The 511,529-nt window shown below is 43.8% G+C and overlaps 1 protein-coding gene, 1 long non-coding RNA gene and 1 other non-coding gene across 4 annotated transcripts; 2 read left to right on the top strand and 1 right to left on the bottom strand.

Moving 5' to 3' along the window:
• The first annotated feature begins 45,771 nt into the window (after nucleotides 1–45,771).
• On the top strand, nucleotides 45,772–309,573 carry SHISA9 (shisa family member 9). 2 transcript variants are annotated; one of them, XM_032460766.1, is made up of 4 exons: nucleotides 45,772–46,693; nucleotides 58,936–59,063; nucleotides 284,355–284,510; nucleotides 309,121–309,573. In XM_032460766.1, exons 1-4 carry the CDS (start codon nucleotides 46,008–46,010, stop codon nucleotides 309,498–309,500), a joined length of 1,350 nt encoding a protein of 449 aa, XP_032316657.1. In that variant the 5' UTR covers nucleotides 45,772–46,007; the 3' UTR covers nucleotides 309,501–309,573. The 2 variants fall into 2 exon arrangements, with proteins under 2 accessions (XP_032316657.1, XP_032316656.1); XM_032460765.1 differs by having other exon boundaries at nucleotides 45,947–46,693; nucleotides 308,963–309,262.
• A 17,637-nt stretch (nucleotides 309,574–327,210) lies between these two features.
• On the bottom strand, nucleotides 327,211–334,304 carry LOC116657422. The gene is made up of 3 exons (XR_004312502.1): nucleotides 334,142–334,304; nucleotides 330,974–330,977; nucleotides 327,211–327,221 (listed from the first exon to the last, which is right to left on the bottom strand). It is a non-coding gene; the product is annotated as an uncharacterized LOC116657422 (long non-coding RNA).
• Nucleotides 334,305–428,352: 94,048 nt separating this feature from the next.
• On the top strand, nucleotides 428,353–428,424 carry TRNAV-GAC. Its single transcript has one exon. It is a non-coding gene; the product is annotated as a tRNA-Val (tRNA).
• The last annotated feature ends 83,105 nt before the right edge of the window (nucleotides 428,425–511,529 follow it).

Below are 511,529 nucleotides of genomic sequence, written 5' to 3'. Positions count from 1 at the left end.
GATTAGTGTATATTGTGAATACAGAATATTCTCAATAACATAAAATAAGAAGTAAGCTTACAAGATTCCAACTACAATGTTAAGCATTTAACTTACTGAATCCTCAGACACCCTGAGAAATAGTTGTTAGCACTCCCATTTTACAGATGAGGAACTGGGGCTCAGAGAGGTTTAGTGGCTACCTAAGATGGCACAGCCCCTGTATTAGTTATCTATTGTCACATGACAAATGACCACACACTTTGCAGCTTAAAACAAAAAATATTTATTTTTTCTCCCAGGAGTCAGGTCATAGCTTGGCTAGGAGCTCTGCTCATGGGCTCTCAGGGTCTGCAATCAAGGTGGCTGCGAGGGCTGGGTCTGAAGTCATCTGAAGACTTGACTGGGGAAGAATCTGCTTCCAATCTTCTTACATGGTTGGCTGTTGGCAGGATTTAGTTCCTCAAGGGTTGTCATCCTGAGGGCCTCAGTTCCCTCATGGGCTGTTAGCTGGAGGCTGCCCTCAGTTCCTTGGCACATGCCTTTTCCAACGCGCCAGCTCACCACATGGCAGCATGCTCCATGAAAGCCAGTATGGAAGAGCATCTTCTAGCAAGGCAGAATGCACATCTTATGTGGCCTCATCTCCAGAAGTGGCATCCCATCACTTCTCTCATGTTCCACTGGTTAGAAGCAAGCCAGCAAGTCACCAGGCCACCCCACCCTCAAAGGGAGAGGGTTACATAAGGGCATAAATACCAGGAGGTGAGAATCCTTGGGGGACATTACAGACTCTACCTGCCACGACCTTTAATAGCAGAATTGGGATTTGAAGCCAGTCATTTCAAAGTCTGCAGCTCTCCTAGGTTAATCCCTATGCTCTGCTGCCTTCCCAGGCAAACTACCCTGATTACAACTCAGACAGATTAATCTGGTTATTCTAATATGGACTTCAGTATTTTTCCAAATGGATTATCCTTTTAAATTTAATCTCCCAAGTGGGAAGCTGAAATATCCATCCAGAATGGGTGAATAAACTAGATCCATGGATTTTACTTAGGAGTAACTCTAAAAAGTGAGACTAATGACCATAAGACTTTCGATGCTAAATCCTGACCCCTAGATATTAGATTTAGCCTTTGCATATGATTTTTTAGAACATCTGACCAATTTGCATAAGGATAAATACAAGTTGGACATATGATTAGATTTAAAGCAGATAAAGCAAAGTTTCCCTGGGAGAAAGAATTTATATTATTCGTCCAATCTTTTTTTCCCCTTCCATTTGTTGTCTTGAATCTGTAACTAAATTCAGAATTGAAATGACCAGACTTAATGAACATCTTCAGGCTTAGCCATACATCTGTGTGTGATTTGGTTTGGGGGAGAACAGGAGAACTGGTTCATGGAGCATCTCTGTGGGCAGAGAAATATCTTCATTTATTGAAATGTTCCTAGCAACAGAAGTTGTTTTCTTTTTCGCCCCCGAATCCTCAGAGTAGAAACAGATAAAATGATGATAAGAAATCTAGAAAATTGTAGATACGTTTCAGTTTCTTTAGAGTGCAATTGTGTTGTAAGGCTATCTCATTGCATTTACTAAAATAAAGTCTTTTTTTAAAAATTTTAATAAGAAAGATGGATAAATGTGAATTTTTTCCCCCTAGAACTAACTTATAGAACAGCAGGTAAATGCTATCATATTAGACTGCTTTGGGATTGCTTTGGCATTTCAATTGCATTTCCCTTGCATGATGATTTGTCTTTGGCTGTTTTAATATTACTCAACCCTGCATGCATTCAGAACTTAGCCAGCTCAATTCCTCCTGGGAAGTTGCAACAACAATAATAACATTTACTTTAAAATGTTATCGATCACTGATGGTATTTCATACAATGCTCCTCATTTTCCATGCATTATTTCATTCTCTCTTTATAATAGGTCTAAAAAGTAGGCACTTATCCCAATTTCATAGATGAAGAAAATGAGGCTTCAGGCTCAGAGAACTAAAACAACGTGCCCAAGGTCATCCAGCTAGTAATTGGTGGAGCAGGATATGAGACCACGCTCTTTAGATGAAGCTGCGCGGCCACGTCAGAGTGTGGGCACGTGCAATGAGCAAATGAGTAAATGAATGACCAATGAGTGGAGTTACAGCTGACCTTACATCTAACTGTATGAGCAAATCATATTTTCTCAACTCTCCCACCTTCCCTTGGCAACAAGTGCAGTGTAATAAAACCTCAGGCTGAAGGTAAAGAATGTCAACCGTGAAGTCAAACAAAGCTTTATTCCAATGCAGGCTTGCAGCATTTTAGCTCTGTGAACTTGACCAAGCTAGATAACCTTACTAAGCCTCAGTCTGCTCCTACAAAACAAAAACAAAAGCAAAAGCAAAACCAAAGCAAAAAACGGGATAATGAGCGTATCCACTTCCTATAGTTATTATGAAGATTCTCCAAATGTATACACAGGTGAAGTGCTTAGTGCCTAACACGATGGATAAATACTTCCTCATTGGTAGTTAACATTATTAAAACGTAGGGTACACAGAGAGCTGGATTTGAGTCCTGGTTTCTGTCGCATGCTAGCTTGGTGGCTACAAGCAACGTACTTACCCGTTTGTAAAATGGGCATCATAATGTCTCCTTTGTCAAGAGGTATTTTTTTAAAAGACTGTGTGGCAGGGGTTCTCAAATGTCATCAAGCAGACATGTGGCAATGCCTGGAGACATTTTGGTTGTCATAACTGAGAGGGATGCTACTGGCATCTAGGAAGTAGAGGCCAGGAATGCTACGGAATATCCTATAATGCATAGGGCAGCCTCCACAGCAGAGAATTACCTGGCCTCAAATATCAAAGGCCCCAAGGGTGATAAATTCTGTTGTATGCGCACTTCAGAAAGAGTTAGGACCCAGTAAATGCGAGCTAGTATTATTTCCTGCCTCTTGGAGCTTCCATTTCAATCAGTGGGTTATTTCTAAGAGCCTTTTTCAGCTTTAAAATTCTCTGATTCAACATAATGTGAAACTTATCTACATACAACTATGTATATGAGACAAATAGGACATAAACGTTGTTTCTGAGTGTTCGCATCAAGCCAGTTGAAAACAATTTTGATCTATTTTGGCAAAATGGAAAATTTATCTTTTGTTGTTATACGAAGTTTTATAGAAATTTTACTTCCGAACAACAGTTGAAAGTATATAAACTTATAAAAGTTAGTTACCTCCTTCCCATTTTATATTAAAAGAACAACTTTAGAGAAGAACTGTTTGTGCTATTATCCCATTCCTATTTCTAGGGTTTTTATTAAAAAAAAACTCAAGGTTTTTTGAGACAGGAAATGTTCACTCATTACTGATTTTTTTTTTGAAAATTTATGGTTATGAGCATGTTTGTCCACTTATGTTTTAAGAGTTAAAGTTGACATATCGGGTCATCTTTTCCCTGGATATGAGCCTTTTTTTTTTTTAGTTTATATTTTTTCTTTTTATAATAGCAACACTTGATCATTGTGGAAAACTTGCAGAGTCCAAAGAAATATTAAGGAGAAGAAGGATGAGAAGAAGGAAACAGGCATAATCTTATCACCCAAATATACCCAAATAAAACACGACTAATATTTTGGCATATTTCTTCCTCGTGTTCTTTCTCTAAGCATTTCTTTAGACATTCAAAATGATACTATACAAAGATGCTTTATCTTACTTTACCCACTTAAGATCACAGCATAAAATTTTTTCCATATTATAAAATACTACCTAAACATTTCTAAGATTGTAGAATGTTTCATTATATTAATGGATACTTTAAAAATTTATACCCACTTCTAAAAATATTTTATTACAGAATAAATTATTTTCGGAATATTAAAAATACAGAAATATGCAAAATAAAAATGAAAAATTAACCCCTCGCTCCTCCTCAGAATCCTTCAGTTGTAACCACTTTGAACAATTCCATGTGTATTTTTCAGTATGGTGTCTGTGGCTGTGAATAGTGTTTACCAAATATTTTCAGTTCTAGGCACATAGCATGATTGAACTTGCTGGCTATTTAATGGTTTGGTTAGACCACGTGACTAGTTCTGGCCAATGAACTGTGAGTACTTAACTGCTGCTGTCAGATCCCTGAGGGGTTTTGTCCTCTCTGCAGTGGTAACCGGCAATGTTCCAGTTAGTAGCTGCTTCATCAGCCAAGCTCCAGAGAGGAGGTGACACAGATCAGAGCTCCCAGACAACTTGTGATGAACACACAGAGTAAGTGAGAAATGACACAGATTGTCCCTTATAAGAGTTGTCTGTTTACAGCAGTATAACCTACCCTAGCCTTACTAATAGTTAAGTATGTGTACATGCACAGTCAATTTGTGTATTTGTATATTTATACACGCATATAAACTGACTGTAGTAGACATTCTTTTGTAGCTTGTTCTTTTTTCCTTTTGCTAAGAAATGTATTTACTATTCAAAAATTGTTCATTGAGCATCCACTATGTCTTGGTTACTTTTCTAGATATTTCATTTGTTCCCTTCTCCAATTCTGTCTGGACAGAGAAGGGAACATGGCATGAGTAAAATCACTTTAGAAGCGAGCAGACCTGAGCTAGATTCTCAGTGCTGAAACTTTTCTGCTGTGAAGCGTAATTAAAATGTTCTGAATCCCCAAATCTTCATTGTAAAGTGGGAATAACACCCATCTTGGAAGGAGACTGGGGAAAATGCTGCACCGAATCTGATCCTTCGTAATCATCATTTTTGTGATTTACACCTTGCCCATAAGGTGGATGCCCAGTAAGCATTTTTATTCTTCTATAACTCCTCGCATCACCCACAGAATGCCGAGCACATAGTAAGTGTTCAGTAAACACTTAAGATTCGTGACCTAGTCTACCCTCCCCTTGGAGGGGCCCTCAATTCTCTCTCTCCCCTTCTGCTATGTATTGTTTGTTTATTTCCATGCGACTGTGTGGCCTGACATGACACATGTATCTGTTTACTCTCTGCCTCACCCATGAAATGTAAGCTCCAAGGTTTACTTTAATCCAATCCCTTTAACCCTAGTGCCTAGGACTGTGTCTGGTACACTGTTGGAATTCAACAAAGGTTTCTGGAATAAATTAGGAAATGAATGAATGGTTAAGCCAACAAACCAACTCTATTCTCTCAGATACAAAAGTGAAACTGTAAGGACCATCAACCAAACCACCTTGAAAAATCCTCTGCCTAGAAAAGGATGGACCCAAAATTATTTCCAGCAGTAAAGTTTTTTACAAATTAATTGATTTTTCTGACTCACTTAGTGTGGGTTTAAACCATTTATCTGAAATTGCCGTAATATATTCTTTGAATTACCCTAACAATAAGAGACACAAAAGCGGAAATAATGAGTTAAACACTGAGTTGAGCCATCTCTATTAGCCCCATGCATTTATTGCCTCTCAGTATCACCTCTGCAGTGCCAGCTTCCCTGCATATTCGGTTTTTCTGGGGACAGACTTGATGTGTTTTCTCCCCATTTCCCTCCTGGCTGGTTCGAGAAAACTGCAGACCTGCCTTTTGGTGACCTCACTCCCTCTCAGATCAGAAGCCTTTGTCAGAGGCTTCTGCCAGATCCTCCGAATAAGCCTCATCCCAGCCCCAGTGTGCCACCCGCCCCGGCAGCAGCAATATTTAATAACACGAAGAAACAAAGCCCAGCTGGTGAGTCACCGCTGTGAGTGACTGGCCAAATTGAAATCTCCTTTAACAAAAAGGCCTTGAAATGCAGGAATGACAAAAGAAAAACCCACATTCCTTTAATTTCCAGTTTTGTTGGGCATGCGTTTCCAGGGACGATGCCCAATACCAGCATTTTCTTCTTCCTGTTCAATGTCATCAATGCTTCCAAATCCGAGTTAAGTTCAGAGTTCTCTCTTAACCCCGTGTTCTGCAAACATCAAGCATTTGCAGATCATCTTCTCTCACTTTCTTTGCCCTGTCCGCACACCACCTGATTATAATTTACCTCCTGGCTTTCTTTACTGTCACTGACTTTTGTTACTGAAACATCTTCATTTAAAAGAAAAAATTTTCATCTGGCTCATCATGATTCTGGTAAGCTGACATTTCCCACCACAAACAGACCTGTGTAAAATTTGAGGGGAAAATAAACTAATGTCAATTCTTGTTAGACAGCTTCTGGGGTCTGCCTAGGATGAGGACGCAGGGGCTGGGGTTCATGATGTTTCTGATAAAGAGGGAAGGTGGAAAGCACCAGGTGTTAAAGATACAGTGACTGCAGATGGGGATGTTCTCCTTGAAGTCATGAAGTGAATCTTGAAGAGGGAATACAGACGAGAGAGCTCCTTTGTGGTAATCCAGTCTGAGTCAAGCTGCTGGTGGTGGTTACACAAAGCTATGCGTGGGATACAATTGCATAGAGCGATGCACGCACACACGTACAGGTAAAAACTGATGAAATCTGAATAGGTTCTGTAGTCTAGATAACAACATTGTACCACTGTCAGTGTCCTGGCTTTGATAGGGGCTTCTGTATATGTCACCATTGGAAAAAAAAAAAAAAAAGGACACAAATGAACTTATTTACAAAACAGAAACAGACTCACAGACTTAGAAAACAAATTTATGGTTACCAGAGGGGAAAGAGCATGGGAAGGGATAAATTGGGAGCTCGAGGATTCCAGATACTAACAACTATATATAAAATAAATAAACGACAAGTTTCTACTGTATAGCATAGGGAACTATACTCAATATCTTGTAGTAACCTATAATGAAGAAGATTATGAAAATGAATATATGTATGTGTATGTATGACCGAAACATTATGCTGTACACCAGAAACTGACATACTGTAAACTGATTATACTTCAATCAAAAAAAAAAGTCACCATTGGAGGAAGCTAGGTGAAGAGTTCATGGGATTCTAAGCACTGCTTTTGCAGCAACCTCCTGTGAGCCCAAAATTTTTTAAAAAGTTGCATATTTTTAAAAGGAGTACTGTTATCCCCATGTGGCCTTATGCTGTGTATCACCAAAAATCGGTAAGTGTACAACAGGTGGTAACTTGTCCCCCCTTAGGCAAAAATTGGTTTATCATTTTCTGGAGATAAACATCTAAGAAGCAGGTGCACTTATCAGACTTTGAAACCCTCAAGTGTAGCATGCGGTATTGTAAGAAGCAAGATAGCATGGTGACTAGAAGCTTAGGCTCGGGGTCCCATCAGAACTGGGCTGAATCTCAGACTCACTCTACCAGTAGAGAGATCTTAGGCCACACTCTTAATCTCTTGGAGCCTATGTTTCTTTGGTTCAAAATGAAGATAAGGGAGAGCATGGTACCTTTATTATAGGGTTTCTAAAGAGGGGATTGTACGAAATAATTCAGGTAAGGCACTTAGGATACTGCATGGCCCTTAAAAAGTGCTCAGTAATTATTTGCCTTGTCCTATCTTCTTTCTCATCTTCTTTCTCTTAGTCTCCTTCTTCCCATCAGCATCATCACCATCACCACCATCATCATCAGCATCGTCATCACCATCGTCATCATCGCCATCATCAGCTCCATCACTACCATCATCAACATATAGCAAGAGGAACAAGCATTTGAGAAACACTAACTTCATCTTATTTCACGATTCAGAAAACTAAGAACCAGTGAGAGTAGTTGACTTGTTTTAAATCACAGAGTGAAAGTAATGTCATATTTGGAATTATATCTCAGTTTTCTCTGCTATCTGTCTTAAAAACAACAAAATAATAATCATGGTGCTATGGAATTTTAACCATCAGGGCCTCAGAGCTCATCTAGTCCAAATCCTTCCTAAAGAAACTTAAGTCCAAAGAGAAGTGATTTCACAAAGTCACAAAGTCAGCTGCTGTGTTTTCCCTACACACACAAAGTGTACACCCAAATTACTCAGCAATCCAAGAAAAATACAGATGCTGCTGCCCCTAGTGGCCTAGTTCTGCAGTACAAACCATCACAGTACAGATATTTTTAAAGGTAGATTTCTTAACAAAAATAGGAAACCACAGACCATACAGCAGAGCAGAGGGAAAGTAAGCTTAATTCCTTAATATATTAGATTTAAATTTATGATTACTCTAACTTTGCTATGAAAAATTAATCATTGGTGCCAAAATATTTCTTTAAGCTGTATCTTCTTTTTTTCTGGGTTAGTACAATATTATTGCACATCTACAGCTAATAATTTTCTATTAGATTTTAACAAACAGTAAAATATACTTAAATCAACCAAAAACTAATGTGTTACTCCCAACAAAAACTACTTTAAGATCACTTTCAATACAGGTAATGAATGTAATATAGAATTAGGATATATTTTATATACCTGCATGCCTTATGTGCCAACAAAAATGGTAGTAGCAGAATAACTGAGTGTATGTATATATATGTATGTATGTATGTGTATGTATATATGTGTATGTATGTGTATATATATCTACATATATATATCAATGGGAAATATTTTGTTTTTTTCTTTAAAGTCATCTTGCCTTTAACTTTCTAGTCAAAGCTTATATGAATTTCAGCAAAAAAAAAAAAAAAAAAAAAAAGACTGCCAAACAGGGTACTTAAGGGTACTTAACCCACTACCTCAGACTCAGATGAGCAGTTGATCCAGACATCCAGGCATGTGATCCATTTTTTGAGGACCGCGGGAATAGAACGGTCTGAGGAGTTGACTTTCTGGAAAGATCAGAAAGTCCTCATTGCCTCAGGTTCCTCAATGTGGACAGGGTTAAGCAAGATTAGCTGATCATGTACTTGGCAAATAGCTTCAGAAATGAGCCCAGCCCTAACTAGGGTTCTGTCCTCTCAGGACTAGAATGATGATGCAATTAGGTCAAAGGGGGAAAAAGAACCAGATCACATTGACGCTGCCTAGAGTATCTCTCCCTAAGAACAGGAAGGCTAAAGCGAACCAAAATTTTTGTGCTCGACAAGCACTTTAAATACCTCATCTTTTAAAATCCTAGCAGTACTATGTACGCGAGATGCCAATCCCATTTTAAAAATGAGGAAACAGAAGCTCAGAGAGGCTCATTTGTCCTTGGTGTTATGCATATCAACTAGCGTTCACTGAGGACTCGCTATGAGCCAGGATGGGTGGAATTTGTTTTTGGTCTTATTTCCTTTAATCTTCAAAATCTATGTGACCTCATCCATATTTCTCAGAGGAGGAAATGGAGACTAGAAAATGTTCAGACTTTTACCGTCTTAGGGGAGCGATAGGTAAGCTTCCCTGGAACAAACTGGAGACAGGAGTCAGAAACATGGAGGTCAAAACAGCACTTGGAAACACAGAGCCTGAGTGGATGGAGGTCCCCTCCCAACATGTCACATGGCCAAGGTCACACAGCTGGTGAGCGGAGGAGGTGGAATTTGAACTCTGATCTGTGGGGCTCCAAAGCCCAGACTCTTCTCTACCACACTATCCTGTCTTTCTTCTTTTCCTTTACCAGAGAAATACGGGATAACAAAGACATCCTACAAAGACAAGTCTCATCCACATAAATCTTGGCTTCCTAAAGGGGATTCTAACTACTGTCATTAACTGGTTCACCAAGGATTAATGAATACATAAAATTTTTTTCATAACAATCATTGGAAATAAAAAATCTATTGAAAAATGTTCGTCTGCCTGACTTAGCAAATATGATCAGGTACACTTTACTGGAAGTAATAGGAGCATAATTTCCACAAACTTAAACTAAAGGGTATATTTATGAAAAGGACACTTGAGAGTCAGACAAAGAAAGAAAAGGTTCTCAGACTTGGAGAAAGCAGAGAAGCTTCTGAGTTTCCATCTGAGGGTGACAAGAAGAAGGATCTTCCAGAAAGACTGGCCTCTCCAGCAGCAAGGGATGTATTAGGGTCCTATTGCTGCTGTAACAAGTAACACAAACTTAATGGCTTAATACTACACAGATCTACTATCTTATAGTTCTGGAGGTCAGAAGTGTGACATAGGTCTCACTGGGCTGACATCAAGATGTTAACAGCTGTGCACTCCTTTCTGGAAGCTTGGGGTCGAGGTGGGAGCTCTGTTTTCTCACCTTTCCCAGTTTCTAGAGGCCACCTGCTTTCCTTGGCTCATGGACCCCTCCCTCCATCTTCAAAGTCACACAAAGCTGCATCTCTCCCTGAATGCTCTTTTTTCTCACATCTCCCTGACTCTCCTCTTCTGCCTCCCTCTTTCATTCTTAAACACCCTATAATGACACCTACCTCATCCTTATTATCCAGCACAATCTCCTTGTTTTAAGGCTGACTGATAAGCAACCTTAATTCCAACTGAAACTTTAATTCTGTTCTGCTATATGCTGTAACATACTCATGAGTTCTGAGGATTATGGATGGTATGGACATCTTTAAGGGCAATCACTATTCCACCTACCATAAGAGGGTACACACCTGGATTTACCAATCACTATTCCACCTACCATAAGAGGGAACACAATGGATGAGGGATAAACTTCCAAAAGGAAACTGGAGTATTGGAAGAGCAGGAATAATTTGTAAGTGGCCAAAAGGGACAAAAATCCTTGACTGATAGGGAGATCAGTCATTTCAGAAAATGGGAGGGCTGCTGAGTGAATGTAACTGTAACTATCAGCTACAGAGCAAAATCACAGTGAAACCTCCTGGATGATGCATGCTCTCTCAATCTAAGACCAGTCTTATGACTACCACCAACTGGATATAGTGCTCAACAGGAAATACAAGAGAAGGTGTTTTGAAGCACATTAATATTTTGAAGAACTCATGAATTATTTTTCAAGGCATCTTCACTGCTCTACGTCCCTACCCACATCCTTGCCAAACATCTGCTGTTACGTACCTATTTTTATTAGGATATTCTAATGGATGTGACTTGGTATCGTATTGTGTCTGATTTGCATCTTACGTGTTGAATAATGCTATTGAGTGTTTGTGCATATGCTTATTGGTTACATGTATAGATTCTTTGGGGAAAATGTGTGTTCAAATCCTTTGCCCATATAAAAATCTTTGTATTAATAAATTGTAAGAGTGCTTTATATATTCTGCCCCCCCCCCAAAAAAAAAGTGAAGGAGGTTTGTATTGGCTTGTAAAATACTTTGAATTAAAAAAATCCTGCCTAAGTTGTTTTGTTGTTTGTCCTCGTCTAATAAAAGTGGAAGGTAGAATTCATAAAAATGATTAGGTGAGGGCACCAGTGCATGGAAATTTTATTCTGCTGTGATTAAGACAATAAAACATCTTAAAAATAATGGTAGTAAGACCTTTTTCTCAGTTTAAGGCATACACTGGACCTAGAGATTATCATACTAAGTGAAGTAAGCCAGAAATAGAAAGACAAATATCATATGGTATCACTTACATGCAGAATCTAAAAAAAAAAAAAAGATACAAAGGAACTTATTTACAAAACAGTCACAGACATAGAAAACAAACTTATGGCTGCCAAAGGGGAAAAGGGGAGGGATAAATTAGGAGTTCAGGATTAGAAAATACAAACTACTATATATAAAACAGATAAACAACAAGGTCCTACTGTATAGCACAGGGAACTATATTCATTATCAGTTAATAACCTATAATGAAAAAGAATATGAAAAAGAATATATATATGTGTGTGTGTGTATATATATATATATAAAACTGAATCACTATGCTGTACACCAAAAACTAACACAACATTGTAAATCAACTAAACTTCAATTCTTAAAAAAGGCATAAACTTATTCTTATCTCTATTCACCCAAACTTGGTGAATTTTCACGGCCAGATAAAACACCTCATATAAATTCTGGGCTGCTGTGGAATCCCCCCATCTTACTCCATTGCCAGTACGTAACTATGATTTGTAGTTGGTGTGTGTATTCTTCTGGATCTTCTTCTATGGATTTGTATGGAGAAACGTGCTGTAAAAAGTTTTACTTGATTCTTTCTTATGTAACAATGCTCTTTAGAAAACACTGTATGTCAGGCCACATAGTTCTACCTTGTTCTTTGAAACAGATCACTGCAAGGTCTTTGAATGTTTTGAGAGAAGGTATATATTCAGATATTTATGGAAAAAATTCCAATTTTTAAAGTGTTGGCAACTAATTAAAAAATATAAAGAGTGTGAAAGCTTAACAGAATATGCCTATGGGCTTGATTCATCCCATAAATGGCTAGTCTGAGCCCTCTGAATGGACACGCTCTTCCATGCAGCCCCACATGCATGGTGTTGGTAGAGTCTGCCAAGGTTTGGGAGTAAGAGTATGAAGGAGGACAGTAGATTCCGACGGTTGTGGTTGAGATGACGACTGTCCACCAGAGCAGGGGGACTGAACTTCTCCTCTTTGACCTTGCTCAAGGCCATATGACTAGTTCTGGTGAATAGGTTGTAGGCAGAAGGGACATGCGTCATTGCCAGGCTGCTGTGAAACCCCTTTGCTCTGCTCTTCTCCCAGCAATCATGGAATACATCCTAAAAAGGAGCCTCCAGCATCCTGGGTCCCTGAGTGACTACTTTAAGAGGAGCCCTTCTAATAAAACACAACAGGTATTTGTGTGAGTGAGACATAAACTTCAGTTGTTTCATGATTCTGAAATTGTTTTCTTTTTTAAATAATTTTAAAATTGTAAAATAACTCGGTTTATCCTGACTAATATGGGGTATATTCATTTTCTATTGCTGTGTAACAAATTACCATAAGCTTTCAAGCTTAAAATAACACTCTTTTATTTGTTCAGAGTTCTGTAGGTCAGGAGTCTGACACCGTGTGGCTGGATTCCCTGCTAAAGATGCCACAAGGCTGAAATCAAGGTATCTGTTGAACTGCATCTTAATCCAGAGGTTTGACTGGGTGAAGTTTCACTCCCAGTCTCCCTTGGGTTACTGGAAGAATTCACATCCTGTGGCTGAAGGACTGAGGTTCCCACTGTCTTGCTAGTTGTTTTTCTGGGACCTTACTCAGCTTCTAGAGGCTAACCTCAGGTTCTTACCATGTGACCTACTCCTTTGACAACCAAGAATCTCCCTGAGACTGAATCCTTTTCATTCTTTGGGTCTCCCCTCCCTTCCCTTTCTATGACCAGTCAGAGAAAACTCTCTGCTTTTAAAAGGCTCATATGATTAGACTAGTGTCATTGGGATTATTTCTTTATTTAAGGTCAACTGGGCCAATTACCACAGCCTAATCATGGGAATAAAATCCATCACCTTTATAGTCCTGGGTATTATGCAGGGCAATTTACACCAGGGGGCAGAAAATCTTGGGATTCCTATTAAGATTCTGTCAAACACATGGGGATAAAGTCAGAATGAGAGCAAGTGACTAAGAAAGAGTATTTGTTGGTCTATTTCTGCCAAGGGAAGAATCTATATACCTGTCTCTTTTTTAATGACTCTCATTCATTCCTGAAAACTCTGCTGCTAAGTGAAAAGTTCATTAAATGGGAAACAATTTTTCCATTACTTTTAATGGGAAAATTATGAAGCATATATTCTTGCAATTTTCAAAAGAAAAATGCATTGCTTGAACAATGAAAACATATTTATATATAAGTAATAATTTAAAAAACAGAGAGTAAATAAACATAGTTTGTACATAAGATGTAATGTAAAGAAGCTTTATTGTACTTGCCAAAGGAGGAAGGTAAGATTTAACTGACAAGGAAATGTGCCAGGGAATCATTCTTTGGTGCGTTTTTCTTTCTGCACCATTTTCTTTGGTAATTTCTAAACCATTTGGGGGTTGATGGATTGGTTATCTTGCACTCAAACTGTACACAAGAAATCACATTAGAGCTCAGATAAACACCTTTAGGACAAAACAAGACTAAACAGGAGTGTGCTCGTGGAAAAGAGTACATGTGGAAAGCACACTGGAGTGCTATAGAAGACACTGCCTTTTTATCCTTCCCTCTTGGTGTACATTTGCAGGAAAAATCTTCTAGGTTCATCCAATCATGACTTGCAATTCAAATTTGTTCCACTTGATACTTTCTGACTTGAAACTGTTATGTTGGGTTAATTGTCTTTGCCTGAAACCATAGTGTCAAATTATCATTTCTTATAGCATATTTATTTAATGTGTTTTGGGGCAAAAGCATTAGTATTTAAAAAAAAAAAAAAAAAAAAGAGTGGTTGTCCAAAAAGTCAAATAAATTTCCAAAAGCCATTATGATTAAAACAAAAACAAAAAAAGACTGAACAGCTATAATGTGATCTAGTAATTAGATCTAGTCTTAGGGTGTATTGTTTAGGGACCTTCTGAAATACAGAGGCTCATTGTTGGTTTCTGTTTGTTAGCTATTGTTGAAAAAACCACCCTTCTTTTTCATAGTTACACTGAAAATTAACAAGTCAAGTATCATAAAGGAAAAAAATGAGATTAAATGGGGTAAAATGACCCACTTGGGGTTCATCACTAATTAGGAATTGCTGGAAGAACCATGCTTAAGAAATGAATGCAGAGCTTAAAGTAGATAATGATTGGCTTTTCTTGATCTTTCAATATTTTAAATAGGAAATTTCAAAGTTAAGTGTTCATTCCATATTTCAGGGTGCTATTTCCTGTAGCACAAAAACATGATACTGAAAATGCGATTTTAAAAAAACAGCACAAAAGCAATAATAGTGAAATTCTCTATCTTCCTTTAAAACATTTTAGTAGGAGCTGTCCGTTTATGTTCATGGTATTACATCTCTATAAATTCTAAATGCTAGGGAGGGTACTTTTTTAGGATTTTGAATGAAGTACAAAGTCTGTAAACCACAGCATTTCTCTTGCAGTTTTTTCAGGTTAGCCTTACTTAAAAAAATTCCCAGATATAAGTTTATGCTTCCCTAAAATGGACAAAAGAATATTTTCAGTAAAGTCCCTTGACTTTCTCAGGAAGAGAAAATAGAAGTCTTGAGTAAATACTATATAACCATGATACACTTAAAATAATGTGCATGTCCTCAATACATCTATAATCCAGAACTATTTACTTTGCTTCAGTTCTGATCTTTCCTAATAGGTTTATAAGATCCAGCCCAAGCACTGTGCTTATGGAGAAGCAAGGAGAGCACTTTCTCTTGACCTCTCTTCCCCACATTCTGTCTTAGTTTATTGCTTTGAGGATGAATTCTGAGCAAAGTGAAGGGGGAGTCAATGTTTGATTTCGGTGAGCATTGAATCTCAATGTTTACTGAAAACAGAGATCAACACCAATTGTTTCAGGAAGAATTCCATTATGCATTCCCTTTGAATAAGCTATGTACTTTGGGTATTGCCTTATGCCATCTGACTCCTCCAAGATTCTTTTGAGGTGAAATTGTTATTGACAGTAGTTTTAGAATTTCTTCTCCCAAGTGATGACAAATTTGAAGGCATCATGTTATAATAATATAAAAGGATTAAGTTCAGCTGCAATAAAACCCTAATGGTGGTGACTTAAACAATAGAAATGTATTTCTTTTTTATATGAATGGAGCGTAGAGGCAAGTAGTCTGAGGCTGGGATGGCAGCGCCATAGTTCTCAGGGACTCATACTCCTTTTATACTTAACACATGACTTAAAAATTTTTTTTCTCTTTCTTAAAGTTATTTTTAAAATATTTTATTTATTTTTTATTTGTTTGTTTTGGGGAAGGTAATTAGGTTTATTTATTTACTTATTTATTTTAATGGAGGTACTGAGTATTGAATCTAGGACCTCATGTATGATAAGCATGTACTTTACCACTGAGCTATACCTTCCTCCTCCCTAAAACATAACTTTTACCTCATTGTCCAAGATGGCTGCTGGTGCTCCAGCCAGCAGGAAGAAGAAAGGGAGGAAGAAAAGGTAAATTGTGCATGGTAGCCATCTCTTAGGAACATTTTCTAGAAGCCACTATAGATTCCTATAGATGACTTCCTCTCTTACCTAGGATTTAGCTACATGGTCATACCTAACTACAGGGGAGGCTGGGACAGGTAATCTTTGTTCTGGATGGATATGTGCCTAAGTAAAAACTTGGGACTTTATTACTACGACAAAAGGGGAGAAAGGATCTTGGTCTCTGCCACTGGTAGAAAGAATATGGTCTTTGAAGTCAGATACATCTAGATTCAAATCAAGCACTTATTAATTCTGTGACTTTGTGAAGGTGACACAATGAAGCCTCTATTTTAATACAAGGATGACACCATCTAGCTCTTACGGTTATTATGGGCTTCCTTCCTAACTCCCATGAAGTATACTTATAAAATAATAAAAGTCTGGGCTTTTAAAAAATTAATGTCTTTATTACAAAAGTCAGAGTTCAGAACAGAACCAATAGGAAATATACAGGTAGAGACCTCTTTTTCTCTCTGTCTCTAAATCTTTTATCTGTATCTGTATCACCTACTTCTATTTCTTTTTTTTTTTTATCTACATCTATTTCTATAGCTGTGTCTGAATCTGTATCTATATCTATATCTGTGGCTATATGTATATGTACAGCTATATCTAGAGTAAGATTTATGATAAGGAATCGGCTCATGGGATTATGGAGGGGGAACAGTCCACGATCTGTTGTCTGCAAGCTGGAGACCCAGGAAAGCCAGCGTTGCAGTTCAAAGGCCTGAGAGACCGCGGAGAGTCAGCAGTGTAGAATCCTTTCTGATCTGATGGCCTGAGATCCAGGAACCCTGAGGGCAGGAGTGGATGAGTGAGTCCCCCTCCCCTGCCTTTCTGCTCTATTTGGGTCTTGAACAGACTGGAAGACGCCCACGCACATCCACCTCACTCAGTCCCCCAGGCTAAATGTTAACCCTCTCTGGAAACACCCTCAGTTGCACTCAGAACTAATGTTTAACCACGTATCTGGATGCCACCTGTCCCTCTCAAGTTGACACATAAAACAACAACAACAAAAAATTGGTGGCACAAAATTTGGAGCACAGAAGTGTTTAAAATAAAACATCCAAGCCCATCATTGTCTTTATCTGCTAGTTTCATTCTCCAAAGATCACTGCTGCTTATAGTGGGGGCTTTTTTCTTCCTGACATTTTTTACTATATATAGATATAGACACATATATAGAGAGAACAGCAACACTAAAAATACTCTTCTTATTAGAATTCTCTTTTTATTGGGGGGAGTAATTAGGTTTACTTATTTATTTATTTTTAAATGGAGGCACTGGGGATTGAACCCAGGACCCTGTGCATGTTAAGCATACACTCTACCACTGAGCTAAACCCTCCCCTCTAAAACATACTCTTCTACAACTTACTTTTCTTTCCCTTAACAGCACATCTTGGACATTGGCCTACCTCTATGTATAAAAGCTGACCTCATCCTTTTTAACCGCTGAGTACTACTCCACCGTATGGATTTTTTGTTGTTGTTGTTGTTGTTGTTTTCCCCATATATTTCTTAAGTAGTGCCCGAATGTGGATTTTTGGGCTACAGCCGGTTTTCCTCCAGGATAAACAAGGTTGCCAGGACTATCTTTGTACAAGTATTTTTGCTTGCATCTATGGGTAAAATTCCTAGAAATGAGATCACTTGCCCAAGGATATTCTCATTTGGCACTGAAACCTAGAGTGACAAAGTGCCAGGAGAAGACACTTAGACTTCTTCTGTTTGCCATCACCTGATTGGTATCTGGGCTGAAAAGAAGGTTCTCACTGTGCAGAGACACAGATTCCTTCATATTTCTCATGCCTACACCTCCTTACCACCTCTCCCCTGCCCCCACCCCCCGCCCCACAGCCCAGTGGGTTAACCACTTACTGACCACTATCACGAGGCAAGAGAGGAAAAGGCTGTCCAAAGTTTCCCTAAAGTACTGTCAAAGCATTTTAGAAAGCAGAGATGATACTTAAATTAGATTTTTCTTTAGGTCTGGGATCAGCAAACCACAACCTGTGGGCGAAATCCAGCTACCATCTCTTTTTATACAGTCCATGCGTTAGAAATGGTTTTTACATTCTTAAATAGTTGGGAAAAATAAAAAAGACAAATAATGTTGGTGGTGTGTAAAAATGACATGAAATTCATGTCCACAGGCAAAGTTTTGTTGGAACAGTCATACCCACTTGCTCACATATCGCCTGTGGCTGCTTTTGTAGAACAAGGAGTTCAGTGGTTGCAACAGAAAGCGTATGGCCCACAAAGCTGAAAATATTTACTATCTGGCCTTTTACGGAAAATATTTCCCAACTGTTCCTTTAGGTCTTCAGTGTTATTTATTTATTTATTTATTTGTATCTGTCTTACTTTTTTCCTCCAAATTTTTCTCTATAATTCTCTGTGTTATTTTTCTCTTCAACACTTCTCCAAAGATTATACTGCAAATTAGCAAAGCCCATTTTTATAGTGAATTGTACTTTCCTACTTGCCAAGTTTCTGAAGGTAAAATATATTTTAGGGAAAATAAAGAATAATGGTTTTGACTTGGGTCTAAAATTAATTTTGGTCACAATATTAACACAAAGCTAATGAAATTCAGAATGAAGGGATTTTTTTTTTAATGAATAAAACAATATAGCTCTAAGTCCTTCTAGATTTACCTTTCCCTAGAGAGATGAAGTTAAATTTAGGGTAGGAGCCAGAGGAACTCCTACCCCTTCATATTTGGGGTCTGTTGAAACAAACAACAAAAAAAATCATTAACCCTTTCTGAACTAGAACTGGTCAGAGGCTGAACAGCTGCTAAAGTATCTCTGGAAAATTCTACTTTTTAACTGAGGGAATGCAAGGAAGGACTTGGTCTTTTTAGATTAATTCCCTGGCTGTCTGGTGATTGTTTGTAAGGTGACAGCGTAGCTTTTAGCATCGGAAAGGATGTGAGAAGGAATTCTGGTGGCCTCTTTCCAAGCTGACAGAGCTGCACAGGACAGTGAGACAGGACCACGGTGGATGGTTGGCTAACAGGGCCAGAACTTGGAAATGAGATGGTTCCCTGAGAATCCTAGTAAATAGGTGGTTCAAAGTGTGTTCCCAGACCTGTAGCACCAGCTTCTCCTGGGACTCATTACAAATGCAAGTTATCAGGGCTCTACTCTAGACCAACTGAATGAGAAACCCTGAGGGTGAGAGCCAGCACTCGGTACCAGAACAAGCCTCCAGGTGATTCTGATGCCTGCTCGAATGTAAGAGCAGCTGCGGGAGGGTTTAGTTCAGCAGCAGGGCATGTGCTTAGCAAGCATGAGGTCCTGAGTTCAATCTCCAGTACTTCATTTGAAAAAAAAACAAGCAAGAACAGCTGTATCCAATCCATGCCTAATGGTTCAGGGTAGCAGCAGCTCTCCTGGTGCTGATAAATTTAAAGTTTTCTGTTTGTTGGCTGGCTGTTTCTGCTCATGTCAGCAACTATTTATCTAGAGCTTACTAAGTCTCGGGTATCTAGCACATTAAAATAACAGTAGCTGGCACTTACTGAGTGCTTGTGAGACAGGAGGGAAGGGGCCAAGGCACAGCCATTCAAAGAATGACATCAATTAACACCAAAATGGTGGAATATTCAACTCCCAGTTGGCCTTGAGGATTGAGATGGCGGGAGGTTTGACTTCTAGTAGAACTTGAGCTTCATTATATGTTCATTGTCACATATTAACGTGATAAATAACATGCCCACAGGCGCCATGACAGGCCCAAGGCTAACGACAGAAGGTCAAAGAGTGGGCGATGGCTCAATTCCTGGGAATCCCTGCCCCTTTCCCAGGGCAGCTGGAATAGTCCTCCCACTCGTAGGTGTGAAGCTACTGAGCCCATAAAAACTGGCAACACTACCACCTTTCTTGCTCCCTCCTCTTCGGAGACGGCCCGCACTCTGTCTATGGAGTGTGTACCTACTTTTATTACTTTAACCTGAGCACCCAGTCCCCACACCTCATGGCCTTTCTCTTGCCTTTTAAAACAGCCTACACTCTATGCAGTACGTATCTCTCTAAATAAATCTACCTTTACTCAACTGTGGCTCGCTCTTGAACTCTTTCCTGCGTGAAGCCAAGGACCCACACTTGGCGGGGCACGTCCCAGGGGCTCAACCGAGACCTGGGACACAGCCCTCCTCAGGCCCCACATACTTTTTCCTGCATCACTTGCTGTGTTCCAATCACTGTTCGAAGTGATTTTCCTCCCATCTCACTTGGTCCTGAGACCCATCTAACACGGTAGGTAGTGTCATCACCTCCACAACACAGATGAGAAAACCGGGGCACAGAGAAGGCATGCCCTTGGCGAGAGGTCATAAAGGAAACCAAGGGAAGATGCAGGATGTGAGCCAGGTGGTCAGAGCCCAAAGCCCTCATTTGTGACCACTCAGCTTTGCCGTCGGTGTTCGGAGATGCATGCGGTGACTCATTTAATCCATTCGATAGTACTTAGAATGTGAAATTCATTAAAAAAAAATTTACAGTGGAAGCATCTGAGAAGTCAACTAACTTTCTTCAAATCACACAGCTCATTAAAGGCTCAGCCGGATGTAAAACCTGACCTGTGTTCTCTTACGGTGGGTACTCTTGGTTATCACACCATGCTCTCTCCTCATGCCTGTCACTGTGCGGGCCCACAGGAAGTCATCGGCACTGAGGGCCGCCGGCTGCTGATTCACAGACCATGCCCCAACCCTGTTTGGGGGCAGTCTGACCCATTCTTTGGGAACAGGTCCTGTGATTAAATAATCAGAAAGATGTGGAAAGTCCTTGCGCCTGGAGAAAGCCTGTATGCTCCATTAACGCTAATTAAGAAACACAGACTACCCTTCCAGGCTAAGTGGGGCTCAGGATTCAGGTACAGTGCAGTGGTGTAGAAAGTCTGGCCTCTTTCAAGTCTGAGAAATCTGGTCCCTTCAGGGTATCAGACTCAAATCCTGATGTGAGCTAGGGAGTGTGGATCAGTCCTCGATGTTCACTGGGGGCTATTCTGGAGGCTGGCGGCTGAAACCTAGCAGGACCTGTGGGGCCCTCCTGGGTACAAATCCTTTTCGAGTCCCTGTTTCTTGTTTGTAGGAAATAGGCTTCATTCGGACTTCTTGACCTTCCCTGAGTTCCAAAGGGCGTATTCAAGCAGATGCTAATCAGGGAAGGAACAGGAGGCAGAAAGAGGGGAGGAACAGTCCAGAAACAATAGTGCAGCCTTGGGGCAGGGTCCTGGTTCCTCCTCAAAGAATATACATAACAATACCTTCGAGTTCTTCTGCAGGAACTAAGCCCCCCACCCAGGTGGAGGGTGGTGACTTCAGGCTGAGCACAGGACTCCTGGAGCAGCGCCCCATTATCTGTCCACCAACCCATCAGAAGAAAGTCGCACCTCCTGCAGCCCTCCAGCCAAATTTTGCCTACAAAAACATCTCCCTGAAAACCACTGGGAAGTGTCAGTCTTTTGAGCATGAGCCACCTGTTCTCCTTGCTTGGCCTTTGCAATAAACCTTTCTCTGCTCCCAACTCGGATTTTTGGTTTGTTTGGCCTGCACCGTGCGTTGGGCACAGGAACAAGTTGAGTAACACTACCACAATGAGCAACTTCTCCATCTCCCATGAACTCACTTTGCTCTCATTATGAAACAGGAGGGAAGGGGGCAGGGCACAACTGTTACGGAAATGACAGGCCAGCCAAGAAACAAGCACCACTCGGAGGGTCAGAGTACTCAGATGTATTACGCCAGCCGGCTCAGAGGGGCTTCTGCTCCGAAGCTCTGAGCACCTCCAATACGTGCACATGAGGTTTTACAGGGTAAAGTACAAGTTTGGGGTATTCGGCCAATAGGCATGGAACAGCTTTAGCAGCATCATTGTCACAAAAGTGGAGGCGGGGAGGCAGCAAACCAACATTCCAAAGCCAGATATGTCTCTTTGAAAATCCAGTTGGCTAGCAAAAAACATGAACAGCAAACCAACACTAATTAACTTAGATTTACAAGTTAGTCCAGCAGAACTCAGATCAGTATTCCGATACTTAGATTTGTGAGTTATCTTGTTAGACCAGCCCAGCCTCTCCTTCACATTCCTAGACTTGTGAGTTATCTTGTTAGACCAGCCCGGCTTTTCCTTCACACAGCTATTAAAAGAATGGCACAACTATTGAGGATGGGACAAATACTGATTAGAACCAACTCAGCCCAAGATGGCAGAAGATTCGACTTTCCGTAGACACTGAGCCTCATTATAATCATTGTAATCCATTAGCATTGTAAATGACACACCTACTTGCACCATGACAGTTCCCAGGCTGACCATAAAGGGCCTAAGTTGGGTGGTGTCCCAATTCCTGGAAATCCCTGCCCCTTCCCCAAAATAGTTGGAATAATCCTCCCACTCATTAGCATATGAAATTACCAGCCCACTCTGCCAATGGACTGTGTACCTCTCTGAATAAACTTGCTTTCACTTGGCTATGGCTTGCTCTTGAATTTTTTCCTGCACAAAGCCAAGGACCCTCACTTGGCAGCCTCTCCCTTGGACTTGCCCAGGATAGACCTGGGACACGACCATCCTCTGGCGCTCCACTCTCTTGCAACAATTACACTGACCCTCTTACTGTTCTTCTAATATGCTAAGCTGGTTCCCAACTCAGGCCCTTTGCCAGCTCTTCCTTCCACTTGGATTGCCTTCCTCTGATCTTTGCTTCCTCGTAACATTCAGGTTTTAGCTCAGGGCTCTTAAGAAGCCTTTCCTAATCACTCTTAACGCTGCTCTTCCTCATGGCCTCCACTCCAGGCCAGTCCACATCGACCTATGTATTCTCTTCACTCTGAAATCATTTCAATTACTCATTGGTTGACTTAACCTCTGTGTTTCCTGCTCCAGACCTCACCATCCTGAGAGCAGGGCCTCGCCATTAGGCTCGCCACACATCCCCAGCACCTGCAAAGCACCTGGTGAGTGAACCCTGGGTATTAGCCTGCAGCCTCCCTGGGGGAAAAATTCCAGATTCCTCACGCCCTCCTGCTCTCAGGGGCCTGATCTGAAATCTGATCCCGGGTTTGTACTAAAGCATCATCCACAGTGCGACCCACTGTGAGTCTTCACAGCCCTGCTGTCCCCCTGGGGAAGGGAGGGTGAGAAGAACCTGGGTTACTGGCTGAGGAGCTGGCCTCAAACCAGCAGCCTGAGCTCACCTTTCCTGCCCAGAGGCCTTTTTTGTTTCTAATGGGGAGTATTTGAACGAGGGACTTTTAACTGCACCACCCGACAAGGGCTTCTCAGCAGGGGACCCATTAATACGGGCTTAAATGGGAATCACCTGGAGGGAGTGAAGCCCCAGGGACCACTCAGAAAGCTTTGGCAGAGCTGCAGCCTCCTCCTTCACTGCTGCTTCCCCAGGCAATTAAATGGGCAGCGACAAGATTGCTCCCTTCGCATCTCCAGCCTCTGGGTCGTCAAGGCTGCTGGTGAGTGTCTGCTCTACTCCCTGTAAATCAAACATTTGCCTACCAGGCTCCCCTGCACCCTTTCTCCATTCTTTGCTCCTCCTTTTCTCCTTCCCTCGCTCCCTTCCTTCCTTCTCCTCGCTCCCTTCCTTCCTTTCTTCCCTCCCTCCCTCCCCTCCTGGTCTAAGAAAATTAAAAAAGATCTATGAATTCTCCAGCTCTCCCCTTCTTATTCCTGGCTATTGGCTCTACCCACTCCATCCCTTTCTCCTGTATCCCGCCTGCCTCTAAAATCTAAAATATCGAGGTGACCTACTTTTGCTTTATAAGTGGAGGCCGTGGAGCTGTGGGCCAGAGGAATGAGAGAGGTGGGCAGAGGCGTCCAGCTGGCGAGAACGGTGAGGCCCCACAGGTTATCTAGCCTGGCTGGTGGTGGCTACTTGCAGGTACAGATTTTCAAAGCTTGGCATCTTGGGCAGTGTTCATGCACCTGGAGTTCTTAACCTGCAGAATTTTAGGGCTCTTTTGGTAGCAAATTGAACAGAAGCTGGGATTTCTCTAGCCAGAATGCTATGCTGGATCCAGCATTTACTGAGTGTTGCCACCACTGTGCTAAGCAAGGTGATCCAACCAAGAATAGTTGTGAGCACTTTATAAGGCAAGAACTTTGCACATACCATCTAGTTTGAATCCAACCCAAAGCTTTGTGAGATGGGGATGATAGGCACTCCTTTTTCAAATGAGGAAACTGAGGTGTAGAGAGATTAAGTTGTACTGTTTCTCAAGTTATCACCACTCTGTGAGATGAGAATTAAAATCTCCATTTCTTATATGAAAATTCTGAGTCTGGGGTCGGGAGGTAAAGGTCACATGGCCAATAAGTGTAAATTTAGCACTCATCAGCAGTCCCCTATGCATGCTATGTTGAACTGCAGTGCTCAAGTAAGTTGATACTCTTTGCAAAATTATAAAGCTCAGTTGCTAGTAGAATCATTTGCTCATTCAATGAGTACTTCCTGCATACCAATTAGGTATTAGACTCAATGGTGGTGAGATACATTGCAAACGTGGCCTCCCATGCCTCCTTTCTCTTTAGCTGCACCCCTTTGCAACATGATAGAGTGCAAGTCTAGATCTCAAAGGGCCTTGCAGCTTCTGGTCTCTTGGAACACTATGAGCTCCATGGGAATGAGACAGGAGGGAAGGGGCAGGGCACAACCATTAAAAGAATGACACAGCCATTGAGGATAAGGCATAGACTGGTTAAAACCAACTCAGCCCAAGATGGTTGAAGTTTCAACTTCCAGTAGACCTAGGCCTTATTACATGCTCACTGTAATACATTAACATGGTAAATGGCACAACCACAGGTGCCATGTCAGTTTCCAGGCTGAACAGAAAAGGCCAAAAAGTGGGTGGGGCCCAATTCCTAGAAATCCCTGCCTCTTTCCCAAAACAATTGGAATAATCCTCCCACTTGTTACCATGTGAAATTACTCAGCCCATAAAAACTAAATATACCCACACCTTGTGGCTATTTTCGCTTTCAGATATGGCCGCATCTCCCGGGGCACTCTCATCTTCTGAGATGGAATGCACTCTGTCTATGGAGTGTGTGCCTCCCTGAATAAATCTATTTTCACTTTTCTATGGATCAGTCTTGATTTCTTTCCTGGGAGAGACAAGGAACTTGTCTCCAGTAACAGTCCTGGGCTGATCAGCCAAGAGCATGAAAAACATATGGCCCAGTCATACATGTCATCTTAGCTGGCACCCAACCAACCCCCAGAGACAGAGCTTTGTGGCTGACTATTGATGCATGAGTGAGCACAGCCCAGACCAGAAGAACCATCCTGCTGAGCCCAGCCCAAATTGCCAGCCCACACAATCATGAGCTAACTCAGGGATTCTCAAAGTGTATCCTCCAGCCCAGCAGCATCAGCATCACCTGGGTACCTGTTAGAAATGCAAAATTTCAGGCTCACCTTAAAACAACTGCATCATGAACTCCAGGAGTAGGCCCAAGTGACCTTTTTAAACAAGCTATCTAGGTGACTGTGATGCATGCTAAAGTTAAAGAACCACTAAGTGCATGGTGTTATTTTAACCCACTATGTTTGGGGGGTGGTTTGTTACCTAGCAGCAGCTAACTAATACAGGTGTGGAAGAGGAATTCACCAACACCCTTGAGATGTTTAAAGTTCATTAAAGGAGATAACATATTCTGAAACATAAAAAGTCTGTAATATAAAAGGCCAGATACTAAAATTATAAACTACTATCAGATTGCATGATACTAAGGATGACTAATATTTAATTAAGTGCCTAGCTGAGGGGTATTTTGCATTCATTATTTCACTTAATCCTCATAGGAACTCCTTGAGGTCAGTGCTCTTTTTATGTCCATTTTACAGATGAAGAAACTGAGGCCTAAAGAAGATAAGAGCTTTGCTCGAGGTCACTTAACCAGTCAGTGGCAGAGCCAGGATCCTGGCCCAGGTGTCTGCCAAACTCTGAAGCCTATGCTGTCATGTGTTGTGGGATCCCAGCCCTAAGTATGGTGTAGAAAGTGTGCTGTGGGCATCTGGAGGCAGAGTCCCACCATTCCACAGGGGAGTCAGTAGAGGTGTTATAGTAGAGGTGTTATAGCAGAGGGTTGACCTCCAAGGCCAGGCAGGATCAGGACACACGCCAACAGACAAGAAATGGAATTTCAAACAACTTGAGCAAAAGTGAGGGAACAAGCTGGTGAGAAAGTAAACTGGTATAGCCACTATGGAAAATGGTACAGAGGTTCCTTACAAAACTAAAAACAGACTTATCCTATGATCCAGCAATCACACTCCTGGGCATATATCTGAAGAAAACTCTAATTCAAAAAAATACCTGCATCTCAATATTCATAGCAGCACTATTTACAACAGCCAAGACATGGAAGCAACCTAAATGTCCATCAACAGATGACTGGATAAAGATGTGGTATATACATACAATGGAATACTACTCAGCCATAAAAAGAATGAAATAATGCCATTTGCAACAACATAGATGGGCCCAGAGATTATCATACTAAGTGAATAAGTCAGACAATAAGTATCATATGATATCACTCATGTGAAATCTAAAAAAAAGTGATACAAGTGACCTTATTTACAAAACAGAAAGAGACTCACAGACAGAGAAAACAAACTTATGGTTACCAAAGGGGAAAGGTGGGGAGAGGGATAAGTTAGGAATTCGGGGTTAACAGATACAAACTACTATATACAGAATAGATAAACAACAAGGTCCTACTGTATAGCATGGGGAACTATATTCAATACCTTGTAATAACCTATAGTGAAAAAGATTATGAAAAAGAATGTATACATGTATAACTGAATCATTATGCTGTACACCAGAAACTAACACAACATTGTAAATCGACTAAACTTCAGTTTGAAAAAAAAGAGAGGGAACAAGCAAACCTCAGAAAGAGCAAGTAGCTTCACTAACAGAAGAGTGTGTTCCAGGGAAGGACTGTGGCAGAATTTTAAATTCAGAGTTACAAAGATCCAGCATTAATAATGTCATTGGACATGAGGTGTGGAAAGGTTATTTGAAATATTAAATTATTAAGCCCAGCATTAACAGAATGTCTTCTGAATGTTGGGTAGTGTAGTCTCTGAAGTGACTAGAAATACTTTGAAGATATTCGGCTTGAACGGGTAGGGGAAATATTTTGGTGTTATTTTAGTTTAATCCCTCACCTAAATTTTTTATTCAGATATTTTTTTCTTTGAAATGTATGGAGCAGAGCAGACCCTTCTCTTTCTGCTTTCCTTCCTTTATGCATCAACAGTCAAAAGAGGGACTACGTAAGTGAGCATCTAAGAATGCTGGATGTGCTCAGGATTCTGCCATGTTTACCACAAATTAAGATGCTGCCTCTGGTCCCAGGGAACTTTGCAATCTAATTGGACACTAAACTGTCTGGCACAGATTCTAAGGACCATTAACAATGAGGGAAGAGAAAAAACCAACGTAGGCTGGAGAAACCACGAAGACCTTCAGGGAGAAGTTAGCACCAGTGGGGAGAAAAACATCTCAGTTTCACACTGATATTTAGTCTGTTAGGGCCATCCTTAGTATCAACTTGGATATACTCTTATCCAATGTAGAGAAGCAAGAGATGACCCTTTGCTTAAAATTGTCTTGGCAATTTTTCAGTCTGAAATAGCAAATGTGTTTCACCTGTTGGGTCAGTTCTGCTTGGAGTGCTATCTTGGAAAGGATTTTGAGTCCCTGACACTCTCAGAGGCAATGAGTGCTGGAATCAATTAGTGATGTCTGCCACAGGTATGGGAGGAGTGAGGAAGATATTCTACAGATCTGATTTCTCTCTTTACACTTTCCTCTGCAAATTACAATACAATTTTTGTTTTCATATACCCAACTAGCTGAAATCTTTAACTGGACGTCATGTCTTGCTTTGACGTAAGAAAAATGAAACAAATATTCAAAAAGAGAATATTCCAGTACATTTCTGTTTGGCTGGTTAAACTGTAAACTGATATCCTGAACTTTGTACAGAGGATTGTAAGTTGAATCCTTCTATATTCTGAAAGATAACTCTGAGGTACAAAAAAAAAAAAAATCCTGAATAATATAAGGATAAATTATACATCTATATAAACCCCAAGATGTGTTCTGTTGAAAACATATGGTCTTCAAACACAGCAGGACCCTGTGGAGATCTTCCTGGCATAAATTCACTCCATGTCCCCCATTTCTTGTTTGTAGGAAATAGGCATCATTCAGCCTCCTTGACCTTCCCTGAGTTCCAAAGGGTGGATTCAAACAGTTGCTAATCAGGGAAGGGAGGAGAGGCAGAAACAAGGGAGGAACAGTCAAGAAACAATAGTGCAGCCTTGGGGCAGGGTCCCAGTTCTTTCTCAAGAAATATACATAACAATATCTCAATGACCTCCTCCAACAGGGACGGAGAGGTCATGATGGGGAAATGAGCTTGGGGACTCCTGGGGTGTTGGGAACATTCTATTCTTTTTTTTTTTTTTAACTTACCTTTTTTTTTTGAAGGGGGAAATAATTAGGTTTATTTATTCATTTATTTTTAGAGGAGATCCTGGGGACTGAACCCAGGACCCTGTGCATGCTAATCATGCACTGTAACACTGGCCATACCCTTCCCCTGGAAACGTTCTATTCTTGACCTTGGTGATGGTTATCTGAATATTTGCTTACTATTTATTTGTTACTATTTATTTATTTTATTTATTCATGGTTTTTGTGCTTTAAGACCATATTCAATTGACACAACATTGTAAACTGACTTTATATATGTCAATTAAAAATATATATATATATACACACACCAAAAAAAAGATCATATTGCACAATCAAAATGTAAAAATAAATGTTGATCACATTAAATGAAATAAAGTAGAAATAGGGGAAAAGGTTAGGAGCGGAAAATTCTGTGATATGTCAAGGCTTCCCTCCTCAGTTAATGGAGAAATAATTGATATAGATCACTGTGTAAGCGTAACGTGCACAGCACTGATGGTTGATTTACATCCCAGAGCACTGCTCAAAAAATTCGCATCATGCTTTTTTATAATCAGTGATTTGTTTTGCTGTTACACTTTCTTCCTCAAGAAGATTTGTTTAAAACACACACATGCGCAAACACACACACGCCAAGAAGAACTACAAGCCCTGTAATGTGACTGAAGTTTAGGTGTGTAGCAGTGTCAGGTATTTAAACTCTGCAGAAAAAGCTAGACTCCACCTGGGGGCTGGGGGAGGGCAGCTCCGTGAATTCCAAGGCATGGTGCCTAAAATCCTCTCAAAGACTGGTCCTGCAAGTTCAAACTGCCAAAGCGGTGATAGATCCAGAGCTATAAAAGGAAAGTGTGTTTACGTCTGCCCGATGTCCCTTGGGAAACAGAGTAAAATCACCCCCATTTGGGAACCACTGCTGTGAAGCAGCACTGTTCAAAAAAATGTCATGTGAGCCACCTACACGATTTTAAACTTTCTAGTAGCTGTACCACAAAAAGTAAAAAGAAACAGGTGAGATTACTTTTAATGACCTCTTACTTGGCGCAGTAATATCCAAAATATTTTCATTTCAATATGAAGAACTGATATATCTTGCACTTTTTTTTTTTAATACTAAGTCTTGGAAACCCTGTATTTTACAGTCACTGCACATCTCAAGTCAGACTGGCTGCTTTTCAAATTCTCAGTAGTTCCTGTGGCTCATGACTGCCATCTTGGACAGTGTACCCCTAGAACATAAGCTCCATGCGGGTCTATTTTTGACACTGCTGTATCTTCGGTGCCTAATACCACGCATAGCACGTAGCAGACCCTTAACAGATATTTTACAATAAATGACTAAGTGAACACCCAATTCTATTTGTAAGGGAGAGGAAGGGCATTCTTATCTGGAGGAGGGCACTTTAAAAGCAGTAAGGGCAAACCCAAGCGAGTCAGAGTAATAATCCCATCTGGTGAGGGTTTAAATCTTGCACAAGATGAAATTCATACAACTACCACTAAGGAGGCCAGTTGGCTCTTAGGTGGATGAAGTCTGTGGGTGGAGCGCGCACACACACACACACACACACACACACACACACACACACACACACCTGCTATCCCCCACACTTCCCTATAAGATACTGAGCTGTCCTCTTTTAAGCATCCTCCCCTGTCACAACCCTCCCCAAAACGTGGTTTCAATATCCAAATCATTGTTATCTTTGCTGCAACATTTTTTAACGCCTCAGATACTGTGTTAGGAACTACAGATTTCTTCCAGCTCTCTGGTCTAAAAAATATTGGTTTACTGTACCTGCATTTGAGATTAAAATTTTTAAATTGGCTAACACCACGATCTCTTGTGTATGTGTAGGCAGTTAAGTGTGTTATTAAGACAAGACAGTGTTTTGCTCTTTACGTATGACATGCTGACGCGAGCAAATTGACCACAAAAAGACACAACCAGGACCTTCTCTCAGCAACTTTTCCAACATCTTTTCCCAACGTCTTGATGTACTTTTCAAATTAGACTCCAAGTCCTTTTGGATCTTGCCTCAATTTTTTTTTTTTTTTCCTCCAGGAATAGGAGCACCATGATTCTGGGCAAGTCAGTTGCAGAAGATGGCACTGGATTTATTTCATGGACTTTTCTTTATCTGCCCTCCCTGGCATTGATATAAACAAGAATGTACAAATGGACCAGGTGTTTTTTTTTCAATCCAAGAAAAATATTCTCCTCTGTTGCCACATAGCAAGGGAGAAATCCAACTGTACTAACCGAAATATAATACTTTTGCATCAAGAAGTCATCTATATCCATTGGATTTCCCCTTTTCACCAAGTCTGCCATTTGCCCCTATTCCTGCTTGGTAGATGTTACACTAACCTGTTGTTTCCCTGGAGGAAAAGCAGACACATTTTTCTAAACTGCTTCTAATGGCAACCTTTCTACTATCTGCTAAGTGGTGACAGTCCAGGCTTATATACTCGGACTAACATGGTTTACAGAAAATTGATCCCCAGCTGAACCAGAGAACTCTCCTGTGAGGCCAGATCAGTAGTTTTCAGATTCTCTAAGTTATTCTAAGGTAAATGCATCCCTGAGGTTTACCACAATCACCCTTGTTCATTGTGGCGGGGGGTGGGTGCAGAGGAGGGAGGCTACTACCTTAAAACCAGATACTCACATAGACACATGTTCACAAGTTTAGCCCTATTAGCACTGAAAAACAAAACAGACATACATAAAATTCCCTCATTATTGCTAAGAGGCACTCTCCTGCTGACCCATGAGAACAGCCAGGCTCTGGTCCCCAAATGTGGGTGATAAGCAGAATCATTTGGAGGGCTTTCAAAGAACATAGATTTTGATGCCAGTGAACAAGCAATGTGTTTGGGCAAACAGTCCTCCCCTGCTTCTTCTGGCAACAGGGACACATTTCTTGGGGGAAATCCATTTACATGAGTTAGGTGGAGACACCAATGACATCTCTGCTACAGAAATGGACACATGACTCAGGCTTCACCTATCAGAGCACTGTATCCTTCTGGCTACTGATTGGTTAAAAGATGGGCATGTAACTCGAGCTAGACCAATCAGATATCTCCCAGAGACTTTTGCTGAACCCTCCCAGGAAAAAGATATGCTCCTACCTTTGAGCATCACTAGTATGAAGGTAAGGTGAGATAGAGCAGCTGGTAGCTATCATTTCATCACATGGGGAGCCCAGGAATGAAGTCAAATGAGATGATAAGAGAGCAGAAGATAGAGGAGAGAATCTTGAAGGCAGCATTTGATCTAGTCAGGAGTAAACCTAACCTTAGACTTTTTAGTTTTGTGACAAAATCCTCCCAATTCTTTTTTTTCTTTAGCTAAAGTTGGTTGACTTGAGTTTGTCATTTTCAAACAATTTCATACTTAATTATGACACTTGTATTCTCATGATCACTCTAGGTGGAAGCCATTGAATTAGAGAGAGAGAGATTTGTAAACTTTACAATGCATACAATTCAGACAGAAGGCTTTACAAAATGCTGATTTCTGGGTCCTTCCCAGAGATTCTGATTCAGAAGGATGGAGCCCAGAAATCTGCATTGGGTAAGCACGTCAGGTGATTCTCACATAGGACCACACTTTGGGAATCACAGATCTAGAATATCCTTCTTCGGCTACAGCTTCAGAATGTAGGAAGTTGACTAATTGGTTGGGCCGTAACTCTAGACTAGGGTCTGTACTTACCTCATTTCACCCCCAGAACAACTTAGTGAGGTCCCCTGAAAGGGAAATAAGATCTCTCCCCTTAGATTTTCAAAATGATTTTGGATTGAACTAGAACAGCAATACTACTCTTTAAACAAGATAGAGAGATGCAAGAAATAAAAGAACCCATGGTTTTCACTGACTTTCCAGATGCTGATAGTTTCAAGGAGAGCTTAATTGATTTCTTTAATGCAACCTACTGGTCTTATACATGTGGGCAAGAGAAGATAACGCATATTTTCATAGACAGAATCATGAGTAGGTTGGAGTCTAAGTAGAAAGTACTAGAGTTGAAGCTGCAAGAAACTGTTATCATATCAGCCATGATTCGAATCATCCTGTTTTGTGAAAACTTGGAACTGGATCTTTCTGAAGCTGGTCTTGGAGCAATGGTTTTTGCACTTTTTGTTTCTGGTTTTGAGTTTAAATTTATAAGAATGATTGCCCAAGACTGAGTTCTACAGAAGAAGACCCTGAGATGAGAATCCATATGTTGTCGATTTATTAAATAGCACTTGCAGGAGAACCCCACCAGGGAAGGACAAGAAGCCAAGCAAAAGTGTGACTTTGGGCAAAGCACCACAGAAGGTAACTCCAGCCTGATCCCGCAGGGGACGCTGGAGTGTAACGTATATCTCAGAGTTTGTTCTGACCCAAGGCAGGAGAGCTGGAATTTCATACTCCTGCGCTCATAAGTCCTTGACCAAATGTTCCTCAGAGGGAGCCAACCTCTGAGTACTTCTGGTTTAGAACATCCAAGCAAATCTGCTCCAATAGCCTGAGACAGTTTTCTTCCTCTAAAGATTTCCTTGCGCATGGCAACAGAAGCCAAAGCACATCAGTGCTGGCAAGGGTCACAAGACATGGTCAAAGGACTCCAAGGGGATGTGGGAGGAGCACCAATAGTTCCTGGTCCAAAATCACTGATTTGACAAATCTAGTCATTTGTATGCATTTTATGAATTCACCACTGGACAACTAGTAGATGACAGACACTGGTTTTATAACATGGCCCTAATCTAATGCAAGATTAAGAAGTATCTTTCAGGTTGCCATCTCTAAAACATGCCCAGCTTTGAGTATTTTTGTGCCTCGAATGTGCATAAAATAAAGATAGACTTCATTGTTTTATTAACGTTGTTCCGTTCAATAAAGTGAGTAAGCTAAGTTGAAGAATACACATATTTCCCATGGGACTCAATAAAGCCATTTTTGATTAAAGAAAACTTGCGGATTTATCAAAGTTACAAAAGTAAGGCATGCCACAAGAAATCAAGTAAGAAATGAAAAAATTGAATGGGAAAATCTCCCTCTTAAGTAGCACTGCCTAGAGGTAAGCAATCTAGTGGTTTACCCTGTTTACTTATTCTTCTCTTTATTTAGCCAGTCTCCTCTTGATGGAAGAGGAGACTGGAAATTTAGGTGGTTTCCAGTTTTTCATTAACACAGTGTTACAACACACTTTTTTGTCTACAGTCTTGTGTACAAGGATGCAAGCATCTGGTACAGAAATACAGACTCCTTAAAGGAGAATTGTTGATACCAAGATTCATGCAGCAAATATTTTAGATGATGAAGTGAAATGCTCACCTCCAACACACACCCTGTAAATGGTGGTACAATTGTATACTCTCACTGATGGGGACTGGTAAGAGTATTCACCACCAATCAACGGAGGGCCCATTTCTTCAGTTATTTTACTCTTAAATGGGAAAAAAATGTTGTCCATATATATCATTGTATTGATTTACTGAATTGTCCCCATGTATAAAACAACACTCACCTGCCAAGTTTCACCGCTGTCAGTATAATCTGTCTTAGAATATGACCTTCCTCAAACTCAGGCTTGAGTCCTTCCCCCCTCACCATTTTAAAGTACATAATTCTATGGACCTAGAGATTATCATACTAAGTGAAGTAAACCAGAAAGAGAAAGACAAATACTGTATGATATCACTTATATGTGGAATCTTTAAAAATGACACAAATGTGCTCATGGAAAAAAGAAAAAAAAGGAAAAAAGAAAAGAAAAGAAAAAAAATGACACAAATGAGCTTACATACAAAACAGAAACAGACTCACAGACATAGAAAACAAACTAATGGTTACCAGTAGGGTAAGGGAGTGGGGAGGGATAAATTGGGAGTTCAGGATTTGCAGATAGAAACTATTATATATAAAATAGATAAACAGAAAGATCCTACTGTAGAGCCCAGGGAACTATATTCAATATCTTGTAATAGCCTATAATGAAAAAGTATATGAAAAGGAATATATATAAATATATGTATAACTGAATCACTATGCTGTACACCAGAAACTAACACATTGTAAACCGGCTATGCTTCAATAAAAAATAAATACATAAAAAACAAACCAAAAAAAAAAAAAAATGGAAAGGAGCTAGGGTGATACCGGGGATCTGCAGCAATAAGAGTTTATGGATATTTTGTCTTTTTTCTTTCAGCTGTCATTTATTGAGCACTTACTGTGTGCCGAAATGGTGGCAGACACCAGGTATGTACAATCTCTGCCCTCATGCAACTTTCAGTCTGGTTCCTAAGCACTAATGTAACGGGCCTCTTCACCGTCATCCTCCCCCAATCTTGCTTCTTAGTTCAAGTTCCTGAGGGGGAAATCTAATTGGCTTTGAGGTAGCATTATAATTCGTTGGATCCTTCTGGGTCAGGCAGCTGGGGGCATCTCTGATCAGGCTATAAAGGACGGGAGAGCAGAGACTTCTCTGAAGAGGGGTCAAGGGCTGGTCAGGCACTCAAATGTGCCTCTTGTAAAAAATCATCCGTATTCTACATGATTTGCAAATATATTATTTATGATTCGTTTTCTATCCTTTAAGGTGCCAGTTCCCAAAGATGACTCTAATAAAGAAAAAGCCATTTCACATGATGATGGTAACATCACAGGTGGCAGTGGGGAGCCGGCACAGTCACGGCTTTAATTTGAAAGTTCTGCCTGAGCGATTAGCTGTGTCGGTGAAGTTTTGGAGTTGGGACCTTAGAGAGCATCGAATCCTGCTGACCTATTTTCCAGATGAAAAAGCCAAGGCCCAAAGAAGGGAGATGATTTGGTCAAGGTCAAGGATCTCTCATCATAGGGGCGTCAGGAACAGAACACAGGCGGTGATGGTTGTCGAGTTTTTTGAGGCTCTTTCTTTTCTTCTTTTCCTTTTCATCTACCCTCACCCATCCCTCCTCCTTTTCTTTCCTTTTAAATACTCTTTGATTACTTTTCTTGAATAGGTAAAGCATACAGATGGTTTAAAAAAAAAGTGCACAAACATATACAGAGGAAAGTAATTCTCCCTTCTTTCTAGTTCCTATGCTTAGAGGCTGCCACTTTTTCTAGTATATCTTTCCAGAAATAGTCCATATAATCTAACAACAAATGTGTTTTTATTTTTTCCTTGCTTTTTTTTTTTTATCATATCTTGAATATGTGTGTGTGCTTGTGTGTGTGTGTGTGTGTGTATCTAAATATGTAACATCCTGGGCACAAGTAAGGCATCACTATACAAACAGAAGCAGGACATAAGAGCCAGAGGAGATTAGGAGAAATACAAACCCCTATTGATGATGGGGTGGGGTGGAGATGGGGCTCAGCCCTGGATTTCCCACTACATAGAGATGATATCTGAACTATTTTGCTCAAATTTACAAAGAGCATGGTGGCCCTGGTAAGCAACAGGATTTGGAGGAGAATCTCAAGGGGTATAGGCACTGTCCCTGTTCCTTCAGACCTCCCTGTTTCGTCTCTGTCCTGAATAGGTGATTAAGCTGGTTATGGCGTCTGAAGATACTGCTGACCATCAGGGCTGGTACAGCTTATATGGATGGAGAGGATGTCTCCTTTGCCCTGGTAAACAGTTGGAGCCCAGGCAGTCCATCATCAAGTCCTACTGAGTCCACCTGTGTATTTTTTTAATTGATGTATAATTGAGTAACAACATTGTGTTATTTCAGCTGCTCAGCACAGTGATTTAGTTTTATATATATATATTCTTTTTCATATTCATTTTCATTATAGATTATTACAAGGTATTGAATATAGTTCCCTGTGTTCTACAGTAGGACCTTGCTGTTGAGTCCCCCTACGTATTGAATTAGTCCTCTGCCATGACCCTGGATTATTGCCTTTCTACTTTTCTCTATAAAGCAAATGACTGCCTTCTACCTCCAGTATTAATTCCCCTGGTCTGTTCTCCACAGAGCAGGTAGAGTCATCCTTCAACAGTGCTAATCCTGGTCAGGCCACACCTGCTTCAATGCCTCTCCAGTGCCCTAGGGTTAAAATTTAACCCTCCTCCCAAAGCCTGTTAGATCTGGACCTTGGCTACCTCCTAGCCTTAACCTCCACCCCCTACCCCATGCACCTTCCTGTCTTTGTGCCTGGCTCACTAATGAGTGATCCCTCTCTGGAACTCAGTGTTGGCATGACCGCCTGTATTAGTTTCTTCTTACTGTTGTAACAAACTACCACAAACTTAGTGTCTTAAAACAAGAAAAATGTATTCCCTTACATTTCCGGAGGCCAGAAGTCTGAGCTGGGTCTTAATGAGCTAAAATCAAGGTGTCAGCAGGGCCGATTCCTTCTGGAGGCTCCAGGGGAGAATCTGTTCCTTGCCTTTTCAGCTTCAAGTGTCCTTTTTCAGCTTCCCGGGCTTGCGGAAACTTTCTTCACCTTCAAAGAGCATCACTCCAATCTCTGCCTCTTTCATCCCATTTCCCTTTCCTCTTCTGTAGTCATATTTTCCTTTGTCTCCTTTTATAAGAATATTTCTGATTACATTTAGGGCCCACGTGGATAATCCAGGGTAATTTCTCCAACTCAAGATCCTTCACTTAATCACATCTACAAAGTCCCTTCTGCTAGGTATTTGATTCAGATTCTGGGGATAAGGACATGGATATCTTTGGGGGCCAATATTCAGCCCACCACCATACCTTCTTGAATCCCAGGATATATTAAATGTATTAAAACTGCCCCCTGGTTCCCATCGGATGCTATCCTTTCCCAACCATAACATCTATTACCTGCATTACAATCATATGTTCAGGCAAAGACTGGTTATATACTCACCAATTCTCTTTCCTCTTCTGAGCTCATAGGAAGACTACATTTCCCAGCCTCCTTTGCACTTAAGTTGGGATCATGTGATCAAGTTCGGCTAATGGAAAATGTTGGGAATGATGTAGGTCCCCTCCAGACACAGCCATAAATTGCCTCACTCAATCCTTTTGCTCTTTCATCCACATGGCCCCCAATGGTGTCCACATGGCTAGAAGTAAATGACTTCAGGATGGCAGTGCTACATGATGGGAGGGACCTGGATTCCTAAGTCATCATTTACAACGTTAAGCCCCTAAGATCTTGAATTTGTGGTTATAGCAGATGATCTATCCTGACCAATAAGTTTGTTTTCTTGTTTCTTTTCTTTACCAAATTATTAGCTCTATCTTATTTCCTCTTGTACCTTCCTCCCCCAACCCTAGCACAGTGCTTGGTACAAAGTAAATACTCAATAGCAGATTGTTAAGTGAATGGAAGGCAGTTTGATTCAAGATGAAGACACAGTGGCTGGGTGAAACTAGGGGGATGTGTCATTGTCACTGAGAAATGATGATGGCTGAACTGAAGCAGTGACAATGGGGATGAAAGGAGGGGAAGGATCTGATATTTATTTAGAAGGGAGACTTGACAGAACTTGGTGATTGATAGGAAATGGAAGTTGAGATAAAAGATGTGGCATCAAAGACCTTCTAGTTTACTGGTTTTGACATATGGAGGGACACACTGATGCACTGAACTTTCAAATGTCTGAGGGTGGTTCTGAATATGTAGGTGAAAACACAGCTCTGTGTGACTGTTGCTTCTTTGGTTGCAGCAAAATTCATGTATGTAAGTTTCTCCTTGAATACTGTTGGCTGGGCAAGCTTGGTGATATGGAGATTTTTATTCTACTTGTGGTAGTAATGACATTTGAGCTGGGCGTAGGTTGATGCTATGGTCAGAATGTTTATGTCCCTGACACATTCATATGTTGAGATCCTAATGTCCAATGTGATGTATTAGAAGATGGGGCCTGTGGGAGATGCTTAGGTCATGAGGATGGAGCCCTCATGTATGGGATTGGTGTTCCTATGAAAGAGACCCCACAGAGATCCCTTGTCCCTCCCACCATGTGAGGATGCAGTGAAAAATTGCTGGCTGTGAACCAGGAAAAAGCCCTAACCAAAATGTGACCATACTCATGCCTTGATTTTATACTCTCCAGGCACCAGACTGGGCAAGATAAAACTCTGTTGTTTATAAGCCACCCAGACCATGATATTTTGTTATAGCAGCCCAAACAGACAAAGACAGTTGACATTAAAAATGGCTGTATTGGGGGGTGGGTATAGCTCAGTGGTAGAGCACATGCTTAGCATGCCCAAGGTCCTGGGTTCAATCCCCAATACCTCCATTAAAAACAAATAAACAAACAAACAAGCCTAATTACCTCCCCCCAACAACAACAATAAATAAATGAAATGTCTGGTTAAATTGTGGAAAGCAAACAATGGCTCTTTGACCAAGATTGGATCAAGACGAATAATTTTTTTTTTAAATGGCTACAGTCAGTCATACATCCTTGTATGCATATCCCACTTCAGTGTGACTTTTTGCAGCTTTTCCCATCAAGAGACAGAAGTCTATTTCCCTATCTTTTGAATATGGACTGACTTTATGGCTTGCCTTGCACCAGTAGGATGTGGCAGAGGTGATGGTGTGACTGTTCTAACTTGGGTCTCAATAGGGCTTGCATGCTTTCTCTCAATTTCTAGGAACCCTTCCCAGGCGCCATGTGAAAATCCCTGGGCTGGCCTGATGGCATATGAGAAATTTTATAGAGCAGAGAGGAGCTGTCCTAACTGAAGGCTGTCCCAGACCAACCAGCACCCTACTGACCTGGCAGTTAATAGCAAACGCCTGAATGAGCCCAGCCAAGACCAGAAGAACCACTGAGTTCAGGTCAATCTAAGCTGCTAATTCATAGAACTGTTAGTTTAATAAACAGTTGCTGTTTTAAGCAGCTAAGTTTTAGGAGGATCTGTTACATGGTAAAAACTAACCAATACAATCTGTATTTATAGGCATTTGTCTGAGCAGGGAGACGCAGGTCTGGGGAATAACCAGCTGTGGGGTTTTCATCTAGTCTCAGTTGATTCCTAGGGATACACGTAGTTATTTTAACCAATATAGCCAGCTGGAAAAATGCATGACCCCAAACCTATTTTGGTTTCAGTAGAGTTGAAGGGATTTAAATTATTCAGATAATTGCTTCAACTTACCACTTTACTTGTGAACAGAAGCTCCTGTGATGTTTTTTAAATTAGTTGTCCGAGACCCTGGGTTTTCATCTACAATAAAATGACCAAAAATTGGGAAGGATAGGTTTGCCAGTTTTTCCTTGACAATATTTTTAAAGTCACACACACACACACACACACACACACACACACACACACTCTCTCTCTCTCTCTCTCTCTCTAAATACAAAACTAATATCAAGTAACTTTAGAAAGTAAATTGTAATACAAATAGAATATACAATAATTAAAGAGGTGTTTTTGAACACTTATTTGATCAGCTTTAAGTTTTCTCAATTTTCTATGGCCCAGTGAAAACCTCCACACATATTAGTATTGTTCTGTGGACTAACTTTTGAGAACCACCTTTAAATGGAGTCTATCAAAATTCTTCCTGCTGTGTTTCTGAGAATGCTTACATACATTTAACTTAGGACTGCCCAAGTGTCACCACCTCTGAGAAGTCCTCCTTTCCTGTGCTGCTGGAGCTAAACACCCTCCTCCAAGTTTCCATAAGTTTCACCTCTTATTTCTGCTGGAGTTGCATCACCTGTTTACAGGACCAGCTACATAACTGGTGGGACCCCTTGTTCAAAAATCATTTGGAATTTCAAGAAGGCAATTATAGAGCATTAAAACAAGAACGGGGCCCTCCTGAGCATGGGTCCCTGCCAGACTGCAGACTGTACACCCAGGAAACCAGCCCTCCCTCCAGAGCAGATATTCTATCTGGCTCTGGAGACGCTGCGATTCCGGAGAGCAAGAATCTTGTCTCAGTCATCCGTTTTCCTAGCGCTCAGTGCAGTGCCCTTCAGGTTTATGGTAACAACAGTGATTGTTTATTAAGCACTGCTTAGTGTGAAAATGAATAAAGGAAACCGCATTTTAAATGGAGTCTGGAGGTTTGAAGGAGAAGCTCTCAGGACTCCACGTAACTTCAGACAATCACAGACCCCAACAGGAAGAGACGTACCTTGCCCTCCCCTTCCCCGCTGGAAGGTGTCTCTGCCACCCGGGCAGGCAGGAGGACTTCTCCCCGCCCCGCAACAAACCCAGCCAATGGGAACTGTCCAAACGTAGCCAATGGGGAGCCGTCGCCAGCCTGAAATCGGGCTTATCTCCAGGGGGATTTTTATTCAAAGCACTCCGCTTACCAACTTTCTCCTTTTTCTCTATAAAGTAACACTCCTCTGCTATGTTTGCTGGACTTGCCTATAGCTTTGTTTGTCCCAAATTGTGATTCTGTGATATTCTCAAATAAGCCCATTTTGCTTGTTAAAAAAAAAAAAAAAACAAAAAACCTGGCCATTTTATTTTTAGGGTCTGCATAAGGTTTCATTCACTGTGCTGAGCCCTGTACAGGAGGTCTGGAGTGTCTGTAACACACCTGGGCAGAGGCACCATTCTTATCCTCATCTTATAGATGAGGAAACAGAGGCTTGGAGGGGCTAAGTGACTTTTTCAAGGTCATAAACCTCATAGGCAAGTGGATCAATTTTACCCCCAGGGGCTATTTTATCCACAGTTTTTGGTTGTCATGACCGGGAGATGCTGCTGGCATCTAATGGGTATGGGCCAGGGATGAAACATCCTACAGGATGGCCCCCACAGCAAAGAATTTACTCATCACTCCAAAACGTCAGCGAGGCTGAAGTTGAGAAACCCCGTTCTGATACCAAAGCCCAAGTTTCCTAAACTTGGGTTTTCAGTACCAGCTACTTTATATTCCTTTGTTTGTATTACATCAATAAATACTATCATGTATTTTTCTCTTCTTTTTAAATGGACTTTAAATTGATATACCTAAAAGAATTAACTACACCTTAAACATTTAAGCCATGTGTTTGACATGTCATTATTTTTTCCCCCGATACACATTGCAATAAATATAAAACTAATAAAAAAAACCTTTGTTGGGGTACTACCCAAAATCATCTCACATACCACCTCCAGTCTGTGAGAGAACTATACTGTAGACCCACGTCGCTGCTGCTGCTGCTGCTTTTTTTTTTTTTTTTTTTCACGTCGCTTCTTCTATAAGGCTTTCCTTAACTTTTTGGAACAAGGGAATAAAATATATCAAATCAGTGTGTTGCTTGAACATGGCAAGGTGTTAGTTACATTTTGGCTTCTGTTGGGGAAGGTCATCGAGAGGACATGACCACCTACCACCCACCAGCTGGATCGGGGCAGTCAGAGGCTCCTTGCTCCCTCCTCTGTCCTTGAAATATGCATACGTTCATTCCACTCACCATTCTTGCACTAGAAGCTGTTTCAAGGAAGAAAAGTCCAAACAAACTGTTAAGATCCTGGTAAATGGGTGCAGAGTTCTACTCCGCTTGCAACCATCACCCAAGACAAACTCACCTGTAAGTTCCCTTGCTTATTAATCCTGCCAATCTGAAGTGGCTGCCTTTTTCTTTCGTCTCTCTCCTGAGACGGACCAGTTTCCATTATCACCCGAGAAGCTCCCTGAGGTTATAAACCAACAGCTTCTGTTTCAACTCTTTTTTTTCCCCTCAAGGCTAACAGTTGCTTAGAAACCTCTTGGAAGCCCCAAAAGCCACCTGATGAGGACAATTAACCAAAAGCTCCTTTGGGTGAGGGCCACAGCACAAATAATCTAATTTGTTGAGCTGCTTCTGGACGTTGGTTGTAAGTCCTGGTAAGCAAACATCCTTTGTTACATCGCTCCCTCCCCTAATTGTTGGGGAGTACAATTGCATTCTCCATGCCTCGTGCACTGCAGTCTGACATAATTAAGATTAGAGCAAATGAGATTCTTCTTTAGGTATTAAAAGCCCCTGTCTTGTAAATAATAAAGTCATCATCTCTTTTATAGAAAGCACTTTCATTAAGAGCTGCATTTTAATTTCAACACATTTGCATGAATTCATTTGGATAGTGGTGGGGGGTGGCATTTGATGACAATTTTTCATCTTCCATTAACACTTGCAGGTGTTTTAATTAGGAAGTTTATAAATGTCCCCCCACCCCCAGAAGCCCCGAAAGAAATACCTTCTCAATCACATGTTCCAAATGGGAGCGTGTTCCCAATAATCACACATCTAGTAGGAAGTAGTGATTCTATTTACTGACCTCACATACCCAGAGGAAATTAGCGTTTTTCCTTTGTAGAGTAAAATGAACCAAACGCTGAATCTTTTCTCTCCTAAATGTTTTTCAAATACCTTAGACATAGGCTTATGCAGTATTTGAAGGGGCTTTGGCAGCTACTGGGAGCAGGAAGGGAGTTTGGTTTGGGCAAAGCTCACGGGGATTCAGGTTTGGAATCTGGTAAATAATCCACACAGAGTAAATCAGGTCTGCTTCTTTCCAAAGCCAGATCCCTGCACTCTCCGTGTCACAAACAGGGGGCAGTATCTGTTAATTAAAGCCGGGAGCAGCAGCTCAGAGCCAGTCTCCTCTGAGGACTCAACTCAAATGTCCTGGTGACAGGCAATATTTTACAGAGATGGGGGGCAGATTCTGAAATGGACTTTTCTGTCTAGATTTTGTCTCTTTTCACTAAAATTTTTCTTTTTTTTTTTTTTTAAATCAAATTTAGAACTGCCCCAAATCCCTCAACTCTTGCAGGAAGGTGTCTGTGACCTATCCTTCTATGGGGTCATTGCTCACAGCTCTCAGCCCTGATGCTTACTGGGAAGCGTCACACGGGGTGCAGTGGGGTAGGATGGCAGGAGACCTGAGACTAGGAGACCAGCAGTCTGCAACCGAGCTTTCCCATTTGCTGGCTGTCTGACCTTGGACAAAGCCCTGAACCTCTCTGAGCCTCAGCTTCCTGGACTGTAGCAAATTTGTTGGAGCAGCCCTTTCCAGTTCTGAAATAGTGTGTATCCCAGCCCCATCTGCACATCTGTCTCAGCCCTAAGTGTTCCTTTCCTCTCTTAGTTTAAGACAGGGTCTTGCATAAAAGACTTTAATGAGCTCATTAAAAGAGCCTGTACATATTTTTTGAGTGCTTCCCAAATCCACATTGTTTTAGGTGCTGGGACTCTGGAAGAGTCAGGGCCTTTTCTGCCCTGGAGTTTACATTTCAATATGGGAAGACAGACCAAAAACAAATACACAATATAATGTCAGGTGGATGGAGAGTCTGCAGGCCTATTTTAGGAAGGCACTACCTGCAGTGATTAGAACACAGGCTCCTGAGTCAAATTTCTTGGGTCAGATGCCAACGGCAGTACTTCGTTGCCGAGCTACCCTGGGCACCTGGCTTAATTGCTTTGGGCCTCAGTCTCTCCCTCTACTGTGTGGACTTGGTGAGATTACCTAACAGGTAGAGTTAAATGAGATTGATCACTCGATGGCTCAGCAAGTATTTCCAGATGGTCTGCTAGATGTTAGGCACTGCTCTAAGCATGCGTGAGGAGGTGATTTTAGAACAACTAAGCTTAGTGGGTATGTTACAAGCACTGAATAAATGTCAGCTAGATTCAGCCCTCACACACCAGTGCTTGTGTTTGGAGACTCACACAGTGGTGGTGGGTGTGGGTGGACAAGAATACCACACTGTCTTGTTCTGGGGATCCCATTTGATGAATCCGATGAGTTCAGCAACACAATCTCCCACCTTCTGTCGGTGGGTTTGGGACGTAATGCAGTGCATAATTCAATGAGTCTTGCAGGGCTGGTACACCCATGGACTTGCTCTGTCAATATTACCTGGTGTGTTTTTATTGGAATAGGGTCATTCTCTGCAAGTCTTTGGGGAGACAGTGGGTGACCAGTTCTTCAAAGGGAAGGCACAATTAGCCAAAATCCCTCTCATTCTGAGAAAGCTTGCCAATGAACTCCCAATAAAACTTCCCATGCGTTTTCAATTAAGCTCCCCTCCCCCAGTATGTCAGTTTATATGTGGCCCAATCTCTTGGTTCTTTGAAAATGCCCGGAGAAGCCCTTGACTGCAGCCAAATGGAGAGAAGGGTGGTGGAAACATCATTTCCCTGCAAATCCCCTAGCCGACTGCAAAGTGTATACTTGGTTAATGCAATTAAAAAACAAAACGCAGGGGCGGGTAGGGATCTAAATTTGGTGTAGCAGCTTTAGTACAAATCCTGTTTTGGGGGCTACTGGAGTCAAATTCAAGCCGAGGAGAGGAAGAAGTGGGAGAAATGGGAGCGGGCCGGAGGATGGCTGGAATCCGCTGATTTGAGAGAGGGCAGATTTGGAAACGCTGACGGGCGACGGGAGTCTGGAAGCCGAGGAAGCAAGGTCGGGCTCGGCAGCTCCGGGTGAGGATGTCTGGGGGTGCTCAGCGGGTACAGGGGCCAGCCTGCTTCGGAGACCGATGCCCGCGGACTCCAGGTACCGGAGGGCGGCTAAGGATGGGCGCCCAGGCCTTGGCGCTGCACCAGATCTGGGCGCGCAGAGGCGGCGCCGCGGTGAGCCCTCCTGTGGAGCGCAGGGAAGGAGATGAGGGCAAAGAGGGACAGAAAGTAGCAGGTCCAGTGGCCTGGGAGAGTCCCAACGAAAGGCCCTCTGGTACAGGTCATTGTCTCGTCATCCGCCTTGACCGTTGCCTCTCCTTGCCCCTGCACTTCTGTGACTTATTTCATCCCTAGCCCCTCTCCCGGGGGTGCTTACCCCGGGCCCAGGCGCTTGCCACCCCCAGCTCAACCTTGGTCCCGCCTGGGTCCAGGGAGTTGAGCCAGCAGGGTGGCGCCTCTGGCTAAAGGGCACAGTCGGGGAAAGGGCAAGGCGGGCCCGCACACCTGGGAGGGGCGATCCTGATCAGACTGCGCCCCAGTCTGCCTTGGAGTGGAAGCCACCTAGTCTGCCCCTAAACCCTCCATGTCACCCCTTCCCTGGTGGGCCGCCTGGAGCCGCAGTTCCTGCGCACGCTCCAGGGAAGAAGCCACGGGCGGAGCCGCCTCTGCGCCCTGAACAGGTCTGAGCCGCGGCTCCCGCCCAGAGAGGGCGCGGGAGGTCCCGCCGCCGTCCTCCACCTGCCGGGAAATCCGAGCTGTGCCTTCAGCCTCGGCGGCTGCCGGAGCTTCCTCCTCTCCGCCCGCCAGCCTGGTTCAGCTCTGCACGCCCCCCAACTGGCTCCCGCCCGCCCGAGTCACCTCTCCCGAGCCCCCGCCCCTCTCGAGCCCGCCCCCTCCCCCCCTCGCGCCTCCTCTGCCCGCCCTTCTCCCCCTCCCCCTTCCCTCCTGCCCTCCCTTCATTCCACAAGTGTCGCTTCGCTCTCTCCGGCGCACTTGGCGAGCTGGAGAGGTGAGAGGCATCCTGCGAGCCGGCTTAGAGCGGCGAGTCTGTAGCCGCCGGCCTTCGGGAGGCGCGAACAGACCCACTCGCCCCTGCTCTCCGGCCCCCGCCTCCCCCTGCAGCCAGCCGGACCTGCACCCGCTCCTCCTCCCCCCGCCCGGCCCCGCGCGCTCCTCCCCGGCCAGCCCCTCGGCGCGCGGCGCGCTGGAGGCGAACGCGGGCTGAGCCGAGCGCAGTGGCCGCCGACCACCGAGCGCCCCGCGCGGCTCCCTGCATGTGCGGCCCGCGGCGGCTCGCAGCCCCCGGCAGCAGCCTCGGCAGCTTCGGCCGCGCCTCGAGAGGCGGCTGCAGCGGCTCCAGCGGCGGCCGAGCGGCCGAGCCCGGGCTGGGAGACACGATGCGCCGCGTCCTCCGGCTGCTCCTCGGCTGCTTCCTCACCGAGCTGTGCGCCCGCGTGTGCCGGGCGCAGGAGCGAGCGGGGCACGGGCAGCTGGCGCAGCTGGGCGGCGTGGTGGTGCTGGCGGGGGGCAACCGCTCCGGGGCCGCCTCCGGAGAGGTTGGCGAGGGCGTGGGGGTCTCGGACGCGCCCCCGACCCGGGCGCCCACGCCGGACTTCTGCCGGGGCTACTTCGATGTCATGGGCCAGTGGGACCCGCCGTTCAACTGCAGCTCGGGCGACTTCATCTTCTGCTGCGGGACTTGTGGCTTCCGGTTCTGCTGCACGTTTAAGAAGCGACGACTGAACCAAAGCACCTGCACCAACTACGACACTCCGCTCTGGCTCAACACCGGCAAGCCCCCCGCGCGCAAGGACGACCCCCTACACGACCCCACCAAGGACAAGACCAACCTGATCGTTTACATCATCTGCGGGGTGGTGGCCGTCATGGTGCTTGTGGGCATCTTCACCAAGCTGGGGCTGGAGAAGGCGCACCGGCCCCAAAGGGAGCACATGTCCAGGTGGGCCGCCTCCCCCCTTGCCCTCTCCTCTGGGCTTCGCTCTCCCTACTCTCCCCTCTCCACCTTTCCGGAGGCAATGGCTCTCCCCCAACCCCGGCCTCTCGGCGGGGAATGTCACTTGGGGAGCCAACTTCGGTTAGGAGCGCGGAGAGGGGGCGCTGGGCTCAGCACAGGTGTGGATATACGCGTGTGTGTTGGGGTTTTCCCCCCATCCTTGCCCTCTTGCGGCCCCCTCCCACCGAGGATTGAAGCGGACTTGAGACATAGAGCCCGAGAGCCCGTGGTTCCGAAATCATGGGTTTTGGGGAGGGGGTCCAGCCCTCGCATTCCAGATACTATCCTCTAGGTAAACAGGGGCCGCCAAGCCCGAAAGAGAAGGGGGGCGTGTGTGAGCCCGCGCGCGCGTGTGTGCGGGAGGGAGGGAGGGAGGCAAGGAGTGTGTGCCGCCTGCAACTCGTACGACTCGCGAAAATGTCGCGAGGGAGGTGGAGAGTGCGGGGAGGGCGAGAACAAAAGCTTTGCTTGGAGAGGCCGCCTCGCTTTCCCTGAGCTGCCAGGTCCCTGAAAATTGGGACCTCGCTCCCCCCATCCCCTCCCTTAACCCCCTCGTCCCTCTCTCCTGTCGCCACCTCTCCCTGCCGGGGACAGCGACCTCAACTGCGCTCTGCGCCCCTCGCCCGGGCTGGCGTGGCCTCCATGGGCCAGGCCCCCCCTCCCCGCGCGCCTTCACCTCCCAGACACCCTGATTCGTCAACTTTCCCTTTTGCCTTATTCATTATGCAAGTCCCAGCACGAGCAAGTCGCAGCAGATGGGAGAAGGCATCTGGGGATTAATGGAGCTATTTGCCTTTTGCCTTTTTTGTTTTTAAGTGTCTAAATCGATTCGCACAACCCAGTAACTTGGAGGCGGAGGGCGCAGCCGCTAGGATTCAGCCCCTCGCCAGGGAGAGGCCAAGGGTTAGCGTGAGGTCCGGGCGGGTGGGGTTGAAGTGCCGCTGGCGGCCTGTGAACAACTGGATGACTGGGGCGCAGGTTTATTCTCTTTCCGAATTTGGGCAGCAGAGTTGCCATATGTCCCCACCCCCTACACACACGCGCGCACACACACACACCCCGCACCTCCGGGTGCCTGTGTGCGCGCGTGTGTCTGCACGCGCTCCGTGTGCCTGCCTAAAAAAATCTCAACAAAGAGACCCACCAAAAATAGGCGAAGGAACATCACCATCTCACTAGTAATTATTTTCTGTTTATACGCAGAGTATCCGATATATTTTTTTCCCCCAGACGGGAGCGATTGGGGGAAGAGGTGAGGAAGTTCATCTCAGTTTGGGTCAGCAGGAATGTGGGGATGGATGGTGAGGTCTGGAGGCACAGAAGTAAGCTCCCAGGGAATTCAAGAAAGCCTGACCTACTAAAAGAGTAAAGCGCGAGCCACGCCCACCTCCTGCAACCCCCAGGTGCCCCGTCGCCAACCCCACGGGCCAGGCGGGCCGCCTGGTCTCGCTTCCAACCCTTGCAGTCCTCGCCAGGGGTCTGTGTTAAGGTGAGAGTGAGATACGGAAGCAGGACTGCAGCAGCGACTGTTGCCTTGGTAGGGAAGGATTCACTCAGGGAGAGGTAGGCTGCCTTGCAGATTCGGGTTAATTCCTCTGCTAAAATCTCCCTGGAGCCTTGGCTTTGCAAACCAGCGCTTCCGGGAATCTTCCTCGTTGTTTCGGGTAGGGTTGGGGGTGGAGAGGCGGGAGGAGGGATGAGGGTATGGGGTGTGGAGCTAACCTCTGGGCATCTGTGGGAGAAGGTGATGCTAGCTTCAGGCCGGCAAGGACTCAACTTCCTGGTCCTGCCCCCTTGCAGCTCTATTTATTCCAGCCCAGCAGGCTGCAGCCACCTTCTGCAGGTACCAGGAAAGGATTGCTTGGAGGTGAAATCTAGGGGTACCCAGTCCTGGGGTAACAGAGCCTCAATGCAGGCTCTGCTTGCATACATTTTGGGAATTCCAGAATGGAATGGAAATGCTGAAGAGAAAGGATGGTTGATTTTTACTGGTTAACTCCTAGGTATGGTTTTCAACCTTGGCAAATATTTAGGATCACCTGGAATGCTTTTCTAAAAATCCTGTTGTCCGGGGCCCCACCCTAGACGGTTCACATCAGAATCTCTAGGGGTAGGGCCTGAACATCCACTCTTTCTTAAAGCTCTCCTCCAGGTTTTACAGTGTTCAGCCAATCACTGTCCAGGAAAAGGAAGTAACATTTGCTGAGTGCAGTTCCGAGTGCCAGGCACTATACTAGGGGTGTGTACGTGTGCATGTGCATGCGTGTGTGTGTGTGTGTGTGTGTAAACCTCTCAGTCTGCGCAGCTATGAGACTGGTGCTATTTTAAAGCACCCCCCTCACATAGGTGCAAATCATGGTTGAGGTTGGGTAGCTTGCTCAAGGTCACATGGAAAAATTGTACAATCCCTAATCCCCTGGTTTCAGCTATGTCTGGGACACACAGTATTCTGTTTCAATGAGTGTCAGAATTTGAGAAGCTTCCTAAAATGCACATTCTTGAGTTTGGTCCGGAGAGATTCTGCATCCACCAGTCTGGGCCTCAGAAATTTGCATTTAACCACCTCCCTGAATGGCTCATGTGAAGTGATCTACACTTGGAGAAATACTGGTCTTGATTTGGGAATATTTTACAGGGTTGAGGATGGATGAATTAAACCAGTGTGACTCTTATTTACATTCTGTTGCTGGTTTGCCCCGAGTGTGTAGCCTTTATGTGTATTTCTGTGGTGCTGGGGGCTGCCCCGAGAATTCACCAAAGGCATCATGCGCTGCTCATGCAGTTAATCATTTCAAGTCCCAGACACAGCGGTGTGCTCCTTAGCTTTTGCCTGTATGTGCTATGGGATGTTTGGGTGGGTCCAGCACACCAAGCTTGGCATCAGAGAGCCGATGCTGTGGCTTCCAGGTAAAATTAACCTGCTGGCTGCAGTCTGTTTATTTTGCCTCGGGCTGCTAAGGTCACTGGGATGGGGGATTTATTCTTAACCTCATCTAAAAGGACCTTCTCCTCAAAGACTTACAGCACGTGCTGCTCCCACGTCAAACACTAACTGTTCCTGGTGCCCAGTGTGCTTGAGTTTGGTGATGTCAATTTCCAGGCTCAGAGCCCTGGGCACATCACCGTCTTCTTTCTGGGCTGATTAGGACTGAAAAAGGGGAGAGATGGCAATTCCAGGAGGGTGTGCGGGCCTCGTCTGTGGTGTTGGGAAAACTGGACAGATGTTCATCGAGCCCCTGTAACAGCAGTCACCTTCAACCACTGTTTATTAGAAGAAGTGACCGCAAATGGTGGTCAGTTATGGGTAACAAATGGTGCAGACACGTTTTTTATTTGGTCTGCAAGGTTATTCTATTCACGTATTCTTATTTTTAATTTTTCCTCAATTTTTAAAATTGTGGAACATTTAAAACAGTTAGAAAACTTGAAAGAAGAATAAACGCAAACTCCAGTATATCCTTCATCTAGAGCTGGGCTTCTTACCCGCGGCACCCTAGACACGGGGGGGGGCTGGATAATCCTTTGCTGCGGGAGGCCATCCTGTGCGTTGCAGGATGTTTGGCAGTATCCCGGGTGCCAGTACTAGGTGCCAGTAGCACCGACCCCACACTCCAGTCGGGACAGTTAAATAGGTCCTCAGATGTTGCCCAAAGGCAGAGGCAGAATCACTCCGAGTTGAGAACTACTAATTTAGATAGAACAATTATTAGTGTTTTGTCATGTTGGCTTTATGGCTATCTCTCTTTCCATATATTCTTTCTATCCTTCCTTCTGTTTTTTTTTTTCCCTTCCTCCCTCTCTCCACCCTCCTCTCCTTTTTTCTCTTTTTCACCTGAGGCATTTGAAAATGAGTTGCAGATGGGACATTTTATCCTACACACTTCAGTGTGGGGCTCCTTAGAACAAGGGCATTCTCACACATAACACAATTCCAGTATCACACCCAAGAAAGAACAAAAATCCCTTAAGATCATCAAATGTCCAGTCATATTACAGTTTTCCCAATCATACAGCAGAAATGTCTTTCAGAGCTTGGTTTTTCAAACTGGGATCCAGTCAAGGCTCACTGCATTTGGCTGTGAAATCTCTTTAGTCTCTATTATGTACAGTGTTTTAAAACCAACTTAGAACCGATTGCCAACATTTAAAAACTGGGAGATTCCACACAGAAATCCAGATTTCGGATTTCCCTTGAGAAAGCGATAGGTCAGGTAACACTGGACCTGCATTTTCAAATGGCAGCTGTTTGGTTACTGCTGAGCGGGACTGCTCCTCTCTGCTTCCTCTCAGTTGCCACCCATTCCCCTCCCTCCATTCACTCAGTTCGGTCACCTGCAGTCCCCAGAGAGGACAGTCAGCCTGATCTTAACAGAAATGGGCTCAAGTCAGATGGCTCCAGATTCAGTCCCAGCTCAGCCACGTAATAGCTGTGTGATTTTTGGGAAAGTTACTTCACTCCTCTGAGTTTCAGGTTCTCGTCTATATGATGAGGGTCCCTATGTCATAAGCTTGTGTGAGGATTCACTGAGACTGGACGTTAGAACGCTCTTAGCGCCATATGGTCCTACCGTATGGTCACTGCTCAGTGACTGTTACTCTTTGTCGTTATCCTTATTATTGGAATTTTCTACCCCTTATCTACTGAAGGGGGGTGATGTTATAGCCTGGAACGCTGTCCAGCCCTTGCTCTGCTACATCTCTTTAGCTATGTGACATTGGCCAATTCTCGTCACCTCTCTGGGCTTGCCTTTAGCAGGAGAGGTGGCAGGTTCTGAACAGGAGAGATGTTGGATCCAGGTATGACTACATTAGATGCATGACAAAGTTTTGGCCTGGGAGACATTGAAGAACACCTGCTGGTTTTGCTATTTTGCCATAAGCTTGTATGTAAATTCTCATTTAACTTCGTGTCCCTCCCCAGTGAGGTCAGCCTTGTGACAATCTGCCTTTCACAGAGGCACAGATTGCTTTCTAAGAGGATGCACAAGGCCCTGGTGAGCGGAGGAGCTGGACTTGAAGGCCGGACAGTCTGAAGCCGTAGGACGAGTCCTTGACAATTAGGCTACACTGCCTTGGAGCACAAACACGGAGGACCTCAGTCTTCTCAGATTACAAAAGGTGCTCGATGCCCTGCAAATAACAGTGCATGCATCAGGGCCAGTCAGTTCAAGGCGCCAGAGCCACTGTCAGACAAGACTAGGAAGATTTTCTGCATCTACCCCTGACCGGGCCAGCCCTCTTGGTGGAGGCATTGGTGAGAAATGACCTTGGGGGCAGGAATGAATGTTTGAAGCTTTCCACACTTGAAGCCATTAGGGAACACGTGCTGTTGTTTTGCCCACCTTCAAACAGAATCAGGAATCCGAGCGGCAAATTACAGAGCACCTTGCCCTGTGTATTTTTCAAACATGCTTCACAAAGAGCTAGAGTCACCTGCAAAGAAATGGCACCAAGTGATAAATGTCCCTCCTTCCCTTGCCTTTTCTCCCTTATTCCAACTTTCCTCCCCTCTCTCCTTCTTCCTACACATTTGTGATTATCCTGAGCCTTCCACCTACTCCGCAGGCTGGAGAAGCCCAGGTATGCATATACCGATGGCCACGAGAAAGTCTCTATAAATTACTTTTCTTTGAAGAATATGTTTGCTTCTCTTTGGGCACTGCATCCTTACATTTTAAAAATTAACTTTTATTGAAGTATAATTTGTACAATAAAATGCACACACATTATGTAGACTGATGAGCTTTGACAAATGTCTGCATCCTTCTGACCACTACTCCAGAAAGTTACCTCATGCCCATGACCCTTAGATTCTTGTAACATAACTGATGCTTCTGGTGCAAGAAGCAATTCTCAGGAACCTTACTCAAATGTTTAAAAGCCCAGAACATAGTTTAGGCTTTGGAAGCCCTTTGAAGCAGGATGCTGGGACTCTGAGCTCTGTTCGGAAATGTTGGGGTCTTTTATGTGCTCACTGTAATTGGAAAGAAAACGGATGCAGCCTTTTCTTTCCTTTTTTTTTTTAAACTTTTTTTATTGAGTTATAGTCATTTTACAATGCTGTGTCAAATTCCAGTGTAGAGCACAATTTTTCAGTTATACATGGACATACACATATTCATTGTCACATTTTTTTTCGCTGTGAGCTACCACAAGATCTTGTATATATTTCCCTGTGCAATACAGTATAACCTTGTTTATCTGTTCTGCATATGCCTGTCAGTATCTACAAATTTTGAACTCCCAGTCTGTCCCTTCCCAGCCCCTACCCCCTTGGCAACCACAAGTTTGTATTCTATGTCTATCAGCCTTTTCTTTTTGTTCTTAAATGTGTCAGGCTTGTTGCTGCCTTGGAGTTATTGTGTTGGCTTGCCTCAAATTCTCTGGCTGGGCCCTCCTCTATATGCAAGTCTCCACTCAATGTCACCTTCTCTGAGAAGCTGTCCCTGACCACCCAGGCTTCCTTCCCAGTACCCCCCCCCCACCCTCTCCAGGCCATCACTCAGTGTCATTTGCTTCATTTCACATTACAGTCTGAAATTAACTCACTAATGTACTGGTTTACTAGTTTATTATCTGTCTCCTTCCATTACCATTCACAGTAAGGAGAGTGGGGATGCCAACCGTCTCTTCCCTGTTGTCACCTGAGTGCCCTGAACAGTACCTGTCACGTAGGAGTTCTGGTTTTTGGCATCCCGGTTTACATGACATCAGGTAGCTCCTCATCTGATCATTCCTTTGCTCATTCATATATTCACTCAGTAGGTATTTACTGAGGACCTACAGTGTGCCCAGCACTGTGCCGAGAGCTCTGAGGACACAGTGAATATGCAGGCACAGAGCTCACAGTCAGATGGCGGGAGGCAGGTAACACACAGGCCAGCCTACGAGTGAACTGACACTGAGTTGAACAGTGTGAAATTGCCAATATTCCAACATCTTTGACCTCACAAATGGCAATGTTTCAACATAATTTTTTGGAACTAGGTTAAGGGATATCAAGGAAAAGTGTAGTTTCTTCAATAAGGTGCCCGTATTAGTCAGGATTCTCCAGAGAAACAACTTATAGGAGAGACTTATTGTGTAGAATTGCCTAACCTGTCTAGCCTGCTAATGGAGGCTGGCGGGTCCAAAATCTGCAGAGTCAATGTCCCAGTTTGAATCTGAAAGCCAGTAGGTTGCTGTAGAATCATGAAGAACTGACGTCCCAGTGCAAAGGCCATTAGGCAGGAAAATTCTCTCATTCTTAGGGGAGGGTCAGCCTTTTGTTTTGCTTCTATTCAGGCCTTCAACTGATAGGATGAGGCCCACCCAAATGATGGAGGGCAATCTGCTTTCCTCAGTCTATCAAGCTAAATGTTAATCTCATCCAAAAATCTCATGCCCTTTCAGTTGCATCTAGAAGACTGTTTGACCAAATCATTGGGCAGCCTGTGGCACCCAGAAAATTTACCATCATAGTCCCTTTAGGATCTTGATCTTCAGAGTGTGGCCTGGGGACCAACAGCATCTTCATCAGTTGGGGCTTTGAGCAGAATCTCCGGCCCTGCCTCAGACGTCTTGAATCAGAATCTGCATTTTAACAAGAACCTGAGGTAATCTGAATGCACATTCAAGTTTGAGAAGCACCCAAAGTATGTGCCACAAATAAAGACCAGCTTGGGCATTTGTTTGGCTTATTGTACCTAGTCGGCTTTTCCACTGTCTAATTCACTGATTTTTCAAAACATGTCCCTATTTGGGACATAGTTTTTAGTAGCCAACCCAATATATGCACGTTTGTTTTACTGGTAAGTGTATGCACATATCAGTGAACGATAATCAGGTACCATTGTAAAGGCCAGAAAGTTTTTCTCAAAGCCTAATTTTATTCTTTATTGAAGTGTAGTTGATTTACAGTGTTAGTTTCAGGTGTACAGCAAAGCAATTCAGTTACACATATACATACCTACATGTATTTTCTTTTCAGATTCTTTAAAGCACAGGGATTTTGAACCCAAGCTGAAGGTGAAGTAAATATTTACAATTTGTTAATGGTGATGATTTCGTGCAGTGGTGAGCTCATATCGTAAAGCCTAACATGTGGTGAGGATGAAACTCATCTTTCATAATTAAATCCATATTTTGAATATTCTTCACAAGAGTTTTGATTATTTTTGGCTGACTTCATTTTGATCTGAATAGACCATCATTGGTTTAACTTTGTGAGATGCTGTCAAAGAGAAAGGGGAGAGTCAAGTCTGTCTTTTCCCTGTGCTTGCTTCATCAGTATTACCTCCAGGCTGTGGTTTTGTTATGAGGGGTGGTCTATTTTTAAGCTGCATGTCTGTGTAGTGATGGTTAGTTTAATAAAACTAGATAATTTACCTGCATGTCCCCTTTCGGGGTGCACATAGCTACAACACCACAGATACACCCTAATGATGGTGCTGCTGCCAGTCACCCTCCTTGGTCCAGGGTTCTCAGTTCTTACCAGCTGACTTGGGTGTTCCGAGTGAAGCCACCAATATCAATTCACATATTAAATCAGTTTCTCATTTTTAATGACTAAAGGCCATATATAGAAGTTCTCGTATTTCCTTCCCTATGCCAGATGATTTTAGGCAGTCCCTGAGTGAGTGACCCACACCTTGAAGACTCCTTGTCCAGGATGTGGAGGTCTCTAAGAATCTCCGTCTCCACCACATGCTCTGGGAAGGGCTGCCTTGGGAAAAAGTATCCATGGCTTTTGTGTAAATTTCATGAATTTTCACACTCAGAGGAAGCCCAGGGAATCTGCCAATGGCAAGTTCATGGATAGCCATCCTGATTACTTACTTCCCTATCCTCTTGAATATCTGAATATTTTGAAATTTGGAGAAGACTTCTTAGAGAATCTGATGAAAGCCATGGCTTCTTGTTTGGGAAAAGTGCACCAACAAAATTACCATTCAATTCCAGAGGGGTTCAGAGATCCCTTGAAACTCATATAAAGAACCTGTTTAGAAGTGAAAAAAGGAAGTGAAAGTGAAAAGAAGAACATATATTCTTTTTCAGGTTCTCTTCCATTATAGGTTGCTACAAAATATTGAATGTAGTTCCCTGTGCTGTACAGTAAATCCTTGTTGTTTATCTGTTTTATAGATAGTAGTGTGTATCTGTTAATACCATACTTCTAATTTATCCCTCCCCATCTTTTACCTTTGGTAACCCTTAAGTTTATTTTCTACATCTGTCAGTCTGTTTCTGTTTTGTAAATAAGTTGATTTGTATTATTTTTTTAGATTCCACATATAAGTGATGTCATATGACATTTGTCTTTGTCAGACTTTACTTAGTATGATAATCTCTAGGTCCATCCATGTTGCTGCAAATGGCAATGTTTCACTTTTTTATGGCTGAGTAATATACTGTTGTGTGTACACACACACACACACACACACACACTCATACAACATCTTCTTTATCCATTCTTGTTGATGACACTTATTTTTATCCTCTCCCCTAGAATGTAAGCTCCATGAAGACGATGACCTTGTCCAGCTTGCACACTGCTACATCCTTGAATAGTGCCTGGCACATAGTAAGCAGTAAATATTTGTTAAGTGAATGAGTGAATGAATGAAGGGAGCTGTGATTCTCTTAGCAACTCAGTCTTTCCTCTGATTCATGGGGGCTCTTGCTGTGTTGACCTGTGTCTCACATCTGACACTTCTTACTGGCTGTGGTTCTTGGCCCATCGCCCCAGTGTCCCATGAGCAACCATCCCCCCAAGCTTGGGGCCTCTCTTACCCTAATACAGACTCACAGGGACAGCCTGTGAAAACACAGATGTCTGGGCCCCACCCCTGGCGATCCTGAGTCAGTAGGTCTGGGTGGATCTGAAAGTTTTGCATTTTCACAAGTTCCCAGATGATGCTGTTGCTGCTGGTTGGCCGACAGCTTTGAGAATCACTGCTGCAGAGGAGTATAAATCTCAGCAGACAGCCTGGGCCCACAGAGTTCACAGGTCGGATGTGTGGGCCTCACCTGCCTTCTCTGCCTCCCTTGATGTGGACTCAGAGGGTTCCAGTCTGTTGAAAACATCGAGATATACCCTAAAACATGGCAGTATCAACTTGTGGCTACATACCCTGGAGAGACTCTCCCTGGTCCTGGAGGGGGCCTGTATGAGGATGTTGACTCTTGTGCTGTTTACAGAGGCAGGGAGCTGGTGACCGTCTAGGTGCCCAGACTCAGGGAAACGTACGAACAAGCAGGACTGATGTTCTGCTGGTTCACAGTGAAACGTCCATTCTGACTGGTTATCCAGTTGTGACATCCATTCTGATTGGTTAGTCCCTCTACCATCCTACTTGCTGTATACTGAGACAGTCAACCCTGTAGGTAAATGAAATGACGGGGGTTGCGTGTGTTGGAATACTAGAGAGCACTTGTGAGCGAGTAAAAGACACACACATATCCAATAATACCTGCAGTAGCACACAGTTGGCCCTTAAACAACACTGTTGTGAGTTGTGTGGGTCCACTTATACAGGTTATTTTTTTCCCCAATAGTAAATACTGCAGTACCGCATGATCTGTGATTGGTTGAATCCACAGATGCAGAACCAGGGATGTGGAGGAACCGAGTGTGAGGAAGAACTGAGTGTAAGGAGGGCCGACTGTAAGTTACAGGTGGATTTTTGACTGTACCCCTAGCCCCTGCATCATTCAAGGGCTGACTGTATGTCTTTTGAGGATATTTATCTAAATATCTAAATAAACACATGGAAGATAGATAAAGAGAAGAAAACACGTTAGTGAGGTCTGATCGTAGGTGCATTTCTGTGTGACAGTTATCTCTGCTCTGTTGTGTGTGCAAACACCAAGTGTCCTTCCTAAGTTGATATTTAATGGCGAAGGTCACTGTTATGGGTTGAACTGTGTCCCCCCCGCCCCTCAAAAGATATGTTGAAGTCCTCACCCGCCCTCGTCCTCAGAGTATGACCTGATTTGGAAATAAGATGGTTCTAGGCGTAGTTAGTTAAAGATGAGGTCATACTGGAGAAGGATGGGGCCCTAATCCAGTATGTCTGGTGTGTGCCCTTATAAGAAGACGTCCCTGTAAAGACAGAGACACAGGGAGAATGCTCTGTGAAGATGGAGGCAGAGACCTGAGCCATGCAGCTGCAAAGCAGTGCATACCAGAGTATTCCAGCAAGCCACCCAAAGTGGGGAAGAGGCAAGGAAGGCTTCCCCTAGAGTTTCAGAGGCAGCATGGCCCTGCTAACATCTTGATTTTGGACTTCTAGCCTCCAGACCTGTGAGACAACACATTCCTGTTGTTTGAAGCCACCTAGTTTGTGGTACTTCGTAACAGCAACCCTAGGAAGCTGACACAGTCACTTAACACTGCCCCCCCTTTTTTCCTTACTTGTAAAAATAATAGGGATAGGAATATTGACCCTTAGGTGAGCGTCTAGGGGATTAAATACGATGATAAACGGAAAGGGCTCAAAATGCAGCTGGTGTCCCAGGTTCTAGGCCTCCCCTCCCCCTACTACTGATTAAAGGGGCACCAGCATGGGATGTGACAGATCCTCCAGAGCTACAGGAAACCCAGTGCACACAGTGTGCAGGGCTGTGACTACAAACTCTGGATCAAATCCCTGTGCTACATTTTATTTGCTGTATGACCTTGAGCAGGTTAATTCACCTCTCTGAGCCTGTGTTTACTCATCTGCAAAGAAGGAGTAATAATCCTCATAAGGCGTTTGTATGCTGCTTAGTTGAATTAAGGCATGTAATGTGACTAGTGTAGTGCCTGGCTTATGGTAAGTACTCCATAAATATTAGTTATGGTTATGAATCATGGATCATTGCTGTACATATTGGTATCTAGAGTAGTTATAGGTGGGGACTAAACTTGTGGGGTATAGACACATTACATGTATTTATTATTTAATCCTTTCAACAGCTATAAAGCAGGTAACACTGCTATGACACAGCTATTGTGAGAGGCATGTGAACAGTTCTTCATGAAGCCCTTATGTAATCTCTAACGGCAGTGATCCTACTGACTGACTTCTGTCTTTTTCCTCCCTTTGCCTCTAAGAAGAATGGCAGTTCCAAGGGGACTGTTCTTTTGTTCATAAGCCCCGTGCCCAGAGCACAGTGGTGCCAGTCATTGTTTTGAATGAAGAGATTTAAATTCTCTCTTCTTCCAGGGCCCTTGCAGATGTCATGAGGCCACAGGGCCACTGCAACACTGACCACATGGAGAGAGACCTCAACATCGTGGTCCACGTACAGCATTATGAGAACATGGACACCAGAACCCCCATAAATAATCTTCGTAAGTACAGCTGTGTGATCCATTTCCAGTCTCGCGTAGTGACCCCTGCGGTGGTCACACCTCCAGATTTCACAGTGTGTGTCTGGGCTCCTCAGGAGCGTCTCTTTTTTCTCTCTCCTGGATCAAACTGTGCATGGCATCATCACAGATCACTTGATTTGTTTCTCTGGTAAAGAGTGATCCACTTGGTTGGTTTCTCATTGTTGATTCTTCTGTTAACTAATAGACCACTTGGGTGGTTCATCTTGGTTGGTCTGTTAACAAATGGCTCTCTTGGTTGCCTCATCATGGTTTGGTACTTAGTTAACTAATGGATTACTTGGTTGACTCATCTTAGGTAGTTAATCTGTTAGCCAATAACTTATTTTGTTGGTTCATCTTGATTGGGTTGTCTGTTAACCAATGGTTCATTTGCTTATCTAGCTGCCATCTGAGGTAGACCAGTTGTGACTTTTGGTTGCATGCTGCTTTCAGATGCTGATTCAGAAGAATTAGATTTATTTTTCATAAAACTAGAGTCTGATAAACATAATCCACAGACTGTGTGTGTGTGTGCTTTTGTGTGTGATGTGTTGAGTTGTGGTTCTGTTGATTTGGGGTATGTATGTGTGATTCAATAGTACAAATTCTGTTCCCTTGTTCTGCCAAAAAAAAAAAAAAAAAAGCTGCATTTACTATGGTGTTTCAATAGGTATCCTTTAGCTGAGTGGTCATACTTGGGAATCTTAATATGGTTTCAAAGATTTTCCTTTCAAAGATCTGTATGTACAACATACATTATGGAGCTCATGGCCTGACTCCTGGGAGTGGGGGAAATATAGGGTCACTTCGTTTTTGACAAAAGTGTACTACTATGGTTATTCCTAGCAATTATGTTCTCAAGTAACCCTCACATTAAAGTAATGTGGAGGGCTTGGTTTAAAATAACAAAAGCCAGATGATTTAAAGGATGCATTTAGTTGTGACTGGAGGGTCTTAAACAGAGAAGCAGTTCTGGCATTGCACATTTTGTAGTCTGAGTTGCCTTTGCTAAAACTCCACCAGGAGTTGCACTGGTGTTTTATTTGCTGAATTATAGTTTTGGGCTGTTTGGTTGCAGATTTTCATGCTGAATGGGTAGAGGAATAAGCCTGTGGAATTTGACAGAAGTGATGGGAATTCTCAGATTCTGCATGGTGATGATCATTTATGGCCTTGGAAATGTTGCAGTGTGTTTGCAAAGTCAGTGTTTACACGGTTCGAAAATGGGCTTCTAAGTAGAATGTCTTAGGTTTAATTATATTAAATAATTTGACACTATTTCTGAACTGGATCATAAAAATGATATGAGAAATAACCACATTTTAGAGCAAAATATACCAGCAACTGGAAATGTTATGGCCAAATCTCCCAGCCCTGAAAGATACGTAAGTGGTGCCCTCTTGATATGACACTTGCTGCATCCACTTCTGGCCTTGTTGGAAATGAGCACGTTCTCTTACAGAGTGAACTGGGAAATGAATTGAATCTAGCTTATGACATAACCCTATACGTTGGGGGCCCAAACATCGTAACTAAGCGAACGTGACCACGGAGTAGAGGAAGTGAAAATGGTGTTGAGTCCCTGGCTATAAAACGCGGCTGTTCAGAGTTTCTCATTTGAAGTTTCAATCTTCAGAATGATTTCGAATCAGCACTCAAATGGAATAACAAACTCATCGAAGTCACCCAAGTTTCACCATTCCACCAGGCGAAAGGTCGGGAGACATGAATGAACCTTGCTTTAGTAAGGGATTTCTGTTTAAAGTCCTACTGAAAATAAATTACTGTTCAGAGATGGGTGTCTAGACACTGATCAGTGCAGTCGTCCCTTGTGACAGGCTCCCTTGGTTTATTTATGAGTCTTGCTTTTTCAGTCTATATTTGTGTTTCAGTAATCAATGATCTTTTATACCAAGAAAAAAAAATGTGTTGTCTTGTAATATTCTACTGGGTGAAATTACACCAGAGCATTCCTGGTAAACTACAGGAGAGAATTCCAGGTGTCATGTCACAAACATTGCATTCTCATAAGAATTACCACAGACGTTAATTTCATATAACCCTGCTCCTTTGGTCCGATTCTTATTTCCTAGTGTTTTTGGGAATATCTGAAAAATAAGAAGCATATAACTTTTCCACAGATTTACTTTAATATGTTTAATTTATATAACAAATTAACTCCGTAGTTGATAGTGATAATGTTCCCTTGTAATGACTTGTGTGTCCTCTAATGAGTTACAGGAGCTATTTATATACTGTAGACACATGGGAAAAATTTGCATGTTCGGAAGAAAGAATGATTTGGGGAGTTCATCGAGAACATAGGGCTAGATGACTGAGATTTATCAGTTATTAAGGGTTCAAGAAGCCAAGCAGCCACCAGACCTCACCCTGACCAATGAAGAACTAGGAGAGAAGGAATCCAGTCTGATAAATAGAAAGTAGGACCAGTTCTTGGTGCCAGAATTGGAATACACCTATTGAATATAAAACCCTTTCCTGGACATTAGGGGAGCTCAAAGACTTAGCAATACAAAAAAATGGAAAGAAAGATGCATCTGTTTGTGATATAACCAGAAGGGGTCCATCACACCGTTTTTATGACGTTCTTCACTAAACATTCGAGTTGACTGGAAATTCAATTGTCCCAACTTAAATGCTGTTTTCATCTCTGTTCAGTGACCCACCTGACATTGCTTTAAAAGAATAACCATCCCCATCTATTTCTCTCTCCTCCTCTCGATACTAATGCCAGATCATTTTCTGATCTTTCCCTTATGCTTTGTTCAAATGATAAGAGAATCAAAAGTCAGTGTAGAAGTCTGGATATGTGGAAGGAGAAGGACTCGGGTGAAGAAAAATAGAGAGGAGAAAAGCTTCAATATGGGGAAATTTTTTTTTTTTCCAGCCTTTCTTTATCAGTTTCCTATGGTGGGTTTTTCCTGTGATATGCATACCTTGCCTTTTTATCTGAAGCTGGATTTTTTTCTTCGGTGGATGCTGTTCATGGTCTTTCCAGGCATTCAGGGATATTGCCTAAAAATAGTTAGTCTGATAATCAAAAGGGCTTCGACCCCTTTGATGAACAGGATGTGGATTCAGATGAGATAGTGATTTTCTGCGAACGCTCCTCGGCTTCTGTACATTAAAATTTGCTTTTGAAGGCGCATTTTGTCTTCCAGTGCTGTGAACATACTCTGTCTCCCCGACCCCAGCCTCCCTGCCTACCAGTGACACCCCCACCCCTGTGAGAGTCAGGCTTCCCTTAGTGTTAAGAATGGGAGATGTGAGCAAATGGCTGTGAGAATAAGATACAAACTGCATCAACGTTTCTCAGCTTGCTTGTACTAAAACACATTCTTTTTGGAAATAAAACTTTAATTTGGAAATAATTTTGTATTTACGAAAAGGTTGCAGAGATAATACACAGAGCTCTGTAGACTCCTCGCCCATTTTCCCCCTAACGTTAACATCTTGCATTACTCTGGTACACCTGTCAAAATAAAGAAATCAACATTAATACATTATTTTACATTATAGGTATTGTTGGGATTTCACTAGTTTCTTCACTGACGTCCCTTTTCTGTTCCAGGATCTAATCCAGGATAGGACATTATAGTTAGTACAGCCAACTTGATAGTAGAAGTTTGGTGGTGCAATATTGTTTAATGATGTGGTAGAGGCTGGAAACAACACTAAATAAGTCAGTGGCAATTTCAAAGCCTTTATTGCCGGCATATAAAAAGTGTCTCCCAGTGTCTATGAAAACACCCACATTAAATTAGTCACCTGATCAGTGCTGTCCTTTCTGCACTCTCACCTGTAATCATGGGACAAAGTATCCTCATGCTCCGTATAAACACACGACCTTGCTTTGGAGTTGGGTTGATGTCACACTATTTATTTCATGACATAACCTGAGCAAGTGAGAACTTATACCCAAATTGAGGAGAAATGCTGACTTTGATGTTTCAGGACACAGAATCCATCAGAAAGACCAGGTTCCTACTCCAGCCTCACTCCACTCCTTCCTCCCCCAGGACCATTCCTAAGTGGATTTACAAGGAATCAGATGAAGAGCAAATCCATGGTTTAGTTTCTGAAGAGGTTGTACAGCTCATATCTAGGGCCCAGTGGATTTCCATTCATTTATCCATATTTACCAAGGCACCTGGGATGTCCCATACTCGGCTTTTGGAGATATTGGAAGGAATATTCCCGGTTAATTTTTAAAAATTGGGAGTAATTTCATAAACAGGGCAGGTAAAAAGGTAAATATGTATGTGGGATCTAAAAAAAAAAGACACAAATGAACTTACTTACAAAACTGAAAAACACTCACAGACAGAAAATAAATATGGTTACCAAAGGGGAAAGAAAGGGGAGGGATAAATTAGGAGTTTGAGATTAGCTGGCACAAGCTACTATACATAAAATAGATAAACAACAAGGTCCTATTGTATAAGACAGGGAACTATATTTAATACCTTGTAATAGTCTACAATGAAAAAGAATATGAAAAGGAGTGTATACATATATATATGTGTATAACTGAATCACTATGCTGTACACCAGAAATTAGGACAGCATTGTAAACCAGCCATTCTTCAATAAAAAAGGTAAATATAGATGTGAGAGAAATATGTAAGATAGTGTAACAGTAACAGTAACAGGAACCTGAACAGACAACATTCTAAACCCCTAACACATTGAACCCTAGGTTGTTACTGTTATTTTCCACCACCATAAGGATGGATAAACTAAAGTCAGAAAGCTTAAGTGGCTTGTCTGAAATTCGTAAAGGTACTCAGTGATGAGGCTGGGATTTAAATGGGACCAGTCAGATCCCAAGGTCTGTGTTTTTAACCGCTATACTGCATTATCTCTTCTCCTGGTACAGGTGTTTGCCAAATGGGGAAGAAAGGATATAGTAAGTGAACCAAAGATCAGTTGGCACCCCAGGAAAGAGCTGGTTCCAAAATACACTCCAATGTTGTGTCTTGTGATCTGCCCTCCCTCAGGAGGGATAATAACTAATATTTGTTGAGCTCTTGCTATGTGCCAGGCATTGTGCTAAATGCTTTGAATATATTAGCTCATTTCATGTAGAAAATAACCGTCAAACAGCCTAACTCAGTCCTGCCTCAGGGCCTTTGCATATGCTCTGGTTTCTGCTGCTCCCAGACCTCTTCTATCTCACATATTACCCCTATTGCCTTCTCATTAGATAGGGCTTCCTTGTTCACCTCTGGCCTTCACTGTTCCCCATTTCCCCATGATTCTCTTTGTAACTTTTGCGTCTCTGAAGTTGTCTTACTCTTATTTTATTTATGCCTCTTTCACTACAATGTAAACTCCATGAGAGCAAATGCTTTCTGTTGTCACAGCTGTGCTCCCCATGGCAGGAACTGGCCTGGCTCATGGCAGCAGCTCCATAAATCTTTGTCCAATAAGTGACAAAGCCTATGGAAAGAGGTGTCATTATTCCTGCTTTATGAAGGAGAAAACTGCAATTCATAGAAATAAAAGAACTCATCTAACATGATGAGTGAGATGTACTTTTAACCGCCCCCCCCCCAAGAAAACATAAAATAGTGGGGGATGGTAGATGAAATAAAATGGGAAAAATATTGTGATTGTTGCAGGGTGACCAGATACATGGGGCTTCCTTATTCTATTCTCTCCATCGTTGTGTATTTGAAAATCCCCATAATACAATTAAAGAGCTTGCCCGTGCTATTATAGTTAATAAACAGGAGCCAGGATTCAAAGCCAGATCTGTCTGACTCTGTAGCCTGAACTTCACTGGATTCACATGGGTTATCTTCTGGTGACAATCCCGGCTCAGGAAGGGTGGGAATCAACACTGCTCAGGGACTTCAGGAGGTGGAGACCAGCCCTGTCGTTTCTGTCCTTAATGTGCTCAATCACTATGCCTTTATTTTTATTTTTTATTATTTTTAATTGAAGTATAGTCAGTCGATTTACAATGTTGTGTTAGTTTCTGGTGCATGGCACAGAATCACTGTGTTTTTTAAGTTCACATTATCCAGGGAGAGAGAAACTGTGATTGGTTTCTGACTAACCAATAGCCTGGCTTCCGGATCAGCTGTCCGACCCCGGGTCAATCAGTTGGGTGAGCTGGGGAGTATCTCAGGACTGCTTTTCAGGACTGTAGTGGGGCCAGTTCTCCAAGAAGGCTGAGCTTGAGAAGCAGGCTGGAGATTGCTGTTTTATTAAGCTTACCTGGGGCAGATGGCAGGGATTACATTTGCTTTACTCTCCTCTGTACCTCCAGTGCCTAGAAATTACATAGTGCTCAATGGATGTTTGTGGAATGAATGAATACATGCATGTATGAATGAATCCCTAGCACAGACTCACTAAGAAGTCCAGGGGAACCCACTAGCAGGACCCTTGGGATTTTAAATTTTGAAGGAACTTGGCTAATTCCAACTCTGATATTAGGCTTAAACTATCTTCTAAGAAGTGGCAGCTACCAATACTCTCATTCCTGAAACCCAAACATTCTTTTCCATAGTTGGACAGGTTAGTTGTTCCATTTGAAGATCTATGACTGTAATGGTTTTGGGTCAGTAAATTATCGAGTTAATAAGAGTTGGGGGTCGATCTATATTGGATCAGCCAGAACCATTTTTAGGTTCAGCGCTGTTGGCTGAGTTGACTTTGTGTGGTTTTAGATCAAGAACTCTGGTTTTCTCTTGTCATATTCAGTGTTGTAGATGAGATCCTGACATGAGATGATGCTCATTAAATGTGTCGAATGAGCCTTTGAGATAGTGCAGTGAGGGCGTGGGGGATACAGGCTTGGGAGGTAGACATGGCTGGAATGGGTGTCTGCTCTGTCACCTGTTAGCTGTGTAATCTTGGAACAATTAACTTAATTCTCTAAACTACAGATTTCCACCCTATGAAAAGAATAAATTAACATCTACCTTACAAGATTGTTGTGGCTGTTACAGGGGTTCACATATATAAAGAACCTAACATAATGCCTGGTAACATACATGTTGGTTGTTACCATTATTATTCGTGGAATGAGTACACATTCCTGCTAAGGTGGCCTGTTCACTAGGGGACAGGGAAACACATCAGCATGGATTCATTGCGCAGTTGTTCTCGCAGTGAAAATGTTTTCACTTCGTGTACCAGCTGATAACCCCATTTGTGTGTGTGTGCAAGTGTGTATTTGTTACTACTAATGTTTTTGATGCAAATGAGAACTGAAGAAACTGTCAATTCCTTCCCAAGGAAATAGCTCAGATGGAGCAGCTGTCCCATTCTTAGCCATTTGTTCCTGTCTTATGTTTTTCTTCTATTCCCATTAAAACACATGAGCTTTTGTTCTGTTAGGAGTGTCGACTTTAATATTTTATTTACACTGGCAGACCGGGCCAATAGGAATCTGTCTGGCCCCAAATATGTCTTGTATTTCCACCTAGAAAATGAGATTTTGTATGTGCACATGCACACACACACGTGCGCAAGCAACAGAGCCTTTAAAAGGAAAAAAAAAATCACCACTTTGTGTAAGTCATCTCCTTTTCAAAAATTGCTACTAAGGCTGGCCACGTGGCGTTGCCTAATTGGATCTCATTGCCTTTCCAAAGTGCTTCCAACCAGCTGTAGGGCTATTTGTAAAGAAAGTCTAAGTGCTTATCACAGTGTCTGGTTTAGCTTAAAAGATGCCAAGTTCTGCTCCTTCCATACTAGGAAAAGCCTATCCTTGGACACGGTTCCTTAGGAATAGCATTTCTATTTATATATTGGGATTAAAAGATGCAGCATACCTACTATGTGATTGACACTTGTGGATTAAAAAAAGAGGCACGAGTAAAACAGAACTGTGTGCCCCTACCACATGCATGCATCTTCCTTCTCACAACAAGTCTATGAAGTAATTAAAATAATTTCTGCACCCACAGTATTATAGATGAGGAAACTGTTGCACAGAGAGTTTATGTAGCCGGACCAAGGCCACCGAGATATTTGGTAAGGAATTCAGACCCTAGGCAAGGGTCCAGGCATGAACTCTATTCATGTCTTTCCCAAGGACTCACCCTGGGTGATGTACCAGATTATGTCTCTTTTTTTCCTTCTCTCCCTTATTTATTGATTCTCACTAGGAATCACTGTATTAGACAATGCTCACCTTTGAAAATGGACCAACTAGATAAAGCCACTATTTCTGTCCTGGAGGACTCAAATATTAGCCAATTGTGTGCTTTCTTGTCATTAATATTTCTGTTTCATCAACCAACACTGAGCTGATATTTATTAAAATTCTGCTATGTGTCAGACAATGTGCTAGGAGGATTGGAGCTACAAGGATGAAGGAGACAAAAATAGGAAATATCCTCGTGGAGCTTATGATACTGTCAGGGAGATGGAAGGGTAAACAGGTAATTGCAAATCAGCATGTAGGAGTAAGTATGGGAATGCTAGGGGGGGAAGGTGGGGAGCCTCCTCAAAGCCCCTGGGGCTGATGGGGAGGGAAGAGAGATGAGGATAGATTTTCTCGAGAAGTAGGTATTTTTGTTCAGAGAGAGATATGCTCCCCAACAACTTTCCAAGAATTCGAGTGGAAGAAAACAGAACATGTTTATGTACTGACTTCACTTGCCTTTGATTGAGGAGAGAATTATCAGTCCTAGAATATAGATCTCTCTTGCAGGTCTGATTAATTTCACGCAAATTATATAAAAGGAGAAGAGGATTTTGTTCGGTTAGGGTCACACTGCTTTTGGCAGGAAAATGAAAATGCCATGCTTGACATGGGGAGATCAAAACCTCAGGACCAGCTTTCAGGAGTTGAATGCAGATTCTTTTCAGAACACTTTCAGTTCAAGTCAGCTTGCTGTTCTGAGATTAGTATTAAGTATTTCCTTCTTTCAAAAAATAACAGCCAATATAAAACCAGGCAACACAGTTTAATACCATAATATATGTTAAAATAATTGATAATAAGGTTTTAGGAAACTGTCTGAAAAATCCCAGTAAGAATTCTCAGTAAAGTTAATTACAAGTTGAAAACGAAATCCCATCTGATTAGTCTGAGAATGCAGTTAATAAAACTAAGTGTAATCATAACCTGAATATTTCACTAAATGGAGACTTAAACTCATTAATTTAGGTATCAGGCCTGGAGTTGTGTGCTTGCACGAAGACTGCCATCCTCCCAGCTGAGCCTGGATTTTGCACATTTAAATCCAGCCCTTTGTTCAGGCAGACGGGCTTCTTCTCCGAGACCTGTCCACGGTGCTGAAACACGCCCTGGATGTAGTTTTCAGTTCAAACCAAGAAAAGCGGATCTTACAGAATTTCGGAGCTGGAGGGAACTTCAGGAATCATCAACTTTTGGTTTCAAAGATGACTGGAAATTTAGAAAAAGAAGAAGTGGGGGACCAACATAGTATGCTAACTTTCAATTTTGCCAGGAAAGGAAATTATGTAAAAAGTAACTACTAAATACTGTCATCATCATTTCATAAATAATATGGGCATTTTAACACCAAACATTTAGGTAAGAAATAGATATCAAGATAAAATACAGTTCCTAAATCAAATGAAATTAGGTTCATGAAAAATTCATTCTGCCATCCTTGTATTTTCTTGTTTTGGGGGGGGGGGCTCCAATCAGTTGAAAATGAGAATGGTTTGCTCGTTGGACGAGTTTGGTACTTCTATGTATTAGGTTCTGGGGCTTGGTGCTAGGGCTACAGAGATTGGCAGTGTGTGTCTGTATGTGTGTGTGCCGTATATGTATGTAGGTATATGTGTGTGTGTGTGTGTGTGTGTGTGTGTGTGTGTGTGTATAAATTCATGGAGCTTATAGTCAGTCCATTTTCTGCATTTAACAAATAAGGAAACTGAGGTCCAGGGAACTGTATGGGTTATCTTAAAGTTACACAACCATGAAACTTGTCAGGTTAACATTATTTAAAAAATATTATTGAATATGTAGGACACAATTACTGACCACAAATACATGTTCACTTGGTGGTCCTCTGAAGTGGACTTAAGGATGTGAAAGGGAGGGATAGGTTTCATAGCTGTTAGTGCAGTGCCCCTTTAGTTTGATGCTTCACCTGTTATTCAAAGGTAGCCCTTTGAAATATTTAAATATTCTCGACATTTTAACAAAATGTTGAATTGCCTAAAGCCCGTGAATTGGAAATTGTGCAAGGACAGCGTGTAATTTTTGATTTCCTCTATTGACTGGCAACAAGACATGGAGAAAGCACCTTATTCTTCAGAGGCATTGCTTAAAAATTTTAGTGCATATATTCAAAGTCAAGGAAGGCCATCGATCAGATAATTCTTTGATAATAGCTGACAAGGAGATTGTATAAGCATGTCTTTTTTTTTTTAAAGAGAGAACTTGCATGTTTAATATGTTAAAAATTAACGTTAGTGAGGATAAGAATGTACTCTTAAGACATGAGAGGCTATTGTCTTTGTCTAAAGAAAATACAAATTGAGGTAGTCTCCCCAAATCAAAAGACTAGAAAAATGATTCAAGTTAAACCCTGGTCTTTCTTCTTCTTTTTTTTTTCATTGAAGTATAATTGACCCACAACACCATGTTAATTCCAGGTACACAACATAGTGATTTGACACTTTCATACATTGCAAAATGATCACCACTGTGTAAGCATGATCTTAAAACCTGTTTCTTTTGAACATTTTTGTTCTGCTAATCAGCTTAGAGGTGCCTAGGTTCAGATCCTGGTATGGTACTTCAGAACCTGTATTTATTATTATTTTCTTTACAGGAATATTATATATAATTATGAAAATCTTCACATAATGTGGTACTGAAAACCTTGCTTTTGTCATTAATAATGGCCTCTTTATAGATACAATATAATCTCAAGTCATATAATTATTAATTCTATGTAAACTAGAGTATTTCATTTTATTTCAGCATAAATTCTGTTGTTGAACTATTGGAGAGAAAAATCACTAGGTGGATAGGATGCACATATGGAGCTGCTTGAAGCCATCGTAACAGCACAAAGGGTGAACCTTCCATGAAATAAAGCCAAGTGAAGAGAAGGGCAGAATGGAGATGGGAAGAGAGTGGCTTTAGTTCCGATATTGTTTGGCTTCCTCGATCCAGCCATACCTGAAGCCAGAGGCTTTTCAATGACGTAAGAGAATGATTATTTTTTCAAATTTAATCAGTTTGAGTTGGATTTCTGTCACATGCAATGGAATGAATGCTGACTTCTGTAAGCAAAAGCTACCACTTGCAAATTATCCACAGTTTTCAATGCATATGTTATCCAATCCAGTTCTTAGAAAAATCACCCTAGCCTCTTAGCCAGGAATACCCAAATCTCCCCAGAAACGTGCTAACTCTGTTGTGATTTTATCCTGCTGGACTGTGAGCTCTTTGAGGTCTCAGACTGAGTCCTTTTCTTTGTATCTCTATTCCCAGCATTAGACCTGAACACACAGTAGGCAGTTAGTAAATGCTTGGTGAATAGACTAATGAAGCCCTGCCACTTAACCATTCTAAGCTAACAGCACTAGTTAAGTGGCAGAACCAGGGCTAGAACCCCAGTCTCCACACTCCAGGTCTAGTGCTCTTGCTTCCCCATCTTCCATATGGCTTTGGGCAATTCGGGCTATAGTGACATGTGGGTCTTTACCTGAACTTCATTACGTCACTTCCTGCTTAAAGCTCTCCATTTGAGCTCTTCGCTGCCCACTTCTATGGCAGTAATAATAACAATTAAACTCCTCACTTTCCTATAGGGTCCCACATCACCTGGCCCAAGAACGATCTCCCCACTTGATCACAGCAGAGCTCTCTTTTTTCTCATTTAAATGAGCCAGGATTGCTTTCACCTTAGGGAGAGGCTTCCCTTTTGCTTTTCCCTCTTCCTGCATCACTCTTCCCCCACTTCTTTGTAGCCCAGGCTCCTTTCCATCATTTAGGTCTTGGCTAAACTGTTACCCCTTCAGGGAAGCCTCCCTGTAGAAAGTAGCCCGCTCTAGGTACAGAATCCCACCCCCATCCCTCCCTATTAGATCACCGTTTTCTTTTTATCATAACTCATATCACTATCTAAACATCATCTTGTTTACTTGTTTCTTTTGTATCTTCCCCCGCCCCAAAAGTCAGCTTCGTGAGACCAGGGACCTTGTCTGCCTTGTTTCCCGCTGTATTCCCCATACCTAGCACAGTGCCTGGCCCTCTCTCCCCATACAGTAGTTGCTCAAGAAAAATTTGTTGAATGAATGCTGTCAAAATACAACATGGGGCACATTTTCTCAAGTAAATGCTATTCTTAGTTTTTCTTTGTCAGTTCATCGGAGTTTTATTTCTCATGGGCTAAACCTTCAGTGTTTTTATCAAAGTTTAGCAAATGCTAAGTTACATGCCGAGAGAGGTTACATATGTTTAAAAAATCATGAATATATATTTCAGCATTATCTGGAAATTATGAAATGTCACACAAAGGCGATGTTTTCAAAGTTCCAGTTCACTGATTTGATCACAATTGAGTTTTTTCAGTAGCATTTCCCCAACATTTCATTCCTTTCGGCTTTTCTGTATCTTAGATCACCTCCTGATGTCCCTCTCCATGTTGGCTCTCAGTTTCATTAGCATGAAAGCAAACTAAGGAGGGAATTGGGTGTATTCAATATTTATGAAATAACTATGTTGTGTTGATGTGAATAATAAAAAAACTACTCTGGTGATGCAAAGTAACTTAATAATTGCCTGCTTAGGATTATAATATTGATTTCAAAGTATTGCCAAGCAGGCTATTAAATCCCCAACAGCTATGTTCCACATTTAATTATTATAGTTAAGAGGAAGTCTTAAAATCCAGAGGGAGGTGGCGGTGGGTACAAAGGGAAAAAAGCACAGCAGATCCATGGATTCATCTCATATCCTATAACTGGGCAGTTCTCCAACGGCAAACGGTAAGCCCTGGCGTATCTATGGTTAAGATCAAGTACTCACCTACCCTTTGACTCTGGACCCCAAAATGCCCCAAATATGCCACTGCATCATATAATCCTCACCCCCTGGAGCAAAATCAAATCAAGCTAAGAAAAGCACTCAAGAACGAAAGGTGTAGTCTCTGGATTTTCAATCATGAATGCTCTGAGCATCCCCTGCCTCCCAGGATACTTTTTAGTAAAAGTACGGGAAAGAAATGGGTATATCATTGTGGGGAGAGGGCACGGAGGGAGGAGATTGTTCTTGGTTCCTCTTGCCTGGTTTCCTATCTTTGTGTCCACTGTGGTTCCATTAACAGGTTACTGTTCGTGCCAGCCCATTTTATTAAACATCACTGTATGTGAAATACTCTGTGAGGCTTACTTGGGGTAAAAGTAATAACACCAATAGTGAGCATTCATTGGATACCTGCTGTGTGCCAGGTGTTTCAAATGTATTATCTCATTTAATTCTAACACATCTGCATGGTGGGTAGGATTATCTATATCTGACAGAGGAAACAGGCACAGGCTATCCATCTGATATGTGGATTCAGTTACAATGTGGTCTGACTCCAAAGCCTGGGCTCTCCCTTCTACCTAGAGAAGGCACAGAGGTTTCCTTACGGGTGCAGTCACTGATGACTGGAAATGGCTGCCTGAAGCAGAGTGTTGAAAGGGATTCTGAGGCTTAGATTCAAGCTCAGTGGGCATGAGTGCAGTGATTGATTAGCCATGTCTGCTGAGAGATGGTTAGGAAGGTAGTGCTTGTTTGCCATATACTTACAGTCCTATTTTTAAATTTTTTTTTATTGAGTTATAGTCATTTTACAATGTTGTGTTACAGTCCTATCTCCATTACACATTTGATACAAGTCCCTTAAATCAAAGAACTTATGATTTTGTAGATGAGGGGAGATAACTGTAATATAAAATGAGGGTATAAACCCTATTGGTGGATTGGGAAGTCCCCAAGTACGTAGTGCCTAACATATGGTGTTTGGATGTATATAGTAGGTGATTAGCATATCTTTGTTTAATGAATGACTGAATAGGTGAGTGGATAGTTTGAGGCATACTATAAGCCTTTATCCTCCTAGGACTTTACATATATCAAGTCATACCACCATAAAACTACATAACAGAACTGCATTCCTTTTTTTCCTATAGGGATGCCAACCCAGATCTGAATTTTAATAGTATGTATTTGATTTTTAAAAAAAATCATAGTTGATATAACAAAGGGCAGCATGAAGAATGTATCTGCATTCTGGTAAATCTGCTGTTGAAAATGGGGCATGTTATGTTCAATAGCCTTTGTACAGAGAATGACTTCTGAATTACATGTTTATTCAACAAATCTTTTTCTTTCATTATCTAGTTAGACACTGTGCTAATGGAGAAAGAAATATAATCAGATCTCTGACCTCTTGAGTCCACATTTGAGTAGGTAAGACTGTTCTCAGATCTAATAGATTAAAAAAAGTAGGAGTTATTACTTGTGGTAAGTATGAGAGGGAACAAAGGAAGGTGTGTGATAAAGGATAACAAGGAACATCCCTGAGGAAGTGACAATTCATGTGATACCCAATGATGGATAAGAAGGAATCACCCAAGTGAAGGGTGGGGGAAAGTGAAGGCAGAAAAAGCAGAATGTGCAAAGGTCCTGAGGCAGGAAATACTTCGTTTGTGGAAATAAAGGAAGCCCGGGGGGCTAGAGTCTGGTGAGGAAAGGGAAAAAGTTATATACATAAATGTGGAGAAAATGCTATTCAGAAATGTGGACAAAGTGAGATACTAATCACAGGCATGGCATACCTCATTTTATCGAGCTTTGCAGATGCTGCATTTTTTGATTGATTTAAAATCATTTTACAATGTTGTGTTAAATTCCAGTGTAGAGCACAATTTTTCAGTTATACATGAACATATATATATGCATTGTCACATTTTTTCTCTGTGAGCTACCATAAGATCTTGTGCATATTTCCCTGTGCTGTACAGTATAATCTTGTTTATCTATTCTACAATTTTGAAATCCTGTCTATCCCTTCCCACCCTCTGCCTCCTTGGCAACCACAAGTTTGTATTATATGTCTATGAGTCTGTTTCTGTTTTGTATTTATGCTTTGTTTGTTTGTTTGTTTGTTTAGATTCCACCTATGAGCGATCTCATACGGTATTTCTCTTTCTCTTTCTGGCTTACTTCACTTAGAATGACATTCTCCAGGAGCATCCATGTTGCTGCAAATGAGGTTATGTTGTCAGTTTTTATGGTTGAGTAGTATTCCATTGCATAAGTATACCACAGCTTCTTTATCCAGTCATCCGTTGATGGACATTTAGGCTGTTTCCATGTCTTGGCTGTTGTAAATAGTGCTGCTATGAACATTGGGGTCCAGGTGTCATCCTGAAGTAGGATTCCTTCTGGATAGATGCCCAGGAGCAGGATTCCTGGGTCATATGGTAAGTCTATTCCTAGTCTTTTGAGGAATCTCCATACTGCTTTCCACAGTGGCTGCACCAAACTGCATTCCCACCAGCAGTGTAGGAGGGTTCCCTTTTCTCCACAGCCTCTCCAGCATTTGTCATTTGTGCATTTTTGAATGATGGCCGTTCTGACTGGTGTGAGGTGATACCTCATTGTAGTTTTGATTTGCATTTCTCTGATAATTAGTGATACTGAGCATTTTTTTCATGTGCCTATTGATCATTTGTATTTCTTCCTTGGAGAATTGCTTGTTTAGGTCTTTTGCCCGTTTTTGGATTGGGTTGTTTGGTTGTTTTGCAGATGCTGCATTTTAAAATTTATTTATTTATTTATTTATTCATTTATTTATTTACAAATTAAAGGTTTGTGGCAACCCTATATTGAGCAAGTCAATCAGCGCCATTTTTCCAACAGCATTTGCTCACTTTGTGTCTCTGTGTCACATTTTGGTAATTCTTAAAATATTTCAAGCCCTTTGCCAGCAAAAGTTCATGATTCATTGAAGGCTCAGATGATGGTTAGCATCCTTTAGCAATAAAGTATCTTAAAATTAAGGTATGCACATTTTTTAGACCTAATGCTATTGCATACCTAATGCACTACAGGATAGTATAAACATGCCTTTTATATGCACTGGAAAACCAAAAAAGTCAGGTGACTTGTTTATTGCTATATTCACTGAGTCTGCAGGATCTCTGAGGTGTGTGGGTATAGACTATAACTACAATTTTTGGGCACCTACTATGTGCTAGGCACTGTGTTAGGTGCCTTCACACCTGTTATACTGTGTCTCAGTGATTGTCCCTCTTAAAAGTGTTTCCCAGTGGATGTTCCACTGAACACTAGTCCTTTGAGACATTCTGCAAAATTAGAGTTTCTTGGCCAAATAAATTTGGGAATAGATACCTACTCTCTCCACCTCTTGGAGGTTTTCAGTGCATATTGTCAGCACATTAAAGACAGTATGAAAGTAATAGAGCCATTTATAATTGCATTCATTTCAATGTTTTTCAAATGGGTATTTATATTAGACATCTTTTTGTGTAGCAATTATTGATATGGATAAGGAACACTATGCCGGAGAGCTAACTTTGAAGAATGTCTCTGGATTGATGTTTACTTGGCCCACTTAAGCACCTTCTATGGTGGTAAACTTATCATGACCCAAGGCAATCTGTTCTGCTTTTAGGCAGACCTCTTCGGTAGGGAGTGTGCTCATGCCCGTTCCAAAGTTATCAGCCAAGCCCCTTAGAACGGCCTAATAGAGGATGTGGAGGTCAAAGCTATTAATAATTCTCTTTCCTATCCTTTGTGCCCACTAGTCTCTGTTATCCTTCAAGGCTCAAGGCAAATAGTCCATATCAGGGTGTTTTGGTTACAAGTGATAGAAAACTAGTGCTGGGTGACTTAAGCAAAAAGCAGCTCTTTTGAAGAATATGGGATGGTTCATAGAACTGAAGGAATATTTGAAGAACAAAGCTTGGCCTAGTAAGAACCAGGGCAGCTCTAACCAGGGCTGGTGGCATGAGCTAATATGTGGTCTTATCAAAGCTCCCCTGTGGTTCTCAATCATTGTAACCATTTTTCTCTCTGTGTCCACTCCACTTAAATATGAGGTCCTGGGGAGAGTCTGGCCCACATTGAGTCACATGCTTGACCTTGGCTAGGGAGGGCAGGTACCCTCCCTTGATTGGCAGTCACCCAGATTGCACAAAGTGAGGAAGATGAAAGTCTCCCAAAGGAAACTGAGCTTCTGGGTAGAAGTTGTAGGGAATGGATGCTGGGTATTCAAAAAGAGAAACCGAGGACCAAACAGATTTCATCTTCTGCCTGATCTCTCTTCTGGATTTGTACACTTCATTAAATTTTTTTTTTTTTTTGGCAGCGGGGAGGTAATTAGGTTTGTTTGCTTGTTTGTTTGTTTGCTTGTTTGTTTGTTTGTTCAATGGAGGTACTAGGGATGTTTGTTTGTTCAATGGAGGTACTAGGGATTGAACCCAGGACCTTGTGCATGCTAAGTATGTGCTCTACCACTGAGCTATACCCTCCTCCTCCCCTCACCAAAGCATTTTGAGGGTTGCTAGGAAACTGGGGATGCTTAACAGTTGGGATCTGATTATAATAATTCTCTAAGTTTCCATGGTTGGAGGAAGAGCCAGGTCAGTCCAATGCCATGTTTTCTTACCTTACTATGGAGTAGAGTGAGGCTGAAGTGCCTTGAAGATATGTGAGTTCTGTTCTGTGATCTCAGGTCAGGGACGGGGGGAAGCGAACTGGAGAGGGGGAGTGAGAAAGAGAGAGGGAGGGAGCAACATAAATAACGTGAGTATTTCTGCCCACCCTTCCACACAATGAGCAGATGCTCAGAGTGAGACGGGAGACATGAGTCTGCTTTTGCCGCAGACAGATTCACTTCCCACGAGCTTCTCCTGAGTGTGATTCTAGCATTTAAAGATATGCATTTTTCATATAACTTGGCCCCTAAACACAAGCCAGTTACTTCGTCTGGTGCCCAACCAGAGAAACAGCCATCATGGGTAATTTTGGCTGAATGTGATTTTAGCTGCTCCCTCTGGCCTCAGATTCCTGCACAAGAGAGGACTCCAAGGTATAGTTCTGTGAAATCCCTACTTGGTGCCCATGGATAACCCCCTATAACTCTGTTCACCTGCTTGCCCACCCCTTGGCATAGTGTGGACTGGCTGGAGGGTAGTGGGGCTTATTTGTTTGTTCCTTACCCCAGTGATGTCTCTTCTGAGATCACGGTTATAACCTGGAGCAGAAAACACCGCCAGGTACCCTCATACCATCAGCCCCACCCCCTGCAAGCCCACCACTGCCCTAGCAGTGCATATTTGTTGGACTTTTAGGGGTTGATTTTTAGGTAGGTGGTGGGGCTGGGGAGTTCCCAGAAGGACAGCTTACAGAGGCCTCTTGCCATTTACTTACAGTATTTTTTTCCTTCCCGTTTTATTGAGATACAACTGACATACAGCACTGTGTCAGTTTGTGTACAGGATAATGATTTGAATTAACAAGCATCATGAAATAATTATCACAGTATGTTTAGTGAGCCTCCATCATCTCATATAGATACAAAATTAAACAAAGAGAAAAAAATTTTTCCCTTTGACGAGAACTCTTAGGATTTACTCTCTTAACAACTTTCCTATGTAATGTGCAGCAGTGTTAATTGTATTTATCATGTGCACCTTACATCCCTAGTACTTATTTACCTTGTAACTGAAAGTCTGTACCTTCTGACTGCCTTCATCTTATTCTTTCCCGCCCCTGCCTTTGGTAACCACAAATCCGATCTCTTTTTCTAATGAGTTTGTTTGTGAAGTGTAATTGACCTATAACACTGCATTAGTTCCTGGTACACAGCATAGAGATATGATACTTCTATGCATTTCAAAATGATCACCATGAAAAGTCAAGTTATGATCTGTCACCATACAATGATATTACATGGTTATTGACCATATTCCCCACACTGTACATCATACCTGTGACTCATTTATTTTGCAACTAGAATTTTGTGCCTCTTAATCTCCCTCACCTATTTCTTTCCTCCTCCTACCCCTCTGCCCTCACCCTTTTGGCAACCACCTGTTTGCTCTCTGTTTCTATAGCTCGAGCAGTGCATATTTGTTGGTCTTTTAGGGATTGATTTAGGTGATTGGTGGAGTTGGGGATTTTCCCCAGAAGGACAGCTCACCCAGCCTCTGGGCAGAGTCCTTTGTCATTTCCATTACAGTACTTTAAAAAAATTAATGTATTCATCTATTTGAATAGATCAACATGTATATGGAGAAAAAATATCAAGCGGCACAAAAGGGTGTAAACACTAGGTTAGGTGTCCCCTACCCTCCAGCCCCCAGTTCTCCTCATTGTCTGTTCTTCCACAGGTATTATATCCAAAGATATATTATAAACATTTTTGTACCTTGCTGATTTCACTTACTAGCGGATGTGTTCATCTGCTCAGGCTACCATGATAGAACACGCCCGACTATGTGGCTTAAACAACAGAAACGTGTTTTCTCATCGTTTTGGAGGCTGGGAAGTCCCGGGTCAAGATGCCGGCCAATTCGGTCCCTGGTGGGAACTCTCACCCTGGCTCGCAGTTGGCTGCCTTCTCGCTGTGTCCTCACCTCGTGGAGAGAGAGAGATCTCTGGTGCCTCTGCCTCTTCTTAAAAGGGCACTGGCCCTATCAGATTAGGACCCCACCCTTACGGCCTCATGTTGTAACACTTTATCATCTCCTCAGAAGCCCTGTCACCAAAGGACAGTCACCTCGGGGGTCAGGGCTTTAACACATGCATTTGCAGGGGACACAAACATTCAGTCCGTAAGAGTGGATATATGCCTACTTAACAGCCTCGCCCTTCGGGTGATTCTGATGTAGATGGTCCTTGGGCCATGCTTTGAGAAATACTGAGAGTCCTAATTGTCCAGCCAACTAATTCATACTCTGTGTAGGTGGAAGACGCTCAGTTAAAAGTTGACTCCTCCCAGATATCACATTTGAGTGGTGTGATTAACATGTGGGCCTGATGGGAAGGAAGGCACTTTTGGTTGGATGAACCTCCGGAGGCAGGGATTCTTCTCCTCCTCAGTGGTTCCGTGGTGTCTACCTTCCAGGGTCTGAGGCAGAGGTTAGAGCATGGGCTCAGGGGTCCTTTAGACATGAGTTCAAGTTCATGGGTTCTGCCTCTTACTAATGGTGTGACCTGGGCACCTCTCCTGGGAAATGGTGTTACTGTCTGGTTCCTTGGATCACGGTGAAGATGCAATTACATAATGCATATAAAAAAACCCTTGGCGCAGTTCCTAGGGTAGTGCAAACGATCAATCAAACAAACAGACAAGGAAACAAGTATGACAACCAAACGTTGTCTTCTTTGGTGTCCCAGTTATAATATTTTGCTGCATACCTGCCTTTGTGTATAGTATGCGAGTGAGGCACGTGGTTAGAAAAACAAAGCATCACCTCTCCAAGACGAGTTTGTGGGCACAGTGGCTTTTTCTTTTTTCTTTTTTGCTTGTAGGGACAGGGAGCCTGGGACAATCTGTTACTTGGGCTGGAGCCATTTGAAATCCTCAGTGCAGTGACAGCCCGTTGGTAACGTAAGCTCCCAACGGCTTAAATTAATCATGGAGACGGGAGGTGAGGAAGAGGGAAGCTCTCGAGGACAACCCCTACGTCTACTGGTACCTCGGTGCAGTCTTCCTTAGGGATGGAGGGCAGGAGCCTCCAATTTGTTTGAACTTCCCTCCTTGGTAGGAGAGAGTGGAACATTCAGAAGCTGGTACAAATGAGCCCATTCCTGAGAAGGAAAGGGCAGGAACGGGCTGAGAATTAGTAGTGGCTAAAATGTTCTGGAACCAGCTCTAGGGATGTTCACATGTGGGGAGAACCTTCTGGAATGTGCAGGCTCTGAGCACCCTGCCTCTTTCAATCCCACAGAATCAAGTTGACCAACCATCTAAGGGGGAGTCCCTCAGCAACCATAAAAGAGTCTGTAAAAAGCAGGTTTTAGGTCCCATTATTGCATTCGCAGAGGGTGTCAATCAAAGGAGGACACCAACTTCATATCGCAGTATTTCTGTTCACAAAGCCCAGGGTGCTTTGAGAAGTCAGTGCTGGGAAAAAGCGTTTCTTCTCCTAAGGTGTTTGAATGTTCTCACTATACTAATGAGAACGGTGTAACTGATCAGCTTTCCCTTTTCACTTTGTCTACCCAGAGGCACACAGCTGACTTCAAACCAGGCGCTGATACACCCTCATCCCCTGCTGCCTGGTATCCATTTTGCTCTCCTCTTAGCGTATGCCCTGTAATATATCAGGATCTTTTCGGTTCAAGTGACAAGAAACCTAATGCAAGCAGAAAGAGGAATTTACTGGGCCATGATCTTCAGGCATGGCTAGGTCTCAACAGATGTTCTTAGGGCTCTGTCTCTCCAGCTCTAGATTTTGTGTGCTTCCTTCAACTTAATTTTCAGACAGGCTCTTTCCCTGGGGTGGCAAAATGGCTTCTGGGAGTCTCAATCCAACATTGACCTTAACCTGTAGACCCCCAGAGAAGGAGAGAGCCTGTTTCTCTACAACTTGGGGAAAAAACTTGCAGTGGTCTGTGATTGGTCTCTCATAGGTCACATGCCCATCCCTGGACCAGTCATACTGACCAGGGGAAGTAGTGCTCTGATTGGTTAGTCTGGGATCATGTGTCCACTGTTGGACTGTGAGAGTGTGTGTGTGTGTGTGTGTGTGTGTGTGTGTGTGTGTGTGTGTACATGTGGCATATTCCAAGGGGAGTTCTTCAGAAAAGAGATTCCAAGCAGACAACAACCATAACAAAAAACCTACACAACCCTTGTTCTAATTTATATTGTCCCTGGTTTTGATGTATGATTGTTTATTTATGTTTTGCTTCCCTGCCTGAAACCCTTTGTGAAATGAGGCAGAATGAAAAAATGACAAGATGTGTAAACTGAACAGACACATCAGTGGATCCCTCCTTACAAAAGGAGGGAGGGGCTGATTAGAGGTAACAGTCAGCCCCAGGTTGAGCTCTGGAACATGCTGGGGGTGGAAAACTTGTTTCTGATTGCCCACGGTGTACTGTTACTGGCATGCCTGTTAGAAAAATGACCCTGCCTCTGTAGATGCTGCTGAGGGGCTCATATAATGTCAATAGCATTTTTCAGATTGATAACAAAAGCTAAAAGGAAGACACTCGCTCAGGGTTCACATCTTGAAATTCTTCGCTTTTTTTCTTTTCTTTTCTTTTTTTTCTTTTTTGTTTTTGTTATTCTGTCTTCTCCTACCTTTATTACAAGTTTTCTCAGTCTTGACACTTTTGACATCCTGGGCCAGATAATTCTCTGTTGGGAGGGCTGTCCTGTGAGCTATAAGATGTTTAGCAGCATCCCTGGTTTCTAGTCACTAGATGCCAGTGGTCCTTCCCTCCAGGTGTGACAACTAAAAATGTCTCCAGATGCTTCCAAAATTGTCCTGGTTGGAAACCACTGCTCTATCAGAATGTGGCTTCTGAGAAAAGAGGGACCTTGTATGACGTTGTCACTGTTTAATCCTTCTACCTAGCACTTGTCTGAAACTTCATAGATGCTCAATAAATCTTTTTTTCCCCCTAATAAATCTTTGTCGACTAAACGACCTGGCCCACTCTGAACTTTTGTCTAGGTCTTCTTGGCCTCTAAGCAGCCCCAGTTCTTCTTGTTAGGAGAGCTAAAATAGTTTGTGTAAAGTCTCACCTTGCTTAAGGTACATGACAAGCACTCAAGGAATGTTCACTCCTGGCGTTACTATTATTAATATTATTTCTTTTCTGGAATAGTGCTAAGCCCAAAGCCATGTGGTTATTTTGTCCTAAAAATCATTGCTGTCTTTTGAACCGCAGGGAGGTACTGGACTGAAATAGCTGGAAAGAGAGGGAGCAGTGGCAGGCACAAAGTGTGTGCTCCAAGGACTTTTAGGAGTAGCTCTCTGTAAGACGACCTTGCCATGGACTTTCCTTTTTTCTTTTTCTTCCTTTTTCCTTTTTTTTTTTTTTTTTTGCTCCTCTTAAGCTCTCTCTCTGTCTTTTTTTTTTTTTTTTTTCCCCACGGACTTTTCTTAGAGCCAGATCTCAGCTGTGCAGCTCAAACAAATAGTAGGTCGTCACCCCCCTGCACTTCAGTACAGGCATTTGGAAAGGTGTAGAAACTTCCTCCAGTGTCGAGATACCTGGGGAGCTGCCTTGGCTTGATTTCCTCCAGAAACTGACCCTGAGACAAGACTTGAGGGCAAGTCATGTTTTAGGGGAGGCGATCCCCAAAAAATGCTGTTAGGTGGGCAACAAAGGGTCTGTTTTCAGGCCAGTGACCACCTGGGCAACTGGGAGCCCAAGTGTGCCTTCCAGCCGGAGCTCAGGTTGGCAGACAGAGAGTCACAGGTGTTTGTAGCTGGCAGCTCTGGTCGAAGAGGAGAATGCTGAGTGGATATTGGCAAGACACACACAGTGTCTGCTACGGGGGGGACATTTGATGGCCAAGGGCAGTGATGCTAAACATCATACAGCACACAGGGCAGACCCTCCCAAGGAAGAACTACCCCACCCCGAATGCCAGTAGGCATCCCTTTGAGAAACATGAATAACAAGAATGGAGAATGAGGCCAGATTTGGGAACCGTTCTAAGACCCTAACAGGAGTTGTGTATATAAGAATGGTAAATATAGAATGTACATCTATTAAAAAAAGAATGGATATTTCCTTTCTCTTTTGGGTTCCTAGAAGAAAGAACACTTTTTGTTTTATTTTTATTTATAAAAACAATAACTGATATTTTTTTCCCGATGACACATGGCATAGATGCTCCTGTAGAAAACATGAAAAGTGCAAGAGAAAATCCATGAAAACCCCACAATTTGATGTGTTTCCTTTTTATTCTGTCTCTAGGCAGTGTGGTTAGAAAAACTGAGTTGAAAGTCAGACAGTCCTGGCTTCAAATCAAACTCCACCACTTACTGGCTATGTGACTTTGGACAAGTTAGTTAACCTTTCTGAGCCTTAGATTTCCCAACTGAAAAGTGGGAATAATAATATCTTACAGGGCTGTTTTAAGAGTCAAATGAGATAATATATGTTGAGTAAGGGCTCATCAAATATGGTATATGCAAATTCATCTATAAAAAATGAGAATAAGATTATTGGCGTGTCCTCAGGAATTACAGTTCTTCATATAATATTTTCATGTGTCCTATTTCACTTTTTTGTGTGTGTTTTGTTTAGAATTACAGTCAGCCCTCCATATCTATGGGATGTGCATCCTCAGATTCAACCAACCTAAGAATACAGTGTTTTCAGTCTGGCTGGTTGTTGTAAAACCAGCAGATAGGAAGGCTGACTGAAAGGGACTGAACATCCCTGGATTTTGGCATCTGCATGGGCTCCTGGAACCAGTCCCTGGAACCAATACCAAGGGATGTCTATATTTTGATGGCCTGTTCTCATGGCCTTAAAATATTTCATAAACATTCTTTTAAAGTGTTGTGTAATATTCCATTGAGTGCTATTTAATGCCGCATAACCCACTTAGTGGCTTAAAATAACAATAACCATTTATTATCTCACACAGTTTCTACGGGTGAGGAATTTGGGAGTAGCTTAGCTGGGTGTTTCTGGCTTAGGATCTGTCATAAGGCTGCAGTCAAGACGTTGGCTGGGACCGCCATCGTCTGAAGGTTTGAGTGGGTCAAGATGGAGCAGTCTTGGTGATGGTGTGAGTTCCAGGATGTAAGAATCACTGGAGGCTGTCTTGGAGGCTGGCTGCTACCGTTGCCTGGCAAGTATGTGCGTACTCGTAAAATCCCTTGTTGAATAAATAAATGAGTGGATATGATGCAATTCTCTTTCTGTTGCAGGATATTCGGATTATTTCTGAGAGAAAGAATCTTTGGTTCATAGGAAGGGGTCTAAGTTGGGGTGCTAGAAATGCCTTGAAGCTCATGACAAAGCTTGATCTTTTCATCTTAGAGTTTCTGGTCCCATTAAAAGGGAAATTCTGAGAGGGGGCTTGAGGTGCAAACATTTGTAGCAAGGTGCCGGAAAAAAGGAGTCAAATCAAGTGAAAAAAGATCTCCTGTGTGGATACCAGTCAACTAATACTAAGACTTGATAATAAAGGGAAATATTTTGGGGGCAGCTGTTGGTTGCTGGGTGTTTTGACCTTCGTGATAGGAATCATAGCAGCTCTTCAAGGTAGCCATCCTTGTTCTTACCTATAAAGCGGGTGACTTGGGCAGCCTCTGAGCCTAGGGATCCTCATTCACAAATGGGCTAACCATGGAACCTTCCTTACGGCAGTGCTGTGAGGATGCTGACCTACCTGGCGTGAAGGGCTTAGCACAGTGCCTGCCGCACAGCGTACTGCTCAGGACGTGAGACCCTCTGTCACTGCCGTTACTGCTGTTTTTATTGTCACTCTCCTTAAGTCACACACCGAGTCAGGGACAGAGCCAGCACTTTTAACCCAGGCCTGTTAAACTAAAAAGCCTGTGTTCTTTGTCCTGTACCACCGTGCTGAAGACATATCCCCTGTTTCATTCCCCACCCTCCAAGAATCTCATAGCCTTATTGGGAAATACAATTTAGAGCAGAAGACAGCCAAGAGAAAAAGACAATACCAGTAGGCAGCTCGGATGGGTTTTAATGCCTTTTTTTTTTTTTAATTGAAGTATAGTTGATTTACAATGTTGTGTTAGTTTTTGGTGTACAGCATAGTGATTCAGTTACATATGTATGGAGATATATATTCCTTTTCATATTATTTTTCATTGTAGGTCATTACAAGATATTGAATGTAGTTCCCTGTGCTATACAGTAGGACTTTGTTGTTTATTTTATATATAGTAGACTGTACCTGCTAATCCCAAACTCCTAATTTATCCCTCTCCCCTTTCCCTTTTGGTAACCTTGCTTGTTTTCTATGTCTGTGAGTCTGATTCTGTTTTGTAAATAAGTTCATTGTATCATTTAAAAAAAATTCCCCATATAAGTCATATCGTATGATAGTTCTCTTTCTCTGTCTGGCTTCACTCAGTATGGTGATCTCTAGGTCCATGCATGCAGTTGGGTTTTAATGTCTTATCTCAGGTTGGGTTTCCTAGAAGCAAAACCAGAGACAAAGATTCAGGAGTACTTAATTTACTGAGGGAGGCTCTAAGGAGAAGGGGGATGAGAAGCCGGATGGCGCAGAGGAATGAAGTTAAGCAAGCACTGGTCTTGACTGGAGACCGGCTTCACCTGATTGCAGAGGGAACTCTGGAGCCTGAGTTCTATCACAAAGTTGGTCCTGCCTTGAGGCAGGTGGCTAGCTTTTTGTACTTTCCCATCAGTCACCCATTCACTGGCTCTGGCTGCCCCCCTGGATGGACAGAGGGGCAAAGTAACTTTCTAGGTGAGATGTCTTGCTAGCGAAGGTGGAGGAGGGGCAGCTGTGAACCATCAGCAGCTGGGAAAGAGGATCGGAGCTGGGCTCGAAGAGCAGCCACTAGGTGTCTGGTGTGGGACTCAGCAAACTACAGCCCGCCAGTCAACTCCTGCTTGCTGCTGTTTTTGTAAATAAAGTTTTCTTAGAACACAGACATGCTCATTCATTTATGTATTGTCTATGGCAGTTTGTGCTACAAGGGCTGAGTTGAGTAGTTGTGACAGAGACCACATGACCTCCAAAGCTAAAATATTGACTGTTCCCAGCGACCAGTCCAGGGGTTCAGAGAAGAGAGAGGAGTTCAGCATAGTTCAGGGTGGCCCCGAAGTCTCCCAGAGGTCACTTTTCTCTGGGACTTGGGTTAGAGGTGAGGAATCCAAAAGACCTTCAAGGGCAGGCACATTCATGCACTTACAGGGGGAGCAAATACACCCAGAAAAAGATGGAAGACTGTACCAGGGAGCGTGACGTGGTACAGAAACTTCTCCCCAAGGACCACACGGGTATCTGGGACAGTAGCTTGTTTAAGTGAAGAAATCCACTTACGGGCTCATTTCCAGGGAAGAATTCCATTTAGAAGCCCTTAATCAGAGGACTGCATGGTCTAGGGTGTGCTAAACGCGGTGCATTCAGACGTAATTATTTGGAGTAGCTATAAACAAGCCTGGTCACTTAAGATAAAGATGTAGAGCACACACGTCACCTTCATAGGAACAGCAAAAGAAGAGGCATCTCCATTCTTGGTATTGGGGAACACTTAACAGGAATTCATTCAGCGCCGGCAGACATCACGTGCTCGCTAACAGGGACATGGGGACAGTAGCTCTTGAAACTCATGAACTATTTTTGTCAAAGGAGAATTCAGTTTTAAATATTCGATGCCTTTAGGATAACTCATCTATCATGGGGCCAATTTAAGTCTCATTAATCACATCCAGGCGAAGGGGGAAGAACTCCCTGCCCCTTGAAGCTATTAGTGTAGGGCTGTGAAATGGAGACTGAGAAATGGAACTCAAGTGGCATAATTAGGCACAGATGGAGACAAGAGTGATCCCCCCACATGGGGACTGTTCCTTGACTCAAAAATTGCCAATTGTGGGCTCTGTTGCAGAGTCTGGGGCAACTGGAACTGAGAAGACCACGAGACCATGATGGGGATCTGGGGATGACATTTAAGGAGACATGGAGTAGGGTAAAGACCATGTTTTTGGGGGCCAGGCAGCCTCCATTTATAGGTCTACCATCTGCCAAGAGCCTACTGTGTGCCAGGCAACTACCAAACACTTTAAATGCAAACCCTCCTTTAGCCCTCACAACGATCCTATGAGGGTCACCGTCCCCCTTTTACAGATGTGAAAATTGAGGTTTACGGACATTAACTCTTTTGCCAAAGGTCGGGGAACTTCGGAGTCGGGGAGCTGGGGAAAAAAAGGCAACATTAGAGATGAAGGTCACAGGATACATGATCAGCTCATGGATTTTTTTCTGACTGGTTGGTGCTGAGGTAACAAGGTGATATTTTTGGAGATTTTGACCATCAACCTTCTGGTTCCCTCCAGTCTGGGGTCTATGTGTTTCTGTCCAGTGGGGTCCTGGTTTTTTGAAAAATAGCTCAAGGACATGCATCGGCCTCTTCTCTACGTCCTTTGAGGAGGAATTTGGGATCCTGTGACTCTTTATGGCCGACCTATTATTTAAGTTATTATTACTTGCTTTGCTTGGCTGTTTTCTCCTTGTTTCTGTTTCTCTACTTCTCTAATCATTCACTGCTTGAGTCTGTTCCTTGGAACTTGGGGAAGGCCTCGGAGACTGAGAATTGCTTTTACAAACAAGAAGTAGGGGACACAGTGGGTCTGTTACTAGGGAGTCCCTTGCAAGGTCCTGCTTGGTTTTAAAATGAACAACCATTAATAAACATAGTAACACTGTGGTGTATATCCTTTTAGGATTTTTAAAAATGTTCACATTTTGTGCGGGGTGGGGAAGGGTATAGCTCAGTGATAAAGAGCATGCTTACCATGCATGAGGTCCTGGGTTCAATCCCCAGTACCTCCATTATTTAAAATAAATAAATAAATAAATTTCCTTAAGTAAATAAATCTAATTACCCCCCCAATTTTTCTAAAAAAGAAAAATAAAAAAATTAAAAAGAAAGAAAAATATGTGTATGTTAAAAAAGAAAAAAAAAATGGAAAAACCAAAAAGTAGAACAGAAAGGAAACAGTAAAAAAAGAAAATTCACATTTTAAAAACACTTGTGTTCACCTAGTACATTTTGTCTTATTTTCCCAAATCAACCTTCCATCATAAGTGTTTAAATGTTATCACATACTTTTGCAAGTATAACGTTAAATAACTCCATGATATGTTGTATGGCTGAATATACTTATCCGTGTTAGTTTCCTTATCTTTGAAATGTGGCTAATATTCCCAACCTCATAGCTTTGTGCTGAGATGCGATAATGGTTATTAAGTGTCTGACATATGAGAGATGCTCAGGAAATATTTGTATACTTCTCTCCCTGCATGTGGATGAGCTTCCTAGAATCAGAGCTTGAGATGGGGAGTCTGGCACGGGTCACTTTTTGACGGGGTGCTCTCAGGAGAAGTCTGGACGGGAGTGATGGGGGCAGGCGTGGGCAGGAGAGCAGGACATGCCCTGCTCTGAAGCCCAGCTGCAGCCTGATCCCCAGGGGGCTCTGGAGCACGACTTGCATCATCACAGAGACGGTCCCGCCTTCAGGCTGCGGGGTCAACCTTTTACGGCTGCACGTTAGTGGTCGTTGGCTGTGATGTCATGTAGGAAATGCCCACCCTTCCTCCTGTGTGGGTCTCCTTCACTCTCTCACACTTCTGACACCAGATGTGGGGGGTTATTTTCCCCACCCAAATGATTGTCTGTGACACCGGCTGGTTGTCCTGTAATTCCATTCAATTCTGATGCTAACAGGACCAAGCGCGGATCACGTCCATCTCTGATGCCCATCTCAAGTCCCAGGTGGTTACCTGTGCTTCTGATTGACCAGTTATAAAATCAGGCTTCCCATGATCCCCTCCTTGGGTTCAGCAATTTGTTAAGATCACTTATAGAACTCAGGGAAACACTTCCTTACATTTACTGGTTTATTATAAAAAGATCTGATAAGGTGCAGATGAACATCCAGATGGAAGAGATACATAGGAAAACTATAAGGGAAGGGGTTCAGAACTTCCAGCTCCTCCATGTGTTCAGCAACCTGGGAGCTCTTTGAACCCCACACTATTGGGATTTTTATAGTGTCTTCATCATACAAGCATGATTGATCCTTAACTCAATTTTTAGCCCCCTTTCCTTTCCTGGAGGACAGGGAATGGGGCTGAAAATGCCAAGCTTCCAATCACGGCTTGGTCTTTCTGGTGCCCAGCCCCCTATCCCAGGAGCCCATCAAGCATTGCCTTATTAAAACAAAAGACATTCCTCTCACCCAGGATGTTCCAAAGGATTTAGGAACTCTGTATCAGGACTTGGCTTCAAAGACCAAATACTAGAACAAAAAGATGCTTATAGTGCTTTGATAACTTAGGAAATTACAAAGGTTTCAGGAGCTGTGTGCCGGGAACCAGGGGCAGGGACCAATATATGTATTTTTTGTTGTTTCACAGGTTAAAAACCTCTGGGTCAGACTTCTCCTAGTCAACCAAGGGAGACTCTCCTTTCCAATATGGTAGCCCCTAGCCATGTGTGGCTACTAAGCACTTGAAATGTGGCTAGTCTTAATTGCAACGTATTGTAAATACAAAATACACATCAGAGTCTGAAGACTTAGGGTGAAGAAATAGACGTCTCCATCATGAGTGATTTTAAAATTGATTCCATGTTGAAATGGTAACATTTTGAGTATATCAGGTTAAGTAAAATATATTATTGGAATTAATTTCACTTGTTTCTTTTTATTTATTTATTTTCAATGTGACTGCTTGAAAATTTGAGCTTACATATGTGGCTCACATTATATTTCTGTTGGGCAGTGTTGCTCTGAAGTAGGGGTTGGCAAACTTTTTCTGTAAAAGGCCAGAGAGTTAGTATTTTAGACATGCAATCTCCATTGCAACTACTCAACTCTGCAGTTGTGGGGAAGACAGCTGTAGACAAAACATAAATAATGAATGGGCATGGCTGTGTCCCAATAAAACTTTATTGATAAAAAGCAAGTGGTGGGCTGGACTTGGCCCATAGGCTATAGTTTTCTGATCCTGGCTCTAGAAAGAAAAATCAGTTGTGAACTGTGAGCAGCCAGTGCTCACACCAGCTGGGGATGGTGGTGGTGGAGGGGTGTACCAGTCTGGTACTCCCATTTATTTTCTCCTGGTTAGAAAATAATTCTTTTCCCAAATGATTTCCCCTAGGTTTTACTGCTGACCTCTAGATATTTTGTCTCTAAAAGTGGAAGCTGGTGGTGGTGGGGCTTTATTTCAGGAAGCTTGGACTGTGAGGCTGAAGATGGAGAAATAGGCAGAAGGAAGGAAAACAAGACCAAACATTTATTTCCTTCTCAGAATTGGAGGAGAGGAACATATGCATGTCAATATGGCATTTGAAGATGCTCTTTGGTATTCTGAAGGTCTGTGCAACTGGGCTACCCTGGAAGGTGGAGGCAGTCTCATCTTGGGAATTTAAATGATTTTTTAATCCCCCACCCACACCCTCTGCCCCTCACTTTTTGCCAACATAAACATGAAGTTTTTCAATTGAGACCAATTAACATAGAATGCCTTAGGCCAGGAAATAATTAATACAAATTCTGGAGGAATGGCATTTCTGCAACTCATGCTTCCCCAAGGTGGAATTGCTCAATTACAATGATTCTTTGGACTTCAGAGACCTTTCTTTCAGAGACCTAAACTGGACCCAGATATCTCCGCTGGCTCTGTGCGTTTCCTCTGGCAGCCCCATGGCCCTGCCCCTCCTTGTAAATACTGAGAGTTTTCCAAAGGCCCCTTCAGCTAGTTTGCAGAAGATTCTTCCCATTTTTTTTTAAACCCACTGATGTATTGGGGTGGTCTCCCCAAACTTCAGTCTCCTCCAATCAGAATCCTGTTCCTTCAAGGCAGAATCGGCATCTTCCTCTTTTCTGTCCTCTTTTCCTTTCACAAATATTTATCGAACATCTGTTGTGCACCCAGCCTGTTTTAGGTACCACATAGCGTCAGGCTTAGTCTGCTAGTAGGGAAGACCCATAATCAATTTGTAAATAAATAAGTAAATGATACAACTTCACCAAGTGATAAGGGCTATGGAAAAAAAAAAAATAAAAAAGGGCGAAAGGCTTGGGAGTGATGGTGTGTGTGGGGGGTCTCAGGGTGGGCAGGAGAGGTCTTTTTGAGAAAATGCCATTTGAAAGAAGGCCTAAAATTAGGATGAAAACAGCCAGAGCTTACACAGCGCCTACTGTGGGCTAAGCACTGTTTAGCGAGCTTCTCAGACATTGACTGATTAATCTTCATGAGAGTGCAATGAGGCAGAGCTGCAATGAGCCTCGCTCGGCAGATGAGAACCTGATGTATAGAAAGGTGAAGTCTTTGGCCCAAGAATGCCAAGTTCATCAGTGGTCAGATGGGGTGGGGTTTGAACCCAGGCCTCTGGCTCCAAGTGCTCTTAACATCAGAAAGCATTGGGACGTTGATTTATTGAATATTGGATTCATGGATTTATTCTAATCTCTCGTTCATAGAGGACCTAATATGAGCCAAGCAGACAGACGTAAGACCTTTTCCTCTCTTACTGCCTCAGGGTAGAGACAGCCTGGGGGCTCAGGCTTGCTGAGAACTGTTTTACAACCGATGAGTACATGATCTTGTCTGAGCCTGGCACAGTGGAGGGATGATCACGGAAGACCGTTCAGAAGAAGTGACAAGATGCATTGAGACTTGAAGGATGAGGTTGCAGGAAGGCAGTGTTGGATGGGAACTGTGGAAAGTGGGGAAACAGAAGTCAGAAAGGGTATGGCAGGCAGAGGAAACAGTCTGTGCAAAGGCATAGGATCAGGGTGCGCTCAGGGAAGGAAAAGTCCTTAAAGGTAGCAGAGTCCACGTGGGGAAATAAAAGCTCATGAGATGGGAAATGTGGGCAGAGTTTAGATTGCTTAAGGAACTTGGGTTTTATCCTGAGGGCAATGGGGAGCTGTGGAATGATTCTAAGTAAGGAGTGACATGGATGGATTTGGAGTTGTTAGAAGACCGCATGGGCAGCATTTAGCGTGTGCACGGGATGGTTTGATGGGGTACGTGTTACCCACCCACTTCTTCTTGACACCTTCCTATCAACCCAGGGGAAATTAAACTTTCTCCTTATTTATGTTAATGAATAGTAATTGTAGCTAATTCCCTTTTTTTAAAAAAAAGTTTATTTTGTTTGTGGGTTTTTTTGTTTTTGTTTTTGGTGGGGAGGTAGGTAGGTTTATTTATTTAGTTAGCTATTTTAATGGGGGCACTAGGGATTGAACTCAGGACCTCATGCATACTAAGCGTGTACTCTAACCGCTGAGCTATACCCTCCCCACTAATTGTAGCTAATTCTTAGTGGGCACATACCAGGGGCTGAGTAGATTCTATGCTGAGTACTTTACATTTTTAATCTTATTTAATCCTAAAAAACACTCTGTATAATAGATATTGCGAACATTTCTGTTTAACGGATGAGTGTCATAGAGCTAAATGGCATATATTAAATGAGATAGCCATTAATTGGTGAAGCAGGGATTACAGCCCAGGGATTATAATTCCAGAGGCCACAATATAAGCCACGATGCTTTCATGACTCATTTTGTGACGTGCACTTGTCTTACTCCCATACTCAGAGGGCAGGGAATGAAGAAGGCACATCTGAGCACCTGCTGTGCACTTGGGGTGTGGTGGACAGCTCTGTACATATTATCACTATTCTTTTGTAACAATAGCCTGATGCAGCATGTCTTCTCTTAAAAGATGAGAAAACTGAACCGGGAGGTGGGGTTGCTGGGGTTTTTTTCCCCTGTTTAGTGCTTCTCCCTGAGGGCTTCCTAAGCTGCCTCCTCAGTCTTCTGCATCTTTAACTACTTCTCCTTCCTATGGGATTGCCCACACTTTCCCCAGCAAGCAATCTCGCCAGTGGCCACATTAGGATTGGTTCACTTAGTGGTCATTGCTTCTTGGTTTCCTTGCCAGGTGACCCCTTCCATCACCAACCTTCTCTCCAGGCCAGTGCTCATCACGCCTCTGAGAAGAACCAAGCCCTCCAGGCTTTGGACTGATGTATATCTCTGAGTGTCTATTCCCACTGGGGTGCTTGCATTCCCAGAGACCAATTCCCAGGTCCCAAAGACCCTGACTTCACTTTTCCTCATGATGGCATGACTGATTTATTATAGATAACACAAAAAAGTTATACTTGTATGTTGCTTCTTATTCCTAAAGTGGTATCTATTCATCACTAAACATTTAAAGTGTTTCAATAAGCAAAAAGAAGGAATCAATCCACACCCACTTATGATAAAAACTCTCACCAAAGTGAGTATAGAAGGAACATATCTCAACATAATAAAAGCTATGTATGACAAACTACAGCCAGCATAGCACTCAAAGGTGAAAAACTCAAAAGCTTCCCACTGGAATATGGGACAAGACAAGGCTGCCCACTATCACTACTCCTATTCAACATAGTCTTGGAAGTCCTAGCCACAGCAATCAGGCAAGAGAGAGAAATAAGAGGGATCCAAATTGGAAAAGAAGAGGTAAAAGTGTCACTATATGCCAATGACATTATACTATGCATAGAAAACCCTAAAATGTCCACACAAAAACTACTGGAACTAATCGAAGAATTCAGCAAGGTAGCAGGTTACAAGATTAACATTCAAAATCAGTTGCATTTCTTTACACTAACGATGAATCAACAGAAACAGAAAGTAAAGAAACAATCTCCTTTAAAATAGCACCCAAAGTAATAAAATACCTAGGAATAAATCTAACCAAGAAGGTGAAAGAATTATACACAGAAAACTATAAACCATTGATGAAGGAAATTAAAGAAGACTTAAAAAATGGAAAGATATCCCATGCTCCTGGATTGGAAGAATCAATATTGTTAAAATGGTCACACCGCCCAAGGCAATCAACAGGTTTAATGCAATCCCTATCAAATTACCCAGGACATATTTCACAGAACCAGAATAAATAATAATAAAATTTATTTGGAACCACAGAAGACCTAGAATTCCCAAAGCATTACTGAAGAAAAAGAAAGAGGCTGGAGGAATAACTCTCCCAGACTTCAGACAATACTATAGAGCTACAGTAATCAAGACAGCATGGTACTGGTACAAAAACAGACATATGGACCAGTGGAACAGAATAGAGAGCCCAGAAATGAACCCACAAACTTTTGGTCAACTAATCTTCGACAAAGGAGGCAAAAATATACAATGGAATAAAGACAGTCTCTTCAGCAAATGGTATTAGGAAAACTGGACAGCAGCATGTAAATCAATGAAGCTAGGACACTCCCTTACACCATACACAAAAATCAACTCAAAATGGATCAAAGACTTAAACATAAGACAAGATACAATAAACCTCCTAGAAGAAAACATAGGCAAAACATTATCTGACATACATCTCAAAAATGTTCTCCTAGGACAGTCTACCCAAGCAATAGAAATAAAAGCAAGAATAAACAAATGGGACCTAATGAAACTTACAAGCTTCTGCACAGCAAACGAAACCATAAGTAAAACAAAAAGACAACTTATGGAATGGGAGAAAATTTTAGCAAATGATGAAACTGACAAAGGATTGATCTCCAGAATATATAAGCAGCTCATATGACATAATAAGAAAAAAACAAACAACCCAATCCAAAAATGGGCAGAAGATCTAAACAAGCAATTCTCTAAAGAAGAAATACAAATGATCAATTGGCACATGAAAAAATGCTCAATATCACTAATTGTCAGAGAAATGCAAATCAAAACTACAATGAGGTATCACCTCACACCAGTCAGAATGGCCATCATTCAAAAATGCACAAATGACAAATGCTGGAGAGGCTGTGGAGAAAAGGGAACCCTCCTACACTGCTGGTGGGAATGCAGTTTGGTATAGCCACTATGGAAAACAGTATGGAGATTCATCAAAAGACTAGGAATAGACTTACCGTATGACCCAGGAATCCCGCTCCTGGGCATCTATCCAGAAGGAACCCTACTTCAGGATGACACCTGCACCCCAATGTTCATAGCAGCACTATTTACAACAGCCAAGATATGGAAACAGCCTAAATTTCCATCGACAGATGACTGGATAAAGAAGAAGTGGTATATTTATACAACGGAATAGTATTCAGCCATTAAAAATGACAACACAACCTCATTTGCAGCAACATGGATGGCCCTGGAGAATGTCATTCTAAGTGAAGTAAGCCAGAAAGAGAAAGAAAAATACCATATGAGATTGCTCATATGTGGAATCTTAAAAAAAAAAAAGAACATAAATACAAAACAGAAACAGACTCATAGACATAGAATACAAACTTGTGGTTGCCAAGGGGGCAGGGGGTGGGAAGGGACAGACTGGGATTATTACAAAATGAACTCATACTATGCATTCTTTTTGGTAATTGGTCATTCTCCTTTCACAGCTTGGCAGCTGCACCTTGACATTCTTCTCCAGCGATGGTTTTCAGACTTGTTTTAGCAGCCTCAGAACCATTTCTGCAAGCACCGTCTTTGGAAATGAAATTTATTAGACAGATTGTCTTAATCAGCCTGGGCTGCTATGATGAAAACCACAGACTGTGGGGCTTAAACAGCAGACATTTGTTTCTCACAGTACTGGAGACTGGGGAGCCCAAGATCAATGTGCCGGCCCACTTGGTTCCTGAGAGACCCTATTCCTGGTTAGCAGATGGCCACCTTCTTGCTGTGTTCTCACACACTGGGGAGAGAGAGAACACTGATGTCTCTTCCTCTTCTTATAGGGGTAATAACCCATCATGGGGTCTCCACTCTCACGACTTCATCTAAACCTAGTCACCTCCCAAAGCCCCACCTCCTAATATTATCACATAAGGAGTTAAGGCTTCAACGTATAAATTTGTGGGGGACACAGACATTCAATCCATAACACAAACAAAAGCAAAACTTTGATTGAAGCTGAAATAGAGGAACTGAAATTCTGCCTGCTTTGTTTTTCTTTTTTTTTTTCTCCTAAATTAACTCCTAAATTGGCTCCTAAATTAACTTCATGGATCTTCTGTATTTCCAAGAAGCACTGTTTTCTAAATAAAAATTAAATAAAATAAAAAAATCCTCATCTGACATTATTTTAAATGGTTGTATTGTACTTCATTGTATCTGGTTTCCTGTTGTTGGAGATCTAGGTTGCTTTCTGTTTTTCACCACTGTGAACAAAATTATAATGGGCATCTTTATACTTCCAACCTTGTGTGTACTCATGATCCTTTCTCTCAGATAGTCTTAGAAGTAAAAATGTCTTTTGGTTCCTGGCTTGTGGAAGTTTTCCTCAGAAGGCCAAATCTTTGTTTGACAGGCCAGGAGTGTGGGCCTCAGTTCAGAGGGTGTATATGCTGGACACAGTGTATATCTTCATAACAGACGGCTCGTGTTGGCCTGCTGAGTCATGCTCTGTTGTCAGGACAGCAACAGACGTTCCCCTGGGCCTGGGCTGGCAAGACCGATGCTGAGGATGCTATCTGATATTTGCAACAGCCTTTTACAGTTTTCAAAACCCTTTTCACCTGTTGTCCCACAGTCACTTCATGAGGTAAATGGCAAAGAGACGAATATACCTTTAAAAAATTTAAGGCATACCGAGGATCAAAGAGGTCAAGTGACTTTCCTAAGATCATGCATCTAGTAAGTGGTGGCATTCTGTATTAGTCAGCTGTTACTGCAATAATGCTGCATAACAAATAACTCTCCACCCTCCAAAAAATCTCCGTATCTTACATCAACCATTATTTTTACATTCTCCCATGACAGTTGAGCTTGAGGGTTGGCTGTGGTTTGGCTGATCTCAGCTGAGATGGTGTAGCTAGGCTTCGGGGACAAAGGGGACAGTGAGAACAGATGTCGTAGAGGAAGGCTTGACCATGACCTTAAAGGTCATAGTGAGGGGTCTGAATCTTACGTTTATTGCAATGGGAAGCTATGGAAGGATTTTACGTAGGAGAATAATGTGATCTGACTTATGTTTTAAAAGATTATTTGGACTTGTTTGTTCAATGTTAAATTTTCATTGCTGGTTTCATAACAGATGCTCCATAAATATTTTACTGGGTTAATAATGAACCTAGTTTCCAGAGAAAGCAGTGTAGTGCAAGACCTGAGGAACGGGGTGCAGTCCCATTCTGTGCGAGGAGGTGGTAAGCTGGTTGGCTTCTCTGACCAAGATCCATTGGTAGGATTGTTCATTTATGCATTCATTTCACGAACTCAGAGAACATTTACCGGGTGCATCCTCTGGGATGTCCACACCAGCAGAGGGAAGACTGCGACTTTGCAAATGCTCTAGAGACCTCAGATGAAATCATTCTCCGCCATGCTCTCTTCTTCTGAGGAGGAAGACCCCAGGGCAGCTGATGCATACAAGGGGCTCCGACTCTTGAGAGACAAGGTCCTCTTTACTGGGGTCAAATAACCGGGGCAGCGGGGGGCAGTCACTGTTCAGGGTGGAGAATCCTGTGTCCATCATTTCACCCAGCTCTTCGCATGGGAGAGGAAACCCAGGCCCTTAGGGGGACCCATTGCTCAAGATGGGCCCAGCAAACTAGCACCCAGCCCACGAGACCCGACTCCCAGCTGCTGCCCCTGGGGTTCTTTGCTTCACGCTGCCTGGAACACTCACCTTTAAGCCAACAATTTAAATAAACACTCTAAGTACGAGTTAGGGGGAAGAAAACAATGGTGTTTATTTTGAATTAAGACACATTTTTTTTTGATTAAAAACCAACCCCAGAAAGATCGTTTACATTGAAAGTGAAACAAAGTGCAAAGTTTTCCTTCAGGCATAGGAATTAGGATTTCTAATTACATAGCAGTTGGGACCAGGTATTTATGGAATCTTTGAAGAAATGCTTTATAAATAGACCTTCATGTGTTTATTTGCCTGGTGTGCTCATTTGACTTTTGGCCCTGATCTTATGTAGCCTTGAACTCTAGTTACATTTTCTTGTATAAATGAATCATCTCCAGGGAGACTGCAAGCAGCGTTCTTTTGGTCTTTTTATTTGTTTATTTTTTATTTATCATTCCCCTTCCCTCCATCACAGTGTCTAGCATGGTACCAGGTAAGGGAGTTTGCTGAATAAATCCATTTCACCCCCCTCCCCCTCCTCCCAACCTCCTTCCTCCATCTTTCCCTCCCTCCCTCTCTTCCCTTCCAAACCCTCCTAACCCCTTCTCTCTCCCTCCCTCTGTCTCTCACTCTCCTCGTTTCCTTCCACGAATGTTTCTACTGTAAAACGGTGCCAAGTGCTTTGCAGGCATTGGGGATTCAGTGATGAATGAGGTGAATGAGTTTCCTCTCCGACGGAGCTTTGCATCCACTTGGGGAGACCCGTCACCACACAGCTAGAAGTGCAATCACTTATAAAATCACATGGGTTCCACGCGGAGTGAAGAACGGATGCCAGGGGAGCCTGTGATGGGGGCCACTGGTCAGGGATCAGGGAACACTTTCCCAATCAATTGACCAATTGTTGCTCCAGCTGAGACCTGTAGGATGAGTGGGAGAAGGAGAGCCAAGGAAGGGAGAGGGTGGAACAGCAATCCAGGCAGAGGGAACGGCATGGTTCTGGGAAACCCTTGAGGTGGGGAGTGGCCTGGGTCTTCGGAAGAATGCACAGGAGACCTGCGTGGCCGGAGCAGAGAAAGCAGAGGGGGACATAGAGAGGCAGGTACCTGCGGGGCAGGCAAAGTCTCAGAGGCCGTGGGGGAGATTTTGGCATTTATCTTGCCAGCAATGGAAATCTGTGGAAAGGGTTTAAGCAGAAAAAAAGAATGCAGTTGGAATTCATTTCTGAAAGTCCATCATAGGCCAGAGGGGTAGGTGGCTCCACTGATAAGGGTGGGGAAGGGGAACTGTGGAACCCTTCCTCCCCACAAAGGCACATTCTGTCTCCTGATACAGACGGTCCCCAGAATGACATGTTGAATGGCAAAAACCAAGGTGCAGAACAGTGTCAAGAAGAGGAGGATATGACTGTGTATTAGGATTTACGTATATTTGATTAAGGAAATACTGGAAGGATGAAGAAAGAAGTACCACAAACGGCCATGTATGTCTTGTGTGAGAGGCGAGGCGGACAGGGACAGGGGCGGGCTTACAGATGCCCCTACTGTGTCCCTTCTGACTCTGCTGTGACTTTGGGCCCCGTGTATGGCTTATTATTCAAAGACTGAATAAAAATGAGCTGAGCTGGGCTCTAACAGCAGTGGTTGTGCGTTTGAGGGTGGGGCGAGGGTAAGGGGATGTGAGCTTTTTTCTTTCTCTTTCTTTTTTTAAAACTCCTTTTTTCCACCTTTTTTTCTTTTTTTAAATGGAGGTAGTGGGGATTGAACCCGGGACCTCACGCATGCTAAGTGTGCGCTCCACCACTGAGCTAGCCCCTCCCCTCCCCTCCCCTGTCTATTCTTGATGGGAAATTCTCAATAAACTTTCGGTCTCCTTTCAGAAGATTTTCTTTCCTTTCACTGATATTGATGTTTTAATCATTTATTGCACAAACAGCCCCTTGGTCTCGTGTTTCCTCCTCCAACCAGACTTTTGTCTTAATACCAGAAATTCATCAACATCTTACCTGCGACAGTTGTTGGAGAGTTGCCCCAGCTGCAGGGCAATGTTATCTAACTTGTACTGAGCACGTACAACATGCCAGAGGCAGAGGCTCCACCTGTAGGGTTGTATTTAATTTTCACAACAACCAGCACCACTGTTCTGTGGACACGCAGACCGAGGCATGGAAAAGTGAGGTGCTTTGTTCAAGGTCGCCCTCAGAGGTCAGCCTGCATCAGCCCAGGGTAAGATGGGGGCATGTACTAATTAGATGGCTGTTTGCAAGGTGCCCTTGAGGCGCCGGCACTGGGTTAGAGGCTAGAAATACCCTGATGATTACGAGGCAGGTTTTGCTCTCACAGATCGCACGATCCAGAGAGCCGACAGAACTTCCCCATGTAACCGTTATGTAGTCTGACAGAGGCTTCAACCCGGAGTATGTGCAAAGCCCGAAGAAATGGGGGAAGGGAATCAGGGAAGGCTTCCTGGAAGAAGAGATGCTTTAGTTAGACATAACTCTTGTGTTATGTATAGGAGCTCAATAAGAGCCTGGAGGGCATTTTGAGGGGAGGGCGTTCCAGAGAGAGGAAACAGCCTGTGCAGAGGCCTCAAGGCAGGAAGCAGTGGATCCTGATGGTGGAACTATGAATGCTCTGGAACCACCCTGGGGGAGGAGCTGGGAGGTGGGTGGGGGCCTCGATACTGTGCGTGGGCTTCATGCCATTTTTCCTCCAGGCAACCCCCTTTCTGATGTATGCCTTTCCCTGCTATCACTACGTCCCTTTGCCTTATGACGCGTCTGTGGTCAGCTCCCAAGATTCATCCCTTGCTTAGCTGAGCAGTCACTATGTGTCAGCCTTGGAGCTGGGGGTTCAATGGTAAAATGATACGGTGGTGTCATCGGTGAACCAGGCATGGAAATGAACAAACTGATATCAAGTGGACATTTAATAAGTGGCATTAGACAAGGAAGTCCAGAATGGGTGGGGTATAATTAGAGACAGGAGGTGGTCAGGGAGGGCTTCTTGGAGGAGGTGACCCTTGACCTAAGTTTTGGTGGATGAGGAGGAATTGGTTGGGAGGACTGGTGAAGGGCTGGTGTGGCCTCAGAGTAGAGGGGACAGCAGGGACAAAGGCCTGGAGGCATGATGCAATTAAGTGTGTATGTGGGGCCAGTGGCGTGATGAGAAATAAAACTGAAGAGATGATGGATGTCCTGGGAACCAGGCCCATAATGCCCAATAGGGTGTTCTCCAGGTGAAGAGGGAGGAGGGAGAGGGAGCAGGAAGAAGGGGAAGAATGGCAGCATCATCATCTTCCGAAATGCTGGTAAAACCAGAGCAGCCTGTACATGAGTCTGAAGCACATTGCACTAAAACAGTCCCCCAAGGGAGCAGCGAGTTCCTCACAGTAAGTCAGGTTTCGGCCGAGCCCTGCATGTCGAGTGACTGTCAGGTGTGATCACACGTACCTGCCAGAGCTGGCCTTTCTCTGCTGGGGAGTTACAACCTCCAGCATGGCTGAGACTGAAAACCCAGGGGCTGGCATCTCAGGCCCAGTAAGAGTAATTAAAATGGGATCAGTGGTCCCTGAGGCGACATCGACATCAACGCTCCCAGCATGGAGGCCTCTGGCCACGGCCGGACTTGCTCCCTGAGGACTGGCGCCCTGCCCACCTTGCTCGCCCTGGCCAGGCTCACCCCAACCGGACAGGAAGGAAGCGCCCTCCACTTTCTGGCCATCATGTGCCCATGCTCTGCTGTTGTCACTTCATACACATGACTTCAGATTCTCAAGACAACAGCTCTACGAGGCAGGAAGGGGAACTGAGGCCCAAGGAGGCTCCAGGACCTGCCCACAGACAGTGGGAGCCAGAGTCAGAATGCAGCCACGCATCCTGGGGCCATCGGGTTCAGCGTATTCTGACCTCCCTCACCATTACTTTTCAGTCTTTCGGTTGTGAGGATGACGCTTGCCACAGTCACTGCTGTTATGGATTGAATGTTTCTGGCCTCCCTAAGTTCCCATGTTGAAGCCCTAGCCCACAATGTGATGATGGTATTAGGAAGTGGGGCCTTTGGAGGTGTAGATGAAGCCGTGAGGGTGGAGCCCCCCACGATGGGAGTAAGTGCCCTTATAAGAAGAGACACCAGAGCTCTTTCTGCCATGTGAGCCAGGAAGCCCTCTGTCTGCAAGTCAGGAAGCCCTCATGGTGAAATGAATCACCTGGCACCTTGACCTTGGACTTCCCAGCCTCCAGAACTGTGAGAAATAAATGTGTGTTGTTTAAGCCACTGGATCTACGGCACTTGTTATTGGCATCCTGAGCTAAAACAACTTGCCTCTACCCTCCTTCCTTAAAGTACTCTGATTTCCATTTGGAGAATTTTGTTCCCCTCACTAGCTGCATCTTGTTGGCACTGACCAATGGTTGCCATGTCACCACCCTGGGCCAACCAGAATTCGCCTCCCCAGGCCTGGCCTCTGCACAGACTCTTCCAGCCCTGCATGTTCCCCCCACAGGGGAGGGAGATTGGCTTCCGTTGCTTCATCCCAATCCTGCTTCCAAACCTGGTTCTCAGCCTTTCCATCCACTCTGCAAGCTACTTAGGGTTGATCCAATCACGTCCTTTTCTGCTTAAGTTCCTCACCATCATTTCTGTTGCTTGCAGCCAGAGGTTCCCGAAGACGTGGGTAGCCTGGTTCTGGGGACTTTCAGTGCTACTTGTTTTGTTTGTTTGTTTTCGTTTTTAAAAAATAGCTTTATTGATATATAATTTGCAGATCATAAAATTACCCTTTTAATGCGTGCAATTCATTGGGTTTAGTATATTCATAGAGTTGTGTGTCTGTCACCACTGTCACGTATTAGGACATTTTCATCATCCCCAGAGGAATCCCATACCCATGAGCAGTTATCCCCCATTTCTTCCTCCCCTCGGCTCTGGCAGTTTCTAATTTACTTTCTATCATATAGATTTGCCCATTATGGGCATTTTGTATTAAAAAAAAATCACACAATATGTGGTCTTTTGGGTCTGGCTTCTTAAACTCACAGTGTTTTCAAGGCTCATTCATGTTGTAGCACCTATCAATACTTCACTGCTTTTTTTTTTTTTTTTTAATGTGGTTTAAAAAAAACACAGAATATGAAATCTACCCTCTTAGCAACTTTTTAAGTGCCCAGTCCATTATTGTGAGCTATAGACTCAATGTTGTACAGCAAATCTCTAGGACTTTTTCACCTTCCATAACTAAAAGTTCAGATGCACTAAATACCATTTGTTTTTAATCGTCAGCTAAGAGTGTGTCATGAGGAAACGCGTGCATGTGATGAGCAAGATGAGTGAGAAAGATGAGGGTTGTGGAGGATGTCTCTGCAGGATGTAGGGCTGGGGAAAGAGGGAGATATAAACAAGACAGCAGTCTGGGCCCACTCCTCCAGCATGAGCGGAGTGGAGGAGTCAAAGCTGAATGCAACATGTCCTTGGCCATCAGGGACTCAAAGTATAGCAGGGGAGATGTGACAGGGACATAAATAACCGTGTCAGGGTGCATGGAATAAGGGTGTGAGGGAGACAAGCTGGGCGGTGGGGATTCAGAGGAGAAAGAGATTGCTTAGGGTGTGGGATGATTTATAACAATAAGAGTAGCAGTGATCATAGGTAGCATTTATTGAACCCTTATTATGTGCCAGGTGCCTTATAGCATGGGTTTTTTTTTAAATTTTAAATGCAAATTCTTTTTTTTAAATTGAAGTATAGTTGATTTCCAATGCTGTGTTAGTTTCAGATGTACAGCAAAGTGATTCAGTTATACATATATAGGTATATATTTTTTTCAGATTATTTTCTATTATAGGTTATTACAAGATATTGAATATATTTCCCTGTGCTCTACAGTAGGTCCTTGTTGTTTGTCTATTTTATATATAGTCGTGTGTATCTGTCAATTCCAAACTCCTAATTTATCCCTCCCCACCTTTTCCCTTTGCTAACCATAGTATGTTTTCTATGTCTGTCAGTCTATTTTTGGTTTGTAAATAAAATTTGTATCTTTTTTTAAGATTTCACTTATAAGTGATATTTGTCCTTCTCTGATTTACTTCACTTGGTATGATAAGCTTTAGGTCCATCCATGTTGCTGGAAATGGCATTATTTCATTCTTTTATGGTGGAGTAGTATTCCAATGTATATATATATACACCACGTCTTCTTTATCCAGTCATCTGTCGATGGGCATTTAGGCTGCTTCCATGTCTTGGCTATTGTAAATAGTGCTGCTATGAACACTGGGATGCATGTGTCTTATGTATTGTTTTATATGCTTATGACATTTAATCTTCATAATAACTCTAGGAGGTAGCTACTATTATTTCTCCCATTTTCCAGATGGGGAGACTGAGGCACAAAGAGGTAATACAACTGACCCAAGGTTACAGGGCTGGGAAATTGTTGGAAACCCTCCCCGTTCTGGCTCCCTAGCCCATGGCTTCACAAGGTATCACAGGGCGGAGACTTTGGAGTTGACATGTGAAAGACGGCGGAGAAAATTTAGCCCAGTGTCAGCTGACACTCACCTCAGGCAGAAGGCATTAAAACCGGCTTTTTCACAGGTTCTGGATGTTGTAGCTGAGAAAGATCATTCATATCATCCCTTCCCTTGAGTCCTCAGAGAGGGGGCTTCCGCAGCCCTTCAAGTCACATCCTCATAATTAACTAAATGAAAAGCTCCCCGCAAACAAGGGATCTTCGATGGGCTGCTGCTTGCAGACTAATAACACTGACAAATCATAGTTTTCATTAGAACAATTTCCTCCTGAAGTTGGGCCAGGTCCCAGGACTGCCCTGGCTATGTTAAGAATCAGTCCATTTCTGAATCTGGCCTGAGATGCCAAGTTCGAAAAGAATTTGGAGCCAGGATACAGACAGAGCTGATCTTGAGGGAAGCAAGAGTGTGTTTCTTGACCTCAGGCCCAGGACCTTGGACCCAGCAGGTGTTTAATAATCATCTGTTGCCTAAACAAATAAAAATGGTTCAAAGGCAATTAATCCTATGGAAAACCATAGGTATAACCAAAAGCATGCTGGTATATCAGTCAAGACCTTAGGGTTTTCTGCTTTTTTACACATCAGAAATTCAAACTGACTTAAGTAACAGAATTTATTGGCCATGTCATGAAAATGTCCCAAGGGATAGTGGGCTTCAGGAAAGGCTTGATCTAGCAATGCCAGTGTAATGAAATTATTGTTTTTGTTGTGAAAGCTCAGACCCTGGGAAATTCAAGACAGGATGTGTTTATACTACACCTCTGTTTGAAGTCTGATACTGTAGTTTGGTCAACGGCAGTATTTTATAGACACACAATCTGGCCTGAGATGGAAAGAATTCACTAGATTGCCAAATTTTTTGTGAAGTACAGAGGAGCAGATCAACAGAATTCAAGAACATGAGAGAGAATGAAGGCAAATCCTACCTGCGTTAACCTCAGATAAGTTGTTTTAAATCTCTCTGAGCCTTGTTTCCTTGCAATAAACATAGTCATTTCTGCCTATTTAATGCTTGGCGCTGTCAAACAGCTCAGCTGAGAAAATACATCTATTAGAATTCTACACAAATGAGCAATCATAATTAGTGATCATGGGAATTAACTGGTTATTGATAATGGCATTTCTTCTACTAGGTGCTTAGGCTGATTCACTCATTTATACATTCATTCATTTATATAATGAATGTATATATACATTTAGAAAAGGTTTGATCCAGCAGTGCCATCAAATTATCATTTTTGTCTTGAAAGCTCAGCCTATAGGAAATTTATGAGGTGATGTGCTTAAATTACAGCTCTGTTTGAAGCCTGTTTGCCATATGTATACATGTGTGTATATATATCGAGATACAATTTACATACAATAAAATTTCAGCTTTTTAAGGTGTACAGTTCAGTGGTTGTTAGTACATTCACAAAAGTGTGAAAATTCACAGAACACTTTCATCACCGCAAAAGAAACCCCATTCTCATTAGCAGTCTTTCTCATTCCCCCTCACCCTAGCCCCTGTAAGACAATCTCCTTTCTGTCTGTCTTTTATTGAGCACCTACTGTGTGCAAGGCTCTCTGTCAGGTGCAAATTCTCCCAAGTGATTTGGAATCAGATGAGCAAACTCTAAATTACTCAGGCAAAAAAAAAAAAAAAAAAAAAAAAAAAAAAAAGAATGGAATTAGCTGACTGCCAGTGGGGTGACTGCTTTTTCAGGGAGAGGCAGAATCAGGTGGGGCGGAGGTCACTCGCTCTGCCACAACTTGGCAGCCATGTGGCCTTGGTCCTGTTGAGCCTCAGTTTTCTTGTTTCAAAAATGTCACCTACCTCCAAGGATTGTTCCTAGGGTAACAAGAGATGACGCCTGTAAAGGGCTTAGCACAGCATCCAGCATGTAGTTAGTGGCCGATAAATGATAACAATAGTATGCTTGAAATGAGTGATCAAAAAAAGTAGTGTTTATTGAAAAAATTACAGTAAAGGAAGGTGAGTGCTCATCTCAGGAAAATTTTGTCACCAACTACTCCATTAAAACTGGTCTGAACTTGGCACTATTATCACCTTGGGCTAGAAAATCCTCTGTTGTGGGGGCTTCCTGTCTATTGAAGGATGTTTAACAGCATCCCTGGGCTCTATCCGCCAGATGCCATTAGCATTTTCTGAGTTGTCACAACCAAAGTTGTTTCCAGGCACAGCCACATGTACCCTGGAGGGCAAAATAGCCCCTCCTTGGGCACCACTGGTCAAAACAGAACTCCCAAGTGTTGTCTGAAGAACACTTTGCTTTCCTGCATCTAGGATTCCTCGCACCTCGGGGACACCCACTTCCCCACCTCCACGATGTCCAGATCCACCACTGGCCTTCAAGGCCAAGCTCGATGCTACTTCCTTCCTGTATCATCTCTGTTGAAAGAGCTTCCTCCCCCTTGTTCCGTACGGAATCCCTAAAGCACTTTATCTCTGTGTCCCGTATGATAGCGAGTGCCGGCTACGTCCCCGGTTTGCACTTCACAGTCCTCATAGTCTTTCCACCAGGAAGACGTCATTACTCTCATTTACAGGTGAGGAAGCCACGGCTCAGGAAAGCTGTGTAAGTTGCTCGAGGTCACAGAGCTGGAAAGTGGCAGAACCAGGACCTCTTTGTGCACCTCAAAGTTTAAGCTTCTTCTCCCACCCCACACAGTCTTCGGGATGACCCGTTTCTCCTTTGCACTGTAGTGATCAGTATACAAAACGTGGTTCCTCTGAAGATGGCAGATCCCCTGTCCCGTTCATGTCCAGCACAGTGCCTGGCACCGTGAGGGCTAAGAAATGTTTGTTGAATGAATAAATGAAAAGAAGAAGTCTTAGAGGAGGCTGTCAGGTGTGGTTACGAAGCCCTTTCAATTTGGGAAGGACTCAGATCTACCCAGGATGGTTAAATATTCACCTTCCAAAAGGAAGGCAGTTGTCCACATTACCTCTTAAATTTGTGTCTGATTCTAGTCATTCAGCAGAATTTTCCTGAGCTCCTTCTGTGTGCCTCTTGTGATAATCTCTGAGGGGTCGAGAAATGAAGAAGACGTTGTCTTGCTGGTGGAAATAATTTGGAAACCAGTTTGGAAACTTTTTGGAAAGTTGAAGATGGTCATATCCTTGAAACTAGCAATCTCTCTCCCACCCACGTGGAGGTCCTAAAGGAACATGGGCACAGTGAGACCCGCCAAGAATACTTACTGCAGTGTTGTTGGTAACAGCGAAAAAATTGGAAACCACCTAATTCAGTGGTTCAAAAACATGTCTGTACATTAGAATCACCTGGAGATTTTTTAAAAATTCAGGCTGCATTCCATATCAAGTAAATCACAGCCTCTGAGGGTGAGACACAGCCATCACTATGTTTTGAAGCTTCCGAGTAATTCCAGTGTGCAGACTTGTTTGGGAACCACTGATCTAAATGACCATTATCAGCTGAATGCATAAATAAATTATTATGTACTTACAGAATGAATTACCTTGCTGTAATTATAGCAAATAAACTACACCAAAAGACATGTACAAGAATGTTTGTAGCAGCGCTATTCATAACAGGGCCAAACTGGAAACAATCCAAAAATCCATCAACAGTAGAATGGGAAATAAATCGTGGTGTGATCATAAAGGGGCTTTGATACATTGGTGAGAATGAAGAAAGCACGATTATGTGTGTGAGTCTCAAAGACTGTTGAGTGACAGAAGCCTGGCAGAATGGTGGATAGACTGCACGATTCCAAGTATGTGATGGTCTAGACAGGAGTCAGCAAACCCTTCTGTGTAAATGAGTGAGCGTGTCTGTGTTCCAATAAAACTTTATTTATAAAAGCAGGTGGTGGGCTGGCTTTGGTCCACCATTGGTAGTTTGCTTTAGTTTGCTGATCCCTATTCTAAAGCAAGCAACTTTAATCTATGGTGAAACTGCCATGAGACTTGTTAGCCAGGTAGAGGGTAGGGAATAGCAAGGCAGCTGCTGGGACTCAGGAGATGATCTTTTTTCCCTCTCATCTGGCTTCTGACGATGCTGCTGTGTTCCCTTCGTGGCAGTTGGTCATTCTGCGCACTTGTGATGTGTCCACTTTTCTAGGTGAGACTATCCTTCAGTGTGAAGTTTGCATGAGAAGCAGCCAATAAACAAATGAACTAAAGCGATCTGCATTAAATCATAATGTGCCAGAAAAAGTGATTTTTGGAAGATATATACAGAACGTAAAATAGACAAAACAATGTAATGAACTGTTTGGGGACCACACACTAGGTTAAGATTGAGAAGATGTTCGGGGGAAGAGTAACCACCCAGTTCAGGATGGTAGATACCTTGACGTGGGAAGGAGGAGGAAAATGGGCTGGGGAGGGGTCCACAGGGGGCTTTTTGTGCAATTGCAATTTTTTTATTTCTTGAACTGAGGGACAAATAAATGGGCTTTATTGTGTTATCCTTTATTTCCTTTTATGTGTACAAAAACTCAATAATAATAATAGCAAAAAGCATCGCTGATAATATTCCTATTTTCTGTACATGCTTTAAAGTTCAGAAGAATATGACCCCACGAGGGCAGTGGTTTTTCCCTGATTCTTTTATTTATCTCTAGTGCCTAGAATAGGGCCTGATACATAGTAAGCACTCCCCAAATATTTGTTGAATGAATGAATAAATGAAACACTCATCACATGAGACAGTTACTGATAGACTAAAGAGTACATTTTGCAGATGTGATGGGAATTTGGAGGGAAGGGGAACCAGAGACTCTCTAAAGCCCCCTGCCTGAGACCTGGGCAGTGAGACAAGCTCTACCAGGGGCCCCCTTTTGCCTAGTCTTCAAAGCTACTAATTTCCCAGCCAAAATGGCAAGATCAAAACTTTGAGGCAAACACTTAAAAGAGGACACCTGCTGACTTTGTCCCCTCTCCAAATCCCGAGTTTGTGCGGGAAAGGCTGTGAGGACCCCTCGGCCTGCCTGCTTTGCCAGGCTGTCCAGAAAACCCCGATGCCTTTGTCAAGAGCCAGGAAGCCCAGATCACCTCTGGTCACTGATGGGGGAAGGAGGGGACGGAAGGGTTGGAGGCTGTGCCCCGCTGTGTTGGAGAGGCAGGCAGAAAGCCGCTTGTCTCTTGGCTGGCTGCCCAGTCTTGAATGGGAAAAAGGTCTTCCCATGAAGCCTGAGTCAGCCTCTGAAGCTTGGGGAGGAGGTGGGGGGAAACTGTGGCCTAATTTGGTGCATAACTGGGGAGGCGAGCATCTTCCTTGTGCTCTGGGGATGCTGTCGTTTAAAAAATTTGTGGATCTCCTAACTCACCCTGTGCTGTTGTGTGGATCATCTCTGTTTAGGAGGATGAGCCCTGAGAGCCCTGCACTGTACCTGATTATTTTTATGATCACCATTATTATTAATGCCATCATCGTTATTCTTGGGGTGGATCTGTGAGGCAATTAATCAAAGCAGCCAAAGTAAAGAAGATCCTGTAAAAATGGAGAAAGCCAGTATCTGGCAGACTTTCCTAGCTCCTTTTCAGCTCAGCGTTCAGCTCAATTATAGTGGTACTCATGGGGTTATTCATACTAGCTTTCTCTTTACAGGATTGCCCCCACGGATCCTGGCCTGTCTTTGCATTATATTTAGTCTATTTATTCCAAAAATTTTCTCTTGAACCCTAGGCATCATCTAGACACTAGGGATGTTGTTGTAAATAAATTAGGCAAAATCTCACTGTCTTGGAGTTTATATTTTAGCGCATGTGTGCACGCATGTGTTTGTGTGTGTGTGAGAATGGGAAGCCTGGAGGAGAAACAAATAAACAAATATTCACAATAGTTGTGAGCACTAATATTAAAACTGTAGGGGCATACATTAGCTAGGGTGGTCAGGGAGGGCTCTCTGGAAAGGAAATATTTGAATTAGGACCTGAAAGATAAGAAGAAACAATAGGGCAGAGTGGAAGACTGTTCCAGCCAAAGAGAAGCATAGGTGCAAAGGTCCTGAGGCAGGACCGAGTTTGGCAAGGTCTAAAACCAAACAAAATCCAATGTAGTTTGAACCAAGTGAGCAAGTACAGGGTGATGTGTAATGGGGTTAGGGTTATTGGAAGGAGAGAAGTTGTATAGAATCTTTCAGACTCCAGTAAGACTTTCTTTTGAGTCAGCACTGTGCAACAGAACTTTCTGTGAGGATGTCCTGCATCTGCTGTGCTCAGTACAGCGGCCACGAACCATATGTAACTATTGGGCAATTGACATGTGGCTTGTGCAATTGAGGTACTGAATTCTTAATTTTAGCTAATTTTAGTTAATTCGAAGTTAAATTGGAATAGCTGCATGTAGTTCTCGGCTACCATATTAAGTGCAGTTATAAATGATCCAGGCACCAGTGAGTGGTGTTGCTCAGTGGATTGGTATGATTGGGTAATATTTTTCCGGAGAATGGATTTTTAGGGCAAGAGTAGAAGCAGGGGTCCATTTCAGAGGCTGTTACATTCCATTCACTTTCTCTGAGGAGCCTGGCAGCTGAATCCAATATTCAAAGAAAGTTTTCCTTTTGTTCTTTTCCCTTTCAAATGCCATCAGCTTTACTGGAATGGTACGAGATCAGGACTGAGCTGATTCTTTTGGAAAATAGACAGTCACAGAGAGGGTGCATTTTGTTTTAATGGACAGCACAATTCTAGTGGAAGGGATTCTCGACTTCGTAAAGATATGGTCTACAGACCAAGCTAGTTAACCACTGGGCACTCACTGGGTGAGCAGAACTTCTTGATTTCAGAGCAGAATTGTCAGACCACTGGACAAGGTAAGGCTAATTCACTCTATCGCTTTTCTTTCCTTCTGTAGACAAAATAGTCTTGATAAAATCTGCAGATGTTAATGATCATTGCCTTTTTTTTTTTTTTTTTGGTACATCTGAGCTACACAACTTATGTAACACACTGAATTTTCATAGCCACTCTGTTAGTGGTAGGTCCCTGAGAAATATTTCAAAATTTTCATATTAAGACCCATAGAGGCAAGGATGGCATCACTGATTTGGGTACAGTGAAAAGAACAGTGGTTTGGGGCTCCAGAGGCCTGTGTTCTAGTCTGAGTTTTGCACCAGTTGGCTGTGTGGCCCTGGGAAACGCTCTTCCTGTGTCCAGATATTGTCTGGACGGGATTAATGAGGGGTTCTCTAAGCTCCCTTCTGGATTCTGTAGCCTGTGGCATAAAAGTATGCTTGATTTCTTTACCATGCATAAGTGACATCAAGCTTATTTATTGGGAGTGTTGCTGAGGGAGGGGTGAGGACACAGGGTGGGGTCTTCAGCTTTGGCTCAGTCAGGATTCTGGGGTGGCAAACAACAGAAGCCAAAGCTGGCTGACGTATGAGGACTCAGAAGGACAGGAACCAGGGAGTTCCAGTATCTAGGGTATCTAGAGAATGGCCATGAAGATCTGTCTAGGGTGAGTCTTTGAATTCAAGTGGCATGGCTATCCCTAACTTCATGGATGTTGTAAAATCCCTGCCTGGAAGGAGGAGAGTGGGAAGTATCTGTGGACAGAAGGAATGACCACAAACAGAATTATAACATCGGTTTGGAATCATTTGGTTTCGCATCCTTATGTGATATGAGTCTTGTTCTGGGGTGACTGATGAGCATTATAATTACAGCTACAAATCATGGTGCACATATGACATTCCAGGCACTGGCTAATGATTTACACGCATTAGAAACTGAGTCTTCACGCATTAGAATCTGAGTCTTCACAACCTACTTTTTCTGGTAGATTTTCATCATGCCCATTTTATGTATGAAGAAACTGAGGTCCCAAAGGGCTAATCTAAATTTGCCCCAGGCTATGCATTTAGTAAATTTTTAGATTCTTGACTTGAACCCAGGCTTCTCTTACATCAAAGCTCAGGTTCTATCTTTCCAGTTGAAAGGGAGATGGGGCCCATATAGGAACATGGCAGCTCCTGTCATATGTGTGTGTGTATGTGTGTGTGTGTGATGTTCCCACTGGACAGTACGCACCATGAAGGCAGGTCACTAACCGTCTCCTTGACTGTGTTCCGCGTGCTTAGAAGAGGTCTTAGTAGATACTCATCGAAGAGCTAATGAATGAATGAAAAGGGAAGATACCATTTTGGATAATCCTACAGCAGGCGCTGGGCTTATAAAGGAAAGAAGTGGCCCCTGTCTTCAGGGATCTCATGATAGAGGGAACCACGTGGTGCTGTGGAGAACACAGTCCAACTGGAGGGACTCAGATAAGGCCTCCTGGGAACTGATACTTGAGTGAAGTTGTGAAGAATGATGGGAGATATTCACTTTCTGTGAATAAAGGTGGAGGGTAGGGAGGAAGCTTGCAGAGGGACTGCGTGGTGCAGAGACAGGGAAGAGAGAGAGAGTCCTTGGAAATAGGCTGATGACATAGCAGGAGGACGCTGTTCTCCAGGAAATAAGATGGAAGCCTGAATTTGGTCCACATCTAGATTCCTCTTTCACTAACAAATGTGGCACCACCTACCTGGTCTAGGATAATAGAGCTGCTCGCTGTTTATTCTGGAAGAAACAAGCCTGACTTCTCTTTCTCCCTGGGGAAGAATTTTCGTAAGTACAGCCCTATTTCATCAAATTACGATTGCCGATTTATAGTGAGGAGGAAGAGAACTGTGTAACCCAAGGAGTCGCTTTTGAGTGTAACTGATGTCTGAGTGTTACTTGAAGCACTCAGAATTTAATTACGCTCCATGTAGATGGTAAATAATTTGAAATATTAGGCAATGAGTGTGTTTCCAAACCCCAGACCAAATGCCAGTGATGCAGATTGCCACCTTCGTAAAACTCCCATAAAGAACAATTTAGGACAACAGCATTTGTTTTCAGAATAATCTGTTTAATATCTAATGTGAATGATGTTATAAGCAGTCCCAAAGGGTACAGCTACCTTGTGGGGGGTGGTGTTTGAGATCATTGCAGAACATTTGGTTTCTATCTTTAAGGAGGTGCGGCATTTTCTTCGAAATTTGTTTTCTTTCCACTGCGACGTGACAGATCCTGTACCAGAACCACCTCCTTAAAAAAAGAAAAAAAAAAAAAGGAAAAGAAAAAGAAAAGAAAAGACAGGTTGATGGGTGACTGCAGAGATAGATAAAAGGATAAATGTATGCGAAAGAAAATATCCCCAAGTATTAATTGTAGAATCTAAGTGTGAGTGAGGTATGTAGGTGTATGTATTCACCATACAATTCTTTCAGATTTTCTGTACACTGGAAAGTTTCCATAATAAAATGTTGAGGGAATAAAACAGCGAGACACAGTGTCTTTGAATTACAGGATGGTTCGTGATCTATTTGAGATCCTAGAACTTGGTCACCAACCTCTATTCCTTTCTGCTTTCAATCTCTGTATCTAATCACCAAGTCCTGTGGATTCTACATCCCATTCAGTCTTCAGATAGCATCCTCTCCTTACCTGTTCCCACGACTTCTACCTCCATCAGACCTTGCCTGGGTTATTCAGCCATGCCCCCTTAGCCGATCTTTATCCGATCCCTCTCTGGCAGCTCCTTCACACTGCTGTCAAAGCACTCTATTTATTCATTAAGCACCTTCTGAGTATCTGCCATATGCAAGACAATGTGCCAGGTGACTGTTGACCTCAGGTACACAGAACTGGATTGATTATAACCCTTAGTTGATAACACAATCCTGTCATTTCATGCAGGACTTGCTTTTGTTTAGTTAATTATCTTTAAAGTTATAGTTAGTTATTTTTTAATAATGTAATAAGCACCTCTGGACTCATGCCCCAGACAAAATCTAGAATATTGGTGGTACACCCAACCATGTGGTTCCCTGCCAGCCCCCTTCCTGGCCCCCTGCCTTCCTCCATCCAAGTCCACCACCATTCTCTTCTGTTTCATCATATGCTTGCTTTCCTTTTGATATATTTATTGCTTCTCTATATTCCTCACTGCTTACAGTTTTATTTTGCTTGCTTTTTAATTTTATAAAATGTGTATCACACTGTATATAATTTTTGGGACTTCCACTTTTTCCTCCCCTTCCTAAGATTCATCCATAAGGCTGTGTGTTGCTATGCCTCATTTACTTTGACTGCTGTTTATCCCTCTTAATTGATTTCAGTCTGTTTCACTTTTTTATTTTTAACCCTTCCTTTCTTTTCAAAAGTGGATATCTGTATCTCCCCTCTAACAAGATAGGAATGACATACTTTCCCACCCCTTGGTCTCTTTCCTCCTGCAACCACTACATCTTTTACACTTTGACATTATCTGGACTAAATCTTCTCAGTTTTACTGTGTATTCAAATCACCTGGGGATCTTATTAAAATGCAGAGTCTGTTTCAGGACGTTGTGGGTGGGACCTCAGCTCCTGCATTTTTAACAAGCCCAGGGGACACTCTTGCTGTTCGTCCAGGGTCTGCAATTTGAGTCGAATCTAGAGACGTCTGGCTCTCTGTTTTTCTGGATATAATTCCTCTTTTCATTTGGTGTCAGCTATTTGTTTAAAGACAGCATCAAGACATTTGATCACCTCTATCTATACACCTGTTGCCATCTCCTGACTATGCTTTTCCTCTTATTTAGGTAACGCATCCAAAATTATGTTCAATGTGGGGCTTTGTGTGGGAAACCTTTGAGGTCTTCTATGCCTGAAAATAGTTTTATTATAGTTTCATGTTTGAATGATGGCTTAACTGGATATAGTGTTTTGAGCTCTCTTTTTGTTTTTTCATTCAAGTCCTTTAAATATTCCCTCATGTATTCTTGCATTCAGTAGCGCTGATGAAATAATCCTGACGTCAATCTGATTCTTTCTTTTAAAAAATGTATCTTCCCTTTCTCCTTGGAAGCTTTTAGAATTTCCACTTTGCTTTTGATACTTTCTTAACTTTCACCATAATGTGTCTAAATGTGGGTTTTTCCTCATGTCTCCTCTTTGGAACTTTATAGAACTTTAAAAAAATTTCTGAGAACTCTGTATCCAATATTTCTTTGACTGGTTACTCCTCAGCACTTTCATTTCTCTCTCTTTCTGGGAATCTTCTTATTTTGATGTTGGTGATTCTCTTCTATCCTCCATATCACTAAGTTAAAAAAATTTTTTTTTTGTCTCCTTAAAAAACTAAAAATAGAGTTACCAGATGATCCAGCAATCCTACTCTTGATCATCTGTCTGGAGGAAACGCTGATTCAAAAAGATCCATGCACCCCAATGTTCACAGCAGCACTATTTACAATAGCCAAGACACGGAAACAACCTAAATGCCCATTGACAGATGGCTGGATAAAGAAGATGTGGTCTATTTATACAATGGAATACTACTCTGCCATAAAAAGACTAAAATAACGCCATTTGCTGCAGCATGAATGGACCTAGAGATCATCATTCTGAGTAAGCCAGAAAGGCAAAGAAAAATACCATATGATATCACTTATATGTGGAATCTAAAAAAAAAAAAGACACAAATGAACTTATTTACAAAACAGAAACAGATTCACAGACATAGAAAACAAACTTATGGTTACCAGCGGGGAGAGGAGGGATGGGAAGGGATAAATTGGGAGTTCGAGATTTGCAGTTAACTAACTACTACATATAAAATAGATAAGCAACAAGTTTCTTCTGTACAGCACAGGGGACTATATTCAATACCTTGTAGTAACATATAATGAAAAAGAATATGAAAAGGAATATGTGCATGTACATGTGTGACTGAAACATTACGCTCTACACCAGAAATCGACACCACATTGAAAACTGACTATACTTCAATTAAAAAAAAAAAAAGATAATGAGTCCGTGCTGGTTCTCGGCATTAGCGCCTGCTCATGACTCCCACGTTGGCACCCATTCTACTCTGCTGTTGGTGTTTTTTTAATGTAACTGTTTGTATTTAACATTGATTTTTGAAGCGCAAGCCCATCCTGAGCTCCCCATAGGAGACCACATTCTTGCAATCCCAGTTTTTCCAGTTGGAGCCCTTGGGCTTCCTCCCAGTTTGCCCTTGTGTCTCCACTGCCAGCACACTGATCCCCATCTCTTTAAGCTTCCTCAATATCAGAGCCTCAAGCATCCAGGAAATGAGCAGAGGTACCGAGCGGCAGAAAGAAATGAAAGGCACATTCAATATCTGCCTCAGTAAAAATTGGAGCCCCTGTAATGTATTCAATCATCTCCCTTGTAGAAGGATTTCATGTGAGAGCTCAGTGGCCTTTTATTTTGCCCCCAAATATGAGCTCAATTTGCTGAAGTTCTGTGAACAGTCAAATTTGCCTCTTATTTACTGGGTATCTGTATGAATGAAACTGAAGATCCAGGGACAAGTCACTTGATTACACGTCTATCTCTGTAGGGGTGGGAAATGGGGTACTTTCCTTAGATTAGAGCCCTGCCCAGGTAATCAGCTCTTGAAAACGGTCTTGGAGATGATGTTTAGACTATCAGGAAGGGAGATTCTTTCCTCCCAAGGCAGCAGGGAAATTGGTTCTTGGGGTTTAATGCCAAGGGTTCGGGAAAGGGCTGTGGGCCTGGACTCGAATGGTGGATGCGGGTGTGGGGTGCAGATCTCCTGTGGTTCCTTGGATGTGCCTCTATATGCCTTGCTCTCATGCTCTGCTCACACGCCTCTCTTTGAAGGACTCCCTTGGGTTACTGGAGCCACTCTGCCGGGGAGTCTGCACGCCCTGGGTGCCTAAGTGGTGCAGGCATTTGGAAGCTCAGTTCTCTGTCCTCGACTTGAAACTAACTCTGAAGCCCCAAGTACCCTCCAGAGCTCCATGTGGGATCCAGCTGAGGCTGGGACGTTCCCTGAAATCACCCATGCCCCGACTTCTTCCCCTTCCCTGTCCTGCTTCCTCTGCTCCCTTCCCAGTTTCTCCTGCAAGCTCTTCCTGCATGATGTGTTGCATGACCTGAATTGCACATGAATCCTCATCTCAGGGTCTGCTTCTGGGTCATGTCTGCATCCAAAGGAGATGTTGGGTGGGGAAGGGGGTTGGAAAGAACATAAGCTCTGCATTCCCGCAGACTTGAGAGTGATTGGAATTTCTCTTGCCACGTATTTGTCGTGAAAACTTTTAGAAGATTCTGAAACTCTCCGAGCCTCAGTTTGCCCGTCTGTAAAGTGGAAAGGTTATGACTCTCCTTGAGAAGTTGTTGTGAGGTTGGATGTGTCATCTGTGTGGTCCCAGCCCATGGTGGGCACTCTATACATTTTAGCTCTTATGACTATTTGGGATGGAAAGGGGTGAGATCGGAGGCAAGGAGTTCATTTAGAATTGAAAAACCCAGTAAGAGAAACGTTGGGCACCTGAGCAGGTAACCCGAGCTACCGTATGCTCTATAGCCATCGTTTGTACGCAAGCGTTCCTTCCTTGTCTAAGGGTTTGGGCTGACTTTCAGCTGGTGTTATGGACAATGCTGGCACTCCACCCAGATCCACTAAACCTTTTTTTTTTTTTTTTGGCCATTTTTATGGTCTCCAACCTTTGACTGTCCTGTGCTTTTGCTTCCAACAGGCGGTCCCAGTGGCTCTTGTTTGGAGGACTTCCCAGAGCTTTGCTCTGCTTTGTGTCCTGCTCCCAGGACGTCCCTTAACGCGTGACTTCTGGGTGCATGGGTACGAAAGCCGGGTTCTCTTGCCTCAGATCAGGCCGACCATGGGGCTGATTTAGGCTCCAGACTCCCCTGTGGGATCAGGTTGAGGTCACCATCTGTGGGGCTTTGATTAAAGTCCTCATCCTGGCTGGGCTTCCCTCCGTTTTTGGTTCTGCATCACTTGCTTCCTTAGTGTGTTGTTGTTTGCTTGTTTTTGTTTTCCCCTGGCGACAGCTTCTTAATAAATCACCCACGTACAAATACAAACCCTCATCTCAGCGTCCGGGTTCAGTCTAGCTGGTGTGCACAGTGTGCCCATAGTGGGCATTAAAATACTGAAGTACTTCCATGCCAGTTGGGAAACAGCCACTTCCCTGGTGCCCCTGGTGCCCGCCTGCCACCCTGACCCTCCCCTTGTATCCCCTAAGCCTTCCCGAGATTTTTTTTAAATGAAAGGATAACAGCCAGGGGCTTCTAGAACCTTCGCCAAAGCTCTGGTTAGTGTCCAATCTGATTGGTTAGTAGATGCACTGTCAGGGTTGTTAAATATTTTGTTTATCACCCTGTCAAATAGGCACACATGGGGTTACTTGGAAGTGTGTGTGTGTGTGTGTGTGTGTGTGTGTGTGTGTGTGTGTGTGTGTGTGTGTATGTGGGTATTGGGAATTAAGAATGGCAGGCAGGCAGCCCCAATTTATCATTTTGTGGTGGCGTTTCCCCCAGAGGTCACAATGCGTCCCTTGTTTAACAAAACCCTGCAGCATTTTTGTCTCTGCCCAAATGCCCAGACTCATGCCAGAAAGGAGTAAGAATGGGCTTCTGTTGGAAATCAGCGTGAGGCCATGAGTCCATTCAGCCTGAAGATCACCCAGGGTGGCCTGAGGGGGCTGCAGGGAAGCAGGTGTTCAGGTGGAATAGTCACAGAGGAGACACCTGTCGCCTGTCTGCTGTCAGGTGAGGCAGAAGAGAGTGTGTCTAGTCTCTGTTCATCCTCAGACAATCCTGCCTTGCCCACAGTTATTTCCCCATCACCCTTTCCTGTTGCTGTTAAAGGACCTCCTTCTTCCCTCCCATCCTTCCCTCACTCCCTCCCCCTCTCCCCAACTCTTCAGGGTGTGTGTGTGTGTTGGAGGGGAGGGGGCAGGGGGAAGGGAAGATGGAGACAGTAGGATATTGTGTTTAGAAGTGATCTCGAGTCTCCTTTCCATTTAGAAAACGGTTGAACAGTCTTCTGTGGTTTGGCGGGAGGAGGTTAAAACAATAAAAAGTGTATATCTTGATTCCCGAGGAAGTTTTCTCTAGATCTGTGTGGTGATGTTGAGTGGGAATTCAGGTATGGTGAGATCATGACCCCCGAGGTCTGCCCAGATTGGACATTGGAGGGCATGGGCTGAATCCCACACGCTGGGAAGATGTCATCCCTCTGCAGGTCAGAGCATCAGACAGTCTTTCTAGGATCTGCATATCTAGTCACCCAGATGTTAATAATGGTAAAAGTGAACATTTATTAAACCCTGTGTGCTGGGCATGGGGCTAAGGGCGTCTGATTATTTTGTCCTGCCACAACCCTATGAGAGAGAAGCACTGCTATTATTACCCCCATTTTACAGATGAGAAGGCTGAGACTGGAAGAGGTGAAGTAACCGGTCCAGGTTCACATGGCTCTGAGATCTGGAGATAAAACTGGGTAGCCTGGCCCCAGGGCCTGAGTGCTACCATGACCTGATATTGCATCCTCTTCTCGCTGCCAGAATGAAGTATATCTGTATCTTCCATGTCTATCTTTCTCCACTGGGTTCTGAGCAACTTGAGGCCAAGGGACTGTTTCTTGCCCATCACAGTGGCCCCCCACCCCCACCCCCCAAGGCCCTACCCAGGGCCTGGCACAGGTAGGTAAGTGATGAAAAGAAGAGAGAATTGTGGTCCGTGTTGTGATAAACCCTGGAAACACCTGAGAAGTCTTGATGGGCTGAAGAGTTGTTGCTGGTAAGTCATCCTTTGGACATCTGCCCACTGAGCTACCCCACGTTCAAAGCTCTGAAATCATGAATCCCACTTTGAGGAAAGCTCTAGTTCTCCGGAGTAGCTTTTAAAAAAATTTTTTTTTAATTAAAATAATTTTTTTGGAGCAGCTTTTTAAAAAGCAATTAGAGCTGCCATTTTATCAAGTACTTATTGGAGGCTACCCGGCTTATAGATGCAGAAATGAAGGCTTAGATCCTTGGAGTCAGCAACGTGCCCAGAGTTACAATAGCTAGGATTCACCTCTGAGTGGTTGGTCTCCGGTTTTCCTATTCTTATTAACTAAGCTAGCCTGCTTGTCTGCATACATCAATAGTGAGTGACTCAAAGAGGAAAAGGAACTTGCAGGACAAGATCAAAAGATCTTGAAGCCAAGTCTCCAGAATCCTTCAGCATGTCTCAGTGACAGTGCCCACAGTTCTCTTACATTCTCCTCCAATGACGTGGGACCTCTGACTCTTCAGGCTTTAGTGGAAATGGACCACGACATGCACAGTGACACTTCCAGACCCAATTCCCAGGGCCTCTTTGGAAGTCCTTGATTGGTAGTTTTTAACTGTTAGGCAGTTAAACTCTTTATTCCTCTTGACGCTTCAATACACTTGACTTGAAGCTCTCTCTCCATCCCATCCAATACCAGTAACGTTTTCCTGCAGGCCGTCTCCTCTGCCAGGTGGGTTTTTCTTCCCTGTCTTCATTCCACCACTAACAGAGTTCCACCCAATGCCAGATCCCCATCAGCGGTGATCACTCATTCTCAGTGTCTCTGCCCAGAGAAACTAGACGAGCTCCCGGCTTGGTGTTGTGTGTTTGCTTTCTTCTTTAGAAGAAGATTTTAATTAAGAAGGTAGCACCTGTTAATAGGAACTAAATTTTAACTGAATTACTGACGAGCCACCAGGCACCTTGCTTAGCCCTTTCTTTGCATTAACACGTGTACTCTTACACTCTTCGCAGTAGGTACACGGCCATCCCCGTTTTGTAGGTGAAGTCACGGCGCAGTGAAGAGTCAGTAAGAGTAAGAGCGAGCTAGTCGGTAGCCGTGCTGGCATTTAAAGCCAGGTTATTCAGACTAGAAACCCATTTTCTGAGCTTATAGAACCAACAGATGTTTTGAAAAAGGAAATGAAAACTACTTTGAAAAAAAATCCTGCTACCTAAAGTTAATCACAGTGGGCGTTTGTTTTATTTCCATTCAGTCCGTTTTTCTAAGAAAAACATGACTAATTACATGATTAAGTGGTTAATTAGCAATTAATTAAATACTTTTCTTCTTTGCTTTTTCTCCTGGACCATCTTATTATGATTGGGTTTCCATGTCATTAGATGCTCCTTGAAAGCAACATTGTCCGTGAATACATAACAGTCCATCACCTGAACAGACCATGACACATTGACCATCTTATTATATGTGGACATTTAGGTGGTTTAAAAGTGTTTATTCTTGGATCAGTTGTTCTCAGTGGGGGTTTTGTCACCCCAAGGGACATTTGGCAATGGATGGAGACAATTTTAATTGTCAGAACTAGGGGTGGGTGGGTGTGCTCTTGACCTCTAGGGCACAGGGACCAGGGGTGCTGCCAACATCCTGTACACCCACAGGACAGCCCCTACAACAGAGAATTAATTGTCTAGCCCCAGACGTCAACAGTGCTGCGGTTGAGAAACTCTGATCTTAGCAATACCATCATGATAGACATCTTTGTCCATTAAACCAAACATGTTTGACAGACAGATCTCCCATGGCTTCCTACGGTTGATTCCTAGAAGGGGAGTTACCCAGCCAAAAACGATAACCTTTCTGAAGGATCCCCAAACACAATATCGAATTGCTTTCCAGCAATGTAGAAATGTCATTCTTCTAACACCCGTCCCTATTAAGCCCCACTCTAGCTAGCGTGAAAAATTATTGTGTAATAATCCCTTGTTAATTTGAAACTGGTAAAAGTGCTCTCTTGTTGTTTTAATTTGCATTTCCTTTGATTATTAAGGAGTTGAGTACCTTTCCATATGCTTAGTCATTGTTTATATTTCTTCTCCTGTGAATTAGCAGCTCAGGTCCTTAGCCCACTTTTCTACTGAAGTTTTAGGGGTTTTTAATTGGTTGGTGGGAACATTTTCCTTTCTCAAACCTTTTTTGGATTTCAAAGGCACCTCGGAACATACATTTTTGCCTCATTATGCATAACTTATTAAATCTTGTTTGGTAAGAGCTGTCTGGCAGGGTGATTATGGGTTCTCTGGGAGCCTCTCCTCGTGTCAGATGTAGAGAAGCCATTGGAAGTTGATGATGTTCTTTGAAGATGAAAACGACGCCTGGGTGTAAACGAACGTCCCGTGTGACTGAAGAGAAGGAGATGAAAGTGTCTGAGGTTAGGGGTGTGAATGGGAAGCGGAGAACCAGGAAGTTCAAGCGTGTTCTCAAACTGACAGAGCCCTCATCGCTGGCTCAGAAAAAAAGATGTTCCTGTAACCGCTGAATGATGACTTAATTAACGTCACTCTGTTCATGGCTCTAGCAGAGTGGATTGGAAGAGAAGATAAACTGTGTCAGTCCCTTCAGAGGAGAGCAGAACAGCACAATTTTGAGAGTTACCCAGACTCTTAACTGTTATCCAAGCCCGTGTGTCCAAAAGCACCTGCCTTGCATCACTGGTGGCACCTAAGATCAGGGAGGACACTCCTGGACCTGTTTCCTTTAGGTATTTTTACATTGATTTTCAGGTACATTAGAAAAAAAAAAACCCTATCATTAGCTTATCAGGCCCCTGAGTTCAGGTTATTATTGCTTAGGACAAGAGTAAACAAGACATTAAGTGACAAAATAAAAAAAGTCATCTAGAACAGTGCCTCAGTATCTAGGGGATTGTCTGGCATATTGCAGGTGCTCAAAAAATATTTGTTGCATAAATGGCTATAAGTAAGAAATACTAAATAAGCAATATTATGGCTGGTAGGCAGATACTTTACAGTAAAAACTGTGAAGACCGTAGGAGAATGAAAAGTTTGAGAAATAGTGCCATTAGCATCCTTGACTGCAGACAAGAAAACTAAGAAGAAAAAAGCTGCCCAAGGTCACATGGTAAGACGCTGAATCTGGTCTAGCTCCCAGTTTTTCTGTCTCGAAGACCAGGGCCGTTTTAGTCATAAGAAAAGTTTGTTTCCAGCAATTTTATTATGGAATTCCATTCTTCACTGTTGTATCTGCTGTATCTACAGAGATCACTCTGTCATTTTTGCTTTGGAAAATGACCGGGGGTGGCTTGTGTTTTGCAAGAGGGTAGGACCTGAATACTCACCATGTTCTAGGCAAAACCAAGCATTTCAAATGCTTGGCTTCCTCCCCATACCTCTGTGAGGTAGGGATGAGCCTTGTTACCCCATTTCACAGCTGGGAAAACTGAGGCACAGCAAGAGGACATCCCACTTCTGGTCCAGTATTGCCTGTATGATCCATTTGCCCCTGACAGCACACACTGCCAGTGACGTACTCTTTGCTTTCCTCTTGGATTCTTAAGAAATTCATTTTTGTTTGTATTTGTATCTCCTTCTCTCAAAGAGATCACACATGTCATGGTGGAGATTGGGCAGAAAGGAGGATGGGACAGCTCAGTCCCTCCATGAGCCCCCACTGTGCCTCACCTCAGGCAGGTTTTCTGCAGGAGGAAAGAGTTGACTTGCTCCTTGTCTTTGAGGCTGGCTTAGATTGCCAAGAACGCGGACATGACGGGTCATCTCAAGTCTTGACAAACTACTTTTGTGTTTTCTTCTAGAGGAAGCAACATGGCGTGACAGTTACTTGTGTCCCAGACCTCAGAAATGGACACAGCTGGATTTGTGTCTGGGCTCCGATTTTTCCTAACAGTGTGACTTTAGGCACATTCCTCCTCCTTTCAGAGCTTCAGTTTCCTTGGATTCGTATACCCAGATCAGGCATGAGGATGAAACAAAACGATATGGAAGTTACCTAGGTGCTCGGTAGAAGATTGATTGCTATTCCTTTAACAATTAATTATCGAGCATCTACTATGTACACTGTGTCCAATGCTCCCGACTTGGTGATGGGCAGGGTAGATACAGCACCTGCCCATGTGGAGTTTATCCTGCAGCAGAGAGGCAGGCATCAAGCTGATGACTGCCCACTTATAATTTCAATTTGTAATAAATATAGGTTATTTAAGAAACTATATGAAAAGTCCATTTGGACTGGGCAATCCCTTGCCTTTCTGAGCCAACATAAGCTGAGATCTGCAAGGTGACTGGGAGAATCCAACGTGGCAAGGAGAATGGAAAGGATGTTCCAGGTGGAGAGAATGACTGGGGCACAGAAAGAGGGTGGTAAGTTAGGGGGACCTGAAGGAAGGCCAGTGTGGCTACAGCATGAGTGAGGGCGGAAAGTCGGGGAAATGAAGGTAGATACCCAGTGAGGCTCAATATCCCTGGGCTAGAGAGATGGTCAGGGGACGGCTTTTGTAGGGTCTCAGAGATTGGGATACAGAATTTGGATTTTTCCTGAGTGCAGTGAAAGCCATCGGTGAGCTCACCATGAGCTGATCAACCCAGTAAACAAATTGTGCCGCCTCCTTTGTGGAGAACAGATTGGAGGAGCCATGGAAGGGAGGGAGATAGTTGGAAGGCTGTGTGGACATCCAGTTGAGAGATGATGGTGGCTTGGGCCAGGGTGGGAGCCAAGGTAATGGAGAGAAGTGGATGGATCTGGGATAGATTGTGGAGGTGGACAGACACGGATGACTGTATCATCGTTCTGCAAATACTCACTTTGCTCTCTTCTGTCGGAAGGATGTACTCCCTCACTCTGCTGATTTTGGGCTTGGCCATGTGACATGCTTTGGCAAATGGACTCTGGGCAGGACCAACAGAGTACAGTCTTGAGAAGAGGCTTTAGAAGGACTTGTATGTGTCTACCAGCCTCTTGTGCTCCTGTCATTTGCCATGAGGATGGCAAGCCTCAGATTGGTAGTGGTGATTGTGGTTCTGGAGTGAGGAGACACATGGCGGAGACCTGAACTTGACCTGCATCTTGAGAATAAGCTCAGCAGAGTCGATCGGAGCTCTAGCTGACCCACTGTGGTCTTCAGCCACTAAGTTTTGGAGTTACTTGTTATTGCAGCAAAACCCAACCCTTACAGAATGGATCGTGGTCAGGGATATGATGTCATGGGTAAGGAAAATAGAGGTGTCAAGGATAGTTCCTGAATTTTTGGCATAAGCAGCTGACTGACAGAGGTGTCATTTACTAAGATTAAGAAGATCAAGAGTTCAGTTTTGTCCTTGGGAATTTGAGACACCTGTGAGGTGCTCAAGTAGCGATATCAAGTCTGTAGATGGTCTTATGTGCCTTGAGCTCACAAGAGAGTCCTGGGATAAAGGTATGTTTTTTTTTCCCTGATGGGCAAACAATATTCAAAGCATAGGAGTGGAAAAGATCTTTTGGGACAGTGTTTCTTGACCTTTGGTTTACATCTGAATCTCTTGAAGATGCTTGCTGAGAGAGCATGTGCCTTGGTCACACCCATGGAGATTCTGACTCCATAGACCCAGGTGGAACTCAGGGATTTGAATTTTTAAGAATATCCCCAGGTGATTCTATGAAGTCTGTGAACCACACTTGAGAAACACTGACCTCCTTGAGGAGGGACGTCTCAAAGCCAAACAAGAGCATTTTTTGAATGTCCGAAGGGCCTTCAGCCCGACAAAAATGATGGGCTTGGTTTCTGAATTTATGCCTGCTCTCTACTGCTCCTTCATTTGCTTCTACCTTCCATTGTTAGAGTTCCTGAGCCATGGAGGATTTCTCAAAGTGATCATATGGAAGAAGGGCTTGAAAAGAAATAAGATGTTTGCATTCAGTTTATTTATGTATATAGAAAGGTCTGCCTTTAGAAGATTTTTTTTTTTTTTGAGTTCAGGTCAGCTTTTGCTGCCAATTTAGTTTTTAAATTGAAGCATAGTTGATTTACAATGTTGTGTTAGTTTCTGGTGTACAGCACAGTGATTCAGTTATACGTATGTATTATGTCTATATTCTTTTTCATTGTAGGTTATTACAAGCTATATATAGTTCCCTGTGCTGTACAGTAGGACCTTGTTGTTTCTAATGAGCATTTTAGTTAAGCAACTTTATCTTATTTATTCACTTAGATGGTGCCTATGCTGAGCTGCTTGAGGTTGGGATCTGGGTACCACAGTCTTGTAACCTTCACCATCATGATGGTGGCCATTTGGGTGCATCATTGGCCAAGGGGTGGATGGACATGCGGGAGGCAGTACCCATAGCTCTTTCCGTGCTTCTTGAGTTGCGGTTTCTGCCTGTGACTCTGGTAATGCCTATTGCATAATTCCTTGGAAATTACAGGGAAGTGTAACTGAAGTCTCCTGACTCTCAGAAGGCAGACAGCTCCAATTCCTGAATGTATCCAAGGCACAGAGGGGGTGACACATACTATGCCTCTTTTTATTTGTTGCCAAGACCTCAGATACTTTTTGATGAAAGTATTAAACTCAAAGCTGCAAGATTGTTAACCCAGACGGTGGAGTTGTCTTGCAGATACGTTTGGTGGAGTTGTCTTGCAGATACGTTTGATTTAGGCTACATGATGCAACTTAATTCTCAGTATTTAAAAACTGGGAGGCTTCATATAAAATCCAGATTTTGGGCTTCTCTTGAAAAAAATCAGATCTGGCAGCGCTGAGCTGGTTTTCCCAAATAGCAACAATCAGTTGGAGGTGAGTAGCTGCTGTCCTTACTTTTAGCAGGGCTGTGTTTACCAGTTTGTTACAAGCCCCACCATGCTCTCTTGAGCTTGGCGCTCTGGCTAAGTTCTAGTTACCATTTCTCACCTTTTTCAGGCCTACTTTACTTGCTTGTGTTACCGGCACGGCCCCCAGGTCTGCTGCGTCACACACCTCCAACTGATGCCATTCACATCGAAGTCTGGAGATGTGCAGTGCTCAACTGTGCAACTGGACTCAGCAACCCTGCTATCTGACTTGGATCTGTGGTTCTCAATCTGAGAACCATGATCCCCTAAGGATCTCTGGATGTGTCTCAAGGGTCTTGTAGGATGGAAGGGCACACCCTGAGGGTGGGGCCTTGGAGGAACCTTCACTTGCTTATCTCCACTTCAAACAGAAAACTTCCTTTTGGTCCTCTGCTTTGGAATGCTGAATAGTATTTTGATTTTGGAAAAAAAAAAGTTAAGAAAATTTGAAAAAGAGGACTGCCAAAGTTAGTTTTATGTAAGGCGCCCAGTGCTGCGTCTTCTGGGGATAAAACCACTCAGAATGCATGTAATTGGTGTCTGCAGCCCCCAACTGCCAAATTCTTAGCCTAGAATTTGTCTTCATCAGTATAATTTACAGACAGTGAACTGCACGTAGCTTAAATGAGCGATTCAATGAGCTTTGACTGATGCATATGCCCGTGTCACAGACTCCCCTATCAAGATGAAGAACCTTTCCATCACCCCCCAAAATTCCCTTATGCCTCTTCTCAGTCAGCCTCCTCCACCCGCTAGAGGAAGCCACTGTTCTGATTTCTTTTACCATTAAATAGTTTCACCTTCTCCTAGGCATTGTCTAAACCAAGATATAGCCTGTGAAGTCCTTTGTGTTTGCTTCTTTTCCTCCTCCTCTACCTGGCTGATCCCAAGGGCTCCTTGATGAAAGGTCAGGAAGCATTTCTGCTTCTCTTTGGGTCTCCTCTCCTCTCCTGAGACTCACTAGGGTAAATGCATTTACCTAGGGTTTTGGTTCTGATTCTTGGCTTCACAAAGAATCTCCTCTAGAGCATTTAAAACTGCAATGCCCCAAACTAATATATACTAGAAAAAAAAATCAGAAGAGTGGTTGATTCTGGGGAGCACAGGCATGGACTGAGTGAGGAGTGGTATGCAGGAATGTTCTAGGGGACGGTAATGTTTTCTCTCTTGACACAGATCGAGGTAACATGGGCCTAGGCAATGTTAAACCCAGAAAGTGATGTACTTCCGATTTGTGGGTTATAGTCTAAATAGATTTTATCTCCAAAGAGAAAAATGTAAACAGAGATCGAACTTCAGTTAGTGACATGACAGTCATGCAGAAGTCTTTAGGTGGAAATGTGCTACTATCTGCAACTGACTTTGAAATGCAAAAAAAAAAAAAAAAAAAGAGGATGATTGATGGGTGGAAAGATGGATAAATATGTGATAAAGCAAGAATAGTAAAATGTTAAATGTGGAAGTTAGGTTATGGGTATATGAGTGTTCAGTGTAAAAATCCTTCATCTCTTTTGTGGGCTTGAAAATGTTCATAATAAAAACATTGGGAAAGTGCCAATGGCCAGGACACTATCCCAGATAAATGGATTTAATTGGTCTGGAATGGGCCCTGGCCATCAGTGCTTTATAAAGCTCCCTGTGATAGAAACCTAATGACCTGACTCAGAGTAATAGCATTTGGGCTTTGTAAAGTGCCTATTATATGCCAGGACCTTCACATACAAGATCTCATTTGATCCCTGACAACGTCTCTGAGTGATCAGAGAGGTGTCACATGTTCATGGTCACATGGCTACTAATTGGAAGAGTCAGATTTGGAAACACCATGTTCTATATCCCTAAACTGTGACCTTTTATGTATCCCCTTAATATGTGCCAGGCATTGATAATAAGCCTGCAGAATTTCACTGCTTCTGCCTGCAATCATCCTAGGACTTAGTCATGATTATCCTCATCGTGCAAAAGCAGAGGTTAAAGGAAGTTAAATCACTTAGCAGTCACTCATTCATTTGATAAACATCTATAAGCCAGGCACCGTGCTCAGAGCTGGCCATGCTCTGGGAGAGAGTCAGTGGTCCCTGTCTTCATACAGCTTACACTCTAGTAGGAATGGAAGCTCAAAAATGCCTTCTCTAAGTATTGAATGACAATCATGATATATGCTGCAGAAATCTAATTAGAGGGAGCTGTGAAAGTATCTAAAAAAGACATTAGACTGAGCCATGGGGATGGGGATATCTTCCAAAAAAAAAAAAGCGTCCCTAAGAGAGTAACATCGAGCTGAAATCTGAATAGTTGGTGTTGCCAAGAGGCTCACATTCCATTGGAGGGAACAGCATGTGCAGAAACCTCAAAGTGGGAAAGACTTCAGGGGCAAGAAAGTCAGTGTGGCTGAAGCAGAGAGACGGGCTGGGGTGAGGGTCCACGTGAGATCAGCAGCATGCAGCGGCCAGACCATACCGGGTCTGATACACCTTGGGATTGACCCAGGACTTTAGCCCCAGATCATCGGGGAACCATGGGAGGGCTTCAAACATGGGAAGAACACGACCCATTTGGCTCCAGGTTACGTAAATTCAAAAATGGCCAAATCCAGATTTAGACCCAGATCTCTCTGCCCTCGAAGACTTCGTCTCCCTAAGGTTGATGGATTTGAACTTTTCAAACGCTGGTGTGTTTCCAAGAACTACTTGTTTTGGCCATCTGCAAAACCCCAACCTGCTCGAATGGCAAGAAAAATTCTCATGGTTATAAGGCAGAGGGCATAAAAGCAACTTACCAATACTACTAACAACAAATAATAATAATCAGAAGTGACAGCATCCATAATATTCTGTGTGGCAGGACTAGTGAATGAATGGATGCTGGATAAGCTGTGTGATGGCCATGCATTCTTTTTTTTTTTAAATTGAAGTATAGTTGATTTACAATGTTGTGTTAATTTCTGGTGTACACCATAGTGATTCAATTATATACATATATATTCCTTTTCATATTCTTTTTCATTATAGGTTATTACAAGGTGTTGAATATAGTTCCCTGTGCTCTACAGTAGGACCTTGTTGTTTATCTATTTTATATACAGTAGTTAGTATCTACAAATCCCAAACTTCCAAATTATCCCTTCTCACTCCCTTTCCCCCCTGGTAACCATAAGTTTGTTTTCTATGTCTCTTGAGTCTGTCTCTGTTTTGTGTTCATTTTTTTTTTTTTTGATTCCACATATACGTGATATCATATGGTATTTTTCTTTCTCTTTCTCAGCCATGCATTCTTGATGACGTCTGTCATACAGGTGTTCTGGGGAAACAATATGCTGGGCCCCAGGGGGAAACAAAGCAGGATGGGGAGGTCAGGGTGGAGATGTCTCACGTGTTCTTGGTACTCCGCTTTATGTGTTCAGGAAAAGTGTCTGAGAAGAGGATTACAGGATCTCTTCTTTAAGCCTGCCTCAAAGGGGCTATAGGAAGAAGCCCAGCTTTTGACAGATCTAGAATGGTTCCTAGTGACCAATTTGTCTATTTTGAAGAGACTCAGAGAAAAGATGTTACGCCGTCAAGTCTTAACAGGGAGCCCGCGGTCTTTCAGAAGCTGGAAGCCAGGTTGCTTGATGGCCAGGTCCATGTGTTAAACATCGCCAAAGTCAGAGCCAAAGGTATGGTCAGTGGTGAGGCCAGAAGGCTGGACTGGACCTGTTCATACTCTTTTTTGAGCTAAGGTAAGGATTTTGATATTACTCTAAAAGTCCCAGGAAGCATGGGAAGGCTTTAAGCAGTGGGGGTGATTTCAACCAGATTTGTATTGTACAAAGAGATCATGGGATGCTTGGTCTAGAGTGGCAGGAGATGACAGTGACTGAGCCTAGAGCAGGATGGAAGAGGTCCTGAAAAGGAGATAGATTCAAGAAATAGATGGGGGATACAATCAACAGAACCTGGTGACGATTTAGTTCTGATGGTGGGCGAAAGAGGCTTCTAGGACGCCTCCTGGACTTCTGGTTTGGGAAATTGAGATCAATGGAGGTGTCATTCCTAAGATGGTTTGGGGAGTTGGTGGGGGGCAGGGTGGCTCACTCGCTCAGTTGGAGGCACTGTTAAGTTTGGGACACTTGGGAGCCATCCAGACAGAGATGCCAAGACAGCTGTTGGATGGATGAGTCTGGAGTTCAGGAGAGAGATCAGGGCTGGATATTTAAATTTGGGAGGTTTGGAAGATTTCTGGACAGATGAGCTCAGCTGTTAAGAAATGGAGAGGGAGAATAGGCTCGGATGTGGGTGAAGGACCCCCAATATTAATGAAGCACCTACTATGTGTCAGGTCATGATGCAACATGCAAGCACTGTGTGGATGGATGCCCATTTTGCCAAGGAGGAAAATGAGGCTCAGAGAAGTTAAGTCATTTGCCTAAGGGCATGCGGCTAGTAAGTGGTGGCAGATGTGGGTTTAAATCCAGGTCTTTCCCTCTTTTGTGTCTAGGGGAAAAAAGTCTCCCATGAAGGTCCTGGGATTGACTCTCACTGGATAAATCTGAATACTGTTTCATCCCTGCATCCGTCACTCAGGGCATTGGGACCTTCTGATTGGCTGGGTCTGAGACAGGTGCCAACCCCTGAAATTGGGCACTAGTATTAGCCCCACTGACCACGTGGCTGGGACCACATGGTAAGGGAAGGAGCTGTGACCAGAAAAGGGGGTGTGGACACTGATGGGGACCAGGGGCAGGTGCTCTTTGCAGACAAACACTTTGCCCCTTGGGCACCAGTATCCCAGGGACTGCTGCCTTTTTGGAAAATCAATGCCACCTCATGGCATCTCTTGGGTGACCTCGGCTTGTGAGCAAGGAAGGTCTCAAGCAGTGGGAGGCTCTTATTTCAGAGAGTTGAGCACAGGATGTTGGAGTCCTTTTCGATTGCAAAGTCACCCACAGAGGCATATGTCTCCCTGCAGCTCAGGCTACAGATGGGCAGTGAACACACACACACACACACATACGTACACACACACACACACACACACACACTCCAAGAGACTGATTTCAGACGAGCTTTTATTAGCTAGTATATCATCTGTGCAAAGAAGAGACTCACATTTGAGTATTTGCATCATTTGAAGGAAAGAAAAATAAGCCTGCCAGACTGTTCCCTTCCTCCCACAAAGGAAGGGGCACAGAGACTTCAGCAATCTGGGTAGGGGTGTGTGCTCTGAGCACCTGTCCCTTGGCTTGTTTCCTAAACCTGGAATGGGAGAGGGCAAACCGCAAGCCGTCAGCAGTGAGACGGGGGGGAGTGGGGGCCCACTGCCTGCTACTACATCAGCACACCAGTCAGCCCCTGACACTCGGTCAACACTCACCGAGCGCTTCCTCTGTCTCTCCGACTTGTGGCTGAGGGCAAAGAGGGTGCTAGTGAAGCATGCCTCAGAGCTCTGTCCTCAAGGACTTTGCAAGTCACTTAGGGACTTGATTCATTCATTCACACACTCGTTCGTTCATTCATCAGAATTTTTATCTGTCTTGTTCATTATCGTATTGCCAAGGCCTTGCATGCTGTCTGGCTCACAATAGATATTTAGCAAATATTTGTTGGCTGCACAAATGAGGGAGGAAATGAGAAAATGAACTGTGTTAGACCCTGTGATGAAAGGACTGGGAACCTGCTTTTGGAAGTTTACACTCATGAGGGGGACCTAGGCACCCATCACTGAACAGGTACCCATCACCGAATTGAACGTACTGTCTCCTCCAGCCTACTTGGCTACATTTGCCGATGAGCACCCCCAAGAACATTCCTTCATTCACTCAACAGATATTTACAAGGTACTATTCATGTGCCCATTCAGGGTCTATCTAGACGTTAGAGATAACACTGTGAACAACACAGACCAAGTCCTTGTCCTCAAACAACGTCAGTCTCCCACTCTCAACACTGTCTTGAGCTCCAGAGTCATGTAGCCAAATGTATACTTGACATTCTGTTAAACATCCACAAGGAGATTCTTCCTCTCTCCCCCCAGACCAGCCCCTCCTCTGGTTCATGCATCTCAGCAGATGGTTCTTTCCACCACCTGGTTCCCCAGACCAGAGAACAGGGACTCACCCTAGACTCTGCCCTCTTCCCACACCTCCCACACCCAATAGGTTCCAGTCCTGTAGTTCCCACATCTTCCGTGTTAGCCTCCTCTTCCTCCACCCTCCCGGCACAAGTGCTCTTTATCTCTTGCCTGGATTTATTGCCGTGGCCAGCCATATCAGTCTTGCTGCTTTTGTTCTTGCCTCATTTCGACTTATCGTCCCGCTGCAGCCACAGGAACCCAAGATCCCCATATCACATTGCTCCATTACGTAAACACTTGAGGGCCTTCCACTGCCCTTGGGTGACAACTCAAGCTTTTCAGCATGGCCTCCAGGGTCCATCATGACTTGCCCCTCACTGTACACCTCCCCAGCCTCCACTCACATGTGGCCCATGCAGATTTGCTCTCAGTTCCTTGAGTGTGACCCTGCAACCCTTCGCCCTTGCCTATCTTTCTTCCAATTTCCTGCCTAGAACTGGCCTCTTGCTGCCTCAGACCCGTCCTGTGCCCCAACATCTATCTCTGCCCCTACAATTCTTATTGCACGTGCATGTTTACATCTCTCTCGCTTTTAAATCCCACAATGGAAGGAGCCGTGTCTTAGGATTCCCAGTGCCTGGCACTTGTAGGCGACCATAGCAGATGTTATTGGCTCCCTGCTCTTAATTCCTTCAGCTTTCCCCTTCCCCATACAAGCAACAGGCTTCTACTTGCCAGCACATGTGACTTCCTGCCTGAGTGCTTTCCTTGACCACAGGGGCATGATGCCTGGGGTGTGAACAGAGCAGATCGGAAGTACCATGGAGTTAACGGTCTAGGGAACGTTGGTGAGTAAATAATAATTAAAATATCTGTTAAATAAGGATGGACACTGGAGGATTAATAGCCCAGCTTCCGTACTCCTTGGGTACAAGGACTATAAGATGATTTTCACACGCTCTCCTAGAGGTCCCCATCGTGAATATGCCCTAGTTGTGTCAGTGGTAACTTGCTCATTAACACACCCTCCCCTTGTAGCATGTCCCTACTCCTCTCCTGGGACCTCCTGGGATTGTCATCTGATAGAAACTATTGCATCCAAATCTTTGTCTCAGTGTCTGCCTCTGCCCAACTAAGAGAGTGCCTTAAAAAGATGTTTGATGACTGAATAACCGAATGTAATCCAATGACTATAAAATATCCATAAAACTGTAAGTGAGCAACACCAGACAGTTTATAACCAAGAATCAGCCATTTCAAAGCCTTTGTAAATCAGAAGAGAAGGACCCCAGTGAGAATGGGGACTAATACAAGTTAATACTCACCAGGCGTTGACTGTGTTCAAGGCTCTGTTCTAAGAGTGTGTGTCTGTGTATATATATATATTTTTTTTTTTTTTGAAGGGAGAGGTAATTAGGTCTATTTATTGATTTAAATTAGGTTTATTTATTTATTTTTAGAGGAGGTGCTGGGGATTGAACCCAGGGCCTCGTGCATGCTAAGCATGTGCTCTACCACTGAGCTCTACTCACCCCTGTGTGTACTTTTCCTTATGTAAACATCACAGCATCGCGCGGTAGTGCTATGATAATCCCGGTTTACAAACGCGGGAGTGCTCTGGCAGGCAGAAATGTCAAGCCCAAGCCTTCCCAGCTGCAGGTGGAGGAGCCGGGAGTTGGCTCTGGATGGTCTGGTTTTGTGCTGGGTTCTGAACCGCCGTGCCTCATTCGAGGGGGTGAGACTTGATCTGGGTCTTGGATGATTGGAAGGGGTGAGGAAGGGCATTTCAGGAAGGCAGGTCGGCAGGAGCAAAAGCAAGATGAGACAGTGCAGGCCTTGCTCAGGGTCATACGCCCTGGGGTGGTGGGGGAGTGTATTTGCAGGAAGGCCTGCATTCTGCAAACGATCTCATTTCCTCCTCCGTTTCCCCCATCCCCTCGTGTTATTTTCAGCACCAGGGGACGTGGGGAGGGCTGAAGGGCCAAAAGCTGGAATCGGAAACCTCTGAGGAGTCTTGCTGCAGATGCTGCACCAGCAGATTGTCTTCTGTAGCTTTCCTTATTTTAGTTAGAGTTTGCAAGAGTCTCAAATCTGCACTGGAACTGAAGGTTCAAAATCACTGGCTCCCAGAGCCTCATATCCAAGGTTGCAAACCCCAGTGCCTGCAAGGGCTGGGCAGCCAAGCTAAGCACAGCTATCTAGAATGGTACATGGTGGCAGCCTGCCTGGAGGAGGCAGGGAACACCCTTCCGCAGCCCCATCATTGCTTGGTGGGAGTGGGGACTCAGCCTGGCTGTCTTTTCTCTTCTAGAAAAGAAAGAGAAACCAGAAATCCACTTTTTAAAAGGCAAAACACACACACACACACACACACACACACACACACACACACAAAGATGAAATATTCCAAATCTCAAATATTGGCAATAAATTAATTTTTAAAAGACTTTTCAGGCTAACATCGAGGGGCTCAAACAAAATGTGTTAGTGAGTCAGATTCAGTTACAAGCCCCATGTTAAGACCTCTGACCTGAGACAAAAGAGGAGTATTGTGCTTAGCTTGACAGAATCCATTGTAAATAAATTATAAGAAGCTAAAAGAATCTTAGTGTCAGAATCATTCGTGTTTTAGGTTCGTAGACTTAAGATTCTCTCTTAGATACTTGGCACGTGGAATCAGTTAGGAAAACAGACACAAGAATTTCAGCTGAAATCTCAGGTGCATAAAATCATATAAGCAGAAAATCAGGATGATTAGCATTATTGGTTTTTGGAGCCTGGACCTTGACTCATTAACCTCTGAAATCTCATAATCAAGCGTTATTGGAATCAGATGCCTTCTACAGCAAGTATCTGGCCTCTAAGAAACACTAATTGAATAAATATACTTGGCAAATCTCTGCTTGAATGAACTGCCCACTGACCCCCAGATATTCTTGTTCATTTCTTCCAAAAATATTTTTATTGAGCACCTGATAAATATGGGAATCCGTGAACCAGAGAGACACAGTGCCTCCTATAATGTAGCTTACATTCTTGTGCAGGTGGGCAGGCAGAAAAACACACACGAAAGATGGTTTTAGACAGTGATCATTTCTAAGGAGAAACGAAACAGAATAATATTACGGAAAGTGACCTGGTGGGATGATCAGGGTGGCCCTCTCCTCTTTGGAGAGGAGACCTAAATGATGAGGAGGAGCCAGCCATGGGAAGAGCAGGGGGGAAGGGAGTTCCAGGCAGGGGGAACAGCAAGTGCAAAGGCCCTGAGGTGGGGGACAAGCTTGTGGGATTGAGGTGTGGCAAGAACACCGACGTGGCCAAAGCACAATGAATGGTAGGGGGAACGGGGCAGGGTGATGAGGCCAGATTTCTGGGCAGGAGCGCACGCTCTTTTCGTTTCAAATAAATAACGAGAAACTTTCAGCACATGTGTTTAACCTGCTGCCCACTACAGCATTGTATGGAAGTGCTTGCTAAGTGTTTTGGATGCAGAAACCAGGTCACAGAATGAGGTGAGGATTAAGCACCAACCTCGGCCGCCGCTTCCTACAAGGGTCCACAGCTGTATTTCCAGTGCTTTTGCAAGCATCTTCTTCTATACTTAAACCAGCTGCTCATTGCTGCTGCCTTGTGACATCCCCTCTTCTCTGGTCCTGCAGTGCTGGGGGGTCCCGTGTCTCCAACCGAGACAGCCAGACAGGAAGGAGAGACAACTTTCAGAAGTGTGTGTGAGAGCTGTCACAGCCTCTGTGCTTTCTATCTCCATGGCACCCAGGCAGGGGGACAATCTAATTAGGCTATTTTCAGCACCCCGGAGGGAGGGAGAGTGGAGGGAGACAGGGAGGAGGGGGCCTGCCTTCCCCAGTGACTGTCTCTCTCTCTCTCCCTCTCAGAGGCCACGGAGGCAGGAACTTTCCACGCTCTGCTGGGATCAGAGGGGGCTTTTTGGCCATGCGGTGGGCCTTGCTAACCGAATCAGGGATCCTAGGGCTGGCAGGCTTCCAAGCACCCGGTGCTAATGAGCTCTGAAGCCTACAGCTTTGACCAGAAACACGTCCCCTGCAGGCTGTTTGTCCTCTGCCGGGCCAGCTGCCACCAGCTTCCTCTGGAGTGACGGGCCCAGAGACAAGGATGCTGGCAGCTCTTTATTTCTTAGCCTGGGGCCTATGTTGGTCTTCAAGGCTTTTTGCCTGTGGTATTCAGAGCCTTGCAAGGACGCTGGGCTTACGTCTGCCCAGAGCACATGGCCAGTGGCCCCCTGGAAGTGACTCAGGGGCCATGGACTCCATGGAAACACATTTGACTCTAAGTTCCAAGTGGCCAACGGTTACATTCAGTTTGCTTGCCCATGCCCCAGCATACAGCACTTAGAGTTTCTAAATGCCAGGATTATTCCCCAAATATCCTGCTATGCACCTGTTAAAAAGGCTAACTTGGAAGGGCCATCATCTTTTACTATGAGGCACCTTTTTTCCTATCTCCCCATTTGCTTCTGCTTTGCCCAAGTTTGCTGGCTCTGGATGTTAATGTGGTCAAATTAGGTTGGAAAATAATGGATACCTTTAAAACTCTTGCTGCACATAAGAACTGTGCTGGGAGAGCCACCTGCGCTGTCTCGTTTCACCCTCGTGACAACTCAATGAAATGGGTCTATTTGTTATCCCCATTTCACAGATAAGGAAGCCGAGGCACAGAGCAGTTAAAGGACCATGCCCAAGCTAATACAGTGGGTATCAGATTTGAGATTAACTCTCAGGTTTGCCTGACTCCAGAGCCAGCCTCTCAGGGTGACAGATTTAAACAGGATCCTCAGCTTTAGGATTCAAAGGCGTTTAATAGATTAACAGGAGTTGTGAATCTCAAAGAAGAGGCATTTCCTACAATCATTTGACCCTTTCCTTTTTATTTTCTGGGCACACTTGTTAACATCTTCTGACAGCAGTTTGGGGATGACTGCTAGGAGGTAATTAAACAGAGCAAGAGATGATGTCCTTAATTAATCCATTTCAGTCTCTTTCATTTGTGCTTATTTCCTTATATTGGCAATAGTTCCAATAGTAGGGCTTCAACAACCATATCCTCAGTTATTCCTTCTGACTCCAGAAAGAGCACGAACACCAAAAGGGGCATTTTCAAAGAGCATCTCCTCTTGGGTTACTGCTTTGCACCGATCTGAAATGTGACGCTGTCTGTCACAGCAGAGGGCTGGTGTGAATTCTGAACCAGAGTGGAGGCTGTTACACACACACACACACACACACACACACACGCACACACACACACATACACCCTGATGAATCAGCTCTCACTGTGGGACTTTGTCTTCTTGTTTAAAATATGATGGAGTCACAGGACTTTGAAGGCAGCCCTCTGATATTTTTCCATTGCCGTATTCCTTTTCCTTTATTGTTTGCCTGTTTGGAGTGCAAAGATGCCTCGAAGGTGAGGGCATCACCTGTCTACCTGGTAGACATCCATACAATGTATACATCATTACTGAAAACTGTATACCATCATACGAAAAAAGATTTTATTTTGGGAAATCGATTCCTAGTTTATGGCAGGTTTTACTTTCAGAAAGAAAACCACAACACAACCTTCTGTGTCCAGTAGAAGGCTGGACATGCAGACGCACTCAACAAATGACTGATTGGTGGGTCTTCTGCGTCGGCATTGGTATTGGTATGCCCCTCCCCCTCCCCTCCCCCTCCTCATCAAAGCTACCATTTATTGGTTGTCTTCCATGTGTATACACTGGGCTTTATGCTTTACAGCCAGGAGATGGCACACTGCAGCCCATGAGCCAAATTCAGCTGGCTGCTTGTTTTTGTAAATAAAGTATTATTGGAAAACAGCCATGCCTATTTATGCGTGTATTGTCTGTGGCTGCTTTTGCGCTGCAATGGCAAGGTTGAGTAGTTGGGATGGAGACTACAGGACCTTGCAAAGCCCAAAATATTTACCATCTGGCCCTTGGCAGGAAAAGTTGGCTGATCCCTGCTTTATACACACATGCGATGTCTTTTTAACTCTCATGACAAACTCGAAAGGCAGTGTTCCTGTTTCACAGACGAGAAGGTCAAGGTTCAAGGAGGTTAAACAATTTTACCAGCTGCTAAGTGGTGGGTGCAGGGTTCAGACTCAGGTCTCCATCTTCAAAGCTGATACTTTTTCTCTGCTTTATGCCACCCGTTTCTCAATTCTGCAGAAAATTGAGAACAGATTGAATTTTTTCACCTTGACTTTTGAGCCAAGTCTTCTGAACATCTAGGGTTGATTCTCTTGGGCTCTGTGAGAATGCTGCCAGCCTAAAATCACCCAAGAAGGCAGACAGGATGTATGGGTAGCTTGTAGCTGGAGGGGACCATTACTCTGTGCATAGCTACACAGATTCCCTCCTGGAGATCGAAGGTGTCTGGGGCAGCTGATTCATCAGCACACTTGAAGTCTGGTGCCAGTTTCACAAAGACAGATGAATTTCTTTAGCTTCTTAGGGCTGAATGGTTTCAACCCTCCTAACACTTTCAGCTGTAAAGTCTTCCCAGTCGTTTAGAGCTGTCTAAATCTTTGGTGACTTACCTACTATGCAGGGGTGAGGGTTCTGAGTAGTAAAACTGAATACACAAGCACGGTCCACGTGGTTGGTTATATAATGGGTGGTGATGAGAGCAGAGAATATTCTTGTCTCTGGAAAGAAGACTGCAGGGAGCCAGTCTCCCCAGTTGTTGGAGTCTCCATCACTTACATTTGTGTTGGGCAGACCCTACGAGGCTAATAACCAAACCCAGACTCAGTATATTCACTCTGTTGCTTGGTTGACTGATGGATGGGACCTACGACTCTTTATATTGAAAGTATTACAGAAGCATTATATCATGTGTTAGAGGAATGGGCTTTGTGGAAAATCATGAAATGACATGAGTCAACACCATCTCGGAGGTCCAGGGACATGCTGTCTTGGTATTCTTTAGACCCTTTTCTGGGACATTTAAAAACACAGTCCCCAAGAAAGGCAATTTTGACTTAGTGAGTATACTGTGGCATTGGAGATTTCAAAGTGCATTTTGAGGTGATGAGAAAGAGTCTGTGAAGGTTTGTATGTGTCTTGGGGGCCCCTGACCCATGGGGAAACTGCTATTCTGAAAGGATGGGATCTGAGAGTTTGTGCAAGGCACTGTTTTTATACATTATCTCAATGGAGCTCCATAAACACATATCCATGTTAGAATAATTACCCCCATTTTCTAGAAAAGGGAACTGAAACTCAAAATTATTAAGTAATTTGTTGAGAGTCTCACAGCTACTGGCTAAGCTGGGATTCCCATTTAGATCTGTCTTATTGAAAGTCTTAACTCTTTGAAAATAACGATAGCATCGTAAACAGTAGTAATAGTGGATGATGCACGACTGCAAGCTTTGTGTCAGCACTGTCCGTGGATTATCTCATTGAATCCTCATGATAGCCTTATGAGGTAGGATATCCCCATTTTACAGATAAGAGAAACTGAGGTTCAAGGCAGTTAAGTCACTGGCTCAAGGCTCCCCAGCTTGTAAATGTCAGAGAAGGGACTTGAATACATCGTTGGGTGACATCAATGCTCTGCTAACTTCTGCCCTTCTCAAGTCATGGTGATTCATGAGCTCAACCTGAATGTCTTTCCTTAGGGGCCATCTCATCTAACCCCTTTATCCAACAAGTGGTCAACCGTGTCTTAAGGAAACTCCCTCATGTCCATATTCCCTTCTAAAAAGAGATTTTTGGTTACTTAAAAGAGAAAGCTCTGAGCATGAACTTCTTCTTTGTACCAACCAAGAGTATTCATTCTTCTCCAAGTCCTCTGTTGTTCCTCACTAAGGGGCTGGCTCAGAGCCCCAACCTTTGGCTGGACAGAGGTAGCCCCAGCTGGACCCCTACCCAGGCCAGCCTTTGCTCTCCAATCTTTGTACTTTCTTGAAAGCGTTCATAATCAGCAGAACTCTACTGTCGAGAGGGCTTATTGAGCTAGTGCTGGCCTGGCTTCCACTTACCATTCATGCCCTGCACTCAGAGCTTTGGCCCCAGATCTGACGAGATGGATCTGGCCTCCAATCTGAATGTAGCCTCACGCCAGTTGGCCCCACTTCCTGAGGAAGCCATTGACCACGGTCAGTTAAGACCAGTTTCTCAGCATCTCCTGTTTCTGTCCTGGCCTTTATTCTTGGTCTCTTCTCTTACCCTCAGCCTGCCTACCCTGCCTCCTAGGGTTTGCTCAGCCACACATCCTCCACTTTGTGGGTCATCCTTTACAACTTACACATTTGAGCAAGGTGGGGGAAGGAGAGTGTTTCATGGGATGAAAGCATTTTGCAGAGTAGCAGAGAAGAGTCCCAGGCAGGACATGTGCAGACTTTAAGTCTTCTCTCTGCCTCCATCACAGTCATTTCCAGTCCAGGAGAGGCACTGCAGCCTGTAACAGTTTCAAAATTTAAGTCTGCATAAAATTCTTTATGGATTCTCAGTCACTTCTTAGCTTTGGTCATACAATTTTAACATGAGCTTGTGAAAATGCAGATTCATAGGCTCCACTTGCAAGAGCACCTGACCCAGTAGACAGTGGGTTATTTGTATTCATGTGACTTTCCAGGAGATTGTGATGCAGAGGGTCTAAGAACCAAACTTTAGAGATTTTTGACCTGCAGGACAAAGTCCAGACTCCTTAGAATGCGTCTTGGTCTGCTCAGTCTGCCACAACAAAATGCCATAGACTTAGTGGCCTAAACAAACATAAGCAATCTATTTTCTCACAGTTCTGGAGGATGGAAGTCTAAGATCAAGGTTCCAGCTGATTCAATTTTTGGTGAGGGCTCTCTTCCTGGCTTGCAGATGGTGCCTTCTCAACATGTTGATGTCTTCACATGACCTTTTCTTGGTGTGTGTGCAAGACAAGAGATAGAGGTAGAGGGAGAGAAAGAGAGAGAGAGTGCAGAGAACTCTTTGGTATCTCTTCTTATAAGGACACTAATCCTATTGGATCAGGGCCCCACCCTTATGACCTCATTTAACCTTAATTACTTCCTTTAAAGGCCCATCTCCAAACATAGTCACATTGGGTGGTTAGGGCTTCAAAGTATGAGTTTTGGTGGGGGGGGGGACGACACAAACATTCAGTCTGTGTCAGTATGGCACACAAGACCATATCCATAGCATATCTTTTGTGTCTTCAATATCCCTTCCTCATTGTAGCCTGCACTCCAAACTGTACCAAATTTATACTAGGCCTCTAATATTTTGGAGGGATTGGTTCCCAGACCCCAGCAGTTATAACTGTCAGGCATTCAATGTGAGTTTGATACCTTATCAAACACCGCCCCTCCCCCTCACTTTGAGGAATTATACACTAGGGTATAGTGTGTAATTCTTGCATTTAGTCTTAGCTGCAAACACCTAGTATCTCGCAGTCCTGGGCTTCTCTAGTGATTGCTGCTGGGGCAAGAAGCTCAAGCCCAGAAGCCTAAATAGGGATTTCTCTTCTTGGTTCTCTTGAATCTGGTAAGGGCTAGGTGTGCCAGGCTGAGCCTGCCCATTCAACCTCACAGACCAAGATGATGGGGTGTTTCTGTCTTTCCTACAAGCCTCAGAGATGCTAGATGCTCCTGTAGAGCAGGGGTGGATCAACCAGGGGTGATTTTGCCCCTCTTTTCCTCCCTCCGTGGTATTTCGCAGTGTCTGTAGTCACTCTTGGACATCATCACTGGAGGAGGGTGGTGGCTCTTGGCATCTAAGTGCGTAAAGGCCAGGGATACTGCTAAATATTCTAGAATACACAAAACCCCCTCCTTTCTATAATGAAGTAATATCCAGTCCAAACAGTGGTGATGACATTGGGAAATTCTGTTCTCGAGGTCGGGTTGAAGGCATGTTTGCAAAACAGCGTTCTATGTATGAGGGCAGGAAGTGTAAAACAGAGACAGGGAGCCTGGCTTCTGATATTCAAGGCTCAGTTATCATGCCCCCTGGTACAGTGTGGCTCGATCAGTGTATCTAATTCCATACATCGAGATGAGCAACTTCTCTTCCCATGGGAAGTAAGAAGACTGGGAGGTGGGGTGAGCAGGAACTAGATGGAGACCAAGTAACTGACCATTCTGTCCTCCAAGGGTGGAGGTGGAAATGTAGGGGGAGAAGACGCAATAGCGTCCTGTGGTTGCTGTGATGAATCACTGCACACTGCATCTCTTTAAAACCACGCAAAGTTATCTTCTTACAGTTTTGGAGGCCGAAAGTCTGTGATCGAGGTGTCGGTAGGGTCACACACACTCAGAAGTCTAAAAGGAGAATGCTTCCTTGGGTTCTTGGCTCCAGGTGTTCCTTGACTCAGGTAACTCTAACCTCTGCCTTTGTCTTCATGTGGCCTTTTCCCCTCTGTGTTCGTGTATTTCAAGTCTCCCTTTGCACATCTCTTTTTAAGATTTTTAAAATTTAAAATGTTGTTTTGGTAAGGGGAGGTAATTAGGTTATTTATTTATTTATTTTAATGGAGGTACTGGGGATTGAACCTAGGACCTTGTGCATGCTAAGCACATGCCCTACCGCTGAGCTCTACCCTTGTCCCCTCTGCATTTCTCTTATAAGGACACCTGTCACTGAATTTAGAGCCCACCTGGGTGATTCAAGATGATCGCATCATGAGATCCTTAATTTGACTGTATCTGCAAAAAGTTCCTCTTTCTAAATAAGGTCACGTTCACAGGGTCTGGGAATTAGGATTTGGACACACTTTTGGGAGGATGCTCTCCAAGCTGCTACAGAATAGGATAAAACATGAAGATAAAAGGGGATAAAAGAACACTATGGAATATGATTTCCCACCTACAATTCAAGGAAAGGAGAGGCTGCAGAAGAGAGGCAGCATCTACCGTGTGCCAGGAACGGGACTAAAGTTCTCCATTTCTCGTCGTGGTTAATCTTTGCCGACACTGGGTGGATTGGATGTCTCCACTTTAAAGATGGAAACAGAAGCTCAGGGAAAGTAAGCAAGCACATGAGGAAACTGAACACAGGTCTGCTGGTTCTTGAATGTGGGCTCTTTCTAGGATAAAGGGAGCATTTGCATAGCCTCCCTCTTACTAGCAGCGGTAGGGGGAGGTCAAGTCCAGAACATCTGTTTTGCGAGAGAGAAGCTGTCATTGCTCATCCTGGGCCTCTGCCAGCCAGGCGTTCACCTGCTTGCCTCTGGCAGCCAGAACGCAGGTGCTGGACAGCCCAGCTGGCGGGATACAGACGCAGATTTTGGCTGGTTTAGAGAAAACACCCTTTTGGCACCCTTGGCCACTTGGCACTTCAGAGGAGCCAGTCCCACAGACAAATATTAAAGGGTTTGGATTGCCTTCTCCCACCGGTGCTGGAATTGGAGCAAACTGGGCAGGATTTTCTGAGAGATGCCATGTGGTAAAGCCAGAAGGAGAAGGTTGGAACAAGACAGACTCCAGTTCAAATCCCATCTTTGCCGCTTATGGGTTGTGTGACCACAGGTGTTTGATTTCAGCTCTCTGAGCCTCAGCGTCCTCAACTACGAACTTGAGGCTGGTAGTGTCCTCCTTTGCAGAGCACACCCATCAAGTGCCTTGAACGACGCCTGCCACACCGTAGGCTTAGAGTTCCTGGGTTGGGGTTGGGGTAAATCTGCAAGTTCCTGTGATATTTCCCTATGTCTGTAGGGTGAGGGCTCTGCTTGCCTGAAAGCGGCAGTGGTAGCCCTGGCATCTCATTGCCAGGTACCTTCTGCCAAATGCAAATGCGTTGAGCATCACTGCTAATGAAAGGGGGCAGATCTTGGAGAAGGGATGTCTGGGTGGAAGACTGTGGGATCCCATGTGACTTGGCCTGGGAGGGCCGTTAATGAGTGTCTACTGTGAGCCAGGCCCTGTGCTGATGCTTTAGTACCTCCTCTCATTTATGCTCAGAGTCACCTTGGGGTTGATATCCGCATTTTAGGAGGATTCTTTAAAACTCAGCACAACATCGTCTCCTCTTGAAATTTTCTCTGAGCCTCTAGGCACACATGATGTCTACCTTCTCTGAGTTTCTGGAATATCCATGCTTTTTGTATCATAATACTTAGGACATTGTGTGACAACTGCCTGTTTATTATATAGGGACACATTTAAAGGCAAGGGCTAATTATTCTTTTCCTCCATCTTCCTAGCTCAGTGGTTTTCAAAATTTGGTCCCCAGATCGTCAGCATCAGTATCACCTGGAAACTTGTTAGAAATGCACATTCTCAAGACACTCCCCACACCTACTGGATCAGAGACTGTGTGGGCATGGGCCCGACAATCTGTGTTAACAAGCCCTGCACGTGATTTGCTTGCATGTTCAAGTTGGAAAACCATGGCCCCAGACCCCTGGTTCTCAAGTTTGGTGATGCTCTGGAAGCCCTGGGGAGCTTTAGGAAGTTGTGAGGCCTTGGTTTCATTTCCAGAGATTCTGATTTAATTGTTTTGGGGTGTGCCCTGGACATTGGGGTTCTTTTAAGTCTCCAGAGGATTCTGATGTTCAGCCATGGGTGAACACCAGCAACATGGAACATCATTTCTAATAGGCACTCAACGTGCATTTGTTTAATGAGCAGAACGTGCTGGTTCAGGGCTGCTTGGGAGTCAGACACAGATGACACCCTAACATCCTTCTTCCTAACTGTGGGTCCGTTGTTTTCTTCTTCCCAGTATTTTTAAAAAATGTGGCAAGAATACTTAGCGTGAAATCTGCCCTCTTATAAAACTTTTACAATTTTTATTACAGTATCTTTAATGATAGACACTGTTTTGTACAGCAGATCTCTAGAACTTACTCATCATGCATGCATACATGACACTTTACACTCTCTGAACAGCAACTCCCCGTTCCCCGCTCCCCCCAGCTCCTGGCAGCCACCATTCTACTTTCTGCTTCTGCAAGCTTATTACTTTAGATCCCTCTTGTAAGTGGAATCATGCAGCGTTTGTCCTTCTGGGACCGGCTTATTTAACTCAGCATAATCTTGTCCTCCAGATTCATCCATGTTGTCGCATATAGCAGGATTTCCTTCTTTTTTAAGGCTGTATAATATTCCACCATATGTATATATTACACTTTATCTTCATCTATCAATGGACATTTAGATTGTTTTCCTGTCTTGGCTGCTGTGAATAAGGCTGCTATGAACATGAGAGAGCAGATGCCTCTTTGAGATCCTGATTTCAATTCTTTGGGGTATATACTTAGTGGGATTGTGGGATCCTATGGTGGTTCTATTTTAATTGGTTTTTTTTTTTTTTTGAGGAAACTCTATACTTTTTCATAGCAATTATACCATTTTACTTTCACTGTGGGTCAGTTCTTAACCTCTATAAACCATAATTTCCATACCTATAAATATGAGTAGTAATGGGAATCTTCTAGAATTGTTTTGAGGATTACCTATATAATGCATGTAAAATACTTGATACAATGAAAATCTCCCAATTAGCTCTGATAAATAGTATTATCTCCATTTTATACGAAAATAATATGAAGCTCAGAGACTTTGGCAAGGAGAGGGGAAATCAGTGCCCCTCCTGGTTCAAAGTCAAGGCTTCAGGTTTTAGGGTTCAAAACCATTAGGTCAGCCTTCAGGGTGCCATAACTTCCCTGGAGTTTTGTTTTCTAGAAGAGACTTGAAGAGCCTCCCCGCTGCTCACCTGAACCACTGCACAAAAGTCAATAGTTCATCTACTGAACAACAAAATATTTCGGGATCCCCAGGATTTCTGTTCTCAATACTGAGCTGTACTATTGGTTGTCAAGGGTTGGATGAAGAATTCCCAGGTTTCTTTGGAAACTGGCCAACACCTACAGAGATTATTACCTGGAAGATGGACTCCACCAGTATTCTTTCAGTTATAAGCAGCAATAAAACCCATCTCAAAGTTACTTAAACAATTAACATTATTAACTGGATCATGTAACAAAAAGTCCAGGAATCCAACTGGAAACAGGTGCTCAAAAGACGGTGTCAGAAGTGTACCTTTTGTGCCTTATAAAGTGAAGCATAAAATTCAACACACACTTAGCCTACCATCGAGAAATCCCACTCCTGTGTGTTTACCCAAGATAACTGAAAATTATGTCCACTCAACAGTGGAAACTTCACTGATATTCGTAGGAGCTTTATTCATAACAGCCCCAAACTGGAAACAATCCAAATGTCTATCAACAGGAGAATTAATAAACAAACTGTGGAGTAGCCACATAATGAGATAATCCTCAGCAGTAAAAAGAATGAATATTGATACACACAAAAGCAAGGTTGAATCTCAAAAGCATTATATTGAGTGAAGGAAGCCATGCATGTCTGTAGGATTCTATTTATATGAATGAGATTCTAACAAGGTAAACCTATAGTGATAGGAAATAGACCAGTGGTTGCCTAGAGTTGGGATGGAGTAATTGCAAACAGGTGTGAGAGAACTTTCTGAGGTGAAGAAAACAATCTATATCTTGATTGTCATGGTGGTTACTTGACTATATATACGTGTCAACATTTATCAAACTGTACACTCTACACAGACCCATTTTATTTTGTGTAAATTATGCCTCAAAAAGTTTTATTACAAAATCCACTTCTCTCTCTGGCTCTGCTTACCTCTGTGTGGCTTCATTTGCAGGCAGGCTCTTCCCCCTGTGGTAGCAAAGACCACTCTCAGCAATTGATGCCCCTCAGTTCAGCTACCCCAAGGGAGAAAAGAGCATCTCCCTGTATCATAGTAATGGCATAGATTGTCATGGGACTAACTGGGATCATATGACCTTTCTTGAACCAATCACTGTCTGGGGATGGTAGTGTAATTCTCTGATTGGTCAGGCTGGGTCATGTGCTGGAGCCAGGAGGTGGGATCAGCCTTTCAAAACTACAGAGTGTGAATAGGGGAGGGGTCTTTTCCCAAAGGACAGTAGAGGTGCTGTTACTAGAAGACGGAAGAATGGATCTGGATGTCGTAGAGGTCCTCTACACAGGTCTTCCCTAGACGTAACCTTCCCAGCTGGGCACCCATCTCTCTTTCAGACTCCTCATCCTCCAGAATTAGACAGATCCACCTATCTCATCATGTTTGTGGTTTTTACCGGCATGAAGGTGGTGGAAAGGCAAAGGCATTGGAGTCAGATACCTGTGGATTCAAATCTCAGCTCTTCTTGGCTTCTTCTTGACCCCTTGACCCTAGGCAATTTATTTAGGCTCTCCAGGAGTCAATTTCCTTATTTATGAGATGAAGGTAATTGTTAAGACCTACCCCATGACAGGGCTGTGAGATCATTCATATCAAGTATTTACACAGTGCTTGGCACACAGTAAGCACTGAATCAATGCCATCTATTATTACTATCTTTAATATTTCAAATGACTTTAAAAATAGAGTATTTACCTGTAACCAGGTGTAGCAGGTGTATTGGAGCCCTGCCCGTATCTCCTCGGCACTTTCACTCCCATATACAGTGATAGCATCCCCCTCCGGGAACCTCCCACTCACTGTCTGTGAAGGAGGGCTTTCCCTGCACGCTCTCCTGCCTGTGAGCTGGGCTAGAAGTGATGGAGACTTGAGGCCCCTGGGAGTAGCTCTCAGCTGGTGACAGATACCCCAGGCTTCTCATCTTTTGGGTGAGATGGCTCTGAAGCACGTTCCACAGCATCTCTCTCCCATACTGGGATTGAGACTCAGTTGCCCCTTGCCATTTAACATGGGATTGGCTTACGCTCCTTCCCCATCTAACTTCCTGGTCCCTCCTTACTTACTAAATAAACTATTTGCATTCAAATTTTATTTCAGATCCAGACCCCATGAGTGAATTCAAACATCACTTTTTTTTTTTCGGCTCTTGGCTCGAATCACACAGCATTGTGTAGTGTCATAGTGTAGAGCAGTTCTCTTCTGCAGGCCAGAGGCATTGATTGGCAGTTCTTTAAGGCGTTGGTGAATAAAATATGGTAGAAAAGAATTACTTATTCCTTAACAAATGCAGTTTGCTAGGAAGGCAAGTTGTATAAAAACATTTTTGGAGAGAGGAATGCAATGGGGAAGATGAATCCTGAAAGATTCTTTCATGAAAAAAAAAGGAGGGAGTCACTGATAGGGGAGTTCTCAGTAAATATTGGTTGGTTGATTGATTAGCCTGGCTCCAAGCATCGGGCTATTACTCAGTGTCAGAATAATGGGCTGTGGGTTTAATGTGTGGCCAAGTGACTCTGTGAAACTTGCAAAGCTTAGGAAGCTGGACACACCCCCCCTGGCCATTCCTGTAGCCCTGCTGTGTTGATGGAGGGGCTAGTTTGAGTAAACAATGACTAAACCGGGTGCCACTGGGCACCACCGTTACCATGGGTCTTATTCCAGGTGTATTGGAAATGACTTTGCTAGGGATCCACAGTCCTTGATTTTAATCCCTCTCTTGCTGCTACCTTCCTATGTGACCTTGGTGAGTCCCCTGCGCTCTCTGGCCCTCAATTTCTTCCTCTGTTTGATGGAGTGGTTTGGATGGAGAGGCTCCAGTTATTCATGCTTTATGAGGCTGTTGCCTTGTCAACACTGTATTCAGACATTGTACCTTGTCCATGAGGTGGGTGGGTAGCATACGGACTTTGCTCCACTTTACAGATGGAGTAACTGAGGGAGAGTGAAAAACATTACTGTGCCAGGTGTTAAAAATTTCAGCGCAGAGTCTTATGTAATTCCTGAGACCTGACGAGAAGACAGCCAAGAGTAAGGCAACTTATACACGTAACCTAGGAAACTGGTGTTGAGATGGAGGATGCCCGTGTCAAAAACATGTGAGCACTAGAGTCTGACAGACGTGGGTTTGAATCTTAGCTTGGCTAATCACTGGCTCCCTGACCCTCCAGGTCTTCACATTTAAAATGGGAGAAATACTGTCTGTGTCAAAAGATGATGGTTAAGCTCGTATGACATAGTTAGTTTGGCTACAATACTGGTCCCAGAAATATGACTTTTTTCCAGTGAGATTGATATATGAGGAAACAATTTGAACATAATGTGAATTTCGCATTTGCTTATGTGTAATTTCATCAGTGAGAAATAATAGGTGAAGGAAGGAAACTGCTCTCAGCTGAAACGAACCACGTAAGAATAGACAAAATATGCACACACACACACACACACACACACACACACACACACACTTAAAGCATCTACCAGATATATAAATTATGAGCCATACCCATCCATATCTGGTGTTAAAACTTCCTGTCTGACTTCAGATCACCGACACCAGTTCCACCACCTCACTACTCATAAGCTGCCGTTTTTCCAACACCCACCTTCACGAGCCAGCCTCAGGTCTTTTCCAAGGTAAAGTGTCATATTTATTGTAGTATGTGTGTATTTAAGAAACATTTAATATGTGTAAAACTGTGCTACCGTTTTTCCATGTTTTTTATGTGTTGCTGAAGTTTTTGAGGGTCGTGCCCAACCTCTTTCCCCCATAGAGCTTGTAGTTTTTATTGTACACTTTTCAGTGGTGCAGTGAATTTTAGGAATACGTATGTTGTATGGTAGCAGAAGTGACTGTATAATGAGATAAAGAGTCTGGCACAGGGCAGAGCACAGAGTAAATATTAGAGTGCCCTCAATCCTCACTCTTCATCCTCATATGATAAAAAATAGAAAGAGCTGAATTGTGACTCTTGATTCTTAGAGAAAATACTAGAGCTTCATAGGTAGAAAAGAAAGAGGGATTTGTTAGAATTCCATTGGATCTCTCGTGGACAGGAATGTAACTTGGCTTCACTCAAGTCATAGCTATGACCTATAGTTGTAAGAAACAGTAGACTCAGCTCACACTTGTTAAGATAAGAAAAAGTTTATTGGCTTGTAACTAAAAAGTTCCCTGAAGACTTCTTTCAGTCACAGCTGAATCAAGGACCTAAAGCTGTGCTGTATCACCAGGACGTAGATTTTGTGTCTCAGCCCTCCCTTCTGCTGTGTTGGCTCTATTTTCAAGTGGGCTTTATCCTAGCGGTGGCAAGATGGCGGCCAGCAGTTCCTGGCTCACATCCATACAGCTTCAAGCCTGGTGGAAAAGAGAGGGTGCTGCTTTCATCCAGTCTCATCTGCCTAAATCCTGAGATTTACTGGCTGTAACTGGGTTAGAGTCTCATCCTTGAAATTTACAACTGTGGCCAGAGAGATGGAACGCTCGTATCTGGTCAGGCGTGGATGTCATACCCTCCCCTGGAATTAGGATATAGCCAGCTCTTATGCAAAGAGACCTGGACTGAGAGTGGGAGAAGGATGGTTCTCCATGGGAAATTCGAAGTATTAGGACTTGAATAAGGAAGAATGACTATTAGATGGGCAACTCCCCCCCCCCCCCCGCAAAATTCCACTATAAGAAGTTACCCAAACCAGGGATTTGGAAGCCATTTAGATTTTCTCTACTGCTCTTTTACTGTTTTCTTTTCCTGAAACCTTTCTTTCTCTGCTTTTCTGATCCACGTGATTTTCATAGTGGGCAGAATCTGCCAACCCCACACTTCCCGAACTATTACAGAGCCAGCCACCAGAAGGAGTAACTACGTCAAATTAAAATTCTAAAGGAAGGATTCTGACCCAGTTTGGATCAGGGGCTAATTTACATTTTAAACAACCAACTCAGGCATGGGGGTGTTGCTGTTCTGTTGTGTAAATAAACTGTCAGGAGCCCACTGATGTGTCTATAGATGGGGAGGCCAACAGTAATGGTCACTGTGACTTGCTCAGACTACCTAGTAGGTGTCCATAACACAGCAGGTCTTCTCAGGTTGCTCCAGTATGCCTCCACGGCTCTCAGTATTCAAGTCCAAGGTGGCTTAGCTCATGGCTGATAAAGTGGTGGAGTCTTGTTAAATACCTCTCTCTGAGGCCAAGAGCCTTCACCTCCCCCAAGCACAGAAGTAGTCTGCTTGGCTCCTTGAAATCTAGCCCATTTAGCAGGATAGAGGGGAACACAGAGAAATGGAGTTGGTGGTGGGTAGAGGCAGTGAGTACCATGAGCATCTCCTTACAAATGACCCAACTTCTCAGTTTCTGTTTCACCTCCTGATCCTGTTAGACTTGATGATGAACAGTGACACTGACTCACATCTTTCAGAGGTCAGGTCACTGGAATGTTCTTTTTTTCTGGGATGAGGGGAATTGGATCATAGATATTCAGCCTCAGTCCAGGATTAGTGGGCTATGAGAGCAGGAAGTAATTTAAGTTCGTCTTTCGAGTCCTCTTGGAGATTGTTTTGTGTGGCAGATAGTCATGATAGACCCAATTCTTCAGCCTCCCTTGATACATACTCTTTTCCATGATGACTTTGCAGTTTCTGTCACCAAAGAGGTGGAGCTGTTTTCCCACCTCTTGAATTTGGACTGGCCTGTGATTTGCTTTGACCCATAGAATATGGTAGAAGTTACTCTGCAGTTCTGAGCCTGGAGCTGAAGTGTCCTTGTGTGTTTCTGCTTGCTCTCTTGTACCTCTGCCATTGCCCAGAGGCCATGCCCAGACTAGCCTTCTAGAGGATGAGAGATGTGTAAAACAGAGCTGGGACATCTCGTAACCCTATCTGAGATTATCTTAAATTAGTCAACAGTCAGCCAATCCTAGACATGTGAATGAGCTACCCTGAGACCAGAAGGGATGGCTGGATGGTCCTCATTTAAGTCGTTGATCACAGACTTGGGACCTAAATAAACACATTTTGAAAAAAAAAAAAAACTGCAGTATTTGGAGGGATGATTTTTTTTTACATTGAAGTATAGTTGATGTACAATATAAGTTACAGGTGTACAATATAGTGATTCATAGAGAGAATGGCTTTTAAAGCAGCATTTTTGTGGCAACCTATAACTGATACGTTTAAGATAGAACTAACAGCTTTGTATCTTGAGTATCTACTATGCAACTGACACCTTATGCATACTGGCTTCAGTCTTCCCACCACTTGTAGGGTAGGTCGCATTTTGTAGGTAACTGAGATGAGAATTATAGTGGTTAAGCGACTTACGTGGGGCCAACCAGTGAATAAGGGGTTGATTTGAGATAGCAAGACAGATCCTTCCCATCATACCAATCTACCTACCTCTCTGTGGTCTATCTACACCCAGACTCCCAAGTTGGCAATAGCTGTTAGTCCAAAGAGCTCAATAATTCAGAGTGAAAGGAGACATTCTTGTGGACCATGTTATCCTGAGGCTGATTATGTCTTCCTGTTAGTCTCAGGTTAAATAACTTCTACCATAAAGATCTTGGATTTGTTGATAGCATTAGAATCGTATTTAAAAGGGCAAAGATTTGAACAGACAACTCACCATAGAAAATATACAAATGATTGATTGCTAAGCACATGAATGGATGCTCAACATTATTAGTCATCAGGGAAATGCAAATTAAAACCATAATCAGATAGCTATCACCCAAAGGAATGGCTTAAATTAAAAAGAGTGACAATATTGAGTGATGGGGAAAATATGGAGCAACTAGAATTCTCATACATTGCAGGTATAAAAACAGGAAAGAGTTTGGCAGTTTTTTTAAAAAGTTACATCTACACTTACCACATGGCTCATCAATTTTAATCCTAGGTTTTTATTCAAGATTCATGTAAATGTGTCCATGCAAAGATTTGTACACCAGTATTCATAGTAGCTTTATTCAAAATAGCTCTAAACTGGAAACAACCCAAAAATCCATCTATAGGTAAATAAGCAAACTACTTGTGGGATGTTACATAACAACATAAATGAATAAACTGCTGATATATTCATTAATATGGATGAATTCAAAAAAATATGCTGAGAGAAAGAAGGCAGACTATAAACGAATACATACTATATATTTTTACATATAGAAAGTCTAGAATTGACAATAAAATCTCTAGTGACTAAAGGCAAATAAAGTGTTTTTCTGTGGCCGGTGGTTGGGGGATTTATTAAGATGGATCCCAAGTGATAAGGGAACTGTTCTGTATCTTGATGGTTAGTTAAACTGGTACATACATTTGTCAAAAGCCATCAAATGTACAATTAAAAAGGGTGTATTTAAGTATGTAAATCATAACCAATGAAGTTGATTTTTAAAAAAAAGACTTAAAATTATGTCTTCTGAAAGTCATATGCTTAGGAATTCCTGGGAGATGGTGGATAGGGTCTCACAATCAGCTTCCCGGGATTAGGAGGAAAAAGCCCCACCTGGCGAAGACAATTCAGGACCACGGACAGCACCTCAGTATTAAATGTTAAAATGCAGGTAAAGCCATTAGCACAGAGCCTGGCAACCGAGTAAGCCCTCACTAAAAGGCAGCTCAAAAACACCCTTTCACAAATGCCTACTATATTCCAGGTATCATGTAAGCACTATTTATATGCATTATTTCATTTTATTCTCACCAGTGACTGTTATCCTCACTTTGCAGTTGAGAAATCAAACGTTTTCCTCAGTGCAATTTTATAAGGAAAAGGAAAGCAGAGAACAATGAAACACACACACACACACACACACACACACACACACACACACACACACACAATGTTAAACTTCAAAATGTTGTTCTCAGGTCCTGAAGTGGGAAAGGGCGTTTTTACCTCTCTTGTGCGATCATGCTCTCCTTCCAGGATGTCTGAAGGCAGAGTAGTCATGAGGCAAGCAGGTGTACCTGCCAGTGTGTGCAGGAACTGCAGGTATATTTTCCCAAGCCTCTGGCAGATTGTTTTTTTACATACAAAATTACTTGTCAAGCAGACTTTTTTTTCCTTCTTAGTGCTCATAAGATAGAAACAACAGTGTTACATAACAGGCATCAGCAGTGTTGGTTTTGCAGAACATCTGACCAAGATTGGGGGGTGGGCAGCAGCAAAGGAGGATGCAAGTTATAGCTGAGTCTTGAAGGCTGAGGTTCTGGGTAGGATGCTGGTGAGAGAATGGGGCAGAGATGAAGTCTTCTCATAGGAGTTTGGGCAAAAATTTGAGCTGGGAGCTTGAACCCCAGGGTCCCTGCCTGCCAGCATCTCCTCCCATCCACAGTATTATCCTCATGGCTCCATGCCCCATCTCTTGCCTGAACTCCAGAAGCAGCCTCCTAACTTGTCTTCTCACGTCCAGCCTTTCCCTGTCTTGACCCTAGATCTTTATATGCATGTATATCTATTTCTCTCACTGACTTCTCTCAAATGTCTTAACCATTCCCTGCAAACTGAACTTCCTTATGTAGAGCCCTTCATAAGCATCAGGTGCTGTTCAGAATTTGGGCCCTGACTACATCACCAGTTTCTTTCTTTGCTCCTATGCCCTCTCCATCCTCATCCTACTGACCTATCTGCAGGCCCCTGAATGCATCACGTAGTGCTGTATTCTGCCTACTTGGTTCCCTCTACCTGAATGCCCTTTCTTGCCTCAGCTATCTCTCTAGCTCCCAAATACCCTCCAATCAAGAACTCAGGTGGCAGCCTCTCTCAGAGTCTTCCTCATCCTCTACACCCATTATAGTCCTCCCAGCTGGGTCAGAAACCCCTTCTCTGTGTCCTACAGTATCCTTATTCCAGTCCCCAGTTAGAAATTCCACGTGGTATTACACTAGTCTGTTTAATTATCTGTAATTTGCTTTCTTTTCTTCATCTCTGTCCCTTTCTTCTATTTCCTTCAAGAGCAACTAGGATATCGTACACAAGGTCCTGCATAAGATAGCCCCCTGTTCCCACTCTAGCCTCATCTTGTTGAGTCCTCTCATTCTTGTTCACTCTGTTCCAACTACCCTGTTTTTTTTTCAGGTCTTCCAATGTGCTCCATACTCCTTCTTGCCTCAGGATCTTTGCAAATGCTATTCCTTCTGACTGAAATGCTCTCATCCTTCCCCACAGTTGTCCATCTCATAGTTTATTCTGTTGCATCCTTCAGAATTCAGCTCCATCATTTTTCCTGGGACACCCTCTCTGGGGTTTAATATCACCCTGTGTGGGGTCTTTTCCTTTAACTTTATTTTTATTGAAGTATAGTCAGTTACCCTGCATGTTTCCTTAAATGCATGTACTGACAGTGTGAAATTGTATATTTGCAGCTGTGATCATTTATTAATTTTCTCCCCAACTTGACTTATAAGCTTCATGGAGTCAGAGGACCACAGGTCATGTCTAATTTACTCACCACTGAATTACTAGTGTCTGGCACACAGTAGAGGCTCCATAAATACTTACTGAATCACTCAATGGCTCTCTGTACCTCCTCTCATTTAATACTAAACAATTTATAATATTCATCATAATGGTATATATTTCAGTTCACAAATGACATACAGCATCCTATACAATTTTACTTGAACTTTCCAGGATTGACAGGACAGGGACTATTACCCCATTTTTCAGATAAGGAACTTTAAGGCTCAGAGAGGCTAAGTGACTAGGACAAGAGGACCTCCACCTCCAGCTTCCTTATTTGGAAAAAGACATGCCTGGCCACTGTGTCACTGCCATGGGTTTGTTTATTTCTATAACTCTTCGAGAAGATTGTGATACTAAGGAGGGTGGCATGTTGAGAGCCCAGGGAAAGCTACCGTATAATCCAGGCTCTTATTACATTACCCTTTGGAAGATGAATTGGAGCTGCCAGGCATTTGCCTAAATCAATAAGCAGCATGGCATTAACTAGTGCGAGGTTCATTTTTCCTCCCCAAATGAGGAGAGCTGGCACACAGGGAAAGCACAAACCCCACACACCTGTTCTTTGGCAGTGACCGCAAGGATAAAAGCTCCATAAAAGGAAAGAAGGTTGGAAAGAACGTGGGGGCCCTAGAGCCACACAGACTTGGTTTCAGATGCTGGCCCCCTGATAGTCTCCAGCCCCGTGACCTGGACCTCAGTCTCCTTATCTGAAAAGTGGGAACGAGAAGCCATTTTTCATCATCCCTTGATCTGCTTAATTCCTTTCTCCTTTGAGTCCTGTCAATTCCACTTCCCTAATGTGTCCCGAATCTCTCTGCTTCTTGGCATCATCTTGGTCCAAGTCATCTCCCTGCTGGTGGATTGCCATAGCCTCCTACCCGGCTTTCTGATTCCAGTCTGGCTCCCTTTACAGTCCGTTTGCCACACAACAGTCAGAGTTATCCTTCAAAACCAAATCAGAGCATCAAACCACCTACCTGCATAATCCTCACTGTGCTCGACTGGTCTCTGCCTCTTTTTCTTACTCATCTTCCTCTGTCTGTACTACTCAGTTCCAATCACACAGGCCTCCTTTCTATTCCTTTAACACATGACACTTGTCTTCACCCCAGGGCCTTTGCACTTGTTGTTAGTGCTGCTGCCTGGTTTGCTATTCTCTCTAATGTTTGTAATGTTTCTAATGTTGGTATCTTCTTGTCATTCCAACTTCAGCTCAAATGCCATTTCTAGAAATGGTCTCCTTTTTCTAAAAAGCTTCCTGCCCTGCTAGTCTCTTTCTTTTGAATATCCCTATTTAAATTTTTTATAGCATTGATCACATTCCAAATGATCTCATTCATTTGCATGTTTTCATGTTTATGGCCTGACTCCCTCATTAGAATATAAACTTCAAGAGAGAAGGATCTGGCCCATTTTTAGCCCCTGCTCCATCACCAGTGCCTTGCACAGTGTCTGATGCATAAAACATCGCAATAGAATTTTTGAATTAAGAATATTGAAGAGTCACTCAGTAAAGAAAAGCCTTTTTCCTCCTTCTTTTCCTTGTGCTGAGGCCTGAGGACTCCTAGAGGTAGGTTTTTGGTGAAAGTGAATAACAAACATACGATTTTTAAAGACTCATAAGCAAACATTGTCTTCAGGTGCCCTACTGAGCTTCGCAAGTCTTTTTTTTTTTTCCTAGAGAAAACCTGACTTTCCTGGCATTTGGAGTGGGGAGCAAGTGTGGGATCCTGGATCTCACCCCAGTGACCCCAGATCGCCAGAGGCGAGTAACAAGGGTCCTGTTGCAGATACAAAACCCTTCATCCATCCATCAATCCGTCCATCCGTTCATCCATCCATCCATCTATCTATCTATCCTTCCTTCCTTCCATCCACCCAGAAAACGACTGTTGTTCCGGGCAGCCTCTATGCAAGTACTGGTCTAGGTACTCGGCATGCAGCATTGAACAAACACACATCTTCTCCCAACAGCTCACAGCTGTACTTTATCAGAGTTCTGTAGCTGTCCACAAGAGCAGTCCAGGATCCCCCAAAGAAGTTCTCTTCCTCATCATTTCCTCTCTGGCCAAATGGAGCTTGCTTATTTGGCCAAACTGATCTCCTGTTAGTCTCTCTGTCTCACACCCTGTGTCCCTTTGTGCCTGGGGCTCCAGCTCTCAATCAGGGCTGATCCAGATTTAGGATCCTGGGCTTGGCCGATCCCTGGCTCTCTGCTCTGTCATCATCAGACTTTGCAACCTGCGTGGATCCTCCCATCCTCCAGCCTCAGACCCTGTGCTGTCTTTGGCTGTTCTATCCCCTGTCCGAGCCAGGCAGCCTCAGGCGTGGCTTCCGTGGCACACGCGCTCTACCTTCGCCAGCCATCCCGCGGCTTGGGCTTGCGAACAAGGGGCTCTAGGCAGCGCCACTCTGATTTGTTTTGTGTTCTGAAATCCTGATGAAGAATCTGTGTTAAGGAAGGCTCTGATCAAGTTTCCAAATCACTGATCAGATCAAATGAATGCATAACCCCGGGTCTCCTGCATTTTAGCAAAATGTCAACGCAGTGCCTAGACTAGCAGTTCTTAAGTTTTAGAGTGCATGAGGTGGGCTGAGGGAGCTTGATAAAATCCCAGTTGCTGGCCTTCACCTCCACAGATTCCAGCCCAGGATGTGTTTGGTGGGACTCAGGAATCTGCATTTTGAACAGATTCCCTGGAGATTCTGATGCAGTTCCAGGGGTAATATCAAGAATATTTAGCACAGGTTCTGACACGAACATCAGCCAATCAACAAGATGTTGGAGCTCTCTCTCAACCCCTCCCCAGATGCCTGGGTTGAGCTTCTGGCTTCTGGATTGGGAGAAGGTCTAGGGGACTCTGACAGAGTGGTTATAGCATTGGGATAATCAGGTGGATATTCAGGGATCTCAGGCCAGCTTCCATACCCAACAGGTATGGAAGCATATCTGTATTTTAATAACTGGTGTGACTACCACGCTTTTCCGTGTTATGCTGGGTGGAAGGCTTGCAGAACACAGTTTGAACTCAAGCCATAAAGAAAACTGGGAGTCTTGGACCAGTTGCCACATCCACCTCACCCTGTGACCATGTTCACATTGACCAGCATCTGAAAGGGGCTCCTACCTGCTCCTTGGAAAATTCTAATACCACCCTGGTGATTGCCTTCTGCTCATTGACAGAATCTGTTCCTTTGGGGGCTAGTATATAGGATTAACGAAATGGCAGATTTGCTTTGACTGTAATTAATGGGAAATACAATAGCAATTTATAGGACAAAACAGAGCTGAGCCAAACTCAGCTTAGAGGGCTGTAGACACTCTTTGTAAACATCTGACCAGACACCGAGTGAATGTCTTAGTTATTCTGATCAAAGTCTTACCAAGACAAGATCATTTGGCTTCCACTGAGTTGGATGCTCAATTTTTTGATGAAGGGGATCAAGAGCCACCCCTTTTTGGAAGTTCTGTGGTCCTGTAGTGTCTAGAATGCATCTGGCTGCCCAAACAGGGTTTTCTGTTTCAGAAAAAAAAAGCAGAGGGAAATGGCTGCCCAGTTTAGGGTTCAGCGCCCTGTTCTCTCCTCTCTAGTTACATCATCTTATTTTATTTTCTTTACAGCTCTTATCATGGTCTAAAACGATCTCACTTGCTTACTTACTTGCAGTCTGTCTCTTCCCACTTAATTTCATAAAAGCAGTGCCCTTCTCTGTGTTCACCACCGCATCACTAATGCCTCAAAGCATCCCTGGTGCAGAGTTGATGTTTAAAAATTATTTGTGGAGTAAACTAACTTGAGGGGTATTTTGCTTAAGGTCGTACTAACTTTCAGATCAGATGAACCCCGGGATCTCAGGGACTTAATAAAACAGAACTTCATTTTGTGTTCAAATAAAGTCCAGTTATGTGTTCCTAGACAGCAGTTGGAGATTGGAAGCAGAGATGGGATACTCTGCTCCATGCAGTTGTTCAAGGACCCAGGATGATGGAGGGAGTTCCAGCTTCATCATATGGTTTTCATTACCTGGGCATCATTATCTAGACATTATGGGACTGGGGGTGGTATAGACGGAAGAATGGAGGCTCTCTTGGGAGGATTTAATGGGTCTGACTGGGAAGTGGGTCCATCCATTGCATCCGACATAGAAAATGAACTTATGGTTACCAAAAGGGAAAGGAGGGGAGGGATAAGTTAGGAATTTGAGATTAAAAGATACACACTTATCACGGGGGCTTTTGTAGTTGCTCTGTGACTCCTGAGTTGGACTTTAAATAAGATGTGCCGTGTTTCTCTGAGCACCCCGCGTTGACATCTCTCTATTTGCAGCAGGAGGTTCAGCCTCCTTTGTCTGAACGCACCATCCCAACAGCCCCGCACCTCTCCTTGAACAGATGCTCCGTGGTCCATGCACATTACAGTTTAGGGCTTTTGCTTTTCTCTCCGCCAAGAATGCCTTATTAACTTAAACTCACTGAAATTTTACTAATTGATCCTTCAAGGTCCAGCCCCAAATCTCTCTCCTCCAGGAAGCCCCCTTGGTGTCCCTCCCAGTGGAACCCAACTCTGTCCCTCTGTGATCTAGCAGCATGAGGCTTGCTTCTCTGCTTCATTTCATCGTGCCTTCCCCCATCCTTACTCGTCTACCTAGCTTGTATCCTTCTAGACTATAAAAAGTATATATTTTTGGCATCATACTCCTGAACTTAGCCTGGCCAAAGAAATATGTGTTTGTGGTCCCCAAGCTATAGGACAGGGCCTTATTTAAATTCTGCTCGGAAACTGGCCCATGGGATTTTGCAGACTTAACCTGTGATCGGTTTCACGAGATGGAATCTAAAAATCCTGCTGAGGGCAGGGGTCCTAGAGGAAGTCTGGTTTAGTCCCCTGATTTCTGACAGGCAACAGTCAAATCAACGTCGCATTTGTGGGTATCTGTGTGGTAGAAAGAACTTGGATCCAGAAATACACAGGTTGGAATCTCAGCCCTGCTGTTCACTGGCTGTCTGACCTTGGGCAAGTTACTAAACCTCTCTGAACCTTGGTTTTCTCATGCATCAAATGATGACTTTTACAAAACATGTTTGCTGAGTGTCTATTAAGTGCTGGCCCTGAAGTAGGTGTTGCCTGTATGGGAGTGAATGAAAAGAATATAGACCTTAGACACTAGGGGCGTTGGGCCAATGGCCTTCATATAAGGCCTGTGGTTGCAATGCAAAGAGAGGACTTCAAGGGAAAATGTCCCCAGGAAGCTTTGGGGCTGAGACCGGAAGGTAAGCAAGATACAGCAGAGGAAGGGGTTACAGGAGGATTCCCTGCAGAGGCAACAGTGTGCATATATGAAGGTCCAGAAGTGAGAGGGGTCCTTGTTATGTTGTTGGGGGGATTAAATGAACTCATGCAATTTTCCAGCATGTGAAGAAAGAGTCACTGATGGTTCTCAGGATAATTCTACGATGGCAGCCTAGGGACCACTTAAAATAGTATTCTCTCCACTTTTTGTGAGTTTGAAACTTTCCACCATCTAGAGTCAAATGAAAATAAATAGTTCTGTTGAAACTTACAGTCTTTATTTGAAAGGCCATGTGAGTATTGCCCGGGGCAGAGCAGTTGGTAGTTAAGCATGTAGATTCTCCCTGTTTGAACCCTGCTCTGTGGTTTCTAACTCTGGGACCTCATGCCAGTTCCTTGTGCCTCAGTCTCCTGATCTGTAAGATGGGGCTAATAATAGTACATACCTCACAGGGTTCTTATAGAGATTCAACACGTTTGTTAAAATTAGTGGGAGAAATTTAAAGTCTGACAAATGTATTTAAGTCAAAATGGTGAGTCCATAGGAAAATAAGTTAATAGTAGCCAGTGGTGATTAGGTAGTTGCGAGGTGCTGTTGTCTGTACCTTACATCTGTTATCTCATTGAATGCTCACTCTAAGGTGAGTGTTGTTAACCCATTTTACAGGTGCAGACAGATAAGCAGTTTGCCCAGGGACAGTGTTAATGGCAGAACAAGGATTTCACTGCTGGAGTTCTGCCTCCAGATCCTGTACCACTCACCATTACACCACACTGCCTCGGTCCATAGCATGGTCCATGGATGTGAGATGAGTAATGAAAGGCCATTCACTCCCTTGTTCAACCAAGAAATATTTATTGAGCATCTGCTATGTGCCTGGCTCTGTTGAAAACGCTAGGGTCACAAATGATAAGCTGTAAATCTCCTGCAGAGCTTCGGTCTACGGATTTATCATCAGTAAACAAAGACATAAATGAGATCATTTTAGACCCAGATAAGTCCTGGGGAGAAAATAAAGCTGGATAACGGGATAGAGAGTGACTGGGGAACTTCTGTGCAGCTGCCCTGTGGGAGAGGTCCCACGGCGCCCTGGAAAGGAAGGGGTTTGTCGTTGCCCCAGCTGCGGCTTGTCTTCCCTGATCAGCCAGGCCACGTCATGGTTTTGAATTCAATCCAAATTTCAAGTCGGTCAGGCCTAGTAAGTCAGACCTTCCAACGAGTGTGCAGAGCACAGATTTATTCGATGTCAATGTTTGTTTAAATCCTGTAACTGTCTCACAGTGGAATGGAGGAGGCAAGCCCCAAATAGCCATCAAAACCCATTAATTTTCTCCAGCGTGATGGCATATTAATCAGACATCAGCAAGAAGCTGTGGTCTGGAGGTGATGCTGATGTAAGACAGAGAGCTACCTACTTACCCCCTCCCCCCACCCCTTTCCCGGGAAGAGGCAAGTTTTCTGCTGTGGCTGTGTATTGTACAAAGTCTCGTGTCCAAGACGAACATAGAATCACAGTACGTTTGAACTAGAAGGGACCTTATTGAAGGAGCCTGTGTTTTCTGAACCTAAATTCAGATCCTCTTGAGCTGACAAAGGATTCTTGAGCTGCTTGTAAGTGTGAGAGGCGTTCAGGATATGGGATTCAGGCTCCCAGAGAGTGGAGTTTCTAGACCATTTGGGGGCTACGTGACACAGAGCGTTTGTTGGGCCTGCCGTGGTGGGAGCCGGGATGGATTCTTGCTATGATTTCATATCATCAGTCCTCTTTTCTCATCTTCCAGAAAAGAGCTCAGAGAAGGTGTTAGTTAAACTAATATTCCCGATGAGGCAGCTAGGGCATACTTCATAAAAGGGAATTTCACTGCGCCTCCTCCTGCCTAAAGCCCTCCATGGCTCCCTATTGCTCTAACAAGCAAAGTTAAACTCCTTACCATAATCTCCAACACCCTATCTGATCTGGCCCTGGTCTATTTTGACTTCTCACTTCCCTCCTCCCTCACATTTTCTAATCCAGCAATCATGAACTTTTTCAGTTCCTTAGACAGTTTAGTCTTTTTTCACCTTTAAGTCTTTGATACCATCAGTTCCTCTGCCTAAAACACACACTGCTACTTCACCTGTATAATTCCCGCTCATCCTTCATGCTTCAGTTACAGCATCATTTCAGCCAGGATATCTCCCTGGACCCTCTGGGTTAGAGTAACTTCTCCTGCTCCATGTTTTCATTACACCCTGTACTCCTCCAACACACTACTGTGCCCCGAAAAGAAACCTGACAACCAGTATTAACGTTGAAGATGATGGCTCATGTGTGGTTCTCTCTCCAGTGGGTCTAGCTAGGTATTTTTCAGAAAGGTAAACTGCAGAAGGCTACAAGTTTAATCCATGGGGATCTCCCCAATTCCCAACTCTTCAGACTTGCCTTGATTTAATGCCTCTGGGAGCAGTGTTTCCCGACTTACTCTGGCATTTCCTTAAAGCTTGGATAACTCCTTCTCTGCCCCTTCTTCCCACCACGGGAAGACAGGAGCCAGCTCATTCCTTGCCGCTGGCCAGCGAGCTCCCTGGCCCTCCATCAGTCAGACCCTCAGTCCATGGTATCTCATCCATTGTGGGGGAAAATCAGAAAAACTTCTTGGAGCCTTTGGGGTCAGGGTCAGGGCCTCCAGCTGTGTCTCCCAATGCTGGGATGTATCCAGCCCCAGATTGTGGCAGGTGTGCAGTTTTTGTTTTAAAGGAACTTAGGCAACAGAGAGAGGTTTGCAGTCTGTTGGCCTACCCAGGGCCGTGGGGATTAGCTTGGTGATAGTGGCTTTCTGGAGGGTGCCTGGATGTTCACTGCATAACGGTTTTGCCCTTTTAGAAAAAGAATAAATGCAGAAGATCCCCAATAGGGCCATCTGGGAAAAGTAACAAGAAATGAACGCGTATCAAGTACCTCCTGAGTGCCAGAATCTGTGCTAGATTCTTTAGAACCTTTATCTCACCTGAGGCTCACACAATCTTATGAGTTTAACAAGACTAATATTTAATAGTAAAATTGCTAAAGCATACTGAACAATTACTATGTCCTAAACCTTATGCTGAGTGCTGGAAATGCATCACCTCATTGGATCATCACCACCTCCCTGTAAAGTGGAAGTTATCAATGTTCCTTTGTGTAAAGGGATACGGGAACCCGGAGAAGCTGAGAAAAGTGCATGGCTTTACATCATCTGGCAGTGGGATTCCAATTCTGTCCAGCAGGAGCCAAGGCTCATGTTATTGTCAGTGTCCAGCATTCCTGCTTAGTGGTTAGCCTAGAGTGCCACCAAGCCTTGTGAGTCTTTCCCAGGGCACAGTCCCCCACACCAGGAATTTCTTGAGATGGATTTAGTAGGCTCAGCTTTGAGGTAGCGTGTCTCTAACATCTGCGTGCAAAATAACTCCTTTTTAAATTTGTTTTCCCCGCACAAACCCTGTTGTTTTGATAAATGGCATATCTCAAACAAAGTGTGATGATGAAGCAACAAGCAATTTCTTTGATTTTTTTTCATTTTGCATAACTCAAAATCAGATGGGATCTTCAGAACTTCTGATCAGCATGATAAAGAGGGCAGGCATTTACATAACCCAAAGCAAATCCAGGCATCTCTAGAGTGTGCAATTTCTAATAAGCTTTTTGAGCCATTGAAAATGGCTTATAGGCTTAAAAGCATCTTTTAAAAAGTGCTTTATGGGTCTTGGAGTCTAGAAAGGAAACTCTGTTGTAAGATGAGCTTTGGACTTTAAGAGAACTCCACAGTGGATAGAGGGAGGTCATGAGGTTTAATTGGTCAAATATGTGTGGGTTTCATTGAATAGGCCAGTCAGACCTGAATTAATTATTCAATTAAATACATTCACTCATTCATTTAATATTTCATTCCTCCTATTATTTATTGAGTGATTCTGTCATTCAATTCATTAAACCCTTTAGTCATTCAACAAACGTTTCTGGTCTTATGTGGGAGGTGCTGGAATCTTCAAAAGGAGAAGTAACCTGAAAAAGAAATCTGCTTTTTGTTCCAGGCTCAGCAGGCACTATCCAGGAATTATTGGCAAATCCAAAGCTTGGAGCAGCCATTCTAATTTCCAGTTAGGAGTGTGTATGTGTGTGTGTGTTGCCTTTGCGGGTTTACTTGGTATTTTGCCAGGCATGAGTTGAAGAGTCATGAAAGTGTTTCACAGCGCAGGGGAGGAAAACAGTATTGATGGGTGGTCCCAGACTGCTCTTGCTTGGAAGTCAGCATACCTGGCTCTGGGATGGCCCTGTTCCTTAACAACTGTGTTGTTTCTGATGAGTCAAGGCGCACCTTTAAGTCTGCAGAGTAAGCAGGTTGACCAGGTGACTGAGAGGTCGGTGTGCGCTCTGCTCTCAGTAGGTAATCACTTTGTTTCTTTTGTTCCAGGTTTGCTATGAGGATTCCGCCAAGTCTGGCTTTAGTCTTTACACTCTGGGGAGGAAAACGTGCCCTCTCTGTTGTTTCCCCCACTGGATGGATCGCTGGCAGTGGCGAGGGAGCAGGAGGTAGTGGGACTAGCTGCGTGTGTTGTAACTAAAACAAGAACCACTCTTGACAGCGCCAATGTCTTCTCTATCCATAGCTTAAATCTTCCCTGTCAAGAGGGGAAAATTAGACAAAAGAAAAACTCTGGAAGGATAATGAGTCCTCTTTCCTTCCCGCTGCTTTCCTCCTGGGGCAGTGCCGTCAAAATGTCCTGGCTTCACCCTCCCACCCCTCAACTGAGTTTCTGCTGCTGGGTGAGTCTCACCGTGTGAAACGCTGATAGGAGAGGTGATGGCGTGGGGGTCAGACCTGCCCTCTCTGCGGCTTCGTTCAGCGTCTGTATCTCCACTCGTGATCCTTTCTGTTTGGTATTTGTTTTCTCGTTTGTCCCTACACATCTCTCTCCAGGGGCAGAGGTTAGGCATCTTCCTCTCAAAAAGGAGATACAACTTCTGGGAATTTATCCTAAGGAAACCAGCTTGGAGGTGTCAAGCTGAGTGTCCCACAAAAGGGGATGCTGGGTAAATGAAACACTAGGACACTGTATCATGACGATGTAGAGTCACTGTTGACATGGAGAGATGTCTGTGGTGTACAGGGAAGTTTTTCAAAAGCATGGCTAGAAGATTTATTGAATTACATGATCCTCCTTGTGAAATGGATAGAGATACGGATATAGACATATTGATATGTAACAAAATGTTAGAGTTAATCTTTGGATAGAGATACTGTGGATACATTTTATTTTTTTATACTTGCTCATAGTTTTATAATTTTCTATGTAAATGTCTATGACACTTGTGGTAAAAAATACAGTAAAACTTATCACAGAACCTAAATGGAGAAGCTAGAACATGGGGATGTCATCTGTCTTTCTTTAGTCACTTAACAAATTAGTAACAGATTAGGGTTAAGTCTTTCTGCATCTAAGTTCAAGCTCTTTTCATGTGACATCCTATCTCTTAAAGGTTCACCAAGGAGGATCCTGCTGGGAAACCTCAAATATTTTGCCACTTCTCTCCCATGAGTAAATCCCTAGGCACAGAAGCAGTATGATTTAATGTACTGTGGGGTTCTGCTTTACCACTCCTTAACTCTGTGACTTGGGTCTCAGTTTTGCCATCTGAAAAATGGGGTTAATAATAATTCCGGTCTCAGAGGATGTTTGTGTGGATTCAGTGAGATGACACTTCTAAAGACTGCTTAACACAGAGTATGTATTGAGCGCCTGCAGTAGCTACCACTGGGTGCCCAGCACACTCCAGTTTTGGGTTCAGAAAAGTTGCTCACTCTCTGTGTGATTAGTTCTTACTACCCACTTTCTTGTCTGCCTGCGATTTTCCCTCTTCTACCTTTTCTTCTTCCCCCCCTTCCCTCCCCTTTCTTTCCTTCTTCTTACTTCCCCTCCTCTTCATTCTCCTCCTTCCTTCTCCCTCTTCTGCTTCACTGGCAAGAGCAGCCATTGTGCTAAGGCAGCCCGGCTTAGACAAACAAGGGAGAAATTAAAAGTGGACCTTGGAAGCGAGTCCATATTTCCAGAGGGAGGACCACTGTACATCACAGCCCAGTTTGCCCTCCATCATGCTCCCACCCAATTTGTGTGTGTGTGATTTTTTTTTAAAGCATTTGTCAACTTTTAATACTTCTCATTGCAAGCTCTAAGTCTTTGAGGAAAGACCCATCCAACCTCAATTACTCACAGATGCTAGAAGGTCCCCCAGTCATTAAAAATAATAATAAGGATAAACCCAAGAAAAGAAAAGAAGGAACAAGCAATACTGTGTAAAACTCCAAATTACAAGCCGGTCCCCTCAGGGCTTGACGCTTCCATTGGTGATTTAGAGGTCGTTCCCCCTTTCTAAGTATACTTCTGGGCTGTGGAAATGAAATAGTTTTTCTGCAATAACTCTTGGTGAGTGTGTCATCCCCAACTGTATGGCTCTGAGGATGATTAAAGATTATGTGTGAGGAAGGGAGGAAATCAGGCCAAAGAGACCTTTTGCTGGGCTGCGTCTTCGGAGAGCTCTGAAGAAAGTCATTATTAGGAGAGATTCCTCCCTTGTCCCACCCTGCTTGTTGAGGAATGAATCAGCCACATCTCTTAAAATACCTAAGGCTGCCAATTGCACTCAAATAATCGAGTCTTGAACCTCATCAATGGCAAAATTACAACGGACCGACAGACACTGTATAAAACCCTGTTCAGACGAGTCCAGCCCAACCAAGACATCCACGTGGCTCCAAGCTGCTGGAGAGTCGTTTCTATTTTCCTGGATTAAGCTTCTTTAGCCATATATAGTTCTTTTCCAGTGGCAGCCAAACCTCAAGCACACTAATGGAGAAACAGGTTTTTAAAAAAGAGATGCTAACGTGGGCTGAGCCCTGTGTTAAGCCTGTATGGGGTCCTCCCAGCAACCCTCAGTGGGGACATGGTTATTCTCATTTATGGCTGGAGAAACTGAGGCTCAGAGGATTGAGTTGCTCAAGTTGATACAGCTGTTAGGAATCCAGAACTCTCTTAAGATCCCCTTCTCTCTCTACTCCCCGCATCCAGTCCTTCATCAATGGAGGGCTGGCATTCCACCTCCACGATGTATTTTCTAGCTGATCACTTCCTTTCTGCTCCACTGCTCCAACCCTGGTCCATGTTTCCATCACTTGTCACTTGAGCTACAACCAGAGTCTCTCTGCTACCATTCTAGTGCCTCACAATCCATTCTCCACATAGCAGTCCAAGTGTTCATTTTAAAAAGGCAAATTGATCATATGATTCCACGATGGCACCCCCCAGAGGTTTTGTTGCCTGGATTAATCTCTGAACTCCTCACCATCACCTCTGTCTTCACCTGGCCGGATCCCTCCCTCTCTCCCTGAGCTCAGCCTCCCTTATCTTTCCTCACAGATCTTACATCTGCCAAGCTCCTTCCTGCCTCAGTGACAGACATTTGCACCAGCTCTCCTTTCTGCCTGGAGTGCTCTGCCTCCAGGTACTGGGTGTGGCTTCGTGTCTGCCTCTCAGGTCAAGCGTCACCTGCCCAAGAGGCTCTAGGTGACAGTCCCAGCCAGAGACGTCTGGCCTCCTCACCCCGCCACTCCCTTTCACATCACCTACTTTCTCTTCTTTAAAGCCCATCTTGGCCCCTGGAATTGTTTAGCCTGCAGACAGGCTTGCTTAATTTGATGTCTTGCTTCTTGAGCCTGTAACTTCCACAAGAGCAGAAATTAGAGCTGCGTGTTCCTCGCACACAGAACCGCACCTGGCAATTAGTCCGAGTTCAACAGATGGCTGATGACTGAATAAATGGTTCTGTTCGTGAGTTTGGAAAACATGGTCACTCTATATGCCATCAGCTCTTAAAATTCTTTGTTTTCACCTGCTTTTGTATGTTTTAATTTGATCGGGGCTCAGGGGTGTTGGAAGCCTGCCATTCAACAAAGCACCTCCATGCCCAGTAATATTAACTCAGCTTGAAATGCGCTCAGGAGCCTGCCTTGAGAGGGTTTCCCTGGCTGCTTTGGCACCAGAGGAGGCGGGGTGAGCAACCAGGCTGGTCTGCCTAGGACTGGGGAGTGTCCTGGGATGTGGGATTTTGAGTGTTAAAATCAGTCCCAGGAAAACCAGCAAGGTTGGCCACCTTAGTGAGAGCGGACCAGCTCACATGACCACCCACTCACATGTCTTTCTTCCTTACCTTGACCACAAATCAAGGGTAGTAGAAAGACTAGAGACTCAGGCTTTGGGTTTAAATACTGGCCTTAGGCAGACCATCTAAGGAGATTCAGTTTTATCATCTGTAAAAGGGGACAGTGATGATCTTTACCTGACCAGGTTGGCGCGAGGACCACATAAGAAACACCTGTGTGGCGCCCACACTCGGCTTAGCGCTGGGGGCACAGTTGGCCTTCAATGAATGTTACTCCCTAATTCTTCCACCTTTTTGTGTAATGCTAAAGTTTCCTAAGCAGCAAATGATGACTTGTTCTATTTTAAACTCCCCGATATTTCTGGGAACCAAGGAGCCTTGTAAGTCATTTGACTACACACACAGCCACGGAAATTCTTATTGAAGAATCAAGGAGTATGCCTTTAACTTTCCATCATAACCTCCTTTTAAAAATAGCTGACAAGTTTGACTTATTTTCAGGGCAACAGTAGGATTTTTGCTAAGGGGTTCTGTGAAACTCTTCTGGAGATGGTTGTTAAAAAGGCAAATAGTGAACTGCCTGGTATGGGGGAGGGTTTAGACTTGCCTCGAGGCAAATGCTTAGAGAAAAGTCTTCAACATGGGCTGCCTCTTTCTGGTCTCTGCCTTCACCTCCAGCCCCATCTTTGACCTATGTTCCCCTTACTCTCTGTCTTCCAGTCATGCAGACCTCATTTTAGTGCTTGGAAATGTCCATGTTCCCTCCTGCCACAGGGCCTTTGCACATGCTGCTCCCGCTGGTTTGCTATTCTCTCTAGCCTAACCCAAGTTAGCTTTTACCTGTCCATTCAAATAGCTTTTCATTAGGGAATCTTTCCCTGACACCTCCAAATCGAATCCCTTTACCCTGTAGTCTCAGAGTGTCCCAGTGATCACAGATGCAAGTTCACATCATTGTGTCTCACTGTTAAATTAATTAGTTTCCCCCCCGCCAATTTGGCCCTCTTCATCATCACCATAGCTCACACTTTTAGAATTTTTTTCTCTGTGCCAGGCAGTGTTCTAAGCATTGTACTCATATTAATGTATATTATCCACACAACAATCTCATGAGGTAGGCACTACGATTATGCCCATTTTACAGATGAGGACACTGAGCCACACAGAAGGTAAGTGATTTACCTAAGATCACACTGCAAGTATATAGGACTGGGATTAGAACTCAGGCATCCTTGTTCTCGAATCTGTGTGTGTAATCCCTAGGCTGTTCTGTTTCCTTTTTTTTTTTTTTAAATTGAAGTATAGTCAGTTTGCAATGTTGTGTCAGTTTCTGGTGTACAGCATAATAGTTCAGTCATACATATATTCGTTTTCATATTTTTCATTAGAGGTTACTACAAGATATTGAATAGAGTTCCCTGTGCGATACACAAGAATCTTGTTTATCTGTTTTATATATAGTAGTTAGTATCTGCAAATCTCAAGCTCCCAATTTATCCCTTCTCCCCCTGGTAACCATAAGTTTGTTTTCTATGTCTGTGAGTCTCTTTCTATCTTGTAAATAAGTTCATTTATCTTTTTTTAAATTTATTTTCTTTTGTTTATCTTTTTTTTTTTTTAGGGAGGCGGTAATTAGGTTTATTTATTTATTTTAAAGGAGGTACTGGGAATTGAACCCAGGACCTTGTGCATGCTAAGCATGTACTTTAGCACTTGAGCTATATCCTCCCTGCCCTGTTCTGTTTCCTTTAAGCTCAGTGGAAGCAATGACCATGTTGATTTTTGCTGCTCACTGTCCAGATCTAGCATAAGGCCTAACACATAGTAGGCCCCACCTAAATATTTGGGGGATAAATGAATGAATGGCTCTCTCTCTCTCTCTCTGTTTCTGTGCCCTGGTTCCTCTGTTTCTTTAGTCTTGGTAATGGTCACAGGATGGTGCCCTGACTCCCAGCCTGAACCTCATTACAGTTTCATGAGAACTGTAATGCCGCTTTGTTGGACCCACTGAAGAATGAGGCAGCGTCCCTCTCTGATTTACAATAGCCGAGCAGATTCTAAATTCGCCCTCCATGTCCACCCACCTGCTTCCTTCACAGAGCTCCGGAGGCCATGCACCACCCAGAGGAATGCTGAAATACATTCCTGGGCAGCAGAGAAGTCACTGGAACAGCCAAGATTGCAGCAGAGTTGCTGTTCTGCTGTTCGTTACTCAACCCAGGCATTTTTAGGAAAAACCTTTTCTTTGGGCTCAGCTGAGAATGGCTAAAAAACTACCAGCTCTCCTTGGTGACAACCAGCGAGCCCTTGCTACATGGAAGGCATGGGGGCTGCTGCCTAGATCCGCAAACTCTTGCTGATGCCACAACACGCGGTTCTCAGGATGCTCGGGACACCAATGTCCTTTTTGGGCTGCAGATCTGGCTCCCTCGGAAGATCATCGCTCTAGTAGCTCTAGGGTGGGGGCCAGGACTCAGCACGGACTCCCCAGGGCACAGTTCAGGGTCTGACACAGCAGGAGCTCAAGAAGTGCCAGCAGAGTGGATGTATGAGTTTGTAGGGGTCATATGCTTAAATGGGCTGAGCTCGGGAATTCTTCAGATGAGGACAGCAGGAGATCAGGGAAATCCCGCGTGCGTTACTTAGCGCTCAGTGGCAGCAAGTGTGCTGGGGGATGTTCACTTTGTTCGAAGATGCGTTGGCAGGAGAAGGAGAGAAGTGCATTTTCCAGGGTGGAGGCAAACGAGGCTTCATCTGCAGAAGGGTCCGATCACTTAATCTGGGGGTATGAACACAAGTCAACTGTCTAAATCCACTTCCCTTGGCCAGTAGCGTCTGTGTTGGCCCATCTCTGTTGGAATCACCTATAGACATCAAAGCCCGACATGTGGACCATTGTTAGATCTGGGGAGGGACCCATACAACAGATCAGGAGAAGACTAGATCAAAATTTAATGGGTGACAAATAGCATGGCTCTGGAACCAGGTTGCCTTAGTTCAGTCCCAGGGTCTGCTCCTTAACGTGCTCTGTGGGCTTAGTTCAGTTACATCACCTCTCTGAGCCTCAGTTTCCCCATCTATGAATGGACCTTCCGCCTCATACTGTCGTGGCTGAGGATCAGATGAATCCGTATACATGGTGCACTTAGAGGACCGCTGAGCACAGCGTGAGTGCAATACAGGCATTACCTAATTAGGGTGGGAAAGGGGTAATCGAATGCAACCAAGATTTCTTTTTCTGGGCTGGTTAACCTCTAGCATTATCAGGAAGAAGTGGGAGAATGTAAGATACAGGAGGTATGGGGAGACTGTGAGTCTGGCAGGTTTGTAAGTTTAAAGTGAAGACAGGCTCTGTGGTATGTTAGCTATGAGGCTGGCAGAGGAGAATGTGGATTGGAGGGGTCGGTGCAGAAAACAGGTGGGAGAGAAAAACGTAAGCCTGAAGTCCAAGGAGTTGGCCTTGGTGCAGTGGACCTGCCAGCAGAGGGCGCTACTGAGTAGGAGTCTTGTGCTCAGCTGAGGCTCCCGGAGTGCCCATGCTGGAACATTCCTGAGCCTGAGCTGCCTGCCATGGAATAGACTCCCACTTATGGAGGGGCAGGTGGCAGGGCTCCCTGATTCCCTATGTCCTGATTAACCTGAGAGGCTTGTTAATATGCAGATTATCGGGCCTCATTACACACCCAAGAATCAGAGTTTGGGGAGTCAGAGCCCAGGAGTCTGCATTTTGAATACATTCCCAAGGGGATTAGATACATTAATTACACAGGTTTGAAGACCTACTCTGTTAGGTGATTCTCAACCAAGAGTGCACCTCAAAATCACCCGGGGAGTGGGCTGTTTCTGCATGCAGATGTGCAGGTCTGGCCCCCTAGGAGACTGATTCAGTAGGGCTGGGCTGTGGCAGAGTCCAGGCATATGACTTTTGGGAAAAAAACGAAAACTTTTCCAATGATTGAGTGAATACCACTTTGACTTGCTCATTGTCTGGTGATAATACAGAAAGCTGGTTAAAATGCAGGCTCCCAGGCCTGGTCCACAAGTGACTGAATTTTCGCCTCTACAGGAAGAGGTGATTCTTAACATCACGAAGTCTGGGACACATGGTCCTTCCCTGTGCTTGTTACTCAGCAAAGGGAACTGATGTTGACAAATACCTGCCATGTTCAGCCTTGAGCCATGAGGCACTTTATGCTTCTTCTTTTATTATTCTCACAACTATCACAATAGGTGTTCGTTATCTCCCCCATTCTGCAGGTGAGCAAAGTTGAGGCCTAGGGAGGAAGCCGTGATGTTAGGAAGTGGCGAAGCTGGGAAGAGGGTGCTAGAGCTGCAGAGGTCCTCTTCCTAGCTTTCACTCTGAGCCCAACAGAGCGGCAGGTATAAGCTTGTAGGGGTGGGTCATTGACGGCTTCGCATGTACTCAGGACCGCCGCACACCATGCTGGCTCCATGCCTTTGGCCTGCCTGGGACAGTGGATGTGTGTGTGTGTGTGTGTGTGTGTTGGAGAAGGTGTCTCCAGCTGTAGGACCCAGATCAGGACCAATTCACACAAGCATCATTACCAACTACTCAAGCAGCCCACCACAGGACAGTACGTAATCCTAGACCGTTTGACCAAGGTATGTGATGGCTGTGTGTTTGGGGAATGGACATTTGGGAAGGTGTTTGAATATATATATTTTGTATTAATCAATAATACATTCTTATGAGGCCGTGTAATGAGTTGAATTGTATCTTCCCCCAAATTCATATGTTGAAGTCCCAGTACCTCAGAGTGTGACCTTATTCAGAGATGGGGTCTTTTTTTCCCATTTTTTTATTAAAAAATTTTAAAGTTGAAGTATAGTTGATTTGCAGTGTTTCAGGTGCACAGCAAAGTGATTCTGTCATATATACATACATATATATATACACATACATATATACACACACACACACACACACATATATATATATATATATATATATATATTCTTTTTCAGATTCTTTTCCACTATAGGTTATTGCAAAATATTGAATATGGTTGCCAGTGCTATATAGTAGGTCCTTGTTGTTTATCTGTTATTTATATAGTAGTGTATATATTTTAATCCCAAATTCTTAATTTATCCCTCCCCGCCTTTCCCCTTTGGTAACCATAAGCTTGTTTTCTATGTTGGTGAGTCTAGTTCTGTTTTGTAAATTTGTATCTTTGTTTTTAGATTCCACATATACGTGATATCATATGAAATTTCTCTTTCTCTGTCTGACTTACTTCACTTAGCATGATCACCTCTAGGTTCATCCGCATTGCTGCATATGGCATCATTTCATTCTTTTTTATGTTTGAGTGATATACCGTTGTGTATATATACCACATCTTCTTTATCTGTTCAAGAGGTGGGGTCTTTACAGCGGCAATCAAGTTCAAGTGAGGTCATACGGGTGGGCCCTGGTCCAGTATGACTGATGTCCTTATAAAAGAGGAAATTTGGAGAGAGAAGGCGATGTGGAGAGACACAGGGAGAAGACAGCCACCTCCCAGACAAGGAGAGAGGCCTGGGGCACATCCTTCCCTCGCAGCCCTCAGAAGGGACCAACTCTGCCGACACTTTGATGTTGTGAGAGAATGAATTTAAGCCACCCAGTCTCTGGTACTTTGCTAGTACAGACCTAGCAAGCTAACACAGGGGGTCATTACCGTTAGTGTCCCCAGTTTGCAGGTGAGGCAGCTGGGACTCGAAAGGTCCTGACCCCGGATCAGGGTTCCACGTCAGCGATGTGCCGGTGTCCCCACTGCACCCCGAACAGGCCTGACTCCAAAGCCACAGTCCTCACCACCCCCTCGCTGTGCCCCACTGTGCACGTCATTTAGGTGGAACGGGCATCTTCCCCGTGAAAACCATCCAGATTTCCTCCCCCTCTTCCTCTGCCGGGTGCTGCTGGTGAGGACAGTGATGATCTGGGCCGGACTGTCCCTAAAATGCATATCTGCCTTTGGAAAAAGCAGACTGAGCTTGAAGTCCCCTGCTCTGTGTCCTATTGACCAGAGACATGAGGCAGGCTTTTTTTTTTTTTAAACCTCTCTCAGGGGCTCAGTTTCTTCTGAGAAGTGGGGAGAGTGGAACCGATCATAGAGGATGATGGTGAGGATTGGAAGAAATGATGCCTGGAAACACTGGAGTGGGACGCTGGGCAGAACAGGCTCCCCGTCGCTGGCAGCTGCTCCTGCTGCTACTTGGAAGCAGAGGGTGTCCCCTTCAAGCCCAGGTGTGTGGGGTGGGGGAGGGGAGCCCTTTGCCCCCGACCTTCCCGTCTCCATTGGGACCAACGGCACTGGCAGGTAGGAACAGCAGGGCATGGTTATTCCCCTGCCACTCGGATATGAATCCCCTTAAACATAGTAAACAGCAAAGATGCTTTTGCAGGCCCTCCGCCCGGGGCCTGATATGGCTACAAGCGAGACACACTGGAATAGGCTTCCAAAGCCTTTGCGTGTGCTCCGTGCTCCAGCCAGAGATATAATATGCCTCACACACAGCGTTAAAAGAATCATTCTGCAGCCTACACAGATGTCAAAATAATAACAGGATGATGTTAGGCAAGGAAATACTTTTGATGATTATTCCTCCATCTAGGGTTATATAATACTTTTTTCTGGAGAGGGATTTGTTATTGTTTTTAGGAGAAGTAATCTGAAAGTTGGTGAGTTCGAAGGTCTAAGACTGTTTGATGTGGGCAAAGCCTTTGAACTTGACAGATCTGGGTTAAAGGGAACACGAGTATGAGGCCACTTAGGAGGTTGCTTTGGGGACATACGAGGTGCTGCTGGACTGGGGCTGCCCAGTGACTCCATTGGCTCAACACATATACTGAGCACTTGCTAAGTGCCAGGCGCTCTGTTAGGTGCTGGGGGTGGAGGCGGGAGGGGACAGGTGCAGCCTCTGCCTTCTGGAGCTTGCAGTCCACTGGGGAGAGGCAGCCTCAAACCAAATAACCGGCCATCAGATAAAACCATAAGCTGCGAGTCCTGCTCTAAAGGGAAGAAACAGGAGGCAGAAAGCGTGAGACGTGAGGTGATGGGAAGGCTTCTCAGAGGAGGAAGATTTAGCCAAGACTCAAAGGACAGAAAAGACGGAGTGATTGAATAGTGGGGGAAGGAAGCTTTCAAGCAGACAGAAGGACCCCTTGCAAGGTCTTTCAGGTTGGAAAGAACTTCATGTGCCTGAGAAAAGGAGAGAAGAAAAATGGGGCTGAACTTGATGTGGGGGCAGGGAGCAAATGATGGCCAAGTAAGTACCCAGTTAAGTGATTGTTTGTAGTATCTGGTTATTTTTGTTACCCCAGGTCTGTTACAGCTAGGGTTGCCAAGTAAAACACAGCATGCCCAGATAAATTCGAATTTCAGATAAGCAACAGATAAATGTTAGTATAAGTGTGTCCCAAATATTGCATGGGACTTATACTCAAAGATTATCTTTTGTATCTCACTCCTGGGCATCTATCTGGAGAAAACTCTAATTCAAAAAGACACATGCACCCCAGTGTTCACAGCAGCACTATTTACAATAGCTGAGACCTGGAAGCCACCTAAATGTCAATCAACAGATGACTGGATAAAGAAGTTGTGGTGTATTTATGTAATGGAATACTACTCAGCCATAAAAAAGAATAAAATAATGCCATTCGCAACAACATGGGTGGATCTAAAGATTATCATACTCAGTGAAATAAGTCAGACAGGGAAAGACAAATATCATATGATATCACTTATATGTAGACACTAAAAAAAATGATGCAAATGAACTTATATACAAAACAGAAATAGACTCAGAGACACAGAAAACAAACTTATGGTTACCGGAGGGAAAGGGGGTAGGAAGGGATAAATTAGGGATTTGAGATTTGCAGATACTAACTACTATATATAAAATAGATACACAAGTTTCTACCGTATAGCATGGGGAACTATATTCAATGCCTTGTAATGGCCTATAATGAAAAAGAATATGAAAAGGAATATATACATATATATCACTATGCTGTACACCAAAAATTAACACAACATTGTAAACCAACTATACTTCACTTAAAAAATTACCCTTTGTTTATCTGGAATTCAGGTTTAACTGGGCATCTTGTATTTTTATTTGTGAAATCTGGCAGCCCTCTCGGGAGTGATCAGCTAACTCCATGCAGACTGGGGAAATGGCAGAGTGTTCAGCGAAATCTCATGGGCAAAGATGGTGATTTGTTTTGCATCTGGAAGTTCTATGGCAAGGGCTGTGATGAGGTACAGTGGACTCTGCTGTGTGATCTAGAGCAGGTTGCTTAACCTCTCTGTGTCCCAAGTGTCACAGCTGAAAAGTGATTTAGGTCTTATGTACCTCAACAGGTTTTACTGAGGCTTTATTTGCAGAACGCTTGCTAAAGTGCTGCAAAGAGTGCTGGGATTTTTATTATCAGAGGGCGTAAGTTACCACGGCCTTTATGAGCCCCTGACACCCAGGTTAGTCAGGAGTTTCCTGGACAAGGGTGAGGAGGGATTCCTGATTATTCCTTTGGCCACAGGCTCTAATTTGTCTTGGTACAAAGTAAGTAAGCATACTTACTGATTCTGTCTTTATTTTAAATTTGGACACTTTGCATCATGGATTATTTGGAATTAATTATGATTTTTAAAACTACTGCATTAAAATATTATTTATCTTGATGACTCAGTGTTTTGGTGCTGTCCCTTATATTTTGCGCCCAAGGAGAGTGGCTCACTTGCTTTTACTTTTGTCCTGATTTCTGATGTAGAGACTACAGTGCTGGGAGCCAGAAAAACTTGCCTGAGTGCTTCTAGACCCGCTGCTTAGAAGCTTAGCAGGTGCCTTAGTTTCCCTATCTGTAAAATAGGTTTAATAAAAGCACCTATCTCAAAGTTGATTGTGACTTTAACTTGAAAAAAAAATTTATGTCAAGTGCTTAGGATAGTGCCTGGCATTTACAAAGTGTTCCGGACAGATTAGCCATCACCACGTTTATTTTTGAACCTCAGTTTCACTAACTTCTACCTCAGTGATTTCCTGTGGGGCATCAATGAAATAATGGTGCAGGATGTCTGAGTGCCGGGTCCTTCATCATCCTCTCCTTTCCTCACACCAGGAAAGCAGGTTATTTTTACATATTGGGGCATTTTTATTTGCATCTTACCATGTTCCAGCAGGGATCCCAGATGGCTTCTAATCAAGGGCACATAGGCTGGAGAGGCTACAAGTGAGACACAGGCAATGGGGACCCTGAAGCAGAGGCCAGCAGACATGTGCCCACTAGGAGACTGGATATGCTGACCATGACCCTGAGAAATCCATCCTGGAACGTCCTGGCACCAGGAAAACGCAGAGGCTTCCACTCTTTGGGCAGCCCCCACCCATTTCTGAGCTTGGCTTGGCCCCTGTCTCTGACCCCCACCCTCACCCCAGCCGTGACTCTGCCCTGCCCAGTGCTTTTGAGGTTTCCTGTCTCAGGCAGTTCTGTATGGTGCCTGAGGCTCATGGCGATCCTGCATGCCTCTGTCTGCCCCCTTGCCTTCACCCCTTATTTCTTCTATTTTAACTTTCAACTCTCAACTTCCATTGCTGAGAGCCAAGACTCAAAGGGGTGTAATGGCAGGTCCCAGTCATTCACTTGCTCAGTCGACAGATATTTCTGAGCACCTACTATGTGCTGGGCACTTCTGCAGATGCCGAGGATTCAGCAGGAAGTGAACAGAGACAGCTTCTCACACTCAGATAGCTTATCTTTGTGGTCTCCCCACTGTGGTGGCAGGTGAGAAACAAGAGAACAAAATACATGAGCAGCGATGGGGAGGAAACCAGCCAGGGCCAAGAGGAGGGGCAGCCTTGCTGAGGTGTGATGTTCAAGCTGATGCCTGATGGGCCACGTACTCCATCCCTCCTTTGAGCTTTGAATCTTCATCTGGGTGATGGGGATAAGTCCCACCTCTCAAGAGGACAGTGAGAAATAGGCAGGTTGCCTTAATGTGGTCAGTCTAGCCTTTATCTCCCCTGGGTCCCCTAGACCATGGTCCCCTCTAACAAAGGTGTCATGTCTGAATCTCACTCCTCTACCTGCTTTTTCTGGTCCTCTGTCTGCATCCTTGACAGTGAGCACACTTGATTGGTGCTGGGTTTTGCCCCTCCGCCTCTCTCCCTCCCTCTCCCATCCTCAGCCTCTCTCTTCTCTCCTCTTCTCTCTTCCTTATTTTCTTCCTCTTTCTCTTTCCCTCAAACCCATCCCTTAACCACCAGTCAGGATACCAGCTGATCCTCTGGGTCAGGACTGGATGGAAATATAAACATGAAGGTTTTAGACAGAAGAGGACAGAATTTAAGGTCAAAACCATGTCCAGGGCACCACCAATGGAAACTAACACTGTTCACACGGAAAGGGCACATTTGTTCAACCACTGGATTTAAAAATGATAAATTTGGGCATCCAGGTGGCCTTTTACCCTTGTTTCTAGCTCTTGGGAAAATTTTTTTCCTCTTTTTAAATGCTTTTAATGTCCTTTGCCTATTTTAACAATTCTGTTGCTATGGAAGGGTTAGAAGGCTTGCCATGTTTTCTACACCGCACTCTTCTGTCGAAAGGAATAGAGAAAGGAAAATAAGTTTCAGAACCAGGGTGTAAGTCCTTTGAATTCTGCAAGAAAGGCAGAAACAGTGACTGTTGTCTGGAGTTCCTGGAATCTCTGCTTGTCAGGATGACTTGGCAAGTCTTTCATCAGTCTGAACTAGACCTTGGCATTGCACTGACGGCCACAGCTCTATCTGCAGGCCGTGGGTCTTGTGCACCAGTGGTGTATGAACTCTCTTTTGTGTCAGGGTCTGTTGGTGATTCATCCTAGTAGGTTGGCCCGGTGAGAAGGTGTGGGCTTGTGAAAGACCAGGGTTTAAGTCCCAGTCCTGCAATTTGATACCCAAAGGGCCTTCTCTGATCTCTTTGCTCAAAGCAGCTCCCTCAGTTACTCTCCATCCCTCACTGAGGGAGACACGAGGAGGGCTGATCACAATACTCTTGTTTCTCCATCTCCTAGGGACAGGCTAGGGTCACTCTTCTCCATCTATTTTAAGGTAGTAGTGGCTATGTGACTTTCTTTGATCAATGAAATGAGAGTGACACATGTCACTTCTCGGTGGAAGCTCTAAGAGCCAGTGTGTGATTTTCCGTGTCCTCTTCCCCTTGCTGTGGAGATGGAATACATTGAGATGAAGCCTCCATTAGCTTCAGTCCCTGAGGGACTGTGGTAAACATATCCCTCTTCCTACCTGCATCCCACGTGTGGTGTGAGTGAGACATGGACCAGCCACTGAGACTTAGGGGTTGTTTGTTACTGCAGCAAAACCTAATGGATCCTGACTGATACAGTATCACTTTTAATTGTTTTCTTTTTTCTTTATAGCATTTATCACCATCATCATGCTTATTTATACTTTGCATATTTATTTGTTTATCTTTGGCCTCTTTTTCCTAGACTATAATTTCCATGAGAACCGTTTTTTGGCTGTTGCTTGTTGGTGTTCAGTGGAGTAGCTCCAGTGCTTGAAGCGTGCCTAGTTCATGGTAGGCACTCAGTGAATATATGTGTTGGATAAAGTGATTAATAGTTTGGTTAATGTGGACAGGTCACTTCACATCTATGAGCCTCACATTCCTCATCTCTAAAATGGGAATATTAACCAAACCTACCTCATAGGGATGCTCCAAGAATTAAAGAGAAGTGAAGGTCAAGCACTTTGCAGCATGCCTGGCATATAGCAGGCATGCAGTAAGCATAGGCTGCTGTGTCTGTAATGATCGTCAGTCCCGTGAACCCCAAATAGGGCCTCTAGATGATCAGTTACCTTTAGTAGATATATTTATACTATTTCCCAGACCTATTTTTTCATTTTATTGTTTATTTATTTATTTAGGGTTTTTAGGGGGAGGTAGGTAACTAGATTATTTATTTAACTTATTTTTTTTAAATGGAGGTGCTGGGGATTGAACCTAGGACCCGATGCATGCTAAGAGTATGCTCTGCCACTAAGCTGTGTCCTCCTCCCTCCCCAGACTTAATGAAGGTTCCTTAGCAAAGGGGTGGCATCGTGATGTCGGAATCCAGGGTCCTCACCCATAGAGGCTCCAGCAGGCTTGTTCTAAGTGCCTGCTTTTAGAGCACAGGCTGGGCATGGAATCTGGGGAAAGTATCTCGTCTGGGTTGGGCTGGAGCTCGCGCCATCAAGGCCCCCTAGAGCTTTAGATGCTTTGAGTCTTAAGATGAATGGTTCAGATAGGAAGGACTAGTTAGTGCCTATGAGGCCTCTAGGGATAGGGTTAGTGACACTACCTGGAGAATTAAACTTCCGAAGTCAGAAACGCCCAGACTGGGTGCTTACACTTACTTCCTTTTCAGTGCTGAATGTAGAATCGGGTCCTAATGCAGGAGAAATGGCCACAGCAGAATCTCATACAGCTTTTGGTGGCCAGGAGATCAATGAGACTCTAAGTGATGCCCGGATGGGCGGGGCGTGTGCAGGTGCTGCAGATCTGGGCTTTAGAGTTGGATGAAGTCAGGTTCGAATCTGGGTTCCATGACCTTCCAGATGAGTGAATTTGGGCGAATGGCTTTTCCTCTCTGCGCCTTGGTTTCCTCATCTGCCCCTCAGGGAAGAATCAGATGAGATTCTGTGTCTCTCTAGCAGGACTTCTCACCCACAATCTATTCTCTTGGCTGAAGTCAAGGCAATCTTTCTAAGAGCAAATCTGGTCCTGTGATTCCTCATCTAAAGGAAAAATCTTCAGTGACTTGACATTGCCTTTGGGGTAGAGTCTAAACTCTCCATTCCAGCTGAGGCCCTGCCTTGACTGGCCTTTGCCCACCTGTCCATTTCCACCTGCATCTGCTGCTTCTGCCACACTGACTCCAACCAGGCTTTGTAATAGGGCTTCGTGCCATTTCTCACCTGCTCGGCATACCCTGCACTCCCGCCTTCCACCCTGGCTTCTGTCCTGCCATTAATTCCTCCTCAACCTTCAAATCTCACTTTAGATGTCACTTGTCAAATGCTCAGATAGCAGCATTGACTGACAATGCACAGCCTCTAACAGGCCGTCAGGTCAAGGCGGGCTTGGATGGGGCCGTTACCCTGGGGGGCTGAATAGCTGAGTGGTTCTGCACACAGGCTCTGAGACCAGGCTCCCTGGGTTTGAGTCATGGGTCCATGAGTGACAGGTGTTAGCCCTCGGGCGGCACTCTCTATCTTCCCATGACTCAGTTTTCTCCTCCGTAAAATGGGCTAACAGCCATCACTGTCATGCGGGTGAAATGAGCCGATGCGGGGAAACGGTGCCTGGTACCGAGGAAATGCCTTACACCTCGTGGGGATTTTCACCACTTTCCTGTTGCTTCACGGACCTGAAAATCAAAAGGTTCATAAAAGGGTGAACACACACACACACACACACACACACACACACAGACACCCATGTGCTCCTTCTCACTCTCCTCGTCATTAAGGGACCTTGGGGATAGTCCCCTCAAAGTGCCAAACCTTGTGCGACAGTCGGAAGTGGCTTTGCTTTGAGACGGGGAGCGAGACTGGCCTCCACTTCCATCCCATCCTGGGAGCTCCATAAAGAAATTGGTTTTGAGCCAAGGTTTTGATCGGCTTCTGGAATGCCAACAAATATTGCAGCTGGACTGTTAGGAAGCCCAGCTTCTGCTGTGACTTGTGTCTGTGTGTGTGTATTTGTGTCTACGTGTGTGTTTTGATCTTCTGTGTGTATGTGTGACTGTGTGTGCAGGTGGGTATGTGCATGTGTGTATATATGTGTATGTGTACGTGTGAAGACAGCAAAAGAAGAGATGAGATCCCCTTTCTTTTTTTTTCTCCTTCCACTCTTCTCCGTTTCTTCCCCCTCTGGCCCTGCCTGTGCCCCTTCATCTCCATGACTGTCCCTGTCCTCTGTGCCCCTCTGGTGCTGGCCCTCTCGCTGTCGGGCCGCCACTCCCCTGGTCTTTCTCTGGGTCTTCCCCTCAGCGCCCCCTCGCCCAGCATCCCTTCTCTCTGGATTGGCACAGGAGTGCTGGTTGCCTAGGAAACCATTGCCGGGAGAGCACATGTGATTGGCCAGGCTGGGGCCCGACTCTGGGTTGGCGGGCAGATTTGGGGACCATTCTTGTTCTCAGTCCCCTTTGGGGGAGGGACATTCTCCAGAATATGAAAGGCACCCTACTGTGCCAAGGTGGGCAGGACTCCCAAGCTGGGGAGGGAATTCCTATCCTAATGAGGACTCTGAGCTGCAGACGGAGGTCACTTTAACAGATTTCCATAGAGACATTAATGAAGGTGGCTGGGAGGGGCTCTCATAATAGCTGCCACCTTCTCACCGGTCTCTGTTTGCTAATTTTATCAGCGAGCCTATGAAGGAGGTGATATTTTTCTCCCCATTTTACAGATTAGAAGAAGGAGGCTGAGAGACAAATAACGTGGCTAAGACTACACAGAGCTGAGATCTGAACCCTGGTGTGTTTTGTCATTCAGAAGTCTGCATAGCCACCATCGCTGGGGACCCTAGAGAAGGGGTGGGAGGTGTGGGGCCCAGGCTCGTAGAGGTAGAGGGGTACATGAGATGCTTCTCAAGACCCTTCCTGCCCCCTGTGACCCCCATCCTTTGAGCTGGTTCTTCTCTCCCTCGAGTAACCAGCTGAGCCCTGCAGGTCTGAGGAACTGGAGTGACACCTGTTTTTTTTCACTGGATAAGAATGACAAGGGGTTCTGGAGACGGATGGTGGTGATGGTTGCATAGCAGTATGAATGTACTTAATGCCACAGAGCTGTACACTTAAAAACGGTTAAATGGTAAGTTTTATACTGTGTGTATTTAAAGAAAAGGGTGACGAGGGTCCTAGGTACATCCCACTGGGTGCTTGTGAGCCTGTGATTCTCGGGTCCTGTGCTTTTCCCGTAAAAGGGACAATAACCCGCCGTCAGGGTGCTTTGGGCACTTCCTCCATGCTGGGCAAGCACTCACACAGACGCTTAAACATGGAGCATTTCTTAGTGTCCTCCCGGTACCCTACAAGGCAGTTTCTCTTCCTACCTCCACTTTACAGATGAAGTCCCCGAGGCTCCGTGAGGTTGAGGGATGGCTGGAAGGTACGTAGCTAGCTGGAGAGGCAGCCTGCTTTGAACCCAGGCCTTTCTGACATCACAGTGCCTCCTGAATTGCATGATGCTTTCCCATCTCAGGGATGCAGACGAGAGAGCCCTGCTTCTCTATAGTCCCAGGACATCAGATGATCCCTTGTCTCTGGTTCCAGCTCAGTTCCTTCTGAAGGCCTGAGTGCCTGCCAGGAGACAGGCCCAGGCTGCTTCCCCGATGTCCTCAAAGTGTCAAAGCCACTTCAGTGATGTTGCAAAGCGGCAGCTGGAAATAAACCTGGGACCAAGGTTGATAGGCTGGTCAGATCAAAGCTAACGAGGCTCGTCCTGGGGAAATGCCACGAAGGTGGGCGACAACGAGGGTGATTACCTGCCCGCCTGGATTCTGGCTTGGCAGGAGCTTGGTGGGCAGGGAGGGATTCGCAGGCTCTGTGGGACTAGGAGAAGAAAGGACGGGGCATGACACGCTTTGTTCCAGTCATCACGCGGCAAAATTAGAACCACCGTCCTTCCTGCTACCATGGGCCAGTGCACATAGCAGCTGGGCCACTTACCAGGGCAACTGGCTCGCTGAGATATTTGGCTGTAGCAACAGCTGCATTTACCTATATGGTCCATGCAACCTTTTCAAGAAGTACGATTGGGCCAGGCAAGATGCTTAGTCCCATTTTAGAAAGGAGGAAACCAAGGATCAGAGAGATGAAACAGTTCATCCAAACCCACACAGCTGATCAGAGCCAGAGCCAGGTCTGGCTAAGCTCAATGCCGCCCACCCCCACTTTTTGCGTACAATAGGCCTTACTGCTTCCTGAAGATGAATTGGGGTCACTAGAGAGGCAGGGCAGGCACTGATGAGGTGGGCAAGGATGAAAGACGGGGGCAAGAGTCTTTGCCATCTTTCGTTGTTCTGTTCCATGTAGATGTCCAACACTTGTCAGAGAATCACATCACTCGGATGTGGAGTTTTTGCCTAAGGCAGCAGTCCTCAAAGTGTGGTCTCTGGACCAAAGCATCAGCATCACCTGGGGACTTGTTAGCTATGCAAATTCTAGGGGGTGGGGCGAGCAATCTGTGTTGACGGGTGCCCACCCACCAAAGATGTGTCCAACTGGAACTTGGGAGGTGACCTTATTTGGATAAAAGGTCTTTGCAGACGTAATGAAGGTAAGGATGATGAGATGAGGTCATCCTGAATTAGGATGAGCCCTAAATCCAATGACAAGTGTCCTTGTAAGAGGAGAAATGAGGAAAGGACACACGGTGGAAAATGCATGTGGAGACAGAGGCAGAGATTGGAATGATGCCTCTGTAAACCAAGGATTGGAGGCCCCAGAAGCCAGAAGGAAGCCTCTGGAAGGAACCAAGCTGGCAGATGCCTTGATTTTAGACCTCTGGCTGCCAGAACAGTGAGAGAATGCATTTCTGTTTTCAACCACCCAGTGTGTGCTCATTTGTTACGGTGACCACAGGAACCTAGCACGATGTCCTCCAGGTGATTCTGGTGCACGTGAGACGCCCTGGCTCAGAGCAGTACTTCCCCAAGGGCGGGTACAGAGGCCCGACCCCTTGTCCACCCAATTAAAATCAACCCCAATTCAGAGGTGTGTGTATCTATATACATATTTTTATATATATTCTTTTTCATAATAGGTTATTACAAGCTATTGAATATAGTTCCCTGTGCTCTAGAGTAGGACCTTGTTGTTTATCTATTTTATATATAGTAGTGTGTATCTGCTAATCCCAAACTCCCAATTTATCCCTCCCCCCACCTTTCCCCTTTGGTAACCGTAAGTTTGTTTTCTATGTCTGTGAGTCTCTTTCTGTTCTGTCAATAAGTTGATCAAGCTTCTACGGTGATTTTTTATGCAAACTAAGAATGGAGAGCATTTAGCCTTGAGGAGTGTTTCTCTGTGAGTAGATGCCTTTTGTCTCTCCTTCCCTGCCTGGCCATACCAGCCCAAGAGAGAGACAGCCTTCTTTCGCCAGCTTTCTGCACTTGCAGAACTGTTTTTTTCTTGTTATCATGATCACTATTAATTTTTTTGCTGGCTTTTTCTGTTTCTCGGCATCTAGCAGGGCAAGACAGGGAACATGGTTTATGGTAGAGACACACACACACCCGTTTAGGACCCTCCGTCTGTCCTGTACTGTAACTGACTCCAGCTCACTGCACAAAGCATCAGAGCCTGGATGAGAAGATGATAAAGTGGAGAGGCATGAGGCTCCCTGACCCACATCTGGGGGCAGGACCACCAAGGAAGCAGAGCAGGAGGGGCGGGTGGAAATTTCCTAATCATCTGCTTGGACGGTGTAATGAGGGCAACATAATTACATACCTGAGAAGTTTCCATCATTCACCACATTCTGATCTCCAGCACCTGGTGGCAGCCCCTCCAGAGACAGAGGGCCTGGCTGGCAGGAGATTCTTGCCTGGCCCTCTGGGTCCTATAGCAAAGGGATCCCGAGTCCATCCTCATGGTTTAAATACTTAGGAAGGTCTTGTGAATCCAAGGTGCTCTCTGTACCTGCTGCCTGCAAGAGACAGGAAGATGGGGAGACCAGCCAGGCTGGACTGGGAGAACCGTCAGCTAAGGCTATTCACTCCCCAAGGGATCCTGTGGGTTTGGGAAACTCAGCTTGGAGATTTCTAGAACTACTGAGCCCACTCAGTTAATACTGTCTATTGTTAGCTGTGGTTGTCCCCTCAACGCAGCCACTTCGCATGTATTGTCTTAGTTAGCCCTCATCAAGGCCCTCTGCTGAAGGTGTTATTGATTCTCACTTTTCAGAGGATGAAATAAGGCCCAGGGAAGAAGCAGCCTGCCGAAGGCCATGCAGCTGGTAAGGCAGAACCAGGATTCATCTCGCTCAGCGTTTCTTAACCTTAGTGCTGTTGATACTCGGGGCTGGATAATTCTCTGTTGAGGAGACCATCCTGTGCACTGTAGGGTGTTTAGCAGCATCCCTGGCCTCCACCCACTAGATGTCAATAGCAATTTCCCATTGTGACAATCAAAAATGTCTCCGGACGTTGCCCAGTGTCCCACTGGGGGCAAAAATCACCCCACATTGAGAAACAGGGGTCTAACTTTGGATCCTGTGTTCTTTCTTAGATGCTGCTCTGCCTCTGCTAACATTCCAAATCTAAGCACCTCTGAGTCACCATATATGTAAAGTTATATGTGATGCAACTCATTAGCCCCATTACCTCCCAGCCAACCCCTCTTCCAAACACACACACACACACACACACACACACACACACACACACACACACCCCTGCCATTTTAGAGGTGTGGATCAACATAGAGATTTGTCCATTTGTTTTAAGCTCAAACAGTAAGTTACTGGATGGGCTTCTGGAGGCTTCATTAGGTGACATTAACCAGAGCATCTTGAGAAAACTGGTTTCCTTATTTTCCCTCCAGTCTTTCCTAGGAATCTACTTGGTTGGTTGTCCTCTCCACAGATGAACAGCTGTCTCTAGTGTGTTCGACACTATATCCCCAGTGCCTGTCGGGCTGCCCGGCACGTAGTAGGCTCTCAGTAAATTCTTGTTGAATTAATGAATAAATCTCTTTTAGGGTCCTTCCCATGAATTGAAATCACAAGAGCATTCGTTAATGCTTAGTGTCAATGACAGCTTGCCTTGGTTACCATTGGTTTTGGGGACAAGAAGTGGAAACCCCTTCAAGCTAGATAAAGTGAAAAGGCTATTTACTGGGAAGACCCACAGATATCTCATAGACTCCAAGGGCAGACATCTAGCCCAGCTTCATGAGGGACCAGGGACAGGAAGGGAAAACAGGACTGAAGCCATTACCCTGCCTTTGTCTCTGCATGAATAGCTTCTGATCTCAACTTGGTTTAGTGATTGACTTCATCTCCCTGCGTCTCTGTTCTTTCTGCTTCCCCTCCCCACCTTTGTATCTTTTTGTTCCCCTCTCCCTGTCCAGAACCGCTTCCTCTACTTCATCCATGTGGCAAAAGATGATCTCCTCAAAACTGAAAGCTTGATCCTCACATTTACTTGACCTCTTAGTTCAAACACAAATGCAGACCAAGGAAGGTGTCTCACCACTAATTTCAAATTTTCAGGAGGAAGAATCTGATTGGCTCAGCTTGGATCAGGTGATCATGTCTGGGCCAATCAGGAATGTCCAGGAAGTAGGTAGGACTTGCTTAGTATAAAAATCATCCCAGGGGCCCATTTCTATGTGTGAGGAGCAGGGCATGGGGAACCACCCCTCCCCCCCCCCACACACAAAACCTCTACTACACTTTCTTTGCCCAGCTGAGAGGTGGTACCTCCGTCCTGCCTGGCCAAAGGCATGTACTCAAGAAGAATCTTTGAAGGTGGGAGAACTGGGTGTTGGCATGCTAGCCTCGGGTGGACACCAGACAAAAAGACTTGGAAGGAGGCCCTGGAGGGAAGTTGCAGTAGCACACGCTTCCCATCCTCACTGCTGCCATGTCTAATTCCAGCCAGCCTGAGTCCATTTGAATTCATTGGGCCCGGAAGTCCAGTTTACACGAAAGAAAAGCCTGGTATGTGTAGCCCTTTGTTTTGATGGCTGGTAAGGACACGTAACAAGTTACGCTCCAATCATAAAAATGTGGCAAGAACAAGTCAAAAGAAGCCAAGGAAGACAAATAGAAGACTAAGCACTAGAAATCCCAGGGGACCTGCTTTATTGAATCAAACTGTAACGGTTGCAATGAAGACATAAATGATTGGAATGAAAACAGGTGCTTGTTTGATTCTCTTAAATAATAATAATGACAAAAAAGAGAAATAGCTAATGCGTATACAGCATTTTCTGTGGGGCAGGCGCTGCTCTAAGCGTTTGATAGATTCTAAAGCAACTCATTTAATCCTGCAGCAACTTGGTGATGGAGATTCTAAAGGGTGTGAAACCTAGTACTACACTCTGGAAGTGGAGGGGGGTTGCCCAAGCTCTACAAAAGTACCTTTGAAATTAATTAAGAGGATAAAAAGTGACGGCATGTCTAACCTTCTCTAGGGGAGGCAAACAGAGTGGCTTAGAGCTGGGATTCTGCAGCAACCAGACAGCCTGGGTTTGAATCTAGCTACTGTGACCTGTGCAAGTTACTTAATATCTCTGAACCTCAGCTTTCTCTTCTGTAAAATGGGGACAAGCAAAACTTACCTGAGATGATTGTGGTGAGGATTAAATGTGACAGAGGGACTCTGAAATGCCTAGTACAGCCCCTGGCACATAGAAGACCCTTAATAAGTGCCATGATACAGTGGTTGAGGATACAGCTGGATTCCAGCTGTGCACCTTACAAGCTTTGCACACTTGGAATTCCTTCTCTAAAAGCTTCCATTTTCTCATGTGAAAAACCTGTTTGATGGTAGATCCTACCTCGCGAGGTCTCAAGAGGAAGAATTCAGGTGATGTAGGTGAAGCCCTTAGTACTGTGTATCACATAATATAAGCTTGTTGTTATTATGATCACCAGAATTCTAGGATGAGCAACTAAGATAACAGAGAAAAGGTGGGCCATGGCAGATGACGACGTGAAACCCATTCCACTGTTAAGTGATCTGCACTGTGCAATTAGCAAATTACACTTGTTTTTTTTGTTGTTGTTGTTCTTTTTTTTTTTTTTTTTGCAAAAGGACTTTAACAAGAGGAGGACACTTGTGCCAATCATGCTGCCCCATAAACAATTCATTTCTCCAGGAAGTTCCATATTCTCCCAACAATGCTTATTCATTTTGACGGCGTTTGCATCCCCCTTGACTTGCCTAATTTTAATGAGGCATTAGATCAACATCCCCAAAGTAATTTCAGATGACTCTGGTCCCTTGACAAAAATTCTGTTGTCAGGATATTATTCGGTTGATACATGAAGAATCTTTGCCATTGATTTCCTGGCCTAGATTCTCATGCCAGCACAAGTGTGAAATGGTTATTTTTAAAAATATATAATGAAGATTTAAAAAAAAACTCTAGGAAACACCTTCTTGGAGTGTTAACAGTAGACATTAGTGTTCGTTGATGCAAGCAGCAGAAACCAACCTCGGCTGACGTAAGTGAGATGAGAACGTGAGAAACGCAATGAATGGATAAGAGACAGGAAGGCTAGGGAACTAGGGACCAGGGAATCTGGGCAGTGTAGGAAGCAGGGAAATTGGATAGTCTCATCAAGACATCATTTCTTGATCACCTCCAACCATTATCTCAACCTTGTTTTGTTTCAGTGGAAGTTGAGGTCCCAGGATGAGTCCCATTGGTCTTGCCTGGATTGTATGTCTGCCTCTTGGGTAGAAGATGAGACCTGGTGAATTAATAGTTTCATCAAGACCATTGGGGGAGAGGAAATTTCCCAAAGGAAGAGCAGGAATGGGGATGTGGCAGTATCTGCACCTTTTCTTTAGCCGTCCTTTACCAGAATTGCAATCAGTGCTTTGCAAGGATTGATTAATGTCCAACTGCAGCCGTGTATTGACTCTCACTGGAGATATGAAACAGACATGATGTGCAAGAGGGGATTTGCTAGATTATGGAGGATTGGGGTTTTCAAACCATTCCCAGTCTTATTTGATTTAATTCAGGGAGTTTTTGCTGTGCCCAAGAATGGACAGGAAAATGTGACTCCCAGAGGTGGAGTCTCTTAGTGATCTGGGCTTTGCAGTCATTTTATATGGAGAGAGGATGCCACATCTACAGTTAGACCCAAAGCTGTGGGAAGGGATCATTTAGCCTGGGGAAGAAGAAGAGATGGGAAAGACAACTTCCTAGCACTCTTTATCATGAGTATAATAGGGTCAGATGAGGCTGACAAGCCAGTTCTGCCGGCCACTGTGAATAGGCTAAGGAAAGCTGGACTGAAATTGCAGTATAAATTATTTAGACAGAACATGAGGAAAGACTTGCTGGCTGCAAGGGAAGTCAGACATTGTAGCAAGCCTTCAAGGGATGATTTTGATCCGAGGTGACCAAGTAGTGCCACTTCCCCCCGTTTGCCCCTAATTCCAACATCTATGACAGGCATCCCCAGGTAACCACAGCATCCCATCTAGGTAGGACTGGATTTCGGAATAGTTCTTAACCTGGCACTTGAGATGGCTTCCACTGATCGACCAGCCTGGCAAGTGGGGGCGGGGGAGGTGACACAATTTCTTGCCCCAAATCCAGATTCCTGAATTGAGATTATGAATGGAAACAGGGTCCGTACTAAATATCTCTTCAATATTTCGCCATCCTTGGAAGTTATTGCCAACTCATTAGATAATTGCCAAGGCTACAACCATGACAACACAACAACAGAAAACCCCTAGGGAGAGAGAAAAAAGGACAGACAATCTTCTAGGGGTGAATTCTTTAAAGCAGAAGTGAGGTATTAGCCAGAAGTTTTAACTCCCTTGAGAATAAACAGAAGAGATACATATCACTTAAGACTTTTTACATTTTATACAGAAAGAAAACACAAATCACTCTGGCATAAACAATTTATGCAACTTAATTGATTGAAGCCACAGGAAATTCAAGGGATGATGCTCAGTTCAGGTGAGGCTTGATCTAGCAGTTTAAAGACCTGGTTTCCTCCCACTTTGCTTTTCCATGGTAGCAGCTTCATCCTCAGGCACCTCTTTGTGGGTCATCAATAGCTCCATGCTCTTTTCTCCTGGTCCAAAAACAGCTGCAGCAGTTGCAGACTTTCCATCTTCAGCCCACTCCATTCAGAGAAGAGAGAATGTCTCTTTGGACAGCTCCTTCTCGAGTCCTGGGCGTCTCTCATTCTCATTGGCCTGGATTGGAGCACGTCCTCCATCTCTCTGAACCAATCACTAGTTTGGGGGTGGGGATGGCGTGAAGGTCATCCTTTGAAATGAGAAAAAGAATCAGTCCCACTCAAACCACGTGACTGAGATTGGAGTGAAGGTAAATTTCCAGGATATGATTGAAGGGAGGGGAGAACGGATGCTGAGGAGGCAATAACGATTATTCTGTGCAGCGGTCGCTTGTGCATGTGTGGGTAGATTGGTGAGGATGCTGAAGTCTGTTTCCTAAAAGCCATTCCTTAAATAAAATGAGGATAAGGAAAAGATGGAAAGTTGATTTTGTCCAAAAGTTGTCAAGGTACACGCTTTAGAGAAAATCTTTTCCTTCCCGAGAGAGAGGTCGTCACCTCCTCTCCCACCTCTTACTGCAAAATTGGCGTGGACCAATTTTTCCACTGGATTGCTCCACCAGCTTTGCCTCCCGAACAGCCCTGCTGTGTGTGTGTGTGTGTGTGTGTGTGTGTGTGTGTGTGTGTGTGTGTTTGGCTCAGAGCTGATGTGCCCAGTAAGCCTGAGCTTTCCCAGCACTGAAGGATTTGTGGGCAAGCAGCCAACCATGGGGCGCCCCTTGGCTGGCAAAGGAATAACCTGAGAAGTAGACACGGTTTCTCCTTTGCTGTCTTGCCTTGTCTCCGTGGGCCTCGTGCTGGCTACCCCATGGGTCTGGTGAAGGAATGGGATAAGGATGTGTTAAGACTCAGGCTTGGATACGTTGCTCATGCCTCATCCATGCAACGGTCATATGCATGATCTATTCTGAGGATTAGTGGAGGCATTACAGGAGATGGTGTATGCAAAGCAAGAGTGCCTCCCTTTGTGTCCTAGATTTTGTTCCCCAGGAGCAGAATCTCAAATAGGGATTTTTGTGTAGGTGATCTATTGAAGAATGCACTCCAGAGATGGGTAGCAGTACTCAGCAAGGATGTAGTGATGGTCTCAGTTGGTCTGCAGCCTGGTCCCATGGGGAGCCCTGAGCATCCATTGCATCTCAGAGCTGGTCCCACTTTAAGGCCAGGGGTCTGGCCATCTGTGCTCCTGTGTCATTCAGTCATCGACTGTGGGCTGCTCCAAGGGCCTGGGGGTGTAACCTCCCTGGTGAGGCAACTCCCATTCAGTTGGAGTCAGTTTTCCACGGACAAGGGTGGCTGTGAGTCATTTGCAATCATCATTCTCAACAGCTGGGGGATGACGCCATTCCTGGTGGTGAGAACTGGGCAGGGCACCAAGGGCAGACACCACACCATGCTGGATACAATCTGGTGACAAGGCGGAGGGAGACAGAGCTTGAGAGGAGCTCTAGTTTATAGACACGGGAGCTGAAGTGGGAAGATGAGGCCCGCGTGCCAGCAGGCAGTGGAGGAGGAAGGGAGAGGCAAACTTCTTGCCTCTTGTAATGAGTTTATTCCTACCATCAGTTTTCTTAAAAAAAGCTGAACCATTTCTTATAGATTATATGGACCAGCCCCTTAATTTTAAAAACAAAGAAACAGAGGCCCAGAAAGGACCAAGTGACCCAAATTCCCGGAGAGAGTAAGGCAGATCCTACAGGAACATATCTGAATCCGCAGGAACATATCTGTCTTCAAACCCAGCGAGCCCCACTCTGCTGCTGCTCTTTGAAAATCGCCCACGAAGGAAGCTGCTGTTGCATTGTGGAAATATGTTCCCATGAACTCAGGGATCCCCTCCCTGCTATTTAGAAGCAAATTTTGATCATGTGGTGAATCAGCCTCCTAGACAATGTTCTTGCTTCAGAAGAGGCTTGCGGGGAAGTGTGGTGAGCTCAGGTGCATGATAGAGAGGGTGACCGAGAGGGCTGGCACCAGGGTGCTCACAGTTATTGAATAAATATTTATTGTGCTAGACAGTGGGGGTTGCTGCAGTGCACCATCCAGATGGGTTTCTCCCTCTGGAGGTTACAGTCCAGTGGGAAAGACAAAAATTACACTACTCTTGGTGCAATTAAAGTGACCATTGTGGTAAGGGGTACAGAGATGTTCAAGGTGTTGTGTGAACATATAACCAAGTAACCTGACCTGGTTTGGGGCCAGAAAGCTTTTCTCTTATGGGAGTGATGTTCAAACAGAGATCTAAAGAATGAAGAGAAGTTAGGAATGGGGGCGGGAATGGAGGAAGGGGATGGAAGAACATTGCTGGGGGAAGGAAAAGCTTGTGCGTGATCTCCAAGGTGGGGAAGGGTATTTGAGGAAGGTCAAGGTGGCTGGAGAGTAGGGTGAGAATGGATGTGCTGAGAGATGAGGATAGAGATCTGACTCTTTGGTCAAGAGGAAGACATTAAATGAAGGTAAACAAGAGTGGATGTGAAGATCGAGGGGGGTGTGTGTGTTTAGGGTCTCAGGAGAAGATGTGTGTTTTTTATCATTCTAGTAGTTACGGCATGAAGGAATATACTTAGCAAGATGGTAGACTCAACTGGTGTTGCCTTTTCCCTTCTTCAAAGCACAGAGGATTATTGGAGAGAGAAAGATATATATAGTATATTATGCATAAAATATATTAATTAATACATTAATTATTATTAATTAATATAACATAATATTAATATACAGTTGCAGCTGATCCCCACATAAGGCTAGAACTCTGCTTCTTTTATTAAAGGGCTAGAAAAACTCTGCCCACATGTCCAAGAAAGGTTATTGCCTACCCAGGGTTCAAGGTTGACAAAAGAAAATGTCCAATGAGAAGGCAAAAGGCCAAATCTGTGTTTTACGTGAGCTTACCCACCTGGAGGGTAGACATTTTAACGTGAGAAATTAAGGTATAAACAAATCTAGGGCCAAGGAAGTACTTGGGGAGTTAAAATCCCTTTGTAAGGTCACTTTTACATTCCTTGGCTCACAGAATTTTTACAGAATAAAGAACTTCTGCTGAAGATGAGCTCATAATTAAAAAATTACAGGCTACATGATGAAACATTTTATGTAAAGGAAAGTTAACAGGTATAATAAGAAGAAGTAACATCTCAAGAACTTGAGACAATAGAACCACCTGGAAGAGACTGTAAAACGTTTGTTGAAAATGATCAAAGAGAGAAAAGAAGGATGAAAGATAGTAACAAAAGCACCGGATACTGTAAAGAAGAGATAGGAAGTTTTTTTTTTTTTTTAAGCCAACTAACATTGTTATAGAAATCAAGAATATCCTCATTGAAATTAAATACTCTATTTCAGAGTTAAACAGCCAATTAGACGTTGCTTCAGAGAGAGGTAGTGAATTGAAAGATGGACTGAAAGAAATCATCCAGAGTGTAAAAAAATGGTGTTGGTGGTTTGGAAGAAGTCAAGCGTCGATTCAGAGGATGCTTCAGTTGTGGTGTCCCGGGCAAAAGTGGTACCAGTGAAAATGGAGAGTGGAGGATGGTTTAGAATGAAATTTAGGATACTTTGTATTTCAGGAGAAGAATATGCTGAGGCAGGGAGTAGCGTGCTAGTCCTCTGGGGGGAAACCAATGACCAGTGGGTGGAAGTTGCAGAGAGGCCAATTTTCCTGCATTATCAGGAATATTTCATTTTTCTAAGAGCCAGGCTTGGAGAGATTATGAATTATTATTATGCACACTAGAGACGGGAATGTACACCCAGCTCTTTTTGACACCAAAGCCCATTTGTGGAACTACTGAGCTGGGATGGAAAGGGATGCAGCTTTGAGGTTTTGCTGGGGACATAGAGTCCCAGATCTGGCAGTAGGAGAGTTGGAGGGGGTGGGAATAGGGGGCAGACAGCTTGGGGGCTGGGTCTCTCTTCTTCCGGGACTTGGCCCAGGACTTGCCTTCAACCTCAGGTAACCAGGTAACTTAGATGGGAGGAACTTGCAGATCCTATCTCTCACTGTAACAAAGGGGTTAAGAAAGCCTGACTCTGCCTCTAGCTGTGTGATCTTCATCCAGTTGCTTTCTGTCTCTGGGCCTCTGTTCATCTGTAAAGTGGGGGTGCTAATAAGACTTACCTTACTGAGCTTTAGACAACATTAACTGAGTAATGCATACAATGGCAGGTTGGTAGTAAAATTTACAATAAATGTTAGCAGAATGATAGTTAGTCATGACTATTCTGGATACAGTTGAGAATCTGGGATGGAAAGCGTCCACCTATGGGGGAACCTGTGAGCATTAGCTGTCATGGATTTCCAGGTAAAGATGGAAAAGAGTGATTTAACTATTATAATTCAAGGTAAGCCACGTGCATGTGGGAGATGGAGGGAGCAGACAGATATAAAATCCTTTTTCCCTGTGGGTAGCTATTGCTCCAGTTCAGCCCTGAATTTTTTTTTTCCAGGTGCTCAGATGTGCTTTGAGAATTTCCTTGGGAGTTGGGTATTTTTATTCTCTGGCCTCCCTCACCTACAGTCTTTGTTATTTATTTGTTTATTTATTATTGAAATATGGTCAGTTACAATGTATCAATTTCTGGTGTGCAGCACAATGTCCCAGTCATGCATATACATGCATATATTCCTTTTCATATTCTTTTTCATTAAAGGTTACTACAAGATATTGAATATAGTTCCTTGTGCTATACAGAAGAAATTTGTCTTTTTATCTATTCTTATATATAGTTGTTAATATTTGCAAATCTCGAACTCCCAATCTAACTCTTCTCTCCCCCTTTCCCCCTGGTAACCATAAGATTGTTCACTATGTCTGCGAGTCTGATTCTGTTTTATAGATGAGTTCATTAATGTCTTCTCTTTTCTTTTTTTAGATTCCACGTATGAGTGGTATCCTATGGTATTTTTCTTTCTTTTTCTGGCTTACTTCACTTAGGATGAACGATCTCCAGGTCTGTCCACGTTGCTGCAAACGGCGTTACAACATGGATCGTCTTTGTATCCCTTTGCATCTCCAGGTGACAGGCCTGTCCATATAGGCGCCGCGGTACCGTCCGGGATCTATACATACAGCGCGAAGGCAAACTGGTTCAGATGAAATTGTCGCTGAGTCAGATACTCCTCTGGCAGAAGAGGGGCGGCACCGAAGGATTTCAGTGCGTGTGGCTGACTTTCCCCCTCCCTCTGCCTCCTCCCTCCTCTGCCTCTGCTGTCTCTCTGCTCTGCCCGGCTTCAGGCCACACCCCATAAAGAAATGCCCAGACGGGAGAAGGCCCGCTCACGAGCCTCCCGAGGCTGCCCGAGTCTGCCGTTTCAAGGAGGCTGCCCCCATCATCTCTGCATCTTGGTACTTTTCCTTTCTCTCTTTGTCCTTCGTCAAGTCTCCCGCAGAAGGGATTCTGGGAAAGAAAAGATTGTCATTGTCACAAGAAAGGAGAAAAGGTAAAATGTGATGAATTCCCTAAATGTGCTCCTCTGATTTGGGATGAGGATAAAAGAGGCGTCCCCTTCCCCCCCCCCCCCCCCCGCCCCCTAACCCCGCCGGAACTGCATGAAACAATTGACAAAACATGCGGCCGAACTTCGCATCCTCGGAAGATGACTTTAAAATAGGCCATTAGACAAAAGTAAGGGAAGGGACAATTTCATGCTAAATATACCCATTCTTATAAACTCTGCTATTTTTGAGTTAAATGTTGCGGAAATTACTGAATTTGCATTTAATTATTTTAATAGATCTTGTTTACAGATGACTAGGCAAAAGTGAAAAAAAAAAAAAAAAAAAAAAGAAATATCCCAAACTAATTCACTTTGACTGCTCTGGTTGTAACTGTGCCGAAAATAGAAAAACATACTCAGAATATTTTCTCCAGGCCGGAGGGAAAGCCAACTTTAATTCCATTTGGTCTCAGTGTCAATACCACACAGGCTGTTTTTTTCTATTAAATGAGATTCATACTTTTGAGATTGGGGATGAAATATATGGTATAGGACTTTTCTGGACCTGTCTCCTGATTGGCTTATAGACTTTGCTTTGGGTGTAATGAGAAGTAACGTGTTATATAATCAACAAGACTGCGGCCTTTGTGGTCAAGCATGGCTGAGATTGAATTCAAGTTATGCTCTGTACTAGCTGTGTGTCCTTGGGTAAGTCACTTAACTCCTCTGAGTCCTGATTTCTTCTTCTAAAATAAAGATATTAGTTTAACTAAGTAAGAATGTCAGAGAAATTAATAATGACATATATGTAAGGCAATTAATACAGTGCCTGCCACACAGTAGGTGCTTAGTAAATAACGTTCCTTTTCCTCATATCTTCCTCTTTTTACTTATGATCAATTTTCTTCCCCCTCCTCCTTGATAGAGCACATTTGCTGGGTTCAGTGGTTTGTCAAATACTTCCTGGGCCCCAGGGATAGCTGTGAGAAAGAAGAGGAGAATTTTTTTGGCAACTATGGTGGGCAACCATGCTTCCTGGCACCTTGCATTTGGAACCCGTTTCTCAGGAGACCAGCAGGCATCTACTTGAAATGTTTTTTCCTTCCTGTCTCTGCTCTGGGGACAAGCAGACCCATTAGCCCACAGTGCACAATCTGTCTTTGTGCTTTCAGGCTAAAGGTTCTGAGAAGTGGTCAGCCTTGCTGTTTCGTGTCTGGGTTGGTTGAGCCCCTTCATTCTGCATATCTTAATTAAATGGGAAAGGTACGATGGATGAGAAAAGGAAAATGATTGTTTCTCAAATAGGTGTGTGGCTACCTCCCGGGGTCAGGGAAGGGAGACAAAACAAACAAACAAACAAACAAAAAAAACCCAATGTGTTGCTTCTGCCACGTATGGAAACACTGAGAAGGCAACCAGCCATCTCTGAACCACACAGAGGAATCTCACCAGATACCTCGTCTGCTATTTTTGCCTTGATCTTGGACTGCCTCGCCTCCAGGATGGCTGTGACGCTAAATTAATGGAAAGACATGACATGATACAAATTCTGCCTTTGTATCAGGATTTTATGTCTTTGGACCCCAAGGACCCATATCCCAACACAGGAGAGACTACTGGACAAGAATCAAAGATACTGGCTTTTGAGCTGAATGCCGTAATCGTATGGAAATCCTCAGCTGTCTTCTCTAGGGAAGAAGGATCTAAAAAGAAGTGTGGGGAGGCTGCCAGCTTCCTCCTCAGGACTGTTCTAGCTCATGTGGACTTCAGGCACAATATTCACCATGTGTCAAGGAAAAAGGTGGCGGTCCAGACAGTCCTGATTTTATAGAGCCCCAGCTTTGCATTTCCAAGGATGATAGAATAGAACACTCACTCAGCAAATGCTGGACACTTAGCTCCACGCAGGCAGGAGCTGGTGATAGTCCATTTTCATCTGTGTATCCCCAGCAGTGAACACACTCTCTGGCACCTCGTGAATACTCAATACCTAGTGAGTGGGTGTACTCTCCTTGACAATAAACGCTAGTCAGTGGTTCTCAAACTTGCGTGTGTATCAGAGTCACAGGGAGGGCTTGTGAAAACACAGATCACTGAGCCAGACGGTTAGGTCAGGGGTGGGGCCTGAGAACTGACATTTTGAGAGCCACGTCTCAGGTGGTCAGGAGTACAAGCTTTGCAGTCAGGAATCCTTGAGTTTGAATCCTTACTTCACTAGGTGTTGGTTGGGTAACTCTGAGCAAGTCACTTTATTGCTCTGAGCCTCAGTTTCTATATCTACAAAATGGGAATAACACCTGTGTCATAAGGTGGTTGAGAAGGTTAAACAGAGGATGCCCTTAAAGTGCTTACTGGAGGCCCAACTCATAGCAAATATTCAATGAATGAAAACTAGTTTGATTATCTACTGAGCACCTACTGTGTATGAGGCCCTGAGCTGTGCAATTAGGGAGGGCAGCAACATGCAAGATATGGTCCCTGCCCTCAGGAAGTTTACAGGTGAGTGGGGAAGGCAGATGGTTACACCAGTAATTAGCTGCCATGACCACAGGTGACAGTGGTAGGCTTCTGTGTGAGCACAGAGGGAGACACACACCCAGCTGGGGCTGGAGGCTTGGAGATGGAGCCTGGGCAAGGCTGATACCCACGCTGAAGCTTAAGAAATGAAGAGAAGATGGAGGAATTTTGTTCCCGGCAGAGATAATGTTTGGATAGAGCAGGAATCATCCCTATGGGGCCCCTGAAGGTCCCCCAAAGCCTTTCATGATGCCTGAATTACTATGATTCCTTGGGGTCAAGGCAAGTCCTATCTTGGAAGTTTAACTCACTAAACCCTCATTGGGCATAGACTGCCCTGCCCACCCCCACAACTCACTTGCTCAGCCCCGTCCTCTTTGACCTTCGGACACTCCATGATGCTTCCTGTCCTGTTCTTGCCCCAGGCATTTGCACGTGCGGGTCCTTCCACCGAGAACTCTCTTCTGCAGACCTTCTCCTCGATGGCTCTCTTCCCTGCACACCAGCTGCCGAGACAGGCCATTCTCAACACCTGTTTGAAAGTAACTCTTCTGTTCTCCTCACTCTCTTCTTACTCTGTTTTATTTTTCTTCAAGGCATGTTTCACCACCCCCTGGACTTACGTATTCGTTAACTTGTTTATCGTCTCTCGCCCCCACTAGAAGTTCAGCTCCATAAAAACGGGACTACGTCTTGCACTGTAAGGGCTTGGTTCACAGGGAGCCCTTGAGAAGTGTTTGTTGAATGAATGTAAGAGTAACTGAGACAGTGGGCGAGGGAGAGAGTCTCTGAAGAGTCCTACAGGAGGTCCCTGGAGAATCTCCAGTTCCACTCTTTAATGTTACGTTGGAAGAAATTGAAGCCCAGGGAGGGGAAGGGCGCTGTCCAGGGCCACACAGTGGGCTGGCGTCAGGTCTGGCCTTGAACCCAGGACCCTTGAGTCCTAGAACAGTGCTCAGCCCTGGGGCTGAGTGCCCTTGGGCCAGCTCTTCTAGCCCAAACAGAGAACAGGCACTCTATGGGACGGGTCACTGGATGGCGGAAAGCCCCACGCCATAGCGGCGCTGTCTGGTGCTGGAGTCTCCGGGTGGGAGGGTCCTTCCTGTACAGAACGTAGCTTCATAGCACCGGGGGCCTGGGGGTGCACTAGGAAGGAGTTTTTGACGTGGGTACAGTGGACGATCGCGGCGGACAACATCCTGCCTCGCTAGGTTGCCCCGGCCTGTGTTGAGAACCTTGTGATTCTCAGAGCGAAGAAGCTGGTGGTGACAGCAGCGCTGGCTCTCGCCCTGGTACCAGCAGTACTGATGGCCACCACAGCCAACGTAGGTGCTCGCTACGTGTGAGCCGCTGTGCTTGGCGCTTTATGGGCAGGTTCTTCTCAATTACACGTTGATTAGGTGCTATGTTATCACCCCTTCACTTCACAGAAGAAATCTGAGGCCCAGAGGGAGGAGGTACCCTGTTCAGGGTTTTGAACAAACGTTGGTTGACTCCAGGACATGTGCTCCTAATGTGGAGGCTGAAGAGTCACAGAAACTTGGACTCAAATCCTGGCTGTGACACTTAAGAGCTGTGTGATCTCGCGCAACGTGGCAACCTCCCTGAACCTTGGTTTCCTGATCTGTGGAAGTGGAATAAAAAGACAGTCCCCGCCAGAACCTTGTAAGATTTAGATACAAGGTATACAAAGTGCCAAAAAAACCCTCGTGCGTAATTGGCGTCCATAAGTGTCAGCTCCGATGGTTAACGGCTGCTCTCCTTTTCCTTAACTGATTCAGGACTAGCTGTTCTGTGTCGCCGTAGACCCATTACCTTCCCAGCAAGGCAGGGAGTCTCTATTTCCCTCTCATTTGCTGGCCCTGGGCTCTGCTTTGTGCTTTCTGAGTTTCTGAATCCTGTTCTCTGCAAGTGAGGGGGAGGGAGTTTTCTCTGTGTGGAATGCAGGAGCCACTTCCAGGCTGCAGCAAGAGAGGAAGGAGGCTCAGAGAAAGTGACACCTGGAATTAACCCAAAGGGCTTAACTGGCTTCTGGAGGATGCATCGCGCAGAGTGTCTGGATTCTCTTCGAAGGATCAGCTCTGGGCTCCCACCACTCTGTGCATGCAGCAGTTGCTGCCTCAGGGAATGGAGCTCAGTTCTGAGTTGGATGGTGTCACAAGGAGGCTGCGCGGTTCAGACAGACGCCTGGCTCTGCCCTCTTCAGGACCTGTGACACTGGACAGCTCCCTTTGCCTCTCTAAGACTCGGTTTCTTCATCGACAACACGGGGTGGCTGTAGTTAGTAAATGAAGGAACAGTGGCTAGTTAAAAGGAAATATTATATATGTGTGAGAGACTGACATTAAGGCTGCTGGGTTTATTCAACAAATCTTTCCTGAGTGTATAAGGCACTGTTCTGAGGCCCAGGGTTTGCAGACTATGGCCTGCAGGTCAAATCCAGATGCTGCCTATTAAAGCGTTATTGGACACGCCTACAACTATTCATTTATGTATTTTCCATGGCTGATTTGGTGCTACAACAGCAGAGTTGAGTCATTGTGACCGGGACCATATGGCCTGCAAATCCCCAACTTACTTACTAGCTGGCCCTTCACAGATAGAGTTTTCCGACCCCTGATCTAGGTAATGACACAGAGAGTAAACAACACACACACACACACACATGCACACACACACACACACACGCACAGACACGCACACACACACACTTCTTCCCTAGTATAATGGGAAATTCTTGGAGACAGGAGACAGATAATAAATCAAATAAATAATTAAACTTCAATTTGCATAAGAAGGTGGTAAGAACAATAGAGAAAAATAAAAGCAGGGTGAGTGACAGGGTATGCTGGGGAGGGACTAGAGTGGTGATTTTGAATAGGGTGGCCAGAGCCAGTTTTACTGAGAAAGGGGCATTTCCGAAGGAGATGAAGAAATGAGCGGTGCGGTATCTAGGGAAAGAGCATGTAGGTGGTAGGGGTGACAAGTGCAAAGGCCCCGAGGCAGGAGAGTGCTTGGTGCATCCTGAAAGCAGTGAGAAGTCCAGTGTGGCTGGAGCAGAATGGGTAGGGGAGAGAAATGGGGAGAAGCAGGAGATGAGAATCCTCATCTCAAGAGGCGGGCATCTCAAGACCAGTTGCCTGAGACCTTGTGGGTTCTTTCGTGGACCCTGTGTCTTTTCTCCCAAGTGAGCTGGGAGCACTGGATGGTATAGAGCTGAGAAGGACCATGATGGGATTTATGGGTGTAGCTTGCACAGCAATGATGGGTGCTTGCCTGGCTCATTCCTACCCCAGGCCTGACCCTGTGTTCAGGACTGTCCAAGAGACTGAGCGGTTACTGGCTTGCTCTTGCCCTCCTGAAGTTTCCACTCTAGGAAAAAGGGTAGCACAAATGTCCTTAAAGACAGGGAAACACTGGCTCGTGCCAGGTTGCAAACGAATCCTTCGGCAGACCTGGCCAGCAATCATGTTTTGTTTGACTTGCACAATTATGTATGTAATAAAAACCGTTTTAAGCTAGTTGCTGTCTTTTGAAAATCAAAAGATTTCATAGTAAATTCCAAATCTGGGCTTCTCATGAAACATTAGGAGGATCTAGCCAAACAGGGCCCAACTTCCTACGTGGACGGTGGTGATGCTGAGAACGGCTGCCTGTTTCAGGTGGGGCACGTGCTCCCAACTCACTCGCAGGCCAGGCCCACTTTACCCTGACTGTATCCCTCCTCCCTGAAGGCTTTGGGGTTTGAACCTCTTGAAGTTGGGGCTACAGTTCTGAGTAGCACACTTGGGGCTGAGTCTGGTCTGCATAAACTTCCGTGCTTGTCCCCCGGACCCAGAACCTAAAGTGTCTGCCGTGGCCAATTGATGACCAGTTACGATGGCTCCTATTTCTTGCTGCATCCCTAAGCACAGTGCTCCAGGCTGAACCTCCAGGGCAGAGCAGCCTTCAGAAGGAATTACATGCAGCATAAAGGCTGCTATTTTGGTAGAATTCTGACCTGCCTTGTGTGTCCAAGAGGTATACTTTCCTCACCTCTGCCAGGCCCCTCTGTTCTCAGGTGGTCCTCAGGACCAGAGGTCTTTGGTAGCCATTGCTGTGCCTCTGAAATACTAGGAGCAAGAGAGAGAGGACAGATTTTCCCCCCACCCCATCTGATGCCCCAATGCAGACTTCTTGGACCCGTTGATCACTGGGCAAAGTCAGGGTCACAGCTGGGCCTTGGGAAACATTTCGTCCACGATGTTGTAAATTGGTTTCCCTCCTTCTGTCCTCCCTCCTGCCTGGCACCCAGCCTACCCCTACCCTTTCTCTGCTGCCGTGATGCGTCACTGATTCCCCTTGACATTTGGGGAGAATTCACTTTCCATGACTTGTTTTGTCCCTGTTAATCCCCAATCAATATGTGACATCCTGATGCAGTCACTGTTCAGAAAAAATAATTATTATTCTGCCTGGGCCAAAAGTCATCTTAATTTAAAGGATAAATTGCTAAGTCAACTTCCAGACTTCATTCTTAAGGGAGACAGGTCACGGGTTGGCAGAGGGAGCTGACAATTTCTGAGAGTCTATTCATAGAGCCGTACCCGTTCAAATCTTTTCTTATTTCTGTTTTCCTGAGGACCTACCATGTGCAAATCTCTTTGACTACATTATCTCCAGTCTTCTCAACAGCCTGGGAGGTAGTTTCTTCATTTAAAACATCAAGAAATGGAGGCAAGAAGATTATATAACTTGCCCAGGGCCATACAACCAGTTGGTGGCAGAGCTGGGACTGGCACTCAAGTGTGTTAGACTCCAAAGCTTACACCATACATTGAGGAATAGGACCCCCCACCCTGCCCCCAGGACCTCCATCCTCCTGCCTTTCAACCTTATTCATCTCCCAGGATAGGTGTAAAAACTCCTTCCTTAGAAACTTCCTCCTGGCATGAGCTTGATGGCTCATCTCATGTTGAGCCTGACGTATAAAGTTCTGGTTATGCACAAGGGGGCATGACCGTGTTGCTAGGATGAATTGTTGTACATGTGGAGCCACAGAGTGTCCTTAATGTCTCAGGAGCAGATGAGGGGGAGAAGCAGGGGCTCATGGGAAGGAAGCCAGGGTCACATCTGCCAAGCAAGAAGTCTCGGGGCAGAATCGGCCCTGCTCTTGAACACCATACATAGCCCAGCCTTCCCAAGCTCCTCAGCCGCTGGGGAAGATGGAGCCACAAGAGCAGGGGCTGCTCACGTCTTCTGGCTCTTACCATCCTTCACACACACAGGACTCCTGCCCCGCGAACCTTCTCTCTGTCTGAGGCTTCTTGCGGGAGGTTCACTGCGCACGTGCCTTTGCCCGCGTCCGTCTCACAGTGTCTGCCGTGTTTTTTCCCTTCTCTTTTGGCCTCATTGTCATCGTCTGCAGCTTAAGAAGCTCTTGAGGTTGCTTCATGGCGCTGGTGCCCTTGTATCATCGCATGTGGACTCTGCTGATGTTCACAAAAGGGCCAACTCTAAAGTTTCTCGAGCAGCGAGGAGTCATCTCTCCCCAAATCTGATACAGAGTCTACTGTCCGAGCTCCAAGGCCATCCTACGAGGGCTTTACCCTAAAGCGTCTCATGAAAACAGAGCCTTTGGTTTCTTCATTCATCCCCTTTCTAGACTTGCTCCAGGGGCCAGGCACCTGCTTTGTGCTTCATCCCCACATTTCTCTCTCGGGCCATCAAAGCCTCTTGCTTTCCTCTTTATCTCCAACCATTGCTCTCATGCAGTGGACTTCAGTAGAAGCATTGTCCCAGGGGGCTCAGGGCATCAGTTCTCCATGCCCTCAGACATGTCTGAATGTCAGTTGGACTTCAAAGCAGGACATGGTCATATTGAATAGTATGGGCATGGATGGGAATGTGAAATGGTGCAGTGGCAAAACCGTTTGGCAGTTACTTAAAATAGAAACTTACTATAAATCCAGCAATTTCACTCCTAGGAATGTACCCAAGAGAAATGAAAGCATATGTTCACACAAAGACCTATCTGTGAATATTTGTACAAGCATTATTCATAATAGCCCCACAATGAAACAACCAAAATGTCCATCAGGCAATGAATGTATATAAAAAATGTGGTACATCTATGTAGTGGAATACAATTCAACAATAAAAAGGAATGAAATATGATAACTGCTACAACATGAGTGATCTTAAGAATATTATTCTAAATGAAATAAACCAGATGTATAGGCTATCTGTTGTATGATTCCATTATGAAATAATCCAGAAAAGGCAACCGTATGGAGATAGTACTGTAGATTAGTGATTGCCTGAGGCTAGAGGTAGGAGCAAAAATCAAGAGCAAATAGCTATGAGGGAACTTCTTGGGGTACTGGAAATGTCTACATTTGGAGAGTGATAATGATCGAAATATTATACATTTACTAAAAAAAAAAAATCAGAGCATGGTGTACTTAACAATGGCTGAAGTTTATAGTATGTAAATTATATCTCAATGAAACTGATTTTGAAAAATATATGGGCTCTGATTCAAACAGACCTTAATTGGAGTTCCTGTTCCATTGCTCACTAGCTATGCCATCATGGATTACTTAATTTAATTGAGCATCAGTTTCCTTTTCCATGAAATGGGCATAAACACTACTTGATTGGGTTTTTGTGAAGATACAAATTAGCTCGAACGTGAGAAATGCTTAGCATCCAGAAAATATAATGACAATAAAAATTAAAATTTATAAAAAGACCAAACATTTATATACTACATGCTCAATAAAAATTAATTTTTAATCATCTTTCCTTGCTGCTAAGACATTTTGTTTATTATTAGCATTTTTGAAATGTACCGTAATAGCAGAGTAACTGGATTGGTTTTATCTCGGGAAGTGTTTCTGAACACACAGTGCATCTGTGGATGGCAGGTGTATAAGACTGGAGGAGATGCCGTATTATCGTGGTTGCCTGGCGCATTCAGTCCCAAGTGGGTCCTGCGTGAACTGCATTTCAGGCCACCAGCCTCCTTCCTCCTTGCTCACCACGACAGGTCTTTCAGTCTTCCCAGCTCCTGCTTCCTATTTTTGCAAAGCTTCTTGTAGGGAGCCTTAGAAGGAGGTGGGGCAGGATGTCCCCATGGGGCTTCCCACAGCATCCCAATTAGACTAGTTGTGGGGAGATTCTGGAGGAGGGCGGTCTGGGCTTGTGCCAGCAGGATGGCTGCGAGTCTGGGGAGAGAGAACAGAGTGCAGAAAGGGAGCTGAACTTCCTCAGCCGCCAGTTTCATTTTGGGCATAGCAATCGCTGGTGCTGTCAGGAGGGATCAAGCTCATCTGCTGAAGAGAGCTGCCAGAGGCTGAGAAACTCCATCCTTACGGGTTACCGAGCTCCTCTTGGGTTTACTGAAAACTTGGCACTGCCTGGTGGGGAAGACAGAGCTTCGAGGCTGGGAAGTGTTGAACAGAAGTCAAGAGCTCCATCTTGGATACTGGCACTTCAAGCCGTCATCATTTGGCTCCTACCCTGAACACCCATCACTCTTGCACCTCACCAGGGTTTGTTTCCTCTGTCTTTCCCTGGTCTTCCCATTTCCCCAGATGCTGCTCTCCCTCTGCCTCTTTGCCTTTGTCTTGGACGCCTTGTCCTCCTTCTTTTTGCAGATGTGGGAATTGAACCTCGTTCAAGGTCACATGGCTAGTAAGTGACAGAGCTGGGATTAGAACCCAGTTTTCAGTGACTCAAGAGCCCGAGCTACAAAGCTCTATTACCTCCCAAACTTTGGTGTGAATCACAGTACATGTTATCGCATTATATCCTGGAGGTGTGCTGGCACATCTGCTCCCCCTGTGCACAGACTGTGCCCAGCACAGAGCCTGAGTACAGGAGTGAGTTTGGCGCGTGGTAAGTTCCTGAGTCAGACCCTGCTTCTGTCTACCACTTACTAGCTCTGTGGCATTGAGTGACTTGTTTAACCTTTCTGAGCCTCAGTTTCCTCATTAGGGGGTATTAATACCTCCCCAGTGTGTTTGTGATTTTGGTGAGGTGATGCATAGATGGGTGCCTGGTGGGAACTAAGTATGATGGACAGTTTTGTTTTCCTTTGGGCACCCGGACCTCGTTTACCCTCAGCCCACTCAGTTCAGAGGGAGTTTACCTTAATCTCCAGCTCCAGGGACAGTGCCATGACCCTGGCTGGTGGCCAGAGTGCTGAGTTACCCCAGCCACAGATTGGTTCGAGGTGGACATGTGACCTGGATGAACCAATCCATGCCTTCTCTGGGAGTTTGGCTAGAAATAACAGGAAGAGGCACTTTTCATCCTCTGAGATGATGGTGGATGCTAAGGGCCACATAAACACTGAGTTGTTGTTGCCATCTGCTGGGAAAGCACTTTCTTAAGAAGGAAGGCGACCCAGAGGAAACAGAACCAAGAGAAGGAGGGTGAGTGAGAGTTGGGATCACACTGAGTTCCTGGATTCAGTGATGCAACTACCTTTCCAGCACATGAACCAATGAACTGTCTCTTTCTCCCTCCCCTTCTGCCTCTCTTCCTCTATCGTCTCTCTCTCTGTTTCTCTTTCCCTGGGTCAAGCTAGCTTCAGTTGGCTTTGCCACTTGGGGATGAAATTTCTGTTTCACATAGTAGGCATTTTAAAGTGGCAAGTCTTGTTTTAATTTAAATGTTCAGTGGGTGAAGGAGTGGACGGAATAAGATGTGCTTGTAGATCCAAGTTGAACTTGAGATTTAGCAAAGATCAGATAATTAGATAGGCAGGCGAGGTGAGGACAGGTAATAGGGCTGGAATTCACAGGGTGAATGTTTCTTCAGTAGGATGAAGGGCATGGAGGCTGAATTATATTCTCGTGTGAGAGCCACCTGTGGCTGGGCAATAAGGGTGGCAGGTAAGACACCATTAGGTTGAGGCCAGGTCACCAAGAGGCTTAGTTGCCGTGATTCTGCATTTGGAGGATAAATGGTGGAAGGTAAAACCAAAGGCCAGACTGACTGGGACTGATGAGGACAGTGGTTGTGTGTATGAAGTGCTTAATCCTGAGTCACCATAAACCAGACTGGGGAGTGGAGATGAGCGGTGGTCTAGACTGGTGAAGCCTACATGTAGTAAATCCTATAGACGTGAATTGGTTTGATTTGATTTTTTTTTTTTTAAGGAACCAAACTTGTCAGCTAGAATCCTAAATTTCATTCACTTCACAGATTCATTCAACACGTATTTATAGAGCACTTGTCACAGACCAGGCGTTGTACCAGGCACTTGGGCTCCAGCTGGTAAAAAACAAAACAAAAAAACAAAAAAAAGAGAGAGAAAAAATCCGAGACATCTCAGACTGCACTTTTCACGGGGCGGTGAGTTTGTAATCTGTTAGGTGATGATCAGAGCTAGGAAGGAAAGAAATTTGGGTGGGAGGATGGGAGTGGGGAGGGAGGTGCTATTTAAGGGTGTGGGCAAGGAAAGTTGATAAGGAAGTCTACCTTAAAATCAAGACACCTAAGAGGGTGTGCTTCTTAATCTCCGGAAATATGTTCACAATGTAACACAAAATGGAACACAAGTCAGCCCAGGAACTAGAAAGCAGACTGGGCTAGAAAGAGATTGCTTTTACCACCTAGGAAATCTTCACTCTGATCCAAATTTTTCTTTTTTTTCAAGCAAGGTTTTTTTGTTTTTTTTGTTTTTCCCCATGATTTGACACAACTCAAAGCACAATTGGTTATAACACAAGAGGCTGTCGTGGGCTGAGAGAGCAGCTTCCCAGGACAGAGTCAACTTTTCAACATTCCTCCTACAGTGTAGTGTCTGGAATGGACTAAAACCTCCCAGGATTCTCCGAGCAGGTAGCGTTGGGTGACATGGACCAGACAGGACTGTCATCTCCAGGCTTGTGACAGGTGTGCCATGATTCAAATGGTTATTTGACCTGGCCTCTTGATTCCAGAATTATGTGATATTTATGAGCAGGATTCTAAAAATCAAACCATTTAAAAATTAACAAGTGTCTTGGGCATCAGCCCTCCACATCCCATTTCCAGCCTTCAAGGGTTACCCAATGCTGGCCTTATTCCTCACGCTGAGTCTCTCCAGCTCAGGGATGGGGTGATGGTGGCACTGTTGCAAAGTGGCATTCATGCATCATTTGGTTACTTAAAAATATCTGAATGTTTGGTGACTTTTAAAAAACCCAAGTTTATGCTAAGTGTCCACTGACAGATGACTGGATAAAGAAGATGTGTACACACACACACACACACACACACACACACACACACACACACACACACACACACTGAAATACTACTCAGCCATAAAAAAGAATGAAATAATGCTATTTGAAGCAACATGGACGGACCTAGAGATTTTCATATTAAGTGAAGTAAGTCAGAGAAAGACAAATATATGGTATCAGTTATATGTGGAATCTAAAAAGGAAGATACAAGTGAACGTATTTACAAAACAGAAACAGACTCACAGACATAGAAAACTTATGGTTACTAAAGGAGAAAGGGGAGGAGGGCTAAATAAGGAGCTTGGGATTAACAGATACACACTACTGCATATATAATAGATAAACATCAAGGTCCTACTGTACGGCACAGGGAACTATATTCAGTATCTTGTAATTACCTATCATAAAAGGAACCTGAAAAGAATATATATATTCTTATACATTTATGTATAACTGAATCACTTTGCTTTACCCCTGATACTAACACAACATGATAAATCAACCATACTTCAATAAAAAGAATTTTAAAAACTCCAAGCTTATGAAGGTGTACTCTATATAGCATAACATTCACCCATTTTAACTGTACAATTCCATTTTAAGTAAATTTTCACAAATGTGCATCTCTCACCACCATGCAGTTTTGGACCATTTTCATCACCCCCAAATAAAATCCTGTTCTTGTTCCCACTCTTAGCCTCAGGCAACTACTATTTCCTCTTTCTATAAATTTGTGGCTATTTAATATCAACGGACTATGTGGTCCTGGGTGTCAGGCTTCTTGTACTTTGCGTGCTGTTTTTGAGGTGCATGCATGTTGCAGCAGGTATCAATGCTTCATTTCTTTTTTTTTATTGCTGAGTAATATTCCATTGTGTGGCTGGACCACTCCATTCATCCATCAGTGGGCACCTGGGCTTTTTCCACTTGGGCGATATTATGAATAATGCTGCTCTGAATATTCTTGTGCAAGTCTTTGGGTGGAGATAAGATTTCATTTTTGGGGCGGTAGGTATCTAGGAGTAGAATTGTTGGGTTCTACAGTAAGATTATATTTAAGTTTTCAAGAAACTTATGGCTTGGTTTTTAAGCCTTGAGTTAAAATGTCCTTTCTGCCACATCAAAAGGGCAATGGATGAGCATCCTTTGTGGCCCTGGATATCCTCCATACGTGACTGCTGGCCAGTCTGCAGCGGGATTTTCAGGCCCTCCACGCCCTGCCTTTTGCTGGAGTGGTTCCACCCCACCAGTCGCTCCTCCAAGCATCCTCTTCTTGCCCCAGCCAACCCCCGAGGAAGAAGGAACACACAGATGGCTACAGCTGCCTGAATTTGGCTTTTTCTCCAGATGAGACAGGTGCAGTCCTGCGAAAGCAGCTGTGACGTTTCCCTGCTGAAAAGGGCTTTTCATGCAAGAGACAAAAAAGATGAATGTTGTGCTCGGGAGGTGAACCTTGGTAGCTGGGATGAATAGCACGCGATGTCTGCTCCTCGCTTCTCTGGGAGGAGACGCGGTCCCTTTTCAGCGTTGGCTACTGCTTGGTCTGTTTCAACATCCAGAAGCACAGAGAAGGGAGACCTGAAACTTTAGCAAGAATCAAAGGTTGCGGGGGACTCGGAGATGGTCTCCTGATGAGGTGGCAGGTCAAGGGGGCCGGTCAGTCAGCCAGGGAGCTGTGACGAAGAGAGGGCTTGTGATCAGACAGCCACACGTGGCCTTGTTCATCCTGGGGGCACCTGAGAATTTGGTCTCAGCAAGTCCTGAATTGAACTTCTGTGTGTCTAAGAGACAAGAGATCCGTATACATTGAACAGATGCCAACGTTACCAGGCTCCTTGGAGATAACGGATCCTCTAATAGGATTGAAGGTGACAAAAAATATTCAAAATTATGTTTCCAAGATTTCACTGTAGCTCAGCCTGTGAACTCTCTTTCTTGTTAAGAACATGATCCCAGATATCAGCTGCCAGGGGTTGAAATCTTGCTTGTAGAAGCCCATTGGATAATTTATTTAACTTCTCTGTGCCTTGGTTTTCTCATCTATAAATGGGACTGAAAATAATACCTCCCTGTTTTGAGGGTGAACCGAGATTATCTCTGCAAAACACTTAGCGTAGTGATGGATACGTAGAAAGACCACAGTAAACATTATCATTACTTCTACTTTTAAATTTATATTTTATTACCAAGGTAATTTTCTCTTTTGAGCCTCTATTCTACCAGATGGGCAAAATGGAATCTTGGTCTGTTCTAAGTAATCCCAGGCAATTCAGTATTTCCTCTCCCCAAAGATTTTGATTTGGTGACTATGTGGGAAGGTTGTATCCGAAGCAAGATGGGAGTATGATCATCGCTGACTAGGTGAGAAGCCATGTGGTCTTTAGTTTTCATCTGTGTCCAGGCCGACACCTATCCATGGGGGTCCATTTAATCTTGTATTTGCAGATTTAGGAATTGAAGCCCAGAGAGGTTAGGAAACTTGCCTTAAGACACACAGCTAAGATATGGCTCTGAGATGCAAAACCAGGTCTATCTGACTTCAGAGCGCTCACTCGTTACCATTTGCCTTCTAAAAATCACCCCAAAGGCCTCTCCACCTTACGTCCAGGTGGTCGCACCATTAAAAAGAAAAGAGGTAAAGACTAGGGGGGTGGGGATAAGTCTATGATTGCCTCATGATTGGACAAAGAAAGACTTGAGGACTTGAGTCATTTGCCAAGTAGAACTTTCTTGCTAGATTTGAAAAGCAATCTGGCATTTTGGTTAACAAGGTACATGCAATGCCTCTTTGTTATAAGTAGGAAAGAGGAGGTTTTGGTTTTCATTCACTAGACACACCTTTGGACTATATTAAATTTGTGGGACATTACCAGGGTTATGCATTAGAATTTTCAGAGGAACCTTTTCAAAGTATGTATTCTCGGGCCACACCCCACACCTCTTGAATTGGAACCACCAGGGCAAATAAACACCGATGACTCCAAATTGTACCTCTCATTGAGAACCATGCGTTTGTAGGGGTTTTGGCTGTTGCTGTTTTTAAGCAAATGTAGGGTTGGCTGCTTTAGCTAATGATTTGTTCTGGTTCGTGGATCTGGGTTGGTGGCTCCATCTCTTACCTGGAGGTTTCCTGATGTTGTCCTTGCTGGGAGGGGGCCCTCAGTGATGCTTTTCAGGGACCACGGAAGGGCGCCCCTGGGTCACGGCTGCAGCTGAACTTGGTGAAGGCCAAGGACAGTGTGGGGTTGTTATTTTCCTTTTAAAGCAAACCCTATACCATCCGGAGTGAGAATTTCCTTTTGCCTTTATCCCTGTTGGTAGAGCAACACATTTGAACACATCTTCCTGATTTTCAGGTCTCAATTGACCTAAATCAAAAGTGTTTTCACTAGTTGTAGTCATGGTGACAATGGTGGTTCCCAAGGGACCAATGATACAGCACCTACTGTTTAGATAAGAGGGCTCTCACAGTCTGTTAAGGTTGGGGTCAGGTTAGGGCAAGGATAGAATGATCTGTTTTTCCAGGCTGTGCCTGTCCTGACCCAGCCTGGGGGTTGCCGGATCTGAATTTGCCATCACCCACCATAGCGAGTGGTCATCCATGTTTGGTGTGACATCTCTGAATTAATTGGCTCCTTCAGGACTTGTGGGTGTCACCCTTTGGACAAGAATAGACATTGAAGCCTTGGGAAAATTGTCTTGCCCGAGAGGCTCATTACTGCAGCCAATACAAAGGAATTTGGGCAAGGAGGTCAGAGTTAATGTGCTTAATATTCAGTTGCTGCAGGGACCCAGCCAAGGAATTGAGAATGTCCTGAAAATTACTGGCTCATCTGTTTGCATTCTCAGGCTGTGTTCCTGGAGCCCATGGAGGAGGGAGGGCTGAACACAATGGAAACTGGAAAAAGGCCCAGACCGGTATCTTATGGAAGAAAAGGGTTTTGTGGCCATAGTTAAGTGGTCACTTAATCTGATCCCCAGTCAGTGTCGGCTTCTGCCCTAAACTACCTAGCAGGGATCGCTCCTCCCTTCCCCTCTCCCTCCCTCACTCCCTCCCTCCCTTCTTTCCTTCCTTTAGCAAATACTTGCCCAGTACCTACTATAAGCCTGGAATTATACCAGGAAAAGTTTTAGGGATTAACCTGTGTTGGTTTAAATATTCCTAGAAATAAATGACTGTTGTTCCCAGAGCACAGAGATTTAACAATTAGCTAAGTCATAATACAGAAATTTCCCCACCCCCAATTTTCTTCTTACATTGTAATTTCTATTTGAGGAAATGAAACATGATACAGAAAAGTACAAAGAACTTAGTATCAAGCACCCAGCTTTCCACCACCCAAAATCAACAGTGTTAACTTTTGGTCGTATTTCTACAGACAATTTTTTTTTGACATCAGAACCAATACATTACAGATAATGTTGAAATTGTTTCTTCTCCAGGGCCATCTCCCAGTGTCATATCCCACCCTCTCCCAACCAGGCAGTTAGAGTCATGAATTTTTTTGTTTCCTTTTTTTTTTTTTAATTGAAGTATAGTCAATTTGCAATGTTGTTAGTTTCTGGTGTACAGCACAGTGAGTCAGTTACACACATATGTATGTATATTCCTTTTTATATTCTTTTTCTGTATAGGCTATTACAAGGTGTTGAACATAGCTCCCTGTGGAGTCTGCTCTGTGTGAGGTGTTTGGGTGTGTGGGAGGGACAACTTGAAGATGTCGGGTCCTCGGATTCTCATTCACAGAAACTTCTCAAGGTTCCTGACTCTAAAGATTCTTAGCTCTGAGAGCAACATGGTTTCCTGTGTGGCCGAGTGACATTGTGGAAGTTCTCAGAAAGAGCTAAGGTTTCAGATGTGACCAGTGCTTTGAAAAGGTGAAACAGAGCTGTTGGTTGAGAGCCAGGTGGTGCGGAGCAGTGAGCAGAGCCCTGGCTTTGGAGCTGTGTCTGTGCCTCAAAAAGATTCTAGAAGAGCATGCATCTCGAATCCTGTCATTCCCGGCATGTGGCAGGCATTCAGTCAATCTTTGCTGAGTGTGTGGATGGAGCCAGAGAGCCATGTGTTCAAATCCGGGCTCTGATACTTGCTGCCACCTGTGAGATTTCGGACACATTTCTTGTCTGAACTGAATCTCAGTTTCCCTGTCTGAAAAACGGTGACAATGATGCCCGCCCTTCAGGGTTGTTGGACGAAGGAGATTTCATAGATGCATCATACCTAACACCCCTACTGGCACATGGTATGTGTGCAGTAAACGCTTTGCACTTGCTAGAAGCTAGGGCTCTTGTGTACACTAGGGGCAGACACCCAGGAGACAGACGTGGCGTTTGTCCCAGTGCTGGGGAGGGTTTTGCTGGTGCTGTTTTGATTTGTTTTTAAACACGTTCAGCTTTAGTTTCTGTGTCTGTAAAGTGAGTATGCGTTAACACAGCAGACTTTTTTGGGATACCTAGTACAAGATGGTGTCATGGGCTGAATGGTGACCTTCAAGAAGATAGAGCCAAATCCTGACTTCTGAAAACTGTGAGTGTGAATTTATTTGAGGAAAAGAAAGGATCTTTGCAGATGTAATAAAGTTAAGGTTCTTGAGATGAGGGATTTCATCTTGGCTTACCTACAGGAGCCCTAAATCCAGTGATGTGTCCTTATAGGAGACACACAGAGGAGGCAGTGTGACCAGGGAGGCAGAGATCTTGGAGCCTCCAGAAGCTGGAAGAAGAAAGGAACAGAATCCCCTCCCCACCCCCCCCCCCACCAGCAGCCCTGTCTGGACCTTGATTTCAGACTTCTGGCCTTCAGAGCTGTGAAAGAATCAAGTTCTGTTGTTTTAAGCCATCAAGTTTGTGATAATTTGTTACAGCAGCTGCAGGAAACTAATACAGATGGTTTCTGTGCTAAGTTCTGATTATGTGAGAACCTTTTGCACACTCCAGGTGTTTCCTGACATGCCCTTCAAAAGTTCACAGTATAATAGCCAAGACATGGAAGCAACCTCAATTCATCAACAGATGAATGAATAAAGAAATTGTGGTGTGTGTGGAATATTACCCAGCCATAAAAAAGAATGAAATAATTTCATTTGCAGCAACATGGATGGACCTGGAGATCATCATACTAAGTGATGTAAGCCAGAAAGAGAAAGAAAAATACTGTATGATATCACTTATATATGGAATCTAAAAAAATGAGATAAATGAACTTACTTACAAAACAGAAACAGACTGACAGACATAGAAAACAAACTTATGGTTACTGAGGGAAAAGAGGAGGTGGGTGGAGGGATAAATTGGGAGTTCAGGATTTGCAGATACACACTATTATATATAACATAGATAAACAACAAGGTCACACTGTACAGCACAGGGAACTATATTCAATATCTTGTAATAACCTATATTGAAAAAGAATATGAAAAGGAATATACATAGAGAGATGTATGTATAACTGAATTACTCTGCTGTACATCAGAAATTAATACAACATTGCAAATTTGCTCTATTTCAATTTTTTAAAAGTTCACAGTATAGTGCTGGGAGGTAACACATAAACCAACAATTATATAACACAGCAGGTGAGGGTTTTGATAGAGAGGGAAGCACAGAGAGGGCAGGTTACCCAGCAGGGAGGTATCCATGTGGGTGTTTCCAGATATATTTCCTGGAGCTTGTCTAAGCTGTGCCCCAAAGATCGAGGAGGAATTAGCGAGGCAGGGATGGGGGAAGGGCATTTCAGTAGAGGGAGCTGCATACAGCCGCGATGAAACAGCAAGAACAGGCGGTAACTCTCGTCTTTCTAACTCTCGGGGAGGTCAGATAGCCACCCACAGTGATGTTTCTCAAACATTAAGATGTACACAGATCACCTGGGAAACCTTGTTATAATGCAGATTCTGACTCACTGGGTCTGGGGCAGGTCCAGACATCCTCCATTTCTTACGTGCTCTTAGAAGATGCCAGGAGGGCTGGTCAGTAGACCATACTTTGAGGTGTAAGGCCTTGGCATTCTGAAGTTTATAACATTTTTGACCACTTTTGAGCCTCCCCTGGAGGTAGCCATGTCCTCGATTTGCAGCTGTGAAAGTGGAAGCTTATAGAGAGGAGGTGCCTCGCCCAAGGTCACAGCCTCAAATGACATCTTTTTAAAAAAATTTTTTTTAAGTTTTATTTTTTATGGTGGGGAGGTAATTAGGTTTATTTACTTATTTGTTTATTTTTCAATGGAGGTACTGGGAATTGAACCCAGGATTTCGTGCATGCTAGGCGTGCACTCTACCACTGAGCTATATACACTTCCCCCTCAAATGATATCTTCGATTTTGGAACTCAGGCTTTCTGACTTTGAATACAGTGCTCTTAAATAGCTCATCATGCAATGTATTATGACTTGCAAATGAAGTCTAGGTTTTGATTTTCTTTGACCCAGTCTGAGGGTCTTTTTCTTTTAATATATCATTTTTATCGCATTTCCACTTATTGATATAACTTGCACGTTTATGATTCATTCTGTCATTTTGGGGTGATGCTCTTGTTCTTAATACCTCCTTGCAATTTTCATCTGTTTCCCTTTTGTATCTTTCACTCTAAGTTGGTGCTTCCCAGCATTAACTCCACACACTGGAATCACTTTGAGAGCTTTAACGAATTCTGATGACTGGCTCCCACCCGAGATTTGGATTTATTTGCTCTGGCATGTGGCATAGGCATCAGGGTTTTAAAAAATCTTCCCCAGGTATTCTAATGAGCAACCCAAGATGGGACTCACTGAGCTCAACTTTTTTTTTTTAAAGCTTCGTTCCCCCCACCCCCCCCAACTTTCTGCAATTTCCATGATTTCTATTGTCATTTTAAAAGTTCTTCTGCTGGTCACCTTTATATATTTTTGTTTGTTTATTTTTCTTTGGGGGAGAGGTAATTCGGTTTATTGGTTTGTTTATTTATTTATTTAATGGAGGTACTGGGGATTGAACCCAGGACCTTGTGCATGCTAAGCACACATTTTACCACTGAACTATACCCTTCCCCCTTCACCTTTTTATTTTTAACGAGTACATTTAATTCTTCTTCATCTGTTAACAGTAAAATTGGGGTAGAATCCTTTCATTTATTATTGCGAAAAAGCTTGGAAAAAAGTGGATGTTGACTCTCTTCTGTTTCGCTCCATTGTCCTTTTTACTCCAAAGAGTCTCATTTTCAATTTAATTAGTAAAGTTTGGGGGGAATGTGTGCATGTGCATGGGCTGTACATTTCTTTCACTCTTGTTGGTGTTGTTTATTGTGTGTAATTTGCCTTTTCCTTCAAACCTGTCAGACTTACCCTCTTTTCCCAAGGTTGCTTGGTTCAGTTTCATCTTGCAGTGGCTTCCGTTGTTAAAACACTTCGAAGACGCTGAAAGTGCGAGAGGAGAGGGAAAGAAAATTATTTTTCTAATCATAGTATAAGTCACGACGTCCTACTAATCAGGGCCAGGCATGGAAGACGCCTTGGTTCGGTTAGGTGTTTCGTTTTGTCTTGCATCTCCGTGTATAATGGACGCGGGTTTTCTCGTGTGGTCCTTCTTCAGTAAGGGAGACTGGGTTGGGGTACATTTCTAACCATCTTTATCCAGTCTTGGTACCAAGATGATACTACTGTTGTACAGTGATGAGGGTAACTCTCGTCCGTTCCTGTGTTTTAGAACAGTCTGACTGTGTTGCTGAAACAAGGACTCCATACCCTGCTTACTGAATGGAGACTCGAGGACAGAGTTTTGGATGAAGTAGAAAAGGCAGCTTTATTTCTTTGCCAGGCAAAGGAGGTCACGGTGGGCTGATGCCTCTAAGACTGTGAATCTGCTGGGGAGAGGAGGCAGGGGGGTTTGTAGTAAAATTTCAAGGGTTCAAGGGGCAGAGCTAGTTCCCATAGAGGTCACATACAGGGTAAAAGACTGCTGCAAACTTTTTCTTTATATAAATATACATATATATTTATTGAAGTATAGTCAGTTTACAGTGTTGTGTCAGTTCTGGTGTGCAGCACAGTGCTTCAGTCAGACATGAACATACATCGTTTTCATATTCTGCAAACTCGCGCTTGTTTTTGCAGATGCAGTGGTCCCCTTCCCCTCTGCTGGGTATGACGTTCAGCTCCGGCTTTGGGACTCTCTTAACATTCTTGTACCTAGAACAGAGGATGCACGGGACGGTGCTCCATAGAAAAGAGCTCTAGAGAAAAACCTGTGCGGTTTAAAGTCAGATGAGTACTGACTGTGAAAAGGGAACTTGTATTTTGCTGTTGTTTTTCTGGATTGCATGAGATCTAGGCCACCATGCAAGTCCTACCTTCCATAGCAACAGTAACGAGGAAGTGCATTTTTTGGAAGAAGGATGGTAGATGTCCTCGGAAAGAGGGGACTGGACTCCAGGGAGAACGAGAACATGGCAGAGAGACATAAAGGGATGAAAACAGTGTGGGCTTGGAGGTCAGGTGGGAATGGGGTGACTGCAGCTGACATGACCTTCAAAATGGCTGTGACTGTAATTGACCACAGGAGGAGGACAAGCAGTGTAGATGTGTCTGCAGGCAGCTCCGAGAGGGAATTAAAGGAAGAGAGCATGCAGACATACAATTATATGTATATATATGTATATATTTCTCTTAGCTTTGGCCAAACTAGTTTGGCCATGGGACTATCTGTAAAAACGCAGTGAAAGCTGATAGATTCCATTCTAGAGCTGTGGAGCCCTTTGGCCTGTCAGCAAGGACCTGTTACCAGGGGACTTGCTAACAGAGGACTTTGCATCAAACATCTGTTCCTCCCACGGCTCAGGATGAAGTTGGTGGCCTGAGTGCCCCACCAGGCTGCATGGCAGCACCATGTTAGCAGTGCCTCCATGACAGTATGTAGGGCGGAGAACACGGGGCACCAGGAGAACACGTTTTTACACATAAATATTTGTGTCAAATAAGCTCTGCAGAGAAGGTGGCAAAACCAGACGTGAAAACAATGAGATGGAGCAAGCCTGACTTTTTTGCAAATATTTATGAGAGATAAAAATGCTGAGAGAGGAAAATAGCCCCAGAGGTTTGGCAAGGAAGGGAAGAGAGACATCAAGGATGGGGGAAGGGAGCGGGGGAAGGCTGCCTTCTTGGACGAAGAAGATATGGAGGGCAAGACTAATCAAATAATAATGCCATTAGGAAGGGAGGAGGATGGACACTTTTTACTTGTGTTTTTAGTACCTGTAAGACAGTCATGCTGCTATGTAATTCTTGGCGCTAGGCATTAATAACCCATTTTACAGATAGGAAAACTAAGACTCAAAGAGATTGAAGTTACTCAGCTGGTATATAAGAAGAGAGCTGGGATTCCATGCGTATTGACTTGTCTCCTAGCCCAGTGGTCCTTCTGCCACTAAACTCCAGTTGTCTGACCCAGTTCAGGCCTGGGCAGTAATGCGATGGGCGACTGAGAGAATCTATCTCTGCATTCTGTGCATTTCCTGTAATAACTATGTGTTACTTTTTAAACTAGAAATATAAACATTAAAGTTATTAGTACAGAGGGAGCTAGCCAAGATGGTGGAGTAGAAGGATGCGTAGCTCACCCTGTCTCACAAATAACGTGATACATTACATATAAATATGGAACAATTTGCACAGAACACTTACTGAACTTTGTCAGAATAGCCCCTTACTTCTGAAATACAAGAAAATCCTCAAAAAATCAGATAAATAACAGGTTTCCTCTATATAGCACAGGGAACTATATTCAGTATCTCATAGTAACCTGTAATGAAAAAGAAAATGAAAATGAGTATATATAAGTGTATACATATGACAGAAACATTATGCTGTACACTGGAAGTTGACACATGGTAAACTGACTATACTTCAAGAAAAACAAATAAATAATAAAAGAAATTCTTTTAAAAAAGATATTAGTACAAAAACTCCAATAGAAGAAACCTCTAATGCATGAGGAATTATATTTAATATGTCTTTTTGGGGGGATGGGCAAAATGTCTGGCAGGTGTCTAACCCAAATGGTATCAGTGTTAATCTTGTGGGCAGGAAGGAGAATGGGCAACTTTAATGTTTCATTTTGTCCATTTCTGTTTGCAATTTTTACAATGAACATTAGGACTTTTATAATAGGTTATTCAATTCAACACTCATACACACTGACGCAGAGGACAGGTCTCTATAACAGGCATATCCAGCATCCTTCCTTCTCACCATCAGTTTCCTCTTTGGCAAAATGATGATAATAAAAGTCTTATTTCCTGGGATTTTGTGAGGACGGAGTGAGGTAGTCCACATCCAGTACTGCAGTGCCCAGCACACCAGAAGCTCTCAATCCATACCCAGGGATTTTTTCCAGCTCATTGAGGAAGTGTCTGGAGGGGTGATGGATGGATGTAGCACATGCCTTGCCCATAGTAGGGGCTCAATGCTTTTGTCATTGCTGTTGTTGTTGAAAAGATAAACACACTGGGACTGACACTGTGAGAAAGAAATTCAGCCTCTGTGTGCAGTGCAGCTCTCGGCAGTTACCAGCCACTGCAGAATTTTCTCACTGCTGTTCAGCCTAAGGTCCTCTTCAGCTGTCCCTCAGCCTAAGGCCCTCTTCGGCTGTCCTTTTGGGACATGATGATTTCTTGCCAAGCCAGCAGTGACTGTTGTTGCCTGTAGCAAGTGACTATCCTCACACCAACTTGAGACTCCTATCCTTCCTAAACGCTGGAGGGTATGGAGCAGAAAAAGTCTCTGTAACGTAGGGAACCAGCCAGGCGGTGGTGGAGGAGGAGGTAGGAGGTGCCTCTAAGATGTTTGGGCATCTTTTCAAGAAGAAGTTGGAAGAGAAGGCTGTAGTGTCACTTGGGTTTGTAGGTTTGCTGCATAGTGTATTCAAGCACCGGTTTTCTATAAGGAGCAAATAGGCAAGTATAATGATTGGTGGTTGGGGAAAAGGGAGAAGCGTGTTGACACTAACAGACTGTCCGTTGTCCAGGCATTGTGTTTGGTGCTCTAGGTATGTTTGCTCTTTGAATCTCAAACAACGCTGCAGGGACAACATTATCACTCCTGTTTTATAGATGAAGAAACCAATGTGCCTAAGGTCCTATCACTCAAACAAATGAGATGGAACGAGGGCTTGAGAACTAGGATATTTATCTGGATCCAAAACAAACCCTTGGGAGTGTATGTGGGGGATATAAAAATAAAAGATATGTGGTGTTAAATGTAGACGGTAGAATATAGTCAGTTTTTCTGCTCTCTTGGGAAGCGAGGCAAGAAAGAAGAAATGTTGTTAATCAAAAGGATAAATTCATTCATTTGTTTAGGAGCTATGATTGGCTTGGGTCAGGGCTGGTGAGTAGATTGAATCTTGAGTGCCTAATCTTATCCATTGGTAGTGGCTGCTCAGTGGGAAATTGATTAATAATGCCTGCTACGGTAGTGGGATGGGGGATTGGTGGTCCAGTTGCTGTTTCTTTGATACCTGCTCATGAAGCAGAGAAGTGGTTGTTCCAGACAATGCGGAAGACTACTCTATTGAATGGCACAGATTAGGGTGGGTGGATTATATCTTTGTTAAAACTAAGGTATGAGGTCAACGGGGAGCACAGCTGGCAGAAACTGAGAATCTAGTGAGAATGGGCAAAGCTCTCATTTTGTGTTATAACAGAAGATCGTGAGCTTATAATTCTCCAACTGCCTCTGAAAGCAGCCCTGTCTGGGTAAAAGAGAGACATTTGGAAGAATCCAGGAAGAAAGCCCTTCTCATAGTAAAGTGGTTATTAGCAGTGGGACTTTTAGAGTTAGAGACCACATTTCTAATCCTGGATCCAACGCTTATGAATTATGTGACTTGGATTTTTACCTCTGTATTCTCATCCGTAAAACAGGAATGCTACTCCCAACTCTTGGTGTTATTCTGAAGATGAAGTGAGATAACATTATTAAAAGGTTTTGCATACAGCAGGTACTCATTGCATGAATGTTCCCTTCTGCACCCCATTGTGCCCTGCACTTGGGGATGCTCTCCGTGGTCAGGAAAGACTCAACTGAGGGGCACTGAATCCTGACTCAGTCTTAGTCCAGCCCTTGATATACAGGTGTCTCTAATGTCCCCTCCCATGACCCAACTTCAGGATGCACTTGGCTTCCCCATTACTATTAATGGAAACTATGTTCCTAATTCCCCTCCGGCTGCAGTCAATTTACCTCTTAATGCCTAGCAGAGGCAGCCCGCAGAAAGATTGGCAACACTGTTCACACTGTTTAAAGGTTCCACTGTGTGTTGAAAATTGTCTAAATGGGGGGATAATGAACAATCACTAGATTGGAGCTTTCTCAAGCTGAGACTAAAGAAAGAAGGGCTTTGGAAAGAGTTATTAGCCGGGCTGGGGAGGGATGGAGAGGTAGGGTCAGTTCCCCAAGCCCGAGAAAGGCTGGACCTGTTAAACCATGAAGCACTTGGAGCTTTTCACTGTATGCAGTTTACCTGGTGAATTTCCAAGTCTGGGGTAAGAGGACAGGCTCACCTCTTGCCCCATCAGTTCCAGGCAGGGTAATAAAACTGAGAACCCACTGGCATCCACCACAGTCTGGATGGACTTGACATGTGAATTCACCATTGATTTCCTTCCTGAGAGTAACTTCCGATGGGCTGGGACCCCCTGTGTGGAAGGAGTTGTGTCTCAGATTCTGGCCCCCTGTTTTAATGGCAGCATGCCTTTGAGTCCCCACTTCTCTCCTGAAACAAGGGGTGATGACACGTATCTCACAGAACCACGATGATGGATTAGAGTCATAATATTTAGAAATCATAAGCATCACTTACTGCATTCTTGTTTTATGAAGGAGGAGCCACTGTCCATCTCCATTCTGAGCAACAGTCCTGCGATCTAGGTGTTATTACCCACCTTATAAAAATGTGCCATTGGGCCTAGTAGAGTTGAGGGTTCTCATCCAAGACCTCCCAATCAGGAACCGAAATCTGTTTGACTCCAAATACAATGTTTTATCCCGTCTACACAAGATGACCCCAACATGAGACCATCTCTGACGTGAAACACCCAGACTATCAGAGCTGCTCAAGACATATTTATATGTTTGCTGTTCATTAATCTAGTCTCACGGACACGGGTCATTGATCAGCTCTGAGGCTACTGTTGGACATTGGCTGACTGATGTCTGATGTTAACCGGCTATTCACCTTTGTCCGGGACAGAGCCAGGCAGACAGAAGACCATCTTATTTTTCTCTTAATGACAAATACGACTCTCTCAGCAATGGCCAGTCCTATCTGAGATCGACAGGATGTGAGGAAGGGTCCAGTTCTGGGACACATCCAAACTATCGGCAAGCCCTTAAATGTTTTACGGTACAAGTCGAGAACTCAGTGACCTGCAGAGGCTGACAAAGCCTTGGCAGCCCCATGTGTGCAGATGGTGACATCTTGAGCTTGGACAGCAGTGTGGACAGTGATGTAGTGGCTGCCTTGAAGAGCAAGCCTTCCCTGGGGCCCTCCTTCTCTCTCCTACAGCCCCTCTGACCCCCACCCCACCATCACATGCTCACCTACTACTGCACCTGTCTGCGTGCCCCTTTATCTCCACACTCCACCTGAGAATGAGTTCCTGGAGGAGAAAGGCTAATTGATCAGCAGGTCCCAATGTGGTGCATGAGGTCAGGCAAAGAGTAGGGAGTTAATCAATACAGAGAGACAGCCAGAGTGCGTGAGAGTGAGGAAGTGGGAGAGAGTAGGGGAGACAGAGACAGAGGGGGATAGAGAGGGACAGAGATAGAGAGCCATAGGGGAAAAGAGAAAGACAGAGACAAAAACAGCGAGGTAGTGAGAGACAGAGAGAGATACCAAGCGAGACAGAGAGAGACTAAGGGAGGAGAAGAGATAAAGAAGGAAAAAGGGAAGAAAAAAGAGAAAACAAAGGGGTGATGGAGACTAAGGGAATAAAAGTAAAGAGAAAAGGAAGTTAAAAGGAAAGAAGGAAAAAAAGAAGGAAGGGAAGAGGGAAGAGGCAAGAGAAGGGGAAGGAGAGACGGGAAGGAAAGGCAGAATCAACAGACCCACTTTTGAAGAGTTTCTCTTTGGCTCTTTTCCAAGACATGAATTCTTAAGCCATCAATGTGGACACGGGGCTGCAGGGTGAGCTTAAGATTTTGTTCCAGACCAAACTCTCTACAGCTCCGTCTCTGTCTGTGAAATGGGCTTAACCAAGTTGACCTCTCACGATTGTTGTGAGAATTAAACCACATAATCACAAAGAAAGGGTCACAGCCCCGAAGGCTGGGAGGCTGAAGCCGAGATGCAGCACTTGGGAGGTGAGAGCATCTTGAGAGGCTCAGCCCGGAGGCAGGGATCTTGGCGAGAGCCCAGCTTTCGGTGACGACCCGTCAGCCTTTCCTGTTTTAAGTACCGCAGTTGTTCAATTCTGTTATAAGACATTTTTTCTCTGACTTAATAGACCCATGTCTGTGAACGGGACATTTCCTGGGGAGCACACAGACTGTGCCATTTCGAATTCTGCATCATTAAGATAATTAGATGCCCAGACAAAGTTTAAATACTATGAAGGTTTTGGTGCACACTGGCTGGCCCTGGTGGCGGAGTCATTCGGGGACACAGCCTCAACTTGCTGCTGGTTTTTGGAGGCCAGAACCTCACCCAGGACGAAACAGCTCTTTGGGGCAAAGAAGGAGAAGAGAAGGAAGGGGAGAAAGGTGGCATATTATTGAGCTCCTTCTAAGTGTCAGGTGGTCTGCGGGGGAATCCTACACACATTGTCTGGTTTTATTTCATCTCCTACTAGATCATCAGGTGTGTGTTGTGGCTTCCATCTGACAAGTGAAGATACAGGGTGATGGAGGGGTGAAGGCTTGTGCCCGGGTCAAGCATCCAGGAAGCCCTGCTGAGCACTTCCGTTCTAAGCCTGAGTTTGCTGATTTGGAAAATGAAGATAAAAATAATACTACCATGTAGGGTTAATAAGAAACTTCAGTACTACGGGACATACCTAACAGTCCTCACAGTGCTGGGCAGCTACAAAGAACTCAGTAAGTGTGAGTTAGCTTTCTTATTTATTCCCAGATTATCTGGACCCAAAGCTTACACTTGGTCTATGAATCTGTGAGCCCAGCTTATGTTCCCCTGGGAGATGGATGTGGGTCCCACATGGACATGGGTCCCCAGTGTATGTGAGGTTTGGAAGTCCCTTATTCTGTTTGGAACATGAGCACTTTGGGTTCTCATCACGCTGTAAGGATTCAGCCATGCTGTGTCTGGGTACTTGTGTCTGCATTGTGATGCCATCAGAAGCTCGGTGTGGCTGCGCCTGGACGCACGCTCTGTGCCTGTGCATTTGTAGACCCACCTCTGGGCTGATGGTAAAAATGAGTATCTGCCCAGAACTTTGCTATTTACAGAGGAGCAGTTTTGCATGCATGCTTTTACCTCATCTTTCCAAGTTCTTTAGGTCACTGAGAGCCATTTATTATACCCACGACTTGCTCACATTTCTGCAGTTGTTTTCTGAGCATCTTCTTTATGTCAGACTGTTCTAGACTGAGGAGCAAATAAGAGGACATAGTTCTTGTCTTCATGAAGCTCCCATTCTGTTGGCCATAAATGTATGAAGGGAAAATACGACACATACATGTTTTAATTAGGGTTATGAAGAAGAGAAACAACCCCAAACCCTCAGTGCATTAATATAGTCAGTGCTTTTTCTTGTGCACGCCACAGTGAGCTCTGCTCCATGCCATCATTCAGGGACCCAGGATTCTTTTATCTCCTGGCTCCACCATTCTCGTAGGGCCTTGCAGTTCTCCCCTGGGTCCTCTGCATCTGACCAGCCAACTAGGAGAGAACTAGATGGGAGGCTTTTACTAGCATGGGCTTTGAGGGACCAACATAACTTCTGCTGAGGTTCCTGTTGGCCAGGACTATTGTGTGGCTGGACCTACTTACAAGAAGTGTTGGTGGATATGGTGTAGCTAGTTTCTCAGGAAGAAAAGGAACCAGTTTAGTAAAAATACATACCCCCTCTGCTACAGTGTACACAAGTGTGGTTGTGCAATGCTCTGTGGTGTGTTCATAGTTAAGGGAGCTGCTTTGGAGGGGCTGAGAGGGGCTGGTTTCTGCTAGAGGAGGAGGCATCCTTGGTGGATGTGTAGTGTTCTCTGTGGCCTCATGATGTCCAGGAGGGAAATTTGACCTCTGGGCCTGCCTTTTTCACATCTTCCTTTCTCTCCCTTTGCCGTCTCTTACTCCAGGTCTTATCCAGTGCTCAGACCGACACAGTCCTCTGCTGCGTGCCTTCTTCCCTTCCTTCCCTGAGTTAAGCTCTCCTGCCCCCATGAATCCCCCCACTAGCCTTCTCACAACTGGGAACCCAGAGGATGTCTTGTACCTTTGAAAAATTCTTAGCCTAATAGCTAAGTAGCACTCATAGTAATGCTACTTCTTTATCTGAATGGCCTTCAGAGTTTTCAGTGAATTTTCACGTGCTGAAATTTCTTACTCAAGGTCTCTCAATTCCACTAGACCCTAGGTGCCCCCAATGGCTGGGACCACGGCCGTCTGAGCATAGCTGTACATCGGTGATTGGCATAGCTCCTGGTACACGGAGGGGCAGCCATATGACATATTTAATGAACAAATGCATAAATAATTGAATATATTTTATTTAATCCTCCCAGCAACCTGAGGAAATAAGTATAATTATCCCCTTTATGCATTATTCCCTCTCCGCCCCCTTTATTAAATAAAATTTAATAATATTATCCTCAGTTAAGAAAACTGAGACTCAAGGAATTTAATAACCACTCCCCAAATCACCATAGTAATCACCGGTTGGACTTGGATTCAAACCCATGTGTGCTTGGTTCCAAGTCCTATGCTGCTCGTTGGTTGGTTTTTTATTGCAACCCCATCAGGTGGTATTAACATTAATACCATGATGCACACATTTCTTAGTTCTTTTTCAAAATACTTTCACATGGGTCATTTCATGTCAAATGACAGCATCACGTTAGTTCAGTGTAGTGTGCAAACTCAAGTCTGAGTTTGTGTTTTTCTACTTCACAGATTTAGAAAGAAAATCTACAGAGTTACCTCTACACTAGGGCTCGACAAACTTTTTCTGTAAAGGAATAAGTATTTTGAATATTTGTGGACCCTACAATGTCTATTACAACTACTCAGGCCCGTCATAGTAGCACAACAGCTGTCATAGTCAACATGTAAAAGATGGGTGTGACCATGTCTCAATAAAACTTTATTGACAAAAACAGGTGACAGCCGTATTTTGTCTGTGGGCTATAGTTTGTCAATTCATGCTCTACATAACTGCCAGAACTAAAATGGAAAACGTGGACAATGCCAAAAAAAAAAAAAAAAAAAAAAAGAAACAAAAAAGAAAAAGGAAAAAACAGAAATCAGGCTTGGGAGTTTAAGAAACTTGCCCAAAGCTCCACACCATATTTGTGGCAGAGCTGTGCCCCAAATCCATGTTTCTTGCCTCCTGACACAATGTTCTTTCCACTACACCAACCTCCCTCATTAACTACTATGGCGGAAATAGAAACATGTCCATCTCGGACTCATGGATTTGCCACTTGTTTCCCTCAACTGCAAACATAATCTTTCTTCCACCAAGATCTACAGAAGTGCAAATGCTTTTGCTCGGTTGCATTGTCTCTTCCCTAAAGACATGAATCTAGAAGCCAGAACAGAAACTACCGCTGATTTCCAACACACCAGAGGGGTTAAGAATACAGATGTGGAGCCAGGCAGTTGAGGTGGGAAGGACAGCCCTGGTACTTACTAGCTAGGTGACTTTGGGTGCCTTGGTTTCCTCATTAGTACAATAGGAATGGGAATTGTTCCTGCCTCTGAGGGCTACTGGATGAGGATTGAAACAGTTCAGGTGCAGAGTACTTAGAAGGGTGTCTGCCACCCAGTAGGTGTTGACTGCTGCTGCTGCTATGATCATTATGATCATTATTTTTCCTACATGGAATTTGTGACTTCATATGATTACTGCTTCTAAGCTCCAGTGCCTGTAATACAGTTTCTTACCCTCAACGCTATTGACATTTGGGGCTGGATAATTCTCTGTTATGGGGGGGGGGCGTGCTGTCCTGTGCACTACAGGATGTTTAGCAGCATCCTGGCCTCTACCCTCTAGCTTCAGTAGCATCTCCTCCCCCAGTTATGACACCCCAAAGTGTGTCTAGACATTGCCAGATGTCCCCTGGGTTCTGGGGACAAAATCTCCCCACCCCTGCCCCAACTGAGAACCATTGCTGTAATGTCACCACCCCTCCTTGTGACTGTTTGGCAAGTCCTGACACGTGCCTTCCTTATGAAGAGAGAAATTAACAGGTGTTAAGAAAGTACGGAAGTCAACTAACCCCTAATTGAGACCCTCTCACTGATATGATCCACTGAAGGTCATTGGAGAAAGCTTTGGGGAGAAAGTGAGTAGCTTGTGGGAAGCATTTCTGATGGAAAGCAAATATTTCAGGATTTGTGTCCTGACCCCGATCTCTAGGTTCATTCCATGAACAGGGCGGACATTCTATGTGACCCAGTCACTTGGGGAAGGTATACTAGGAGAGAGTCACCAGGTTAGACCATGACAGAAAGGGGTAAAGTCATCATTTAGTCACTCAACAAACCAAGAGCTACTTGAATAGCTCAAAAAGCAATGAGGAGGGAGATTGCACCCCCACATTCCAGAAGCTCACAATCTAGTGAAAGAGACAGACAAGTAAGTGAGCAATCTCCCAGATGGGGTCTACAGAGCTAGGTGGGAACTTCAGACAATTCCTTTATTTTCCTAGGCCTTGGCTTCATCAAATATTAGAGAATTCTGCATTATGTGGAAGAGTGGAACTATTGAAATTCCTGTCCTTTATTATGATAAGATGTCCATAAAATTATCATCAAAGGCGCAAGAAACAGAACTTACTCGTAAGAAATGTTCATGACGTTCATTTCTCTTTTTTCTGATCAAACAATAGTCTGGTGAGCAGTGGGCTGTGGAAACATGCACCACTGCCTAATGGTGCCCATGCACATTCAGGTTCCAGGTTCCGCCCTGAGTCCTGCATCTCTGCAGCTCTGCTTACTGACACAGGTGACACAGGGGCACCAAAATGAGATATTTCTCTGTCCTCATACGTCAGGTTGCTGGGTGATACAAGACCCTTTGGGTTTGCAAAATCCTTTTGGGACTGTCTGACCCATCCAGTTGGGTTGGCTGGTTTCCCCCACAGTTTCTCCCACATTACCCAAGGGAGGCAACCTGTCAAACTAGGCTATGGGCTTTGCTTTAATTGAGAGCCATGGAAGCAGTTGGCTCATTCTCTGCTGACTGCTGCATCCTCATCCTTCTCATTATCAGCAATTCCATCAACTAGCTCATTTATTCACTTAGCAACCATTCAGTGTTGTATCAAGGAGGTGGAGGGTGGAAATGATCCACCTTGGCAGGGAAGAATATTTTACCACTGACTCTTAGAGTTGCTAGAATTGTTTAGAATGGCAGGTGTATTGCAATATTATAAAGAAGACCAAATTTTAGTTGATTTTACTGTTGCTTTTAAATTTCCCGCAGTCAGTGTACTCCTTCTATGCCTGTACTAGGGACGGGTCTTTCCAAATACCTCGACCTGAAATACCACTGCTACCATTTGTTGAGTATCCACTATGTGTATGAATCTCTGTTGGACTGTGGGCACCCACAGATTGCTACAAGATAGCACAGTAGTGAAGAAATGGGCAGTAAAACCAGAATGCCTGATTTTGTTAATGTCAGGTACCAGCTAAGTCACTTAACCTCTCTGAGCCTCAGTTTTCCCATTTGTTTTTTTTTTTAAAGTATTTTCACTAAAGTATGGTCAGTTTACAATGTTGTGTCAATTTCTGGTGTACAGCACAATACTTCAGTTATATAGGAACATACATATATTCATTTTCATGTTCTCTTTCACCGTAAGTTATTACAAGATATTGAATATAGTTCTCTGTGCTATACTGTATAAACTTGTCAGTTTTCCCATTTGTAAACTAGGGAACAGTAATAATAGCTGCCTTAATTTAAGTTAAATTAAAATCTTTATCAAGCACTCGATAACAGTTCCTGGCACACACTAGCACATCAGTATATGCCATGATTTATTCCATCAAATATTTATTGATCCCCTGCTGAATGCCTGACAGTGTGCTAGGCACTGGACAAAGATTAACAAAATAGTTTCTACCCAGCCCAATGGGGAGTATTGGAGGAGTTATTTCTGCTTATGGAGAGGGGATGATGGAAAATTGCATAGAGTAGAGACTATGTGAGCTATATCTTTGAGAAGCAGTAGGAGCTTTGCAAGGAGACATATGGGTTTGATGTGGTTGGATCAAAGCAAGGAGGTGAGGCATGGTGGGAGATAAGACTGGAGAGATGGTCAGAGGCTGGATTATATAAAGCCTTGCTGGGGAGCATGGGCTTTGTGTCTTGTAGGTGATGGGAGGTGTTTCAGTCAGTCTAGACTAAGTTATGCTGTAGTAACAAAGATCCCCAAACATCTTAGTGGCTTGAAAAAATGCAGGTCTCTGTCTCACTCACACACATGTCCATTGTGGAGAGCTTGCAGCTTTTGTTCCAGAGCCTTTACTTGGGAACTGAAGGAGCAGCTCCTGTGTGGGAAATCCTGGACTCTTAAGCAGAAGAAAAGAAAAAAAAAAAAAAAAAGATGACAGCACATGTAATGGCTCTTGAAGCTTCTGCTCAGAAGTGGTACATGTTACTTTCACTTGTATCTCATTGGTCAACACAAGTCACATGACTGAGCCTGATGTCAATGGGGCAGAAGTAATTCTCTCATAGGGAAGAACAGCAGATATGACAGCATGCCATGATCACATCTGGATTATGAGGATCACATGTGCTAACAGATGTTAAAATGTCATAAATTGTAGAGCCCCATTCAGATATCAAGAATTATTATTCATTTTGGTAGATAGAGGTGCACCACCTGGGTCCTCCTTCAAAGAAGGACTTGGGTCCAGCTACAAAGAGTGTGGTCAGCAGATGGCCTTAGCTATTAGCTCCTTTCAGATCTGCCTCTGCCATAGAGAGAAGCACCATCACATTCTTCCCAGAGCGCCCAGCATCTAGTATTGAATGAGGCAGGTATATAAGGGTTGGACCATTTTGGCCTGAAGGGGGACAACCCCGTCAGACAATATTTGTTCCAGAGCTCCTTGCTGGGGTGTCCCAGGCTTTCCAAGCCTGATGGCAATTCAACTTCTCACCCTGCTTTATTTATCCTGTTTCCCTCCTCTTTCCCTTCAAAGATGTTGATCCCCAATAAATAACTTGCTCCCTAAGTTCCATCTCACATCTGCTTCTGGAGACCCCAACCTCTGACATTCCTATAACAGTAATAATGAGAATAATGTAGTTACTGTTATGATATACAGTAATGTCAAAACAAGATGTATTTAGTGTATTATACTCTCCATCAAGGGCCAACAAAGGGAAATAAACCAGGTTGCAGAATTAGTAATTAAACAACAGATCATCCCTTCGGGTTTTGTCTGATAAAGCCACTATTTTTTTCCTTAAGGGTTTCGTGCTCCTGGAGTAGATATTCCAGAACCACTATCAGGTCCTGTCGTGATCAAAAAGAAGCTGAAATCTGGGTCCCAGGCTGTCTGAAACTCAGAGATTCTGGGCCACGAAGGGCTCTTTAAGAGAATCTACTGGCCCTTTAACTGTTAGAGTTCTTTAGGAATAATCATTCTCAAGCCCTTGCTAGTATGTGGTCATGTTTTTCTTTTCTTCTTTTCTTTTCTTTAATAAATCAATACCATATCTGTGATGTCTCTGTTTATTAGAGAATGCTGGAAAAGGACCCATATTTCAAGCCACAGAGACCTCTCCACTAGCTGTTTGACAGCAAGCAAATCACTTAACTTCTCTGAACCTCCTTTGTAGAATGTGGATGATAGCATTCACCCCACATGGTTATAGTGATGGTTAGATGAACTATTCTGTATGTAAATCCCATAGGAAGGTGCATGGTGCATAGTAGGGGCTCAGTAAATATGCATTTCCTCCCCCTTCCTTCCCTTTGGATGAAATATGCAAATATCACTTACTTAATGGGTAGTTTGCTTTCTTCACCTGATAACCCTGGAATAAGGATTCTTCTTCCTGAGAAATGCACACCATGAAGAAAAGTGATGGTGGCACTTTTTTTTCCCCTGTACCTGGTAAAACGTTTGGTTTAATTGATGTTATCAGTCAACGATGAGTTAAAGGATTAGAAAGATTCCCTATTGCGTCCAGGCTTCTCTCCATCAGTAGGGGATGCCTGGAGGGCTAGGTTGAGGTTTCTGAGATATTGTCTGGGCTAAGCAGGAAAGAGAACAGGGATTGATTAACAATGTCTGTCACAGGAACAGAATGAGGATACAATGGCACGTATGCCACACTTGCCGTCTTTGTGGCATTTCAGCAGGATGTAAACTTCTTCCCCTCTCCAGGAGTTTTCAAGCCTGTCAGCTTATGGGAAATCAGGTCCAGTTTTGCCTTGGCAATGATGGTCATCTACTCTGTCTGGCCAAGTGAATGGAAATTACTGTTGGCACTGAAATGGGAAGCAGACAGTGATGCTGTTGTATGAGGTTCTGAGCATGGCAGTCTTACCTCTTTCTTTAGGACTCAGTTCCATTCCCAAGGATGCTGCTTCTCAAATGTTAGCATATGTAAGAATCAACTTGAGGGTTTGGTTGAACAGAATTCTGGGCTCCATCCTCAGAGATTTTGGTTTAGTAGGTCTGGGTAAAGTCTGAGGATTTCTGTATATGTATACTCAAAAGTAATGATAATGCTGCTAGTCTGTGGACGATTTTTTTTGAAACTGAAGTATAGTTGATTTACAATGTTGTGTTAGTTTCTGGCGTACAGCACAGTAATTCATATATATATATATATACACACACACACACATTGTTTTTCATATTCTTTTTCAGTATAGGTTATTATAAGCTATTGAATATAGTTCTCTCTGCTATACAGTAGGACCTTGTTGTTTATCTATTTTATATATAGTAGTTTGTATCTACTAATCCCAAACTCCTAATTTATCCTTCCCCCTACCTTTCCCCTTTGGTAGCCATAAGTTTATTTCCTATGTCTGTTTTCTGTTTTGTAAATAAGTTCATTTGTGTCATTTTTTTAGATTCCATGTGTAAGTGATCTCATATGATATTTGTCTCTCTCTCTATGACTGACTTCACTTAGTATGATAATCTCTAGGTCCATCCATGTTGCTACAAATGTCATTGCTTCATTCTTTTTATGGCTGAGTAGTATTCCATTGTATATGTATGCCGCAACTTCTGTATCCAAAATCTGTCAATGGGCATTCAGTTTGCTTCCATGCATGGACCATGTCTTGAGTGGCTCTGTTCTGGGACCTGGCTTCTCCATGTTTGTTCTCTGAATAATAGCATTAGTATCATCTGGGAGCTTGTTAGACATGCAAAATCTGAGACCCTATCCAAGAGCTACTGAATCAGAACCTGCACTTGAACAATACACCCTGGTAATACACATGCAGATGAAAGTTGAGAACCACCTCCAGGAAGTCTTCAGCCTTCTCTGACTCTCCTGTGCTGGGATAGGTGCTAGCACCTTCTCACCACCCCTCTCCTACATCATGAGTAGCCCTTATCACACATTATTGTGACCAAGATGTCTACCTCTAAGACTTTGAGCTTTGAGAACAGGGACCCCATATATAACCCCTATATATCCATCTCCTAGAACAGTACTGGGCATACAGGAGGCCCTTAGAAAATGCATGTTGAGCAAACAAATATGGTAGCTCCCAGACCTTGGACTCCACTAATCAGACCCCTGAGTCTTATTCAAGTTCTCTTTCATATGGTCTTTGAAGATAGATTCTTTTCCTCAGTGATTCAGGATTATAGATGCCTCACAAGGGGAGTATTTGAACCATTAGGAGGACAAGGGGTTTCCAGGCACACCAGCTCTTATGTACATGCACACAACTGCTGCCCTAATTACGAGTCATTTCCCCCTGTCCATGTGAGCAGGTCACAAGGATTCTCTATTTGGCAACATCTTTTTGCAGGATTCATGGCTCATGAGCTGGCCAGCATGTCTGATCTCCTATTTGAAGTTTTTCATTTTACAATACCCACTTTTCACCTTTGCTTTGGGCTACACTGGGAATCCTGCGCTTGCAGCATCTGTGAGGGCACCCTGTCGCCCTGTGGGAAGGAAGAAGCAGCTGGTGGAACTTCCGTCCTCAAACATGGAGGCCTGAGTTGGGAACGAGAGGACCAGAGTAATCATCATGAAAGCACCACCTCCTTCCTCCGTGACCTCAGAAATACTGCTTTTCTCCTGACTCTTCATTTTCTCATGACAGGTTTGGGTTTTATCAGCAGTTTGTTTTCTTCCATTGTTTCTTTCCCTTAGCCTTCCTCCACTCACCTCCCTTTCATTTCCTTCTTTCCTTCTTCCCATCCTTCCTTCCCTCCCCCCCCTTCCTTCTCTCCATCTCCCTTCCTCTCTCCTCTTCTCTCTTCTTTTTCCCTTCCTTCTCATCCTTCTCCTCCTCCTTCCCCCTCCCTCCTTCTCTCTTTCCTCCTCCCTCCATCCCTTCCTTTATTTCATCAGTAGAACCATTTCCTCAAGAGTTTTCAGGGGACAGCTGATACATAAGCCAGTCACAGATGGAGATGCCCCAGTTGGAGGGCTCACTGCCTGGTCTGTGGCACCAGCCTTCCCCACATTCCCTGTCTGTGAGACAGTTCTCCAGAATCCTAGGTTTCTGTGAAATGCAGTTTACAAACCACTGGATTTGATGATCTCTGATGGGTATTTTGTTCCTAACAGTGTAAGATACAGATGAGTAAACAAGTCTGGTTAGACTACATATGTATTTCATTGAATTACAGTTGATTTATAATATTGTGTTTCAGATGTACAGCAGAGTGATTCAGCTATACATATATATACATATTTTTTCATATTCTTTTCCATTATAGTTTATAGTGGGATATTGAATATAGTTCCCTGTGCTACACAGTAAGACCTTGTTTATCTATTTTGTGTATAGTAGTTTGTATCTGCTAGTCCCAAACTCCCAATTATCTTCCTCCATTCCTTTTCCCCTTTGGTAACCACAAGTTTGTTTTCTATGTCTGTGAGTCTGTTTCTGTTTCAGAAATGAGTTCACTTGTGTCATATTTTAGATTCCACACGTAAGTGCTGTTTTATGGTATTTTTCTTTCTCTTTCTGATTTACTTCGCTTAGTATGGTGATCGTTAGGTCCATCCATGTTGCTGCAAATGGCATTATGTCATTACTTTTTTATGACTGAGTATTCCATTGTGTATATATACCACATCTTCTTTATCCAGTCATCTGTTGATGGACATTTAGGTTGCTTCCATGTCTTGGCTATTGTAAATAGTGCTATGAACATTGGGGCGCATGTATCTTTTCAAATTATAGTTTTTTTCCGGATATATGGTAAGGCAACTTTAAAAGTGTCACTCTGGGACCTCAGAAGAGGCAGCCCTCCCTTCTCAGAGTCATTCACGCTGGCTCTGACTCAGATGAGGCTCCCTGTGCCCTTTGTCATGGTGTCTACCCACCTCACACCTGACTTCCTAGTTTGTCTCTGGCTGTCTCCTTTGGCTCTTTGCTCTTTTTTAATGAGTAGATAGTGTTCCCTTCCAGGGGAAGCCAAACATACACTCATGAGACCATGCACTAAATCCACCCAGTCCACCCAGCGATTTATTACACCAAGTTCCATACACCAGGTATTGTACTGGGAATACAGTAATACATCAGACACTATTCTTCCCTCAGTGATCTGAGTCAGGCTTGACAAGCAAACAGATCAGTACCAATCAGTGTCTTATGTGCAATGATAGAAACCTATGGATGGCAGTGTGGGGAGAGTGGGAATTCTGCACAGAGGCACAGTGGGGTCAGGGAAGGTTTCCCAAGAAAGATGCCATCTTAGCTAGGTTTTAAAGGGAACATCCAAAAATTGGGCTAAATGGGTGGGAAGGCATTTAGTGCTGTCAGATTAGATGTACAAAGACTCAGAGCATGTCTGGAACAACTGTGGGCATCTAAAATTATCCAGAAATACTGGCATCTCCAGGAGGAGAGGGAGTGGTGGAGGGTGCAACCGGACAAACAAGACCAGAGCATGAAGGTGTATTACAGTGAGAAGCTTTACCTTGGAGGTGGTAGGATGTCAGCAAAGCCTTTTAGCAAATCCCTTTTCCCTAAAAAGTAATGGTGGGAAGTTTAGGTGACAAAGAAAAATGAAAAGAGGTAGGAAAAAATAAAAAAACCTTCCACCTTTCCTATGGAAGCCCACCCTCCAAAGGCTACCATTTTTACCATGCTTGCTTATTATCTTCCTGTCTTTTTTTTTTTTCTATGCAGTTTTTTATACAATGGAGATGATACCAATGGAGAATTTTAAACAGGAAGACAATCACTTTATGGAACCTTATGCAGCATCTCAATAAACTGCAGATTACTTAATGCTTTTTTTGTGTGTTTTGAAATGCTTTGTTTTAGAATAGTTTAGATTTACAGAAAAGTGGCCCAGACAGTAGTCCACAGAACTCCTGTATACCCCTCACCCAGTTCCCATTTAATAGTCTTTTAATTAATTGAGGTTTATTGCCACTACTCGTTATTAGTCAAATAAGAAAAAAGCCATAGGGATTTGTCCAAAAACATAACAATGGTGGCTGCCGCTTGGTGCCTCCCATATCCTTTGCAGCTGTAATGTTGGACATGGAAAACTGAGAGTTCACACTGATAACCCCGAAGGGACACATCTGTAGATCTTCTACGCTGAGGCAGGAAATTAACTCAGATGGTATAAAGATTCGCTACTACATGAGCTGAAATAAACATAGCTTTCCATTCTACCTGAAATAAAAGTTTAGCATTCCCAGTGGAGGAACATTTTTAAGGCTCATCCTTGAACCCACAGCCAGTTGAGGATGGCTCTGCTGGGTCTGACTCTGAGCCTTTCTTGTCTGAGGGTGGGCTGGGGAGTGAAGTGGGAGGATAGGAATCATTATGATTGTATTAGAAATGGGGTGTTTAGCATGACCACACTGCAAGGTGTAGCCATAACTACTTATTTAGTTCTTCCTCAGCTCCAGATCCTTAGTAGCTCACATGTTACCTCCTGTCTCTATGACGCTTGGGTCCCCCAAACAGTACCGCCTGAATCTTTGCCACTTCTGAGTCCCTCTGGCATCCACTTAGTTTTCACACGTTGGCTAAATGCAGGGAGGGACACCCCTCTGGCCAGCCACCCTGGGAATTTTACAAGTCGGAACCAGTGGTCTACAGTACTCAAACTCTGAGTCTTGATGTTAGATTTGTACATGGCTATCTTGCCCCCAGCCATGAAGTCTGCAGACAGTGCATTGCCAAATAGTCTTTTGATTGTCCATCATCTGGCTCAAAGAATTTCTGCCTCTTGTTTACCCCAAGTTCATTAGTTTATTACCATCTCATTACTTCAATGGGAGTATTTGAGGGGGATATTTCTATAGTGACGTAAAGACTTTACCACTTTGAACCAAGTTCAAGCACGTTAGCACAGCGCTCAGGAATTTTTTAAAGAGGGTTAGAGAGTCTGTAACAGGGTCTATAAGGCCCTTCCTAATTTCTCTTTTTATATGTTTTATGGGGGAAGATATATTCAAGTTTGTGGGGATGAACTTATCAGCACGCAGGGGTGGGTAAAGGTCCTCAGTAGATGTTTCCTTTCTTCTAATTAAACTGCTCACTAATATTAGTGAAGGTTTTCAGCCTAACACCCCAGTGTGACAAAGATGAACATGTCTCTCTATCCGTCCTTCTGGATTTCAGCACCTACCTGAAGAGACTGATAAGGAGGAAGGAATCTGCCACAAAAGAGGGGGATAAGGATTTCAGAGGAGGTAAGGGAAGGACCACTGGGTAGCTGCACGGGTCCCGGTGAGAAGCCATGTGGGCTGTTCCCCGTGCTCCAGCTGTGTTCCCCAGCCTTGTTGGCCATCGCTCTTGGTGTGATCTGACTCCAGCAACTGACTTCCGCTAGACTCACATAGAAACCATCATGAAAATGTATCTATTGCCACTGAACAAAAGAGCCAGCCATTAAGCAGACAATGCTGAGGCAGATAAGTGAGTTTCCTCCCTCCCAAACCACGCAGGAAGCTAAATTATAACCAAAGAATTCCTGAGGCCAAGGATACCACTGGGGCTGCCAGAGCCTGCTGGCTTTGATCGACAAGAACCGATCATACACATCTCTTCCCAAATCCACATTCAATGGTTTATACACGTCTGTACACAGAGAATCATATCCATTCCTTCCCAAATCCGACATTCATGTTGGTTGCTTGCAATAGACCATGGTGGGAATATTTACACTCTGATAATTGGCAGATGTTACAAATTAGAGCTTTTTTTTCCTCCCTCAAAATCTGGTTGTTAATCATTTACTAGCATATCATTTGAACTATTACATGTGCCCTAAACATATTTAAGTTAATAGGATAGTCCTGGACGTGTCCTAGACAGTCTTGAGAAGGGCACACCCCATGTCTTCTTCCTTTTTCCTCCTTGGCATGTGTGTGGCTGGGCAGGAACCCTTCTGTTGGGTGGATCTGCTATTATGTACTAGCCTGGGGGATTTTTTTTTTTTTCTTGCTAGTTCTTTAAGTTACTATTACTCATTTCTCCTCTAGTGTCCATCTTACATTCAATGGATAACCTGGTTTCTAGATTCCAGGCTCTTCGGGGCCACCTCATTGCTGGCCTGGCATACACTCTTGGGGAGAGAGAGGAGAGAGGAAACCAAAAGCAAGAGTGGGGAAGAGGGCTGTGGTCACTTTTAGAGACTGTTACCATCTATCATTAAATGTCTTTCCTAAAACAATAGACATGTATTTCATGGAAGCTTAAATTTCGTGCTAAAACTGGCCTTCTGCTGATTTGGGGGCTTGGTTTGGACAAATGGAAAGCAGCAGAAGCCACCACTAAGTGGATTTCGCTCTTCTTAATGAGGGATATAGTGCCAAAAAAAAATTAAGTTTCTTTCATTAGTGAAAATGAGGCCCCTTCATCAACTTTCACATTATACAAAGAAAGAAGGAAAAAAACACAGGCAGAAGGGAAGGAGCTTAGACAAAGTAGACAATTATTTCTGATTTATTGATCTCTGCAAGAAGACAGAGCTTTTGGCAGAACAAAGAGCATCGTTCTTAATTAGTGTCACGATTTTTCAGCAAGTTATTGACAATGCAGTTTCTTCAGCCCTATTGTTTTCTTAAGGCCAGCCTTTCCCCCTGTGCCCCTCACTGTCTAGTTTGTGGGCTCCATCAAAAGGAAAGAAGATTTTCTGCTTCTCCCCGGGAAACCAGAGGAGTTCCTGGAGTGCATCGTCGGACAGTGTTGGAACAAGACTTGGATTCAAGTCCCAATTCTGTCACTTAGCATTTAGGTGGCCTTAGGCAAGTTGTTAATCTTACCAGGTTTTAGATTACTTAACTTGCTCACCTGTAAAATAGAATAATCAGACTTGCCTCATGACTTTGATGAGAGAATTAAAGATGAGCTGCGGGTGACTTTTCACAGTTCATGGGGGGAGTGGCAGCAGTTAATAATAGTTATGATTGGATAAATGAATTTCTGCAGCCTACCAACAGTACAGTACTCGTTATCCTAGCAAATACTTACTGAGAACCTAGTATATGCCAGGAACTGTTCTAGACATTGAAGTTGTATCAGTGAACAAAACAGATGAGAAAAAAAATCCCTGACCTCATGGAGGTCATCATGATGTGCTCTCCTAGTACCTTATTAAAAATTCACAGTGAAAAATACCGTCTGAGTTGAGAAGACACTGGAAGCCTCAGTCTGTTGGACATGGCTCTTAACAGAAGCCCAAATTCCTGCATTCAGGAAATGAGAGGCCCATGACCCATGCCCACTGGGAGGAAGTTAGGTGCATGCTTCCTAAAGCAACATTTATTGAGCCCTTACAATGAAGCAGCATATCATCCAATCTTTTGAGGTAGGTTTGTTACATGAAGCAATGGAGACAGTTTAGCAAACTTACCCAAGACCAGCCATCTTAACATTGGTAGAGTCAGATGTCAGACCCAGGTGTACCTAATCCTGAGCTCATCTTAGCCATGACAAAAACGAGACGCCAACTTGACGCATGGAATCTTTCCTTCAGACTGTCCTTCACTCCAGATTCAGGCATAGGTTAGGGCACTAGGTTCCTGGAGAAAAGTCTGATTTTAGTTAATTTTAGTTAGCTTTTCAAGGGCAGGGAACATTTTTTTTTGTTTGTTTTGTTTTTGTTTTTTGATTTTTGGTTTTTGCCTGGCTGTGGTATTCTAGAAGCTAATAGAGCTTCTGGAACTTATTAATTACCCCCCCAAAATACTTTGAACGAATGAATGAATGAATCAGTCAATGAGTTTGGTAAGATGTGGCCTTCCTGGTCCTTGTTGGTCTTTGCAGAAGGGAAGACAAATGAGTTATACTTATTCAGCACAAAGGGCGGTGATATGCATTTCTTTGCTGAGATAACTTGGTCTTCGAGAACCATCAGTAGACTGGTGAGCCTGGAAAATATGGCATCATGGAAGGATGGCAGGAAATGAGAAACTAGTAGGATCAGGTGGTGGAAGGCCTTGGGTGGCACGCTAAGGAGACTGGACTCTATCCAAAGGCTGTAGGGGGACAGTGAAGAGTTGTTAAATACGTAAATACATGGCTGCCATGGGTAAGAGTTAAGACAAAGATTCTAGAACCAAGAAGAGGAAAGGTTTGCCCAAGGTCAGACCGCAGAGTAATAAAAGCAGAAACTAGAAACTCTAAAGCTGGAGAATTTCTTCTAAGCCACACTGTGTTTCCTTAATTCTTACTGGAAAATGTGAACTGAGCTTTAACTCTAGGCTATTTCTGCTCAGGACAGGTTTTATTTTTTTTATTTTTTATTTTTGACCATCTCTCCATCAGGTTGGAAAATCTCTGCCTATAGACCACAGTATGAGAGAAGTCTGTATCTACCTAGACATGGTGACTGCCCCAAACACTCTGTGCCTGGTCAAAGGAGTAATTAGAGTCCCAGGGGAGCAAGGGAGAGCAGTGGGTCAGCATTCTGGAGAACACCTTCAAATAGGTCTCTGGAAATACACTGGAGGGAGATCTAGGATGTTGTAAAACACTGGGGAGGGTGCTCAAGCCTCTGTGACCGTCTTTCCTGGTGTCATCAGCCATGATGTGTGTGAGCACACACAGATGCACCCAGACTTGCACAGACACAAACAAGCACCCACCCCTCCCAGCACACACCTGCATCATCACCTCACCCTTGCCGCCCTTCCCACACATGCAGACTGCGCACGTGCGTTTCCACCCATCCCCGCACAATCTAAATACACCCAAATGTACCTTCCCCACCCTCAGTGAAATATACCCACCGCACACTGACATAAGCAAGAGCAGATGCAACACCTTGGGTTCACATACCTTGCACAGCCCTGCAGACACACCGACACTACACACAGCATGCCCAGTTTCCGCCACACAAAAATACAACTCAAGCTCTTAGCCACAGAAATATGCCACACATCTGTGTCAAAAACTTTGCACCCACAAAATTTACACACCTCATACTTACCTACCCACCCAAAGTCACACCAGCACTCATTTCTCTACCACCTCATCACAGCAAAACACAGTCCACATTCTATATATCTAATATCCATATCCTTATCCATATCTATATCCATCCACACACGCACACCCTCATTCCCACATATGTGCACATGCAAATATGCCATGCATATATACTCTATTTATTTCCTAGGGATCATAATTCAACAGTGAAAAAAATTGCCTGGGACCAAACACAATTCTTGCCTGCAATCACTAAAAAAATATTATTTAAAGCTTAAAAAATTTTATGGGGAAATAAAATTCTATTTGTCTATTTTTAGCTCCCTTAAGGTTAAATGTGGCCTTATTCCACGCTCAAGCAGCCGCTGGGATTATGTAACCCCGACAGCTCTGACTCTTGACGTCAGCGCCTGCTCCGCCACCGGTGACGGTGACGGGCGTGCACGGCCCTTTCATCCAGCAGCGGCAGCGGCAGGTGTTCTAGGCAAAGGGATATTTACTGCTCTGGGGAAGGGATGGAACATCTGGGGGGAAGTGACGCTCTCAGCCAGTTAGATGAGCTTCCTGGCCACAGTGAGCCCTGCTTGGTGAAGACTGAAGCCCAGACTGATGTATGAAGAATGGTCTGTTCTTGCCATATACCCTTTCCTCAGCTCTCTTGATGTGGGACAGGTGTCGGGAAAAAGTGGGGACTTTGCTGACCTGGCTCGTGTTTTGAGCCTGAATGTTGAGGGGCAGCTGAGAACAGAGATGAAGGGGCCCGTGTGGGAGGACTGCGGCTCGATGCCTCGGGCTTTGCTGCCCCTGCTCAGCGGGCACAGGGCCACAGAGGGCTTCCAGAAAACTCCCTACTGGCAGGGAGGGAGCGGCCGTGTATTACCAGGTAGGGGGTAGTATAGCATAGTGTAAGCACACGGTGCCTGGAGTTGGGTTGCTTTGGGTCAAAGTCCATCTCCCTCATCTATTAACTCCTTGACCCTGAGCAAGTTACTACGCTTCTCCAAGCCTTCCTTTTCCCAACTCTAAAACAGGGATTGTTGTGATGTCCGAAGAGATAACCATGAAAAGTGCATCGCACAACGCCTAACGCACGGGGACCAGAGGGCTCGATAGTCATCATCATTCTCGTCATTTTGGTTTTCTCAACCAAGCCTATTGCTCTGTGCGTTGACTCTGGCCAGGGCTGAACTCTAAGGAAGTCCTAATCTTTTATTTTTCCTTTGAAGTTTGCACTCTACTCTTCGCCCGTAAATGACCTTTCAGTAGTTCCCCCAAATATCCTATATTTGCTCGTGCCACTCTGTCTTTCCTCATGCTGGCTTATCTCCATGTCCTCCATCCTCCCCTTTGTTGGCTTGGCAACTTTTACTCATCTTTCAAGAGTGGGCTCAAGAGTTACTTGCCCTGGGTAGCATGCCCAGTTCCCCTAAGGCCCAGTTAGGTGGGTTTTTTTGCTCTCTTTTGGCTCCTTATGCTTGGTGACCCCTGCTCTCCATCCTTTGCTGTTGTGGCCGACTTGGCCCTCTTTGGCCTCAGCAAGAGATGGAGAGAGTAGCTAACAAAAAGGGACCCCAGTTGTCTCTAGGTTAATGGTATCAGTCTACTCCTAGCCTTGCTACTCCACATGTGTTCTGGGGTCGTCCTCACCACCTGGGAGCTTGTTTGAGATGCAGAATTTCAACCCTACCCCAGACCTTCTGAGTCAGAATATAAATTTTGATAATGAAAGGATTCATTTGCATAATAACATTTGAGAAGCACTGTCTAAGGCTCCCCCCATGCAGTGATGGTGACAAGCAGGACAAGTGAAGTAATGTGCATCCATGAAAACTTGATTTATTTAGTCTGGTTTCAACCATGACCATGGAGGAGACCCCAGGTGGATATCATATGTATGTAAGATGTAGTCAAGAATTCAATCTTGGTCTATCCCTTTTATTGAGCCCCCAAATTCTCTCCGCATTATCTTTTTTTTGCCTTCATCTTAAACCTCCCGCAAACTCCACCCCCGTATTTCCAAGATGGAACCAGCAGACTGTGGGTTACTCTGCCTCTAGTAATTGCATGTTTACTTGCATATGGATTTTCTTTTTATATGATCATTAACAGGACAAGGAAGGTCCACAAAGAGAACAAACCAAGAGTGGTACCCAATCTCTTTTTATTTTTCAATGGATTGTATCCTCCTTCCACTTGGCTGAACAACAAAAAATTCAGTTTCCTCTTATAATCACAAGAATATGAAGACTCTGTAGCTGTATCCCCTTTATATCTCTTGTCCACCAAGATATAATCCCTCAGTTCTCCTCAATCATATCCATCTCTACTGCTCTTATGGAAAGCATATTTCCCAATTTACATAACTGCATAATGAAAATTTTACAAACTCTTGAACTAAATATGTTTTATTTATTTATTAATTAGCCACATGCACTTACTCATTCAGAAAATGTAAATTTCCCTGCTGATCCTTCTGTACATCAGCACCTGCCTCCTTCCTAACTTTATCTCTAGACTCTAATCTCCATGACAACAGGATGATGGATATCAGCTGGCACCTTGTAGGTGTGCTTAAATGAATGACTCCATAGCTCCCTTGGGCCCAGGGAGTCCGGACTTTTTATCTCCACATCCCCGAGGTTCCTGGCACAAAGTAGGTGTTAGAATTTATTTTGAATGAATGAATGGACAGGAGGGGCAGCCAGTTCTGCAGGAATCGGTCTGGCTCCCTCGATTAAATTATAGAAGAAAAAGATCAGGGAAGAAAAGAAAGCAGAAACCTTACTTCACGCATATTATCATACTGCTTTTGTCATTCAGTGTAAATAAATAAAAGGGGCTAGTTCCAACAATGGAACTGTGAACATACTCGGAGATGCATATAACAAGTCTGCCACTCCCTAGAAATAAATTCATCTGGCCAAGCTATTTATTCCAGACTCACTTTTTTTTTTTTTCCCAAAATAATTCTGCTGTCCTCCATGCAAGTCAGGAGAGTTTGTCTGTATGCCTGTTTTATCTTTAGGTTCTGTGCATTTCTCTGCTTTTCTCCATGAGTCTGAATATTTCAGGGCTTATGGGTTGTGTGCAATAGAAACTCCCTCCGTATGACTTAAGCCAATAAACGATCTGTTGGACGAAATGTAGGTTAGCAAATGGAATCAGAGGAAATGCTAGAGAACCTCACTTGGGAAATGAAAGGGACCAGGGAAGTTTCAGAAAACCAACCAGTGTGGTCCTTTCAGCACACCCTGTGGTTGAGATGTTTGAACTTCAACCATCTTCCGTTATTGGGTCCTTGAAATCAAGATTCAAATCCTGGGGACAGGGTGTCTGACTGGCTTACCTTGGGTCACATGTTCATTCTATCCTTGGACAGGCAAGGATAGAATACCCAGTTTGGTGGATTGATCAAAGCTGAATAGAAGAGTAGACAATATGGTAGGCTGAATAATGGGCCTCCAACAATGTCGACATTCTAATTTCAGAAACTGTGAATACGTTATGGAACATGGCAAGGGGGAGTTGAGGCTACGGGTGGTACTAAGGTTGCTAATCAATTGACTGTAAGATACAGAGTTTGTCGTGGGTTATCCAGTGTAATCACAGGAGTCCTTTACAAGTGGACAAGGTAGAGAGAAGAGTGTCAGAGTGATGCGTTAGGAGGAAAACTCAACCAGCCAATGCTGACTTTAACGATAGAAGAGGGCCGTGAGCCAAACAATGAGGGAATTCTCTAGAGGACGAAAAAGGTTTTTAAAAAAAAGATTCTCCCTAAGAGGCTCCAGGAAGGAATGCAGCTCTGCTAACGCGTGATTTTAGCCCTGTGAAACCCATTTGAATTTCTGACCTGCAAAAAAATAAGATTCGTGTAGTTTTAAGTCACTAAGTTTGTGGTAGTTTATCCCAGTGGCATTGGGAAATAGACATGGCTATCATCAGGGAAAGCAACACAGGGTGGGCCTGTCAGTGTTCATTTCCAGACTGGAATTCTGATGGAAAGCTTGGTGGTTGCAATCCGCTCACGAATGGAGAGTCATGGTTATAGTTCCCAGGACCTAGCACCAAGGAGGTGTCTGATGAATGTCGGCTTCATACATTGACAGGCAGTGGAACTTCCGGGATCTGGGTTCTCCAGATCCTTTTGGTTCAGTGGATGTAGGGGTGCTCTGTGCCCACTGTTCTAGAACCTTGTGGTGGGACTTCAATGGGCGACCCCCCAAGAAGGGAGGGTGGTGCCCGCAGGGCCCTGCTTCCCACAGGGCCTTCAGATAAGGCCAGATCATGCCCCAGAGTATCAGTCCCGCCCATTATAAGCTCCAGCAGGCAGGGGGATGTGGCGCTCTGGAGGGGTCCAAACCTGATGTTCCAGAATGTGTGCCAGTCTTTCTGGAGCATAAGAAAATATTGTACTTGACAATCCTTCATTTTGATTACGCTTCTGCTCCAGGGAGGAGGGTGCTTTTTTTTCTGCAATGTTTGGGAACAAAACAGCACTGGCTATTGGTCTATGCCTGTCAGAAATCAGTGTTGTGATATAATTACATTTGCGAAGCAGATGGAACATCAGTGAGCACGTGGCTGAAGCGCCTGTCGCAAATAGAGGCGACAGATCTGAGGGCTGGAGTGAGGTGGGGGTGGGGCTGAAAGCTCCCCTCTGTTCCCAAATAAGAGTCATCTAGCTTGTGTCTCTGATGTTTTTGCAAGGAGGTTGGCAGGGAGATAAATGCAGAGGCTTGAGGAAGGGAATTCAGATTTATTAAGCACCTGCTATGTGCTGGGTTCTATTCATCACCTATTTCACTTAACATTTACGCTAGACCTAAGAAGGAGGTTCTATTTATCCCCATTTGTCAGGTGAGAAAACTGAGGCTCAAGAACGTTAAGTGAGGGGCTTAGAGAAACCCAGCTGGTGTGTGGCCATTAGTGTTACCCATCACATATTGCCAGTTCTTCTCCTAAGAACATGAACATTTCTCTGGTCTTTGTACTTCCCAAATTGCGGTTTCTCTTCCCTGACCTTTGAATGTGAGTGGAAGCACGTAAATTTTTTTTTTTTGGACAATAAAATGTGAGTAGAAATGAGGTGTACCTCTTTCGGGTGGAAGCATCAAGTGCCAATACATAGATGGCCATGTGCTGTTTCTCCCCACCACTGTGATGGGCAACGTCCCAGGTGGAGGCTGCCCTGTCAGCTGGGTCTTGGCAGTGAGCAGAGCCCCCATCCAGTGTAGGAGAGCCGTGAGTCATGAGTGAGAAAGAAAACTTTTGTTTTAAGCCACTGAGATTTCCAAGGCTGTTTGATACATAACCTTGTCCACCATAGCTTCTAAGGAGAAGACCCAGAATTTGACCACTTATTAGTCTGGCTTCAAAGTTTAAGCTCTTACCTCTACTCCGCATGGCCCCAAAGCCTGGAGATCTCTGTAGAGAGGTAGGAGTTCAGGTGTTTTGCCCATGATTCTCAATTCATCTGGGTCTGTGAAGGCAATAGGCTGACATGGTCCTCATTTTGTTTTGTAAGGGTTCTTTTGTCTCCCTAAGACAAGTGCAAAGATGAGGGCTCAGCCCCTCTCTCCAGATCGCTCCTGGCACACAGGGCTGCTCACAGCATAGATGCATGCAGCCAAAATACCTCTGGCAGGAGTTACAGGAACAGATCGAAATGGTTAAGAAGACACTGAAATGATGAAATGGCCTGAAATGGAAGAGCTTGTGTTGCATTGGGATGAGATGACATGGAAGTAGATTAGGACAGAACGGGATAGGATGGAGTGAGTTGGAATTTGGATGGGATGGAAGGGCCGAGAATGGAATAGCTTGGTGTGGCATGTGGGGCGTGATACGGAGTGAAAGATTCGGATTGGGTGGAATGGAGTGACTTGGATGGAACAAAATTATTCATTGGATTAAAGGCATAGACTGGGATGAAATGAGCTCTTTTCTTGGAGTCACCTATCCCCACCCCCACCCCTAACCTCTGCCCCTGGGGACTGTTTTTGTTGTTCTAAGTAGTCAACGTCCTGTTGAGAGAATGCCATTGTTAATAAGATGTCCCCTCTCTGAGGGACATAATTTTGGCTGCTTCACGGATGGCTTCTGACCTTTAATAGTATGCACGTGCGAGCACGCGTACACACACACACACACACACACACACACACACACACACACACACTATGTGGTAGAGGATGATCCTGACTGGAGGACCCAGACCACAGCCTTTGAAACTAGCAGTCACTGGGACCTGGGGAAATATTGCTGGGTCATGGGGCCATTTGGCCAGTTCCATTTTGGGGAAGAACATCTTACTGTCCCATCGGCTTCTCAGCCTGTTCCCCATTTCTCCCCCTTCCCCGCCCCTGTTCTGTGTTCCCTGTATAGTAACAGGAGGCTTTCTCTGTTTTCTCCTTCCCTCTCCCAGAATGAGGGAATGTGCTTGGAAACAGTTGCCGAGGGAGCAATCTTGTTTTTGAAAAAGAAACTGTAAAAAAAAAATGTGTTTGCGGGGATGCCAAAGTAGAGTGAGCCTTATTTAAGTGAGTGGGGTGGTAGGAATGTGTTTACACAGCAAGAAAACGCAGGCTGGGTGTCTGCTGTTTCTTAAGTGGATGGTATTTTGAAAGGACTTTATGATCTGTCTTTTAGGTTCATTGTTACTCCTTCCAGCCCAGGGAAGTGTGCCTTCCTGGCATTATCCATATAGCCTGGGTTAAGCAGCAGAAAGTTGACAGTCGGTCTGAGCCCGCGCTTACCCCAGGGAAGTCTGTGTATACGCAGCTCAGACAGAGCCGTGCACACAGGCAAAGCTGGGTGCATCCGTATCCGCTGTGAGGATTAAGTGTGGTGGTATTTGCAACGTGCTCAAGACAGAGCCTGGCACATAGTAAGTTCCAGTTAGTGTTAGCCGCTTATTAACTGTGCGCCCATGTGCGTACGAACCCAATCCTGCAGATGTTCATGGATGGGTCCAATTGTATGCAACGTAAAACTAGGTCCTTGCACAGCTGTGCTCACCAAAAGCTGCGCACACCTGTGGGATTCTATTTATAGACAGAACCCTATGCACACCCCTAACTGTGCTTATGTACAACTGGGTGTGCACATGACTCCACGCTGTGTGCACCATCAAAACACGAAGGCACAAAGGAACTGAGCACTTACGGAGTGTTTTTTTTTTTTAATACAACAGATATATAGGAGTGATTTGCTAGTTTCCTGTGGAAACTTGGCTGAGGGCTTTTCAAGCTTGCATCAGAGGATCCCCATTTAGAGCCGTGTTTCTGTATCCTACTTTTCTTGGTTCCAAATGGCGCTTTCCTCTCCATCTCCTTGCTACCGTCTGAATCCTCATCTTGTGTGTTTATTCGTTCCTTTGTTCAGTTCACTCATTCATTTATTCATTCCCCCAGCAAGCTTTCTATGTCTATTGTCAGCTAAGCATGGTGCTGGGTGCTAGGCTGTAAAACAGATACATGTCTCCCTAATCAGAAACTCTAATCTATCCTGGCATCAAGAAAATTGTTTGCTAATATGTGTGAAACCATTTACAGTCGCAAAGCTCTATTGCATCCACTGTAATACTCGCACTGTACTGAGGATCTGATTTTTGATGCTAGAATACTGGGTTCAAATCCCAGCTGTACCAATTACTTGCTGTAATTAGTCAACCTGCTTAAACTTTCTGTGACCCCGCTTTCTCATCAGTAAAACAGAGATCACAAAAGTACCCATTTCGTGATGTTTTGATGAAGATTGGAAAAATTCATATTAGAAAAGCCCTTAAAACAGTGTGTGGCTCATATTAAGTGCTATGGGCTGTTGTTCAAACTGCTGTTGCTGATTCTCCCAGACAGACCCATGCAGGCAGTGGTCTCCCTCACTGCAATCTGAAAACAGGAACAGAGCAATTCCGTGTTGTCCCTTGCTCCCAGGAGAGAGACCACCCCCCCGACACACACCCCAGACGGTCATTCCTTCCCTCTCCCAGTTTCCCAGGAACTGGCAGTTATCACCAATTTGAATCTTGTTCTGCAAAGAGAGCCCCCACCTCTCTGCTTGTCTGAGAAGCTCCCACTTCTATTCACGTCCAGGATCTCAGTCCCTCCAACCTGGGCTCCTCAATTAGTTTGAAACAAGATTTTTATGTGGGGAAGTGGTGGTGGCAAGTGGTGGCTTGCAGTCCCTTTCCAAGCTGCGTGGTCACCTCTCCTCTCTGTGCCTCGTCTGTCGGCGGGACCTCATCCAGCCAAATCCCAGCTCTGCCTCTCCCTGAATGACCTTGCTGGTCTTCTCCAAGCTGGCTCAGCCTGAGTTCTTAGTTGCAAGCAAAGGGACCCAAATCTGCCTCATTCTAGCAGAAAACAAACTTGTTAAAAGGATATTATGGAGCTCATAGAATTTCCAGGGTGTCCGGGACACTAGCTTGTAAAACAAGCAGAGACTAAGAGATACAATGGCCAGAGCCACCATTAAAACCACGTCACAGAAGCTGTCCTGTGAGGACCCTCTCTGGCTCCCACTGGACACTGGATGTTGCCATGGTGTTTCCACTCCCAAGATGGCTTCTTCACTGTCCCTGTCTCTTGTGCCACCAGCTCAAAGTTTACAGCTGACGCATCTGATTGGCCAACCCGAGGTCACATGCTCCTTGCCTGAGCCGCAAGGGAGGCTGGGAGAGCAAGTTTCTGGTCCTTTCAACCTGTGGGAGGTAGAGTCCATCTCTCTCCAAGACTCATAAGACGGGGAGCTCCCCAAACATCCCCAAACATAGGAAGCGGTGATTAAGGTGACTGAAACAAAAATAAAAGACTCAACTAAACTAGCCCTGTCAACTACGATACTGATTTCTCCTTTGTAGAACTGGGAAAACAAGACTCATCTCTAAGAACCATTGTGAAGGTTGTATGAGTTAACCCTCCTGAAATGTTAGGGCAGGGTACCCAGCACATTATGTGTCCTCAACAAATGCCTCTTTCCTGTCCCTGTTTCTAGAAACTACTCCAGGGGCTGGGCTTCAGGGGTGGTCCCCAGAAGGCTGCCCCTTCCCAGCTGTGTCAGCGGTGGAGGCTGCCTTGGTTTTTGATGCTGATTTGTCTCCAGACCCACAGTGGCTCATGGAAGTTGCTGAGAATGACTCTTCTTGAGATATGAGGGAAAGGGGCCCACTACTATCCACTTCTGAGAAGGAGCTCCGGATTGGCAGTGGTCTTGTTCCCTCGCCTAGAATGAGTTACATTTCATTTGGGAGATTGGCAGAAATGGAGGAATGGCCCTTGGCTCACTAATCAGAGCATCCTTTGAGCATATGCTTTCCTCTTGATAGACATTTGGTGCATTTCTACGCCGTCGAAGCCTTCCCTGCTTCAGATATCTAGAGGTGGCCTCCCCTAGGAGGAGAATACGGGCTCATGGAGATGTCTGGATCATTTGCTCACGCTCCGAGGCCCAGGTTCAAGTCCAACCCCTGGGTGATGCTGTCTATGACCATTCAGCCCCCAGAACTCTCTCCCTTCTATGAGCACTCGTGTAGCCCACATTACTCCCCCTTCTTTCTCACTCTTGTTCTTCCTTCCACAAATATTCACTGATGGCCTACTGGGTTCCAGGGACTGGATATAAAGTTGATAATAAGACAACCAAGCTATCAACTCTCAGAGAAATTTCATTCTAGTAGGGGGAGGAGAAAATCAACAAGAAATAAAATAATTTCATACTGTGATGGGGTGAGGGCTACGGATTCTTTGAAACAATGACAACCGGGGAGGCTGGGAAACTACACGTGGATGTCCGTGAGGTCCCTTCTAAGGAAGACAGAGCCACGTGAAGATGCAGGGGAGGGGGGCTCCAGGCAGAGGGAGCCAGGCTGCACAGGCGCCGACGCAGGTGTGAGCTGCTGCGCTCCAGGTACAGACAGAGGGTTAGCACGGCCAGAGGACAGCGAGGGAAGGAGAGATGGTACCAAGGGCTTAGCTAACAGTATTTTGTATGTTGGCTTATTAAACCGGGTTTTCTGCAGTCAAGCCTGTGTCTTCTACTTCTTGGTGTCTCCCTGCTACTAATTGTGCTTCAAGTGTACTGTGCACTGAAGGGATACTTCAGTTGACTCCCGTTGCTGGACACTCGTTCCTCCCCCAGTTGTGTATTATGCTGCCTGGGTGGTCCTGGTCCCTTCAAGTTGCTCTTTCCACAAAATAGCGCAGCCCAAAGCAGAAAGATGTGGGGTCCTACGTAGCTGACATAGGGCGCACCTCATGAAAGTTGGGTCATGTTTTGCCAATGCAGTCAAATCAGGAGGCCTGAACCCAAGCATCGAATATGAGGGCCAAAATCTGGTGAGAAAACTCTAGTCTGTGCTCTTTGGGGAAGAGTTTTAGTACCTCTTTGGGCTCAGTTGAAAGAGACGGCCCTCTGAACCTCACATTTAACAAGCTCCTTGCCACCTACGTGCAGAGATCTACCTGAGCACTTCAGCTAGGAGCATTCCGACAGGAGGGGAGTGATCGTGTCTCCCTGAAGCGTCCTCATTCCGCTGCCTCTGGCTGAGACAAGGTAAGTGAGAAAGCAGCCCTCTCCTTTTCAGACTGGATGGCTTCAGGGAAACACGTCGAACGTCGATTCTCAGCCTCAGGGTAGATAATGGTGTGGACACGGCCCTGGTTTCCTTCCCCATGGCAAGAGAATTTGAAAACTTGGCCCTTGAGCCAAAGCTTTACAGATAATTTGCTGGAAAAGACAAACATTGATTATAACCAGAGACGTACGTATTTCAAAGAAGCCATAGAAACTCTCAGACTTGTCGGCCCTGGCTGCTTCCAGGGAGCAGTGAGCAGAGAGAATTATTACAGGCTATGGAAAAGTGGAACCTCCCAGGAGGGTCAAAAGCCAAGGGAAGAGGGCTCTCTGCTGTTTTGCTGGCTCCTTGTAACATCACTGATATCTTTGCCAGCTGCCCAGGCCGTTGTGTCTTCAGACTCAGCTGCCCACGTGGATAGCCCCACATCAGACCTGGACCCTGACACCTTCTCAATTGCCCTCTCTTATTTCTAAACAACCTCCCCTTGCCTGTCTGGCAATGTTTTTTTCTGACCAGCTTCTGAACCAGTTCATCAATCTCCTTCATTTTGGTCTTGACTTTTGGCACTTTTCCCATCTCAACCTTGACTGTCCCCCTCCAGCTAAGATGCCGTGTCCACACAGATTCAAAGGCATTTTTCTGTCCCAGCCATCCTGAGTCTCCTGTGCTGGCCCAGACCCAAGTCTAGGACCCAGGCAGTGAGGACCCTAACTTCCTTGTTTCTGCATTCAACATCGTCACTCCCTGACTCTTGTGTCTGCCAGCCTCTGTTACAGGCATTGGATCATTTGGGTACATGCCACATGCAAGATAAAATGATGGGTGGGCCAGGCTTGGAGAATGTGGATGCTGCCCTGCAAGAAAAACACCTACCAGTGCTAGACATGAGAAGTTTCGAATGATTTGCTTCCTTGGAGAGTTTACTTTGGGGAATGGGAAAATGTGGTGGACAGGCAGAGGTGGGCCTCGGATGTGGCTGTCAGTAGAAGATGAATTGGTCCATGTGGGCCCCAGTGTTCTCAGGCAGGTAACATAAGGTTTAGCAAAAGTAGTCAGAAGAGTGGGTGTTTAGAAGGAGGTGGGAGAGAGCTTTTTCTTGGGGACAGAGAGTATGGCTATCAGTCTTGGGTTCTTTGGAGGACTAGTTAGTATAGAAGAATAAGGAAAATAAATATGAGTTTTTCTTTTAAAGATGTATGAGTTAGTGTAGAACGGTGTAATTCTTTTTTGGGGAATCAGGGAAAGAAGATATTTGTTTGGATAGAGGAGTCATTAAGAAACAAATTAAACAAGATTGTCAGCTGATTCTAATAGGACTGTCAAGAAAAGCACTTCGAGAGGTAAGGATGTTCTTTTGTACCTTGCATTAGCATCAATCACCATGCCGAGTGGAGAAGACATCTTTAATACATGGGGTTGATTGCTAGAAGGATAAACCAGATTCCATTAAAATAAATTCAAGGCTTGTCCAATTTTTTTTTTTTTCTGTAATAGAATTGGAGTAGAGCAAATGGACTTGGAAATAAGTAGGCCACTCCTGGGCCTTGATGGCGTGTTACACACAGGACTTCGCTGTAATGCCATTTGACAAAGTTGGTGGCTGTTGTGTGTAGGTATATGATCATTGTAATAAGAGAAAATGGGAGAGAATCTCAAGAATGTAGATGTCAGAACACTTGAAAAAGACTTCAGTAGCAAGTGCTCTAGAAAGGAAAGCAAATTAAGTCAGTCATTTCATGAAAAAAAAAAAATCCTGATATGAGAAGATGAGGAAGGGGTTTTGAGCACATCCTGTTTTCTCACCTTGGAATCCTTATCCTGTCAAAAGACGGCTCTTCTCAATCCTCAAACTCTTTTCTTTTCTTTCCTTTTCTTTTGTTTTCAGTTGAAGTGTAGTTGATTTACAATGTTGTGTTAGTTGCTGGTGTACATACAGCCTAGTGGTTCAGTTATACATTTTTATAATATTCTTTTTCATATTTTCATTATAAGTTCTTACAAGATATTGAATATATTTCTCTGTGCTAGACACTAGGACCTTGTTGTTTATCTATTTTATATACAGTAATTTTTCAATCCTCAATCTTATGGAATTTCATTTACAATTTTTTATTTTTACTTGCTAGACTGAGAGAGAGAGAGAGGTTCTAAGTTCATTTTCCTTAAAGACCAATCCTTTTCTTCCTTTTCTTTTTCTTAAAGACCATGAGTGACCCTGAGCAAGTCACTTAGCTAACCTGAGCCTCAGTTTCCTTGTCTGTGAAGGAAGCTGATAAACTGCTAGGGTCATCATAAGGATGAGCTTGAAAGTATCCACCAAGAGCAGGTCCTGGGAAGAGGGGCAGTAAGTTCCAAATGTCATTTAAGGGAGGGGAGAGGTGTGGGCTTCATTTGACCTTGGGAAGACATTTCTAAGCCATTTGATACTTTCCACATCTTGCAGATGGTCTGTTCATACATTGGCTGTTTTTTTTCTTTTAAATCTCAATGTTTCATTTTAATTGATTCTTTTACTGTGTCTTCCAGTTCACTGATATTTTCTTCTTCATTGCGTAATCTACTTTTAACCCAATCTATCATATTTATTTCCTTTTGTATATTGCAGTTTTTATCCTTAGACATTTGAGTTGAGTCTTTTATATGTCTTCCGTTTCTACACTTAACATACTCAGTATTTTGTCTAACTTGTTGAATGTAGAGAATTCAGTTACAATCAGTGACTTTAACGTCTTTGTCTACTAATTCTATCATTTATGGTGTTTCAATTGATTGATTTTTATGCTCATGATGGGTTATTTTTCTGCTTCTCTGAATGCCTAGTGATTTTTTATTGAATGCTAGACACTTTAAAATTACATTATAGAGAGAATGCTTTTTGTTTCCATGAATATTCTTGAAATTTTCTCTAGGATACAGTTGAGTTACTTGAAACAGTTTTATCCTTTTGAGTATTGATTTTAAGTTTCACGAATTAGGAAAATAGAAACATTTATTCTGGGGATAGTCTACCCAGTGCCCCATGATCTAGGAAACTTTCCACTGTGACAGTGATGACAGGAGCTATGCCAGCCCTGAACGAGCTCTGAGAATTCTTCTCTTTGGTCCTTTCGCGTGGCTCTTTTCTTAGCCTTATGCAGTTTCTGCACAAGCATGCCTACCAACTGTGCTAAGTTTTCTTGAGAAAATGTTAGTATGAACAACAAGTATAAAAAATGATTTATTGAGTACATACTATATGCTAGGTACTAGTCTATCTTTTTAAGTTTTCTTTCCTTTTTTATGCTTAAAATAAGCCTGAGGTAAATATTTTATCTTATTTATCTTAAATTATTAAATCTTACTGTTTACATACCATTAAAATGAGTTAACTGAGTCTTGGAGAAGTTAAGTGGTATGCTCCAAATCACCCCAAAAGCAAGAGAACCAGGACGAGAATTCAGGCAGTCAGACTTAACAGCCTCATTGCGTCTCTAGGACGTCGGCTCAGTGTAATATACATGCCCCTAGTTGCACATAAGGAAATTTTAGGTAGTAGATAAGTAGATTTATATCACTTCAATAATTTATTAGAAAGAGTCTAACTAGCACATCAAATCTTCAATTTTATAGGTGTTACTGCTTAGAATAAAGCAAAAGTAGTGATATTAGACCTGAGTTTAAAGAACTATTTCATAAACAATGTTTAATTATTTCATAAATACATAGTGAGCAAATTTGGCAAAAGCCATCAAAGTGTCATAAGTTTACAAAAATTCCTATTACAACCCCTGTCCCCCTGGATGGATGGGGAAACTGAGGCTGTGGTGGGTTAAGAGTCCTCTGACTGTGAGTGGAGAAAGCACTTTACAGTGTCTTTTCTCTCTGTCTTCAGGACGTTCACAGTTCTACACACATCATTCCTTCCTCTTTTTTTTTTTCACGTTTAATTGATGGAATTTAATGTAATCGACAGGAGAGCAGGCACTCTATCATATGCTGATTGGCAAGCAAAGTTCTTTCTGCTGTGAATTTATTAAGATTAATTTACTAGGGTGATTGGGGGATTTATTCAGCACTTAAAAATGTTAATGGACCCAGTTCCCAATAAATCGTGTCAACAGATCTTTTTAAAAACAGTGGGGAGCTTTTACATCAGGCCCAAGAGGCAGCATTGGTCCCACAAGGTGGGCTCAATACAGCCTTGAAGAAAATGGCAGATATTATCTGCTCTCAATGTCTGGAGCTGGTGATTCTCTAGCCACAAAACTTTCAGTGGGAAATCATTCTCCTAATCATAGTTATCATTTGTTAATGACTACTGTTTGCAGGAGATTGTGCTTGGGATTTTATACATGCTCTGTCTGATCCTGCAGATGTCAGTTTTAACATCTCCCATTTCGTAGACGAGATTGTCTAGGTCCTAAGAAGTGACGGGACCTGCCCAAGATGGTGGTTTTTCACCAAGTCCCTCTCTCTCACCTGCAGCTGTATCAGACCCCTAACGGCCCTCGCAATTGTGTTATTCTTTCACGTGTCTGGGCTTTTGCTGGAGCACATTCGCACTCCTTCTTCACATCTCAGCTCCTTTGATAAAACAGATCTGGTCATGGCACTCTCCTGCTCACCAGACTTAGACTTTCTCCTTTACTTTAGAATCAAAGGCACTTTTCTTGGCATGGCTGACCAGGCAAGACTGGAGAAGCCTTTCCTAAGCACTTCTTCTAATAAAAGTCTTCTCCTCCTCCCTCCAGACTCTCCCTTTTCCTGCTTTACATTTCTCCGTGGTCTCCATATTACCTGACAGTATACATTTGTCTATCGTCTCATCTTTCCTCCCCATTAGAATGTCACCACCATGAGGACATGTATTTTTGTCTTTCGTTTGCTGCCGTCTCCCTGGTACCTACCCCCAAATTTTGCAGAGGTATTGTCAAAATGAGGGCAAAGGAAAGGTCATTGGACGTGATCCGTGTCAAGCCACCAATGACCTTCACAACGTGGCTCTGGGCAAAGAACCCAGACCATGATGGAAGAAGTAGGGACGTCGAGGAGGCAGTGGGTAGAACATCTAGAATTTTGTTGTTGTTGTTGTTGTTCATTAGGAGAATACTTTTCAATTCTTATTTTATTCCACTTCTTGGCAGTGCAATTGCCCACGCCCTTTTTCTTGGAACACTCTCCTCCCTTGACTTGATTTTTCTCCCTATGTTTCTGGCCACTCCTCCTGTGTCTCATTTCTTTGATTTTCTGTGCTGTTCTATCTGCTTTGAGCTTGTCTTCTTGCTGTTACCATGGTTGATGGCTTCTCACTATTCAGGTCTCAGCTCACATGCCTGTTAATAACCACATCTTCTAGTTTCTGTGTTTGATGCTTTGATAGCTTTTAGCCATGTTGGACCCTGGTGGGAGCGCCCATCCATGGGTTAGCCAGTGCCTGGAGATAAGAAAGGACTCACTTCAACAGTGTCTTTCATATGCAAACCAACCAATCCAGAGCCTCTACCCCCAACCACCTCCTTCACAGGGTTGTTACACTTCAGGCCGCTCACTGTTCCTCTACCTTAATCACCCAGGTCCAGGTACTAGACAATTAGGAATAGTTCGTATGTCTCAGAGCCACCCAAGATTATTCAAAGTAACCATTCCTAAACCTCCTTACTCTGCATCTCCTGTTTCTTCCTGCAGAAACCACAGTAAAGGCTCTTGTGTGTGTTTCCCCCCTTGCTCCTCCCTCTGCCCCTTGACTGACCCTGGTGCTTCCCCATGTGGCCCCCTCCTCTTGGGATCTAACAAGCCATCTTTTCACTGTTGATTATTTCCTGATCCCTTGATCTGTTGGCCTTGCCATATCTGAATACTAATAAAACCTGCATTTTAAAACAATGTCATCTCCCTGGAGAGCCTTTTCTCAACCACCTGTAATCCTTAGTCTCAGCAAATGTGTTGACTCCCTTCATAAAAAGTACCATAGGCTGTAATTATTTAATTGATGTGTTTACTTGTCTGCTTAATCATCTCTCTACTTCCACCAGACTCTCTGAGGCTGAATTAGTCAGAGAAGCAGAACCAGCAGGAGATGTATCTATGTATATATCTATCTTTCTATCTCTATCCCTATCTCTGTCTTTTTGAAGTTCGAGTTCAAAAGCTGGCAGACTTGAGACCCAAGAAAAGTCTGAAGGCAGGAAAATATTAATGTCCCAGCTCAAATAGTCAGGTCGGCGAAGACCCCTCTTACTCTGCTTCACTCAGTCTGCTGATTCAAATGTTAATCTCATCCAGAAACACCATCATAGACACATGCAGAGTAATGTCTGACCAAATATCTGGGCATCTTGTGGCCCAGTCAGGTTGACACGTAGAATTAACCATCAGAGAGAGCTAGAATCATGTCTGCCTCGATTGTATCTCTGGATACAGGAGGTGCTTAATAATGTCTTTCAACTGAATGCAGACTTATGATTGATTAATCTCTGAGAGGGCAGTCTAGTTAGGTGAGGCTAGGCTATGCATCAGTGACGAAAAAAATCCAGAAGCTTGGTAGCTTAATACAAGAAGGTTTTATTTCTTATTTACAGGAACAGCAGACCTCCAGCTTGGAGCCATGCCCTCCAAATATATGGCCTGCAGAACTGCCACAGCAGTGGTCTGGCAGTGCTGTACATCACTTCTGCCAGTGCTCCACTGGCCAGCCTTTAACCATGTGGTCCAAGTCTGCCAGCAAAGGAGGCTGGGAAAGGTAGTCTTCCCGTGTGCCCTAGTGTGACCAACTGCAAAGCATTGTCTCTCCACGCTGCACCGTGAAAGAGAGGAGGGAGTCTTGGAAGAGCTGGCCGGGAAGCAGTGAGAGCTTAGGAGCAGCTGGAGATGTTGGATTTGCTATCGATCTCACCAGCACCTAGTTCCTCATGTTTCCAGCATCCCCTGAGAGGCTAGGAGCCCAGGATGTGAAGTTAGAAGGTCATGGTTCACATCCACTTCTGTCCCTGACCGGCTGTGTGGCTTTAGGCAAGTTGCTTCACCTGTCTGAGCCGGGCATCAACATCTGTCCCTTAGAGTTAACAGGAGAGTCAGAGATTATACATGCCTTGTGCCCGGCACGAATAGTTTGCTCAATGAGTGACTGTCATCATTAGAGTTGTTTTTATTACCTTGGTAATCATCATGAAACTTACTGAGGCAAGAACCTCACCTAGCAAAGTGGAAGGAGCTTCCAGCTTTTGGATTTTCAACTGCTTGTGTTTGGCGACTTCCACGGGAGACCTCACTCCTGTTTCAGAGAAGAGAAAAATGCCCTGCCCTGGGTTTGGCCATTTCTTTTGTCTTCCAGGTGCCGTGTGAGCCTCAGCCTTCCTAACCCTCCCAACTCTAGTTAGAAGGTCCGTTGCCGCTCAGCCCTGTTCCAGGGTAATAAGTTTTGAATGTAGAAGCAATTAGTGAACAAGCAGTTGATTAGTTCATTATGAAAACACCGAAAACAACACCATTTGTGGTGGCAGAAGCTCTGGGAAGACAGATGTGCCCCCTTTTCATTTTATCAGTTGGGTCAGAGTGCCAGGCAAGTTAACATATTTTACCATAATATTAAGCCCTTTTAACACTGAAGGGCCATTATGTGAGAAAAAAATTCCCCCCTCTGGGGTATTAATTAGAGAGATGGAGCTTTAAAAAACCATAATTGCATTAAATTCGTCTCTTATGGCCATTTCCATAAAGAATCCTTAATGCAAAATGTGGATGGAAAAACGCAACTCTCGTGGAAGAATTTATGAAAAACACCAAACAGCTGATCTATCATTTTTAAGGGAAATTAAAAAAAACAAACATATTTTGTCAGACTCCTGGCTTTGGATTTCTAAAACAGTTGTGAGCATCCTGGGACAGAAGTCAGAGAGGAATGCAGTCTTTGTAGTTCAGTCTCTAGCCTTCCCCCGAAACTAATGATGACAGATGATCACTCTGGGTGGAAACTTATGCTCTGTGACCCAGCCCCTTGTCTTGGGGCTTTCCTGGGTTGCACTGGGTCTCTGGCTGGTGTGGCTATCACATTCTGAATTCTTACCTGTGCACTTAAGAATAAAGGCATTTAAAATGTATATTCATTTGTTGATGTATTCATCCCTAGGGTAAATATCTGTTGAGCCACTTTGCCATAGACTGTGCTAGGGGCAGGGCTATGGTGGCGATGGAGTGGCCCCTGAACTTAGATGCCTCTTGTGTAATGAAGGGGTTGTCCACTAACCAGTGAATCCCAGAGAGTGCTGTGAAGTTGCAAATGGGACAGAAGTGATGGGTGAGGAGGCATCCCTTGCTGAGAGTGTCAGTAACTGAAGCTGTTGATATTGTCAGGGAGGTTCAGGAAAGGCTCCCCCTGAAGCTGACATGACGGAACAGAAGCGGTTAAGTAGGTGGGGTGGAGCAGATGAATAGGAGTTTTCTCAGGCAGGGGAAACCTGCAGAGTTCTTGCTGTGGGAGAGAGAGAACAAAGGACAAGGACATTTGGGAAACGGAAAGGAGGTCAGGTGGCTGAAAGTATGAATGAGGTGGGAGAGGTCTGACACTGGAGAAGTGGCCGGGGCTGTGTAGGATCTGTTGAGGACTGTCATCTTTATCCTAAGAGAATGGAAAAACCATTGGAGAAATTTAGGGGGTGACATGATTGTGTTTACAAATATGTGTACACACGGACACATATATGGGTCGTAAAGATGGAACGTTAAAGGGGAGGGCATAGCTCACTGGTAAAGTGCATGCTTAGCATGCACAAGGGCCTGGGTTCAATCCCAGTACTTTCATTAAAATAAATAAGTACATAAATAAAAAACCTAATTACCTCCCCTTCCAAACAGTAAAAATAAATTAAAAAAAAAAAGATGGAACGTTAAATATGTGATACTTAGTGAACTGCCTTCTCTCTCTGAACCTTCCCATATGTATTAAATGATGCTAACAGTAGGACTTACCTCTGGTTTTACAATAGCTATTATATGAAATAACCCAAGTGCAAATGTTTCTCCTAGCTCTTGGTATTCTGTACATAAGAAAATTTCCTTCTTTCCATCCTTCCCTCCTTCCTCCCTCCCTTCTTTCCTTCCTTCCTTCCATCCTCCCTTCCTCCCTGCCTCCCTTGTTTCCTCCCTTCCTTGCTTCCTTCCTTCTTTCCATCTTTCTCTCTCCCTCCTACCTCTCTTTTGTGTATATCAAGCGAATATCCTCAGTGAGAAAAAAAAAAAACTAACCGAGGAATTTTAATTCTTTTAACTTTTAGAACTCAAGGCCTATTAAAAAAAAACCCAAAAACCCAAAAAAGCGAGGGACTCTTCGCTTCGCTTGCCTGTTGCTCCTATTAAATCAGTCGGCTATCAATTCAGTCAATGAGTGTGAAATGAGAACTAACATTACGCCTGGTTCTGCGAGAGGACCGGGGGATGGGAAGTTTCCTTGTAATAACACCTGTGCACTTTATGGCATGAACGGCACGTGGTCCTTACTTAAGCAGGTGGTGTTAGGAGCAGAAAGCTGCACAGAAACCGGGCAACTGATTGCTCGTCCTCGGGGGACTCTGTGACTGAGTCCAGTCATTAGTCATGGCATCAAATCCACATACGGAGCCTCTTTAAAGACGCACAGTCATCTTGATTATGGTTTAGACTATTCTCCCTTCTTGGGGGCACCATGCATAGCCCCTCAATTTCTTTTTTTGTGTGTGCAATAATCATGAAAACACCATTTCACTATCACCTTCGTGCTGGCAAGCATAGCATCATTCAGCCTGCCTGCAGCAATTTGAACCTGTTTTGGCTCATCGAAAAGTGTTAAAAAAAAAAAAAAACAATCATAAGACTTAATCACAATTCACTTACCCTGATGATTTGTGTGTGTGTGTGTGTGTGTGTGTGTGTGTGTGTGTAAATAATCTTGATGTAAATTCCTGGTGGGCCATGAGGGAGAAAGCAGGACTTTAATGAACTGGTGATGAAGTGGAAATATTTTGAAATGCCGAATAATGTATTTTGCTTGTCATCTAATTACTTATCTGCTGCCTAATAGCACATTTCATAATATCTTACTTCACGATCTGTTCATCTGGCAATAAAAATTCTTCCTTGTGATTGCCAGTGTGCTCCGAAGTAAAGACCAGTGCATTAGGGGCTCAATGTATAATGGTGCTTTAATGACCTGATATTGTCTCTTTTGTGGAATGAAGAAAGGGCTTTCTTATTTCACTGAAAATTCCTTTTCTTCGCCAAGTGAATATTGTTTGAAAGGGAAGTGTTATCAGTCAAAAGAGATGAACACACACACACACACACACACACACACACACACACACAATCACCAATCCAGGAAACAAAGGGTTGTTAAATTCCAATTAACAGCAATTTTTTTCTTGTTACTTTTGTTTTAACAATGCAATATAAACACACAGAAGTATTGATGCATCCCAGAAAAACAAAAAATCTTGTATCCTTTGACAGTTTATTTTGGAAACCACAATGTGGGAATAGCACGTGTGTCCATGCGTGCCCATGTACACACACACGCATTCCACATGCGCATTTTCATAAGCACAGATCCAATTCATTATATGTTGACCATGTTCCAGTCCCTGTGCTACGTAATAGAAATATAAAGATCAAGAAGACACCATTTCTACTCTCATAGAACTTATAGATCTCGACTGTGAAGTCCAGATCAGCAGTTATCAACTGGGGGGTGATTTTGCTCTCCTGTCCCCACCCCTACCCCCACCCCAGGGGTATTTAGCAATGTCTGGGGATATTTTTGGTTGTCACAAATTGGGGGGGAGCTGTTACTGGCTTTTAGTGGGTAGAGGTCACAAATGCTGCTAAACATCCCACAGTGCACAGGACTGCACCCCCCAAGAGCAAAGAATGATCCAGCCCAAGATGCCAATTGTGCCAAGATTAAGAAAGTGTGGTCTAGAAAAGATAAATGAAAAAAAAAAATGCAGCAATTATTGATAGATCTGCTAAGTGGATTCTGTGCCAGAGGAAGATTAGAAGGCTATCAGGGTATCTAACCCAGCTTAGGAGTTCAAGGAAGACTTCCTGGAGGAGGTGATGGCAGTACTGAGTCTGAAGGGGTAAAAAGACATTAAGGAGAAAAATAAATAGGAAAAAATATGTTCTGGGAAACATCACACTAACTAGAGAGTCAGCATCATGGCAGAGCCCACAGGCTAGCTCATGGTGTGACCCTAAATGTGTACTATCACCTTGCTTGGCCTCAGTTTCCCACCCATCCACTCCTAATTATAAAATTATATGTCGCACCAGATGATCCAAAGTCCTTCCTAGAATGTTTATTATTCTATGCCTCTAGCTGGCATCCATTTGTTAAATACAGTATTTGATTTTTATTTTGTTTTGTTTTCATGGTAGAGCATTCTCACATAAAAATTTCCAGCATCTTGTTTGTTTCCCCAACAAATGACTTTCCTCTGGGCCCAGCCTCATGCTGGGTTCTGAGAACACAGATATTTCTCCTCCTCATGCAACTGAAAATCTGGCCCCCAAATCTGTTCATGGAAGCCCCCCTCCTTCACTGTAATGGTCCCTGAACATCTCTTGGGAGCTGAAGAACTGTGAACTCATTGGTTTGGTGCACTGACCTCTTCCCTGGGTGGTGGTCCTAGGAGAGATGGTGGTGGCCTATAGAGGGCACGAAGATGGAAACGGAGCTGGAGTCAGGGATGGGGACTACAAATTTTGAGGAGTGTTTATGAGAAAGGATGAGTAGGTCTCAGTCTGTTATTAGGCTTATGGGATGGGGTGATGAAGTCCCAGAGGGGGCCCGAGGTTTTGACTTGAGCAGTGAGGGAGGGGTGTGCCCTTCTATCAGAAGAAGAGGAGGCAGAGAAGACGCTGGTTTCATATGAAGATGGTGCTCGAGGCCCTTCTTCCTGGTAATGGGGCCAGGGGAGGGGGCTGTGGGAGCAGGAGGGGTCCAAAGGGGCCAAGCAGACTCCCTTATTGTCTCTAGACGGGGGCAGTGCTGGGATAGGAAAGTCCTTATGTGGGGAAGAAGCCACCTTATGCTCTCTGACCACTTACTTCCTGAGCACTTGTGACAGAGCCAGGCCAGGGCACCAGAGAAACCTATGATGGCCCTTGTCCTCAGCATGGGGCACCAAAAGGGACTCGAATGTGAGTGACAGAATCTGAGCTGGAGTCTCGGCTGCTTTCTGGACTTCACTTCCCCCCTTTAAATAGGCGATACTGCCTGTGTTCCAGAGATGCTGCAAGGAGTAAGTGAGAGAATGGATGAAAAGAATTCTTTGGAGGCTGGAAGGTTCTGTGATCTGGGTGGGACATGCCCAGGGGCAGGGTTCTGGAAGAGGGTGACCCATGGAGGCAGAGCTGGTTAATAGTGATTCTCCAGCTAGTCTTCACGGGACACGAGGTTAGTTCCAGTGTTTTCCAGCAGGGGCGCTGTCAGCTCCTTGGATGGGATGACTCCCCACGCGGGACCCCACACGAGGCAGGACCGTCATCCCCACGGCCAGGGCCTCTTCTTCATCACTGACAATAAAAAATAGTTTCTCCCACACAACAACAAGCTTCCGGGGGTGGGTGGGAGTGTAGGGTCACTCTGATTCGAACATCACATGTAAGGAAACCAATCGAGAGAGCGAGTAGCTGGGCTCGAAGCCTCAAAGCTAGCTGCTAAGCGACATGACTGGGGTTTGAACTGAGCTTCATTTTCTCCCTCTTTCTGAAAATGTAAATATACATACATAAATATAACTAAGCATATGTGTAAAAATGTAAAGTATTATGTAAATATAAATTATACATTCATATAAAGTTTACATGTTTTTAATAGATATATTTACTATATATAATTATTTTATAGATTATATATAAATGTGAAGTATTATATAAACATAATTATGTGTTTATTATATATGTATATAATATGTACTTATTATCATATAATTATATTATATGATACTTTGTTTTTGCACATATTCTTATTAATATTTATGTATATGAATATTGATGCTTATATTAATAATTTATGTGTACCTAATATTTATATTAATAATTTATATATACCTAAATACATGAAACAGATTGTTCAGATAGAAATATACATGTGTGTATATAATATATACATATATATTTATTTTTATATTTATAACTTAGCTTAATTCTATTTTATGTTCTTATCCTGCTTGATGTTAAAAACTTACAGATGTCAATTAAGATTTCCTTACTCAATGTGTTCTGCCTTCACCCTTGTCCCAAGACTGCATCTGAATTCAGAGGGGGCTGGCATGATGCCCAGGCATATCTGGGGTACAGATCTGGCCTTCGGTGATTATATGTCTATGATGCTTCTACTGACGGGCGCAGCACGCAGCCTGGCTCTCGGCTGGCCTGGGGCATCTGTCCTGACACCTGCAGAGGTGCCCCCTTTCCTCTTCAGTCTCTGGTCACATGGTCCCCGCCGCGCTAATGCTGTGCCTCTTTGCCCGGACCCCGAGGTCCGTCCGAAGTCCCGCGGTCTCCTTCCAGAGCCCAGGCCTTAACCGCCGCCCCTCTTTGGTCCGGTGGGCTGACCCAGCCAGGGCCAAGCGCTCCTGGGAGGCCCAGCCAGGCAGGCCCAAGCACGTAGACCCACCGTGGGGGAGCCTGAACTCAGCCCACGACGTGGCCCCCTCCCACTTACATAACTAGTGGTGCCAGTCACATCTGTGAGCTGCCTTTGACTCACCGCTATCTTTTTTTCACAAGTAAAATATAATTGCAGGCTTACTGTTGTATTATAACCTCACACGGAGGAGTCGGGTGGTAGGGTGGGCCGAAGCTTAAGACGGATAATGGCCTTCCACGGCTGCTTCTCTCGGATCACCCACCTCGCTTCTCTTCTTCCTGCTTTTACTCTGCTGTCGAGACAATAACTAAGCCATGGTGTAGACGTGGTGTTATTCAGCCATGTGGTCACTCCAAGGCTGGGGAGGACACGGGACTCCAATTATAGACTGTCGGCCAGCCTTTGATCTTGGAGGACCCAGGCCTGGGGAGCCGCCTCAGTTGCTGTCTGGGGAAGGCCTGATTCTCTCCGCATTTCCTTTCCCCTGCTCAGCTCCTCAGCTGGTGCTATCTCTGATCCAGGGTGCCTGTGGACCTGAGAACTGGGGAGATCTGTGTTCTGTTTCTATGGGCAGCATACAGAACCCCACCTTGGAGAATACACACCAACAGCTGACTCAACTGCTCTCTTATCTAACTTTTGCCTCTCCTGTAGCCAGAACATCTCGTATCTTCCAGGCCAGGAATAAAACACTAGTTTAGCAAATGTTTGTCCATCTCAATGCTGTGTTTTGACGCTCACAAACCTGGAATCTGACCCCTTCATTGTCTGATTCCGCTGTGGGAACTCTCCATCAAAACTGTGGCCGCCCTGTGGCCATCTGCCCAATAAGAAAGAGTCACTGTATAAAAAGAAGTGTGGTATTGAGAGGAAATACAGCAAACTCCGTCCTTCATAATATTCCACAAGATGTGAATCAGGAACAACCAGTGCTCAACACTTTTTCTTTAAAAAACTGACATAATTTGTCGATATATAAATATATATTCATAAGATTTTCTTTTCTTTTTTCCCTAATGTCTGTCTTGCCCACTAGACTGTGAGGTCCCAGAAGTAAGAACTAGGTCCATTTTTCCATCAATGTGTTCCCGATGCTTGGGGTGATGCCTTGTGCATAGAGGCACTCCAAAATTATCTACTGAATGAATGAATGTGACCAGGTCTACTCGGAGGTTCTACAGAGAGGGAGAGGTACTTGAACTTGAAAAACAAATGCAAGTGTAGAAAGAGACCTGGGATATTTTATTCTCAAGTTGTTCAGAGCATCTCCTCTACCCCTGGGTGATGTGTAAGTTGGGTCAGGTGTGTCTGCGTGGAGAGAGAAGCGATCTGGAATTCTGGAGAGCTTACTCTCTTCCAGACACTCATCCTGCACGTTTGCTGAGCGACCATGGCCAAGTCCAGCTCCTCTTTAGGTCTTTTGTGGGTTCATTTTTCATCTGTCAAACTTTTGAAGGGGCTGGGTTCTACAATGGGAGGCTGCTTCTGCCTCCCATCTTGGGCCTCGTGCTTTGTAAGTTCTTCCTCCAGTCACTCTCCAGACTCCTTGACACAGCAGATGCAACCAGTGCCCGCCCACGACTGACAGGCGAGCCTCATTTACAGCCTTCAACATTTAACCACTTGGCTGTTTGACAGAGTCATCTAGCTCCGAGACTCCGGGATAGCCCTCCCAGTCGCCAGCCCCACAGACAGCTTCCCACCCACCATGCCGTCTGCCCCAGGGACCTGGGGAACTGGGAACGGAGAAGCCAGCTTCCGGCCATGGGGCAATGAGGCCTTAGAGAGAAGCCACGTTTGGGCTTAGCAATCTTGCCCAGCAGCAGAAGATGATGAGCTGGTGCCCAGACAAACGTTAACTAGCTCCGTCTATTTCCGGGCCCAACTTCTCAGAGGCCGACTGGCTTGTTTTTGCTGCCCTATTCAGTAATAATATCAGTCATCCTGGAAAGGCTTGATATTAATTATCAGGTGGGTTGAGAATTGAAACAAACCTTATTCCTGCCTCATTTGCTCACACTGAAGGCTTCTGAGTGGCCAGATATTTTCATGACGACAACAGCTCCCTGAAGGCTGCCGAGGGCTGACTATATGCTAGGCATAAACATCTTTACAAGCACTATGTCACTTTACCCTTCCAACACCATGAAAAGATAGATACAATGATTATCATTATTTTATATTAAGGAAACAGAGAACAAGAGGTGTTAAGAAATGTCCTCGATACTATACAGGTACTAAAAGGCAGAACCAAGATTCACACCCAAGCAAATCCACCTCTCTTCCTCCTCAAGTAATTGAGGGAAAACCCCCTATTAAATAAGCAGGCCTCCTGGCCTTGGCCCCGGTGACGACGGTCCTCTGGGAAGGAGGGTGGGGCTGGGGAAAGTGACTGTTCACCCTTATTTCTTCTGTGAATTAATAATTTTTTAGGTTCAGTGTAGAAATCCAAGAATTTATGGTTCAGATGGTTCCATATGGTCCAGATGGTCCAAATTCAAGGAGGAGACAAGGCCACTGGATGGGAATAAGATTCCCCTTAACATAAAGAGGAAGGGTCATAGCCCAAATCTCCCTCTTGCAACCTCTCCCTGGCAGAAGGATCTAGGCATTAAAATGTGTTGGGAGCAGGATGGGTAAGTGTTTGCAGTGTTTGTTTTGGTCTCTTTCTTGGGGTTGACGTTGACCCAGGACACTGATGGCTTTATGAACTGAGAGGGTTATCAGGCAATTAGGAAAATTTTCTAAGAGTCTGTAAGGCAAATGGCCTCTGGTTAACTTAATTTCTTACCCTGAACTGCCCAGGAACATAGGATGAACAGTTTTGAGGGTCCATTAGGTCTAGACATTTGCAACGTACCATAAAGGAATGAGAGCTTCAGCTGCCCCATCTCCTCACCAGGACCCGGCACTGCCAGGTTTTTTATTTTGTTTTGTTTTTATCACTCATAGTTGGGTAATGATGGCTCATTATGGTATCATTTTGCATTTTTTAAGTTTCCTTTTGATATTTGATATTTTGTTTTTAGGAGTTTGGAGGGATTACTCTAAGTTATGCCCCATCTTGAAACAGACATTGCCTCTGGCTTGTGGACCTACTGTTAATAAATATCACATGTGTTACAGGGAAGGTATTTCCTGTCTGTTTCCCCCATTGAACTGTGAGCTTCCCAAAGGCTGGAGTGGGTCTTATCCATTCCTCCTTCTGCAGCACCCAGAATGATGCCTGACCTAGAAATGATGCATGGTGATTATTTCATAAGTGGGTTATTCAATGAATGAATTCGCCCAACCTGTAATTAGGAAGAATTGGATTTATTCAACAATCACCACCTTGAGCGTTCTCAGAGAAGGAAATGGTTGGGTTGTTTTCCTTGGGGCTTAAATTTTTAAAAAAATGGAATTGTTACAGGGGAAAGGATGTAACATTACAGGCTGTCATGTGTGCCAAGCGTGAAGGCCAGTGTTTTCAGGATGTGTCTTGTTTTGTCCCTTCCTGAACTCTGTCATAGACGATCACTTAGTATAGAGGAGGGAGCACTGGCTTTGGATAAAGCTGGAGTCTGTCTCTTGCCTTGTGACCTTGACCAAGGGGTTCAAAGCCTCCCTTTGCCTCAGTTTTCTCATCTGCAAAATGAGGACAGTAATGCCTAACTTACGGTGTGGGTTTGGGTATATTAAAGGAGGTGTGGGTAAAGTATTTCGTGTGTTTTTTTTAATTGTGGTAGAGAATGTGTAACATAAAATTTACCACCTTAACCATTTCTGCAGTTTATTTTTTAAATTTATTTAATTTTTAAATTTATTTATTTATTTATTTATTTATTTATTTATTTACTTACTTACTTACTTATTTATTATTTATATTGAAGTACAGTCAGTTACAGTGTGTCCATTTCTGGTGTACAGCACAGTGTCCCAGTCATGCACATACATACATGTATTCATTTTCATATTCTACCACCTTGACCATTTCTAAGTGTGTAGTTCAGTGGTGTAATGTATAGTCACGTTGTTATGCAACCATCACCACCGTCCATCTCCAGTCATTTTTCATTGTACAAAATTGAAATTCTGATACCCATCAAACACTGACTCCCCATTCCCTTCTCCCTGCCCAGCCCCTGGCAACCATCATTCGACTGTCTATGAATCTGACTACCCTAGGGGCCTCCTATAGTATGTGTCTTTTTGTAACCGGCTTACTTCACTTAACATAATGTCCTCAAAGCTCATCTATGTTGTAGCCTGTGTCAAAATTTCTTTCCTTTTTAAAGCTGAATAATATTCCATTGTATGAATATCCCACATTTTAATATCATTCATCCTTTGATGAGCACGTCTTGGCTATTGTGAAGAGTGCAGCAAGGTACATGGGTGAGCAAATACCTCTTCGAGATCCTGCTTTTAACTCTTTGCTTGGCATGTGTGTTGCATTCAGTAATACTTAGTTTCCCATTTTCCCCATTTAAAACGCGATGAAGCAGAGGTGCCAGAGGTCAATTAATTTGACTAAGGCCTCACAGCTGATACACTGCTGGAGCAGGATTTGAACTCAGGTTTTCTGTTTCTAAATGATCTATTCTCTCTCCATAACCTCACTTTGCTCTCAAACATTTTTCAAGAGGAGGGACTGGTATCTTGATTGAGAGGAGGCCATTTGGGGGGACCTCAGAAGACCCGGAAAAGAGGGAGAGAGATGGTAGTATCCATCACTGTGAATTTTTATAATCAGTCACTTATACTCTTTGTGACAGGCCCTAAGTGGGAGAGATTTGCACCTCAATCAAGTGGGCTCTTGAATAGCCAGAACGCATGGGTTTTAGGGAAATCGAAGAGTCGTACGCCCCATGCGTTGGTTTTGCAAAGCTTCAACCACAGCATGAGATAAAGGCCTTTTTGGTGCACGTGGGGAAATTCCTTGCACAACCCCTGGAGTGGGACTGGCTAGAGGGTCCTTCAACCCCTGTATGGAATCGTCTTTGCTGGAGACTTGGTGTAGAACAGAATTCATCCTCCATCCGTGGGGCATGCGTGCTGCGTTATCACCTGCAGGGTGCACACCTGAGCAGTGTAGCATCCACAGTCTTTGGTTAAGCTGAGCCCCGTTTTTTCATCTGTTACGTTGCTTTACTTTGTCTTTGTTTTTATTCGCTGTCCCAGGCATCAGATGGCTCGCTGACAAAACACTTACTCACCACACATACACTCCAAAAAGAAAGAAAGAAACCAATTTCAGAGCAAATAAAATGGACAATACAATCAATGCACTTTTCTTAGAGAAATAGTTGACTTTTAGGTGAAACACCTTGCATGCTGCCTGTCATACAGCAGGTGCCTGAAAATCGTTCTTTTTTTTTCTCTCTCTCGTCCTTTCCTGTATTAGAATTCAGTTCATGCAAGGAGCTTGGACAGTCACTGGTAAATGGTGGGGTGGAAGGGATAAATGTATTCCCTGACCTGAGTGGTGTGGGAAAACAGGCATTAAAAATGAATAAATGTGCTCATGTGGATAAAGAAGCAAAGTAAAAGGAGTATCAGGAATCGAATCGTGTCCTCCTGTCCCTGGACTGATCTGCTAAAGTCCTAGTTCTCAGTACCTTGGAAAGGGACCTTAGGAAAAGGATCGTGGCAGGTGTGACTTGGTTCAGTTGAGATCATCCTGGAGGAGGGCGGTCATTCAGTATGACTGGTGTCCTTACGGAAAAAGGGGGATTTGGTCACAGACGTGCACACACGGAGAACAGCACGTGAAGATGAAGGCAGCGATGGACGTGATGCTCTGCGGAGCCGAGGGACACCGAAGATCGTGCAAACCACCGGAAGCTGGGCGAGAGGCTTGGAACCATCCTCAAAAGGAACCAACTCTGCAGACGCCTAGATCTCGGACTCTAGCCCCCAGCACTGTGAGATGATGCATTTCTGTTGTCCAAGCAACACCCCTTCCCCAACCCATTCTGTGTTACTTTGTTACGTCAGCCCTGGCAAGTGAGTACAGAGAGCTCCAGGCGTACCTAAGATAGGAGAGGGCTGGAGTAGGGGGCCCCTCGGAGAACAGGATGTTTAAGCAGAGGCTGGAAAGATAATTCAGAGACAGCTTGGGAAATAGGTAGAAAATAAGAGAGCATTTGACAGAAGAAATAGCATTTTGATGTACGGTTAGTGCTTACTTTATAATTTATTCTGCCAAGTGTGGTGTCTTGGTTTTGAGTCCCACAAGACGTTGAGGACTAGAACCGACGAAGTCCAAAAGGACTGGCTGCTACCCACTTTGTGGCTGGTAAAACGGACTGACCATGATGGAGGAGAAAAGGAGACTTAAATACGTGACATGAGGAGGAGGAAGACACAGAGGGAGAAGGGAAGAAGGAGCAGAAATGAAACCACCTGTCCACGCGGGGGCTTTTGAGCGAAGGGACCAGCAGCCACGGTTACACTAGCTCCTGAAACTGACTTCTGGGGAAACGGCTGCTTGGAGCATAAAACAGCTTTAATGACAATGCTGAGCCATCAAGGGTGAGCGCAGCCACCTCAGAGGTGTCCTATATCAGAAGTGACTCTAATAAACTGTGGTTTATTGCACACGATGCTACTTCAAATTAAAATGGTCCTTCTCTTCTTGTTGCTGTCTTTGAGAGTCCCCTTTTCAAAATGTACCTTCTAAAACTGGGTTAGGTCCCTCTCCCCTGGGCCTTCACAGAACTGCATTTTGCTGTATCATAGCACTGATTGATCACGCTGATTTTAACTCCTCCATCACACCTGAGTTGTTCTGATCTGCCCCCGATCCTAGGTTGCATCACCTCGGAGCACAACCTGAAATCTGAAGTGAATCTCTGTCCCCCAGAGGCTGCATACAAAATAGCTTTTGGCCATTAAAACATTAAACAAATATTTGTTTAACAACTCCTTCAAAACATTCACATCCTAAGTGGTCAAAATTAAAAAAAAAATTTTTTTTGCATGCTTAAAGATATAAACCCTTGGGCAACACAAATGCCCAATTTGCCAAAGGCTTTAAAATGGTATATGTACATTTTTTCTCCATTGCAAATCCCTGCCAATCCCTATGCCACCAAGATTCAATAAGATGAATTTAATTCTCTTTTTACATCAACTCTTTTCTGGTGACAGCCTAGCCTGCTGTGTTCTTTTTTGACAAATTCAGGGTAATTTTGAGTTAGATCTGATTTTTTTTTTTTTTTGGTTGCTTGTGGCCAGAGTAAAACCTGTATGATGTTTCAAACTATAATTTTTAGGTTTTCTCTTTAAAAGGATGATGGGCATAAAGGTTTGGAAAAGACAGAAAGGAAAACAGAGCTAAGAGCCAGAGCTCTTGTTATGGTTTCTGAATGTCTATTCTGCTTTTTTGGTTGTTAGGAGAATTACTGGTGCAATTGACTCCTGCAGGAACACATCCTGCCTCTTCCCTCTCATTTGTCCACTTCTGGGACAACTGAATAATCTGGGATATGTCCAAGAATTCTGAATCCAGAGGGGGCCTTAAGGAAACTTAACACTCTCCTCTTCTCGTGGCCACCCATCATGTTGTCTTGGGTACCTGGACAATTGGAGGCAATAAAGCTTATCTACAATATGTCAGATGCTTACGATGCTTCATGTGCGATGCTGAGTGTGGGGTATGTGTGGTCTCTTACCTCATAGCAAACCCATTAGAAAGCTGTTGTGGTCCTCTTTTAGAGTTGAGAAGACCGAGGCTCCAAAAGGCTTTATGACACACCCAAGGATGCTGTTGGGAAATGGAAGAGTCAGAATTTGAATCCAGGATGCCGTCTGGATGGCATGGTCTGTGGGGAGTCTGTGAAGGCTACCTCATGGGGCACAGAGAGTGTGTTAGAAGCAGAGGGGATGAAGAAGGACCCTGGACAGGACCAACATGGCCTCAAGGATCAGGCAAAAATATGGTACTTCTCAAGGGTGAAAAAAGCTTTGGAAAAACGTTATGAGTTCCTCTAGTTAGTAAGTGGTGTAAGAGCTACGACTTGCCCATCAAGCACAATGCCTGACTCACTGTAGACACAAATATGTAAGGAGGAATAGAAGGATGAGCCAAGTTGGAGAGGTCAGGGCACAGGTGGGTTCCACAAGGCAGTAGGGGATTCTCAGGATAGGGGAGCCCTTGTAAGTTCTATTCTCTGGATAAAAGAGGAAACAAACAGGCATAGATCTGGCCAATAGTTTACTCATTTGAGTGTGAAATTTTACAAGCAAAGATACTCAAGACAGAAGAGTCTCTCTCCACAGGGGAGGCGCAATGCTGAGCCTGGTCCATGCTAAGTGTAGCCTAGCTTACTGGAGGAAATACCAATGTTGCCATTAGACATACCTGGGATCGAATCATGATGGTTACTAGCATGCTGTGTGACTTCGGACAAGCACCTCAACCTCTCTGAGCTTCGGTTTCCTTATTTGTAAACTAGAATTGTTAACACTCAGAGAAACAGGGGTACATTTTTCACATGGTTAATTTTTATTTGGCCTTTCTGGGTATATGACTTTTGTCTGAGTTGGCTAGCCATCTTCTTGGGAGAGAAAGTACAGAATAAAGTGGAAAGAAAATCACTCCACGCCACTACGTGGGCCCACTGCCCCAGAGTGCAAGGCTCTGTGGCAAGATCCTGGCTCTGCGGCCATGTGGTATATGAGGGTCACCGAGGATGTCAGCGAGGCCGTCCTGTAATTGGACCATACCACTTTATCCCTTTACCCTCAGCGTTTCTCTCAACTTTATCCATTATTCTCCTCCTTCATCTGGGTCTGAAGACCAAAGAGGGAACGTTGAGTGACGTGATCTTAGTCCCTCTTCTTTCTTTCTTTTCATTCCCACAATTCCCTAGAATAAGAATGCTCGGGCTTCTTACCTGCTTTCCTCTCTGGTCCACCCTTGCCAAAAACTTCTGTGGTCTTGCTAACCAACTCTGGTCCTTAAGATGCTAAAGAGAAGAGATAAAGGAATTTAGTAAAAACCACCTTTCAAAGTCAATAGCGTGGCTTAAAATTTTATTATCGTCTGGCTGCAGAGTCATTTTGTGAATGCCAGAAATTGGCATTTAACTTCCTTAGAGACAGTAAAGAAGTGCCTAGGATCACAGATTCTAGGGGCGGGCTGCCTGGCCAAAGCGCATCTCTGCCGCTTACAAGCGGTGTAGCTTTGGGTAAATTACGAAACGTCTCTGTGCAAGATGGAGTTGATAGTATCTCACAGGGATTCTTGGAATGATACATTAGTTTGTATATGGAATAGTGCTTGGCACCTAATGCCACCTGTTTAGTATGCATATAAGTGTGTCTTCACCTTCTTTCTTATTAATCAGTATCCTCATTATCATTTTTCTTTGTGTTCCTTCTTCAACAAATCCTAATTTCTTAGCCTTACCCAGATATATGGATGCCATGGACCATGTAGTACAAAACTCACATACTCAGGAAGACAAAACAGAAAAGCACGTTAATAATTTGAAAACTACATTGTCCTGAAGACCTGTAGTCTAGTGGATACAGTTGTTTTCCCACAGGGCTGTGGGGTTAACAATTCTGATACCGCTAGACATGTGTACTGGAATTAAACAACTAAGTATATTGATGGTGGAGGATGGGAGCCAGGCATCTCATTGTTGGGGTGAGAGGTTACAAGTGAGCACAGGGAGAGGGGATGGAATGACCCATGGATTAGAGTTGGAGGTGAATTCAGGTTTAGCTTTAATACAGATACAGATGGTTACATATATAAATATTTGCAGCTGTGTATATATGTACGAGTTGGTGTACACACATATTTCCTGTCAGCTGAGAGGGACCAGAAGCCCTGAGCACACTTAGCACCCAGATTTTGGTTTCTAATACTATTCTCCAAGACAAAGAACCAGGGTCCTTGAAAAAATGGCTGATACGGGGATGGGACAGGAAATAAACAATGTGAACTTAGAGCATCTGGGATTGGCAGAAAGTAAGGAAGTTCTCAAAAAACAAAAGGTGGTGGGTGGGTCTGGGGGGAACGTAAGAGCCGACCGAAAGAGCTTCAATGGCCAAACCTGGGAAAATTTGAACAAAGAACCAAATTACATAGTGCTGGATTATAATCCAGAGTATAAAGTACATATCCACGTGTCCACACTGATATATGCATCAAATGATTGGATAAACAGTTAAAGGGGGAAGAAGAGACAGAACTCCCATGAAGAATTCCAAATAATTTATGTAGATAGTCTGTTCTCACAGAGGTGGAGCATAACATAGCTCCCCACTCCTCAGGTGTGGGTTGTATACAGTGACTTCCTTCCAAGGAGTATGGTACGGAAAGAGGGAAAAACAGAGTAACTTTATAGTGGAGAGACTTGATAAACACTGCCGCAGGCAGTGAGGAAGGTTACTATCAACAGCGACATCATCGCAGAACGCGTCCTTGAGATGGTCTGATGAGAATGTCACCTTATTTGTCAGGTTGTCCTCCCCCAAACCCAACCTCATAACTCCAGTCTAGTCATGGGGGAAAAACAAAAACATCAGACAAATTCCAAACGAGGGACATTCTACAAAATACCTGACCAAGGCTCCTCAAAACGGACAAAGTCATCAAAAAATAAGTGAAGTCTGAGAAACTTTTTGCTTCTTCTGAGATTCTCTTTGCAAGAGACATCCAAAGAAACATGATGATTAAATTTAAAGTGCTACCTGGATGAGATTCTGGAACAGAAAAAGGACATTAAGCAAAAGCTAAGGAAACCTGAATAAAGTGTGGATTTTACCTAATAGTAATATATCAGTATTGGTTCATTAATTGTAACAAGTGTACCCTCGTAATAGGATATTACTAATAGGATAAACTGGCTCTGGGCTACGTGGGAACTCTCTGTGCTGTCTTTGCAGTATTTCTATAAATCTAAAATTGTTCTACAATAAAAAAAAATTATTTAAAAAGATTGTCATCCTTATATCGTTACTTCGTAGGAGTGATACAATGATTTAAGGAGGTAGTGCGTGAATACTTCATTACCAGGTGACTGGCACGTAGTATATGCTCCACAAAACAACACTGTTTGGCCATCATGTGCCCTTCTGTGCTATTCTTCCTCGTGATGTTCCGTGAAGAACTTACTGTTGTTGCCTTTCCTCCAAGATGAGCCAAACAGCCTAGTTTCTGATAGTCGTCTCTTTTGCACTGAGAAAACTAGAGCATCAATCGTCACCAGAGTGTTTATAACTGAGCATTTTTGCCTTAATTGACCCTATGAGGACTGCATTCATTTCACCTCCATTTAGTACATAGTAATGGTACTTACATGGCAGTTATCCTTGGTGTAAGTCTGCCAGATACTTCCATTTAGAGTAAGTGTACCTTAACTTTCCTTGAAAATGTGTGTCACATCCACGAGGCCCCTTTTCTGGCCTAGGAAGGAGAGCATGGTGTCGTAATCAACTTCTTGTTTACAGATTGAGGGTCTTGATGGAACGCAGCATCCCAGAACAGCAAGTCCTTGTTAGCTATTTCTAAGGGTCAGAATGAGTTACAAAATTATAATGAGGCAGGGAAAGTTTCTTTGGTGACACTGGGTAGGAAGTACCTTCCTACAGAGGTGAGATGGGTCAGATATCTCTGGGGCTGAGGCGTGTCTAGAATAGAAACCATACTGATGGGAGCAAGACATTGCTGGACCCACTGGATTCCCTCTACGGTTGTGTCTATGCAAAAGAAATTTTATAGAGATAGATAGATAGGTAGATAGATAGGGAGTAGATAGATTATAATTATAATTATCTATATGTATATATATATAGAGAGAGAGTATATAAATTTAAGTAAATTAATTATATATGCATTATATCATTTATATATAAATTACGTATATTTATATGTAATTTCTTTTGCAGTGTATATATATTTATATATAAATATATAAAATACAAATGTATTTATATGTACAAGCACATATAAATATGTATTACATAATAGATAAAACAATATATAATTATATATTGCATATATAAATGCAAACACATGTGTAGACATATACACATACTACATATATACATATAGTCAAATATTTACCTACCTCTCTTTGTGTTTCTTCTCTCAATTGACAAGGACAGGATTTGCAGATAATAACCCAGATCTCACCCACTCCTCTCTCTTCACAAACCCTATTGTTCTGTTTTTCTTGGATGCCAACCTGAGCTTACCGCCCATCTACTCTTTAGTTTGTCCTCTATACTTGGATATATGTGTGGAAAACTCACCAAGAAACTAGGTCGCCAGGCCTGGCCCATCTTCCCGTTCTGTAAAGTGAAAATAGCATTTAAAATCCCCCATCACCAATGTCTGTGTAATAATTCTTGATTGCTGCCCTGAGACGGGATTTCAATATTTCTGAATAAGCAATGCCTGGAAGCTAGCACAAAATGGCTATCTAAAACTGCCAGAAATTTGCTGCCTGCTGTTCTGAATGTGAAAGCGGGAACGTGACCCTGGGGCAGCCTGGTCTTCTTCTGTGAGGGGTCACTTTGGTGGGCTATCTCGGTCAGACCCACTTCCATTAAGTAACTGCTTGCTTCCCCTGAGTGAGCTCAGGATTTGGGAGAAATCGTCCAAAAGCAAATGCTTTATAATGGAGTATTAAGTATTCTGTTTAATAATATGAAAGGCTATCCCAAGTGGTAAGGAACATCTCTACACATTTTTTTTCCTTAATGAAGTGTTCAGCATTTCCCCTGGCTGGACTGGAAGCAGGGTCTGAACACAGAGGGTGGGACCTGGGACTATGGGCACAAAGAGATGGCAGTGAGGGCTCACACCGGATCCTGGGTTTGGGTGGTGTCCGCTCTTTAACTAGACTGGCTAGTGTTTGGGATCTATTTACAGAGAAAAAACAAAAAAACAACAACAAAACATTAGAATGTTAGTTAATTAACTTCTGAATGTCTTTGGGCACTCTTTATGTGCTATTGAGACAATTTGCTCTTTGAAAATCTGCTGAAGCTCTGCAGAAAACCCAAGGCCAGTGCCCGTTCAGCCTTGATGCACTCTGCGGGCCCCATGGGAAGCCAGTGTCAGCTTCCCAGAGGGGATCCGGACCACAGTTGCATCAGTCAGAACTCTCCGTTGCACGTGACAGTTACCCCAAAGCACACTAGCTTATTTAGAAAGAGGCTTCCCGTCTCCTTTGCTTTCTCTTCCATTTGTCCTTATGTTTCCACAATGAAGAACGATTTTCTCCATGTGGTAGATTCAAACTCACTTGAATTCCTGGCCTCCTGGCTTCTTGATTCCAAGGCTTCCAAATAGAAAAACTTCAGGCAAGAACTCTGATTGGCCCAGCCTAGATCACATGCTCGCTTCTGGCCCGATTCACTGTGAGTTGGAGTGGTTGTGACTGGTCTCTTTTGATTCATGTGCTCACTCTGTGGCCATAGCGGTGAGTTACTGGCCTGATTTCCCACTGCCAGCTCTTTCTTACATCCCTCAGTAAGAGTTCTCTGCCACCAGAGCTCCCTCCGTCCACAAACATGGTGGGTTACAAGTGCTGAGGAATTACTGTCTTCCAGAACCAGCCCTCGAACGGTGACTGATGGGAGCTGGCATACACTCGGGGGCTCACTTGCCCGAGGGGTGATGCAATTCTGAGACGTGTGCTCAACACCATTCGCCAGAATTCCAGAGCGGGATTAAATTCTGGCTCACCACAGTTGCCCTTGCTTGGCACGGCACTCTTTATTGGCTCCTCTCTCTTCCCTGTCTTGCCCCTCACCCCTTTTCTGCAGTATGTCCAGACATCACCCCAAAATAGGCTTGTACTTCGTGAATTCTTCTGGGAAAACCCAAACCAAGAGAGTTACTGTGACTAGCAGCTCACCACGTGACTCAGATGGGGCTGGAGCAGTGTGCCAGAAGAGGTGGTGGTTCTAAATACACAAAAATAGCAGCTGCCTATGCACGCTCACACGCGCACACACATGCACATGCATGTAACGGGGGAAAAAACCCAGAGAGCAGCAAACAATGAGAAGTTATTCCTTCTGCATGAGCATTTGGGCACAAAACATGTTGCCCAATGGAAGCAGACGGACCAGCTGATCCGGAGAGGAAGATGTCAGAGGATCTTGGGGTCCAGGCTACAGGGAGAGCTGCATTTATATGAGACAACATTTCCACCAACAGTTCACTAATCTGAGGACTCTTCCACCCCAGCTAAATCCCAGCCAAAAGGCTATCACGGCGGAAGGACACGTCTGCCTCCTCAGATGCTGGCCAGAGGCTGTGTGACTTGGCTTATGTTTGGCGATATTCCCATGAGCCAGTTAGGCTGGTGTGATGGTCCATGCATGTGCAGTGATAAAAATACTCTCCTTATCTCTGTGTCTCAGCTGTGGTGTCCCGGCTTCTTTCCACTGGAGTATATTGGTTTCTAAAGCCAAGCTTATTCCATACATGCCATGGGTTGAATTGTCTAGATGCCGTGCCGGCGAGAGGGGCTCAGGTGTGTGAAACTCTGAGGGAGGGCTCTTCAGTAAAATACACACATTCAGTCACCCATCCACCCACACACACCTCTAAAGGTTGTGAGGGAAACAAAATAGGAAAGATAAAAGAGCCATACAAGGTTGGGGGCAGTCTCAGTTTCAGATAAAGTCTACCCCAGGGGTTGTCAAGCTATGGCCCTCGGACCAAATTCAGTTGCCAGCTGTCTTTGTAAATAAAGTTTTATTGGCACACAGCCACACCTACTTGTTTACATAATGTCTATGTTTGCTTTCTTGCTACAAGGGCCGTGTCGAGTAGTTGCCAAAGAGACTGCTCCAGCCGCAAAGCCTAAACTATTTACAGTCCAGCTTTTTACAGAATGAGTTTGCTGACCGCTGCTCTAAACTTATCCCAGCCCAGGGGAGCTCTGGGGCGCCCACTGCTCCATCGAGTTATCCCCACCTGTGAGGCCAGGGGCTGGGCTGTGCATCTCGGTGTCAGCTGGGCACTGGGTGCTGCCCTCCCCTGGTGTGGAGGGTGAGGTGCGTCAAGCAGACTAAGCCAGGATGGTGGCTCCCCGTCAACTGAGAACAATTTTCTGGACATTAGGGGCAGCTGTGAGCTGTTAGCAGCCAACACAGCAGCTGGGAAATGCGTAAACATGCTGGGGGAGGGGGATCTTCCAGGGCACCACCAGCAACTGCTGCCACATTAATCTGGCTCTCCAGACACGCTTCATGAGGCTAGAGAGAACCCTGGTTTCCTGCCGGAAGCTGGACCATAATGATCTCACCTGGACTCCCTGACTCCCACCTCACTCTTGCCTCTGGTCCGTCCATCTCATTGCTCTCAGGGTGAAGACAGACACGCTCACCAAGTTCTACTGGGTCCTGCCGGCCTCTCCAGGCCCACTTTGTCCCACCTTCCTCACACTCTGGTTAGAGACTGGGGGCGGGGCGTGGGGGGGGATCTTTCTGTTTGTGAGGATGCAGCGTTCCTTCCCACTCGAGGCTTTTGCCCCTGCTGTTTCCTCTGCCTGCGGCACCCTCCCCCGCACATTCCACCATCCACCGCCCTTAACCAGCGTCTAGATCTCAGATCTCAGCTCGGCGTATATTTCCTTGGAGAAATCTTCCTGAACTTCTCTTCCCATGAATCTCATTCCCTCTAAGTAGCCAATATTCAGTTTGTGTATCTTTATGTATTTCGTTCAGTCTTTGCAAACCACAGCACACAAAAATAGGCATAGATTTTCCTTTCTTTAAACCAAATGCTATATTATTTGCATTACTTTGACATTTGCTTTTTCCCTTTAACAATACAAACCTTAAGAAAATTCTTTAGTTTGACATGTATAGCTAACTGATTTTTTTTTTCAATTTTACCCTTTTCTTTTTTTTTAACCAAAGTATAGTTGATTTATAATGTCATGTTCGTTTCTGGTGTACAGCATAATGATTCAGTTATACACATATGTATTCTTTTTCATATTCTTTTTCATTAGAGGTTATTACAAGATATTGAATATAATTCCCTGTGCTCTACAGTAGGACCTTGTTGTTTATCTATTTTATATATAGCAGTCTGTGTCTGCTAATCCCAAACTCCTAATTTGTTCCTCCCCACCTTCTTTGGTAATCATAAGTTTGTTCTCTGTATCTATGAGTCTATTCCTGTTTCGTATTTACAAAAGCTTATTTGTCTCATTTTTTTAGATTCCACATATAAGTGATACCATATGATATTTGTCTTTCTCAGTCTGACTTACTTCACTTAGTATGATAAAATCTAGGTCCATCCATGTTGCTGCAAATGGCATCACTTCATTCTTTTTTATAGCTGGGCAATATTCCATTGTATGTATATGTGTGTGTATATATATATACACCACATCTTTATCTACTTATCTGTTGATGGACATTTAGGTTGCTTCCAAGTCTTGGCTATTGTAAATAGTGCTGCTGTGAACATTGGGGTGCATGTACCTTTTGAATTTGAGTTTTTTCCTGAATATAATATGCCCAGGAGTGGGATTAGTTAACTGATTTTTAAGTCATTGTTTTCTAACAGCTGAATGATATCCCATTACATGTATGTCTATATCATGTACATAATAGGGATGTACAATCATCTAAGAATTCCTATTTTGGTAGGAGTTCAGAGTGCAGGTGGCCAACGAGAGATATTATAAATGCCAGAATAATATTTATATACACTAGGGTGGTTTTTATTTTTCACGTTCCCAACAGTGGTGCAAAGAACATCTCTGAGGAAATAAGCTCACATGCTGCTACTTCCATTTCTGAAGGCTCAGTCCTTCAGAAGTGGTGTTATCTGGTCAACATACACGTGCACTTTATATTTCAATACACACTGCCAGATTTCTTTCTGCAAATATAGCAAATCGCCTGGCCACGATGCATTTTTGAGACCACTCTGTTTCCAACATCTTTGCCAGATTGGTGTCCTTCAAACCTTTCCATTTTTGCCCAGCTCTCGGCAGAGGAGTGGCTTCTTGCTGTCCTGACTTGCATTTCCTTGGCTGTTACTGAAGCTGCTCATCCTTTCACACGTACATTGTTTTGATAACAGACATAGCCCTGCAGCGATAGGACCTTGTGTTAATTTGGTGGGGAGATGGGAACGTTTTAAGCTCATCCTTTGCTCTTTACCCATCCGTCCTCGGCTGCTTCCAGCGAAGCCTGTACAGGGGGTTGTCGCTGGTGAACCTGCACATCCTCTGCCGCTCCCCCCTCTCGGGTCCCCAAAGGGTGGGGACTTTGGGTCTCGAGGGATGTGGCCGTGGGCAGGGTGGGTAGCAGGTCCTGCCCGTATGTGACCATTTCCCTCTGTTCTCTTCGCTTCCAGACACCGCCCAGGCAAACAACGCAGTGCCCACCTCCCCTTCGCTCCAGCAGATGGGCCATCCACATTCCTACCCGAGCCTGGGCCAGATCTCCAACCCCTACGAACAGCAGCCGCCCGGCAAAGAGCTCAACAAGTACGCCTCCTTGAAGGCGGTCGGTAAGGGCTGTTCTGTTTCTCCTCTCTCCCCAGAACTTCTCTGTTCCTTCTAAGCTTCCTTGCCTCCTTTTCTACTCCTTTTTCTATCTTTCTGGTCTCTCTCATCTGTCTGTCTGTCTATCTATCTATCCACCCATCATCTATCTGTCTACCTTTCAAAATTTCTCTGTCTCTCATATAATCTGGGCCTCTCTGTTTGGGACACAGTTCACTAGTGACCAGAACCCCTCAGCTGCTTTCTCTCAGCCCCAGATCTAATCCTCCTTTGCTGTGTGGGGTGGGGTGAGGGGGAAGGACACCTGTGGGGGCTGTTTCCCAAGGAAGAGACCATGGATACTCACCTGGTCCCACTGATACCTCAGCCCCTCTGTCATTGACCATCTGTCCGAGTGAATCCTCCCAGAACCTAGACGTAGGACTCAGGACACCTGGTTCCCAAACCCCCTGCCCTTTCGTGGGTGACACTCAGCATTCCCACCATCCATCCGCTCCCTGAGAAGTCGGTAAGCCTGCACGTTCCTATCCTGGCAGCTTCTGCTCATCCAGATGTAGATAGTTCCTGGGGCGGCAGCCTGGAGAGCTACTGTTACCTGAGTTCTTATCGAGTGTGAGACGTTGTGTTGGTCCTTTTATAGACACTGTCTCATTTTGTCACAGCGATCCAAAGAGGAAGGCATCAATATTGTCCAGTTTTCAGATTCGGAAAGCTGAGACTCGAAGAGGCTAGTTTAACTTGCCCCAAATCAAGCAGCCTCTGGGCGACTTGAACTGAGACTTGGACTCGTGTTTTTCACTCCAAAGCCTGTGCTCCTGTTGCTGACCACCCCCACCCCCACCCCCAGCCCCGGGAGGGTTCAGTCCGTCGCCCCCAATTCGTACATGAGGGAGTGTGACAGCGACCCTGACGTGACCTAGGCTCCTGAACAGATTCCTCCTGGCTGCGTTCTGTGGGATGGAAGCCACAGCCACAACAAAGTCAAGCTCTGGGGCAGGCAGAAGACCCACGGACCCTGTGCTTCTTTTATTACCAGCTTCTCATCCTATTTCCTTCCCCCACTGCCAAGCTCCTCCTTGGACCTGGGATAGGAGACACTTGCTAATCAATTCCAGTATGAAATCTTAACTACGTTACCAACTGAGGACAGAAACCAAAGCACAGACACAATCACGTGTCTAGGCTGCTGTAGTAACCATGGTCTATGCACTTCAGATTCATAGAACAAGCATACTGGTGCCCGGCAGAGGGCCAGGCACATAGTTGAAGCTTAGCGTGAGAACCAGAAGTCTATCTTTAGCAATTCATGTTCCCCCATCTCCTAGGACTTCCAAATGGGATCATTTGGAAAAAGGTTGAAGGGTGTTTATGTATTATGTGCTTCCTAAATCCCAAGCTTCGTAAGATCTTACACACCTGCCCCCCATTTTTCATGTTGAATTTTTACATCCAACTCAACCATCATCTACACCCCATGACAGATTTCCTCTATTCCGTATTGCCTGTTTCTATAGCATATCCATCCTGAGCATGTTCAAAGAGACGCAGACATTACTAGGAAGGGATGAGGGCCGCTGCCTAGGAGAGAAAGAGTTAGGGTATCTGTGTGGATGTAACTTCGGAAGCCTTCATGCATGATTTGGTAACCTGCCTCCCTCTCTCAGCCTTGCATTTGGGTGATAATTAGCATCTGCCCTTACATTTGATTCTTTGGGCATAAAAAGAATCTACCCCAGGAGGGAGGGTATAGCTCAGTGGTAGAGGGCATGCCTAGCAAGCACAAAGTCCTGGGTTCAATCCCCAGTACCTCCATTTAAATAAATAAGTAAATAAACAAACCTAATTACCTCCCCGACCCCAAACAAAAAAACAAACAGAAAAAGAATCCACCCAGACATCTTTTTTTTTTTTTTTTTTTTTTTGGAACTGGTCACATTACCAAAAACAACTCATGTCTTCAACGTACGCTTGGTGTCTCATTCCCCCTCAACACCCAGTAGCTCTTTGGATAAATCATAAATTGATATTCCAACAGAGTTCCCTATTTACACAAGGCTCCTTTGTATAGCAAAGGTCTGCCATGCCTTTGGAATTAAATTTGAAGTCTGAAAGTTTCTTTGACTTTGAGTAACTCTTTCTTCTACAACGCAGAAACTCCTTAAATGTTTGTTGAATGAATGAATGAGTTTGTCTTCGACAAGAATCAAAGAATAGCTTAGTTGGAAGGGAGCATCCTTGTATCTTCTAAAAACTCTGAGGGATCTCACTTGGGGGACCCACCCCAATCCTGGATATGGACCGTGTGCTCCTCTTCTCTGTCCTTCTTTTCTGACTGTGACAAGAGTTCACAAGCTTTATCTGAGTCACGGATGGTCCTGTGAATCTCTAGCAAGTAGAGGTCCCGAGAGGGGCAGGCTGAGCGACTGCCTGACCCAAAGGGCTACCCAGGAGTCCAGAGTCTGCCTGCCCAAATGACATGCAAATCCCATAATAAACATTCTTTCAAGGGTTCTTTATTAAGATACAATGTGACCATGGTGTGAATGAGGAAATGCATTTCATTATCAAAATCATTACCACCCAGGAGAGAAGCTGTTTAAAAAGTGGTCTGCTGTTGAAAGCACGGCGGTCTCTGAGAACCAGACTCATTTTCTGAAACTCTCAGTTCAGCAAATAAGCGGAGGCTTGGACAACCTTCAGGGTTAACTGCCAAGTTCACAAGCTCTTCTGAAAAATAAATTTCTCTTGGAGGCTCTAATATTCAGAACATCCGGTGGCTTTGAGCCGGTCACCACAACCCTCTGATCTAAGCTGCTTCGTGTGAAAAATGACGAAGCTGAATTCTATAGCTTCCAAGCTCCATTTTAATTTTACAAATTAGAAAATTGAATAATTCTACTCATCCTTGTTATTAGAATGCTTGTGGGCCATTAAGTATGTCCCATTCATTCACTACCAACTCTGGGGAGAAATGGGTGGGAACTGGTTGTTCTTAAGAAAAATTCTGCCCCCCAAAAGCCTTCATGTCTATCTTATTTTTAATTTAATTTTATTTAATTTTGCTTTATCTTATTTTATTTTATTTATTATTGTTTGCTTGTGGAAATCCTACTCATTCATGTCTAAAGAGAACTCTTCTCTCTCTATAATTTAGGGATTTGGGAACATCTGGTCACATATAGCATGTGGCTACAGAATGACCTCTGTTCCCAAGGAGTTCACTGCCCAGTTGTTGGTAAAAGATTAACACGCACTAGGGAAATGTAAGGAGCTAAAACCACGTGGTCCTCTGTACAAGAAGGAGTGATGGAGTTGGATCATTTTTTGTTCAGTTCATTCATTCATTCTCCAAACATTTAATCTGGCGTCCCTTGACTGTAAGGTCCCCCGAGGCATGAACCAAGTCTGTCTCATTCATCAGTGTATCCCCAGCTCCTATCACTTTGAAGGGAACTCAATAAGCCCCCCCCCCATACATATGGGCAAAACCAGGTGAACGATAATACCACGTGACAGGCGCTGCTCACATCAGGCCAGGAGCAGGAGGGGACTAGCAGGATGCTAGACTGTAGCACAGCCTCAGCAGTGGGTCAGGACTGAGTTCAAGATTTGTTTCACATGTTTATTGCAGAAATTACTTAACCGCCTCAGGTCTCAGTTTCCCCATGTGTACAATGGAGATAATAAAAACACACAACAACGGTTTCTTGGGAAGATTCAGCGATGTAGTGCAGGGAACATGCTTAACTCGGTGCAGAGTCAGCCTTCCGTCCATCCTGCCACATATGAGAGTCTCCAGGCAGAGTCGTTTGCTGGTCATATTTTTTCCTCGAATCTCCAAACACACCGGTCCCGTGATTTACATGCAATTGGTAGATTTCATTTTGAAGGAAATACAGAGTTGTGTCCATATCCTTCACTCCAGTTTGATGGGGAAGACGTGCACGAAGGCTAACTCATTTTAGGGATCTGATGAAACAAACAAGCAAGCAGACAACAAATGACTTCTCTGAGCTGTGCTTAGGGCCGGCAGAGAGACAGCCCAAACCTCTTCACTCTCCCCATCAATAGCCTGGACAAAGAAGGCCCATGTGCCCAGACCTACGACTCCTAAAATCCATCAAAGAAAGGTTCGGTTTTACTCAACTAATGCTTCTTACTAAAGTCAGAAATGTGGGGTTAAACATTTTAGAAATATTTTCTACTAAGGAAAGTTGAGATGTGTGTCTTGTTCTAGACTCAGCCGAACTATAACCTGAAAATCCAGTTAAGCACACACATCCTCTGGCCTGAGCCACTGGTGTGATGGGTGGTTACAATGTGAGAACCCACGTTATGGCTCCTCTCCGGTAAATGTTTCCAAGACAGTGGTGAAGATATCCCTAAGGGTCATCTGATGGTTCAGAGATGGGTGACTCCTGCTTCCAGAGCTGGCAAAAGACCACTTTTTTTTATTTTATTAATTCCTGATGAGCATTGTAAAGGAAAAATCACTTGCACATTGGCTTTAACTTCTATTGGCCTCACGTCGAGAGGTTTTTTCCCTCCAGGTATCTGAGAGTTTAAATCCTTGGCTGCCTAAGGTTCCTGACCATGTGCCCTTCAGATGCTTCAGCGCAACTTATGCTGCCCAGGGAGATCAAGAGAGGAGGCACCAGTATTACTGATAAAATGCTACGGTGCCTTTGTTTGTAGTTCAAAATTTTAATAAGAAAATCTTTGCTCTGTTGCTGTTTGACAGTGGACAGACTGTTTTTGCTAGCACCGTGTTCCATTTTCCAACAGTGCCTTTTACCACCACGGCAGCAATGCACTTCGACGCGGCAAGAATTCCTTTTTCACTCTTTCTGGAGGAATCACATGTGAAAAGGCTACATGATACATAAGCCCTTCCGCCACTGCTAGTTTTTTGTTTGTTTGTTTGTTTTTTAAGTTATGGAAGAAAGGGAGCTAGTATCATTGAACTCACTCTCAAACAGTACACCTCTGAGGGAGGTATCAGGCCCAATGCTTTGCAGATGGGGAAACTGAGGCCCAGTATAGTTAAGTAATTTCCCTACAGTCACACCCGAAGAGCCAAGAATCATATTCAGGGTTGACTGATTCAGGCCGTCTTCCTCCCACCGAATGATGCTGTCTTCCGCAGAGCAATTTCTGGCACCGGAAGGGCAGAAACAGGCAAAACAAAAATTGAAGAGGCCCATTCTCTTCTTTTGTAGGGGAGAACTTACTAAGGTAGTCATTGTTTTTCTTTGTTTGCTGAGTATAACTGAGGTCTAACGTTTTTCAAGTATATGATAGTCAAGGTATAAATTGATATATATAGTACAATACACAGGTCATAATTTTACAATAGTGTGATTGTTGAAATATACATTCACTAGGGTAATTAATATCCTGTTAAGGATAAAAAATATTTTCATCTCCCAGAAAGTTCCCTCATGTCCCCTTCCTCATTGCCTTAGGCTCATCCCCTTTATATAAGGGTTCAATTTTTCACCCAAGAAGTATTTATCTATTGTCCACTAGTGCCACCAAGCACACAAGGAGACCTTAACTATGTATTTGGTAGTTTGTGTGACATCTTATTAAATGCCCTTATTAGCAATGGATTTATGAAACAAAATTTGTTACTGCCTTGCCAGAGCTAAGCCCTGTCTTAGGTAGTGGGGACAGAGGTGACCACTGGATGTTTCCTGCCTTCAAAAGCAAACAGTGATGGATTTGACTTGGGGACAAGGTGGCTTCCTTGGGCCCAATGACTCAGTGACGCCAACAGGCTTGTGTCCACCTGCACAGGAAGATCTGGGGCCACGTCACTATTTCCAGATGTCAGTGACCCTGTCTCAGAGGAGAAGAAACACCAAGTCATCCCAGGCGGGTCCCAGTTAATTTTAACTTCGTCACTCGTCTCCTGTCATTCCAATTTCCCCTCCGTTGTGAGTGATGAGGGTGTAGAGTTCATATCCGCAGGGGGAACGTGGCAATTTAAGCGTCCTTTGGCACGCCTGGGAGGCCAACCAGAAATGCTTAAATGGGGCCGGATCCGTGCTCTGTAATCATTCAGATCACAAACTGTTCCCTGCGTCTCCTCCCAGCTGGCAGCCTGATATCTCTGGAAATTGGGCAGAAATGTTGAAGACTTGGTTTTTCCAGGTAGATTCCTAAGAAAGGACAGGCGAGCTAGGAGCGCACGCTGATTGGTCAGGCCTCCAGCCAATGGGCAGAGGCTGCTGCACGGGCCCGTGGGTGGGTTTGCCCCGCTTTGAGCAAAACCCGATGTTCCGGAGGAGGCCTGTCCAGGAATCCGGGGTAGGGTGCTGCCATGTTCAGCCAAACATCTGAAACGGAATTCAATTCAGACAAACCGATTTATGATAAGAAAAATTCCAGGCATTATGGGATTCTCAGATAACAAAACTGATCCCTTTAGCGTTTAGGGGAATTCCTTTCCTTAGGAAAAGTGACTCTGTGGAGAACCTTGAATTCATTCATGCATTCAACAGGATTTTGCAAACACAGACTGGGTGCCAGGCAGTGTGGTAGGGCGATCTCCACCCTCTGCACTCTCCACCCCTCGCCTATCACCCAGCATTTAGAGCTGCAGTCAGCAGAGCCTGCCCCCACCTTGAATTTGGAGCTAATAAAGCACCCCCGCCCCCCTTTTTAAGAGGGAGATTGCAGTAAAAGATAAAAATTTCTCTCTTGTCTACTGAATGTTGCTGTCAGCCAGAGTGACCTCACGTAACTCAGATTTTCCTTTCTTTCTTAGAGGGTTGAAATTTAGAGCCAGATTCACCACCTGAGAATTCTCTCTCTCCCTGAAAACATCTAGGCCTTTTTGAGGGAACCTCTTTTGATCCTGTGTTGGGTGTTATCTTGACAGTGCTTCAGGGCCTTGCAGAAAGAGGTGTTCACATAATCACAGTTGTGCATTTGGTCCCTGGCCCTCTTCCCCAGGTCCCCTGAGACCTGCCCCCCTGGGAGGCTGCAGCTGGGGTGCCAGCCAGCCGCACCTGGGTGTGAGGGCCCAGCGCACACGGGAAGCTGGCCAACAGATCAGCATCTCTCCATTGTTATTTTTTTAGGAAGTTCTGAGGGTGACTGGGCAGTGGCGACACTTAAGTCACCAAAAGGTACCGTACGGCTTTTTCTAGCCCTCTTGTCCAGGTGTTGTTGGATTTGACGTTAATCGGTGAAGGCACAGAGTGTCTGTGTGTGACCAGTGCACACGTGTGTCCGCGTTGGGTGGACCTGCAGGTCTGTCTGAGTTCCAGTGTGTTGGTGTTGTGTATGTATGTGAGTGTGTGTGTGCGCGCGCGTGTGCACCTGGCATGGCGTGTCTCTGCTCCGCTCTGTTGTTGAAAAGCGTACTACTCGTCATTTCCCAACATTCATTGCCTGAAGGAAAATGTCACTATCAGAAACCACCCCGGGTAAGACATCCAGGAAATGTTGTTTTTCCTCCAGAAGCTACACAGGCAAATGGCAAAACATAAGGTAAATTAATGCAGGGGGAAAAAAACACACCTTCTGAGGGAGAGGTAAACAGAGTCAGGTTGTTAGGCTTGGGTCTTGGGAATGATTTGGCTTCTGGGGAACAGGATGCTATTTTCAACTTTCCTGGCAACCGCGGTGAGCATCAAAAGTTAAGGAATTGTGTATAAAATAAACAGCAAGGTCCTACTGTATAGCACAAGGAACTACATTCAATGACTTGTAATAGCCTATAATGAAAAGAATATGAAAAAGAACATATATATGTATAACTGAATCACGACGCTGTGCATCAGAAATTAACACAACATTGTAAATCAGCTATACTTCAGTAAAAAAAAAATGTTAAGGAGTTGGTCCAGTTGAGTCTGTGAGCTCACTGGCTTGGGTGGCCAGGCCACGTGGTAGCTGTAATTTATTAACTCCCTGCTCTGTGCCAGACAGAGGGCTGGGCCCTTTCTGTCATTGGATCACTGAGTCTCCCATGCCCCAGCTGTGTACACATTGTCCCTCTCCTTTAGAGATGAGGACATGGGTGTCTAAGTGAAGATAGGTCTTGCTTGTCTAAAGACATAGAGCAGCTAAGTGGCAGAGCTGCAATTTGAACCCATATCTTTCTGACTCAAATGCTTAAGTTATTTCCCACTGGGTTGTGACGGGAGAAGCTCTTTTCCAGAACAGACCGGAAACTCAGTTCTCTTCTTTCTCTACTCCTTATGCTCTGTTGGATTTGATGATCGGGAGGATAGAGCTGACCAAGCAGGTGGAGGTGAAACTCTTTAGTGACCTTGAACTGGGAGAAGTTAGAAGACATTGCAGGGCTCTAGGTAAGATGCTGGCAGGATCATTTTGCTTTCTCGGAAGATAGTTCTAGTTTCCAAGTGGAGACTGGAGGTGGGGTGGGTGGGCTGGAGTTGGAGTCATCCAGGTGGGCGGTGACCTGAACTGGGGTGGGTAGAGGATGAAGAGAAGAAAAGGGAGCAGAGGATAACGAAGAGACCGCGGAACGCAGCGAGTGTGTGCATGGGCGTGGGGAGGAGGCGGCTGTGGGCCGACCGACCTGCGAGTCTCACGTTGGCCACTTAAGTGTGTAGCAGCGGCCCCCTGGAAGGTTGTTAAAACCCAATTCCTGGACCCCACCCCAGAACTTCTGATTCGCTCGGCCTTGGGTGTGTCCTGGAGACTCAAATTACTGACAGTCTCCCAGGTGATACGGATGCTGCTGGTCTGGGGACCATAAAAACCACTTGCGGGAGAAAAATCTTGTTGGGGAACTAAGACCTTTGGATTGAGTCTCCAAGCATCTTTCTGTGAGTTGAGGATTCTGAAAAGAGGAGTCTGACCAGGGTCCCAGAGGCTCGGAAGCAACTTGAGCCCTGGGGCGAGGAGAGGGGATGAAGGGGGTCACTCCATATTCCAGAATTGGGAGAGAGAGCTGTAGACCCATGTGTCTAATGAGCATCTCTTGATTACCCAGTTGTTGCCTTGAGAGAGGCAGATTTTTGGGTCTTGCATTAGATAATAACCATTCACATGTCAACGTCCATTTTTAGAAATGCAAACAATTTGGAACACGACAGACCTGCTAATTTGAGGCATAAACTTTTTTCCTCCCTTCCCTTGTGAAAAACAAAGCCATTATGATTCCCGTGACAGCATTTAGAGGCAGTCAGCCTCCCTGTCTTTATATCAGCTGGTTGTTGTCTGATGCATTTAGAAGAGATCTCAGGACAGGTCAAAAGCAAGGGCTTATAAGCTATTTTTCTACTCAGACCAGGCTAGTTTCCACTGTTCTGTTAAATGCGCCTTTATTTATGCTGCTTTGTCTGGGGAGGAGAAAGGGGGTCCCAGAGAGGGATGGTCCAAGTTCCTCTGGGGTCACTGATCTGCCCCTAGTGTTTCCTACTCGACCTCCAGACACTACATAAGGCATGATGACAAGGCTGGGTGTTCGTATGTCCCCCCACCACCCACCCTGCCACTGTCTTGAAGTGGAGATACAGTCGGGGTGTGATGCACTTAGCCTCAGACACACCTGGGTTCCACTCGTGGCCCCGTCATGGGGTTAGTCTTCTTGCCTCCTCCAAGTCATTCAACACCTCTGAGCCCCTCTTTTCTGATCTACAAAGTGGAGACAACGCTCTCACCTCCCCGCTCGGTTGTTGTGAGGACGAGATGAGCTAATGCGTACGACATGGGTCCAGTGCCTGGCGCGTCCAAAGTGATCAGCACAGGAAGGTGTAACTGGCAGTGTTATTAGTATTATTATCAGGTGAGCAAATTAAAGCCCTGAAAAATCTCATGGTAACAAAAACTGTCAAACTCTGTACAACCAATCATTTCGCAAACACATTCGATGTCTGATCTCTTTTCTCTCCAGAAAACTAGTTCACGTCTTCAGATCCGGTGATTTGAATGGAACCCACTTTGGGAACACAGCGCATGGGCAGAGGGGTGCGTGTCTCGTGGGGAGGTTGGATAAGGAAGCAGTAGCTGGGAAGGAGAAGGACTAGGTCCCTGAAGATGCAAGTCTCCTGCTTCCACCTGTATCCACTGTAACTCACCTTGGAGGGGAACATATCTGCCAGGAAATGGCAAACAGATTTCACCAGTTTGTACTATTCATTTTTCACTACCTGAGGTTTCCAGGGCAAGCTGCTCCCTAGGGTCGCTGCTGTGGCTCCACTCGTGCCCAGCCCCGGGGACTCCTGGCATATTTACTTAATAGCCAGGATGGAAGACACCAACCTCAAGCCAGTGGACTTTTCTAATCAATATGAAGGTGTGTCTTGGAAATCTTTTATTTTGTAAAATGAATCTTTGAACCTAATCCAGTGCCCCACTGGAGCCCTGAACGTGGGGGAAGCCGCAGGCGCAGCGCAATGATGTACTCACTCTGGCTCTGGCTGGAGTCAGGTCATGTGGTCTTGTCCAAGCCACTTCCATCCTGACTCATTTCTGCCATTTTCAAAACGGCGGCCACGATAGTGTTCGCAGCCCATCAGGCTGGGGGGGGTAACTTTACGAGACAATGTAAATAATACCCTTTGATGAAGACAATGAAGAAAATACACTGTTTCGCCCTTTGAGCTTCCGTAGGCAAGGGGACTGAGCCCCCTTGTTGCCGAAAGCCGCACCAGACATTACATCACACCCAGGACCAGGTCCCAGAGCTCAAAGAACGGCTTGAGAACTTGACCCAGGATCACCAGCGATGCCTCTTACCAACGTCAGTCTGGGCCCGCCCATTCCTACAGGCATGGGGCCTCTACATTTTTTTCACTTTTCATTTCACATGTATTTTTAAAACGCACCTCCTGGGTAATTCTATGTACACTAAATTCTGGACCTACCTTTTTCTCAGACCCAACCCTAGATACAAACACAGTGTAGCCCAGAGCACCAATGTTCACATGCCAGCTTTCCTCCAAACAGGATTTCTACCATTCGTTGAAATAAAACTTTTCTTAGTTGAGGTTTGATCTGAGGGCGACAGCAGGAAGGTAAGAATATTGGAGGTGGACAGTCTTGGATTTGGTTCCCTGCTCTGCCACCGCTTAGCTGTGGCAGAGTCATTTGGCAGCCAAATTACTCAGTATCTCTGGGCCTTAGTTCTCATCTGTCACATGAAAAAAAAAATGATAATGTCTCCTCATCTACCTTTAAGAGGATTTAAATGAGATAATGTAGGTATAATTGCTAAAACAGTGTCTAGTACCTGGTAGGTACTCAATAAATCCTAGTTCTTTCTTTCTCCTATGAAAATTGATGTACCTCACTGATAAATGTTCACCCAGGGGACGTTACAGAAGGCACAGGGCAACAGAAGATGTGGGAGTTGGGTTACAATTCCGTCAGAGTGCATACAGCCTGGGAAAGGACCCACCTAAAAGCAGCCTATAAACAGTACTTCATGAAATTCAGGCTTTTGCAATTTTCTGACTTCAGTTATTGGTTTGTTGATGAGCAGTAGGGTACAGAGCAGGTGATTTTTTTTTTTTTTTAATAAAAATCAAATCCTACCAGCTCCCGAGCTCAGCCTCTTTTGAAAAGCGCACAGCAAGCACTGGAGTTTTGATGAGCATCCTTGGGAACTCATAGGACATGAGCCAGTGGAAGGAGTTCTCTGCTTTGCAGAAAATGTCACTACAGCAAGATTGCAAAAAATAGTTTACTCGTTTGGAAGTATGTCCCTATGAGGCTAAGCCAGCTAGATACCATTCATGCTAAACTTCACAGAATCTTGCATGGTGCCCCCATCCTATAGAAAACACTCAACATACATTTTATTAAGAAGTTATTAAATGAAGTTAAGCATAGCATTTGAAGGGAATCCTGTTGTCTTTTCTGAAGAGGCACTGGGAAAGAGCAGAAACATCAACCAGGTGGAAGTCAGGAGACCTGTGTTTAGATCCAGTGCTGATTCTGCTCTGTTGGGTGTCCTTGGGCTCCAGTTGCCTCTCCTATAAATGGAAGGTGGGATCATTGATGTCATTGGCTGCTCTGTCTCTGTAAGTAAAGATCTCAGGCTTCATACTGATTGGCTTGCCTTGTCACGTGGCCACCTCTGAACAAATTGTTATGGTGAAGGCAGGGAAATGGATTGTTTGTGGCCACCGGGGAATGGCTAGCGGGTGAGGGAGTGGAGGAGTATGTCATCCAAGCCATGTGGATTAAGAGTAGAGGAGGCATGGATCCCTACCTTGAAACTGGGGCTCTTTCGAAGACTAGGTTGAGTGAATGATTGGCATTTGTAGCAGTTATCTCTTGTCACAATAATGTTGCATAACAAACAACCTCAAATCTTGTGACTTAAAATTATTTAGCTCAGCATTTATTGAGATGGGGAGGGGTCTCTGTGCCAGTGATTTATGCTGATGTGGGAAGTTCTTCTAGTCTCAGCTGAGTTCACCCATATATTTGGAGGTTGGCTGGGTGTTGGCTGATGTAGGCTGGTTTTAGCTGGGATGACTGGGGTGACTTAGCTCTGCTCCAGGTGTCTTCCATCCTCAGAGAGGGTAGCCTACACACATTCTCATGATGGGGGAAGAGGTGGAAGGGAGCAACCAAATGCCAGCAAGCACTTTTCAAACTTATGTTTGTGTCATGTCTGCTACCTTCATAATCATGTGGAAGAACTCAGAACCCAGTGGTGGGGAAACAAGATCATCCTTTTTGAGGGTGAGTTTCAAAGTCACAGAAAAAGAGTGTGAATACAGGGGATGGGGAAGAATTGAGATCATTCATCAGTTAGTCTAACACAGGGTCCCAAATCTTATCATTATCTACTTGGAGATGGTCCTTTGCTATAGCAAATTGGAAGGAAGTATGTAGGATTAGAAATAGTTAACCTTTATTTCCTTCCTTTAAAAAACCCACTAGTTGTATAAAATTTCACCAGCCAGGAGGCTGATCATAAGACAAACCGTGCAATGGATTTCTGAAAAGAAATGTCTTCATCTATGAAGCAGCAATGCAGGATGCCTGGAAGGGTGGTGGATGAATGCACAATTTCCATCCAGGGGGCGTTGTGGTTGGCCACGGATGCAGCATGAGTCCATCCATCTTCAATAGACTTTCAGAAAGTGATGAGTGCCCATCAGGACTGCCTAAGGGAAGAGGCAGAGAGCCTGAGGGTTCATAGGTCTATTGGCAGCGAGACATTCACAGAGGGCCCCCTGCAGCCACAACAGAGGGCCTGATGGTACAACTGGACAGCTTTGGTGCAAAGCCCAAGCCGGGCAGTTTCAGAATCCTCACCAGCAAAGGCAGCAGTGCCTCCTCTTGGGAGCCCTCAGGGCTGAGACAAAAAAAGACCAGGCTCCTGGACTCCCCTCTGCAATTTTCTCTCTTAGAGAGATATGGCTTCAGGAAAGATATGGGGCCCTGTAGGAACAGCCAGGAGTCCTGAGCTTCATTCGAACCTGATTCAAATGTGATTTCTCCTTCCTTGTGTCTCTGCCACAAGGCCCAGAACCAGGTGAAACGGGGCTCATTTTCCATAAAGACAAACCTTCCCGTCTCCTCCCCGGCCCCTTCCTGCCTGGGAAGCTCAGCTTTTCCCCTGCCTTCCTTGTTTCTGCCTACTGAGATAGCCCCGGGAGCCTGTGCAGACTTAGACCACGTATTTCAAAAGAAGAGAGAAGCACTTGGCTATTTTTTAAATTGAAGTATAGTCAGTTTATCACACAGTGTCCAATTCTGGTGCACAGCATAATGTCTCAGTCATACATATACATACATAGATTCCTTTTCATATTCTTTTTCATTATAGGTTACTACAAGACATTGAATAGAGTTCCCTGTGCTCTGCAGTAGAAACATTACATCCCCCCAGAACAGAACATACATTCTTTTCAAGTGCTCATGGAACATTCTCTAGGATAGACACATTCTCAGGCACAAAATAAGCCTCAACAAATTTAAGAGGATAGAAATTATTTCAAGCATCTTTTCTGGGCACAATGGCATGAAAGTAGAAATCAACCACAGAAAAACAAATGAGAAAAAAGGTGGAGACTAAACATGGGCTACTAAAGAACAGACTACTAAAAAGCCAATGGGTCAACAATGAAATCAAAGAAGAAATTAAAAAATACCTTAAGACAAATGACAATGAAAATACAATCATGCAAAATCTATGGGATGCAGCAAAGCAGTCGTAAGAGGGATGTTCATACTTGGGTATTTTTTTTCTAACATGAACTGTTCCCCCTTTTACTTTTTTAATTCAGCTTGTGATGGAGAGAAAAAAAGTAGGGACCCAGAAAACATTCCTATATAAATCAAAAGTAAACACTGTCCTAGTGAACCAAAAGGCCCCCAAAATACAGTGGCTTAAGAGAAAGAAGTGTACTCCTCTCTCGGGCAACAGTCCCAAAGGGAGTGGTCTGGGTGGGCAGGGCAGCTCCACTCCAAGCCGTCACTCAGGGACCCAGGTTCTTCCAGCATTGTTGCTATCCCACCTGGCACTGTATTGCCCTCATCTGCATTGTTAAAGTTGGTTGCTGTTAAAGCCTATGGGAAGGGGGAGAGAGGACATCCAGGGCAACCAATTTTCTTTTAAGCAGGTAAGGTGAAGTGGAAATTGGATGCATCACTTTTGCTCACATTCCATTGGTGTGAGATCAGCCACATGGCCAAATTTAGCTTCCCAGAAGGCTGGAGAAGTCTAGCTCAGGGCTGAGTGGCCATGTGCCCAAGAGTAAAAGGGACAAGAGATCTGGGAGACAAGCAGCAGACTTTTACAGTATCTTCTCAGGTTGGGTACACGTTTAAGGAGCCCTACTATGTGCCATGCATAGTAGCTTCGCTTTCACGCCGTGTCTTGCTTACCTCTCTGCTGCACTCTGCAAAGTAGGTCTTCTTATTCTCATTTTATGTTCTTTTTATCTTCTGACAATGACAGCAATAGCACCTACCATCGTTGAATACTTACTGTGGAGCAAGGACCCTGGCACTTTACAGCATGTGAAGTACTTTACGTGATTCTCTCGGACACCCTCAACTCGCTGCCGCACAGGCACTGCTCTTTCCTTTCCAGTGTTATTGGTGAAGTTTTGAGAACTTAGGTCGCTTGCTCAGGGTTTCCAGCTGATAAGTGAGAGAGTTGGGATTTGAACACAGATACATCTGCTCTCAAAGCTCATATGCTCTTTCCCACCATCTTGTAAGGAAGATTTTACAGTCACAAAAAAAAGCAGTGTGACTTCTTCCAGACTCCGCCATCTGCTGTATAAACCTGGTGCACCGAAGCCTCCAAGCTCTCGACCTCACTAATCCTTCTTGCTCTCTCAACATTCTCAGATCTTAGTGCTGAAGTCTCGCCTTCCAAGACTCTACTCTGGCTGTTGAGAGCTCAGTGTAGGATTCAAAAGCAACATGAATACTCTGTCATTATCCAAAGTGACTGCTGCTCTGAGTGGGGGAGGAGACAGTGGAAGCGCAGGGCAAAGAAATATGGGTTAATGTCTCCAAATGGGATCACCCTACATTGTCACAGAAGGAATCGGGGTGATGTAGCATGAAGAGCCCAGGCAACCACGTCCACCTCATTGGCTCAGGCTGGGGCAGGGAGCCAAGTAAGTGAGATGAAACGTGGAAGGCACCTTGACGGTGCCTGGGCTGGAGCAGTGAGGAAGCCTCAGGTTCCTCTTGGTTCTAGAGAAGCATTTAGCTCCTTATCTAACCCAGCTCAGAGACAGGAAGCCACTTTTGATTGGTGACTGTCCAGCACTCCAGCCAATGCCAGGGCACCTCAGTGTCACAGCCAACCCGGAGTTCTGGGAGACCCAGGACCGGGCAGAGACAGTCTCCCTACGTCCCAGCTCCCTTCTCCTGCTCCACCTTAAGGCATAAAAAGGCAAACCTATTTTGCTTTCAGGGGAAATTTCCAGTTGTGACATTCTGATGTCTCCTCTTTGTGAGTAAGATATTTACACGTGTATCTCAATCCCTGATGTTTTGAGAGAAAGAATCAAGGAAAGTGCTTTCTCTGTATAATTCCCACTCTGTCCTCCATTTTCTTTAGTTTGGGAGGGAGTAGTTTCCTGCAGATAGGAACTTGTGGCAGAAACAAAAGCTTCTTCTATAAGGCAGGCAGATGGTTGACTAAATGGCGAGGGCTGTCATCACCGATTCATAAATTCCGGGATACTTGGGATTCAGCCTGGAGTCCTGGGTTCGGATCCCAGTGCTGTCACTTGCACATGTTGCTAAAGCTCTCTGTCATCAGTTTCCCCATTTATAAAGTGAGACCAATGACAGCACCTACCTCGTTAGGAGACTGAGTAGTAAAGGGGATGACAGATGTCAGCTTCCTAGCCAGGTGCCTGGAACAAAGCACGCACTTAGTAAAGGTGCTCCTGTACTGAGCTGCCCGCTGCGGGGGCCGGGAGAGGAGGCGTGTCACCACAGCCAGGGGGCCTCCTTAACCGATCCCTGCTTCCTGAACCTGACTTCATGGTCCCTCCCCGGAGCTGCCACTGCTGGACAACACCCACGCCTCTGCTGGTTTTCAGCCAGGGGTATGGAGCTTAGCAGCATCAGAAGCTCCAGGCACTCTGTCCCTGTAAAGCACAGGCCACTTAGCTTTTGGTGATGTGGACTATGTGTTACTCAGAGAAACAGAACCAATTGGAGATTTGTATTCTTATATATGTGTGTATTATATATATAGCTTCTGGTGGATGTGGCAATCCTTGGCAGTCTTTGCCTTGTAGCTACATCATTCCGGTCTCTGCCTCTAATTTCACATGGCCCTCCTCTGTGTGTGTCTATGTGTCCAAATTTCTTTACTCATATATGGACACCCGTCATTGGGTTGGGATCCACATTAATTCAGTATGACCTCATTTTAACTTGATTACATCTGTGTGATAGATACATAGGATATATATATTGTACATAAGTAGGATACATTATACACGTAGGATACTATATATGTGTGTGTGTATATATATGTATTTATTTATTACAAGGAATTGATTCATGCAATTATGGAGGCTGAGAAGTCCCACAGACTATTTTTTACCTGCAAGCTGGAAACCCAGGAGGCCGGTGGCGTAGTCCCGGTCCAAGTCTGAAGGCCTGAGAACCAAGGGAGCCGATGTTGTAAATCCCAGTTCAAGGGCAGGAGAAGACCAATGTCCCAGTTCGGGCGGCAGGCAGGCAGGGAAGGACACGGATCCTCCCTTCCTCTGCTTTTGGTTGTAGTCAGTCCCTTAACAAATTAGGTTGATGCCCGCCTAGATGGGAAAGGTTGGTGTACTTGCTGCATCCACTGATTTATATGTTAATCTCATACAGACCCAGAAATCATATTTAATCTGGACACCCCATGGACCAGTCAAGTGGACACATAAAATTAACTACCACAGACTAGATGACCAGAAGATGACACATCCTGCCCATTTCTAATATTTGAGAGAATGTCATTGGAATTGAAATACCTCTGTTGCTTTTCTTCTTTTATCAGATGTGTATAGTTGCACCCTGCTATGTGCCCGGTGCTGGGCTAGATGCTGGGGATACAGGAAGGAGCAGAGCAGATATGATCTCTAACCTAATCGGGGCTTATACTCTTGTCAAGGGAGACAGACAACACACAAGTAACTAAGAAAGATAATTGCAGATAATGATGGAGATATTTTCATATTAAAACAGGGAGAGGTGATGAAAGCAGCTGGGGATGGGGGAATCTCTCCTGATGGTCTCAATAGAAGGGATTTTTCTGAAGAATTGACCTTTGATCCGAGAACCAGACGACCAGAAGGGCCAGAGATGCAACCAAAAAGAAGGGCATTGTGGCAGTGAGAACTGCAGGGGCCAGGTCCAGTGGCTCTGAGATGGTGAAAAGCTTGATGTGTTCAGGAACAGAGAGGAATCTTGTGCATACTGGGTTGCATAGCATCTCCCCCTACCAAATCCACTCAGAACCCCAGAATGTGACCACACTTGGTAACAGGGTCTTTGCAGATGTAACCAAGTTAAAACGAGGTCATACTGGATTCACATGGGTCCTAAATCCAATGACTGGTGTCCTTCTAAGAAGAGGGGAATTTGGACATGTAGACACACATGGAAAGGAGGGCCACACGAAGTCAGAGGCAGGGACTCGAGAGGCAGCTACCGGTAAGGAATGCCAGGACTACCGCAACCACCAGAAGCTAGAAGAGGCAAGAAAGGATCCTCCACTAGAGCCTGCAGAGGGAGCACGGCCCTGTGGACATCAATCTCCATTTCAGCATACTCTGGGACCAAAGGGAGGGACAAACGAGGAATGGGTGAAAGCTTAGGTTGGGGCATTGCTTACCAGGCGCAATCCATCACCTGAGACCCGAGATCATCACCAAGTGAGAATGGGCTGTAGGAACCCCCTCCTTAAGATATCTTTGGCCCAAGGAGAGAAGGTAGGTGGGAGGCCACCTGCCGAGACCCTCAGCTGTGCAGCTTGTTTGGAAAACTGGTTACTACCTTGAGTCTCTCCATCTGCACAGAGGCGAGGTGCCATCCCGCCCTGCACCTGTACAAGTGTCTGCTGCTAATTAAGAGAGAGACAGATGGGGGACGGTTCAGTTTAATTCTAAAGACTTGGTTCCTTCAAGGCAATTAGGCTTGTTGGAAGGGAAGCACCTTTTTCATTCTTTCTTCCTCTTTTGAAATGAAGAAAAATCAAACTAGAGAGGACTAGTGTTGTCGAAAGCTTCACACAATCTGTTTCCTGGTCGACTTGTCAGCCATCTGCCCACGAGGTACCCAGGCTGATTAGGTTAATACATTTATTTAATGGGGCCTACAAGGCTGTTCAATGAATCTGTGATTTCTTTCACAAGCAACTTGTTCATATACTAAGACAGGAACCACAACGCACAAAGCCAAGAGTGGCCAGGTTAAGTATTTCTTCCCCATCCTCTGTATCTAAATTGGAGGGGACCAGAAAGAGGATTTCACAAAAATTGCATTTCCTGGTTAAGGGAACAGTTCACCCACCTAACCACCAAACACATCCTTGTTGAAATAATCTTGAAAATAACTCTCTGAAGGACACTTTCATGCCCCAGGCAATTAAGTCTGTTCCTGTTCTGCACTTGGCTACAACACCTCAGAGTCTTGTGGAGGGAAGATTGGTCAGACAAATAAATAGATGTGAATGACATAACCCTGCCTTCAGGACATTAGATGATCTGATAACCCTTGTTTTCTTTGCTTTCTACATAGATACCCTTCCAGTTTTTTCAAACTACCATGCTACTTCCCACCTCAGGGCTTTTGCAAATGTTGGTCTGTATCAGTTATCTACTGCTGTGTAACAAGTTACCCCCCAAAATTAGTGTCTTGACATAGCAACTGCTTACTAGGATTGTGGTTCTGGGTCAGCTGGGCATTTCTTCATGTTTTGGCTGGATTGGCTGTTCTTGGCCAGACTTACTGAGTATCTGTGGTCAGTTGGCAAGTGGGCTAATGGATGTACGGTCTAGGATGGCTGCAGTTGGCATCTGGCAGATAGCAGGCTGCTGTTGGCTTTGGTGTACATGGGCAACTGGACTGCATGGTTCTCATCTTTCGGGAGGCTAACCTGGTCTTCCTTCTTTGCATGGAGGCAGGGTTCCAAGAGCCTGATAGCAGAAGCTGAAGTACTTCTAAAAGCCCAGGCTTGGGTTGTGCCTGACATCCCTTCTGCTGTAGTTTACTGGTTAAAGCCAATCACAAGGTCAGGCCACATTCAAGGGATGGTGAAACAGACTCCGCCTCTTGATGGAGGGAACTGCAGAGTTTCATGGCCATTTTGCAGTACACCCTGGGTGCCCTCGCCAGCATGCTGTTTCTGCTGCCCTTCACCTTCAGATTACAACTAAAAGAGCATCCTCAAGGATGCCTTCCCTCAGCAGCCCCTCATCCCAAACAGATCAAGTCCCTTCTTAGGTCATCTCCTAGGGAAAAAACTAGGCACTCAACATGCATGGCAGGTGGAGGGGAGCTAGGAAGGCAGGAATGAAGGATGCTTGGTTTGGATAAGTGCCTCTTTTGTGCTTAGCAGGTTGTCTGGCACAGAGTGAGTGCTCAGTAAATGTCTGCTGGATTTAATCCAGTGCCTATTTCATAAGCCAGGAGACAGACAAAATATATGTACTGAATAGTTAACTCTCTTTCAGAATTGCTGCTATAAAGCTTATATGTCTCATGTAATTTATTCCTCACAGTAAACCTGAGAGTAGCAATATTATCCCCATTTTACACCAAAGGAACTAGAGGTCTAAGAGATATGTGACCTTCCTGAGGCCTTGTAAACTCAGGTCTGTCCGATTCCAGAGTCTATAGATTTCTCTGTCTACTCCACCCCTACCCCAGGTATCAATCTCTGGGGGTGCCCAGTGCCACGTTCACTAAGGGACCAGTTCAGGGTTGGCTGTGGAGCAGGTTGTAGATTCTCCACGAGGGACTTCATGATTCCTCTTCACGAGGGGGCCTCTCCCTCTACCCACTCTGATATGGCAAGAGTTGAATGCCTGTGACTCTCTTTCTTTAGAACTTTTTTGTTGGGACACCAACGTCATAATCAATGTCCTTTGTTTGTCAGAAACAGGGACCCTCAATTGCAGCCCCTGCTCTGAGCTGACCTAAGACTAGTCCATCATCTAGAAAGAGGAATGTGGGAATGAATGGCTTCTGGATCACGCCGGGGCACATAGTGAGGGCGAGCGACATTCAGTAAGAGACTGAAAGGGGGAAAGGAGCTTCCACTCCTACTATGGTCCTGATAGTCTCTGTGCTTTGTATTTTGTGCATAGTTTATTCACTGAGTATTTATTGGGTACCTAATATCTGCCAGGAACTAGGCTGGACATTGCTCATGCAATGGTGGGCAAAAATCAGACCTGGCCTCACTTTCTTGGAACTCTAGTGGGAGAGAGAGACAGTAATGAACGAACTACGTAAACAGAGGAAAAAGGCAGCTCTGATCCATGCCCTGGAGAAGGGCCTGTTATGGAGGGACCTGACCTTGTCAGACTCCCTGGAAGGGAGGGGTGCCTGAGCAGGGAGGCAGGTGGGATTAGCCGGAGTAAGATGGGAAGTCACTTGTTTTTAATTCTCACCCCCCCCAAAAAAAAAAACTATTTTGCAGGCACCATGCTAGACGCCAGGGCTGTACCTGTGGTTCTCAACTCTGGCTGTACATTAGAATCACCCCGGGAAGCTTAAAGAGAAACCTGTGTCTGGGCCACATCCGCAGAGATTCTGATTAAATTGTTTGGGGGAGGGATCCAGGAGTCTGAATGCTGTCACAGCTCTCTCCTGCAGTTCCTGTGCGCTGCCAGGATGGAGAACCACCGAGCCACACAGATGGAAAGATTAGGTTCCTGCTCTCAAAGCCCTCACAGTCCAGTGAGAGCCCATAGATGTGAAAGTGGAAAATTAGAAGACGGCAGAGTCAGTGCTATGATAGAGCCGAGATTGCTGAGGGAGCCGGGAGTGGGGAGATCAGGAAGTAACACCTTAGCGTAGTCTTGAAAGATGAATTAACAGAGCACCTGTGTAAATGAAGAGGGGAGACACCTCAGCTCTGGCATCTGGTTCTCCAGCCCAGCTCAGAGACCTCGTTATAAATACTCATAAGACAGGATAGTTCACGGCACTAACGGTAGGTCTCCTTTTCTGTGACTTAGGGGATTATTTGGTCACATTCTGTCCCTCCCTAGTAGAAGGTCCCCCTCACGAGGACGGGGACCTTGTCTGTTTCTGATTCTTCCTCAGATTTCCAGTATCTATCACCTGGCCCATACCCATTTGACGCATCACTAAATGACTGAACAAAATTGCTCGGAGGGGTTTTGGTAGATGGGTGACATGGTCAGTTTTGCATTTTAGAAGTATGCCTTTGGACTGAGGGAGGTGAAACTCGAGGGAGGGGGGCCAGTTTGGTGGTGGAAGTGGAGTAGTGTTCAAAGCAGGGAGGAGACGTGGGATAGGTTCTGGAAGCCTTTGGTAGATATGGCAGGAAGGACCCGTAGGTTGGCAGTTGTCCTTGGGGGAATGAGGAGGATGACGTCAGGCCACTGCTCCCATGTTTCCGGCTCCAGTGACTAGAGAGTTGGTGTTCCCACAGGAGGGAAGGGCGAGTCTGGAGAACAGAAGTGAGTGATGTTGATGGATTCAGGCTTGGCCCCCTTGAGTGAGAGATCCCAGTGCATCTGTCCTGGAGGGAGCTGGGTACATGAACTTTGAAGTCCAAGGGTGAATGTCAGAGCGTTCTTCTGTTGAAACATCGTCACACTGGAAACCTTGAACTGACCTCTGGAAGGCAGAAAGATATGATTCTAACATCGGCTTGAATGTAACTCATGCCACCTTAAGCAGTGCATCGTAATTCGGGAATGTGTGGTCTTCCCACGTCGGGAGCTATTCCATAGTTCCTCTTGGCACTGATATTCTGTATCTTCAGACGGCTCTAGAATGGAAGGACGGGGGGACTTTCTTTTGAAAGATTGCATTATTCAAGGCTGTTTACATTAACAGGGACAGAAACCCAACTGAAACTGCATTAAGCATGGAAAGTTCCATGTGGCTTGCTGGGCTGTTGTGTTGGGGAGTCTCAGCAGAGGCCAACCTTGCTAGGAAACAGCGCTGTGATCAAAGAGTGATGTCTGCCCTGGACACAGAGCGGGCAAGTAGGGGCAGATTTGCCCACTCACTCCTGAAAACAAAGCTTTTCCCTCTACGGCCTTTCGAAAGCATCAAATCATGTCGACTGGAGTTAGGCTCCACCCTGGCTCACCCACTGGCTGTGGGTGATGGCAGCGAAATCGTTCCATCCTGCCTCCGCTCGCCAGTTTCCTAATCCGTCGAGCAGAGGTTATAGTCCCCATCTTGCCTACCTCTTGTGGTTGTTGAAAGGATCAAATGAGAAAAGAAACATGGAAGGGCAGTGACCTCCTGGGATTTACATAAATTCACACATGTAAACAGTGAGGGGTGCTGGAAATGTGCATAAAAGAGCAGCAAATATTTCCGGACTCCTGGGGGATGGCAGTTCAAAGGTTTATCACTAAAATTAATTTTGCAAGTATAGGAAATCTTCTACTAAAAGAATGGTGAGGGAAAATAAAAGAAAAGAAAGGCTCAGGAAAGTATCAGATAAATTGAGAAAGGAGGAAGAAAGGGAAAGAAAGAAAGGAAAGAAGGAAAAGAAAAGGAACGGAAAAGAAAGACAGGAAGGAAGGAAGGAAGGAAGGAAGGAAGGAAGGAAGGAAGGAAGGAAGGAAGGAAGGAAGGAAGGAAGGAAGGGAAAGGAAGTCACTCCGTGCTCTAGCGTGTGGCGAATGAAGTGGAAATTGGCATAATGCTTTTGTAGCAGAGCTGGCAATATGTATAAAGGGCCTGAATAATGTTTACACCCTTTGGCCAAGTAATTCCACTTCTGATAATCCATTTGAAGGCTGGATAGTAAATATTCACGTTCTGTGGGCCGTGCAGTTTCTGCCACAAGAACTCAAATGTACCGTTGCAGAGCAAAAGCAGCCACAGACAACAGGGAAGAGAATGCGCATGGCAGCGTTCAGGTCAAACTTCAAGTACAAAAACAGGTGGTGGCTAGACTGACCCATGGGCTATAGTTTCCCATTCTCTGGTATAGATTTGAAAGTATTTTTAGAATTATGCTACATCCAAGATTCTAACTACAAAGAGAGCTTTGGTCGAGGAGATTCTCATCTCGGCTTTATTCGTATCGGCAATGTATTGACGCAGCTTGAATGCTCATCAGCCTGACGACTGACTAATTTCTGTTGCTCCACTCACTGAAATATCACGTAGGTGTTGGAATGCTGTTTGCTGGCAACTTATAACAATGTGAAGAATTTCTTGCTAGAATGTTGCAATGAGAAACTCAACAGTTATTTATAATGATAATGATGATAATGGTGGTGCTAACATCTCAGCACATTACATACGTCATATCACTTACCCCCCATGCAATCCTACGAAATATGCTTTTTTTATTGTCACTGCTGTCTTTATGCAGAACCCAACGGTAATGAAAGTTATTTAGCCAAAGTTACACCACTAGTAGGTGGCAGAGCTGGGAGGTGAACACAGGTAAAAGCAAAAACAAAAGCAAACCAAGGCACTAATACAAACCCCAAATGAAACTCTGTTTATTGAGAAAACCTGGAGAAAATGCAGCCAAGTGTTGACATCAGCTGTCTCGAGCGGTGGCTGATAGAGAGGAATATTTCTCAACACATTCTGTATTTTCTGTAATGAGGATGCATCCTTTTCGTAATGAGACAATATTTGCATTTTGTAAGAAAGGCGAGGATGGAGGAGTGCTAGGTGCGAGAGAGAAGAAGGATTTAAGGAGGGGACCTAGAGATTCCTCTGGGGATGCCCTCGCCCGCCTTCTTGGTCCTGCTCTTGTGTGGAGAGAATATGACCCTGTCCTCCTTCCTTCTGTCTGTTCCAGGTGGAGTTTCTAGTGTGTGTCTCGTCTGGACTGTTGGCCCACTTAGATGCTGTTCTTGGGTTGACCTGCTGGTCCCTAACTGTCTCTCTCTCCTTTCTCTCTGTCTCTGCTCTCTCCTTCCCTTCTTCGTCCCCCTCCCTGCCCGACCCACCGTACAGCGGACAAGGTAAACGACGACTTCTACTCCAAGCGCCGGCACCTGGCCGAGCTGGCGGCCAAGGGGAACCTGCCCCTGCATCCCGTGAGAGTGGAGGACGAGCCGCGGACCTTCAGTCCCGAGCACGGCCCCGCCAAGCAGAATGGACAGAAGTCTCGCACCAACAAGACTCCCCCCCACCCCCTGGCCTACAACTCCACCGCCAACTTTAAGAGCTGGGACCCCAAGGATCAGTCCCTCCGGCGGCAGGGTTACGGGAACAAGGGCAAGCTTGGCGTGGCCGAGTCGGGCTCCAGCGACCCCTTGGGGACTCGCCCCCAGCACTACCCACCCCCACAGCCATACTTCATCACCAACAGCAAAACAGAAGTGACGGTCTGAGCTGTCACCCCAGGGGACATCCTGGAGACCACACTCAACCGAGAGAGGCAAAAAAAAAAAAAAAAAAAAAAAATCCCGGCCCACACCCTCCCCGTCCCCCGGCCGCACACCCACCCACACTCACTCTCCACACCAACCGATGGCAAACCTACCGGCGACATGGAGTCATGCTTTCCCCGGGTCACGCCAAGCACGGGTCGGCGGGCAGCTGAGCAAGACCGGAGCAATACAGCGGAGGGGACGCCACGACACCCTCTTTCGACTTTGGGGTCCAGGGGGCCGACTCGACGTGCCCAAACCGTGGGGCTGACTTTTCTTGTCCTCCTCACTTGAAACTGAAACCCACGGTGAAAAAAAATCACAGTAGCACAATTTAGAGAAATTGTCCCTTTGAGCACATATACCATTTACCACGCCTTGTCTGTTTCTGGGCAGAAAAGCCAAGGTGGGAGGATGAGGGGGTGTTGAGAAGAGGAAATGTTTGCGGAGGAAACTCTGGACCCGTGATGAGCGTTTTCTCATCCCAGGAAGTAGTGAGGTGGGCATAAAATTTGGATGAGCAGTGAGACAGTAACCGGACCCCAACCATGCTATTTACAGGACCTTTCATATCATCAATGTTGGAAGCAAAAAACAACACACACACAAACTCACACAAAAAATGAATAGACCCTGAACCCACCGACAGTGATGGGGAAGAAAGAACATTTTAGAGAACTCCCAAAAAGACCGTGACCATGGAAATGGGAGGGGTAAGCTTTCATGGCGGGGAGAGGGTCCAGAGAGTCTTAACTAACATTTTTTTAAAAGAAAATATAATCCCACTACAAAACAGACAAAACAGCAGATTAATTTTTGTCCAGCATCTTCAAGACTTAAGGAAATCAACAACGACATGAATTGAAAAGCAAAGAAAAAGAATTCACAGCTGAAACGTTGGCAAGAGGTGGGAAGGGGACCCAGAGCCTCTGATTTCTGGCGTTTCCCATCTGGCCTCCGAGACAAGAAACAGACACAGGAACCAGTCCTCCATTCACTGTCTATCCCCACCTCCCTCCCCCCTTCAGCCTGTTGCTGCTGCCGCTGCCGAATTTCAACTGCTTTGAACTGAAAATGTCATAAGCGTGGGTGGTGCCTTCAATGTGTCACTGTTGAATGACAGTCTTGTTTCCCAAGTGCAACGTGTGTTCTTTTCGCCTTCCTCCCTCCTGTTTTTTCTGCAGTGGTAGAAGATGTTTCCACCCTCCCTTTGTTGGTGAGCCCAACCCATCACACTCTCTGAGGGGGCTACTGCGACTTGCAAAGACCACGACCTCCCTCCCTCCCACACCGTCAAAACTCCCCCGCGCCCCACCATTTTCTTGCTTTCCAAACCGATCGAACATTGCTGGGTCCCCTAACTCCCACGGTCCCGCCAACCCCCCCACCCCAGGTGCTGCAATGCGTTCATCCCCGTATCTACGATTCCCTGAGGTTGTCATTCAGGTTGGTTCTCCTAGCCCTTGGGGGTTCCCACAAAGACAATTTTCCTTACTAGTTTGATTCGTTTAGGGGAAGCCCAATGAGGGGAGTTGACAGAGAAAAGATTTTCATTTAAGGTGAGAAGTTTTCAACCGGCCCCTAAAAAAGCTTAGCTTAATGAACAGGAACCTCGGAGAGACCCCTAGCTCTGTGGTGTCAGAAGCTGCACGTGGTCTGGTCCAACAAGACCCTTCCTGGCCTGCTGGACTTCAGCGTTCTGCCTTCTGGTCTCCCCACTCTGACGCCGTGAGATCAGGGAAACCAGTTGTTTATTCTCATTTTCACTCCCGGCTGATCTGGGGCTATTGAGAGCGCATTTTATTTCTCTAGGCTTTAGTCTCCCATCTGAAATGTGGGCAATTGGAGTGAGATCGAGCTTTTCAAACTTTTTGAAATAGCAAAATTCCTGCCCTTTGAAAAACAATGATCCTGTGCAGAGAAGAGCCTCTGGAAGATGCCACTTACAACGAGGCTCTGTGCTGGACTGAGCAGGGATGGCAGGTTTAGCGCCCGCTGCCTCAGCCTCTTGGCTGTATCCCAGTGCCCCTCACCGTGGAGGAAACGCCACTGGGCTTGGTCAGTGTTTCCCTGACGTTAGTTATCCGTGTGCCTGCAACACACTTTTGGTATCCCTGTGTATCACTGTCACCGTACTTGTATCTAAATTGATACATTCTTAATATGTTTAACTTCTGAAAGGAGAACTTCCTGCCATTATCACAAATGGAAAACCAGTATCAGTCACGATAAATAGTAATAATAAAACAAGTGTAAAGGCAACAATGCAGCGACTGTTAAATTCAAGCCGCAGACTGCTGCCTGTGGAAGGGTTTGAACCCGGAGCCTGACATTTGCTCCCCTCCTTTCTCTTCTCTCCCTTCCCTTCCTTTTTTCTCTCGCTCTCCCCTCTCCTTTTTAAATTAAAAACAGATCAGCAGATTTTAAAGAGTTGTTAAAGATATACCAGCACCCCATGGAGACCTTCTCCTTGAGGAAAAGGGAATCCTTTCCTGTACAATTCAGTGTTACTTAGCGCTGTCCACGTCCCACTGAAGATTACTTTGCATACACTAGTGGTACACCACACTCGCTTCAGGAAATACTGGGCTGGCTTGTCTGTGAGATACCCTCCAGCTCAAAAGTTCTCTCATCCTAGTCTCCCTCTTTGCTCATGTCTGCATCTGACCTTTATCCCGGCCCTGATTAAGGACCTTTCTTGGTCTCTGAAGTTACGGGGTTTATTCTTCATGCTCCTTCTCTCCTGAGTACACTTCACGCAGGGAGCTGTGTTCATTGGCGGTCTGGAGCTATCAACTTGGCGGCCAAGTTGCAGCACGGTCAGTGAGAGGCAGCCGGGATGCTAGACCAGGGAGAGTAGTACTTCTCAGCCTCCCATTTGGCTTTGGGAGCTGAACTGAGATGGGGGAAGTGGGGGGGGGGGGTCTGGATAGGGAAGTCAATTCTTTGGCCTCTTCTAGGGGGGGTGGATAGACACCAAGACACTGGAAGATCATGATGGATGCTTCATGGAACTGTGGCTACCATGTATCAACAAGGATCCTCCAGCTCGAGTGAGGAGTCTTAGGAGAGAGAAACCAGAACAGAGCAGAGAGCCTATCCCTTCCCCATCCCATGCCGCGGCGCTAGCCTCTACTTCTTACCTTTAGCTCCCCCCCAACTTCCAACCCAGTGGGACCAGAGTTTGACCTCCCTTTGCCCTCCCAGAGCGTCTCAGCCTCCATCTGCCTTGGGCTCCGCCGCCTGGCATCCCCATCTAACTCCCCCCCAGTTTTTTGTGTGTAAATGGAGCATATTTTATGTGCAAGTATTTTAGTAACCGTATGTTCTGCAAGTAAACCTGTGTTAATACTTGTCAACAACTGCAGAGTTTATGATACCAACAATACTTCCTACAATGAAAAAAAAACATTTGTTTGTTTTCTAAGAATGTTTATTTGTAAACATATGTATTCACTATATTAATATGAATTTCTTACCTGGCAATAAAACTGATTATATGTGATTCAGATTGCCATGTCTCTTTCTAGGGCCCTAGAGTTTAATGTTGCAGGGAAACTGGGAGAATTATCTCATCCAAGTGGAGCTGGGGTGTTTACACACCAACTCCCATTAGACATCATTTGAGCACTGCTTTCAGGGAGTATTAATGTTCAGACACTCCCAGGCTATCACATGCAAGGACAGAGGGATTTCCATGGTGTCAGAGAAAGCCCCAGGCACAGAGATGCTGGAGAAGGGAGACTTAGAGGGGAGACGCCAGAACAAAGCAGGGAGACAGTTCCTTCCCTATCCCATACGCTGGCACTAAGTGGAAGTCAGCCACGTGTACTGAAGTCCTGAAGACCCTGGGGATGAGGATGGGGGCTTACAGGAACTGCTCAAGGCCAGATGTCTGAGGTTTCCTGGGAATGAAGCCTCCACTCTCTGGATCCTTAAGGAAGTTGTCAATAGGGAATAGTGGACCACAGACTGGAGTCAGAGTGAGGGTCCTTACCCAGGGATCTGGAGATCCTTCATTGGTCACGGGCCATCTGATGTCTCCCAGAGCAGATCCCATGGGCTCTCTCTCTCTCTGGGGCATAGTTGTGGTCATCGGAGACTTCTGGATGGCAGAAGACACTTTTCCAGTACTTGGGAACTGTTCAGATCAGTGGCGTCACTAATCAGCGCACATCACAGCCCACAGAGAATCATGACTCTGTGTGGTAGGGGGAGGGGCAGCCATAGAGTCCTCCTCTAGAGAAGCTGTCTGCTTGGTTACAAGTCACAGACAACAACAACAACAAACTTATAAATTATATGTGTAGAGCTCTCACGTCCTCATTCGGTGCCAAACACTGTTGAAGACTTGATGTGACTGTCGCATTTGATCCTCACAACTGTATAAGGCAGGCATTATTAGCTCTGGAGGTGAGAGATCTACCTAAAACTTGAGAAATTTTGCCCAAAGCGATCCAACTATTGAGGAGTGGAACTGGGATTTGAACTCCAGAGCTCACACGTTCACTCTTGTACAGTAGCTATCACTTGCATGAGCTTGCGAATCAGCGGGGGGAACTTGATTTAAAAGATGCTGATTCCCGAGCTCCGTGGGTCTGAATGGGGGGCCCAGGATTCAGTGTTTGTAAGAGATACCTCACCTCGCTATGCAGTTGCTCCTGGACCACACCCGCTGAGAGGCATTGCATGATGCCGTGTGCCCTGACCATCTAACATCTGCAGGCTCATTCTGTGGACCTTGGGATGCAGAAGGAAATGGGATGAAGGTGTGTTCTTCCAGAGAGAGGGACCTTCATCTTTAAGTCTCATGTCCAACGTTGGAAGGTTGGGTCCTCTACTGGACAGAAGACTGACTCCCGAAGAACTGGTTGCTGGTATTGATTCCAACACTAATTTTCCATGTGCACTGGGGCTTGAAAATAGCCCTCTTTGGGACTCTATTTCTTCATCCCAAGGAGGAGACCGGGACAGGTCATCTCCAATCCTGCTTGGCTGAGCGTTCCCGCTCCTCATCACTGTGCCATTAGGATAGCCAACAGGATTGACTCCCTTCTTCCTTTTGCGGAGATGGTTTGCAGGGAAGGTAACTAGGTTTATTTCTTCATTTGTTTTAGTTTTTTTAAAATGGAGTCACTGGGGACTGAACCCAGGACCTCATGCACGCTAAGCATGCACTCTACCACTGAGCTATACCCTCCCCTCACCCAGACTGAGTCTCTTCCTACTTCCAAAAGTTTGCTCCTGGATAAACAGGATTTCGCTGGGTGTAATAATAACCACTATTGTAATGGCTTTTGGGCACTGAGCATGTGCTACGTACCTGGCTTTACACTAAGGGCTTTCCATTTCTTCAACAGCTATGGACTAGCGGGGAGGTTCTTAACTTGTTTTGTGCCACTGACCCCTCGGGGGGGGGGGGTCTCCTGAAGCCTCTGGATCCATTCTCAGAATGATACTATTAAAGGCATAAAATAAAATGCATAGGATTGCAAAATAAACCTATTAGCTTGAAATATAGTGATGAAAGTATTTTAGAAGTCCACATTTGTTGATACAGCAGTATATGCGATTTTTAACTCATGCGTTAACTAACAAGGCCAAATGACAGGTTTCAATGCAGTGTTCAGCACAAATAATTCTTGGAGGTATCTGCTACAACCGCAATTTGATGTGACAATATCTGTGCTTCTGTTGGTGACATCGTCACCAATTGAGGGACATTCTACATTTCAATTGGAGGCTAGTGAAAATGAAGATGTTATTTTGTACCATCCAAGTTCCTAAACCCACTGAATGCTATCCGTGGGTCCCCTTGAGGGTCTGTGGGTCTAGGTTAAGTGCTCATTGGGTTCGTGGGACTTAGAGCTACTTCCCTATGTTCTCAGTGCTTCTATTTTCTCACCTTTAAAATAGGGATGATAACAGCATCTTTATCATTGGCGGTTGTGAGAAATAAAATAAGAGATTAAAACCTACTAATGAACTCTTAGTAAACACTTAAAAGTTAGCTCTTGTTACCATAATTATTATTTCAGTGAAACCTTATGATAACCCTATGAAACAGCATTTTATTATATCCCCCACTCCAAGAAGGAACTGAGGCTCGGAGAGATTTGCACAAGGACAGACAGCAAGCGAGTGTCAGAGCTGATTGAAACCCAGATCTCTGCGATGCAAACTCAGGCTCCTGATCACATATCATGTTGTATACTTCTTCTCCTCCTTCTTTCAAGCAATTATACTACGCCCTGGAATGAGGCCAGCCAGACACTGGGGTAGAACCCAGTGATGTCTTCAATGTCTCCCCTCTCCAAGGAGAAAGCAGATGTCAGAGATTTAGGAAACTCTTGTCAGACCTGCCTGGGGACTCTGCATTTAAAGCCATGTTGGAGACAGTTAATAATAATGTCTTCCTGTTCAAAACAGGCTCTTCCCAGCCCTCTGCTTAGAAGATCCCAGTGACTAGGACCTCACTGTCCCACAAATTTTCAGGGTTTTTTTTTTTTTTCTTTAAATCAATCCCATTAGAAATGTACTCATCACCTAAAACTGAAATAATTCAGACGTTCTCAGCCTTGAAAGATCATCATCATCATCATCATGATAATAACCTCAACAACTCCTTCTGTTACCAATTACTGAGATTTTCATGACCTGCCAGGCACTGTTTGAGCATTGCCTCATTTTCTCCTTTCAACAGTGCTCTGAGGATGAGGCATTTTCCCCATTTTTGAGGTGGGGGACACTGAGGCTCAGGGAGGTGAAATGACTCATCCAAGATCTTGCATCTAGTGAGTTGGAATTTAAACCAGATCTGTATGATTCCAAAGCCAACCCTATCACAGTGATCCATTTCATTCTCGTATGACCCATACCTGTGCTTGCTTCCTCTGAGGGAAAGAACTGGGAACTGTCATGCATACCAAAATCATATCCCAGGAGATACAGTTAAATCCAGGGAAATGTATCCTCTGGATCGGAGAGTGTCCACTGGTCAGTGTTCACCCCTACGAGTTGTCACTGACCTGGAAGAACTGAGCTTGGCCTGACGCTGCCTCAGCTGATGTTTCTGTCACTCATGTCCTTCAAGACTGTCCTCCAGCAAAACAGGCTTGATCTTTTGAATGCTTTAGTGTCTGTGAGGTGGAAGGAAAGCAGGCCCAGAAGAGGCCTCTGGGGCAAGGAGACAGAAAACTAGAAATTTTAACTCAAGTGTGCCTTAAGTTTTGTATGACCTTGGAAAAGTCACTTGCCCTCTCCAGGAAGCCGTGCAATCTTCTGGCTAAGAGTAGGACCTCAGGAGTTCAAGGGTCCAAGTCTGAATCCATTGGGGGCATAATAATAGCACCTATCAGAGGGTTGTTAGGAGAATGAAATAAGACAACTTCTACAAAGCTCTGAGCACAGTTCCCAGGCAATACTATCTTTACTATCTTTACTATTTTAAAACCTCATTCAGAAACCATCACACACCCAGGCTCCACAGAAGGGACTAGAAGAAAATCACGCATCTTGGCTTTGGGTAAGACATATCTGAACTCGGTGTGACTCCTTGTCCTCCAGTTCTGTGGCTGTTGGTGATGTCTTGAGCATGTCGAGGAACTGATTTTCCTGCAGACCCAATTAGATGTAGTTTTAAAAAACAGGAAAGAAAGTACTTGCTCCATGAATGTGGTTTTCTTGATAGATTGAACTTTTCAGACCTAGCGGTCTACAGGGGATAAAGACATAATAAATGAAATCCATGGTTGTAATAATGGTTGTGAACTCCTGGCTTTGGATGGCTTATTCATTATTGATTGCAGCATAACTAGGTAATTACTCTAAACCTTAGCTCCTTCAAACAACACACATTTATTGTCAGGGGTCAGGGATATGAGCATCACTTAGCGACATCCGATGAGCCTACAGTGAAGGAGTCAGCCAGGGTTGGAGTCTCATCTGAAGGCTCAAGAGGGGAAAGATCTGCTTGTAAGATCAGTTCTCAAGGACTGTTGGACCGAGGGCCTTGGTTCCTACCTGGCTCGTGGCCAGAGGCCGTCCTAAGTTCCTTGCCATGGGGACCTCTCCAGTGTCTTAGCAAAGGCAGCAGGAGAGTGTCTGCTGGCAAGACAGAACTTGCAAGCTCTTGTCACCTAATAACAGAAGTGAGCACCTCTCCTCATTGCCCTATTCTGCTGGCTAGAAGCAAGTTGTCCAAAGGAAGTGGGTTACGTAAGGCTGTGAAGACCAGAAGATGGGGATGAGGGGGGTCAACTTAGAGGCTGCCTGTCGCAGGTGGTAACTGAGGCCCCTCCAGTACAGAAGTATGAGCTATTAGGTCTTTTGTGAGAAGTGCGTTGCTGAGCAAAATTACGGCCCATGATCACTTTCAGAGAGATAACTCGACTTGGATCGAATCTTAGCTCCACCACTGTCTGTGCCTCAGTTTCTCCATCTTCAGTACTAGAGATAATAATAACCCCGCTCCTCAGGTTGATTGTGTGAGGCCTTCACTATGGAGTGTATGAGAAATAAAACACATGATTGCCCAATAAAGCCCTAATCTAGAGTTATGGCTACTCAAAACTATGCTCCCCACCTTCTGTCCTCTTTCATCTGGATGAGGGTCACGTTTTGGATGAGTTTGGACAGTAAGAGTTTTGGACAATGTGAGTGGAAGTGACGTAAACCACTATCAGACCCAGCTCATAAAACCCTGCAGCATAACCCTCCTACCTCCTTCCCCGTTGGCTGGATGGATGCCAGCACCCAGCACAACCTTGGAAACTGCACATCGAAGATGGCGGAGCTTTGGTCAGCCCACGTCTTCGTGATTTTGTGCAGCAGTAGCCTCCTTTGCCATCATTCCCACCACTAACCGAACTTCATATGAGTGAGAGCTAATCTTACATTGAGTAAGCCCTGAGATTTCAGGGTTCATCTGTTTGAAGAGCTAGAATTTCCTTAAGAAATGCAACAGATGACACATCTTGAACAGTGTCTGGCACATCAGAAACACTTCAGCACCATCATCATCATCTTAATTGACTAAACTTCTACTCAGTGCTAAGAAATGTACATACCTAGTCTTCACTCTTTCCAGCAACTCTGAAAGCGTTAGCAACTCCATTTCGTAGATAAGGAAACCGAGAAGTTAAGCGACTGACTTAAGGTCACAGAGCAAGTGCTGGAGTGGTATTCTAAACCTGGCTTATATTATCCGGTCCTGCCATTTCCAGCACCCTACTTAGCCCTCTTGGCGTTGCTGCTATGATCTAGATCCAGTTATGGAGGTAAAAGCCTTCGAAGGAGAAGAACACCTTCATCGGCAGCTTGGCATCTCACTTACTTTCTTGTCAGATTCCAAATCCCAGCCCGTGCTGTGTTGTACAGTTCAAAGAAATCACTTCACATCAAGAAATGTCATGGTTGCTAGAAATAATTTTGTCACATCCTCTTGAAATTTTCTTCTTTGCCAGTTCAGAGGTTTCAGTTAGATTCAAATCCCATAATGCCTCTTTTTCAAATATTATAAAAGGGCATCTCATTTTTTTTTAAATCTCAGTGTCCAAGTAGAACAGTTCATTGTCTTCATCTTAAAAGGTACAAAATGGGAAAATTCTGAAAAGGCAATTTATGATGCGCAGGTGCCTTATTTCCTGGTAACTGGAAGCCGTTTTTGATGCTGTAATTTTGTTTTTATGTCTCAGTGTCCACGTACCAAAGGCAATTGAGATGAATATACAGGGATTCTGCAGGCTGGGTGTCAGCTGAGTCCTCAGATTCAGGGTACCAAAAGTTAACACCAGGTTGGTCTTAGAGCCTTTATCCCGGGGCTCCTTATTTGCCATGGGTATCTGCCATGGGTATCTCCTTACACTGGGCCAACAAAATTGGGGGTAAAATTTAGTGACACTTCTGTTTGGTTCCTCTCAAAGCACTTTATTTAGTTATTTACTCAACAAATACAGCACCTACTATGGGGCAAGTGTTACACTAGCCCCCGAAGATACAAGGACCTCTCTGCCATTGGCCCCCCCCCCCTTAAAAAACAAAGGAAGATGGAAGATGGGCAAATGGACAAGCAAGTACCATATAGAGAGATGTCATGAGTAGAGGAAAACCTTGATGTCAGCTTAGCCTTGGATTCAAATTTCTGCCCTAGCACTTCTAGCTCTGAGACCTTGGGGCAATTACTGAACTTTCCAGAGCCTAGGTTTTCCCATCTCTAGAATGGACACAGCCATAGCCTACCTTGCAACTGTTTGAGCATCTGAGATAAGGTTTGTGAAACATTCAATCATAGGGGATGTTCAATAAATCGGAGCCATTATGAAGCATTTGCTTATCATTGATTCCTCGTCATTGGAAACCAGCTTGGTTTCTGCCTTTTGTTTAGGTTAGGATCCCCAGGAACAGATCCCAAGACAAGGTTTCATGTGCAAGGTAGAAAGAAACCAGAAGGAAATGCTGGAAGTTAGACACAAGGGGAAGGAACCAAACATGGGTGCCATTTCAAGTCACGTCTCATAGAGGGAAGCTCTGGTGTGTACTACCTCCTCAGATTTTGCACCTGCCAAGCACAGACACTGGGTTTTCATTCTTACAGCTGCTAACCAGAGGGTCTCAGGTGCTAGAAGTTAGAACCAAGGGCGCACAGAATCTGGAAGAGAGGTGCATGGAAACAGGAAAGGGGATATGAGGGCATCTGGGTGAAGCACTGGCTCTGTTGGTCTTACCTCCTTTCTGACTTCTGGAGGACATTAGCCCTGGCCCAACCAGCCCTGATAAGTAAGATGAATTTTCCTTGGTGTATAAGCACCGGAAGTTTGGAGAATTTATCTGTCTAAATCCAGCCAATGGGAGGTGTGTTAAGGGCATAGCTTTGAGGTCAGCCTGATTGAAGACAAAAATCTCAACTGCTGTAGCCTCTCTGACTCCCAAGTTTCTCGTTTATAAACTAAGAATGATGATATACTTTGTGTAGGTTTGTTCTAGGTGGAGATGTCTTTATGTTTGCTGATTTATTTGACAAACGCATATTGAGCATCTGCTATGTGTCAGCGCACGGCTAACAAGCACTGGGACCCTGAAATGAATCAGACATGGGTCCCGCCTTCTGAGGCCTTGTCACTGGGTGGGGGAGGCAGACATAAATCACAGGCCATGTCCTTCCTTGTACACTCTCCCTCTCTCTCTCTGTCCCCCTCTCTTTTATTTTGGTTGCTGTCCCTTCTTCTCTTCCCCCTTCCAGCCCAGCCCCACTTCTTTCTTCCTTCACTTGCTCTCCGTATTTCTGTCTTGCAGCCACCTACCACACAGACCTAGTTCCTCTATCAACTGGACAATATCCAACCTTCTGCCTGTGAAGTTCCTGCCTCCCGCTGTTGTTTTCCGAGGGCCCTTCTGAAGGTTGCAGAATCTGTGAAGTTCTGGGGAATTCAATTCCACCCAGACCCGCACGTGTGCCAGAAGCTGACTTGGAGATAACAGAAAACCAACCAGAACCTCGGTTAAAGCTCAGGCGTGGGCAGGGTTGTGGGGAAGTGACTGTAGTAGGAGTCCCGAGTGGGCATCTCTGGGGACTGGCCAATAGAATGTATGGCTCGTTACTTTGGGGGAAGTGGGGGTTGGAGGGCGGGGGGAGAGTCTGGACAAGAGGGGATTACCTTGCTGTTTTGCAGATGGGCGACCTCCCAAGGGCCCCGGGTTAGGAGTCAGGCAATTCGTGTGGTTTTGACTCCAGCTCTGGAACTAGCGCATGATCTTGGACGCTGTTTTTCTCATCCACCTGATACAGAGGCTGTGATCTTTCAGGATGGCTCAGGTCCTCTTGGGCAGGAATGCTGCTCTCAAAAACCTCTGACTCTTCCCGCACCTTGTGTCTTGGAATGGTACCTATACTAGGTGCTCCTATAATAACAACCAACTTTTTTTTCATCCCAAGATTCTGGGGGATGAGGAGCATTAGGCTTGAGAAACATGTGCATCCAGAGCCCTGGAAACAGACTCTGTTGGGGCTGGAACACAGGTATCATTTTATTGCAAAGTTAAGGGCAGCTGCTCCGGGTGGAGGGGGAAACTCTGGTGGCTTGTCTAAGACAGAACTCAGACTCGTTTATCATAATTCAGTAGCTCTGGGAGCCCTGGAATCAGCATTTTAAGAGACACATCAGGAATTTTTATGTGGGTAGTTGACTGACCACAGCTTGAGAATCACTTCTAGACACCTGGGCTTGGCTCTGCCCCCGATGCCCCAGCGTAGCTGTGGAAGGTCTCTGAGCATCCTTCCCCGTCCACCCAATGGGCTCTTTGCCCCTGCCCTGTATTCTGCAGGGTTTCTGTCAGGAAGAGTTGAAATGGCAGATGGGGACATTCTGAGAATCAAAGGTGATGGATGCCCTTTGCGTGTGAGGTTGCATTCCCCCCAAGGTCCCACTTCTCTACTCTCGGAGACAAAGGGACTTCAGACAGAGAATATCAGCGTGAACGCCTTGGCCCGTCACCGCACCTCCTACATCACACACGTCTCAAGCCCCACTTTGCTTCCTCTCGGTCAGCTGTTTTCACTTTAGCTGTGGCTGTGACAACCAGCTAAGCGGGTGCACCCAGACAGCACCCGGGCCAGGTGAGCTACAGCGCTCTTATTTTCTGTCTCGGCGCCTTCCTGCCTCTATCAGGTAGGGTCATATCAGGAACCAGCCCGATTGTCCTGAAGCATGCGCAGTGCGGCAGGTGAGAGGGGTTAACCCCCCATGGGCCAAGCGCTGACCAGTGGGATGGGAGTTGGTGGTAGAAATTCCCCACTTCCGTCTCTTGGGCAGGCAACTCTGGGTTCCTTCTATCGGCTCCCCCAGAGGTCCTGGTGGGCTGGAGCCCTCCTACCTGCAGTGGTCTTCAGGATGCATAAAGCCCCCTGCAGTTGGCTCTTCCTCCTTTCCTACTTCCTCTTCCCAGTCTCTGCCTCCCTTTTCCTAAGGATCATTTCCCCAAAGAACTACCTTTAAGCTTCTACTTCGAACCCGTGTCTCATGGCAAATCTCATAAAAAAAAGAGATTCTCTAGAGCCATTCTGCCAATTACAACCTTAATCCTGAGCCTCTTATCCAAACCCACCAGACGACCTAGAAGAATGGACAGTTCTAGAAACATAACAGCCTGCCAGAACAGATGAACAGACCAATCACTAGAAGTGAAATAGAACCCGTAACAATAATAATAATTAAAAAAAAAAAAAACTCCGTTCAAACAAAAATCCAGGACTGGACGGCTTCTCTGGGGGAGTTCTACCAAACATACAAAGAAGAACCCACACCAATCCTTCTCAAACACTGACAAAAGACTGAAGAGGAGGGAACACTCCCAAAGTCATTCTATGAAGCCACTGTCACTCTCATACCAAAGCCAGGCAAAGACACTACGGGAAAAAGAATATTGCAAGCCAAACCCACCTGCTCACATCATGCTCCCTCCTACAACATCCTCAGTTATTCCGAAGTCCTATCAGTTCTTGAGCTGGGAGGGAAATACATCCTCTTGGACACTAATTGTCTTTGGACAAGAGTATTATGAAACGCCCCCATTAGGTCAAAAGTTGAGCACGGAAGAAAGGTCTCACTTAATTTCTCCTAACGCCCCCTAAGACTAAGAAGACAAAAATAAGATGCCACTGAGAATTACTTTTCTTTTCTTCACTTTTTTTTTTTTTTTTGGTTTAATCCTCCCACTTCCTGTTTTCTCTCGGGAGATTGAAAAGTGTCTTCTCGTACATTTCTCATTATCAGAACTTAATGAGAATTCTAATTAGGGCTACTGCACACTTCGGTGGTAGTTTTCAAAATGTGGCTCTGGCTTCTTGTTTGTCAGGCTGCCAGTCTTTTGCATCTGTGCCAAAGATGCCCTCCATAATAATAATACGAAAAGCTATCATTTATTGAAAGTCTACTATGTGCCAGGCAATTTGCATGTATTAGCAAGAAATCATATGAGGTGGGAACCATTAGCCCTAAGTTTCAGAGGCTCAGGCTGGTGACGTGGTTGGCCTGGAGCCGGGCAACTAGGGACCGGCAGACCCGGGATGCGAGCTCAAGTCTGCTCTCCGGTCAGGAACTTTTCACGTTCAGGCTTCACAGGGGATCGTGGGGAGAGAGAAGATAAGACAACAGGACAACGTGTCACCACTTCCGGCATGGCCACCAAGTCCGATCAGAATGTTGCTTATGAGCTGTTACGTCTTCAGCCTCAGCTTCGTGGTCCCTCTGGGAGCAATGCTGTAGTTGAGGGAATCCCAGGGGACTCTGAGACACCCAGTCGGAAGCAGAGTAGTAGCGGACCCAAGAACAGACTGATTGCTTATTTATTCTTCTGTTATTTCTGAACTCTTCTACCTACTGAACAGCGGCTGCCAGCAATCACCATGGTGTTTTCCCAGAAAGGGCCCTCCTGGTCTGGCACGCCACCTCACCCAGGACCGAACAGAGTCTCGGGGCAAATCTTCCTGCTGTGGCATCAAACTTCGGCTGTCTCCACGACTTCCCTGTGAGTCCACGGTGGATACACCTTGGGGGCAAAGTGAGAGAACCGGACGTTCGCAAAGGAAGGAACAGCCCCTTCCAGGCTTGTTACGTGCCAGGCGTCTTGCTGAGCAGACGTGCCCAGAGGCAACGCGGGTGTGCGATAGATCGGCAGATTAATACCAGGTAACGGAGGATCAGGTGTAAGCCAGGACTGTCTGCCGCGCAGCAAGAGAGGAGTTGGGTCTGTTCCCTCTCCTTCCAGCGGGAGCCTCTTTCGTTTTGCTTTTTCTCTCCTTTCTCTATCTTCCTACTCTCTCCTCTACTCATCCTCTGAGCTTCTACTTAATAACAGCACATACCTGTACACCTGACTTCACCAGGTCAAGAGAATTATTAGCACCTGGGGTAACTCCTCACCCCCCCCCACTGCCTTCTCACGCTGCCTCCTCCCCTCTTCTGTTCTGGTTCTACCCCTTCTTATGTCTTTCTCTCCCATATTCTTTCATCAACTTAATTTCTTCCTTCCTCCCTCCCTCCCTTCTTCCTTCCCCTTCTTTCCTTCCCCCCTTCCTTCCTCCCTTTTCCCCTTCCATTTACCCATCCATCCATCCTTCCATCCATCTTCCTTCCTTCCTTTCTCTCTCGCTCACTCTCGCTCTCCTCTTTTTCTCTCTAATTTTCTTTCTTTCTAGTCTCCTTTTTCTGTTTCTCCTCTCTGGCTTTCCATCTTTGGGACTCTCTATCTCTGTCTTTTCTGTCTCTCTGTTTCTCTAATTCTCTCCCTTTTTCATCGACATACAAAGCATTAATTCTGTCTCAAGGACAGTCCACATTAAACCATCTTCCATCCCTACATGTCTTGTCCCAAACAAGCACCATTCAAGGTCGGAAGACAGAAGTTAAATCTATGTCTGGATGACTCCAAAGCTTGTGCTGTTAGAAGCTGCCTCAGTTTCCCTCTTCCTCACTTTCCATGTCCAGTCTATTTCCAGTTCTTACCCATGTAATACTCCAAATATCTCTCAAACGTGATATCCACCTCTCCATCCTTCCTATCAATTTGTTCATTCAACATATACTACTTGTGTACCTTCTATATGTCAGTATCAGAGTAGGTCTGGGACAAGTGACAGAAAAGGTAGAATAAGACATGATCTAAGTCTACCATAGAAAAACATGACCACGATCTTTGTTATGTTTTCATAACTTCATGCCTGGGCTAATAAATCAAATTTTTCTCAACCCACTCTCCATACCGCAGCTAAATTACCTACAATTTTGTTTAAACCCTTTGATACAATCTCTTCCCTGTAGAATAAGTATGTGTCATACAACAGTTTCCACAGCCTTTCCTGCCACCTCCCCAGGCTCACCTCATACCATTCTCTACCTTTTCATGTCCTGGCAAAATTAGGCTATTGGAAGTTCCCTCATATATCCACCGTCCTGTTTCCTGCCACCTGGCCTGGTTCTTTCCTCTCCCCAGAATGACTTTCCTTCTCCATCTGGTTAACTGTACCTGTTGTTTAAGATTCAGATCAGAATCTTCCCCACCCTCTCATCCTGGATTGGATGCTCCTCCTCATGGCCTGTAAATATCTATTATTGAAACTGTAAGATTGTTTTATGTTTATCATCTGCTTAGGGATCTTTCTTTCTATTAGACTGGGAGCTCCTTAAAAATGAATTTGTCTCTGAATTCCCACTGCCTGGAACAGGGTATAAAGTAAGGCAGTGGATAAATACTTGAATGGATGGATGCAAATTTTTTACTACACCTTGTTGCCTTTCTGAGTGTTGAATAGTCTAGGACTCACTGAGCACAAGGGACAATTTGTGTTTTGAAAGACCTAGGGACTGAAAACCTTCCTTTGGTAGTAGCAGGGGGGGTGTCTTAGATCCCTCTGAGCACCTGACGTGACACTTTTCCTAGGAAACACACACACAATATATCTGATATAGTTGTAGAGAAATCATGGATTCTTGATGCCCATATGTTGCCCTCTGGATCCCTTGAACCCACCAGTAAGAACTCCAACTCTAGAAATGAAACCAGGATACAAATGATCTGCCAGAGAATCTCTGTCCGTTTAAGCTTTGTAGGAGCAGAGATTGAATTAGAACTTCATGCTTCTGTTTCCCCTGGGACATCACATACTCTCTTGGCTGAAGACTTTGGCCACTGATGTTGGAACCTTCTTTAGACAATGTGTTTTTTCTGTGTTGCTGCTGTTGCGAGGTGCTTCGTTATAACCCTGGAAAGTGTTTCTTGGAGATGTTGCTTATGGTAATTGAATGTAATTAAGTTGGTTGGTCTACGTGGCACCTGGTCTATCTCTTATTAATTACATGGCCAGTTAACTTCCGGGACTCTCTCTCCTCCTCATTAAGACTGGACTAATAATAACAGACCCACAAGGAGTTAAACAGGTCACACTCAAGGGTGGTGACTAGGACAGTATCTGGTATGTGGTGCATGTTCAACAATCATGCCATCATCTTCATCGTCATCACCACCACTATCATGGTTACACCTAGGATTCAGGTCTCCTGATCTGACCAAGCGATGCTTTACCTTTACAACATGATCTTATTTTGATCACTCCTTTTTGGAAAGCAGGAGGGGTGCTGGCAGATATCTTTCCCTCCAGGTGTCATTTCCACCAATTTAAATATTGTACTTCTGAGGAACAACCCGGGTGGGTATCTTTGCAGATGCCACCACCTCTTTGTGAGTGTCCACCTGGAATCAAACATTTCCGCAAAAGCCCTCAACTTGACCTTTAGAGCTGGAATGCTTTCTCTTGCCTTAATGTTTTTGACTCCCTTCTGTGCTACCTGAAGCTGATGAAATCTGAAATCTGCCCATTATGTGCTTTTCATAGGAAAACCCAGTTTAAGCGCTTAATTTTCTTGGTGACTTAAACCTGTGTTTGCCATTTTCTTTGCAAAGAACTCTGAGATTTTGAAAGCAGCCCTCTGCAAATAAAAACATCATGACCAGACTGCTCAGCACACCCTGTGTGCATGGACGGCTTTGCAAATGGAAAAAAAAAATGTGCAGTTTCTTAATTTCAAGTGCCTGGAATTTGACTAGAAAATCTTAGCAACCCTGAGGCCATGTAATTTAGTGCTTCTGACACCATCTGCCGTCCACTTCCCCAACTTTGGTGCTCTTCCCCTACGACCCCATTTGGAGACAGTAAAACTTTGATTACCTACAATAGTCAGAGTAAAGAAGATTCTGAGTAAGTAAATTTTCTGGTTCATTAGGGAGTCATACAGTAGAGAAAGATCATCGGGCTGGCTGTTTTTTAGTACTGTCTCTGCCACATATTAACTGTGTGTCTTCAGTCAAGTCACTTTCCAGGGTCGTTATTACTCTTCAGCCAAGAAATGAGAATGGGAATGGAAATATTTTAAGATTTCTTTGAGGATTAGGAATAAATTTGCAAAGTATATGGCACATAATAGGTTCTCAATCAGAGTCGGTTCCCTTCTCTTCTACTTTTTCACAAGCAGAACCCTATTTCCCAGGCTCTTGAGAAGTCTAGTGGTAAAATGTGACATGCTCTAAGATGGGGAAATTTAGGGTGATTTGGGAGTCCACAGGAGAGGAATCTAACCCAGCCTGGATTTGTTTGTGGATGATAGATGGGATTATAGATGATGATGGTACTGATGGTGGTTATCACCTACAGCAACATGATGGCGGTGATGATAACGCTAGTGATCATGATTGTGATGATGATGACGATGATGCTAGTGATCGTGACTGTGATGGCGACGATGATGCTAGTGATCCTGATTGTGATGGCGACGATGATGCTAGTGATCCTGATTGTGATGGCGACGATGATGCTAGTGATCGTGACTGTGATGATGACAATGCTGCTGCTGCTGCTGCTAGCGCTCACATTTTGAGCTGAGCACTGACAGTAAGTGATGTGACCAAGGCCACACAGCTGATAAGTGTCAGAGTCCAGTTCAAACTGAAGTTCTTCCTAACTCCAGAGCCCAAGACGCTCACCAGATCTCTCCAAGCTCATGGAGATTGAAGATTTACTCTGAAATGAAACAGGAATGAAAACTGGAGCATCCAAATCCTTGCACTGTGATGACATCCACTATATTCTTTCTTTTAATCCAAATGCACTGTTTTCAATATTTTATAGCTTCATACAGGAAGAAGCTGGTGGGTTAATGCCTCTCAAATGCCATGTGCTGAGGCCATGTGACCATGAATACTTCCTGTGAGCTGGTAACCATGGCTTTCATGAGTCTGAGAAGACTTTGGCAAAGAACATTGTGAGATGGGAGTGAGTGAGATTCAAACTCATCTGTGGTTAACTCTCTCAGAATCAGCTCTGAACATCCTCAAGATCAAAGCATCTCTTGCCTTGCCTCTAGGGCCATGGCGGAGGATGACAGGAGATGGGAGTTGGCTGGCAGGTGGAGCCCACAGGGGTGTCACTGTACAGCTTTAATATCAACAACTTGACAGCAGCTTCAAAGGTGGCAGATGGATGACATAGACATTAATTAACTCAGCCATTCCATGTAGAAAGTGGAGCCATCCTCTGCTCACAAAGCAGAGATAAGAGCCTGGCATTCCCTCTGAGGTTGAGAGTGAGAGGAAACCAACATCTCTACCACTTTCAAATGCCCTCAGACAGTCTGGCAAAATAGCATGTTGTCAGTTACCCAGTGAAGGAAACTGGTCCTGATATGCTTAGTGCCATGAGAGAAGGGGGTTGAGACCAGCTATAAATTGATGTGAGGCAGCTTGAGCTCCTACACAGGTGACCATGGCCAAAGTATATTGGTTTTCATGAAACATTCTTAAAAGTCCAAATTCCTGATTCTGGAATCCACAGCCCTCTGGTGAATTTCAGCCTCATTTCTCAGTTTCCTCCTTCCCCAAACACACTAGTCTCTTTTAGCTCTCACTGCACTCTGTCTACTTACCACACTGTTTACCTGATGCCTTATTCACCTACCTGGGAGATCCTTAAAGGTAGAAACTATCTTGTTTACTTTTAAAACTTGGTTCATGGTAGGACCAACAGAGCTTCCCTATTCTGGTTCAGGAAGTAGGTTCTTGAAACATTTTTTTGTGGAAGGAAGGAAGGAAGGAAGAGATTTCAGCCATTCTGCCTATGTAATGGGACACTCCAGCATGAAGCATGGTGATTGGGGTGGATTTCATTCACTATGACGCCCAACTGAGAGATATAAAGGCAGTCTTTGCTCATTCAGCCTTGAGTTTCAGAAGGGGACGTCAACTGTTTCTCTGTTCTGTTCCTGGTAAATCACTCTCCCTAGGTGCACCCACACCTTTCACTCATGCATAGCCAGGGGGATCTCTTTAGTCCAAACCTCAATCCAAGTACCAAAATCCTCTGTTTACCCACCTTAAATGACTGACCTCTCCCTGCATTCAGAGTATGTCTCATATCTTAAGCCCCACTTCCAGGGTCTTCACTCTGCTCCCCTCATCTCAATCCAACGATATCCTACCCTTTCTCATGAATGTCTCTCTTAGCTATTTCTTCTAGTGAGGGGAGTTGTTATAAACAAAGGCAGCACCTAACTTGGCAAGTCCATGGCCATGGAGTTTGTGACTAGCCTTTAGGAATCCATAATTCCTTCGAAATTGTATATAAAATCTTGTGTGGGACTGTGCCAGTATCAGTTTCTTAGTTCTGAGAAAGGACTATAGTTATGTAAGATGCCACTGTTAGGAGAAGCTGGGGGAAGGGTGCATGGGACTTGCCTCCGGTATTTTAAAAATTTCTTGTGAGTCTAGAAATAAGTTGAAATAAAAAGTCCTTAAAAATCTGGTAAAGCAACCAAATACGTAAAATTGAAAAAAAAAAATCTTGTGCACGTACCTATTTAATTTTCAAGGAAAAGATTCATATCTTTCATCCATTTCTTTTTTTTTTTAATCCATTTCTTAAAGTGAAATTTGATCCACAAAATTCTGTTAACACTGACATAGCTACTTCCACAATTCTGAGCCTTAGTGCCTTTGTCCCCCACCATAGTATGTCCTCCCTGTGTGTTGTCATTCACCATCACCTAGGTCTACGTCCGCAACTAAAGGGGGTGGGAGGAAGAGAGGAATTGCTTTAAACCTTGAGAATGGAGACAACCAGGAGCAGGGTTCTCCCTGGTTGTCTGACCTCAGGATGGAGCAACTAAAATACAGGAAAATCTTTTGTACTACAAAGATTACCTCCATCCTAGTAGTTCTCCCCTACATCACTATGCTAAACGGGATGTCTCTCTTGTTGCTAGCCTTGAGTTATGTTTCAGAAGCCCCTCCCTTTAATATCTTAGGTTTGACTTGATAGTGAGCCTTGGTTTAGGAGTCATAATAGAAGTTGAATGAAAAGAGTATATATTTCTGGTACTGACCTTTCCAGGGAAGCAAACCATGGTGTTCAATAGCAGAGCTATCCAGAGTCATCAAATCTTTTCTTCCAGTTAGAAACGTGGCCACCGTATCTTCCACCCCATGAAACAGGCAGCGTGGCCGCTGTGCTGGGTTCAGAAATTGGCGGGACCTGGAGACAGAAGAACTGGGTTTGAGTGTTGGTTCCACTGGTTATCTGCTCTGAGACTTTGGATAGGCCACATCATCTTTCCAGGCCTTGATTTTCTCTCTTCTGGCTGAGAAAGGTAACATTATTCTCATGGTAGAGTCATGAGAATGGCACAGAACAGGCCTGTGAAAGGACTTTGAAAACTCCAAAGTGATATACAAAACTTAGAGATTGTTATCGCTGAGGGAAAAGATGGGGCTAGCAATGACCTGGATATAGGATCTGGATACAGACCAAACCTTGTGCTGTATTTGCTGCAAATGTTACCTAAATGAGAAACACTGACTGCCACAACTGCAGACCCAAGGCAGAGGTCAGATACATCTCTGGCATAGGAGGTTTTAATGTATTCCCACCTGGAGGAAAGGGAGTGGGCACATTGAGTTCCTGAGACCCAGGGGAATTCTATCCTATGCTATTCCATCCTATCCTATCCATCAATTCATTCAACAAATATTCATTGAGCGTATACATATGTGATATATGCTGAGGCTATGGAAACTAGAGTTACCTATGCCTTCTCTCCAAGAGTGCAGAGTTTAGTACAGGAGACAGAAATTACTCCTTTCTAGGCAAAAGTTAATCAAACAAAAGCAAGCCGCTTTAGAGGATTTTAATTTTAAAAAGAATAATTGCCAACATCCAGAGTGTTTTGGCCACCCATTCATATTGCAATCAATCTTCTAAACTTGAATTCATCTCCATCTGCAGGCTTGGGCGGTGAGAATTTCTGTTCTTAAGATACGGGATCAGAAAAGAAAGATTCAATTCTGCTCACCAGACATCAGACAAGAAAGTAGGTGCATATTTTGGTTTGTTTTGGTTTTGCATTGTCATGTCCAATGGATGTTTTTTACGATATGTTAATTTTATAGCAAAGCAATTTCATGCACAGAGTTAAAAATATCAATCAGTTTTATAAGGAAAATCAGAGGTCATCTTTCTCCAGGTGTCCGATTCTCCTCTGCTGGGTACCTTCCCAAAGGCAAGGATTTATAATGGTTAGCTCTATGTTTCTAAATATGCTTGTATTGCTATTTCTTGACTAATTTTCCCCAGGCATTATTTATTGATTTCTCTCTTTGGGAAGATAAGGATTTAGTTCTCTTATATGTGGGGGAGTTATTTTCTTTATCTTGGACTAAAACAAGGATTCTGTGATTCTCAGAGCCTGCAGTGCCTCTTGGAATCCCACACAGGCTGTTCCTACCTTGAGGCTTGTCCAGGCTGGAGAGAGAGAGAGCTTTGATGGGGGCAGTGTTGCCAGATTCAAACATATAAGCAGTCTTCCCACGGGCACTGGTTGTGGCTGTTTCCCAGTTGGAATTACTCAGGGAGGTCTAGGCGTCCTGGAATATAGGCCAGCATTGCAAATGCTTTTACAACAAAACTTTCAAGATGGAAAACTGGTTGGAAGTCCAAGGATAGCTCTGGGGACCCTCCTGGAGGGGGCACTGAGTAGATGGTGATGTGTGGAGCAGAGAGGAGAAAGGACATCTCATAGGCCCTTGTACAGCTCGGAGAAGAGAGGATGAAAAACAGTCACTCTCAGGAATAAGACCTTAATAAATGGTAACAAGCCATGGGGAAGCTGAGGAATTATTCAGTGAACACTGCTGGGAGAAACGTTGGTTAGCAACTTGGCAAAAACTCAGGTTGATCCCTCACATCAGATTTAGCACTGAAAAAAGGAAAAAAAAAAAAAAAAACACCTTCCAGATAGAGTAAAAGCGTTAACATTTTTAGTTAAAAATAAGCACCAGAACAAAATAAAATTGAACATTTATTGAGTTGCCGAAACAGAGAGATATGGGTAGATAAAAATCACAAAATCAAAGATTGATGTATTTCATTATCTATTTTTAAAGTCTTTGGCTTAAAATTGTCAAAAGGAAGCAAAATGGGACAATATTCTAAGCAAAGATGACAAACCAAGGCTTGATATTCTTCACATGAAAGGGCGTATTAAATTATTATGAAAATCACTAAGATCCTGGAAGCTAAAATAGACAGGAAAATAAAAAATCACAAAGAGGAAACAAAACGGCTTGGAAAAACATACGGGAAAATGTTCAACCTTGCTAGTAATCAAAGAAATGCAAATTGACATGGAGATACTATTTTCAGCTAGCAAATGTGTAACCTTTCCAAAAAAAGCAGAATACCCGAACTGATGGGGGTGTGGTAATAAAGCTGATACTCTCGTGCGTTGCTGGAGGCAAAGCGATTTCCTTCGGCCCTTTTGGAAGGCAATTTGGCAATGGGTGTCAAAAGCTCCTTAATTTAACAGTTCTACCCTCAAGGCGGCAATCCTAAAGGCAGCCAAGGGGTTTTATATCAAAAAATACTTCATTGCAGTGTTGTTTACAATGGTGAAAAGGAGAATGCAACCTAAATGTATAACAAGAGGGGGGATCATTATGTAAGTGATGAAATCCATTTGCTGGATTATTCTAAGGAATTAGTAGTGGGTCTGACCAAGCTGGATCTGTTCCTTGCTTATCTTCCCTGTGTCCCAGGGAATTCTGCTTCCATGTCTGATTGTGCTTCCTTGTCTGTAAAATTGAACTAAGGGGACCCTGCTGGGTGATCGTGAGAATTTTGACTTGGTATTGGGTACACTGACCAGGGATACTTTTCTTGTTTCTCAGTCTTTCTTGACTTGGCACCTGGCAATGTTCTTCCAAATGTTGGGAGAAATACTCCTGTGATTCAAAGGCTCCTTGTGTCCAAAGGATTTCACTAGGAAAGCATTAGCAGAGAGCGAAAGGCTTATAATACTTGGGGGTCAGAGGGGATACAGCTGCTACATAAATCTAGGGGGGAGGTCTTCAAGGACCCCACATACCCGCCTCTTGCTTCTCTCCTAAGACTCTCCCCGTTCAATTGGGATTGAATAGACGTTTTTGTGCTAGACACTGAGGCTAAGGGTAGGGGTTGGGGAGATGTTTTGAATGTGGAGACGAATAAGCCGTTCCTTACGTTCAATGAAAAATTTTCTCTCTAAAATATTCATGACTTGCATGATGCTTATGAGCACATAATACTCTCCTTGTTCAGGAGAAAGTGAAGGAACCTCTCTCTGTAGTGTTTATGGTCTCGTTTTCATCTTTAATGTCAGCATGTTTTCCTTTCTCCTATGGTGGGCACAATTCCTTATGATATTTCCTTTCAAATGAGCTAAAATGTCTTTATATCAATCGGGAATCGTTTAATAAAAAACTTAACTTGCAGCCAGAATAAATCACAATTCTTAGAGAAAACCGCCATCACTAGCTTTGTGACCCATTCAGCAGGTATTTGCTGGATACCAACTTCATGCCCCCCACCACACCCCGGACACGTAATACCAGTTATACCTGGATACCTCCCATCAGCTCTAGGTAGGGCGATTATGTGTCTGTAATGGACAGATGTGGAAGTTAACTCATGGTCTTGGTCCTCAGCAAGCAAGCAGTGGGTGGCGGAAACACCCAGGTCAAGAAATAACCATGACATGGAGCCAGGAGAGACTCACAATGACACAGCAAGGTGCAGTGGCGGCAGAGGAAAAGAGAGGGAAGTGTTCGGCCAAAGTATCAAGAAAGGTCTCAGGAGGTGGTGAATTTGAGCTGATCCTTGAGGGGAATAAGCTTGTGAATGTTTGAAAGGAAAGCAGGGAGAGGTGCTGCAACACACCTGCATCTTTCTCGGGTGTGAAAGTAGGGCTTTGAGGGCAGAGAGCCCTGGATTAAATCCCAGCTCAGTCAGTTACCAGCCGTGCCTGCTGCAAATGCTAACCAATCTCTCTAAGCCTCACTCTTCTCATACGTAAAATGGGAAGAGCAATACGCCGTATGGGGCATATACAGCAGTGACTCTTTCTCCAGTACCCAGGAGCGCTCAGACGCCTGGTGATGATAAATAGAAAGTACTTTTCATAAGATGAAGATCTGTTTGCTCCTCCGGCTTCCTTGCCTACCCCTCTCTGCTTGCTCTCTTACTGGTAAGACTACCGACTAGACTCTTCTGCTACTGATTCACTGGGCGATCTTGGAAAAGTCACTTCCTGTCTCTGTGCTTCAGCTTCCTCATCTATAACATGAGGGAGGTAGGCACAATGGCCTCTTTCAGTTATAATGTGCGTGATCTAGGCAGAGAAAACAGTCTATGCAAAGGTCCTGGGGGTAATATATTTGAGGCAGAATGAATGAAGAGAAAGAATAAGGAGGCAATGACTGAACTAAATCCGCAGAGGTAGGTGGAAATCTGTGACTCAAAGAGGTGACAGAAGTTGCCCAAGGCCACATACCTTGTAAAAATAGCGGATCTGGGATTTGACGCTAGGTCCAAGCTACCAAAATCCATGCCCCTGCAATCATTATAGACCAATGAGATTTGACCTCTAGAATGCTCCCCTCACCCCACCTCAGTAGTAAGGCTGACATTTGCCAAAAGTTAGTTATAGTTGGATGAATGGGCATTGGCACAAGACCCTGAGAGGCTGACCCAATCATCATCACTGCACCTGTCTCAGAAAATTTAAAACCAGCTACATTGGGAGGAAATGTTTGCTGGGCTCTGATAAGGGCTTAAATGGAGCAATGCCCTGCCTGGCTCACCAGACTCCAACAAAATCCGACTGTTTATTTGATGAAAAATACAGTTTGCCTTTAATTTATATTTCCCCTGATGGTGAGGGTCTGCAGGCTGCAGCCTGGCTGGGAAAAAGAGTAGGATATGTTCCTCAAGGCTAAAAGATTCTACAGACACAACAGAGAGTGTGTAAGGACACCGTTGCAACTCTCCTAGGCATTCCCACCCGGTTTCCCTTGTGCCTTCGGTACAAGGCAAAGCAGACTTAGAAACAGAATGTACCTTCCTAATGACTCTCTCTTAGGAGAGTGAGGAAGGAAAGGAGAAAATGAGGGAGATAGAATGTGCTTTTGCAAGAAGGTATTTACAATTAAATTGCATTTTTACAGGGAATGTGGAAATCCTTGCTCTGCAAAGAAGCAAGGTGGAGAGAGGCCAGCAAATCGCAGCAGAAACTTAGAAAGTGACACAGGCTTTGGAGTCAAGAAAGACTTGAGTTGAAGTGTTGATCTGCAATTATCAGCTATATAACCTTGGCCAATTAACCGAGCTGGGAATCAACGTCTGAAAATGAGGATAATAATATACTTACAGGATGGTGTGATTATGCAGGTTGTGACACAGCGGTCACCGAATGTATTTTTTTCTCTGCCTTATTAACCAAGAAATATGTACAATCAACAGGAAGAAGGGAGGTGCAGAGCACCTTGGAGTCATAAAAGTAGCCTCTAATTAGGAGGATAGTAGTTGGCAACTTGGAGTTAGTTGGAGTCTCCCTTAGAAAGAAATTGCTTTTGATCCATTGAAAGCAGCATCCCTAGAGAGGGGAATAGGGTTTGGAGTTTCATGTGGGAAGCAGATCAAGTGCCCCATTCTCTAGGAAAGGAGATGTGTATAAGGCATTTGGATTCTAAGGGTTTAAGAGAAAGTGTGAGCTGACCACGGACGTCAGACTCTGAGAGGGGAAATGGATGGAACTCTGAGGTTCTGGGGGTAGCAGGGGTATGTCCCAAGGCGGACACACATGAAATTCTGTAATACGCAGCTCACATTTGGGTATCTTTGGCCAAGCTTAATTCTGAGGGGATGTGATCCAAGAAGCACCCTGGCGATCCAAGAACTGTTACCTCAATGTAAAGCAAGAGGACAAAGGTTATCTGGTCGACTCTGTAGAACAGGGATTCTCTTGGCCTGTTGAATAGTCTGGAAAGCTCTGAAAACCAACACATGTTGTGAGCTCTATACCAGCCCCATTAAATCAAAACTATCTTGTGGGGCCAGGCTTGGAAACCACCAGTGTAGACAAATGTTAAAAAGCAACGAGGTTGTTTTCATTTTGGAGCCGTTATGAATAACGCAGCTATGAACATCCGTGTGCAAGTCTGTGGACTCTGGTAAATGGACAGAAAAAATGTGGTCTATCCATACAATGGGATGCTTTTCAACAATGAAAAGGAATGAACTATGGACACAATACCACATCATGGATAAGCCTCAAATACATTATGCAAAGTGAAAAAGAAAAGACAGACACAGGGACCACAGATTAGCATGGCGAGGGGGGTGTTTGTGCAAAATTTTTCTCAAACCGATTTATGATGATGGTTGCACCATTTAGTAGAGTTACTAGAATGATCAAAGTGTGTAACTGAGATGGCTGAATTTCATGATATGTAAACTGTACCTTAATAAAGTTGTTTATAAAAGCAATTCAGTGAGGCAGCAAGAAGCAATGGTGGAGGTGGACTGTTTAAAAGTCACGGATTTTCCTGCCTGAGTGTGGAAGTTGGACAACCCGCCCACCCTCCCCACCACCACATGCAGACAGCATAAAACCCAAGTTCTTTCTGGCGTATGTGAAGTTAATGGGGAGACCCATGAGAGGGCTATCAGATTTTTTTTTTTTTTTTTTTTGCCAATCTAGAAGGTGAGGATGCTAGGATTATTTTTTAAAAAATAAAAGAATTATCACCATATTTTCACACTAAGTTTATAGAGCATCTGAGACCAATGAATTGAGGATTAAGTGAAATGATACGTATATAAACATCGTGCCTTAGCAGGGGAAGATGTGCAGTAGACACAGGTGCCCTTCTCCTCTGCCTCGGCCAAAGCTTACTGTCTTTCTCTCCTCTTCTTTATGATATGCTCTCACCCCATTGTTTACCACCAGAACTGTCCATGTATCAGATGGCGTTTTCATTTTTCTCCACAGCCCTTAGACTCACCCACGTCCTTTGTCTGTACTGAAGATTTTTTTTTTTTTTGGTAGACTCACACCAATAATCTCTTTCCCCCTCTCCCTCTCCCTCTCACACTGTTTTTATTTGGGATTTTAAACTCAGGAGAACTAGAGTTATTGCTTTCTTTCTCATTTTCTGAACTGGGAGAGCCAGGGACTCAGCAGTGACGGTGACTGGGCCAAGCCCCGAACTGATTGCCATCAGAATTGGTACTTTTCACCGCATCACACTGACTCAGCCCGCCATCTGCTGTGAACAGCGTACAGGAGCACCTGCTAAAGACCCCATTGCTGCCTCTGCACCTTTCACCCCAGTGCAAACAAAGAGAACTGCCCCCCCGCCCCGCCACTGGCAAACATCTCAATGAGGTGGCCCAGTGGAGGCGGTTTGAAATCTCAGGTGCGCGTTTGAGCAGCTATGTGACTGTGGGCAAGTTGCTTAGCTCTCCAGGCTTTTTTTTTTTTTTTTTTTTTTTTTGGTCTGTTAAGTGGGAAGGCCTCTTGCACAAGGCGGTTGTGAAAATTCAATGAGATTATTTACACAAAGCGTCCAAGCACAGGACAGAGGCTCAGTGAGTACCCATTCTCTTCTCCAAGCCTCAGAAAAATCAAGAAACTGCATTATTGTCATCAACTTTCCAAGCACTTGCAACTTGGGCAGTCCATGTCAGAGCATCAGTTCTGGTCGGGCTGAAACGGAAAATGCCACTGCTGAAAGTAAATCAGGACTCTTCCAATGAGGCTGTTTTTAGGAAGGAATCACTTGCTGCGTGACCTTGAGGAAGTCACTTCAATGACTTGAGAGAGATGTCTTAGTTTTCTCACCTAGGCAGAAGTAACACATCTGGCTAGACAAGTGTTTCTAACATATGCCGTTAGCTTGCTTACGTCTCCTTTGAAGGCTCAGAAAATCAAAACATAAAAATGTGTTTCTGTCCATCAGTTATTGGACTATTCCACGAATTCTGGGGGCACCTCATAAAAGGGAAAGATGGGCCGGTTATCATCTTGAATTGTCACTTTTATTCATCCGTGCTTTTAATTTCGTATCCTAGCTCTCTCTTTCCCTGCATGAATCCTTCTTGATCCTGTGGATAAATTTCCAATTGTTGTACACAACAAGATTGTTCTTCTTTAATGTCTGCTTTTACGGTTTGATTATTTATATAGACACTTAAGAAATACACTTATATTGCTAATATCTTCTTGGGGGGGGGGAAGCTTTCAGTTGCAATGCCTGGAAGAGGTTATCCATTCCTATAGTTTCAGATGCAAAGGCTCATAAATGGCTTTATTTTAAATTTTTAATTAATTATTCCAGCCTCTAGCGGCTGTGCAGTGAAGTGGTAGAGATAATGTGAGCAGACAGAAGGTAGCCAAGTTACTGCTGGCTGACCCTGAAAGAAGGCGGGAAGAGAAAGCCCCCGATTATATCAAGTCGCCCAAATTCCATGACTTGCTGACTCTGTGTGGAATCCGAATGCTTGAAAAAGTCATCCCTGCTGCCCTGAAGCTGGAAAAGCCACTGTAGCAACGCAAACCATCCCTTTGGAGGAAACCCAGTGGAATCAAACAGGTTTCAGGGGGATCTCGCTAACTCCCAGCAGCAGAAATACATCAGCCAATGCTGAGAATCTAGTCAAGTTGTCCTCTCCCTTGTCAAATACAAATTCCCCAGCTCCACCGGAAGTCCGGTCCAGAGTGCTGGACGCTGGGTCCACTTTGAGTGGGGGGCGTTGGTCATTTGATGCAGCAAGGGATATCTGTCACTCAATATCAAGTGAAAATGCCTCACATCTGGTGACAGGGCGTGCAGCCGGATGTCCTCCTCTGCAGAAGGCATGGACTTGGCTTCAGTTCTACTCTCCAACAGCCCTGAGAGACTGGCCAATAAAGAGGAATATACTCCCTGCCTTCCAGGGCTGCTGGGAGGATCAAGTGTGGTCATCGGTGCAGGGAAGGGGTCAGTGACCCACCATCCTCGGTGAAAGAATTCACAGGAGACTCTAGAGTTAACGGCACACGGCAAGTTTTTATTAGCTGAAGGGATAGCACAGAGGGACAGGACCTCCGTGGACAGCGGAGGAGCTGTGTCTGCAGGTGGCTGGAAGGGCTTTGTTATGCCCCCTCCCTGTGATGGTATTTTTGTATCTCGCGAGCACTCATGCCCACTCGTATCTAGAAATCCCTTGTTTGTATGTGGGAAGGAAAAGCGAAGAGGGGTGTAAACCAGGGCCTCAGAACATCTGGCTTATCCATCTTTTTCAAGGTCTCATGAGTCCCTTGTTTTAAATTTCTCATTCCCTTGCCTGCCTTGTCTGAATATTTCCAAAAATATTTCCAAAACACTTAATACTGGAAATGGTTAGGTGCTCAACACACATTCCTTTTCAGACATTTTCTATGCATCTTTTTACATAATTGAGATGACAGTGCATATACAATTTCGTCTGATATAAAAGTTAAAGTTCAGAACCCTGTGCTATAAAGAACTCCAGGTGCTCCCCGCTCTGTCGTTCCGATAAGACGATGTTGACATAGTTCTGATTTCTTTTTGTGTAAACGTTTTTCTTTTCCTTCAGCATTTTAGCATTTGCTATGCCACTTTAATTTATTTAATTACTTTTCTGGAAATCTGCATTTGCGTATTTCTCTTCCAGTTTTATTGAGGTGTAATGGATATACAGCACTCTATACGTTTACGGTGAACAGCATGATTAGACTTAACATCGTGGAATGATTACCACAATAGGTTTCGTGAACATCCATTGACCCAGATAGACTTGCAAGGGACCACCTGCGTGGACTTCTAGGGTTGCCCCTCCGCACAGCCTCCATCTCTTTGATGTCTTCATTAAATAGGACTTCATTATTTCACTGATCCACTCCTTAGACAAATTGGCTTCATTTCCGATGTCCCAAACTCCGCCCTCTGCCTCCTCAACCTAGCAGAACCGCTGTTCTAGCCTCAGACTCCTGCTCTCTGTGTCACGCGGGGGAGGTTATCCCCAGGCAGAGAGCTGTGTGATCATGTGGCTCACCGGAGGGGATGTCCCCTCCTCCAGGTATCACAGTCTTGTGGTGCTGTCTGAAAATCCTGTTGGATGGTCTATTTTGTCTGGTTTTACAGTTGTTTACTATAAACAGTAGGGAGGCTAGTCCAGTCCCAGTTCCTCTATCATAGTCAGAAGCAGAAGAGTTTAGCATTTTTTAAAAATTTTTAATTTATTTGTATTTGTTTTGGTAGCAGGGGGGGAGGTAATTAGGTCTATTTATTTATTTTTAGAGGAGGTACTGGGGATTGAACCCAGGACCTTGTGCGTGCTAAGCATACACTCTACCACTTGAGCTACATCCTCCCCCCTAGCATTTTGTTTTAATATCTGGAATACAGACAACTTCACAAGGATATATATATATATATATATTTAATTTTAATGGAGGTACTGGGGACTGAACCTAGGACCTCGTGCATGCTAAGCATACGCTCTCCCACTGAGCTATGCCCCCCGCCCAACACCAACCAGGATCTATTTGGGTGTGATGGTTGTCTTCCTTATCACTGCATTTAAAATAGTGCCTGAGACCCAGGTGCTCAGTAAAAATTTGTTTAATAAATAAAACAAGCCAGCCGATTACCTGGTCGGCCCTTTCTTCATCTCAGGAAAAATCCCCCTTATTATGTATTTGATAATTTCTTTCCTTCCACTCTTTCTGGAGCATTTACTAAATAGATGCTGGACCTCCTGGATAGATCTGTCATGTATCTTAACACCCCTGTCCCCTGGGTTTTATATATATAATCAGTTTACAATGTTGTGCCTCTGCCATATTTGATCTGTTTCCGCCCGTTCTGAGAGAATCACTCAGTTTAGTGCCCCATTCCAGACTTTAGTCTTCATGGATATTTATTCTTCTTCTAGGCAGACCATCCACCTACCAAGTTTTAGACTTTAGGTGGGCAATCATGGTTTAAAAATTTCTCTTTTGAGAGTTCTGGTTGTTTCTTTTCCTTTGCAGCCTGCTCTTCCCTGTTGGTGCGGTAACTCGATAGATTTCCCTCCACTTACTGTGTTACCTGGTCTCGCACATTCATTACTTTGTTGTTTACTGCATTTTGAAATTCCTTTTCACACGGTTTGGCTTCTCCCAACTTCTGGTATTTATTGGTGGTTGTTCACCATTATTGATGGAGTTTAAGTCGAGCGACGTTGGCAGCTGGGGAGTAATTCCTCAGCCCAAGTGAAATTTCACGTTCTCTTGGCAGTGACTACAGATTCAGATCGTAAGTGCCTTAATGTTCATGTTTTTATGAGAGAAGGGGATGGAAGACTAAGTGGAGTTTCCTTTAAGGTGTGTAAGTGGAGGGTTTTTTTTTTACTTGGAATATGTGATCTCTCTGTCTTTCCTGGAAGTTGTACTTTGTCTGAGGCACAGCCCCATTTCACTGGCCATACATCTCAGGAGTCTTTGTCAGAATTTCTAGGTGGAGAATTGTACATAAAACATTATCCTCCTAGACTTACCATATGGCCCAGCAATTCCACTCCTGAGCATATATCCAGAGGGAAACTTAATTCAAAAAGATATGTGCACCCCAGTGTTCACAGCCACACTATTTACAATAGCCAAGACATGGAAACAACCTAAATGTCCATTGACAGATGACTGGATAAAAAGTTGTGGTATATTTATACAATGGAATACTACTCAGCCATAAAAAATGATAAAATAATACCATTTGCAGCAACAAGGCTGTCCCTAGGGGGATGTAATTTTAAGTGAAGGAAGCCAGAAAGAGAAAGAAAAATGCCATATGATATCATTCATATGTGGAATCTAAAAAAATAAGACAAATGAACTTACATATAAAACAGAAACAGACTCACAGACATAGAATACAGACTTGTGGTTGCAAGTGGGGAGGGAAGTGGGAAGGGATAAACTGGGAGTTTGAGATTTGCAGATACTGACTGGTATATATAAAATAGATAAACAAGTTTATACTGTATAGCACAGGGAAATATATTCAATACCTTGTAGTAGTTTACAGTGAAAAAGAATGTGAAAATGAATATATGTATGTTCATATATGACTGAAACATTGTGCTCTACACCAGAAATTGACACAGCATTGTAAACTGACTATACCTCAGTAAAAACAAAAACAAAAACATTATCTTAGGGACAAATGTCAGATGAAGACACTCTGATGTGCAGGGCCTGGCTTAATGGCTCTATTTTGTAATTACTCACCATGCTAACAACCCATGGCCATTTGTCCTTTGTCCCTTCTACTCCCACTGACAGTTTTTTCCACTTCTTTTTCTCTTCCATCACATTGTTTTGTTGGTACCCTTCCTGTCTCTCCAGGTCTACTGTGGATGTTTTAAAATGTGAATATGTTTCTTCTGTCATCTTAGTCCTGCGTATTAAACCACAAGTCTCCACTTACAATTTTATATTCTATTTTTCAGTAACCACTTGTACCTAAGCATTTCCTTTATCACCATATGTATTCACATCCATGTAAAATCAAACTGAAGAAGCCTAGATAAACCAAGCAACCAGATCTGAGTGAGCCACTTGTTTGAGCAAAACATAATAGCCAGTGTCTGTTTCTTCCACAGTGATTAGGAAACAATTAAATTCATATTCGGAAAAGGAGTAACAAGAAGGAACATGTCATTTGCAAAGCCCATCTGAGGGATTTACTGTGTATTTATTTATCACTAGGGGACAACTGTTGATGAAACAGATCTTCATTCAAAGTTCCTTGGAACAGCAGAGACTGATGGATAGAATAGATTTTCCAGAAGAAGATAATGGAATTAGCATAGATAACGCATAAACTTCTTGACCTTGTACATAAGTGTAAAAGTGATACTTCTTACAAACATATTTCCATTAAAAAGGTGAAGCTATGGAGTTTTTTATTTATTGTTTATTTTTGTAGGAAGCACTGAGCTGAATGAATTATGGTCACCATGCAACTGGAGTGTAGGAATAGGTTTGTAGATTTTTTGTGTATTTTTCCACTCATTACTTTATTCGCTCATTAAACAAATATAAATTAAGTATTCACAACAGACACCAAACACTAATCCCACAACTAAAGAGTTTACAGTCGAACAGAAGAGGGAAAGAGTAAGCACATAATTTATAATACCATAAACTGATCATACAATAAGACTAATAACATGGTCTATGAGATCCCATAGAACCTAATTAAACTGGGGTCAGGGGAAGATAAGATTTCCCAAAGGAAGAACAACCAAGCTGAAGCCGGAAGGACCGGTAGAAATTAATCAGGCAGAGAGCAATGGAAAGGATTTTTTTTTAGGTAGAGAAAATAGGAGTTCAAACATTCAGAAGCATTAGTGAGAATGATCTGATCCAAAAGCACTGTAAGTAGGTCCACACGACTGAGGTCAAGAGTGCGAGGGGCAAAGAGCAAGAAATACTGCTGGAAAGCCAGGTGGGAGTCACAGCATGCAGGATCTTTGACGCGTGATGAGTTTCCGGCAGAGGAACAGCATGATCAAGCTTGGCTGCAGAATGTAGAATACAGAGCAGAACTGGAATCATGGGGACCTCTTCAGGGAGTGGTATAGAAGTCCAGCTGAGCAATGGTGATCACTCTTACCAAGGTCTTGCCAGCGTCAGTGAAGATACACGGAGGAGTTCTAGAACTACTTGGCAGTTGTAATGTAAGTGGAATCTGGTGAGTGTTTGCACCTGAGAATGAGGGAGAAGAGTGCACTGATGTTGGTATCTGTTCACTGATGGGTGAATGCAGGTCCACTCGCAGAGATGAGGAGTGTGGATGAGAACAATGATGGAGGATGAGATTTGGGAGAAGACAGTGTCTTCAGTTGTAGATTTCTGAGTGGGAGGCACCAGTGGAGCAGCATAGAGGGCAGGAAGATTAATTTGTAGCTCCTATGGGAATCTGAGCTGAAGATTGTATCTGGGAGGCCTAAGTGGTAATGATAATTGAAAACATGGGACTAGGTAAAAGTCAACCAAAAAGAGTATAAAAGATAAAATATTAGAGAGGGAGGTGAGAAAACTAGCTTAGATTGGTGTATTAGTCAGCTCAGGCTGCCATATAAAATACCACCAACTGGGTGGCTTAAATGACAGAAATTTATTTTCTCACCACTCTGGAGGCTGGAAGTTCAAGATTAGGGTGCCTGAATGGTTGGGTTCTGGTGAGAGCCCACCTCCTGCTTCCTGGTTTACAGACAGCCACCTTCTTGCTGTGTCCATACATGGCGGAGAGAGACAGAGACAGAGACAGAGACAGAGAGAGACAATATTGGTTTTTTGATTGATTTCTGGAAACATTGAGTTTCAGGATGAACCTTCAATTCCCAAACTCCCAGATCTTTTCCTCTGATCACCATAAGCCCCCCAACTTTCTTTCCAGATACACAACCCCAAATTTCCTCTTTTGCTTAAGCTAAAAGTTGTGTTGATGCTCCTAAAAATTTTGGAGAATCTTGAGTAATACTGAGATTGTCGGTGTGGAGATGAAAGCAAGAACGCGGTGAGATCCGAGGAACCAATAGAGGATGAGAAAGCACAGAAAAGCGTAGCTGGTCTGTGAGAGAGGTTCACCCTTTCCTTCCACAAACATTTACTGTTCTGTGCACTGGAGAGTTAGCATTGAGCATAGGTGATAGATGTCTATATATCCATGTATGCGTACAGCTGAGCATGAATAAATCTCTTTGATAAAAATTCTGCTGAAAATCAAAATTCAGAGCCTATTTATGGAATGACCTAATCTTCACGTCCACAGTATTGCATGTGTAGCAATAATATTGAACATTTTCTTAATACTGTAAGGGCAAACATTTTCATTTATGGAAGACAGCCAGAGAACTTCTGCCTTAAATACAACATTGGTTTTAGGAACGAAGATATAAACAGAAACACACTTTCCTGAACTGAACCTTCCCCATGGTTATTCTTCCCCATGGTGAGTATCCACTTACGCTTTTAGCCAAGAAGAGTGCGCGGAGAGTGAAATGGCGCATCATTGTTAGGACCCAGGAGGGTGGAAGCTGATATAGAAACAGACCGTCTGCACCAGGGAATGTGGTATCTTGTGTTGCTGCCAATTAATTAGTGATGAGTTTGTCGTGTTGCCTGTTGCCCAGGATGATTAATCTGAGCCTGAATCCAGCTAAACCATTAAGGAAAGTTCACAGCAAGATAAGCTGTGAGTGACAATATTACCCTTTAGAAGAAGGGTAGCTGACAGAATGAAACACAACCCCCTGCCTCCCCCTCGCTGGCTTCCAGCCTGTCACGATAGAACTCCAGAGCTCCTGCTGTGACTAAAGAGCTGAGAAGGCATGCTTTAGTCACACGAACAGGGACTATCAGAACCTAAAGGGGCTTTGGGGATTCACTTCTCCGGCCTGCTCATCCCACAGATACATAATATCAAAGACAAAGCCCAAATTTAAAGTAAATGCAATATAATTTTTAAAAATACCCAGAAGATAAGAGCAATAAAATGGAGCCAGAAATGACTTAAAAATGATAGCCTTATGTCCTTAGCCACTTTTGATAGGCAAACTGCAAACTTGACTCTGGGCTTCCCAGGAGACACCAGGAAGAGCACAACACATGGCTACTGCAGAGACAGATGGAGAAAGTAGACTTTCCATCTTTTGGTCACAGAGCCTCCTGTCAAGACTGCATTCCCTCCCTTGGAGTTCATGACCCACTTTAACAAGTTTCTCTGCTCTTCCTCTTTGTAACCTCAGTGGAGTTTTCCTATGATCAGTTTCATTTTTCTTTTAAAATGTGATCTTAATAAGGAGCAGAGACCAAATGTGGAGCCACCATGCTCCCATTGTTCTGTCCATGGTGCTGAGCCAAGGAAAAATCAAAGATGGACTGAGTCCCTGATTTCTAAGAGTCCCTAGGCTGTGACTGACAGGAGTCCAATTACACTCAGAATGTGTGTGTGTTTGTCCTAACTGCTGCTTCTAAACCAGGCCACTCATAACACACTCTTTCATATCAAACAGTTGGAACCCTACAACAGAGGAGGTGGGTATCCCTGCTCAGCTCATCAAGAAAAGCTTGGGTTTCTCTCTTTGTTTCTATCTTTGTACCTCACCTCTTAGAATAGCTCTGTGTTTACACTTCTCTAACCTTTCTATTTAGACTCTGTTACCTATCTCTGTGCTCATACCAAATCTTGTGGCAGATTTTCTGAGTTTTTTTCCACATCCTTTGAATTCTATCTCAAATATCCAGTTTGCACTAACATCTCTATCTATTCCTGGTGGCCTCCACCATATAGTCAGGCACAAGTCCCAGAGATATACATTCATCATCCTCTAATTGGCTATCTGGTCCCTACCAGATAGCACCCATCACTCAGACAAGGGGGAGTCATACAGAAAGAAATCTTAACTTCAAGGCAAGTGCAGGGAGAAGGTCAAAGACTTGGAGCCTGAGGGGCTGTCTAGGAAGTGAGCGCTTCCAAAGCACTTTTCAAAATTTTTGTCAAAGAGCAAAAGTTACAGGACATCCAGTTAAATGAGGACTCTCTGCCTCCCTGCTCCCAGAAGTCATCTTTTGGAAATAAAGAAAATACACATGCTAGCTCTAGCAGAAAAGCTATTATTGATCTCTGCTCTAAAGAGATGGAATGCTGCTCTTCATCAAACAAGGATCTTTTTTTTTTTTCCTTTAAATAATGAGACAAAGCCAAGAATACCCAGTTTTTCCCTTCCAAATGGCTATTTATCTTGTTGAGTCCTTGCTACTGTATTAAGTAGAAAAACCAAACAGGCAAAGATTTCAAATAGCCTCCACTTACTCCACAAGAGTGAAACGAGAACTCAGCTGTCATAGACAAGTCAGAAGTTCTTTCACAAAATGGTTCTGTGGTTGTTTTGAAATAATTTACTTGTTTAAGACACACACACGCGCGCGTGCGCGCGCGCCACTGCTGCAGTCTTCTGCTCGTCATCCCTGCCCAGTTATATCGATCCCTGCTTAGACACTGCAGGGCCAGGCTTCTCTGTCCCTCCAAAGCAGCTCACCCTATCCATGTAAAGTTCTGACCACTGAAAATTTTTCTTTACATTAAAATCAAACTTCTTCTTTCAGAAACTCCCACCCCTTTGTCTCAGTTCTAATTCCTTGATCCCCAGAGAACAAGTCAGAACCAAATATGAGGCAGTCCACCAAATATCTGTAGTCACTTCTCCATGAATCTTCTCTTCTTAGTGGAATTACCTTGTTTGTCACTGTAAGTGGCCACACACACAAGACAGACACTCTCTTCCCTAGAACAAATGAGAAGACCATGTTGTTTTCGAATTGTTTTGAACGCCCTGTTCCTCACCCCCTATGGCTAATCAACCACTGAATCTTGCTTATTCTACCACCTGCAAAGCCCTTAAGTAACGCAGGAGCAGAATCATGCAGTGGTTGGGATCCCAGACTCAGGATCTAGACTTCCTGGGTTTCAATCTGCCTTTTGCATCAAGATCTATAAAATGGAGGGAGTAACAGTACCTAATCCGTAAAATTGTTGATTGAACATACATAATGCCCTTAGAACAGTGGTTGACACACAAGCACCTGAGAAGTGTTGTTATTGACATTGTTTTTATTACTGAATCTCCTCACTTATGTCCTTCCTCAATCACACTATCTTCATTCAAGCCAATACTACCATCCATCTGGGCACCTCCAATAACATGTTTTAATGCAGTTATTGGGGATTGAACCCAGGACCTGGTGCATGCTAAGCACACGCTCTACCACTGAGTTATACCCACCCCACTCCAACAGCTTCCTGACTCTGCCTCCGTAAGTCCATTCTCACACTGGGTAGTCAGGATGAACAGTTAAAACTAACAAATGGGCAAAAATTGGTGCTATTGTGTGTATGTGTGAGGATGTGGAGATGACAAGAACCATGAGAAAATAAGCCATGGAAACTAAGAAAATTCATGAAGGGCTTTGGGTTGTATTCTCCTGTGTCCTAGGGTTTTGTCCAAGGTCACTGTGAAGGGTTGGGGAACCCAACCGACTATCTAACTCTACAGCCCTTGAATGTTTGACTCGTTATGTGAGTTAGAGAACAGCCCAGTTCTCAGAGAGCTTCAGATCATGCCTAACACAGATGGCATCATCGCTGGATCCTGGAAAAATGCGCAATGTCCCATTTTGTTACTGGGTGATGCTAAGGGGGTCCATTGAACAATTTATCTGATAGTGTTAGCTGTGTAACAATCCACCCCAAAACTCAGTGGCTTAAAATAACAACCATTTATTATTATGTCTTGTACGAGTGTGGGTTCACTACTGGCTTGGCTGATCTAGGTTGGTTTCAGCAGATCTCTGCTGAGTTTGCTAATACTTCTGCAAGTCAGCTGGGACCCTACTCTTTGTTGGATTGGAGAGGTCACCTTAACTGAGGAAGCCCTGCTTCTGGTATCCTTTTCTTCGAGGGATGAGCATCTAGCCTGAGCTTTTCCTTCTCAATAGAAATAGTGAAAATGCAAGAACAAACACGGACGCCTTAGGCTCAGAACCGGCACAACATCAATTCTATTTCATGCAGTTGCCAAAGCAAACCGAGTCATATGGCAAAATGAAGAGCAAGAAGTAACGTCCACCTATTATGCTAACAGATTTCCTGGTGTGAGGAAATTTGCAGCTGTAGGATCTGTTGGTTGTTGCCCAAGGTGGAATTACCCTCATGGGTTTACAAAGGTCACATTGGCAAATACTGTACCTCCACTTGCCACCAGGGGTCTCGATCATAAATACTTAGAGAGGTCAGGAAGCTAATGAGTAAATAGAGTGGAGTGAGAAGCTTAATTAAATGGAGAGGTCATGCCTATCTGGAGCACGGGGAGATGACTGTTGTGAATGCCCCACCGGGTGTCAATAGCGACGTAGTGTAGGAACTGTTCTAATACGTATATACTGTAGGTACTGTTCTAAAAGCACTGTTTATATTAGTTCATTTAATCTTCACAACATGCACTTGAGATAGGTATCATTATTATTCTTCCCATTTTACAGGTGAGAACATTGAGGCCCAGAGAGGTTTAATACCTTGCCCCAAATCACAGAGCTGGGATTCTAAACCAGGCAACCTGGCTCCAGAGTTCATGTTGTTAAATATCATACTCCACCACCAAATCTTTTTATTTTAAAAAAAAGCCAGAAATGCAGATTCCCCATGGAATCGTTCAAGTTTTATATCTTGATAAGTCATTTAAATACATAAAAGTCATTGTGCAGGACAAGGAAAATATATTGACAGGCTTAATTTGGCTGTGGACATCTAATTTCAGACCACTGCTCGACCTAGAGGTTTGGTCTGCTCGGGACAATTTTATCATCCTGAAGTCAGGGTAGCTGCCCAGCCACTCCAGGCCTCCTACTCTTCTGGAAAAATACTGAACTCAATTAGAGCTTCAGAAATCAATCTCCAAGATCCTGGTAGTGTCTTCACAAAACTCTGGCTGATTCTCCCACCCTGGCATTGGTCCAGGGCATCAGGTAGGCACATTGGTCAGTCCTTTAGAGGGCACTGGAAATTGAGTCTGCAGATCAGGCCTGGGTCCAGCGGTAAGAGAGGAACAATGCCTGTGGTGGGCGTGGCAAAGAGAAAGTTTGAAAACGCCAGGCAAGGAACACTGATTCAAAGAGAACTTTCTCCTCCTTTTCCTAAAGCTTTTCCTTGAATTGCCCCAAATCACAAGGCAAGTCCTGGTGGAATCAGCCTACCTCTCTTTGAGCTGTATCAGACTCTGTGTGTCTATTAGTTAGCGAAGGGGAAGGACTTTCCCTGCCTTCCTTGCAAGTCTGAAAATTGTCCCTTAATCCCCTGTCCTTCCGGAGGTCTCACTTGTCACTCTCATGCTGCAAAATCCAGCTCACTTATATTTCGGTAGTGATAACAGCCAAGTATCTTATTTTCTTTAGTGCAGCATTTCCTCCATTATCAACCCCACCTCTTCCTCTGTCAGTCTGAAAGAACAGACTTAGGAATTTTTTTTTCTCTGCCAAATTCCCCACCCTCCATCTTTTTGGCAAGAACAGATGCTGGGCTTTCTGAAGGTGGGAAAATAAATGATTACACCCTCAAGTTGTATTTTTTAGCACTTTGTGTAACAAATCCTAGCAATATTTACCCATTTGTATTATCTAGAGGGTTGTTATTTGCTGTGCCTGCTGGTTTTTGAATAGCACACAGGGGGGGAAAAAAAGCAGATTCCTGCCTCACTGTGTCCAGGAACACTGGGAATGCGGTTAGTAACATTCTTTCCGAGGGACCACATTCTGTTGGTGGGACTGACAATTGTATTCACGGCAACAAAACACATGATGGGACTTGATAAAAAAAAAACCTTCACGTAGATTACACTGTTATTTCCTTATTATAAGTGTAATGCATGTTCATTGTAAACATATCTCAGAAAATATAAGAGGAGTAAAGAGAATAATCACCTGTATTTCTTTCCATCGGTGAAAAACTTAATAGTTTGAAATATAGTCTCCCATGCACCCATTCAGAGGTACACTGTAAGTAAACATTAATAGCCAGATTTATTTTGTACTCTAATGGTATCCCTATGGTATTAAAGACTTAAAATGCCTGCATGGTGTTCCAGCACATTGGTGTGCAATAACATTTTCATCCATCCCCTTATGGTTCAATATTTAGGTGATCGCCAAAATTTCACTTCTACAAATGCTACTTGGATGAATGCTGTTGCTTATCATTCTTTTGAGTCTCATATTATTATCTTAAGGCTATTTATATGAGTCAAATGGAATGGATATTTTAAGTCTCTTGATAATTTTATAGGAAATTGATACAAATGTATACTGTGAGGTCTTCTGAGACCAGGTCTAGGTCAGTCTGTATTTGAGGCTTCCCTTTGCCCTCAGGGGAATAAAAACACTTTCAGGACTGGAGAATGCCTGAGGTGGAGTTGAGATTTGCAATAGAACAGTCAGGTATGGTGTCCCTATGGTGACTGCTATGGATTGAATGTCTGTGTCCCCAGAGTCATGTGTTGAAACCCTACCTTGCAATTTGATGGTATTAGGAAGTGGAGCCTTCAAGAGGTAATTAGGATTCGATGAAGTCATGGGGATGGAGTCCTAATGAATGCGATTAGTGCCCTTATAAGAGTCACAAGAGAGCAAGCTTGCTTTCTCTCCCTGCTCCCTCCACATGAGGATACAGCAAAGAACTCAGCAGGCTGCAGTGCAGAAGAGGGCTCTCATCAGAACCACACCACGCTGGCACCCTGATCTCAGACTTCTAGCCTCCAGAACCATGAAAAATAAATATACGCTATGTATAAGCCACCGGATTGATTATGGTACGCTATTGTAGCAGCCCAAACTGACCAAGACAATGACAGACACCTGAATGAGGTGAGAGAGACCCACCCATATATCTGAGCGGAGTCCCTGCAAGGATACAGCAGACACAGAGTCCCTCCAGGCAGCAAAGGTTTGTCCTAGCAAAGAAAAAGTAAGAAGGATGGCCTGACTGTTGGCTTTGAACTTCCTGACAGAGTAAGAAGGGCAGCTTAAGCTCAGGGGATCAGTGCCTTCTGGAATTCCTACCTTCAAGGAACTTCCTGAATGCAGGAAAATCTGCTCAGGGGAGTGATCCAAATCATTGACACTTGCCATTCAACTGAAAAAAAGGAGATTTTTATTCACATGTAGAGATGCTCCCTTCCTTATGGAAACTCTTAGCAAGCTTCCTGGCCATGGTCCTGTCCTTCAGATGGCTCAGAAGTTTAGAGGATATAGACTTTGAGGGACCCACTAAGCTAGAAGGAATGCATGATGAAGCCCCGACAGGAAAAAGCCCCGGAAAACTCTAATTTCCGTTAACATTAATGGTATCAATTATTAACATCAATAGATTATCAAATAATAAACATAACAAATACTAAGATTATCTCTCAGGCAGGGTGTGGAGAAAAAGGAACCCTCCTACACTGTTGGTGAGAATGTAAATTGGTGCAGCCACTATGGAGAACAGTGTGGAGATTCCTTAAAAAACTAAAAATAAGAGTTCCCCTATGACCCAGCAATCCCACTCCTGGACATATATCCAGAGAAAACTCTAATTTGAAAAGATACATGCACCTCAGTGTTCATAGCAGCACTATATGCAATAGCCAAGACATGGAAGCAGCCTAAATGTCCACTGACAGATGACTAGATAAAGACGATGTGGTGTATTTATACAATGGAATACTACTCCGCCATAAAAAGAATGAAATAATGCCATTTGCAGCAACATGGATGGACCTAGAGATGATCATGCTAAGTGAAGTAAGTCAGACAGACAAATATCACATATCACTTGTATGTGGAATCTTAAAAAAATGATAGAAGTGAATTTATTTACAAACCAGTAATAGACTCACAGACTCACATAACAAACTAAGGTTACTAAAGGAGAAGGAGATGAGGGGGAGAGATAAATTAGGAGTTTGGAATTAACGTATACACACTACTATACATAAAATAGATAACAAGAAGGACCTACTGTACAGAACAGGGAATATAGTCAATATCTTGTAATAAGCTATAAAGGAAAAGAACCTGAAAAAGAATATGTCTATATATACATATACATATATATGTATATGTGTGTGTTTGTGTATATATATATATATACACACATACATATACATATATAATTAAATCACTTTGCCGTACACCTGAAACTAACAAAACATTGTAAATCAGCTATACTTCATTTTAAAAACTGAGAAGAGGGAGGGTATAGCTCAAGTGGTAGAGTTCATGCTTGACATGCACAAGGTCCTAGGTTCAATCCCCAGCACCTCCTCCAAATAGAAAGAAATGAATAAAACCAATTACCAGCCCCCAAACAAACAAAAATAAAATAAAATAATAAAAAATGAGAAAAAGAAGGGGGCAGGGGGTGGGAAGGGACAGACTGGGATTTCAAAATGCAGAATAGATAAACAAGATTATACTGTATAGCACAGGGAAATATATACAAGATCTTGTGGTAGCTCCCAGCGAAAAAAAAATGTAACAATGAATATATACATGTTCATGTATGACTGAGAAATTGTGCTCTACACTAGAATTTGATACAACATTGTAAAGTAACTATTACTCAATAAAAAATGTAAAAAAAATAAAAAGTAAAGTTCTTCAAAAAAAATGAGAAAAAAAAAGATGACCTCTCAGGCATTGTGCTGAAAGCTTTATGTGGGTTATCTCATATTAATCTTTACAACGCCCTTAAGAAGCCAGTAATATTACTGTCCTGATGTTACAGAGGAGGACATTGGGGTTTGGAGCGGTTAAGTAACTTCTTTAGGATCTCAGTGCTGGAAGTGGTGGAGCTGGGATTTGAACACACTTCTGTCTGAAGAACTCTGCCTTTTGGTTTGCCTCACAGTGGAAGCTCTGTTCGAGCCATATTTTATCTGCGGAAATGCTGCTATGCAGCCTTTTGGAAGAGTTTATTCTGTTAACTAGGCTCTGGGGAAGGAGGGCTGGACATTCCCCTCTAACACCTCCCGGCTGCCACGCTGAGATCTGGCCTAATTAGGGCTTTCGGAGCAATGGAAGGGGCTCCATGTGTCGGGAGAGCACGTGCAGCCTCCCTGCTACACACCGCTGAGTTCTGGTCACCAAGTGGGAAGCTCCCTGGGCAGGTGTCTGCAGGCCTGTCCCCAGATCCACTGGCTGAAATGAACAGTCTCCTTGGCTCCCCTTGGAGCTGCAAGAATTAGGGGAAGAGTGCCTTGGAGGGGACCCGCAGAAGGACGCTCGGAAGGACAGTCTGACGACTTCCTGCTCATGCAGTGAAGTCCAGCAGACAAACACCCTCTCTTTTCTTGGGCTGAATATTGCTTAGTGGCTAAGGATGTAAAAATTCATTTGCCAGACTCTCATTAGGACTTACCTCATGCAGGTAGTCACTGCTCTCAACCACTGACCATTCTGATCATTTAGATTTTTTCCTTTTAAAAAAAAATTTTTAACTGAAGTATAGTTGATTCGTAATGTTGTGTTAGCTTCTGGTGTCCAGAATACATATATTCCTTTTCCTATTCTTTTCCATTATAGGCTATTACAAGGCACTGAATGTAGTTCCCTGTGCTCCGCAGTAGGACCTTGATCATTCAGATTTAGATACCCTTTCACAACCTGTGAAGTGGGCACACTTTCGTCTCTCTTTTACAAGATGACATCAGGCACAGAGATATTATGTAACTTGCTCAAGGCCGCACAGCTGTTAGAGGGAGGAGCTCAGATTCAAATATAGGTCGGCTGGATCTAGAACCATACTCCTAACTGTTCCGTGGAGCTGGAGATGAGCAGACCTGTGTGCCCATGCCGGCTATACCTCATCCTGCTACCGTGCTCGGGGGGACATCCTTTAAGTCTTCTGAGCCTCAGTTTCCTCATCTGAGAGATACAGGTGCTAGCACTATCCACTGCCTAGGATAATTGTGAAGATAAATGAGATGGTGCATGTGATGCTCCAGGGAGGAGTGTGGTCTCCCCAAAAGACTCACTCTCCGAAGTTTTATGTTCAGCCCCTGCTTCAAAGCAGCCCAGCTATTTCCATCCTCCAATATGTGAAACTTCCTCTTGATCCAAGGGAAAGAAAGAATTCAAAGTGATGGAGGGAAGGGGAACCCAGTCCAGAAGGAGCAGGTTCCTGCCCACCTTTCCCTCCGATAATCCTGCATTCCAAGAGGCGCTGACTTCTTAGACCTGATCCACCCTCAGATTCCGTTTCTGAGTGGGGTCGCATGATGGAACGAGCCACAAAGAGAAGCTGGCTCCCCTCGAACAAGGACCTGTCTTTTGAGCTTCCCTGAACATGTAACCGCACTCTTCCCCTACCCTTCCCCCAAACTAGCTCATCCAGGTGGGCCCTCTGGGAGGAAAAATTCAGAGAGGTGTATGCTCCTGCATTTCCCCAGATCTGTTCTGTTATGTGATCCACTCCCACTGGGAGACCTGAGATTACGCAAGGTCTCCTTTATTAATTGGGAATCGGGGCCCCTTTAGGACAGAACTGGGTGATTGTTGAGGAGCTGAGCGGCAATGAAAGAATTTAATTGAAAGAATGAGTCAATTCAATTGAATCCTGACAATCATTCTGATGGGCTCCGGCGGGGTCTATCTGGAATTGATAAATGTGCTTGTGTCACTGTCTCCCGGCTCCACTCTCCCCAGCCTGGGGGAGATCATTCCAAGGGACCAGGTTTCACTTAAGAGACATGGGGGTTCTGCCAAATGCACAAAAGGGGGCACTTCTCAGCCCTGTGGTAAGATCTCTCTCTCTTTCCTTCTCTCCACATGCTGTTCCACCTGCCCCCTCCCCACCCAGCTTCTCTCTCTCCCACTCTCCCCCTCATCAGCTTTCTTTCCTGTCTACATTCGCTCTGTGGTTCCTCCTCCCCACCCTCCTTATTTCTCTAACTATTCGCTTTGCTTTTTCAAAAATGCTACTACAATAGCCAAACTCATAGAAGCAGAGAGCAGAATGGTGGTTGCCAGGGGCTGGGGGGAGAGGGAAATGGGATGACATTGGTCAAAGGTCACAGAGTCTCAGTTGCTCAAGATAAGTAAGTTACAGAGATGTGCTAGACAGCAGGGTGAGTGAAGTTGGGTACACAGTGCAGCAGAAGGAACATGGGTTTTGCAATTCGGCCAAGACTTGAGCTCAAACCCTGATTCTCCCCAACTTATTCTCCTGGAACCAAACTCTTCTCTTTGTGAAATGAGGATGCTCTCATGTACCTCGCAGAGTTGTCATGAGGGCTAAAAAAGATAGTTTGTGGAATGTGCCTGATGTGAAAAGACATGGGCCACCAGAGAACGTTTTATTAGAGTGGGGTGGCAGGATCTAAGTTAGTCATTTCCTTCTTTCTCACATTGTAGGACCTAGATTTTTGTCTCTTGGTCCGGCTGAGTCATGATTGTTAATAGGGGAACAGGAGAGCTGACAATCTATCCATGTAATCTCTCATTTCTGCTCCCATAGAACTGGGGTGCAGGCAAGAAATTAACCTATTTTTTTTTTTAGAAAGCAAAAAACCCCATAGCTTGTGAGTGAGCTGGACAGAGCCCAAAGCGTATCCTGGGGTAAACAGTTCTTCCTAAAATGAAACCTAGCAGAGATCAGCTTCTCTGCGTCTGAAAGGTAAATAATGATACATGCAGCCTGATAGCCTGGAGGAAGGAATGGAGCCCCTCGGCCTGAGTTTTTTGCAGACAGGCCCTTGGCTGCAACCAGACTAATGCTTCTGTCTCTGTTCGCACCATCCTGGCATCTACACCTTGCCTGCTCTGCTTCATCCTGCAGAAGCAACTTGCTTCCCTTATGCTGCCTCACCTCCTCCAGGAAGCCTTCCCTCATGGCGCTGTAACCCCGTGAGACAGCAATGACTTTTATGCCTGAGTAGCCTGATTACTCTCAACTTAGAGCATTCGTGTTATTTTCTCCATCTGTAAAAAAAAAAAAACTATATGAAGCGGTTCCTCAAAAGGTTAAACATAATTTTGTCGTATGATCTAGCAATTCCACTCCTAGAAATATACCCCTGAAGAACTGAAAAACAGATACTCAAACAAACTCCTGTGCGCATGTTCACAGCAGCATCGTTCGCCACACCCAAAACGTGGAAACAGCCCAAATGTCCACCAGAGGATAAATGGGTAAACAAATCGTGCTATATTCAATCATAAAAGGCAAAGCAGTGTGAATGCATGCTACAATGTAGATGAACCTCAAAAACATTATATGAAAACATGAAGTGAAAGAAGCCAGACGCAAAAAGTCACACAGTGTACGATTCCAGTGTTAAGTATCCAGCAGAGGTAAATCCAGAGAGACAGACTGCAGACTGGTCGTTGCCAGGGGCTGGGGGTGGGAAACGGATGGGAAATAAGTGCTTAATTGGTACAGGGTTTCCTTTTAGGGTGATGAAAATGCTTTGGAGCAACGTCGAGGTGGTGGCTACACAGCACTGTGAACGCACTACGTGCCACTGAATTGTTCACTTTAAAATGGCTAATTATGTGGATTTCACCACTTTTAACCGTGGGAGTTAGGAATAATTACCGGCCTAATGCGGCTGGGTGAGAGTGATGAGATAATGCAAGTAGAACTCCAAATGCACTCTATGGCTGAGTAACTGTCACTCAGTAAATGCCATTTCCCTTCCTCTTCCCAGACTTAATCTTTTTACAGACTGTATGCATCATATCCCTGGGTCCCTTAGCAGAGGTGAGTTATCCTTAACTTTTAAAGAACCATAGTAATTGCTTAAGGAAACCAAGTGTTATTTTTTTTTTAAAGAAGGCAATGTATAAAAATTCCCCCTCTCCAGTCTGATTTCTATCCATACTACAGCTTTGGGGGAACTTACTCTCAAACTACTTCCAGCCTCTATCTTGGGGCGTCCACACTCACGTACCAATGGGGTCCTACATTCTCTTCCTTGGATTTTTTTTGAATGTCTATTTCTGGGAAGATTTTTATCTGTGGTGGCTTCCTGCCACCTGCCACACAGATGCTGTCTTTTAGATATCTTGACTTTCATGGACAAATTATAACAGTAGTCAACAACAACAGTAAAGGTAGCTTTTGTTTATTGAGGAGTTACATTGCTTTGAGAACGATGCTAACTATGAGTTAGTATGTGCATTTTTAAGCTTCACAACAAACTTACAAGGTGAGTGCTATTATTCAGCCCATTTTACAGATGGGGAGCTGGAACATGAGCGAGGTTAAGCAACATGCCCAGGGCTGAAAAACATAATAAATGAATGGATGAACTGAGTCTAGAGAAGGACTGCCATTCATTGATCAACAGGGAGCAGAGGAGTTGGCTCCTGTCCTCTGGGAGGGGAACATAGCAGGAGGAGCTGAAGATGGTTATTTATTATATAGTCATTGATAATCAGTAATAGGCTATTGCTAGAGACAGGAAAGACTGAGAGGAATGAGACAAGTCTCTACCCTCCAGGAACTCATGGGCTAGTAAGATGAAAACAGAACAATTTAAAATGGAGCGTTACAAGTGTGTGCAAGGTGCAAAGCTGGTAGAGGGCATCTGGCATCCATGAAGAGTTCTAGGGCCTTGACATATGAGTAGGAGTTCACTAAAAAGATGCTACAAACAATAATTTTTTGAATGAACAAGCTAGAGTGGTAAAAGATGGGAAGCAAGACCGTTTAGGAAGTGGGCTTATCCTGATTTGGTGTCCAACCTGTAGGAAGTGAGGAATCAAAGGTGACCTGGGTTTTTATGTTTTGTTAAAGAAGTGGTTTGTTGTGCCATCAGCTAAGATGGCAATCGCAGGAAAAGAGCAGTGAGCCTTTGGGACAGGCCCTGGATATCTTTCAGGGTGTTGTTCTTTAGTTTTCTTTGATCACTATTTGGGATCACACACACACACACCACGCAGAGTATTACTTATCTATTGCTATGCCATTAATTACCCCAAATCTTAGAGAGTTAAAACAACAAATATTTATTAAGTTTCTGATGGTCAGCATTCTGAGAGTGACTTAGCTGCTCAGGGTTTCTCAAGAAATTATAGTCAAGATGTCAAGATGTTGGGCATGGCTGTTATCATCTGAAGGCTTGAATGGGGCTGTTGGATCTACGCTTACATGGCTGTTGGCTGGAGGCCTCAGTTCCTTTCCATATGAGCTTCTCCACAGGGATGCTCCACACAAGAGCTAACTTCCTCCAGAGCAAAGCAAGCCAAGAGTGAGAGAATAAGCAGGAGGCCAGAAGGCATTCTGTAACCTGGTTTCCTAAGTCATACACTGTCACTTCTGCTTTCTTCCGTTCATTAGAAGTGAGGAACATCAAAAAATATGTAAACGTATCTTTACACACACACACACACACACACACACACATATGTCTCTCTGCCAGTGCCTAGCTCATAGTAGGTACTCAGTACATATTTTTGAGTGAAATAATTACACTATATGCAGAAGTTTTAACCTATTTCATTGAATATATTACAAGCATGGTTCTATGGTATTAAGAAATTGATACATCGTATACTTTGCAGTCAGACTGGCTTGAATGTGAATCCTGGCTCCATCTGTGCAGACTTGAACAAGGCATCTAACTACTCCACAGCTCAGTTTCATCATCTATACAGAGAATCTAGCCCCCCATTATCAGAGTTGTTATAGAGGTTAAATGATCTGATATATGCACAGGACTAAGCCCCCTGACTGTCACACAGTAGTTATTTCTAATGTCATTTATTGTAAATATCATGCGTTCCTGAATGGAGTGGCCTTTCATGTGCTTTCCCTGTATTTTCTGCTGCTGTTTTCCCCTTGGCTGGTGGTTGAGGCTGCAGGCATTGGGACATCTAGGGATGAGTGATCACAGGGGCCTCCTAGTCCAGAAAGGGGATGTGCATTCTATTCTGGTAAAAGCACACGATAGCTTCCTTTTTTGTACTTGCTGTATAAAAGTCTAAAAAGCAGGCAGCCTGATGCCAGTTATTCTGTAGACATGATTAATAGGTTGTCTTTTCCAAGCATTAACACTTATTCCCATAGATACCTGATTACAATGACTAATTAGACAAAAGTTCTTTCTAAAGCCTGTTTGAATTATAGCTCTAGTGTAATAAACCCCTAAGTCTTTATTCAGTTTGTACATGATCTTTTTTTTTTCCTGCTCTTTCTCTTTACAGGAATCGATAAGTTGTTTAGGCACCTTTAATTGAGAGGAAATGAACAGAAGGCAGGTTTTGCCACTTTATGAAAGTGCCTTTTAAATGTTTTCCCTTTAAAAAAGACCATCCCTCTTACCTACCCAGTGAGTTGGAAATTTCAGGAAAATTTAGATGGGCTTATTTCCATGATTAGGTGAAGACAATTAATGGTCCTGCCGACAATTAAAGTTGGATTTCCCTGTAAATAAAAAACCTGCTTTCACAAAGTGCATCGTGTTTATTCTGGGTGCCATACATCACAGGCCCCGGCAATGTGTTTTCTGTTCTTGCCTCGTTCCACATCTAATGCTCATGTTTCCTCTGCTCTTTCGTGACATTCAAAATGCATCTGGGATACTAAAATACTCTCAGAAAATAATTGTTTTGAGGCACCACATGAATAATAGGGCAGTGAAGAAGGGAATAGAATGTTCTGGGACTTTTTAACCCCCAAAGCAGCAGATTGTATGAACTGCTCTATTATATTCATCAAAGTAGTCTTTGCTCTGGGCTCATCCTCCTGGGGGAGAGACTTGTTCTGGTGCCTGTAAGTGAGGATGTGGAGGAAAAGCATCATATACATTTCAGATGTCATTGTGGAGGTGGAGTCTCCCGCCGATTGTAATGACCTCTGGTCGTTCTCCATCCCCTGTGGCCATAGTGCTAAAGGTCCCAGGGTGACATTATTCAAGGTAGACCATTTCAGCAGGAATATTGGTGGAGATGACGCTGACCACAGGATCTCAAACAAACATCCTGGATATCCTATGTATCTCAAAGATAGTAACTCCTTCAAATCCTGTCCTGCCAATCCTCTCCCACTCCCAGCATAACTCTTAGCATAACCATAATTTGAGATGGAAAGATACAGAGAAAACCTTGACATAAAAGAGGGTATACAGTCAGTGATTTTAGTGTTTTTGCCATCCACTTAATCAATACACACTGAACACTATTTGCCAGGTGCTGTTCTCGGTGCTGAAGCTTTTGTACTGAGAAAGCTAAAATTCCATATGAATGATGACAACATTCCTAGGACCTGCAGGCCAAATCTCAAAAAATACAAGTTTCCCTATTTTGAATATCAAATAGAATGTACAGAGATTTTAAATCTTTCTACCCAACCCATGCTTAGAGCGTTTTAACTAAGTTCAAGAACTGCAGTCAGGCTTTAAAAAAAAGTTTTATTTTTCAACTATGAAATATTTAGGATGTAAAATGTGTAGAAAGAAAAATTTAGTGATCTTCTAGGTATTGATCATATAGTTAAAGAAATAAAACACTATACTTTAATTGAAGTCCTCTGTGTGCCCCTCAGTCTTATCCTGCCCTCTCAACCCACAGAATTGCTTTCTTGATGTTTTTTTATCATTCCTAGAGGCATGTTTGTTTAATAGAGGTATTCTAACTCAATAAGATGGGGATGGAAGAAAGACTATTTTGTGGAATTATGTGTCCATTTACCCCAGACTATCTTGAAGAATTCTAGAAAAAAAATTGAGAGAGAGGTCTGAATGTTTGGTCTAAAGTCGCCACGATGCACTGTAGTTAATGGCGTTGATTTTACACTAGAACGTTCACATTTTCTACTGAAGGATTATCGTCTAAGGGTTCTTTTTGTTGTAAGTGGAGGGAGTCCAGGTGGAATCCAAAGCTGTGACTATAGGAAGGAACTGCGTCAGGGGCTAGGAGATACTTCCTCTCTCTTGCCTCTGCTTCTCTCTGTGTGTCTGCTTGGTCTTTCTTGCTCTGCATGCAGACTTTCTCCAAAATAAGGGTATTCATAGGGCTACCAGATTTAGCCCCCAAATATGCATATATACATATTCATATATAACATATTTTATATATTACATATTATGTATTTTATATGGTATGTGTCATGTGTGTATATATGCATATGTATTACACCCAGTTAAATTTGAATTTCAGATTAAAAAATGAAGAATTTTTTAGATTAAGCAGTGCTACAAATAAAGGTGACTGTGAAGCTGGGAGAATACAAAATGTCCACTCCTGAAAATTTCTGTTTACAAGCAAGTGGAGATTGCTCTTTTTGGTCCCTTCTGCTCTCATTTCTCTATAATGTGGCAATTAGGAGCACAGGCTCTGAGGTCTGCCTTCCAGGCATGATTCCTCCCTCCACCACTTACCAGAGTTATAACGGTGGCAAGTTACTTGCTGTCAGTTTCCTCATCTACAAAAATGAGCTTATGATGATAATGGTAACTCCCTCATAGAGTGTTGTGAAAATTAAATAATATGTTAAGTCCTTAGTACTCTGCTTGTAACATAGTAAAAACGTACAATTGCTTGTTATTTTTCTCCTGCAATAACAGTTTCAGGAAGGATGTCCAGGAAGAAGGATAAGGAACTGGATAACCCTCAATTTCTGAAACAGTGTACACCAACCTTCAGCTTTATTCTTCCAGATCTTCTAGCCCAGAAGTCTACAAATAGTTCTCTAAAGGCCCAGATGATAAACATTTTAGGCTTCATGGGTCATTTAATGTTTGTTACAGTGACTTAACCAAGCTTTATAGCAGCTACAGATCTACTGATAATTTATAAGCAAATGGGCATGGCTGTGTTCCAATAAAACTCTGTTTACAAAAACAGATGTGGGCTGGATTTGGCCAGTGGACCCTAATTTGCTGACCCCTGCTCTAGCCCTTCCACTGTCACAATTCCACACCTTTTCTTTTTTTTTTTTTTTTCAAATGAGCAAATATAAATTATTCCTCCTAGCCCCACTCTTAATCATGGATTTCACAAACATTCAGCAGTGAATGTTCAGAATACTTCCTGGAAAGCAGTTTTGCAATATATCAAGAGCCTTAAAACTGTTCAGACCTGCCACACCTCATTCATTACTTTGACAAATATTGAATAAGAAGTCACAATATGTCAGGCACCCTACTGGCCACTGCTGGGTATCTCTCCTAAAGAAATCATCAGACAAGCAGATTCAGACACAAAAATATCAAAGACTTTCATCACAGTGTGATTTATAATAGCAAATAATTGGGGAGAAAAAAATCTCTTTAAACCCAACTTAAATATTTAATGGTAGGGAAACTGAGGGACAACCATGCTACAGAATATTATGGAGCATGATAGATTCCCATTCCTCATAATAATGTAAATGTTGTTTATTAGCTTTCAAGTTCCAGAATCAATGTATAAAGAAGAAAATGTGATACACACACACACACACACACACACACACAGGAATATTACTCAGCCATAAAAAAGAATAAAATAATGCCATTTGCAGCAACATGGATGAACCTGGAGACTGTCATACTAAGTGAAGTAAACCAGAAAGAGAATGAAAAATACCATATGATTTCACTCATATGTGGAATCTAAAAAAGGATACAAATAAACTTATTTATGAAACAGAAACAGACTCACAGACATAGGAAACAAACTTGTGGTTACCTATAGGAAAATAGGTGGGGAGGGATAAATTGGGAGTTTGGGATTTGCAGATACTAACTACCGTACATAAAACAGATAAACAGCAAGGTCCTACTGTATGGCACAGAGAACTATATTCAACACCTTGTAATAACACATAATGAAAAAGAATATGAAAAGGAATATATGTATGTATAACTGAATCACTATGCTGTACACCAGAAATTAACACAACATTGTAGACTGACATACTTCAATTAAAAAGAAAAAAAAAGAAAGCATTAATGTCTTAATTATGAATTGAGGACAGAATATAAACATCAAAACTGACAAATTAAAAGAAAAACTACAGTTAACAAAAGTTGAAGTGTCAGAGAAAAACAAGATCCTTATCTTGCAAAATATTGAACAAAGACCCAATGTAATTAGTAGAAAGAGAAGATGAGATGTGGGTAGGTTCTTCACCATCATAACGGCAACCAAGAAGGGAATGAAAAACAATAACGGCATAATTATTGGGAGAAGAAACAGGGGGAAGGGTGTATCTAGAGGTGGTGGCAGAAATAAACTCAATTCCCACCCATCACAGCAGGAAATCAACAGATAATTCTCAAAGTGGAATAATCTAGAAGTCACATATTATCGAGCTATATGGAGGTAACAGTCAGAAAAACCTTAAACGTAGGTGGTTAAAAGTGGTTCCCCAGGGGATCTCAGAAGGTATATGTGTTTGAGCAGGGAAGGTGTAGGAACAGAGCAGGAGGCTATTACATTTCATAATTGAAAAAGGAACATTGTTTATGAAGAGTCTGTAATAACATGGAAAATATTTATAATTTAAGTGGGAAGGTTGGTAACAAATTGCATACACAGTGCATTCACAAGTATTTAAAAACTAAAAACAAAACAAACACAAAGCTCCACATAGGAAACGGCCTAGGAGGAACCATGCCAAGTTATCTACAGCTCTCTGGGTGGTGGGAAACAGCATCCTTTTATTTTTGTCACAACTTCGTTCATTTCCGTATTTTCCCCATTTTCTATAGCAAAACATGCACAGCTTTTATGATACCAAAATTAACTATATATTAAAAGACTTGAATGGATGCCCTTCGGCGCAGTTTGCCATCCTCTCTTTGTGTGGAGTGGTTGGCGAACAGGATGGTTCAGCTGGGAGTCAGGAGCCATGGGGTCTTGCTCTGGCTCCGCTGAGGGGCTGCATCCCTCGGGCAGGTCTCCAGTCTTTCTTCTACTGCAAAGAGAAGGCTGGGAATGAAATGATTGCCAAGCTCCCTTCTTGTTCTGGCATCTTATGACCAATTCTAGGGCAATTCATTATGCACTGGGAACAACTCCTTCTCTCTGATCATTGTGGTCCACAACAGCCTTGCTTGGTCCCTTTGAAATAATCTCAGCAGCCTTCTCAGGATACATAGAACCTGTTGTTGGAGCCATGGGTTTAATGGAGAGAGATTAAACCCATACGTCTTGGAGTCAGGGAGACCTACCCACTCAGTAGCTGTGTGCCCCACCGCAAATCACCTCTCAGCACCTATAGTGGTGACTGGCACAGAGTAATTGTAAGGATGACCTGGAGGTGTATTTGAACACTTGAACTTAGCTCCTCATCTTGAAGAGGAGGGTAACAATAATTTCTATTTCCCAGGGTCACTGTGAGGGTGAGAGAGATTGCATGGTCAGGGACACAGCACGCTTGGTAAACGAAAGCAGTCACAACAGCCACCAAACCTGATTGTGTTTATAAAGCCTGGCACTGAACTATATGCTTTGCACTCACTATCTCACTTCATCTTGCCACACTCTTGCGATCAGGGAGGCAACTTCTATCAGATTGAGGAGACAACACAGAGTTGTGGTTAAGAGCGTGCACTCTGGGGACTGCCAGCCTACCACCGCTTAGCCGTGTCATCGGGCAAGTTACAGAACCTCCTGAAGCACCCTTTTACTCATCTGTTAAATGAGGGTGTTAACAGGATGCCCATCTCAGAGACGGTTGTGGGGATTAAATAAACAGCTGTTTGTTAACTGCAGGGGGTAGCTAGTGCCTGGGACCTGACAATGTTAGCTGTTACTATTCTTGTCTTATAGTTGAGGTTCCTGGGGCTGAAAGCAGTTGGATCGCTTTCCTGTGGAGGAAGGTCACGTGCTTAGGAGTGAAGACGCAAACCCAGACGGCTCCATGGCAGCGCTTGCTTTCTTAATCATCACGCTGTCTTTCCCCTCTCCCTGCTCAACTATTTCCCGTGAGTGAATGTGCATAAAAATGCCCAGACGAACTGCAGGCTCACTTAGCACTGCATGTCTAGGCCAGAGTAAACAAAATCTGATAAAAAGTGTTGTGATCTGAACAATTACATCAATAACCAGCAGAGAGCTGCAAATGCCCGGTTTTGTGGCCAAGCTGAAGATGAGCGAATGGCATTTGGAAAGGGCTTGTCGCTGGTCCGGCAGAGCCTCAGCGTGGAGCACGCACTCACTGCCGGCTTCTCAGTTGCTGCCTATCGTCTGGGTGGCTGGTTGGTGGGGCAGGAAGCAGGGGTGGAGGGGTGAGTGGTTTTGTATTGCAAATTGTGGAACAAAGGAAAAACACGATTGGGAAAGTTCCCTGAGAGCACAGGAAATTTGTCCAGAGTGATTTATTGCAACCAGACTTTCATTGTTTCTTCCTGTCCAGAGGCTTCTGTTTGTAGGTTTGTATTGACCTCTCTCCCCAGGAAGGGAGCCCAAGTGTGACCTCTCCGTGATCTTTACTGGGTTTAGGTGTTCAAATACACCTCCAGGTCAGGTTCAGGCTCATGAGGGATCTTCTTCGAGCCTACGATTACTGAGTGCTTCTGATGTGCTAGGAGTTGGTGACAGAAACAGGAACAATAATTTCTAATATTTTAAGTCCTAAGTCCAGGCACACTGTATCCCTGCATCTAAGATGGCAGCAATAACTTTCACCTTCATTTTATGTACCATCAAGAAAAAAAACCCACTCCACACAATAATCTGTGTTGCATTATCCATGGGAAGCCACCTTCTAATTTTTAGAGATGATAAAATGCACACCATAGAAGTGATGAAACACACTGTTAGCTCGCTTGGTCCTCCCATCAACTCTACAAAGCAGGTATTAATATACACCCCCTTTAAGAAGAGGAAGCTGGCTCAGAGACATTAAATAGCTTGTTCAAAGTTACACAACCTGTAAGAGAGAGCCACAGCTTAAATCTAGGCAGGTTGGAGGAAGTCCACGCACTTCCGGGAATCTGCAGCTCGTCTGTTCTCCATGCCCTTAAGGCAAGGGCTCGATGGCTCTTTTTAGCTCCTTCCCCCCATTTCTCTGCTGAACCTTAGGCCTGTCTTCACACCTTCCAGCCTTCCCTGCTCCACAGACTGACTCTCTAGCTGCTTTAAGAGGCCAGCAGGGTCCAAGATGTCCACAATCCCCCTCCTGCATCTTTTCTGTACCAGAATTCTCTGGTTGCAAACAACAGAAACTAACGATGACCTACAGAAGCAGAAGAGGGAGTTTACTGGTGAGAAAAGAGGCAGCTGGCAGCATGGACAGGAACGCGGGACCCCAGACAACACAAGGAATCTAGATGCCAGGGAGTCTTCACACATCCGCTTGAAGGGACATGTATCAACCTTTTCTGTTTAATTTTCCTGTCTTTGTGTCACAAAATTTAAGAGTCAACATTCCAGGCCAGAAACTCCAGTTGGCCTGGTGTGAGTTATGGCAGGAGTTGCTCACTGGTGGTTCCCCTACACCATGCACAGTGGCAGTTCCCCAAATGGAAATGTGGGTGAAGAGTGGAGGCTCTGGTGTCCAACTGCCTTTTCTCCCAGGCTGGCTCTGTCTGCTAACTGGGTGACCTGAGGCAAGTTAATTAACCCCTCTGAACGTCCGTTCCTTCATCTGTAAGATGGAGATCACACCAGCCTTACCCTACACTGTAGTTGGGGGGATACAGGAGATAATGCATCGTACTCTGCACATATTAAGTGCTTAATAAATGACAGCTGTCACTCCTCTCCTCACATGACAAATGTCAAAAGCTATGGCTGCTTTTTGCAGAATCTTCCTGATACCTAGAGCTTCATGTATCATTTTTTCCCTAAAAGGTACCTCAAGTCTCCAAGGGTGGAAATGCCTCATATTTGATTTTCTGGGGCTTCTGCTTGGTGCTTAAATTTTCTGTCGGAAATAACTAATATCTGACAGTGGCATGTAAATGGGTAATTTCTAAAGCCATCCCACATATGCCTTATTTGATTCAACCTGCTATTTACATGCTCTGTGTCCAGCACTGGAGTAATGTCTAAGATTTATACGCAAGGAGAAAAGATCTTTATCATTCACGAGCTTGTGACTTACTAGGTCAGAGACTTCCAAACTTTATACCATTGATATTTTGCCAGTTCTCTGCTGTGGGGGCTGTCCTGTGCACTGTAGGATGTTTAACAACTGCCCTAGCCTCTATTCCTGTATGCTAGTAGCAAATTCGCCTTCCCCTAGTTATGAAAACCCAAGATTCCTCCTCCCCTGGGAAGGCACTATGCCCTTAGTTGAAAACCACTATTCTAGATAAACATAAGGTCCATGGGAACCTGCCTGTGTCTGTCTGGTTCATCGTTAAATATCCAGGGCCTGGAAGAGTAGCTGGCACATAGTAGGTGCTTTATATTTGCAAAATGATCAAATAATCTTCTGCTAAAAATGAAACAAACCAGCAAAAACCCGCTTCCACCTTCCCCTATCACTTCCTAAGTCAAGTCCAGATTCCTTAGCTGACGTCTGAAGCCCTACCGGACTCGGGTCCAGCCTACATTCTCAGTCATATGCTCCTGTTAGGACTAAGGCAGTCCCCATGGACTCATTTCATCGTATTTATTTTGCAAAACGAACCCAACTGTTTGGCAGGAAAGCTCTCCAGCCAGCTGCATTTCTCCTGCCCTAAGAGATTGGCCAGGAGAAGTCTCAAACAAATATTTCAGTCGTCAGCGTGACACTGAGAGGTAAACCCTACATGAATAAGATATGATAATGCTTTATTGCACAAGAATAAAGCTGACTCTCCTCCTTGCCTGACCCAGATTTGAAATGGTACTGCTGAGGCTGTGTTTGGAAAGATCCCAAGTTCAAGAGCGCCTTCCTGACATTTGTTTCTTCCTCTCTGACTTCCAGGATGAGGGTGGGGGAGGGAGGGAGGAGAGAGAGAGAGAGAGAGAGAGAGAGAGAGAGAGAGAGTGTGTGTGTGTGTGTGTGTGTGTGTCTGTGTGTGTGTGTGTTGAGGGGGATGGTTCTCCAGGTCTGAATTTTAGCCTTTCATGTTCGCCCACTAGGTGCAGTCCTGAGTTTACAGCAGGAAGCCCTGGCTTTCAACTCTGACTTTTTGGGGGTCCTTCCCAGCCCCATGGAAGGGTTTCTAAGGGACTTCAGTGCAGAGATGTGCACAGAGCTGATTGAAAAAACAAGGAACAGAACACGTGTGGCTTTTCCAGCAAGGATGGTTCTTGTTTAAACTTTGCTTTTACATTTGTTTTGGTATTTGAATTTGAAGCAGGGCCAGGAACGAGGAAAATCTGCAATTATAATTGCTTCTTATCCTGTTAAAGTGAAGCTCTAAAATGAAATGTTAGGTTAGAATGGAGGCAAACCAGCAGTGGGCTCTGGGGTCAGGAGAGCCGGGCTCCAATTCAGGTTCTGTAACCGAGCAGGACCCCACGGGGCCTTCCCGGGGGCCAGACCCCTCCCCCAGTCCTCTGCTTCAGCTCCTCTCTGAAGCACCTACACATTCCTGCCTGCTGCACGGTTCCTGAGCTGTTTTACAGAAGTGAAAACTCCCACCAAATGGAAGATGTTAACTACTTGATGGCCAAGAGCACACGTACAGGCGCCTAAGGGTTGATAACGTTAACCCCTGTGCCACCGTCCTGCGACCTCATCATCAGTCCACCAGAGAACTGTGCACGAGCTGACCACGTGCCCTGTGACGCCCCTCCCTCACTTGACCTTTAAAGATGACTTGCTGAAACCCACCAGGGAGTTGGGCCTTTCTGAGCACTCGCTGCCCTGGGCTCCTTGCTTGGCACCTGACAATAAGCACTGCACTTCCCTTCACCACAGCCCAGTATCAGGTTGGCTCTACTGTGCATGCAGGCGAGGGGACCCAAGTTTGGTCTGGTCACAGTTTCTCTCTTCAGGAAGTTATCCTCCTGAGCCTTGGTTTCCTTATCTGTAATAATGATACCAACTCTTTGCTGGGGAAGCTAAGTAGAGCTAAGGCACGCCAAGTTCTCCACGCATAAAGGGAAGGCTTCTTTGTCGCTGCTGTTTTGTAGTTTTTGACACACAAAACCTTCTGGGAAGATAGCAAGGTCACCTCTAGAGAACGGCTTCTTCTGAAGGCCAAGTCTTCAGAATCCCTGGAACGTGTACAGTGTACAGTGAGGTCGAATCTGAAGGCAGTGATTCTTTGCCTTGTTTTGTGAAGGGAGGCTGACAACCTGGGTGGGCAGGGCTGAGGGTGAGGCTATTATTTGGCAAAGGCACTGAAAGAATTCCATTTATAGCTGGACTCACCATGGGCTCGTTCTCGGGCCACTTCTCCGTGGGCCTCAGTTTTACCATTTGTACAATGAAGAGGGTAGAGTTTGAGCATCTCTAAACTATCTTCACGCTTTGAAGTACTCTAGTCTGGCGCTGTTCAATGAAGCTCTCTGCAATGATGGACACATTCTATATCCGTGTCGCCCAAGATGGTAACCATGAGCCAGACGGATGTACTGAGCACTTGCTATGTGGTTAGCGGAACCAGGAACTGAATTTTTAACCTTATTTAATTTCGATCAATTTAAATTCAAATGTAAATAGCCCACATGGCTAGTGGCTACCATATTGGATAGCATGGGACTGAATTTTCAACCTTATTTAATTTCGATCAATTTAAATTCAAATGTAAATAGCCCACATGGCTAGTGGCTACCATATTGGATAGCATGGGACTGAATTTTCAATCTTATTTAATTTCGATCAATTTAAATTCAAATGTAAACAGCCCACTTGGATAGTGGCTACCATTTTGGATAGCACTGCTCCAATATTCTGGGAAGCCACAATGAGGATCTAAATGGAACTACAATCCCCAGACTATGATGATCTCCATCTATAGGTGGCATTGGGAGGACGTGGTTAAGAACAGTTTTAACACCAGCAGATTCCAATACCTGTGAAGTCAACTATCATGTCTCTCCTGTTACGCTTCCTCTCTCGCGCCTCATCCACTTGTAGCACGTCGCTGATACTCACTCACATTTCAGTGAATGAATGAATACTCTTTTCCCAGGGTCCTCTCTTTTCTCTTCCTACCATAGGCATGAAGTTCCCCTAAAAGCCAATACATCTGGCAGCCTTTACATTGTGGTAGCCACACTGCATCCTTTAAAATGCAGCCGCCCTGGGGAAGGCATTGCAATGAAGTCATTATTAACATCCCACCTGCATTACTCTGTCAGATTAGTGCAGCGTTGAAAGGAATAGTACAAAGGAGAAGGCCACTTTGATAGTAAAGGGGGAAGCGAAATGCTTCGGGGAGGCTATGTGTTGCACAATGCATGTGTTTCCTCGTGTGGTCAGGCGTGTCTGTCTGAGAACTTCTGGTTGTGTCTGAGCATAGATGTGTGTCATATACAGATGGGGGATCTGCATTGTTTAGACAGTCGGGCTCCATGTGACAAAAATAATAATCGTCATGTCGGGGAGGGGAATTTCCCCTTCTTTTCTCTGAGTTCTTTTGGCTGGCAATTAAAATGACATGAGGCAGAAAAACAGGAGAAAATCAAATTGAGTATGTATGGATGGGGAAATCACATAAGGAGGAAGAATTCCAAAGACAGTCAGGCAAGATGAGGTCTTTATACCATTCTGGACTGCGGAGAAGGAGGCAGGGTCTGGGACTTCAAGGGGAAGTCGGTAATTCACAAGAAGATGGAAAGAATTCGTGTTCAAAGAACAAATGTTTGCTGGGCCACCTAGAGACAAGGGGATACAGAGAGGACTCGGATCAATCGGCCTTGCTAGGTTCCTCCCCGTCTGCTACCCCGAGTTCATACTTCACTGTATCATCTATGCTAATGGCTCCTCCTGGGGACAGGCTTTCCCCCTTGAATTCTTTTAGGCGGGAAGGGGAAAGATCAAAGGCCCTTCCCGAGTCTTTGGGGCCTTTCTTGTTTTCAGCTCAAAATAATCCACGTGCCAGGGTGGCACACCTTGAGGAAGCCAGCCCCAAACCCCAGTCACTATAGTAAAGTCTCCAGCAAGTAATAGCTAACGTGACCTCGACTGAGTGCTTGACCTTTTGGAATCCTCTAGCCACGAAACAGAGATAATAGGAATTATATCCTAGGGGCTGGTGGTAAGTAAGGTTTTTTTCTGAAGTACCTAATACAACACCTGATGGATCACAGGTGCTTGACACATGGTTTCTAAACAACGTATGTGAATTGGGATCACATATTGTATATGTCTACATATTGTTATAATTCTTAGTAATCATATCACATGGATTACACATATTCTGACCTTTAATTCTCATAACCACGAGTATGTTAGCCTCGTTTTACAGATGGGAATGGCCTCAGAGAAGCAGAGCATCTTAACTGAGTTCAGCCTAATAGATCAGCAGGTCAGCAGTGCTGAAGAGCAACAATAGGGACCACACGGCAGTCTGGTGTGAAAAGAATTCTGCTAAGGCGCCTGGAGCCAGAAAGGCCCTGAGTAGCCAGACAGCTGCACAGTGGTGCCCATCCTTTCCTCTCTGGGCAAAGTCAGCCAGCCGAACGTGGCTCCAGGCTCAGAGCCCAAGGATAGAAGCCTGCAGGTGGGGAAGCGGGGAATGTCAGTTTCCTTCTTTTTTGCATACAAAACCCAGACTCTCTGGTTTACGAAGTCTAGCAGGGGCGCCCAGGAGGCTAGTCAAGGCCTATTTTGAATGTCAAAGGCTGAGATAAAGCGGCTCAGGCCAGAGAACCAGGACAGAACCAGAGCTGCCTCACCAGGGGAGCTTCCCTCTACCTCACCCCCATCCCTGTTCTAGGGATGTGGGTGGCTGCGAAGTTGTCTGTCCAGGAGGGACGACGTGGGGTGCAGTGCAGGAAACTTGAGATAGAACTCCAATTCTGGAGCTGTAAAGTCTTTGTGACATCCCCCTTTACATCAAACCTGGCCTGAAGAGCCCGTGTCATGAGAGATACTATGCAGTCAGTAAAATCTAAGACGCTGCCAGCCAGTCTGTGCCTTGATTATGCTGTCCCAGGTGCTGGGCCACATCCTGAGAGGTAGGTGCATGGGGGAGGGGTTTCCTGATAAATGAGGCATCTGAGGTTCCCAGGCTCTTCCTGCTGTGTTTGCTTAAAAGTGTACACTCTGGAATCAAATTGGTTAAAAGTCCCAGCTCTGAGACCTTTTAGAGTTATTTAACATTCTGTTTTGTCTTTTCTAACTGGGGATAATAATAATGTCGATACTGGTGCGACAATTAAAGGAGATAATGCACGGGACACATTTAGGACAGTGCCTAGCACAAAATAAGCATCCAATAAATGCTAGCTCTCATTATCATTCCATTTGTACCAAACACACTTTTGGAAATGAAACATGATCAGTCTCGTGGCCAGGAGTCAGGCTGGCGATGTCCTGTCACAAAGTCTGCACTCGGCATGGGACCAATCCATTTACTTTGTCTCCCATGTCCCTCAGGAGGCAGAACCTCCAGTGACTTAGTGGCAGACCCCAAATTTAATGCTTAGCCCTGAATTAGAGTCGACGCCTTTAGTTCTATAAATCTTTGACTTCTTAGCATCTTCCTTGCTCCAGAATGAGCCAGGTCAGCTGCCCCTTGGGAGTTTCGGTAGCTCAAGAGTTGGTGGAGGGTCACCTCCAGAATCCCAGCCCAGTTTCCAGCCAGTTTAAGTCCAGCAACCCCAAAGGAAAAAGGGGAAAGCGCACCAGATCTTGATTTCAAATCCCAGCTCCCCCGCCGCTCACCGCCACCCACCATTCACTGGCTGTGTGGCATAGCTCCACCTCCATGAATTGCAGTTATTTTTGTGCATTTTGATTTTGTTTATTTTTACCTTTATTGGGGAATAGTACTTACCAATCTACTAGGGTTACATTATCAGCTATGATTCTTTGGTCATAAGCAACAGAATCTGTTTCTGAATTGCTTAAGCCAAAAGAAATTAATTAGAAAAATATGGAGCAGCTTCCAGTATAGAAGGGAACAGATGGTACAAAGTAGCTGAGCCTCTCCAAAAGGCCTTGGTAACACAAACCTTGTGATGGTTATGTTAGTCAGGATTCTCCAGAGAGAATCAGTAGGATCTATCTATCATCTATATATCTATGTATCTATGTATCTATGTATCTATCTATCTATCAAAGAGATTTAGTGTAAGAAATTGGCTCACACAGTTATACAGGCTGAGAAGTCCCTTTTTCTGCTGTGGACCCAGGAAAGCTCGTGGTGTGATTGCAGTCTGAATCCAAAGGCTTGAGAACCAAGAGGGCTGATAGGGTAAGTTCCAGTCTGATGCAGAAGACCAATGTCCTAGCTTGAAAACAGTCAGGCAGAGAGAGCAGATTTTCTCTTACCCCAGCTTTTTTACTATTCAGGCTTCCAACAGACTGGTGGATGGCTGAGGTCCATGATCAATGGGGAGGGCAATCGACTTTATGCATCTACCCATTCAAACATTAATCTCATCCAGAATAATGTTTGACAAAGTATTCTGGGCACCTGGTGGTCCAGTCAAGTGGACACATAAAGTTAACCATCACAAGTAAGTCAGAGAGAGAAAGAATAGATAAAAAAGATGTGATACACACACACACACTCACTCACACACACTGGAATATTACTCAGCCATAAAAAAGAATGAAATAATGCCATTTGCAGCAACATGGATGGACCTAGAGATTATCATACTAAGTGAAGTAAGTCAGACAGAGAAAGAGAAATATCATATGATATCACTTATATATGGAATCTAGAAAATGATACAAATGAACTTATTTACAAAACAGAAACAGACACTCTCAGACATAGAAAACAAATTTATGGCTACCAAAGGGGAAAGATGGGGAGGAATAAATTAGGACTTTGGGATTAGCAGATACAAACTACTATATATAAAATAGATAAATAACAAGGTCCTACTATATAGTACAGGGAGCTATATTCAATATCTTATAATAACCTATTATAAAAAAAGAATATGACAAAGAATATATGTGTATAACCAAATCTCTATGCTGTAACCCAGAAACTAACACAACATTGTAAATCAACTATACTTCAGTTAAAAAAATTAACCATTACAGTGGTCTCACCCAGGTGCCAACATTGGAATAAACAAAGCTCACTGGTTTCCATGGTCCTTGCATCATTTCACTGACGAATCAAAGTCCCAGGAAGAATTTGATTGGTTGATATTAAGTCATGTACCAGTCCCTACTGTATTAGGGTAGTGAGAAAAGTGATCTGTGCAATATCAGTACATAACAGGTATTCCCTCTACGGGTAGCTATTGTTATTATTTTTGTTTCTCTCCTCTCTGTGCCTTATGGTCAGTAATTCAGTGAATCATCACAGAATGTCTTTGCAACCTGCTTATCCTGAAAACAACCTGAAAAGCAAACCAGCCCAATTTGCTTCTTCCGCAGCAACAATATATACAACTTAGGTGTTAAACAGCATGGTAACAGTTATTTCAGTTCTTGCTATAGCATTTACCAAGTTTTAGAAGTCTTGCCTCCAGGAGACATTATCACTCTGTGAAAGTAATACTCTAAGTTACACTTCCTAATACAACAAGCTAGTAGAGAATTACCAGCCTTTCTCTCTGGCCACCCCACTGGAGGAACAGCCAGTGAGGAAAGGAGCTGGGGGTGGGGCCTGTTGGGATGGGGCCTGTTGCGGTGGGGTCTGTTGGGTGGGGCCTCTTGGGGTGGGGCCTGAGCCTCTTCCTTGGCAGATCATCGAGCTATCTGATAAAGGCACTAGCTTTGGCATTTCTTTGGGCCTCAAGGTTGCAATTTGACACTTGTCTCATCTAAAAATGACTCATCAGTCTCAAAACAACATCATGTTCATATAGAATGTGAACAAATAACTGAAAAGATTCCACTTTTGACAGTTGTGCCAAAGAGGAGAACACTGTCACTCCTGTCCCCTGCTAAGTGCACTGTGTCCCCTTCCCCCTACTCTCCATTTCAAACTGGGCTGGAGCAGATGCCCTTGCACACCTCTGCAAAGGTTGAAATAGCTTTGAAAAAGAAGAAAAGATCAACTCCCACGTGTCAGCTTTCTAGCCAGGATCTGTTTTCCTCCTTAACAACACCAGTGTGATTACACATGCATAGTCTACAGGTCCCCCTGCTCAGCAGGGAGTTTGGACTTCCTCACATTAGCAACAATTTTCTTTTTTTGCTAAGAGGTAGCCTACTGCACTGGGCTTGGGACCAAAAGATGAGTGAAAATTCATGTGGTAGATCATATTGTTGACTCTAATTCTTCACCCTTCTCTCTAGCCATGCCTTTTGCCTTACGACTTTTATTTTCTTCCACTGACAGAGTGGAAAATAACTTCCCACTCTTCTAATTCAGGTTCAGCTATGTGACCTCCTTTAGCCAAGAGAACGAGGCAAAAGTGGCATCGTGCCCATTCTGAGATTGCACCTCTGAGGCCTGGTATGCTTCCCTTTGCTTTCTTGTGTCTCTGCCATACCAGGAGAAGGACGTGCCCAGGATGGCCCACTAGATGAAATCAAATGGAGCAGAGCAGAGCCACCCCATATAACTCTGGGCCTACCCCCAGCCAGTCTACAGAACTTGAGCCATATAAATGCTTACTGTTGCATGCCATTGAGATACTGGGGGTGTTCATTACACAGCAGAATTGAAAATTTATATCTGGACCATACACCCAGCTCTGCCACTTTATGCTTCTGTGATCTTGGTCAGGTCTGTTTCCTCAGCTTTCATCAAGGGATTGAAGTAGAAGATTCTTAAGGGTCCTTTTTATCTCTTAAATTATTCAGCATCTTCTCCAGACCTCCAGTAATCCCATTAGTGAATCATCCCACAGTATCTTTGGGTTGAGCTTTTATTACATTGTGCTAGTGATTTACTGATGTGTCTGCCCCTCTTGTTCACTGTGAGATCCAGACAGATCAGCTCCTCAGCACAAGTGTCTATCTCCATGCTGGAACAAGAGTTCTCAGTGTTTGTTGTAGAAATAACTAAATATCTGAGGGACCATCTAGAGGCACATCCAGACAGGCAGCAAGTTCATGTACCTTCCTTCCTCAGAGACAAACAAATATTTTCAGATTCGCTGGACTACATGCATGCTATCCCTTATGCAAAGATGAATTGATCAATCAGCAGTATTTTTCATTTAATTAGTTTACAGCATGCTTATTAAATGCATCCAATGTGTCAGCTTACCTTTAAATTTTCCTTTATCTATTTGTTTAACTATCTGGTTGACCAACGACCAGAAGGCAATGCGTGCAAATGACAGAACGTAAGCACTGCAAGATGACGTCCACTCAAAGCCTAGCCTCTCCTGCTCTTCCGCCTTAATCCCCTAGGTCGCCTCCGCTGTAGCTCCGTGGGTACTGCAGAGACTGGGAAGATATTTTATGGACAAACAAGCAAATATGCACCCATCCTCCCATTTCTATTCTTCTTTATGTATATGGGGCATATTTCCACATTATTTTGTGTTTCACCTTTCTCAGTTTAATTTCCTTAAAGATAGTACCATATTTGGTAGACATAGCTCTACCCTGATATTGTTGTAGCGGCACAGTATCCCATTTTATGGATACATCATAATTTAACCAGTCCTACTGTGGGCAGCTAGATTATTTCCAGTCTTTGGACCAAACTCTTTTGAAAATCATGGCTTGCTCTGGGACTAGCAGGGATGGGCACTTGGCCAAGAGGCCAACTGGGAGTGACACTCAAGCCCACACTCCAGTCATCAAATGAGCAGCCCTAGTGCAGGGCTGTATCCCCGATCCATACAGGCGTGGTAAAAAGGGAGCTCCTTGGCTTCACCCCTCTGAAAGTCTTAAAGAGGCAGTCTTCTGAATCTAGTATCTAGAATCTGAATCTGAATCCAGCAATCCCAGAGACCATAAATGATCTCAGTGAGATGACCAGCAGCCACCATGAACTACCACAGACACTAACTACTCATAAGGAGTAGTTGATTATGACGAGGCAGAACCGACTAAGAGCTACTGAGTAGGAAGCTGGATAAGAGGCAGGGACTTGAAAAAAGACCAGGAAAAACTGAAGATGCCAGAGCTGTGAAGTACCCACAACTAGAGAGAACGAGGGGGTGCAGAGGGGGTGGGGATAATGATGCTGAGCATCGGCCTCTGGGCAGATGGGGGAACCCCAGAGGGTCAGTATGTGGGTTCCCGAAGGTTGAGAGAGAAAGAGAAAAATGAATGGCTGCAAATAGAACTGTGAACATCTGGTGAAAATACAGAAAACTTCTATTTAACATGTTTTTTTTTCTTCAAAACCTTTTAACTTTTTTCAAAAAAAGGAGAAATCTATTTCCCCAAAACTCTTCTCCTTCTTCCTATGTTCTCACATCTTTAAATACACCAAACATGATAATTTTATGAGCAAAGCACATTATACATAATACATTTTTATGTTTCAAAGCTTACAAAATGACTTAAGCTCCATAAAGAGTGTTAACATTTTTTTTAAAAGAGAGAGATGCATACATTTCAGGTTTCCCACGTTGCTGCTTCATCTGCTCTCCTCTGTCGCAGCGGATTCTTTCCCCCTGCCGTCAACACTTTGGGAAATTTTTAACTGTCATCTCAGACTTCCCTTCCAAGATGATCTCTTCTCTTCTCTAGACCAGGCCTGGACTCTGACTCCAGCTCCAGTGTATGTGTGCAGTGTGACTTCCCAATAGTCACTTAATCTTCCTAATCTTTGCTTTCCTATCTGGAGAGTGGAAATGATAATATTACTTACCTCACTTTGCAAGGAAAGCATGGTGCGTTAAGTAGCTGGTACAGTTCTGGGCATGTATTAGGTTGGCTTCAGGTTCTGTTTGCATTTCCTAATATCCTTCAGAAAATTCTCCCGATTATCTTGGGCCAGCTGTCCTTCTTGCTAACCTGGATGGGGGAAGAAATTAGATAGTGGCATTCTTTTCCTTATCTTTTTTTTTAAATTATTTTTTATTTTATTTTATTTTTATTTTTTAAACATTTTTTTATTGAGTTATAGTCAGTTTATAATGTTGTGTCAATTTCCAATGTAGAGCACAATTTTTCAGTTATACATGAACATACATACATTCATTATCATATTCTTTTTCTCTGTGAGCTACCATAAGATCTTGTATATATTTCCCTGTGCTATACAGTATGATCTTGTTTATCTATTCTACATATGCCTGTCAGTATCTACAAATTTTGAACTCCCAGTCTGTCCCTTCCCACCCCACTCCTAATTATTTTCAAATTGAAGTATAGTCAATTTACAATGTTGTGTTAATTTTTGGTGTACAGCATTGTGAGTCAGATGTGTATATATATTCCTTTTCATATTCTTTTTCAGTACAGGCTATTACAAGGTATTGAATATAGTCCCTGTGCTATATAGTAGGACCTTGTTTATCTATTTTATATATAGTATCTAGTATTATCAATAATGGTATTTAGGGGAAAAAAAGTGAGGGACCTGGAGTCTAGAGAAATGACTGGAGGTAGATTTCAAGCAAATGGTGACATCAGAAAAAAAATAGAGACCCTCTGTAGTTATACTGGAGAAGACAGGTCTTTGGGAAGGCACAGGGAGGCACCTCTAGAATGACCAACTATCTTGGTCAGCCTGGGCCTGAGAAAGGGCCCAAGATGTGGGACTTTCAATTCCTAGAACCAGGAGAGACCCAGACTGAGGCATGTTAGTCACCCTGTGCCTTAAGCTTTTGGAAGTCATGAGTCCACCCTTCCATGGGTGGACTTCCTGTAAACATGGCGGCTAAGTCATCTCCTTTTCTTGCTGGAGAACTATCGAAAGGGCAGGTGAGAGAACACTGGACCAAGGAAACACTAGAGATGAGGCAGATTATAACTGGGGAATGATTTGCCTGCCCCAGTTGGCCGGGAGAGTCCCCATCCTCCCTCACAGATCCACTTGGACTCCTCAAGAAGCTTCAGATTTGATTAGAAAGGACATTCTTCCCCCAAACAAGGACAAGACTCCTCCACCGGAGAAGCAGAGAAGTGATACTGCTCAGATGAGATGCCTGATGTCCTCAGAGGTCCCGGAGTAGCTAAGGTGGTGTCTCCCTACAGAGAAAGAAGAGGAACTGGAGAATGAAAAAAATCCATCCGGGCTGTGACTTCCAGAGGACTCTCAGATCCACGTGGGAGGATCATTAATGACACAGTAAAGTAATTGGGCATTTGCCTTTGCGCATCTGTGTGTTCTGTCCTGGTCTTGCTCAGGCCTCTCCCATCCCCTCTCGGGGCACAGGTGCTGACTGGCCCAGGGTTTGGACTGCCAGCAACTCCCAGGGTTGCCTGACATGTGCCGAGCTGCCCTGGGGTCTGTTCTGCCCTCCCCAGATTAACTCCTCTTTCAAAGTCTGTGTTTGTCTTTTAAAGATATCCAGCCCTTCATCCTGCTTCTATTCTCAGCACGAGGTCCTCTGCAGTGTCTCTTTTCGGGAGTCAGAGGCCTGGAAAAACTACCCTTCACTGGAGGAAGGAGAAAGAGAATGGTGTTTGGTCCAGCTCTCAGACCTTGCAAATTGCGGAGGAGGGGGTCATCCACGTGCATGCATGATAAGAACACCCAGCCAAACACCAAATAGCCTGTCTTCTCTCTTTCAAGGGAAAGGAAATAAAGCCACAGCCGGAGGTTCTGGAGCCCTTCCAGCTGCAGTCAAAGCTCTTCAGGTAATCTGGAAAGGAGGAAGCTGGTTTGAGTAGCGAGTGAAGTGTATCACCCTGATGGAATTATTGATATGCTTCAAGCTTGTCCCCAGATATACATTTGACTGAGATGCATGTAGATCACAAACACTGCCCTCCCGACACCCAGAAGGGAGGGAGGTTTTCAAGTCTGCCTATTTTGGTGTCATGCATATTTCATGGCATCCAGGGTGAATGAAGCTTCTGGACATCTTCCAACCATCTCAGACTTTCTGGAGCCAAGAGCCACATCCTGCATTTGAAGGGACAAGTTTTCTAACTTTGAGAAATGATAACCCAGGTTTCCACTTACCCACTAAAAGGTCTGGGAGAGAAGGGTGAGCGAGCTCAGCAGGTATGTCCTAAAACAGGAACGGAAGGAAAATCATTATGTAAATATCTGCATATTTATGCAATTATCTACATAAACTCCCTTGCCTTAAAGTAACCATGCAGTCCTTAGCAGCAAAAAGATGTGGAGGTGGAGGGGTTCTCCAGTGCCCCTGCTTGCTGACAGAATTTCTGCCCTCTGCTTCCTTGTTAAAACTCCACAACCTTATTGCAAAGGAGACAGTGGCCGCAGCTCTCAGAAAAGGGTCATCTTATCTACCTCCAAACTGTCTCTGCTCTAATTACGACCACGGAGACTAAACAGATAAACATTCTCGTCACGTTTTCCTGTTTCTACACTCATCTAATTCCATTTGACTCCCCAGCCACATTCGTGTCCCCAGTTTTCAGATGAGGACACTGAGGTTTGATCTTTGGACTTTCGGGCTGAGTTTTGAAGTTTAATGTCAAAAGTTGAACATCAAGAAGAGAAATCCAGTTGCTTTTCATCTCTCTGGAGACAGATGACTGTCATTAGTCAATGAACTCTGTGTTTGGTTTCCCCTTTCTTGGGTTTTTCATGTTTTCACCGCCTCTGAGGGGAAGAATCTGCCTCTTGGTGGTCGTTGGCCCAGTTGTATGAAGTCTGAGCCCGTGCTGGTCACCACCAATCCCCACGGACACATATGACCGATGCTGATGGGGAGAAACAGCTCACTGCTCCTGGTTTGGAAATCTAATCCTGCTGGCTGAGCCATCATCCCTTCTCTAGGCTTTCGGTTTCTCTTCTGTAAAATGGAGCCAATAGGAATCCCCACCTCCTGGGTTTGTTTTGAAGGATTGATGAACTGACTGGAATATTTGTTTGCTCATTACTAATTGAGCTAAATAGAGTACTAATTGGAAAGCGCTTAACAGGGAGCCTGGCACATAGTAGGTGCTCAGCAAGTGTTATCTGCCCACCCCTCCTAGAGCTGGATATTCTGCTCCAGTTTTGTGTGCTTCGGACCCAAGTGTTCTGAGAGGCTATGTGAATCCCACCTTTCATTCTAGGACTTTCCCCGCTTCCTTACTCTTGTCTTTTGATTCTTTCCATGTGCAAAGCTAATTCTTCAATTCTGATTCCCATACAGAGAACCCAGGAGTCAGGGTTAGGGTTAGAGTTAGGAGCGGGGGTGGGGGGGGTCACATTGTGTCCCCTCCAAAAAATATAGATTGAGGTCCTAAATTCTAGTACTTCAGGATGTTACCTTATTTGGAGGTAGGGTCTTTAGGAGGTGATCAGAGGGAGCATGGGTCTGCCCATTCCTTAATTTTGGACTTCTGGCCTCCAGAATTGTGAGATAATAAATTTCTGATGTGTAAGTCACCTAATTTGGGCTATTTTGTTATGGCAGACCCAGGAAGCCAGCATACCAGGAGATGGGCTCATCCAGATCTTTCCAGCCAGGGGGTGAAGCCCAGTTTAGAATCTCCCCACCCCCTGCCCTCCGTTCGGCGACCCAGCAGATGCATGCTGCACAGCCCAGCACTTTGTGCCCAAATCTTTTAAGTCTAATCTATTGCAGAAAGGCGGGCTGACTGCAGAAACACACACACACACACACACACACACACACACACACACACACACTCTATCTCAAATACCAATTAAACAGCAAATAAGGAAAGGGCATATTTAGGCCAGGAGGGCTGACCTGTAGATAAGGTCTCCCAGACCCTTGCTCAGAAGCATGATCTTTTGGGAAGAACTTGGATTTTGGCCACAGGCAGCACCCATGGTAAAATCCAGCTCTACTACTCAACTCCAGGGTGAATGTGGACAAGTTCCTCATCTATAAAATGAAAATACTAATAGTATTGACCTCAGAGGGTGGCTATAAAGTTACAAGAAGCCAAAGGCTTTGCTTCAATCACAATCCTAGCTAGATAGCAGTGGGACCCCTTAAGGTGTTGTTATTTTAAAAAATTTTTTAATTGAATTATAGTAGGTTTACAATGTTGTGTCAATTTCTGATGCATAGCATAATGTTTTAGTCATACATATACATAAATATATTCATTTTCATAGTCTTTTTCGTTATAGGTTACTACAAGATATTGAATGTAGTTTCCTGTGCGATACACAAGAAATTGGTTGTTTATTTCATATATAGTAAGCATCATTAATAATGCAACTGCTCTTGTGTCCTAAAGAACACCTTGTGTCCCAGAGTTTTCCTTCCTAATTGCCTGGCTCTTTGAAGACATGTGAAAAAGATGGAGAGACCCTCCTGGCCTAATTCCCTCAACGACCCAGGAAGGATGGTTCGGTGGGTCTGTTTTTCTTATGCAACAATGAGTGAATCACACAATGTGCATTTCTGCATGTGAAGATGGACTCTCTGATGAACCAGGACTGAAAGCATTTGAGGGGTTTGTCAAATGGCAGTGGGGGCTTGTGCACTTAGTGCTTGCTTATGACCTCACCTGCATCCTGACCAACAGCATGATGTGGCTACAATTCTAGGAGCAAATCAGGGTAATAATCAGAGGGTAGCTATGGAATATGGGTTGTCACTCTCCACTCTGTGCCCAGGCAGACATTGCTCATTGATCAAGGAACTCCTTTGCACCGAATCCGTTCATGGACTTAGAATGTTAAGAACCCAGCCACTCTCACACAATCACAGTCAGCCTTCAGTTGGAAAGATATTTGCCATCTCTAGCTTAGGAAACAAGAGAAGACCCTAACTGATTTACGTCTCGTGGGTGGGGCAAAGAGGAGGCAAGTCACCCATCCACAAAATCCGATGGCCACAGTGAGGAAGAAGAGTAGGGCTTCGGGTGTGACGGGCTAGTTAAGGTCAGAAAAAGGAGAATAGGTAAGTAGGTAATGAATCAGACCCAGAGATAATCAATTCAGATACCCTGGAGAAAGAACTCGTGGCAGAGACTTCAGGACAAAGAAGGAGAATGATGCATGACTGTTGGAGGGCCACATGGATAGCACAAGGGTGATGCCTGAGGAATTATTCGAGCCAGGGTATAAATACTTACTGCGCAAGTACTAGGTGCAGAGACCCTGCTCGGCACTTCCATGGGCGTTTTCTCATTCAACCCTCACAACAACTCCACAAGGTTGGAAGTACTGTTCTCATTTTACAGATGAAGACATGGAGCTTCTGAAAGATTGTTACCTGTCCAGACTCGCAGGTGTGTGCTACCTGCATTTTGAGTCTTTTCCCCTTTTCTTTTGTATTGCAGCTGAAGTTCCTACTTTTAGATCGTGAAGGCTCTCCAGACTACTAATAAAATGCAAAATAGTAACAACAATGACAACTATAAGAAATGAGAAAGATACCATAAACTTTGCCAGGTCATGTTGGCCGAAATATTTACTTGATATCAAGGACCTTCAAAGTAGGATGTGGCAGGTATCCAGCCTAGAAAAGAAGGCAAAAGACGCCCAAGACAACTCTTGGAAGGAGGGGCTCAAGTTACTTATAGCAACTCTGTCTATGCCAAGGTCAGAGTCAACTCAGAGTAGCAAGACGGTGGTACCCAGCCCTGGGAGGGTGTACTTGGCAATGGATGAGAGACAGGGCATCACAATCATGTGTGTGGCTCTCGATGATAGGGCTCCCTGGGTCTGAACCCTGGCTTCACCTCTTCCCAGCTACATCACTTTTGAACCATATTACCTTGGGTATTGCCTTGGGTGATGTATGGTGTGGCCAGATGCAGATCAAGAGAGAGAAATGGAGAAGAGTTTGGTGGTTTGTTCTACTCATGGCTCCCTGGGGAGAAACAGTGAGCCATGCAGGGCCACTCCGGGGACATACTTGGTTCATCATGAGGCAGAGAAGGGGTGAACAGGGGACTGTGGGCAGGCAACCTTATTGTGGTTTCTTTGGGAAGGAAAGGGAGAGGCAGGGTCAGCTCGTTGACAATTGGCTTATTTGAATAATTTCAGTGGGCTCTGGGGCATAGTTGCTGCCCCAGGTTCCCTGGCCCAGGGGTACTTGGGTGGACGAATCCTCCTGGAATGTGAGAGCTCTTTAAGCAGATGCTTGAGGTGTAGATTTGTCTTTTCAAGAAGGAGAACTGACTAGCCTCTAGCCAGGGCTTCCAAGCTAGGTCAAAACAGCATTTTAAAAGCTGCATTAGAGTTACCTTAGGCAAATTATTGAATCTCTGGACCCCCTATTTCCTTATCTGTAAAATGGGAATATACATGCCCCACATGAGTGTGTGAAGATTAAGAAAATAAACATAAAGCGCTTAGTTGGTGCCAGGAAGGGCTCAAAAGAAGTGTGTTATCATTTTGATAGAGACTTATTAATAAAGTCATTAACAAAATTCTAAGGAGGACCCTGCTTTTCACAACCCAAAGCTCCCCGCGCCCAACAGCCTCTTCTAGCTGAAACAGGCCCCCTCTCAGTCCCTACTCAGCTGAGCTGCTGTCTCCATGGGGCGTTTCTGATCTGGGGATCTGAAGCTCATCCATTGGCTGGCTAGTGACCTATGAGGTCACCTGAAGCAAAGGAGATTGGCCCGTTGGGTTGATGGCTGTCAGTCGAGCCAATCAGACTGACTTCCTGGGGAATGTGGCCCATCAACATGAAGAGGACCAGTTGGGTGAAAGGGAGAGGGCAATGCAGTTGAGAGAGGAGACGCAGAGCCACCAGTAGGAGAAGGAGAGAGGTGGATAGTGTAGGTTTCTGTAGAACCACCTTGAGTCCTGACAGCTTTTCTAGTTCCACTTACACCATACATATGCTGAAAGTGTCTACCCACTCTGCCTCCTTTGAAAGGTGACTGTAGTCTCTTAAAATATGGCAACAATATAATTTTTCATGTTTTGCTTCAGTAGATGCAAAATAGGATGTCAACCACTCTTACGAAACCAGAGAGAGATGATGTGACTGTTACACCAGCCCCAGCCTTAACTTGCCACACACCCTCTCTGAGCCTCCGTCTCCTCACCTGTCTAACTGCCTGGACAGACTCTCAGGCTCCGACACCCGACAAGGTTCCAATGCTCTGTGCCTTCAAGGGTGGCCGAGGCCATTTAAGGATGGGTCTGTGGAGTCAAGAAGGAAACACAGAGTGAAGGCATCCTGTTTCCTTCAGCTCTAGGCAGGATCATGTTGGTGCCCTGTACTCCCAGATCCCTAGAGAAGAAATAGAGATGTGCTATCAACCAAAGAAATGGAGATAAATATAGCCCTTGTTGGATTAATATCCCCAGGATTACTCATGTCTCCTCTGAAGTGAAGCAAAGATCATGTGCCGCCTGACAAGCACCCATCTGGCCTGAGAAGAGTCACCATATGGATGGTTCTCGCTAATTATAGTTAAATACTGAAGGGAAAGGTTCCAATGTGGAGCCTTGTCAGATCAGAACCCCTTTCCTGGGAGTTTAGTGGAAAGGCTGCGTGGTTGCTCTGCTCAGACTCACCCAGGCACGTGCAGGCATGCCAGCCAACCTTTCCGGAATCAACTTTCTCCAGCTCGAAAGTGGAGGCATAATACTGATCCTTCCTTATTTTAAAAAGGGTTAACCACAACGCCAAATAAAGAGCCGATCAAGATCGTGTGTCATGAACGAATCCAAGTAAATAATCAAGCATTTAATGAATGCATACTTGGGGGTTCCTGTTATGAATCTGAGTCCTTGTTCAGCATTCATAGAAAAGATGTAAAAGAAAAAAAAATTTTTTTTCTGGTCCCAGACAAAAAGCACTCAATGAATCATTCTCATTCCAGAAAGGAAGCTCGCTTGTTGAAAGTATGTAGCAACCTTCAGCATTGCTTTTTTTTAAATAGTTGGAGATTATTTTCTCTCCATCCCAAGAGGATGGTCAGCTTGGAAGATGAGGAATGTATTTCCTACGTATGTGCCCTTGGACTTCACCAACAGCTGTCAATTTAGCTGTGAACCAAATATTGGGTAAGGGGATTCAGTCTGGGGTGAGGGGAGGTGAAATATTCAAACTGTGGATGAATATCATCAGTGCCTTCGTTCTGTCCACACCCCTTTGTCCACCCCTGGACCCTGGCTCTCTAAGTACTGCTAGCTCTCCCACTCACTGCACCACCAAAGTAGGACTACTTTCCCATGAAGGCTCAAGCTTCCTCACCCTCTGAAGCTAGGCAGGAAACCTACACAACGAAAGTGGGGCAGGTGTGAGATAACTCACATGGCTCTCTCAGTGTTCATTAATTGACCCACTTTTCTTAAAGATGTGGCCACAAAGAAATACTTCTCTTTTAAAATAAAAACAACAGCAAAAGCATGGGGATGAATGACAACTGCCCTAGAGTTTGGGAGACAACAGGGTGTGGGAGGGATGGTAATAAACTGAAGCTGTGCCCTGTTTCCAGGGAGCACTTCTAAGGGACCAGCGCCTGATTACCACCTACCAGTGAAGGCTCGATATTGCCAGGTCATCTGACTTTTCTAGAGATAATTTCAACCAGGATATTCATATGTGATACTCTGATTTTTTTCTTGACTTAAATTTTATTAAATACTTGAAGCTGTTCTACTGGTATTGAAAAAGTTGAGGGAGGGGGTGATGCACAGTCTTTATTCTAGCTTGGCTGAAGGGATAGGATGGGAGCCAAGCACTCTCAGGGGCCTTCCTGTCAACTTAGGGAGAGAGCTTATCGAAACTGACACCAACGTTTTAGATAAAGAAAGCAGGGCTGAGAGATGATGAGAAGCTGAGTCCTGGGGATGTCATTTGAACCCCTGGATCCAGCCACACCTGAAGCTTTTGACATTCCTGAACTTCCCAGTTGCACAGCCTAGCAATTTCTTCCTTTTACTTTAAATCAGTTTGAGTTATGGTTCTTTTACTTGCAACTGAAGAAAAAAAAAAACCCAATCAATAAGAAAGACCTCAGAGTCATTCATAAATAGTTGATAACAGGGTTGTTCAATGTGAACGTGCTAAGTAGGGATCTGCTGTGGTTTGAAATGGCTAGAAAAGAACGTGCATTGGGACCAGAGCAAATTGCACAGACAGAAAGAAGCTACACCACGAAAAACCTAGGATGCTTTCCTTAAAAGTTTATTTCTTCACTCAAAGGCAATAGGAGGCCAGGGAAAGGCTTGGGAAGTGACCCCAGCTTTCCCTGCCTTGGGATTGTTATTTGGCACCTCTCCTGCAGGTCCTGTTTTTTCCTGCTCGTTACTTCCAAAACAGTGGACTGACTTTCTTCTGCGTGATGGGGTGGAATGATTGAGGCTGTGTTTTCTGGATTTCTAACATCTCTGAGCCATGTTGCGGATTCATTTGACTGGTTTGTAATCCCCCGGTGAAAATACAGTAAGCCAATGCTCCCGGCGCTTTGAATACATGATGCAATAAAGCAAAAGACACAATAATAGAAGAACAAATGGCACAATACTTTCCTAAGTGTGTTTGGATTGGATTTATGTTAGACTTGGGAACCTGGTAATTTAATAGGTGGGAGAACTTTCATCAAACTTCAGAAAGTACATGTATAATTCATGGCCACTTGGTACGCGGAAGTGCAGAGAGAGATTGTAATGAGAGAGACAGACAGTACGGCAGAAAGCAAAACAGTGTCACCTGTTACCCTGCTGAACCCCCTCTTGCAATGTATGGGGACTGGCAGCTCCCAGCAATCTAAACAACTCATTTCCATGTCAGAGATTGTAACTGAAGCAGAAAATACCAGAGATTAATCCCAGGTTGTGATTTTTTTTTTTTAATGGGGACACAGCTTGGTATGGGTACATGGGAGTCACAGAGTGGGAGATGGCATAACTTCAGGGCTAATAGGCACTTTTAATCATTGGTCTTTACTTTTTCACAAGGGTCCCAAATTTCATTCGAGAAGGGCTCCCATGGAAACAGTGGAGAGAGAATGATGGGAAAATTGTTTTCATGTCCTCATAGCAACAGAACTTTGGGATAAAGCAGATCTGGATTTGAGTCCTAATTCTTTCAGTTACAATCTGTGTTATCTCAAATAAGGTATGCATCTCTCTGAGCCTCAGTTTCTTTATCAGTAAAATGGAGACAATTATGATAGCACAATAATGTCACACAGGTGTTGCCCAAAGTGTATATTCCCCTGTGTCTCATTTTTAAAAGATATTCAGATAAGAATTTATGAACAATAATAGTCCTAGTTTTTTCCCCCTTTGGGGTGTGTGTATGTGCACGCGCGTGTGTGTGAGTGAACTGAAACAACTTAAGAGAGAGGTTGCGAGGAAGAGAAGAAGAGAGAGAGAGAATGAAGAAGAACAGAACAGATGTTACGTAACCATCTGGACTCGGAGGCCAGCCTGCTGGGGTTCCAGTGATGGCCCTATTACTTAGTTAACCTGCACAAATTACTTAATTTCTCAGTGTCTCAGTTACCTATCTGTACAGTAAAGATAAGGGTACTATTTTACCTCATAGATTGTTATGAAGGTTGCATGACTAGTCATTCTAGATATGGAGGTGTTTAGAATCATGCCTGGCATGGGGTGTGCTATACAACTTAGCTATCAGTAGTTCATTGTATTATTAATTGAACCCTGCTATTATTTCTGTTAAGAATAATGATAATAATTACTCATTTGATGTAGAGGGTTAAGAGATTTGGGGAGGAAAATGATGAAGAGTATATAGACTTTGACATCATTCCTGGTTTAAAATATGCTCAACCTTCATTTTTACTTTTATAAAACAGAGATTATAGTTTCTACCTCTTGGGGTTCAAACGACATTAAAATGAGATCGCAGTTTACCAGCTCGGGACATACTCGCTGTTGTGATGGTCTCCCGTTTCATTTTATTTTTATTTATTTTTAAAGTATTTTAATTCTATTTTTTTAAGTGGAGGTACTGTGGATTGAACCCAGGACATCCTGCATACCAAGCATGTGCTCCACCACTGAGCTATACCCACTCCCCCCTCCCACTTCATTTTACAGAGGAGGAAGTAAGGGTGGTTCAGCCATCTGCCTACAGACACACAGATGGTTTGGCCAAGTGTCTTTCCCAAAACCCCTTCCCCTTTTCACTCCCCAGAAATGATCTTCTCTGAAGGATGCTGGGAACATTTAGGGGACAGTGGCAGTCTTTGGGTTTTCATATCATGCAAAGGCGTGGTGCCATGCGAATTGATGTCAGTTATTTGGGGAGTTCTTTTCTGAAAATTTCCCCCCAGGTGGGTCCTCAGAAGCCGAGTTCTTGCCATGGGACACCACCTCCTGTTGTACGATTGGACCAGGGTTGGACACCTGATCCAAACCAGGCCAATCAGAATCACTCTCTGAGGAGCTGGGAATTGAAAGCTGGGTTCCTCCAAAGCCAACATCACAATTCAGCGAGTGATTCTTTTGAAAATCAATCACGTTCCTCTTGCTTCAAACACATCTGTGGCTCTCTACTGCCCTTGGAATAAGGACCTGCTTAGTCTGGCCTTAGACACCATGGACTTTCAGGGCCTCATCTCACACCACAGTCTCACCTTTCTCTTTAGTGCTTTATCTATACTGGCCTTCACCGGCCGTTTAGTGCACCACGTGCCCTCTTGCTAAAGGACCTTTGCACATGCTGTTCCCTCTGCCTGGAACACCAGCCCGTCTACTCTCCTGCTCACATTTCCAGTATCATTTCTGTGGTTACTTTCCCAAGGAAGCCCTCCCACACCTCCCTGACTGGGGCACACTTGTGCAGTACGGGCTTTCGCTGGCACTGTGTGCCTTTGCATCCTAACGTTAGGTACAGCTGTGATTCTACTTGAATACGCACAATTATCTGATTAATGATGGTAACTCCTAGCAGATTCCAGACCCCATCGGGGTGAAGTCATCTCTCCTTGTGTTCACTTTTATATCCCTCGTACCTGGCACAGGGTCTGGTCCACAGCAGATGCTCAGTAAGTACTTGCCGAACGAATGAATCGGCACCAGGGCTGAGAAGAGCTACAGGGTGAAAGTCCACACACCGCTGCGGCTGAGGTCTGAGACTCGTCCTGGTGCCCACACCCGCTCTCCTTGAAGTCTGCTTTCCTTTGTATATGTATGTATTTGAAGCAATGAAATGCCCTCACCATCCTTCCCCTGTTTAATCTCTTGGAGTGGGGTTCTCTTGTCTGTAACCCAGTGAGACCCTTTATGCTGCTGTAAGGAGATGAAGACTGAAATAATCCCAAGAGGTTTCTTCTTCCAAGATGGTTCAAAATGAGGATCTGCAGCACAGGCAACGATGATGACTTCAGTCATCCTACCTTGCTGCTTCTGATACCTGCTGTTGACACCCTGGCTCAGCAGACCACCCAGACTGACCAGGGAACTCCGCTTCTGTTCTTTCTAGTTTTTGTGGGGTCCTACCTTCAGTCCTTACAATGCTTTCCCTAGCTTCTGTATTCACTTCTCTATTGGCAACATTCTTTCCCACCACAGACCTCCTTTGAGTTACTTAGTAACCTAGTTAAATGCAAAAATCTCCTTCCAGGAGATGAAAACATTGAAAGCAACTTGAGGATCCTTTTTATACTTTGCAAAAAAATCTAGGTTTGTCTTCAGGTGTCTCCAGCTCTTCAGGTCTACCCCCCTGGATTCATTGTTTCTCTCCTTCCCAGGCTTTTCTTTTTGTAATTGAACCAGACCAACATTCACCCAATTACCTAAACCACGACTTAGCATCTGGGCATCACTCTGCTTCTTCCCTTTCCCTGAGCCCCCACTCAATTAAACCATCCATCACTGTATCTGCTAAGTATCTCCTCAATCCACCTGCTTCGTTACCTGCACCCTCATTGCCACCATCCTAGCCACACTGTCAAGATTTCTCTCCAGGGTGACTGAAATTCTTTTCTCATCGTCTCCCTGCTTCCAGGCTTGCCCATTCCACGGTGCTCATCTTTCCAATCACAAATCTGATCGTGTCTATTACTTCACCTCCTTTGTATCACAGCTGCCACTCAAGGTCTTAGATCTCATTATCACTGAACACTGCCTCACTTACAAATGTCATGCCCACCCTCTTCCTTCTTTGTGACTGCAAATTCCTATTCTTCCAGCCTGAAGGCAACTAATTCTCAGACATCCTTCTTCAACTTCACTATGACCCTAAGCAATTTATATACATTCTCCACATCCCTTAGCCCCTTTTCTTCTCATTCTTATTCTGATTTCACGACCCATCGCTCGCAATTACCTGCTCCCAAAGGCTCATTTACTCCATATCCTTGACTCCTTTCCTCTCTCCGCCATATTGACCTGGCAAAACCCAACCCCAGACATAGCAAGCCATCTGCCTTCTCTGTGGCTACCTCTGAGTGGCTAAAAGCAATAGAGAGAAAATAAAACCAGGATCCTGGCTTTTTATCCTATAATGTATTTCTACCGAGCTTACTTTCCTGCCCTCCAAGATCCAACCAAATGCATAAAGCTGTTGTAAAGACTGAGTTAATAAATGCAAAATGATTAAAATATTGCCTGGCACATGGGAAGCACTCAATGGATGTTGGCTATTGTTCACATTATTATTATTGCTGTTGTTGTTATTGTCATTAATCCACCCTCCTCTCACCTGATGACCTCATAGTTAACTGAGAAACTAGAAAACTTCAGACACAAACTCCCTAATCTTGCTATCACCAAATCTCCAACCATCCCAATAGCTCTTCTGGTATCATTTTTTTTTTCCTCTTCCCAAAGTCAATCCCTTAACATATGATCTGGCTCTTAACATGCTTTTGCTTTCTTAAGACATTTACATTTTCCCACTTTCTTTCTTATACCATAAATAAAATGCTAATCATCACCTGAACTAAAGTATTAAGTCACCAGCTCCCACACCCCCGTGCTCTGTACAATCCATTAAGCAGAGAATTTAAAGTATGTTCCAGATAATGTTGCCGGGTGTCTGGCCTCTAGATGGATAAAGTCAAGTAGGAACATAAGCATCAATTGCTAAAAAAAAAATAGTAATAAAGGGGGAAATCCTGAAGTCATTTCTTTCAGAATTGCAAAGCATTATCCCAGAGTAACTTATCTCTTGTGGTTACATGTCTAAACGTGTAAGAACTATTGAGACAGAGAGGACAACTGAACCAATTATATTAGGCATCATGGTCTTTAATTAGATCAATATGAGACGAACATCAGTACACATCTTGGGAAGCTTTTGCTACAGCGGCTGGTCCCTTCAAGGAACCCCAAGCATCAATACTAATCCAGAGGAAAGTTTTCAGAAAAACACAGTGGACTAACAATGAAAGAAAGTGTCATTTGGATGAGATTAATCGCCACTGTCCTGGTACAAAGGCAGAAATTTCCTTAAAAAAATGAGTCCAGGGCACTGAAGACCATGGCCTGTCACAGCCTTAGGGTCACCGTCAGTCTCATAGCCCAGGACTTTCAAAACATTACTGTCGGCAGCGACAAATGACAAGACAATTCTGTCACCAGTATGGATTATTTCATTCACAGGAAAACCCTGAAATTATTATACTTTTAATGATATCAAGAAACTCACTGTGTGTGAGTCACTGGGCAGAATCAGAGCTTTCCTGACTCACTGATTTCATGGACAACCAAGGAGGGGAGTGCTGAGATTGGAGACCTAACCAATAGGGCTGAATTTGGCCGTCATTTTGATCTTGGTTTTATATTAATTCACCTACTAAGGTCATATATGACCACTTCCAGAGGTCTTGAGGGATACAGTGCTCCCGCCACGATTCTCGGTCACACTTGGTCACCTGAGCCCCACGGCTGGACTGACAGGTTCCAGGGGGTCACGCAGTCCTTCACAAATGGCTGTTCCTTCCCTCAGCCCTGGTCCTTAACAGGACTAAGATCAAACAAGAGAGCCCTATTTAAAATTGGAGCACTCAATTTAGATCATGACCAGGCAGTTGGACATATATATGTAGCTAGGAGGTGGTACAGCTAACCCCAGGTGTCTGACTCTATCACTTAATTCTCTTAGCCAACCACAGATAAGAGACTGAAAAGCCACTGCCTGACTGGAGTCTGAGTTCTGTTAGAGAGAATGGGATTGGCCCCGATGAATCAGGCGGTCAGCTCTCATCTAATCAGATGATACTCAGGGAGGTGGGGTTATGTACGGCAACCACGGGGTGGGGGCTGTCCACCTCCACAGATAAAAGAAAGACATACAGGACAACTTGTCATCCCACCGAAAGGTGTCTATTACAGAGTTCCCTCATTTTGGTACTTTGTGGCCCCATCAGCTCTTCTCCCTTCCACTCTCCACTCGATGTGGACTCATCTTCCCCTCTGACAACGGACACCCAAAGTGGGTAGGTTAATGGTCCCCCAAGGTCACTTTCAAACACTTTCCACACACTCTGGAATTAACAAATGGCTGTGTCCACTTCGTTCTCTATTCAGGTAAGGGGGTCTTTGTAACCAAGGAGAGATCTGTTTGGGCGAGCCAAACTGATGTATGAGGCATGTAATTCCCATCTAGATCTTCATGTAGTAAATATTAACCCCCTTTGTCCTCTGTGTCCCTGCCAGCAACGTGCCAATGAGGTTTGCAAGGCAGCCATCAGTTTAGATTTTCTGTATCGATACTCAGTGTGTCTTAATCACCCGCAGCAGTAATACACGGTGAATAAAGGGGAAGGGATCTCTCATTGTGGCAGTCTGATTTTCTGCAGAAAATACAAAAATTACCTAAGTAAGGAGAGAGGTTGCAGTCACAGGGGACAGATATTATCAATGTGTGTGTGGCTTCACTGGTTAAGCACCAGCTCTCTGAAGCCAGGTGCAAGTTCCCTGAGGACCACAGGACAGAGACAGGACAAGGGCTGGGGGGGCTGGGAAACCTAAAGCCCTCACTCCCTTTCAAATCCACAGACAACTGTAGCATTTCTGTTGCAACAAGTGCCCTTTAGCTAATCTGACTAGATTTTTTTGATTCCAAGTAGCACATCTAACCACATTTTAACATTTCTGAAAGCATGTTACAACTGATGATTGATGTGTACCTTTCCTTTTGTGTTTTTCTTCCAGAAGGACGCTATCAAATCAATGATGTGTCTTACAAAGAGGGTGTCTTAGAATCTTGAAAGCATGGTGATAAACCTCAGGTGGGGATGGTTACTTTTGTTTAGGGGAGCAGACTGAGGGGTCCGCTCTGAAAGTGAGGGACTGGGTCAAAGAGAAAGACAGACCTAACCCCCGAGAAGTGCAGAAGTTAGGGCGCCCATTCTTTTCACTAGAGCTTTCCAAAAGGCTCCTAAACTGATAAAGGTACATATTATGTCCACTGAGATGCGCCTGGAAACAGGCTCAGGGCTCAGTCCTCTCAGAGCTGTCCTTGGGAGCTTCGGGTCTGCACCTCTGCATCCACAAGGCAGAGATGAGTTTACAGAAGTGGGTCCCTTCCAGATGTGCTTTCAGACCCCAGGGGCACAAGTCATTCTGGGACTCGCCTAAGTGGCCACGCTCATTTTTGCAGGGAGAGGGAGAGGCAATGAGGGAAAGGGGCAAGCCCCGGAGGATTAAGTCTGAATGGCTCATTGAGTGGCTGATTTTAAGATGTGGCTCCTTACCACACAGATTCCCTCTTTATTCTTCAAAAGGGGCTCTGGCAAAGTCAGAGTAAGGAAGAATTTATCTCACGTGGAACCCAGCTCTTTCAGAGAATGTGGTGTCCTCGAATCTTCTACCAACAGTCCTTCATGGATCTATGAAAGATTTGCAGGTCTTCCCAACAGTAAAAAACAGCTATCATTTATTAAGCTCTGATGTGCAGGCACAATGCTAAATTCTTGATAGGAGTCAATTCTTCTATATGAATTGCCTGTCAATTTTCATAATAATCCCCACTATACAGAGGAGAAAATTAGGAGTCAGAGAGATCAAGTAGCTTTCTCAAGGGCACACGGCCAAATGCAGCAGAGCCAGGACTCAAACCCGGACCCATGTCACCCCAAGGCTCCATCTTACTCACAATGCCCGCCACAGGGCACTTATTTTTCTCCATCCCAAAGGAAGCTGCCCAGCAGATGGACAAACAGGGTTTCTAGCCGCACAGTGTTTAAGCGGATGGCAGCTGCTTCCACGTAAACACACTTTTTTGTATAACCTGGTTTCCTGCCCTTCAGGATCTCATAGACCGGCGGGTGGCAGGGAAGGGAAGGGAGACGAAAAGCAAGTAACACGCACCGCGATGAGCAGACGTACCGGCCAAGGGCCCCTGGCGGCCAAGGGGGCTGAAAGAGCAAAGGAAGGGGGCCAGACGGCCGCCCACTCACGCCCGCCCTCCCTTTTCCAGGCTGTCATGGGTCTGGGGAGGACTGGGGAGGAGGCACTCGCTCAAATTAATGTTTATTTCTTTAAGTTCATGGTCGCCAGAGCAAATTGCATCTCCTCCTCTTTCACTTGGAAAAATTGATGTGTTGGGATAATTATGATTCATCCTTTGATCTGTCTCTGTATCTGCAGAGCATAAACAGTGTCAGCTGGCGAGGTCTGATTGCTGCGATATCTCACATTTATATTTTGAATAACACAAGACTTGGTGGCTAACACTGGTAAATAATTTACTCTAGTCTGGAATACAAGCTGCAGGCAAGAAACATGAGATCAAAAGCAGGGGACTGCGGTACCATAGCAAACACGCTGCTATCCTGTGAAGAGTTTTTCTACATTCACTGCTGGAGGAGAGGGGGGAAATGACAACAGGTGGTGAATCAGCCATGGTCCTTCTGGCTGCTGCCCAAATAAAATGGACTTGCCGACATCAAAGGAGGAAGGAGAGATGCGTATTGGTAGTGATCATGGAGCAGGAAGCTCCAGTGATCATGGAGCCAAGAAGTGACGGCTGAAGGAAAACTTCTCCAGCTAGAAATTCTAACACAAACATTCTCCCACCCATGCCTCCCCTATTCCAACCCAAAGTCTCCACTTTTTCCAAGCTGAGTAGCGATGCCCACTTATGTCTCCTTTAAAAAGGCATTCTGAGCCACAGGGTGCAGAAGAGAGGGAGAAGGGTGTGCATGGTCTGATTTCTTTGTGTTCATCTATCCGAGGCAGAAATAAAAATTAATAAATAGAGAGCACTGTGATAGGAGAGTTTGTTTAATGCTTTTGTTACATGGAAAAGGCAGGATTTGAAATGCAGCTGCAGTGTGATCACAGTAAGTTCAAGTCAGCAGCAAAATTTCCAGAGTGAGGAAATACTGAAAATAAATGCATTAATATGTTATCAGTGGTTGCTGTTGGGTGATGGGAGGATAGTTTTCGGCCAGCACTCTTCGTTACTATAAAAGGCTGATCCTGGCGGGAGTCTGGGGCACACCTATTGTCTTGTGATGACCTTTTAGATTGGTCTGGACAGTAATGGCATGCTTCTGTGATGGGCCTGGCCTCCCCTAAGGAAAGAGAATCTTCCTTTTGCCTGCAAATCTTTGCTAAGTGATGTGAAAATTAACAAAGAAAAACCTCACTTAAATGTCAGAAGTCTGGAGGCCAGAAGGGGGCGCTCTCACACCTGTACCATTGGCTGTCAATACAGATCCCAAAGGAAGAGGCTACTTTGCATCTCCAGCAGAAATTGACACTACTACCCAACCTGAAAAGAAAAAAAAAATTTTTTTTTCTTGTAACCTAGCAAAAGCTTAGCCAATGAGAGACTATCATAACTCAGCCAATGAAAAGCCAGTACACTTCAAACTTCCGGTTTCCTCCAATGGACTTTTGGTTATAACAGCCCCTCCCAACTGCCCCTTCTCCTCTATAAAGGAGTTTCCTCTCTTTTGTTTTACCACATTTGCATGTGATTCCCTGTAGTTGTATATCCTGAATTGCAATTCTCTACTGTTTCTAAAGGGACCCGTTTTGCTTGTAAAAATAACTGGCTGCTTTACTGTTTTAGGCTAACGGTGGGAAGAGTAGCAATTGGCTCTTACTCAATTGGTAGTGACTACCTGGGACACTGAGGTGAGAAAGGTTTTGAAAGGCCTGATTGATTAGTGATGTCTACCTGGGCGCAGGAGAGGAAGTGGCAGCAGAGGGGCTGTACTTGCCAGCCAAGTTTGAAGTCAGACACCCGAGTTCAGGTGCTGGCTTTGAGTACGAGTTTGTGAACCTTAAAAAGTCACCCTAATTTTCTTGGATCTGTTTCCAACCTCTGGGAATTAGATGAAATGGATCTACGAGTGTGTAGCAGGCATAAGTAAATGCTCAATAAATTTCTCTCTCCCCTCCCCTCCCCTTCCTGTTCCTTTTCATCCCGCAGGACACAAAGACCATAAGAAAACTTTACCCTATTTTCAGGACTCTCATAAATTCAGCACAATTCTAAATGCTTCAACCACCCAGTGGAAGGTCCCAAGGTTACAGAAGGATTAGAACCCTCTCCAGCACCTTATGCCTCATTTACGCTAGACTGTTGAGGGGTTTGGACTCCAGATGTCAACAGCAACTGCAACACCTGCTCTCTGTGCTGTTTTCTGCGCAGCCCTAGGAAAATGAACATGATGTGGTTGACAGGCCAAGAAGACACGGTGTTTGTAGGACCAAACAGTGTTTAAAGGATCTGTCAGAATGAGGAAAACAGAAAAATAGCTCAGTTCACTAGGCACATTGCTGAGCTAAGCAGATTACAGATGGAATTTTTGGAATTCCTTCTCCGAGGCCAAAAGCCTGGCGCTTTAATAGCTACGTATTCCTAGAGGTAAAGAATTTCATGATTGGGCTGAGAAATGCAATTCCCATCCCTTGGACTTCAGCTGGAGAAGAATACCCAATTTCGGATTCTCTGAGGCTCTCATTTTCCTCTTTAGAGTCTGTGATGTGTATCTAGTCTCTCAAGAAATGGGTATTTTTAGGTCCTGGACTGGAAAACAATAAGTCAGCAAGATTTCAATAATTAGTCCTGGGACGACGAGTTGGCCCATTAATGCTGTTCCCATTTTCATTTAAATAGAATTCTTTGCTGAAGGCTGGCACTGTGGTGCGTGAGTTTTGGATTCCACCCAACATGGGTTTAAACCCCAATTACCACCTAGCAGAGGCTACTGGAGTCTGGTGTCACTTTCCCTCAGCCCACCTCTTGATTTTAGCTGAGCTAAACGGTCACTGCCCTTGTCCAACTTCCAGTCCCCACTGTGTGTCCCCACTTTTCTGTCTTGGGGCTTTTTTCAAAATGGTGGCAGCTCACTCAGGCCACACAGAGGAACACAGTAGGGTTAATGCCAACATGGTGACCCTTAGCCAATGGGAGATGGGAGTCAGGAGGTGAATGCCCCAACTTCCCGGCGGCCGTTGGAGGGGGCATTCTGAGGTGCATTCTGCATGGCTTCTCAGATGGTCCCCAGCAGGAAGCTCTCTGGTTGCCATAGTGATAATCAGCTCAATAATGTCCCCATTATCCACTTTCCTTCCTTTCTCATCTCACATGCCCTACTCCCAATTCTGACTTTTAGAGATAGATAACCTCTCAAATAAACCGCCTGCACCCACGTCCTTGTCTCAGGTTCTGTCTGGGAAGATTTCTAACTAACACCATGGCTATGCTAAGTATTCTTCCCCTTTCTAACACACTCTTCCTCCTTCATTTCCCACACTCATGGAGATCCAAGTCCTGCCTTAAAGACTGAGAAAAATTCCACCACCTCCTTTTCCTCTATATCTCTTGCCCCATCTTTCTTTCTTTGGGAAATAGGACTACAAGATAAGTTGAAGGGAAAAAGCCCAATTCTCCACCAGGGTCATGCATTTCAATTAATGACACCACTATCCCCTCAGCTTCTTCATCCAGGAAGCAGAGGGTCATTCTCTTCTCATCCTGGAATCAATCACCAAATGCTAATCATTTCTCAGTTTTGTCCATTTCTCTTTAAATTAATAATGGCTAACTTTTCTTTTGAGTATTTGCCATATGCTATATATATATATATATATAAGCATCTTATGAGCTTTACATGCTTTATTTTATTGACATCCCTGTAGGGATGGTACTATTTTCCTCTCATTTGTAGATGACAACAGTGAGGCACAGAGAGGTCCAGGTACTTGCCCGAGGGTGTTTGAGTGAGTGCGTGGGGAACTGAAATGTCAATCCAGTTCCTAACTGCAGAGCTCATGATCTTAACCATCTACTTCCCCACCTCTCCCAAGGCATCACACTCTCCTGCTGCTCCTTCCCACTCCACCGTCTCCACCCTCCCCAGTCACAGGGCTTCTTTCTTTCCTCCCTCACCCAAGCTGACGTCTCCTCTGTTTCTATGGCGGTCTCACACAAATGACCTGTGGAGAGAACGGGCCTTTATCTAACCAGCTCTTCCCCTAGGCATGCTGTTCACATTAACGCTGAAGCGTTCACTGTGGTTAGTCATCTCTGAAGAGAGGGAAGGAATTTGGCGTGCAAAGGGCTACTACGGTCAAGCCCCACTGCCGTCACTTAATAGTGAGGCGGCTTTGGGTAACTCACTGAGCACGTTTCAGCATTAGTTTCCTTGTCTGTAAAATATGAATTAAAAATAGCTCCTATCCCGTAGGTCGGTTTGTTGAGAGAACTGAAAGAGATCACTGATACATGCAAATCACTCTTCCACGCTTCTGCCACATAATAAATGTTTATCAGTCTGTAGCGATAAAGCAGCGTAGTAGTAACAAAGTACCCTCTTAGTAAGACAGTACTAAGCAGCAGCGATGGCAGTAGTAACAGCAGCAGTAGTAACAGTACTAGTGTTACTGTTTACTAGTAATTATTGCTTGCTACTTATTAGTGATTATTACTTACTATTAGTAATAGCAGTAACAGTGAATAATAGTAGAAGTAGCAGTAGTGCTAAATTCAGACATTAAGGGGGTCTTCCAACCACATGCAATCTACAAGAGATGAACCTTGAGTCCATGGCCAGGGGAAGTTCGAAGCCCTCCTCAAGATTTCCTTTAATTTTTAAGGTCATTTGGTTTCCTTCTTTCTACCTACGCCACATATAGCCTGTTCTCACACAGCAGCCAGAAAAAGCCTTTAAAACTCAAACCAGATCATGTCCCCTTCCTTGCTCTCAACCCTTCGATGGTTGCCATGCCACAGCCCACTCCACTCAGGGTGAAACCCAGATTCCCGGCCATTCAACAGCCCAGGCGATCCTCCCCCTGCTGTCTGGCCGACCTCCTCTCCTTCCCTCCCTGCACTCACTCTGCTCCGGATGTGCGGCCGTCCTTGCTGTTCTCAGTTGGACCAATCATTCTGCATTTCAGGGCTTGTTCACTTGTTCCCTCTGCCCAGAGGGCTCTTACCCCAGATGGCTTAGGACTCACCCTCTTATTTCACTCAGGCCTCTGCTCCATCATCTTCCCCCTCAGAGAGGCTTTCCCCAGTCACCACGTACCATCACGACACCATCGTTTAACTTAATTTTTCTGCTTAGCACTCAGCATCCTGATTACATTCAGTGTCTCCTCTACAAGCACATAAACTCTGCAAGATGAAGGAATTTTCCATTTTGTTTGCTGCATACTGCCAGTTCCACAGGAATGACCAGCACCCAGTCACGCTCAGGGACTATTTCTTGACTGGGCGGCGTCCTGATCCACCTGAATCACTTCATCTCACACATCATCTTGCCATTGTCCCGCAAATCCTGGCTCCAGTCCTCAGTGTGCTGACCCAGACACCAAACTCAGACTCTTCCTTTAGTTGCCCAAAGCAAACACTAACAAAAAGCATTTGTAGAAGGCGTTTGGGAGTTGGTGAATTTTATTGAAGATTACTGGGTGTAGCAGGCACACAGAGAAGAGTTTCCCAATCAAAGTCCTACAAAAAACCTCATCTGTCACTGAAATGCTTTGGTCATACTGAAACTAGAGAATTCTCATGGGCTGCGTCATCCCGTCTTGTGCCTTGGCCTCAGCCCGTCTCACTGGTGACAGGTGCCTCTCTTTCTCAGTCTCATTCACCTGTCACTTTCCCATTCCCTTTCCTTTTCTCCCGTATTCCTTCTCCTCCTGCCCCAAGGGCAAAGACGCCTCCCTTCCATCATCTCACACAAAGCCGTGTGGCCTGTTCTTTCATTGCCTTGGTTTTTTCCCCCCAACAAATCCAGGCACTCTGAGCTTTTCTTCAAGCCTCCAGTGGCTTCTCAAGGGATTTCTCTCAACAGAAACAGTCCCCACATATAAAGAGAATTCTGATGCCAACTAATAACATAATGAAGGTTTCCACATCGGCTGCACTAGTGTTAGTGTGTAAGGCTGTCATCCCTTTGGGAAGAAGAGCTATGTCGTGTTGAACTCAGAAAACATTCAGAAAACCTTCAACCATGTGACCAAGTCTCTACAGGAACTAAGCACACAGAGATGAAAAGATGCAGGTTTGGCCGTCGGAGAGGCCATGGTCTAAGGGGAGACGCGGACATAGAAAGCACCTATTTCACTGTTAGGTAATAAGCCCAACACTGGAATATGTGTAAGGCAAAATACAGAGGCAGTATCCCAATCTGGAACTTGTCATTTCCTGACTCTCTCTCCAGATTGTGATTTCCTTGAGGGAAAGGTTTTCCTTGAAGAACAAGTCTCCTCAGGGGAGGGTGAGGAATAGGATATCTGAACTGAGCTTTGAAGGATGAAACCAGTAAGTGGGGAAGAGGATTCTAAACAGACCAAAAGGTGCGTGCAAGGATGTGGAAGTGCAGAACAGCTTTGAACTTGGAGAACTGTCAGTGGCTTGGTAGAGCTGGGCCATGAAGCAGGGCCGGGGCATGTGGAGGATGGAGCCCCAGAGGCCAGCAGGGCTCAGCCTCGCCTGCAGCCTCTGTGCTGAATCTAGCACAGTCTGGCTTCAGAGTAAGTGTACATGGTTGTCTTAAACTTTGGGGTGCACAGTTCCATAGCATGCCTGACAGACAGGTGCATTCTCAAGTCTCAGAATATTCTGGTGCAGGACTTCTAGGGCAGACCAGCAACGCCAGCATCTCCTGTCAACTTGTCAGGAATGCACTTTCTCAGGCGCCTCCCAAACCTTGTGGATCAGACACCCATGGGGGTGGGGCCCAACAATCTGTATTTTAACAAACGTTCCAAGTGATTTCTGATGCATCCTCAAGTGTGAAGACGCCTGATTCAAGACGCAGGGTTAAAAATCTATACTGAAAATCAAAATGAAACAAAAACACAAATCTCTTTGATGATCTGTCCAATTTTTGTTGCCATTGGCTTAGCACCAGGTGGACAGATTTACTCTGCCTTTTAGAACTAGCTTGGACTTCCTCTGAAAGCCCTGTGTCCACTAGGTCCTTAATAAAAATACGAAATAGACCAGAATCTGGGGAGAGAAGAAAGGCTAGTCTCTAATGTTCGCATACTCCAAGTAAGGGAGGAAAAGCAATTGTCTCTTGCCAAAGACAAAGAATCACACAAAGACAAGAGACGCCCTGAGAAAATAAAGAAGAGCAAATTTAGAATAAGCAACGAGAAATAGTTCCCCATTCAGCATTCACTCAACATGCAGAATTTGGGTGGTTTATGTCTTTCAATGAATATGCAAGATGATTCTATCCACCCAAATATAATTAACACCATTCAGTATTTTTATTCAACAGACAATATACCATACAGACAATATTAAACAGACAATACCCAATTATAATGAACACCAGGGAATATTTTTATTAAATAGACAATTTAATGATAAGAGGCTCCTGGAAGATTGTTTCATATTTCACTAATTCTCTGATCAACCTCTGAAAGAGGCCTGATTCCCAATGTCTAAGGATATTGTGAGCTCAGAATAGGTTCCTTCCCTGGGCATTAATCACTTTTTGAATAATGCAAGTGACAGTTATAATGAAAGCTTCTGTATCTGATTAATTTCTTTGGTTGGGGCATCACGCCTATTTGAGCAAGTTGCTGGCAATGCCAGGGTTAGGGGTTCAATCCTTGTGTGGGCAGTGAGAATGAGGACATGAGCCATTTGGGGTATGGAACAATGGAGAGGGTGGAAGTGGATGGTAACATACAAGGACCTTGGGACTTCATAATGACGTTCCAAAAGGATGATGATGGTGAGGATGGTGGTGATGATGGTGATGAGTCAGGAAAGACTCCCAGATTTGCATCTATCTGTGGCACTCCAAGGACCACCTATGGAACTGAATCTCAAAAAACTCACAGAGTGGAATGACTCCATAACTTAATAAATTCTCCCCAGAGAAAGTTTTATCTCATAGCAAGTAAAAGCTCCACTGACGTCTTCCAGATTGCTTTGAATCAAAATGCACAGAGCCCCAACTTTGGTGTCATCACATGGTATAATGTTGGTAATCTTGTTTTGCAGTGGGTCCAGAGAATTATGGATCATTCAAGGGCCACATGAAAAATGTGTATACAAAACTAGCCTTCAGTTCACTCAGCGACAAAATAGCCAATCTATTGTTTGAGTGGCTAATGTTATTTGAAAAGATCTTACTGGTAACTCAACAGGTATGGCTTTAATGTACCATTGAGTCTTGTCCACTCACTTTCCTATCATGTCAGCTATAGACAGAGTCAGCATGCACAGAGGGTACATCTATCTAAGGAGAGTAGAAGTGTGTTTTCACATGCAGTATACATATTTAGGTAAATACATTTCAAATTAATCATGCATACGAATCACCCAAGGTCCTTCTTAAAATACAGATTCTGATTCAGTCGGTCTGAGGGTGCTGAGATTCTGCATTTGTAACAAGCTCCCAGGTGATGCCGGTGTTGCTGGTCTCCAGACTATGAGTATCAAGGATCTGGGGTGAAAAATCTGAGTTAATGTGTGTCAACAATTCTCTCCTCACTCAAAGATCTTAATAACCTCCAACCAGCACCGCAAGGAGTTCCAATCAACAAAATTTAAACTCAAAGAGTTAAACCAACTACCAGGGTGAACTTCTAAATAAATGTCCTACCATAAGGGCCAACAACCATTCAGAGATCAAACTTCTTGCAACTACCGTGTGTGGAGTGCTCACTGAATGCCAGGCATCATGCAGAGTTTACTCTGTGGTACCCAGCCATGCTGAGATCTGAATTCAGGAAAACAGGATACATTAAACAGAAGGGAAGATGACACCCATGGGTACCATTTATTAAGCTCTTGTGCTGTGCCAGGCACTTCACAGTCATTCTCCCATTTAATCTTCACAATGTTAAGACGAAAATACTATCGTTGTCCCTGTTTTTCAGAACAGGGGGTCAAAACACAGAGAAGTCAAGCCATTTGCTCAAATTCTCATCACTCTTGAATGGAAAACCAAGAATTAAACCTTCAGTCTTTTTATTAATGAGTCGATTACTCAGCTTCCACAGAATTTTGCATCATTTTGGAACAGAAATGCCACTCCCAGTCCTAAAACAAGATGAAGAGCTATCAGAATGCACTGAGAAAACAAAGATCTCTCCTAAAATAGGTGGCACGTATACAGACACACAGACAGACAGACAGATACACACACACACACAGAACTGAGCTGGTCTTGGTCTCCTTCCCTAAATCTAAAATCTGGCCCAGAAGCAGATCTGTTAATGAGCCCTCACTTATCCCTGGGCATCCCACAGTCTTCCAGGCCATTAGCCCCCAGTTACAATCCAAATCCATATTGTCAATGGCTGTAATCATGTATAATTCAGAAAAATCTCCAAAATACCCACAGATTGGCAATTCCCTACTGTGCTCCAGGTGATTAATCAACCAAGTTAATCAACAAGTCCTTAAAACCAGGCTGAAATCACCTGCAAAGGCATTTCTAATCAGCCATATCTGAGCAGTGGGCACTGGCAGGTGTAATCATGAGGATGATTCTGCAACTACTTTTCTATCCCGTGGGGAGCCAGAGGTGGCTTCTGACACAGTGAGGCGGGAAGAGGGGGAACTTCAAGAAATTTTGGCAGCATGACCATAGGTAGGCTCATTCTTGTCACTGCTGTCCAAGGGGTTGCAACAGGCCCAGCTCGCACTGAACCACTATCCCCTCTATATACAGATACATGCTTATGGGAGGGACCATGACATAACTCTCCGGCGAAAGACCCCTGGGAACTCGGAACCTGTTGGGATTGCTCAGGTTTTAAAGCTGGATGGATGGGAGATGGAGAGGTGGTCTAGACGAGGAGAGAGGGGTGTGTGTAATGCAGTGTGCACTTGTTTTAACATTGAGAGAAGACTTTTAAAAGACACATGCCTCTGGTGGAAAAATAAGTTGTGCTGATCAGAAGAGAATTCTCTTGTCTTAGAGGACAGAAAAACATTCCATTCAGTTAGAAGATGCACCACTTAGAGCAACGGTCTCCAAAGCAAGATGTGTACAAAAAAAATCCCCTTGGAATGTGGGAAGAAAGTATTAGAGCTTCTTAAAATGTTTATTTTTACTTCAGATTAAGAAAGAAATTAAGCTTTGTGGATCTTTAACATATGATTGACAGGGGGATAAGTGCGCAGCGTATAAATGAATATGCACACATTTGGGCGTATGATCAAACATTCTCCCCGGTAGAGAGGAGGCTCTTCAGCCAGCAAGGTCATTCATGTGTGAGTACGCGGGCTGGGAAATACTCTAAATGTTATGTTGGCAGAAAGAGAATGCACTGGAATGAATGAAGCGTTGGATGTTTGCATAATGGAACGTTACAGAACTTGTTGAATACACTGAATTTAGATAGATCTCAATCAAAATGCCACATGAAGAAAGTAAGCTACAGCATAATGTGTTCAGTGTGATTCCCTTCATGCATAGTTTTCAAAACATACACAACAATATCTTTTGATGTTTATTAACATTTGCACACGTAAAAGCCTGTAACATCACGGATAAGAGGGGTGCTCGCTAATTTCTGGGTAGTGGTAGCACCTGGGAGCACATCAAGGGCATAAGATTAGAAAAGACCACAAAGAAAGACTGAACAAAGCATTAGCATTTGTTCACGCCCTGGGAGATGGGAGTGGCCTGCTCGCTGGTTTCTGAAATGAATCTATCTTCCGCATGTTCAAAACATTTCATAGGAGTCCAAGGAGGGAAATGCGCTGAATTGGTGCGTCGAGGAGACCATATCCTGGACAATGAGACTTAGAAGTCACAATGCGGGGCTTTACTTTCTTGTGACCTCAAGAGCGAGATGAGTGGAACTGAAACGAACAGCACGTTCAGCCAGGAGAGCCGGAGGCTGAGCTGTGCTGTTGCCACTTCTGGGGCCTCGGGGTCAGTCCTGCATGGGACTCCCCTCTTCATGCTAACTGCACCATAATTAGCAGAGCCACATGCCAATGAGAATCCAGTGATCTGAAGCAGGGTGACCTGTGATCCCGTGAGCCCCGCCTTGGAGAATCTGGGGTGAAACTGAGAAGTCTATGAGAGAAGGGTAAGAACTGAGCTTACAGAGGCCAGTTAGGCCAGTGGTTCCCAGCGCCAGCTGCATATCGGCAACATCTGGGCAGCTTAAGGGTGGCTGTCCCCTCTCTGGACCAACTGGAACAGCATCTCTGGGAGTGGAGACCTGGCATGGGCATTTAATTGAAAGTTTCCCAGTTTAGTTCAGTGCGCAGCCTAGGCTGAGGCCCTTGGGATATAATGTGTGCTCCAGAGCGCCGTAACCATCGGTTCTGTCTGTTTTCACTCCTGGGCTGGTAACAACCAATGTAACTTGTATCTGCAAATACACATGGCCTTGCCTGCCCTGCTGGTGGCCTTTTCTACTTGGACACAGACCTCAGTGGGAAAAGGAGAGCAGAGTCAATGGCCCTTAACAGAATCTCTGAGACTATGTAATATGGTGGCTCTGTTTTCAAAGTGAGGAAATGAAGGTCCTGAAACACAAAATACCTCAACCCAAAGACACACAACTAATTTAGCAGTAGATCCAGGATTCAAATGCTAATTTCCTGACACCATCTTGAAAACAAAATTAAAGGAAATTCTATTAATAAGGGTTTATTTTCCAGACGCGATATTGTTAACCTGAACTGGCTTAAGAAGATGCTATTAAATGGACCTTCTTTCAAGCACAAAATAATTTATAATTATCCTAATTGTACGGAAATGAGAGCTTCTCAAACATGTGAAGGTTCATAAAAACATCTTGTTCAGTTAACTATTTTAAGTGTTCCCACTCTGATCTTGTTTTAGCATAAAATTATTTTATTTTTGAAGGAGTGTTTGCTTAGAAATGAAAAGCCCCAGCCTCCCCTCTGTTTGAATGGCTATGCATTAACATTATTGGAAGCCAAATTAATAAGGTTCTGAAGGGCTCTTCACTCTGAGAAAATGGCTTGGAATAGAGTGGGCTTAATGATAAAAATAAAAAAATAATAATCGAAAACATTTATTAGCACTTGCTGGGTGCTCTAAGTGATAGAGTTGCCAGATTTAGCAAATAAAAACAAGAAATCCAGTTAAGCTTGGATTACAAATAAACAGTGAATGCTTCTTTAGCATAAGTCCCTGCATTTTTCTTTGCTGATTCTGTCAACTCACGAAGTGAATAAACCCCATTTATTCCTTACAAGGGAGGTTCTATTATAATTCCTATGACACGGTTGAGAAAACAGGGGCAGAGTGTTGGGTAACTCACCCAACGTGACAAAGCTAGTAATGTGGCAGGGCTGGGCTTTGAACTAAGGAAGTCCCCAGCTCCAGAGCCTGTTAATTTCACCACAACAATGTGCTGCCTCTCTCAGTTAACACGGTGAAAGCCATTCATGGACGATTCCATCAGCAAACATCTATTCTGTGTCTACTAAGGTTGAGCACCGTGCCTGGTGAGAGGAGCTGAAACCTGAGAGAGACAGACTCAGAAAAATCATTTTCCTCTCTGGGCAGCTTCCTCCTGTGTAGAGTGGAAGAATAAAGCCAGATCACTGGTTCTCAACTTGACTGGGCAACTGGTGGATTTGCTAAAATCCAGACGGCTCTCCTCATCTCCACAGTTTCTGAGATAATAGGCTTAAGGGTGGATTCTTGGCATCTGGACTTTTTGAGCAAGCTCTGCAGTTGAAGATGATGAACCTGTAGTTTGAGACCCTCTAAACACACCATTGAATCAAGTTAGAGCTGGGAGGCAATGAAGCAGTGATTTTTCAACCTTGGTTCCCACCGTGGGATCACTCAGTGGGTTCCATCCCACACCCGATGAGTCACAACCTTCCCCGGTGGTTCTAATTCTTCCCTGAGTAAGATCACTGATTATTTTTATTTATTTATTATTTATTTTTTAAATTGAGGTAGAGTTGATCTACAGTGTTATATTAGTTTCAGGCATACAACACAGTGATTCAATAGTTTTATAGATTATACTCCATTTAAAGTTATTGTAAAATATTGGTTATAGTCCCTGTGATGTACATTACATCCTTATATTTTATTTATTTTGTATATAGTAGCTTATCCCCTTCATCTCCTTTCCCTATCTTGCCTCCTCTCGCCCCTCTCCCCTCTGGTAACCACTAGTTTGCCCTCTATATCTATGGGTCTGCTTCTGTTTTGTCATATGTATTTGTTTGCTTTATTTTTTTAGACTCCACATATAACTGAAAACATACAGTATTCGTCTAACTCTTCACCAAGCATAATACCTTCCAGGTCCACCCATTCTATTTGTTGCAAATGGAAAATTTTTACTCTTTTTTATGGCTGAGTAATATTCAATTGTGTGTATATATTTATACCTAGGTATAGATATAGATACCTCACATTTTCCATATCCATTTTTCTATTTATAAACATTTAGGTTGCTTCCATATCTTGGCAATTGTAAATAATACTCCTAAGAACACTGGGTGTGTATATCTTTTCAAATTAGTGTTTTCATTTTCTTTGGGTATATACCCAGAAATGAAATTGCTGGATTACATGGTGGGTCTGTTTTCGGGTTTTCTGAGGAATCTCCATACTGTTTCCCATAGTGGCTGATATGTGTGATAAGGGGTTAATATTCTAAATATATAAAGAGCTCATGTAACTCAATATAAAAAAACCAAAACAACCTGATTAAAAACTGGGCAGAAGACCTGAATAGACATCTCTACAAAGAAGACATACAGATAGCCAACAGGCATATGAAAAGATGCTCAACATCACTAATCATCAGGGAAATGAAAATCAAAAACACAGTGAGCTATCACCTCACACCTGTCAGAATGTCTATCATCAAAAAGACAACATGCAACAAATGTTGGTGAGAACGTGGAGATAAGGGAACTCTAGTTCATTGTTTGTGAGAATGTAAATAGGTATTTGATTAGTTTAAATTTTTCATTGTATTTTGGTTGGCTATGGGGAACATTCATTCATTCACTCATTTATTCATTCCTTGACTCATCACATATGTAGTGAGTGCTTGCTACATTGCGTTGTACTATGCAGTAACAAGAAAACGAGATGGTAAAACTCAATTACTGCCCTTGTGGAGCCTTCAGTTTAATGAGAGAGATATTTTTTAATGATTATAAAAGTAAAGTATTTAGGCTTAGATTTAACATTCATCAGAGGGACATCAGTGGGAATAGCATTGTAACGAACTCCAAAAATCTGTTCTTTCATATAAACAACACTAGTAAAAATTGTCAAAAACAAACTTTTTTCAGAACTCTGGAAATTAACCAAAGGCTTGCAACAATCTAAGAAAAATTTATTCCAGAAAAACAGATAAATATCAGCAAGAACAGAGAATTTTGTGGCATTTTAACTTGCTCCATTCAAACACCCTTCCTCAGCTTCATGATAGCCTTAAAAACCAAAACCCTGAAACCACAGTGAAAGCCAGCAGCCTCATGGCTACTGGAAGGGAAAGAGGAAGTTCAAAGCTTTCTAAAAGCGCACCATTCTCAGATAATTGTCATTACTGACCTGTCTGACAGTTGCCAGGAAACACCCACTAACAAAGCTTGCAATTACCTGACCTGTCTCAGAGGCTTCTCTTCGTGAACAACTTTTTCCTTCTAGGCATTTGTCAAAAACAACCAGCAGCAATTGTTTAACATAGTAGCTGCCTGAGGTGGCAATAAAAAATTTGAGCAAACAAAAAGCTGACAAAAAAGATTTTTAAGGAAAACTTGAAAAATGAGATGTCTGTTGAAGGTTTTGAAAATTTCTGACATGTCCCTGAGAATCTAGAAGAGTATACGTATGCACAGGCTGCACATGCTCAGGAAAGCCCTCAGAAGGCCCTAAGTTCTCACTGCTGACCTTGAGGCTTTGCACAAGCAGGAGGTGAAGGCTGAGGAAGCACTGTAAAATGCCTACCTGAGCTCTGAGGGGATGCCTCACCATACAGACAGAGACCCTGGGCAAAGGCTGGGTGGCTTACTGGTTCCAAAATTTAAAGAAATTTCTGTTCAATTATTAGCTGACTATGGGGCTAAGCAAACAGAAACTTCAATGTCCACACATAACAAGGAATACAAATTTTAAGTAATTAGTTCAGGAAAGTCACTAAACAAGCAGCAGCAGCAAAGACAAGAACAAAACGTGGTGGGAGAATCAGGAAGAGCTCAAGTCAGTAGCCTAGCCTTCCTGCACTAACAAACCAGAAAAGGAAGCCTAAACTGAACCCAAAGCAAACAGATGGAAGGAAATAATAAAGACTAGAGAGGAATACTGATAGAGAAAAGAAAAATAACAGAGAAAATGATTAATGAAACCAAACTTTGGCTCTTGGAAAATACAAATAAAATTGACAAATCCTTAACTAGACTGATCAAGAAAAAAGGAGAGGACTCACATTACTAAAATCAGGAATGAAAATGGGGTCACTGCTACCAATCTCATAGAAATAAAAAGAACTGTAAGTGACTATTATGAATAACTGTGCACCAGCAAACAGAAAGTCTAGATATAATGGACAAGTTCCTAGAAAGACAAGGATTACCAGCACTGACTCAAAAAGATCCTGAATATCAAGTTAAGAAAAAAACTTATGTAAAACAAATCCCAGATAGCTTCACTGGCAAATTCTATCAAATGTTTAAAGAAGACATAACAACAATCTTTCACAAAATATTCTTAAAAAACAGAAAAGGAGGAAATACTGTCCAACTCATTCTATTAGGCTAATAGCACCCTGATGCTGAAATGAGACAAAGGCATTACAAGAAAGGAAAACTATAAGCCAATATCTCTTGTGTATATAGTCAGAAAAATCTTCAACATAATGCTAAAAAATACATCCAACAAAATATAAAGAGAATTATATACTATCACCGAGTGGGATTTATTACAAAAATATAATGGTGGTTGAATGTATGAAAAACCAATCAATGTAGTATGTCTCACTAATAGAATTAAGGATAAAAGCACACTGTAATTTCAACAAATGCAGAAAAGGCATTTGAGAACATTTAATAGTGAAGGAATGAAAACTTTCCCATTAAGATCAGGAACAAGACAGGGATGTCCACTTCAGCCACCTTCATTCAAAATTCTGTGAGGGTTTCTAACCAAGGCAATTAGACAAGAAAAAGAAATAGAAGGTATGCATATTGGAAATAAAACTGGCACCTTGGCATCTATTTGCAGATGACAAGATTTGTATACAGACTATCCAGAGGAATAAAAACAGGCTGCTAAAGCTAACAAATTATTTCAGCAAGATATAGGATAAAAAAATCGACATGCAAAAATCAGTTGTATTTTTATACAGCAGCAATGAGCAATCCAAAGAGGAAATGAAGAAAACAATTCCACTAATACTAGTACTAAAAATAATAAAATATTCGGGAAATTTAATAAAAGAAGTGTCAGACTCGTGCAGTGGAAACCAGAACATCACTGCTAACAACTAAAGAAGACCTAAAAGAAAATGGAAAGATACAATGTATTTATGAATCAGAAGACTTAATATTGTAAAGTGGCAATACTCCCCAAACTGATCTACAGATTCAACACAATGCCTATTAAAATTTTTCCCCTATTTTTGTAGCAGTTGACATGCTGATCCTAAAGTCACATGGAAATGCAAAGGATCTTAAACAGCCGAAACAATCTTGAAAAAGAGCAAAGTTGGAGGACTCAAAATTTCCTAGATTCAGATGTTACAGCAAGCAACACAAGTATCCAGGCTGATTGAAGACGTCTACCTGGGGCCTTGCCGGTAGAGTTGCAGAGAAAAAAGAGAGGAGGTGTGTCAGCCAAGGGAGGCTGAAGTGGAATTCGAGGAGGTGAGTGGCCCAACCGAAAAAATGTAAAGGGAGCTGCCATACAGCCAAACAGACTTTATCTGGAGCAAACATGGAGTTTACAGCACTTTATTTTAGTGTCATAAGGTGGTGCGTGTGCTCGATGGTGCAGCTGTCCTGTTTTAATCTATTTTTTTGCCAGCACATGCGCAGTGTCAATTTCTTTGTGAGGCTTACAGAATATCTCTAGCACGTGCATACTTCTATTTTCTTTGTTCTAAATTTTATATAACTGACGCATGCGTACAGTCATTATTTGCTGCATACTACAAACATGCCGTGATCGTGGCCTTGGGTCCCACAGCCTTAATTCACCTCAAGGCCACTGACAAGGTGGAATACATGTGATGACTTTTCAAACTTCCTCTCATAATTGGCTGACGTCGCTTCGGTTCATGTTACATTTGCCAAAGCAAGTCACATGGCCAAGCCTGGTATCAGTGAGAAAAATGTATACTCCCCCTTTAGAGAGGGGGAGTAAAAATCTCGAGCAGCTCCATGATACACCACGAGGGATATTTCAGATAGGCTGACAACGTACTAACACGGGGTCGAGTCATCACGGAGCAGTGTCAGGACAATCCTCTTTGCCCTCCCCTCCCCACAAGTTTATTAGACATTAAAATTAAGAAAAAATGAGATGTTTGAGAAATAAATGAATGACTGGTATTTGGCAATGCAATGCAAAAGAACTGATGGGTTACCAGCACCCGAGTATCTGGCTGCCCTTCATACTCAGCTCACCCCATAAAAAGATCAGCCCGTAGCTTTCTGTACTTGGACAACCTGAGCTACAGCACATATATACTGCGCATGGTTATTGCTGCCCATCCTGGTAGAAGAGTTCTTCGTTCCTTAACCATCCAAGGCACAATCCAGCTCCTGGGAGCCCACCCTGTTCTCCACCACTGGTGAGTGTTGTGCCTTTGCTGAGTGATGAGATGCTGCAACTCTTTCCTCTCTCCTGCCTCCTGAGAGGGTAGCGGTGGCATTAAAGCTTCCTTCTGTTTTACTTTCCCTTTGGGTATATCAGCCTTCTTGATATAAAGATCTCATCATTTACAGAATAAGGAATGTTCTCTCAGCTCTACTCCGGGAAGCAGAAATTTAGTTTTTAATCAGCCTGGAATGAATTAATCTGCTTATTCACAGGCACAGTCCTGCTTCTGATTTTCTGCAACTTTCATCTCTCTTGGAATCTCTAGAAAAAAAGACCTCTGATCATAAAGATAAGGACTGGAATGGCCTCAGGTACATTAGGGAGCGACTCGGGATTGCCCACTGATTCTAATATGTAGGTTTCTGAGAAGCAGGTAGTCATGAGTGTGCTGACATCATCTTCACACTTTCTGAGGGCTCTGCCAGAGAATCAGTCGGTCTCTAGGTGCAAAGGAAAGAGGTGGTAAAGCCTCCCTCCGAAAGGGCACATCTCCTGGTCCTATAGCAACAAGGGATCATTTCTAGAACTTCAGAACTTAGGCACATCCAAGATGTTCAAGGATGCTCATGATTAATAAAATGCTATTTTAAATAGCACTGAGATCCAATTATTTATCTATCAAATTGACACAAATTTAAATGTTTGGTAAAAGCCAGTATGGGTGAGAGTGTGAAGAAACTGGCATTCTCATTCACTGGTGTGGGTGTGTCATCCGGTGGGGCTTCTTTGAAGAACACTTTAGAAATACCTGTCAAGGCAAAGAGAAAAATGCTTTCCCTTTGGTTCAGTGACTGACCCTCTGTGACTGTATCTTACAGAAACATTAATCTGTGTGCAAAGACATGTTTAGACCAGCTTTCCCCTGGCTGCATAATATTGTACTATACTTGCCTAATACGGTAAATAACCTAAATGTTTATCAATAGCAGGCTAATTAAATGAATTATGAACATATCCATATAATAGAACACCACGAAGCTGTTTAAAACACTGAAAAATATCAGTGTAAGCTGGTATGGAAGGATGTTCAACACATCTTGCTAGTGTTAAAAGCAAGTTAGAAAATGATTCTTTTTTTTATTGAATTATAGTTGATTTATGATGTTGTGTTAGTTTCTGGTGTACAGCATAGTGATTCAGTTATACATCTCTCTACATACTCCTTTTCATCTTCTTTTTCATTATAGGCTATTACAAAATATTGAATATAGTTCCCTGTGCTATACAGTAGGACCATATTGTTTATCTGTTTTACATATAGTAGTTTGTATCTGCTAATCCCAAAGTCCTAATTTATCCCTTCCCCACCTTTCTCTATTGGTAACCGTAAGTTTGTTTTCTATGTCTGTGAATCTGCTTCTGTTTTGTAACTAAGTTCAGTTGTATCATTTTTTTAGATTCCACATACAAATGATATTATATAATATTTGTCTTTCTCTGACTTACTTCATTTAGTATGGTAATCTCTAGGTCCATCCATGTTGCTACAAATGGCATTATTTCATTCTTTTTTATGACTAAGTAGTATTCCATTGCTATACCACAACTTCTTTATTCAGTCATCTTTCAATGGACATTTAGGTTGCTTCCATTTCTTGGCTATTGTAAATAGTGCTGCTATGAACATTGGGGTACATGTATCTTTTCAAATTAGAGTTTCCTCCAGATATATGCCCAGGAATGGGATTGCTGGATCATATGATAACTCTATTTTTAGTTTTTAAAGAAAACTCCATACTGTTTTCCATAATGGCTACAACACATTGCGTTTCCACCAACAGTGTAGGAGGGTTCCCTTTGCCCCACATCCTCTCCAGTGAAGCTGATTCTTGTAGATGAGGGGTTTTCAACTTCAGCACTAATGACACTTTGGGCCAGGTAAATCTTTGTTGTTGGGGGCTGTCCCGTGCATTATAGGGTGTTTCGCAGCATCTACCAACCAGATGCCAGGAGCAATTCCTACCACTCTCAAGTCATGACAATAAAAAATGTCCTCAGGCATCGCCAGCTGTCCCCTGGGGAGAGGAGGGCCCAAGCATCCCTGGTTAAGAACCACTACTCTCGATTCATGGAACTTACGAGCGATGGGTGTCTGCGAATGCACAGAATGTTTTTAGAACAAGCATCTGAATCACTGGTGGAGGCTGCCTGTGTAGTGCAGGCCTGGGATCTCAGGTGGGAGAGAGACGCAGGTTTCACTGTAAGTACTTTGGCATTGTTTCAGTTTTAGCACGAGAGCTATTTTAAAAAGCAGATTAAAAGTAAACTACACAACGATGTCTCTGTGACTGCTGAAGGTGGAGGTAGAAGGAACATTTCTTAAAATGCCGTTTTGACGCAGAGGACTCAGCACTCCCCCCCCCCCCCCCCCCACCCCGGGGTTCGGAACGTGCGCAGGGCAAAGAGCTGTGGGCCAGCAGCGAGCCGGGCCGCAGCCGCGCACCACGGAGAGCTCGCTCCCGGAAAATAAACAGGTCTCCTGTTGCCACCGCTGAGTGAGCTTGGGAAACTGATTTTCTGGAAGAAGTATGAACAGGCTTCTGGAACTAGAGGGATTTAGGTTTTAATTCAAGATTTGCCTCTTAATGGTATGTGATCTCACCCAAGTGACCTCTCTGAGCTTCAGTTTTCTCATTTGTAGAGTGAACATAAAAATTATCCAGTTCATAGAATTCTGTGAGCATTACATACTACACAAACACACACACACACGGATACACAATTTCTGTGTAAAACTTCTGGCGACTGCCAGTTAAGAGTTATCTTTTCTGAGTGGTAGTTATATGGTACCTCCACCATGATGATTTTTTTCTTTTTTGGAATAAGACTAACCTAAATCCAAATCTCAACTCTGCCACATGGTTGCTGTGTAACCTTAGGAAAATTGGTTAACTTCTCTGAGCCTCATTTTTCTTGTTTTTTTTTTTTTTTCTGCATGAAAAAAAGAATCCTCATTGTAAATATTGAAGAAACCTGAAATGTGGCCCTCACTGAATCTGCAAAGGCTGAAGAATTGGGATATGTGTCTCAGATCTTACATCACTTAGGAACAGAACTCAAACCGGCTTAAGTCAAGGGGGAGATTTAATGATTAACATACAGGCATATCTTGGAGATACTGTAGGCTCAGTTCCAGACCACTGCAATAAAGCAAATACCACGATAAAGCGAGTCACACAAATTCTTTTGTTTCCCAGCGCATAGAAAAGTTGTGTTTATACTATGCTGTAGTCTATTAAATGTGTAACAGCATTATGTCTAAAAAGACAACATACATACCTTAGTTTAAAAATACTGTATTGCTAAAGAAAATGCTAGCCATCATCTGAACCTTCAGTGAGTCAAAATAGTAACATCAAAGATCACTGGTAACAGACCATGATAACAAAATTATAATGAAAAGTTTTGAAATACTGTGAGAATTACCAAAATGTGACACAGAAAAACAAAGTGAACAAATGTCGTAGAAGAAATGACATGGATAGACTTGCTCTATGTAGCATCTACACAAGCCTTCAATTTATTAAAAAAAAAAAACCAAAAAACCTACAGTATCTATGAAGCACAATAAAATGAGGTCTGCTTGCTCCGGAACAATTTGGTGATTATTCTTATTTGGCTACTTCAGGTATGACTGGTTCCAGACACTCAAATAATGTCACAAGAGTTTGGACCCTTTCCATCTGTTTGCTCCATTTTGCTCTGCATTGGTTTTGTTCTCAGTCAGGCTCCTCTGTGCGGTAACAGGGTGACTGTACACACTACAACCCTCGCATAGACAGAGTGCTTACTACCACAGAGCCCCAGCAAAGTCCCCACAAAGTGTTGTGTTATTAGCCCTGCCCGAGTCCTGCTCCCACCTCTGAAGCAATCACTACATCCAGGAAGATGCGACGCGTCACTTGGCCAGCCCTGTTTCACGTAGCCCATCTCTGAGCACAGACCGAGGTTAGCGCCTCTGAACCACATGGAGAACTTAATGAGATGGGAGAAGTTGTGAGCTGTTATCCATGTCTTTTACCATAACAGGCAATGTGTGTTATAGATTTCATTTTTTCCCCTAAATTTCTTCTCTTCTAGATGCCAAGCAGCACAAAGGCTTGGACTCTCTGTGTCTTTGTAAGCCCAGGGTCTAGTACAATGCCTATGACATACAGGCGATCAATAACTGTTCCTACGATGCAAGGAATTACAGGGGCCATATGCGTTCTAACGATCTTGTCTGGGGTCTGTCCCGCAGCTCAAAAGTATTTGTTGAATGAATTGATAGTTTGTCTGGGGATAGACATCATAGCTGATTCACTGCCTTCTCAGTGAAGCACACGTGAAGTGACCAATTAATACTTGTTAAATAAGTAACTGGTTGAGTGAATGACCTCTAAGTTCCACCACAGCAGGAATCCATCTCCTTTGTCTCTCAATTCCCAGCAACAGGCCCAGTGGTTCCTACCCACTAGGGACCCAGACACCTCCAGCCACACTCTCCCTCCCCTGAGGTGGACAGCTGCTCCTCACCTATTCCCCAGAAGATGCCCAGAGGATGGGGGCCATGGGGAGAAGGTAGTAGGTTCGAATATAAAGAGGAGGCAAGAAGAAGGAGACGCATGAGGAGTTCATTCCAAGTTCATGTCTATCTTATTTTGGAAGGAAGTGGGAAAGGAGAACAAAGTTTTCATGAATAATGCTGCCTATTAAAATGCCTGCTCCCTCCGACGGTGATTAAGATGGATGCAGCATCACACTGACTTTCAGAGAGAGTGGGAGTGCAGCTGACAATTTTCCCATCAGAGTTTTTCACAAAGAAGAGCAACTCCTTGGTCCCCTCCCTTCCCTTCTCCTGCTCCAGGCTGCCTTTCCTGTAGAGCTTCTGGCTGCTTCCAGGCACTGGGGGAGGAATGCATCAGGGGCTGACAAGTGGCAAATGCCATTAGCTTTCAGCTACATTGAAGGATGTGAGAACAGCAGGGGTGGTGCCTGATGCCCCTCTCCGAGCTCCCGGCCCCTGTGACTACTGTAGTGCCTGGGTCCTGGTAGGCAAATAGTATCTTGAATCATTCTGTCGTGGGCATCTGTCATTTCTGGCATTCCACATTCATTTTCTTTTCTTCTCTTCTCAATGCCTTTCTTTTGTTTTGGAGATGTACTCTCTTACCTCAATCTATGGTTCCGGGGATTAAAAGAGCTAATTTTATAAAGTTCTTAAAATATTCTCTGGGTCAATTAATACTAGCTATCATTACAGATAATTTTACTTTCTATCATAATTCATGAAACAGGATACCATAAATAAGGAAACTATCAGATTGTATGAAAGACAACTGTTAAGTTAAAACATCATAATCCAATCTTTTTAAAGATCTAAATAAGCATAAGAGTTTGAAGATAAAATTGAAGATAACTCAGAGAAAGTAGGACCAAAACATAAAGACACACAGACATATACATACATAATTTTCATTTGAGCATCAATGCAAGACATCCGATATTTCATTAAAAAGAGTTTGCAAAATGTAGAGGAATTACAGACGAAAGAAAATACAAGAAAAAATACAAGAAAAAAATACAAGAAAAATTTCCCGGTTTGAGAAACACTCTTTTTCTAAACACATGCTCATAACTAAGTAAATAAATAAATAAGCTAAGACATATCATCATTAGCTTTTAAGACAAGGGGAACAGAGAAAACATTAAAATGCTTCAAAAGAGGGAAGAAAAGTAGATAATGTACAAAGAATTGAAAATCAGTGTGGTATTAGACTTCTTAACAATGCCACTGGAAACTAGGAGACAACAGAGCAATGATTTCAATATTGTGGTGAATCATGATTTCCAGATGAGAATTCTATACCCATTCAAACTAGATCAAGTATACAGTAGAAAATTTTTTTTTCCTTCAAATTTGTAAGTTCTCAGAAAGCTATTGGGCAATATGTTCCTCCAAAAAGAAGAAGTATGCCAAAAGACCAAAAAATAAGATTCTTAAGAAAGGGATCTAGCAGAGAATAAAAGCAAAGGTAATTTAAAGAATGATTTTGCAGGAAAGTCTCCAGATGATAGTGAGAACTAGGCCCAGAGAGCAACTACAGAAGTTCAGAAAAGGAAAACAGAGGAACTTGAGAGCTATATATAGAGTATCTCCAGCAAAAAGTGGAGCCAGTAGATTAACTGTTTCATTTGACTGTGAGAAAAAGAGTATCAAAAAGATTTCTAACGTTCCGTGGAGAGTGTGAAATAGAAAACTAAGCAAGAGAAAAATTGAGCAGCTATCCACTTCAGGAAAACATTAAGTTACATAACTGAGAAAAGATACTCCACGGTTACCGCCTGACTCAGCAGTAAACTTCTATGTACTAACTGGGTCATGAGCTACCAACGAGCACTGGTTACGTTGTAAATATTGAATGTGCGGTTGTATTTGAGATATGATTTTATTGGAGGAGTTGGGAAAAGAACTACAAAACAATCAGAAGATAATAAGCAAGACGAAAATAGTCCTTATTTATCAATAATTACTTTAAATGTAAATGGATGAAATACTCCATTCAAAAGATATAAAGTGGCTGAATGGATTAAATAAAACACAAGACCCAATTACATCTTGTTAAAAGAGACTCACCTTAGATTTAAGGACACACATAGGCTGAAAGTTCAGAGATGAAAAAAAGATATTCCATTCAAATGGTAACCAAAAGAGGGCAGCGGTGGCCATACTAACATCAGATAAAATATAAACTTTAAGTAAAACCTCAAAGAAACAAAGAAGGTCATTATACAATGATAAAGGGATAATTTATCAAGAGGATATAACAATTGTCAAATATATGCACTCAACATCAGAGCACATAAATATATTATGCAAATACTAAATGTATTAAGCAAATTTCTGAAGGCAGTAATAGCAATGCAGTAATAGTAGTGAGCTTCAATTCTCCACTTTTAGCAACAGATATATCATCCAGATAGATAATCAATAAAGAAATATTAGACTTGAACTATACTTTAGAATAAACAAAACCAACAGATATTTACGTAACATTCCATCCAACAGCAGCAGAACACACATTCTTCTCAAGCACACGTGAAACATTCTCCAGAACAATTCATATCTTAGGTCACAAAATAAGTCTTAGTAAATTTAAGAATATTAAATTTTACCAAGTATATTTTCCAGTGACAAGAGTTTCATACTAGAAATCAAAAAAAGGAGGAAAACACAAATTCACAAATATGTGGGATTAAACAGCAAACTCCTGAACAGTCAGTGGGTCAAAGAAGAAATCAGAAGGAATTAATTTAAAAATCTTGGGAGAAATGCAAATGAAAACACAACATACAAAAACTTATGGGAGACAGCCAAAGCAGTTCTAAGAGGGAAATGTATAGCAATAAATGCCTACATTAAGAATAAAGAGAGATCCCAAATAAACAACCTAACTTTATATCTCAAAGAAGTAGAAAAAGAAGAACAAATTAAGTAAAGTTAGCATAAGGAAGAAAATAAATATCAGGGCAGAAATAAAAGAAATAGAAACTAGAAAAAGAACAGAAAAGATCAATGATAGTCTGAGCTGATATTTTGTAAAGATAAACAAAATTGACAAATCTTTAGCAAGACTATGACAAGAAGAGAGAAGATTCAAATAAATAAAATTTAAAAAATGAAAGAGAAGGTATTACAAATGATACCACAGAAATACAAAGGATCGTAAGAGACTACTGTGAACAATTATATACCAACAAATTGGACAGCCAATAAGGAATGGATAAATTCCTAGAAACATGCAAATGACTAAGTCTTTCTTAATCATGAAGAAATAGACAATCTGAATAGGTCAATTACTAATAAAGAGATTGTATCAGTAGTTAAAAACCTCTCAACAAAGAAAAGCCCAGGACCCAATGACTTCATGGGTAGATTCTACCAAACATTTGAAGAATAGTTAAGGTCAGTCCTTCTCAAACTCCTACAAATGATTGAAGAGGAAGGGAATGTTCCTAAACTCATTTTATGAGGCCACATTAACCTGATATAAAAGCCAGATAAGGATCTACTAGAAAAGAAAATTACAGGCCAATATCTGTGATAAATACAGATATAAAAATCCTCAAAAAATACTAGCAAATAAAATTCAACAGCACATTAAGAGGATCATACTACTATGATCAAAAAAGTGCACAGAGCCAAGTACATACACACAAATGAGTAAAAATAGGTAAATGTGAACAAGCTTCAGTGGATTATACCATTGTCAGTACCCTGAGTGTGGTATTTTAGTAGTTCGGCAAGACATCATTATTCTGGAAAACTGAGTAAATGTTACACTGGCCCTCTCTGTATTATTTCTTACAACTGTCAAAATATTAAAATCTCACTGGTCACTGACTGGAGTCATGACGCCCCTCTCACTCACTCCTGCAGGTGACCATTCGTTACTTTTATGTGTATTATTCCAGAATACATAAGACAGCAGGAGAAGAAAGAGCCCTGTGAACTCAGAGAAGCCTGGGTTCAAATTCTGATTCCACGACTCAGTAGCTTTGGAGGAGAAACTTAACCTCTTTGTGCCTTAGCTTAGCCTCCTCTTCATTAAACGGGCTACAGTAACAGTAGTCAGCTTGTTCCGAGAAGTCAGTAAGTTACCGTGTGTCGGTCTGCTAGAATAGTGCCTGCACCTGGTGAATGCTTGATACTGATTTTATTACGCATGAATCTCAGAAAACATGGAGCGTAACTTTCTTTGATTTTGATTTTTGTGTTTCATATTAACAGTGTCATGCTCTCTGTGTCAGTCTGTTATTTACTTTTTTCTCCCCCCACAAAGTATGTCTTAGATTTCTTCCCATGTCATTAAATATCAAGCTATCTCCTTCTCTGTAATTGTTGCATAGTATTCCATGGTTGGCTAGACCTAAATTTTGTTACCATTTCCTTATTGGTGGAGATTCAGATTGCTCCTAAGTTTTGTGCTGTCTAAACTCCTGTGAGTGTGTCTCTGGGATACATATTTGAGAAATGGAAAAGCTGCTTCACTAAACATGCCTTTGAAATTTTCAGATGATGTGTCAGGATTCAGTGCTGTCTATATAAGTTTCAGGACCCCCAGCAATGGCTTGAAAAAATCTCCTTGCCACTCTTTAAAAGTTACTTGACTGAAAATGTTGACCTGAGACAAATGGACTGCCTAATATTTCTCCTTCAAAGATGGATTTATTCGGAATAAGCAGGTAATTGTAATTCAGGGTCTGCAACCATGGCAAGTCCCCAGACAACAAGAGAAGATGGCTTCTATAGAGAAAAAAGGAAGACAGGGATGGGGGTGGGGGTCTGTAGCAAACAAAGAGTCCATGGCTTTTCATTGGCTGAGTCCTTGCCAGGAGAGAAAAGGAGTCTGTCTTCTCCCGAATAGGCTGTGCTGTCATCTCAGGGCATGAGAGCTCCCCCTTCTGGTCTCCCTAACTCTGTTAATGGAGGTTTCTGTTCATTAATTTTTTTTCCACAAGGTATAACTTCCATATTATAAAACTTACCCATCTCTGTAAATTTATGCAAAATTGCAAGCAGTGCTTTGATTCACTTTGTTGTGTATTAAACTGTGTCCAACCAAACAAGATACGTTGAAGTCCTGTGCCCCAGTACCCCGGAATGTGACCTTATTTGAAAACAAGGTGGTTGTAAGTATAATTAGTTAAGTATGACTTTCTGTTGTTTTAAGCCACCCAGTTTGTGGTACTTTGTTACAGAAGTTCTAGGAAACTAATACACATTCGTTTTTAGTGGGTTTTTTTAGATAGTTTTTTAAGTGGAAACTAATACACATATACACATTTAGAACGTTTTCATCACCTTAATAAGACTCCTCATGCATGTTTACAGTTACTGTTTCTCCGACTCTAGGAAAGCCCTGAGTCCTAAGACGGAGTAGGGAGGAGAACCAAATCCTTCTGCTGATTCTCAGATTTGTATTATCCTTGATGACACATTTTTCACTCATGAAAATGACTCAGTAAAAGACTCTTAGGTGGTCAAGTTTGGGATACAACTTCATTCCACCCTCCTCTCCTCTCTTGGTTTCTACAGCACTCATTGTGTCAAGCAAATTTTGAAAACTTGGTGAAATCCCAAGAAAAAAGGTATACTTATCTCCACACTCCAAATTTGGCAATTTTAGATGCCCCAGAGCCCACCCGTGAACCCAGTTTAAGAAGCCTTGGTCTTTCTGTCTCTCCGATGGCCGCTTGAATACCTGTGGCGGGGGGAGGCGGGGTCAGTGTGCAGCCCATTCCACTCCGGGAGCTCTATGTCTTGCAAAGCAATCCCTGTTCGTTGAAATCTGGGTCCTGGTGGCCCCCCCAATTATCAGTTCTGGGGTAGTCTTTGTGAATCACAAGATGGAACGGGAGATGAGAGTATTCATTCCCAGAAGTTAAACAGGAACCTACAGAAACCTGCATGGGAATGACTGCCAAACCTCTAGCTGACTCTCAGGATGGAGAGGTAGTGGGGAAGCTCAGAATTTGTAAAATCTTGTGTTTGAAAATCCTGACTCTACCACATGCTCTCTGTCCTTCAGAAATATTGATAGCTTTTCTGAGCTTGTCTTATTTGTAAAATAGAGGATCTCGGCACATAGTAGGTGTCCTATCATGGATGAATTTAGATTGAAGTAAAACCAAACAAAAATAGGACCTAATGCCAGAGGAGATGGAAAAGATGAGGAGGAAAGGGAATTACTACGTCTAATAGCATCCTAACAAATGGGATTATCAACTGTTCAATACATACACCTTAAAGGTTTTTAAAGAGATATTTTTTTAGAGCAGTTTTAGGTTCACATCAAAACACAAGGACTATTAAGCAGTACGTGGCCTTTTCAGATTGCCTTCTTTCACTTAGGCACATTCATTTACGTTTCCTCCATGTCTTTTCGTGGCTTGATAGCTTGTTTCCTTTTAACGCTGAATAATAGATGGACCACAGTTCACTTATCCATTCACCTACTGAAGAACATACATCTTTTATTACATTAAATTAGGTCTCCACCTTACAGCTGGATGACCACGGCATAGAATGAGCAGATAGCAGCATTCAGAGACCACTTGGAGGTGAAACGGGTTCCTCCCAATAACCCAGGGTCCCACCGACGCACAGCAAAAGACAAGTCTTAGGTCTCTAGCATCACAACCCCCAGCACGTTACGAAATTAAAGAAACAACATTGATTAGCTGGGGGTGCTGAGACTGGCCTGAAAATCCCAACGTGGTATCTCCACCAACTATAAGGTCTTTGAAGAACCTCAGCTGGCGAGTGCAAGTAAGACTTGAGAACAAATCAGAATGTTTTGCCTTGGTTTCCTGAAGGCTTAATTAAACACAATTTAAGTACTATGTTTTATTTTTGTTCGTTTTCTCTGGACTGAACCTAGGGCTAAAGGGGAATTTTTTTTTCTCTCCCTTTTCAAAAGATAGCAGGTGAACCAGAAGCAAGCATGCATTTTCTAGAACCAGTCAACCTTGACATCAAAATATTCTTCAATCCACACCTGAACCGGACTTACATCTCATACGGTGGGAATATCTCATCTAAACTGGCCCCAGACCTGAGTTGTTTTATCCAATTCGGAGCCAATGTGAAGTGTGTTCACCAGGCCTCTCTCTCTCTCGGCTCTGTGGTTGTTACTGTGGTTTTTATGGTCTCATCCAGTTTCTGATTCTTTGCATCTTGGTGGCTGTCTCTCGCCTTCCCTCTGTGTCTTTGGTCTCTCTGCTTTTTCTCTTTCTGTCTTGCTATCATACTCTGTGATGTTCCTTTCCTCTCACTGCCTCCTTCTGAAGTGCTTGTCATATAAAGATGCTGGAACAAATAGTCTAGGCTTGAAATCACCTCCTCTCTTTGGGCATCGGTCTCCTGATCCGTCAAATGTGCTTAGCAGGCTACCTGGCATGTAATCAGCATGTTATAGTCAATCATTATTATTATTCCCCAAATTTGGGTAGCCAACTTCCCCAGGTAGTTTCTGGGACCAGCAAACAGGGTGACACAGAAGATTAGAAAGAGAAGGCTTTGGGAGAGAAAGACTTCATGGGCTGAGGGAAACAGAGACACAGAACTATGTTAGTTCTCCTGGCTGTGCGGTTTCTCCTCACATCTTTTACAAGAGGCAACAGGAAATGTCCCAGAAGACTGCAGGGTGTGCACATGGTATGTCTTGATTCTCATAGCCCTTTGGCTGTTGAATCTACCCCTCCCTCTACCCCAACCATGACAATCTATGAAAGCAAGAGTTTTGAAAAGAGAAAGGGGAAGAGAGAGACAACACGGCAGAGAACATGAGAGAGAATGAGAATAAAAGAGGGTAGAAAGAGAGCCAACAAGAGAGGGTAAAAGTAAGAAAACATGAGAGAGGGGGAGGGATTCCTGGACACCATAGACCAATGTCTTCTGCTGAATAGAGTAAGCAAGACCAACCTGCGTCCGTGGAAAAAAGATGCTATGACCCACATTATTGCTCCTTGTAATAAACCGCACTAAATGCAAGCCTATTGTCTGTTCAATTCCACTTTAGTACAATTCACTGTGCTGCCGCAGCCTCAGTGTCCAGCTGAGATGCTGCCTTTGGAAGCAAAAGCCAAACTCCATACAGCAGAGATTTGGCTCCTTAGCAACTGAAAGAAGTTAGACAAAACAAAAGAAAAGAGAGCACATGGCGTTGCAGAGTTAAAGCAGAGAGAGATGGATGCATTTTATTTGGAAGCAACAAACAAAAAACAACCCCCAACCAGCCCATGCCATGCCATCTGCAATCAATACGCATCACTACAGACACGCAGATGGCTGGGCTCTGGGAGAGTTCCAAGCCAGTGGTTCTCAACTTCGCCATGCACTGTAATCACCTGAGAGCTTTAGAAAGAAAAAATCTCAGGGCCCGGGTGGCACCCCCAGACCAATTAAATGGTAGGACCCTAGCATCAGTATTTTCACAGCCCCCCCCCCCCCAGGTGACTCTCGTGTGTAGCCAAGGTTGATGACCTCTGATCTTGGAGAAGCCAGTGAACCAAGTCACAGTGTTTCCAGACTCTCTAACCTGACTGCCACAGGTAAGGCTGCTCAAGAAATGACTGCACCTGTTGGGTAATTAAGGTAACAATTCAGGACTGTCACAGGACTATGAAAATTCCATCTGTTCTGGATAAGTGATGCGGTTTAATCAAATGATACTCTTCACGAGCAACTATCTCGCTCCCTGACATCTGGTTCGCCCCGAGTGTTCGATGGTCCTGGTTGCTGCTGTCTGTTTATGGCCGTCTGCTGCCGGTGATGGTGGGGGCAGCGCACAGCCAGGCGAGGTGGGCGGCAGGGCGGCTTTCCTACCCGTTCATCTGTTGGGAGTGGAAGAGCCTGGGCCAGGGCAGGACCCTGCACCTCTGGCTCAAGCACCCGTGATACACTTACTATGGGTTGAATTGTGTCCCTGGTCAAATTCATACGTTGGATTCCTCCCCTCCAGTGCTTTCGCATGTGCCCTTATTTAGAAACAGGGTCGTTGCAGATATAATTAGTTCAGAAGAGGTCATGCCGGAGTAGGGTGGGCCCCTAACCCAGGAGGAGTGGTGTCTTAGGGAAAATGGACATTTGGACACAGAGACATGCGCACGGGCAGTCCGCCAAGGGACGCTGCAGGCAGAGATGGGGCCGATGCATCTAGACACCCAGGACCACCGAAGATTGCCACCAAATCTCCAGCAGCTAGAGAAGAGGCAGGAGACAGACCTCCCTCCCGGCTTCAGAAGCAACCAGCCCTGCCGACACCAGGGTGTCAGACTTGCTCTGAGACAGTACACGTCTGTCGTCTAAGCCACCCGGGTGGTGGTTCATTGTCACAGCGGCCGTGGCAAAGGAATACGGCACCCCAGCATGGAAGAACCCGTTCTGCCCACTGACGGGAACAAGTGGAGGGTTTCAGGCTTGGGCCAGGACAGGCCCTGAGCCAGTCAGGTTCCCAGCCTGATTCCAAACCAGTCCCCATAACTGCCGCTCCGGACGCCCTCCTGCTCACTGTACCTGCTGCCCCCAGCAGGCCGGCTACGTGAGCACCAGACCTGTTCCGTGGCGGACGGGTCCACACTTCGGAGGGATCTCGGGCTTGTTTTAATTCTCTGGTGTCACCATCTTGACATCCTGAATCGTTTTTAACACAGGCCCATCCTGGGTGGGGAGGGTATAGCTCAGTGGTAGAGAGTGTGCCTGACATGCACAAGGTCCTGGGTTCAATCCCCAGTACCTCCATTAAAATAAGTAAGTAAATAAACCTGATTACCTCCTCTCACCAAACAAACAAACAAACATTTTGAAAAAATTAAAAGACAGTGTTGAAAACAAAAACAAAATAAAACACGAGCCCAGCATTTCACTTTGCCCCCGGGGCCTGCAAATTCTGGAGCCAGTCCCGTCCCCAAGCCTCCCACCAATTTTCCTTCCTTCAGTCAGAGCCTGTCTACTTCCTCATGGGAGTTTCTCCTTGTTTCTGGTCCACTAATGTCACTCGCTTTTTGTTTTTCAATGACATTATGAAGGTTCCCTTTTAATGACATTGTTTTGGTCATCTGCAGGGATGTGGGGCAGGAGGGGATGGCAGAAGGTGACTGTGTTGGACATCCAAGTCGTGTGTTCCAGTTTGAATAGGAGTCTCTTGTTTGTTCGCAGTCCCATTAAGGACCACGGCTGAGGGAAGGAGCAGCCGTTTGTGAAAGACCGTGTCTCTCTGGGAACCGGCAGTCCAGCCTCAGGGCTCAGGTGACCGAGTGTGACGGAGAATCATGGAGGGAGCGCTGGAAAGTGCCAGCCACTCATGTTTTCATAACGTTTTGCTAATCTGATCATTTTATTCACCACTCTCCTTGAAACCCTGGCATGGGTTTCTCTCATCCCTAGGTTGCTGTGACGAGTTGGCCTGTTGTTCCCACTTCTTTCCTCCCTCCCTGAATTAGAAACTGTACATCCCCGCCCTTTACCATGGCCCTCTGCAGTGTGTCCATCCCTCTGCGGGCGGTGACCTTCCCTGCCCCACGGATGGGCTGGCCAGGTGACCTGCCTTGGCCAATGAACTTGAATGGAACTGTCCTTGTGCCAGTTCCCAGCTGAGACCTTAAGAGACATTACGTGTCTCCTCTCGCCTCCTTGCCTATCTGCCATCTGCCATGAGAAGAACATGCCTCATGTCATCATCGGTCCAAAGAGGATGAGGAAACATGTGCAGCTGACCCAATGCCCAGCCTAGATTCAAGCCTAGCCGATCCCAGTCAAGCCCAGAAGCGTCCCAGCCCCTCCAGAGACCCATAAGCCAAACTTAAAGGCTTGTTTCTATAGCCCAGTGAGTTTGGGGGGGGTTTGTTATGCAGAGTGATCCCAGCAAAAGCTGACTGATACAGAAATAATGTATTGATTAGGTTTGCATGGCTTTTCCTGGCTGCTCCTTCCTTATTTACCCAGCCGTATCCCCGCGACCCTCCATCCCCTTCTCTCGACGACCCGCTCCGTTCTTTCATTCTTTAAATACGCTGTGTGTCTCACTTGGCTTTGAGTCAATAACACATTCTCTCCTTCCATCCCCGCTCCCAAGCCCACTACCCTTTCACCTCCTTAACGCCTTCTCATCCTTTGGTTCTCAGTCTAAATTCCACTTCCACCAGTGAATCTCTTTGAAGGCTCAGTAGGAAATGCTAATGGCCCCAGTTCTGTGCCTCTGTGGCACCATGTGCTTCTCCTATCACAGCACTTGAAACACTATATTGTCATCACTAGTTTGGTAGGAAAGTATATTGAGACGTTTATTTGTGTTCTGTTGTCACTGCTGCAGAAGGATCAGAACAAATGAGAGATAGCCATGCTTGGCTTTGCAGGCTGCAGGCTCCCTTCCCCACCCACTACCAATCCCAGGGAGTCTACAGGATCCTTTGTTTCCATGTCATTTTAAAGCAAAATGAGAATCTGCTTTTTTTTTTTTTCCCCCCAGCATCTTGTGAAACCCTAAGCCATTCTGGCGTCATCCCAGCAGGGGGATGATGAGGAAAGAGCACGGCTTTGGGCTCTAGCTGTGAGAAAAGACATTCCCCTGGAGCAAGGATGGATAGTGGGGTTGGATGCTCGGCACCAGGACTTGGAGGTCTGGGGCGCCAAAGAGGGGCTGGACCCCGACATCCAGGCTCCCTCCCGATCAGCAAGAATGCCTGTTTCTTAGGTGACACGGAAACAAGGGCAGGAGTCATGAAGACTCACACAGCAGGGCTCTCACAGAAACCAGGGACGCCAAGGGAAGGGTGGAGACCCCTGTGTAGTCATTTTCCATTGCTACACTAGAACTACCACAAATCTAGTGGCTTAAAACAACACAAATTTATTATCTCACCCTTTCTAGGGGTCAGGAATCCAGGCAGGATGTAACTGAGTTCTCTATGTGGAGTCTCACAGGCTGAAATCAAGGTCCTTTGCAAAATCCCACATCGAGTGAGCGAGCCATAGTCATGCCAGAGAAAATTACTTGCTAGCCAGACAGGACTGGGGCTTGGAATGAGACTTAACTTGATTTTACAGACAATAAATATCTTGGCTATTCCTTGCATCTTGATATTTTGGTTTTAAATTTGCATCTGCTCCACTTTAAGCCTGTCTTTCCCGGTGGGTCAGGAAAAGTTGGTCTGCTTTTGGAAGGTGGGATGCTCTGTCATACTTTATTATGCCATCTCCTGAGCCTAACACAGTGCCTGGAACATACTGAAAGGGGCCTCAGTACATTTGTCAAATGATTGACTGACCATTAAATGCTGCATGAAAACCAACCAATTCTCATAAACACCATGGGGATCACTAAGATCATTTTAGAGAGGAAGAAACCAGGCATGGGAAGTTGAGGTCACATGTTCTGGGTCACATAAATAATAAATAAAGACCTAGAACTTTTCATTATATTCTGAAAAAATATATATTTCTTTCTATCTGGAACCTGGCCCTGAAATGTGACACTATGATACATTCTAAATTGTATGACTCATGTGCTCATCTTCCATGATCGAGAGCGGGAGAAAGCGTAACGAATTGTAAGTCCTCACGAGATGGGATTCTATGTTGAGCCCCCAGATGCTCTAACGTCTCACAGGAGCTCAAACTCTGCAGTGCTTGGATTTTCCAAATGGATGACTCTCCTTTTACTAGGACCACAAACTAAATTAACTCCGAGGGCTCACAGCAGAACCTGGTGTGTCTCAGACAGACTTGACTCGACTCCTCTTTCAGGGTTTCCATTGCCTAAAGAGGGTGGCTGTTCAGCGAGCAGCAGTCTAGAGGGTGGGTTACATGTCTTATCAATCATGTACCACTCCATGAATTCTTGCCTCAGGGCCTTTGCACTTGCTGTGGTGGCTGCTTAGAATGCTCTTCTACCTCCCCATGGCTCAATCCTTCTCATTCTTCAGTTTTTGGCTTATACATCAGTCCTCAAAGGGTTTTATTTTTCCCTTGGTACCCCGTTGGAACGCATTTCCCCTTCCCATTTACACTTATCACTACGTACTGTATGTAGCACTTGTCATAATTTGCAATTAGATATTAACTTTATGTGCTTGTACGTCCCTCAACTAGATTACGTGCTTTACAAGGGCAGCTAACAATGTGGCGTATTCACCAATGTTAACTCAGCTTAAAACATAGTGTCTGGACTATAATGGATGTCAGTAATTAACTGTTAAATAAATGAATGGAGTTCATTGGGCCTTTCAGCAAGTATCAATGAAGCACCAATTTTGAGCACCGGATGCTGGGATTAAAAGTCATACGAGACCAGGGTCTTTCCTTCTGGGTGATCAAAATCCAGTGCAGAAACGTGCACAGGTATATCCAAAATCACCCAGGTTTCTCCTGATTTAACCACAAACGGAGCCAAATTAGCATAAGCACTTAAATTGCAATGGCTCTTTGTCACCAGCAAAGAACTGCATGACTTTACCCTCCCCTGAGATCTCCCTCAGTTATTTACCTGAGTCCCTCAGGAATGTTTCTCATGTGCTCCAAGACCAGTCCTCGTATGTTCTCATTCCTCACCTCCTGGTCCAGTTGCCACATCACCCCTGGCCCTATTACTTCTGGTTCCTTCCAGGAGCGTGGCTTTTTGGCCTTACATTGGAGGCCCCCCCCCCCAACCCCAATTCTTCACTGCTGCACAACAGGCCAGCTGTGGTTTTACAGCCCAGAAATGAGGAGGGTAGCTGAGTATATCTGAACTGCCTGGGGGTCTGGTTAAAATTCAGGTTCTGACAGCAGTGCGGGGAGGGCCCTGAGATTCTGTATTTCTGGTAGGCCTCCAGGTGCTGCTGACTCTGCTGGTCCATGGACCCACACTTGGAGCAGCGAGGATGGAGGATGTGGGCCCAGTAAATGCTCAGTCCACGTTGGCTGTGATCATTTTCACGCCTGTAAAGTAGGGCCGATCATTTTGCCAATGCTTTGAGGTGTAGGAGACAGTGTTAGTAACCTGCCCACCAGTGTCAGAACTCAGCTCCTTGTGCCCAACACTTCCCACCGTGAAGACCTGCTACTTTTCCAGCCCACGACAGCAAGACTGGCCCTCATGAGAGGCAGACCGGAAATGCTGGAAAGCAAAGGCCCCCTACATCAATCTCCAACCAATGATGGACAGGAAACTGGGACATAAAGGCCCCATCTCCCTTGCTCCTCTGGTGGAATCTTTCTGAGGCATCTATTTATATGGGCTCCCAGAGTTCCCCAGAGAATAAAGCCACAACTACCCACCTGGTTGATAACACCTGTTAACTGATTTTTTTCTCTTCCCCATCTCTCTCCCTCCCCAATGTGGTATGTCCAGCAACTATCTCCCAGGTAAACTCTTTGTGTGTGTGTGTATACAACAATATTCACAATAGGTTTATTCATAATATCCAAACACTGGCAGCAGTCTAAATGTCCACCTGATAGGAGAAGGTATAGATACACTGCGGGGCATTCATACCATGGGATGATACTTAGCAATAAAAGGAATGAAGTACCGATACATGGAAAAACACAGGTGAATCTCAGAAACATTATACTGAGTGAAAGAAACCTTACAAAAAGAGTACATACGCATAATTCCATTTTTATGAAGTTCTAAAATGGACAAAACTAACCAACAGTAGAAAAATTCAGAATAATATTTGGGTGGGGATGGACTGGGAAGGGAATGAGAGAATATTCTGGGGGGTAATCATGTTTGATTTTTTGTTAGGAGCTTGAGTTGCACAGATTAATGCATTTGTCAAACCCAGCGTATTGGGTTTGCTAGGGCTGCCGTAAAGCACCCAAATCCGGGCAGCTCAAACAACAGGATCTCAGGTAAACTCTTTTTGACTCTCATCCTTGCTTCTGGGTTTGATTTCGGAGGAACTCAAACTGAGACCAAAGGCCTGTTTCCTTTGGGGGGCTGTTCAAATTAAATACAAAATGGAGATCAGACTTGAAAATTCTCTAAACAGACAAAATCATTTAAGCCAAATTAAATCTAGCTTATTTCATGAACAAAAGTGAAACTTATGTTGTTTCTCATAAATGCCTCTGATAATCAAAGGAAACATAGGTCATCTTGCTGAAATTGGTATAAGATAACCACTTTAAAAAATTTCTCTATTGAAATATACTTGGCATATAACAGTGTATAAGTTTAAGGCGTATGATATGTTAATTTGATGCATTTATGTATCGTGATACGATCGTCACTGTAGATTTAGCTAATACCTCTATCACATTGCATAATCATCATTTCTTTTTTGTGATGGGAGTAATTAAGTTCTACTTTCTTGGCCAGTTTCATGTTTCTGTTACGACACTGCAGTCTGTAATCACGATGCTGTGCTTGAGGCCTCCAGGACTTATTTATCTACTAGTTGCAAGTTTATATCCTTAAACCACATGCCTCCTATGGTGAGGGAATAAGGTAATCAATTTTAATCTCCTGCCATCTGGAAACCCCCTCGGTAATAACCAATCACTGTAAAGGTTAAACAGCTTCCCTATTTTTTACTTTATAAGCCATCCTGTAATGTCATGCCCCTGAGCTTTGTATCAGTTTTTAAATTTGAAAGCTCCCTGCTCACAGACTGTTCTTGTATGCACAATAAACCCTTAGTAAATACTGTTTACTGATTTGGTCATTTTAGTTTTGCTATGTCTGTGGAAAGATACCCTATGCTCTTGGAGTGGAAGAATTGATATTGTCAAAATGGCCACACTACCCAAAGCAACCTATAGATTTAATGGGATCCCTATCAAATGACCCAGGACATTTTTTCACAGAAATAGAACAAATAATCCTAACACTTATAACGCATCACAAGAGACCCAGAATTGCCAAAGCAACACTGAAGAAAAAGGATGAAGCTGGAGGAATGACCCTCCCAGATTTCAGACAACACTACAGAGCTACAGTAATCAAAACAGCAAGGTACGGCAGAAAAACAGAGGTATGGATCAATGCAACAGATTGGAGAGACCAGAAGCAAACCTCCCATACCTATAGTCAATCTTCAATAAAGGAGGCAAAAATGTAACAAAGGAGAAAAGAAAGTCTTCGGCAAGTGGTGTTGGGAAAGCTGGGCAGTTACGTGTAAATCAATAGAACACTCCCTCACAGCATACACAAAAATTGACTAGAAATGGATAATTTTGGTATTTCTGGATTTTTGACAGGGCCAAAATCATCAGAACATAAGATCATTATTTTTTTTTCACAAAGATCAAGCATGATTGTTGGGGGGCCACATTCAGACACCACCCACTGAGTCTCATGGTGGTGGTGGTGGTGGCTCCAGCCACGGTTCTCCTTGCCCTCCAGGGAGCATCCTCTCCAGTAAGGGAGGCAGTTGCTGCCAGGGTCCCAACAATGGTGACCCGATCAGATGACAAGTGAAAAATTCATCCCAACCAGCTTCACTCCATGTTTAAACACATCGCACTGACCCTGAATGAGTCAGCTGTTGAAGGACACAGCCCAGAAGGCACTGAACGTCAGCTGTCCGGGGCAGTGACGGGGCCCTCTCTTCTTGACACTGACATCTTTCATCCCCGTGGAAGAAACTTGTATTTGAGAACCAAACAAAGAGAGTGAAGCAGACATGTTTAACCAACCTCTCTTAGCAGGTGGGCTGGTGATTCTCCAGTGTAAGCCTACATCCAAGTCACGCTGGGAATGTGCTAAAATGCATATTTCCAGGTCCAGCCCTAGACAGTTTGACCACACTTTTGGAATTACCACTATAAGTCGTCAGAGTAATGCACATCCCATGGAATCTTCCAAAGTTTAAAGACAATTTATCAAGTGCCTATGCTGCAGTTACTCTTCTGAGCTCTTTACCTGCATCTACTTCTTTAACTTCTTAATAACCTTATGAGTTAGATATACTTATCAGCTTCATTTTATAGATGAGAAAACTATGGCACAGAGAAGTTAAGGAACTTGCCTGAGGTCACACAGCTAGACCCAGAGAAGCCAGGATTCAAACTGCCAACCTGGCTCCAGAGCCATACCCTTCCCACCATACTGGAGCCCAGAAACTGAAAAGGGCTCACTGCGTGCTACCTCCAGTCCTTGTGAAGACCAGGTTAGGGACTGAATGCCTGTGTCCCCCACAAATTTACATGTTGAGGCCCTCAGCCCCACTGTGACTGTATTTGGAGATAGGGCCTGTGAGGAGGTGATAAAGGGGAAATGAGGTCATAAGAGTGGGGTCTTAATCTGATAGGGCTGGTGCCCTTATAAGAAGAGGAAGAGACCCCAGAGATCTCTCTCTCCCCACCGTGTGAGGACACAGAAAGAAGGCTGCCAACTGCAAGTCAGGAAGAGAGCCCTCACCAGAAACTGAATTGACTTGATTTTGGACTTGCTAGTTTCCAGAGCTGGGAGTGAATACATTTCTGTTGTTTAGGTCACCCAATCTACGATGTTTTGTTACACCAGTTGGAGCAGACATTACGGGTCAAGAAAATCACAGAAAAGCCATACAGAGCCCTGACGGTGTTTAGGTGCTGAATCTGCTTTCCTTGAAACATCTATCTCTAGATGTTTTATCATACGAGAAATAAATATCTCTACCGCTTAGACCTTTTTTTTTTTTTTACATTTTATGGGATCTGAAAGTTACACTAAATAGTATATATTCTTTCAGTAAAAGAATACAAAATTTAAAATATCAAAACTAGATGTGAAAATAAATATTTACTTAGAATTAAAAAGGAAGCTACAGCAGATTCCAAATGTTAAAAGCTGATAAATGCCCATATCACACAATTTTTCTTAAAATAATAGTTTTTAACACTAACTGACTAATAAACCTGTATGTCCAGGCTGCTTACTCTGACTTCATATGATAATAACTTTGTAAAAAATACCTTCTATAGAGAGAATAAATAGTTCTAACATTTTTTTCTAGCATGGTTGATGAAAAATTAATATTACTATTGATAGTTCAGAAAATTTTCTTCCAGCTTCACAACTCATCATGAGTCATGTCATGTAAACTGGATTGTCACTAAGTTTGGGGAAAGCTCTGAGGAGGTTGTTTCATAGATGAGTTGCATGCTTTAGAAGAGTCCCCCACAGACTAGCTTCTGACTCCTTACACGTCAAACCTAATTTCTGTTACCTGCATTTCTTCTATCTCCATTGCAATACCACCTCCAGCCTTGCTGTTTCATAGCAAGATACCAGATGAGTCAGCAGAGTGGTGGCAGGAGTATTCCTGGAAGCCAAAGGGATAAGTTACTCCCGCGTAGCTTAGAGTAACTTGACTACTCGTGGAAATGAATGAGAATCACATAAACGTATTCCGCTAAACTCCATCCTGATGTATTACTGAATCCCAAATCCCCAGATGCTCTCAGCCTCGCTAGCGCCAACCAACATGACGGGATGTGTGACAAAGGAGAAATTCCAGTCGGAAGAATTCCCAGCCTTAAACCATCACAGTCCAAACATCTACTTCGACAAATTTTCAGAACAACATAAGGTGATGTTGCTAGGGCCTTAGAAATGGTCCATGCAAGAGAGGGGACCCTATAGCTTAAGGTCTGTTTGCTTCACCTTAAATACATCTTCCTCTGATCATAAACCCATAATATAAATAAAGTGCTTAGCACAATGTCTGGCACATAGCAAACTTTGAAATATGGTAGCAACTATTATATTTTTAGCAGTATTAGTATTATTTAATATGGTACCTCCCTCCCACAGTTTTGTTTTGTTCTGTTTTGTTTTGTTTTTTGCCTCCTGAATGTTTTCATTGCTGGAATCAAAGGACTGAAACAAGTCTTCGATACACACTTTTCTACCTCTAGGTGGATATACCTATTTCGTTTTCCAATATAAAATTTGTTCCTGAGAGGGCTTTAGTTTTCAGGGGTTAAAAATTTCTATGCCTGGAAAGGACGAAGGTCTTTATAATTGCAGTGAACAGGAAATCAAAGTGACGTCTTTCCAATCAATAGTTTTATGATTACTTTTTAAAATTACATCTTTGCCCTAAAATCGGCATACTATATTTAGTCACCGTCACCAAGAGACATCTGCCCAATGAGGCGACAGCACTTTTTATAAGTGATACGTCATCTATTTATTTCGGCAGCTAAATACCTTCTGGCACAACAAACAGCCACCTTTGGAAACAAAGATGGAATTTTGGGTGTCTTAACAGATACGGGTTGTCTAAAATTACAGACGGTGCTAATTAACTGGAACACAGAATTAGAACCTACAGTTCAGAAAATATGCAAGTAAAATAGAGCGTTTGTCAGAAACTTTAGTACTGGGGAGCTAAGCTGACTGCTTCAAGGATGCTAAACTGATGATAAGAATTAGGTACCGTTGTTAAATCTCAATAAACAAAGCCGTCTGACAGGTTGTGGCTGAATTAGATCATTTGTTTGCTCAAAGAGCGGGTGTTTAACGTAAATTCCCTTTCACTGATAAAAATTATGAATAAACCTATTGAAAAAGATACTGTCTGTGGGAGGGGAGACTGAAATTGACCGTAACTTCATTTCTGCTTGACTAACAAATTAATTTTTTTCTGTCAAATACATCTTAATTCAAAGAAAACAGCTGTTATTAGTGTTCTTGAATTTAAAACATGAATGAGTTGCTTAGAGTATTTAAAAAATATATTAGGAGAGGCTGGTGGAGTCTGGTCCTTCCAAGAGATCCTGATTGATGGAGTCAAGTGAAAAGGGCAAAGTCTCAAAGTTTCAAAGACTGAGACTTTCATCCTAGATCCATCACTAATTCATTGGATGATTTTAGTCAAATTACCTAACTGATCTGACTAATGGGGACAATAATAATAATTCCTGCCTCCTTAACTGAGTAGTAATTGTGGAACACCTTGGAAACTAGAAGGTACTACATAAAAAGCAAAGTGGCAATGACAGTAGAACATGGTGATTAGGAGCCCAAATCATATCCAGATCAAGACTCGATTCTGCTGGAAACCCAGCCACTAACCAGGTACATGGTCAAGGGCAGAGTCCTTAACTCTCTTCCTCAGAAACAGCTCTAGCAACAGTCAGAGGAGATAATGCGTGTGTTAATGAGTTCACCTGTGTGTATCGGTAGCTCAGAATAGTAACTGACTTAGACATGAAGAAGATGAGATCCAAGGCAAGCAGTCCAAGCCAGTATGGCCTCTCTGCTCCGTGAGGTCATTCAGGGATCCAGGACCCTCCTTCCTTGTTGCTCTGCCATCCCTGGGCTGTTCCTGTTTGCATCAGCAAAGATGGCTTGATAGCACATCTAAATTCCAAACAGCAAGATGGATGAAGGCAAGGTAAGGGAAGTATGGGCGTACCCCCTCTCTTTCTATCTATCTCTATCTATCTATCTATCATCTTCTTAGGTACCTATCTATTCCAATCTACTTTTCTACAAATAACATGTTGATCTTTATCATCATGAGACTTAAAAAATTAAGCAATGTTTTTACAAGGCACTCACTGTTGCAAAGTTATGAAATGCTTAAGAGACAGGTTACAGTCACTCTGTCAGAGGGAGCCTCGTCCTGGGGCTGCAGTAGCTAAGGGGAAGATGTCAGTCTGGGCAGACAAACTTGTCCCAGTTTCCTGGGATGTTCTGGGTTTTAGCATTAAAACTCCTGTGTTCCACAATCCTCCACAGGCCCAACTGAGGCACCTGGGGTGTCAGAGATAAAAAAAAAAAAAGGGCCTTGAAAATAACAGGCCAAACACTCATTTTATGGTTAGAGTTGCTGAACATAAGAAAGGGAGAGCTCTACCCATGGTTATGACATTTCCTAAGTGTAGAGATAGGTAGAGTAAATTGCAGAGGGCTGAGAAAGGGGCCGTTGTCCAAACACACCTCCACCATGGCTCTGTCCTGGCATGGCCTTTCCTTCCCATCTAACAAGGAAGTCCATTCACTAGCTCTGCTGATGTGTTACCTCATGAATACTCCCAGTGGAGAGGACCTACCAGTAGAACTCAAAGCCCAAAGCCTCTCCTCTTCTTACTATCTTCCTTCCCTCTCTTAATAACACTTGTATTAACTGGAGCTCTGTTGATTACAGAGGAAAGAAATCTAACTCAAACCGGTTTTAGCATGAAAAAGGAAATATATTGGCTCCTATAACTAGATTCATAAATAAGCCAGCTTCAGGCACAGCTGGATACAGAGGCTCAAATCACAGCACCAGGAATCTATTTTCATCTCTGCTTCTATCTGAATACACTTTGCTCACTGGCAGATCCCTCCCCTCATGGTGACAAAATGGCTGCTGGCAGACCCAGACCCACTCCCTTGAAACCCATGGAAAGAGAGTTTCTCTTTTCAGTAGTTCTAATCGAATTCCCAGAATTGAGTTACACCAATCTGACTTGTTCACACACGCCCATCATTATGGTCAAAGAATGGGACAGGCTGATCGGATAGCCTGCCTTGTGTGTTCATCCCCGGAGTGAGGGACTGTGAGGTCAGCCCTACATGAGATTCATGAGTTGGGTGATATACTAGAGAGGGCTGGTTTCCCAGGTGAAAATATTGATGCTGAAGATGGAAGAAAGGACTGTGGATGCTCAGTAGGCAAAATCAACAGATGTCCATACCATCTCCTAAATTCTCCCCTCTCTTTTCTTTCCTCTCCCTTCCTTCCCCTACCCTACATTCTCTTTCTCCTTCCTCTCTTCTCCTTCTCTCTGTCTCTTTCTTTGTTTCTGTCTCTGTCTCTGTCTCTGTATTTCTCTCACTGTGATAGCCATTATGCAAGATGCAAAGATGAACCTCTTGTGGTCCCTGACTTCAGGCAGCTCTCAGATTCAAGAAGGATGATTAGGTAACAAACTTTGTGATATGCTAAATGTGATATGCTTGGGGAAATGCATTCATACGTACACACATGAAAAAATAAACAATGAATGAGTGAATGAATAAAAATAGTATAGCAGAGAAATAAGCAAAATTAACCGAGGCACACAGAAAAAGAAGCGATTAATTTCATCTGGATCAAGTGAAAGCTCAGGGAACTTTCCTCAAAGGAGACATTTAGTCTGACTCTGAAGGATAAGGAGCAGTTTGTAATGTGGTTTTTTTTTTTTTTTTTTCAGTAGACAGAGACCCCCATGCAATCATAATTAAGGTCTTTACTGTCAGTTGCATGCCCACCTCCAAATTCCCTCATGGAATTTGAAGAAAATCCCATGATCCAAAATCAGGAAATTTGGACGAACACAGACTGTCACTAAATTTAACCTTGTGTCAAGTCATTTATCCCTTCTTGTCATCAGTTTTGTCATTTGTAACAGGAGCAGATGGAACTATTTCTGAGGCTCTTCACAGCTCTGAAAAGAAGGAATTTCTCTCTTGAAAACATTAAAAGGCCTTGGCTTATAGAGTGAATGGAAGCATCTTTGATGCCGAGATTCTAGTTAAACATGCATTGCTGCTTTGGGCAGTCTGCATGTACACATGTGGGGAGAAGCTGGCTTACCAGATGTCTGAATCAGCTAGTTGCCATTCTGGGTATCTATTAGTATATCTTCAGTGGGATATTAAGTAGAAAAGGCAGCAGGACTTCTCTAAGCTGAACCTGGGTCATTTTATCACATAGTCTGAAGTCATCCTGGAAGTGCAGCAGCGACCGGAACTGAAGAAGGTTAACTGCAGGGTCATTAGGGGATTTCTGTGACCAGACTGACCTGTTCTCACTGTGTCCCACCATTCAAAGATCATCTTGGTAAGTCTTTTTTGTGGCTTTTTTTCCCCCAGGAGTTAAATTTTGCTTTCTCACTTGGTCAACAAACGAGACAGAGTTAGGGGTCCTAAAATACGTGTACAGTTTTAAACTGTCACTAGGTTCTGTTTCCGCTTCTTAATTTAGTAAACAGGAGGGAACAAACCCTCTGCCACCTCTCCGTGTTGTAATCTTGTATTCAAAAGTCCCGTTGAGAGAGCAGCAATGACCCCTTAAGCCCTGACTTCCCAACCACAGAAATTACTACCTCGACCTAATGATGACAATTTGTTATTGGTGTACAGTCCCAGCAGATGAGTAAGTTCTAGCATACAAGGAGAAATGGACTTGCAAACAGGATGGAGCTAGGAGTTCGCAAATGCCCGCACAGCACTCCTTGAAACAAGGGCTTTGAATCTCCCGGGGACATTGGTAGCCTCATTTGAAGCACAAGGAAATAGGCTCAGGGAAGTAACATGACTCACCATGTTACCCATCTAGGAAATGGATTTGGCAAATTAGAGTTAGGGGCTCCAATCAAAAAAAATCTTTTGTTTTCTTTACTGTAATGTTCTTTTCATTGTTCTTGGCCAGACTGACTTTTAAAAGCAAAACCAACACACCTATCAAAATGGCTAAAATGGAAAAGACAGGAAATACTTGTTTGGCTTGTCCCCTAAGCTACATACATACATCCTCTATGAACCGCGCATTCTACTGCCAACAGTAATGTGCACCCCTGCCCACCCAAAGGAATGCTCAAGAACGCCTGTAACACCATTCATAACATCCCCACACTGGAAGCTACCCAAATTCCCATCAGCAGCAGGACAGACAAATCAACCTTGGTGTATTCACACAGGTGGGGTATTATATACAAGGGGTGTTACACATGCCGCAGCAGGGGTGAAATCATACAAATAAAATATTGAGCAAAATAAGACAGACCCACAAGAGTAAATACAGGAAGATGATATTTCCATAAAATTCAAAAGCAGGCAAAACTAACGTATGGTGTTAGAAATCAGAACAGCTGTTCTCCTCGGGAAGTAGTGACCAGAAGGGGATGTGGGGCGGACGCTTCTTGGGTCCTGATAATGTTCTCTGTTTCTCGATCTGGGACTGCTTACATGACGGTGATCAGTTTGTGAGAATTCATTGAGCTGTACTCTTATGACCTCAGCACCCTTTTATATATACATGAATAAAACCTCAAAAATTAAAAACCAAAAAAAGCAAATTCAAAGTTAAGAAACAAGCTAGATGATGGCTATCAAAATATTTCTAAATAATAATAATAGTAGCTGGCCCTTTATCTTAGGCTTCTTAGAGTCTTGAGTTTTTACGCATTTGTTTATTTCATTCTTTCAGCATCACAAAGTGAATACCATTGTTACCCCATTCTTAGAAGGTAAAAGAGAGGCTCAAAATCTTAATTACCTTAACCTAGACCACCCTGCAGATAAGCAGTAGAGCAGATACTCCAACCAAAGCAGCCCACCTCCAGGGTCCACATCTTAACCATCATGTGACATAGTCTCTCCAACACTGGGACAACCTGGGTCACCCAGGAGCAGTTTGAGTCACGTTAATTCCTGTGACAACCACTCAGAAACCTAAGACATTGGGATAAATTCCCTTACGTTACCTCTGGAAGAAAAGAAAATGTTTAAATCAAAATCCAGTGTTAACGGAGCTGGAGAAAGACTGCTTATCAAAAATGTAGGGCAGCCACCGAGCAAATCATGAGGGCTTTTACTTTCTGCTTGCCGAAGGCTCTTTTTGAATAAATCACTGCCTATATCACTGCGGAGCAACTGGAGAAGACGTGGATGGATGCCGCCATTTTCAGGAAGTTAGATGACTGTTAACATCAGTGTGGGATTTGTGACGATGTGTTGAAGGATGGTTGGCACCCGAAGGAGAGAATGGTATGTGTTGCATGTTTTATGATATGTTTTGTCACTTGGGGGAATTCAGAGATGGAGGCACTTAGAAAGTGAAAATGGAAGCCAACTTTCTCTTCTTGTCACTTGTGTTATTTGGAGGATTTTAGGCTGGAAAAAAAAAAATCAGAGACTAACCATCCACTAAAGGACAAGGGTGTTACTCCTAAGAACTGGACTGGAACCAGGAAGTAGCCAGAAACAGCAGCTAGGCTGGGCAAATAGCTACTTGCTCAGTTAATTCACTGTTTCTCTCGTTAGCGATTGGGTTCCTTTCTACAAGTCTACACTGTGGGTCTCTTTTGACCTGCTAACTCCCACTGTGTCCCTCATTTCCAACCCAGAAGCAGCTGACTTGAATGGCACAGGCATGGGCATCACGCCCGCGGGGAGACCTCCCCAGCACAGGCGGCTTCAGCGAGCATCAGCTACAAAGACGCCTCGTGCGTGGGTGATGGCTAGATGTGTGGCTGCCCCGGCCCCAGGAGCAGCCCACTGCAGCTTCCCTGAGCAGAGACAATGGGCAGATTAACTCCACTGAGCAGAGCAAGGAGAGGGGGTGGCAGCGTACCCTACTGACATGGTCATTATGACTTACGTACCAAACCCTGGAGTCAAACAGAGGATGCTTGAAGCGCTGGTGCGGTGCAGCTGGTAGAGCTCTGAAAACCACTTTGAAAGGCCTGTGCCAAATGATACCCTAACGTAAGCCCCAGCTTGTATTTTTCTTGATGAAACCAAGAATTTCTTATTTTCTTCCTCCCTCCCTTCCTTCTTCAAATCATTCCTTCCTTTCTTTACTCCTTCATCCAACAGACACCTGACATATTTTACAGTGGAGTCCCTCGCTGGAAATGAGGTTATACTCATCTCTGAGGATGTGGCTTGTCTAGGCATGTCCGATCTGCTGTTAGAGTCGTTGGCCTACCCTTGTTTATTAGCAAGCTATTTAAAGAAAGAAGTAGAAAGAGGTGTTCCAGTTATTTATTGCTGTGTAGTAAAACAGCCCCGGGCTTTGTGGCATAGAAGGATGGCCGTTTTAATATGCTCATGATTCTGTGGGTCGGGAATTTGAAAGCACGTAGAGAGATAGTTTGTCCTTCCATGCATGTCCGTCTTCCGCAACGTCTGGTGAATTTGAATGACTGGAGATGGCTGGAATGGCTCCACTGGGGCTGGATATCTGGGGCCTCAACTCTGTACCATAAGGCATCTGCTGAAACTGGAATGTCCCAGATGATGACATCACTCACATGCCTGGTGAATGGGCCGAGGTGACTGAAACATTAGGGGGTCGACTGGCACTGCTTTTTCTCCATATGACTGGGTAGGGCTTCCTTACAATATGGTGGTCTCAGGACACTCAACCTAGTTACATGATAGCTGACTTCCCCCAGAGCAAGTGTTCAAAGAGCCCCAAACGGAAGCTGAAAAGCCTCTTAGAACTTAGCCTTTAGAAGTCACACAGCATCACTTCTGGTACATTCTGTTAGTTACACAGGTGCTGAGGGATGAAACATCATCAGAGATTCATTATCACAGAGGAAATAAACTGTATAATGGGGGGTCTGTTTGGATCCCCTCAACCAGACCCAAAGACTCCTGCCTGGGTCCAAGGAGAGAGCAGAAGCTGCAGGAGCTCTAATGATGGGGAACCAAGCAGAGATGCTCTGTGGTCCAGACGGCAAAGTGGCACGTGGGTGGGGTGATCCTATTCACCTGCTGCGTGATTTCATAACCATACAATACGGCTCGAGCATCTTAAGTCCTGCCAGTCATTATCTAGCCTTAGGAACACAGGAGGCCGTATGCTTGGCATGGTCACGGTGAGATACCATCAGCCAGCCCAAGGGGCAGAATTAACAGCAAACGGCAGAGCAGGAGAGAAAGAACATGTTGCATATACACAGTGGCCAGGCTAACAGCCTGGTTAATGAGCACAAATGAGACAGCCCTTGGGAGATTCCCAGACACAAACTAGGAACCCTCTACCGAGACTCGGTGGTTCTTTGGAAGTAGTTGAAGCAAAACTAGTGAAATGTGGATACGCAATCTTATATAAGCCCATTTGCACAAACTGGATTGTGAAGATGTGAATTAAATTTGATAATATTTCTAGTTCAAGCTTTGTACTTAATGACCTCACCCTCAGGGGTTTAGCATCTAATTGGGAAAATAAAATTAATATACATTAAATAATGGTGTAAGACAATAAAACAGCTGTCACCAGGGAGCCCCAAATAAATGGCTCATGCTTTAAGTTTTATAGGAATAACCTCAGAGAAAAAAGACATTCTGAGAGCTGGAAGGAACAGCAGGGCCTCCTGAAAGAGGGGAAGTTGATCCGTGCTAGGGAAGTTGGTAAAATATAATTAGGCAGAGGAGAAGCAGAGAATGGAAGACATTTCAAAACTCAATATTTTTTTTTAATGGCTTTGGCCCAAGACACAATTATTTTTTCTAAACGTTAAAACAGTTTTTTAAATTGAAGTGTCATCAGTTACAGCATCACCTTAGCCATTTTCAGTGTGTAATGTGTGGAACTCTGGGGTTTGAAGATTAATGGGAAGGTTAAATGTGGTTGTAAGAGGGGATTGAAAAACCAAAAGGAGAGGAGGGGTTTTGAAGTAGTTATTGACTTATCTCTCTTCTCAGACTCGAAAGGAAAGAATCCAGACCAGGAGTTGGCGAGAGAGTAAATATTTTTGGCTTTGTGGGCCATAAAGTCTTTACTGTGATCACTCAGCTCTGCTGTTGTAGCGCTCGGTCGGCTACAGATGGACAGTCCATAACCAAATGGATATGACTGTGTTGCAATAAAATCACTAAAAGCAGCTTCAATAAAACCAAGTGGCAGGCTGGATTTGGCACATAAGCCCTGCACTAGACCTTCTACTGCATGCTGTGAATGTTTATGGAGATCTACCCTAAGCTGACCATGGGTGCTAAGAACATGACACCGAAGCGGTTCACTCAGCAGATGTTTACTCCAGGTTCATTGTGTGCTTAGCGCTGTGCTGGTCAAGGAGGATTAAAAAGCTGAACTGGTAGACAGGACCCTCCCCTCCGAGAGCTTCCAACCTAGGGGAAGGGGGAAGGAAAGATGTAATAGGATCTAACCTAATCTTAAGACCATAGAGGAGCCACAAAGTGACTTCCCCAAGGAAGTGACGTTTAATCTGAGACTGGAGGAACCTCGTTCTTAGCACAGATGCTCTGTGGAAGTAGGGATATTAAGGAGCATAGAAGTGTTCCCTCTAGAAGGAACAGCTGTTTCAGATGCATAGAGGTGAGAGAGAGTGGGTTTCATTAGCAAAACTAAGAAAAGTTCAGGCTGGCTGCAACAGAGAGAGCGAGGAAGGAACGGGGGAGAGACGAACTTGGAGGCGTCAAGAAATTGGGATCACCCAAAGAATTACACAAGTAGTGAAGCGTCCCTGACCCCCCAGCAAGAGCCCATATTCTCTCCAGCATCAGGATGTATGATAATCAGCCCTGTTTGGAAACAACTGAGATTCTACAAATGACAAACACGGTAAAATCCTCTCACTCAGACATTGATTACACTCCTGAGAAGATGGTGTTATGGCTACTCTAAGCCAATCAGTTAAAATTTGCTTCAGGGGAAAGCAGGGATCCAACTTCTCTTCCCACACACCAGGCAAGGAGAGAGTTGATTTCCACATCATTTTCAACACTGATTAAACTGGCACCAATTAATGCAAACCTAGAGAGCACTTGGAAGTGAGCCTTTCCCTTGCACAAGAATATGCATTTGGCTGGAACTCTCCATCCCTTGCCAGTGCCAGGTAAGAGAGGGTCCACTGCATTTATATCTCCTAGAGGAAGTGCCATTTCTAATCTGTGTCATTATCCACAATAAGCACTTTCTGCATTCCATATAATTCCAGATATACCGTCCTTGGGCTCTGATTAACCCAGCGGTGAACTTCATTCAGTGGAACTCAGTAAACACTTGGTAAATTTTAACTTCCATTATTTTGTATGTTAAAGGACCTAGCACAATATGTGACATGCAGGGGGTATCAAATATTCATTCTCTTCTCTTTCTTCTAGGTCATGCTACTGTATAACACTTTTGTCTGAAGTCTCATAAAATCTCTCCTGGGCCACATTTCCCATGTCACCAGATGCCTTGGGTACATCTGCATAAATAAATCCCAGGTTGGAACAAATCCTTTCCAGTCACCCGGAAAGAAAGGTCCGATCAGCAGGATGCAAAGGAGAAGCTAAATGCCTGGTGACAAGCATGGGGAATGGCTAGGTCGGCCCCTAACTGTGGGGCTTTTTACTCCTTGTGTCCTCTAATGGAGGACCGAGTTTGCAGAGACAACCGAGCAGCAGCTGCTCAGTTTCCTATCGCTCTGTGGCCACAGGAAAAGGAGGGCTGCAGAGGAGAGCATTCTCAAGGACCCAGAAGCACCCCCTAGTAAAATGTGGCCCTTGATGCCACAGTCAAATGCATTCTGCAAATGTGCCCCTAGAGCCAGGACAGAGGTGCCAAATGTGCGTGGGGTGTTAACTACACTCCCAGGCCAAAGCAGAAAGCAAGTGGAAGATATGTTTCTCTCCCTGCTATAAATGTCAGGTTAAAAAAAAAGTTTTTCATGTAAATCAAAACCATAATGAGGTATCACCTCACACTGGTCAGAATGGCCATCATTAAAAAGTTGACAAATGATAGATGCTGGAGAGGGTGTGGAGAAAAGGGAACCCTCCTACACTGTTGGTGGGAGTGTAATCTTGTGCAGCCACTAAGGAAAACAGTGTGGAGATTCCTTTAAAAACTAAAAATAGAATTACCATATGATCCAGCAATCCCACTTCTGGGCATATATCCAGAGAAAACACCAATTCCAAAAGGTACACTGCACCCCAATGTTCATAACAGCACTATTTACAATAGCCAAGATGTGGAAGCAACTTAAATGTCCATCAACAGATGACTGGATAAAGATGGTACACACACACACAAACACACACATAATGGAATATTACTCAGCCATAAAAAATAAAATAATGCCATTTGCAGCAACAAGGATGGACCTAGAGATTATTATACTAAGTGAAGTCAGATGAAGAAAGACAAATATCACATAATATCACTTATACATGGAACCTAAAAAATGAAACAAATGAACTTATTTACAAAACAGAAATAGACTCAGAGGCATAGAAAACAAACTTATGGTTACCAAGGGGGAAGAGAGGGGGAGGGATAAATTAGGAGTTTGGGATTAGCAGATATAAGCTACTATACATAAAATAAATAACAAGGTCCTACTGTATAGCCCAGAGAACTATATCCAATATCTTGTACTAACCTATAATGAAAAATAATATGAAAAAGAATATATATATATATATAACTGAATCACTGTGCTATAGAACAGAAACTAACACAACATTGTAAATCAATTATATTTCAACTAAAAAAGTGTTTCTCAATGCCACCAACCTTCAAATAGACTGGAGAAAAGTACATTCAAAATGGTCAACAGAAGACAACTGGGAAAGGAGTGAAATTGGAATTCTAACCCTGTAATTTCCACTGTCTGGCATGTCAGCTTAGTGATAGTATTTCGCCAATTCTGTGTCTCTGTTTCCTTGTCTCCCAAATGAGGCTCTGACTCCAGATGAGACTGAAGATTCTTTCCAGCTCTAAAATGGAATGTTCCCGTGGCAACTTTGGAGCGAGGAGAAAAGAGCTCCAGATGGGAAGAAAGAGAGCTTGAATTCTTATCCCAACTCTACCACCAATCAGCTGCACAGCCTTGGATCAGTAATTTAGTCTCTCTGAGAATCAGTTCCCTTACCTACAAAAAGAGAGGGGTGGGCTTGAGTGCATCCAGGTTTTATTAGTCAGTGATGCAAAAGGCTTATTCTGGGTGTCTTCTCTGAACTGCATCCATGAGCTCATGGGGACCAGGTATCCAAATGTTTGTTGGAGAATAAAGAAGGCTTTGAGCTGTCAGGCAGGGCAAAAATGATTGTCCGCTCATTTTTGTGGTCTCTGGCCATCTGATATCTGCCTTGTGTTTTCCTGGAAATTGCTTCCTTTATTTTTGTCTTATTTGGAAAGTGAGACATGCTCAAAGGAAGAGGAAAGCAAAAAGAAGAAATAACACTTGTAATCTACCCAACCCCCCAAAAATACTCACAGTTAATTTTTGTCATACATCCTCCAGACCTGCTTTCAATATGTCCAAGTGAAAGTCACCATTTACTGAAATCATCCCCATGTTCTTCAGCTTTCTATGAGCAGTCTTTCATTTAATACACAAATGAAATAACTCATTTTCCTTGTGTTGGTTCTGCGTAAACAATTACCACAAATGTAGGAGCTGATAACAAAGCTCAGGCATGATATGGCTGAGTCCCCTGCTCAGGGATTTATGTGGCTGAAATCAAGGTGCTATCTGGGCTGTGTTCCATTCTGGAGGCTCCAGGAATGAAGTCATTTCCAAGCTCATTCAGACTATGGCTGAATTCAGGTCTTTGCAATTGTAGGACTGGGGTCCCTGCTTCCTTGTTGCCTTTCAACCAAGAGCTACTCTCAGATCCAAGAGGCTGCCTGCATCCCTCACCACACATCTGTCTCCTGTTGAACAATCATCTGTATCCAGATTGTTCTGCAAAGCACAGAGAGCTTTATTTGGCGTCTCAGGAATTGCAATTCGGGAGACACAGAGTCAAGTAAAGCTGAAAGAGTGTTCTGGGGAAAAGAAATGGTCAGGAAATCATAAAGGCAAAAGCCACAAGGTTGTTAACGTTGTCTGGCAAGAATTATAATTGACTCTGACGCAAGAAAGGAAGTATTTGTCCTTAAGAGATAGGTGGTCTGCAAGTTATTTAGGGTGAGGGTCCAATAAGTATCTTGAGTTTCTGCAACATTGTGAAGATGTCCTGGATGCCTAAGTGGTCAAAAGGTCAGATTCTATCCAAGCTGAGACTGTGCGTAAGTCACACTTACTCAGTGGCCTCCTGGCTCCACTTCTGAGAGTCCTCCTAGCAATAATGACTCTATTTTGATTTTCTTTCCACATTCCCCAATCTTTAAGTCAGCCAGGGCACTTTGGGCTTCTCTCATGCTTTGACTCTCTTTACAGGAAGAGCCCCTGGCCTTTTTCAGGACTCATCTGATTAGGTCAGACCCACCCAGATGGTCTCCCTTTTTGATTAACGCCAAGTCGATGATTCGTAACCCAATCAAGGGAGTTATATCCAGACATATTCACTGGTCCCACCCACTCTCAAGGAGGGAGGATTATATAAAGCATGTATGGGAGGCAGGAATCTTGGGAGCTGGCTTAGAATTGTGCCTACCACACACCCCCATTCTGTGTAGCTACAGGAAATCCATTGACCAAGATATGATGAGTCTCTTCTTTATCCCTCGAGGGTGAAGGAAACTCCTGCCCCAGGTCACCATAGGAAAGTCAAACTTCATAACATCCAGAGGAACTCTCCTTTCAAAAAGAACTATTCATTTTCATTTGTATGAAAAACAGTTGTCGCTCTCCATGGTCCTGATTTTCATTCTGGATTAATATTACCTCAGAAAAACCAATTTGAGGGTCACTGTTGTTATTGTTTATCTATTCATCTGTTTCTTCCCAGAGAAGAATTCTTAAGCAACCCAATGACCGAGAAGAAACTAGACACTAGGGTCATTGTTGTTTTGTGGATTCTGTAGATATAAATGGAGTTCTCAGGCACACTTCAACATCAAGTAACTTGTGCTCCCCTCCCTACAGCCACTCCGTAAGGGGCATACAACGGGCAGGAAGCAGACAACAGAAGACTTACCTTCCCTTTTCCCATGCCAACATCAAAGGTCTCTGTTTTCTTTCTTTCTTTCTTTCTTTTTTTTCTTCCTATTATAATAGGAACTTCACTGTTCATTGGGTTCTGTTGAGTATTTGGCAGAAAATGTAGTTTGAGCTGCAACTTTCTGTAATAATAATAGCTGCCATTTATTGGGAGCATACTCCATGCCAGGGCTTTGCCAAGTGTTTTCTATGTGTTTTCTCGTCTGATTCTCAAAACCATTCTGTGAGACAGGCATTACTGCTCCTTCCATTTTCTGCAAGGGAACCTGTAGTATCAAGAGGTTAATCCAGTCCCCAGGTTCACAGAGCCGGAGAGTGGTGGAGTCAATCTCGAACACAGGGCTCTCTGACTACAGACCATTTCCCCTAGCCACTACACCCAGGAGCCCCTGCAAAGAGACCAAGTCCCCTGGGGACACATTCTCTGTGTATATTCCCTCTGTCCCCAAAGTGATAGAAGGAAATAGCCCCTCTTATGAAGGGCACCACTAGAGATTTTTGACATTCTCCTAACACCAAGGCCATTTAATAAAGTACTTCTATTGATGTTCTATTAGTTCAAGTCGGGCTGGAGGGCTTAATTTCAGACAGAACAATATATAAGGAGGAAGCAAGTGCAAACAGAGCTAACTTAATAAAGCTTCTTTACTTGTTGGATCTTTCAGACCACATCAAAATATAACCCTGAAATGGAATGGCTGTGCTGAGGTAATTTAGAATTGACATCATCTCTACTTCACTGTGTGCTTTACGAAGGGTGTTAACAATGATAGAGCGCTTCCTGTTTGCCAAGTATCACCAAACATTCTACTTACATTATCATATTTAATTCTCATAATAACCCTCTGCATCAGTCAGGATAGTTTAGGCTTTGCTGCAGTAACAGGCAACCTCCAAATCTTAGAGGCTATAAAAAGAGGTTGTATTTCTTGCTCATGCTGTACCTCTGTAGTAGTCAGCTGGACCAGGAACTGGCCTGGAATGTCACTGGTTGTCATTGCAGACAGAAAGAGAGTTCTGGAAGCATCGCACTTCACCAATTCAATGCTCAAGTCTAGAAATGTCACATGTCCCTTTAGTGCAAACTCATCAGCCAGAATCTCATGACAAAGGGAAAGCCTATCCAGGATTATGTAGCCAGATCAACAGTTGAGCCAAGATGTGGCTTTCTAACTCACTCTTCTCCCTCTTGGATAAAAAAGTGTGAACAGGTTACTGTAATACAAAATAGATTAAGAGGCAATTGAATGAAAAATAAAATGAAAAATAAAACTCGAAAGAATTGTAGGGGATGCCAATGTTCATAGCAGCACTATTTACAATAGCCAAGACATGGAGACAGCCTAAATGTCCATCAACGGATGACTGGATAAATAAGATGTGGTATATTTATACAGTGGAATACTACTCAGCCATAAAAACCAACAACATAACGCCATTTGCAGCAAGATGGATGCTCCTGGAGAATGTCATCCTAAGTGAAGCAAGCCAGAAAGAGAAAGAAAAATACCATATAAGATCGCTCAATGTGGAATCTAAAAAACAAAAACAAAAACAAAAAAAACCCACAAAGCATAAATACAAAACAGAAATAGACTCATAGACATAGAATACAAACTTGTGGTTGCCAAGAGGGGCGGAGGGTGGGAAGGGATAGACTGGGATTTCAAAATTGTAGAACAGATAAACAAGATTATACTGTATAGCACAGGGAAATATATACAAGATCTTATGGTAGCTCACAGAGAAAAAAATGTGACAATGAATATATATATGTTCATGTATAACTGAAAAATTGTGCTCTACACTGGAATTTGATATAACATTGTAAAATGATTATAAATCAATAAAAAATGCTAAAAAAAAAAAAGAATTGTAGGGGATAAATAATTCTAATTGGGTAGTGGAAGAGCTAAAAATTGACAGGCAAAGCGTTGTGGAGATGTGGCTTGAGATGGATCTTAAACGATGGGGAGCTGCATTCCAGGAAATGCATAGAGATGGGAGAGCACAGAATAAGACAGGATAGTTAATGCAGTGTGGGTAAATGGCGAGGTGGGGCTTGAGAGGAGAGAAATAGGCAGCAGGAGATGAGACGAAAGGCAGACTGATGACAGATTACAGGTTTTGTTCTCCTAGCTATAAGGATGTGTGAACATGGGATTATTCTAGACCAACTCAGCCTCACAACTAGAAAAAAGCACTGAAGGTACAAACCCACTCACTAATGAGTCAAAAGCCTCATCTTTTGTAGAAGCACAGCAGTGCTGGAGTTTTACAGAGTGCTTGGCACATCACACAATAGGTATTTTAACAAATATTTATTGGACATTGAATGATTTCCAGGAGAAGTGTATCTGAGGTTTAGAGTCTGCCCTGAGGACAAAACAGAAAGAACCACTAGAAGTCTAGGGATAAAGGGAACCCTGCGAGGAATTTTCTGGATTGAATTTGTCACTGAGGACATAGAACACCATATGCTGGCAAACAGCCAAGACAACAAGAAAGATGAAACACTAGCGCAAACTGTGTGGTCAAGGTTTAACTAGTCTTGCAGTGAATGGGGCTGCCATATGGAATTGTTTTTATTTGCTGTGGGTAATTTTCTGTGGAAGGGCATCCTCTTAACCCAGCATAATAAAGCTGATTATTCGTGCTTAGAATCTCCAGCAAGGGGAAAAATAAAAAGAAAGAAATGCAGTCATAGAACACTTTTATCACTGAGCTACATCCTTGGCTGGATTCCATCACTGGGGATCCTCCTGGGTGGGCCACCAAGGAGATGACAAGGGCTAGATTGTCAAGTACACTGATCAGGAGTGCAAAACAATTGGGGGATTTCTTATCTCAAAATACACACACTCTGACCAGAGAGAGACGTCTGCTTGGGAGACTCTGGTGATCTCCAATCCTAAAGATAGATATGTTCACTTCTGGTGGATAGCTTCCAGAAGATAACTCACTTTCCTGACAGTGGGTCATCCTTTCCATTTCATGCCCAAATGAATTCTGACCCCTAAGAAGACACTTATGAGATCTAAAAATTGGATAGATAATGCTCCAGGAAGAGAAGTAATTTTATTAATGGAGGGCTTTGTACCTGCAAAGGAGCTGCTAATCCTGGCACACATCCTGAGGATAATGGTGAAGATTCCTTACAAGGTGACACTTGAATTGTAGAAAGGTCACCAGACAAGTGGGTGGAGAATGAACAGAAGGAGAGGGTGTTAGTCTTGCCGTGGCAACAGTCTCTGACGCTGATTGCGATAGACTAGGTTAGAAATGATGAAGACCTCAATTTCAGCCGTAGTTATGGGCTGTTGACCTGAAACAAACAGACTGCCAGATATTTCTTCAGCAAAGATGGGTTTATTTGGGATCAGCAGAGAATTGCAATTTGAGGTGTGCAGCCATGGCAAGCCATGTGCAAATTCCTACACGGCAAGGGAAGAGCACTTTCACAGAGAGGAAAGGAAGTTGAGAGGGCTGTAGTAAACTGTGACCCCTTGGCCTTTCATTGGCTGACTCCTTGCCAGGAAAGGATTCTTTCCTCTTCCTGATGGGCTGTGCTATCATCACAGGGCGTGAGAGCTCCCCCTTCTGGTCTCTAGACTCTATTTAATTGAGATTTCTGTTTACTAGTTTTTTACAGATATAGAGGAGGGGACCTGTATACTAGTAATACTACTGGTTTGCTAGGGCTGTTGCAACAAAGTACGACAACAAACTGGGCTGCTTAAACAACAGAAATGTATTGCCTTATAGTTCTGGGGGCTAGAAGTCCAAGACCAAGGTGTCAGCAGTGAGATCTTCCGGAGGGCTCTCGGGGAGAGTCTGTTCAACGCCTCTCTCCTCGCTCTTGGTGGCTTGCTGGTCATCTTTGGCATTCCGCGGCTTCTGCTCCGACACCCAAATCCCTCCTGCCATATTCACGTGCTATTTCCCTGTGTGTCTCACATCATCTTCCCTCTGCACACATCTGTCTCTGTGGGCCAATTTGACTGTTTTCTAACGATGCCAGTCATACTGGGACCCTCCTTACCCCCCGTATCACCTTATCTTAACTAGTTACACCTGCAAAGTCTCTATTTCCAAATAAGGTCACATTTGGAGGTACTGAGGTTAGAATATATGAATTTTGGGGGGACGCAACTCAACCCATGACAAGACCCATTTCAGAGGTACTTTGGAGATTTTTGGAGTTATAACTGACTTGGTGACTGATTGAGTATGTTTTTATTATTTGTGAATTAAGCTATTTTGCAGGTGAAGGGGATATTAAACATGAGTTGCAATGACCTTGTCAGGGGCTGAAAGTATGTCCCTTCCACCAAAATTGATGTTTTAAGTCCAGTCTCTCAGAATGCAGCTATATTTGGAGACAGGGCCTTTAAAGAGACAATGAAGGTTACACGAGGTCATTAGGGAGGGGAGATAATCCAATGACTGGCGTCCTTAAAAGAGGAGGTGACGGATATGTTAATTGGCTTGGTGGTGGTAATCACTTCACAATGTACACATGTATCAAAACATCGTGTTATAGTCCTTAAATACATACAATTTTTATTTGTCAAGTATACCTCAGTAAAGCTGGAAAAAATAAAAAGCTGAAGAAAGAAGAAGAGAAAAGCACAGAAGAAAGGCGACGTGAGGACACAGGGAGAAGACAGCCATCTGTAAGCCGAGGAGGGAGGTCTCGGAAGAAATAACCCTGCAGGCATCTTGATCCCAGACCTCCAGCATCTAGAAGTGTGAGAACACAAATGTGTGTTGTGTAAGCCACGCGGTTTGTGGTGCTTTGTGATGGCAGCCCTCGCACACTAAAACACAGGCCTTAATAATCTAATGAGGATATTAGATTCATGCCCGACCTGCCTGATCAGTACAGGAAATAACACTTGGACGTAGAGAATGCTGAGTCTTTCCAGGTAACCAGATTCTCATCTGCCAAAGTACAAGATTAGTGCTGCCTTCTGGGAATCTGACGGTTTGCAAACTCCAGCAGGCCTGAAGCTCAGAGAAAGAAGTATTTAGAGGGCACCCACCTACTTTAACAAGTCCTGGCATCCTAAATGCTGCCATATTATTTGCTCCTGGTAACCATTAGCACTTGGGTATTTAGATGCAAACTTCGCTCAGTGAGGAAAAGCAGTGTTTCACTTTATCTGCCGTTGACAGGGGAAGGAAGTTGAACAGACAAGAGGATTCAGAGAGGAAAGGGAAAAAGAAATGGTGGGAAAGGGAAGACAAAATGGAAAGAAGGGAAAAAAAGAGAAGTTAGGGGAGAGGAAAAGGGGATGGAGAATGAGAGATGAATGAGTGAACGTAGGGTTTCTCAGCCTCGGCACCACTGACATTTGAGGCTGGATCCTTCTGTGCTGTCTGGGGCTGTCCTGTGCACCACAGGATGTTTAACAGCATCCCTGGCCTCCACTCACTAGGTACCAGCATCACCCACTCTCATCCCCACACCCCCAGTTGTGACAACCAAAACTGTCCCCAGACTTTGCCAAGTGTCCCATGGGGTGGAAACTGCCCGTGATCCATGGTGTGATTTCTCATAAAATATGTAAACGGTCATTTAGATTTTCTAGAATGAAGGGCAGAAGGTGAAGAAACATAAAAACACGAAATGATAGGAAGACAGGGATGGAGGGCGTGGCTCTTGCAGAATTCCCATGGTTTTGGAGTTGTAGATGCCTGGATGTGGCACACGGTGTGCTGTGTTTACCAGGCACAACTACAGCTGTGACTGACCCTTCACAGTTCAGACAGCGGAGTCCACGTACTTAACACAACAGTTACACCACATTTCTTCTAACAAAGACATTGTCCTCCCTACTCAGAACATAGAGTGCCAGGCCAAATACAATTACAGACAGGAGTTTCACTTCATTTTCCTGATTGGTTCCAGTGCATCCTATTTCCTTGACATAATGCTTTCATTCAGCTAAAAGGTAGACAAGGATATCTTAAGCCTTTGTCTCTGATCATTTAAATAAAGTGGGAATCTAGGCAGCACTACCATCAGCTGCTAAAAGCCAAGGCTCTGGTGTGTTACTTTGGGCAGGTGACTTTTCTGAGCCTTCACTTTCTCATTTGTGAGTGGGGTAAAAAAGAGTCTCTCAAGGATTTGTGGTGAAGATGGAGATAATACACGAAATATGCTTAGTCCTGAAAAGGACTCAATAAATAGTTAATTTTATTTTTATCAGCAAAAGATGATCAGAAAGATGAAGGAACTTGATATTAAGTTATATGAAGAGTGATTACACGATGTTTATTTGATAAGAGGACTTGCAAGGTCTCATGTTACAAATTTCTTTCCCATAGTCTCTGAAAGACGAAAAGCTGCACAACCAATTGAAAAAGCTGGTCAGTCCTCCCACATTGCTCTGTTCTATACTTCCAAGTTCAGAAGATGTAGGACATCTGTACTCTTTTTAAACCTCTTCCCATAGAAGCCTGTTCCCCTGGGCCAGTGGGCAGGTGACTAATTACAAGATTGAAAAAAGAAAAAAAAGAAGCTGCAAATCTGGAATGGAAGGTGAGAATTATTTTCTAAGAATGGCATATTGTGAGGGATTGAGAGAGGAAGGAAAAAACTGGAAGCTGGTGAGCTGTGAAAGGACTGAAATGGAGGGTGACATCCTAAAATGTTCAAAAATTTGCATTTTGCACTAGTCTCTAGGGTCATGGGAAAAACATTTATCAAAAAAATTGATAGAATTATAATTTAAGGTAGTGTAGCCCTTAGTTGGTTGTTTTTTTTTTTTTTTTTTTTTTTTTGCTCTGTTTTGTTTTTCGGAAAGGCATTTCAATTCAGTGAACAAATGCTGTGGAACTACTATGTGCAAAGCACAAAAGTAGGAAGACAAGGATGAATATGACAGTTTTTGTTTCAAGATGCTATTAACATAGTGGTGGGAAAAGATGATTAAAATGGGTTTACTATAACAGCTACCACTTACTAATGCCAACCACGTTCTTCTAGAAAAGACAGTAGAGCAGAGTGATACGATTGTGAAGGCTGGAGGCAAAATCCCTCAATTCAAAACTTTGATCCACCACTTAACTCACCGTTTGACGTTGGGAGAGTTCCTTAACCACTCTGCATCTCAGTTTCTCATCTGCAGTAACCAAAGTGCCTACTCCCTGCGGTTATCGTGAGAATTAAATGAGCTAATATATCTAAAGTACCCAGAAAGATTCAGCGAGCGCTCTACATGTGAGTTACAACTGCTATCATCTCTAAGTGCATGAAACACACTGCACTATTACACCTTGTCGCAATCTTCTATCATCCTTATTTCATCAGTGAAGAAACTGAGGTCCAGAGGCATTAATTCCTGTTTGAGGATGCAGAGCAAGTAAGGGTTAAAGCTAGGATCCGAATCTCAATGTGAGTCTAAAATTCAGATTCTTACCACCTTGTTTCCCAGCATCCAAGGTAACAATAATATAACACACAAGGAAATAACGTGAAAATGGAAGTACCAGGTAAAAACTTTGAGACTGCAGGGGGGAAACAGATGAATGGATGCACGGAACAGGTAGCATCTGTGCACGGCCTGGAGGATCTGCCCACCTGACTTAACCTCATCACCTCAGGATAGAGAGACTGTGTGTGCTTTGGTTCAAGACCATTTGTTGCCAGATTTTGACAGCTTGGTGACATTTCTGTGTTAGACAAGCTATGCCTGGTACACAACAGACCCTCAGTGATTCTTGTTAATTAATTAATTAATTAACTAATTAACTAATTAAGGTGGATTGGTGTTCCAGATTTTTAGCAGAACTTTAGCTAACTAACTCAGTAACATTCAACAGCCTCTTAGCCAGTCTTCTTATTACAAAGTAGATGGAGTCTCCTTTGATTGGAAAAAGATTGGTATTTGTCAGAATATGCTGTGAACAGAGAATGCCTTTAGGCTTAATTAATAACCCCTCTTTAAAGTGAAAAATACACTAACATTGCAGATGTATTGTGTGACAGGATTCCAGCCCTGTAGGTAATCTGTTCTTTTGCAGACGTAACTTCTTCCCTATTTATCCTGGATCCGTTATGCTAATTAATGCAAACACCAGCTTTCAAGAAGCAAGGTTTTCTTTTTGTTTTTGTTTAGTGTAGTAAAATTTCTATTACTTTAACAGTATGTATTGCCAGAGAGGATAGATACACCCATTCTTTTTTTTTTTTTTGAACATTTTTTGTTGAGTTATAGTCATTTTACAATGTTGTGTCAAATTCCAGTGTAGAGCACAATTTTTCAGTTATACGTGAACATACATATGTTCATTGTCACATTTTTTTTCGCTGTGAGCTACACAAGATCTTGTATACATTTCCCTGTGCGATACAGTATAATCTTGTTTATCTGTTCTGCACATGCCCGTCAGTATCTACAAATTTTGAACTCCCAGTCTGATGGGAGATACACCCACTCCTGGAGTCGCTTCTTCAGTATCATATAGTGAGATGACTGTCTGTCATGAACACTCAGAAGGGCAAGGGCTTCAAAGAAGTCCAGCAAGAGCTCTCCCTACAGGAATCTGAAATGTGTTTGAAAAGAGAAGATAAACACACACAAAAGTTACATCACAAAACACTGGGCAAATGATAGTAAATTATGTCGCAAGAAAGGGCCGACACCTGTGCATAACTGAGCCCAGCTTGGTGAAGAATGACATTTGTTCCAATGGAATTTTTTTTTTTTTTTTTACAATTTTATGTTTATTGACATAGAACTGGGAAAAGGTAGTTTTCAATGAGTAGCTAATATATAAACTACCCAGATGCTTTGAAAAATTTTTTCTGGTGGCTTCAATCATGGCCAAAATTTGAGGAAAAAGAAAATTCGTTCACCCCACAGCTTCTGATAAGTTCAAGCGAAATAGTTTGATTTTCAACATTTGAATATTGTCATTCCTCAGTAGGGCTGTGTGTATGAAGAAAAAATAGTGAAGTAAGGTGGCAGAGGTTCTGGCAATGCTCTGGCTTCTGATCTGAATGCTGGTTATACCTGTGTGTGCTCACTTTGTAAAAGTTCATGTAAGATTTGTATCCTTGCCCATAAAATATACAGGTTCTACGTCAATAGAAATTTTATATTTAAGAAAACAGAAAGGAATAAACTACCCCGGTAAGCAAGGACACTTCAGAATTCTTTCCATTTCCTGCTTCTGCTGAAGTTGCCACCGTTACCTTGAAACATAATGACCTTGAATTTCAGATAGATTTGATTTTTGTCTCATCCATTGGTGTAGTTAATTGCTTTAGGACATCCTGTCTAATCCGCCATCCTTGCTGAAAGCATTTTACAGCTCTGATGGAAATTTAGATTCCTGTTGGCCTGGAAGAATTAGATATCTTTGGTTTTCAAAAGAGATTTTCAAGTTTTTGTTTTAGCAAAAAAAAAAAAAAAAAAAAAAAAAAAAACACGCCCTGGAAACATCTAGACAGGGTTGTTTGCCATGGTGACCATGAAGACAACATGATTCCAGAAAAGATGGACATGAAAAGCTGCTCCACCCTGGGGAGAAGAGAATTCTGTGAGAGTGACGGTTACTAATTTCTCCGCATTTAACCTATTTCCGGCTCAATTCTACTCACTTTAAATGTATTAAGACACCAGACAGCCCAGTGAGGTAAATGCTACCAATGTTTCTATTGCACAGAGGAGACAATGGGAGCCAAGAGGGGAAACATTTTTCCCAAGGCTGCACCGTCATTATGTGGAGAGGCTGGGATGAAAACCAGCCCAGTCCCACCCAGGGGCCATATGTTTGCTCTCCATTCTGTGCGTCCTCGGCAACCATGAAGGACAGGACCACCGTGACTTCATTGGGAAGATCCTGATGGGTTTTCATCCTCTCGCCTGTAAACACCCCCTGGGCTTCTTGGGGACAACAACACTTATCTCATGTAACAGTGACTAATATCAGCTTCGTATTTTCAAGGTGACCCTTGACTGGCAGGGGAAGAGATCCAAGGTCATAGACATGAATAGAGCAGAAAACCATCTACCCTCTAAAATTCCATTTATTGGCTTTCGGGCAAGACAAGTCTGGGTTTATAGTGCTTTTCTACCACTCAGTTAACCATGAGAACTTGTGCAAGCCATTCAAATTCTTTGAACGTTAGTTGGCTCATCTGAAAAGCAGCAATGATATCATCCATCTTGCAGGGATTCTAGGAGGATTAAGAGATTAAGTCTGTATTGGACACATAGTAGGTACTCAAAGGAACCTCAGGTCCCCATGCTCGTTATTGGGGTGTTTATATTACAAGGACCAAAAAATACCTACTTTCTGTCTATTACAGTACGTAGCACACACTCTAACATACCGAGTAGGGCTTCGAAAACTGTTTGAAAATATCTTAAATAATCATTTTATTTTGTAGATAAAACATTTAGCTGCAAGAAAAAAGAGTGTAGCTGATGTCTTTGGTAGGAATGTCACTGCAGAAACGTAGCTGAAAATGAGGCATATAATTGTTGTTAGCTATTTCTCAAAAATGGGAGTCTGCTATTACAACTAGGGAGAAAATAGTAATCATTTCATTATTACTATTGAAAAGCTTTGGCAAACTGTGAAGAATATGTAACCTCTGGAGATGGACCAGAGGTAAGCAGTGAAAAATTCATTAAAAGGTCAGAAAAAAGGGCCCATATGAAAAGGTTAAAAATAATTGGGATTACTTAGCCCAGAAAGGAAGAGACGACACTGGCAACTTAATTACTGTGTTCATCCCTTCGCAAAATGAGGTGTCCTCCATCGCTTCCATCTCCGCTAATGAGAAAACTCAAGAAGCTGACTTAAAAATAAAGCAAAGGAAATGCAGGCGCAGTTCTCAGGACATTATTTCATAAAGTAAACACTTAAAAAGCTACCAGAAGAGAGTCTTGATTTGTCTTTCCAGGAAAGCCTGTCTGTCAGGTGTGACATGTCCGGAATGTGGGAGGTAAGGGGGAGGATGTGCTACATCTTAATAAAAGAATGGTCAGAACTGAAGGCAAGAGACTGGACCAATCGGCTTCTGGTGGCCCCTCGAGTTCTCAGATTTTTAATTCCTTGATTATGAGCCTGAATCTCCACCTTCCTAAGTCCCTCTGCAGCTGCCATTGTGTTAAACCCAATTACAGGGACCTTCTGGGGAAGCAAGGACTTGCTTCTGCCGCAGAGCCACGGAGGAAATGAAAGGTCAGCTCTCAAAAGCCCAGTTGGGAGCCAACTCTGCTTCTTTTGACCTTCCAAACTTTCCATTAGAGGGGCAGTGATCTCAGTGATTTACCAGCATGGGCAGCTGGGGCTACGATTAGATGAAATGCTATTACGGGGCTGAGTTAAAATGTAGGCAGGCACAAGGGAGGAGGATGTGTGTTCTGGGAGGGTCATGGTCTTCCTGCACTTACTGGAGGAGGAGACCTGGGGAATTATCGGTCTTACTAGTATGCCCTCAAATGCCCCCACAGAAGCTATGAGTTTGCAGATGGCTTCTAATAGTGTGTGTACATGGGGGGAGCTCATTTTAGATGCCAGAGGCTCCCTTTCCTTAGAAGGAAACCTCTCCCCTTTGTATCTCCTCTATGCCCCATTCCCAGTCCATGGCATCATGTCCCTTTAACACCTTCGCTTCGCAAGCAGTGCTCCTCTTGTCCTTTCTTTGGCTTTCAGGGAGAGTTGTCAATCATTAGATCCGGTCTATCCAGTTTCCTGCTGTGTTGGGGATCAAGGATAGAGTTTAAGCCCTTTTATTGGAGGAGAAGGAGAAAGAAGGCCTTTGTCATTGTCTGGCTTTAAAACAGAGAAAATACAAGACGTCAGATTTGGAAATGTCAACACTGGCTACCTCTTGTCTCCTAGTTATTCTGTTAACAGTCTCCTTTTTTTTCTGCTTCAAATTTCCTTCCCAAATGTCTTTTCCATTAGCTTAAAACCTGCATATGTTGTGTTTAAAGAAGGGATCTGATCATATTCTAAATCCTGGGATTAATCCAACTCACAACAGCAAAAATTAGGTGAAGTGATGGGGTTTGAGGAGAGAGTGGAGAGGAACAGTAGATGGCAAAGAAGAAGTAACGTATGGAAAAATAAAAGCAGTTGAAAGAAAATAGTGAGGTGTGCTTGGAGCCCCATTTCTGTCTGTAGGGGATGTGTGAGCTGAATTACAGCAGAGGAAGCGTAGACAGCAGTAACATATCTTTATAAGCTGGAAATGCTTAATCCTTCACAGATCATAGGGACACAAAAATGTCCCACACTTTCCAGAGGTTCCTTGAATCACCAAATCCCAACAATAGGGATCTGTGGACCCCAGTTTAAGAACCCTGAGTTCAGAGGTGTTCTGACCTGGAGCTGTTATGTATGGGTGAAGCCATGTCTTAAGGAAGGTGCTGGAGAGGTACCCAAAGGTCACTCAAAACTTTCCCTTCTGTTTTGACTTGTTTGTTCATGTATTTTGTTTTTTAGATTCTACCTATAAGTGAAATCTTATGATATTTGTCTTTCTCTGTCTGACTTACTTCATTTAGCACAATACCCTCAAGGTCCACCTATGTTATTGCAAATGGTAAGACTTCTTTCTTTTTTATGGCTGGGTAATATTCCACTATGTATCATCTATATCTCACATCTTCTTTATCCAGTCATCTGTTGATGGACACTTAGGTTGCTTCCATGTCTTGGCTCTTGTAAATAGCAGGCAATATATTCAAAAAAATTGTAACAACTTTGTTTGGTGACAGATGGTAACTGGACTTAATGTAGTGACTATTTCCTGATGGATAAAAATATTGAGTCGCTATGTTATACACCTGAAACTAATACAATATAGTACATGTTAATTATAACTTGAGAACAAAAACCAACAACTTCCCCTTCTGAAGAATGCAGTTAAAACTCAGCTGCCTCCAGATGCCAGGCAGGTAATGCAAACGAAGGAGGCCTCACAGACCTTCGCCCCACGTAACAAGGAAGGTGCCAGCCTGTGGACAGGGGCAGCCATACTAGCTGGCAATAGTGCCCATGCAAGAATCACCCTGCCAGATCTTCCAAGCTTCCAAGAAAGACCAGAACTCTAACTTCTATGTTAGCTGTCCTAGTTTTGTTGCTAATGTTTGCTTGTTTGTTTTGTATTAGTTTTGCTAACTCAGAAAAAAAAATCACGATTGCTCTGCAATGATATTGTACTATAGATACATTAGATGTTAGCATTGGGGGAAGCTGGGTGAAGGGTACATGGAACTCTCTGTACTGTTTTTGCAACTTCTAGTGAATCTATAATGATGTTAAGGCGTTAAAAACGAAGGGAAAAGTGGCTCAAAACAACATGCTCTGCAAACAAAACGAGGTTGGGCAGCTATATCTACCCCACTCCCCCCAGTGTTGAGAGACTGCTTTGCTTCTCCAGAGTTATAACTCACCCAAAGGCGAGCAGACAGTGCTAAGGCTGCCAGGGAGGAGGTGCTACACACAACAAATGAATTCATTTTAAGAGTCACCGCACCTGAGTTCAAATTCCGGTTTGGGTCCCTCCCAGCTGAAAGACCTTGAGCAGGACTCATCCATCACCTTCTCCATCATCTATAAAGTGGGGATGATCCAATTTCTGCTTCCCAGGGCCGAGATAAAATCACATGAATAATGCAATGGGAAAGCACTTGATAATCTTTAAAGCAGTGAACAAACATAAGCCATGCTGGTTGTTTCATTGGTACGTGGTGGGATGTAGTACCTGAGATCAATTTTATGCCCTGGTAACCCACTCCCCATGTTCCCAAGCCCCTGTATTTTTATTTATAGTTCATAGGTGCTCGTTGTTCACACAAGAAAATAAAACTTCCATCCATTGCCTTGTTCTGTGAGTTATACGGCACACCTGGGAAAGTTTAACATTAACAAAATGCCATGCATCATAAACCACCCCACTAATGCCCCTTCATTATTCTTCTCAGGCCTGGCTTTATTCATTTTTTCTCCCCACCTTGACATTATTTTCTGTTGCTTACAGAATAATCTGAACATCAATCTTCTTTAAGGGCCGTTTCTATCTCATATAAAGTAGGAGTCCAGCCTGGAAGTCCAGTTACTTATTTGAAGTATTTCTTGGCCTGAAGAAGCAATAATCGTTCATAGCAGAGCTCTCTCTCAAGATCTACGTTTTATACAACTCATCTTAGAAGGAAGATCACCTCCTCTCACCTTCACGAAGTGAATAGCAGGATTTCCTCATTTTTACGGCTGAATACTATTCTATTGTGTTAGCTGTTTCTCCTTTTGCTGTTGATCATTGCTTGGGTATAATAAAACCATGGGCATTAAACCATGAAAAAAGGAGGAAGAGGAAGAGGCAGAGGAGGAAGCAGAGAAAGCCTGGCATTTGTGTGCCTTTGTAATGAGCGTATTTGGTCAAAGCTGAAGATACCATCATACCCCTTTCTGATTTTTACTCCCCCAAATCCATTAAGAGAGTATGTGAATGAGGGGAGTGGGGACTGTGTTTTGAGCACATTTAGTCAGAAGCTGCAGGAGCAACAGGAGTGTTCCTAATTCTAGAAGTGGTGATTTGCATTCCAAATGTACTGGGGACTTGCATCCTACATGTTCACAGTGTCCCAAGGAGGTGGCAGGAACTCTGGGAGGAATGACAGAGATGTATAGGGAGGTCGGTCACCTGTTGCCCAATCCCTGGCCTCACGGCATGGCTGCAAGGTCAGGTAGCTAACCCAGCACCAGGGAGCAGGTAGGGGAAGACAGGGCACCTGCCCACCCCACTACAGATGCCGCACCAATGGGTAAATCCAGGCTACCGGGGCATCCAGCATCCAGGTATTTGCCTGTTTAGCTGCAGTCTAAGCTCCATGGAAATTGGAATCATTCTGCGGGGAGAGTGGGTGGGCATGCATTATAAATGGCAAATCACAGAATATACACAAAGGAACCAAGGATGTCAGGGTTCAGGGGACTCGGAGAGCATAAACTTGCCAGCTGCACACTGTTTACACACACAAAACCTTTCTTTTTCTCTTTTCTTTTCCTAGGTAGTGAAAGACTGTTACAGAAATGTCATAACTACTGTTGTGGATAAACATTACAGCACCTAATAATGGATTCTGGAAAACACACACACACACACACACACACACACACACACTCACAACAAAAATCATCATGTGCCCATGAATATCATGCAGGATGGATTTGAGAATGGAGGTATGAAAGAAAGAGGGTGATGATGGCCACTGTGTGACCCAAAGTCACAAAGGGGAGAACCCGGGAGGGAAGCCTTATGTCCAATAAGCACAGGTTTCTAACCTGAGACAAGGAAGCAGTCCTTCCAAGGTGGGTTTGGAAGGAGGCCACCCGTTCACCCGCGCCTCTGGCTCTCAGACACAACCGTCACTGCACTTCCTCTTTGGGGACTTTTCAAAGTCTCTGAGAAGTGAGTTTTCCTGCTCATGGTGGAGAATTTTTGTTGGAGTGGTTTTCCTGGAAGCAAGTTTGGAAGTGTCCTGTTAGGGCTTTGCACACATACTCTGGCCTTTTATTCCAGTGCAAAAGGCCAGATTTCCTGGAGATGGGAGGGTAATTTTAAACAGCGGAACATGCCTTCAAAGGTCGTTATGGAGTCTGACCTAAATGTTAGGTTGGCCCTGATCATTAGGCCTCTCAGCTATGCCCTCCACTGTAATTATCGGCGCTCATGCTGCTCCCATCCTCACAAAGGCCCCCTTTGAAGCTGCCCAAGTCACAGCCTGGGTCTGTCAACTTCTTCCTTCCCTCGGCCCGTGATGAAATGGGAAGTGGGCAGAATGTACTCTTCAGAAGGAGATTATATAACAGGAGGCCATCTGTGACCCTGCTCCAAGGCAGCCCGCAAATGTCCCTTGTCTGTCCTCCCGACTCATGGCTCCTTGATGGTTCCAGATGTCGAGCCAAAGTGATTTTCGAGGTCACCTATTGCGAACAGCTCCGCGTTACAAAACATGAAAAACAAACCAGCATCATCCTTCAGTGTGGACAAGCCTCGAGCTTCTGGGACGAGAGTTTTCTGAGTTTTCCTTGACAGCCCTTCAAGTTTCACCCAAAAACCCACGGAGAAGTTCACTGGGTGCCCTTTGTGGACCTTGATGACAGCAATGTATCTGCTCTGGGAAACTGTTCGACTGTATGCATCAAGGGCGTGAAGAGTATGTGTTATTTTAACCAGTATTTCCACCCAATTCTAATAAAACAGTCTGAAATCCAGGCAGCTTTATGGAAAACGTCATTCATGACTAAGAAACATTGGAAGCAAACTAAAACAGCCAACATGCAGCAGACTGGTAAGTACCTTTTGCTGAATTGCTCAGTGGAATATTGGAAGTCATGTGAAATGAAATTTACAGTTTGTAATTAACCTGGGACAATGCTTCTGTCCTAATGATTAATTTAAATATATATATATAAAACTGAATATATAGAATGGTTTCAAGTTAAAATTTTAAAATCTACAGTAAAGACAGCAAAGAATAAACCAAAATGTTCAAGGTGGTTACTTCCAAGTTACAGGATTATAGGTGATTTAACTTACTATTTTCAATCTTTTTGTTATTGTATCCCTTTTCTATAAGCCTGTATTTCTTTTACACATTAAAAAGATATTACCTTGAAAATCTACCTAGACAGACATTTCTTAAATGAAGATGCACAGATGGCCAATAGACACATGAAAAGATGCTCAATATTGCTAATTATCAGAGAAATGCAAATCAGAACTACAATGAGGTATCACCTCACATAGGACAGAATGGCCATCGTTAAAAAGTTCACAAATGATAAATGTTGGAAAAGGTGTGGAGAGAAGGGAACCTTCCTACACTGTTGGTAGGAATGTAATCTGGTGCAGCCACTTTGGAAAACAGTATGGAGATTCCTTAAAAAACTAAAAATAGACTTACCATATGATCTAGCAATCCCACTCCTGGGCATACATCTGGAGGAAACTCCAATTCCAAAAGATACATGTACCCAAATGTTCACAGCAGCACTACTTACAAAAGCCAAGACATGGAAGCAACATAAATGTCCACTGACAGATGACTGGATAAAGAAGATGTACTATATATACACAATGGAATACTACTCAGCCATAAAAAAGGATGACATGATGCCATTTGCAGCAACATGGATGGACCTAGAGATTATCATACTAAGTGAAGTAAGTCACACAGAGAAAGACAAATGTCATATGATATCACTTATACATGGAATATAAAAAATGACACAAATGAACTTATTTACAAAACAGAAAGAAAGTCACAGACATAGAAAACAAACTTATGGTTTCTAGGGGGAAAGGGGAGACAGATAAATTGGGAGTTTGGGACTAGCAGGTACAAACTACTATATATAAAATAGATTTTAAAAACAGATAAACAACAAGGTCCTATTGTATAGCACAGGGAACTACAGTCAACATCTTGTAATAACCTATAATTAAAAAGAATATGTGTGTGTGTGTGTGTGTGTGTGTGTGTGTGTGTGTGTGTGTATATAAAACTGAATCACTGTGCTGTACACCAGAAACTAACACAACATTGTAAATCAACTACACTTCAATAAAAAAAAATCTAATCTTTGGTGATAAAAGGCAGAAGAGTGATTCCTGGGGTGTGGGCAGAGTGGGAGCTACTGATTGGAAGGGGGCATGAGGGAACTTTCTAGAGTGATGAAGACATTCTCTATCCTGACGCAAGTGGTGGTTATATAGATGTATACAGAGGTACAAATTCACTGAGTTGTACCATCAACATGTGTATGCTCCACTGTATGCAACTTTCACCTCAGTTTAAAAAACACAGCATGTTGACCCTTGCATCCCTTTGACTACGTGCAGCCCCCACTTGCCTTGCTTCCATGATACTTTCGGCCAGCTCTCATGTCCATGTGGCTCCCGTCATCCTGTTGAGCTTCTCCCACCCACATGTCCTACTCCCACCTTTACGTTGTAGGCACCTTCTGGGAAGAACTACACTGTCTCTTTCCTACAGAGCTCTCCAAAGACAATTCGTACTTTAAGTCCATATTCCCCTATTTACTTGCTGAGTGGTCTCAGGTAAGTAACTTATCCTTTCGTTTTTTCATCTTCAGGGTTGAGGGCAGGGGGTTAATGATACCTAACTTCATAAGGTGATATTGTGCAGATTATGAATTACATCTACAAAATGCCTCCTGCTAAGACGTTTTGAGCATCTAATAAGTAGAGGTGAATATTATTCTTAGCCAGACTAGTCTTGCATCTCGCCCTGATCCACCCTGCCCCCTTCCATTGTTCAAAACTTATCTACCCCTCTAGAAGCCATTCATGACCACTCCAGCTTTCATGGGTCTCCTAATTTTTGTTGTCCAATTTAGCCCTTAACCACACATTGCCCTGTGGAACTTACTATTTCATGGCAAAGACAAATGAGATTTATTGGTGACCTACTGGATGCCAGACACAGTTATGAATTTGGTTTACATTATCTCTAATCATTTTACAATATTCCTATGAGGTGGGGATTATTATCCCCATTTTACAGGTGAGGAAACTGAGACTCAGAGAGGCCATGTCATTTGTTTAAGGTGACCCAGGTGGATTTGAACCCAGCTCCACCTGAGTCAAAAATCTGTGCTTTTTCTTCTTTTATGTGTGCTAGTTGTTGAACATTTCTTGAGGGTCAGATCTTAGCTGCAGCAAAAAGCGTAGCATTCGTTCATCCATTCATTCATTCAACAGATGCCTGTGGAGGGCTGTAACAGATGCTGTCAGCATCCCCTCCATTTCCTCTGAGGCCGTATCAATATAGCACACACAACCCAACTCCCAGTGCTGGTATCCTCAAGTCCTTACCTGATATCCTCTGCCCATGGACATGGCAGGATGACAGCGCTGGAGACTTCCTGCTCCCTGGGCACAGTCCTCAATGACTGACAGGAGCTGATGTGTAACAACCAAACTCCTCGGGTGGGGCAACACTGAGTGTGTGTCTACACTGGCTCCTAGAGTCCAAGGACCATCCTATCCCAGTTGCCCCAACGGTATCTCACTTGATAACACAACTGCTATAGACAGAATGCATCCCCCAAATTCATCTGTTAAAATGTAATCTCCAGTGCGATGGTCTTGGCGGGCTTTGGGAAGTAATTAGGTCAGGAGGGCGGAGCTTTTATGAATGGGAGAGAGCTGTCTTCCCCTTCTGCCATGAAAGGACACAAGGAAAATCTGGAAGAGGGTTCCCATCCGAACTTGATCACAAAGGCTGATCTCAGACTTCCAGCCTTCAGAACTGTGAGAAATAAATTTCTGCTGCTTATAAGGCATGCAGAATGTAACTTCTTGTGACAGAGTTTTACTGGCTACCTTTCTTTTCCTTGTCTCACTGTCATTCCTTTACTGCACTCCCTTCACCTCCCAAATAAACCACTGGCACTTGAATCCTTGCCTCGCTGTCTGCTGTGGGAGGAAACCAAGCAAAGATGAGCCAATACATCTATCAGGCACCTGCCTTTCTGCAGCTTGCACCCTAGTGGGGGAGGCCAGCCATAAGTAAACAAACAGGAAATAAAAGATAATTACAGATTGTGAAAATTACCAGGCAAGAACCAAGATGATGTGATGGAGAATGAAGTGGGGTAGAGGAATGATTTTAGATCTAGGTTCCTCCCTAACGGTCAGGCAGGCTATCCAGGGAAAGCCAACTTCAAATGAGACCTGGAGAGTAAGAAGAAGCCAGTCACACAAAGGGCAAGAGCGAGAGAGTTTAGGCAGGGGGAGGGAGCACTGGGGACAAAGGTCTCCCAGGTGGGAAAATGCACTGCCTGTTTAGGAACTCGGAGGAAGACAGTATGGCAGTGGCGGAGTGACTAGGGAACGTGGGGACGCTGGCAGGTGACCGACCTTTCAGGGCCTGTAGGCACATCAAGAAGTTTGCAACCATGGGAAGCCACTAATAATGATTTAAGGAAGGTCTTTGGATTTGAGCTAAGCAGGGCGGTTACTGCCTCCATTCTTGGGATTCAAATTCATTCACCTGGCTTCAGGGAGGAGGGGAGACAGAGAAGGGGCACGGGGAGGCTCCTTCTGCAAAGAAGCATGTCAGGAGAAGCTGAAGGGACCCTCTGTTTCCCCAGGCTAGCTTCCCCTCTGATTCCCCAGCGCCGCTAATTCTGCACGTCACCAAGAATTAGGTGGGCCGCAGCTCCGTGACAGCCTTCTCCAGTGTCTATGGCAACCTGGGGCTGGGGCCATTTTTCCTTCATCAAAACAATGGGCTGGCTTCCTGAAGATAAGTAAAGCCCCATTGTTGCTCTCAACTGTTCTAGAGGTCGCGTGCACAGGCGTAATAAAGATACGGTCGAACGCAGCTAATGATCTTGCGTGAAATAACATGAATTAAATAAATCATTTCTCCCTGGTCTAATTATAGAGGCTTCAGGAGGAGAATGCAAGAGAGAGCCTCAAACTGGGGCTTCGCTTCTTATTCCAGCCGTTATTTCTGGTGTTCTTTTGTGTGTATGTGTGTGGCCAGAATCCGGATATGTTATTGCCTGACGACTACAAAAAGAGCTGGCCTCCAGGTTTGTGAATCAGAACTACTTAGCTGTGTTCCTGAGGGGAACAAAAGAGCTAAACAAAGCAGGGGGGTGGAGAAAGGAGTATGATCGGACACAGAAGTCTCCTGACTCGCAGATCTGGTGGGTGCAAAGCTCTTCCTCCTCTTCCTAACCCTGGGACAAGGTCATCTTTCCAAAGGAAGGCGGAGCATCTCATTTGAAAATGTAAAAACCTTCAGTGGTTTCCAGTAGATGGGAGACAAAAAAAAAAAAAAAAAATCTAAGCTCTTCAGCTCGACCTCTCCCCCTCAGCTGGCACAGCGTGCCTTTTACTTACTTTGCTGGTCCCTCCAAAGCACGAAGCTGGTCAGGCCTCTGAGCCTTCTGAAAGCACACGTGCTGCCTTCTGAAGCTTGGCTCGGCAAGACCTGTCAAACTGTAAAGCTCAGTTTTTTGACACAGGTTTCTCATCATCTATATTTAACTTAAGATTCAGACATTTGATCTTGAAAGATACAGATTTCACTAATCCCTTGACTGAAACTTGCATTCCACTGACGAGCAGTCCATCACTTGCCAACACAACTAGAAGAGAGAAAAGGTAACGTAATCTTACAGTGACGAAAAAGTTGCAGATTTCAGAATTTGTAGCGATCAGTGAACACTCTCTCACACAAGAGGTTTGGACACAGGCCACAGAGAGGTTTGGATCTAGGATCATTCTGTATTTTCTGCCTTAATCATATAATGAAAAAACAGTACCTATGATTGGACAGTAGCCTAGTTTTCCCTAGAAGTATCTATAACTTTGAGGCCCAAAGTACACCTCAGCAACTCGAAATGCCGTGCAAGCGTCCCAAGCTATTGCTACAGCACTCAAGAGCTACAAGCCCACTGGAAAACCTTCTCCATTATATTTAAACAAGACGATAAATTTAGAAATAGAAATCAGCAATTTTTTAATACATTACGGCACTACAGTATTTAAAAAGACTGTTAATTTGCTAATAAGAAAAACAAGTCCCATTTTCTCAAGCAGGACAAATAGTTAACTGGAGTTTTACAGACTCATAAACAGTGCCTCCTAGCATTTGCTTGACTCTAAAACAAGATAAGTGTTCTATTTATAAGACCTATAGTCAAGTCTGTAGTTCTGTTTTGGGCCATCGTCATCTAACACCTATATTTTCTGTGTTCAGATGAAATTATATGAATGAGTCCTTTAATTATCCTTTTCTGTTATGAACAAATATGGGATGTTGACATAATTTGAAACTAAAATAAATCTTAAACAAAATTAAAAAAATAAATAAATAAAGCTTGGCTCAGGAATCTCCTCCACTGTAAAGCTGTCCCAGACTCCCCAGGTAACACTGTCCCCACCTTTGCAATCTGTGTACCCACAAACTCCCATATTGCAGACTTCGGGACTGGAGTAGATTGACTGTAAGAATGGCCCCAGTGAATGACCTGCCTGTATCTACACCCTTCGCCTGTCATTCTGGAGTCCCCTGGCTCAGATGTGTGACTTGTTTTGAAAGATAAGATTATAGCAAACTTAGAAGATTGGATAAAGAAGCTGTAGTACACATATACAATGGAATACTACTCAGCCATAAAAAAGAATAAAATAATGTCATTTGCAACATGGATGGACCTAGAGATTATCATACTAAGTGAAGTAAGAGAGAGACAAATATCATATGCTATCACTTATATGTTGAATCTAAAAAAAAAAGGACACGAATTTATTTATAAAGTAGAAACAGACTCACAGACATAGAAAACAAACTTATGGTTACTAGGGGAAAAGGGGATGGGAATGGATAAAATGGGAGTTTGGGATTTGTAGATACTAACTACTATAAAGTGAATATCTATAAGACAGATAAACAACAAAGTCCTACTGTAGAGCACAGGGAACTATATTCAATATCTTATAATAGCCTATAATGAAAAAGAATATGAAAAGGAATATATATAAATATATATATATGTATAACTGAATCACTATGCTGTACACCAGAAATTACTACAACATTGTAAATCAAGAATACTTCAATTAAAACATTTTTAAAAAGATTATAGCAAACTACATGCAATCAGAAGCTTGAAAGCACATGTGAGTCTCTTCTCGTCTTCATATACAACTAGGTTTACTCACTCTTGGATCCCTACCACCACCACAAGAGCAAGCCTGGGCTAACCTTTTGGGGATGAGAGACCCATGGAGCAGAGCAAGGCCCCCTGAGACCAGCCAGCCTCTGGCCAGCCCTCCAGCTGCCTGCAGATGCATGAAGGAGCACCTCCCCCCACAAACGGGCAAAACTACCTCAATTGCCCATAGACTTGTAAACAATCGTAAGTCGTTGCTTTAAGCCACTGTGTTTTAAGGTGCTTTATTGTATGCCAATCGCTAAATGCTAGAAGGGCCCAGGTAGGTGAAGATTTAGGTCTGGCTGGTCGTTGTTCAGCCTCATGAAAAACCATAGCTCACCTCACTCTTATCAAGAGAAAAGAGGTGAGAAACCGAGGCGTCCACCGCCTTTAGCACATTCATTCTTTCCAATAGAGAAGGCTGGTCCACTTTATGTTCTAATCCCTTCACCTCATAAGTCTAGTAAAGAACCCGTCACCCTTCAGGGGGTACTAGTGAGAGGTAATGAGATGGCAACTCGATCCTTTTGAGAGGACAGAACTTTCTCTTCTATGGAGTGGTTATAAGAAGAGGCGAGGGAAAGGGAATGGCTCCCCCTACAGGACATATCTGACCAACCATGCACAGTTGTAAAAGGCTGACGCTTCCAGAACACCCTCTTCCCCTATAAGCGTTTGCTTGCTTGCTTTTGAAATCGAAGGAGAAACTATGTCAATTAACTCATAAGAGAGAGAACCGAGGGGAAAGATTCAGGCAGAAGGAACAAGGACTAGGAGATGCTGGCAGAGCATAAGAGGTACTTCAGGAAGGGATTTTGCCTTCAGTGACGCCATCCCACTTTCCACCCAGACTCACACTCGTGTGTCCTCTATTTAGAGTATTCAGTATCGTAATAGAAAAAGTTTGATGACTGATCATGACATGCCATTGTACAAGCTCATTTAACTCTCATTATAACTTGAGATGGCGGTTATCATCCTTGTTTTACAGATGAAGAAGGAAAGAGTCAGATTTACCCAAAGCCACAAAGGTGGTAAGGGATGGACGTGGGATTCAAATCCAGGCAGACTAACCTGATGCCTGTGTATGCAGTCTTTAGGAAAGAAGCCACACTGTGCCTTGTAGCCCATGATGCAGCATTAGACCTTGGCTGTGGGAAGGAGAACTGCTTCTTCTGTATCCCACTTTGGACCGTCTTCCAAACTGGAGCTGCTAGACCCACGTCGTTCTCCCCCCTGGTCACTATACACTTCCAGGCACGTGGCTCTAGTCACCACAAAGGCATTTATTAGCCTGAGGGATGGAGCTCTCAGAGCCAGGCAATTTGGAATTTTACTTATTTTTTCACCTGTAGTAGGACACTCCACTCTACTGTTGAATTCCACCTGTGTTCTTGCCTCACCTCATTAGTACCATCACAGAAACAGAATCAACCACCTCTTTTTCATCTTATTTCCCAAGTCATATTCTAACTCCATTATTTTAGTCCATTCAATTTCTACACCAGATTGTCTCCAAATGCATATAACCACATAATTTATCTTTATAAACCATTTCTCCAAATTCACTTTATATACACAATTTAGAATACGCTCCCTCTCCAAAACAAAAGATTCCCTTTATATTCAATATTTTGCATCATCCCTCACCCTAGTCTTTGAATTTCTCGTCTGCCAGTAAGTAAAAGAGGTTCACCTCTGCGTTGCCCCCAAGTCATCCCTTGCCAATTTATACACGACCCCCCCAATCAGGATGTATCTCTAACTTTCCTCTACACAAAACAAAGTCCAAGTCTATTTTGACTGATTTCAAGAGCAGCTTCAGTGTTTTGCATTCACCAGAGATTTACGTGAAAATAAGAAAATGAAGTCAAAAGAAAGTGACACAAATTTGCACATGGTGGATGAGAGCCGTGAGTAGAAGTGCTCATTGCCATTGTCAAGAGCCCGTGTTTAGGAAGCATTTGCCTGATCCCAGCTGAATCATAATATGCATGTAGAAATTGATAATTATGTTCATTCAACCCTTTGAAAAATGACTTCATGTGTTAAGATGCAAAAACATGAAGCTAAGTGGCCAGTTCTTGATTAACTCGGTGTGGAGTTTTTACAGCTAAAGGCAGCAGTTTTGCACCTACAATTACCCCTCCGCTTTCAAGCAGATCTAAACGGACAAACGAACCACACCACCCGCAGCCTCCTGCTCCTCCTGATACAATGCATTGCTCTCTTGGCGGGGGAAAAAAAATGAACAGGAGTCGACTTGGAACTAGACACTCTGTTGGTGGCTGTGATTTTGTCTTTGATTTGGCTGGAGAGATCTAAGCCCTGTAGTTAGAATGCTCAGAGATCCTTCTGATGGCATGGGGTTGGAATAAAATTCACTGAACAAATGAATAATGAGTGTGTACCTTGTGGTAGGTACTCTTCTAGGAACTGGGAATAGACTGGTGGGAAAGACAGGCAAACATCCTCTCTTATCCTACTGAGAGAGACGCACACTGAAGAAAGGAATAAGAAAATCAGATAATTTCAGATGCAGTAAATTCTAGAAGGGAAGTAAAATGGGGTAAAGATCCGGTGGATCTGAATGACTTATCACCATGCCCTAGCCATATGGTTGGACTTCCTCATTTTCACCCTTCTGGAATAAGAACTGGGGGTCCCTTACCCCCTTAGATTGTGCATTTTCCTCTTTTCATCTTTGGTGCTACCCTCTTTAGCTAGCTAGATCACTTCTCCATCTTTTACCTGCTCCCTGTCTCCAATTGTTGCTCACATCTGAGTCAGCTGAAGAATCTTGCCTTCACCACCATTTCCTCTAAAATGCCTAGCACAATATTTGCACAGAGACATGAATGAATGAATGAATGATTCAATGGGGCAATTCTGGGATGTCTATTTTTAAAATTGAAATATAGTTGATGCACAATATTATATGTTACAGGTGTACAATATAGTGATTCACAATTTTTAAGGGTTATGCTCCATTTATAGTTACACTAGAATATTGGCTACATTCCCTGTAGTACAATACATCCTTGTAGCTTATTTTATACATAATACTTTGTGCCTCTTAATCCCCTACTCCTTTATTATCTCACTTCCCTTTCCCCACTGGTAACCATTAATTTGTTCTCTACAACTATGAGTCTTCTTTTTTGTTATATTCACTAGTTCGCTATATTCTTAGTTTCCAAATAAAAGTGATATCATACAGTACTTGTCTTTCTCTGCCCGACTTACTTCACTTAGCGTAACGCCCTCCAAGTCCATCCAGGTTGCTGTAAATGGCAACATTTTGTTCTTTTTTATGGTTGAGTAATATTCCAGTGTGTGTGCGTGTGTACATACCACATCTTCCTTATCCAGTCATCTGTTACTGGACACTTAAGTTGCTTCCATATCTTGGCAATTGTAAATAATGCTGCTATGAACACTGGGGGGGTGTACTTTTTTGAAATAATGTTTTTGTTTTTTTTCAGTTATATGCCCAGGAGTGGAACTGCTGAATCATTACAGCAACTCTATTTTTAGTTTTGTGAGGAACCTCCACACTGTTTTCCAGAGGGGCTACACCAATTTACATTCCTATCAACCGTGTATGAGGGTTCTCTTTGTTCCACATCATTGCCAACATTTGTTATTTGTGTTCTTTTTTGATGATAGCTGTTCTGACAAGTGTGAGGTGATACCTCTTTGTGGTTTTAACTTGCATTTCCCTGATGATAGCAATGTTGAGCGAAAAATGCCATCTGCATGTCCTCTTTGGGACACTGGGCAGTGAAGAATTAACCTTACCCTAAGAGAGACCTAGCCTTTATTTTTGGCTCCTGGGATGCAACCCCTTGACCCTTGGAATGTCATGCCTGATAGGAGTGTCCTTGATTTCCTGGACCCTGGTTGGCCACCAGACAGTCTAACAATGTGACTTATAAGGGAGGCTTTGGGCCATACAGTATCAGTTCTGTCTATGAAGGAGCTGAAGACCGCCATATGGACTGCCACACAAGCATTATGTGATCAAGCCTCAATATGAACATTAGAATCTCAAGTGAGCTTCCCTGGTTGGCAATACTCTGTGCATACGGTCACACACTGATGCTGGGAGAGTCATGCTACCCATAACATCATGAAGAAAGGTTGATTGAAGCTTCAAATTTGAAACTTCCTGGATGCTGTCCATGAACTTCCTCCATTAACTGATTTTATGAAATCAGTAAGAAACTGTAACCATGAGTATCGCAGCTTTCAGTGAGTTCCATGAATCCTTCCGGCAAATTACCAAAATTGAAAGTGTTTTTGGGGACCCCCTAGCCTACAATTGGTCAGAAGTGAGATCATCCTTGTGCAGATTTTGTTCCCTCTACTATAGGGCTGTTTCACTCTCACAGCCACGTGCCTGCCCCATGCTACCACGTTAAAAGGAAGATCTTACACATACTTACAGCTCACAGCCTAAGTTCTGAATGCCTCCCTTTGGCTTGTTCCCTATACAGGTACCATCTCTGTACGGCTTTTCATTATTCCAGCTTCTCTTTCTTCTCCCATGTCCTTTTTATCTCACCTAGAACCTTTTTACCATCTATGGTATTAAATTCTCTTGAACAAGCTTCTTCATATTGGCTACTCAACCACCAATTAACACAGTCCCCCAAACCTCCTATTGCCACCCTTTATGCTTAGGACAGTCCCCAAACAGGAACTAAAGGTCCAGGTAACTTACCTGAGAAACAAAAAGAAGATTGAATGATGTAATGGCTCCATAATGAGAAATAAGAAATATGACCAGGGTCTCTCTAGGCAAGACTTCAGGGAGAATTCCTCACTTGTCACTTTTCTTCATTCCTTCTTTCCCTCAATTATGTCAAGGACAGTGTCTGACATGTTATTAGAAGCTCAATAAATATTTGCAGTATTTGTTCAATGTGTGGATGAACTCACGTATACTGAGCACTTACCATATTTTATTCACTGTACTAGGGACTGGAGCTACAGTGATGGATGATAAAGATGTACTCACTCTACCAGTCAACCTGCTGGGCTGGGGGGCATCAGAAGGAAACACAGGGGATAATAAGAACAACCTCTTGGGGACACTTATTTTGTTATTGTTCACCCTCTCCTTCCACCAGTTGTTGATCTTTGGGGACCATGGAACGTCACAAAAATGATGGAGACTCTTTGACTGGAAGGATCTTGGCTATTCTTAGCACGTGCCCATGCCTTATGAGCCGAGCACAGTCCTGGTCTAGGCATCCCTCAGGGAGAAAGGACTTTACAGACTTTATAAAGCAAACCTCCACTCTCCCTCTCTCAATGCCACCCCCCTGCCCCCATGTCACCACACATATGACAAGGGGAGTAGGAGACAAAGGGAGCATCACCCAGAGAAACAAGATAAATTAGTGTGTCACCTTCACGTTTGCCTGGAGATGTTCTAGCCTATTGATTTTTTTATTCTATTTCTTCAGGGGGCCGTATCTCCTTTGTTTTTCCAAATAAGCCATAACCAGGTTATTTGGTGCCCCAGGCCATACATCAAAATCTGAAGTCACTGGAGTTCATATAACAGATAGGGAAAGTTTACATTTCAGGGGAGAGGGAAATGTCCATTCCTCTTCACCTTTTCCAGCCTATTTGTCACTAATATTACACTGTGATTGACCCCACATACCATGTCTGGAGACCTTAATGAAGGCATTTTAACATAAGTAACTTAGGAACAAAGGAAAAATAAAGGCATTGTGCTGATATCTGGCCATTAGAAGCTCCTCTACCTTAAAATAACAGGTATGGAAAAAGAAATACATTTGCACACATCCTTAGATATCCCTATAGTCAGTATCAAGCTCCATACATTTATTGATATGATCCCTCAAATGCACGTTTGCATATTCAGTGGGCAGTAACTGAGTGCCCACTGCTACTTAGCAACACTGGGGTCATAGATGATGCCAAAGGGGAGACACAGTCCCAGCCCTCTTGGAGACAGAGTCTATTGGTACATAAATATAACATATAAACAGCCTCCAAATGAGTCGGTTCTGAGTGCCTCGGAGAGAGGAAAGGTATCATTAAGGTCAAAATAATAGTAATACAAAGACTTTTAGCAGGTACTGATTGCTTACTGTGTGCTGTAAACTTCACAGCAAGCCCCTGAGTTCTATCACACTAATCCCATATTATAGATGAGAACGCTCACGTTTAAAAGCTTTGCAGCTTCCCTAATGTCACACAGCTGGTAAATTTATCACTTATCATTCATCTAACAAATATTTATAAAACACATACTGTTTGCCAGATACCAAGCTAAGCACTTTATATTCATCATCTTATTGAATTATCACAATAAAGTCATGGTGGATTGGATTGTCCTATTCCACATGTCCTACAGAATCTTGCCACCCCTATCAAGACATGAAGTCTATGTCCCCTCCCCTTGCACCTGAGTGGCTCTGTGATGGTCTAGGATAATAGAGTCTGGTAGGTGTAATGTTATGTGACTTCTAAGGCTGCACAATGGGAGATACAGCTCCGCCTGGCTCTCTCTGCCGAGAGTCACTTTTGAACCCAGCCGTCATGCTGTGAGGAAACCCAGGACACACGAAGGTGCATCCATGGGGAGAGACCAAGGACCCCAGAGTTCTTGTAGAATTCCCAGCCAGCAGCCGGCTCTGACTTGGAAACCACGAGGGTGACCCATCTTGGAAGCAGATTCTCAGCTCACAGGGGAGTAGCCACAGCTCATGCCAAGTGGAGTAGAGGGGAGACTTCCCTTCTGAGCTCTGCCCAGGCTGTAGACGCAAAAGCCTCTTGTGACGGTTAATTCTGAGGGTCAGCTTGGCTGGGCTAAGGGACTTGCAGATAGCTGGTAAAACATCATGTCTGGATTAGCACTGAGATTAGCATTGAACTGGCAGACTGAACGAAGGTGATCACTCTCACCAATAAGAGTGGGTATCATCCAATTTGCTGAGGGCCCAAATAGAACAAAAAGGCAGAGAAAAGGTGAATTTATTCTTTCTACTTGAGCTGGGACATCCATCTTCTCCTGCTGTTGGACCTTGTTGTTCCTGGTTCTTGGGCCTTTGGATTCAGGCTGAATTACACCACTGGCTTTCCAAGGCCTCCAGCTTACAGACAATAGACTGGAGGACTTCTCAGTTTCGATCATTGCATGAGCCAATCCCTCAGAATAAATCACTTTCTTTCTCTCTCTCTCTCTCCATATATAAATGAGGGGATTTTAATGTCAACTATGATAACACTGACTCTGTTCTTGGCTTGGTGCTTTGGGTAGCCAAGGATGAGAAGTAGGAAAAACACGCTTTGCAAATTGTGTCTTTCTGTAGAGTGGCGGGGTGGGGGTGGGGTGTTTCCTAAAAGAAAGAGCTTCCTTAACAGATTCTGTATTTAACCAGTTACTGTCTGCAGCATCCTCATGGTTTTGGCTGGAACGGGACTATTGGCGGCTTGGGAAATATCCCGCAAGCAATCAGCTGGCAAAGAATCGATTCCTGTGTCACATCCCTCCCCGCTAGGCTGCACGTCTAGAAGGCTGCTAAGTGGTACAGACTTCTGAATCCTTGCCTTTGGGTCCCTGGAATCACAGAAGCTTGTTAATATTGACTTTCATCTAATTGCTTCACTATTTAGTTGACACGATTGTTCTTTTTTATTTTTATTTTCCTAGTTACCTTATGCCCTAAACGAATGCTAATTAATAGAAAGGTCCAGGCTCTCCCGGGCTCAAAGTACACAACTCCTTTCTCCTTACCCCACTACGAGTGTGCTGTGAGAATTACCCAGCAGTTTCATTGCTTAAACTTCCTGTGCCTCAGTTCCCTTCTCTCTAAAATGGGCATAATTCATTTAACTCCATTACTTCCTTTATAGAGTAATTGTGAGGAATAGAAGATGCCTTCTAGCTGAGTGTACTGCCTGGTACTTTGTGAGGGTTCAATAAAGCATAGCTATAAATAATGATCGCCCCATTTGTAGGCAGATGTGATCAAAGCCTTCCTGATCTATTAGAGGACTCTGAAGTCTTAGAATTGCACTTGCTAGATTTCATCATTCCTGCATTGGGCTGTCTCCTTATAGCTTTCTCACTGGATGGCTGCTAAGCTTCATCTGAGATAGTCCCAAACTCCCAACCCCACAAAACCACGGCAGGTTGCATTTTCCCCACTCTGGTCTCTCCATCTTGGCCTAAGTTTTCCGATGCTTCAGCTGTCTAGTTCCACTTTGTAAAGAAAGTCTGAATCGGGTTTCCTGGTCTTGAGCTAAAGCCTCCTTCTTGGAACTTTATTTATATTTTGTTTTCGCTAAGACCGAAATTGCCCCCTTTGTTGCCAAAATCGCTGATCCATTTCCCCTGAGTAGAGAAACTGGAAGATGTCCACAGTAACTATTAATTATTAAATAATAGTGGTGGCTAAGATCGAGTGCTCTCTGTGACCTGGGCACTGTGCTCAGGAAGTCACGTGTATAATATTCTTTAGTTCGCATAAAATTCCTGAGATGGGTTCCATCCTTATGCCCATTTTACAGTTGAGAGAAGTGAGAACAGGAGAAATTCATGAAGTACAACATCTAGGTGAAGGCTTTCACAAATGCTCAAAAAGTCTCATTCTGATGTTGATATTTAAGGATCTTGGCAAAGATTTTGTTACAAAGGAGCATGGAGGCTCCATCCTAAAACACAATGTTTTGTCAAAGAGAAAGTTACTATTAGCTATTAATGTCATTGTAGGGTTTCTTTGCCTTAGCAGTCTTAATGTTTGGGGACACATTATGAATTACTCATTGTGAAGGGCTGTCCTGTGCTTGTGGGATGTTTAGCAGCCTCTCTGGTCTCTATCCACCAATGCCAGTTCCCCTGCAACCTCCACCAAGATGTGCCAACCAAAAATATCTCCAGATGTTGCCAAATGTCTTCTGGATCCCCAGTCATCCCCACTCCTCAGATTCTAAAGCACAGAATAGTGCCAGGAGTCATCTCTCAAATGGAGTTGAACATGGGGCAGTTTCATTTGGGGTAGGTCTGGAGGTCATGGGAAAAGCCCAAGGCACAAGATTTTGCCCGGCAAGGATAAGATCTCTAGTAGGGTGTGGGGCAGGAAGGTGAAAAGCCACCATCTTTGGTCAGGCTGACTGAGGGGGTGCCTTAGGAACAGCACCCATCAGAGAGTGAGAGATGCAGGATTGGGCAGAACAACAGAGGTCTCTGGTGGTCCCATGGCTGGCTGTGGAGCGAGGGTGTCCCTCAGAATTGCCCCAAATTGACAGACAGAAATGAGGCATTTGTTCTTCTGTTGACCATTTCTTGGATGCTGACTCGCCCCTGGAGGAGATATAAACCAGGGAAAATCCATGGCAGAGACTACGCTATGAGTCCCTAGCAGCCAGATCTCTTGACAGCTTGGGGAATAAATGCCTTGATCCTAAAAAAGAGATCTCATGGCAAACCACAGCAGTCACTGCGGGCACCAAATTGCAATCAAGGCTCTGCGATAAATGCTTTGTGTACAGTTGCCCATCAGAACACAGTGTATCACGTAGGCATCACTCTTTCCATTTTACAGATGAGGAAATCGAGATGGATTAAGATATTAGAGATGCTGATATCTTTGGACCTCAATGACTAACAAGTCAATTTAAACTGGCTTGAGCCAAAGAAATTAATTTGTTATCTCTTGAAACTGAAAAATTTGGTTTTGAGTCCAGTTGGAGCCAGGGCTCAAACCTTAACTTCAGAACTCAGGCTTTCTCTCTCTTGGCTCTGCTGTTCTCTGTGTTGGCTTTGGTCGCACATCCCAAGTTGTTGCTCCCAATTTATCTAGGCTTGGTCATTTCAGTGCGCTTCCCTCCAAACTCAAGCAAAGATCTTAGAATAGATCCCCTTGACTCTGATTGGCTTGACTTTGCTGTGTCAAGTCATTTTGAACCAATCACTGAAGCCAGGAGAATGGTGCAGATTGATTGGTACTGCCCAGGTCACATGATTCACCTCTGGATCCAGAAATGGAGTCATCTTCACCAGAACCATGTAGGTTGAGGGTGGTGGAGATGTAAGACCCCCTTCCCCACAAAAAACTTCACAAAACCTGACATCTTGTTATCTCAAAAAGGAGTACAGGATGCTAGGCAGCAAATACACCAAATGACATCCAGCACAGAGCCTCAGAAACATAGTCATTTCTCTCCAGGTCATAGTCCTATAAAGGTAGAGTCAGTTTCAAGCCAACATCTGGCCTCCACAGCCCTTTCTCTTTCCCCTTTGCCTCTTAGAAAAGACGAAGCCACCAAGATGATTGAGAGTAGGAGTCAGCAAACCACAGCCCATGGGTCAAAGTGGCTGACTGCCTGTTTTCAGAAGCACAGCTAGACCCATTCATGGACCCATTCCGTATCTAAAACTGCTTTTGTGCTACAACCACAGACTTGACCAGTAGTAACAGAGAAGGCATGTCCTGAAAAGTCCAAACAATTAACCGTCTGATCCTTTACTGAAAGTTTACCAGCCCCTTATTCAGAGAACGGTTCTCTACTGATATTTTCCAGTGGGTGCCATGCTGGGTGGAGCCAAGGGGACAGCCAGACGTTGGGCTTGTCTCACTGAACTCCTTCCTCCACTCCCACACGGAATCTTGGGCTGCCAGCCACGTTTCTGGCTTGCTCCTCCGTTGATCTAACACCAGGTTCATTTGTCTCCACTAGAAAAATGCCTCAACTGAAGAGTGAAAACAATTCAGGGAGGAAGACTTGCAGCACAAATTGCATGTGCGAATGCCCCTGAAATTCACCAGTTCGACCCGTCATGATTCTTGAGGGTGTTTTCTCTCTCTTCAGAAGAGCTGAGAGACTGAATGGCAACTAAAAGTCACAGCAAAGCCCAGCTCAGTCCCGCCATTAGACAGAGAGGGGTTTATTCTCCTGTTCCTCTGTCGGATTGTAAATGGATGTGGTTTCATTCCCTTTCTCGTCTAGTATTGGGACGTATCAATCTACAGCAAGGTCTCATTTTTAATGATGTTCTTGTATTTCAAGAGGCCTTTTAAAGGAGGGGAAGTGAGCTCCACTCCAGAAAAAGCTTATGGCTGGAAAGCAAGTATATTTATCTCCAGTGATTCAGTAAGTACTTGCTGAGCGCTGGACCCAAATTCTTGGTGGCTAGGGGAGGGAAAAGGCTCAGATGGGGGGTGTGACTTGCTCAGAGTCCGGACTCCTGCGCACATCCTTCCTTCTTATAGCTGTTGGATACTTTCCATTTTCTTGAGTTGAGGCATAGACTTTGCTCGGGATAAAAATCCCTGCCCAGTGCTCTGCTGAGATGTAACACCCTGCAGAATGAAAACTGTGCCAGGTCTTGCCATCCTCTGAGGGTGGGAAATCTCTCAATAGTCACCCATTTCTCTTGAAAGAAAGTCACTCACTGGACCATGGCTGCTAACCCCCGCACGGTCTACGCTTTCACAAACTCCGGTTTATTCTCTCAATGGACTTTTGCTCTGTAGCCATACCGATGGCTGTACCCACCACCAAAGGGTCCATTTATGCATTCCCCACCCCACCAGCCACTTTTTTTTTAAACCCATCTAATCCTTCCTTGTTCTTTAGGTCTCAGTTTAAATGCCATGTCCTTAAAGTGCCCCTCCCGACCCCAACCACTGACTTCTCAGACTAGGTAAGGTTCCTGGTGAAATTCTCATTTCCTTGCACTTTCTCTTCATCCCACTGATCACACTTGTCATTATTTACTTAATAAGGGTGTCTCACATTCCTCTGTAAACTTCATGAAGGTGGAAACTTACCTAGTAGTTCTGTTCACTGCCGTATAAACAGTATCTAGTGCCTGACACACTGTATATGCTCAGTATTCATATACTAACTAGCTAATATGACCTTCAAGCTCTGGGCCAGAGGTAACATGCAAATGCTTTCATTATAATGGACAGTGGGACTGGTGGGAATTTGTCTTTCCACCCTCCTTTATGATATGCCTTCCTAAAGGCTTCTTTAACCCCACTGGGCTCCTTGAAGCGCCTGGATTTTGCAGCTGGCATCAAATAAAGCAGGTCTATAACACCCTCACTCTGTTCACAAGCTTATTCCAGAACCTTTTCTCCTAGACCATCCTTATATTCCAGACCAGCTTCTGACCACTCAGATTCTCCTTCTGACTAAATTTCTCCAACATATAAACCTGCCTTCAGAGAGTTGTGCTTTTCCCCATCCCCAAACTATGACTGGGGCTCCATCCTTCTTTGCTGAAGATGTGCCTTATCCAACTGCCCAGACCACCCTTTGGTTCCCAGGAGATGCAGCTCCAGGGATCCAGCCTTATATACATCCTCCCCGTTTTTCAAGCCCTCTGCTCTCTGGACCCCCCAGAGTTTTGTGCATGCTTTTCCCACTGCCTGGAGCTCTCTGCTTCCTATCTTGTTCATTTGGATACCTCGAACTCATACTGAAGACACCAACTCAAATAGGAGTGTCTCCCTGACTCTCATGGCCAGGTCAGGGCCCCCTGTCATATCTTCTGTTAACACCATAAACACTGTATTTATAAAAAAAAAAAAAAAGTCTATATATATTTGGAGCAATTAAGAAGTTTGTATTTACATCTATTTACTCCAGACTGTAAACTTTAAAAAGGCTGGAATCAAGTGTGTTTTGTTCATTATTACAATCTCAGTGTCTGGCACGGAGTATGTACTTAAGATATTGGTTGAAGGAAGGAAGGAAGAAATTATTCAAATTGGGTACATCCTTCTGAGCCTCTGCCTCCTTTTCTGCTCTAAGGAAATGGGCTGCAAGGCACAGGGGATCTCTTTTATAAACTTCGCTAAAGGTCTCCTCCAGTAGGGAGGGAAAAGATGCGGCACACACACCCTCAGTCACTGGCTGCAAGAGCCTGAACAGGCTCCTCGCTGGCTCTGCTCCTCGGCCCCTCCCTTTCTAAAATGATTACTAGAATAACAGCCTCAAAGGACAGGCTCATCCCTTCATTCATTCAAGAACATTTCCCAAAGTGAGGTCCTAGGCCCAACCACATGGGAACCACCTGGGCCACTAAATGATGCAGATTTCTAGCTCCTATTTGAAGATTATAGACCTAAAATCCCTTTAGGTGCAACTCATTAACATTCATTCTAACAAGCATTGTTGTGATTCTTATGTGCCTTTAAGTTGAGAAACAATGTGTGCAGTGGGCTGTTGTCATGATTAAATAAGATGCTATACAGAGAGCAGTTCTGAAGCTGCTCAGAGCCTGGCAAGTGGTCAGTGTCACACAACAGTCTATCTTTCTATCTACTTACTCATCCATCCGTCTAACCATCTATCTTCCGCTATTTTTCATACAGTACTTTCATTTCTTCCTCTAATTCCATCTATTCTTTTGCTTTCCCTGTCTCATCCCAAATATCTTATTTTACCCAAAGCTAATAGGAGACCCATCCCTGTATCAGGTGATGGAAGAACTCCAGAAGATGTAGAAGACAAAGACCTGGTCCTCAGGGAGCTCCTGGCAGAGAAAGGAGACTGGGAATTCTGCAACTATATAAAGATATGTGGGCACATCCCGGCCATAGGCAATGACTTGTGCAAACTGCCTCTCTCCTCCTCTCTTCTCCTATCCCATGAAGCCCTGCTCCAAGTGACTCTAGCTCTGGTTCTCAAACCTTCTCCCATGCTTCTTTGTCCCTTGGAGACAGACACAGACACGCAGTCGCCAGATCCCACCTGTGCATTCAGAACTTCTTCCTCCTCAGGGTAATCACAGGGTAAGATTAATTATACTAATCAGCCTCTACAGGCTGACACAATTAACCAGAGCATGAGATAGCTCCAGAAATCTGTATAGGAGCTGCCTACCTGCTGGGTTTAATTTCACCATCCAGCACGGTAATTAGTGGGGGAGAGGAAGAGTTTGCTACTTTTCCACTAAAGAGCACATGGTTCCATCCTCCAGTTGCAGGAAGTTTTCCAGGGAATGTCTGGCCATTCAGCGTCCACCCCAGGGACCTGCTACTGGAGTCTCTTCTTCTGGGGGCTAGGTATCAGCATTGTAGCCAATTTTGGTTTTGATGGTAGTACAAAATGAGGTATTCATGTTTTGATATATTTTAAAATCCTGTTTCTTCCCCTAACTCTTCTAGATGTTTTAAATTTTTTAACGTTTTTCTTTATTTAAAAATAAGAAAAGCTGTAAAAAAAAAAAAAACAAAAACCAAAAAACCTTACATCAAGCATCCCTAGCATGTGTTTCATGGAGTGTAATTCTCCAAGTTGCCTTAGGGTAAAAGCTTACAATCCAAACTTGGGAAGCTCAAATTTCTATATTCCCCTCATGAAGAGTCAGAATGAAGATTAGCATATTAAAGCACTAGCACTCATGTAAAAAGAAAGGATGTTTAACTGCAATTAAGTTAACTCAATATTTTCCAAATTTATTTTACCATATACTTTACTTTCCTTTTCCCCCAAAGATGACCCTAAGATTAGGACTTGGGTATAGTTAGTTTATAGAGCAGAGAGTTTAGAAAACAGAAGTCAAAGGGTGGGGGAAATGAGGCAGAGTAGGGAAGAAAGCCAATCAAGAGTGTATTAATGAACCCATTAGTGCTATAGACAATGGGGGTTAGTCTTGCTAAGGGGTCCTCCTAAAGACTCACGGAGAATGCATCACAGACCTGTTCTGCTGTTGGATAGGAGAGCTTAGACATTTATCTACTGACCCATATCCCTCATTGTTTGGGAGTTTCCCTAAAGGAATTTAACTTTCCTGTACTTCTGAGGTGATCAGTTGATAAGCATTCCCCAAATTTGGGAAGAGCAGAATGGAGACTGACAATGGGGCATGGAGCTGTCCACCATAGCAGTGCTGAAATCAGGGGGGGATGCTAAAAACTTATGGTCATCACAAATACTTACTATACCATACAGTTTAAAATTCCTTAGAATTTTAGGTTATTAACATCCAACACATTTGTATTCTATGTACATAATTCAGGAAACACTGCTCTGTTTTAAATTATCATTGCACATCTATATCTGGTCCTCCAGCCCCCTTGCAGTGACTAATCCTGGTCCACAGACTAACAATTGAGCAGTATCTGTCACTTCCAAACTGAGATAGTAACAGTTTCTGTCCAGTTCTCCATCTTTCTTTTCCCCGGCAGTGGCAACTCTGAATGCACCTAGTGAGATGGCCACAAGAAGGAAGCGGGCTGGATCCCTGAGTGACTTTAGAAAGGACTACCCCAGTGAGCTGACTGACCTGCAGTGGATTTTGAGTGAACAGTAAATTAGCTTTTACGGGTCAATCCATTGGAATTTAGGACTTTGTTTTTATCACAGCAAAGCCTAGCCTACCCTGAATAGTGCAACAATCTTAGAGAATACAGCCACAGAGAAGCAAAAGGTCACTGTAATATCTAGAATATTCCTTACACAAGATATCGGATATGGGTCAGTTAGTGTTATAACAACAACAAAAAAACCAAAGAGAGGATAAAGAAAGACTGGACTGTTGTCTGTATTTCTTAGTGTAACTAACAGAACCATAAAGACAGGTGAAGAAAGGACTAGGAGAGAGGCTTAAGCAATGCATGGAAATGTCCCATTTCTGCAGAATGAGATGGTCAAGAAGGTGTTTAATTTGATGGGAGCAGATATGGATCAAACTCTTTCTGAAAAGTAAAAGGGATCTGAGTTCTGTGCTTCTATGCCCTGCGCTTGGCTCTTTAAATGGGCTCAATACAAAACATACACTTGCTGGCCTATAGGCATGAATGACTGAATCCATGTCTGCTACTCTTGTGTATTCCAATTTGCTTTCCCTGTATTTTCCTATTTAAGGTAGCTCTAAAATCTTGACTCTGTAACCTATATGCAAGTATTTTTCTGCTTCTCTCCTTGGGAGAATCCACTTACACATATATTCTACTGTTTGAATACATCTCACAGCCCACTGATGCTCTGTTAATATTTCAAAATTATCTTTTCTCTCTGTTTAATTCTGGATAGTTTCTACTGCTATGTCTTTTCTTCTGCCATATAAAATCTCTATTAATCTCATCTAGTATTTTTAATCTCACACATTGTAGTTTTCATCTCAACAATGTCAATGTGAGTTTAAAAAAAAACTTCCATATATCTACTTAAATTTTGAACACTCTGAATACAATTATTGTAACTATTTTTATGTCCTTATATGCTCATTCTAGTATCTGTGTCAGTTCTGCGTCCATTTTGATTAATTATTTTCTTCATTAAGGGTCATATTTTCCTGCCTGTTAATTTTGGATTGGATGCCAGACATTGTGAATTATGCCTTGTTGGATGCGCAGTATCTTTGTATTCCTATAAATATTCTTAAGCTTTGTGTTGGGACACAAATTCCTTGGAAAAGTTTCACTCTTTCCAATCTTGCTTTTAATATTTGTTGGGCAGGACCAGAGAAGTGCTCCATCTTGATACAATTATTCCCCATTATGAGGCAAGATCTATCTCTGTTCTCACTCCAGTGCCTCATAAATCAGAGGTTTTCTAGTTTGGCCGGGGGAAGAATCACTATTCCCAGTCCCATATGAGCGCTAAGCACTGCTACCTGGAATCTTACTGGGTGATTCTTTCCCTCACATCAGGTGGTTTCCTCACATGCATGTGCTAATCTGTATTTAGCCAAATATTCAAGAGGTAGTCTCTTCAGATATTGCTATGTGAGGAAAAAGAAAACCCTTTACTGGCTTAAATCAGTGTTTTTCTTGGTTTCTGTTACTTGCAGCTGAGTATTATCTTGATTTATAGCCCTCTGTTCCTTTCCTCCATAGGTAACAGTTCTTGTCTATGCAATTACCCAAACAGAGAAAACAGAAACAATTCAATTCTGCTTAGAGGATCTCCTCCACCCCAATTCCCAATGGGTTTGCCAGAACTGATGTGGAAATTACTACATTTTCTGCATGTTATTTGTGTGCCAAACACTGGCCTTAGTTCTTCACATAAATTATCTCATTTGATCTTCAAAACCACACTAAGATTTAGGGATTTGTATATTTACTTAACAAGTATTTCTGAGTTGTTAGAACTATTCTAGGTACTGTGGACATTGACTTATACACAGGACATTCCATCCATGGAGTTACATTCTGGTAAGGGAGACAGACAACACTGAATAAATAAATCAAATGGAAGTGCAAGACTATGAGGAGATCTCCAAACATCATTAAAACATGTGATAAATATAGAACATGTGTTAACTTTTAGATCAGGTCATTGTGGAAGGCGTCTCTGAGGTGCCACTTAAGGGGAAATCTGAATGACAAGAGTGAGACTATTGTGTGAAAATCAGGGCATGCCCAGGCAGAGAGCACAGCTAGCTGAGAACAAGCATGGTGAATTCAAAGAAGAGCAAAAAAAAAAAAAAAAAAAAAAAAGAAGAAGAAGAAGAAGAGGAAGGACAAGGGGGGGGGGAGAGAGAAGAAGAAGAGGAAGGAGAAGGAGAAGAAGAAAAGAATAGAAAGCCAATATGGCTGGAGAGTGGAGAATAAGAAGAGACAGGACATGACAGTCATGAAGAACTCAGTAAAGCAAGGTCAGGAGTTTTTATGCCATTCCAAGGGCCATGGTAGATCACTGGGGGATTTTAAGCAAGGTAGCGCTATGATGTGATTTGTATTTTACAAAATCAATCTGGCTGCTCTTGAATGAATAGATTATGAGAGGCTAGAGTGGAAGTAGGAAAATGAATTAGGAAGCTTTGCAGCTGTCAGCTTGGATATGGTGAGAGTAAAGACCGGAGGGATGAACATGAAATTGGAATATGTTTTTAAGGTGGAGTTTTCAGAGCTTACTCATGGACTGGCTATGAGCTATGAGAGGAGGATCAGGAATTGCTCTTAAGATTCTGGCTAAGGAATTATCACCCCCATTTTATATATAAGGAGATAGATAGATAGACAGACAGCAGATAGATAGTATGTAGGTAGATAGCAGATAGATAGTAGGTAGGTAGATAGATAGCAGATAGATGGATAGATAGATAGTAGACAGATAGATAGTAGATAGATAGAAAGACAGATAGCTATAAATAATTCTAAGGCAGACAGAGCAATTCAAGTAAAATCATAGAGGTTTGAAATAACATACAAGTTCAGGGAACTATGATATGCTCAGACCATAAAGTAAAAAAAGAAAGGCTGGAGAGAGAGAGAGATTTTATATATAAAGATTATGTAACTTGCCAAAGGTCACACAGCTAGCCCATCACATTCATTTCTAATGTCTTTATTTATTCATTTAACAAATATGTGTGAGGTACAGAAGAAATGAGTAGCCAAGACAGTCATGGTTCCTCATGGAATTCACAGCCACAGAGGAGAAAACAGCATATAAATAATGACACACACACACCCATCCAGAGGCACAGAGAATATTTTGCCTCATTACTAAAGTGCTCAAAAGAATCGGAAATGCAAACTCAGTCTTTATAAGCCAAAGCTCATGCGATAACTCATGTTATAATTGATTGAATTTCCCAGGGTTTGAGGGGAGAAACCCAAGCGTTTGGATGGTATAGACCCTTCCTGCTGCCTTGTCTTTTGCTTGGGTTTGTGCCACAAGCACCTGTGGATTTTTTTTCTTTCACTTTCTCTCCTCACATGCTCCACTAGTGATTATCACAGGAGTGCCAACACACATCTACTGAGTACCTACTATGTGTCGGGCTTTGGGCTGGTTACTAAGGAATCAAAAATGAGAAAGAGATCTTCCTGTCCTCAAGGAGCCCACAGTCTAATTGGAAAACAGAATCAGAAACAGTTATTTAATCCAGCATAATTAGTGTCACGATAGAGATCAGCAGGGGACAGCACCAGGGCCCAGGGGAGGACATATGACACTGGGGAAGTTATTACAAAAGCTCTCTTAGAGGAAGGAGAAGGAGGAGAAGGATTTTCCATACAAAAAGAAGGGGTAAAAAAGGATTCTAAAGCAGACAGTGCAGTCCAAGTGAAGTCATAGAAGTCTGAAATTAGACACAAGTGCAGGGGACTAGGATGTGCTGGGACCATAAAGTGAAAGAGAGGAGGGAGAGAGATGACGGTCCCAGCCTGTCTCCCCATGAATTCATTACAAAGCCTTTTCGCCACACTCTTTCCTTCCTCTCTTTCTTCCATCCTCCTTTCCTTCTCCCCCCTTCCCCCCCAAAAAAGGCAGGGAAGGACTTCCCAGTACAAACTGGAATCTGCATATAAAAGACTAGACTTTGTCAGTTTTCTCCCCATCTTCCTTTCTGGGGACCTGCTGTATTCTGATCATGGATCCTCTTTTGTTGGGGGGACATCTCGACGTTTTCATCTGAAATTCTGTCTGTCTCTCTTTCATCCAACCATTTCTTTAACTAAAAAGGGAACCTGCCAGGGGGAACATGTCAGGATCTTGACAGAATCTATTGTCTGTGTATCTTTTTAAACACAGAAAGGGATCTGGAGTCACTTAGGGCATTCCTCTGTTCCTTCTGTTTCTGTTCCAGGGACTGTCGCCAAAGTTCTCTCAGCGCTGAGAGTTTGGGGGCTTCTTCGTGGAGTTCGAGAGTACTGTTTAGGGAACTCTCCTGGGTTATTACCTTGAAAGTTTTACCTTGTAAGGAAAAATATATTTAATTCTTCTCCTGCTCTTTTTATCCTGTTAGCTTTCCATGACACACGTGTACACACAAGCACACATGTACAACATGCACGCACACATATATGTGCATGCTTGCACACAGACACAGACATACAAACTCTAGCAGGAATTTGTGAGAAGAGGGCTTCTGGTCCTACCAGGGTTTGTGCTGCAACTTGTATGAGAATTCTGTCTGTTCCTGATCCCACGGCAGAGCACTTCAGGGAAAACTCCCTACAGTTATTTGATGTTCAGTTTATTTTAATGTCTTTTATCTCATTTTTTTTGAAGAAACAGCTCAGGGAATTAAAAATATATATACATCAGTCTTTTCATTCCACTAGCAACTCAAGATGACCTGTAAGAATTCATAAAATTTCACTAATAGAAAACTTTTTTAAAATCCAGGGAAATAGATAGAAAGTAGAAAGGTAAGACAACAGGAAAATATAATATGTTAATATACAATCCAAAATTACATATCAGCATGAAAACTGGGTTTTTTATTTAGTTTGCACTGTCTGTAGATCTAAGAGAAAAGCACATTTTCAAATCAATGTTGTTTTCCCAAAACAGAAGATTACACCCTAGAAAGAACCAATGCTTCCCTCTTGCTTTGTTCTAATGGAATTATCCAGCAGTGCTGGATTCTGATCCAGACTCAGACTCCATAGTTTAATCCCCAGAAATCCAGGCCCTCCTGCTGCACCCATTCCTAGGGCTGAAAAGTGCAGGCATTGACTGAGATCATCCATCCAAGGTCCACTTCTGTTCTAACAGTCTAGGATTTTATGAATAACCTACTTCTAGTTTAGTGATTCTGCCAAACATATTACAAAAACCATTACCTGTCTTCTGAAAAACAACCTTCAAGGTCCTCTTAGTCTCCATTTCCCTACTGGGCTATTTCTCAATGCCCCCGAATCAGAACCACTGGGGTGCTGGGGGAGGGGAGGGTGTTAAAAATGCACTCACGGGCTGGACTTAGATCTAATGAATCCTAATGCCTGGGGTGGCGCCTGGGGATCTGCTGCCTAGGTGATTCTGATGCACCATTGGGGCATCTGATGTTTCCCAGGCTACCCGCTGTATTAGTTTCCAATTTGCTGCTATAACAAATTACCATAAATTTAGTGGCTTAAAACAACACAAATTTGTTACTTTATAGTTCTGGAGGTTTAGAAGTCTTAAATTAGTTTCACTGGGCTAAAATCAAGGTGTCGGCAGGGCCTCCTTCTGGAAGAATTCAGTTCCTTGCTTTTTCTAGCATCTAGCAGATGTTCAAATTCCTTGGCTTGTGTCCCTGCCTCACTCCTACTGTTTCCTCTGTCACATCTCCTCGGACTTGAATTCTGATCTCCCTTCCTCCCTCTTTAAAGGACTCTTGTGATTACATTGGACCCAATCGGATAATCCAGGATAATCTTCCTATCTCAAGATCCTTCACTGAATATGTCTTTAAAGTCCCTTTTGGCATATAAGTAACATACTCACAAGTTCTGGGCATTAGGACAGGGACAACTTTGGGGGCCATGACTCATCTAATCACAGGTCCTCTTGTTTTTGCTGGGGTTCACAGAAGGGTCTCCAAATTAGTTGCTGTAATTTTTCTCTTGTAAAAGCCAATGAACTGACTCTAGGAGACGCCATTGAAATGCTTGCTAATAATGATTCATATCCCACTAGGTAATCAGAAATTGCCCCTCCACTTCATGACTGTAAACATATTCTTTTCAGAGGACAGTGTCCTGACTATTAAACAAGATGGTTTAGGGGCCAGACTAACATCAATTAGCATCTTGCCGCAGTCACTTACTAGCTACATGTTACTTAACCTTCTTGTCCATCAGTTTCCTCATCTGCAAAATGGGTTTCACAGCTATTAACAGGCAGTGAGCACTGGAGCCCTGCACCCAGTGATTCTGACACCTGGACCTGTGCTTTGCTTGGTGTGTGTGAGACAGAGGTAGGACCATAGGAAACTTGTGGCAAGACAGGAAACTCTTTTTCAATAATACACTTTAATTTTTGCTTTGGACCTCAATTCCACCAAGCAGAGAAAACTAAATCTTGGACCACCTGGGGTTCTTCTCTCCTTTCTCAACAGGTTGTGACTTAATTTTGGTGACATCGCACTAAGGGAGGAAGTATTCTATTTTTCTATCATTATCAGTCTGTGCTAGCACCCCCTGAGCATTGCTCTGCCCCTTCTGGTCAAAGTCATGGCCACTCTAGGCTTCAGTCACTCTCAGCCTCTCTTGAGCATGGGAAACATTTGGTTGCTCTCTCTCGGGGCATGGGGAGTGGGGAGATGTCCCTTGTTCATCACTCAGAACCTTGGGAATCTCAGTGCATCCATTTGGGGACAATTGGCCACTTCTATTTATCCTCTGCTACTCCCAGATAACAAGGGAGGGGACATTCTAGGGTCTTGCCATCTTTGAGTTATGCTCTTTCTGCCACAATATGCTGGACATCTTCTGGGGCAAACCAAGTCCGACTTTTCTCACAGTTGTTTTCTTTCATAGGTAGGCAGAGATAAGAGGCTGAGAATGGGCCAAGGCTGCCATCACAACCAGAGCCCCTGACGCCACCATGATTCCTTAGTTACATGCGCATACATCCCTTGCACACCCCTCCCTGGCAGCCGAAACTCAGAAGGCGGTGGAAGGGTTGTAGATGGTATAAAACTCTTATGTTTAATTGCCTAGGGAGGGTCAGAAATGACTCTGTGTTCAGCTTTGTTGAGCTAATTAGTTGGAAAAGAATGTGCTTCAGCACATAAACAAGAGTCTTTTTCTATAAGTAATTAGAAACGACCCTACGCTTCTTCATTTAAACACACACACCACCACAAAGTTGGAAAGGCACCAAAGTTGGGGCTGGCAACTACTTGTGCGAATCCTCAAACCTCTGCATTCAAAGACCGATCTTCCTTTGCAAAAAGCTTCTCCTCTTTGCTAATCCTTGCGTGCTGACTTTCAAAGGTTTAGCAGTAACGGAGCCCAGACTATGCTGTGGGTGCGCACCCTCCATCCTCTCACTGCAGCTGCCTCACATCTCACATGCTGTCTCATAATTAGCAGCTTATGTGTCCCTGCCCTCTGCCAGGATGGTTCAGGGGCCAGACTGACATCACTTACCATCCAAACATGGAGACCAGGTGTGTGTCCACCACTGTGGGCTCCCATGCCTGGCAAACAGAAGGTGCTTAGTAAATCATTGCTGAGTAACTGACGAAATGAATGAACGCCCTCCTTAAGAAGAAATATAGAAAGTGCCAGCAGCCATTGCCGGGGTGAAGAGGGTCTGCCAATCTGCAAAGCAAATAACACTGAGAATGGAAACCATCTTCCCCTAGTTTTCCCATAAAACTGAACCTTGAAATTTGAAGTCGAATGGAATCCATAAATCCTCAAAATTTGAAGTAGAAAGGATCTCTAATTCTACACACTTAAAGAGTAATCAGGGCCAATATTTATTAAACACACACCACCTGCCAAGCAGTGGGCTGACACCCTCTGCGTGTATCCCTCCCTCTCTATGTTACTGGAGTTGCATGTGTCCCATTGGCCCCTCCAGGCTCGCCCTTCACCCCTTCTTCATCCTGCTCTGGGTGCTGGGATGCTAACGTGTATAGACTTCAAAGGTCCTCTATTCCTCTAGCTCTACATGGATTCAACAAATGGGAGGCACCAGCAAATGTCAGAGGGAAGGTATAGAATATGGTCAAGGTATTTAGTTCCCTGGCTCCCACCCCCCACCAGGTCACCATGAGTGAGCTGGCTGCATCACCCAGCTATAGACAACAGTTTCTGTCCACAAGCCCTCTCCATACGGCTACCTTCTCTGGGTCCCAGTAACCGCCTCCTCCTCATGCCCTTTCTGGCTTCGGGGTGATATCAGTTGCCTTCTGTTACTACCTCAGAGGCACTGACTATGCCTGTGGGTTTCCTGAAACCCGCCCCATACTTTACTCACAGCAGCAGTCCCATGGTGCAGGTTCTTAATAGCTCCTTTTTAAAGACAGGGCCTTATATCTCAAAAGGATTAAGAGATGTGTCCAAGGTCAGAGTCAGTAGGAACAGATAATCACACCTAGACCTGCCCAACTCTCATGCCAGTGCCCCTTACCCCCATCTCCAAAGGGAAGGGAGATGGAACTCACAGAAAAACTGCCTAGAAGAAGGCTTCGTGGGAGCCAAGGGCAGAACTCTCATTTCAGAACTCCACTTCCACAGATGGGCACTTAGGGTTTGGCTCTGCAAGTTGCTGGCGGTTCACTGAGAGCTCAAACTCCATCACAGACACGTGTGGGTGAGCAGGCGGCAGGGTCTCTGGTTCCTGCAAGTGCCCAACACGGGTGCGCAGATGCGCTGGGATGTGAACAAGGGAGCCTCCAGTGGGTTTCACCCTCGCATACAGCCCATAAATATGTATGCTGGGTGCCATGAATCATTTAGGGCTGGGTTGGTTGCATTTTTTTTTTTCATTCTTTAAAAGGGATGGTTGGACTGATTCAGAGATGTTGGCAAGCATCTCCCTGAGGCCAGAGTGGAACCAAAGGCTTTAGAGAAATTGGAAGGAAACCCGATGCTTGCTGCTTAACTTTATTCTTTAAAGTTAAAACTTTTTCTAAGTTTGAAAAGATACTGGGGAGGAGAGAAGAGTGGTCACAACTGAGCTTGATTTCAGAGTGAGAAAGGTTCTGGAAACTGCACTGCTTTTAGGATTTGTTTTTACCACTTGTTACAGCTGTGACTTGGAGTAAGTCACCTCACCTCTTGGAGGCTCAGTTTTCACGCCAGCAAAATGGGGGTGAGAGCTGAACGAGATGTAAGTATGTAAAGCGTCAGAACAAGACATAGACAATACAGCAGATAAAACGGCTGGTCACCCTCCTTCTGCCCCACCCCCACCCCATACAGCTCCAGCCCACAGCCAGGCGTGAGCGCCCAGCACACTTACAGCCAGACCTTGGACACGAGCCGTTGTTAACTGGTTAAGTGTCACCTCTTTGGCTGTATAGAGAACTTCTGAGTGGCAGGTGTTTCTACGCTGCAGGGATAACACTTACCCCCTTTTCCCTGTACCATTACATCCTCTTCATCCCCGTGCTGAGTATCTGCCCAGACCTCTTTGTCTCCCCTCTCACTCCATCCAGAGGGTCATCCTAGAAGGTGCCTTGTTAGAAGAGTGTTATCCCACTCCTGGGCAGAGCTGACTCCAGATGGTCCCTGGACGCCCGTCCACTACAATCAGATTCCTTCCCCGAGAACCGGGGATCTGGACCTGGGAAAGAGATCCTCTCTGTCTTCAGGACTGTAAAGATGTAAAGCTAGAAAGGTGCTGGTCAGAAGTGGAGAAAGCCAGTCTGGGGTGAGAGAAGGAAAATGGAATCGCCACTCAGCGAGGAGGTGGACTGAGACGAGGTTATCTTGAGAACACTCCCTGGCTCCCAGTAGACCTGAGGCCCAGTCAGATTGCTCTCTTGGCCTCTGTGGGTCACCTCAATATTCTACTTTTCTGAGACTCTTTGGATTTCTATCCCTTGCAACCAAGAGTCAACACTCAGGTAAGAGATTAACATCTATCAACTTGGTTTTTAAAAATTTTTATTTCAAAATAAAGTTTAGACTTCCTGCCAACTCATTTTCACTCCACATCAAGTCTGCTTTGACTTTGCCCATTGCTTGTATGTGTATTTGAGCCTGGACAGTCTGGGCTGGGACAATGGCGATGTTCCTGCGAGTGGGGTGGTGAGAACAGGCTGGGATGGGGGAGGGGAATCCCTTTTAAAGCAATTGACCAAACTCAGCGAGGCCAGACAGACCTTCTGACAAGGCCAGCACCTGAACTTGGCTTGCATCCAAAGTAACAAACCGTGGTGTCCATCCCAAATATCCCCTTTGATGTTTTGGAAAAATGATGGGTCACCAGGGAGGCGTGTTAGCCTGCAAACTTGACTCCAGCAGCCATCTGTCTCCCTCTCTTCCCATCTAAGGCCCCTCATGGCTTCATCACCCTCTCCCTTCTTCCTTCTGCATTAAATGTGCTCGGCCTAAGGATACCAAACTCCCTCAAACTGCAGAAAAAGGAGTTATTTCTAATTTTATGTCAAAGACTGTGAAATGTGTATTTGAGGACAATTTAAAAAAATCTAATTATGGACTGTTATTGACCTACTGTCAGACCTCAGGTCTCAGAATCAGTAGAAATGCTTCATTCTTCTCTATCATCTGGGAAGCTTTCATATTAAGACATCTTTTTTTATTTTTTCCCTCATGCCCGGTGGCTGATTCTTTCCATAAGTAACCCCTTACATGTGATTAGAGTTTTACAGGTGACAAGGCATCTTCACCTCCAAAATGTTCGGGCAGTACGCATACACCCAGGCGCGCACATAGCAGGCATGAAAAATATTTGTAGAATTAATGAATGCCATTTGTTAGCTACAGAAATGTTAAGAGGTAGAAAAGGCATTTTTAAATTATTATTCTCATTTTTTAGATTTAAAAAAAAAAAAAGAGGTTCAGAGAGGCTGAGTGTTTGCCCAAGAACACACAACGGGATCTCATATCCAGCTCTTTATATATTCAGTAAGTATCTGTTAGTCACTATCACTGTTGCTTTTCTCGGCAGTAGGGTAGTAAGGTCGGGACATGACCTCAGAGAGCTTACAGTGCAGAAGGGGAGCCCAGCAAAATAAACCAGCTATTATGTTGTAATAATCAACTGACACACTTACCATTATTTATCAATAGCTATATGCCTAAGAGTCTGTCAAACTTTATATATAGTCTCATTTAATCCCCCCATGAATGTTACGAGATAGGTTCTATTATTTCCACTTTACAAATGGGGAAACTGAAGCACAGAGCAGTTAGGTGACTTTCCCAAGGTCACAGTGCAGATAAGCAGTACAGGTGGGGCTGGAAGCCGTGCACAGATTCATACACCAAATGCTCAGGGATTTGGCCTAGCCAAGTGAAATTAACACCACTCCACCACTCTTCACGGACAAAACGGCGATTTCATACGGTTCGAGCGAACAGAAGATAGATGGAAATGTGGCAGACACCCAAGACGGCAGGTCAAAGCGGGCCCCCTGGGGGGTGCTGAGATTCACTGAGTTTGCAAAGATGATGAGGCACAGAAACTTGGGGGCAGAGTGACCTAGGCAGAAGCCATAGCAGGAGCCAAGTTACTGGGGCATCAGAGCACATCACACAATCCTACTGACCAGGGCTTTGAGTGCTTGTGAAGAATGGTAGGAAACTAGGCTGGGAAGACAGGGAGAGACCAGAGCCCGAAGGTCCTGGGGGTAGACTGAGTTTGAGCCTTTTGTCTGGGAATTACAGGATCTCTGACTCCTTGCCCAATTAGCTTTTCTGGTGCAATACATGTACTGACTTACTCAAGATCTTTGGGGCCTTCTGTATGTTCTTTCCTTCTGTAGAGCACTAAGAACAACACTTGGCACACAGAAGGTGTCTGCTGATCAGCCAACTGACTGCCCAGCACCTGACTGTGGTGATGGTAACATCAGGTTGCCAGAGAAGTTATTGCAGGGTTAACTGTTACTTCAAACAGGTTGTAAGATATTCTCTGGTTTTCACAGGTCTAGGGGAGCGGGGGTGTTGGTTTTTATTTTTTCTTTCATTATTAAGCCCCTTTCAAGTCTGAGCAGTGAGAGACACCCTAAAACCAAAGGCTATTTTGCTGCAAGCACCGTCTTCAAATTGAGGTTCAACTAATTTGCGTTAATAAGCACTTACTATGTGCCGGATGCTTTCACTTAACTAAGTTCATCGAATCTTTAAAATAACCCTGAAAAGGCGATTTCATTGTCTCCACTTTATGAGACATGTCCACTAGATTTGCTCATTCATGGTGGAGTCAGGATTTGAACTTGGTTCTCTCTGTTCTTTGCCAGGGCACTTTCCTTCTACAAAGGCACTACTGAGAAGCTGTTGGTGAGGATGATGATGGTAACAGGAGTCATAGAAGTAATCACTGTGAACATCTGCAAAAGTAATGATTGCCTTGCTATGTGCCAGGTACTGACCTCAGCACTTAAAAGAATAACTTCATTTATTTTTTCAGAAACCTTCTAAAACAAAGCTCTTTATTATCTCCAATTTTCTGAGGAGGAAACTGAGATTAACAAGGGTGAAACAACTTGCTGGGATCAAACAGTGTATTCTTGGCAGGGTTGGGATTTTAAAGCAGAGCTAGTGGCCTCTGAAATTGAGGTACTTGCCTGTTTCAGATTCCAGATTCCACGCGTGGCCCTAACCATCTCACCTCTTCTCCACTAAGGAGGAAGAACAAAGAAAATGTTCTCCCAGCGTGAGGTTCTCAGCATCCTGTGTCACCATGACAACGAGTCCCAGTCAATTTCTTCACACGGAGGGGAAAAGCAAAAGTCAAACAGAGCTTCCATGGGAACATTCTGTGGGCCAACACCACGGCCAGTGTGCTCGGGCCTCTGTGTCCTCACTCAAATAGAGTGAATCACTCCTGGATCTGGAGCTGGGAGGCTGGCCAGCTTCCTAAATAGGTAAGGTTAATGGTGCTCTTGGAGAGCCTTTGGGTCACTTTGAAAATTAATCCTTTTTCTTTCAGAATCTGAGCTCATAAAAGAGCAGATTAGAAATCAAAGAGGAGGAACAATGAGGGTTCCTGGCAAGGGGTTTCAGACCATCACAGCTATCTTCTTAGGCTGACATCACCTCCTATTACCTGTCTTGCCCATCCTCTGCCAAGGTCTGGTCTGTCTGAAGACTAAGTCCCAAAAGAATGCAGGCTCCAGAAAGTTAGGGGCCAAGTTAAGCAATACCCCCACTGTATACACAGTGCCAAACAATGCCTGACTCATACTGGACACTTACTCATTATTAATCAATTAGTTGATTGATTGCAGATAACACAAGAGATGATTGGTCGGGGCAAAGTGCCTGTCTTTTCTATATTTGGTAATTCAAAGCAGAATGTTTTGACCTCTCTAGGAGGTGACATTTAAGCTGAGATTTGGATGACAGGAAGCAGCAAGTTAGTGACTAGGAAGAAAGAGAATTTCAGCAGAAAGAAATAACAGATTTTGGGGGTGGGAAAGAGGATCTGAGAGGCAGGCAGAGGCCTCTGTGGCTAGAGAGAAATGGAAAATGGATATAGTGAGAGGAGATATGGTTGGAGAGATGGAAAGGGTCAGCTCCCATAGTGAGGGTATGGAACTGAAATTTAATTCTAAGTGTTATGTGAAGCCATTGAAGGATTTTAAGCAAAAAGAAAAAGGGAAAAAAAAAGAGATGTCATTCACTTGGTGTCCCCAGTGCTTGGCATATAACAGGCGCTCAGAACCTGGAAGAATGAGCTGAGATAATGCATATAAAGTGCTTTCTAAACAAAGGAGTGTTTCAGAATTGACAGTCATCATCATTTAGAGGAGAATAAGGAACTGCCCCCAATACCATCCTCTTAGATCACAAAGCTGTTACAGACTTCTGGGTAATGAGGGTAGAAATCTAGAGGCATCTGATTTTTGCAGCATTTCTTTTCTGTTGAAACCATTTCAAACCACATCCAGATGCACAGTTGCAATAGCACTGACCAGACTCCAGAAGACATTTCTATGAAGAATTCACTCCTGGCCACTTGAGGCAGAACAGCAAGGTCAGGAAGGGGAAAAAGGTAATTGATGTTCCCTGCCCCCTGATATCTGAGACACATAGGATTCTGCTATGTAGGAGATAAAATCCGATGAGGTCATGATTCCTTCATTGGCTCATCCCTCCAGTACTGTGCCGTTCTTATTATTCACTTGGAGGCTGTGATAGCCAGAATTGTGACACGGTGAAGGGTGCAAAGAGAAAGAGTGAACCGTGGTTGCTTACTGTCACCTGGGATGCAAGATGTGACAATCAAAGGGGGAGGAGTCAGGGAGAGAGAAGGAGCAGTAGGAACGGTGTACTCTGTGCGGTGCTTCACGTACTGCCTCTGACGAGGGAAGGACTGCACACCCTGTGAAATGACCCCTGAATAAACTGCTGCAGCATCAGTGGAGCAAAGATCTCTCTTCTGTCCATGCTCAATATATAGCCACCAGGCCTCAGAAATATGGCTGGCAGTGGGATGCATTCATCAGCCATCCATCAACAGGTCTGAGGGAGGGAGGTCTAACTGCACCCAGGTAGACAATTACGGAGACCCAGGAAGATCCACCCAGCCTATCAGCAAATACCAAGCCAGCCTGAGCCTCTCTTCATTTCTGAGAAAAGGGAAGAAGAATTTTAGAAAAGCCAACAACCTGGCATCTATGAAACAACTTCCTATGATAAAAAACATGGAACACTGCACTCAAAATAACAGAAAGTGCACACATTTTTAAAAAGAATTCCTGAGAAAAAGAAGAAAAATTTTAAAAGTCTCTAGTGCAGTTTCAATAAAATTCAAGGCCACATGAACTTGTAGGGAAATGGTTAAATAAATGGAGGTGCAGCCATGTGGTGGAATATTACACAGCCATTAAAAACTATGTTTCCAGAGTCTAAATAATAATACAGAGAAATGCTCACAGTAGAATGCTCTATTTTGAAAGTGGAATTTAAAAACAGTGAATGCCAAAGATTCCCAATCTGTGCACGCATGTTCACAGTAGCTTTACTCATAATAGGAAAAACCTGGAAGCAACTCAAAGGTTCTTCAGTGGGTGAATGTTTACATAAACTCTGGTCCCCCCATGCGTTGATACATACAACATATCCTGGATGGATCTCAAGGACATTAGGCATATAAAATAAGTCAACCCCCAAAGGCTATGTACTGTATGATTCCATTTATAGAACATTTTGGAAATGACAAAACTGGAGACATGGAAACCAATTAGTGGTTGCCAAGGTACAAGGACGGAGGTGTGAAGATAAGGGAGTACGTATCAGGGCGTTCCTTTGTGGTGATGGAGCAGTTCTGTGCCTTGACGGTAGAAGTAGTTGTTCCATAAATCTCCTCATAGGATAAAATTACATAGCTGAATACACAGACACATGCAAATAAATGCATTTAAAAAATGGTGAAAACTCAGTAAAATCTATGTCTAGAAAACAGTATTTTACCAATGTCAACCTCCTGGCTTGGTATCATACTAAAGCTCTGTGTGTTGGCACCACTGGGGGAAGCAGAGTGAAGGGCTCATGGGAACTTACGTGCTATTTTTGCAGCTTACTGTGAGTCTATAATTATTTCAAAGTAAAAGTTAAGGGGAAAAAAATGTATGCCAAAGAAATATGAAGTTTGACTACAAGCTAATACTCCATCATACTAGCAGTGATTTTTTTTCCTGATTAATGGGATAAAGGTCATTTTATATTCTTCTATATAATTTTCTGTATTTCTTAAACTCTTTGCAGTAAATATGTTACTTTTAGATACTAAAAAAAAAGCTGATTAATTCAAAATTTAGTCATTGAAATAAAACATTTGACCAATGAATAATATTCAAGGTAAAACACGTATGTTAGTGTTATAAAAGGGAACTGGGAGAAAGAAGGGCAGAGAAGAAAATATCCTGATAAGATAAAGAAACATTGCAAAGAAGTACAAAATGTAATAGCAAAATTAAACCATACGTTGAAAGCAGTGCTGAATACTACAGAGACGAACCAATGATGCATAGCCCAGGTCAACAAACCTCGTCCAGGATGCTGTGTGAAAGAATAAAGACAGGAAATAGTAAAGGGAACGGCAGATCATAGGACCAAACATGGAGATTCAGCATTCCACGGATGTTTCTTAAAAAGCAATCAGAAAAAAAAAAGTAAGACAAGAGCAATAACCAGAGAGAAAACAGCAAAACTCCTTCCAGATTGATGGCTGACCTGAATGTGTAATTCTGACAGACACAATGAATGACACCACCTAGAAACAATGTGATAAAGTTTTAGAATTTCAAGGAGAAATTTTAAAAATCCTATATGCCGCCAAGCAGGAAAAAAAAAAAAACAATTTAAAAAATGGTTTTGTTTCCTAGAAAAACTATAACATCAAACTGGTCTCAAGCTTTTCTTCCATATCATCAAGATTTGAGGAGGAAAGATTATGAATCTCCACCAAATCTCCAACTTGGTGTCAGTGCATGAAGCAAAGACAAAATCATCTAATAAGCAAAAACAGGCATTGGATACGGTTGACACTCATGGCATTACTAACAAAAGCCTAGTGCAACGAGAATAAACAAAAGGGCTCAACACAACGTCTTAATTGTCTTAAGTCAACGGTCAACATCACAGAAGGAGATATTTTCGTTAACATTACAAGAAAGCCCACTATTACTTATTAATATGTTGGATATTCTAATCTATCCGACAGGTCATGAGAAATAAAGGAGCAGGGAAATTCATTCCTCCTTCCATAAGATATGACTGCCTACTTAGGAAAAAAAAATAAGCTGGGAAAAAATGGAAATAATTATGTTTTGAAGGGGATGAGTTGCAAAATTAATATGCCTACATTTTTCATATATATATATATGAAATAAAGAAAATTTATATATATAAAATAAAGAAATTACAAAAAAACTTGATTTACAGTAGCAAAAAATAAAATAAAAACACCCAGAACTGATGGGCAAAACACACACACACAGACACACAGACACACACAGAGGCAATCTTGACCAAGGAATATGCATAAAGATTTGAAGAGCTCAGTATGCCATTTTCCTGAATGGGAAACTTAATCTTATTAAAATGCCACTTCTCCTAAAATTAATTCATGCATTTAATTCAAGGCAAAACAGAGTTTTACAAGAGATTGTTTTAGAACATAATAAAATTATTCTAAAGTTCACTTGAAAATATGAGATGAGACTGACCAAGAGATCCGGGGGGGAACAGGAGAGAAGCAAAAGGAGGGGCATCTTGTCCTGCTAGACATTTAATTTCTAATAAGATACTACATAAAATAGCATGAAAAAAATAAATGGTTTTGAGGCAATGAATTATCTGTTTGTTATGGAGGGAAAGAAGCCTTAGCCTGAAACACACAGCAAAGTAAATTCTAACCATATTAAAATGTTAGAATCATAAAAATGTGTAGACAAATATTTTTTAATCTGAAAAAGGAAGAAATTTACAAGCAACAGAAGAATCACAAAGCAAACACTCGACAAATTCAACACTACATAACTTATTTAAACTCTACACGAAATAAAACAAATTAAAAATATATCAAATAAATTTGCTATACTTGGGATATGAGTTCATAAAAAATTAAAATTCGGCAGAAAAATGCCCAAAGGACACAATTCAGAGCAAAAGGGAGCTCAAATTACAACTGATGAAAAAAAAAAAAGAGATCAGTTTTGTTACTATGCAGATAAACAGAAATGAAAAACTAAGCTGGCCCCTTTTTTCTAGCAGAGAAGAAAAGTTTGAAAGGGACATCGCTCAGTGCTGATGTAGGTTCAGTGACACGGTCAGCTGAGCACACTGCTGGCGGCCAGGTAAACTGGAACAAACTTTGCAATAAGCAAGTTGGAAATCCATTTCGAAAGACTTAAGAATATTCAATCTCCCAGTAACTCTTCCAGAAATCTTCCTCAAGGAAACACTCATGGGCTTGCACTTCAGAAAATCCGACAGTCAGCCAGGGAGAAGATATCACTAGTGTATTACTTCTTGGTCACCGGGGTTGGGGGGGTTGAGGGACAGGGGAGACATCTGTCTGGCTGGTGAATCTGGGAGAAGACACTGGGGCTGAGAAGTCCCGCCTCCTCTCTCCTCCCTTTGGGTGGACTCTGCCTCCCCGCAGAGAGGATGCCTTCCATCCTCCTCTCTTTTTATGGTAAGAAGCTCATCTGAAAGAAGTCCTGAGGTTTGCTGGAGCTGCCTGCGCCTGCGTGGGTAAGCCTGTCAAATTCTGGAATATGTATATATATACACACATATATATGCATTTCATTCTGCCTCTTGTGACAGCGTGGATGAAACCTGAGGGCATTATGCTCAGGGAAGTAAGTCAGACAGAGGGAGACAAATACTGTATAATCTTGCTTACATGTGAAATATTAAAAAAAAAAAAAAAAGAACTCAAAGAAACAAAAACAGATTGGTGGTTGCCAGAGGCTGGGGGTGTGGGGGAAACAGGAAGATGTTGGTCAAAGGGTCCACACTTCCAGTTACGAGATGAGCAAGTGCTGAGGACCTAATGCACAGCACGGTGACTGCAGCTAGCAATACTGTACTTGACGTCGGAAGCGGCTGAGGGGGTGGATCTTGTATGTCTTAGCACACATACAAAAATAACTGGAACTACGCGAGGTGAGGGATGTATTCACTGACCTCATTGTGGTAACCAGTTCACGACATATACATATGTCAAACCATTGCTTTACATCTTAAACGTACACAGTGGCATAGGGCAATTGCATCTCAACAAAACTGGAAAAAAATATTTTGGGGTGGGGTACCAGGGGGGTCTTTGTTACTCCACATCCTCCAGATTAGTAACCAATCAGTAACTAAGTTGACAGTTTGACCCCCACCTGTCCTAATTCTCTGTGTGGCTCCGAGGGTGGGTGGGAACAGAGGATACTGCTTATTAACTCCACTCCCAGGCCCCAACTCTACGTTATTTGTAACACACACCAGAAACAGGACAACATAGATATGGCAAGTGAGGGAACTGACTAACTCAGTGTTAGTTTCTCTATAGGATCGTGTATCATACAAACTCTAAAAGTGGCACATAAAAGAACATGGGCCATATCTAAGATCAAATGGGAGAAAGCATGTAACAAAAACAGTGTGTAAATAAATACACCGACAAACTGCGATACGTAGGGGGAACAAGACCAGAAGGTACTTTAAAATGCCAGCATTTATCTCTGGATGGTGGGGCTATGCATGATTCTTATTTTTTCCTTTCTGTCTTTTTGGTATTATAGAAATTCTCTACAATATGTTTGTACTGATTTTATAAGCAGAAAAAAAATCCATGTTATTTTTGAAGAAAGCAGGATCTTAGAGGTCATAGTGACTTTGCACTATTTGTCCTCTGCTCATCAGGAGGAATAAACTCTTTGATTTTGGCCCAGGGCACTTTGAACATATGAGTACAAACCCACTAAAGGTTTATTCTGAGACAATTCAGTGCCATTGCTCTCAGCCAGGGCATCTGACAACTCTCAGACCTTCTGTCCCTGCACGGGGTCAGTGCATCCATGCATCCACCGACATGTGCCAGGAACGATGACTGAGCAGGGACCCTGTGGGTGCCACTGTGCTCAGAGTCACACGTGTAACCCTCAGAATTTCGACTGTCACCCCCAAAGGAATGCTATGGGGCAGAAAGGTGAACATGCAAACAAATAAAGCAGTGTGCTGGGACAGCTGCTACCCTGGAGGAATGCACACTGCCCCGTGGGGGACACGGAGGAACCCGCATCAAGGCTCCCTGGGACATTCAGGGATGGAAGTCACATTTGATCTGGATCTTGAAGGATGGATGGCTAGGTGGGCAGGGTATTTCAGGCACAGTAAAGGGAGTAAGAGAGAGAGAGAAAGAGACATAGACAGAGACCGAGAGAGACAGAGAGACAGAGAGACTGTCACTACTGGTACCCTAAAATGTAAAGTTCATAGGAGAATTTAGGGTTCTCTGATCCTAGGTCACAGACACTGACACTAACTAACCAAGGGAGAAAGGGAACTTTCCGAAAGAATATGAGGTGGCTCCAAGAATCACCAAGAAGCTTAAAGAACTAGCCTGAAAAAAGGCAGCTCCAAGAATCTTCAGAAAGCTAGACTGGTCTCCTCTGGAAGCTGCAGCAGGATCAGCTGAGGTGAATCCACTGTCTCCCTCCAGACTGGATTCCAGGCAGGCAGCATGTGAAGGGTCTAACATTCATGACATAGTCACCCCGGCTCCTGGCGTTTTTATGGTGAGTCCCATAATTCACATAAAGCAACAAAATCTCTAGACCTTCAATAAATTTTCTTTTCTTTCCTTCCTTCCAGTACCCGGATTGTGGTAAGACCAACACGGAAGGTTTCACTGGGGTGTGCAAGAGGGAATTGACAGGGGGAGGGTATAGTTCAGTGGCAGAGCACATGCTTAGCATACGTGAGGACTTAGGTTCAATCCCCAGTACCTCCATTTTTTAAAAAAGGTTAAAAAAATTAAAAAGAGGGAACTGACAATCAGAAAGCACACACCATTTATGTGCCACGTGGCCGAAAGGACCACAACCAGCTGATTCCCTTCCCTGAGATTTCTGACACCCTTGCTTGTCCCTGGACAGAACTAGTGGCCCCACGTGGAAAGAAAGCTCAGGCTTGCTCTTCTAGCTGCCAGGAACACTGCTCTACACCAAACCCCAAAATAATCCCATTAGTCACATTCCGAAGTGCTAAGTAGAAACAAAAAGAAATCAAAATTAACTTCGATACCTACAGTGACAGCAGCAATTAAGGTGACAAGATTTTGGAAATCATCGCCATCACCAGAGATCTTTGCCTGAGGGGGAAAAATAACCAGTGATACAGAAAGACTGAGAGATTAGAGGGACTTCAGTTGTGGTGTGATGAACCCACTGTTCACAACATATGGGCCACCAGCCCCTGTGGGATTCAAAACGGGCATTTCTCCACGTAATAATGATGTATTCAGTACCAGTGATGTACCCAGATCTTTACATAATCAGCTGTAATTCTCACGACAGCTCTATAAGAGGTGTTATTGTTCCCAACTTACAGACGAAGAAACTGAGTCACAGAATGTTTCAGTAAGTTACCCAGGCTCACGTTGATGGAAAGCAGCAGAACCACGACTGGAATCAAGGTCTTCCTTGGCTGAGACCCGCGCCCTGGCTATCCCACCGTCCCGTTGTTCTGGATCACCTTCTAGATAGATCAGGTCAGGTCGGTCTGATTCCCCAGGCTGCCTCGTGATCTGTGCCTGGTGTGCCAGGAGTTACACAGAGGCTGCTGGATGGCATTTGACTGTTCCATGAGCTGCCTGTTTCTTCTCTTTCCACTTTCTGGTGTGTGCCGCTGTGCGGGATTGCTAAAGAACCCAGGGTGGTTATGCAAAACAGCCCCATGCCCAAGAGGAGAGCATTCTGTCCTGAAATCTCAGAACAGAGAAATTGCATCTTGCTGTGCAGAATGACGAACACAATCACTCACGTCCAGGGGCTGGGCGTCAGGGAGTCCAGGCAGCCCTGAGAAGCCCTTTGTGGCTCTGCCCCCCGGTCCCCTCTCCCCAGAACCATGCCCTTCTGGGTGCTTTATAATCCTTATCGATCCCCTTCCTGGAGGTCCGAGGTAATAGAGAAAGCTGGCTGGCCTGGAGAAATCTTGCTTTTATCAGGATAACAAGGAGTGGCTGTTCTGGGCTAAATGTACCATTCAGGCCAATTTGGGGCAAATGTGAAGGCTTTTAGAGCAAGGAAGCAAGAACACGGTTACCAAGTCTTCCTTCCTGTGTACAGTGGAAGGCAAATAAATAACAATGGTAATAATAATAATACCCATCACTAAAATGGGGTGTGTTTTACAGTCTGTAACATCTCCCCCCCTACACATATTTTGATTTCTGAGCCAGTAGTCCCCGTTTTCTGAGGGTCGCAAGGAGAACTCAGAGAAGGCAGAGTCAGAACTTGGGAAATTATATTAGATTCATGTCAAGAGGCTCCTCTGGTGAGATCATTGTAATAGTGCAATCTTGTCTTGATGGAATACACTACAGTCCAGGTCTGTGTCCGTTGCGGAAAGCCTTGTCCCCGTGCCTGCAGCAGGAAGGCACACAACCCATCTTTTTCAGAGACATCTGTTTGTTTTTTTAAATGATGCCCGTGGCAAACAGCTCTCCAGACCCTTGCCCACTGGCCAGCTGCTGAACAA

The sequence above is a fragment of the Camelus ferus genome, chromosome 18 (genome assembly GCF_009834535.1).
Source record: "Camelus ferus isolate YT-003-E chromosome 18, BCGSAC_Cfer_1.0, whole genome shotgun sequence".
NCBI lineage: Eukaryota > Metazoa > Chordata > Mammalia > Artiodactyla > Camelidae > Camelus > Camelus ferus.
The sequence above is the reverse complement of the archived record's forward strand: the minus strand, read 5'-3'. Positions and strand labels throughout refer to the sequence as shown.

Bases quoted from the DNA above. Each gene is read 5' to 3' on its own strand.
- SHISA9 (XM_032460766.1), top strand. From the start codon at position 46,008: ATGTGCGGCCCGCGGCGGCTCGCAGCCCCCGGCAGCAGCCTCGGCAGC. The intron at 46,694-58,935 runs GTGGGCCGCCTC...CTCTTCTTCCAG, and splicing joins CAAAGGGAGCACATGTCCAG to GGCCCTTGCAGATGTCATGA. The intron at 59,064-284,354 runs GTAAGTACAGCT...CTTCGCTTCCAG, and splicing joins AACCCCCATAAATAATCTTC to ACACCGCCCAGGCAAACAAC.